At 43.4% G+C, this 576,716-nt stretch overlaps 1 protein-coding gene, 1 non-coding gene and 1 pseudogene across 3 annotated transcripts; 1 reads left to right on the top strand and 2 right to left on the bottom strand.

Annotated features, from left to right (window-relative positions):
* Nucleotides 1-26,937: 26,937 nt before the first annotated feature.
* On the bottom strand, nt 26,938-27,055 carry LOC126204870 (5S ribosomal RNA; annotated as a pseudogene).
* An 83,087-nt stretch (nt 27,056-110,142) lies between these two features.
* Nucleotides 110,143-110,217, top strand: Trnas-cga (transfer RNA serine (anticodon CGA)). Its single transcript has one exon. It is a non-coding gene; the product is annotated as a tRNA-Ser (tRNA).
* A 5,804-nt stretch (nt 110,218-116,021) lies between these two features.
* On the bottom strand, nt 116,022-477,696 carry LOC126203285 (probable G-protein coupled receptor Mth-like 1). Of its 2 annotated transcripts, none has more exons than XM_049937542.1 (10): nt 475,633-477,696; nt 426,041-426,401; nt 378,028-378,249; nt 365,759-366,038; nt 357,290-357,415; nt 230,708-230,786; nt 173,968-174,155; nt 149,594-149,783; nt 139,973-140,220; nt 116,022-118,763 (listed from the first exon to the last, which is right to left on the bottom strand). In XM_049937542.1, the coding sequence occupies exons 1-10, from the start codon at nt 475,785-475,787 to the stop codon at nt 118,561-118,563; spliced, it is 2,052 nt and encodes a 683-aa protein (XP_049793499.1). In that variant the 5' UTR covers nt 475,788-477,696; the 3' UTR covers nt 116,022-118,560. The 2 variants fall into 2 exon arrangements, with proteins under 2 accessions (XP_049793499.1, XP_049793500.1); XM_049937543.1 differs by having other exon boundaries at nt 426,050-426,401.
* Between the last annotated feature and the right edge of the window lie 99,020 nt (nt 477,697-576,716).

Raw genomic sequence — 576,716 nt, 5'->3', positions numbered from 1 at the left:
CAAAAAATTATCGTATACACCTCAGTGTATTGTTCTTATATACACAGAACCGCCAAAGAAACTGGTATAGGCATGCGTATTCAAATACAGAGATATGTAAACAAACAAAATAATGCACTGCGGTCGACAAAGCCCATATGGGACAAGTGTCTGGCACAGTTGTTAGATCGGTTACTGCAGTTACAATGGCAGATTATCAAGATTTAAGTGAGTTTGAACATGGCGTTATAGTCGGCGCACGAGCGATTGGACACAGCATCTCCGAGGTAGCAATGGAGTAAGGATTTTCCCGTACTACCATTCCACGAGTGTACCGCGAATATCAGGAATCCGGCAAAACATCAAATCTCCGACATCGCTGCGGCCGGAAAAAGATCCTGCAAGAACGGGACCAAAGACGACTGAAGAGAATCGCTCAACGTGACAGTAGTGCAACCGTTCCGCATATTGCTGCAGATTTCAATGCTGGGCCATCAACAAGTGTCAGTATGCGAACCATTCAACGAAAAATCATCGATATGGACTTTCGGAGTCGAAGGCCCACTGGTGTACCCTTGCTGACTGCACGACCCAAAGCTTTACGCCTCGCCTGGGCCATTCGACAGCAACACTGGATTGCAGATGACTGGAAACATGTTGCCTGGTCGGACGAGTCACGTTTCAAATTGTATCGAGTGGATGGACGTGTGTGGGTATGGAGCCAGCCTCATGGATCCATGGACCCTGCATGTCAACAGGGAACTGTTCAAGCTGGTGGAGGCTCTACAATGGTTTGGGGCATGTGCAGTTGGAGTGATTAGGGGTGCCCTGATACGTATAGGTACAACTCTGACAGGTGACACGTACGGTACATAAGCATTCTGTCTGATCACCTGCATCCTCTGGCCACCAAACTCCCCAGATGTGAACATTATTGACTATATTTGGGATGCCTTGCAATGCGCTGTTCAGAGGAGATCTCCAGTCCCTCGTACTCTTACGGATTTATGAACAGCACTGCAGGATTCATGGTGTCAATTCCCTCTTGTACTACTTCAGACATTAGTCGAGTCCATGCTACGTCGTGTTGCGGCACTTCTGCATGCTCGCGGGGGCCCTACACGATATTAGACATGTGTCCCAGTTTCTTTGGCTCTTCACTGTACACAGTCCAGTCAGTTTAATGTCACCACCGCCTATGTCCGACATCGACGTGTAACAGCTACTCACAGACGGCAGGCAGCAACACTTGCAGTGAAAAGTATTTAAAACATTGCTAAAGACAGTGCAGTCGTTGTAATGCGGAAACGGAGCGATTTATCTGACGTCCAAAAGGGCATGATCATTGGATTTCGGGCCTAATGTGAGAGCTTTTCCGAAACGGCCAAGTTTATAAATTTTTCGCGTGCCGCTGAGGTTGAAGTATATCGTGCATGGCAAATGGTGCTATCCAAAACCGGCCCCCAAACACCTGTGGTGCACTTTGCGCCATAGACGACAGTGTGAATGACGGCTGCGGAGATGTGAATGGGCGAATGGACGTGCAACTGTTGGGCAACTGACTGCCCATAGGAACTGAAGGGCTGTCAACAGTGTCTCCTCAGCTACCATTCAGTGAGCGTTGCTGTGTAATGGGCCTCCGCAGGAGGCGCCTGATTCATTCACCCATTCTGACTGCTCTTCATCAGCGAGGAAGACTGAAATTTGCACGCCAGTACCGCAACTGAACGTCCACTGAATGGCGACAGGTGGCGTTTCCAGACGAATCACGTTATATGCTCCATCGAAAAATGGCCTTTAGTGTGTAAGGCTACGCAACAACTGTCGGAAGGGTGTAGGCTGGTGGAGGTGGCGTTATGGTCTGGGGAATGATTTCGTGGAGTTCCCTGGGTGATCCCGTCATTCTCGAAGGCAAAATGGCTCAGTACAAGTATGCATTTATCCTTGGGGACCATGTCCACCCCTACATGCAGTTCGGTTTTCCCTCGACACGACGGCATTCACCAGCAGGACAATATAACGTGTCACAACTTCCAGGACCTCACTGTTCCCGCAAGTTCACACTGCAAAAGGTGGTTATTCAGGCTTTGGACAGGTTGTTGTTGTTGTGGTCATCAGTCCTGAGACTGGTTTGATGCAGCTCTCCATGCTACTCTATCCTGTGCTAGCTTCTTCATCTCCCAGTACTTACTGCAACCTACATCCTTCTGAATCTGCTTAGTGTATTCATCTCTTGGTCTCCCTCTACGATTTTTACCGTCCACGCTGCCCTCCAGTACTAAATTGGTGATCCCTCGATGTCTCAGAACATGCCCTACCAACCGATCCCTTCTTCTAGTCAAATTGTGCCACAAGCTCCTCTTCTCCCCAATTCTATCCAATACCTCCTCATTAGTTATGTGATCTACCCATCTAATCTTCAGCATTCTTCTGTAGCACCACATTTCGAAAGCTTCTATTCTCTTCTTGTGTAAACTATTTATCGTCCACGTTTCACTTCCATACATGGCTACACTCCATACAAATACTTTCAGAAACGACTTCCTGACATTTAAATCTATACTTGATGTTAACAAATTTCTCTTCTTCAGAAACGCTTTCCTTGCCATTGCCAGTCTACATTTTATATCCTCTCTACTTCGGCCATCATCAATTATTTTGCTCCCCAAATAGCAAAACTCCTTTACTACTTTAAGTATCTCATTTCCTAATCTAATTCCCTCAGCATCACCCGACTTAATTTGACTACATTCCATTATCCTGGTTTTGCTTTTGTTGATGTTCATCTTATACCCTCCTTTCAAGACACTGTCCATTCCGTTCAACTCCTCTTCCAAGTCCTTTGCTGTCTCTGACAGAATTACAATGTCATCGGCGAACCTCAAAGTTTTTATTTTTTCTCCATGGATTTTAATACATACTCCGAACTTTTCTTTTGTTTCCTTTACTGCTTGCTGAATATACAGATTGAATAACATCGGGGAGAGGCTACAACCCTGTCTCACTCCCTTCGCAACCACTGCTTCCCTTTCATACCCCTCGACTCTTATAACTGCCATATTGTAAATAGCCTTTCGCTCCCTGTATTTTACCCCTGCCACCTTCAGAATTTGAAAGAGGGTATTCCAATCAACATTGTCAAAAGCTTTCTCTAAGTCTACAAATGCTAGAAATGTAGGTTTGCCTTTCCTTAATGTTTCTTCTAAGATAAGTCGTAGGGTCAGTATTGCCTCACGTGTTCCAACATTTCTACAGAATCCAAACTGATCTTCCCCGAGGTCGGTTTCTATCAGTTTTTCCATTCGTCTGTAAAGAATTCGCGTTAGTATTTTGCAGCTGTGACTTATTAAACTGATAGTTCGGTAATTTTCACATCTGTCAACACCTGCTTTCTTTGGGATTGGAATTATTATATTCTTCTTGAAGTCTGAGGGAATTTCGCCTGTCTCATACATCTTGCTCACCAGATGGTAGAGTTTTGTCATGACTGGCTCCCCCAAGGCTGTCAGTAGTTCCAATGGAATGATGTCTACTCCGGGGGCCTTGTTTCGACTCAGGTCTTTCAGTGCTCTGTCAAACTCTTCACGCAGTATCATATCTCCTATTTCATCTTCATCTACATCCTCTTCCATTTCCATAATATTGTCCTCAAGTACATCGCCCTTGTATAGACCCTCTATATACTCCTTCCACCTTTCTGCTTTCCCTTCTTTGCTTAGAACTGGGTTTCCATCAAAGCTCTTGATATTCATGCAAGTGGTTCTGCTTTCTCCAAAGGTCTCTTTAATTTTCCTGTAGGCAGGAAGCCTCTACATCCTTACATTTGTCCTCTAGCCATCCCTGCTTAGCCATTTTGCACTTCCTGTCGATATCATTTTTGAGACGTTTATATTCCTTTTTGCCTGCTTCATTTACTGCATTTTTATATTTTCACCTTTCATCAATTAAACTCAGTATTTCTTCTGTTACCCAAGGGTTTCTACTAGACCTCGTCTTTTTACCTATTTTATCCACTGCTGCCTTCACTATTTCTTTCCTCAAAGCTGCCCATTCTTCTTCTACTGTATTTCTTTCCCCCATTCCTGTCAATTGTTCCCTTATGCTCTCCCTGAAACTCTGTACAACCTCTGGTTTAGTCAGTTTATCCAGGTCCCATCTCCTTAAATTCCCACCTTTTTTGCAGTTTCTTCAGTTTTAATCTACAGTTCATAACCAATAGATTGTGGTCAGAGTCCACATCTGCCCCTGGAAATGTCTTACAATTTAAAACCTGGTTCCTAAATCTCTGTCTTACCATTATATAATCTATTTGATACCTTTTAGTATCTCCAGGGTTCTTCCATGTATACAACCTTCTTTCATGATTCTTGAACCAAGTGTTAGGTATGATTAAGTCATGCCCTGCGCAAAATTCTTCCAGGCGGCTTCCTCTTTCATTTCTTAGCCCCAATCCATATTCACCTACTATGTTTTCTTCTCTCCCTTTTCCTACTCTCGAATTCCAGTCACCCATGACTATTAAATTTTCGTCTCCCTTCACTACCTGAATACTTTCTTTTATCTCATCATACATTTTATCAATCTCTTCGTCATCTGCAGAGCTAGTTGCATATAAACTTGTACTATTGTAGTAGGCGTGGGCTTCGTGTCTATCTTGACCACAATAATGCGTTCACTATGCTGTTTGTAGTAGCTTACCCGTACTCATATTTTTTTATTCATTATTAGACCTATTCCTGCATTACCTCTATTTGATTTTGTATTTATAACCCTGTATTCACCTAACCAAAAGTCTTGTTCCTCCTGCCACCGAAATTCACTAACTCCCACTATATCTAACTTTAACCTATCCATTTCCCTTTTTAAATTTTTTAACCTACCTGCCCGGTTAAGGGATCTGACAGTCCACGCTCCGATCCGTAGACCGCTAGTTTTCTTTCTCCTGATAACGACGTCCTCTTGAGTAGTCCCCGCCCGGAGATCCGAATGGGGGACTATTTTACCTCCGGAATATTTTACCGAAGAGGAGGCCATCATCATTTAATCATACAGTAAATCATTTGGACAGGTAGTCACATTAATGAAACTGGACCGTGTATGTTGTGTGAGAAGTTTCTTATTACCTTTAAAATGAAAGTGTGCTTCAGTTTTTGACTTAATCTACATCATTGAGGACCATTTTACTTGGGACCTGTGGAGCGGACATCAGTATATCACCTACTGTTTGCAAATATGTGCTGCATGTTCTTGTTTTATGACGTGTTCTACTTCCTCGATGATCTCCTCACTGTGGAATGGAGCAAAAAGTGTACATCTAATGTAACAGAGACGCAGAAAGCGGTAGCTTCAGGTGGAAGTTGTTACCACTGCACATGACGTCTTTCCGAGCTGCGGTCTGCCATGTCGCCGCAGATGACGCGGAAATACCGCTGCCGACGTAAGAGTGGGGCGTGTCCGAGGGGTTCCCACCTCACAGGTGCTGTTATCACTCCGCCTAAAGCTATTATTGTTGGTCGGAAAGTTAATGCCGGGATTCTTGGGAACAACCGACAGTACTACGAAAGAAGATGCTTGTAATAGTAGTGCACAAGCTTGCCAGCAGTCAGTTATGAACTCAGGACATGTAGTAAGGGGAGCGGGCAAAGGGAGGGGGAAGAGAAGGAGGGTGCAACTATATTGGTGTACGGAAGCAGGAACGGTACATGAACCGAAGCTCTGTCCCTTACAACATAAAGCTGAAAAAAAATGCAAATCAACAAACATACTGACGCAACAACTATATAGTACGTACTTAGTTATTAAAATGTACTTAATACAGAGAATTGTGGAATTTGCAGCTCTCTGCTAGCTCTGCGAGTCGATTTTCCTGGGCTGCGAACAAATGCTTGCTGGATGCGTGCTACATTACATCGTTACAATGTGATGATTTTGTGAATCGTACTGCCTAGTTGCAGGTGGATGCATCGGAATTGGGTGGCTTCATAGATGCTGTTGTTGATCGGCGCTAGCAGTGAACTGGATTTCTCGAATTCTGATTTGATAAAGTTGAGAGATTACCGGACGACTGACTGTAAGTACTGCCTTTCGTGGCTTCAGTATTTGCTTGTACTGCGAAAGCTCGAAAATCAGTTTTTACATTAGACATACCTCACACAATTTGCGACACGTTTTTCTGTTGCTCATCTCTCGTAACATTCGCTTTCCTCCTGATCACTTGTTAAGCGTGTTACTGAATTTTACTAAAAATTGTATCATCATTCATACAATTTGTACCAGGTGGAATCTGAAGTTAAACTACACTGCACGACACAATCACAGGACCACTTTTCGAAACCGCGTAATGGTCTCTCATTTCGACGCTCAAGTTTGAAATTGGTTCAGTGATGCCCATAGCCTTCTTCTGTAATGGCGCAAAAGCCTGGCGTTCTGTGACGTCACTCTCGGGTCGGCGACGCTTTAAACAGCAATGTGTTCACACATGCGAAACAAAGGCCAGAGCTCAGAAGTTAATGCGGGGTGTAATAAGAGTTAATGTTGACGCCAAATTTCACCAAAACTCCGCTCAGTACAACAGTGGACGTGTCACACGATGGGAATGTCGTCACACATCCGACATCTACATCCACATGGACACTCTGCAAATCACACTTAAGTGCCTGACAGACGGTTCATCACACCACCTTCACAAAGATTCTCCGTTATGCCAATCTCGAAAAGCGCGCGTTAAAACGAACACCTATATCTTTCCGAGTGAGTTCCGATTTTCCTTATTTTTATTATGATGATCGTTTCTCCCTGTGTAGGTCGGCGTCTACAAAATATTATTCGGAGGCGAAAGTTGGCAACTGAAATTTCGTGAGAAGATTCCGCCGCAAAGATAAACTCCTTTGTTTCAATGATGTTCACTCCAAATCCTGTGCTATCTCAGTGACTTCTTTCCTCTATTTAGAGATAGTAAAAAACCTGCTGCCCCTCTTTGAACTTTCTTGATGTACTCCGTTAATCCTATCTGGTAAGGATTCCACACCGCGCAGCATTACTCTAAAAGAGGACAGACAAATGTAGTGCAGGCAGCCTCTTTAGTAGATCTGTTACATTTTCTACGTATCCTGCCAATAAAATTCAGTATTTGGTTTGCCTTGCCCCACAACATTCCCTACGTGTTCTTTCCAATTTATGTTGTTCGTAATTGTAATTCCTACGTATTTAGTTGAATGTACGGCCTTTAGATTTAACTGATAATCGTGTAACAGAAGTTTAAGGGATTCAAAAAATGGTTCAAATGGCTCTGAGCACTATGGGACTTAACTTCTGAGGTCATCAGTCCCCTAGAACGTAGAACTACTTAAACCTAACTAAGCTAAGAACATCACACACATCCATGCCCGAGGCAGGATTCGAACCTGCGACCGTAGCGGTTGCGCGGCTTCAGACTGTAGCGCCTAGAACGGCTCGGCCACTTCGGCCGGCTTAAAGGATTCCTTTTAGCACTCACGTGGATGACTCACATTTTTCGTTATTTAGGATCAACTGCAAATTTTTCCACCATACCGTTTCTAAATCGTTTTACAATTTGTTTTGATCTTCTGATGACTTTACTAGACAATAAACGACAGTATCATCTCCAAACAACTGAAGACAGGTGCACAGATTGTCTCCTAAATCGCTTATATAGATGAGGAACAGCAAAGGGCCTATAACACTACCTTGGGGGACGACAGAAATAACTTCTATTTTAGTCCATGACTTCCCGTCAATTACTACGAACTGTGATCTATCTGACAGGAACCACGAATCCAGTCACATAACTGAGACGATATTCCACAAGCACGCAATTTCACGACAAGCTGCTCGTGTGGTACAGTGTCAAAATCCTTCTGGAAATCTAGAAATACGGAATCAATTTGAAATCCCTTGTCAATAGCACTCAACATTTCATGGGTGTGAAGAGCTAATTGTGTCTCACAAGAACTGTATTTTCTAAATCCGTGTTGACTGTTTGTCAATAGACTGTTCTCTTCGAGGTAATTCATAATCTTCGAACACAATATATGTTCCAAAATCCTGCTGCATATCGACGTTAATGATATGGACCTGTAATTTAGTGGATTACTTCTACTACCTTCCTTCAATATTGATGTGACTTGTGCAGCTTTCCAGTCTGTGGGTACGGATCTTTCGTCGAGTAAGCGGTTGTATATGATGGTTAAGTATAGAGATATTGCATCAGCACACTCTGAAAGGAACCTGTAAAGTCTGGACCGGAAGAGTTGCTATATTAAGTGATTTAATATGCTTCACTGCTCCGAGGATAACTACTTCTGAGTTTACTTGGAAGCAGGGTCAGCATTGGTCGTATTTTTTTTTTGCTTTTTGTTTTTGTTTTATTAACCGCAAAATCGATTTTCGGTCACTTAGTGACCATCTTCAGTGCTGTAATATACAATTTAAATTGATAGGCACTGGTGTCAACAAGCTTACAGCGATCACATAAACAGTTTATGTGATCGCTGATAATAAGGGTGAAATTTAACTACTAAATAATACAATGATTTTGGTATCATAAATGATTTATTGTGAGAATTGCTAAACTATTACCCGAGGCAAATATTGAATAGAATATAAATAAGAACAACGTGACTTGGGTAATGAGATGTTGCCTGAATTCGCGTACAGGAATGGGATCAACTACCATGTTATAGAGCCCTTCAAACTTTGTGACTGAGAGTATGCCAATAAGTCCTCAGGGAACCTATAGCCTTGTTGCTTTACCACTCTCTGGCTGGTCCTGACCTGACGGCTAACAGTCCTATCCTTGCGCTCCTTGTATCATCCTTCATAGAGAGGAGCCTGTTTAATGAGCACACACCCATATTAGTGAAAATTGAAATTTATAAACTGAGAGGAGTTACATCAAAATCAAAATATTGCACAGGATGTCCACACGAAACCTCCCTGACTTCAAAATGTCATTAAAAATAAAAACAATGAGACATGAATACTTGCAGTTTGCAGCATCATGTAAAGTAACTCAAAAAGATTTGTAGGAAAAATGAATACATTTCTAGGTGGGCTCCTTTGCTGACTTTCAAATGTCTAGACGATAGGCTGTCGCGGCTCATGTGTATACAAGCATGTCCGGGATGAAGGAAACTATTGCATCCACAATTATTCTGCAGAGTCGCTGAAGTCATGTGCAAGCGAAGCACACACAATGTAGTTAAATTAACGGCACACGAAGAAATCCACGCTAGCTATGTCTGGAGATCGTGGTGGCTACTCGGCAGGGGCCAACAGGTCCTATCCAATGCTGTGGACATGTCCGGCCCAGGAAGTCAAGAACATATAAACACCAGTGTGGTGGTGCACCCTCCTGCTCGTACAAAAATGGTTCAAATGGCTCTGAGCACTATGGGACTTAACTTCTGAGGTCATCAGTCCCCTAGAACTACTTAAACCTCACTAACTTAAGGACATCACACACATCCATGCCCGAGGCAGGATTCGAACCTGCGACCGTAGTGGCCGCGCGGTACCAGACTGAAGCGCCTAGAACCGCTCGGCCACGCTGGCCGGCCCTCCTGCTGCAAGATCATATTTGGCTGAAGGGGAAGAAACTTCGGAAAATGGTCCATCTATGCTGTCTTTCAGCAGCGCACTCCACACGTAACACCTTTTCGCTGTCTTTGACATATTCTCGGAAAATGTGTGACATTTCCGATCCCTAGATGCGAATGTTATGCCGCCTAACCTTCCAATATGTGTGGAAGAGGGCTTCATCAGAGAAAACGACATTTCCTAGGTACTTTGCCCGATCCGATCTGACTTATCAATGGCAATTTCGTAGTGAAGCTTAAAATCGTTTCGCTCCAGTACTTCCACAATTTAAACTTTGTAAGCGCACACACGAAGTCGTTTAGGCAGTACCTTGTGAACTGTTGCGCGGGGAATGTTTGTCTTTCTAGATGCTCGGTGAACTTTCTGTGATTGACTTCTGTGGAAGGTCTCTCTGGTCTCCTCTACCATTTCATCTGATTTGCTGCCTGAATCTACCTCTTTATCCTCCCAGTGGGTAGGAATTTATCATACCAACCCTTAACAGTTTTAACGTCTGGTGGCTCCCTTTGAAATTCACGTCGGAAATTTCTTTGGCAGCAATGGATGATTTCGTTTCCATATACCACACTATGCATTGGGCTTTCTATTGATCTATAGTCATTTCTTGTAACTCTTTATCACTTGAAACAAAAGAACAGAAACCGTTTAGAGAAGAAATCTGTATAAAACGTTTTGAGTTGCTTCACTTGATGCTGGATACCGCAAGTACCTGTGTCTCATAGTTTTTCCACTGCATTCGGAAACCAGGAAGGTTTCACGAGGACACCCTCTGCTTCCGTACCTACTTCGCTCGCGCCAGTAACCATAAAAATCCTTCTGTGTAATGATAAAGACGATCTAAGTCTCTGAAAGCGGTCTGTGTATCACATTCCATGCGAATGTCCTATGTCTTACCTGGAGCACGCAGTTAGAACTGTCGAAGAGAGACGCAAGGAACATCAGATACACAACCGACCAAAACAACTAGGCAAATCAGCTGTCCCTGAGCACTACCTTGAATATAAACGAAATGAAATGCGGCAAGAGCAGTATCGTCATGCAAACAACTTTCTCGAAATATTAATGTAACAAGACTTAAAAACCGGAACCGCGGCTTCACTTTAAACAAGGCTTTGGGTCCGACACTTAATGTGCTAAGATCACGCTGGTCATCACATTCACCAAAACTTTAAAACTCTGAACAATGCCCGTTTTACGGAATGTCAGTGCGGCCCTGAAAAACGTAAGAGCATCGCAGTGTGTAGTGGGCGTCGAGAGCCGAACTCGGCTATAAATAGTTCACAGTCTGGAGTCCAGGCAGCGAACACAAATAACAGTGTAACTTGGGCTGTCGAAATATCGTGCATAAAGTGGACTCGACGATTCGGTTAAATATCTGGACGACTGTCCCTGTCGAAGTTTCGAGTCCTCCCTCGATCATAGGTGGGTGTGTTGTCCTAAGCGTAAGTTAGTTTAAGTTAGATTAAGTAGTGTGTAAGCCTAGGGACCGATGACCTCAGCAGTTTGGTCCCATAGGAACTTACCGCAAATTTCTAAATTTAGATGTCTGGAAGCACGCCACTAATGATTCAGGCAGACAGATCATTTACACTAATCACTTTACTGCACTGAAGATGTGAAGTCATATTTTGTGTAATACCTACTTTATCTGATACAAGGTGAGTACCCAACATTGCCCACTATCTATTCATCCCAGTTCCATTACACCATATCATCTTTCCCTTCTCTCTGTCCCTCTCCTTGTTCCTCATCTCTGTCTGCCCATCTCTTCCTCGCGCCTTCTGTCTCCACGTTATCACTCCCAACACAATAGGAGGCTGCTGGGTCTTACCACCACAGTACTTCTTCCAGATCGTAACAACTACGTGTAGCAAATTTGGCTGAAATCATTCCAGGGGTTTACGGTGAGTCTTTTACCTGTTGCTTTGTCCACTTATGTACACATTAAATAGATTTCACCTGTATTTAACACATCTGACGCGTATTTGTATACTCATATCAGCTGTACCTCTAGCAAACGTTGCCCTGCTGCTTCCATTCCACACAGCTCAATGTTTATGGTGCCGTATATCCTGAGCTATGTGTGGTAGAATGACATAATTTTGCAGGTAATTCAGTTGTATATGTGGCTACTGTCTACGAAATGTGTTTTGAACAGAGTTAATAGTGAAGCAGTAACAAATTAAAAAATCAGGCATGATGCGGTGGTTTTCACGCAACTCAATATTGGACATCATATCTCACAAGTACGAGGGCTATTCGGAAAGTAAGGAACGATAGGTGGCGAAATGGAAACCACAGTGAAAATCAAAACTGTTTTATTTGCAACAGTTAGCTATAACTTCCAGCTACCTATCTCCATAGTCGCCGATCCGACTTAGACGTTTGTCGTAGCGTTGTACCAACTTTCCAACACCCTCGTTATAGAAGGCAGGCGCCAGCGCTTTCCGCCAATTCTCTACGCTGGCCTGCAGCTCGTTGTCTGTGCCAAAATGTTGTCTTCGTAGCCAGTTCATGTGAGCAGAGATGAAACTCAGAGGGAGACAATTACGGGCTCTATTTTGGATAATCAAACGTTTCCAATTGAAAACGATGCAGGAGCATCTTCATTGCCCTTGCAGAATGCGGCTGAGAATTCTCTTGAAGAAGAAAATGCATGACAGTTATGTAACGTTGGCTGCATAGCTTCAGGCGAAATTCCTCACCAGGCCCTCGTACTAGGCGGGAGACACTATTGTTCCAGGTACCTTTATGTGCTCCCTGTGTGCTCGGAACTAAAAAGAACGACGTAACGCGATCGATGGTCATACTAGAGACACTGCCCAACACACCTGTGCAAAACTTCATCGGATTTTCGCTGTGGTTTCCATTTCGCGACCGATTGTTCCTTACTTTCCGAATAACCCTCGCATCTCTTAACTGTCTCGTACAATGATTTAATTTTGCAGGTACATTCAGTGATATGTATGAATACTGTCTGAAAAATGTGTCGCGAATACAGTTAGTAGTAAAAAAGTAATAAATTAAAACACCATGACTGATTCGGTAGTTTTACTGTCTGAATAGCGAAAATATAGTAAGCGATAAAATTGTTTCTTTTCAGCATCTAGTGGGCCTTATAGGCCAGAAAAAGTTTAGTAAGGATTTCAGATTATGTGTAAAGTTTATTGCAAGTCACTAAGTGCTCTCATCCTCAAATGGATGAATAAAGTCTGGGTACTCGCGTGTCACGATCTACACTACTTCCCCCCACCCCCCACCCTAACCCCTTTGATTGCTGCGTAGTTCTTACCGCCACAGAGATCCTTTGCAGACAGTAAGTGATATGTGTACCAAGTCTGACTGAAACTGATGTAGTGGCTTGGGAGGAGACGTGGAAAATTCATTAATCGGTTCTACGAAGAAGCTCGTCAATGGAGTGGAAGACGATGGCAACCAATAAAACCTTTAGGATGCTCTTAAACTAAACTTTATTGGTAGTTAAGCTTTTTATGGCTGCTGGCAAGTTATTGTCAATGTGTGTTCCTGAATAATGGACACTTTCTGGCCCAAAGTAAGTGACGTCAAGTCGTTATAAATGTTATTCTTATTCCTTATGTTGATCACAAGTACTGAGTTGTGAGTTCGGGAAAGAGATATATTATTCATGATAACTTTCATTGAGGAATAAATATACTGGAAGCGTAATTAGTACCCCAAATTCCTTGAAGAATTCGTTCTACACTCTTTGGACTCGGCAAAATTCAGCTCGGCTTCGTGAATTACGGAATGACAATGGAAGAGTCCGCAGCTCGTGGTCTTGCGGTAGCGTTCTCGCTTACCGCCCACGGGGTCCCGGGTTCGATTCCCGGCGGGGTCAGGGATTATCTCTGCCTCGTGGTGAGTGGGTGTTGTGTGTCTTTCATCATCATTGACGAGCAAGTCGCCGAAGTGGCGTCAACTAAGAAGGACTTGCAATACGGCGGCCGAACTTCCCCGCAGGGGCCTCTCGGCCAACAATGCCATACGGTCACTTCATTTTCAATGGGAGAAGTATGCTAGCTAGAAAGCCGCCTTGTTCTGTGAACTGTGTCGCTCGGTACAAGTTAACCTCATTCACCTTTTACTTTTATTCAGACCTTTTATTCCTTTGTCTCGTAGCCAGATCTCGCAAACGTGAATTTTCTTCACCATCTTCTATACAAAGGTATACGGCATATAAGACCCGTAAACTGATTATTGAGAGGTCTGTTTCTGATGCCCACCGGATAACAATGCGAATCAATTCAATACTCTATGGGCATGCATGAAGTAGGGGAAAATAATGTCACGAGGCATGTGATTTGTGTCCTAAGAAGGCTACGCTTTCTTTTAAGGCTCAATATACTCAAAACTCATGTTCATATTATTCTTCCGTGGGGTGCTTCAGACTGACGGGGGAAGGGAGACGCGTATTAGCTGCTGGGTGTCATTATTCGCACCTCGCACGGCTGTCTGCCTTTTGACCTCTTGCACTTAGGGCGTTGGGGCACCACAACCTAGGGGGTGATGGTTGGGGCCGCTAACATCCATACTAACCCCAAAAACTATGCAACTTACATACAAAAACAATCAATATCTAGTGCCACCGCCATTTTCCCACTGGAAGCCAACTAGGACAGATGTTAGCGACCAATTCAGGCTCCACTCATGGAAAAAAAAAAAAAAATAGACCTCCGATCATTTTGTAAAAAAAGGAAAAAAAGAGGGAGAATGCTTTTTGCATTTTTTTATCTTCTTTGGGGGTCTCCACAGCAGCCAGACGGTGCAGACGGTGGGATATCCAGGTCGTCTTCTTGTTTACCGAGATTAAAACACCATACAATTACCGTTGACGTCTCTGATCAGACTATCCTGTGCTATATCTTCAATTTCTTCTCACACCATGCACACACCAGTACTCTGGTGGGTGCTTAAACAGCAACCCGAAGTATTTCACAAAGAGCGAAGCATACGACGTCTTGTGCCGTAAAACCGTGTAATTATTCGTTAAATAGTGCCAAAAATTTAATAACTCTGCAATGGCCTCACTAAAAAGTATGACAACGCCATACCTTTCACCCATACCGTGGCGTTATGTCGAGCATCAGGGTAGTAAGTGATGTCAGGATGGAATAATGCTCCGTCGCAGCAACAAAGCCGACATGCGACGTGTGAGGAGCCGACCGTCGGCTGCCGTATCACAAACGAAACGGTGATGCCGGTGTCAACAGCGGCGCATCTGGGGCAGAGATGGTCCTCGGCAAGATGTACAAGTATATTGCATAAACGTTGTCGGCTGGAGAGTTTTTCAGTCGTTATCACATACCACCGTTCTTAGCGCGGTGGGAAAGAAAGGCTAATGGAAATGGTTGTGTGGTATTATTGGGCGGGAGACCCCATCTTGATCGCTAAATACTTTATCTATGACACGTTTAGAGTAATCATCGTCAGACAACTGTGGCCAAAATTAACACGCCACTGAGCTACGGAGGCGGGCAACATGGCAATGAAATTAGGTAGGTAAGGCTTAGGGAAGTACAACTCACATTACGAGGACCTGAGAATCAAAATGGGTACCTGAGAGGGTGCATGCTCATACATAGGGGTGGCAAAAGTTATGGGAAAGCGATATGCACATATGCAGACGGCGGGAGTGCCACGTACACAAGGTATAAAATGGCAGTGCATTGGAGGAGCTATCATTTGTACTCAGGAGATTCATGTTAAAAGGTTTACGACATGCTTATGGCCGAACGCCTGGAATTAACAGACTTTGAACGCGGAACGGTAGTTGGAGCTAGGTAGATGCCGTGTTTCTTGACTTCCCGAAGGTGTTCAATACAGTTCCCCACAGACTTTTAATGAACAAAGTAAGAGCATATGGACTATCAGACCAATTGTGTGATTGGATTGAAGAGTTCCTAGATAACAGAACGCAGCATGTCATTCTCAATGGAGAGAAGTCTTCCGAAGTAAGAGTGATTTCAGGTGTGCCGCAGGGCAGTGTCGTAGGACCGTTGCTATTCACAATATACGTAAATGACCTTGTGGATAACATCGTAAGTTCCCTGAGGCTTTTTGCGGATGATGCTGTGGTACATCGAGAGGTTGTAACAATGGAAAACTGTACTGAAATGCAGGAGGATCTGCAGCGAATTGACTCATGGTGCAGGGAATGGCAATTGAATCTCAATGTAGACAAGTGTAATGTGTTGCGAATACATAGAAAGAAAGATCCTTTATCATTTAGCTACAATATAGCAGGTCAGCAACTGGAAGCAGTTAATTCCATAAATTATCTGGGAGTAGGCATTAGGAGTGATTTAAAATGGAATGATCATATAAAGTTGATCGTCGGTAAAGCATATGCCAGACTGAGATTCATTGGAAGATTCCTGAGGAAATGCAATCCGAAAACAAAGGAAGTAGGTTACAGTACACTTGTTCGCCCACTGCTTGAATATTGCTCACCAGTGTGGGATCCGTACCCGGTGGGGTTGATAGAGAAGATCCAACGGAGAGCAGCGCGCTTCGTTACAGGAACATTTAGTAATCGCGAAAGCGTTACGGAGATGATAGATAAACTCCAGTGGAAGACTCTGCAGGAGAGACGCTCAGTAGCTCGGTACGGACTTTTGTTGAAGTTTCGAGAACATACTTTCACCGAGGAGTCAAGCAGTATATTGCTCCCTCCTACGTATATCTCCCGAAGAGACCATGAGGATAAAATCAGAGAGATTAGAGCCCACACAGAGGCATGCCAACAATCTTTCATTCCACGAACAATACGAGACTGGAATAGAAGGGGGAACCTATAGAGGTACTCAAGGTACCCTCCGCCACACACCGTCAGGTGGCTTGCGGAGTATGGATGTAGATGAAGATGTAGACATTCCATTTTGGAATTCGTTAGGTAATTCAATATTCCGAGATCCACAGCGTCAAGAGTGTTCTGAGAATAACAAATTTCAGGCATTATCTTTCACCATGGACAGTCCAGTGGCCGACAGCCTTCACTTAACCACAAAGAGCAGGACATTTTCGTAGAGTTGTAAGTGATAACAGACAAGCAACTCTGTGTGAAATCAATGTGGGACGTACACGAACGTATCCGTTAGGACAGTGCGACGAAATGTGGCGTTAATGGGTTATAGTAGCAGACGACCGAAGTGGGTGCCTCTGCTAACAGCGCGACATTGTCTGCAGCGCCTCTCTTGGCCTTGTGATCATATTGGTCGGATGAGTCCCAATTTCAGTTGGTAAGAGGTGGTGGTAGGATTACAGTGTGACGCAAATCCCATGAAGCCGTGGACTCAAGATGCCAACAAGGCACTGTGCAAACTGCGCATAGTTTCATAATGGTGTGCGGTGTGTCTATGTGGGACGGTCTGCGTCCTCTGGTCCGATCATTGACTGGAAATAATTATTAATCGGCTACTTGGAGACCATCTGCCGCCATTAATGGACTTCATGTTACCAAACAACCATGAAATTTTTATGGATGACAATGTGCCACGTCATCGGTCTGAAGAACATCCAGGACAATTTGAGCGAATGATTTGGCCACCCGTTTCGCCCGACATGAATCCCATCGAACATTTAAGGGACATAATCGAAAGGTCAGTTCATGCGCAAACTCCTGCACCAGCAACACTTTCGCACTTAGGGACAGCTATAGAGGCAGCATGGCACAATATTTCTGCAGGGGACTTCCAACGAATTGTTGGATTCATGCCACATGGTGGTGCTGTGCTACGCCAGACAACAGGAATCCTGACACAGTATTGAGTTACCTCCTCTTGTCACCTCAGTGTATAATTCATATTGGATGCATAAACATGTCATGCTAACTGGCTAAGCATTTGGTAGTATCTAATGATCACTGGGGGTATCAGAGGGGTATTCCTAAGTGTACTTCCGGAATCAAGCACCAATACAGGCAAGGGCACAAAAATATAAAAATCATTTACTGGCTCTGAGCACTATGGGACAACTGCTGAGGTCATTAGTCCCCTAGAACTTAGAACTAGTTAAACCTAACTAACCTAAGGACATCACAAACATCCATGCCCGAGGCAGGATTCGAACCTGCGACCGTAGCGGTCTTGCGGTTCCAGACTGCAGCGCCTTTAACCGAAATCATTTACTGGATGAAATTTTCCACAAATGCGTGTTACCGTTTTACTTATGCTCTACAATAACGAGCTCCAGTGGCTGATTGGGTAGCGTTCCAATGTAGTTCATACTCATAACCCAACACTCGCTAGTGGCTGAAAATCAGTGAGATTTCATAAATTCAGAAAATGAGAAGTAAGCTGTAATCACACATGCATTTAGGTATCAGTTGAACTCGAGGGTTCAAATGGTTCAGATGGCTCCAAGCATTATGGAAGTTAACATTTGAGGTCATCAGTCCCCTAGACTTAGAGCTACTGTCCCCTAGACTTAGAACTACTGAAACCTAACTAACCCAAAGACATCACACACATCCATGCCCGAGGCAGGATTCGAACCTGCGACCGTAGCAGCAGCACGGTTCCGGACTGAAGCGTCTAGAACCGCTCGGCTACAGTGGCCGGCGATCTCGAGGGAAACAGACCTATGCATCAAACAATGCAAAAAGAAGGTAGCTATGAACTGGTGGATACATGGTGGGCAGTTGGGCAAAAATCCATCAGTTTAGGCAAATTCAAAAACCGTGAAACAATTGATCAAAAAATACGGACATACAGGTTTTCGTTGAGTTCAGGAGAAAAAGATATTCATTGAACGTGACCATGAGGAGAAAACTGACTTAAGAGACACTTGTTGGGCTGGTGGCCGGAATCAATCAATTCATGTAAATTCAGAAACTGCATCTATCTGGGATCCTATCAGGTAGGGCTGATAAAGGAGATAGAGAAGATCCAACGAAGAGCGGCGCGTTTCGTCACGGGATCGTTTAGCTAGTGAGAGAGCGTTACGAAGATGCTAAAGAAACTCCACAGGCAGACGTTACAAGGGAGGCGTCACGGAGAAATTTACTATTGAAATTTCGGGACAGAACTTTTCAGGAGGAGTCAAACAACATATTACTTCCCCCCCCCCCCTCCCCCACATACATCTCGCGTATTGATCACGAGGATAAAATTAAAGAAATTAGAGCCAATACATAGGCTTACCGACAGTCATTCTTCCCACGCACTATTCGCGAGTGGAACAGAGTTGGAGGGATGAGATAGTGATACGGAAAGTACCCTCCGCTACACACCATTAGGTAGCTTGCAGAGTATGATCTAAATGTATGTGTAGAGGCATGTGAATATTCATTGAGGAAAAAAGATCTACTCATTGAAGATGACGATGAGGAGGATACTTTGACATGAGAGACACGTGGTGAGCTGATGGGCAAAATCAGTCGGTTTACACATAGGAACCACCATTAAAAACTGGAGAAAACCAAAATTTACAATGCAATTCACGGGCAGTAAGAACATGGAAACTCTTTGCAAGTTATGTCCCACATATTTACTCTACAGAAACTACCACAAGACGACAGATTCAATGGTCATTCTCTCAGTACAAGAAAGACCCATGGGACTTCATAAAACGCATAAATTTATCCCAGAAAAATCAGAATAATCAAAACTTGCAAAAATTACGCATTATCACACCGAAAAACGAAATTAATTACAAACACCATCTGAAATAATTTATAAATAAATCAAAAGCCAAGATCGCTTAAACACTGTTTACTAGATGACCGGTTTCAACACACTAAAGGTGCCATCATCGGATCTGTGAAGATATAACATGACAGGTTTGAGGGAGGGCTTACAAGAGTTACACTATATACATTACTGTACATTACTAGTAGTACAGCACCACATACCTGAATGTAGCTTAACATGCATAAATCATTTGGATATAACGATGCATGAGGCAGACCAGCTGATATAAAACCACTGTCGCAGAAAGAAAAATTAAAAAAACAACTGCAAGCGATCTTTGCTTTTGAATTATTTATACAATAGAGTGATCGTCCTACAATACAATATGTGTTCACTGCAAAAATCTAGCAAAGCACACCTGCAGCTTACCGGACCCAAGCAAACAGTGCCCCGTCATTTGTTCTGGAGCGACTCTAACCCGAGCAAGTGGGAGAGACCTGTTGCCAACTCTGCACCTGTATTCAGCGGAACGGTACATCCACTCCCTGTGACTAACCAGTGTCTCTGGTTCCGCTGCTGTCTCAGGCGGCCGGAAGGTTAGGTTGGCACTACTAACCTACGACTTTACGGAACCCTCTGAATCCGTTGGAGTGTACTTCAAACACTCGTAACCTCCATGTAAAACATGCCCACCTATCCACATACATACATACACAAAGGGAAGGTGAGGACGAAAACGGACTGCATAAAAGCAAAAAAATAAATAAACACGCTCTCATTGTCCTTTACCAGAGATTGTGTGACCGATTTTGCAGCTAAACGATAGAATTGAGCAAAAATGGACATAAATGAACAAGTGAAGAACCAAATTGTTTTCAACAGTATGAAAGTGGGTCTTACTAACCCCTTTGAAACATTTTTAATTTTTTATGCCTAACAACATCCACATTGCGGAGAAAGATTTGTTTAGGTGCTTCAAGAGGTCTTTTCAATGCTCCTCCCAACTAAATTTACCATCAAGTTGTAGTCCCAAAAATTTAACACTGTCCACCTCTTCTATCTGGATGTCTTCACATGTTAGACATGAACTTGAAGGAAACCTCTTACAAGTTCTGAAGTGCATGTAATGTGTCATTTCAAAGTTTAATGACAAACTATTCGCCAAGAGCCACTTATTAATGTCTTTCTAAAATTACTCTTTATTTGCTATTTATTGCCGTGTCTGTACCATCAGCAAACAGAACTAACTTGGCATCTGGAATGTTACTGATAAAAGTCTTTCAAATACGCAAGAAAACAATGAGGGAGCTAAGCTGGAACCTTGGGAAGACTGGGTACGCGATCTATCGATTGATTTTAGAACTCTTTTGGGAGGCGATACCATTCTGAGAAGGAGCGGTGTCTAATTGTACCAGACACTTGTATCACCGTTGTCGATCTGCAGCTGATCTTTTAAATACTTCCCAGATATGATATGCAGTATTCTCATCCGGAAACTGCTCTGGCCAGTCCATGCGGTAGATACCGCCATCAGTGAAATATTCTTCAACCAGATTATGTCCGTGCTGTCGCGCATTATCTTTCGTTAAGCGGACGTCTGGACCGACTATATCTCGCGGGCGTGGTAACTGTACCTCATATGTGTACCCCTGGAGGTTAACAGTGTTCGTCCGATCTCTAAGAAACATGTAAAGTCTCGTCCGTCAACCAGTATGCTACCTCTCGAGTCTGTACGCGAGGATATCTTTATGGTTCTGCCACCAGTGAGTACCAGCAAGTTCCTCATAGTTACATACTGTTCCTACACGCACTCCATATCAGTTCTTGAAATCAAGTACGTAAAATGTGCTCACAATATTCAAACTGCAGAAAAAGAAAAAATGGTTCAAATGGCTCTGAGCACTTTGGGACTCAACTGCTGAGGTCATTAGTCCCCTAGAACTTAGAACTAGTTAAACCTAACTAACCTAAGGACATCACAAACATCCATGCCCGAGGCAGGATTCGAACCTGCGACCGTAGCGGTCTCACGGTTCCAGACTGCAGCGCCTTTAACCGCACGGCCACTTCGGCCGGCGCAGAAAAAGAGCATCTAGTTCTTGCTGTATAGTTTAATTCCTTATATACGGTTATGTTAAATAAGTAATGCAACACATGTCTTCTGAAAGGCAGCCGCGCGGAGTAACCGCGTGGTCTTGAGCGCCTTGTCACGGTTCGCGCGGCTCACCCTGTTGGAGGTTCGATTCCTCCCTCGGGCATGGGTGTGTGTCTTGTCCTTAGCGTAATTTAGTTTAAGTTAGATTTAGAAGTGTGTAAGCCTAGGGACCGATGACCTCTGCAATTTGGTCCCATAGGAACTTAACACAAATTTCCAAAAATTCTTCTGAAAACATGTTAGTTTTATTCAGGATTCTAATACAAAATATCATTCCTCACTCTTCTGGCTACAAAACACTATTTTTCAACATAATTTGCGCACACTGTGACGGCCTCACGCCGCATTACTGGGAAGGCCTGTATGCCCACATAGTGCCACTCTACTGGGCGACGTCGAAGCCAACGTTTTGCCATATCAATAACCTCCCCATCATCCACGTACTCTTTCCCGCTGAGAGCATCCTTCATTGGGTCAGACAGATGGAAAGTGCGAGATCCGGGCAGTAGGGTGAATGAGGAAGATTTCTGAGCTTCTTTCGGGTGCGCAGAATTGTCTGAGGCCTGACATTGTTACGGTGAAGAAGAAGTTCATTTACGTTTTTGTGGCGACGAACACTCTGATTTCGTTTCTTCAGTTTCCTGTGGGTAGCGTAATACGCTTCAGAGTTGATCGTTTCGTCACGAGGGAGGACATCAAACAAAATAACCCAATCAGAGTCCCAAAAGAGTGTCGTCGTGAATTTAGTGGCTGAGGCTGCGCCTTTCAACTTTTTCTTTGGAGCAGAGGTGGTGTGGCGCTACTCCATGCTTGCGTTTTGTTTCCGGTGTAAGTAGGCTGTTTATGTTTTGTTATTGGCAACGTTACGTAGCGCTCTGTATGAAAATCACTGGCTGTGCTGTGTGCAGTCTGTGGCTAGTTTGCATTGTTGTCTGCCATTGTAGTGTTGGGCAGCGGCAGCTGGATGTGAACAGCGCGTAGCGTTGCGCAGTTGGAGGTGAGCCGCCAGCAGTGGTGGATGTGGGGAGAGAAATGGCGGAGTTTTGAAATTTGTCATGAACTGCTATATATATTATGATTATTAAGGTAAATACATTGTTTGTTCTCTATTAAAATCTTTCATTTGCTAACTATGCCTATTAGTAGTTAGTGCCTTCAGTAGTTTGAATCTTTTATTTAGCTGGCAGTAGTGGCGTTCGCTGTATTGCAGTAGTTCGAGTAACGAAGATTTTTGGTGAGGTAAGTGATTTGTGAAAGGTATAGGTTAATGTTAGTCAGGGCCATTCTTTTGTAGGGATTTTTGAAAGTCAGATTGCGTTGCGCTAAAAATATTGTGTGTCAGTTTAAGCACAGTCGTATATAGTTCTTCAAAAGGGGACGTTTCAGCGGTTCAGGCTGATGAACCAGTGTTTCATAACCTGTGACGATGTTCATGACTGTCACAATCATCTTCGTAATGCCCAATCAATTCCCCACAGTTGGTCCTTCATTGCTCTTTATGGTCTTGTGTTAGGTGGCGAGGAACCCCGCGGGCCGGCCGCTGTGGTAGAGCGGTTCTAGGCGCTTCAGTCCGGAACCGCGCTGTTGCTACGGTCGCAGGTTCGAATCCTGTCTCGGGCATGGATATGTGTGATGTGCTTAGTTAGGTTTAAGTAGTTCTTAGGGGGCCGATGACCTCAGATGTTAAGTACCATAGTGCTTAGAGCCATTTGAACCGTCTGAATTTGAATCCCGCGGGCACACGGCTTTGAGCACCCCAACTGGTGGACGAGTGTATCGGCACTACCAACAGAAACGTCCAGTTGTGCAGCGAGGTGTTTGATTGCGGTCTGTCATCATCTGGAATTAGAGAGTAAGCGCGTTCCAAGAATGCATGGGTAACAACTGTGTACGGCCAGCCAGCACGCGGCAGATGGGACAGATGTTTCACGTAACACTCGCCGTGCTTCTGTTCACTGCCAGGTCTCTGTAGACATTCTGCAAGCGTCTATGAATATCTCCGATTTTTCTGTTTTACGCCAAAAGAAACTCAATGACAGCGGTCTGCTTGGAACATAACTCCGTTACAGACGCTATTTTAAAGACCACGTGTCGCAACTTCATGAAGCAATAGAGGCTGAAGCGGGGATTTTCCACGATGTCCCACAACAAATTCCGCAATTTTTTCAGCCTAAACTGGCCGACAAAGAATGTGTTGCATTACTCATTGAACGCCTTTCGTAGTTATGTTTCAAGAAGATTCATATGATTTGCAAGAGTATGTTTATTACATGAATGAAGATAAAAACTTCGGGCGAATTCTTACTAGCACATCATAACTAGAAGTTTACCTTGGTGCTTGTTGTAATTTCCCGGTTCATGTGGTTGCCACCAGGGAGCCTCCTGGTGTAGGTAGCTCCCTCCCTTGTTCATTACTCAATCCCGACAACTTGCCGAAAATTTCGTTTTTCGACAAGACGGGGCGGTACCGCACTGAGAGCGCACGTGAGAGCGTTTCTTAAGAATGAGCTGCCTCAACAATGAATCGGCAGTAAGTGATGTAAGGATCTCACATGGCACCATTAGCCGCCAAGGTCGCCCGATTTCAAGCTAAGTGATTTTTTTTTTTTTTAATGTGGAGGTTTGTGGGAGGCTCCGTATGTGAGTCTCCCCTTCTAACAGCATCGGGTGGTCTTAGACAACACAAAGCAACCAACAGCAACGCTCAAAAAAGTATGCGACGAGACTGACTAGCGTCTGGGTGTAATGTAGGTGTCTAGCGGAAGGCGCATTGAACATTTGTGAAACATAAGTGAAAACTTGTGTCCTAAACGTAGTTTGTAGGTGTCGCTTATGTTTTGGCACCGCGGCTTGGCAGTTTTTTTGGAACACAAAGAACAATACGCAATGGCGACAATGACAGCCCCCCAAAATGGTTGAAGAAGCTTGAGAAAAATGTAATTTTATTGAGTCTGTTTGGAGATGTTGTCCTGATTGAAAAGAGCAGAGCTAGTTAGACTACATTTTTTCGCAGATGCGGCTTATTATTTTGCATCTCCTTTTTCGTTGTGCACTTCCATCCATGTCAGTTTTCACTATTAATTACGATACGCTGTGCATAGGAACCTCGTACAGCGTGACAATTATTGAACTATATGAAAAGCACTCCGTCATCAGGCCACAAGTGGCCCATTGGAACCATCCGACCGCCGTGTCATCCTCAGATGAGGATGTAGATAGGAGGGGCATGTGGTCAGCACGCCGCTCTCCCGGTCGTTACGATGGTTTTCTTTGACCAGAGCCGCTACTATTCGGTCGAGTAGTTCCTCAATTGGCATCACGAGGCTGAGTGTTCCCCGAAAAATGGCAACAGCACACGGCGGCCGAGATGGCTACCCATCCAAGGGCCGGCCACGCCCGACAGCGCTTAACTTCGGTCATCTGCGGTAAGGCCGTTACCAATTATATGAAAAAAAAACGTAAATTAGTTACAAACTCCGACATGTACACTCAACATCTAAACGTCACTACAGATAATCGGATTTAGGTTACGACATGTTCGATATGCCTGCCATCATTAACGATGATGTGGCACAGACGTATAGCGAAATCCTGAAGTGTTGGAACATCGATGCAGTCGATGACCTCCTGAATGGCAATTGTCAGGTCAGCAATAGTTTTGGAATTATTGCTGTACACCTTGTCTTCAATATAACTCCAAAAAAAGGAATCGTATGAGTTCAGATCCATAGAAAATGGCGGCCAATCGAGGCCCATGCCAGTGGCCTCTGGGTATCCCAGAGCGAGAATGCGATCTCCAAAGTGTTCCTCCAAGACATCAAACACTCTCCTGCTTCGATGAGGTGGAACTCCGTCTTGCATGAACCACATCTTGTCGAAATCAGGGTCGCTTTGGATAATGGGGATGAAATCGTCTTCCAAAACCTTCACATACTGTTCGGTAGTCACTGTACCATCAAAGAAGATCGCACTGATCATTCTGTGAATGGACATGGCACAGCACACAGTCACCCATTGAGGGTGAAGAGACTTCTCGATCGCGAAATGCGGATTCTTAGTCCCCCAAATGTGCCAATTTTCTTATTGCCGAACCCATCCAAATTAAAGTGGGTCTTGGCGCTAAGCCAAACCATATTCACATCAAAGTCCTCTTGGGCAATAGTGTTGGCCAAACACAACCGCTGTTCCATGGCCCTGGGGCTTAATGGCTGATGGGTTTGAATTTTGGGTGGGGAGAGAAGCAGGTCTTCAACAACAATTTGTCGCAGTGTCTCTCGGATCATTCCCGCCTGTCGTGCAGCTCGTTTGATAGATTTCCTGGGGTTGGTTTGAAACACAGCGTCTCTGAAACTTGCGAATCAAATTCTTCACTGTTAGCTTTCTTGGACCGGTTGTTTTCAGCTAGAACTCGGTCGCAAAGTTCCTTCGAGCAGGAGTTGGGTTGTTATTGTTCGTATGCTAGGTCTTCACATGCGCTATACGCTGTAACGTGACATTCACACGTGAAAATGGCCGACAACAACAAGACTCGTGCGCATGCGTATACTAGTTCCAATCATGCCCGTAGCCAACCGTGCACTTTGAACGTCCTAACGCAACCCGTTCAGAAGCTATGGCGATTTTATTTCGTACAGTTCAGTTACTCTGTACTTGGCCGCCTCTCTCAATGTAACGTCCCAAACGGCCGCTGCTTATTGTGCACGTTCTCTATAGAAATCATACATCCGATAGCGTCCCTCTCAGCTTGCGCCTCAAGTGGTGGCTTGTGTCGCTTGGGCCTTAAACCATCCCTGAATAAGAGATCTGTTCAGCCAACGTTGTAATTGATATATCCGAGCAACAAAATACACGAGAGTTGCTGAAAGACGTTTACGTGGCTTGATATATCGAAGCTCTCTTCCAGCCATCGACTCTCTCATTGCACAAGGCAAGAGCTGGTCGCATTGCATAACAAGTCCACTGTATCAGAGTAATTAAAAAAGGTGACCGCACAAGAAAATAATCAAGGTAAAAAGTCTCCAGGACCGCATCAGCGTTACAGGTCGTCTGAAAGGTAATACGACTTCTCGGCTCAGTCCGGCAACTAACACTTGTTTTACATTCCACTCTGCAGCGAAATGATCGAAATAGACTAATAGTTTGCAATGGGTCAAGACAACTCGACGATTATAAATACAAATCGGTATGTGTGTGCTTACCATTAACCGAATGTCCCTAAGAGCCATCATCCTTCTGCCTAACCGAAACATTCAGGAAAGGCAGACAATCGTCTTCCTCTAAACCCGTACCGAACCGGATGTTCTTATTATGAAGTTGAGATGATAAACTCCATTCAGACAGGCCTCGGGAAGCCAACGGTACCGTCCGGCCGCCGTGTCATCCTCTCAGCCCAGGGGCGTCACTGGATGCAGATACGGAGGGGCATGTGGTCAGCACACCACTCTCCCGGTCGTTGTCAGTTTTCGTGACCGCAGCCGCTACTCCTCAGTCAAGTAGCTCATCAGTTTGCCTCACAAGGGCTGAGTGCACCTCACTTGCCCACAGCGCTCGGCAGACCGGACGGTCACCCATCCAAGTGCTAGCCCAGCCCGACAGCGCTTAACTTCGGTGATCTCACGGGAACCGGTGTTACCACTGCGGTAAGGCCGTTGGCTGAGAAGGTAAAGAACACCACTAACTCATCTTATCAATGAGGCCATACACTAGGCTTAAAAAACTTGTACACAGCGCGTACAGTCTCAGGTGCAGATAGAATACCAAAGAATACCAAAAGAGATCGCCCACCTAAAGACAATATTCACGGAAAGTGGATATCCTACGCAGCAGGTTAACAGGGCACTATAGGTTAAAACCAAGAACTTATATACGTGAACATCCTATTTACTAATAAGTACATCTTTTTGTACATAGTTCTTTCGGATTTTACCTGACTGATGTGAGCTGTAGGCGGAGCCTGGAGTATTTAAGAAATAGCAGTGCCGCTCTCTCCAGTAGTTGACTACTGTCATTCAGCGGTTCGTGCTCCGTGTACAACCATTGTCCATCGATATGGGCTTATCTATGTATTGTAATGATTAGCTAATTTAAAATTCTATGTATTTATCCCTCTAATTTATATCCTGTATCACATTACAGTTTTGAATGTCTGAAGATAATCATCTGATGATACAAAGCGGTCACCTTCTAATAAATGTGCCTTTGCGATCTATACTGTTTTATAAATAGTTCCAAATATTCTATTTTGATCTCTGACTCGCCAGCAATGTTTTCAAAAATATCTACTGCTGCCTGACTCCTCTGTCATGATTTTGTCAAAGGAAACAAGTAAAAACGTCACAGATACATTCTGTCACATAGATTTAAACCATTCGGCTAATTAGCTACATTAGTAAAGGGAGTTGTCAGAGCATTATAAGAATAATAATCAAATGAGACATAAAATCGTCACGAAGTATTTAACGTTACAGTACTCTGATCTGTCCACAACTGTTTAGTAAACATGGTGAGATAACGTTTTTATGTAACCTTGTGAAGTACATGCGGTGTAATACAAGAGACTAAACCATGACTGAAGGCCACATGGAAGCTATAAAAATCCAATTAAACCTACAATAACCACTTTCAGAGTAGGAATGAAGCTTTACGACCGTGAAACAGCAAATATTGACTTTATGTAGAATACTCTTGACAAATTAAGCAAAGCAGGCAAGCTGAAATAAAGCCAGGTAAAATGAAATAATGCGAGCATGACAGGAGGACCGACTTGAACATATTTAGGCAAAAGTAACAGTTCGAACATTATATTCGAAGTTTCGTCATACAAATGAAGCTGATAATTACCCAGTTACAGTGTTTATCAATACTAAGGACATTGTCTTGCCGGATGAAATGAAATGAAATGTCGTGTGACGAGGGCCTCCCGTCGGGTAGACCGTTCGTCTGGTGCAGGATGGGAAATACAGTTTTTGTTCGTTATCGACAGAGTTATTGCGCCACACTGGAGGCACCCCGGATCTCGCTCAACGCATTTTCCCCCCTTTTAACATCTAATACATGGAGCAAGCGAGTGAAAGCACAAAATACATCAAGCTGCAATATTACAACACAGTCATCAAACCATAGCATGTTTATGGGGCTGAGACACTCATTTCAGATAGAAAGAGAAACACTGAAGAAATCCAAAAGAGTGAATGAAAACTAATCAGGATAATTTTAGATCGATTTATACTGTAGAAGGCACGTATGGAGTAAGAGCAAATAAAGAAACTGAAAAGTATAGCAAGCTGTATACGGATATGAAATGCAAACTAAAATTCTCTAGGCATATTAAATTAATGGAACCTACCAGATTAACCAGACAAGTTGTGGAGTTCTATGAAACTCGCATAAAGCAAAAAATGAAACAGTGAAACGGATCAGTGCAGCGAAGGAAGACCCTGAGGAAGCAGGTATAACGCAACTTGATATACGGGGCAGAAAAGGCACGACTGGAAAGTTGGCCTGGAACAACCAGAGATGATCGGGACAAGATGGTTCGACTAACCGAAAACAGCCCTTTCTGAAAGAAAGAGAGTAGTCTGAGCACATAGAAAAGCTAATACAAACCTCTAAAACTGCTCCACGTTGTACATCGCGTGGTCCTGTGGTTCCAGAATTGAATAATAATAGCGCGAACAATATATCCATACATACTGTAAAAATGGATTTAAGTATAATGATGAGCTAAAACATTATGACTACCTATTCAAAAGCGGGTTGGTCCACCTCTGAAACCCAATTCAGCAGTGATCGACGAGTACTTGATTAAGTTTCCAGAGGTTTGTGGTACCAGATGCCTAAGCAGAGGTCACACACTTCCCGTAATTTACGGGCGGTTGGTTTGTGGGCGAGGAGCTGGCGTTCAGTAGCATCCCAGATTAGTTTCATCAGATTCACATAAGCCTATGTGGGGTGTGTGGTGTCACCGCCAGACACCACACTTGCTAGGTGGTAGCCTTTAAATCGGCCGCGGTCCGTTAGTATACGTCGGACCCGCGTGTCGCCACTATCAGTGATTGCAGCTTTTACACGGCAGGTCTAGAGACACTTCCTAGCACTCACCCCAGTTGTACAGCCGACTTTGCTAGCGATGGTTCACTGACAAATTACGCTCTCATTTGCCGAGACGATAGTTAGCATAGCCTTCAGCTACGTCATTTGCTACGACCTAGCAAGGCGCCATTATCAATTGCTATTTATCTTGTGATGCATGTACCGTCAGACCGATGTTCACCAATTATGGATTAAAGTTAAGTATTCCAGAAGCTACGTACTTTATTTGCTAGTATCCATTACTTGACCTATTCCAGACCTCACGCCAGCCTGCGTGAGCTTAAACGCGTGCCTTTCGGCTTCCTCCAAACCCCGTGGATTGGCTCCTGCCAATTCACAACAGGGGGAACTGCACATTCAGAATACTAGACAGCGTAATTATAACATTTCGCAAATCATATTTGGGCAAACTATAAATAATAACATGAGGTTGCAAAATTGTTCGAAAGAAGTACTTAGACGTCATTGTATAACCTGGTAGATTGTAAGAATAGTACATGGAAAAGTTTACCACAATAGTTGTGTAATGTGGATGCTTATTCTAGAATTGCGAACAACTGTGTAAGTTGAAATGATAAGTTTAATGTCGCAAATTTTAGCACAAAAATTACAGCTTTTACACAGTTTTCAACTCGACAACTTAAAAACAGAGCAATGGATAACGCATCTCGCCAACATAAAAAAGTGAGATAATCCTATACACAACACTATTAAACATTAGCTCTCTGAAAGAACATTAATCCTAAGCAGAATAATATGAAAGTCTAATCGGAATTTTCTTTACAAAATTGCTCCTACACTTACGTTATGATGTTGAGCAGTACTACGAAAACCGTCCGAGGCTGGTTCAAAGTTCGGTACTGTTTAGGATGACAATCAAGTCTACGGTGGATGGTTAGTTATGTGACAAATTTGAGCGCAAGATTACCCAAGGCTCGAGTTTACAGTGGACGCAAGCTGGTTTACGCATCTGCACGCAGTATTCACCTTAAGCTGCGACGAGCTACCGACTGCAAGGCCGCTCTCTCCCGCTGAAATTCCTATAAAACTAATCTGGTCTTTGCTGAACTTTCCAGCAGCAATTTTCCGTATGTTTCTCGTTATACGAGAAAACATGTAATAATCCCTAGTGTTTGTAGGTGGCGATATACACGCACATGATTGGAGCAGCATACATATTATAGTGCCCTCTTTGTTCTCGCAAGAGCAGTTAACTAATTTGGCTGGTTAGTTTCTCCGCAGTTGGAGCTAAATGTTGTTACAGTTAATTTCTAGCTGGATTGCAGCCGCTGTGAACGCAGTGTCCACACAAATTTCTTCTCTGCGTCGTATAGAGCGTTAAGCGCTCAATTCTGCACTTGCCGCCAGTTCAGAGAAGAGCTCTCGAAAATTTCTCTCTTGTCCTACTAATGACAGAACTTCCCCCCCCCCCCACTTGAGTTCATTCATTCTTCATGTCATGGCCTTTTTCGACCAATAGGAGCGATCCTCTTATTTTGTGAAAACTCTCTACCAGTCGCAATGTCCCTTCTATCAAACTGCGTCGAAACTTCAGTATTTTTCTCCTTCCTAGTGCGTTTGCGCCAATCGGACGTTTTGTGCCCATTCTAGATGTCTAAAGTACATTGACCTTTCCGTGTATCGCACTTGCTGGACACGTGATCGAGATGCGTTACTAGTCTTTGTTAATATCCTGTTGGAATTCCGACACGCAGCTTTCTAAAGCTTTTTCTCTGTCCCTTGTGCAGATGTGCCGCTACACGCGGTCCTCCCTCCTGAATCACCTGGTCTCGGTCGTTTCCCTTCCTCCTGCCACCCCTTTAAGTGGTTTCCGTCATAACCCCTGCGATCCCTTCATTACACCGGTGTCTGCCTGGCTTTTCAAACTAAAAACGACTCGCGTTGCCTGTTCCACTTTCCGCTCAAAGGTATGCATTGTATAGGAACAGTGTGTTAATTACCATTGATTGACTGTCATCCCTTTTTGCTGTTACATACTGATAGGCAAATGTTCTCATAACTACCGAATTACGTTAGGTGTCATATTCACCTTCTCATTGCGATGTATAAAGCTCTCATGTAAGGTGTGAATCTGACCATTTATTCTGCCACCTTACAGTTGGCATCATATCAGACGTGTAAGTTAAAAGTTTGTGTATTCTAGTTAACAATAAAATTTATGATCAAAACCTGTGAACAATAAGAACCCATTATTTAAAATGTATACATGTAGTGTTTAAGACTGTTCACAATGACTGTCGCTTCCCATACAAGTACAACTAATCCCAGGAATACACTGCAATGTACACCCTAATTTAGATATGCATTGCATTGTTATAAGTTCTGATCATAATATAATAAACAAGACCTAATCGCTAATTATCTATAATGACCAGTATCTGTGATTAATTCTCTAAAGCTAAGAAGTATATGCAAGTTATAGGTACAAAGCATAAGCCTCAAAAATGCCTGGGTTAAGTGAATTTATACGTAGCCTAAAAACTTTTGAGCAGAAGTCTAGATTAAAACCACATGAAAAGTATGATGGCTAGTTCGATGTCTAGATCACAATTAGAAGATATAGCAACAACTGATATATCAAACTTCCTGGCAGATTAAAACTGTGGGCTGGATCGAGACTTGAAATCGGGACCTTTACCTTTCACGTGCAAGTGCCCACTGAGCAATCAAAGAACGATTCACGAGTCGTCCCCACAACTTCAATTCTGCCATTACCTCGTCTTCTACCTTCCAAACTTCATAGATGCTCTTCTGTGAATCTAACAGAATTAGCTCTCCTGGAAGAAAGGATATTACGGAGATATGGCTTAGACACAGCCTGGGGGATCTTTCCAGAAGAGCTTTTGTGGTTTGGAAGGTAGGAGACGTTGTACTGGTAGAATTGAAGCTGTGGGGAGGGATTGCGAGTCGCACTTGGATAGCTCAGTCGGTGGAGCACTTGACTGTGAAAGGCAAAGGTCCCGAGTTCGTGTTGGTCTGGTACATAGCTTTAATCTGCCAGGAAGTTTCATTTCAGTGCACACTCCATTGCAGAGTTAAAACTTCACTCCGGGAACTTAAATATCACTTGATGTCTTGATCTAAGGGGAAATATGAAATGTATTATACCTAGGCTGATATCAGGGTTATTATTATTGTATTAGAACATATGGAATATCTGTTACATATTCTGAGGTCTAGGTCATAATAATAACATGAGAAGAATCTATATATTACTTGAGGTCTAGGCTATTATCTGAGTGCACGAAGAGAATGTTACTAATTTCAGTAGAGGTAAATGACACTGATTTTATAGCATATCATCAAAAATACTGTAAAAGTTACTTTGAGTGAATTCTATTTGCCAATTTAAGATCAAATCAGGCAACTTTCTACTACTGCTGTAAATCTGTATCTATTCTAATAAGCATAGTTTTCTTTCTTTTGGGGCTTTATTGGGGCCTTCATATTATGTTGGACATATGTGGTTTTATATTTGCTATTTCTCAAGTGCAGCCCAAACACAGTTTTATTTTGGGTGCTTGTATGTTTGCAATATCTCATTGAAGAAGAATACTGAGTCTGCCCAATGTAAAACTTATAGCAATTATCACAATTTATATTCACTGGAACTAGTGTACTTATCTTTTTTGTTTTTGGCTATGTGTTGGTGTAATTTTGTTTTTACTGTATTAGCTTTACTGAAGGCAAATTTCACATTAAATTAAACAGTTTCTTCGTATTTCTTTGCGACTCTTGAGTTATGTGTATGACTTGTACCATTTGTCTGTGGTTTTCTGTTTCTTAATTTATCATATATTTTAGTTACTGTATTTTGATCATAGTCACTCGTGATATCTATTTGTTTAATAACTGCTAGTTCTCTTTCAACATATATATATATATATATATATATATATATATATATATATATATATATATATATATATATTAAACAATCTATTGAGTTAAAAATGTTGAAAGAGAACTAGCAGTTATTAAACAAATAGATATCACGAGTGACTATGATCAAAATACAGTAACTAAAATATATAATAAATTAAGAAACAGAAAACCACAGACAAATATATATATATATATACATATACATATACATATATATATATATATATATATATATATATATATATATATATATATATATATATCGTTGTGCAAAATGTCATTTTATATCATTCTGGGAGACACAGTGTGATGTTGATGATATCGCTGCTGGATGGTTCAAATGGCCCTGAGCACTATGGGACTTAACATCTGAGGTCATCAGTCCCCTAGAACTACTTAAACCTAACTAACCTAAGGACATCACACAGATCCATGCCCGAGGCAGGATTCGAACCTGCGACCGTAGTGGTCGCACAGTTCCAGACTGAAGTGCCTAGAAGCTGGCCGAAGTGGCCGTGCGGTTAAAGGCGCTGCAGTCTGGAACCGCAGGACCGCTACGGTCGCAGGTTCGAATCCTGCCTCGGGCATGGATGTTTGTGATGTCCTTAGGTTAGTTAGGTTTAACTAGTTCTAAGTTCTAGGGGACTAATGACCTCAGCAGTTGGGTCCCATAGTGCTCAGAGCCATTTGAACCATTTTTGAAGTGCCTACAACTGCTTGGCCACAACAGCCAGCACTGCTGGATGGTTTTCTGTACATCCTGAAAATGTATTTCCCATTCTGTTTTGTGATGGTAAGCTCTAGGACACTAATAGAACTATTTTCCTTAATTTCTAACATAAATTTAATTTTTGGATCCATATTATTTAATGATGACAGGTAGTTTTGGATAGCTGTTTCAGTACGATTGAATAGGACTAACACGTCATGTACTTATTGTTTGTAATAAAAAGTTTTGGCTTTTATGTCGTTTTGTGTTTGGAAAAACTTATTTTCCATAACGTTGACAAAAAGTTTGGTTAGCGTACCTACTAAACTATTGTTAGTTGCTTGATAATATACTTTATTATTGAATTCAAAATAATTGTGAGTTAATGACAATTCTAAAAGTTCTGCTAGCTCAACCATTTTGCCTAAATAGAGGTTCTTTGATGGAGATACATTTTCTTTAGTACTCTCTAGATACTTGGGATTAGGAACGATTATACATAGATTTCTTGTATCGAATCAAGCTATAATGGAATCATTAGGTACAATAATGTTTTGAAAAACTGTGTAAGCTCATAGCTTTTTTCAGATTTGTTGGATTTTTAAAGGTATAAGCTTCTTTCAACTTCTTATTAAGTAACTTGCTTAATTTATAATTTGGTGAAGTTCTTTTCTCAAGTATCAAATGTACTGATTTATTGGATTTATGTTTCGATTTGAGACTGTAAATGTGGAAGTGAAAAGCTCACAGTCTTAGCAATGTTCCCTTCTTTATCAGAAAAAAACAGAAATTTGCAACTGTCGATTTTCTTCCTAAGGGCACTTAGAGAACTTTTAGTGGGATCATTTTTAATTTCTGCAATGTTATTAGATGCAAAAACGTTTTCACTGTTAGCTACATAGTCATTGTAATGAATAATTGTGGTGTCACCGCTAGACACCACACTTGCTAGGTGGTAGCTTAAATCGGCCGCGGTCCATTAGTACATGTCGGACCCGCGTGTCGCCACTGTGTGATCGTAGACCGAGCGCCACCACACGGCAGGTCTAGAGAGACGGACTAGCACTCGCCCCAGTTGTACGGACGACATTGCTAGCGACTACACGTACGAAGCCTTTCTCTCATTTGCCGAGAGACAGATAGAATAGCCTTCAGCTAAGTCTATGGCTACAACCTAGCAAGGCGCCATTAACCATATCTGGAGAGATTCTCACTTGTATTATCAAGAGCGATGTACCACAACGAATTAAAGTTAAGTATACGAGAAGCTCCGTTCTTTTCTTTATAGCATTCATAACGTATCCTGTTCCAGACTTCACGCCAGTCGGCGTGTGTGTACGCGTGCCTTCCGGTTACCCGTCACTGTGGACTGGCTGCCTTGTCAGTCCACTACAATAATGATGCCAGCAATACTGTTATTGACTTTTGTCACAACTGACTTGTTATCATGCAGTATCATATTTATGGATTTCAGCACCAGAGTTTTCCTGTTATTATGCGAAGGCTTTTTCGCTTCTTTTAAAATGCCATTGGTTTTGACAACAGTATTTATTCTTTGGAACATGTTCATTTTCGTACATTCAGTAGCTATTTTGATATATGCTATAATTCCTTTAGGCTCGTTTGTTTCTAACTCTTCATAAATACTATATTGTAGCTTCTTGATGAATAAGGCCTGTTCATCATTAGAAGAAAAAGAATACCCATTAAACTGACTACCCTTAATGAGAAGTCATGTATTTCTGAGGAATTACTTATACTTTTGGAGGTGGGTTCGTTACACAAGCTTTTAATTTTCTTGTCAGGTCTGAGCTGGATTGATGTTGAAAGGCTACTAACACTTTTACAAATTACCTGTTTCATCTTGATGAACTAATTGTGCGACTACTTGGCTTTCAAATTCTGTTCTAAACGTGTAGCTCTCATGACTGTAAATGTGTTGCGTTTTAAAAATCTCTAATTTGTAACTTAAGCACTAACAATTAGCTTTTACCTTTAATTATTTTAGCTATTCTGGAAGTATTATTAACTGTAACTGTGGCATATAAAGGAGTAATCAGTAGCTGAAGACATCTTTTGTTAAACCCTACGTAAACTGCTTCATTGCCATTTTTTACGGAAAATAGGAAAATATTATAGTCTACTATTGCCTAGAGGCACTATATTTTGATATATATATATTGTTATTGCAATTTGTAGTATACATGAACAATATTAAATAATAATGATAATATATCATAATGAATGTGTCAATTTTTAAAAAGTCAGTCTAATTAACATTGTGTGAAGCAGTTATCCCACCATTAACATGGCATTATTCTCTAGCAGTTTTTTCTGCATAACATGTTAGTGAGGTGAGACAGTGTAAACTCCACTGTATTTTGGCGAAATAAGCAAATTTCAACATGACAACAAGAGAGATGTGTGGGTTTCACTCAAAATTTCGTCACTCATGATGCCTCTCTGAAAGTTACAAATGGTTAAAAAGCCAAGCGAAAATAATTCGCTGCATTTCCATCGAAATTCTTTTTAGATACTAACCAAAGCAGAGGTGACAGACCTTTCTGAATAATTCTGAGTGGAGGACTCTATTTAATATTTACAAAAATTATGGGCTTCAGTTTAGAACGGCACTTCCATTCCAGCGCTCGGTATTTATCCTACAGCGTCTCCCCGTTACCCTCACCATTAACACTGCCCCCCCCCCCCCACACACACACACACATGTCCTGCCAACTGCGCATCTACCAGACACTGTATTTTGCGTGGACTCTATGGGGAACCGACTTTCACATAAAATTTCCTCCCCTTGAAAGGCGTGTGTGTAAATTTTTGTAGGAATTTTTCATTGGTTTGGGTGTCTGTAATCGTGCTTGTAAGCTTAGAATTGCTTTAGACATTCGAACGCAGCCTTGGCAGAGAATCTGTGCTGCATAGAGATGAGTTACAGATGGTCTATGCTCTGCGAAGCTGCGTGGTAGATTTATCTGTTGATCGCGAGAAGAGAGGAGGAGGTAGGCAGCTGAGCTTTGGTGTTATATGTGAACAGTCGAGTATTGGTTTAGTAGCAGTAAGCAGCTGGCAACGAGGATTTTCGTGAATTATATTATGGGTTTATGGAAGATTTATTGCGAAAAAAGGAACTGATTTCACATTGGTTCGCTTATACTCTTTGTGAAGAATGGATTACAGGTAATGGTTAAGTTTGTTTTATCTGGGGCAGCAGTTTGATAATGCAGAATTCCTGGTTCGTCAGACATCCAAATGAGGAATCTTTTTGCTTTTTTGTTAAGATTCATTGATCATTGTGAGAGAAGTGGATTTAAGAATTAGATTTTTGGATTTTATTTAAGGTAGCACTATACATGTAAAGTTTAATTTTTGTAATTCTTTTATTGCAGTTACATGATTTCAAAGAAAGTTTAACTATTATTGAAGTTTCATTAAACGTCATTAAGTCAAATGATATGAGATCGATATTCAATTAATTTTACACAGAATTATTGTTCACATCCCAAGAGTCAATTAATTTTATTTAAAACCATTATCAAAAAATATAACCAAGAATGATATCAATGCTTTTAGAGAAAAAATTGCACCTTTGAGTATCTTAGTAGTTAGATTTCGCAGTTATGTTATCGACAATTTAACTTGAAAAATATAATCAACGTTACAGATTCGCTTTAATTAAAATCAATTTAAACAGATAACTTACACCATGCACGGGAATTACGTAATATGTGTACGAGTACAGGTTGTAAAGCAAAAACGACGACATATGGACGTTTTGGACTGGCCATGTGTCATGCACAGATAGCCAAAGCGGGTAAGGCGACCACTAGCCTAAAGCAGGAAATCCTGATTCGAGTACCAACCCCACAAAATTTTTTGTTGTCATTCACTTATACAGCTGATGATTGTTCGTATTTGATGTATTTAGCATACTTTCTAATACGTTTAACACTGTGCAAGGACTTTTATTTGTGATTAGTAAGGCTGATTAGTTACTTAACGTCTGAATCTTGTAGGCGTCGCTTTTTTACCACATAATTTATGTGATCGGTTTTTATTTTATCTGTTTCCATGTGGTCGCGCGGGGTAACCGCGCGGTCTGTGGGCACCTTGTCACGGTCCGTGCAGCTCCCGCCCTCCCCCCCCACCCCCCCCCCACCCCCACCCTCGTCAGAGGTTGGAGTACTCCCTCGGGCATGGGTGTGTGTGTTGTCCATAGCGTAAGTTAAGTTAGGTTAAGTAGTGTGTAGGCTTAGGGGCCGATGACCTAAGCAGTTTGGTCCCATAAGACCTTACCACAAATTTCCAATTGCCATAAGCATAACAAAAAGTAGATGGCGTCCCCACAAACTTCAGAGCCTTAGCCCGTTTATTAGTAGTTACATTAGAACATTTCATCAAGAACAGCGGGCTCATGATCAACTAGCTAGAGGTGTTTAGCGAGGTGAGATTAACAGATGAGCTGAAAATAGGAAAATAGCAGTGGACAAGAAAAGAATGGTTAGTGCACAGTAGCAGTTTACATAGATACTAGTTCTTTGCTGTGAAGGAAAGAAACCAGGTAGGATAAGCCGAGAGGGAAGCAACGCCAGTGATAACAAAAAAAGCTTCATATCTTCTTGAATGGAAAGTGATTTTGAATAAGACGAAGGTTACAGGGCTTCACAGCCTTATGGAGACAGATTTAGTATTATGCAAAGGTACAACCAGCATATTGAACATATCCAATCTTAAACTGCAATTGTGACATTGTCTTAGACATCTGACGTGTAATGAGAGGTATTGAAAATAACAGTGAGTAAGAAACCAACAAAGGAAACAAAGCATCTGAAAATCAGGGCCAGAGCAATAAATCTATGAATTCCGGGATTTTACTGTCTAATATAGCCTTATTGCTTATATCCCGCTATGGGATGTACAAACAATTCTTCTGCAGGACATTTTGGTTGACCTCGTTTTAAGTTTTTGTACCGGCTGGTTATACTTAAACTGATGGTGTTCTGAGTGCTGCAGTGTGGACCACGTACGAGGTTGATTCAAATGAAACCTGGTCAGTGCGTCTACCTTTGCCTTACACGTAAGGCGGCACCACGTAACGGCGGGTATGGTGGCGCCGTCTATTGGTAGAGATACTGACGCGTGCGCACTGTTTGATGTTGCATAGCGCCGGTGTACTTTCGCGCCGAAGAGAAGGTGGTCAACTTTATCGTCCACTACCGAACATGCAGGCGAGTAAGCAGGAACAACGAGGAGTGATTCGATTTTTGGCGGCGGAGGGAGTTGGAGGCCGTGAAATGTATCGACGGATGAAGGTTGTGTACGGTGAGTACAGTCTGAGTCGTTCGAGTGTTGTGGAATAGCGCAAACGATTCCTTGAGGAGCGAGAGTCACTGGAAGACGATGCTCGTCCTGGACGCGCTCAGCATGTCGTCAAAGTGGAAATGGTTGCGGAAGTGAATACTTTAGTCTTGGACAACCGCATAATCACCGTGGACAGATCCATCGGTTACTGGTTATTAGCGTGGGTACCGACGACACCATAATGCATCAACATTTGAACTTTCGAAACATCTGTGCGCAGTAGGTTCCCCACCAACTGATCGCCGAACAGCGCAACACTCGAATGACGCTGTCTTTGAGTCATCTGCAACGTTATCATGAGGAGGCATATGGCTTTCTGTCGCTTATTGTCACAGGTGACGAAACATGGTGTCACTATTTTGAACCGGAAAGCAAGCATCAGAGCAAGCAGTGGAAACATGCGACTTCACCACCTCCAAAAAAATCAAAGGCCGTGCACACCAGTTCTGGTAAGGTCATGATGTCCTTCTTTTTTGACCACAAGGACCCACTGCTTGTCGAGTTCCTGGAACGGGGGACCACCATCATTGCCCAGCTTTATCAAGCCACTTTACAGAACCTTAGACCAGCCATCAAGTCGAAACGCCGAGGCATGTTGTCAAGTGGCATTATCCTCCTGCATGATAATGTCCGCCCACACACGGCCAATGAGGTGAAGACGACATTGTAGCAGTTTCGGTAGGAAAAGCTGAAAAAAACCACCGTACAGTACCAGATCGGGTTGACGGAGGAGGTAGAGAAGATCCAAAGAAGAGCGGCGCGTTTCGTCACAGGGTTATTTGGTAACCGTGATAGCGTTACGGAAATGTTTAACAAACTCAAGTGGCAGACTCTGCAAGAGAGGCGCTCTGCATCGCGGTGTAGCTTGCTCGACAGGTTTCGAGAGGGTGCGTTTCTGGATGAAGCATCGAATATACTGCTTCCCCCTACTTATACCTCCCGAGGAGATCACGAATGTAAAATTAGAGAGATTAGAGCGCGCACGGAGGCTTTCAGACAGTCGTTCTTCTCGCGAACCATACGCGACTGGAACAGGAAAGGGAGGTAATGACAGTGGCACGTAAAGTGCCCTCCGCCACACACCGTTGGGTGGCTTGCGGAGTATAAATGTAGATGTAGATGTAGACAGTCCCGATGTTTCACTGTGTGAATTTCATGTGTTTGGACCTCTAAAACAAGCTATTTGAGGACATCGATTCGCAAGCGGACGACGAAATGTGTGACTGGGTCCAGGCCTGGATCCGACACCAGTCTATTAGCTTCTTCAAAGATGGAATCGACCGGCTAGTGTCACAATGGGATAAGTGTGCCAAAAGTTTGGCAACTATTTTTGAGTATGTGTGCTGTGTATAACTGCATTTTTGTGTTAATAAAATCGTTACCGTTACTTTACACTAGTGACCGGGTTTCATTTTAATGGCTCTTACACATCGTGGGAAGCTGAAATATTGTAGGTATGTTCATCGATCAGTGCGCTCGCGGCATACAGGTGAAACTACGGCGCTGAAAACAATCAGAATGTGGTGTGGCTGCAGGAAAAGTGGAGGAACGAGCAAACGTTTAACAAAGGTGGTTCTGGCACTTTTTTTAGGATATGGTCACAAATTACAACACGTCACAATATGGTCTCCAGTTTGGCAACGTGCTGAATCAGTAACACCCCATGGTCGACAGTTGCAGAATTTCAAGTGTAATCAGGGTAATATAATGTTGCATACTATCCTTCAGAGTGTGGATATGTCTCTGACAGACGATCTTTCAGATATCCCTACAACTACAAGTAACATGGATTTAGGTCGGGGCCACACATCCAGAAATTGCCTGGAGATGATGCGATCGTTACCAAATGTTTCTCGAAGCAAATCTTTCAAGTGACGTGCGGTATCGCCTCATCTTGCACGAAAATAGTGGTGTGGACACAGTTGTGTTCTTGCAAAGCTGGAATGACATGTTGCACAAGGAGGTCCTTATAACTAGCAGATGTCGTTTTATTCCTAGCAGGGCCACGAGGTGTCATCTCCTCAAAGAGAAACGGACCGAGAATGAAGGAACTTGTCAAACCACACCACATAGTCACAGATGTTGAGTGCAGCGGAGTCTCTGGTAATTCATCAAGGAAAGTGGGACGGCAGCCGAACATGAAGTACTTGAATAATGATCACAAGAGCAACAGTTGTACTGGGATTCAATACACGCATGTGTTGAACAAACGACGTTGGATTCCAGTACAGATACTGGTTTTATTCGAGTGCAGTGGATGTTCTTGCACAACATGTGGTGGAGCAGAACCCCATATGCGACAGTTTTGTGCACTAACGCAACGCTCAGAGTGAAATGCACCTCTTCTGTCCAAAGAATATTCCCCAGTCACATGTCAGCCATTCCCATGCAAACCAAAAAAGGTAGAGCAAAGACACGGCGTTGTAGCCTATCTTGGTACTTCTTTTGGTTCACATTCTGTATCTTGTAAGGATACCAGCTTAAAATGCGCCGCAAAATCTTTTGAACCGTTGACAAGGGGGGAGAGAATTCTCATGACACATCTGGAGTACTGGCTACAGATTTAGAGGCATGTGCTGCACGTTCGGGCATAGCTATAGCAGTTTCTCAATAACTGCCGTGGGAATGGGCCGCCACCCTCTCCCTGCTTCATACCTAATTCACGTTTTTCACCATAATAAGGTGAACATCAACAAAAGCAAAACGAGGATTATAGAATGTAGTCGAATTAAATCGGGTGATGCTGCGGGAATTAGATTAGGAAATAAGACGCTTAAAGTAGTAAATGAGTTTTGCTATTTGGGAAACAAAATAACTGATGATGGTCGTAGTAAAGTGGTTATAAAACGTAGACTGGCAACGGCAAAGAAAGCGTTTCTGAAGAAGAGAAATTTGTTAATATCGAATATAGATTTAAGTGTCAGGAAGTCGTTTCTGAAAGTATTTGTATGGAGTGTAGCCATGTATGGAAGTGAAACGTGGACGATAAATAGTTTGGACAAGAGGAGAATAGAAGCTTTCGAAATGTGGTGCTACAGAAGAATGCTGAAGATTAGATGGGTAGACCACATAACTAATGAGGAGGTATTGAATAGAATTGGGGAGAAGAGAATGTTGTGGCACAACTTGACTAGAAGAAGGGATCGGTTTGTAGGGCATATTCTGAGGCATCAAGGGATCACCAATTTGGTATCGGAGGGCAGCGTGGAAGGTAAGGCAACGTGGAAGGTAAAAATCGTAGAGGGAGACCAAGAGATGAATACACTAAACAGATTCAGAAGGATGTAGATTGCAGTAGATACTGGGAGATGAAGAGGCTTGCACAAGATAGAGTAGCATGGAGAGCTGCATCAAACCAGTCTCTTGACTGAAGACCACAACAACAAAAACAACCTGAACATATTCTTTAGCCGACTTATTGATATGGCGTCTTCACAGCTGTTTCTGTCGGCGATACTCATGCAATGCAGCGCTGATATTGGTGGTAAAACAATTTCACCAGTAGAGTACAGTCTTTCTTCTCAATAGCTATCGCGTTTCATACGGTTAAGTCCAACCTTATTAAACCTTAACACCAACAGTCACAACAGAAAAAAAAATCTGCAAGCGACTAACAGCTAACTGACGTCGAAACAGGACTGCTTACAATGCCATGTTTTCACCTGTCAGCAGAAAACGGATTTATTATTATTTTTTAAGCATACTCTGCGAGCGCACCAGCTAATGAACATAACTACGACGTTGCAGCGTCCTGTGATGTATGCAGCCTGTAATGCAGCACGCGGAACACCGTCAGCTTAATTATAACCACGTGGCATGTTACTAGGTCAGATTTTCTCTGACGATCTGCGTGAGGTACGTTAAGAATATCACATTACGCTGTTGACAGCACCGTGGTCAACGGCACCCGGCACTCCGCGAGCGGCTAACAGCTACACAGAGACGTATTTAAATCTCCCGCTACCGCCTCCGGGCAAGCTTGCTCTTCTATCCCTCGCTGTCTCCGATTGGTAGCTGCACGCATACACGCCACAATAGGGCGTTAAATTAACATGACCTCATTGCCTGCGACTCTTATTGGCTGGCGCGTCTTTGTAAGTATCCGTACTCAGATTCAGTGTATCTATAGACTTATCAACGTTACTAACGGTAGACTGCAGCGAGAAAATTACATTGCCATAGCACGATGTTACTAATGAGGAGAACACAGTAAATGCCATAACCTGATTTCTCAGAAACTTCGCTCAGTGGAAGAGGTATCAAAATAAGCGAAAACGTGTCTCAGCTTATCTGTAGATACTCCAACATTTCCGAGAAAATGACAGTCAAAGTTTTCGAGATACTTTATGTGCCTTATAAAGAGCAAATAGATCAACCGTAGCGGTGCTGCACTGGCTAACGTTGTGGCTTCACACTTTTGCGCCTCGTGTTCGAAACCCTATTATGCCCTTTATCTTTGTTTTTCATTTATCTATCCATGTCCGTAGAAGATTACTACACGAATGTTTTCCAATGTATATTGAAATCATCTTGTCCTTATTAGTCCTCTAATTGTATGGCTGGCGAATGAAAGAAAGAAAAGAACTATAAATGTATGGAAGAATAATTTGAAATTGTTTTCAGTGAAATTCCCGTAGTGCACATTGATTCATAATCAACTGTAGGCGCCAGTTTTCGGTAAAGTGATGCGTTATAAGTCGTTACTGTGAAATTGTTGCCATTGTGTGAAATCTTCAGCAATGTTGACGATGTTTCTTTTCCGAGTAAGATTCATATGAAGAAATGTCAGTGTGGGAAACCTACCTTCGCGCGATGCTCGTGGTGTTCGAAATTTCGGTTTCAAATGTTTCTGCGATCGGTATCATTCAAGGAAATGCATCCGATCTTCCTGAAGAATAAAAGTAAGAATAAAGTAAAATAATTAATGTAAGAATTGATGTAGGACTGAAATATAAGAATATGAGAATTAAAAAGAAAATACCTTTTCTCTTTTTTTCCTGGTGTCTTTTTCCTACAGTGTCGCAGTGTCGGCATGGTTATGGTCAGATTTGCAGGGTTAATTTAAGGGGCCTCCGGATGCCGTTCCTGTCGCCACCCCTTTACGCGAATGATGATGGGGATGATGAAATGACGAGGACAACACAAGGACAACACAAACACCCAGCCCAAGGGCAGACAAAAACCCCAACCTGGCCGGGAATCGAACCTGGGACCCTGTGATCCAGAGACAGCTACGCTAGCCACTAGACCACGTGCTGAGGACAATTAAAAAGAAAATAGCATACAGACATACACAGGGTGTTACAAAAAGGTACGGCCAATCTTTCAGGAAATATTCCTCACACGCAAACAAAGAAAAGATGTTATGTGGACATGTGTCCGGAAACGCTTAATTTCCATTGGCCGTACCTTTTTGTAACACCCTGTATAATAAATGTATGACACATTGTGAAAGCTAGTAGTGATTTTACATTTAATTGAACACCCTTGTATCCCCTAACTTGGGAAGAAACTTTCGTGTACTAACCTTCTACGTACATGGGTAGATAAATGAAAAGAAAAAAAGAAAGAAAAACAATAATTGGGTTTCTAACACGGAGGGCAAAAGTGACGCTAGCCACTGTGCCACAATTTCGGCTGAGAATATCGTATGCTTTGAAAGGAATCTAGTTGTTTTCTCAGAAACGGCCGAGTACCTGGGGATAAGCCGAGACACGTGTTTGCTTATTTTAACTCCTCTTCCACTAAGCGAAGTTTCTGGGGAATTGGGTTAGGACACTTCCCGTGTTCTCCTCGTAAGCATTACAACGTTTCAGTGACTTATCTGATTGTAGCAGCATTCAGGAGTGTTTGTTTCTATGAAGAACATTACTCTTAGTGTGTACAACTTAGCACTAGAGAAGAGTCTGCAGCACTCCAAAGTTACATATGTGCGGTACGTATCGTAAATAAATTTATTCCTTTTTTTGTAGATGTCTGATTGTCTTTATTCGCCACCTCAGTTACCGACACATCACACGTCATGAGCAGAAAAGGAGCGGAAGTCAAACAGAATTACTTTTCTTTTATATCTGTTAGTGTGTCATTGGTTGATGTGTGAAACATCGTATCGAGAGGTACATTACTCATATCGTTAGAGGCAAACTATCACCTTCAATTCTCTGCAGAGCAAGATTTTAGCTTCAGGCCCATATTTACCGCTGGTAAAGACTACAAGAACAAGAATGGACGCAACATCGATGCCTGTGGTACACCTGTTGCGTTCGGTGGCCTACTACAAATTTAGCGTCGAACTGAGCTTCGTTCACTCTACTGAGCAGTGAACGAGAAGAGAGAAACTCACTTTCCAACCAAACCGCTGTCATCCTCTCCTCAGCGGTTGTGCAACGGCCCGAGAAGTTAACAGGTAAAAAAGAAGCGAGAGCCGTGGGACTGTGAATCACCTTGGCAGTCGCCTCTGTCCCGTAGTTAGGCACGGGGAAGCACCACTGGCCAGTAGGAATGCCCTAAGGAGGTGCCGCACGGACAGCAGGAACAGAGTTTCCGGTGATCGCCGAAATCAGCGCGCGTGCTCTCTTATCGTAATTTGCCAGACCACCTGAATAAAACACCATCTGAAAAACAGTGTAGGTCACTAACGTCTGCAAGAACTGCCGCAGAACCTGCTCCAGAAGTGCTGGATAGACAAGGCGGAAAAGAACTAACGCAGTACAGTTTCTTATTACGCTCACAGACATCAAGTACAGTCTTTTTGAGATAATCCACTTTTAAGGGTCTCAGTCTTCCCAATTTTTCTGTTATGTACTTGTGGTCTTCAGGCCAAAGACAGGTTTTTTTGACATCTTGATGCTAGTCCAAGCTGCATAAATTCCTTCGAATCTGCATAGGTACTGCAGCTAACATTCACTTGAAGATGTTTCCTGTAGTCAACCCTTGTCCCCCGTATGCATTTTTTATTCCGTAAACTTTCCTCCATTACCAAGTTATCTCTTACCTGATTACTCAGCTTGTGTAGGGATAAGTGCTGTACCTAGAGGATAGTGTTTTCAAGGAATACGTGCAGTTTTCTTGCTGGATAATTCCGTCTAGTTACTGATTTTGGAATCGCATGAAGGGATGCAGACTAGAGGCTGCCATAAGCAGTATCTGCCATTTTCCATGCTTTTCTTGTTGCTAGACACAGGGTTGCATTTTGTGCAGCATTTGAGGATTTTTCGAGCTCTACGCGTATAAGTTCTTTACAAAATATTAAAACTATTTGGAATACATAGTCAGTTCAATTACAGATTATTATAGCAGGTAAAGCACCACTTTTTTTAGAACTAGTTATACAACGTATGGAAGGTTAAGCTAAACTTCGTCGGTCGTGCATCATCTTATACCTTAAAACTTTAGAAGGTCTTTTACCATGAACATGCGATATTTGCAAATTAACTGAGCTTAGTTAATGTCTAAACAATTTTACGTCTCTTTACAGCGAAAATTTGTGTTAGTTTTCGATAGTTTCAGTTTAAGAATGTATTTAACTTGTAACTGGTTTTTGATAGAAATTCTGCTTCATTTGATTTCAATTACTATTTATTTATATAGTACTTATTTAGCCTGAACAGATTGTTGCCTCAGTGCCTTCACTTACATCTGACCAGGAACAACACATATCAAAGATATTACGAAACATTCCCAATAATAATAATAATAATGATAATAATAATAACTGACAATAATAATAATAATAATAGTAAAGGGCATTTCGAATGATATAAATTAGGTAAGCTCATTTGAAGCCATATTTAGTATTATCAGAAGCGAAATGGATAAAGAAAGAGAAGACTGAAATGAAAGTGACAGTGGCTTTTAGGTACGGCGAGTAGTAGAGCAATAATGTAACAGATATAAGGCGAAATACAGTATTGAAAGGATTTCCTGGACTGTAACGCTTCTAAATTTCATTATTTTTTCTTAGGTGCATGTTTTCTCATTTTCAGAAACCTTAATTTTACGGAGTAATTTTTATAGTTTGAGAAAAAGGCTTCAGCTCGCGAAAGCCATCGTTTAAAAATGATGTATTAAATGCTATTATAGGGCTGGCTAGAGGCGAAAAACTGGAAGGATACCAAGTTACAATACTCTTGCCTACTGTCAACGTATATTGCTTTTAGTCAAGCTGTGCCATAAATTTCTTTTCTCCCCACTTCCACAGTTTCTCTTTCTTATTTATCCGAGGTATCAATCTAATTTTCAGCGTTCTCCTGCAGCACCACATTTCAAAAGCTTCTGTCCTCTTCTTGCCTGTATTTTTTATCGTCATCGTTTCAATTTCTCATAAGGCTACATTCAAAGTAACTACATCTAGTGAAGACTTACTAACACCTAAATTACATCGAGTGAAGACTTACTAACACCTAAATTATATTACACTATCAAACCAGGCAATACTTTGTATCTGCTAAATATGTATGTAAATTGGAAATACGTCCTAATCTCCATCTCCCCCCTCTCTCTGTCCATCTCGTTCTTCCACTCTCTTTATCTCCTTCACATCCTTCCCCTCTCTCTCTCCCTCCCCACCTCTCTCTCCTTCTTCTCTTCCCCCTGTCTCTGTCCACCTGCTCCTGCCCCCTCTCTATGTCCATGTTTCCCTCCTCCTCCCTCCTCTTTCTCCTTCTCCTTCTCTTTCCTGTCTCTGATTTTGAGCCTTATTTGCTTATTGAAAATTCAGACTCCGTAAGCCATAAATACTGCTTCCCCATATTTCGTGAAACCTGGCTGCGAGGAAGGAAACAAAGCAGAATATTGTTGTTTAAGAATATATGTAATGAGAGAGAATGTATGTGGAACAAATAATCTGTCTAATGGTTTAAATGCCCTGCTACCTTAGTCAAAACTGAATGCGAGAAAGAAAACAAAATTGCACAGTTTTACAGCAGAGCACATTCTCGCAGTTAGTTTTAACAGAAAACCTGTACGGTTTATTTTAAAAAATATACATCGTATGTCTGTCTGAATGTTCAGTAGAGTATCGTGTAAAAATTTGAAGTAAGTCGATCAAGTACTTCCCGAGATTTTTGATGGCGAAGTTAAAAAATGACTTATTTTTATATAGTAGATGTTAGCATAGTTCTATATTTCAGGTATGTTTTCCCATTTTATCGTTCTGTATTTTACATCCTATTGACTCTTTGCTTCCAAAATGTCAGAATTCTTCTACCACTTTTAGCGTCTCACGTCCTAAACTAACTCGCTTAGCATCATATGATTCCACTCGCTTACACCCCATTATTACTGATTTACTTTTATTGATGTTCATTTTATACGCTATTTTAAGACACTATCTATTGCCTTCAAGTGACATTCCAAGCCCTTTGCCACCTCTGACAGAACTGCAATGCCATGAACAAATCTTATAATTTTTTATTTCTTCTTCATAAAGTTTAATCACCTTAGCAAATTTTCCTTGGTTTCCTCTACTACTGTTTCTGTGTTCAGACTGAACAACATTATTTTTGTGTATGTACTGTCACTCATTCCTTCAATACGATCTTGCCAACTGAACTGATGTGCTTCGTTTTAACTCATCATGTTCTTTCTAAATAATCTGACAATGAGTCTTATATCTTAAATCGAAGGCAGAAACTTTATATCTTTCGGCTGATATTTTTGTTTGCGAGATCAAATACTGCCCTGTAGAGTATTCTTGATTTTCTTGCCGTGCTAAATCTGGCCAAAACGTCTAGCCTTCGACAGTCACTACAGTCATCTTCCTCAGGAGCTACTGGCTATTGTGATTTTCTTTGCGGAAGCCATTTGTAGCCTGCAGATGGCTTCTAATTGGACGGTTACGTCACTGTTACGTCATCTTGCAGTAGATGTTAGCATCGTCTGCACTAGCAGTGTTACCGGTCCCATAGAAGGGTGGACAATTCGTCGAATTTCCCCTCATTTTCTCACTGTCGAAAACTTGCTTCCACTGTCCCCTGGAAGTTGTTCTCGCACGTTTTAATCTCTACTGAATGGCGTCATGCAGGTACTTGGGACAGGATTTCACATTTGTAAAACGGAAGTATAGTAGGGATTGGCAGTGTGGTGTAAACTTTTATTGATCACTCAGCACTGCCTTTGCGGCCAAAGGCACTTTTAATTGTGTCACCAAAACTACCAAAAATGGCTACTTACACCGTGGTTCGACGTCCAATTTAAATTGTAAGTCCCCTATTTTTTTTTTTGGTCATCAGTCTAATGACTGGTTTGATGCGGCCCGCCACGAATTCCTTTCCTGTGCTAACCTCTTCATCTCAGAGTAGCACTTGCAACCTACGTCCTCAATTATTTGCTTGACGTATTCCAATCTCTCTCTTCCTCTACAGTTTTTGCCCTCTACAGCTCCCTCTAGTACCATGGAAGTCATTCCCTCATGTCTTAGCAGGTCCTATCATCCTGTCCCTTCTCCTTATTAGTGTTTTCCACATATTCCTTTCCTCTCCGATTCTGCGTAGAACCTCCTCATTCCTTACCTTATCAGTCCACCTAATTTTCAACATTCGTCTATAGCACCACATCTCAAATGCTTCGATTCTCTTCTGTTCCGGTTTTCCCACAGTCCATGTTTCACTACCATACAATGCTGTACTCCAGACGTACATCCTCAGAAATTTCTTCCTCAAATTAAGGCCGGTATTTGATATCAGTAGACTTCTCTTGGCCAGAAATGCCTTTTTTGCCATAGCGAGTCTGCTTTTGATGTCCTCCTTGCTCCGTCCGTTCTCATTTCTACTACTTCTCATTACCTTCGTCTTTCTCCGATTTACTCTCAAACCATACTGTGTACTCATTAGACTGTTCATTCCGTTCAGCAGATCATTTAATTCTTCTTCACTTTCACTCAGGATAGCAATGTCATCAGCGAATCGTATCATTGATATCCTTTCACCTTGTATTTTAATTCCACTCCTGAACCTTTCTTTTATTTCCATCATTGCTTCCTTGATGTACAGATTGAAGAGTAGGGGCGAAAGGCTACAGCCTTGTCTTACACCCTTCTTAATACGAGCACTTCGTTCTTGATCGTCCACTCTTATTATTCCCTCTTGGTTGTTGTACATATTGTATATGACCCGTCTCTCCCTATAGCTTACCCCTACTTTTTTCAGAATCTCGAACAGCTTGCACCATACAGGTCGACAAATCCTATGAAAATGTCTTGATTTTTCTTTAGGCTTGGTTCCATTATTAGCCGTAACGTCAGAATTGCCTCTCTCGTCCCTTTACTTTTCCTAAAGCCAAACTGATCGTCACCCCTATAGCCGACTGAATAAGTGCAAATAACGAAAGAAGTCAAATAAATACTACTCGAAGTAGGACCATGTCTATACAACATTATAGTGGTCAAAACGATATGCAGACTAGTGACATATTTACCGTAGATGTGCACCTTTTACGAAAACTAAAAATTATTTGTAAATCTCTGAGACATTCGCAACCCGTACTTTACGTATTGGGTTGAGGTGTTTGTTTCGGGCTCTTTGGCCGACGGCTGGTAGACCGATAATCTGAAGTTCCACCACCATGAGTGGATGACACTGCCAAAGAATCATCCTCCATCGCTCGTGATGGACTGACTAGAGCTGCAGCATCGCAATAGAGCTGTAGCATCGCAAACGGAGGACATTACATCGCTGGGTGATAGGCACACTATAAATATAAAACAAGGTGTAAAGCTAGTATACAAACCGACTAAGAAAATTTTTGAGAGCCTCAGATAGGCTAAAGGCAAACGGAACCCACAGACAGCGTCAAGGATTCACCGAATACCGTACATTTAAGGCGATGATGGTGATGTTTGGTTTGTGGGGCGCTCAACTGCGCGGTCACAGCGCCCGTACAAGGTCCCAATTTTTTCGCAGTCCAATTTCTACACAGTCCGATCGAGCCACTGTCACGAAGAATGATGATGATGATGATGATGGAACGAAGGATGATGATGATGATGATGATGATGGAACGATGAGGACAACACAAACATCCAGTCCTCGGGCAGACAAAGTCCCAAACGTAGCCCGGAATCGAACCCGTGGCCCCATGATCCAGAGGCAGCAACGCTAGCCACTGGACCACGCACTGCGGACTACATTTAAGGCGAAGTATATACCTGAATGATGGGACGACCCCTAAACACCTGGATCATGTCACTTACACCGGATCTTTCATAGATCACACAATTTTTAAACAAAACGAAAATTTTTTTTCCAAGCTTAGAGCACTGTACTTATTACTTTCAATATCGATTGTCATTCTGATAACTTGATCAAACGTTATTTGTGTATTTCAGGTTCTCAGTTGCCATGGAGTGGTTCACAAAGGTGGAACGTGTTATCATTGTGAAAACCCTTTACAGAAAAAATGGTTCAAATGGCTCTGAGCACTATGTGACTTAACATCTTAGGTCATCAGTCCCCTAGAACTTAGAACTACCTAAACCTAACTAACCTAAGGACATCACACACATCCATGCCCGAGGCAGGATTCGAACCTGCGACCGTAGCGGTCACGCGGTTCCAGACTGTAGCGCCTAGAACCGCTCGGCCACCCCGGCCGGCCCTTTACAGAACCGGCGAGTGCTATATATAGACTGTTCGTAGACTTCGCAAGATCTTTGCGTAATAATGCTCCTACAGCATCAACAGTTCTGCGATTGATAAATAAATGTTATGTGAAGTCCAAGGCCTACGAGAATAAACCACAAACAACTCTCTAACTTAAGGAAGAAAACCAACGTTTCATCAAAGATACCAACAGAGGTGTCTGTGAAAGGGTCATCACGAACTACATAAACCGAGATAGTGGAGGCTGACATATGCCTGATATAATCTTCCGCACTTGAATGGGTGCGTATGTAGACGAAAATAAAAAAGAATTTTTTATTTCGAAGCATTTTTAACTTAATTATTGCATTTTTAAAAATTGCGAAATGTATGAAAGACCCTGTATAATGTTGCATGAAGGGACAGACGGAGGAATCGGCTGTGGGTAAGCATTCTAACGGCCCCCGCATACTGCAACGACATGAACTTCTTAACAAATATGAAGAATAATAAATTCGATAATTAATTTACATTTTTGGCTAGTTCCAAACGCGCTCTCACATTGCGTAACTGAGATATCAGCAACTTATTGCCTATGATTGCAAGTTGCCTGCAGAATTAACCAGCTGGATACAGATAATAACAAGCAATTCAAATGAACTTGTCTCCTTCGTAAATATCTTCTTCTGTTGCTGCCTAGATGATTGATTCCTCTAAATATCGCTTAAGTTCTACAGTTTAACACCCATTCATAAATAATGTTTCCTATTGCTGTCCGCTTAGCAGTTTTGGTGAGTGTTACGATTTCATCCATGATACTGCAATTTTACGGTATCTCCAACCTTGGCGAATTCACAATCGTTTGGACTACATTGGAACGTATATCAACACATCTTAACATCATTCTTCCAAGTAACTTCAAAAATTACAAACGTTTTACATGGAATTTCATGTTTTACGTAGTTACTTTTTACTACAAATTTATTATATCAAAAACTGATGTTTAAAATGTTCTGTTTAAACAAATATTTATACATTCATTCAGGTAATATTAATATAAATGAAATAAAAAGTAAATATACTTATTTTAAATCAGGGGCCAGCATTTCTCTGAGAAATTTGTTACACAACAGTCACATATCACAATTTTAGGTGACTCTGCGCTGTTGGTGTTGGAGCACTTTTTCAGTGAACATTACGAGGTTTTATGTTCATTTCGTTGGAAATTTATTTTCTGTCTCTTCAGTATGGCATGTCCAAGATCTTAGAGTGCATAAGTGACTTATTAAACTCAGATTTGTTTTGACTGTCAGAACCAAACTACTGTCCTACAACTGATCCTGGTTAGGAGATCTTCTAAAAACAAATATAACAGCAACATTCCTAATTTGTTTGTCTCACTGTGATGGTGTTCCATTGCAAAGAAGGTGCCGACCAGTTTCGTTTAAATATTAAATATGAGCGTATTTTGATTTGTGGTTATGACTTATGATTTTAGAGCATCGCACTGAGCTTTTCACAGCTCTGCTAAAGGCAGGTTAGAGATAGGCACTGTCTATTCAAATTTTCTTAATTAAACAAATTTTAATTTTTTTTATTTCATAGAAACGATCTAGTCGTAATATCTCCAAGAACGATAGTTGTGAAGTTACTTCAAAGTTATTTGTTGAAATATACACTCCTGGAAATGGAAAAAAGAACACATTGACTCCGGTGTGTCAGACCCACCATACTTGCTCCGGACACTGCGAGAGGGCTGTACAAGCAATGATCACACGCACGGCACAGCGGACACACCAGGAACCGCGGTGTTGGCCGTCGAATGGCGCTAGCTGCGCAGCATTTGTGCACCGCCGCCGTCAGTGTCAGCCAGTTTGCCGTGGCATACGGAGCTCCATCGCAGTCTTTAACACTGGTAGCATGCCGCGACAGCGTGGACGTGAACCGTATGTGCAGTTGACGGACTTTGAGCGAGGGCGTATAGTGGGCATGCGGGAGGCCGGGTGGACGTACCGCCGAATTGCTCAACACGTGGGGCGTGAGGTCTCCACAGTACATCGATGTTGTCGCCAGTGGTCGGCGGAAGGTGCACGTGCCCGTCGACCTGGGACCGGACCGCAGCGACGCACGGATGCACGCCAAGACCGTAGGATCCTACGCAGTGCCGTAGGGGACCGCACCGCCACTTCCCAGCAAATTAGGGACACTGTTGCTCCTGGGGTATCGGCGAGGACCATTCGCAACCGTCTCCATGAAGCTGGGCTACGGTCCCGCACACCGTTAGGCCGTCTTCCGCTCACGCCCCAACATCGTGCAGCCCGCCTCCAGTGGTGTCGCGACAGGCGTGAATGGAGGGACGAATGGAGACGTGTCGTCTTCAGCGATGAGAGTCGCTTCTGCCTTGGTGCCAATGATGGTCGTATGCGTGTTTGGCGCCGTGCAGGTGAGCGCCACAATCAGGACTGCATACGACCGAGGCACACAGGGCCAACACCCGGCATCATGGTGTGGGGAGCGATCTCCTACACTGGCCGTACACCACTGGTGATCGTCGAGGGGACACTGAATAGTGCACGGTACATCCAAACCGTCATCGAACCCATCGTTCTACCATTCCTAGACCGGCAAGGGAACTTGCTGTTCCAACAGGACAATGCACGTCCGCATGTATCCCGTGCCACCCAACGTGCTCTAGAAGGTGTAAGTCAACTACCCTGGCCAGCAAGATCTCCGGATCTGTCCCCCATTGAGCATGTTTGGGACTGGATGAAGCGTCGTCTCACGCGGTCTGCACGTCCAGCACGAACGCTGGTCCAACTGAGGCGCCAGGTGGAAATGGCATGGCAAGCCGTTGCACAGGACTACATCCAGCATCTCTACGATCGTCTCCATGGGAGAATAGCAGCCTGCATTGCTGCGAAAGGTGGATATACACTGTACTAGTGCCGACATTGTGCATGCTCTGTTGCCTGTGTCTATGTGCCTGTGGTTCTGTCAGTGTGATCATGTGATGTATCTGACCCCAGGAATGTGTCAATAAAGTTTCCCCTTCCTGGGACAATGAATTCACGGTGTTCTTATTTCAATTTCCAGGAGTGTATTATTTGGAATTCAGAAACTGATAATGGACATTTAAGTTTTGTATACTACAAAATCACAAATATGAAATATTGAAGATTTCAGCTACACAACAAGATAATTCTTGATATATTGACATTTAAATGAATTTTAAATTTGCAGAAAAGTTATTTATCTTCAAAAAAATTATTTAATATATATGAAATAAAACGTAATTGCAGTTGTTTTGAGTCAGGGGCCTACATTTTTCTGAGAGATTTGTTACATGACAGTCACATACCACAATTTTATTTACTTTAGCTAATAGAGTAATGTAATAAAATAATTTTTAAACTGCAATAATTATTCAATTTTTTGAAATGAATAATCTGTTTGAATAAATTACAATAGAATGACATATGTAAGTAAAAAGTTTCATGCTCGTACAAAATTACAGATACACTATTCAAATCTCAGTTAGTGGACAGTGTTTTTCAGTAAAGTGGTTGATCGACTTCTTCTATAGAAGGAGTATGGTACAATCTCCAGTTTCATCACAGAATGTGTGGAATGCTGTGAAACATTGTATAAAATTCAGCGAAACTAAAGTTATGTCTGTTTAAAATGAATTACCATATCATCTTCCTTTGGGAAGCCATCGAGCCGGCCGGAGTGGCCGAGCGGTTCTAAGCACTACAGTCTGGAGCCGAGCGACCGCTACGGTCGCTGGTTCGAATCCTGCCTCGGGCATGGATGTGTGTGATGTCCTTAGGTTAGTTAGGTTTAATTAGTTCTAATTTCTAGGGGACTGATGACCTCAGAAGTTAAGTCCCATAGTGCTCAGAGCAATTTGAACCATTTTTGAAGCCATCGAGATCTACAAACACGGTAATAACTTAAACTAGAAACAGAGAAGCCTTAGGATAAGCGGATATTGAATTCCTGAGAACGACAGCCGCAGATACTGGCAGCAAGTGGGAAGACACAAGGCTACGGAGAGGCACTGGGGTAGTGCTGCTGCGAAGACACATAACCTCCATCCACTAGCTCCATTTCAGTCTGCCTTGAGCAAGGTAAGTCTATGAGAAGGCCATCCAGTTCATCTGGCGAAACGTCAGTTATCACTCACGCCTCATCGGTTGAACAAGAAGAAACAGTCATTTCCGGACAATACATCGAAAATTTATTTCTGAACATAATCTCCATTTATCTCAGTCCATTTCTTCTAGAGAGACTCCAGTACTTTACTCCCTCAGAAAAGATAACTGCAGCCGACTCTGCATAGTACTCCTCTACATAACAGGCAACCTCCAAATTCGACCATACTTTCTTCCCTCGAAGCTGTTAGTATGCAATAAAGAAAAAACAGCCACGTGATCAAAATGTGGGGACCAAGGTGGGTGTGGAACTGTTTCGAAGACCATGGTGTGGATTTGTATCGACGCGGCGCTTCAAGTGTGAGAGTATGCGCGTTATCCTGTAGGAACTCATTTATTGAGTATTCATCTACGTCAATTCTGATTCAGCTCGCTGTGAAAACGGTCCGTTAATATCAGGTAGTGAGAGAATTATATTTTCTGAGGCTTTCCCAAATGGTTTGATGGCGCCCTTTGACTCATAAATAACATTCACCATTTTTGCCGTCCATTGAGCCGTCTTCTCTTTCTTTGGTGCAGATTCGCCTACAACTCTCTGTCTGAAACAATTTTTTTTTCTGAGGTGTAATTGTGCTTCCACTTTCATCTGCAATCACACAATAACTTAAGGAGGTTTCTGGTTAGGGCTTAAAATTTTCTACACTCGATTTTGAAGTGGTCCGCTAGATTTCGGGCTTGCAACTATAGAGACTTCATTTCTTTCACTTTCAAGAAATCTGCGGATTTAGACGTCTCTACAGCTATAACCTACGATATGACGTAGGTGAAGTATTTAAAAGCCACAGCCTTCCCGACATGCGTAGAATGTCTTTTCTCAAAAATAAACTGGATCAGGGCAAAGCTCAGCGTCCCTCCATTGAAGACAGCAGCACTTCTTGGCCCCGTTTAAGGAGTGCAGTGCAACATTTTACGAACCGCACAACACATAGACATAAATAAAATTATGGTAATAAAACATCTCTTATTTACCAAGTCTGTTCTGTTGGAGTCCATTCCGCAGAAGAAAATACAGACATATCAGTAATTTGAATGTCCAGCAAGTGGAGCCTGCGACTGAAATCTCGACTTACGAAATGTGAAAAAAAAAAAACCACATATGATCGTAGTGAGTCTGAAAAACTTAAGGCCTTTCTTAACAATAATTGGCTTACAAAACGCATTTAATCGTTAGCTGACTGATGCCGGCACTGTAGCTCAGCGTGTTCGGCCGGAGGGCTGTCTGTCCTCTGCAATAAAATAAACTAAGTTAATGGATCAACGATGAATTTCAAAAAGTGTCATGGGACGCCCGCCACGAACAATAACTAACAAAATGAGATTAACGAAAAAAAAAATTATCAGCGTGGCTGAATGTAGTGCGAGAGGCTCGGGTTCGATGGGTGCTGTGATGTCCTATTGTAACCATACACAAGGGAAGAACTGTCATATCAGATGTAAGTCAAATTGCTGTCTCTTGTTTCTTCAACTAAGTACACTTTTAACTTAAAATACATCCATAACCTATTATTGGAGTTTTTGTATATTTTTTATTTGTTATTTTTTATTTCATCCTTTTGTAAATTTCTCAGACAAATGTACTAGTAATAAAACTGAATTTGTACGATATAACATGTAAAATCACACAATGCGCTGTCTGCTATATAACGAAAAGCTGCAGATCTTTACTTGAGAAATAAATAAATAAATGTCCTATCGTCGTTTCATGATCATCGGCAAGCAAGTCCCCAATGTGGCGTCAAATAAAAATATTTCCATCAGGAGACCTAACTCGGACACTCAGCCTAATATGCCGAACGAACATTTCATTTAATTTTAGAGGTACAGATTTCACAGAGACGAAAAACCATTTAATCATAATCAGCAGTGGTTGCGCCCTGCGCCAGGTATACAGACGGTACTTGTCCACCTCTCTTCGTCTCGTGCTTTCCTCTTCAGTTCCACGTAGTTATCGCTTTCCTCCTTCAAACTCTCCGTTAGTGGTATCTACTACTTCTTTTCGTTTTCTTTCTGTTTAGCATCAATTCAGTTTGCTGCTGGACTGAACATTGGTGTCTCAACATGAGGCCACACAGTATCGCATTCATGTACTTATTGTGTTTGTTGTTGTTTTCTGCAATTCTTTTCAACACGTCCTCGTTCGTCACTCTGCCTTCGGAACACACACCCTCTAGTTTCCTCCATACCAAAGTTTCCAGTGTCTCTATTCTTCTTTCTTCTTCTTTACGCATTGTCCAGGTTCTGAGACATATAACACTGTGCTCCGTTTATAACATTTAGTCATTTTACTCTTTAATGCGTTTTATATTGTCCTTCCAATTTCTCACATACTCAAGTGGCAAAAGTCATAGGATACCTCCTAATATCGTGTCAGACAGCCTTTCACCCGGTGTCGTGTAGCAACTCGACGTGTTACGGACTCAACAAAAAATATTAAGCCATGTTGCCTCTATAGCCGTCCATAACTGCGAAACTGTTGTCGGTGCAGGATTTTGTGCACGAACTGACCTCCCGCTTAGGTCCCATAAATGCTCGATGGGATTCATATCGTGAGATCTGAGTGATAAAAAAATCATTCACTGGAACTGTGCTGAATGATCTTCAAACCGGTGGCTTTGTCATCCATAAAAAATTCTTTGGGAACATGAAGTCCACGACCGGCTGCAAATGGTATCCAGGTAAGCGAACATAACCGCTTCCAGTTAATGGTAGGCTGAGATGGATCGGATGACCTGGTCCATTCCACGTAAATACAGCCCACACCATTATGCAGCCACCACCAGCTTGCACAGTGGTCCATGGTGCCACACTCGAATCCTATCATCAGCTCTTTCCAAATTAAATCGGGTCTCATTTCACCAGACCACTGTTTTCCAGTCGTCTAGGGTCCAATTGATACGGTCACGAACCCAGGAGTGGCACAGAAGGCGATATCGTACTGTTAGCAAAGACACTCGCGTCGATCGCCTGCAGCCACAGCCGATTAACGCCACAATTCACCGGACTGTCCTAACGGATACGTTGGTCGTACGTCACACATTGATTTTTGCTCTTATTTCACGCACTGTTGCTTGTCTGTTATCACTGACGACTCTACGAAAACGCTGCTGCTCTCGATGGTTAAGTGATAGCTGTCGGCCACTGTGTTGTCCGTGGTGCAAGATAATTGGTCTTGTTGGTACACTCTTGACGCTGTGGATCTCAGAATACTGAATCCCCTAACGATTCTCAAAATGGAATGTCCCATGCGTCTAGCTCAAACTACCATTTCGCTTCGAATGTTAATTGCAGTCGTGCAGCCGTAACCACGTCGGGAACCTTTTCACATGAATCACCTGAGTACAATCGACAGCTCCGCCAATGCGCTGCCCTTTTATACCTTGTGGACGCGATACTACTACCACCTGTATATGTGAATATCGCTATCCCATGACTTGTCAGTGAATCTACAGGACAATTTTAATATAAGGAGCCAAGTTGCAGGAAACGATCCTTCGCAGGTTAAGGAACAAAACTGGTCACGTGGAAATATGGCTTGAAATGGGTTCCAAGGGAGGTATACCCATTTGGAGATAAAAGATTTTTGGGAGTGAAAATTTCAGTGACTGAAAGCCCGCGTGAGAACTCATCAGGCAAATAGGGATGTTCAGTCTGTGCTAATGTATTACATCCACAGTCACGACGGCATTGGGCTGGAGTACCATAATCTAGCAGTCACACTACGCTTCGTACCACAAAAGGCACACCATCCAGCAGGAAAGATGGAGTCACCTGCAGAAGTGTAGATATGTCTCGTCCGTGAGGCGTTGTAGAAGGATGAATGGTTACACAAGGCAACCGTCAACAGTCTCCGCACGGACATTGAGCCGGTGCTGATGGTTTGCCGCCTTATACACTACTGGCCATTAAAATTGCTACACCAAGAAGAAATTCAGATGACAAACGGGTATTCATTGGACAAATATATTGTACTAGAACTGACATATGATCACATCTTCACGCAATTTGGGTGCATAGATCCTGAGAAATCAGTACCCAGAGCAACCACCTCTGGCCGTAATAACGGCCTTGATACGCCTGGGCATTGAGTCAAACAGAGCTTGGATGGCGTGTATAGGTACAGCTGCCCATGCAGCTTCAACACAATACCACAGTTCATCAAGAGTAGTGACTGGCGTATTGTGACGAGCCAGTTGCTCGGCCACCATCGACCAGACGTTTGCAATTGGTGAGAGATCTGGATAATGTGCTGGCCTGGGCAACAGCCGAACATTCTCTGTATTCAGAAAGGCCCGTACAGGACCTGCAACATGCGGTCGTGCATTATCCTACTGAAATGTAGGGTTTCGCAGGGATCGAATGAAGGGTAGAGCCACGGGTCGTAACACATCTTAAATGTAACGTCCACAGTTCAAAGTGCCGTCAATGAGAACAAGAGGTGACCGAGACGTGTAACCAATGGCACCCCATACCATCACGCCGGGCGATGACGAATACACGCTTCCAATATGCGTTCACTGCGATGTCGCCAAACACGGATGCGACCATCATGATGCTGTAAACAGAACCTGGATTCATCCGAAAAAATGACGTTTTGCCATTCGTGCACCCAGGTTCGTCGTTGAGTACACCATCGCAGGCGCTCCTGTCTGTGATGCAGCGTCACGGGTAACCGCAGTCCCACGGTCTCCGAGCTGATAGTCCATGCTGCTGCAAACGTCGTCGAACTGTTCGTGCAGATGGCTGTTGTCTTGCAAACGTCCCCATCTGTTGACTCAGGGATCGAGACGTGGCTGCGCGATCCGTTACAACCATGCGGATAAGATGCCTGTCATCTCGACTGCTAGTTATACGAGGCCGTTGGGATCCAGCAAGGCGTTCGGTATTATCCTCCTGAACCCACCGATTTCATATTCTGCTAACAGTCATTGGATCTCGACCAACCCGAGCAACAATGTTGCGATACGATAAACCGCAATCGCGATAGGCTACAATCCGACCTTTATCAAAGTCGGAAACGTGATGGTACGCATTTCTCCTCTTTACACGAGGCATCACAACAACGTTTCACCGGGCAACGCCGGTCAACTGCTGTTTTTGTATGAGAAATCGGTTGGAAACTTTCCTCATGTCAGCACGTTGTAGGTGTCGACACCGGCGCCAACCTTGTGTGAATGCTCTGAAAAGCTAATCATTTGCATATCACAGCATCTTCTACCTGTCGGTCAAATTTCGCGTCTGTAGCACGTCATATTCGTGGTGTAGCAATTTTAATGGCCAGTCGTGTACCATGGAGATTCTCTGCATTCCACAGGTAGGTATTATGAAAGCTGAGAATATCGTCTGTCGTGAAGGTGGCCTCAATTGTGAGTACGGTGGGCGACGGAAAACGCAGCACCGTGGTGGCCTTTGCGACAAACCAATGAAAACACTGTCGCCACGGAAGTAATTCCGTAGGTAGTAAGGCCTGCACGCGTTGTGAGTGATACGAACAATGGGAGTTATCGTGGAGAATGTTCTAGACGGTAGTCTGGCTTACCCCACACCGGCGGATCACTTTCTTGGTTCTGATACAAGGGGCACTCTCAAACATCGTTCATTTCCACCTTCACGTGGACGCGCCTCTCTTGGAGCACATTTACCCGCCGCCTTTGTTTCTTACCCTCTCAGAGTTTTCGGTTCCTGCAGTTACCCTCATTTAGCGAAACCACCGTCCATACTTTGCCACAACCACACGTCGCTGCAGCCGCGCGGTGAAGGGCGCCTTGCCATGGTCCGCGCGGCTCTCCCCGTCGGAGGTTCGAGTCCTCCCTCGGGCATGGGTATGTGTGTCTTAGCGTAAGTTAGTTTAAATTAGCTTACGTAGTGCGTAAGCTTAGGGACCGATGACCTCAGCAGTTTGGTCCCATAAGCCCTTACTACAAATTTCCAATTTTTGTACACGTCGCCTGATAGTCTCCTGCAGCGTGGAGGCCGTCGATCAGTTCCGTTGTAGGTCGAGAGAAGACTTCCGAAGAACTTTATGTATGCAGTCAGTTACTCCAGTGACAAACTTTAACCCCGCACAAAGAGACGGAGGTTGCTAGTTCTTCTTGTCTGCATTACGAGGTGCATTCAAGTTCTAACGCCTCCGATTTTTTTTCTCCGGACTCGAAAGAGGTAGAAACATGCGCATTATTTTAAAATGAGGCCGCGTTCATTGTCAATACGTCCCAGAGATGGCAGCACCGTATGGCAGACAGAGGCGAGAATGAGAACTGTTTTAAATACTTAAAATGGCGACGTTTTTCTTACTTGAACAGCGTGCAATCATTCGTTTTCTGAATTTGCGTGGTGTGAAACCAATTGAAATTCATCGACAGTTGGAGACATGTGGTGATGGAGTTATGGATGTGTCGAAAGTGCGTTCGTGGGTGCGACAGTTTAATGAAGGCAGAACATCGTGTGACAACAAACCAAAACAACTGCGGGCTCGCACAAGCCGGTCTGACGACATGATCGAGAAAGTGGAGAGAATTGTTTTGGGGGATCGCCGAATGACTGTTGAACAGATCGCCTCCAGAGCTGGCACTTCTGTGGGTTCTGTGCACACAATCCTGCATGACGACCTGAAAATGCGAAAAGTGTCATCCAGGTGGGTGCCACGAATTCTGACGGACGACCACATGGCTGCCCGTGTGGCATGTTGCCAAGCAATGTTGACGCGCAACGACAGCATGAATGGGACTTTCTTTTCGTCGGTTGTGACAATGGATGAGACGTGGATGCCATTTTTCAATCCAGAAACAAAGCGCCAGTCAGCTCAATAGAAGCACACAGATTCACCACCACCAAAAAAATTTCGGGTAACCGCCAGTGCTGAAAAAATTATGGTGTCCATGTTCTAGGACAGCGAGGGCGTAATCCTTACCCATTGCGTTCCAAAGGGCACTACGGTAACAGGTGCATCCTAGAAAATGTTTTGAAGAACAAATTCCTTCCTGCACTGCAACAAAAACGTCCGGGAAGGGCTGTGCATGTGCTGTTTCACCAAGACAACGCACCCGCACATCGAGCTAACGTTACGCAACAGTTTCTTCGTGATAACAACTTTGAAGTGATTCCTCATGCTCCCTACTCACCTGACCTGGCTCCTAGTGACTTTTGGCTGTTTCCAACAATGAAAGACTCTCTCCGTGGCCGCACATTCACCGGGCGTGCTGCTATTGCCTCAGCGATTTTCCAGTGGTCAAAAAAGACTCCTAAAAGAAGCCTTCGCCGCTGCCATGGAATCATGGCGTCAGCGTTGTGAAAAATGTGTACGTCGAGAAGTAACGCCAGTTTCATCGATTTCAGGTGAGTAGTTAATTAGAAAAAAAATCGGAGGCCTTAGAACTTGAATTCACCTCGTATTATTACCGCTTCTATTCAAGACGTTATTTATGGACACGTCATCATCGTCGTTAGCTAATAAATATTTCTTCGAAAAATTTGGTTCTGATGGCAAGGTCTTACTTTCAAAAATTGCTCTGAGCACTATGGGACTTTAAATCTGAGGTCATCAGTCCCCTAGAACTTAGAACTACTTAAACCTAACTAGCCAAAGGACATCACACACATCCATGCCCGAGGCAGGATTCGAACCTGCGACCGTAGCGTTCGCGCGGTTCCGGACTGAAGCTCCTAGAACCGCTCGGCCACCGCGGCCGGCTCTTACTGTTACTGATGCGGAATACATGCGAAGACCGAATGTTTGGAACTACTTGCTTCTGGTTTGGATGGTGATGGGAAGTGGGGTCTGAGTACCTGTTTGAATTTGTAGGCTTCCTGTAAACACCGCGTCCTAGAGCTTTTCATCTCTTCTGTACATCAGTATATATGAGAGCAGGAGGCCGACGTCACTTCCTAACTCCAAGGACTCCGATGGCCGTTCTTTAGAATTTCGTGCTATTTGTGTGCCTCGTCCTTATTATGTGGCCATACAAAAAACGTGCCATCCACATAGAAGAGGCTGCAGTATGGTTTTAGTTCCGCATTACTTAATGCCTTCTGTTCGAAACGCTCTATAAAAAATATCAGCACCTTGACATGAATGTTTGTTCTGTCTCTCAGAAATTAATTATACAGTCCAAAGTTCTATGTGTATAACCAGGGCAACATCACATTCATAATCAGGTTTCTCTAAGTATATAATTTTACGATATGAAACGTCATACATAAACATTTGAAATTATGACAAACACGTTATTTTAGAAAAGGAAAAAATATGAAACAATTATTTTGAGTGTAACAAATGTATAGCTTGCGTGTATTTGTGTTACCAACGTTAATCATGTGGTGCAGCTGTATTTTACTTTTTATGTTATTGTGTGGGAACGAAGAATTAACATAAGTGGGTTGGTAACTGTAAATTTGTATTGGATCAGGTGCAAGTATTTTGATGGCTGTGAATATATGTATGTATGCTTGATGACTGTGCGTGACTCTCTACTCAGATGCCAAATTGAAAAGAAGAACATTTTCATTGTTATTTTTTAATTCCTGCACCCTTAACGAGCTAGGCAGTTGCCTAGCAACGGCTGTTCTATGGAAGCGCTATCGATGTTCTCTGCTCTTGAGTTATTCAGGTTAATACAAGAAGTGTTCGAGGGTGTATCGACCCCGACTACGGTCTTCTAGGCAGCTCGTGTCGAGTGGAAAAAATGTGTGATTTTGCCTCGATAAACAACACCGTGTTGTGTGTTTTTGATAATACATCGTTGAATTAGTGATCACGCCACGTCAGCTGTCTATCATGCTTCATGTGGCCAGCGAGAAGGGAAGAAACGTTGAACCGAGATTGTAGCCCTCTGCGAGTGGACCTATAGCCCTCCAGCAGACATCGGTAGGCACTCTTCGAAACTTATTAGAAGAAAAATTTGAAGAAACTCGTCCGTTTATTAGCGAACTGCAGTGTGTCGGGCGAATCAACGTCACACCATTGGATGCTACGGACACCGCCATGACAAACTCATCCCAAAGAAGACCTGCTAGGAAATCGACGGAATGGACATGTTGCTGAGAAACGCAATGCAGTCACGATATTCAGAGGTAAGAAAGCATTCACCATGCGACATTATTTATACCAACGTATTAAGCCTAGTTTACACGACGAATTAGGTTGCGCCACTCATTGCGTGTAACGAGTTGCACGCAAGTGGTTTCATATATGCCTGTAGACACGCTAGACACCAGTGTATACTTCAGTTTCGTCGTTTTGTGGGTCTCTGAGTCGTGTCTGAAATGAAAACCTTGGGAGCTCCACGTTGCACGAGTTGTGATGGAGTTAAAGCTTGTTGCGTGGAATCGCTGCATTAGTAAAAATAAGATACGTGTTTCAATTCCTGACTAGATGAAGAAAAGACGTCAGCTCGGTTGCTCAGCATCCTTGCTGAAATAATCTATAAAGAAAGATAGCCGGCCGGTATGGCCCTGCGGTTATAGGCGCTTCAGTCTGGAACCGCGTGACCGCTTCGGTCGCAGGTTCGAATTCTGCCTCGGGCATGGATGTGTGTGATGTCCTTAGGTTAGTTAGGTTTAGGTAGTTCTAAGTTCTAGGGGACTGATGACCATAGATGTTACATCCCATAGTGCTCAGAGCCATTTGAACCATTTATAACGGAAGATAAAAAAATGGTTCAAATGGCTCTGAGCACTATGGGACTTAACATCTCAGGTCATCAGTCCCTTAGAACTTAGAACTACTTAAACCTAACTAACCTAAGGACATCACACACATCCATGCCTGAGGCAGGATTCGAACCTGCGACCATAGCGGTCGCGCGGTTCCAGACTGAAGCGCCTGGAACTGCTCGGCCACCAGCGGCTGGCTAACGGAAGATACAAGATGTTCTTTTAATTATCTTCGAACGTCACCAGAACTGTTCACGTTTCTTCTAAATAGAGTTAGTTATGTGATAAGGAATAAAGGTACTGTAATGCATGAAGCATTGTCACCAGAACTTAAATTACATATCAAATATTGCGTGCATTACAATCCACTCGGCATGCTGTAAGATACGGTTTTAGTTGTTGGTGACGCTTTTCATTAACACCAATAATTATTAACATTAACAGTAATAGTTACTAACATTAGCAACAATAATTATTCGAAGCAGGACGCATTAAGAAGAGAATGGTTTGTAAACTACTCTCTTGAAGATAGATATGTACAGTGGCAATATCTCAAAATTCTAACATATGTGAATGGGGAGCACTGCAGCGACGTTTTAAACAGGTGAATATTGAATAAACAATGCACCTTCCTGAATTTGTATAGCCTTCCCTCCTGTCAACAATATTCCTTAACAAAGAGTTGGCCAATGCAAACGATGCGATTTTAGTCTTGTACACGAGAGCATTGCCACAGCTAGAATTCCACTTGCTTCTATTTTTCTTAATTCAGTTGTATATGTGCTCTTAATACATTTTGCCCTGCAGCTCAGATATTGTCAAACCATCTATGTTATGATCGCACATGACGGTCTCAGCGGCAGCAATATGTTGCTTATTTTTGTAATCAGCATCATTGAAATCCCACAAACACCTATGCAAAGCATAGATATCCAAAAAGCGAACATTATTCTCCGTTACCCACTTCATATTTCAATTTGTCTACACTCTACGAACACACATAACCTCAAAACTCGTGCAACTAGTGTCGCCAAAGTTGGAACAAGCCGAAAGTGTTTAGTTTCACCAACGAGTAGCGCAATTGCCTGCAACCTAGTGTCATCATGTGAATTAGGCTTTACTTGTCCGAAGGTGTCTCCTCTTAAGAGCGTGTACAGATTCTGCGTGGTCTTAAGACACATATTCTTTCTATCTGCTCGTTTGGGAATTCGTTAACAACTCTTCAGCAGTAACTCTGAGGTACTAATAGAACGCACGTTCTTACGAATTGAAGAAGATTTTAGAAGAGGAAAATAAAAATTTAAAAGCTAATGGAACTTTTTGAGGCACTTAAATACCAGTCACATCTCCTTCCCCGCTGTTCTTTTCAGATAATACAGCAACTAGAGAGATAGTAAATCATTCAGAATAGTAAGTAGACCGGTGATTTCCTGTCACTTGCAAGTGATATATATTGAACGTGTGACTGTCATGGTGCCAGACAACGATTTTATTAAAACCGTTGACGACAATGGCAAGAGATAACCGTAATTTAACTCATCTTATTCGTCATCCAGATCTTCATCATCGACAATTCCGTGTGTTGAGTACGAAGTCAAGAGCTATTGTTTCTTCCGTAGCCAATACAGGTGCTGAAATATGTACTGTTCGTTACTACCACGCAACACACATCACGACAAAAAACCATAATAACAGCAAACAGTATTTGCAGATAATTCAGTTCCTGAAGTAGCGACTTTTAACTCATATTCTTTAGTCTATCAGAGACCAAAACAATGCTCTGCTGTGTCGTCAATTTACTTCTGCCGAACCGCTACACTTGCTGAGACATCAGTCACAAAGTAATTTTAATCGGAGTACTTTTTTTTTTTTGGTCATCAGTCTACTGACTGGTTTGATGCGGCCCGCCACGAATTCCTTTCCTGTGCTAACCTCTTCATCTCAGAGTAGCACTTGCAACCTACGTCCTCAATTATTTGCTTGACGTATTCCAATCTCTGTCTTCCTCCACAGTTTTTGCCCTCTATAGCTCCCTCTAGTACCATGGAAGTCATTCCCTCATGTCTTAGCAGATGTCCTATCATCCTGTCCCTTCTCCTTATTAGTGTTTTCCACATATTCCTTTCCTCTCCGATTCTGCGTAGAACCTCCTCATTCCTTACCTTATCAGTCCACCTAATTTTCAACATTCGTCTATAGCACCACATCTCAAATGCTTCGATTCTCTTCTGTTCCGGTTTTCCCACAGTCCATGTTTTGTTTCACTACCATACAATGCTGTACTCCAGACGTACATCCTCAGAAATTTCTTCCTCAAATTAAGGCCGGTATTTGATATTAGTAGACTTCTCTTGGCCAGAAATGCCTTTTTTGCCATAGCGAGTCTGCTTTTGATGTCCTCCTTGCTCCGTCCGTCATTGGTTATTTTACTGCCTAGGTAGCAGGATTCCTTAACTTCATTGACTTCGTGACCATCAATCCTGATGTTAAGTTTCTCGCTGTTCTCATTTCTACTACTTCTCATTACCTTCGTCTTTCTCCGATTTACTCTCAAACCATACTGTGTACTCATTAGACTGTTCATTCCGTTCAGCAGATCATTTAATTCTTCTTCACTTTCACTCAGGATAGCAATGTCATCAGCGAATCGTATCATTGATATCCTTTTACCTTGTATTTTAATTCCACTCCTGAACCTTTCTTTTATTTCCATCATTGCTTCCTTGATGTACAGATTGAAGAGTAGGGGCGAAAGGCTACAGCCTTGTCTTACACCCTTCTTAATACGAGCACTTCGTTCTTGATCGTCCACTCTTATTATTCCCTCTTGGTTGTTGTACATATTGTATATGACCCGTCTCTCCCTATAGCTTACCCCTACTTTTTTCAGAATCTCGAACAGCTTGCACCATTTTATATTGTCGAACGCTTTTTCCAGGTCGACAAATACTATGAAAGTGTCTTGATTTTTCTTTAGCCTTGCTTCCATTATTAGCCGTAACGTCAGAATTGCCTCTCTCGTCCCTTGACTTTTTCTAAAGCCAAACTTATCGTCACCTAGCGCATTCTCAATTTTCTTTTCCATTTTTCTGTATATTATTCCTGTAAACAGCTTCGATGCATGAGCTGTTAAGCTGATTGTGCGATCATTCTCGCACTTGTCAGCTCTTGCCGTCTTCGGAATTGTGTGGATGATGCTTTTCCGAAAGTCAGATGGTATGTCGCCAGACTCATATATTCTACACACCAACGTGAATAGTCGTTTTGTTGCCACTTAACCCAATGATTTTAGAAATTCTGATGGAATGTTATCTATCCCTTCTGCCTTATTTGACCGTAAGTCCTCCAAAGCTCTTTTAAATTCCGATTCTAATACTGGATCCCCTATCTGTTCTACATCGACTCCTGTTTCTTCTTCTATCACATCAGACAAATCTTCCCCCTCATAGAGGCTTTCAACGTATTCTTTCCACCTATCTGCTCTCTCCTCTGCATTTAACAGTGGAATTCCCGTTGCACTCTTAATGTTACCACCGTTGCTTTTAATGTCACCAAAGGTTGTTTTGACTTTCCTGTATGCTGAGTCTGTCCTTCCGACAATCATATCTTTTCCGATGTCTTCACATTTTTCCTGCAGCCATTTCGTCTTAGCTTTCCTGCACTTCCTATTTATTTCATTCCTCAGCGACTTGTATTTCTGTATTCCTGATTTTCCCGGAACATGTTTGTACTTCCTCCTTTCCTCAATCAACTGAAGTATTTCTTCTGTTACCCATGGTTTCTTCGCAGCTACCTTCTTTTTACCTATGTTTTCCTTCCCAACTTCTGTGACGGCCCTTTTTAGAGATGTCCATTCCTCTTCAACTGTACTGCCTACTGCGCTATTCCTTATTGCTGTATCTATAGCGTTAGAGAACTTCAAACGTATCTCGTCATTCCTTAGTACTTCCGTACCCACTTCTTTGCGTATTGATTCTTCCTGACTAATGTCTTGAACTTCAGCCTACTCTTCATCGCAACTATATTGTGATGTGAGTCTATATCTGCTCCTGGGTACGCCTTACAATCCAGTATCTGATTTCGGAATCTCTGTCTGACCATGATGTAATCTAATTGAAATCTTCCCGTATCTCCCGGCCTTTTCCAAGTATACCTCCTCCTCTTGTGATTCTTGAACAGGGTATTCGCTATTACTAGCTGAAACTTGTTACAGAACTCAATTAGTCTGTCTCCTCTTTCATTCCTCGTCCCAAGCCCATATTCTCCTGTAACCTTTCCTTCTACTCCTTCCGCTACAATTGCATTCCAGTCGCCCATGACTATTAGATGTTCGTCCCCCTTTACATACTGCATTACCCTTTCAATATCCTCATACACTTTCTCTATCTGTTCATCTTCAGCTTGCGACGTCGGCATGTATACCTGAACTATCGTTGTCGGTGTTGGTCTGCTGTCGTTTCTGATTAGAACTACCCGGTCACTGAACTGTTCACAGTAACACACCCTCTGCCCTACCTTCCTATTCATAACGAATCCTACACCTGTTATACCATTTTCTGCTGCTGTTGATACTACCCGATACTCGTCTGACCAGAAATCCTTGCCTTCCTTCCACTTCACTTCACTGACCCCTACTATATCTAGATTGAGCCTTTGCATTTCCCTTTTCAGATTTTCTAGTTTCCCTACCACGTTCAAGCTTCTGACATTCCACGCCCCGACTCGTAGAACGTTATCCTTTCGTTGATTATTCAATCTTTTTCTCATGGTAACCTCCCCCTTGGCAGTCCCCTCCGGGAGATCCGAATGGGGGACTATTCCGGAATCTTTTGCCAATGGAGAGATCATCATGACACTTCTTCAATTACAGGCCACATGTCCTGTGGATACACGTTATGTGTCTTTAATGCAGTGGTTTCCATTGCCTTCTGCATCCTCATGTCGTTGATCATTGCTGATTCTTCCGCCTTTAGGGGCAATTTCCCGCCCCTAGGACAAGAGAGTGCCCTGAACCTCTATCCGCTCCTCCGCCCTCTTTGACAAGGCCGTTGGCAGAATGAGGCTGACTTCTTATGCCGGAATTCTTCGGCCGCCAATGCTGATTATTTATCAAAATTTATACAGTGGCGGGGATCGAACCCGGGACCGAAGAGGTTTTGATTATGAATCAAAGACGCTACCCCTAGACCACGGGAGTATAGAGCACTGTAAACAAATGCAGCAACTAATCGATATCTGGGGCCATGATAATGACGTACTCAATGTATATCGCTTGCAAGTGATCTTGGAAATTACCAGTAGACCTAATGCTGATTTACTAGTTTGCTGTTATCCTCATTTCCACGTAGTGCAATCTTTAACAAAAACGTTAAGTAAATGAAATGCTCAGTATAAATAATTATTTCTTCAAGTATTTTGTTTTGCGTACAACTATATCATACTCTGTAAGCTGCAAGCTATCTTATGGTATCGCGGGAGGTTCTTTGCGTGCCCCTGTCACTTCGGCACTCTTTTCTGTTCTAACCGCGAATGATGCGCCAGGTGAACGATTTCTGGTAAGCCTCAATGCAAGCTGGAATCTCTCTGATTGTACCTCCATGATATTTTCGCAATGTGTGCGTAGGTGGGAGGAAAATACATTGATGAGACAAAACATTATGACCACCTGCTTAATACACTCCTGGAAATTGAAATAAGAACACCGTGAATATATTGTCCCAGGAAGGGGAAACTTTATTGACACATTCCTGGGGTCAGATACATCACATGATCACACTGACAGAACCACAGGCACATAGACACAGGCAACAGAGCATGCACAATGTCGGCACTAGTACAGTGTATATCCACCTTTCGCAGCAATGCAGGCTGCTATTCTCCCATGGAGACGATCGTAGAGATGCTGGATGTAGTCCTGTGGAACGGCTTGCCATGCCATTTCCACCTGGCGCCTCAGTTGGACCAGCGTTCGTGCTGGACGTGCAGACCGCGTGAGACGACGCTTCATCCAGTCCCAAACATGCTCAATGGTGGACAGATCCGGAGATCTTGCTGGCCAGGGTAGTTGACTTACACCTTCTAGAGCACGTTGGGTGGCACGGGATACATGCGGACGTGCATTGTCCTGTTGGAACAGCAAGTTCCCTTGCCGGTCTAGGAATGGTAGAACGATGGGTTCGATGACGGTTTGGATGTACCGTGCACTATTCAGTGTCCCCTCGACGATCACCAGTGGTGTACGGCCAGTGTAGGAGATCGCTCCCCACACCATGATGCCGGGTGTTGGCCCTGTGTGCCTCGGTCGTATGCAGTCCTGATTGTGGCGCTCACCTGCACGGCGCCAAACACGCATACGACCATCATTGGCACCAAGGCAGAAGCGACTCTCATCGCTGAAGACGACACGTCTCCATTCGTCCCTCCATTCACGCCTGTCGCGACACCACTGGAGGCGGGCTGCACGATGTTGGGGCGTGAGCGGAAGACGGCCTAACGGTGTGCGGGGCCGTAGCCCAGCTTCATGGAGACGGTTGCGAATGGTCCTCGCCGATACCCCAGGAGCAACAGTGTCCCTAATTTGCTGGGAAGTGGCGGTGCGGTCCCCTACGGCACTGCGTAGGATCCTACGGTCTTGGCGTGCATCCGTGCGTCGCTGCGGTCCGGTCCCAGGTCGACGGGCACGTGCACCTTCCGCCGACCACTGGCGACAACATCGATGTACTGTGGAGACCTCACGCCCCACGTGTTGAGCAATTCGGCGGTACGTCCACCCGGCCTCCCGCATGCCCACTATACGCCCTCGCTCAAAGTCCTTCAACTGCACATACGGTTCATGTAGTGTCGACAGACTTGCCAACACTACGCACACTAATTGAAAGAGGCGGCCAAGATGCACGCGCTAACTCACGAAGGATGGAGTGAGGTCTGAAACAGGAGACTTAATGAATGCTATAAAGAAAAGTACGTAGCTTCTGGACTACTTAACTTTTAATCCGTCCTTGTATACATCGTTCTTGATTATGCATCTGGAGATTGTGGCGATACAAATGAGACTCGTATGATACATGCACTGATACAATTGGCGCCTTGCTAAGTCGTAGCCATTAACTTAGCTGAAGGCTATTCTAACTGTCTCTCGGCAAATGAGAGCAAAGGCTTCGTCAGTATAGTCGCTAGCAACGTCGTCGTACAACTGGGGCGAGTTCTCGTACGTCTCTCGAGACCTGCCGTGTGGTGGCGCTCGGTCTGCGATCACACAGTGGCGACACGCGGGTCCGACATGTACTAATGGACCGCGGCCGATTTAAGCTACCACCTAGCAAGTGTGGTGTCTGGCAGTGACACCACAGTTCACGTCCACGCTGTCGCGGCATGCTACCAGTGTTAAAGACTGCGATGGAGCTCCGTATGCCACGGCAAACTGGCTGACACTGACGGCGGCGGTGCACAAATGCTGCGCAGCTAGCGCCATTCGACGGCCAACACCGCGGTTCCTGGTGTGTCCGCTGTGCCGTGCGTGTGATCATTGCTTGTACAGCCCTCTCGCAGTGTCCGGAGCAAGTATGGTGGGTCTGACACACCGGTGTCAATGTGTTCTTTTTTCCATTTCCAGGAGTGTAGTTTCTCCATCTTTGGAACGAAATACATTACTGATCCTGTGTGTAAGGAATGCGACAGTTGGATGCCAGATTTGTGGAGGTATGTGGCATTATACGTCTACGGATAGGTTATGCAAATCACGTAAATAAGAGCCGCCAATATGGGCTCCATAGGATTTACCTCAGGCCAATTTGATCACCGAGACATCAACTTGAGTTCACTATAATGTTCCTGAAACCACTGAAGCACAGTTCTGGCTCCGAGACACAGACAATTATACTGCTGGAAGATGACATCGCCGTCGGAGAAAACGCCAACCATGAGGGATACGGGTGATTCGCAGCTGTCAGGGGGTCTTCGATTACTAACACAGATCTCATGCAAGCGCTGGAAAATATCTCTCATAGCGTAATACCGCTCCAACCAGCCTGAGTCAGTGCCACGCTGCCAGCTCCGAACCGTCATTCATCTCGATGACGGCGTTTGTGGAGGCGACCATCGACCTAGTGTGGCAAAAATGTGAAGTTTGAAGCCTGGTGTGGACGTAGGGCCTTAATAAATTCTAGCTCAGAGTGGCACCAGCTTAAGTAACCAAATGTAGCGAAGACTGTTTGCCAGTGCTCTTTCTCACTGGAAAATACGCAATGCACTCATTGGGCTCCATAAGTACACTGTAACAGTAATTTCTGTGTGTACGCAATGCATACGTATTGCAGAATTTAGTAGTGCTCTCTCTTCCACTTCTGTATACAATATGCCTGACCTATATGGGCCATCTGTCATTACAAGCCCTGGGCAGTGTAACATCATACTGACAACAGTAATGTGCTTGTACTGACAACCTCACTGTTAGTTTTACCTGATTTTGTAATCATTTAAATAAAACAACATACCTTTCCAGTGGGAGGCATTTCGTCCCCCTTTTCCTTCTGTGAAACTTGTCAGTAAGCTTTTCGCCTTAAATCCAATTGAATATTTTAAATATCACTTTTGAACAGCGGTCACTTCTCCATTAATTAATGCATGGACCTCAAAACCAGCAGCTTGCCTCAGTAGCTATGAGGCAGGTTCTGAAAGGTATTGACACAATGTTTCGCATCCATTTACCATGGGGAATCAAAGAAAGAAACGAAATACATTACATTGCATTTCCTCTCTGTGCCTTGACTAACACATATGAATCCATGACAAAAATAAATTATTTGAATAATCTCCTGTGAAAGGAAAAAGAACAGGATGTGACACTTTAATTAAAGTGCACTGGATCAGAAACAATGAAATTAATACTGTGCCACATTGATGTATTGCACACTAGGTAATAAAATACTCATAAAATAAAAACGGTTTTGTGCCTCCGTAAGTATCGAGTGTGGAACAGTCAACAACATTAAAGCATTTTACACCATCGAGAGTGAGGAGTGGATCATACGTTGTCAGGAGAAGGCGAGGCACTGCAGTGCCTCAGTCCCCGCTGGTAGGTAGCATACGGGTCCCAGAGGACTCAGACGCATGCGGTGTTCACAGGCAGATGGTCGGCCAAGAAATCCCTCGCTAAAATATTGTTGAACCAAACTGTTGTTACCAATGTGACAGAAAGCGAAATATATTATAGATTCGCTTGAATTACACTCACAGTTTCAGCACCGAGAGGAAAGGGGTGATAAAAGTTTTGTCGACGTGTGCTTTTGGTTGCCAGATGTTGTATTAGCTAGTCTCGCGTTTTACCTCAGGACTACGGTCATAGTCAACAGTGATGTACTCAGACTTCAGTCAAGACTTCCTCCGGGAAGTGCCTCAGTCTACCATATTGCCAGATCGAGCATATTGCCGGACATAGAATTCTGAGGGGAGTGTGACTGTATTGTCCACCTTATGTGTTCGACTCGGCGGGCAATTTTTTTTTGTATAAGACTGTATCTACAACACACATTGCACACTAAAGACGCAAAAGAATTAAAAAAAATAGTTTATGAGAACAACGTTAACTATAGCATTCGAAGTACTCAAGGTATTGTATACATGTGTGTAAACGCCTTCCAATGCCCACTCAAGGATGATAAGAATACACAGTTTAGCTTCAGTATTATAAATACGCCTCAGTTTGTGGATGAACTCAAACTTAGGTTGATAATCATTTTGAATATTTAGCAGTACTGTACCCATAGGTGTTAAACTCGTTTTCAACCAATGATTCCCACAGCTACAGGAACACTACTTGTGATACCTCTTAGACAATATACTGAGGCAGTGTTACCAGACGAAAAGATCAACCTGAAACAAACTGTATGAAGTTTGTTTACAACCTTCGTACCTGGATGAAGAGCTTTTCCTGTTTAAGATATCTGTGAACGTTGCTGCAGAAGACGATTTAAGAAGAAACTAAATTCCTTCAGCTATGACAATGTTTAAAGAAATCATATTAACGGCACTAAATCGTGGTTTGTAAATTGATTACCGGCCGCATTTTGCTGGTTGGAAGACAAAAAGCTCACTGACAAATTTCACAGAAGGAAAAGGGGGACGAAATGTCTCCCACTGGAAGATCATCTTGTTTTATTTTAATGATTACAAAATCAGGTAAAACGGACAGTGAGATTGTCAGTATAAGCACATTACTGTTGTCAGTATGATGTTGCACTGACCAGGGCCTGTAATGACAAAGGGCCCGTTTAGTTCAGGCATATTGTATACAGAAGTGGAAGAGAGAGCACTACTAAATTCTACAATCCGTATGCATTGCACACACACAGAAATTACTGTTACAGCGTACTTATGGAGCCCAATGAGTGAATTGCGTATTTTACAGTGGGAAAGAGCACTGGCAAACAGTCTTCGCTACATAGGGTTACTTAAACTGGTGTCACTCTGAGCTAGAATGCATGGTCAGCGACTTAGGGTAAGGTCAATGAGTCGGATGCGGGTTTTGCAACTGTGAAATACTTTCCTACATTATAGAAGCGAATATTAAATTTGAAATAATATTGCGAATATTTTGAACTTGGATAGCTTAGAATGAAAATCTTTGTGTGTATTGCAAAGGAAAACAATTGATTTTCTAAAACATTCTTTGTCATATACAACTTGAAACAGGTCACGCCGACCAAATCATGTGGAAGAACTGACAGCGACGTATATCGGAAGCAGTAAGATCCCTTGGCTTTTGGTTTGGCATTATTCGACAGCCATTTCTAGGTGCAAGTAAATGAAGAAAGGCAGCACGTTTTTGTTATCAAGTAACGTCTTCATCAGTTACTTTATTTTAATGTAATCTACGAGTGATGGCTGATGTTTGATACTAACATGAAAAGGATTCCGTAGACAGGGAAAGAACCTGCTCTTGGGCAACTACTTGTATAATAACCAAAAGGCGTTAAATGATCTTCAAGCACATGTATTCCAGCAGCGGTATGAAGAAAATGATAGTAATAAAGACGGCAATAATCGAATTATTCGGTAACTTCACACTTCACAGTGGATTTTCTCGAACTAAGAAATTTGGTGAATTACTGAAAGTTGCAAAATGGCTTCACATCGAGGCTATGATATCTAGAAGAGTCTTTACATCATGCTGACATGAGAATAGCATAATCTCCGCGTCAGTAGCTTGCTTCTACTTAACCATTTAATAGACTCACATTTTTACCACCGTGACTAATTTTGTAAGCTAAGCACATCATCCGTTACAGCACACTCCTGGGGCTGGGAAATGTGGCCACAATGGTCTGGAGGAACGAACTATCACAGGTGCAATGCTTGGGTTCAGGCATTTACTTTTAAGAGGCACAAACACGTTTACTTTAAATATGGTAACCTCAAGAGAAAGACGTTATAATCCAGAATCCGCATTAAAAATCACGTTCCTTCATTACCAACTGGACAGAGTCAGTTTACGTTGGGAAATGACATAGGCGGAAGTCATGGTCAACAGAAATACTGTCGTCAGTAAAGTTACTTACATTAGAAAATTTTATTTTATTTGATGAACCGATAGCCATTTAAAGGAACAGAGCTCTTTTTTTACTTATACTTGAGTGAACTAGAGACGTTGAAAAATTTGGTGCTGGACTGTGATTCGAATTCGTATCTCCTCTTTTGAGGATCCGAATCTCTCGGAACAGTATAGTTCAATCATTTCGTTCCTTTTCCTAAGATTGAAATCTTCTCTAGGTCTCCTCCAAGGGTAAGTATGTGGGTCTGAATCCTGATCCAGTACAAAAATATTCATAATTTCATTTCAAGCCCTATCACGTGCACACCGGCCTCCTAGGGAAAATTAACGTGCATTTTTAATGTCTGTTCATGTGTTGCCAACAATCGCAATAGGTGTCGTTATTTCTGATCAAACACGCACACATCTTACTGTTGGTGAGTAAGCAATTGATACTTAAGCTATATTCGTGGATGATAAAGAAGGACGGTAGGTGTGCGGTTCGATTGTCGCTCAGGCAAAACAATTTGTATCCTTATTTTAGATTCAGACACCTAGCAGCTGGTAACAAAAATCGATATGTAACATTTGATTTTACTTAGTTAACAATCTGATTACGTGTTGGGTTCATATCTCCGTCACAGAACTTCACATCGTGCGCTTCATCTTTAAATGCATGCACACTTCGTTACTTCTGAATGGAGGTATATCAGACATCTGTCGTGGTTAGTTAACAAGGACGAAAGAGTCTTGATAGGAGTCGTCTTTTATTTCCAAGTTTAGATTTGGTTGCTGATATTGGCGAAAATTTCGGTAATTTATGACTCTTCATGGCTAGTCAGCAGTATGATTAGATTAGGCTCTGGCTCTGAGCACTATGGGACTCAACTGCTGTGGTCATAAGTCCCCTAGAACTTAGAACTACTTAAACCTAACTAACCTAAGGACAGCACACAACACCCAGCCATCACGAGGCAGAGAAAATCCCTGACCCCGCCGGGAATCGAACCCGGGAACCCGGGCGTGGGAAGCGAGAACGCTACCGCACGACCACGAGATGCGGGCATGATTAGATTAGATCGGGTTAATACTTGTTCCATAGATAATGAATACGACATTTCGTAATGATGTGGAACATGTCATTTTAATGAAAGATTTCTTTACATACCATGATTCAGTTTTTTATTTTTGTATGTTTGTTGTGCTCGACTACCAGTCAGGCACGAAAATGTCCGTGAATGAGTTTCTTAGTTTTGAGTAGACTTACAGAAGAAATATAAAAACAACTATGAGAGTTACTGATTTATGATCCTTAGTTTGCAGTCAGTTCCGAGTATTATTAGTAACCACGCTCCAGTCCCTAAACATAGTTACAGAAATGCGAATCAGACGCATTACGTATTGGTTCAAATGGCTCTGAGCATTATGGGACTTAACATCTATGGTCATCAGTCCCCTAGAACTTAGAACTACTTAAACCTAACTAACCTAAGGACAGCACACAACACCCAGTCATCACGAGGCAGAGAAAATCCCTGACCCCACCGGGAATCGAACCCGGGAACCCGGGCGCAGGAAGCGAGAACGCTACCGCACGACCACGAGCTGCGGACATTACGTATTCCAGTCCATGGCACCCGCGTGTTTGAGATGCCAGCTATGGTCACTTCCCAGCCCGCTGTAGGAACACATCGGTTCGTCTTCTTCCTGCTGGTATTGTAAATGAGATTTGGCTTCAAGGCATGGTATGTTTGGCAACTCTGTGATCGACGAATTACTTCCTGGTGTGCACGGATTTAAAGTCTCAAAGTTCACTTGATGTTTCCTGTCATTTCCATTGAATAATCTGAGTTATTATTGCTTGAGGTGTAACAAAAGATTGTAAATTTACGGTTTTCAGCCCAGGAAAGTCGTTGTACATGGAAATCACAACTAATCTCGTCCTTTAAGTAGCGGTTTACGAGTTCTAGCCACTATTGGCCTTGTACGAGGAAGACAAAACGCATACCTGTTCGCTAGCTCTGTGGTAGTGTGCTGACCTATGAAAAATAGTCGGTCATGGTTCGCGGTTCAGTCTTGCTAACTGTAATGTTTCTATCCCTTCTGTGAAAAAGCTACAAGCAGTCAGATCAAACATCAATAAGGAGATAGCAAGAAAATACTTTCAGCTCATAGTGCAATGGTGAAAATCTTACAATGCTGCACAACAGGTAACACATCTTTCCGCTGCTGGCAAGCAAATTTTGGATTTCTAGGAATACATAACTTTATTTATGAAATGCCTCATTTGCATACCTCTTGAGTATGACACAGCATACCAATTAAACACAGACCCAATCGAAATCTAAGTGAGTAGTATTTTACTAATTCGTGCCGATGGAGGCACACTTTTGTATAGATACTCAGTTTTATTAAAACAGACTTTCATCTTAAGCTTATCATGGGTAGCTTTATTTCATTTCTTATAACACAGTGCACAATTTTCGTAAGATTTCTTTTAGTGTTGTTAAAACAATAGTAAACATGAGAGAGAAATTAATCATCAACGATATATCGAATTCTCTGATGTTATCTATAACAGTCTGACAATGCATATGCAGTTCATTGATTACGTGCATGTAGAAAACTTGTTCTGAGTTAAAGCCGTCAAACAAGGTTTGAAAATGAATAAAATGCAACTACCACACGACAGCTAATGGAGAAAATACTTTTCTGACTAATTTTGGCACCATGCACTCTCCCCATACATAATACAAAAGTTTCGAGATGCATCTGCTGCCTGGCCATCTATTAAACCTGAAAAGAATAAAATATCGCAGAAGTTAGCCCTTATTCCACATGCGACTATTTTGGGTTGAGAAGTGAAGGGAATTATGTTCAAAGTGAGAGTTGGCAATACTCTCTTAGGATGTAAAGGTTGGCTACAGCACGCATACACAAGCTCTGGAATCTAAGATATTGTTGTCGCGTCTCGCAGCGCACGGATTAACTAGTGGCAGTTTGGAAGCCAGTGTAGGAGCCCGCTTGTTGTGGTGCGCACATGTGTGGGGCGAGGGGTCGTCGCCGAGCTGCCGTACTGCAGTGTCGGCCAGCAGCGACACAGGATTTGGTATTTAGTTGATATTTTTTATAATTTGCAGCACGCTTATTGATTTAAAGAAAAGGGTTTGTGTATGCGCGTTGCAGCAGACGGTAATTTTGATAATGATAGGAATTGAATTCTTAAGGGGAAACCATTGTTAGATTAAGTATTGATTTTTGTCATTGATTTCTTTTGTAATTGTCAGGGAATAGTTTCACCATGTATTCAATTGAGAAGTATTTCAGTCTGTCACAAGAGTTTGATTAATTTGTAATATTGCTTTAACGTCACTGGAGGCAGATTTACAAACGATGCGATTGTTCAAATAGCTTCTAGCGGTTTGTTAATTGAATGAGAAAGAATCGCTTTCAGAATATAGTTTTTTGTTTAGGTTATCATTTATCGAGTTTAAATTTGACCAAACCCTTTCTCTTGAATTATATGTAGTTGTAGTAAGCAGCAGCAGCCGCAGCAACAGCAGGAGCCGCCATACAGAACATGCATTGCACTCAGCATGAATAAAAGTTTTTTTTCTGTTTTTGTTAAATAATGGAATGCAGCAGATCAAGCAGTGGCAGCAGAAAGACCAAGTAAGTTATTTGTTGCGCACAGGACCAATAAAAAGAAGAATAAACTTTTGGCGATCTCTGTAATAGTTGACAAGAGTACAAGCACGAGATTTTCAGTAGAAAACACAAGATAAGAAGATAGAGCTAGCGACTTTGACCTGTCGACATGCCTGCAGGATACGTTTTTTTTTTGATGAGTCGTAATTAGATATGCTTTGTCTTTCTACTGCCAACTGCAAGCTTACGCAACAGTAATCATTAGTGGAGGCACAGCATTTTGATCGCTTGCGCACTGCTTTGTATTAACACAAAATTATATTTCAGCAGTTTTGTCTTTGAATTTGTTGGTGCATTGTGTAATAGTTAATTGAACAGTGGAATTTTTCAGATAGCGGTGTATTTTAGTGACATGTTTTCTTTCGTATTGCGACAATGAAGACGCGAGCATAAAAGAAAATGGAAAATAATGCAGATGCTACTGCAAACGCGAACGTAGATACGGTTGCAAACATGAATGTAGGAGCGATTTCAAACGCAGTTTCCGAAAATTCGGAACAGAGAGTAGAAAATTCTTTTGAGAATATTGAGATCCGGGAATTTTCGAACAATACTGCGGAGAATCGGAATGTAGGCGATCATTTGCCAACAATGCGTGATGAACAACTGTGTGCTACACGCAACTTAGGACATGACAATACAGTGACGCAAACAGAACGCATTATGAGAAATTCCAGCGTTGCTTCCGCCTCAAAAGTGCAGAGTAATTTTGTTTTCCCCAGTTTCGGTGGAAATTCAGGTCTGGTTGCCACTCCGATAGAGCGGAGTAATTTTGCCTTTCCTTCTGTTGGTGGAAATGCAGGCACTGTTTCCGCTGTAACAGAGAAGAGTAACGTTGTACTCCCTGCCCCCCAGTAATGATGTTTTACAATTATTATACTGAGTAAACTCACTGAATTTAATGACAGACAGGAGAGTAAACGCACTGAATTTAAGAGTAAACTCACTGAATTTAATGACAGACAGGAGAGTAAACTCACTGAATTTAATGACAGACAGGAGAGTAAACTCACTGAATTTAATAACAGACAGGAGAGTAAACTCACTGAGTTTAAGAGTAAACTCACTGAATTTAATGACAATAATGCAAAGAATTTCAAATCGCTTCAGACCGAAATTAACGAGAATCTCACATTGTTTCAGGGTGAGGTGAATGACAATTTAAATAGTAAATTTGAAGAAATGACCAGTCAGTTGAAAAGTCAGCTACGTGAAGAATTCAAATCAGATATTAATAATTTTGTATCCCGACTTGATCACGTACAAAATGTTGATATTGTTGAAGTGAAACGACAGACGTCACAACAAGAACTGCAAGTAGAGGAATTAGCGAAAAATGTTGAGTCATAGCTAAACAGGTAGATGAATTATCCATGAAAGTGACGGAATTGAGTAGCGGGTTACATATGAGGTCAGATGACACTCAGCCGGTACCGATCGCGGATGCCGAAGAATTTCAGTCTCTGCAACGCTTTAAACAAGGGCAGATGACAATTAATCAGCAAAACAAACGTGATGTAAAAAAAATACAGGAACGGCTTGCCAGCATCGAAGAACAGATCGATCGCAGCAATGACACAGGTAGATCCGATAATTACCAAATTGGTTACGACAGTGAGCGCGTTAATTATGGAAATGCCGACCACTTTTCTCGTGGATATGACATGTTTACGGGACGTAATGAAGGAAATGTGTGTCATGCTGTGAAAGAAAACTCTTCCGCTAAGAAAAATGACGAGTTTGACTATAAGCATTTTCTCACAGTTAGGAAATTTAAAATTTTTCGGAATGCTAGTCACGAAATCCACCCTCGAGAGTGGTTACAACAATCTGGCTATTCTTTACCACCGACATGGCCAATTGGCCACAAACTGGAATTCGTTTGGAGTTATCTCGAAGGAGAGCATGCAACAAGAATGCGCTCAGTAGTACGCGAATGTCACACATATGGTGATTTTTATCACGCATTCTTATCTGCTTACTGGTCAGAGACTACACAAGATCGTGTAAAACATTTCATCATTATGATGCAAAGTTATGAGCAGTCGAAATTTTCAACTCCAGTGCAATATTTTGAAAACAGATATTTAACGATTCTGTATAGTCAGTCGGAATTAATTCGTATCTGTTTGACAAAACTGCCGATCAGATTACGCCACATAATTTTGGCAGGTAGGTGCAAAGATGATTTGGAGGCATTCCAAGCTCTTTTGCAAGAATTAGAATTTGACAACTATGAAAACACACAAAGAGATAATAGTAATCAGTACTGGGAAAATAATAATCCGCGGCGTGACCGTAAACGCGTATGGAACTCGGACGAACCTCACGCGTACAGGGCGGAAGAAGATAGGCGCGATATTCGGCATCAACCGTATAACACAGATCATAGACGCCAGAGAAATGATTTTTATAATCATAGGAACTTTCAGTACAGTAATAGAGATCGCGGACCGCGAGAGCAAAGGCGTTATGGAAATGAAAATTATTTTAGAAGGAATGGTCGCGCTAGGGCCAACCGAAATTGATCGGACACGCAAATTACAATTCGGAACGCGGTGCTCATGCAGAATACAGAGCATCGAGCCCACGTGATAATTATGGTCATAACAATTATGAGAACCAAAACAGTTATGATGAGGGGACAAATCAAAATTCGCAGGATCGCAGAAATTCCAATTTAGAGCGTGGGGACAATGTAGAAATCAGACCACCCAACCCAAGCAATAATTCCCGGCAATACGAGCCGGCACAACAATGACTAGCAACAAGGACTACAAACGAACCGTTTGTAGCGGCGGAAAGCCGACTCACAAATTATGTTAACTTTGTTGGACTGGAGGACATTAGAGACACATTATTACAAGAAAATGATAACAGCGAAATTATGTATCCTCATCCATTTACAAAAATCTCGGTGGGAGATATTCTACTTTCAGCTGTACTTGATTCTGGCAGCCCTGTGAATGTAATTAGCGAGACAATGTTTAAGAAGTGTGAACAGGCATCTGTTTGTCCAACCTTGCCATTATTAAAGACCAAATTAAAGGGAGTCATTCAAGGAAAGAGTGTAGACGTACGCAATCAAACTTCTTTAGTTTTCAGGTGTCAAGGACACGAGTTTTCTGCAAATTTCTTAGTAGTCTCTCTTTTATCAACAGAAGTGATTTTGGGTGTGGAATTCCTACGTGAATATAAAGCAATGTTAAACTTTTGTGATGCTGAAGTCAGGTTACGAGTAAATCAAATGCTAGTTGGGCTTAAATTTCAAGGATGGTTAACAAAGGAGTATGAGGAAGTGATTTATCTGCATTTTCTCTTTCCGCTTTAGGCACAACAATCAATGAATTTGTCTAATATTTGCACAGATAACGTCACTACATTTTACTGTGAAACAGAACAACCCATTAGTACAGAACAATTAATTAAAAGGAAAGTTTACCGAGACGAAGTAGCTCCTAATGCAGGCACTGATGAGTTATTTGAAATGTTGTTGTTGTTGTTGTCTTCAGTCCTGAGACTGGTTTGATGTAGTTCTCCATGCTACTCTATCCTGTGCAAGCTACCTACATCCTTCTGAATCTGCTTGGTGTATTCGTCTCTTGGTCTCCCTCTACGATTTTTACCCTCCACGCTGCCCTCCAATGCTAAATTTGTGATCCCTTGATGCCTCAGAACATGTCCTACCAACCGGTCCCTTCTTCTTGTCAAGTTGTGCCACAAACTCCTCTTCTCCCCAATTCTATTCAATACCACCTCATTAGTTATCCGATCTACCCATGTAATCTTCAGCATTCTTCTGTAGCACCACATTTCGAAAGCTTCTATTCTCTTCTTATCCAAACTATTTATCGTCCACATGTTTCACGTCCAAACATGGCTACACTCCATACAAATACTTTCAAAACGACTTCCTGACACTTAAATCTATACTCGATGTTAACAAATTTCACTTCTTCAGAAACGCTTTCCTTGCCATTGCCAGTCTACATTTTATATCCCTTCTACCTCGAGCATCGTCAGTTATTTGAAATATTACAAACAAATTGTGAAGTTTTTTCTCAAAAGACAGGAACAATACGTAACTTTCTTTATGAATTCAAGGTCAAGGAACATAATAAATTTTTTGTACCACCGTACGTCATCCCATTGACATACAAAGTCAAACAGGAAATACCATCCATGTTAGAGCAGGAAATCATCGAACCTGCTGCGAGTTCATATAACAGCCCATTACACGTGGTTAAGAAAAGGGATAATTCCATTTGACTGGTTCTTGATTCCAGACAAATTAACACAGTAATCCAACCTGAAACCGATAGACCACAGACACTAGATGAACTATTGCAAAAATTCCATGGAGTGAAGGTGATGACATCTTTGGATTTAAGAAGTAGTTTTTGGCAAATAGAATTAAATCCGAGGTGTAGGAAATACACAGCTTTCCTCTGTTTTGGAAACTGTTACAAATTTCGAACATTGCCATTTGGTCTCAACATTTCGTCAGCTGCATTTATCCGTGGTTTGAATACAATATTACCGACACACTTAAAAGATAGGATCACCACTTACGTTGACGACATTTTGATCGCAGAAAATTCACGGACAAAACACAAGCAAGTATTAAGTGAATTATTACAAACATTTCGGGAACATGGCATTACAGTCAATTTAGAGAAATCGGACTTCGGTAGAACACAAATCAAATTTCTTGGCCACATTGTTACAACAAAAGGCATTCTACCTGATCCAGAAAAATTAAATGCCATCAAAGAAATGCCCCTACCAACAAGCAAGCGACAGTTAAGAGGATTTTTGGGACTAATAAATTTTTATCGTAGTTTTATTAGCCGACAAAGCTTGTCAACACCTAGATTATGTCAACTAACAGGTAAGAACACAGTCTGGGATGGGATCATGATGCTCAAACAGAGTACCACGATTTGAAAACTGCACTACTGAATGCACCTATATTGTCACATCCTGATTTATCCCTTGATTTTTGCCTTTCGACAGATAGCTCAAGATCTGGGCTTGGTGTCCATTTGTTCCAAGAAGTTGTTGAAAATGGAATTCTTACTCAGAAAAGTATAGCTTTTGCCAGTCGAGTATTAACAAAATCAGAGCGCAACTATTCAGTCACGGAGCTGAAAGCATTAGCCATAGTATGGGCGTTTGATAAATTTCGTTACTATCTGCAAGGCAAGCACACAAAAGTATACACCGACCATCGGGCGTTACAATTTCTCATGTCAGCCAAATTAAATCACGACCGTTTAAAACGTTGGGCTTTGTTTCTTCAGAAATTTAACTTCACTGTTATATATATTCCAGGTTCACAAAACATCATTGCTGATGCGCTTTCACGAGCACCTGTTGGTTTAGCTCAAAGTAACGAGGAATATTGCCTAGAAAATAATTACAGCTTACTCTACATGCAGAAGGTTGCTTTTGAAAACTTCATTTCATCCTCATTAAGTGACATTGCTCGTGAACAAGAAAAAGATTCGATTTGGAAGGATATAAAAAGGAAGTGGAAGAGTAAGTCACATCCTGCTATAAGATAGTTTTATATCATACGTGATAACATCTTATTCAGGCGCAGACGTCCTGACAGTCCTTCTTGGGTTTTATGCATACCAGACGAACTTGTAAATAAACTCATTTGGTACACACATCTCAGTTATGCCCACTTTGGTGCGAAGAAATGTTTTCAAAAATTACGAGACACACGTTATTTTTACAATATGGAAAAGAGAATCTGTAAAGTCTTGCCAATATGCAAGTTATGTCAGAAAGCAAAACCACCAACAGTGACACACAGAACACCACTATTTCCAATCATCCCAGTCAAATTGAAAGAGATGGCTGCCGTGGACATCTTCGGACCAGTAATAAGATCTAGACAAGGCCATTCATATGTTTTCATAGCTGTTGAGCTTACTTCGAAATTTGTCTCATTCACACCTTTACGAAGAGCTACAGCAAAATCAGTTTCTACAGCATTCGTCAAGAATTTCTTGAAGGAAGTAGGGCACGTTGACAAGGTGATTTCTGACAATGGCCCACAATTCCGTTCCAACAGTTGGCTGAAAACCTTGCGACGCAGGAAAATTAAACCAGTATTTATATCACGTTTTATGCCATCATGTAACCCATCAGGACGTATCATGAAGGAGTTAGGTAAACTTTGCAGATTGTACTGCCATCGCCAACATAGAAACTGGGACGTACATTTATCCGATTTCCAAAACATTATTAATGAACTACCTAATGATTCCACTACCCTGCCTCCACTGCTTGTGTTAAAAAATAAACAACCACCAGATAAGATAAAACAATTAGTAGCGTTCCCTGCACAGCGACGTTTAAGACACCATGAAGTGGTAAGTACAGCATTACAGAAGATCAAGAAAGCTGCAAACAGAAGAAAGAAGCTGCATAATCCACGAGTCAACGTCAAGAATTTACAGGTAGATCAAAAAGTATTGCTTGGATCACATCGACTATCTGATAAGGGAAAATATTTGAGTAGGAAGTTTTTCTTGGTGTATGAAGGACCCTTCGGTATACGACGCATTGCACACACAAACGCTGTGGAACTTGAGACAATACGAACACATAAATCGCGAGGTCTTCATCGCTTATCACACATTAAAATTTTCAACGAATAAGGCCCTAGGGGTTTTACTGATCTTTAGTAAATATATGTTTGGCGAGCATAGGTGCCCCAGCCGTTACAGTATATTCGTCCAATTTTAGTTTTCAGTACTGTTTCATAATCTTTTACTAACCTGTTTATCTATTGATCTTTTACCATCAATCTATCCTGTATGAAAGACCAAGAATGAATGATTATGAATGATTTGTATTGTTTGAGAGAATGAGAACTTCGCGACTGTTCACTGAAACAATGAAATTTTCGTATTTGAAGGAAAATGCAAGAAATAACTATGTACGTTTTTAGGGAGAAATAACATGAAATAACAGAAACTGTTGACATTATCTTCTGGTAAAATATAGTGTATAAGTGGCTCTGAATTGCGAAGGTATATTTGATGGGTAATAGTATAATTAGGAAACCTTCGAACTGACACTTGTTCTGATTTATGAGGTAGTTTGAAGAGTGACGATTTATGTGGATTTTTCGTGTTTATTAGTTTGCCAGGTAAGGCGTATTAGGATTTATGGACCACTCATGGTTAGTGTGACACAATGAGGGAGCACTTTGCAGACATTTATAGAACAAGAGAAGGTAATAAAGATACACTTCTAAACGAAGAAACCCACAACGGTATTCTATGAAGGAAGATATAGCTTATAAACATTTACGTAAAATTTAAGTCACAGTAATGTTAAGGTAGAGTACACACTTACTTAAAATCTAAGTCACAATAAAGTTAAAACATAGCAATGAGTCACGAAAGGAGTTCTGATACAAATACACAGCAAAGTGTTGAATCATGTGATGAATGAGTGCCAAGAATATTTTTTTTCTGCTCTGTGAAATTGTGGAATGGTAAGAATGATAGTGTTGTTTCTCTTCTTATTGTTGTTAAGGTTGAATTTATTGCATTTCTTACAGGAAACATGATCGCAACGGAAGTTTTCTCCATTGCAGAAACGAAAGCACTTAACGTGACGTAATTTTGTGTAGTAGACGATATTTTCAGATCGGAGCGTACCACGCTTACCGTTAAGGGTCGCGAGAAGAAAGACGTTCCGGAAACAGTCGGCCGTGACAAAAACACCGAGCTATGACCTAGATAATTATGTCGTGCATTAAACGATTTCTTTTCTCTTTCCAGAGCGAAATGACTCTTACGCCAAGAGGCGAGAGTATCTGCCATATTTTATGAATGTGTAAATCAATTTAATTCCATTTCTTTCAGGTTCTACTGGACTGATGGAGGGGTTTTGTGTGTTGTCTTTTGTTAATAATCTATTTTTTTATTATGTACTTTGTAGGTTGTTTCTTATTCTTGTTCTTTGTGACCATCCAAGGTATGGCCACACAGATTCATACAAAGACTAGGGAGGCCTCCAAACAGAGACAATGAGGACTCCATATAAAAACGATTGAGACGCTATACCACAGACATTGACGTTTGACATCAGAAATGATGACAGTCATTACAGACTAATAATTATAAATTTGGTATAACTTAGTAATTAGAGTGTAAAGATTCGGACGTAAAGTCACATAATTATTCACTAAATTTTGTACATATTCATGAACTGTTTTGGCGAGCCGTTGGCTAGACTTTTTCTAAATGATTCTGTAACTTTTATTATATATAATAGCATCACTATGGAATTACTTCTCTATTTGTAGGATTATTTAAATATTTTATAACCAAAATATACTTAACAAATATTGTAACAAATATTGTAACATTCTTTTTCAGCATCACTAGTAATGTAAAAATAGTAGGTAATTAGAGTTCGATGGCACAGGATTTATGCCTTGAAATTACAATGCTATTTTTTTGTATGGTGCCACATTTGTGGTCACAATCAAAACTTCGCCACTGTTATTGGCCAAACTAATCGTAAGAAAATTAACTTGCCACCGTGTGATGAGCCTCATATTACGATTGAATTGAAAAATACATGTCACAAATCTGTGACTGCTGTGGCGAGAAATTTAAAGATAATTGACTTTGCCACCATGTGGTGAGCCTCATATTATTCATGACTTGAGATATATGCCACAAATCTGTAATTGCTGTGGCAATAGAGTTAAAGAAAACATTTGAATGAGCTCAGAGCTCACATGCCTGTTTATATGATATAATATTATTCCTTGCTTAATTTCTGTAATTAGGGTAGAGATATCGTATTTTAAAGGGAGAATCTATCTTCTATAAAATATGACGTTTTCAGTGTAGAGAAATACTCGACCGAGACTTGTACTACATACGTTTGAGGAGGTACTTATGCAATAACGCAGTGACGTGTGGTTGTCAGTGGACATGAGGTCCTTGAGTCTGCCAACACTGTCAAAACTGTGTCATCCTGGGAAAGTGGACGTTACATATGGTTGTCAGTGGAAACAAGGTCCCTGAGTCTGCATATTGTCAAACTGTCTCACCAGAGGAAAATTTGACTTCAGGTGTGGTTGTCAGTGGATATGAAGTCCCTGAGTTTGCCTACACCTTAAATTAACTAATGTTGGAATATTAGTGTGGTTGTCAGTGGATATGAAATTCCTGAGTCTACTGCACTTAAAACATGTAGGCCTGGTTTCTTTTGACCAGAGGGAACTGCGAGCATAAAAACATACAGTATCATGTAGTCAGACCACTACTGATTAATGTCATAGAAACGTAAGTGCCCAAATGCAGAAAATAAAATATTATTTTTTACTGGTTATTAGCTTATATTAGCTTATTGAAGACAATTCCATGCTTAAGTAGTTACTGTTACACATATGTTAAAACTTATATGATCTTGTTATTTTCCTTTAATGTTTTCTTGTTACATACATACTAGGCTAGCAACATTTTCATATTATTTTTGTAAAAGGAGCCATGTTTTCTCCTTTCCAATCAATTAAGCAAGCAACATTTCTGCCATTTTGTATGAAATTTTAACATTTTCTCTTGCCTATATGCCATGAAAGAAAACTTTCGTCCTTTTGCAAAAAAAATTTACTTAGACGCTAAGCAAGAAATACTTTTAGTCATTAGATATAAATTGTAATATTTTTTCTCTTTGCTTAATGTTTTCGTCGTTTTGTAAAAAAAATTTAGTGTTTGTTCCTTGCCAATATGTTAGGCAAGAATCACCCCGCAAAATTTTCAAAAATGAGGTTGGGGGTTATGAGAGTTGACAATACTCTCTTAGGATGTAAAGGTTGGCTACAGCACGCATACACAAGCTCTGGAATCTAAGATATTGTTGTCGCGTCTCGCAGCGCACGGATTAACTAGTGGCAGTTTGGAAGCCAGTGTAGGAGCCCGCCTGCTGTGGTGCGCAGGTGTGTTGGGCGAGGGGTCGTCGCCAAGCTGCCGTACTGCAGTGTCCGCCAGCAGTGACACAGGATTTGGTATTTAGTTGATATTTTTTATAATTTGCAGCACACATTAATTTAAAGAAAAGGGTTTGTGTATGCGCATAGCAGCAGACGGTAATTTTGATAATGATACGAATTGAATTCTTAAGGGGAAACCATTGTTAGATTAAGCATTGATTTTTGTCATTGATTTCTTTTGTAATTGTCAGGGAATTGTTTCACCATGTATTCAATTGAGAAGTATTTCAGTCTGTCTCAAGAGTTTGATTAATTTGTAATATTGCTTTAACGTCACTGGAGGCAGATTTACAAATGATGCGATTGTTCAGATAGCTTCTAGCGTTTTGTTAATTGAATGAGAAAGAATCGCTTTCAGAATATAGTTTTTTGTTTGGGTTATCATTTATCGAGTTTAGATTTGACCAAACCCTTTCTCTTGAATTATATGTAGTTGTAGTAAGCAGCAGCAGCCGCAGCAACTGCAGGAGCCTCCATACAGAACATGCATTGCACTCAGCATGAATAATAGTTTTTTCTGTTTTTGTTAAATAATGGAATGCAGTAGATCAAGCAGTGGCAGCAGAAAGACCAAGTAAGTTATTTGTTGCGCACAGGACCAATAAAAAAAAAGAATAAAGTTTTGGCGATCTCTGTAATAGTTAACAAGAGTACAAGCACGAGATTTTCAGTAGAAAACACGAGATAAGAAGATAGAGCTCGCAACTTCCAAAAGTTCCATTAGATAGATAACTTCAGCAGACAGGAAAATTCCATTTTAAAAAAATGTAGTGCAGTGAATGCACTCAAACTCGCGACACTTAGCCTTACGCTACTACCTGACACATAGCGCCAGCACCTCCAGAAGTCAACAGCAGTTCCTGCAGAACTTCCGCATTTCACAGTGCTGTGAGAAAATGCATATCGCTGGATCTAGAATTCTGAGATACAGACAGTTAAAGCTTTTCTTTTGCACTGCACGATGTTTTCAACAAACAGCGCAATAGAGTAGCTCAAGTGGAAAGGAACACTTCCTATTTATATTTATGCATCCTACAGTGTGGGCAGCTCTGTGTAGGTGGCAGTTACGTGATTTTGTTTTGGTGATTACCAAATAGAGTCGAATACACTGGGTAGCCAAGGCAGCTAGTTCATGGCGATTCGGTCAACCAAGCAAATCAATGTACTGAACATGCTCCAGACCACTACAGGGAGCCTGTGTGTCAGAATTCTCATCCAGTGCGGCATAACGGCGTTACGATAGAAAAATGAGTCAAAGAGCAGAGGGTTTAGTGGTCTGTTGGTTTCATGATAGGTTCATATTGTTATGGTCTGGTTTCAATTCCAACTTCTGCCAATGATTTTTGATAGGGAGAGACAGATTCTATTCTCTTCTGGCTACGCCAAGTGAAGAAGGTATAATGGCATTGTGGTCTGAGATTAACATTAAACATGATATTCCTTCTCTACCAAGTAGACGCTAGGTTAATCAAAATAAAGGCAGGAGTGGCGATATGTAGAAACTCTATCACAAGTAACCTTTCTTATACTAATTATTTATTTCTAGTGACGAAACAAACACTATGTAGAGTTACAGGACACTTATTCCATCTTTTATTTGAGCTTCTGTATGCCGATAAAATGGTCTTGAACTGGGAATGCGACTCAGACCACCCTTAACGCAGAATTTGATCCCTTCGTGACAATACAATTTGTTGTTTGTTCAAAACTGCAGGTTTCCTAACATCTCCACATATTGCGCATGAATGGGTTCGAATCCTGACCCGGCACTAAAGTTTTCATTATGTGTTATCAAGCTCTAGCATGGGAACACCTATCTGCTGGTGGCTAATACTTTTGATTTTTAATGTATTTTCATTCGTTGTCAACACTAACGATGTCTGACGTTTTTGACTCCCAGTGAGACACAGAACTATTCGCGAGATCACTGCAAGTTCAAGAATGTTATTCCGAGCTGCTGGTGGAGTAAAATTCGTAGCTGACGTCTCTTTGTGTGTACTCAACAACGATATGTGTGAGGTTCGATTCCCAGTCAGCACTGAACTCTTCGTCATATTATTTCTAGTTCAAACATGCTCACATGTCGCTGCTGGTGTAAGAAACTCATATTTAACGTTCGTTTTCTCTAGAATATAACAACGGTAGGTGCCGGGCTGGAGTCCTGGGAAGGAAAACACTGATGTTTCAGTTAAAATATCTAGCTAATGCCGAGAAAATCCGATATGTCACAGTTGATTCTGCAGAAGTAATATTTAACATCTCTCGTAGTTCGTTAACAGGGACAATAGATGTTGGGTAGGAATTCACGTTTGTTAAAAATGTTAACGTTATGTAATTTGAAGTTGATATTTGCTAACTGATACTGTGTAAATAGAGGTATAACACCCTCTGTATGCCTAGCCAGGAATGACTGTTAGTTTCCATCAGTCAGGAAATCTTCCCTTATTCTGTATGACCTGGGTTTGAATCCATATGCAGAACGAGACGGTTCGTCGTGTCATTTGAAGTTCATACGTATTCTCAACTAGCTGCTCGTGAATAATTTAAATTTTTAATGTCATTTTGTGTTAAATAATAAGTACAGTATGTTACTTTGAAGAGGAAATCATGAATACGACGAACTTACTACGTGCATTACCTATCTGATGTAACAATGGGAGTGGTAACATTTCAGGTATGTCATGTATTGTAATAAATGTGAACTTACAAAATTTAAGGACAGTCTTACCTGTGAAAAGGTGTTCCCTGATGTTTGTAGTATCGTGGTATTACTTTACATCTTGAGTTATTGCGATACAGAGCAGTGTTTTCTAGTGGTGACTTGTTGGAACCATTTTCAATAGTCAAACGACTGTGCTGAGGAGTGATTAGAGGACCTGCTAGACAGCTGCGTTATGCGGGTTGCATGCAAATCAGGCGAAATGCAATTCAGGTCGGTTGGATACTTTTGAGCACGACTATATATATATATATATATATATATATATATATATATATATATATATATATATATATATATATACCAGGTAACTGTGCGGGCTTTATGTAGTTTTTCTGCACGTGTTTTTCTATTTACTCTTTCATTGTTAGTGTTTCCAATAATTTCATCTAGATACTTCGAGTGTTTAACGCATGTGTTGCTGTCATACTGAAACGTCCCCTTGGAAAGATTCATGAGTAACTGTACCAGTAAACTCCTACGTTATTTGATACAAAGACAGCTGAGTAAAACTGAACGTACTCAGACAATTCTCTTCTTATTTATTCTGATCATCACTAAAGTGACACAATATTGCTGCCAGAGTGGCCGTGCCGTTCTAGGCGCTACAGTCTGGAGCCAAACGACCGCTACGGTCGCAGGTTCGAATCCTGCCTTGGGCATGGATGTGTGTGTTGTCCTTAGGTTAGTTAGGTTTAATTAGTTCTAAGTTCTAGGCGACTGATGACCTCAGAAGTTAAGTTGCATAGTGCTCAGAGCCATTTGAACCATTTGAATTTGACCCAATATTTTTTTTAACGCAACACAATCTAACTTTCTATAATCCCCACAAAAGAATGGCCCTGACTAACAATAACTTATACCTTTCATGAATCACTTACCTCACAAAAATCTTTGTTACTCGAGCTACTGCAATACAGTGAGCGCCAATACTGCCAGCTAAATGAAAAATTCTAACTATTTAATGATAGGCATAGTTAGCAAATGAAAGATTTTGATAGAGAACAAACAATGTATTTACCTTAATAATGTTCAAAAGTCATCATATGTATATCAGCTCATGTTATCCGGTCTAACAAATTTCCTCTTTCTGACGGACACACATAAAAACCTAAACAGCCTACTTACATAGCCCCCAGGCTCCTCAAAAAAAATTTTACAAATTGTTTTGGCCAGTGCCCAAATTTTTTTTATATTAACGGTAAAAATATATCAAATGCACACAATTATTGATACTATATTGGTCAAAAGTAAAAATTGTTCTCATAAAGACATTCCTGATCATTCATCACAGTAGTAATTACATTGCACAAAGTCTGATCAGTAAAAGAAAATGCACACGGAATTAGTGGCTTTCCATGCAGTCTTGAAGAAGTATTGTTGTCCTTTCAACAGAAAGACAGTTGTAACTCTTGACATGCAAACCCACAGCAGAATCAGTCGAAGTTTTGAAGAATATTAGTAGGTAGGTCATCACAGAGCAGACCCACAGTATTTCTTGATGAGATAAAGGTACTAGTGGGCCACCACAGGTGCAGACCTACTGTAGTCGTAGTAGAGATTATGGTATTGGTGATCCACCAAAAGTGCAGGCTCACTGCAGTCCTTGTAGAGATAATGGTACTGGTGGGCCATCAAAGGTGTAGACCCACTGTAGTCCTTGTAGAGATGGCCAGCAGCCATCTGTTGCAACTGTGCGGGTACACAATCACCATTGAAGAGTCTTGCGGATAATATAGCAAGTCATAAACCACCACTTGTGCACTCACAAAATTTTTTTGAAATGTCCTTAGAACCAGCAGTGCTGTTAACCAGTCCCTTCCTGAATTATGAACACACATGCGAGCACTAACAGTCTCACTTTTTTTCAACTTCTCACATATTGTGCATGTACTATGACCAACAGAAACATGTGCACTGAAATGAAACTTAATTTGAAGAACTGGTGTCTATACAATTACAAATTTACGACATGAGAATACAGTTAAAAGGTACAGAAAACATCATTAAAGAACATAATAATACAGATAACATCTGTAGTAATACAGGCTTTACAAAAGAATAGAAATAAACATATATATCAGTGTTACAGGAACTATGACGTAAGGAAATAAATTTAAAAAAATGAGAAGAGCTTTCGGAACATTAACTTCAGATATGACCATTAAAACAGAACAGAATAAATACTGTCTAAACATCTTTACAAAGCAAATAACATTATTAATGCAAATTATATTTGAGGATAACAGTATTCCTCATCATAGTGAATGTAGCTGAGTATTAAAAAAATTCACCAACATAACTTTTATCAGATAAACACATAAAGACAGGAAGAACACAAGGGTACACAAACACATAGCAGAGTAACACAAAAGGAAAGGACAGGGTTTGTTTTCAGTATGACATTTGGTACTGCACTATTTATCGTATTTGATTTTCAAACAAAAGTTTCTTTACTTCTTGGAGATCTCCCTTAGTTCATCATTATTCCCAAAAAGTCCTACCTATACGTGTTGTCCCTAAGCCCTACTTTTTTGTTCATATCCTCTTTCAAAATAATTTTTCTTCAGTGTACACTACTTTTTTGCCCAAACCTTTTTCTTATAGCTTCTCAATGCATTTCTTCCAATTTATCACAGCTCATTCTCTTATATTGCCTACCCCCTCTTAAGCTAACTTAAATCTATTGAGCTCAGATATATATACTAGAGAACGAGGCAATGCAGCAGCACAAAACAATTAACACAATCAACAATGACAAAAAAATGCAAACTGGCAAAGCAAGCAGCAGTATATCTAAATTAGCAAAGCAAATGCAACACTACAACTAATATGAGCCAATTTACAGCAACAAGAAAGATAAATCAGTAGTAAAACTGGCTTAATACAACATAAAATTCAATAGAACTATGACTGGTAAATGTCATAACTTACACCTAAACGTGATAAAGCTCAAGCAGAAAAAATATTACAGTAAAGATATGAAATGTCTAATACCTATGTCACATCTTAACAGTAGAATGATGCAGCACGATAAGTTACTCTACCAAACAAGTTACCATGTCGTTGAAAATTCCTGTGAAGGGAAATGTCTTTCTTAAGAAAGTAGATCATAAAATTATTATTTACTAGGTCTGTAGACAGGAAACATTTCTATTAGTACATCTATTAAATTTCATTTTAACCAATGCTGCAGTGCAGCTAGAAACTAGATATTAAAAAAAGCAAATATGTACATAAAGCAAGGCATAAAACATAATTCACTAGCCATATGGAATTTCAGAAAATATCAGAAATTACGAGCCACAAAGTGTAATCATATGTCTTCAAGTATGAGCATGTCGTATCTGTGATGTTTTCTACAAAGAAATGTCAATAAGGGGCCTCTCCTTTTTTTTCGTTGTGCCTCTGAAAGACACGGCTTTTTTCAAGGTGACTGTCTCACGGCTGGGTGCCTACAGCACGCTAAATCAAGGTCACTTACCTTCCTTACTAAAATATTTAAGAGAGCGGTTTCCGCTGCAATGGCAATCTCATATAAAATAAAAAAAATTCACAGGCTGAAAAATTACAGTAGAAATGTGTAGAAATGAAATCTCATGAATAGCAGTGTTGTGATATATTCATGCATGTACACACATTTCATAACTCTTAAAGTACGATTCTTGGTTTCCAACATCCTTTGTCACAAACCAGAGTCCCTAACCACTACTCATTATTCCTTACCTTATTACACATACACATATTTGTTGACATTTGTTCAATATTTCATCATAATAAATACATAGAATAATTAAATTCCTCATATAGCATCAGCTTATTGATCATAAACATACCTCAACAGCATAATGCACATTGTTGTCAAATAATATCATGATAGCACATCAATCACATCTCAGGATTGTCGTAACTTCCTCCAATAATCTCAAAACCTTTAAAATATCCTCTGCTCGTTTCAGTAAAATCATCTACCTCAAACGTTGTTCAAAAATCATGATCCCTTACCAAATACATCATTAAAAGCTCTCATAGTATCACAATGGTTCCAAAAAATATGAAGAGTTCACAAAGTACAGACAAAATACAATTTCGTAAGTGTGAATTCACTGACATAGTAAAAAAAAATGTTTGTCTCTCTTAAATGATCAGATAGCTGTGTAATTCTGTCTTAGAGAAATATGGTACCAATGTGTAAAGTTGTATAAGCAGATATCATATTAGCTAGGGCTCCTTGTGCTTGCCAAACACATGGTACACGAAGTAGGCGTGTATCCCCTGAAGATTAATGTAATTATACCCTCAGGTGTTACAGATTAGAGCAATGGAATGAAATGTATCACTGAAAACCTTCTTTGCGTCTTTGTAATTCAAAAACCTTTAAAAATGTTTTAAATACAAAAATTAATCACCCAAATGCGTGTCCTGTAGCGCTAAACTGTGCGTTTTGCTGTAGGATAATTTCTGTCTTAACAGTAAAAATGTGCCAAGTGTCGTAATTATCGTCCTCCGTAAGCAAAGTTCTGCAAAAGTCAATGTACTTACCTCGTCATCAACAAATAAGTGAAATGCTATGCGTATCGATATTGTAGTTATTACGTACATTACCGTGACCAAGAAAGTACTGTACTACAACGTATTGTTGTGTAACGAAAAATACCTATCTCATTATAGCTGTACCACAAAAGGTACTACTAAAACATGTTTTACTTTCCCGAATAATACAGAAAAACTGTGCAGATATAAAACAGATACAGCGCAAAAGTCAATAATGTAAATTGCATTACTCATTAATAGTGTGATATAATTGTGTAGCTGTCAAATAAACTAACCACTGTGTTATCTGTTATCTCTCAGAAATTACTTTAAATCCAGAATGTCTTTTCAAGTAAACCAAAATGTTGCATTAAAATCTCATTAGCAGTATATGTTCGAAATATGTATGCCTTATGTAATCGTGCAACGAACAAGCAAGAATGTACATACAATAACACTATGTCGTCTGTTCACTACAAAAATGCATTCATAATTACTGTCTAAATAAGTTCCCTAGGTTCTTGCCTGGATAGTTGACTTCAAGACATTGTTGCATGTTAACAGTTTCTACGTGTGACAAAGCATACTAGTAACGTGTAGTGAAAAATTGTGTGGCAAAGACTAAGTTAAAAAGCAGATTATCTCTAAATAAACAATTTTATGTGTGAAATGTGGTGTAAACCTTTACTCTTCCTAGTACGCAGAGTTTCAACTTCAACGCAATTATCATGTGGTATAAGTCGGATTCTGTAAGGTCCATTGTAAATCAGAACGAAATTGTGATTCAAGTGTTTCTTCTTATGTGACAATGAATGAGCTTTAATGAGAACTTTCTGACCAATATATAGTTTCTTTGCATTTACTTTACCATGTACGTTTCTCCTTTTGTTTGCAGTAGAATTTATATTTTTAATAACCAAATCAATTATGACTTTGTGTCGAAATTTACGTGTATTCGGAAAAGGTACAAGCTCACTGATTCTGTTCGGTGGTTCTTCATTCTTAAGTACAAGAATAGGTGGTAAAGCAGTGGAGTCAGGAGGCATTTCATTCAGCACGTTTTGAAATAAATGTAAATATCTGTCCCAAAACAGATACTTTGTGTGCCAATAAAGTCTGCAAAACTTATTGATTTTTTCATAATCCTTTCAGACGGGTTACAATGTGGTGAGTACAATGAAATAAAAAAAAGGTTTGATTTTACGATTCCGAAGCATGCGTGACCAAACAGCAGATCTGAATTGCAGACCATTATCTGAAATGACTTTACTAATTTTACTAACGTGTCCAACTTCATGTAAGAAATTTTTAACAAAGGCGTTGCGTACAGAGCGTCCATTGGCTTTACGTAACGGTGTGAAAGAAACAAATTCAACAGCGACTAGAATGCACGAAAATCCATTCGATTCGATGTTTTGACAAAGGGTCCCAAGAGATCAACAGCAGCAAATTCTTTTTAATTTAGAAGACAAGATAGGAAACAACGGAGTACGATGTGATATAGTAGATGGTTTAGCCTTTTGACTAAGTTTACGAATAGACAAGACACTTGGAACTCTCTTTTCCACATTGTTAAAATAACAAGTCGTCCGAAGAATATGATAACATTTTCGTGGACCAAAATGTACGTAGCTGAAATGAATGTACCAAATGAGCTTATTGACAAAATAGTTAGGAATGCAAAGTACCCATAGCTTGTCATCAACAGTGCAGCGTTTGAAGAGTATGTTGTTTCTAACCAGATAATAATGCCGAATCTGTCTGTGTGTCTTTTCATGCCATTTACTTTTGATGTCTTTCCAAATCGGATCTTTATCTTGTTCATGAGCAATGTCCTTTAAAGATGTGCTGATGAAGTTTTCAAAGGCGACATTCTGAATGTAAAGAATACTGAAATTTTTTTCGAGGTTGCCTTATGTGTTACTTTTCTCAAGCCCAGCCGGTGCACGTGATAGTGCGTCCACAACAATGTTTTCCTTGCCGGGGATGTAGACTATTGTGAAGTGGAATTCTTGAAAAAACAATGCCTAACGTTTGAACCTGTAATGATTTAATTTTGAAGGCATAAGAAATTGCGATGCATGATGATCACTGTAAACTTTTACGTGTTTCCTAGAAAGAAACAAACGGAATTTGTTAAATGCCCAAACGATAGCTGAAGCTTCTAATTCAGTAACGGAATATTTTTTTCAGATTTTGTGAGCATGCGGTTAGCAAAAGCAATGGTTTTCTGAACAGTAGTGTCATATTCTATGGCTTCTTGAAATAAATGGGCACCAAGACCGACTTCAGAAAGATCCGTGCTAAGGCAGAAATCTTGTCACAGATCTGGATGATCTAGTATTGGCGCGTTAAGTAGTGCTTCTTTCAGAGAATTAAATTCCAACTGTGCCTTTTCGTCTCAGTTCCAAGCAATATTTTTTCCAGTGAGAGAACAAATTTTTGGTGTAACTAGAATTTGCATTTTCAGAAACCGACGGTAAAAATTTATGAGACCTAGAAAACTGAGGACTTGTATTTTTGTGTATGGAACTGGAATGGCTCTGATTGCTTCTAACTTTTCAGGATCTGACTGAATGCCTTCAGAAGAAATAATGTGTCCCAAAATTCTTCTCCTTTGTCCTACCGAATTCAGGCGTTTCCAAGTTAACTGTAATTCCAGATTCTGCAAAAATACGTAACACACTGTTGAGGATGCGGTTATGTTGTTCCCATGAGGCTTCTGCTGTTAGAATATCGTTCACATATAAGGTGATGTGAAGTTTTAAGAACTCAGGTAATATGGAATTTAGCCCACGAATGAATGCTGCTGAAGAAATGTTCAAACCAAAAGGAAGTTTCCGAAATTGATAACGAACGCCGAAATAAAGAAAAGCTGCGTATTTTCTAAATTCTGGATGAAGTTCGATCTGATAAAAGCTGGATCTGAGATCAATAGAAGACAATACTTTTACACCATTAAAATTTTGAAGAAGTTCTTCCAACGTTTGCGGCCTGTGTGTTTCAGGAATGATGATGGTATTGATTTGTCTCGAATCTAAGACAAGCCTGATAGATCCATTTTTCTTTTCAAAAACATGTAATGGATTGTTGTATGAGCTTACTGCAGGCCCAATAATGCCCTTGTCAAGCATAGATTGTATTTCTGTTCTAACACGGCCTTTATAATGTGCCGGAATTACGTATGGTCTAACACAAAATTTAGTATGCTCACGTACACGAAATTGCTATTGAAATCCCTTGACTGTTCCTGTTTTATGAGTAAAAACTGTGGAATGTGCTTGTAAAATCTCATAAAAGTCCTGCCTATCAGTGTCATTACAATTCTCAATTGTTTGAATTGAATTAACTCATTAGTATTAAATACGCCGTCGATGACATCCATGTCAATACTTGCAGAGTGATTGTTAGTGTCAAGTTCCGTCGAAAGTTCTGAACTGCTGTCTAACAAGAGGTACAGCCGATTAATTTCCTCATCATGGTTTGAGAGCCAATCTTCAAATTTCAAAGCTAATGACTTACCTTCTTTCTCTAAATTTATTTCAGGTTCGTGAAAGTTTAAGATTGCTTTTTATTCACTCAAAAAGTCTACTCCCAATATAATTTCTGTCGACAATAATGGAAAGGAAAGAAAGTTCATAGTTAATCTGTGGCTTTGACAAAAGAAATCTAAGTTAGTTTGTTGGCGTACATCTACACTTTTTCCAAAAATTGCACCTTGTAATTTAATGTTACGTAAAGGAAGTGTGGGGCAATCGTTCGATTTGTTCCATTTGCTAAAAGCTGTTTCACTAATTACTGAAATGGGACTGCCAGAGTCAAGTACTGCCGTAAATTTTACGTCATTTACTGTAATGTGAATTTCAGGATATGCAATGTTGTTATGTTTTACGTCGTGTTCCTGGAGTAAGATGTCCTTAATGCCTTCCATTTTTACGTAATTAATAGCCAAGGCTAAGCAGGGATGGCTAGAGGATAAATGTAAGGATGTAGAGGCTTATCTCACTAGGGGTAAGATAGATACTGCCTACAGGAAAATTAAAGAAACCCTTGGAGAAAAGAGAACCACTTGTATGAATATCAAGAGCTCAGATGGAAACCCAGTTCTAAGCAAGGAAGGGAAAGCAAAAAGGTGGAAGAAGTATATAGAGGGTCTATACAAGGGCGATGTACTTGAGGACAATATTATGGAAATTGAAGAGGATGTAGACGAAGATGAAATGGGAGATATGATATTGCGTGAAGAGTTTGACTGAGCACTGAAAGACCTGAGTCGAAACAAGACCCCGGGAGCAGACAACATTCCATTAGAACTACTGACAGCCTTGGGAGAGCCAGTCCTGACAAAATTCTACCATCTGGTGAGCAAGATGTATGAAACAGGCGAAATACCCTCAGACTTCAAGAAGAATATAATAATTCCAATCCCAAAGAATGCAGGTGTTGACAGATGTGAAAATTACCGAAAAATCAGTTTAATAAGCCACAGCTGCAAAATACTAACACGATTCTTTACAGACGAATGGAAAAACTGATAGAAACCGACCTCGGTGAAGATCAGTTTGGATTCCGTAGAAATATTTGAACACGTGAGGCAATACTGACCCCACGGCTTATCTTAGAAAATAGATTATGGGAAGGCGAACCTACGTTTCTAGCATTTGTAGACTTAGAGAAAGCTTTTGACAATGTTGACTGGAATACTCTCTTTCAAATTCTGAAGGTGGCAGGGGTAAAATACAGGGAGTGAAAGGCTATTTACAATTTGTATAGAAATCAAATGGCAGTTATAAGAGTTGAGGGGCATGAAAGGGAAGCAGTGGTTGGGAAGGGAGTGAGACAGGGTTGTAGCCTCTCCCCAATGTTATTCAATCTGTATATTGGGCAAGCAGTGAAGGAAACAAAAGAAAAATTCGGAGTAGGTATTAAAATCCATGGAGAAGAAATAAAAACTTTGAGGTTCGCTGATGACATTGTAATTCTGTCAGAGGCAGCAAAGGACTTGGAAGAGCAGTTGAACGGAATGGACAGTGTCTTGAAAGGAGGGTATAAGATGAACATCAACAAAAGCAAAACGAGGACAATGGAATGTAGTCGAATTAAGTCGGGTGATGCTGAGGGTATTAGATTAGGAAATGAGACACTTAAAGTAGTAAAGGAGTTTTGCTATTTGGGGAGCAAAATAACTGATGGTGGAAGTAGAGAGGATATAAAATGTAGACTGGCAATGGCAAGGAAAGCGTTTCTGAAGAAGAGAAATTTTTTAACAGCGAGTATAGATTTAAATGTCAGGAAGTCGTTTCTGAAAGTATTTGTATGGAGTCTAGCCATGTATGGAAGTGAAACATGGACGATAAATAGTTTAGACAAGAAGAGAATAGAAGCTTTCGAAATGTGGTGCTACAGAAGAATGCTGAAGATTAGATGGGTAGATAACATAACTAATGAGGAGGTGTTGAATAGGATTGGCGAGAAGAGAAGTTTGTGGCACAACTTGACTGGAAGAAGGGATCGGTTGGTAGGACACGTTCTGAGGCATCAAGGGATCACCAATTTAGTATTGGAGGGCAGTGTGGAGGGTAAAAATCGTGGAGGGAGACCAAGAGATTCAGCAGGATGTAGGTTGCAGTAAATACTGGGAGATGAAGAAACTTGCGCAGGATAGAGTAGCATGAAGAGCTGCATCAAACCAGTCTCAGGACTGAAGACCACAACAACAAGAAGGCAGCTACATCGTCAGCTTCATAAGTACGTTGTGCGGCTGCTAGCGGTGTGGGTCATTGTCTACTGTCTCTTCGTTGTCGTGCATCGTTATTGGGATTTGGAGATTGTCGAGAGGGCCATGCCCTGTTTGAATCCAGCTAGTTCTGATGAAATTCAGGTATATCGTTATGATTATATCGTCTGTCATCATGTCGGTAGTTTCTGTAATTTCTTTCTTGTCGGTCACGTGGTGGAGAACTTCTCCGTGAGTCGTAGCCCCGCAGTGGACCGTTGCGTCTGAAGTTATTCTATCTCCCTTGATAATAATTATTTTGGTTCCCATATTGTCTATGTCCCTGATTGTCTCTGCCATAGTCATTACAGCGGAGAGGTGGTCTTTCCCTGTGATTATTATTACTCTGCCAACGGTTGTCACATGGGTGGTGTCTGTTTTGGTCACGATTTGCATTGTAAGAATAGCCTTGTCGTGTCCAGTTATTGTTTTGTGTGGTCACGGAATTGTGATGGACATGACCTGTAATTGTTGTTTTCCTGGTTTCGCGTCCCGCGATTGTCAGTGTCAATTTCCAGTTCTTGTAACAGTCCCTGAAAAGCTTCTATGTCGTCTTTGCAACGTCCTGCCAAAATAATATGTCGTAAATGTTCAGGCAATTTGATTAAGCAAATGTGGATGAGTTCTGAGGGGCTGTATGGGTTTGACAGGTTGTGCAACATGTCTTCAAAATATTTGACAAGACTGGAGAATTCAGATTGTTCAAAGTGCTTCATCATTATCATGCTATGTTTTACGCGATCTTGAGTAGCTTGAGACCAATATGCTAAGAGGAAGGCATGATAAAATTCTCCTTCATTGTGACAATCGTGAATGACCGAACGCATTCCTACAGCTGGTTCATTCTCTAAGTAGCCACACATAAATTCTAATCTATGCTCTAATGACCAGTTGGGAGGAAAACAATGAGAGAATTGATGAAGCCACGCTTGTGGATGAATGTCGTTGCCAGAATTCTTAAATGTTTTGAATTTACTTGTAGTAATAACAGCTCATAGTCAAAATCAATATGTCGGCGAGTCGCATATCGTTCATTGTTACGTCGTGTCGGCGGTCCCATCTCAAAATTCGGTGCACCTTGCCAATTTCTTGCATAATTTCCGAAATTCCCTGTGTTATTATTTTGTGGCTTTTCCGTATTTCTAAGTCCCTCTTCCCGTATTGGAGCGCGAGTATCCTCTGAAATATGTAATTCTTGTATTACTTGTGCCAACTGATCTTGTACTTCCCGGATTTCTGTTTTGTGTTGTGTATTAACTTGATTCTGATTTTGTTTGAATTTCCTAATTTGTTCATACTCTTCTGTGTCAGTAAAGACTACCGGTCTTGTGTAATTCAGATTATCATCTACCTTTGTAGATAAATTATTTAGCTGATCCGAAAGTTCGACTACTTTCTCTGATAAGGAACTGATTTCCTCCGTGTGTCTTTCGGAACCAAGTTTCAGTGTATCTGCTGTGTCCTTTAAGTTCTCCTGAGTTTTTGCAAGTTGTGTAACCGAATCGGTAGATGCAACTGAGTCAGTTTTAGCTTGCAAGGTGTCGTGATTTTCATGAACAATAGTTTGCAGTTCCTTTATGGCTGCTTTGTGATTCTGTAATGCATTTTCATGCCGCGAAAAATAGGTTGAAAATGCTCACAAATTTGTTTTTTATGTCATTACAGACATTTTGATTCTATTTTAAGTAACTCATCAGTTAAACCTTCAAGTGTTTGTTGAAGTATTTCTTTAATTTGTTTCTGATTTTGTTCCATTTGTTGCTGTGATTATTTTTGAATTTGTTCCATTTGCTTTTGATTTTGTTTCATTTGTTGCATTAATTGCAATAATAATGTATTAGTGTCTGGAACATGTTCCTTAGTGCCTATCGGCAGTGCATTTGCATCGGCAGCATTCGCATTTTGAAAAGCAGAAAATGTGTCTTGACTTAACTGAGAAAAAGGTGAGGACGCAAAACTTGAATCTACGGTATTTGCAAGAGTGTGTCCTGTCATTTCGGGTTACTGGGGTGAGCTGTTGCCGACCGATCTATCGACAATACTACCCTGTTCACTAGCTGTTTCACTGTCTACACGATTATTTATTACCTGGTCCATTTCCCTATGCGCAACTACCAAATTACTATTCTGAATATTTGTTCATTCATTACACGGTGGCACTAACATACTACTCTTGTCTTCACTGCCATTTCTCTGTTTACTTTGGAGCCTAGTATAACGTTTTTCACACGCCATAATTGTCTCAATATTTCACATGATAACACAGAAAAGCACAATTTGAAGAGTAAAATAAGAAAACACATTATAATAGCACTGAAAATAATATCCAATTAATTGGAAGCGCGGCTGCGAAATACTTTGTGCAAAATTACATGCGTGCCGCAACTGTTTTACAGTACAACAACGAGAAACTATAACTACAAAGAAGATTCTCTCTAAAATTATATGCTAGCAATAAACAATAATTACACTAATTACACAAACTACAAGAAAAAATCAGAGTATTCTAGTTAGGTATCCTGGCAGTGTCGCCATATGAAACGATCCCTTAGAAAAATTTATGAATGAATGTGCTAGTAAAAGACATCTGAGTAAAACTGAACGTACTCAGACAGTTCTCTCTTTACTTATTCTGATCATCACTAAACTAACACAATATTTTTTTAAAGCAATGCAATCTAACTTTCAATAATCCCCACAAAAGAATGGCCCTGACTGGCAATAACCTATACCTTTCATGTATCACTTACCTCACAAAAATCTGCGTTACTCGAGCTACTGCAATACAGCGAGTGCCAATACTGCGAGCTAAATAAAAGATTCTAACTACTTACTGATAGGCATAGTTAGCAAATGAAAGATTTTGATAGAGAACAAACAATATATTTACCTTAATAATGTTCAAAAGTCATCATATGTATATCAGTTCAGGATATCCAGTCTTACAAATTTCCTCTTTGTGACGGACACACATCCATATCGTCAGCTCTCAATACTCTGGCATCGTTCATGATATCCAGTCTTACAAATTTCCTCTTTGTGACGGACACACATCCATATCGTCAGCTCTCAATACTCTGGCATCTATGCCCCCACATCCACCACTGCTGGCGACTCACCTCCAACTGCACAACGCTATGCGCTGTTCACATGTAAATGCCCAACGCTACAATTGCGAATATTCCAACAATGCCAACCAGCCACAGACTGCACACAGCACAGTCAGTGATTTTCATACAGAGCGCTACGTGGCGTTACCAACATAAACACCTAAACAGCCTACTTACAATACATGTCTGCAAGTGATGCCAGGTTTGGGCTCATGGGGTTTACGTATTGTGTTTTTTCGTAAAGAGATCCGGTCTTTAAGGTACTCTCATGACGTTTTTCGATGGCGTGGCTGTTTTCTCAAGAGTCCGGATAGTTACTGATATGTCGTCAGCAAAAGCAGAGCACTTAGTGTTGATTCGTTCATCTTTTGTATCCATACTTATTTCTAGTATTTATTTCTTCTAAGGTCTGATGACCTTATCGACTTTTGGGTTTAACAGGAGCAGGGACAGACCATCATCCTATTTGTTTTGTTATCCACGCCGTATCCATGGAGTGAATTAAACGGGATGATCGGGTTGTAAGCTTTTTGAAGCCTACGAAAGTTACAACTGTGCGGTTTGAACTTCGGTGTTGCAATATCAACTTGAGATTCCACACCTGTTCGGCACATATTATTATTGTTGCTGATGCTGTCGTCATCAATCCGAAGACTGGTCTGGCGCTGCTCTCCACACTAGAAAGTCTCTGCTCCTTATTATATCTGCGTAGCTACTCCAACCTGAATCTGTTTTGAATCTCCTTATTGTAGTTAAGCGTCGGTCCCATTCTACCACAAAAGTCTACCAAAATTAATGGTCTTGAATATTTCCTAAGGGAAGCTCTAGTATAATTTGTTTCAGAGTGGATAAAAATATAGACTTAGCTGGCATGACTGTAGCCATCTATAATGTTACTGCGTACAGAAAGGGACATTTGCGTGAATTGAGATTGGTAGCCGTAAATTCGAAGAGCTATTGTGTTCAATATAATTATTATGGACAATGAGACTAACTCACACCTGAAAGCTAAACATGATTACTGTGCTACAATACAGTGTATCTAAGACGTACCTGTACACCTGCATTGCAACATTACATTGCATATTGGAGCGACTGACATAAAAAAAACTATGTATTAAGTCGTTCTGTGTCTCTGTGACATCTTTGGCGTCTTTTGTATCATCTCAGGAGTTATGCAACCAAGGCCTCCTCAAACTTTTGCGCAATTCTTCATGGGTCTCGTACCAACGTTGAACCACAGAGATTATTCTCCGTAATGAGCTGTTTGGCGTATATGAGTCTGGACTCCGTAGTGGCCATTTCTGTGGATCTGGAAATATTCTTGAATCATACCCAGTCCAGTAGCCTCAAAATAGTTCATCGAGGAACTCCCGCAGCTGTTTTCAGGAGTTAAGCGCGTTTTCAACCGGTAAAAATAGGAACTGCCATTCACGTACGCTTTAAAATAATGTAGGAACAGGTATCACGATGATACACCGATCTATATCACACATTCTGAAAAAAAAGCAAATGATCACGTATTGATTAACAGAGTTGGTGGACGCCCTCCTGATTCTGTCCAATTAGGGCCTAAGGTCGTCAAGATCCTGAACTGTTTGGAGAGGCTCGTCCATAACGCTCCAAACTTTCTCAATTGGGGAAAGATCCGGCGACCTTTCTGACCAAGGTAGGGTTTGATGAGCATGAAGGCAAGCAGTACAAACTCTCGACGTATGCGGGCGAACATTATCTTGCTTAGACGTAAGCCCAGGATGGCTTGCATTGAAGGGTAACAGAACGACGTACCATTGTGCTACAAGGGTGCCACTGATAACAACCGAAGGGAGCCTGTTATAAAACGAAATGGCACCCCAGACCATCACTGCTGGTTGTCAGGCCTTATGGGGCGTGATAGTCAGGTTACTATCCCACTGCTGCCCGGTGCGTCTCCAAACACTTCTTCATTGGACACTGGGGCTCAGTTCCAAGCAGGACTCATCACTAAAGACAATTCTACTGTAGCCAATGAGATTTCAGGTCTCAATGACCAGCGAAGACGTGTCTGGAGGCGCCCTGAACAGCAGTGGCATACTAACTCGATTGTCATCAGTCATATCGTCCGGAAACAATGCGTTATGGTCTGGGATGCCGTTTCATTTCAGAGCATGTCATTCGCGGCACCCTTCAGCACGGCGCTACGTCGACGATATTCTGCGCCCCGTTTTGTTGTCCTTCAAGGAATGGCATCTTGATCTTACATTTCAGCAAGACAATCCCCACCCGCACACTTCTAGAGTTTCTGCTGCTTGTCTTCCTGCTGAAAAACCCTACCTCGGTTAGAAACGATCTTTCCCCGGATCTTTCCCCAGTTGAGGAAGTTTGGAACATTATGGGCTGGGCTCTCCAAAGAGCTCAGGATTTTGACGAGTCAATGCGCCAGTTGGACAGAATATGGCACGATATCCCTCAGGAGGACATCCAACAACTCTATCAATCAGTGTGTAGCCAAATAACTGCTTTCATAGTGGCCAGAGGTGCACGAACTCATTACTGGCCAGTTCAATTTGTGAAGCTCTTTCTCTTAATTAAATCATCCATTCCACAACGAGATTTTCACTCTGCAGCGGAGTGTGCGCTGATATGAAACTTCCTGGCAGATTAAAACTGTGTGCCCGACCGAGACTCGAACTCGAGACCTTTGCCTTTCGCGGGCAAGTGCTCTACCAACTGAGCCACCGAAGCACGACTCACGGCCGGTACTCACAGCTTTACTTCTGCCAGTATCTCGTCTCCTACCTTCCAAACTTTACAGAAGCTCTCCTGCGAAACTTGCTTCGATAGCTCAGTTGGTAGAGCACTTGCCCGCGAAAGGCAAAGGTCCCGAGTTCGAGTCTCGGTCGGGCACACAGTTTTAATCTGCCAGGAAGTTTCATATCAGCGCACACTCCGCTGCAGAGTGAAAATCTCATTCTGGAAACATCCGTCAGGCTGTGGCTAAGCCATGTCTCCGCAATATCCTTTCTTTGAGGAGTGCTAGTTCTGCAAGTTTCGCAGGAGAGCTTCTGTAAAGTTTGGAAGGTAGGAGACGAGATACTGGCAGAAGTAAAGCTGTGAGTACCGGGCGTGAGTCGTGCTTCGGTAGCTCAGTTGGTAGAGCACTTGCCCGCGAAAGGCAAAGGTCCCGAGTTCGAGTCTCGGTCGGGCACACAGTTTTAATCTGCCAGGAAGTTTCAAATCATCCATTGTTTCTGTAATTGTAACAAACTGTTTGTCTACGCACGCACGTCACATCTGCCTATTTCCGTCCTATTATTAGGACGGTTCCTTCATGCCGTGTAGTTTCTTTCTTTTTTTTTTTGCGTGCACTGGTGATTTTCCTTAGACCAGAAAACTGCACGTTGCCATAACTTGTTTAATTATTGCACGCCTTTAATGAATCGCCATGGATTAATGATACATATTTCTACAATTATTTATCAGGCGCATAAAAGACATCATTCACCAATAATTACTATGATGTTGCTGCACCAATGTTTGATCAGTAAGATTGGTGGTGATCAGACATGAAACACTAACAACCCAAAGTGTTCTAGTTCCTGCTGATTCAGAACAAAGGAGTCGGGGTGCGGGATGGCAGTGGACATTCAAAGTGATCTACCTTTCATCTTAAAAGTATGTGTTCAGAAACATACCTGAGTGAAATGCCCATATTACATAATGTATACACCAAAGAAATATTTTATAAGGCAATCTGACTAACATTATTAAAAACAACAAGAACATGTTTAAGAATAGTAACTACTTCCTTCGCGCAACGGAAAGAGTAGATGGCACGGGTGAGTGTTTAAGAGAACTTTATAGCCATGACCATTACTTGCAGGATTTCGAAAACGTGTTGATAAACCACCTTACAGGCGAGTTACATTCAATGAGTATATGTGGCTGTCTGATACCCTAACACTTTTCTGCCTAGAAACTTGAAACATATGTATACGAAACAACGACGTCGAACATGATACGATAAGCGGTCGGCACTCGGAATTCCACGCTGTCACTTACCTTCCGAACTGCAAGGCATGCAAAAAACAGCAAAAGCGTTCTTATGATCGCAGTTCTTAAAATGTGTATACTGGTTGCAATTGTGGCCCACTTTCACTAGTATCCCTACTGAAGATGGAGAGCATATAAAGCGATAATCTACAGTTAAATGTAGGTTTCAACTTGCACACAATGAAACAAAGGTAATAGGGCCCTCAGGCATTAATTTATCATCGTCAAGGGAATGTGAATAAATCACACAATCTCCTGAAGTTAAAATCACAATTATTTCGTCTCAAAATATAATCATATAATCACTGATGCAAGAATGGATACAACTGACCATATGTCAAACATGTCGCATACTGTGCCACCCAAAGAAAAAAAAAAAAAGAATTGAACAACAAGATGCTCCATATGCATTGGAAAATCTGCAATTGCAGATATACTTACTACGAGATGGGAAAATTATTGGGAACTTAACAAACCAATGCTTGCTGATTTCGTAGATTTTTCAAAGGCATACCATAATATCCACAGAGTGAGCCTTGGGGAGTTTGGGGTACCTGAGCAATTAATCAACCTGCCAAAAGCGTAGGCAACAGATACGAAAGCTACAGTAAGATGTTAAGGAGGAATGTCAAAGGAAGTGGATATAGAGTGCGCTACGCCAAGGTGACGCGGTGTCACCCACTTTATTTAACTTTGTCGTTGAAAAAGATGTACGCGAGATGAAAAGCGTAGGAAAGGGCATAAATCTGAATGGAAATTTGCAAATACTAGCGTATGCGGATGATACGACAGCTATATCAGAGTAGAGTGATGAAAATAAACGCAGAAAAGAGAGAAGTGATGGAATTTAGTAGAGGGAGTGCCTGGGGACTTACAAGTGAGAGAGATGAAGTTGAAGGTAGATGAGAACTTTTAATATTTGGAACCACATTCAGCCGGAGAAATAATGTCCAGCTAGAAATCAATCAACGAATTGTTAATGCATCAAGTCTATGTTAACAGTCTAAATCCAGTTACGAAATCAAAAATAATCCCAACGAAAATAAAATCAGAGGAGGTCACAGTTCGGAGTAATTGAGGGAAAGACATCGAGTGAAACAGAAGTGATTTCTAGCGTTCCTCGAGGTAGTATTATAGGCCCTCTACTGTTCCTCATCTATATAATGCTGCTGTGCCGGAGGGGAGGGGGGGTTGTGGCGGTGGGGGGAGGGGGGGGGCTGCCGTCTAGTAAAGTCATCGGAAGATGAAAACAAATTTGCAAAGCGATTTAGAAAAAAATATCTGTATGGCGAGAAAACCGGCAGTTGACCTTAAATAATGAAAAGTGTGAGGTCATCCACATCAGTGCTAAAAGATTACGTTAAACTTCGGTTACACCATAAATCAGTCCAATCTGAATGCCATAAATTCAACTAAATACCTAGGAATTACAACTACGAACAACTTAAATCGGAAAGAACACATAGGAAATGTACTGGGGAAGGTGCACCAAAGACCTTTTTTCTTGTCGGCAGAACACTTAGAAGATGCAACAGATATACTAAAGAGAGTGCCTACAGTACGCTTGTGCGTCGTCTTTTGGAGTACTGCTGCGCGGTGTGGGACCATTACCAGATAGGAGCAACGGAGTCCATCTAGAAAGTTCAAAGAAGAGCAGCATGTCTTTTATTATCGAGAAATAGGGGAGAGAGTGTCACGGACATGATACAGGATTTGGGGTGGACATCGTTAAAACAAAGGTCTTTCTTGTTGTGGCGGGATCTTCTCACGAAATTTCAATCACCAACTTCCTCCTCTAAATGCAAAAATATTTTGTTGACGGGAACATAGATGGAAGAAACGATCATCATAATAAAATAAGGGAAATCAGAGCTCACACGGAAAGATACAGGTGTTCATTTTTTCCGCCCGCTGTTCGGGAGTGGAATAACAGATAATTATTGTGAAGTACAATAAGTACCCTACTTTTGCTGTGTGGCATAGAAACGCCGCGTAGGTACCACTGAGAGTGATAAAAAAAACTGATGGTGTTTGAGAGAAAGAGCATGAGAAGTAGGGTGGAGAAGATCGAAAAATTAAGAAATATATGCTAGGACGAAAAAGCCTAATATTGCACAAAAAGCAAAAGTCAAGCGACTGCAATGACAGAGGATGTTAGGCCAAAAGAAAAGCAGTGTTGGAAGGGAGGCCAGAGGTAAAGCACTACTCGGGAAGACCACGAACGAGCTGGGAGCATGGACTATGGAAAAACCTGCAACAACTAAGGTTCAAAGGAAACTGGTTGGAAATTGCACAGGACAGGATCTGCTGGAGGCAGTTTGTAGGGTCGGCACCTGATCTGCAACGTCCCTGATCGCTGTCTAAGTAAATAATTGGTGAATGCTGGAAACACGTAACTAAACGAGAGTATGATGAATTCCACGAGCATATTCTTCAGACGGAGCAATGCATAACAGTTTACGCCATGTACCAAATATGCTTTAGTGTGTCTTTTTTTTTGTCACAATCCAATATATTTTCCAGTACGTATATGCCCATACAATTCTTCAGTTTAATAGGAGCGATTCACCTCAACAGATTATGACGATGTGTTAATGCCCAGTAGTTGATACCTACTAACAAAATACACTCCTGGAAATGGAAAAAAGAACACATTGACACCGCTGTGTCAGACCCACCATACTTGCTCCGGACACTGCGAGAGGGCTGTACAAGCAATGATCACACGCACGGCACAGCGGACACACCAGGACCCGCGGTGTTGGCCGTCGAATGGCACTAGCTGCGCAGCATTTGTGCACCGCCGCCGTCAGTGTCAGCCAGTTTGCCGTGGCATACGGAGCTCCATCGCAGTCTTTAACACTGGTAGCATGCCGCGACAGCGTGGACGTGAACCGTATGTGCAGTTGACGGACTTTGAGCGAGGGCGTATAGTGGGCATGCGGGAGGCCGGGTGGACGTACCGCCGAATTGCTCAACACGTGGGGCGTGAGGTCTCCACAGTACATCGATGTTGTCGCCAGTGGTCGGCGGAAGGTGCACGTGCCCGTCGACCTGGGATCGGACCGCAGCGACGCACGGATGCACGCCAAGACCGTAGGATCCTACTCAGTGCCGTAGGGGACCGCACCGCCACTTCCCAGCAAATTAGGGACACTGTTGCTCCTGGGGTATCGGCGAGGACCATTCGCAACCGTCTCCATGAAGCTGGGCTACGGTCCCGCACACCGTTAGGCCGTCTTCCGCTCACGCCCCAACATCGTGCAGCCCGCCTCCAGTGGTGTCGCGACAGGCGTGAATGGAGGGACGAATGGAGACGTGTCGTCTTCAGCGATGAGAGTCGCTTCTGCCTTGGTGCCAATGATGGTCGTATGCGTGTTTGGCGCCGTGCAGGTGAGCGCCACAATCAGGACTGCATACGACCGAGGCACACAGGGCCAACACCCGGCATCATGGTGTGGGGAGCGATCTCCTACACTGGCCGTACACCACTGGTGATCGTCGAGGGGACACTGAATAGTGCACGGTACATCCAAACCGTCATCGAACCCATCGTTCTACCATTCCTAGACCGGCAAGGGAACTTGCTGTTCCAACAGGACAATGCACGTCCGCATGTATCCCGTGCCACCCAACGTGCTCTAGAAGGTGTAAGTCAACTACCCTGGCCAGCAAGATCTCCGGATCTGTCCCCCATTGAGCATGTTTGGGACTGGATGAAGCGTCGTCTCACGCGGTCTGCACGTCCAGCACGAACGCTGGTCCAACTGAGGCGCCAGGTGGAAATGGCATGGCAAGCCGTTCCACAGGACTACATCCAGCATCTCTACGATCGTCTCCATGGGAGAATAGCAGCCTGCATTGCTGCGAAAGGTGGATATACACTGTACTAGTGCCGACATTGTGCATGCTCTGTTGCCTGTGTCTATGTGCCTGTGGTTCTGTCAGTGTGATCATGTGATGTATCTGACCCCAGGAATGTGTCAATAAAGTTTCCCCTTCCTGGGACAATGAATTCACGGTGTTCTTATTTCAATTTCCAGGAGTGTAATTATTTTATATCGGTATGTAACGAATAACGTAAGCTTAATTATTAAATGGATCTTGTTATTGTTCATCTCTTACGTGCAATTTTCTATATTTTGGATCAAAAGATGGCTCTGAGTGAGCTGAAACTACTTATCAATTTATTTTTACGGTCTTGACCTAGGATTTTTAATCCATACATTTTAAAAATTTAGTAATCGGTCATATGGTATAAAATATGTTTACGGTCCAGAATATGCAGAACAAAGAGAATATGGAAGCTGACATAGCAACAAGCAACTTTCAACTAAGTCTCCGCTACAGAAGTGTCTACAAGAATCTACATTGTCGCTGCTGGCGTAGTTTCTAGTTTTCCATTCAGGACGAGAATTATCTCAACGAAAGGAAACCAGGCTACGTTTATTTAGAAACACTGCTGCTTTCTGTTGAAGGTGCTGTCACGCTACTATATTTATACTAGTGAAGGAACTGCGCTGACAGATTCTCTTTCCAGAGAGCGGTTGTGTGTTGCTGAATTTTACTGCTTTGTGTAGTTGTCTTATGTAAGAGGCTGCTGGGAGTAGAAGCGTTCTAATACTTAAAATAGATAAAAAAAGATTAAACATGTGCAACAAAGGTTGAATATCTTTATTGTAGTAAGGTACAACAATTCTCAAGAGACTCTAATATTTCAAAAACAGCTATCAGAACTGTGTAGTTCTTAAATGGAGAAATAAACATTTATTTTTTAGACATCAGTTGTCCAAATGACTAGTGTAAGACGAAGAGCTGAGTGCAAAAATCACTTCTGTACGAAGTCCATCGTAATTTATTATTACCTCAATTGTTTTTTAAGGTTGTCCCAGCAACCCAATATTATGTGCACTACCAAAAATGTTTTTCTAAGAAGATTAAAACCTCTCCATATTTATTTGTAACTTAGTTGTATCATTGTTCGATGGTCGTAACGTAAAATAACTCAAAAACATGCAAGTGATATCACTAAGAACACCTGTCTCGTGTCATTGTTTTAACTGGCCTTTGCAAGTAGTGGGTTCAACATGATAGTACGATCACTGCAGTGCACTTGCGTGTATAAGCTTTTATTCACTATCAATAAACTACTTCGGGAAACATAAATTGTCACATGCATTAGCTGTCGTTAACAGTCTATCCCCCATAGATTCTCCTTTCAATGCTCCCCTTCATTCACCACCGGAGCATCACATTCAACTTTGTACTAAATTCATCTCTTAACTTCTATTTTTCATCGTTCTGGATTTTTTCCGCGGTAACTTCTCCGATAGTTGCAAATTCACAAACGGACTTGTATTCAAAATTGTCCTACGACATTCCGTCCCATTCTGCGAAATATAATTGGCGAGTCTCATGCCATTCAGGCACAGATCATGTCATTTATATCAAATAAATTGGCATTTGCGATACCCAAAGGCAAAAAATTAATTCATATACCTATTGGAACGTATTGAGCGATGCCTTTATAATAATACGCTACGTCTTCAATATCTCATTACACATGTATGTTTTAGTTGAGGCAACGTATGAATAATACCATATTCCCAACTTTGCATGGTTCACGTAATTCACTTAGATATGGACCTCTTACTGGTTCACTCGAGGTTCTTGCTCCGAAACGTTCCGTGTAAAGGATGCTGGGAACCAAGACACTAGGAACAATGACTTCTTACCATTCTGCGTGTGTCTTCCTGTCTGACCAATTACGTATACGAGGAAGTTTTCCAGCGAAAGAATCCCTTGAACAGTGTGGTGTCAACAGGATGTTCTGCGTGAAATAAACTGATCAGCGTGGAGTCTACAAACATCCATTTCCTCAGTGTCAAAATTCCACGTTTTCTTTTTTGGGTAGCCAGTTGCTTACAGCTTTTCACCAGTCGTGAAATTTAGCTTTAAATTTCAAAGCTTTATGTTTTGAAACACCCGAAGTGTGATTGACATTTCTCACAACAGTGCGGAAACGCTGAAACCCAATCTTTCAAAATGCATGCTGGTCGATTCTGAACTTTCGTTCACCACTGAAATGTCATAATCGTCACTTTCCACTAGTTACATCACTTATTTTGAAGTTTTCATTGTTCTTCATTGTTTTCGTGGTAACTTCGTCGGTAGTTACAGATTCAGAAACGGTCACGTATTCGAAATTGTCCTACGAGATATGGAAGTGTACTCCACTGGCTCGTGCCAAAAGATTACTCTGTCGTTACAACGTATGTATTTAATAAGAAAGATGACTAGCTGCTTGCTCCATGTTGGCAGTTACATATCAAAACCTCAGAACATACTCTCCCTACCTTTTAAAACAGCGTCTCACACCTGAGAACAATCAACAGTTTTAGAAGGAGTTAATATGTTGTCATTTCCTTATTAATGTCAGAAAACACTTTCCACATCCAGCTGCACTTCTAAAAATGTTCCCAGAGGTCATACAGCGACAGCTAATCTCCCATACCGCTTGATTTAGTCTTTCCCGTTAGAATGTATGAGGGACAAAATCACTGACAGGCGTGGTTAAAAGCCTGCCGTTCACAGAATATAATTGGTATTTAACTACAACACTGAGCACAAATAAAGTCAGTTGTCCGTCAGAAGGTGTTAGGACAAGGACGCGCTAGTCAAGGTTATCATGGAGCTGGTTTTATAAAAGAAGTTGCCGTCTCGTCACTCTGAAAAAGTCAACGAAACAGACAGAATTTTATCAACACCACAAATCCAATCTGGACAGAAATGCTACACACGCAAGAATACTGAGCTGCACGGTCTTCAGTGTTGTTGCCATGTGGTCATCACAGTTAGTGAGGAACACACGTGTGTCAGCTTCTCTTCACGCTGATGTTGCTTCGTCAACGTCGCCAGTGGTAATATGGAATGGCGTCTGATTGGTTTCTGCAGCCTGGTGGGCAGTGTCGGCTCCAGCATGAACCTAGGCCGCAATGGCAGACATGCGAGTGACTGGGAGGATGCCCATCAGAGATAGTGGCACAAAGGCAGCTGCAAGATGCAGCTGTTGTTCGCTGGTACTGAAGTTTTGATGCAGGGATACACCTGATCATTCGGCCCGGCAGGCATCATAAGCACCAGCATGGAGGTGAGCAGCTGTGAAGCGCACAGAATGTCCATCTGAGGTGGTGTAGCCTCAAATTGGAGTGGTGTGTGGGGGGCTGGTGGCGTGGCCGTTGGCCTGCTGTGGCTGCCGTTCTGGCGGCTGCTGAGCGTCCAGTTGCTGAGGCAAGGCCTGCTGAGTCAGCTGCAGGATCTGCTGCTCCGTCAGCTTGAAGGAGGTGGTGCGCTGCGAGGTCAAGCTGCGGCTGCGCGTCTCCGTCTTGCTCTTGCTGCTGCCTGTGAAAACAAGGCCGTGGTAAGACTCCAAGGTTACAACTGCAGTGGCGCTCCACGTTTTTGTGTGTACATATTGATGAAAGCTTAAAATGGAAGAAGAGTATTTACTGAGCTTCTCAAACAATTAAATTCAGCTTCTTTTGCTATGCATTTAACTTCTAATCTTAGAAACAAATGAATCAACCTCCTCATGCTTTTTGCATATTTCCACTCAATAATGTATTATTCAATAACTTTGTTATGGTACCTCATTATTCAGGAAGAAAGTATTGATTGCAGAAAAGTGAGCAGTAAGAATAAAGCGTGGTGTTCAACCATAGACATTGTCTGGGTATCTTTTCAAGGAGTAGGCATATTAAGTGCGCCGAAGGTATGCACATACACTATATCCTGACACCCCAAAACCGTACGTTTTTCATATTAGGTGCATTGTGCTGCCACCTACTGCCAGATACTCCATATCACCGACCTCAGTAGTCATTAGACATCGTGAGAGAGCAGAATGGGGCGCTCCACACAACTCACAGACTTCGAATGTGGTCAGGTGATTGGGTGTCACTTGTGTCATACGTCTGTGTGCGAGATTTCCACATTCCTAAACATCCCTAGATCCATTGTTTCCGATGTGATATTGAAGTTGAAACGTGAAGGGACACGTACAGCACAAAAGCGTACAGGACGACCTCGTCTGTTGACTGACAGAGACAGCCAACAATTGAAGAGGGTCGTTATGTGTAATAGGCAGACATCTATCCAGAACATCACACAGGAATTCCAAACTGCATCAGGATCCACTGCAAGTACTATGACAGTTAGGCGGGAGGTGAGAAAACTTAGATTTCATTGTCGAGCGGCTGCTCATAAGCCACACATCACGCCGGTAAATGCCAACGACGCCTCGCTTGGTGTAAGAAGCGTAAACATTGGACGATTGAAAAGTGGAAAAACGTTATGTGGTGTGACGAATCACAGTACACAATGTGGCGATCCGACGGCAGGGTGTGGGTATGGCTAATGCCCAGTGAATATCATCTGCCAGCGTGTGTAGTGACAACAGTAAAATTCGGAGGCTGTGGTGTTATGGTTCAAATGGCTCTGAGCACTATAGGACTCAACGTCTGAAGTCATTAGCCTCCTAGAACTTAGAACTAGTTAAACCTAACTAACCTAAGGACATCACACACATCCATGCCCGAGGCAGGATTCGAACCTGCGATCGTAGCGGTCTCGCGGTTCCAGACTGCAGCGACTAGAACTGCATGGCCACTTCGGCCGGCTGTGGTGTTATAGTGTGGTCGTGTTTTTCATGGAGGGGACTTGCACTCCTTGTTGTTTTGCGTGGCACTATCACAACACAGGACTACATTGATGTTTTAAGCACCTTCGAACTTCCCACTGTTGAAGAGTAATTCGGGGACCTTTCAGCACGATCTAGCACCTGATCATAATGCACGGCCTATGGCAGAGTGGTTACACGACAATAACGTCCCTGTAATGGTCAGGCTTGCACAGAGTCCTGACCTGCATCCTACAGAACACTTTTGGGATGTTTTGGAACGCCGACTTCGTGCCAGACCTCACCGACCGACATCGATACCTCTCCTCAATGCAGCACTCAGTGAATAATGGGCTTCCGTTCCCCAAGAAACCTTCCAGCACCTGATTGAACGTATGCCTGCAAGAGAGGAAGCTGTCATCAAGGCTAAGGGTGGGCCAGCACCATACTGAATTCTAGCATTACCGATGGAGGGAGCCACGAACTAGTGTCATTTTCAGCCAGGTGTCCGGATACTTTGATCACACAGTGTATATACGCTAATGAAATTCGCCATAGGTAAACCATCACAATTTGAGAAGAATGTGATATCCATACCTACAACACTAAAGCGAAAAATGACCTTTATTACCCGTTATTAAAGTTTATTGTGGCTTGGGAAGGAGTTTAGTATGCAGCAACAAAAAATTTTGACCGTTAGTGAAATAACATAGAATGTCTGAGATTTAGCAAAGCAAGTTTTAAGTCTAACTTAAAATCATTTTTCTTTGACATCTCCTTTTATTCTACTTACGAATTTTTATTTAAAAACTGGTAGACAGTAAAAAAAAATGTAAACAGTAATCTTGCATAGATATCCTGTAAATTGACTCGTTTCACGTCAATTCGATAAAAGAATCGTTCAAACGATCTATGGAACCCGTAGCTAACAAACCAACCAACCAACCAACCGTTCCTCCAGAGCCGCACAGTGTGTTAGCATCCGCCGAGTGTTGCACAGTGCGTGTATCAACATACGGCGCCAGGAAGTATCCACTGTCACCGCCTTCAGAGCCAGACTGGTCATACTACCAGTTTAGTTAGTCATTGTTCAATGGATTCAGGAATAGGCCAACGTTCATAGGATACTATTAATAATATTTCCTCGGCTCATCTTCAGACTTTAGTTAAGTATTACGAATATTTTTATTAATAAACTTTCAACAGCTGTGGCACGGTGGAGATACCTGTTCCCATCAGAACACCGAATTTAAGCACTGTTGGGCCTGGTTCACACTTGGATGGTTGATCATCATGCGCTGTTGACCTACCGGGATGCACTGTCCCTCGTGCTGCCAGTTCTGTTGGACTCCAAGCTTATTTAGGCAACATAACGAAAACAATGGTAATGGAATGTAGTCGAATTAAAACAGATGCTGCCAAGGGAATTAGATTAGGAAATACACCACAAAAAGTAGCATATTAGATGAGTTTCACCATTTTGGGAGTAAAATAGGTGACGATGGCCGAAATAGAGAGGATATAAAATTAACCTGACTATAACAAATTCTGAAAAAGAGAAATTTATTAAAATGGAACATAAATTTAAGTATTAGAAGCTCGTCTTTGAAGGTATGTCTCTGTAATAAAGCCTAGCACATAAGTGAAACTTGAATGCTAAACAGCACAAAGAAGAAGATATCAGAAGCTATTGGCATGTGGCGCTACAGAAAAATGGAGAAGATTAAGTGGGTAGCACGAATAACCAATCCCGCGGTACTGAAGTGGGGAAAAAAGATATGGTGACACAACTTGACTAAAACAGGGGATCAGTTGATAGGACACAATATGAGGCATCAAAGACTAGTTCATTTGGTAATGGAGGGAGATGTTCGGCGTAAAAAGTGCAGAGGGGAGACCAAGACTCGAATAGAGTAAGCAGGTTCGAGTGAATGTTTTTCACTGTAGACAAGCTGATATGAAGCTTGCACAAGGCAAACGAGAGCGGAGAGCTGCGTCAAACCAGTTTTCCGACTGAAGACGACAACAAAATGTACAATATGTTGAGTGCAATGGAAAACAGTCTCGAATTCTCCTGGGAATCGGTGGATATAAATCGTAAACAGTGATCAAAGTGATTTATGCTATGACCTGGGAACGAAATTCCTCTAATTCCTAGCGGGAAGCTTTGTCTGAGTAATAGGCCCTTCGGTTATTTTCCACTAAGGACCACCATGAAGTTGAAATTTAAAGCTATAAGTGACGCGAAAATAAATTTTTTCCGACTAGTTTCTGGAATATCGTTTGAGAAAGATTGCAGAACTTGCACCTCGATTCTGTGAGTGCAGCACGTCGCGAATTCGCGAATCGGCGCGCCGAAAGCCGGAAAGAATGTCTCAGCTACTCGGGCTCGCCGACAGGTGCGAGTCCGCACCAGTCGGTGCCACCAGCTGGCAGTCATTGTGTCCCGCCTCATTAGATAACAAGGGAATGTTTTCCACGCTGGGCCACGTCGCTTCAGGCTGGTGTCCCCTGCGCATGTAGCCCGCTCTGTGTCTATGCACATCCGATGGCGAGGGTGTTGGAAAGTTGGTACAGTGCTATGACCAGTGCCTAAGTCAGAAGGCGCATGTAGCTGTTGAAAATAAAACAATTTTGTTTGTATCAGTGGTTTTCATTTCGCGACTGATCAGACCTTACTTTCCGAATAGCCCCCGCAGGCTGAAGGTGGTTCAGATTACCCTCTGCCAGGCACTTAAGTGTGAGTTAGAGAGTAGTGATGTAGATGTAGATGTATATGTAGAACACAATAAGACACTGCACAAGCACTCAATTCAACTAGCCATACAAGTCTGACGCTTTCGACGCAAGGCCTCCCAGGACGGCTCTGTACAGTGGCCAAGTCCGCTCCGTCACCGACATGCGTAGTGGAGAGGTGTCCGCGTTGTAGTGAGTGATGTCCTAGGGAAATATTTCTGGGGCTGCTTGCTGTGTTGGAACTGACTTTTGGAGTCAGAGCGCGAGCCAAGATAATCACCTCTTGGTGACATACCATATGTTCGATTTCCGCAGTAGTGGGAAGCAGTTTGATCTGCGCGCATTGATCATAGCTCTGCGCAAGTCTCGGCATGCTGACTCGGCTGCTGAGGCCGCCCTGTGTCTCCCCGGTTTGAGACGCTGGAGCCTCTGGTCTGTCAGAGTCCGTGCCATGGTACTGCCGCCCTGATATACGATGAACAGTAGTACAACACTTTTTTTTCTCGGCCAGTTTCGATTGAAAAAATGCAGACTTTATTGTGGGATATAGCGGAATATTCTCTTCACCACCTGCAGTTTCATGAAGTTTCGATAGGTGGCAGCACTATACGTAGCCTTCAAAGTAACGTCTGTAATGGAGGTGCGTTCCATGCACAGAGCTCTCACTGAGTTCCTTTTGGCGAAAAACCAGAACATTGGACATATTGATAGTCGTTTGTAAATGTCTACGGAAACCTGGCAATGAACAAAAGCACGGTGCGTCGCTGGGCGATGCGTCTGTGTCATCGTCGCAACAAGGTCCAGCAACTCTGTTCGATCTTCCACGTGCCGGCTGGCCGCACAGACCTGCAACTCCTGCATAGTTGGAGCGTACAGACACTCATTCGAGATGATAGATGTATCGAAATCAAACAACTCGCTTCTCACCTGGACGTCTATGTTGTTACTGCTAAAAATGTCATGTGGCTAGGGCCTCCCGTGGGTAAACCGTTTGCCGGGTGCAAGTCTTTCGATCTGACGCCACTTCGGCGACTTGGGCGTCGATGGGGATGAAATGATCATGATTAGGACAACACAACACCGAGTCCCTGAGCGGAGAAAATCTCCGACCCAGCCGACAATCGAAACCGGGCCCTTAGGATTAACATACTGTCACGCTGACCACTCTACTACTGGTGGCGGACGTTGATAGTGCTGACACACTCATCCACCAAACTTCATTGGACTATTCTGCCCTATGCACCCTACAGCCCGGATCTCGTACCTTCTGAATTGCATCTGTTTGGCCCAATGAAGGCTGCACTTCGCCGGAAGCAGTACGTGGATGATGGGGAGGTCATTCATGCAGCATGATGCTGACTCTAATATCGATTAGTAGAGTGGTACTACGTGGGCATACAGGCTCAGACAGTAAGGTGGCATGAGGCCTTGGTACTGAACGGAATTTATGCTGAAAGAGGGTTTGCAGAAATGGAGCTGTTTAACTGACGTCCAATCATTGGATTTCAGGCCAAAGGTGGAAGCATTTCCGAAACGACTAAGTTTGTAAATTGTCAGTGTGCCGCCATGTTTAAAGAATTCCATGCATGGCAAAATGGTGCTATCGAAAACCAGTGGCATATCAACTGTGGTATCCATGATCCATAGATGGCGGGTTGGACAACATCTATAGAGACGTGTACAGGTGAATAGACATGCAACAGTTGAGCAGTTGACCGCCCCAATGACCCAGAAGGCTACCAACAGTGTCTCCTCAACGACCGTTCAGAAACTTTGCTGCGTATGGGCCTCCACCGTAGGCGCCTAAATCACGCACCAATGGTGACTGCTGTTCACACATTACGAAGGCTGGAATTTCGACGCCAATACCGCAACTGGACGTCCAATGGGTCTCGCCAGGTGGCCTTTTCAGATGACTCACGTTTCATGCTCCATTGGACAGTTGGCCGTTGGCGTGTGTGTCGTGAAATGTCCAGCCCAGAGGAGGAAGCGTTATGGTCTGGGGAATGTTTTCGTGGCGTTCCCTGAGTGACCTCTTAATTGTGGAAGGCGCAGTATGCATTTATCCTTGGTGTTCGTGTCCATCCCTACATGCAGTTTGTTTTTGCTTGGTACGATGGCTTCTACAAGCAGGACAATGCAACGTGTCATATGGCATGCAGTATCATGTTTTGAAGAGAACCAGGATGAGTTTACAAACATACCCAACCATCACACTCCCTGGATTTAAACGCAGTCGAGAATTTGTGGGAACACCTCGATCAGATGTTTGCGCCATGGATCCTCAAGCGAAAAATCTAGCGTGGTTGACAATGGCACTGGAGTCGGCAGGGCTCCACATTACCACCTGTGAAGTTCCGATAGGTGGCAGCAGTATACGTCTGGGAGCAGTCCGTGCTGGAAAAATTGATTACTTGTGCTTTTGACTGCTGGTCACATTACTGTGACTGGACAGTGTATTTCCCGTTGCCAAAAGCGACATTTTTACTGCATTTGGTGATTTGTACGTCTTTGTGAGCTGATGCAACATTCTAGAAACTTCACTGTAATGTATACACGCGAAAATTTGTCTTCACTATCATTTCTGATCCTTTAGATTCTGTGAGATATTTTTTGTAGATGCTCGTGGGTCTTCCAGGTGGTACGGTCCTCGTCCTCGTCCTCGTCCATAAAGCCTTTCCGTTCCAGAATTGGACAAAACGTTAGAATCACGAGTATATATGACCCGGAACACTCACCAGCTCATGAAAACCTCCATTGAAAGACATGTCCGCCAGTGGTAGCTGAGTGGTCAGCGCGACGGAATGTCATACCTAACGGCCCGGGTTCGATTCCCGGCTGGTTTGGAGATTTTCTCCGCTCAGGGACTGGGTGTTGTGTTGTCCTTATCATCATCATTTCATCCCCATCGGCCGGCCGCAGTGGCTGAGCGGTTCTAGGCGCTTCAGTCTGGAATCGCGCGACCGCTACAGTCGCAGGTTCGAATCCCGCCTCGAGCATGGATGTCTGTGATGTCCTTAGGTTAGTTAGGTTTAAGTAGTTCTAAGTTCTAGGGGACTGATGACCTCAGATGTTATGTCCCATACTGCTCAGAGCCATTTGAACCATCCCCATCGAGACGCAAGTCGCCGCCGTGGCGTGAACTCGAAAGACTTGCACCGGGCGAGCGGTCTACCCGACGGGAGGCCCTAGCCACACGGAATTTCCATTGAAAGACATTTTTCTTTTGGAAATTTGTGTGCTGTTGTGTGCCAGGTCGCCCATGCTAATCACCACCTATTCTGTTCCTTTGTGCCCGTCATAAGTAGAAACATACGGACTTGAATATATCAGAAAGAGAAACATACTTAAACCAGACGCAGATATGTATTATACCCATCGAAAACATTAATGTTCCAGACACATAGGCTGTCAACAGGACCAAGATATTGCACTCTCAGAAGAGGTAAAATTTTAACAGTATACGTAAGATTAATGGCTCGTATAATACAGTGAAGCGCCAAAGAAACTGGTATAGAAATGCGTATTCAAAAACAGAGATATGTAAGCAGGCAGAATACGGCCCTGCGGTCGGCAACGCCTATATAAGACCACAAGTGTCTGGCGCAGTTGTTAGACCGGTTACTGCTGCTACAATGGCACGTCATCCAGATTTAAGTGAGATTGAACGTAGTGTTATAGTCGGCGCACGAGCCATGGGACACAGCATCTCCGAGGTAGTGATGAAGTGGGTTTTTTTCCGTACGATCTTTTGACGAGTGTACCGTGACTATCAGGAATTTGGTAAAACATCAATTCTCCGACGTCGCTGCGGCCGGAAAGAGATCCCGCAAGAACTGGACCAACGACGACTGAACAGTCGTTCAACGTAACAGAAGTGCAACCCTTCCGCAAATTGCTGCAGATTTCAATGCTGGGCCATCAACAAGTGTAAGCGTGCGAACCATTTAACGAAACATCATCGATATGGACTTTCGGAGCCGAAGGTCCACTTGTGTACCCTTGATGACTGCACGACACAAAGCTTTACGCTTCACCTGGGCCCGTCAGAACCGATGTTGGATTGTTGGTGATTGGAAACATGTTGCTTGGTCGGACGAGTCTTGTTTCAAATTGTATCGAACGGATGGACGTGTACGGGTATGGAGACAACCTCGTAAATCCATGGACCCTGCATTTCAGCAGGAGACTGTTCAAGCTGGTGGAGGCTCTGTAATAGGGTGGGGCGTGTGCAATTGGGGTGATATGGGAACCCTGATCTGTCTGATCACCTGCATCCATTCTTGACCATTGTCTATTCCGACGGACTCGGGCAATTCCAGCTGGACAACATGACGCTCAACACGTCCAGAATTGCTACAGGAACACTTTTATGGGTTGAAACAATTCCGCTGGCCACCAAACTCCGCAGATATGAAAATTATTGAGAGTATGTGGGATGCCTTGCAACTGCTGTTGAGAATAGATATCCACCCCCTCGTACTCTTACGGATTTATGGACAGCCCTGCTGGATTCATGGTGTCATTTCCCTCCAGAACTACTTGAGACATTAGTCGAGTCGATACGAAGTCGCGTTGCGACCCTGCAGAGTGCTCGCGGGGGTCCCACACGATATTAAATTGGAAATTTTTGGTAAGGCCTATGGGACCAAAGTGCTGAGGCCGTCGGTCCCTAGTCTTACGCAGTACTTAATCTTACTTAAAGTAACTTACGCTAAGGAAAACACACACACACCAATGCCCGAGGGAGGACTGGAACCTCCGACGGGGGGAGCCGCGCGAACCGTGAGGAGACGCCATAGACCGCACGGCTACCCAGCGCGGCTAAACGATATAAGGCAGGTGTACCAGTTGCTTTGGCTCTTCAGTATAATTATACGGTAATTTATTTAAAGAAACTATTGTAAAACTTTTGCTTTACTTTAACAGTTCGAGACCTTCACTAAGTCGTTAAGTTTTTCATCTAGTACGTTGTCTTCATCTCTTTTTAATGCCAGTGTATTTCGTGTTCTTCAACAAATCCATTTCATGTCTTTGATGTCTTTGTACCGTGAATAAAATCTACAAAGCTATTCACATGGTATCACTACACGGGGTACTCCTTTGTCATCGGTCTTCTGGTGATAAATGTTTTGTCGATAGTCTTAAATGTACGTGAGACATGAGCAGAATTTACTTAAATCATAGGTTGCTGCACTGCGGTGATAGACACGCAACAGATTCTTATTCAGGCTGCAGTGCCGTTCTTCCTGGAAGACCGCTTACTGCAAAGCTGCTCGCTCCTCAGTTTACAGAGAGATCATAAAAACGCAGCGCGTTTCCCGCAAGTGTGGCCAGTGCCAACTGGACTGCAGAGTAGAAAAAGAAAAAGAAGAAAAAAAAAGGCTTGCAGAACGAATGCAACACAACGCGTTCGCGCTGTATAGTAGTGAATCATGAAACCTGTGCGTTTCTAACGTTTATCCAATTCTGGAAGAAAAGTTTCGTGGACGAGGACCATACCATACCACTTGGAAGACTCACGAGCAACTAAGAAAAATATCTCACAGTATAGTATCAGAAATGATAGTGAAGACAAATTTTCCTGTGTCTGCGTTACAGTGAAGTTTCTAGAATGTTGCATCAGCTCACAAAAACGTACAAATCACCAAACGCAGCAAAAAAGGCCATTTTGACAACGGGTTATACAGGGTGATCAAAAAGTCAGTATAAATTTGAAAACTTAATAAACAACGGAATAATGTTGATGGAGCGGTAAAAATTGACACACATGCTTGGAATGAAATGGGGTTTTATTAGAACAAAAAAAAAAAAAACAACAAAGTTCACAAAATGTCCGACAGATGGCGCTGGACAGCAAAACCGCTACCGTGACGGGTGAGAGTACACCGATATATTACAGAATCGCATCATCCCCAGCCTGGCTGATAAACACTTGGTGGAATGTACGATGTTTATGCAGGATGGCGCTCCACCCCATATTGCTAGACGAGTGAAAGATCTCTTGCGCGCGTTGTTTGGTGATGATCGTGTGCTCAGCCGCCACTTTCGTCATGCTTGGCCTCCCAGGTCCCCAGACCTCAGTCCGTGCGATTATTGACTTTGGGGTTACCTGAAGTGGCAAGTGTATCGTGATCGACCGACATCTCCAGGGATGCTGAATGACAACATCCGACGCCAATGCCTCACCATAACTCCGGACATGCTTTACAGTGCTGTTCACAACATTATTTCTCGACTACAGCGATTGTTGAGGAATGATGGTGGACATATTGAGCATCTCTTGTAAAGAACATCATCTTTGCTTTGTCTTACTTTGTTACGCTAATTATTGCTATTCTGATCAGATGAAGCGCCATCCGTCGGACATTTTTTGAACGTTTGTATTTTTTGGTTCTAATAAAGCCCCATGTCATTCCAAGCATGTGTGTCAATTTGTACCTCTCTATCTACATTATTCCGTGATTTATCCAGTTTTCAAATTTATACTGAATTTTTGATCACCCGGTACACTGTCGTGTCACAGTAATGTGACCACCAGTCAAAAGTATGGGGAGCAAAAAAGAGGCCTCGTTTGACGGTAGCCTTTGAACAGTGGTAGTAAAAAGAATCTAACCGACAGGAAAAAGAGACTACACTCACGTATCAATGATATTCTAATTCAAACCCATCAGGCATTCCGCATGTATGTGATCGTAAGTCAATCTCAACCAGTTTCCAGTTGAGATCTTGGCTTTCTAGCCTCTTTTTCTGACGGACCGGGCCGAAGTTCTTTTCAACGCTTCACTGCGCTGCTTTGCAGATGTGCAGAGCCTAGGTTCAACTCTCTTTTCATCGATGTCCTTGACATTTAACACTGCAAACTGCCTTGCTTACGGGAAATGTTGCTTTTTGGGGGTAACAGAAAAGAATCTGCCACTAGAATGCGCTATTGAGAGTGAGCTCATGACGCGACAGTGTCTGTTGGTCTATGGCTATAAACACTAAGGGACTTAACATCTGAGGTCATCAGTCCCCTAGACTTTGAACTACTTAAGCCTAAGGACATCACACACATCCATGCCCGAGGCAGGATTCGAACCTGCGACCGTAGCAGCACCGCTGTTCCGGACTGAAGCGCCTAGAACCGCTCGGCCACAACGGCCGGCGTGTTGGTCTGTACAGCAATGTCAGTGTGGCACATATTGCTCTCTTATGGTGACTGTTAGTAGTTACACACAAGAACATGTGAATGAAAAAAATGTATAGTGCTTCTTTAACCTTTGGAGAGTATACTGTTCAGTTCATCTTCTACTTCTGCTCATAAGTATGTGAGTACTACAGGAATCAATATTGTTTGCATATGTACAGTACACTCGAACGATAACAAATTAGTGTTTACTTTATTCGTCTAGAGCCGGCCGAAGTGGCCGTGCGGTTAAAGGCGCTGCAGTCTGGAACCGCAAGACCGCTACGGTCGCAGGTTCGAATCCTGCCTCGGGCATGGATGTTTGTGCTGTCCTTAGGTTAGTTAGGTTTAACTAGTTCTAAGTTCTAGGGGACTAATGACCTCAGCTGTTGAGTCCCATAGTGCTCAGAGCCATTTGAACCATTTTATTCGTCTAGATTCCATTGCTAGTTTGAGTGTTATAATGGAGTCATTCTGGTATTTTAAAAATAAACGACGAAAGTGGTTACTTATCAAGAATACATGGCCCTAGAATGTCCGTCTGACAGTGAAGATACCTTAGATTTTGACGATTCGGATGGAGATCTTACTGTAATTGTAAATGATCTGGAATCTGTAGATAGTGATAGCGAGCCTGAGACTACTAGAGGAACTACTCGCAAGAGTTCAAATAATTTTTTGGAGGGCGATAATAATCAAGTTGTTGCTGATGTACCGCAAATACAAGCTTCTGAAAAATACACTAAGATGCTGAAAATCTTATCATTTGGAGAAAACCAAAGTGCTTGATTTGTAAATGCTCTTTTTGGTTTGAAAGGAAATATCGCGATGTCCCAATCAATGTTAGAGTTGTCTATATTGTACCACTTTTTTGAATGTTTTTTCACTGACGAATTGATGGAAAAAATTGTACATGAAACTTCTCCTTACAACACACAGAAAAATAAAAACAAAACATCTTTTTACTACACTGACGCGCCAAAGAAACTGGTACAGGGATGCGTATTCAAATAAAATGTAAACAGGCAGAATGCGGCGCTGCGGTCGGCGACACCTGTATTGGACAATAAGCGTCTGGCGCAGTTGTTAGATCGGCTACTGCTGCTACAATGCCAGTTATCAAGAGTTAAGTGAATCTGAACGTGGTGTTACAGTCGGTGCAAGAGCGACGGGACACATCATCTCTGAGGTAGCAATGAAGTGCGGATTTTCCCAAACGCCCATTTCACAAGTGTACCGTGAATGTCAGGAACCCGGTAAAACATCAAATCTCCAACATCGCCGCGGCCGGAAAAATATCCTGCAACAACGGGGCCAACGAAGACAGAAGAGCAAATTGCTGCAGATTTCAATGCTGCGCCATCAATAAGTGACAGTGTGCGAACCATTCAACGAAAAATCATCGATAAGGCTTTCGGAGCCGAAGACCCACTCGTGTACCCTTGATGACTGCACGACACAAAGCTTTACGCCTCGCCTGGGTCCGTCAACACTGACATTGGACTGTTGATGATTGCAAACATGTTGCCTGGTCGGACGAGACCGTTTCAAATTGTATTGAGTGGATGGATCTGTGTAGGTATGGAGACAACCTAATGAATCCATGGACCCTGTATGGCAGCAGGGGACTGTTCATGCTGGTGGAGGGCCTGAAATGGTGTGGGGCGTGTGTAGTTGGAGTAATATGACACCCCTTGATATTTCTAGATTCGCCTCTGACAGGTGACATATACGTAAGCATCGATCCATTCATGTCCATTATGCATTCCGAAGAACTTGGACAATTCCAGCAGGTCAATGCGACACCCCACACGTCCAGAATTGCTACAGAGTGGCTCAAGAAACACTCTTCTTAGTTTAAACGCGTCCACTGGTCACCAGATTCCCGAGACATGCGCATTATTGAGCATATCTGGGATGCCTTGCAACGTGCTGTTCAGAAGAGATCTCCAGCCCCCTCGTACTCTTACGGATTTGTGGACAGATCTGCAGGATTCATGGTGGCAGTTCCCTCCAGCACTACTTGAGCAGTTAGTCGAGTCCACGCCACGTCGTGTTGCGGCACTTCTACGTGCTCGTGGAGGCCCTACACGATTTTACGCAGGTGTACCAGTTTCTTCGGCCCTTCAGTGTATGTTCATGACATTCACAAATTTATAGGCATATGCATTATTAGCTCTTTCTCTCCTCCTACCGCTGCTCGCCATGTTTGGAAAGATGTTACTGTGCCTCTGTCATATGTGCGAAGTGCAAAGTAAACTTAAGTTCCATAAAGACAAAAACTGATTTCTAGGTTTGCATAGCATCTACAAACAGATGCCATTCACCCGCTTTTGATTAAGTCATTGTTTAAAACTATGTTTTTATACTTAACATATGTTTATTAATGCTGCAAATTTCACACAGTTTTGCATAAGTTTCACAGAGGTTTGCATAAATGTAAAATGTAAAAAATATATATATTTCTTTCAAAGTTAAGAATGTATTTTTTTTTCAACATTTTAGCTGACATCCTTGAACGATTTCAATAACAAAATTTTTAGTGTTCTAAAAAGAAGCGTGAAATGAAGCATTAAATGTGTTAAGGAAGCTTCTGTAAATGTAAATCATGATGAGAAGAGGGCTTTAGTGCCTATTCTCCAAAATATAAGTCCAGCATCTTAGCTAGAGCACAACTCTGGACGATATACTGAAACAGTTAGCAGAGTTCCGAGTTTATACATGTAGAGCAATCCTAATAGCCACATTTCATGCTAGATGCACACAAAATTTATCATAAGTAACCAAATGACAAACACAAATTAGTGTCATGTTCAGTAATAACATCATTAGATAGGCAATCATATTAGGTAGATTTAGCCGTTACTGTCAGAATGACATCCTCACCTCCAGACGACCTTTTTTATTTTGTTCTTTTCGCACTGGTACAGACGCCCGAATTAGTGAAACTGCAACAACTATGTGGCTGCAAAACCTGTATGAGAGCATAGTCATACATTTTTTTAATTATCAAATAAAAAATTAAAGCTACATAATTATTTTTTTAACAATGTCTGAAGCAACAGTCATTGATGATGGTCTTGCAGCAGTACTAAATTGATGTTCTGACAGTAGTTGCATTACGTACGAAGATATTACCTGTTAGTGGCACATGAAAATTTGTGCCGGACCAAGACTCGATTCCAGATTTCCCACTTGTCACGGAAGGTCGCCTTAACCACTTCCGCTATCTGAACACGCTCGCAGCACTGACCCAAACTACCGTATGTCATACAGTCTATGACACCACTGCTCGCAACTTTACTTGAATTCCCGCCATAAGATTTAAGTGAGACAAAGGTTTTAAACACTAGTATTTCGAGCGCAGTTTTGCCAGTCAGGACTTGTAATATTTACTGATGAGAGTCTAACACCAATAGGTAATATCTTCATATCAATTGCAGCTAATGTCAGAAATATTCCGCAATTGCGAATGAATATCATAAATGTAGAACAGCTGCAACCTTTTCTCCAATGTCTGTTTCTTCAGACATTGTTAAAAACAAGTATTACAAGCCTCAGCGGACAAAATTACGATCGTAATACTAATGGTGAATACGTTTGTCTCCTCGAAACCCTGTGGTGCGATGGGGTTGTAGACAGTATGACATGTGGAAATTCGGGTCGGCACTAGAAGGTGCTTTGACAGCTGAAGTGGCTAAGGCGACCACTCGTGACAAGCAGGAAGTCCAGGCTCGAGTCCTGGTTAGGCATAAATTTTCATGTGTCATCAATAGGTAACATCTTCATACATAATGCAGCTAATGTGAGTCCAAATTGTGAATAAATTTCGCTAATTATTATTTTTTAAGTGCAGGTACAGGTCTGCAGTGCTGGAACATTTAAATCACCACTATAACACGTCGCAAGAGGAGCCAAGACAGAATGGCACAGTACATTAATGGAGTGGAGAATCGTGCCGTAACTAGGTTTCTACATCTGGGACGAGACAACGTTGCAACAATCCGTGCTTAGGTGGTTAAAGCATATACCAACAGTGTACCATCATATGACAGCTCTTAGATGCCACAGATGCTTCCATTGTGGCTAAACAATTATGAACGACGAAGAAGAAGTCTCTAACCACTTTGCAGTGTATAATCAGGAATTTCAAGAGGAACTAGTGTTCGAAGACCAGCATATTAAATTGACCCGATAGTGGAAGAATAGAAAATCAGTCATGCCTTAATTTTCAACATTTTTTGCGACATTTTGTGCATCACACAGTTCTTTACCTGGCTAATTACCACAGACGAGTGAAAGGTGTATAGCTGCAACCATGAGACGACGGACGAAAGGGTATACTGGAAACGTGTATTCGCCATTGTTGAAAAACGCGACGACCGAACCATTATCGAGCAAAGTGATACCGAATATTTTTTGGGACTGCCATTGTGTGGCATAACAGATTAGGTTCATAAGGGACAAACCTTAATAAGATCATACCATCGACATCGCTGGACAAGGTTCCGGGATGCTGTCAGGACGAAGTGTCACAGAAATCTGCCGAAGGGGGTGCCTTCGCTCCACGATAACACCTCTGCTTATTCTGCACAAGACGGCCACACGTGCTGCTTCTTTGGGCTATCAAATATTGGCTCATGCTCTCCCTTTCGATGTCCGCCTTTCTGTTATTTTCACGTGGCTTCCTGTGGCCTCTTCGTATTTCCTTGGATGAAGAAACCCTTGCATTCAAGGTACCTTCAGAATGATGAGGTGTTTTTAGAGGTGGAAATACATGACCACCACCTATCTTCAACGTCAACGTGCAATAACCACACAGAGACAGCAGTGGCACCATTGGCAGTGGAGAGTATATGAAGTGGGTCGGGGGAGGGGGAAGGGGGGAGGAGCGAGGGGATGTGGAAAACAGCTGTTGTCATCAGGCGGTAGGGGCAGATTTATCTGATGTCCAAAAAGGCATGATCATTGGCTTCGGGACAACAGTGGAAGCATTTGATTCGCTAAAGAGGTCATCTGTCACCGCGCAGTTGATGTACAATTGCGGTACCGGGATGCAAAACCAATCTGCGTCGCTAATGAACAGCAGCCAGCACGGGTGTATGAACCTGGCACATGCTGCAGAGGCCCATTACGCAGCAACGTTCGCTGATCGATCGCTGAGGAGACGCTGACGTTTGGATCATCCAGGCGCTCAGTTGCTCAACAATTGCACGTCTGTGGTGCAGCACAGCTGCCTCTGCACTGGTTTGGGATAGCACCATTTTGCCATGCATGGTATAGTTTAACCATGGTGACACACGAACTTAGGTGTTTCGGAAACGCTTCCACCTGTGGCCTGAAAGCCAATGACCAAACCCTTTTGCACGTCAGGTAAATAGCCCAGTTTCGGTACTACAACAACTGCACTGTTTATAGCGTCTTTTTTTCTCTTTTTTCTTTATTGGATTTCGATTCCCCCCCTCCCCCCCCAGAGGGGGGCATGAGATAAAAAAACACAACTACTGGTAGTATGGTGGCTTTTCGCAACACTAACAGGGGACGCACAACACTGAACACTCACTTAAAACAGCACTATACAGGTGACACAGCGGCAGATGGGGGGGGGCCGAGGACCCAGACCGATGAAGGGGAAAAGGGGGGGAGGAAAGGAAAGGAAAAAAGCGGAGAGCCAATGGAGGGAGGGAACATAGAAAAGGGGGGCTGGCCAGACACGAGAAGGAGTGGGAAAGGCAGTGGAGTTGAGAGCAAAAGGGGGAGAGAAGGGAGGCAGAGAGAGGGTAGGTGGGGAAAAAAACAGGATGGAAGGGGTGGGAGAGGGAGCCTGGGAAAAGGACAGAGGAAGGGAGGGGGAGGTGAGGATCAGAGTTGATAGGAGGGATAAATGGAGGGAGAGAGGACATCATCCAGGAGGGGGAGTCCGTGGAAGCCACCTTGGGAAAGCTTGGGAAAGGAGATGAAGGGTGTAGAGGTGGAGGGTAGGGGGGACACAACAGTGAAGGCGTGGCAGGGGGAGGGGGTGGGAGAGGAGAGGAGCAATCAGGGGATGAGGGGGATCAAGGCGGCGGGAGGTGTAGAGGATGCGGATATGTTCGAGGAAAAGGAGCAGATGGGGGAAAGGAATCAGGTCGTAGAGGACCCGCGTGGGGGACGGGAGGAGTATACAGAAGGCGAGGCGGAGTGCGTGGTGCTCAAGGATCCGGAGGGACTTATACAATTTGGGGGGGGGGTCGGATATCCAAGTGGGACTGGCATAACAGAGGATGGGATTAAGGATCTGTAGGTGTGGAGGATGGTAGAGGGGTTCAACCCCCATGTCCGGTCAGAGAAGAGTTTGAGGAGTCAGAGGTGATTGTGGGCTTTGGATTGGATAGATTGGAGATGAGGGATCCAGGTGAAGTGATGGTCAATGGTGAGGCCAACGTAGGTGAGGGTGGGGGAGAGGTGGGCAGGACGGATGCAGATGGTAAGGGAGAAATCAAGGAGCTGGAAGGAGCGAGTGGTACGACCTATGATACTCACCTGGGTCTTGGAAGGAGCCACTGGTTACACCATGTAGCAAAAAGATCAAGGTGATTCTGGAGAAGGCGTTGGGACCGTTGAAGGGTAGGAGCGAGAGCAAGGAAGGCAGTGTCATCGGCATACTGCAGGAGGTGTACTGGAGGGGAGGGGGGGTTGGGGAGAGGAGAGGACAGAGCCCTGGGGCACACCCGCGGAGGGGTAGAAGGTGCGGGAATCGCCATTATGGATGGTAACATAGGAGGGGCGGCAGGAGAGGAAGGAGGCAATCAGATGGACATAGTTGACAGGGAGGGCACAGTGTCCATCCCACTTGCTTTATATACTCTCCACTGCTAGTGCTACAACCTGCCATTTGTTTTGATTAAGGGTTCCTGTACGAAAAGGACTCCTGTAGAAGCCCTTGGTTGACATTATGTGTGTAACATGTTATCCATGGAATCAATTGAAACTTTTCAAAGCTTCCGTCTGGAATCATGGCTAGGGGGTAGCACTATACACACGAAATTTTAACTCGAGAGAGAGGACAGCACCAATCAGAGTGACTGCTTTTCGTCTCAGTAACGAATAACACACAACAGCAGTGCTGACTGACAAATGGATGAATCCTGAAACAATTTCCCAAAGCTGCTTGACATTTGTGGATCCTGAGGGGTTACCAAGGATTATTAAGACTTCAGAAGCGACGTTTGCCATCTTGCGGGACAAGTAGAGAAGATGATAGCATTTCGAATTTTTTTACTCCAAACGGGAAAGTTTGATCGAAAGGGGCCAACGGAGTTACTGCCAAAACGAGGTAGCGAGAAGTTGCTGTTACAGTCTCCCTCAGGGAGCGCAACTGCAAGACAAGAATTTCGATTAGGCAGCGAGAGCGCTATTCTGTTGACAGCCTTTCCGCGATATGATGATGACAGTGGTATGTGTAGCAAGTTGGAAAGGAATTTTGGTCTAGTGACTGGACGTGACTGGGTTTAAAGCGGCAATAAACTGTTTCGTTTCGAAGAAAAAAGTGTCAGCACGTGTATGACTTGACCCTCTTACTTTTAACTGTGATAGAGAGAGATTTTCCTGTAGAGGTCTAAGAACGTCCATTGGAGCCAGAAAGTTACTGAGTGAGGAATTCCGTCACAAAGCAGCACCTAGTCCAGTGGTTGGATCAAGAGTATTCTTTGTGCAAGTAGACACAGTTCGATTCGTTGGGGTAGGGCTCTGTAGCCTGTCAGGGCAAAGCTGACCACCCTAACTGAAGCAATGTACCGATTGCAGTAGAACAAGAAGCTGATATGGGTCTTCGAATGAAAGGATTACATGTCAACGGTTGGATGACGTAATGAAGTCGCTTGGGTCACAGAGTGCCTGGGCTGATCGCAGTGAACGATGTAATTATGTTTAAAGCAGTTTACGAAGGACACAGAAGACTCAGTTTAACTCTGAATGTCAATAAAACTCTGTCACGATGATACAAAAATAATATCCAATAGAGATATACAGTAACAATCAATGATCACACTGTGACCCAATTATCCACAAATGAGTGTGAAGATGTCCAAAGATAAATTAAAAGGTTCAGTAATGATACTGACCTTGCTGTCAGCCAAGTAATGACTCTCTCTGATGCAGACGAAATGGAGCTGTAGTTCAGTTATCTGTCAACAAAAATGTATGTGTTGGCTGCACCTAGTAATAAAGATGAGCAACTTCAAATTTCTGGGCATATAACGTTAGTATTATATCCTACTCCGCATAGGTATAACAATGTTTATGATCACTCACACTCACACAGTGATGCACAAACCGATGGAATAAACAGGCTGTTCTTGTGTCTAACGATGGTGGATTTCACAAAGTGAACTGCTACCCAGAATCCAAGTCCAGAAAGTTGTGAAACTCATACTAAGCACATGCAGAGAGCTCATGGAGCCATCCGAAATGGAATACGTAAGCACAAAGAAGGTTAATCACTCTACTGTCAAAGACACATATGGAGGGCTTCAGAGAATACTGAGAAGTGCTGGATAAGTGCAGAGCCGAGGAATTTATAGGCACTCTCACGTCAGTGGACTGTCCCATGTTACCTGCCTGCACCTGCAGAGGCATCTTCCGCAAGAGAAAGTTGCAGTTGGCTGTTTATAACCTTCCTTCACGTTGACACTTGCACTAGGTGTGGAATTTCAATCACTGCCGGATACTAAGGTTAGCATTTCCAACCCAAGGCAGAGAGACTTGATCAGTATTTCATTTCCATGTTAACACTGAGTTCTGTGTAATCTCTAAGAAATACGAGGGTTGTCCAGAAAGTAAATTCCGATCAGTCGCGAAATGGAAACCACAGTGAAAATCAGAAACGTTTTATCTGCAACGGTTAGGTACACCTTCCACGTACTTCTCTACATAGTCGCCGCTCCAACTTCGAGTTTTGTCGTAGTGTTGTATCAACTTTCCAATATCCTCGTCACAGAAAGCAGCCGCCTGTACTTTCGGCCAGTTATCTGCACCGGTCTGCAGCTCGTTGTCTGTGGAAAAATTTTGTCTTCATAGCCAGCGGTTCTTGTGAGCAGAGATGAGACTCAGGGGGAGCCAATTACGGACTGTATTGTGGGTGATCACACACTTCTCATCGGAAACGCTGCAGGAGCGTCTTCACTGCCCCTGCAGTATGCGGCCGAGAATTGTCATGGAGAAGAAACTGCTCGACAGTTGTGTTTTGTGGGTTGCATGACACAGGTGAAATCTCTAACCAGGCGCTAATACTTGGCGGGAGACACTATTCCCTACGCATTTTTCCGTGTTCACTGTTCTTTCAAAAATGAAAAGAGCGTCGCGACACGATCGACGGGCATACTAGAGACACTGCCCAACACACCTGTGCAAAGCTATACCGGATTTTCCCAGTGGTTTCCATTTTGCGACCGATGGGAACTTACTTCCTAGACAACCCTCCTAGTATGATTTATCAAGAAGGCTGAACTACCGTCAGCACACGATGAGAGACAGAATAAAAGTGTAATGCATAAAGTGGATTATACATCTCATACTGTAGCACATCCGCCCATCAACCAAAGTCATTCGCTCTATTTATTCGAGGAAAATAACTGATCAGAGAACTGTGAGACAGACGTCACACTGTAAGCGGAAAGAGCTGTACAATATAAAACTATTAGCAGAGCACACCACATGGTTCGTAAACTGTTCTAATGTTCCACCTATCATAAACTACAGGGCAATTAGAATGCTGTCATTTATAAACACTGAATTCAGGAATGATGGAGGCAGAGTGTAATTTGTGCCAGGTACCTCCGATATACCAGTGATTAGAATAGCCATGGTACCAGCCAGCTACTTGGCATTCCTTGACAAAAGTCACTGGTCAAATTAGGTGCTAGTCAGGTTATACTGTCCTTCAAATGGAAGTAGTTTGGAAAGAAAGCGGGTCCACAAGGACAGCCTAGACATTTGTGCTGTGGCAGCAGAGACAGAGTGCCAAATAAGGCCTTAAGGTAGAGTACGCACCTGATCCAGAACCTCCATGACCCTCTGATGGCGGCAGTGAGCACGGGCACCAGGAGGGCAGTCGCGACCTGAGCAGCCGAAGCACGCTGCGCTTGCAGCAAAACAGGTAGAACAGGAAGACAGCCCGCAGTAGGTTCACCAGGTCCGTCAGGTACCAGTAGTAGGCAGGTCCTCCCACAGCCCATGACACGATCTCCATCACCCAGGTCAGTCCCATCAGCCCAAACAGCTTGGTGTACAGCACTAGCCTGTGGTGAAAAGTGCACAGTGTGGGACAGGTGACACAATATGGTGCAAGAAGGGTTCAGTAATGTCTTGTAACTGACTTGTGTGATGTTCCTGATATGAGACAATTGCTATGGATCGACAGCCACAGCAGGCCGGGGTGGCCGAGCGGTTTTAGGCGCTACAGTCTGGAACCGAGCGACCGCTACGGTCGCAGATTCGAATCATGCCTCGGGCATGGATGTGTGTGACGTCCTCAGGTTAGTTAGGTTTAATTAGTTCTAAGTTCTAGGGGACTGATGACCTTAGAAGTTAAGTCCGATAGTGCTCAGAGCCATTTGAACCATTTTGACAGCCACGTGGACCAGCTTTCTGGTGTGCCTCTCCTCCAGCTCAACACCATTTCAGCCTGTTGGCACATTCGTTTATCACCTGATCTAACCAGTAATCCAACCTGACACCAAATTCAGTCCCTAGGCCACCAACCAGAGTTGATCAGCATATCCCTCCACCGATCAGTGGCATGTACCTTATCTAGCGAACCTGTTGGCATATTTCCTCCCTGGCGCAACTATCGGATGCAAGAAGACTAACAGAAAATACTGTCCATATATCATCAGATTAGCCCATAAAGTCCAATAGCACATCCAAACCATAGATTAGTTTTATGCCTCTTCACCAGCCAAACGCGATTTCAGCCTACAGACACATTCCCTCCATAGCTCGTATGTGCAATACATGCAGCCTGACAACAAATTACGTCCTTATGATCAACCCAATACATGCAGCCTGACAGAAAGTCCTGTACCTACACCACCTGCTTAGTGCCTGGGAACTGTCAGCAAACCTCTACCATTGATCAGTGGCAGGTTCCTTCTGTATAACAACGTCATCTCAGACTGCAGCCCAAACTAATCCACAAGCTACAAGGAGACTGTCAGGAACTCCTGTTTCTAGACAACCTTTTCAGCAGCTATATCACATGAGCATATCCTCTCTGCAGGTCAATTGTATGTGGCATCATAAGTAACTCAGCACCTAGAGATTACATCATTTCCCTATTCCCTGTCCCATACTTCATTTTTTCGTCAAAGACTTGAGTTTATACCAGGAGCTACCCTGGGAAACAATAAAGTCAAAAAGGGACACAGCATAATATCAAAAAGTCGACTAGAAAATGTGTAAGGAATAAAATAAAAATGTTAGCATGTTCACTTCCCAAACAGTTTCAAATCCATTTTTTGACACTGTGTGTCATTTCTAACATCGTTGTATCCCAATGTAACTCTTGCTGTTGAACCAAGTGTGCTGGAAAATGGTCTTTGAATGAAACCAGTCGCATATTAAAGAATAATTTTAACAGCAACTTCCAGTGCTACTAGAGCTCATTGCTGAAGTTTATCATCGCTGTAGAGTACAATCAACAGGGAATAATCCAAGGCGCTCGTAGGCATGTCGCCTTTGCAGCTGATCATCCTGTAATCTCTGCAGCTCAAAAGGTCCTTATTTGTCTAGCTATCCAGCTTACTATCATGCTATATCTTAAATACATCATATTCTCAGACCATTGGCTTGCCCTCTCCCAGAGCACATCAACTCTATACATTAAGCTTGTCACTCTGTCCTCTTCCAGACTGCTAGCTCTCCATCATATCACTTCAGCTCTTCCTTTTATACCCCTCCCCCACTTCCACAAGATTTCCCATTCCCAGTTCCCTACTGAATGCCTTTCATATCTCTTCAGTTTTTTAACACGAAAAATGTTTTGGTCCCAAGCACACATCTTCAGTAGATCAGTTTGCGTCTCTCCTACACTTTCTCAATAACTTGTAAGAACTTATGCGGCATAATGCTCAGGCAGGCCATCGCAAACAGCCAATGGGTATGCCAGCCCGCTACCTACGTAATGTCGCAGACAGATAGAGCATTTTCCGGCGAAAGATTCCGAGTTCGAGTCTCGGTGCGGCTCACAGTTTTAATCTGCCGGGAAGTTTCATATAGGCGCACACTCCGCTGCAGAGTGAAAATTTCATTCTTGAAACTACAATAGTGATGGCATAGTGTTCTGAAATATGTCATTCTACCAGTAATGGTGGCTGTGATTGGTTCTACAATGGGGTATTCTACTATTAAGTGGATGCGACTAGTTTTGCAATGTGGCATTCTACCGTTAATCGAGATTTCCCGAATGTGGAAAATCATTCATGCCAGAACGATCTTTCTTGAAACAAAAAAATTGTTTCCTGACGTGAGTTGCCCAGAGGCACTTGTCCCCCACACAATACAAATGCCTCAATCTGCCTCTGGTGCCTTCGCCTCTCCATTAAACTCAAAGCAAGCAATATGTCGCAAATGTTAGATACTTTTCCACTTGCAATTGTATCTGACAACACTTAAACGATATTCATAAGTTTCAACTATCCAAAATCCCATATGTAAATGCAAGACAAATACCAGAATTTCAAATAAGAATGTGACAGCGGTTAAATAAACTTGTATCAACCTATATTTTGTGTTAATGAACGTGTTTACTCAGTTTATCGATGTTACTTTGTGCGGAAAATCAAACCAATAAACAATTTTATGCTCACTAATAAGAGAGCAGAGACGTGTCGAAGATGCACTGTGCTACGTTTTCCTAATCGGGTGGCATATGATGTTGGGTGGCCGGAGGTGTGTGGCTCGTGGCTGCTGTAGGGCGACGAAACACTACAGTGTACACTGTTCTGATTTCGACATGGATGTAAACTATTTTGTGGAATTGTTTTCGGCAGTGTTTGCTATTACTGGTGGTTGGTTGGTTTTGGGGAAGGAGACCAGACAGCGTGGTCATCGGTCTCATCGGATTAGGGAAGGATCGGGAAGGAAGTCGGCCGTGCCCTTTCAGAGGAACCATCCCGGCATTTGCCTGGAGTGATTTAGGGAAATCACGGAAAACCTAAATCAGGATGGCCGGACGCGGGATTGAACCGTCGTCCTCCCGAATGCGAGTCCAGTGTCGAACCACTGCGCCACCTCGCTCGGTATTATTGGTGGTGTTAGAAAGTGAAGCGAATTATGTTTGGGATTCTATGAGACTGATACCATTAGCAGACATCAGAAACGTAGTTTATAACTCGAACAAGGAGAATGTGAAAACATTATTTTGCACGTGGTCTCTCAAAAATGGTATTGTGCACTATGAGTCTCTCCCCAAGGGTGTGTCCATCACGCCTGGTATTTGTTGCCAACTGTTGAGACACATTTTGGTCTCAGTGCAAGAAAGACGACCGACAAAACTGCATCAAGTGTTACCCCTACACGATAACACACTCTACTGGTTTGACAAACAAAGCTATCCCGGATATTGTTTGGGAAGCCATTCCTCACCCACTTCTTATGACCTTTTGCCCTCAAATATTTCCTGCTCCTTGTCGAACAACTGTCAATAAAATTCCTTTCCTGACGATAATGTACTTCAGAGCTGACTTGACGATATCTTTAACCCATAACCACTAGGTTTCTATAGTTGTGGAATTGATAAAATACTTGAGCGTTGTTAGACTGTTTTAAATAATGTAAGGGAATATATCGTTGATGATAAGTTCTCCTATGTTTACAGTTCTCTACAATAAACTGCTGGAAGAATGCACTTTACTAATACAAATGAATTACAACTTACCTAGATAATCTTATAATGCATGTCTATTTTAAGAAAACATAAATTATCTGTGACACTACTGTGCCTGTGTCGGCATGAGTTAATGAGATACTACTCACTCTGGAGTTCGAAGAAGTCTGTGTTTATTTGCTGCCGTGATTCATACTCAAGTAGTCTGAAAATGCGGAGTTTTATAAATGAGATTGTGTATTCACAAAAACCAACAACATTTTTGGCACAAGCGAAAAGACGCACTATCGAATGTGCAATATCAACAATTTTTTGGCCCATACACTATGGTGTACTGGAAGTAGCGCCCCGAGTTTTGATGGAGAATTTTACTTAAGATTTTCTTATTTATGTGGCTGCTCGTAACTCTGTCATAAAACAGGTATAAATCTGGTCTCCAGTAAGACTGGAACCGTGTGCCAAAGCAGCCTTCAGTTTACATCTGCCTAAGAGCTAGCAAAGACCTGTGGCATCTGTCTCTGCCTTATTGACGAGGAGGGTAAATTGCGAAGTAGAAGACGAGATTAGTTGCAATATCGGTGTACGAAGACGTCCCTGGACTCAAAACCGTAAATTTATGACTTTGTATCACTCATTAAGTGGAAACCATTCACATTATTCAGTGGAAATGACAAGAAAATATCAAGTAAATTTGGCAGCATAATTCCATGAAATTCAGGGCGGAACTTGATGATCACACAATTGCCAAACATATTGTGCGTTTTTACCACGTTTCAGTTACATTACCAGCAGAAGGATAAGTTTCCCAGCCGATCTGTTCCTTGAGTCAGCTCGGAAGTGAACACAGCAATCTTAAAGATAGAGCTGCCAGGTCTAGAATACCAAAAGTGGTTTTATTCTCACTTCTGTAATTAGTTTAGAGTCTACCTCATATCTCAGATGCACCGGCTGCAAATTAAATATCGTAAATCGCTATCTGTCACAGTTAGTTTTGTTTTCCTGTTATAAGCACAATGAAAACTGAAAAGCTCATTCACCAGACACGATACGCATTTTTGGAGATTCTCCAGAGTTATATTGCAAACATTTTGAATAGGAACATATCCTTTTTACAGTTATAGACTTAGACAATGTTTTTCTCATGTCAATGGTGGTATCTTCAAAAGAGGCACACATATGAAGAGACAACAACACAACATTGATTGCTAAACATGAACATCCACAGGGAGACTTCGTAAGGTACGAAAGACAAAGTTCCATTTCAAGAAAGGCTACTGTGCAGGAAACCATACACAATGACTGAAGAAGTAGACTCAGAAAGTTGTTGATAGTGAAACCACTGAAGGGCGTGCTCAGTGCACGTTCTACTCCAGTTTCTGCCAATAGCAGTTGTTATCAGAACGCGGAACAAATAATATAAAACGCTGACAGTAATGTCTAGTATAACGCATCCTTAAACAATTCTGTCATTTAATCTGTAAATATCGAAAGAACGAAAAGCATCATTTACTCGTTATGATTGCAATAAATTCCTACTGATGCCTTGTCAATAAAAGAGAAAAGCGCTTATCTCTTGCAGTACGTTTGAGACAGAGAGAACGTGAAATAACTACTGGTTCAGCAAGCTAAGATAGGCGCTGTGGCTCTATACAGCGCCTCGCAATCAGCACTGAGTGTTATTAATTTAGCTCCTGACATTTTGATATGAAAGATGCCTCTAGACCACCACAATACGAAAATTTACGAGTGGTAATTAGACGGCACAGATGGTTAGACGGTTCTAGAACTTGCGGAGACTATCCAAACACTGTTGTTTCATGACACAAAACTACCGCTATTTTATCTTAACAGTGGTCCCTGTTAGCCGGATTACAGCAGGTATGTGAATCAGAGTGCAGCAGTCTCTATTTAGTCAAATAATTAATGGTTAGTACATTTCACAACAGTGGAAGTAGGGTTACAGATAGCTGATTATTTGACTAACTGTAACATATAGAACCTGTGTAGTGATTGTCATTCCAGTTGCATAGCGGACGGTAATATTTGCTTTGCACTTATCTGCAGTATTAATGCTACAGTGAACTCTGTTGTCATATTTGTATCTCATGAGTTGACGATTACGTTCCTTAATTCATATTATTCAAATTGATGCCTAATGCAAGAGACGTCGGTGCAAGCTAGATTTTGCAAGTAGCGGTGAATGTTTTAACTGTATTGTGAGCAGTTGTTAACCTGTCACGTAATATTTAAAAGTATTATTTGTGAAATGGGGTGCATAAAGATTCATTCTTACCTGTTCTGTGACAAAGTTACAAGCAGCCACATTTAAAATAAATAAGAAAATCTTAAGTAAATCTCTCCATCAAAAGTCGGCTCGCTTCTTCCAGTACCCCACAGTGTAAGGGCGAAAAATTGTAGATACTGCACACTTGATAATTTCTCTTGCCATTTCCGCTCACATTTTTTTTAAAGTACACAATCTTATCTATGAAATGCTACATTTCCAAACTACGTAGGTATGACACGTAACAGCATGTAAACATACACCATTTAAAATTCCAGAGTAAGAAATATCTTACAAACTCATACCGATATAGGCACATTCATGTTGCAAATACTTAATGTTTTCTTAAATTAGACGTGCATTACAAGGTTGTAGTTGTACGTTAATTCATTTATGTTAGTACACTAGATAAGTGGCATTTTTCCAGTAGATTATTGAACACAACAATAAACATAAGAGGGAAAATTATCATCAACAATATATTCTCCCACTTTATCTGAAAACGTCTGACAATGCTTAAGTAGTTTACCGATTTCATCCCTGTAGAAACCTACTGGTTCTGAGTTATTATTGTCGTCAAGCCAGATTTGAAGTGGGTTCACTTGTTAGATAGGGAGTGGGAAAGGTAAACATTTGATGGGAAAAGGTTATAAGAAGAAGTGTATGAGAGATGATTCCCAAACAATATACTGGATAGCATTGTTTGGCAAATCAATACAGTGTGTTATCGTGTAGCAGCAACACTTGATGCAGTTTTGAGACGCTACAAAATATTATTTTCACACTGTCGTCTTTTTTAGGGCTCAGCCATTCATTTACTTTTAAGATGTCAACATATAATTTGTCATCAGAAACAGCACTGCACAGGAATGCTTAGTGAGTCAACTGTTGATGTACAACCAAAAATACAGTGAGAGTCAGCCCTTCTGATTTCTGTTGCTCTGAATTAGAGCATGCAATACTCCTACATCCGACATGTCAACCTTATGTACTGAATGCAAATGTCACAGAAAAGTTAAAAGGTAACAGTTAATAAAATATGTTAATTATCGAGGCTTCCTGAATACGGAAAATTATACATGCCAGAACGATCTTTTTGAAACAAGAAAATTCTTTTCTGACGTGAGTTGCCCATAGGCTCTTGTCCTCCACACAATATGAATGATTCGATCTACCTCTGTTGGCAGAGAACGAGTGGAAAACAACGCCTCCTCCAGAAGTTCCACATCCTACATTGTTTCCAGATCGTGCAGATGGCCGGTCTTATAGTTGTGACAGGTGCGCAGTTTCCTTGGTGCACTATGTGAACAAGTCGGAATCAGTCTTTGCAGTGGCTGGCCGGCTCCCAGGTTTTAGGGTAAGACTGTACCATGTATATGCCCTGTCTAAGTTCTAACAGTTAGTCACTATCCGTGAACATCATGCATTCTTCTTTGCTTTCCACACCCATTTACCTTTCCTCTAGATTCTTCTGCATCTCATCAAGTTCCCACCCCTCCTCGCCTTTAATGGACACCACATGTCCTGCACTAACTGAAAACTAGACAATGACCTCATTACTTCTACTGTGATCACCAGTTCTGATGTGCAGCCATGCCTTTACCAGCACATCCCACTGTCCCGACATCTACACACACTCCATATCCTATTCCAAAGAAATTTCAATCAACTCCCTCTATGAGACATTGAAATTCGCCCTGATATTGATCCTTCCTATCGGTTATAACACCTTCCCACCTATCCCACTCCACACCAGTGATCCCTTCTATCTCTTCCCTCCCAATCTCTCCCCATTCCTTCTCTTCATGATACCATGGACCTGCTCAGCTGCCAGACTCCTCCCCACTTTCCGTCTTTCCACTGTACACACCAACACCTATCTTCATCTCCATAGCTGCTTCCCAACGGACCCACAAAATTTTTTATACAGTTCCCTCCCCAAATCCTTTTTCTCATTGCAGGTCCTCCAGTATTTTTGTGTGAAGTTTTTTTAAAAGAGCGACAGGATTTGCGCCATGTGTTTTCAGTACATATATTTGTTTTTATCTTTTAGTTCATAGACTTTAAGTTAAACAACAAAGGAAATCACTAGCTTTAATGTTTTATGTAAAGCTTACAGAATTCATGCTTCTGTAGATTTTAAAGACATATCTACAGTGTTCACTTTTTAATCAAATTTGTTTCGTTTTCGGACCTGTGGCTAAGGGTGTGAAGTGCAGTAAAATTAACGTCATTGGAAAACATTCATTATGTTTTCCACGGGCATGGATGTGTCCTTAGGTTAGTTAGGTTTAAGTAGTTCTAAGTCTAGGAGACTGATGACCTCTGATGTTAAGCCCCATAGTGCTTAGAGCCATTTGAATCATTTTTTTTATGTTTACTGGAATACTGTGTGCACTAAGAACCAACCAACGGATACTATTCACTGCTAGTAACACAACAAAATCTATCTTATAATGTGAATAATTATCGCCTAACTCAGTGCTTGCATGTTCTGATCACATATCTTGCCACAGTTGCACGACTCCCACACAGCTGCAGACAATCAATAAAAGTGTAACATCTGATGATGACTCGCTAGGCGGTTCGAAAGCGGTAATGGGATAGTAAAAATTGAAGAACGAAACAAAAGGCGACTGGTTGCAGTTATTTCAAGAAAGATTTATTCATCCCAGTCGCAGTGATCGTAATCCATAATGGATGAAAGTTTTACTGGCCATTTATGTTTTCGTTTCTAATAAAAAATTGGCAAAATAAATACCTGCATAATGCCAAGTTTGTCAGCTAGTATATTTTCATAAATCTGTGGCTGTGGCACCCGATATAAAATACTTATCACCGAAACATGTTTTGTTTTCATTGGATTACAAAATTACCTCCTCAGCAACGAATGATTCCCGAGTTTCGTATCTCACTGTGTTTGCCATGTAGAAGATGATTTTTTTTTGGAAATCTGTTAGTACAGTATTTTGCTGTTTCTATCTCCTACAAAACTAACGTAAAACTTGTCGGTAGTCGCACAGAGTGGCTGTACCGTTAGAAGCGCCATGTCATTGATTGCGCGGCCCCTCCCGCCGGAGGTTCGAGTCCTCCCTCGGGTATGGGTGTGTGTGTTGTTCTTAGCATAAATTAGTTTAATTAGTGTGTAAGTCTAGGGACTGATGACCTCAGAAGTTTGGTCCCATAGGATTTCACACACATTTGAACTTGTCAGTAGTGTAAACCTCCATAATGTGCCCAAGAGTGTGAAAAATCTGTTCTTAATTCCAATTGGGGCTGGAATTAGGTGTTTCCCTAAAATAAATGTAATTTTCGCATCAGGAAACGTTTCCTAGTCGAGAATAAGGAGGCACCTTGCTTTGCGCAGCAAAAGTGGCAACACAGCGCGAGGCAACACTGCCACCACAACTGCCATTGGTGCCTTGCTGGCGACAGCCGTCCAGCCAGCTCTCTGTGAGATGCTGAATACTTCAAACGGTACTGTAGGGAGGCGGAAGCTCACCTCTGGCGTTCCTTGCGGTAGACGCTGTGTCCGCTGGACTTGCCGCGGCGCCGCCCGTCCACCATGTTGAGTATCTGCGTCTCCTTGTGAGCAGAGACGATCTTGACGGCGGTGTAGGTGAAGAGGGAGAGGTTCCCCAGCAGCAACACAGCCACCGGCCCGTAGAAGAACAGCAGCGTCGCCTCGCGCCCTGCCACAGCACAGTCATCAAAGTATCTGCGGGTACTAACACTACAGTCGTTACGTGTAAAGGTACGAACATCAGCCTTCAGCGATCGGGAACGCGGTTCTTACACTACTGTACCTTTTGCATGATGTGTCACTGCCAAATACGAAGTATGTCCACAAAGTAAGTTCCGTTTGGTTATATAAAACAAACGTGTACAGATACAGAAAAAATATTTATTGTACAAAAATCTACAACTGCTAAACTCCTTTTATACCTAGCTTCCGAAATTTTGTAGGCACTTGTCATAGGAGGTTGCTGCCTGTGTATTCAACCATGTGGTAACATGTTCTTTCAGTTCGTCATCGCCGTTGACCACCAAGGACTGATTTTAGTTGTAAGAAGAGATGAACGTCGCTAGGAGCGAGGTCCAGGCTGTATGAAGGATGATCAAATGCGTCCCAGTGAAATTCCCATTAGAGCTGTATGGTCACATTTGCCGTGAGAGGTCGGGAATTATCGCAGAAAAAAACAACACATTTTGAAAGTAATCCTCGGCGTTTGTCCTGTATTGCACGGCGCAATTCCTTAATGGTCTCGCAGTAACCATGTGCATTGATTGTTTGGCCTCGTGATAAGAAATCAATCAGCAAAATGCCATTTCTGCCCCAAAAACGGTGCGCATGACTTTTCGAGGTGTCAAGATTTGCTCTGGCTTAACCTTGGTTGGGGATGAAGTATGCCTCCATTCCACTGATTGCGTTTTGTTTCAGGGGTGTCGTACAATCCCCAAATTTCATCCTCCGTGACTATCCTAGAAAGAAAACCATCGCCTTCTTCATTGTGGCGTGTGAGAAACTGAAGTACACTGCCCATCCGTTGTTTTTTGTGTTGTTCAGTAAGAATTTTGGGTACCCAACGTGAGAAAAGTTTTCCAAATTTCGGTTTTTCAGAAACAATGTCATGAATTAGTGATCGTGAGATTTGCGGAACATCCATAGCAAGGGCAGTAAGTGTAAACTTACGGTTGTGCTTAATCTTCTCTTCAGTTGAGTGAACCAGTTCATCAATAACCACAGACGGGTGTCCACTTCGTTCTTCATCCTGCACTTGATCTTGTCCTTCATCGAACAATCTGACCCATCTTCTAACCACTGAATCACTTACAGCATTTTGTCCGTAAACCTCGCAGACTTGCTGATGAATTTGCTTTGGTTTAACTTTCTTTGCATTTAGAAAACGAATCACAGATCTGATTTCACACGCGGCGGCATTTTAAATTATGGCTGACATTATAAGGAAGCACTGCAAACCGCACGTCGGCAGGAGTGATCTGAAAACGGCGTTCATGTCTTCTCCTTGAGTCAGAGTAACTGTCGCGCATGCTCGGAACTGCGATCGTAGCGCTGCCGCGGATAGAAATAGAAACGGAACTTTCTTTGTGGACGACCCTCGTAAAGTAGCTCGAAGTAACTTAGACCATACATAGAAGCAATTGCTACAGTGTAATACAGAAGGTAACTGAAATACAATGAGACGAACAGAAAGACAAGAATTACAGTCAAGTCACAGGGATTTATGATGAAAAGGCGGGACATCGTGTTTAATAGGTTTGTGCTCCCATGGTGGCCACAAGGTTGGTAACGAGTTCTTGTGGTAGAGCGTCCAATTCCTCCATCTAAGAGGTCGAAAACTGCTGGATTGACGGTGCTGCAAGTGGACGTGCTGAAGTAGGCCTCCCCAACGCATTCCACAAGTGGTCGATGGAATTTAAGTCGAAGTGGGGGAGGGAGGGGGGGCGAGGGGGGGGGGGTGCAGACCAGTCCATTCAGCGAATATCGTCTCGTTGGAAGAGCTCATTCGCCTGCGCAGTTCGATGCGGTCGCGCTCTGTCGTCGATAAAACTGAAGTCAAGACCGAATGCACCCCTGAAAAGTCACACACGGGGAAGCAGTACAGTGTCACGATACCGTTGAGCAGTAACCGTTCTGTGTTCAAAGATTTGGAGATCACACTTACATGCAACATGCCCCACACCCCACAACACCTGGATCATCGAAACGATTGTGTTAAACAATATTCTAGGGTGCATTACGTGTTTCCATCACTCGCCGTATGAGGGTATGTAATGCAGCCAGCAACGTTACCGAACATGATCGTTTTGATGGCCCTCATTTTATGGTGTAGGGAGGCATAATGTTACACAGGTGTACTGACCTCCAAATCTATGGACACAATATACTGATAGGTCAGCTTTATTGTGACGCTGTACTCCTTTCCCATGTGCGCCTTTTCAGGGCTTTCAGTCTACACTGTCTTTTTAGGGTACCGTGTCTCGATCTGTAATTATAGAATCCGTCTCTCTGTACGTCCGACTGTTCAGAATCATTTTTCTCAGGAATGAGCACGTGTATCAATTCCAAATTTATGTCACATATTTGTTCATGTCCATGGTCCCTTAAGGGCCTAAAAATTTTAAGTCACTTCAATCAAAAGATACGGCGATTTATGTCATATATTTTGATACTCACAAACTCACTTATCAAAATCTATAGGACTCATGGACCTAGAATCATGAAATCTAGCGAGAAGCAAGATTTCACAGTACAAGTAAAGGGAAAAATCCGTAAATTGTTGATCTGTAATTATATATAAGAAAAATATATTTTCTGTCAATTTTTTTTCTCCATCTGTCTGTCTGTACGTTTGTTAAGACCCTTTACCTGGTCGCCGTATCAAGTTCAAATATATGTCACGTACTAAAGTCTATAGTCCCTTACCTATGTAAAAATTGCAAGCTTCAAAGTCAATGGAGTTAAAAGATATGACCACTTATGTCACGTGTTTTGATACTCGAGAACTCACTCATCAAAACGTGTAGGATACTTCCCTTTGAGCTAGAACAATGAAATTCGACAAGAAGCAACGTTTCACAGTACAGGTAATGCAAAAAATCTAAAACTTACTAAATTGTAACTAGATCACATAAAGCTATCTTTTCCCACTGGAATTACATCGCATTCATTGTCCGTCAAAAGAATAATAGACGAAAATTATTGCATGCAAACATAAAATATAAGTCTTAGTCATGTTTTAGGAAGTAAATAAAAATGTTTTGCTACATTGTGTCTTTCTGCATATATATGAGTTGAAGTTCCCTGCTTCCTTCTTTCTGTATGTCCGGGATAATACGAGGAACTGAAATACGGATTTTTATACGTTCTTGAAATTCCCGGTACCCATATCTCGCGAGTATCGATAATGACAACAGGAAAAAATCGTTGAGATTCTCGATTCCCAAGACGGATCTACTATGTATACACACAATTAAGTCTGTACGAAACCCTACTCGCACTTGGCCAATTTTTTATGGATGACAACGAGAGATCGCATCGAACTGCACTGATGGAGCAGCTTTTGGAACGAGAATATATTCGGCGAATGGACTGTCCTGCCCGTTCCCCTAATTTAATCCCACTGAGCACGTGTGCGATGCGTTGCACACAAGTATTCCAGCACGACAACGTGCACCGACGACCATCCGGTAGTTGTCAATCCCTCTGACGGAGGAATGGAACGACCTCCCATGAGAACTCATGACTAAACTTGTGGCCAACATGGGGGCGCGTTGCAGGTCATGCATCGCCGTCCGTGGTGGTTCTATTAAGAACTGCGTCCCGCCTTTTGTAATGTCCAGGGGCCCATGATTAGTAGGGGTGACTTCGGTGTATTTGTCGTCTTTGAGTAGGCCTAAAGGTGCCATTTCCGTTCGTCTCATAGTGTATTTCTCTCAGTTACCTCCTGTTCCACACCGTAGCAGTTCGTTCTATGTATGGTCCAAGTTTTTCGAACTATGTTACGTGGCAATGACACATAATGCGAAAGTTACTTTCATCCTTAAAGCACAATGTTTTTCTAGCCCTAAAACCCATGTACAGGTGCTTAACATATTATTCTGTCCTTAATTAAACTTAGGTAGCATTTTACTGTGGTGGCGAAACAAATACGACAACAACACGAGGATCATGAAGTCTCAAAGAAATCACGCTGCGACCATAAGACTAATAGAACGGGTTAGACCTACTCTGCATTTTCACTCTCCAATGCGTCACATTTTCTCTAATGATGAATGATTTTGTGGAAACTTTAGCTGTAGAAGTCCGTATTTAGACTGTCGAGGAAACGTTCCATTTCAGAAATCATTCTGGAAAAGCTTGCCATGCAATGGTTTCTTCATCCGAAGAAAGAGAGGGAAGTCACAGTGTGCCATGTAAGAAAAGTACGCATGGCAGCGTCAGGTTTTGATACCCCAAAGAAGCAGCATATGTTATTGTGTCCTGCACATGTTAAGTTGGGCACTGAAAACATCCCCTTGTACTACTACCCACGACGCTTCGTCTTCAAAGGCTCCTGTACCTCGTCAAAATATTTCCCTTGCCCGATGACTGCTGGGTTTTCGTATTTATCTCCAGTGGGGAATTCAAGTGTTTCCAGTGCCTGCCGTATTGCTTTGGCTATGGGATGAAGTAATACGCCCAGAATTCGTTCACATATTTCTAGCGGTGGTAATTAGAACTTTATGATTATTTCTCGTAAAACAATTGTCAAAACCAAGCTATTCTGTTAGCAGTTGTGCACGCTTGCTGCATAGATACTTTGAAGTCAAGAGGATACTGAACTCAATTTTGACCAGCGATGTAATGCTAATGGCTGCTGCGGCGGCACTTGCCGGGCACAGTCTGACGTATATTTCTCTGCAGTGTTGCTGGTTTTCATATTTTTGCTCTTTTTTTTAAAAAAAATATTTATTTTGTATCAGAAAATCGGCGGGACTTCTAAGATTTCGTCCGCGCAGTGCGCTTGATTTTGCTGATATTTTTTAAGTTAGGGAGACTGTTGATCGCGATATTCCGCAAAGTAGAGATTCTGATACCATGTGTCTATTGATGATGAACTCTCGTGTTTTCAGCCGGGTGACAGTGTTAAAATACTGCGACGTTTCAAACAGTGTCATACTCATTATCTTCAGGTGATGTGATTTCACCGGCAAATAATGAGTGTGATACGCGTCGAAACGTTGCGGTATTTTGACACCGCCATCCGGTTGAAAGAATTTTCCTTCACAAGTTAACTGTTTCAAAACTGGGTACACGTTAAAAATTAATGCAAAGAAATCAGAGGGTAACTATGTACAAAGAATCTGGATTGAGGCGGGAGGCTTTCTAGAGTAGTACGTGCCGTTGTGCAAAGCCACTGTGCCAAGGTGGCGTATGGGTTAGCTCATCTGCCTAGTGAACAAGAGACTCGGATTCGAATCCCGGCCTTGATACAAGTTCTCATTTGTCGCTTCAGTCTGCATGCATACATCATAGATGTTTGAGACTTGAAAATTCTCTAAAACAATGTAGTTTCATTTGATTAAAGAGCCTGTGCCTGGGTTTCAGGCAGGATCCCCCGTTTCGTTCCATGCTGAGGTGCTACTCCAGTACAGTTGAGCCTCTGCAATGCTGTTCGAGCTTAGGAGCAATACGAAGAGGCTGATGGGTGAAAGGGAATTTGGATTAAAGCGGGACGCACGCTGGGATAGTCCATGCAGACGTGCAAAGCCATTGCGCCACAGTGGCGTAATGGTTGGTACATCTGCCTAGTGAGCGGGAGACCAGGGTTCGAATCCCGGCCTAGGTACAAATTTTCATTCGTCACTTCGGTCTTCATATATACAGCATACATGTACAAAGGTACCACAATTTTCTATTGTTTGTATATTACTGTGTTTTGACATATTTATATTATTTTAAGTTGCATAGGTATTGAAAATGTTAGTATGTGATAGAAAATTCAATGTAACGTGCTAAGTTCTGTTTCGTAACATAAACTACTTACGCAGCAATCTGTACAAGTGGTAACAAAAGAATAATTTTGAGAAACTGCTCTAATTTTGTCACATTTATTTCGTTATCACAGTGCAACATATTTAAAAAGTCCAATAAGAACTGTCTTATGAGTCTAATTAGAGAATAATACGTTAAGTACCTTCTAACGTATTCCGCTTAGTTGAATGGGTCAGAAACAAGGTATTGTCTCGCAAGCAATACGAATCAAAGTGGGCGGCTTGTTCAGTTCACTGTCGTAAGTTACAGTAATGCCTTCCTCATCATGATAATGTTAAAATTGTAATTAATTAATAATTAATATTGTTTGTGCAGATCACATTAGGATTTAATTAGCTTCCGGTTATCACGGTCTATATTGTTGAATAGAAACAGAATAATTAATTAAACTGTTAATCGTGATATTTGAACTCACGCGTGCACAACGAATTGTGTAATTTATGACATGTGCATGTTGAACAAAAATAATGACTTACTAGTTCCATAATCACAAAGGTTCACATGGAGGTACTGTAAGTGATAAGTCTTGAAAGAATTATGTACTAAAGCTTTACGCTTGTTACAGGAAAAAAATACTTACAACAGTGTTCGGTGCGTCAGTGTACATACAAAACTGTTGCACTATGAGTTGAATTAAACTAACCAAAACAATTTTAATGCACGTAACGAATTACTTTTAATAAAGTTTTAGAAAACAAGAACAAACTACGGCGAAATATAAGGGGCGATCAAAAAGTTTCTGTTCGAAGGCCGTAAAGTCCATAATCAGTATGCCAATCAAAGTCACGGTGAGCGTTGAGGAAATCATCCTAGCGTCGCTTCAGGTTCAAGATAATCGCTTGGCAAAGCACCGTGTCGTGCTGCATGAAAAAGTCCGTAACTGCCTGATGCACACGCTCGTCCGACAGGATTCATCGACCGTAGGGGGGATCCAAGGGGTGATAATCGCATGGGAGAGATTAGGTCTATAGGGCGGGTTTTCGAGTGTCTCCCACTGGAGTTGTCACAACTTCTGCGTCAAATTTGCGGTGTAGGAACGTATGTATTATGAAGCACCAGCATCCTATTCCACAACGGTGGTTCTCGACAGACATGTTATCCCATAAACATTCTTCTTTGTCCGATGTATGTCTGCAGGTATTTGTGTTTCGGCGGCCCAGAAAAAAGTAACAGCACTTTGGTCCTGTTTGGATAGTTACGTCGGCATAGTTCACGTTTTCGCATTTACTTCACACACCTCGGAAAGACACAAAGGCCACACTAATCCTTCAACTACAGGTCAGCGCTTATGATGGGTATAAAGGGTATAAGTGGAGATATTTTTTATATGTGGCATCTTAAGATGTACACATATCAGTGTATTGGGTGTTTTTGCTCTTTGTCGAACAGTCATCCCACAAAGACGTCACAGACTTTACGACCTGATGTTTTCTGCACGGTCCTAACTGCACCATTAAGTGGACTACGCCCGTCAGTATAGACTAACCGTTTCGTGTCCACATTACAACCCCTGACTTGCCTCCCAGGGGAAAATTAGCATTAATAGCTTGCTCTTGCCATGTATACACTACTGGCCATTAAAACTGCTACAACAAGAAGAAATGCAGATGATAAACGGGTATTCATTGGACAAATATATTATACTAGAACTGACATGTGATTACATTTTCATGCATAGATCCTGAGAAATTAGCAACCAGAACAACCACCTCTGGTCGTAATAACGGCCTTGATACGCCTGGGCATTGAGTCAAACAGAGTTTGGATGGAGTGTACAGGTACAGCTGCCCATGCAGCTTCAACACGATACCACAGTCCATCAAGAGTAGTGACTGGCGTATTGTGACGGGCCAGTTGCTCGGCCACCGTTGACCAGACGTTTTCAATTGGTGAGAGATCTGGAGAATGTTCTGGCCAGGGAAAGGCCCGTACAGGACCTGCAACATGCGGTCGTGCATTATCCTGCTGAAATGTAGGGTTTCGGAAGGATCGAATGAAGGGTAGAAGAACGGGTCGTAACACATCTGAAATGTAACGTCCACTGTTCAAAGTGCCGTCAATGCGAACAAGAGGTGGCCGAGACGTGTAACCAATGGCACCCCCATAACATCACGCCGGGTGATACGCGAGTATGGCGATGACGAATACTCGCTTCCAATGTGCGTTCACCGCGATGTCGCCAAACACGGATGGGACCATCATGATGCTGTAAACAGAACCTGGATTCATCCGAGAAAATAACGTTTTGCCATTCGTGCACCCAGGTTCGTCGTTGAGTACACCATTGCAGGCGCTCCTGTCTGTGATGCAGCGTCAAGGGTAACCGCAGCCACGGTCTCCGAGCTGATAGTCCATGCTGCTGCAAACGTCGTCGAACTGTTCCTGCAGATAGTTGTTGTCTTGCAAACGTCCTCATCTGTTGACTCAGGGATCGAGACGTGGCTGCACGATCCGTTACAGCCATGCGGATGCCTGTCATCTCGACTGCTAGTGATAGTCCTCAGCTCGTGGTCGTGCGGTAGCGTTCTCGCTTCCCGCGCCCGGGTTCCCGGGTTCGATTACCGGCGGGGTCAGGGATTTTCTTTGCCTCGTGATGACTGTGTGTTGTGTGATGTCCTTAGGTTAGTTAGGTTTAAGTAGTTCTAAGTTCTAGGGGACTGATGACCATAGATGTTAAGTCCCATAGTGCTCAGAGCCATTTGAACCATTTTTTGCTAGTGATACGAGGCCGTTGGGATCCAGCTCGGCGTTCCGTATTAAACCTCTGAACCCATCGATTCCATATTCTGCTAACAGTCATTGGATCTCGACCTACGAGAGCAGCAATGCCGCGATACGATAAACCGCAATCGCGATAGTCAACAATCCGACCTTTATCAAAGTCGGAAACGCGATGGTACGCATTTCTCCTCCTTACACGGGGCATCGCAACAACGTTTCACCAGGCAACGCCGATCAACTGCTGTTTGTGTATCAGAAATCGGTTGGAAACTTTCCTCATGTCAGCACGTTGTAGGTGTCGCCACCGGCGCCAACCTTGTGTGAATGCTCTGAAAAGCTGATCATTTGCATATCACAGCACCTTCTTCCTGTCGGTTAAATTTCGCGTCTGTAGCACGTCATTTTCGTCGTGTAGCAATTATAATGGCCACAGTCCAATATAATTTTAATTCTGTTTTACTCTATGGACTTCCCAACTATTGGTGATGGTATTTTGTCTTTTTAGTCCATTTAATTTCATGACATAGATTTTACAATCTGATGATGGGAGCATTGTCTCTTGAAACGCGTTGTTAAAGTATGTATAAGAATCGCGGTTGAATGCCAACAGTGATAACCAACGATATGAAGATTTACAGCTAATCTATAGTTGGCCAAAAAGATTCTGAAATTGAATCGGATCAAAAAATTGGCACCGTGGCAGCTAGTCGTCGCGGTGATGCTGCTGACGATGGCGATGTAGTGGTGGTGTGTGCAAAGAAAGACGATGTTCCATCAGTGTCGCCATAACTGGGGCACTCAACCCTCTGGATCATCACAACATCGTGATCATGAGTCGAGTCCCTTCGCACCGCTGTTACAACATAGGGCCAGCTAAGTCACAACTAGCGCATCAAATTTCTAATACGCACCCTCCGGCATTAACATCGCACCGAGTTCCCTCGACAAGGGACGGAAAGCGACTCCTCTTTAGAACAGACGAAGTGCTACAACAGGCCACCCTGCTCTTATGAGTCGTAAAAGAAAAAGAGAAAAGACAAAAATAGAGAGAGAGAGAGAAAGAGACAGAGAGAGAGAGAGAGAGAGGGTCTGGTGGTACTACTCGCAAGCCATACATTATTCGCGTATATGTCAATAACGCACCCATGCCCACGCTCTCCCCACTCGCCTCCCCCCCGCCCCCTTCTCCTCCATCAACACTCCAAAGGAGGGCTGAAAATGCATAAGCACGCTTTCCTACTTGTTCATATTTCGCCGAACGGTTTTGAACGGTTCCTAGTTGTTCCAAACTGTGCACGAGAGCAAAAATAGTGGTCGCGTTGCACTCTGAAAGGGTGCGATCACGTTCAGTGGCGAACCCCCGACCCCAGTGTTCTCAGAGCAGTTTGAAACATCAAGGGGTGTCAGCAGTGTCAAATGTTGTCAAGACGTCCTCCTACTGCTCATCGTAATGAGAAAGACGTTTTCGACTGCGAAATGTGTGGGAACCACTACCCCAAGGAAAGGGGTGGTTTCATTAACGCCCTTAATGCCACCCCATCAGGCCTTTTCGTGTCGATTCTGAGCGGCGGTGTGTGTGAAATGTTTTCCTTGACAACCCACAAGAAAACCTACTGATCTGAACTCGGAGCGTCGCGGTTTTCACCTCCACCGCAGAGAGGGATGGAATATCGATGATAGGGGGTGTGACGGCCTTCCCACGGTGCCTTTATACAGTATTGTGATGAAAGCTGGTGCCAATGCGGTACCATTAATCCACCTGAAACGACAGATGAACTTCTGAGGTCTGGCCTTTTTTTCGTATGTGTCAACATTTTGATGTCTGCAGCGTCGTCACTTCAGACCGGAACCGCGCTCCTGCTACGATCGCAGGTTCGAATCCTGCCTCGGGCACGGATGTGTGTGATGTCCTTACGTTAGTTAGGTTTAAGTAGTTCTAAGTCTACATCTACATACATACTCCGTAATCCACCATACGGTGCGTGGCGGAGGGTACCTCGTACCACAACTAGCATCTTCTCTCCCTGTTCCACTCCCAAACAGAATGAGGGAAAAATGACTGCCTATATGCCTCTGTACGAGCCCTAATCTCTCTTATCTTTCTGGTCTTTACGCGAAATATAAGTTGGCGGCAGTAAAATTGTACTGCAGTCAGCCTCAAATGCTGGTTCTCTAAATTTCCTCAGTAGCGATTCACGAAAAGAACGCCTCCTTTCCTCCAGAGACTCCCACCCGAGTTCCTGAAGCATTTCCGTAACACTCGCGTGATGATCGAACCTACCAGTAACAAATCTAGCAGCTCGCCTCTAAATTGCTTCTATGTCCTCCCTCAATCCGACCTGATAGGGATCCCAAACGCTCCTGCAGTATTCAAGAATAGGTCGTATTAGAGTTTTATAAGCGGTTTCTTTTACAGATGAACCACATCTTCCCAAAATTCTACCAATGAACCGAAGACAACTGTCCGCCTTCCCCACAACTGCCATTACATGCTTATCCCACTTCATATCGCTCTGAAATGTTACGCCCAAATATTTAATCGACGTGACTGTGTCAAGCGCTACACTACTAATGGAGTATTCAAACATTACGGGATTCTTTTTCCTATTCATCTGCATTAATTTACATTTATCTATATTTAGAGTTAGCTGCCATTCTGTACACGAATCACAAATCCAGTCAAAGTCTTCTTGTATCCTCCTACTGTCACTCAACGACGACACCTACCCGTACGCCACAGCATTATCAGCAAACAGCCGCACATTGCTATCCACCCTATCCAAAAGATCATTTACGTAGATAGAAAACAACAACGGACCTACCACACTTCCCTGCGGCACTCTAGATGATAGCCTCACCTCCGATGAACACTCACCATCGAGGACAACGTACTGGGTTCTATTGCTTAAGAAGTCTTCGAGCCACTCACATATTTGGGAGGCACCGAGTCAAACGCTTTCAAGAAGTCAAGGAGTATTGCATCCGTCTGATACCCTTCATCCATGGTTCGCAAGATATCTACGGGACTGATGACCTCAGATGTTAAGTCCCATAGTGCTTAGAGCCATTTGAACCATTTTGCAGCGTCGTTGATCCTGAGGATGACGTCGCAGGATGCCGCTCTTTTGCATCACTACTGAGGAAGATTATAGGTACCTTTGAGCCAAATTTCAAACTTATACGTCCCAATGGAAGACAATTACGCGGTTTCGAAGAAGTGATCCTTTAATTTTGTTGCGCAGTGTATGTATATTGATCACACGCACTGGATGTGTATCTGCGTAATTCGTTTAATAGATATGTTATAATCTTTCTATGGGATTATACGCTATTACAGTGCCTCACGAAACAAACTCTTTTTCTTGGCCGAAGACTTTGGGGCATATAAATCAGCACAATATGAGACCTGACAAGGTGATGCATTATCTAAATTAATAGATCCTGCAAAAGAGAGATGCTAATTGTTCTCTGAGAAGTTATAAGAAACAAGCAAGATACTAAAATGTCCTGAGTTCGAGTCTCGGTCGGGCACACAGTTTTAATCTGCCAGGAAGTTTCATATCAGCGCACACTCCGCTGCAGAGTGAAAATCTCATTCTGGAAGCAAGATACTAGTTTAAGGATTTAATAATTTTGTAGTCTTCGATTTGTCAGTCTCACAACGTGTTGAATAAGATCGAGACTGGATCTAGGAATCAAAAATTACCATATACTGAGTTGATCACGTTTGTACATTCGCGTTCACTCGGCAGGATGTTCAGTGCGCGACTGTAGTCGCTCACACAACCGTTAGTGCCTACTTGTTTCGAAACTGTATCGGCTCTTCCTCGTGCACATCTGAAAAAACAAACCGGGTTCTTCTAGCGACTCGAATAGACGTGACGTCACGAGTGACACATTTATCTTTCCATGCGTCACACAAAGAATCACCGGTGATGAAGAACTTACGACAGGGTACTAATTTCTAGGATTCCATTTCGTGTGTTTATAGCACTGGGTGTCGCACACGAGTGACGTGTCAGCTATGTGTTTCAGAGGCTCAGAATACATACACTGAGAAACACGGTATGCTATCCATTCCGGTGTATTATAAAAATAGACTGCGAAAATAATTTTAACAGTGGCAACAACTGAAACCTTTGCAACAGAATGAACCGTTATGAAAATAGATATTTATACTCTCTGTGCTGTATAGATTTATTGAAGGTAATAAATGGGTCTCAGTGTGAAAAAATGGGCTTATCGATGCCACATCCCGTACTCAATTTCTTCTCTGAAACTATCATTTGAAATATGATTACTTTAAATAGATAAATGATTTCCTCTGTTGTTCTGCTCCTTTTTTCACAGTTTTTTAGGGCAGTTGTCTATCGGACTGGTTCGACCAATGAAATTTACCTTTATACGAAACATAAACAGAATTCCCTTTGAAAATAAATATGTTAGTAGCTTTAATCCTGCTGTCCAAGTAGGTGAACTTGTAAATGAACAACATACATTGGCAATTTTTCCAAGCAGAGCGAATCTTCTATTGTTTGGCCGGAAGCCTGTGCGGTCATAGAGGCTTCAAGGGAGATCTCTTACCTATGTTTGCTGTATACAAAATACTGATCTTAAGACCAAAGTTATGAGATCAGGAATCTAGAGCCGAAAACGCATGCTTCAGGCGCTGCCAGATCTAGAACGTGGAAGAAGTGCGAGAATCTATTTGGAAACGGAACACTGGGCTGCCTCCCGCGACGTTCTTGGCTGCGGCCGCAGCGTAGAAATGTGTCTGGAGTGAGCATAACGCACTGCATATGTTCTCACCATCATACCGAGAGTGTCAAATGACTTTACTATATAGGCGTTCGTTTTCATTTCATGCTAAAACTGAGGCTTTAATATTACGAGGGTCATTCAATAATTAAAGAGACAAATTGGTCTGGAGAAAAAGCGTTTATTTTTACAGAACAATACTTTTTCTACTTTTCGACATAATCCCCATGACCATTTATGCACTTGTTCCGACAAGCTACAAGCTGTTTTATTCCGGCTGCAGATAACTCTTTATCTTGATGTTTGAACCAATTTCCCACACACTTGTCACGTACTCGTTGTCTTGCAACCTCTTCCCATGTAATGCCTACTTCAGTGCACCAAACAAATGGAAATCACTAGGTGCTAAATCAGGACTGTAAGGGGGATGAGGCAGTACTTCCCAGCCCTTTTTGTCGATGGCGTTAGTTGAGCAATATGAGGACGTGCGTTGTCTTGCTGGAGAACGACACCTCTCCTCTGAGATCGACGACGTCTCTGCCTCATGGCTGGCTTCACCTTGTTTAAAAGCAAATCCGAGTAGTATTGGCTGTTCACTGTACGCTTCTTTTCGAGATAATCACAAAAAACTTGACCTTCAGCATCCAAAAACACCGTCAACATGACTTTTCCTGCTGAGGCTTGGATTTTGAATTTTTTCTTGACAGGTGAGTTGGCGTGCTTCCACTGCATGCTTTGTCTTTTTGTTTCTGGCTCGTAATAGTGAACCCAAGTCATCACAAGTTAAAATTTTGTTGAGGAAGTGCTCACCTTCCCGTCCATAACGTTCCTTTAGCTCTGTGCACACTCTCAACCTTGTTTCCTTGTGTAGCCGCGTCAACTCCTTTGGACCCATCTTGCACATGTCTTGCGGTACTTCAGCTTGTTACAGATAATGCTATGAACTGTACCAGTACTAAGTTGAATCTTATCAACTAGCATTTCCACAGTCACACGTCGGTCGGCACAAATAATGTCATCAATTCGGCTTTCAAATGAGGGAGTTAAAACCGCAACTGGTCGGCCGTAACGGTGATCGTCTGTCATTGAGTCGCGACAATTTTTGAACTGCTCTACCCACTTGTAAAAATTTAAACGATTCAACAACCTTCACCATAAACTTTAGACATTCTACAGTATATATTCACTGGTTTCTCGCCTTCAACAAGTAAAAAACTGATAAGAGAACGTTGTTCAACTAATGTGGACGTTTTCAGCGGACTCTCCATCTTGGAATGTGTTTTTGAGGTTATAAACAAAACAATGTTGATACATAAGGTGACCAGGGTTCATCCCCGTGATGCCTACTTAAAACCATAAAAGTACCATACTTGCCATACAAACAGTTTCTTCCCCAGACCAATTTGTCTCTTTAATTATTGAACGACCCTCGTACATGTATTTTCATTATATCCATTTCGTTGTAACGAACTGCAGCTTTGATTTAAATTCGCGGTTTATGCACAGGGGTTGGACAGAAATAAGGAAACACCGTGAGAAATGCGTGCTTGAACATAAACACAGATGCTAAACAAGCCTGTAGGTTGCGCTGTTGTATTTGACCACAAACGGCACCTGTGCAGTGTCCTCAATACGTTGCAAGTGTCAGTCGTGGTGAGAAGTATTTTATGTGTAGTTGTGAGTGCATTGTGGCGGAGCTAAGTGAATTAGAACATATTCACATTGTTAGTGTTGATAGTGCGTGCTTCTGCACCAAAGATAGCCGAAGTGTTAGAATTTTCAAGAGGCACCATATCGAATATTAATACCGCATATAGAGAGAGCGGAAAATCATCATCCAGCAATTAACAACGCGGACGAAAGTGTGTGTTGAGTGATTATGACGGACGGTAATTTAGGAGGACGGTGACAAAAATTAGAGGATGACAGCTGCAAAAGTCCCTGCGGAACCGAATGTTGCACTTGCAAATCCTGACAGTACCGCAACACGAGTGGAGCACCATCAGCTAGGCATAACAGGGCGAGTTGGAAATCCAAAACTACTCTTTCGTGAAGCAAACGCCCGTCAGAGTAAAACGTGGTGCCAAAGCCGTAAAATCTGGACTATGGAGCAGTGGAAGATAGTCATTTGGTCTGTTGAGCCTTGCTGCGCACTCTTAACATCTTCTGAGCAAATTTACGTCCCAAGAGGGAAACACGGCGAGGTTTCGGTGATGATTTGGGCAGCCATATCGTGGTATTCCATGGGTACTGTACAAGGTTACATTACTGCCAAGGACCCTTAGACCATTTTACCTAAACAGGTCCATCTCAAGATACATTTTTTTCCCTCAATGGTGATGTTCTGATCCAAGACGACAGGGCTCCTGTTCAAACAGTTCGCATCGTCCAGGACTGCGTTTGAGAGCAGGAGGTTGAATTGTCGCATCTTTCCGGTCACCATATCTCAGAATTATTGACCCTTTGTGATCTGATTTGGCCAGAAGGAAAGTGGTCGCTATCCACCTGCAAGATCATTACCTCAACTTGCGACTATTTTGCAGACAAAATGGTATGAGATTCCCTTGAAAACCACAAATAACCCTTATTTACACATTCTGAGATGACTGGAAACAGTTTTGAATGCCAAGGGTTTTCCTGCGTAGGATTAGGTATAGTAATGTGTTGTGTTTTTGCTGTTTCCATATTTTTGGCCAACCTGTTAGATACATGCAACTAGTACCTTTTTGAATTTGATGCGATTTACTTGTTTGAGCCATTAATCATTTTCAACGCAGTGCTAGCTCATCATCAGATGCTGGTGCTACAGGAAGATTATTCTCTGGACTATGTACGGCTACGTTCTAGAGTCCGGTGCTAACGAAAACCGAGGCATAAGTTGCCGAAGTCTTTACGATGCGAAAAATTGTCAAGTTTTAGAACAACTGCATCGTACTTCTTCGAGGTACCCTGACTATTTAATTCCGATAAAGTACTGTAAGCTGGGAGAAATATACGTTACCGGAACGAATTTGTCCTGGATACCAACAGTCAGTGCTATGTAACGTATCCATTTCGGTAACATATGTCACAGTTATCGTTATTTTTGCCAACACCACGACTCTAGGGTTTAGCTGCACGTGGTCTAGAGAAGTCTTTCTGGAACGTCTTTATCTGATGACGCGCTTGCAGTGACTCGAAAACTGGTTAATGGAGAATAAATCTCATGAATTTCAAAAAGTGATTAGTTGCATATTACCTACATACACCGTCAATTACAGGTATTTGTCCTATTTTACACTTTTATTTAGGCAAACAGTGGTTAACAGCTGCTGCTCCTATAGATGCAATTCGAACTATCTGTACATGGAATAAGGAACAGTTGCTTTTCATAGGTAAGAGGCATAATAGTTTTATTATAGTTATTATACAAGTAAGAAAAGCTTTATGTCTTAAAAATATGGAGAAACTGAAATGAAGGTTCAATACATCAGAATTATGTTGTGTAATTCTGTGGTCATATATTTACGAGAAGGAAAGGTCTACGACTAATGAGGAAAATAATGTGACAAGAAAATACATTGCTGGATTTTTCCTTAAGATTATTGTTTTCGCCATTTGATTAAGCCAGATGAAAAATGTTAAGGTATGAGATGCCTTCAACACAATTTTGAATGTCATTCTGTTCACTCTTCTTTGTTGCTATAACATTGATCTATCACGAAATGTATAACACTGTAGCCCAACTTAAATTTTACAAGTCACATCTTTAAACTAAGTCGTTTTATTTATACGCAAGAATGTCTGAACAAGAGAATGAAATGTATTGTTTTATGTTGGTTGACTTTATTGTACAGTGGTTCAACTTGTTTTATCTATTTTATGTGATATTTATTCTACATTGGAGAAGATACTTGTACATAATTTGCGCAACGTAGATATCATAAAAGTTATACGATTACTCTGTGCTTGTCTATAAAGAAGAAAAAACTGAATAAAGAAAAATCGAGAAAAATGGACAAACCTCTATCTATATATACTACGAGGATTGACTGAAAAGTAATGCTTCCACCTTCGTAAGTCTTCACCAGTTGGCAGCGTTGGTGTGCGGTAGGTACTGGCGTGTTCCGTAGCCTCTTCTCTACGTCTAAAGTTGGCGGGAAGCCTTAGCATTGAACGGTTGTTTTGTTACAGTGTAAAGTATGGAACCCTGCGCAGACAGTCGGTTAGTGCGATTTAAGTAAAGTGCAGTCATTGAATTCTTGACAGCAGAAGGTGTCACCCCAAAGGAGATTCATCAGAGAATGAAAGCAGTTTATGGTGACTGTGTTGATGTGAATACTGTGCGTCGTTGGGCGAGTAAGTTTAAGGATGTTGAAGCGAGAACATCTGACATGCGTGACAAACAAAGAGTTGGACGTCCTGTGACAGCAACCATCGAGTTTCACAAGCAAAATGTTGACATTGATTCAGGACGATCGTCGTATCACTCAGAGAGAAACTGTAAGCACAATCGGCATTTTCCAAGAACGTGTGGGTCACATTATTGCTTTGCTTGGCTATCGGAAGGTCTGTGCACGATGGGTACCCCGGATGCTGACTCCTGAAATGAAAGAGCACAGATCTGAAATTTGCTAGGAACTCCTCTCGCGTTACGAGAATGAAGGTGACGCCCTTCTCCATTCGACTGTGACAGGAGGCGAAACGTGGGTACACCATTACGACCCGGAGACGAAACGTCAGTCTATGAAATATCGACAAAAACACTCGCCCCTCAGAAAAAGAAATTCAAGACGCAGCACTCAGCTGGAAAAATCATGGCCACAGTGTTCTGGGATGCAATGGTGTTATTCATGTTGATTTCCTTGATCGTGGGACAACAATAAATTCAGAGCATTACATCACAACGTTGCGAACTCTGAAACGACGGGTAACAAGGGTCCTGCAGCATGACAATGTCAAACCACACACTTCACGTGCCACCACAGCAGAACTTCAGAGACTGAATCTCACCACCGTACGGCATCCTCCATACAGTCCACATTTAGCACCGTCTGACTTCCATCTGTTCTCGATAATGAAAGACGATATGTGGGGACATCATTATACTTCTCATGAAGACGTTGAGAGAACTGTGAGACTGTGGTTGCGGTAACGGAGTGTCGACTTCTTCCGTGGCGGCTTCAGAAAACTTCTGCTAATTAAAGATCACATTCTAAGGATTATTTCTGCGTTTGCTGTATTAAAGTATTCCCATCCAGACCCAATTAACGAAGGTGGAGGCATTACTTTTCATTCAGCCCTCGTATAAACTCCTCTCCCTTCTTCCCCCCTCCACCCCCAACCCCCGCCCCGCAGTCAAGAATCGGGAGTGTTAACAACATTTAGTGACTGTTGTCTCAAGCGAAGACGGTATTTGAGGAAGAACTAGATGGCAAAGAACAGGTGAGAAGTTAGACTGGAGTGTAAATCGGCGTTTGTGATTTATTTACTGTAGCACACATTATAACTAACATACAGTGTAAAATTTAGTTTTCCATTTGAACAAGCGGATATATATCTACATTTATCGCCAATTAACACAGTTTTAGAGTTTGTTAGAGACTATAACCTCAAACATGTTTCAATAAATTAGTAACTTTTATCATAGGTTTTATCGGGTACCTTAACAGAAATCTCTTTTGCATATTAATTACTTCAGTTCTTACAGGGAGTTTGTAACACTTTTATGTTAATAGATCCAAAAATTAAAAGAGAATCAGAAGGTTCAGTTTTGAGTTACTTTTTTACTGTTCTGTAAAGTATTGCACCAGCCATAATGCAACTACAGTATGAGTTGATTGACATTCATAAGCAGCTGGAAATGGCCATGACTCTTATCAAAAGATTGAAAGGCGCTACGAATGCGCGTTTTAGGAGCGCTTCCAACAGTAATGAAACGGAGATATCAAAGGTACCTTAATTACTATCCTCTCCTCCAGATTCTGTTCTTCTCTATGGGAAATACGGAAACTCTCACTACTCATCCACTTGACTATGAGTGGTGTCGAAGCGGTGGGCTAGTTGTCCTGTACAGGGAATGCATGGACCATGGAGAACTCGAAGTGTTATATACTGATCCCCCTAACCAACTGGTTCAAGATGCTGCCGTTCACTAAGATCGAAACTGGACCACTGAGACTCACACCACCTGTTGGAAAACTTGCTATGTCCTGTATCAAGACGAGTCAAATGCAAAAGGGTAAGGGTTTGTTAATCGTCAGCAGTTCAAATGCATGGCGAATAATGGTACCCATTAGGGCAATGGCAGCAAGGACTGGGACGGAACTCTAGGGGCACTCAGTGTGTACCCCTTGGGGCTTCATTCAACATGTTGAAGAGGCTGTTCCGGCAACTACTGAGGAAAAGGGTGCAACCAACTACAGGTTGTGGTGCACGTTGCAACAAACGGTACCTATCATCCGGGCTCCGAGGTCATACTTGGATCATTCCAGTGACTGGAAGCGAAGGTTGAGAAGACCAGTCTTGCATATGCAATTTCATCGACGTTTACGACTTGCAGCATTGTCCCAAGAACTGATCGGGGCTGCTAGTTGTTAGTCGAGTGGAAGGATTGAACCAGAGACTCACAATGTTCTGCGACAAGCTAGGCTAGCTACCCGGGTAGCTTACAGTGTGTGGGGTGCACACAAGGGTGGGACATGAACTTAAAGCCGAATCCTTCTATCAGCCATCGGACTCATCTCCAGAGAAAATCTAAGTTCACTAGGAAGTAAGTTCCCCTGTCATACTGTCATTACTGGAGGAGACATTAGTAGTCCAAAATCAATAGCGAAAATTACACTATTTCAAGCGGTGGGCGTGAAAAGACGTTCTGCGATAGATTAGTAAATGAGTTCTCTGAAAACTACCTAGAACATATTGTTCGGAAGCTCACTCATTATGGAATTCTATTGTGTCTAAAACAACAAATAAACCTAACTTGAAGACTTAACAGAATCTGGCGGCAGTGAAAATGAGGCAGTTGTAGCAACAATGACTTCTAAAGTACAAAGGGACACTGACACAAGTTGAAAGATGTATACTTTCATCAAAGTGCATGAAGAGGCAGTAGCACCGCACCTCAGTAACAAATTCGAAACGTTTAGCTCTGGAGAAGTGCATGTAGGAGAACTGCCTTCAGAAGAATAGTGGACCACGTAGCTATGCATCACGATGGGAGAGAGTCTTCACGGTATACAATCAGTGTAAGGAAACTTCTAAAGGAACAGAGACTACCGCATAATAGTTCTAAAACGAAGCTTAGGGCTAGAGATCAGGAGATGCTAAACGAAACGCATTTGGCTGTCAAGAGGGAAGTTCGTGAAGCCTTCATTGTCTACCGAACCACAATATTAATGAAGGATGTCTCACAAAAGCAAAAGAAATTCTGCTCATACGTAAAGCCTGTTGGTGGTAACAAAGTCAGTGTCCAGATATTCATGGATGAGACAGGAACTGAAACTGAGTGTAGCAAAGCAAAAACAGAAAGGATGAGCTCTGTTTTCAAATGTTTCTTTACAAATGAAAATTCGTATTACTCCAATTCTCGCTCCAATTCTCGCTGCAAAGATGTGTGACACAAATCTTAATACCAAGGGCGTTTAGAAGCAGCTGAAATCGCTAAAACGTAACAAAGCCCCAGGGCCCGATGGAATCCCATCAGATTCAATACCGAATTTGCTGTGCAACTAGCCCCCCTTTAGCTATAGTTCACCACAGCTCCCTCGAACAGAAAACCTAGCCAGTAATTGGCAGAAAGCATAGGGCACACCGTCTACAGGGAGGATAGCAGAAACGAGACACAAAACTACCAGCCAATATCTTTAACACCCATTTGTTGTAGGATCTTAGAACATATTCTAAGCTCAGACATAATAAGGTGTTTCAAACACAATTATCTTCTCCGCGCCAACCAACATGGAATCCTAAAACATAGGTCAAGTGAAACCCAACTCGCACTTTTGTCACATGACGTACTGAAAGCTTTGTATAAAGGCAGTCATGTGGATGCACTCTTTCTCGATTTATGTAAATTATTTGACTCAATACCGCACCTACGATTATTATCAAAAATATGAACATATAGGATATCAAGCGAAATTTGTCACTGGGCTGGGGCTTTTTTAACTGGGAGGACGCAGTATATCATCTTGAATGGCGTGTCATCGACGGACTTAGAAGTAACTTCACGTGTGCCATAGAGAAATGTATTGGGGCCCTTTCCGCTAAGGTTGTATATTAATGATCTAGCAGGCAATATTAATAGTAATCTTAAATTTACACATATGATGCGGTTACCTATAACGAAGTATTACCTGGAAAAATCCGCCCATGTATTCAATCAGATCTTGATATGATATGAAAGTTGTGCAAATATTGGCAATTTGTTTTAAATGTCCAAAAATGTAAAATTGTGCACTTCAGGAAAATAAAAAGTAGTATCCTGTGACTAAAGTATCAACGAGCTACCGCTGGAATCGCTCAACTCATACTAACACCTGGCTGTAACGCTTTGTAGGGATGTGATATGAAATGATCGTTTCGCTCCGTCATGGGTAAAACGGGTGGCAGATTTCGGTTTATTGGTAGGTTACTAAGGAAACATAACCAGTGGACAGAGGAGTTTGCTTGCAAATCATTCGTGGGATACAGCATAGAATATTGCTCAAGTGCGCGTGATCCTTACAAAGCGAGACTTACAGGGAATACTGAACATACACAGCACAGAGAAGATCAGCACGAATGGTCACTTATTTGTTTGATATGTGGAAGAGTGTCACAGAGGAGATGGAAAGGCACCTGAAAATAGAGGCAAACAGTTCCCGGAAAGCTTAATTCGTAAGTATCTAGAACCGGCCTTAAATAACGACTCTAGGACAATATTTCACAACCCGGGGATAATTACCTCCTCAGGGGTAAAAACAAAAGTGTTCAACAGCGTTCCGGTCATTATACTAAATTATTTTTGAAAGGTAGTTACTGTTGTCACTATTTTGTGAGGCTGTAATACTGAATACATGGGTTACCAGTTATTTCATTTTTTCAGATACCAAGGTTCACGCGTGAGACAATGTGCTATAGGTTGTAGCCTATGAAACGAATGTACAAACATCATCTAGGTGACATAGTCCATCCACTACAGACATACTTTGCACCACGCGCCTAAGACAATAAAATTAAGACTATACATCAGATACACCGAAATAGCTCATGAAAATGTCTTCCGCAAATTGTTTGTAGTTCCCGCTGTAGTTCAGAAATAGCTCCGTGAATCACCCCGCAACTATAAAGGAAGTAATCGACTGCTCAAGAATTACTATATAATGGCTACTACACTGCTGTAGGGCTAACACTGCATTATTATTATTATTATTATTATTATTATAAATTTATGTCAGCTGAGAAATAAGGAGTCCAACAATCAAGTGATTCTCAAACAGTAGGCCTAAGTATAGTGCATACGTTTTAATGTGGTTGATTTTAAATGGGAGTGTATTGCACGAAAATTAAACATCATTCATCTTACGTCATTTTAAAAATAAAAATAATCAAAGAAAACTGTTTATCATTATAAAGTTCACTTATGCGCTAATGTTCATGACTAAGGTGGGAGGGATGGGGCCGGCCGCTGTGGCCGAGCGGTTCTAGGCGCTTTAGTCCGGAACAGCGCTGTTGCTACGGTCGCAGGTTCGAATCATGCCTCGGGCATGGATGTGTGTGATGTCATTAGGTTAGTTAGGTTTAAGTAGATCTAAGTCTAGGGGACTGTTGACCTCAGATGTTAAGTCCCATAGTGCTTAGAGCCATTTGACCCATTTGGAGGGGTGGTGGTGGTGAGGGGGTAGCAGTTAGTATCTGATTGCGCGTTTCGTCACAGGGTTATTTGGTAACCGTGATAGCGTTACGGAGATGTTTAGCAAACTCAAGTGGCAGACTCTGCAAGAGAGGCGCTCTGCATCGCGGTGTAGCTTGCTCGCTAGGTTTCGAGAGCGTGCGTTTCTGGATGAGGTATCGAATATATTGCTTCCCCCTACTTATACCTCCAGAGGAGATCACGAATGTAAAATTAGAGAGATTCGAGCGCGCACGGAGGCTTTCAGACAGTCGTTCTTCCCGCGAACCATACACGAACAGAAAAGGGAGGTAATGACAGTGGCACGTAAAGTGCCCTCCGCCACACACCGTTGAGTGGCTTGCGGAGTATAAATGTAGATGTAGATGTTGGAGTAATGGACTCAGAAATGATGGGAACCACTGCTCTAGGACAATGCTACAAAGTGGTTCAAAAAAATGGTACAAATGGCTCTGAGCACCATGAGACCCAACATCTGAGGTCATGTCCCCTATAACTTAGAGCTACTTAAACCTAACTAACCTAAGGACATCACACACATCCATGCCTGAAGCAGGATTCTAACCTGCGACCATAGCGGTCGCGCGGTTCCAGACTGAAGCGCATAGAACCGCTCGGCCACACCGGCCGGCAAAAATGGTTCAAATGAGCACTATGGGACTTAACATCTGAGGCCATCAGTCCCCTAGAACTTAGAACTACTTAAACCTAACTAACATAAGTACATCACACACATCCATGCCCAAGGCAGGATTCGAACCTGCGACCATAGCAGTCACGCGGTTCCAGACCTAGAAACGCTCGGCCACCGCGGCCGGCACAATGCTACAATCGCTTACCTATTACGCTGTGGGGATCGTGAGTACATGATTATATTAATTACAACACACATAGGAGCGGTTAACCTGTCATTTGTTCCGCGCTCCATACGTGAACAGAACAGGATGTGGATGTACGGACTCACCCCTGAACCAACATCGTACGGCGCCGAAGTCTGGCTTCAGCTTGGCGCCTTTGGGCACGGAGTCGGAGAACTCGACGGCAGCGGTGGCCGCGCACACGAGGGCGGCGCCGCCCCACGCGTAGGCGGAGAACCACCAGAAGCGCCGGCGGTCACCGTCCCAGGCGCCGCCCTGCAGCGAACGCAGCCCACTGCAACACCGCAACACCGCGCCATCAGCGCCTCTGCCGGGCACCTGCTGCTAAACAACTGGACCAATAATACCTACACTTGACACCGTATCGATACCTCGATAACAGAGGCAGCTCGTACTTAAAGGATCCAAGACACAGTCGCCCCGATAGATGTACACCGCTCTGCAAAACTTTAGGACGAGATAGATAAAGTACCATGACATATACTCAGAAAAAAAGGACCACAAACGAATTATTCGAATGGTACGTAGTAAAGGAGTTCTGCTATGTGGGGAGCAAAATAACTGATGATGGTCGAAATAGAGAAGATACATAATGTAGACTGGCAATGGCAAGGAAAGTGTTTCTGAAGAAGAGAAATTTCTTAGCATTGAGTATAGATTTAAGTCTCAGGAAGTCGTTTCTGAAAGTATTTGTATGGAGTGTAGCCATGTATGGAAGTAAAACATGGACGATAAATAGTTTGGACAAGAAGAGAATAGAAGCTTTCGAAATGTGGTGCTACAGAAGAATGCTGAAGATTACATGGGTAGATCGGATAACTAATGAGGTGGTATTGAATAGAATTGGGGAGGAGAGGAGTTTGTGGCACAACTTGACAAGAAGAAGGGACCGGTTGGTAGGACATGTTCTGAGGCATCAAGGGATCACAAATTTAGCTTTGGAGGGCAGCGTGGTGGGTAAAAATCGTAGAGGCAGACCAAGAGATGAATACACTAAGCAGATTCAGAAGGATGTAGGTTGCAGTAAATACTGGGGGATGAAGAAGCTTGCTCAGGATAGGGTAGCATGGAGAGCTGCATCAAACCAGTCTCAGGACTGAAGACCACAACAACAACAACAACGGAAATCGGTAGGTGTGATGTACATGCAGAGAGAAACAAATGATTAGAGTTCCAGAAAACCTCAATGATTTGTTCAAGAGAAAGACCATCAGTAACTGAGCATGTCAGTAACGTTTTGGTCCACCTCTGGCCCTAAGGCAAGCAGTTATTCGGATTAGCATGGTTGGCAGGGTTGTTGATGTCCACCTGAGGGATATTGTGCCTAATTCTGTCGGCGCGTTCGATCATCAAGATCTAGAGCTGGTTGAAGGGCTCTGGCCAAAGTGCTGCAGACGTCCTCATTTGGGAAGAAATCTGGCGACCTTGCTAGCCTAGGTAGGGTTCGGCAAACATGAAGACAAGCAACGGAAAATCTCGACGGGAGCGGGCGGGCATTATCTTGTTGAAATGTAAACCCAGGGTGTCGTGCAAGGAAGAAAAACGAAACGGGACGTACCGCTGTGCTGTATGGGTGCCGTGGTCATCGCTGGTCGTCGGGACTCAATTCGAAGCAAGACCGATCACTGAAGACTGTTCTATCCGGTCATTGCGATTCCAGGCCGAAGACATGTCTGGCGATGCCCCCAGACAGCGGTGTAATACCAAGTTGACTGTCGCCCGCCATACGTCCCGCAGCCAGGGTTGATGGTCTGATATTGGCATTTCATTTCATAGCACGACCCCTTTGGTTGTCATCAACGGAACCCTAACAGCACAGCGGTACGTCGACGATATTCTACGGCCGTCTTATTGCCCTTGATGGCAACCCATATAGGCCTAAATTTCAGCAAGGTAACGCCCGATCGCACACGGTGGGAGTTTCTACTGCTTGTCTTCGTCATTGCTAAATCGTACAACCCTACCTCGACCAGCAAGATCGCCGGATATCTCCCGAATTGAGAACTTCTGGAGCATTACGGGCAGAGCCCTTCAACCACCTCCGGATTTTGACGATCTAACGCACGAATTGGACAGAATTTGGCATGGTATCAATCACGATGACATCCAACAATCTCTCAATCAAGGTCAAGCCGAATAATTGATCGCATAAGGGCCAGAGACGAACCAATGCGTTACTGACTTGCTCAGTTTCTGAAGCACTTTCTCTTAAATAAATCACCCAATTTTCCTGAAATTATAATCATTTGTTTCTCTTTACATGTACATAACATCTGTCTAATTGCTTCCCATTCGGATAATTGCTTCATGGTGTGTTTCTCTTTTTTGTCTTAGAATTATTAACTACTAGCTGGAAATCAATGAATATGCGGGGACATGTTGCCGGAGGTTTCCCAGTCGTGCATACAAAATAGTGCGTCACATGGCGTGAGGTCAGAGTGACGATAGCGCCAAATGGCACTGGCCCAGCAACACGAGGCAGTTGGACGAACAGGAAAACATAGTGCGTGTTAATCAGTGACCATTTACGTTGCAATGCGGTGGTGTTTTTCATTGCAACGTGGCTTGGGGACAACATTCGGTTGACTTCACACCGAGTAGTATCACAGGGACATGGAAAGAAGGAAGAAGTGTGACGAGTGTAGCACAGTGGATGGGTATCTACATCTACATGTATACTCCGCTAGCCACCAAGCGGTGTGTGGCGGAGAACACAATTCGCGCCAAAGTCATATCCCCCCCCCCCCTCTCTGTTCCACTCGCGTATCGCGCGAGGGAAAAACGACTGTTTAAACGCCTCGGTACGAGAGTTTTAATCTGCCAGGAAGTTTCATATCAGTGCACACTCCGCTGCAGAGTGAAAATCTCATTCTGGACATGCTCTACATCCTCGGTGAAGATGGGATTTCGGAATTTAGTGAGCAGCCCCTTCTGTTTAGCGCGCCGTCTATCTGCAAGTGTGTCCCACTTCAAACTTTCTATGAGATTTGTAACGCTCTCGCGATGGCTAAATGTACCAGTCACGAATCTTGCCGCTCTTCTTTGGACCTTCTCAATCTCTTGAATCAGACCCAACTGGTAAGGGTCCCATACAGAAGAACAATACTCCAAGACTGGACGAACTAACGTAACGTAAGCTATTTGCCAGCCGGAGTGGCCGTGCGGTTCTGGGCGCTACAGTCTGGAGCCGAGCGACCGCTACGGTCGCAGGTTCGAATCCTGCCTCAGGCATGGATGTATGTGATGTCCTTAGGTTAGTTAGGTTTAATTAGTTCTAAGTTCTAGGCGACTGATGACCTCAGAAGTTAAGTCGCATAGTGCTCAGAGCCATTTGAACAATTTTTTTGTAAACTATTTCCGTTGTTGACGGATTGCATCGCTTCAAGATTCCACCAACAAATCGCAATCTAGAGTTCGCCTTACCCGTTACTTGTGTAATCTGATCATTCCATTTGAGATCATTTCGAATCGTCACACCCAGATACTTGACGGACGTTACCGCTTCCAAAGACTGGGCATTTATTTTGTACTCGTACATTAATGGGGATTTTCGCCTTGTTATACGCAATAGGTTACACTTACTAATATTGAGAGAACTGCCAGTCAATACATCACGTATTTATTTTCTGCAAATCCTCGTTGATTTGTTCACAACTTTCATGTGATACTACTATCCTGTAGACTACAGCATCATCGGCAAACAGTCTAAGGCCGCTGTCAATACCATCAACCAGATCGTTTATGTAAATCGTATTGTTCACAGCATTGTTTCAGTTGCATGGGAAGCGTTCCTAATCATAGGCACTGCTGCCTCAAGATGAGGAGGTCGTCGATAATGGTCTTATACATCGGAAAATGAACGCTATATTGTGCAACTGGCAAGAAGGGACCCAAGTCAAACAGCGGGTACAATGGAAACAGCATTTCTCAAAAGTGCAGTGCACTCAATGTCACACTCCACAGTGGCAGGGTGGCGGCATGGGGGTGGTCTCTTTTCCGGACGACAGTAAATTGTGTTCCGTTGACACCTGCACATCGGCACCAACGTTTGCAATGACACCAGCGAGTAGTAGGGTTGCATACTGTTCTCGGTTGAGTGCAGACTCAGTCTGAGCAGTTATTCTGAACGTCTCCTCACATAGCGAAAGGTGGGAACGCGTAATGCGCTCACAAACATTCTCAAACGAGATCGTTTTGGATGCCCAGGTGTTATGGTGTGGAGAAGCGTAATGATGCACGAGCGTACTGACTTTCAAATTTTTGATTACAGTAAACTCAGCAGTTACTGTGACACTATAATATTTTTCCACATGCAGCTTTTCAAGGGTACATTTGGCCCTGACTTCATTTTTATGGATGACAATGAGCGAGCGCTTCGAACTGCGGAGGTGGAGTAGCTCTTGCAATGAGAGGATATTCGGCGAATTGACTGCTTTGCACGTTACACCGATTTAAATCCCATCGAACTCGTGTGCAGTGCGTTGGGGAGACGTATTCCAGCACGTCCAAATGCACTAACGATCATTCAGCAGTTGTTAACAGTCTTGGTGGAGGGATGGAACGTCTTACCACAACAACTCCTTACCAACTTCGTGGCCACACGCTGCAGAGAATTCACTGCCGTACGTGGCGATCACACATCCTATAAAGAACCAGGACCCGCCATTTATAGGGTCAGGGGACCAAGACTTCAGTGTAATTATTGTCTTTGAATAAAAGTGTAATTTCTATTCGTCACCATATACTTTTCAGTTACCTTTGTACAACACTTCTTTGTATGTATAATCTACGTTTCACCGAACTATGTGTCTTGACAGTGACACATCGCGTGAAAATTACTTTCGTCCTTAAGTTTTGCACATCAGTGTGCCATATTATAAGTCAACGGCCTTGCCGCAGTGGTAACACCGGTTCCCATCAGATCACCGAAGTTAAGCGCTAGCACTTGGATGGGTGACCATCCGGTCTGCCGAGCGCTGTTGGCAAGCGAGGTGCACTCAGCCCTTGTGAGGCAAACTGAAGAGGTACTTGACTGAGAAGTAGCAGCTCCGATCTCGTACACTGACATCGGCCGGGAGAGCGGTGTGCTGACCACATGCCCCTCCATATCCGCATCCAGTGACGTCTGTGAGATGAGGATGACACGGCGGGCATGAAGACCATCTTCTCCTGTGCTTGCAGACGTTGAGGTGATTTGAAGGAGGTCAGCTAGAATCCAACAAGCAGCTGAATGAGCAACAGCCGAGGCTGGTGTGGAATAGCGACGACTTGTAAACACTGTAAAGCAATGACTGTTTTATTAGCGTCCAAGATGCCTCACAGATTTCCAACAGCTATCTGGCTTCAGAAAGAGATGTCACCACTCGGCTCTCTGTAGCCTATTTATGCGAACTTCCTTACATTTATTTATGTTCCGTGTCAACTGCCGGTTGCTGCACCATCTTCCTACAGTTCGCTACAGTCTTCTAGCGTTGCTGCCTTCTTATAGACAACCGCACCGTCTGTGAACAGCCTATTTCATCTTCCTACATTATGCACTAGATCATTTATATACGTGGTGAGTCGGAAAACCACCGACAAAGTTGCAGAGGTGGTTCAGGGATAACTTGTAAGTGTTACGGTAGAGAGGACCCACACTCTTGGATGGCTCGTTACAGAACTTCCAATTCATTTGGTTTCTTGACGCAATTAGCTTTGTACCTGTACTGTTTGGTATCATAGCCGACGATAACATTCGGGAGGAAGTACAATTGTTGACCTCACGAGTGCCACGCCCCCTGAGCGCCACGGATCACGTGGATAAGAGGCCGCCCGACTGCAGCTGTAGCGCAGTCTTTGCCCAGTTGTAGAGTAGCTTCAGTCAGCAGCAGTGAAGCATCGTCATAGTGCAGTACATCAGAACTGGCCTCATAATTTGTGCTTATTTCTACATTACGAAAAGGTAAAGAGTTTAACTTACCCGGCTTTGCCAGGAACTTGTACACCGACTTCGCCGAGGAATATTTTGTACCAAAGTTGAGTATATTACAATATTACTCTCAGTGACTGTATTCTCCTATTCTTTTGATTTCTGCCTCAGAACGCACCCACTGTCCCGACGGGCAAGAGTACTTTTGGTGACTAGATTTACCTGCTCACTTCATAGGGCACTGAAGATAACAGTGAACATGTCGACAGTATGTGTCGCTGAGACCTCGTTAGCTTATGTGATTTCACCATGATAGGACGCCAGCACTCGATATTAGGAACCACACTGAAGTACAGTTTGGGCGAGAATGGATTAGTCGCGGTGATATTCGCACGGATCTGGTTGCTAGCATTATCGCGGTCTTGGAAGTAGTACACCAAACTTCTTGAATTCTTGGGCTCGTTATACAGTCGGTGGTGGGTCGTTGGTCACTCTCCCGTGATCATGGTGGTCGACATTTTGAACAATAGCTGTAAGGGAACAATTCTGTACTTGTTATTTCCTGTATTGCACACTGGCAGAACAGACTGTGATAAAATTGTACATGTTTAATCTGAGGGTTGTTGCATCACTCTGTTTCTGTGTTTTACGTTAGGTTATTGCACAATACGTTTCTTCACTGCTCTGATGGTATTTTCGCAGAAACAAGAGTGACTGCGGCAGCAAAACGAATAAACAATAAATACATTATTACGCTCAAAGATCCGCCTGAGACCGCGTGTTCCTTATCCGAAAACATTCAAAAGGTATACCTGAACAACCTCAAAGTTTGTCGGTGAAGTAATGGCTCAGTCTGTATGTTTACAGTAACAGACCAGAATGAATTTGAACTCTGCTGCGTAGTGTGCGCTGATTTGAAAGATTAAAAGTGTGTGCCGGAGCAGGATTCGAACCTGACACCTTTTGCCTTCCGCTGGCAAGTGCTCTTAACGACTGAGCTGTCCACGACCCGCCCTCACAGCTTTACTTCCGCCAGTACATATTCTACCTTCCAAAATTCGCAGGAGTTATCCTGCAGCCTGACTTAGTCAGTAGCGCACTATCCAGCGATAGCTGAACGTCCTATCTTCGTGTCCTAGTCCGACACAGGGGTAACAATGGCACATTTACGTGGATTTCTCTTCATAATTTTTAATGTTTTCAAAACAATGTATCACGGAAACGGTACGTTTCCGGGCATGAGTTCCTATTCAAAATACTCACTCCGTTCTAAGAACCCTAGAAGTTTGTGACGGGATTTTCCGCCCACCCTCTATGCTTCTAATTCAATATTACATTGAAGAATGTAAAATAATTTTATATAGGCTCTAGTGGAATGCGTAAATGTGCTCCGAGTACGGCGGAGGTTTACGAACCTATTGGGGGGGGGGGGGGGGGGGAGCACGTTTACGTATGTCAAGAAGTAAATACCACAGAAATGCTCGTCCTCTTCATCAGACGGATACACGTTATAAGAGGAAAGAATAACTGGATGGGACATCAGTTGAGACGAGAGTGCTTGCTAATAGACACTTTAGAAGGACTAGTTTGTGAGGGGAGATTGAGAAGAAGGATCACTGGCGATACAAACGATTCTACAAGGCGTAGCCTCGTTGTTTTGGATATCGATGTTTACTCACATCAGTAACATACAGACCCATACTTGGGGAATGAGCGTCAGGGAGCAGATGCAGTAATCTCGCACCGTTGTTATAGGCAAGGTCCGCGTGCATGTGGCTTGCTGTTGCCTTCCTCCGACCGACCGTGAAATGTCAAGTGTGTATCTGCGTCGTGAGCATGACTCTGACGAGTGCCTGCACCTTGTAGTGATGGATTCGTGCAGTAAGGTTGGTTGATTTGGGGGAGGGGACCAACTAGCGAGGACGGGTTACGGAAGGATGGGGAAGGAAGTCGGCCGTGTCCTTTCAAAGGAACCATCCCGGCATTTGACTGAAGCGGTGGAGGGAAATCACGGCAGATCTAAAGCAGGATGGCCGAACGCGGGTTTGAGCCGTCGTCCTCCCGGATGCGGGTCCAGTGTGGTAACCACTGCGCCACCTCGCTCGGTGTGTGTATTAAGGGATGAAAGGAGGGGAGAGGGTCAAACTCGGTAATGGCACAGAGCGTACTCCTCCCGTGTAGCACCAAGGAGGCCGAGGTTAACATCCCCATCTGACGGACGGATCGCCATTAGCAGTGGCGTATGAACTCACATGAAACACTGCGGAGAGGTTCGTTTGTTAATTCAGGACACTGGTGCAAAGACATCATGTCTGACACCACCTCTTCTCCCCTTACCGGCCAAATACACTACTGGCCATTAAAATTGCTACACCAAGAAGAAACGCAGATGATAAACGGGTATTCATTGGACAAATATATTATACTAGAACTGAAATGTGATTACATTTTCACGCAATTTGGGTGCATAGATCCTGAGAAATCAGTACCCAGAACACCCAACTCTGCCCGTAATAACGGCCTTGATACGCCTGGGCATTGAGTCAAACAGAGCTTGAATAGCGTGCACAGGTACAGCTGCCCATGCAGCTTCAACACGATACCACAGTTCATCAAGAGTTTGACTGGCGTATTGTGTCGAGCCAGTGGCTCGGCCACCATTGACCAGACGTTTCCAATTGGTGAGAGATCTGGAGAATGTGCTGGCCAGGGCAGCAGTCGGACATTTTCTGTATCCAGAAAGGCCTGTACAGGACCTGCAGCATGCGGTAGTGCATTATCCTGCTGAAGTGTAGGGTTTCGCAGGGATCGAATGAAGGGTAGAGCCACGGGTCGTAACACATCTGAAATGTAACGCCCACTGTTCAAAGTGCCGTCAATGCGAACAAGAGGTGACCGAGACGTGGAACCAATGGCACCCCATACCATCACGCCGGATGATACGCCAGTATGGCGATGACGAATACACGCTTCCAATGTGCGTTCACCGCGATGTCGCCAAACACGGATGCGACCATCATGATGCCCTAAACAGAACCTGGATTATTTCGAAAAAATGACGTTTTGCCATTCGTGCACCCAGGTTCGTCGTTGAGTACACCATCGCAGGCGCTGCTGTCTGTGATGCAGCGTCAAGGGTAGCCGCGGCCATGGTCTCCGAGCTGATAGTCCATGCTGCTGCAAACGTCGTCGAACTGTTCGTGCAGATGGTTGTTGTCTTGGAAACGTCCCCTTCTGTTGACTCAGGGGTCGAGACGTGGCTGCACGATCCGTTACAGCCATGCGGATAAGATGCCTGTCATCTCGACTGCTAGTGATACGAGGTCGTTGGGATCCATATTACCCTCCTGAACCCACCGATTCCATATTCTGCAAACAGTCATTGGATTTCGACCAACGCAAGCAGCAATGTCGCGATACGATAAACCGCAATTGCGATTGGCTACAATCCCACTGTTATCAAAGTCGGAAACATGAGGCGTCACAACAACGTTTCACCAGGCAAAGCCAGTCAACTGCTATTTGTGTATGAGAAATCAGTTGGAAACTTTCCTCTTGTCAACACGTTGTAGATGTCACCACCGGCGCCAACCTTGTGTGAATGCTCTGAAAAGCTAATCATTTGCATATCCCAGCATTTACTTCCTGTCGGTTAAATTTCGCGTCTGCAGCACGTCGTATTCGTGGTGTAGCAATTTTAATGGCCAGTAGTGTACTAGCAGTGAAGATTTCAGCCACCATCAAGATTAGGAGCGGCTTGCCTCCGATTCGAGGGCCAGCGCACAGACGCTCATTAGCGATCAAAGCAACGAAGGCGGGAAAGAACTTGACAGGAAGTTGAAAATAGTTGTGGATGTGGTTGCGTAACGAGACCTGGGCTGAATGAAGCGAAGAGGACGCCCAGGGTGTGACCTTGGGAAGCTGAGAACAGTGTGGACACTGGAGATCTCGGTTCATACGCCTCCTTCCGTTAGCAGCCGCGAGGCCGCGTGGGTGATTTTCTGACAAGTCAGCAGGGCGCAGCGCAAGGACATCCACTCTCACCAGATGACGTCACACTTTTTTATTTATTTATTTACTTCTGAAATATCACATCCTACCGGGCAGCGACGTGTGTTACGTGAGACTAAAAACTAAACGCATACGAGAAATCTACTGATGTCAGACCGTGAGTAGAAGGAAGGCGTTACTCGCCTCCCTAATGCAGTTCGCTGACGTATACTTGTGTGGAGGCGCCGGAGTTCGTAACCGGCTTGAATCTCCGTCGTGGAAGAAATTTTCAGTGTCTGTTGCTGGGGCTTTCTGTCACCAGATCGGTCTCATGCTGCTCCTCACGCTATCCTGCCCTGTGCAAAACCACTTTTTCTCTGTGTAACTATTGCAACAGACATACATTTGAACCAACCCAACTTACTATTTTAAGGGATGTAACATTCTACATTCCGACTGGCAGAACATGAATTGGTTTTTCTTGATGACAACGTCCCCCTGAGTAATGGTGCTGTTTCCGTTTTATGTACAATAATCGGGTGAGTCACCCAGTCGTCTACTTCGGGTGCTACGAGGTGTGATGATGCTGATGATTTGGGGGTGTGAAGAGACTAAATGTTGTGTACGAGGCTCATGAGGTACATAGCAAATACCACGAAAGGCTGCCGCCTTCTCAGTTCCGTGCAGCCGAATCCCGATGACACGCGCTCTTTCTGCTTCCGCCGCCACGTCCATCAGCACATCGTATTCGTCCGCCAGTAGTGCTGCTAGCCGCCAAAGACGATGCTGTCAACGGTGAACTAATTTGCTTTCGCTTTTACTGGCCGGGTGGAGATTCTCCCGCCAACAGGTAGAAATGTCGCCGCCGCGTGGACACTAAATCAGTTCCGATCCTGCGGTCAGGAACAGTTGACTGCCTGCAGCCAAATCACAAGCGGAGGTTGTGACATGTTTGTTGCCGATTTTGATCAAGTAATTGAAAATAAAGAGACACGTGTTTCGGCTTTTTGCTAGAGACTTCCCAGTTTAAAAAAAATCGAGGTCAAAGATGTTGATGTAAAATCGTATTTTCAACGCTATACGCCGAAAGATCGTCTAAAAACAAATATTTTCCGTTAATACAATATTGGGCCCAACGTTAATAATGTTCCAATTACTAATGTTTTGTTTTTTCATGCTATAGCGTGGACACCTGTCATTGAAAATGTGTAGCAGAGCGAGGTAGTGGTCGAGCGGTCAGGACATTGGACTACAAGACTGCTGACCCGTATTCGATTATTGGTTATGGCTTTAGTTTTCATTCGATGTTTTTATCGGTATATCTCGTAATATTCTGATAAAGGGCATAGCTTTCCTTCCATTTTTAAAAACAAAATGTCAGGAGATGTAATTAATAACCTAGTAAACACATATTATAATGTATTGACAGTTATTTTCATCGTGATACATGACACGCTAGACAGGACTTTCGTAAATCATGATACCCAGCTGACCTGCACCGTGAAAGTAATGCCACCGAAAAGCGCATCTCTCTATCAACCGAGCTACGTTTACTTTTTCCGGCACGAAAAGAACGTCATCTCACGAATTCAAAATCATGCGATATCACAACAGAGCAGGGAACTACAAGGTAACGAAGATGCTATAAAGATGTATACATTGGTCCATAAAAAGTTGTCCACGCCAGGCTTTCAGGATGCACTTTTATACGCTTGGTACGCATCCAAATTGATGTCTGATAGATCTATTTATAGCACCGTGAATCAGATATGTTTCCCACGAACAGTGAACCGGAAAACATGTCAGTGCGGCGAGAAATCGTTCGTGTCTTGTTCATGGTACGAGTAACATTCATGTTTTGCCTGTTTCTATGATATGTTTCATCCCGCTGATAGTGAGAACGCTTACGAATAGTCATCAGTTGGGATTACGCAATATCAAACTGTACTATGAATCACGATGAAAATAACTGTCAATACGTTATAGAGTATTTGCTTATTAATCGCACCTCCCTATGTTTTACTTCCAATAAATGCAAATAAAAGTTATCCGATTATCAGAATATTATCAAATACACAGAAAAAATTTCGAATGAAGAAAAAGCCACGAACATAAGTTGAACACGGACCAGCGGTTTAGAAATCTAACACTTTGACTGCGTCCCCCCCCCCCCCCCCCCCACCATAACCGCTCGACCGCCGTCTCCGCTCTACTGAACAACGGGTATCCAAGTTACAGGGAGAAAACATAAGAACTTTAACAACTCGACCATTATTAACTTTGGAACCTACATTATATTAATAAAAATGTTTGTTTCTAGACGCCCTTTCGATGTATACCAATTAAAATACCAATTCTCGTCATCAGCTTTGACGTTGATTTTTTTTTTCAAAAACAAGGAAGTGTCTAGCAAAAATCCGAAACACGTGTCTCTTTATTTTCAGTATAGAAAGTCCTTGCAAAACTTGATCAAAATCGGTGACTCATCTGAGACGCTCTACTTGTCAGTTCAGTTCTTACAATTATGTTGCGAAGAACAGTTTCATGAGTTCTATTCTGAAGATGACCTTCTGACTTAGAAGTTACTATTTACGTGGAACTAGGACAGTTAAATGAGTATCTGCTCAATTAATTTCCGTCATAGTGACAATATCATAGACTATCACGGGAGAGCAAAGTTATTCAGATTTTATTGAATAGGGTATAGGACATCAAGTGCCATGCATAAAACTGTCACCAATGTTTTTAAACAGACTCTTGACAAATGTTGTGGGTTATTTCTTGTCCTGTTGCCACATTTTCGTTCTAGAAGCGCCATGTCAAGCAAGCGTTTCGTTGGTAATACTAGTGTGAAAATCGCAATCCATTTCATTGACCAATAGTAGGAATTAACTTTTCTGTTAGCGTATATGTTTGGTCTCAACTGACACCAGTATTCTCCTACAGCACCTCAACACTAAACAGCCTAGGTTATCAGTCTCTTATTCGTCTCGCAGGATGGCATCTGTGTATCCCTCCTGTCTGTGCTAGAGTATATCCTACATGTAAGTGTGAGAACGTGTTCTAAATGTTTTCGTAGCGTGTATCAGAGACGAGACACAGTAACCAGCCCGATATTCACATAGCGGGATGTGGAAAACCGTCTAAAAACCACATCCTCACTGTCTGCGTCATTGATCTGCGGAGCAGTCTCAGTTCGTGCAGGCTCGACTCTCCGTGTCCCGGAAGCGACGCGTTAACGCGCAGGACGAGTTCTGCTGCTGTATATACTCGCTGCATGGGCTCCAATCATATTGTGAACCGTTGTCGGTCTAGCGCCGCTAATTATAGCTAGGTTCGACTCTCAGTACCCACTATACCCTTCGATCCTCGTTTGTTTCTCAGAGCGCATGCTAATATTCCGTGACACGCATATAGGTTCAAATGGCTCTGAGCACTATGGGACTTAACTTCTGAGGCCATCAGTCCCCTAGAACTTAGAACTACTTAAACCTAACTAACCTAAGGACATCACACACATCCATGCCCGAGGCAGGATTCGAACCTGCGATCGTAGCGGTCGCGCGGACACGCATATTGTCTCAGTGATTCCCTGCTATGGTGGATGTGCGTTGGCTCCAGAGATCTTTATAAATTGAGACAAACAAAGAAAACGCAATAAGTGCGGGACCCTAACTTCAATAGTTCAATGATTATGTTATTGGATCTCAGAGATATCGTGATTGTTAAGGATATGTATTTTTCAGACACTTGATGGCGTGATTACTCAATAAAACGAGACGAGTATGGTGATTAATAAATGAGTTTTAGTACTTCAGTCGAAAGTAACGGAGTCAATGAAGAATGTTATCTGTAAGTGGATTTACCGATTTGATCGTGTGCCAACTTATGCATTCATCCTTTCCTCCCATCCACCAGATCCGTCCCACACAGCATGTTTTAGAGAGAGAGAGAGAGAGAGAGAGAGAGAGAGTCATCCCTGTACCTGGTTCTGCTCTCTCCTGGGATTCCTAGGGACGCTATTGATGCCTTAGCCCAAATACTTTTCCTGTTAAGTCATCTGTGCTCTTATTTAGGTTGACGTTCTCCAAGCGTTACAGATTCGTGATGGAACATATCTATACGCCTGAAACATACATCGACTTAGATATACAAGGTGTCCCAGAAGGAGTGGTCAATATTCAGGGATAAGACAAGGACGCTCACTTGAAACAAAAAACTCCATATGGACATACGCCTTATTCCGAACAGTGTACGAGATAGCAAACATTCAATGTACCTTTGTTTTTGGGCTAGTGGAGCGCGCGTGTGTCTTACCGACCCAACCTTTTCGATGTTTTATTCTAGCCTATAACAATGCCTCCACTAACAGTTAATTAGTTCAAAAATTATCACGTCGCGCACTCAAAGCATGATCTTCTTATGGCGCAACTAAAAGGTCTTTAATGTGGTAGGTGTTGCTACATCAATTGATTACAGTCACTGAAGAAAATTAACAATAGCATCACTTATCTTGTATTTGCAATCCAACGACGATCTCACTCTGGCTTTGGCTCGTAATTAAAATTGGCGTCTAGGTAGCATGACTATCGCTGTTGGTGCGAAAGGCACGCGGGTGTTAATTACGCCGACTTGAAGAAATTACGAAGACAATCTTTCAGGATTAATTTGATGATTTATGTTTTTCATTGCAACGTGCTTCATACTTTTTTTAAACATCGGTCATTTGAAAATAACTCTTGACACTCACTTTTCACAAAAATTCACATTTATTAAACTTTTTATACTTTCGCATGTTCAAAACATTACTTCGTCATACAATTTCGCAGCCGTTACTGCTCTTAAGAAAACTCACAACAAAGTCAAGACTGTTCATATTCAACACAAGAACTTGACTACCCTGTACGCTTCCGCGCCAAAAGTCACAAGCCAGCATCAAAGATAACAATAAGTACAAAGATATTCACACTAGATATTATATCGATTTCAACATCTCAAAATATCAACGTACATACATATAAAAATGAAACCAAATTTGAATAGAGTGAAAAATATGAGACATTACGTAGAAAAATATTCATTAATCTACGGCATCGAAAAACAGGGTTGGCGGGTGGTAATGGTTTCGCAAATAAAGAACCATTACAAGCCCAATCATCTCGTTCCTTTCAACCTCTTAACTCGAGATATCTTTCTACCATTAAATTAGCCAGTTCAAAACGCCGTACCATAGGTGCAACCACAACAAAGAGATATCTGTTGAGAGACCAGACAAACGTGTGGTTCATGAAGAGGGGCAATAGCATTTTCAGTAGTTGCAGGGGCTACACACTGGATGATTGACTGATCTGGTCTTATAACCTCAACAAAAACGACCTTGCTGTACTGGTAATGTGACCGGCTCAAAGCAAGGGAAAACTACAGCCGTAATTTTTCCCAAGGGCATGCAGCTCTACTGTATGGTTTAATGATGATTGCATCCGCTCCGGTAAATATTCTGGAAGTAAAATAGTTCCCCATTCGGATCTCCAGGCAGCGAATACTCAGGAGGATGTCGTTATCAGGAGTAACAAAATTGGCGTTGTACGGATCGGAGAGTGGAATGTCAGAACCCTTAACTGGGCAGGTAGGTTAGAAAATTTGAAAAGGGGAATGGATAGGTTTAAGTTAGATATAGTGGGAATTAGTGGAGTTCGGTGGCAGGAGGATTGGTTCTGGACAGGAGAATACAGGGTATAAATAAAAAATCAAATAGGGGTAATGCAGGAGTGGGTTTAATAATGAGTAAAAAAATAGGAACGCGGATAAGCTACTATAAACAGCATAGTGAACGCATTATTGTAGCCAAGATAGACACGGAGCACCATACACGAAAGTAGTACAAGTTTATATGCCAACTAGTCCTGCAGATGAGGAGGAGACTGAGGAAATGTATTATGAGATAAAAGAAATTATTCAGATAATTAAGGGAGCCGAGAATTTAATAGTCATGGGGGACTGGAATTCGATACTGAGAAAAGGCAGAGAAGGGAAAGTAGTAGGGGAATATGGTCTGGAGGAAAGGAATGAAAGAGGAAACCGCCTAGTAGAATTTTGCACAGAGCATAATTTCAATTGTTTTCAGAATCATGAGAGAAGGCTGTATAAGTGGAAGAGACCTAGAGACACCGGAAGGTTTCAGATTGACTATGTAATGGTTAGACGGAGATTTAGAAATTATATTTTAAATTGTAAGCCATTTCCAGCGACAGATGTGGACTCTGACCACAATTGATTGGTTATGAGCTGTAGATTAAAACTGAAGAAAGTGCAAAAAAGCATGAATTTAAGGAGATGGGACCTGCATAAACTGAAAGAACCAGAGGTTGTAGAGAGTTTCAGGGAGAGCATTAGGGAACGATTGACAAGAAATTGAAAGAAATACAGTAGATGAAGAATGGGTAGCTTTGAAGCATGAAATAATGAAGGCAGCAGAGGATCAAGTAGCAAAAAGCCGAGGGCTAGTAGAAGTCCTTGGGTAACAGAAGAGGTATTGAATTTAATTGATGAAAGGAGAAAATATAAAAATGCAGTAAATCAAGCAAGCAAAAAGAAATACAAACGTCTCAAAAATGAGATCGACAGGAAGTGCAAAATGGCTAAGCAGGGATGTCTAAAGGACAAATGTAAGGATATACAGGCATATCTCACTAGGAGTAAGATAGATACTGCCTACAGGACCTTTGGGGGAAAGAGAACCACTTGTATGAATATCAAGAGCTCAGATGGAAAACCAGTTTTAAGCAAAGAAGGGAAAGCAGAAAGGTAGAAGGAGTGTATAGAGGGTCTATGCAAGGGCGATGTACTTGAGGGCAATATTATGGAAATGGAAGAGTACGTAGATGAAGATGAAATGTGAGATATGATATTGCGTGAAGAGTTTGATAGAGCACTGAAAGACCTAAGTCGAAACAAGGCCCCGGGAGTAGACAACATTCCATTAGATCTACTGACAGCCTTGGGAGAGCCATCCCTGTCAAAACTCTACCATCTGGTGAGCAAGATGTATGAGACAGGCGAAATACCCTCAGACTTCAAGAAGAATATAATAATTCCAATCCCAAAGAAAGCAGGTATTGACAGATGTGAAAATTACCGCACTATCAGTTTAATAAGTCACGGCTGCAAAATTCTAACACGAATTCTTTACAGAAGAATGGAGAAACTGGCAGAGATCGACATCGGGGAGGATCAATTTGGATTCCAGAGAAATATAGGAAAACGCGAGGCAATACTGACCCTACGACTCCTCATAAGAGATAAGTCAAGGAAAGTCAAACCTACGTTTGTAGCATTCGCAGACTCAGAGAAAACTTTTGACAATGTTGACTGGAATACTCTCTTTCAAATTTTAAAGGTGGCAAGGGTAAAACATTGGCAGCGAAAGACTATTTACAGTTTCTACAGAAACCAGATGGCAGTTATAAGTGTCAAAGTGCACTAACGGGAAGCGGTGGTTGAGAAGAAAATGAGACAGTGTTGTAACCTATCGCCGATGTTATTCAAGTAACGGAAACAAAAGCAAAATTTATGGTAGGAAGAACAAATAAGACCTTTGAGGTTGCCCGATGACATTGTAATTCTGTCAAGACAGCAAATAACTTTGTAAGAGCAGTTCATGGGAATGGACAGTATCTTGAAAGGGGGATATAAGATGAACACCAGGAAAAACAAAATGAGGATGATGGAATGCAGTCGAATCCAATCAGGTGATGATGAGGGAATTAGATTAGGAAATGAGACCCTTAAAGTAGTAAAGGAGTTTTGGTATTTGGGAAGCAAAATACCTGATGATAGTGATGATAGTCGAAGTAGAAAGGATATAAAATGTAGACCGGCAATGGGAAGAAAAGCATTTCTGAAGAAGAGAAATTTGTTACCATCAAGTATAGATTTAAGTGTCAGGAAGTCCTTTCTGAAAGTATTTGTATGGAGTGCATCCATGTATAGAAGTGAAACATGGACAATAAACAATTTAGACAAGAAGAGAATAGAAGCTTTTGAAATGTGGTGCTACAGAAGAATGCTGAAGATTAGATGGGTAGATCACGTAACTGATGAGAAAGTACTGAACAGAAATGTGGAGAAGTGAAATTTGTGGTAAAACGTGACTAGAAGAAGGGATCAGTTAGTAGGACACACTCTGTATCATCAAGGCATCACCAATTTAGTATTGGAGGGAAGTGTGGAGGGTAAAAATAATAGAGGGAGACCAAGAGATGAAAACGCTAAGCAGATTCAGAGAGATGTAGGCTGCAGTAATTATTTGGCGATGAAGAGGGTTCTACATAATAGAGTAGCATGGACAGCTGCATGAAACCGGTCTTTGGACTGAAGATCACAACAACGACAACAACAACAACAGCAACAACAACAAAGATCGATCCTATCATATCCCTTAATATTTACCATTCCTCCTTGTAAATGCTTTATACATACACAGGAAGTTTAAAGTTTTTGGAAGTAATGGATCACATAATCCTTCTGGCAGAAAATGGTTTCAAACTTCCGCGATCTTTCAGGAACAAATATCTTATGCTGCTCTGGTATGATTTACACTTCAATGTTTTATTATTTCCAGTCTCTCAAAAGATGCCTGAAGAAGGTATGACAAGGCTCAGTTTATAGTTAAGGGACACAGGAAAGCAATCTCTTAAAATAATTGTTATTATTTTGTAGCGCTTGTCTGGACTCCATACGGAAAAGGGGGGGAAAATAAAAATAATACAAGGAGCTGTTGTCTCTAAGCTGGACTTCGCTCCAACTGCACGCTAACGAGCTAGCATCACAGTTCTCACAACAGCGTTCCAGGGTCTTCGGAGAAATACTCATTTTCCGGTTTTCCCAGTACTGGGAATGCATGAGGCAGCGGATGCGTCAGTATATCAACAAGTCAACAGCGATTTCTGAACACGAGGTGACAGATACCAATCGAACCTGTTTCTCATCATAGGCGACACTGGACACTGAATGGTTTCTTCTACCAGACGAGAACACTGTCTGAATCTTACAAGGACGTTATAGAACCTCAAAATAAATGCGTCAATTCTGATGAAACTCAGACAATGTGTGTAACATACAGAATGGCATGACTAAGCTGTGTAAGCACAGAATTGAAATTAGGACAATTTCGAAATGTGTGGAGTCGGTGGTACTCATTGATATAGAGCAGGAAGGGGTAAGAGAGAGGGTGAGTACCTTGAGCTGCAACAGAGTGATAGCGATGCTGGCAGTCATAGTGATTATTTGCTCTATAGGAAGTACTTTTCATTTTTCTCTCAAATTGCTCTGTTCATATCAGCAACATCCCTCCCCATAAATTTAAGATGAAAATCCGAAGTTGACCACTGCAGACACTGACTTGTTCATTCATATACACCATATTTCAGCAGTTTTATATACATATCTTTCTAACAGAGTATGTGTGTGTGTGTTTGTGTGTGTGCGTCCAGCGTATCCTCCCAAACGTCTAGATCGATTTCAGCCTAATGTGGCAAAGTTGGAAGGCCTCATGAATATCAGGAGTTTAGTGCTTACAGCCTCCTAGCTCCAACTGGAGTGAAGTAACAGGTTCAAAAATGGCTCTGAGCACTATGGGACTCAACTTCTGAGGTCATTAGTCCCCTAGAACTTAGAACTAGTTAAACATAACTAACCTAAGGACACCACACACATCCATGCCCCAGGCAGGATTCGAACCTGCGACCATAGCGGTCTCGCGGTTCCAGACTGCAGTGCCTAGAAATGCACGGCCACTTCGGCCGGCGAAGTAACAGGCAACACCGTGTTATATCCAGCCTATATCATATAGGCTGCCATGTAAGACAGGTATGCAGTGTGGGAACAGTAGCCACCTGCCAAATCAGCTGGCTTTGCAAGGTAGCCTACATGTCAGAGGCAACAAATTGTTTCCAGGCTGCCGCATATAGACTCCATTGCATAAGAGGTGTGTCGCATTGAGGAAATGGTTTTCCAGGTTGCTGACATCTAGGCTGGCCTGTATGACAGGTGTGTTGAAGTAGTATCAGACTGCTTTATCGACCTGCTTTGCATGTCAGCCTGTATGTCAGGGGAAAATACTGTAAAATGATCCAGAAGTGTAGCCTGCCTGGCGACACAGGTGTGTTGAGGGAGTAGTAAAAGTATAATTTATTGAATTGTATTGCAGGGGCTAAATGTGGCAATGAGTGTGGTTCAGGACAAATTGAGATGGATAGAGGAGGGAATAGATAGTGTGAGGGGGAGGAGGAAATTTAGAGAGAAAGGAGAGGATGGGGAGATGTGTGAGACATACATGTAGAGGGGTAGTGGGCAGGTGGAGGTGGAAGAAATGGAAAAAGAGAGGGGAAGGAGGAGGTGAAAATACAAAGAGTGTGGGTAGAGGAGGTCGACCGATAGAGAGATGAGATGGACAGACAGAGGGAGGAAAAGGTTGACATAGAGATGGGAAGGAAAAGGTGTGCTCGATGTGTGTGTCGAACACATATGCGAATGAAGCCTCAGAGCGAGGGCAAGCAGTAAATATTTTAGGAAATGGTAGTATAGAATAATTAGAATATAATGTTTCATACAATATATGTCCAGTTTTTATTGGTGACAGAGATATAGCTCATTACAGAGATAAGTTTTCATTTCAAGTGTTGGTACTCTAGTGCGTATGGATTTATTTATCGAATGTCATTTTTGTTCTGAAGTTCAAGCTGTCAAATTGCTCTCTAGTTTATATGATTGAATTAACTCCGTGTTGCTATGATTGTGATTTATTGGCCAATTCTACTGTATCTTTTAAGCATGTGAAACATGTTTTCAAACGTTGAGAACGTCGTTATGGTTTCTGTGTGCGGGGTTTGGAAAGAAAACGCCGCTGCTGCTTGTAAAGAATACGGTAGACGATTTCCTAACTGCAGTGTACCATAAACAAGAATGTTTGCTCGTGTTTTCAGTAAGCTGTGTGAGGCTAGCCCAGTGTCCAACCATCCTCTTCCAGTTGAATGTACAAATGTACAGAATATGGATGAAGTAGAGGACATTAGTCAGTTTGTGAAACTTATTCTTTCAACAAACAAATACAAAATTTCTAAATATTTCTGTATTCCACGTGCGAGAATATGAGGATATTATGCGTGCACGACCTCTGTCCTTATCATTTATAGAGGATACAACACCTTCAAGAAGGGGATGAAGGTACACGATTGGAATTTTGCTGTCACCTAATTACAAATCAGCAAGTAATCCGATTTATACTGTTTACTGATGAGGGAACTTCCGACGGGGTCGATAACACTTATAACTCACTTAGATACAAGGGGCGGTAAAAAAGTTTTCGTTTGCTGTAGTTTCTGCACTCATATGCAACATAGCACAACTCCGATGCTGATACACAAGCACCGACATGTAGTCAAGGAATCAATGTGGTACCTGTGTCTTTCCGGCGTGTGTACGGTGAATGCTGTAACATGAACTATGGCGACGTTATTACCAAGTGCCTCCAAGCAGGACCGACGTGTTGTTATTCTTTTCTTGGCTGCCGATGGACAAACACCAGTAGACATCCATCGGAGAATGAAGCGTGTGTATGGGACAGCATGTCTGTCCTAAACCAAATGCGGCAAGGGGTGGTGCTGTTTCATGATAACCCACGTCCCTATATCGCAAATGTCGTGATGTTGAAGTTACGCCAACTCGAGTGGGAGACACCTGAGCACCTTTGCTATAGTTCTGATCTCTCTCCATGTGATTTTCATGCCTTTGAACTCTTAAAAACGGTCTTGAAGAGCAAACGACTTCTGCCGAACATGGGTGTGGCGCTGGCAATTACGAACTTCTTCACGCAGCACGACAGCGGTGCTTTACCAAGGGGGTACCTTCAACCTGGTGCGTCAGTGGGATCATTGCCTCTATCATCACGGCGGTTTTACCTGATTGGCATATCGATTATGCACTGTGCGGCCTTCGCACAGAAACTTTTTGATGGCCTTTAAAGTTCGACGAAAACCCAGATGCCATAGTGAAGATACATTTTAAAGAACATTCTCTGTATATGTGTGGTGTGGTATGATAGACAGACACTAGACTGGGCATGTTGTAGTAGCATATCGTCTTACAGAGTTCCGTTATCTATACGTTCTTGAAAACGAACTTTGACCGTTGTTGGAAGATGTTCCTTTGGCTGCAAGGATAGGTATGTTCTTCCAGCATGACGCTGGCCCTGCACATTCTAGAAGTCAGTCGACAGACATGTAAGGCTAACATTCCCTGGAAGACGGATCGTCAGAAAGTGTCAAATTTTTGACCAGCACGGGTCTAGGGTCTTTCCCCTTTTGAATTTTGCCTGTGAGAATGGTTGAAGGTGATGTTTACTAGTAATGCTCCCACAAAAGCAAGCCAACAGGACCCCAAAACGCTACAAGTGTTCTTGTCAATAGAAGTCGAAAATTCATTGAAGTCGGAGGGATTTATGAAAGTCAAATTTGAACTTAATCATTTCCCTTTGTTTGATATCTCTTGTTTTTGTCTGTGATGTATTCTAACAACAGTATCTAACTAATAAAAAACAGACAAATGTATAGAAAGCTTTATTCGAGTTACTCCTCAATACCTCCTCCTGAAATATTTACTATTATTTCTGAAAAGCCCAGTAGGTGATCGTCGATGAGATGAGTCTGGAGTGGTCATACAGGGTAAAATCACCACCTATTGCGCGGAGAAGAATAATGACGCTGTCATGTCTGACGAATGTGCGTTGATTTCACTCAGCCAATGGGTCTTCATTACTTAGTGGCCTGCCGGCCGGAGTGGTCGAGCGGTTCTAGGCGCTACAGTCTGGAACCGCGCGACCGCTACGGTCGCAGGTTCGAATCCTGTCTCGGGCATGGATGTGTGTGATGTCCTTAGGTTAGTTAGGTTTAAGCAGTTCCAAGTTCTAGGGGACTGATGACCACAGATGTTAAGTCCCATAGTGCTCAGAGCCATTTGAACCATTTTTACTTAGTGGACTCGCAGATTTGTTCCGAGCCTGTCTGCCAAAGCTGGATGTCTGAGCTGTCTTCTCAATATCACGTCACCAACTGCAATCTAGCTCTCAAACCGATAGTTCTCTCCTATGTCGGTATAACGTAATCAGACTGTGGTGTCGTTGGTTTTAGATGATAATTTTATCAAGGTCTGCTGCGGTAACCGCATAATCCTCTTTAGTACCAAATGCTTTGTTTTTTCCTCGTTAGTTCCTAGCTAGGCTGTTTTCCGTAATTTACGCAAACAAATGAATACCGGGAACACAGTCCTGAAGAACACTGATTCTTATTGTTTCCGTTCATTTAATGCACCAAGAACTGTTATCTGTGTTAGCAACACATTACACTAGAATCAAAGCAACAGTAATAATATGCTAAACATGATAAAACAAAAATAAAATTATTGAGTACATAGCTTTCTGTAGTTACCAGCACGCTTTTGCGTAGACACTAGGTGGAAGAGCTCACGTATGGTGACAATTAAATAAATAAATATTCTTGCCTGTCTAATATTCGCTTTCCTCCTGGCCTCTCAATGCTACCAGCTTGTAAGATTCGTGTTTCAAAGTTAATGAAATAAACATCAGTATAGGATCAGTCCTTGTATTTGCATTCAGGCATTTTATGAAACTACGCAGTATATAAATCATGGTGGGTGGAAAGGTCTTTGAGACCTGTTACTTCCAGTCTGTTGAGCTCAGCGTCACGGCACGTTTCTCAGTACTTAAAGGCAGCCTTGTGTTTGTGACAACATCTACGCCACCATATTGTGATGGTCTACAGGAGTATGCCCGCATGACGCCACTCTACTGGTTGACGTCGGTGCCAATGTCTTGCTGCATCAATAACCTCCCCATCACCCACGTGCTTTATTGGGCCAAACAGATGGAAATCCAGGGTGCGAGATCTGGAATGTAGAATGGATAGGGAGAACAGTCCAAAGAAGATTTGTAAGCTTCTCTCATGAGCACGGACTTTTGTAAGGCCTTGGGTTGTCATGGAGAACGAGAAGTTCGTTAGCTTCCTTCGATCACCTCGAATGAGCGTCTGCACGTTCCAGCACTGCAGGAGTCACAGCTGTGTGGGTCCGCCCGGCACGCGGGAGACTGTACAGGTTTACGTGACTTTCTTGAGATGATAAGACACACCTCGCCCAACGACTCGCTGTGCTTTTGTTCAACGCTAGGTCTTCGTAGACATTTAGCAAGTACCTATGATTATTTACGATGCTATGGTTTTCCGTCAAAATATTTAAACTCAGTGACAGCTCTCTCTTTGGAACACACCTCCTATACAGACGTCGTTTTGAAACTACATATAGCGCCGCTACCTACCAGAAGTTCATGAAATTCAAGGGACTGAAGCGGGAATATTCCACGATGTCACACAACAAATTCCGGACTTTTTCAATTGAAATCAGTCGAGGAAAAATGTCTTGCATTATTATTGACGCTCCTCGAATCCTGTTGGTAAATCGAAAGTTGTCAATTATCTAGATTGACGCGCGTTAAAAAGTCGTGGAACGATTTACAGAAATCGTGGAATCAAATTGATATTTAGATTGTTTTCATATATATGATAATGAATAAATGCATTTACGTTTTGCCAGATACGTTTCGCATAAATTTATCTTCAATGACCTGAAATGAAAATCCATTTTCCCTGACATGCAGCACCTTTACATATTGTGCCATTTTCCTTATAAACTGAAAACAGTTCTCTACGTGATTGTTTCTTCCCCAGTAAGCATCCGGCCACCCTGATTTAGGTTTTCCGTGATTTCCCTAAAATCGCTCCAGGCAAATACCGGGATGGTTCCTTTGAAAGGGCACGGCCGACTTCCTTCCCCGTCCTTCCCTAATCCGATGAGACCAGTGACCTCGCAGTTTGGTCTCTTCCCCCAAACTACCGAACTGAACTGAACCCAGTACGCACTCTGGGGTATGTTGACCAGCTGCAGTAACGTACCACCTATCAGTAGCATGAATAACCCCGCTTCCAGCGGAGATCGCTGTGAGGCGTACAGAAAGACAGCCATTGAGGTTCTGGAAGGTACCGACAGGAATGTGGAGCCTCCATTGCCGTGGCGAGCTGCAATAGGTTTTCGGTTGAGGATCCGTGGCGCAAACAGCCCGATCATAGCGGTCCTACAGACTCTCGAGTGAGTTTAAATCCGCAGATTTTTGTGGGCAGGAGAGTACGGTAAGCCCATTCTGGTGATCTACGAGCCACGCATTTACACTGAGAGCTGTTCGAAACGTTGCATGTCCTACTGCAAGACACCGTCGAACCGAGGAAAAGCAAACTGCGTATAGGGATATACATGGTTACCAAGTTTATACGCATACCTGTGTTGATCCATTGTGCTTTCCGTAATGACGAAATCACCCAGGCATGCCACGAAAACATTTCCCAGACGATAACGCACGCAGGGTGTTTGCTTTCAGATGCTTCGCGCGGTACACGCCCTCAGCCATCTTTCCGATGGAGCATAAAACGTGATTCATGTGTAAAGGCTAATCAGTGGACGTCTAGACGCGGTATTGGCATGCAAATTTCAGTCTTCGTCGCTGATGAACAGCAGTGAGCATTGGTGCATGGACCTGGCGCCTGCTACTGATGCCCATACGCCGCGCCGTTTGCTGAGTGGTCGTTGAGGAGACACTGTTGGTGCCCATTGGTTCATCTGGTGACTTAGTTCCTCAAGAGTTGCACGTCTATTCACCCGTACACATCTCTGCAGCCGTCCTTCACCGCTGTCATATATGGTCTCTGGTGCACCACAGTTGTCTCGATATAGGATTTGGATACCACTATTGTGTCATGTACAGTATACTTTAACCTCTTTGGAAATGTTTCCTCCCTTGTCCCGTAAGCCATGCCCATACTCTTTTGGACGTCAGACTTTACCGCGTCCCTCCGCAACCCTTTATATTGCTCTAGTGTTGCCACCTGCCGTTTGTGGAGTTGTTATTGCACGTTGACATCGAAGATAGGAGGTGGTCACACTAACATTGCTGGACCGTGTATAATGTGTACAATTGTAAAGAGAAAACTCTTGATTTTTACATGGTACATCAAAAAAAATCATCCGATTTAAAAAAAAAATCATAACTATTATGTTATTTGAGATAAGGTGTATGGTCCATTTTTATTTGCCGAGAACACTGTTACAGGAAGCACATATCTCGAAATGCTGGAGAACTTTTGGAGAACTTCTGGAGACAGCTGGAGACTGATCCGACGACTTCATTTACCAACAGGATGGGGCACCGCCACACTGGCATCTGGAAGTGCGGGAATTTTCCAATAAAAGGATTATAGAACGATGAATTGGTCGCACTGGACCAAATGATTCAGCCTTACATTACTGCCCTCCGGAGTTACCGGAGGTGACTGTAAGCGATTATTTCTTGTGTTTTTTTTTAATGAATGAACTGAGACATCGCATAACAGCAACTGTGAAAGCTGTAACTCAAGCCACGTGCGCTGCAGTGTGGGAACAATTTGAATATCGCATCGATATATGTCGTGCATCTGAATGGGAGCATACTGAACATCAATGAAAAGTTATGGAAAAAAACTTTCTGAGTTTCCCGTTCATCAAAAAACAAAATTCATTGTGTATGTTTATTAGTTTCAGAAATATAGATGTGCCAAATCGGATGATTTTTTTATACATCCTGTATAAAACGTATGCACCGAAAAAAGTACCGGGACAAGTTCTGTTTGTAGCTTATAAGCACAGCGGAACAATAAGTAAATTTAAAGTGTTGCACTTAAGTGAAAATACGGATGTGTTTGACGTCACTCAAGAAGCGTCGATATTGAAGATGAAACGGGCTCGCAAAAAAAAAAAAAAAAAAAAAAAAAAAAAAAAAAAAAAAAAAAAGGTTGAGTTGTAATTAGACAGACATAACATAGATACGTACAAAAAGATGACGCTGTGTTGCCGACCTTCAGTTCACAACGGTATAGCCCAGTATCTCAATGTCGAAGTCACATTGCAAAGGAAAACTGCAGACATGATGTGGCAATGAAGTGCCGGTATACTCAATAGTTCAAGGATCTTTCCCATGTTTCGAGCAGCCAATGATTATGTTCTGGAGCTCATTTTAATCTCTGAGTTAACAGAGAGTACATTCGATAAGTGAAGAGCGAACTCTGAAAACATAGTGATAATCCATTGTTGTTATTGTTGTGGTCTGCTGTCCGAACACTGGTTTGCAGCAGCGTTCCATGCTACAAAATACAGTGCAAGCCTCTTCATCAGCGCGCCGCGCGGGATAGCCGAGCGGTCTATGGCACCTTGCCACAGTCCGCGCGGCTTCCCCCGTCGGAGGTTCGAGCCCTCCCTCGGACATGGGTGAATGTGTAGTCCTTAGTGTAAGTTAGTTTAAGTTAGCTTAAGTAGTGCGTAAACTTAGGGACCGATGACCTCAGCAGTTTGGTCCCATAACACCTTACCACAAATTTCCAAATTTCTTCATCAGCGCATAACTACGGCAACCTACATCGATTCGAACCTGATTATTCAAGCCTTGGTATCCCTCTACATTACCCTCCACACTTCCAACCATCGCCAAATTGACGATTCGTTGACGTCTGAGTGTATATTCCATCATTCTCTTAGTCAAGTTCTCGATTTTCGTCATCTCAGCATATTTTGTGTTTTCACCAATTCGATCATGTACCTCTTCATTAACCATTCGATCTAACCACCTAATTCTCAACATTCTCCTGTACCACCACATTTCTAAAACTTGTACACTCCTGGAAATGGAAAAAAGAACACATTGACACCGGTGTGTCAGACCCACCATACTTGCTCCGGACACTGCGAGAGGGCTGTACAAGCAATGATCACACGCACGGCACAGCGGACACACCAGGAACCGCGGTGTTGGCCGTCGAATGGCGCTAGCTGCGCAGCATTTGTGCACCGCCGCCGTCGGTGTCAGCCAGTTTGCCGTGGCATACGGAGCTCCATCGCAGTCTTTAACACTGGTAGCATGCCGCGACAGCGTGGACGTGAACCGTATGTGCAGTTGACGGACTTTGAGCGAGGGCGTATAGTGGGCATGCGGGAGGCCAGGTGGACGTACCGCCGAATTGCTCAACACGTGGGGCGTGAGGTCTCCACAGTACATCGATGTTGTCGCCAGTGGTCGGCGGAAGGTGCACGTGCCCGTCGACCTGGGACCGGACCGCAGCGACGCACGGATGCACGCCAAGACCGTAGGATCCTACGCAGTGCCGTAGGGGACCGCACCGCCACTTCCCAGCAAATTAGGGACACTGTTGCTCCTGGGGTATCGGCGAGGACCATTCGCAACCGTCTCCATGAAGCTGGGCTACGGTCCCGCACACCGTTAGGCCGTCTTCCGCTCACGCCCCAACATCGTGCAGCCCGCCTCCAGTGGTGTCGCGACAGGCGTGAATGGAGGGACGAATGGAGACGTGTCGTCTTCAGCGATGAGAGTCGCTTCTGCCTTGGTGCCAATGATGGTCGTATGCGTGTTTGGCGCCGTGCAGGTGAGCGCCACAATCAGGACTGCATACGACCGAGGCACACAGGGCCAACACCCGGCATCATGGTGTGGGGAGCGATCTCCTACACTGGCCGTACACCACTGGTGATCGTCGAGGGGACACTGAATAGTGCACGGTACATCCAAACCGTCATCGAACCCATCGTTCTACCATTCCTAGACCGGCAAGGGAACTTGCTGTTCCAACAGGACAATGCACGTCCGCATGTATCCCGTGCCACCCAACGTGCTCTAGAAGGTGTAAGTCAACTACCCTGGCCAGCAAGATCTCCGGATCTGTCCCCCATTGAGCATGTTTGGGACTGGATGAAGCGTCGTCTCACGCGGTCTGCACGTCCAGCACGAACGCTGGTCCAACTGAGGCGCCAGGTGGAAATGGCATGGCAAGCCGTTCCACAGGACTACATCCAGCATCTCTACGATCGTCTCCATGGGAGAATAGCAGCCTGCATTGCTGCGAAAGGTGGATATACACTGTACTAGTGCCGACATTGTGCATGCTCTGTTGCCTGTGTCTATGTGCCTGTGGTTCTGTCAGTGTGATCATGTGATGTATCTGACCCCAGGAATGTGTCAATAAAGTTTCCCCTTCCTGGGACAATGAATTCACGGTGTTCTTATTTCAATTTCCAGGAGTGTATTTTCTTCTTGTCCGACTTGGTTTAATTTCAATACATTCCACTGTCCTTGTATTACCTTTATTGGTATCAATCTCATAACCTTTCCGTTCACATGCTCTTCCAAGTCCTTTGCTGTCTCTGTAATAGGGTCGTTGGCAAAACACAAGTAATTATTATTTCTGCCAGAACTTTCCCTTTCCAAATTTCTCCCTTACGGAAGTAGGAGCTCGCTTGGTTCAGACGGTTATGCATCCGCTCATTATGGAGCACGAATTCTGTCAGTGCGGTGCAACCCTAGACTTGGCCCCGCAGCGCGGTCAGTTACGATCGGCCTCCGGTTACCATCCACTCACACGGTGCTCCCCTTTCGTTCTTCGCTGCTGCTCTGGTGAAATTTGGATCACGGCGTACGACTTGTAATCCGTGATGTAATACAATGGCGTGTAATTTTTAAGGGTGAAAAAACCTTCACTTGATGTGTCGCTGTCAACTGAAATAGCTCGATGAAGCGTGGGCCATACATAAAATGAACTGCCGTGTGTTACAGAAGGTAACAAAGAAATACGCAAGGAGATGAACAGAAATGATACACTATGTGATCAAGAGTATCCGGACACCCCCAAAAACATACGTTTTCCATATTAGGTGCATTGCGTAACCACTTACTGCCAGGTACTCCATATCAGCGACTTCAGTAGTCATTAGACATCGTGAGAGAGCAGAATGAGGCGCTCTGCGGAACTCACGGACTTCTAACGTAGTCAGGTGATTGGATGTCACTTGTGACATACGTCTGTACGCGAGATTTCCACACTCCTAAACATCCCTAGGTCCACTGTTTCCCATGTGATAGTGAAGTGGAAACGAGAAGGGACACGTACAGGTCAAAAGCGTACAGGCTGACCTCGTCTATTGACTGACAGAGACTGCGGACAGTTGAAGAGGGTCGTAATGTGTAATAGGCAGATATCTATCCAGACAATCACACAGGAATTCCAAACTGCATCAGGATCCACTGCAAGTACTATGACAGTTAGAAGGGAAGTGAGAAAACTTGGATTTCATGGTCGAGCCTATGCTCATAAGCCACACATCACGCCGGTAAATGCCAAACGACGCCTCGCTTGGTGTAAGCATCGTAAACATTCGACGACTGAACAGTGGACAAACGTTGTAACAAGTGGCGAATAACGGTACACAAGGTGATGATCCGATGGCAGGTTGTGGGTATGGCGGATGCCCGGTGAACGTCATCTGCCAGCGTGTGTAGTGCCAACAGTAAAATTCGGAGGCGATGGTGTCATCGTGTTTTTCATGGAGGGTGCTTGCATCCCTTGTTGTTTTGCGTGGCACTATCACAGCACAGGCCTAAACAGATGTTTTAAGCACCTTCTTGATTCCCACTGTTGAAGTGCAATTCGGGGATGGCGATTGCATCTTTCAGCACGAACGACCACCTGTTCATAATGCACAGCCTATGGTGGAGTGGTTACACGACAATAACATCCCTGTAATGGATTGGCCTACACAGAGTCATGATCTGAATCCCATAGAACAAGTTTGGTATGTTTTAGAACGCTGCGTTCGTGCCAGGCCTCACCGACCGACGTCGATACCTCTCCTCAGTGCAGCAGTCCGTGAAAAATGGGCTGCCATTCCCCAAGAAACCTTCCAGCACTTAACTGAAGGTATGCCTGCGAGAGCTGTCATGAAGGCTAAGCGTGGGCCAACACCATATTGAATTCCAGCATTACCGATGGAGGGTGCCACAAACTTGTAAGTCATTTTCAGTCCGATGCCCGGATACTTTTGATCACATAGTGTACTTTTCTCAAAGACTGTAATTAGACTGAAGTCACTGCGATTTATGATATTACAAAAGGCAGGTCATGGTTCTTAATAGTGTTCGTGATGACCACGAACGGCAAAGCACGCTCCGCAACGAGGTCCCTTGCTGGCGACAAGGTTGGTAAGGAGTGTTCCATTCCTCCACCAGCGCGGTTGAAGACTACTGGATGGTGTATCTGAACGTGCTGCAGTACGTATCCCCAACGCATCCCACACGTCATCGATGGGATTTGTGCCGCTGGAACAGGCCGGCCAGTCTAGTTGCCGAATTTCCTTTCGTTCCAAGAGCTCCTCTACATGCATTGCTCGACGCGGTCCCACACCGTCATCTACAAAAATGAAGTCAGGGCCAATTGCGCCCTGAGAAGGCGCCAACAGGGGAGGAGTAGTGTCACAATAACGTTGACGAGTGAATGAAACGTGTTTAAAGATTTGGAGGTCAGTGCGCTCATATTGTATTATGCCACCCAACACGAAAACACGAGTACCACAAAACCGACTATGTTCGACAACGTTCCTGTGTCATATGAGGTTATGTCCAGAATCATTACTCAGACTGAGTCTGTGCTCATCCGAGAAAAGCACGTGACCCACTTCTCTTTGGTCCAGTTCCTTTGTTCTTGGCCCCACAGCAATCGGTACCGTCGATCTGCAGATGCCAACGGAACATAACGTACTGGTAATCAGGCAAAGAGACCAAACCTATGCAGTCGCCGTGCCACTCTGGAGCGTGAGATCGCGTGGCTTGCAGTCCTGTTAAGTGTGGTTTCAATTTCACCCACATGACATGCTCCTTTTTGGCCTGTTACACAATATAGCGGCCATCATCTGCAGCAGTTGATCCTGGTCGAGCATTTCCTCCCCTTGGGGCAACAGTGCCTGTGGTTCGAAACGCTCCCTAAGCAAGTAAAACAATGTTCCCATACTCCATACTTAAATAAACTGGGAAGAACAGCAAATAATTGGTGGAATGGGCAGTACTCTTTGGAACTGCACTTCATGGAGTTTATAGAGTATGCATGTAGAGTTAGAACTGTGAAGAATGGTAAACTCCACAGTGGACACATCACGGACGCCTGTGTATTGTTTCTCTACGCTGCGCCGTTAGCGACGACGGGGAGGTAGTAGTCTGCTTTGAACATAAGCGACTTACAGACACGTTCCCCGCACACGTTGCTCATTACAGATTCCGTAACACATGAAATATTTATTTTCAATCATTAGTTCCAGAACTCGAAGCACACTGGCTGACAAAAGAATGTGAAGCATTGTAAATTTGTACACGTACACACATCTTCAGAAATGTAAATGACTAGGGCTGCAATTCTCTCTGACAACTAGAGTGATTACCAGAGTACGTCAGTGCTGTTCATGTTTAGTTTGTTACCAGGTCTGCTAGGATATGTAAGGTGTGTGAGTAGCGTCAGATGTCACGTACTCGCGGGAGACAGTGTTAGCAGCACCTGAGCGTCTGAAAGGAATCTTATTGCGGTCCACCATTTTCCCAACTGGTTGAATCACGCAATATCCTGAGTTTTGGAGCATTCGGATATGACAGCGGCCCGATGTTGGACTGCGTGGGGATGTGAGGCATACTCGTCGTCAGGGTTGTGGTCGGCGACGTCTGCCCACTACGAGGGAGGGTTGTAACCCTCTTCACATCTACGCATGCTTTCCGATGACAGGTAAGGGACTCCTTGCAATGTTACGTGTCATCCCGCATCACTGGTCGGAGACTAGCAGCAGCCGAAGTACGGAATTATTGGCTCATGAGTAGGTAGACGTTAACACAACAACACAGGCGACTCTCTTTAGAGTGGTGGCGTGACTAGGAACCACGTACTACTGATGAAAAGCGTCGCATTCTGTTCACTCATGAATCATGAATCGCGATTATGCACTACCCTGGATGGCCGTGGTTGGCTGGTTTGGCGGCGACCTTTCGAGAGGAGGTGTTCTGGAGAATCACAGCAGTCTTACACCCACCAAGCCACCTACCTACCTACCTACACACACACACACACACACACACACACACTGTATGTAGGCTGTTTAGGTTTTCATGTTGGCAACGTCACGTAGCGCTCTGTATGAAAATCACTATCACTGGCTGTGCTGTGTGCAGTCTGTGGTTGGCATTGTTGGAATATTCGATATTATAGTGTTGGGCAGTTGGATGTGAAGAGCGCGTAGCGTTGCGCAGTTGAAGGTGAGCCGTCAGCAGTGGTGGAAGTGGGGAGAGAGATGGCGGAGTTTTGAGAGCGGATGATCTGGCCGTGTGTCCATCAGACACAGTAAATTTGTAAGACTGGATGTCATGAACTGATACATACAGGGTGAGTCACTTAACGTTACCGCTGGATATATTTCGTAAACCACATCAAATACTGACGAACCGATTCCACAGACCGAACGTGAAGAGAGGGGCTAGTGTAATTGTTTAATACAAACCATTCAAAAATGCACGGAAGTGTGTTTTTTAACACAAACCTACGTTTTTTTTAATGGAACCACGTTAGTTTTGTTAGCACATCTGAACATATAAACAAATACGTAATCAGTGCCGTTTGTTGCATTGTAAAATGTTAATTACATCCGGAAATATTGTAACCTAAAGTTGACGCTTGAAACCTCCGACGTTCAGTTGCGTGTTGTAACAAACACGGGCCACCGTCGGCGAGCAGCATCTGCAGGGACATGTTTACGATGACGGCCGTGTTTACGAGTGTGGCTGTAGTGCACTGTTGTGATTTGGTCTAGCTGTCGCAGTGTCCGCATGTAGCGCTTGCTGCTATTGTTATTCTGCATTCGTCTCCGCACGCAGACCAACTGTAGTACACCGTGTTACCAGACGTCTGTGATAGTGTAGTGTTGTAGGAACTGTGACCATGGTGTATTCGAACCCTGAAAAGGCGGAGATGATACTCATCTATGGCGAGTGTCGACGAAATGCAGCTGAAGCCTGCAGGGTGTATGCAGAACGGTACCCGGACAGAGAGCATCCAACGTGCCGCACATTGCAAAACATCTACCGCCAACTGTATGCAACAGGTATGGTCGTAGCACGCAAACGGGTCCGTAACAGGCCCGTCACAGGAGAAGCGGGTGCAGTTGGTGTGTTAGCTGCTGCTGCCATGAACCCACGCATGAGTACACGGGACATTGCGAGAGCCGGTGGACTGAGTCAAAGTAGTGTCATGCGCATACTGCATCATCACCGCTTTCACTCGTTTCATGTGTCGCTACATCAGCGATTACATGGTGATGACTTTAATCATCGAGTGCAATTCTGTCAATGAGCATTAACAGAGAATGCGTTGCAGTTCTACCTGTTTACCGATGAAGCGGGTTTCACAAACCACGGGGCAGTGAATCTACGGAACATGCATTACTGGTCCGTGGACAATCCTCGCTGGCTCAGACAGGTAGAGCGACAGCGACCGTGGACTGTAAATGTATGGTGCGGAATCATTGGCGACCACCTTATTGGTCCTCACTTCATTGCAGGGGCCCAAACAGCTGCAACATACATCGCGTTTCTACAGCATGATCTGCCAACGTTGCTCGAAAATGCCCCACTGGAAACGCGTCGACGTATGTGGTATCAGCATGATGGTGCACCTGCACATTCCGCAATTAACACTAGGCTGACCCTTGACAGGATGTTCGACGGGCGTTTCATAGGACGTGGAGGACGCATAAACTGGCCAGCCTGTTCTCCTGATCTTACACCTCTGGACTTCTTTCTGTGGGGTACGTTAAAGGAGAACGTGCACCGTGATGTGCCTACAACCCCAGAGGATATGAAACAACGTATTGTGGCAGCCTGCGGCGACATTACACCAGATGTACTGCGGCGTGTACGACATTCATTACGCCAGAGATTGCAATTGTGTACAGCAAATGATGGCCACCACATTGAACATCTATTGGCCTGACATGTCGGGACACACTCTATTCCACTCCGTAACTGAAAACGGAAACCACGTGTGTACGTGTACCTCACCGCTCATGGTAATGTAAATGTGCGTCAGTGAAAAAGACCAATAAGAAGGGGTTAGCATGTGGACGTAATGTTCTGTTCCAGTCTCTTCTGTACCTAAGGTCCATCACCGTCCCCTTTGGATCCCTACGTAATTCGGTGCTCTGCGATACACACGATCGAACAGCGGAGGGGTGGTACTCAAGCGTCAACTTTAGTTTACAATATCTCCGGATGTAATTAACATTTTACAATGCAGCAAACGGCACTGATTACGTATTTGTTTATATGTTCAGATGTGCAAACAAAACTAACGGGGTTCCATTTAAAAAAACGTAGGTTTGTGTTAAAAAACATACTTCCGTGCATTTTTGTATGGTTTGTGTTAACCAATTACACTAGCCCCTCTCCTCACGTTCGGTCTGTGGAATCGATTCGTCAGTATTTGATGTGGTTTACGAAATATATCCAGCGGTAATGTTAGGTGACTCACCCTGTATATTATGACTTTTGAACACTATTAAGGTAAATACATTGTTTGTTCTCTATCAAAATCTTTCATTTGGTAACTATGCCCATCAGTACTTCGTGCCTTCAGTGGTTAGAATCTTTTATTTAGCTGGCAGTATTGGCGCTCGCTGTATTGCAGTAGTTCGAGTAAGGAAGATTTTTGTGAGGTAAGTGATTCATGAAAGGTATAGGTTATTGTTAGTCAGGGCCATTCTTTTGTAGGGATTATTGAAAGTCAGATTGCGTTGCGCTAAAAATATTGTGTGTCAGTTTAGTGTTGATCAGAATAAGTAAAGAGCGAAATGTCTGAGTACGTTCAGTTTTGCTCAGCTGTTTGAAAATCAAATAACGTAAGGGGTTTATCAGGACAGTCATTCATAAATTTTTCGAAGGGGACGTTTCAACACACACACACACACACACACACACACACACACACACACACATACATCCTATTCTATCATACGGATTTAGAGATTCTCTGGGAGATAAAACATGACATAACCTTGGGATGGAGACCTCTCCGTTTTTCCAATAAAATACATAATGAGATAAAATCAAATCTATTCTGTTTCGTGATGTAGAGAGATTTAGATATCAACATTTAATGCCAGTTTTGCAGACTTTCTTTTTGTACCTATCGAGGGAAATTTTTATGCGCAAGTTTAAACCCTAAACTTAAGTTTTATGTGAAAATTTACTTGCTACAGAGATACTACAATTTTTCAAAATGAAAAATTCTGTTTTATAACTGTTCGTTTATGTGAACTATTTCAAAAATTGCACATAGCTTGTGATTTTCTATGATGAAAAGTAAAATTCTGCAGAAGATTTATTTAGTGCAATAGAGTCAATAAGGACTATTTAAACAGCACTTAACAACTGTAAAAATACATTTATATAACTCAAAATTTTCAGATGACTTTAGTCTTAATTCTAGGTTTACAGGCAATGGTCCCAGAGACTCCCCCCCCCCCCACCCCCCACCGCCCTCGTAGTATGCGTCACAGAAATTCTCCTCATGAGTTAAGGATTAAGCAACTGCAACGTTGCAAGCATTATTCTTTCCAGTGGCACCTGTGAAGGCCATAAGCTCCTTGATTTCATCCTCGGCATTTGGATACAGTAGCCCATTGTTGGCAAAGTGTGCAGTTGTTTGATGGTTATTGTTTCGGAGTAGTTTTGAACAAATCAAATATTCCCTGGATGGCGCATCTGGTCCAACTTGCCAACAACCAGATCTGCGGTGTACAGGCCTAGACTGTCAGTAGTTTCTGGTACGTACATTCATTAGATGTTGTTGAAAGCAAGACAACAACGCTTCAGTTTTGATTTTCGTTCAGTATTTGCCTTAGGTAGCGCTCCATATGCGTGGTGAGTCGCGTGTGACCTTTTGTCACTCGAAAACAAATACAAGAAAGAAACGATATGCTATACAGAAGTGCACATAAAAAGTATTTGATATTGTTAATGGATACCGGTACTTAATTTTAGCAAAATAAAAATTAATAAATACAGCAATTTTATTACAATTAAACGCAATTAGCAACTTTAGTTTGTAACTATCCTGTCACAGAACAGATTTTTGTTACAACTCTAAATATTAAAAAAGTCAAAACTTGGTGTGCCGTTTTAAAAACATTTCTCCTTTCTCCTATAGGTATGACATTTTCATATTCCTTCCCTTTCCTTTGCACCACAACTGAACTCAGCAACTTAAAAATTATAATAAAAGTGAACAATTGAGTCTCGGTGTCTCATAGTATAATTTTAAACAATGTTTGCAAAATAATCTGCTTCACAAATGCTCTGGTGTCGAAAGATGCGAGAAAACAATAGAGATTCCGAAATTTCAGGAAAAACTAAGAAGCATAAAAACATAACAACTACACTCTTTCTCGCATATTTCACAGAATATATGTTTCCATCTGCCATCTGCCATCTGCAAACTCTGGCAATCAGTCTTAATACGACTGGACTTTCGACTAGCTGTTTTCGGCATTTTCTTCTGTTGAACTGTTGGCATACTGAAACTAGAATAGATTTTGAACAATGAACATGTTACATTTTATACGCCCAACGGTACACGGCGTGCTAGTTTAGTTTGGCGGATGGATAACAGAAATTCGACAATGCCTCGGTTTCATACTATGAGAGTCCGTGTATAACCAAGGAAAGAGGTGAGGTTTCTTTATTTCAGTGGCTAGGCAACTTTAACCATCCCTTGTTTGTTTTACATATGAGGTCAGTTCAAGGCATGTGAATATCTTTCTTTGTAGAAAAGGCAGTTGACCAGGATTCTATAAACTACAGATTTATTTATTTATTCCAAATAGCGCCTTCAGTCCTGGGATCATTGATACTTGTAAGCAATTCTGATCATTTGAAAATCCGAAAATTTTATGTTACGTTGAAGAAATAGGTATCTTTTAGGATTTTAAACCTAAATAGGCAAAAAGTAGGCGTTAACAGCGAAACAGTCCATTTTAGGTGCTATAAAATAACCGTTTCGAGTTTAATTAATCATGAAACGCGTAAGTATAAGTTTGTTTTCAACTAGGACCTCAGGAAAAGGATAAATAGCTTTTAACCTAGATGAACGCGGACTAGTAATTACTACGCTGCTGTCTCGGTTAAATGGGAATGACATTTTCTCCATATGGCACTGCAAAGACTCCTCACATTATTTCACCAACTGTTACATATTGGAATAATTAAACATTCCACATTTCCTGCGCGGAGAGAGCTGAGGAGGAAATGGTGAAGGCCGACCGGAGTGGCCCACCGGTTCTAGGCGCTACAGTCTGGAACCGAGCGACCGCTACGGTCGCAGGTTCGAATCCTGCCTCGGGCATGGATGTGTGTGATGTCCTTAGGTTAGTTAGGTTTAATTAGTTCTAAGTTCTAGGCGACTGATGACCTCAGAAGTTAAGTCGCATAGTGCTCAGAGCCATTTGTACCATCATTTTTGAAATGGTGAATGTAGAGAGGGCTGAGGAGATGATATGTTCAATACGTGTGTAGAACGCGGGCGAAGCCGCGGGAAAAAGGCTAGTACTCAACAAAGCTAAATATTACAAAAACGTAGAACGAAGACAGATGAAAATCTTGTTTGGAAATATCATAGTCATGACCACGCGCAGGAAATGTGCGCTGCTCTTATAGCTAAAAAAGTAACTTTCATGGTCACTGCTACTGAATGCGACAAGTAAGTTTACTTTTACTTTTTTCACACAACTGTGTCCCATGGCAACTCTGGGAATTGCATACAAGGACATTCTTAACCAATGGCGGCTCGTGAGTATACATTCTGGGTGTTTACAAATTTTGAGATTAAGATAAATATGAGAGTGTAAAATAATAGCATCTGCTGTATAACAGCTATGCTTATCAAGAAATTTATAAAACTACAGGCGCTACCGGTGATAATAACAGTACTAATAAGATGCATAACTTATCTGACAAAAGAAGAATTGTTTTTGTGGGATTATGACTTTTTGTACATAATTAAGAACAGATTAGAGCAATAACGAAATAACGTGTAAGCTTTCGCAACTCTCCATCTCGCTTTTTTGTGTAAATGGGAGTTTTCGTACTCTTCCATTTTTTCCGACAAATGTGGAAATCAAATGGTTCAAATGGCTCTAAACACTATGGTACATAACATCTGAGGTCATTAGTCCCCTAGACATAGAACTACTTAAACCTAACTAACCTAAGGACATCACATACATCCATGCCCGAGGCAGGGTTCGAACCTGCGACCGTAGCAGCAGCGCGGTTCCGGACTGAAGCACCTAGAACCGCTCGGCCACAACGGCCGGCAATGTGGAAATCCCCAACAGTTGTATTAGTTCACGAATTTACTTCCGGACTCGAAAATCAGGCATTCTTACACTGAACCTACAGAATCAAGTTAACTGTACACCTCCTGGTTAAATGTTCGCTTGTAGTCACGCTTATTTGATTTCGTGACTCTCTCATTCAAAGGATCTGTTCTCGGAGGCCATAGTTCCTTTGCCGCCAACTTTTCCTGGTCATTTACTTTTCTGTTCCCAGAATGAGTGTGCGCTGATGTGATATTTCCTGGAAGATTAAAGCTGTGTGCCGGACCGGGACTTGAGCTCTGGACCTTTGCCATTCGCGTACAATTGCTCTGGTGCCTGAGCTACCCAAACACGACTCACGACACGTCGTCACAGCTTTTCTTTTCTGTTATCATTTAAAATATATTCAACATAGTTTGCATTTACACTGCACACGAAAGCCGATTCCCCCATAGTAAACAACCAAATCCGAAATGATTAAACTCAAGTGATAGTGTCTACTAACATGGTCACTTGATTAGAATACAAATGAGGCGCTAAGATCCATAAAGGCCTAAAGCACACCGCCGTCGGTCCCTCATTTAACTGAATATCAGAGAAAGCAGTGATACAGCTTTTCGTGAATTTTCGTATATACAATGTCGGCCTACAGCACAGATAAATCTGACTCACCATAGGTTCAACAGATTTCAGACGCATGAATAAATGCTACAGTCCCACACTCATCTGTAATGTGGTTTAGGCCCTAATGATTCTCAGCTCCTCAGTGGATTACTATATGATAAAATTCATAACTTATTATGCTATAACCTATTCATAAGCCCACAAAATTGGTTTTACTGTCAGTACAACTTTAACGTATTATTACGTCCGCTATGAATTTCCTGCAATTTATAGTGAATGGATTAGCATATCTGAGGAGTGTGCAGCAGGAAAGCCGAGCGACCGTGGGTAAAGTCTGCCGCAGTGTGCTACCACCTGGTGGCACTGACGTAAACTTCTACTTGAGTGGCAAGGGCTAGCTGTGGACATCGGCAACCGTGCACGTTGTTGATCAAACCCGTATCAATTTTCCCCATAAGGCAATTACGTCCGCGAGTTGTGCATGCGCGAAAGGCCCATAAAACGTGCACAACTGAAGATGTGCTCGCGACCCTGATGTCAAGTTTAACGTACTCTAAAGGAGCAGTAGCGCAGTAGATTTAAGTGCCGTATCTTTCAGGTTGCAGCATCTATGTTACATTTAACAGCATTCAAAGAAAAAGAAGCAATAAATTCGTAAGCTGTCGAAAGTTAGGTTGTTCACGTGCTGTTGTGCTCTTACACAGCAGCCGCCACTGTTCCTAACACAGAGGAAGTCGATCAATGTGGTTTTCGGTTATCAGTTCGTGAATTTCGAGTAGACAATCGTTGAAACGTCTGTGAAAACTAAAAGTCATGTCCTGTACATGTATTTCCTCAAAGGGTTTACGACAAATAAATTCAAAAGAATACTAACAAGAAATTTGGAAAAGGAATCAAAATTCATGGAGAAGAAGTAAATGTTACATGCTTTGCAGATGACATTGTGATCAAGGCAGAGACAGCAAACGAGCTGAAAGAGCAGTTGAACGGAATCGATAGTGACTTGAAAAGACTTTACAAGTCAGGAAACGAAATGGTGGACACAAAATGGTTCAAATGGCTCTGAGCACTATGCGACTTAACTTCTGAGGTCATCAGTCGCCTAGAACTTGGAACTAATTAATCCGTACTAGCCTAAGGACATCACACACATCCATGCCCGAGGCAGGATTTGAACCCGCGACCGTAGCAGTCGCTCGGCTCCAGACTGCAGCGCCTAGAACCGCACGGCTACTCCGGCAATGGTGGACATATTGAGCATGTGCTGAGTTAGAACAAATCTCCATGGACGGCTCTTCATTGTAGTATATGTGCCATTCACATTGTATTGACAATAAAGTTTATATTCAAAAACAAAATGGTAACACATTTCGTGCGCCACCCTGTAACTATGTCGTTGCGTGAGAAACAGAGTGCTGTAATCGAGTTTCTAACCGCCAAAAACGTGCTTCCAGTTGAAATCCACAGAAGAATGAAAGCTGTGTACAGGATGATTGTATCGACATCAGTAATGTGCGACGGTAGGTTGATCTTGCTCGTAATGAAGGAAGCATTGGTGCTAACCTCAACGTATGTAACAGAGCTCAGAGTGGGCGACAACGTATGGCAACTAACGAGACTCGTCGGTATCGGGTTGATGAACTCATGAGAGAAAATCGTCGGATATCACAGGCATAGCTCTGAGGTAAGTGTGGCATGTACGAGAGCGCACGCAGGCCGTCATTACAGAAAACTGTGTGCACGGTGGGTGCCTCGAATGCTCACTCATGACATGAAACAGAGGAGCTTGCGCATCTGTCAGCAACTTCTTCTGCTTTTTGAGCCTGAGGGTAATGGGTTCATTAACAATATTGTGACACGTAATGAAAGCAAGGTTCAGAATTTTGACTCCAAAAATAAGAGAGCAACAATGGATTTGCGACATAAATTACACTACTGTACATTAAAATTGCTACACCACGAAGATGACGTGCTACACACGCGAAATTTAACCGATAGGAAGAAGATGCTGTGATATGAAAATGATTAGCTTTTCAGAGAATTCACACAAGGTTGGCGCCGGTGGCACACCTACAACGTGCTAACACGAGGAAAGTTTCCAACCGATTTCTCATACACAAACAGCGGTTGACCGGCGTTTCCTCGTGAAACGTTGTTGTGATGCCTCGTGTAAGGAGGAGAAATGCGTACCATCACGTTTCCAACTGTGTGTAGCCTATCGCGATTGCGGTTTATCGTATCACGACATTTCTGCTCGCGTTGGTCGAGATCCGATGACTGTTAGCAGAATATGGAATCGGTGGGTTCAGGAGGGTAATACGGAACGCCGTGCTGGATCCCAACGGCCTCGTATCACTAGCAGTCGAGATGACAGACATCTTATCCGCATGGCTGTAACGGATCGTGAAGCCACGTTTCCATGCATGAGTCAACAGATGGGGACGTTTGCAAGATTGGTTCAAATGGCTCTGAGCACTATGGGACTTAACATCTATGGTCATCAGTCCCTTAGAACTTAGAACTACTTAAACCTAAGGACAGCACACAACACCCAGCCATCACGAGGGAGAGAAAATCCCTGACCCCGCCGGCAATCGAACCCGGGAACCCGGGCGTGGGGAGCGAGAACGCTACCGCACGACCACGAGATGCGATGCGGGCAGGACGTTTGCAAGACAACAACCATCTGCACGAACAGTTCGACGACGTTTGCAGCAGCATGGACTATCACCTCGGAGACCGTGGCCGCGGTTACCATTAATCACAAACTTACATTCAGTATTTTAGAGTGTTCTATTGTTGACGTTAGTGTCCTCTGACTTCGGGAGACGGTTTCTTCGTGACGTAATTAGCGCCTTCCTCTTAAAAAGCGGCTTCGTGAATTATTGAAAGGCTGCACAGCGAGGACTTGTGAGGTTAATGGCTATGTAGTCATTACACGTAACAGCTTTTCGCTCCCGCATTATCACTTCAGCGTTGCTACACCTCAAACGTCAACATGTGCGTCACACATTTGCCGAACAGCTGTTGTAATAAGCAGTGTTTTCATGTAAAACATCCACATTTTCCATACATCGTAATTTGTTAACGATTAGGGTAATACACAGCTAAGTTTTCCAGTCTTTGCGAAGTCGCTACAAAATTTTCTGCGAAAAAGAGGAATTTGTTAAAATCGAATATAAAACTACATGTTAGAAAGTATTTTCTGTAAGTGTTTGTCTGGAGTGTAGTTTTGGGGTCAAACGCAGGGTCCGATTCCATACGTCTGCTTTGAGCCATACCATGAGTCTACGTTTGAAGGATGTAAGCTGCCTGTTATTGTATGTTATCTGAGGTTGTCTTAGTCATAAGAGTATGTATGTCTATGGAGTCAGCACAGCGTACTGCGAATTTTCTCAGCATCAGACCGGGATAGTTACGTGATTTTGGGAGGCCGCTGCTTGTCTACAATTTGCGGCGATAGCGAAACTTGAGCATTACAAGTATTCGCCTTGTTTTATATACGTTTCTTGACGCTTGAGTTTTAGTAAGTGGTATGGTGCAGTACTGTCTTTGCTACGGATGTGAAGAGAAGTATGTGAAAGGAGGCTAATTACTTTTCATAGGTGCATACAAAAAAATGTGTAATTGTGATATAATACTGATACGAGGCACTTTTTATGTTGAAAAATATCGAGACACAGCATGATAAAGTCTTGTGCTGCAAAGACAATGCCTCTGATTTTATGGCACGTGTTTATGAGTCAAGTTCAAATGGTTCAAATGGCTCTGAGCACTATGGGACTCAACATCTTAGGTCATAAGTCCCCTAGAACTTAGAACTACTTAAACCTAACTAACCTAAGGACATCACACACACCCATGCCCGAGGCAGGATTCGAACCTGCGACCGTAGCAGTCCCGCGGTTCCGGACTGCAGCGCCAGAACCGCACGGCCACCGCGGCCGGCACGAGTCAAGTGCTAGATCAATTTGCAAGTGTATAAATATCGGCGTTCATATGCAGATAAATTTATACACAACAGTCTGATCAATTTCCTCCAATTTACGCAGGTTCTCAAACTCTAGTGTGTATACAACTTTTTCTGCATGAGACAGTTTCCTATACAGTGTCACTGTACCATAATTAATTAGAACAGCTGGCCGGTGTGGCCGAGCGGTTCTAGGCGCTTCGGTCTGGAACCGCGCGACCGCTACGGTCGCAGGTTCGACTCCTGCCTCGGGCATGGATGCGTGTGATGTCCTTAGGTTAGTTAGGTTTAAGTAGTTCTAAGTTCTAGGGGACTGATGACCTCAGATGTTAAGTCCCATAGTGCTCAGAGACATTTGAAACATTTAATTAGAACAGATTCGACAATATGAACCAGTGCGATAAAAACGTAATTAAAAAATGTGGACTATTACTTCTTTTATTACTCCATAATTCGAGCACTGACCCTAAATTATTTGTTTGATGAGATGGCGAAAAAATGATATCGGCATTTTACTTGTAAATAAAAAACCCAAGCCTAAATAAAAGAAAACTAGAAGTAATAATGGACAAGCCGGTGGCGCAAATCGCTTGCCGTGTTTACTGTAACAATTTCATATTTTCAAATGCGTTGATTTTCCGTGACACTTCGACGCCGTCTACAGTGTCACTGTGACGTAATTAATGAAAACAGAGATTCGACAAAATGAATAAGTGCAATAGAAAACGTATTGTTGGCTGTCACTTCTTAGGCCGTTACGGAAAAATGTAAGTGAAGTGGAAGCTGGGCTATGATACTGTGGCGAAAAAGCACAATACCATTGCTCCTCACATCTTTAAGCGAACTTCAGTTTCAGGTATCAAATTGTTAAGATGTCTGTAAAACGCATTTACAAAGTTTCGCTGTACATCTGGAGTTCATCTATCTGTAGCAGCGAATTACAACGCTCAAAACGCGCTAAGCTCTATACGGGCTAAAAATGCGTCGTCACAAAATCACGTGACCTGAGCTGCATCAGATGCTGCGGACAGAATTCTCGTTCGGCGCTTCCAAATGCTCATTCCATAGCTATCTATACTCTATGGTCTTAGTAACTAGTGTAATCTATGATATTTGTAAACTATGCTGTTTATTCCAAATACACTCCTGGAAATGGAAAAAAGAACACATTGACACCGGTGTGTCAGACTCACCATACTTGCTCCGGACACTGCGAGAGGGCTGTACAAGCAATGATCACACGCACGGCACAGCGGACACACCAGGAACCGCGGTGTTGGCCGTCGAATGGCGCTAGCTGCGCAGCATTTGTGCACCGCCGCCGCCAGTGTCAGCCAGTTTGCCGTGGCATACGGAGCTCCATCGCAGTCTTTAACACTGGTAGCATGCCGCGACAGCGTGGACGTGAACCGTATGTGCAGTTGACGGACTTTGAGCGAGAGCGTATAGTGGGCATGCGGGAGGCCGGGTGGACGTACCGCCGAATTGCTCAACACGTGGGGCGTGAGGTCTCCACAGTACATCGATGTTGTCGCCAGTGGTCGGCGGAAGGTGCACGTGCCCGTCGACCTGGGACCGGACCGCAGCGACGCACGGATGCACGCCAAGACCGTAGGATCCTACGCAGTGCCGTAGGGGACCGAACCGCCACTTCCCAGCAAATTAGGGACACTGTTGCCCCTGGGGTATCGGCGAGGACCATTCGCAACCGTCTCCATGAAGCTGGGCTACGGTCCCGCACACCGTTAGGCCGTCTTCCGCTCACGCCCCAACATCGTGCAGCCCGCCTCCAGTGGTGTCGCGACAGGCGTGAATGGAGGGACGAATGGAGACGTGTCGTCTTCAGCGATGAGAGTCGCTTCTGCCTTGGTGCCAATGATGGTCGTATGCGTGTTTGGCGCCGTGCAGGTGAGCGCCACAATCAGGACTGCATACGACCGAGGCACACAGGGCCAACACCCGGCATCATGGTGTGGGGAGCGATCTCCTACAGTGGCCGTACACCACTGGTGATCGTCGAGGGGACACTGAATAGTGCACGGTACATCCAAACCGTCATCGAACCCATCGTTCTACCATTCCTAGACCGGCAAGGGAACTTGCTGTTCCAACAGGACAATGCACGTCCGCATGTATCCCGTGCCACCCAACGTGCTCTAGAAGGTGTAAGTCAACTACCCTGGCCAGCAAGATCTCCGGATCTGTCCCCCATTGAGCATGTTTGGGACTGGATGAAGCGTCGTCTCACGCGGTCTGCACGTCCAGCACGAACGCTGGTCCAACTGAGGCGCCAGGTGGAAATGGCATGGCAAGCCGTTCCACAGGACTACATCCAGCATCTCTACGATCGTCTCCATGGGAGAATAGCAGCCTGCATTGCTGCGAAAGGTGGATATACACTGTACTAGTGCCGACATTGTGCATGCTCTGTTGCCTGTGTCTATGTGCCTGTGGTTCTGTCAGTGTGATAATGTGATGTATCTGACCCCAGGAATGTGTCAATAAAGTTTCCCCTTCCTGGGACAATGAATTCACGGTGTTATTATTTCAATTTCCAGGAGTGTATGTCGGAGAGTGTGGCTTACTTGGAACATGAAAGCATTGATGGAATTATCGATAGAGAAACTAGTACCTGTTATATTTTTATTCTTTTTTTCATAAATAGTTGGCTGTTTGTTTTTGTATTTGACAGGACTTTCGAGGATAAGATTAGGCAGAAACTGAAGGGCGGCACAAGTTAAGTTATTGCGAGTGAAACGCTTATTGGTTATAATTATCATGTTTTTTTAATTATTTGTCTGCTTTTGTAATGTTCAAGTTTGTGAGGGTGAGATTAACCATGATTCTAAGAGCATAGCTCGAATAGTCGTGAGAGGAACCAGCAGTAACATTGCTTCTAATTTTGATTTTTAAAAATATTTAGCTGTGTTTCTTCAAATGTGACGTCGTGAGGCGATGCATATATGAAATCGATTATTCTTATAGGCGTCGTGTTATTGTTACCGGTGGCTCACTCTTGTGGTGGATGTTTGTTTTTTGATGTGCTTTTTACTAATGACTTAGCTGAATGGGGTTATTTAAACTGAATGTGGGTAATGTTCCTTTATGAAATGAACCTTGCAACGTCTATGGCTTACGTCAGTGTTATCTGCGAATGTGTTAGATATTTGAGATGAAGTATTTCAGTATTAATGCTGAACTGGAAACGGACTTTACAGTGTCCTTATGACTACGTACTGCGAGACGCGCTAGAGTCGTAATGGGTTGTGTAGTGTGTAACAGGAAGAATTGGAGAAGTTAAATGGCAAACTTTGAAACAAGGCGACGTAGTCAAGATTCCTAGTTATGAGCACGCGATCGCCAACTCCGAGTGTAACTGCAACTTTCGTAGACGTAGAACCACGATAGACAGCTAAATTATATGAATCAGTGTCTTGGTCGTACATTACTTTATTAAAATTCATGACTGGTTTCAATTTTGCATCCACCATTAGATGCAACGAGGACGGCAGCGACATGTTGGCACGTGTACATAAATTTTAATAAACCTATGCGTGCAAAGACTTTTAAGTCTGTAATCTGCACCGTTACGAAGGTCACTGGTCTCCTCTGCTGATCCAGGCGGTCTGGTTCCGAGATTCAACACAGTATTGTCTGCTAGCCACATCTGGTAGTGACCAGGAGAAATCATACAATACCGATCAATTAATCCGACTCCTTCCGATTTGTAAATCCCATCAGCCACCTCGCTGAGAGTGCTCTTACTGTAAGTATACGGTACTGCCACTGGTCTGTGGCTTCAGAAGGCATATGTACTCAGCAGAACTCGTTCCTCCAAGGTTTCCGTTCGCTCTCGCGGAGCCGGCAACTGGACCCATGGAAAGTTTTCGCAAAAGCTTGTTTCTGGCGCTGCTAACGTCGTGAACTAAAGGACGACAAACAAACAGACGGGACGCTGGCGGTTTCTCACGTAATGCTCCACGTGAGGGAAACCAGTTCTCGGGACAAATCCGACGACCTTAATGAGGTACAGATATCCTTCTACAAACCTTACATCACAGTTCCTGTTAGATTCCGTTAGTGTTTCTCCAGATTCCTCCATACTTCGTCGCTTCATCATCACGTTTATGATCCGCCCGTAAGCTCCCCACCATCAACACCACGAGCGTACCTGTTAATAATCGAACTCTCATGTGTGAAACGGGTTGTAACGTCTGATCATTTTACAAATGCGTTTTTGTGTTAAATACCTGGCGTTAAGCATGTAAAACCTAAATGGCTGAAGATGCAAAACCATAATTCCACTATGTCATCAAAAGTATCCGTACATCCCCAAAAACATTCTTTTTTCGTATCAGGTGCATTGTGCTGCCACCTACTGCCAGTTACTCCCTATCAGCGACCTCAGTAGTCATTAGACATCGTGAGAGAGCAGAATGGGGCGCTCCGCGGAACTCATGGACTTAGAACGTGGTCAGGTGATTCGGTGTCACTTGTCACACGTCTGTACGCGAGAATTCCACATTCCTAAACATCCCTAGGTCCGCTGTTTCCGATGTGATAGTGAAGTGGAAACGTGAAGGGCACGAACAACGCAAAAGCGTACAGGCCGACCTCGTCTGTTGACTGACAGAGACCGCCCAGACCATCACACAGGAATTCCAAGCTGCATCGGGATCCACTGCAAGTACTATGACACTTAGGCGGGAAATGAGAAAACTTGAATTTCATTGTCGAGCGGCTGCTCATAATTACACATCACGCCGGTAAATGCCAAACGATTGAACAGTGGAAAAACGTTGTGTGGATTGACAAATAACGGTGCATAATCTGACGATTCTATGGCAGTGTGTGGGTATGGCGCATGGCCGGTGAACGTTGTGTGCTAGCGTGTGCAGTGCCAACAGTAATATTCGGAGGCGGTGGTGTTATGGAGTGGCCGTGTTTTTCATGGAGGGGCTTGCAGCCCTTGTTGTTTTGCGTGGCACTATCACAGCACAGGCCTACATTGATGTTTTAAGCACCTTCTTGCTTCCCACTGTAGAAGAGCAATTTGGGGATGGCGATTGCGTCTTCCAACACGATCGAGTACCTGTTCATAATGTACGGCCTGTGGCGGAGTGGATACATGACAATACATCCCCGTAATGGACTGGCCTGCACAGAGTCCTGACCTGAATCCTATAGAACACCTTTGGGATGTTTTGGAACGACGGCTTCGTGTCAGGCCTCACCGACCGACATCGATACCTCTCCTCAGTGCAGCACTCTATGAAGAATGGACTGCCATTCCCAAAGAAACCTTCCAGCACCTGATTGAAGGTATGCCTGCGAGAGTGGAAGCTGCCATCAAGGCTAAGGGTGGGCCAAGACCATACTGAATTCCAGCATTACTCATGGAGGGTGCCACGAACTTGTAAGTCATTTGCAGCCAGGTGTCCGGATGCTTTTGATCACGTAGTGTATGTTGGTTTCATAAGATCCGGAGTGATCACCCACAGATTAATGAAAAAGTAAAAACAAATCTACTAAATCGAAAAAGCAATAACCTCTTCACATGTTCATTCAAGATTTTGTTGTTGTTGTGCATAGTGTCAGACTGCTTGTTTTAGGCTTGATCATAAAAAAGTAAGTGACAAACTTATTCCCTTTCATTATTTTGTGTAAGGTGTCATCGAGAAAACATTTCGAAATAAAGTTTGTTCTAAGTTGTTACGTACTCTCATTCTCAAATACTAGATGAAAGAGTCTGGGTAATTTGCGCGTCATGAGCTTCGCTGCGTCAAGATGTCCACAGCTTCTGTGTTTAATGCTTGACTTTCTGTGTAAAATTATATCTCTTTAATGTGCAGAGTATGGTAGGGTTTTAAACTTTTAATTACTTTTAATAATTATAAGAAGTACGAAAAATCATTTTTTTTTTTGTTTCCGCTAGAAGACTAGCAACCTGTAACTTATAGCGGATGACCGGTCAGCCCTTTAGTAATACACATTGTTTCTGAAGTTATGGGATTTGGAATAAATGGTCTCACTTCCTATGCAAGGTGTCCTAGAAGGAATTGTCACTATTCAGGGATATAATCTGAAGTCAAAAATTTCATATTCCGAATGGTTTGCAAGATAGAGCACATGTAATGTACATTTGTCTTTGGGTTAGTGGCTCACACGTATGTGTCTTATCCACCCGTCCCCTCTGACCTACCTCGTTGCTTTCAGTCCCTTTGTTCGGGATGTCTTTCTGCCTGTAAACTAGCCCGTTGAACGTGCTGTCGTCCGCGGTGTGATGTGAGTGGAGTAGTGCGAGGGATTGAGAAGGTATCACAGAGAAGCATCAGTTAACTGTGTTTGTACACGCTCTGGCTAAAATGCCACACATTTACACTAATGAAGAACAAGCAGATATGGTTTATCTTTTGTGGCTTTTGGTGATGGCAGTGTTCCTGCTACCGTAGAAGAATATCGGCGGCACTTTGCCGCACGTCGAATTCCTGACTGACCTGAGTTTTCAGCACATGACTTGAAACAGGTATTCTTCCAAGGCCCCATTTTCTTCTGTAGTTCAACAACTTGTGTTGGAACAGCAACACACTGTTGAAACGGTGTAGCGTAGTCATACAACCAGGATCGATACTGCTTTGAGGTGAATGTGGCAAAAATACGTATTCTTCGATTGATACTTCGCAAAACGCATGTTGCAATGTTTAACAGCTGTTGTACATGTATACATGTGTCAATATGAAATGTATTGAATAAGGCAGAAAATAAATAACAATGTACCGTCATGAAATGTCTTCTATCTTTCAAACTATGTGGAATAGGGCATACATCAATAAGACGTTTTTATGCAAATGATCATTTCCTTGAATATTGAACATTCCTACTGGGACGTCCTGTATACCTAAGGAACAGTGTCGTAGTAATCCGAGTACTCTTTACCACTCGTGACTGCCCGCATCTCGTGGTCGTGCGGTAGCGTTTCTCGCTTCCCACGCCCGGGTTCCCGGGTTCGATTCCCGGCGGGGTCAGGGATTTTCTCTGCCTCGTGATGGCTGGGTGTTGTGTGCTGTCCTTAGGTTAGTTAGGTTTAAGTAGTTCTAAGTTCTAGGGGAAGCCGGCACGGTAGCTCAGCGTGTTCGGTCAGAGGGTTAACAGCCCTCTGTAATAAAAAAACTGAGCTAATCGATCAACAACGAACTTAAACGGATGTCTTACGACGTCCGCCCCGAACAGATGCAACGAACAACAGTGAACAAAATGAGATTAAAAAAAAAAAAAAAAAAAAAAAAAAAAAAAAAAAAAAAAAAAAAAAAAAAAAAAAAAGGGGGACTGATGACCATAGATGTTAAGTCCCATAGTGCTCAGAGCCATTTGAACCATTTTGAACCACTCGTGACTACATCCAACTGAACCTACTTACTGTATACACCCCGTGATGTTCCTCTACAATGTTTTCGCCGTTCCTCCCCCCCCCCCACCCCACCCCCACGCCTCCCCTCCCCCGCCTTCCGCACACTTAACAGCCGTGGTGGTCTAGCTGGTAGAGCACTACACTCCGGCCCTAGAGGTCTCCAGTTCAATCTCGAAAAGTTGCAGGGAATTTTGCTGCTCGTTCCTGTCCATGATGGCTCGAAGTCAAACCAGCCTATTGTCAAAATTAGACCACAGCCGCGTCCTGGCGCCTCGGTAAACTGTAAGACAGCACTCTAGTGACGTAATGCCGGTAGTCCGGTGACGGTCTTGCGCCACACACCTTACCTTTACCTTACTTGCCCACTTCCCTACGTTGGGAAATTTGCTGCTCCTTGGTGTGTCAGGATGCTATATATTAACCCTTTTGGTCAAGTTAAGCCACAAATATCTTTTGTCTGCATACCGATGCGGTGCTTCTTCATTAGTTGCCCGAACCCATTTCATCTTCATCATTATTTTGTGATGGCATACTTCAAAAGTATCTATTCTCTTCTTGCCTTCTTATCGTTCACGTATTAATTCCTTTTTTGCTTTCTTCAGCTCGATTTCTTGTGCTATTGTCTGCATTAGCCAACGGCCTTGCCTCGTTGAATACACCGGGTCACGTCAGATCACAGAAGCTAGCAATGTTGGGCGTGGCCAGTACTTGGATGGGTTAACTGCCTGTGTATGCCACGTGCTGTTGACTGTTTTCTCTTTGTCTTTGCGGCAAAGGAGAGAAGAGCTGATGGCAAAAAGTACCTGATCACCAGTTTTTGCGCCAATGTCTTACATTATACTCCAAACTTTTCCGGAATGTCTCATAAAGTGAAAACAAAGGAAGGTTAGGGTTTAACGTCCCGTCGACGTCGAGGTCATTAGAGACAGAGCACAAGCTCGGACTGTTTGAAGGAAATCGACTGTGTCCTTTCAAAGGAGCCATCCCAGCATTTCCCCGGAGTGATCTAGGGAAAAAATTAAATCTGTATGGTCAAATACGGATTTGAGCCGTTGTACTCCCGAAGACGAGTGCAGTGTGCCGGCCACTGCGCTCGTTCTCGTGAAGTGAGGGCATATAACAGTGTTGATGGTGCCGGATGTGGACTGAGCTCGACGACCCTGTTTGTGCTACTCGAGAGAAGTAAGGCATGTGCCGGGCACCAGCTACCACCCTCTTCCTTCTCCCATCATCATATGGCGCAAACATGACACCACACTACACGCGCCCATGACAGTCACCTGCATTTACGTCATATGCTTATAACACACTACTCTCACACTTTGCGAAGCAAAGGTGTCATTGTCCATGAATGCAAGGAAAAACATTTCCTGTTAGTCGGATGAATTTGCCCTTCGAGGTCTCCCAACCAACAATGCCATTACGACTTCACATTAGTCTGCTTTTCATATCTTCGTTAGTTGTAAAATCATCACGTATTTTCCTGCCTAAAAAGCAACATTGATTTTTGAGTCCTCTTACCTTATCTCACTCCTCCAGCATCACCTAACTTAATTCGGTTTTTCTCCATTTCCTATGTACTGTTACTGATATTAATTTTATAACCTATTTAGGAGACGGCACGTATCCTGGCTGGCTACCTACCTGTGTGTGTGTGTGTGTGTTTGTGTTTGTGCTTCTGAAACAAAAAAGAAAGAAACAAAGAGAGAGAGACAGACAGACAGACAGACAGAAGGGGAGGGGGGGGGGGTTGGCGGTGAAGGACGGGGGGAAGGGGGAGCTGAAAGAACACGTAGAGTCCTACGACTGGGGCTTAATATTCTTCCTGTTACAATGTGTTACCTTGAAACCACGTGTAAATGTTTATCTTATCCATTCTGAACACCGAATACTGCGACTATCAAAATAGGGGATGATTTGGGTGCAATTGGCATCACTCCTTTCTTGCCTTATGCCAGGAAACCCCAGATTCTATAAAGAACCGAGCTCCCATACGTAAAACAGCTTTAGACTTTGATTACTTTACAAATGATATTAAATATGAGGGACGATCAGAAGGTTGCCGTCCGATGGCCACCCTACATGTCGGTGCTTATATATCTGCATCGGAGTCGGGCTGCATTGTACACTACTGGCCATTAAAATTGCTACACCACGACAACGGCATGCTACAGACGCGAAATTTAACCGACAGGAAGAAGATGCTGTGATATGCAAATGATTAGCTTTTCAGAGCATTCACACAAGGTTGGCGCCGGTGACGACACCTACAACGTGCTGACATGAGCAAAGTTTCCAACCGATTTTTCATATACGAACAGCAGTTGACCGGCGTTGCCTGGTGAAACGTTGTTGTGATGCCTCGTGTAAGGAGGAGAAATGCGTACCATCACGTTTCCGACTTTGATAAAGATCGGATTGTAGCCTATCGCGATTGCGGTTTATCGTATAGCGACATTGCTGTTCGCGTTGGTCGAGATCCAATGACTGTTAGCAGAATATGGAATCGGTGGGTTCAGGAGGGTAATACGGAACGCCGTGCTGGATCCCAACGGCCTCGTATCACTAGCAGTCGAGATGACAGGCATCTTATCCGCATGGCTGTAACGGATCGTGCAACCACGTCTCAGTCCCTGAGTCAACAGATGGGGACGTTTGCAAGACAACAACCATCTGCACGAACAGTTCGACGACGCTTGCAGCAGCATGGAGTATCAGCTCGGAGACCATGGCTGCGGTTACCCTTGACGCTGCATCACAGACAGGAGCGCCTGCGATGGTGTACTCAACGACGAACCTGGCTCCACGAATGGCAAAACGTCATTTTTTCCGATGAATCCAGGTTCTGTTTACAGCATCATGATGGTCGCATCCATGTTTGGCGACATCGCAGTGAACGCAGATTGGAAGCATGTATTCGTCTTCGCCATACTGGCGTATCACCCGGCGTGATGGTATGGGGTGCCATTGGTTACACGTCTCGGTCACCTCTTGTTCCCACTGACGGCACTTTGAACAGTCGACGTTACATTTCAGATGTGTCACGACCCGTGGCTCTACCCTTCATTCGATCCCTGCGATACCCTACATTTTAGCAGGATAATGCACGACCGCATGTTGCAGGTCCCGTACGGGCCTTTCTAGATAAAGAAAATGTTCGACTTTTGCCCTGGCCAGCACATTCTTCAGATCTCTCACCAATTGAAATCGTCTGGTCAATGGTGGCCAAGAAACTGGCTCGTCACAATACGCCAGTCACTACTCTTGATGAACTGGGGTATCGTGTTGAAGGTGCACGGGCAGCTTTACCTGTACACGCCATCCAAGCTCTGTTTGACTCAATGCCCAGGCGTATCAAGGCCGTTATTACAGCCAGAGGTGATTGTTCTGGGTACTGATTTCTCAGGTTCTATGCACCCAAATTGCGTGCAAATCTAATCAGATATCTAGTATAATATATTTGTCCAATGAATACCCGTTTATCATCTGCTGTCGGCCGCAGTGGCCGTGCGGTTAAAGGCGCTGCAGTCTGGAACCGCAAGACCGCTACGGTCGCAGGTTCGAATCCTGCCTCGGGCATGGATGTTTGTGGTGTCCTTAGGTTAGTTAGGTTGAACTAGTTCTAAGTTCTAGGGGACTAATGACCTCAGCAGTTGAGTCCCATAGTGCTCAGAGCCATTTGAACCATTTTTTTTATCATCTGCATTTCCTCTTAGTGTAGCAATTTTAATGGCCAGTAGTGTATATACGCTGCAGCAACGCCCTCAAATGGCAACTCTTTGAACTCTCCTTATAGTTGATGTTAAACATGGAAGCGAGAAAAAGTTAACTAAAAGTTTGAAATTATGTTTAAAGTTTGTTGGAAGTCTTTGAGTGTTTTCATTATCAAACACTGGATGAATATAAAGTGGGTTATTTGCGCTCCATTTTAAGGACAAGTTGGTTTTCCCCTCATCAAAGTTTTTTGACGTCGTACCTCCCGAACTATGTGTCGTAAAATGATACACTTTTGCAGGTACATTAAGTGGTATACGTGCATACTGTCTGTTCAATGGATTACGAATAGAGTAGCATTAAAGAAGCAATAAATTAAAATGTCATGTGTGATGCCGCAGTTTTACTGCATGAACGGCAAAAATGTAGTAAGTGATAGCTTTTTCCCTTTCTTCATATTGTGGCGTGTATCAGCGATTAGAAGTTTCCTAAGGCCTTGTTGCAATTTGATAAGTGTCTCAGTTTTAAATACTATATGAATATAGTCTGGGTATGTGTTCGCCCTGAGCGACGCTGCGTTAAGATATACACACGACTTATAACTGTAATAACTGTCTCACTATGTTAACCTTTAACATGAGATTACATTGGTTAGTGGATAGATCATGATAGCATTTTAATGTTTTTAACTCGAAATACATTTGCTTTTGGAAAAGTAACTGTTAACAGAGAAAATGGTAAATAACTTATAGAAATGTTTAACGCAGCGCTGCAAGCAGTATATCTACAAGTTTTATTCACGCTTAATGCTGTTAGATCCTGACGTTCCCGCTAGCTGGCATGCGCAAATGAGTTGTTCTAACACTCATCATGAGTCATACAACACCGCAGTGTGTGCCATGAACCGACCGTTTTACAGATGTACATCAACAGTGTGAGTTGTTGAGCTACCTTTAGTATGAAACCACTATTTTAGTCTTTATAACCTCTCAAGCTGTCACTAGCATTAGGAGACGAAATGTAAGACACAGCAACATGCCCTGGACCACGCCCGATTCCCATAAAACAAAAGTCATCAAGAAAGTTCTAATACTGTTTTGTCTTTTGGTAAGTGAACGAGCTTAAACTGCACTTTACAAAAATAAAATTAACAACAAATTCTGTCCAGAAAAAACCTATATCCTGGAAGTTCTCAACTGCAGAACGAGACCGGAAGTATCTACAGCCGTATTATTATAGTTGAATCTAGGAATGTGCCCAGTATGAAGTGCGAAGCAACTCATTAAAACTCCCAAAAAGGTACTGTCGTCCTAGAGGCTTGGACTTCATTTTATCAGCAGTGTTCAGGAAAAATTTGAAAGACAAACGGCGTTTGCAATTAGAGGCAATTTTGCTCAAACAGGCCCTTGAGAAACGTAGTACGCCTTTTGAATTATGCTGGGTTCCACATTTCATGCGTGACCAGTTGCAAGGTCAGTCTTCGAACTAGCGTGACGTTTGTCTTCTTACATAAGGAGAAAATGAACACTTAAGCACTTCTAGAATGCTATTATTTCTTTCTAAGGATTTTTTTCCTTACACAAAACGTCTGCTAAACTAATCGTTGTCATTTTTTAACGAAAGAGAATTGTGGGTATGTAATTGTAGTGTTTAACTGCAAAGAAATCCTAAGTATATCCGAAATATCCTGAAGTGTCCGCGGAATATTCCTTCAACCATATTAACAGCGTTTGGTTAGCATCTAAAAGTTCCACGGATCTCGAACGAAATTCAATAAGCCATAGGTGAGGAGTACAGTTCGTTTAGATCGTCTTTACTCACCTGAATGCCCAGGAAATGTCCAGACACATGACGTTGAGCCAGAAGAACGCCGCCAGGAAGGAATACTGCACAATGAATGCTGCAACAGCAAAGACAGCAACACATTAACATCTATTACGTGCCCAGTAGCACAATAGTTAACATGTATGTAATGCTGCTATCCTGTATCACTTACATCTATTTGCAACAGAATTCTTCAACATATCCTGTGTCTAATCAAAACGGCCTACATGAAAAAAGCATCCTCCGTGGCAACTAGCATAATTTCAAAGACACCTGCAATTTGAGACACATCGACACACCTTAACACAGTTCACATCCGATATTCTCTAAGTCATGGATAAAGACAACCTGTGAATTTGGCATTTCTAGACTTTTCAAAATATTTTAACCTAGCACTCCATAAATGCCATCTAGGGAAACGTAAACACACCAGACAAAAATCAGACATCAGTCTAATACCATGTAGCACAGCCTCTAGCCATGACAATGGCCTCAATTCAGCGAAGAAGAAACACGACAAGTTTCTTGAGGTATGGCATACCCAGCTGGAGCCACTCGTTGATGACTAGGACCAAAGAGCTACCAAACTGTGGAGATGTTGATTACTTCATTTTCTTACATGACATTTTAGGCGCACACTATCATGGAAGCAATTTCCATAATATGTACATACCAATAGTCAGCATAGTCGTTCGATTAACGGTGTATAAAGACTGCAGGCAACATTGTCTGCTGCCAATGATCGTGTTGCTAACTACTTCTTCTACTCCTTTGCTTTTTATTATGGTGAGGAAGACCTGTTAATTTCTGCAGCCTGTGGGGCTTTCTGTAGCTCGCTTTCGCTAAGGACGTTAAGTTAGAAGAAACGGAGCGTCATCAACTTATTCGACACTATAAGCCGCCCCTTAGCAGCTATGGAGCAGAAAAGTTGAAATTTCCTGTGTCCACACAGGAAGTACGTATAGGGTGGTCTGCGGTCCATAAAACTGCATTGTGCGAGATGCTAGAAGGAATCGTTTTTGCCAAGATAGGTCTGAAACCCAGGAATAAACGCAGAGCTTGAGATCATGGGACTACCATTGGTTGCAGTCATGCCATGCAGGAATGATTGCTTCAATCTCAGTAAAAGGATCTATGATTGGCTCATAGTAATTATTTTGGTAGAAGGCAAGATTTCCCTTGTGTGCCTATGTGCAAAGCTTCTGGTTGGTCAGGGTTGGATATTTAATTCCCACGGAACACCATGTTGGTTAACCATGACGAAATCCGTGAGAGAAGGAGAATTTTGAGCGTGTTTATAAAATAATTATTGTCCACAACTCACAAGGTCTGCTGCTGTTGGCTGGAAAGATTTCTACGCAAGCACAGACAGCCCGTTTTTGGATGCTAAAAGTCAGAACACACTTGCTGTAGAGAAGTCCAAAACAAGACTTGATGCAGATCATCAAAGAGTACGTTTGCTTGAGGAATGCTGAAGAATATACACTGATAGAAACAAAATCTCAACATCAAGAAGGAGCTGTGCGACAAAACGAAAGTTGGCAGGCCTGTTTCTACTTCGACACGTTTCATGCTAGTCACTTAAGACTGACCTTGGTAGCGCAGCTTTGAGGATGCAAAACAGATTTGCTTTAAATACAAACTGTAACGGTCGTGAGTATTAGTTACACTACTGGCAATTAAAATTGCTACACCACGAAGACGACGTGCTACAGACGCGAAATTTAACCGACAGGAAGAAGATGCTGTGATATGCAAATGATTAGCTTTTCAGAGCAGAGTTGTAGGTTGGCTTCGATGGCGACACCTACAACGTGCCGACATGAGGAAAGTTTCCAACCGATTTCTCATACACAAACAGCAGTTGACCGGCGTTGCCTGGTGAAACGTTGTTGTGATGCCTCGTGTAAGGAGGAGAAATGCGTACCATCACGTTTCCGACTTTGATAAAGGTCGGATTGTAGCCTATCGCGATTTCGGTTTATCGTATAGCGACATTGCTGCTCGCGTTGGTCGAGATCCAATGACTGTTAGCAGCAGAATATGGAATCGGTGGGTTCAGGAGGGTAATACAGAACACCGTGCTGGATCCCAACGGCCTCGTCTCACTAGCAGTCGAGATGACAGGCATCTTATCCGCATGGCTGTAACGGATCGTGCGGCCACGCCTAGATCCCTGCCGGCCGCGGTGGCCGTGCGGTTCTGGCGCTGCAGTCCGGAACCGCGGGACTGCTACGGTCGCAGGTTCGAATCCTGCCTCGGGCATGGATGTGTGTGATGTCCTTAGGTTAGTTAGGTTTAAGTAGTTCTAAGTTCTAGGGGACTTATGACCTAAGATGTTGAGTCCCATAGTGCTCAGAGCCATTTGAACCATTTGAACCAGCCTAGATCCCTGAGTCAACAGATGGGGATGTTTGGAAGACAACAACCATCTGCACGAACAGTTCGACGACGTTTGCAGTAGCATGGACTATCAGCTCGGAGACCATGGCTGCGGCTATTCTTGACGCTGCATCACAGACAGGAGCGCCTGCGATGGTGTATTCAACGACGAACCTGGCTCCACGAATGGCAAAACGTCATTTTTTCTGATGAATCCAGGTTGTGGTCGCATGATGGTCGCATTCGTGTTTGGCGACATCACGGTGAACGCACACTGAAAGCGTCTATTCGTCATCTTCATACTGGCGTATCACCCGGCGTGATGGTATGTGGTGCCATTGGTTACACGTCTTGGTCACCTCTTGTTCGCACTGACGGCACTTTGAACAGTGGATGTTACATTTCAGATGTGTTACGACCCGTGGCTCTACCCTTCATTCGATCCCTGCGAAACCCTACATTTCAGCAGGATAATGCACGACCGCATGTTGCAGGTCCGGTACGGGACTTTCTGGATACGGAAAATGTTCGACTGCTGCCCTGGCCAGCACATTCTCCAGATCTCTCACCAATTGAAAACGTCTGGTCAATGGTGGCCGAGCAACTGGCTCGTCACAATACGCCAGTCACTACTCCTGATGAACTGTGGTATCGTGTTGAAGCTGCACGGGCAGCTTTACCTGTACACGCCATCCGAGCTCTGTTTGACTCAATGCCCAGGCGTATCAAGGCCGTTATTACAGCCAGAGGTGATTGTTCTGGGTACTGATTTCTCAGGATCTATGCACCCAAATTGCGTGAAAATGTAATCACATGTCAGTTATAGTATAATATATTTGTCCAATGTATACCCGTTTATCATCTGCATTTATTGTTGGTGTAGCAATTTTAATGGCCAGTAGTGTAGCTTTGGGATTTAACATGATAAGTTTGCTGGTAGTCAAGAATGCCTTTAAGGTGAGAAAGACGCCATTAGCAACAGTTCACTGCATCTGAACAAAGTAGTGTAATAGGTCTGCGAGAAGCTCGATGCACCTTCTGCGATATTGCACAAAGATTTGGCTGGAATGTAGCCACAGTACAGCACTGTACTGACTGTGGTGGTCATGAGAATGTACAGTCGGAAGAACAGCGGGCTCCGCATGGCCACGTGGCGCTACAGAGAGGAAAGATCATTGTGTTCGGCAGAGGCTCTGGCACATCTTACTGCAGCTGCAGCAGTAATCTGAGTACCAGTTGGCATCTCAGTGTCACAAAGAATTGTTGCAAATCGGCTACTTCAAGGACAGTGCCCTGCCAGATGCCATGTAGCGTGCCTTCCACTGCCGCAAACCACCGCCATTTGCAACTTCAGTGGTGTCTAGCGAGAGCTCATTGGCGGACAGGGTGGAGGTCTGTTGTGTTTTCCAATGAAAGCTGGTGCCAGTGATGGCCGTGCTTTGCTGAGAAGGAAGGCAGTTGAGGGCCTGCAGCTAACCTGTCTGCATGCTAGACATACTGGAGCTACATCTGGAGTTACCGTCTGGAGTGCGATTTCATATGGCAGCAGGAGCTCTCTCGTCGGTATCCCATACACCCTGACTACAAAACTGTACCTCAGCCTGTTGATTCGATCTGTTGTGTTGACGTTTGTGAACAGCTTTCCAGGGGTTGTTTTCCAACAGAATAATGCTCGGCCGCTTAGTGCTTTTGTAACACAACATGCTCCACAGAGTAACTGACCTGTTACCTTGGCCTGCTCAGTCAGGAGAATTGTCTCCAGTCGAACACGCGTGGGATGTCATTGGACGACAGCTCCAGCGTGATCCACTAACAGCATTAAACGTCCATGTACTGACCGACCAAGTGCAACAGGCATGAAACTCCATCCCACAAACTGACACCCGGCACCTGTACAACACAATGCATTCCCGTCTGCATGCTTGCATTCAACATTGTGACTGTTACACTGATTATTAATGTATCTGCATTTCACATTTGCAATGACTTATCTCACGTTTAGATTAACTTGTGATCTTGCAGTGTTAATCACTTGAATACATTACCCAGGTAATTGTATTCCTGAAATTTCGTTATTCTACATTAATTATTTCTTTGTTGTTGCGATTTTTTCCAACAGTGTAAATCCATCTGAGGTGTCGCATCTACACTTTCATGTCTAACTGAGCCACCCATAGTAATTTTCATTTAATAAGGCATTACGCGAAATGTGCGAAAATGTTTCTCTTTAAGTTGTGTGATCTTAAAGAGATCTATCCCTCTATGTAGGTCACCAGGTACTGGACCTGTAGCATCTTAGAGGTATGCTACGCAGCACTACCGAGACCTAAAGTTTCACCTGCTCTTCCTAATAGCCCCAGACATTTTATGTGGGATTAAGATTGGGTAATTCAACGGATCAGTCGAGATATGACAAGGTGCTTGAGTATTCATCAAACCAAGCATGCAGCCCTATGAAGATGGTTGTTGTCTTCTTAAAAGATGGAAGTGTTCACAGTATACCCATAAAGATAACAATCAAGAGAACACATGGTCAGCAGCAATACTGAAATGGACAATCTCGTTCATGTTGGAGGTTATGTTAACAAATGAAAAGCAGATAAAAATCGAATAGAACGAAGTTGAGACTTTAAATGCGAACATTTTTAGGTTAGGCTTTACCGTGACTGTTATTGACATTAAATGAAACAACAAGTTTACTGTTACCAGTCACCGTTACTGCCTAGTGGAGAAACAAGGCACTATTTCAGAACATGGTTTAGGATTACTTTTGACAAAACATTAAACTGATATCTAATGTTATACATAAAATAAGTAAACTAGAGTACCTCCAGTGGTCACAGGTTCCTTTCGCTGTCGTAACACATCACATGTATACTGTCACATTTGTAAAAAAATATGGCGTCTGGAATCTGCTGAGTGCAAGGTTCGTCTAGCAGAAGAGAAGACATAATCGCAAAGTGCAAAGAATATACATCGTGACAACATTATTACAGAATAATTGTTTAAAGCATTTGGAGGTGTCGAAAATGCACAGACACCCACCCACACACACACACACACACGTCTTGATATTTACCATAAATATTGACAGCCACCAAGAGTACAAGAGATTGACCTCATTTACAGATAATTCATCACACCAACAGCTAGTACCCCTTGTCAGCTTGGAACTGTATGTACATCAACTACTGGCACAAATTGTATCTATATCTGCATATTTTATAGCATTAACCAATGTATTACCCCAACCTTTTGGCAGCTAATATATGTAACATGTAATCTTAATACTCCTTGCCATGTAAATGTTTGCTCTTATACAATCACTCTTTCGACCCTCTCTCTCTCTATCTCTCTCTCTCTCTCTCTCTCCCCTCCCTCACTTTCTCTCTCTCTTCCTCTCCTCCTTCCTCCAGCCTCTCACATCTGTTTATTAATCCCAATCAAATAGTGTCATCTATGTATGATTTTACTGCTGTAGCCAATATGATTATTGTACTTCAAGTCTGTAACATTTCAGCTGCTTGTTATTAACAAGTATGAAGTTTAAGCCATTTTAACATTTCACCTGATTGTATAAACGAGTACGAATGTTTAGCTGTTTTAACTTGTCAAAATTGGATTTATATACCACCTGAATTACACACATATATATTCGACACCTCAAAACAAACACCTCCAAATGCTTTAAACAATTATTCTGTAATAATGTTGTTACGATGTATATTCTTTGCACTTTGCGATTATGTCTTCTCTTCTGCTATACGAACCTTCCACCCAGCAGATTCCAGACGCCATATTTGTTTACAAATGTGACAGCATACATGTGATGTGTTACGACAGCGAAAGGAACCTGTGACCACTGGAGGTACTCTAATTTATTTAATTTATGTTTACCATTAGATATCAGTTTCATTTTTTGTCAAAAGTAGTCCTAAACCATGTTCTGGAATAGTGTCTTGCTCCACTAGGCAGTAACGGTGACTGGTAACAGTAAACTTGTTGTTTCATTGAAGTTGAGACTGTACGGAGGGTGATCGATCACAGCGAATTGTTACAGATGTTGCAGAGCTCGTATGGTCTGGGACTGTCATGCTGAAGGAGAGTGTACTCCATGTGTGGACGAACTCATAGAAATCGGAATTCGATTACAGCACGCTGTTTCTTACACACTGACATGGTGACGTTGTACGCCAGCATGTTACACGCTACAATTCGGTGCCCTCCAGCGCAGTGGGCTGCAAATATCTAGACATGAAGAATAAAAATGTAAAAGGTTAATAACGTTTGTTTGATTTATAAAGCTTTAAGAGTTTTCACATAAAGAAATCGGAGGCATTACATTACACCACGCTCTCGTAACGATTAACAAACGTAAAATCCTCTGTCACTACAGAATAACGCAATGTTTATTGTCGACTCGAACTGGCGATACTGCTCCTTTTTTAATAACTGTAGCAACTAGCAATCCACATGAAATCTGTGTATTTTGTTACATAATTAATTTTTATTCTGTATATTACATGAATTTTTAAATACTGTGCCTGTATGTTTCCCCACTGTTTTCACATTGTACAGTACATAATCGATTCAAACCCGCCAGGTTAGCCGAGCGCGCTAATGCGCTGCTTCCTGGACTCGGGTAGGCGCACCGGCCCCGGATCGAATCAGCCCGACGGATTACCGTCGTCGGTCGGTGTGCTGGCCAGTCTGGATCTGGTTTTTAGGCGGTTTTCCACACCCCGCTAGGTAAATACCGGGCTGGTCCCCACGTTCCGTCTCAGTTACATGACTCGCAGACATCTGAACACGCTCGCACTATTCCATTAATTACACTCGACGCAGACAGCAGGGTTACACTAATTCCGTCCCTGGGGGTTCGGGGTGACGGCAGGAAGGGCATCCGGCCACCCCTTTCCACTAACCTTCCCAAATCCGTTCCTAACAATGCCGACCCTGCGTCAGCGCGGGACATGGCACCAGTGAAAGAAAGAAGTGCACAATCGCTTCAGTGTATAATCTCTTGTTGATTACATTTTGCGATAGTCATTTATGCGCTGTGTTAGTTGCCCACATCCCCAGCTCGTGGTGTAGTGGCTAGCGTTGCTGCCTCTAGACCACAGGGTCCTGGGTTCGATTCCCGGCCGGCTCGGAGATTTTCGCCACCTGGTGACTAAGTGTTGTGACAAACGATTTCATCATGTTTGCGTTGTCCTTATCATTTCATCATCGTCCGGGGAAAGTGGCGAGACTAGACAGTGAAAAGATTGGGAATTTGTATGGGTGCTGATAACCACACAGTTGAGTGCTCCACAAACCATATATCATCATTAGTTGCCAACGCCATCTTGTAAGTACTGATGCAACGGCTGGCATTTTATACTGTATTTCCTTCTTCTTTTTAGCACAGCTATGTTCTGATGATGATGTACAGAAACGCGTCAGTAAATTAAGTTGCGACCACGACTTCCCACAAGGCTTTACACAATGTATAAGCGGCAATTGTGAATGGTTGTCTGCCTCATGGATGGAAGCATTTATCTGTCATCTGAGGAAAGCATTGTTGTTGCTCCGTGTTAAGATGGACACGAGCAGTATACCATTCCTTGTATACTCGCTGAAGAGTTCGCATTAGTCCACCAACAACCTGGGCAATTTCTTTCGCAGTGGTCATGAACAAGCCCGAACCGACAGATCCTTTTCTATCATTTCGTCACGTACCCACGTCGATCCATATTACTGCGCTGATTCCATACAAGCGACTGGCACATACACAGCGCTGCCATGCATTTCCCGGCTGGCACCGGTTCTACACCTTCTGCAGCGACCTAGAACGGCCGGTCAGCTCTTTTCAGGAAGTGCTTAATACATTCAAATGGTTCAAATGGCTCTGAGCACTATGGGACTTAACATCTGAGGTCATCAGTCCCCTAGAACTTAGAACTACTTAAACCTAAGGACATCACACACATCCATGCCCGAGGCAGGATTCGAACCTGCGACCGTAGCAGTCGCGCGGTTCCGGACTGAAGCGCCTAGAACCGCTCGGCCACCGCGGCCGGTGCTTAATACATTGTCCGGTGAGCTTTTGCTGATATGATACCAATCCCAGTTTGATAGTATTAAAAGCTTCTTAATAGGCAGAATGCAGCACATTATCCTGGATGAAGAGTCATACACAAACTAAGAGGTAATTCCAGGGCAGCAAATTAGGGCAGTTATTCTTCATGTGATATATTAATATCGTAACGGGTAATTTTAGATATCATTTCCATAGCTGACAGAGTTATTGATGAGCTACTGTTACACGATAAAGATTACTGGTAATATCTCGTCAGATCGTGTCAAAAGATTCGCAACTTGCTCAAAGTGAAAATATTGTAAAACTATGCACCTAACAAGATGTATAACTTAATTTTACATTTCTGCTCCACAAGCAAACTTATGGTTTGTGATGGAGCGTACTTTTAGCACCGCTATCACCATCCCTCTTTCACTGTTCCAATCACGAATGATTCGCGGGAAGAACGATTGTCGGCAAACCTCTGTGCAACTCCAATACCTATAATTTTACATATATAGCTTTTTTGAGAGATATACGAATGAGGAAGCAATATAGTGGTTTTATCTACAAGGAACGAACGTTTTCGGAACAGTAGACCACACCGTATGCGCAACGCCTTTCGTAAAGTGTCTGCCACTACAGTCCGCTGAGCATCACTGTGAGGCTTTCGCGCTTTGAATGAACCTGTAACGAAGCGCACTGCTCTTCTTTGTATCATCTCTGTTTTCTCTAACAATCCTACGTGATACGGATCCCAAACTGAGAAGCAATATTCCAATATTGATCGAAGCTAGCTTTTGTAAGCTACATACATGGTTACATGGCTCTGAGCACTATGGAACTTAACTTCTGAGGTCATCAGAACTACTTAAACCTAACTAACCTAAGGACATCACACACATCCTTGCCCGAGGTAGGGTTCGAACCTGCGACCGTAACGGTAGTGCGGTTCCAGACTGCAGCGCCTAGAACCGCTCGGCCACCCCGGCGGGCTGTAAGCAACATCCCGAAGTTTTTTCCAATGAGATTTGCCTTCCGTGCAATAATTTTTAGAATCATTCATAGCGACCAGCTGTCTGGAAGTAATAATGCATGGGGAGAAACGTTAGGTAATAGATAGTATGCTTCGATTTATTGCTCCAAAGTCTCCAGTTTTTCTACGACACATAGTTACGATACGCTTGTACGATTCAAACAGAACTTCTTTTCAAACATACGGGATCTGCTTCTGTTCCGAACGTAAAGAAAGAAGAGTAGTGTCACTGGTCACAAGCTTGTTGATCCTGACAAGTACAAATATGAGTGGCTCAGTGGAAGAGGGGGCAGATCCCAATCGAAAGCTGATTCGACGGGACGCTAACATCTAATTTTGCCTCCCTTCCGAACCGACGATCGAAAATGAATAACGCACTTGCCGCGGTCCCATCTGTCGTTAGTTTACAGAGTAACATGCGTATATAGTGTCGAAAGTTCCATGCGGCTGTAGTATACAGAGAAGTTGCAGCATTAGAAAATTGCAGCGAAATGCAGGAAGATCTGCAGCGGATAGGCACTTGGTGCAGGGAGTGGCAACTGACCCTTAACATAGACAAATGTAATGTATTGCGAATACATAGAAAGAAGGGTCCTTTATTGTATGATTATATGACAGCGGAACAAACACTGGTAGCAGTTACTTCTGTAAAATATCTGGGAGTATGCGTGCGGAACGATTTGAAGTCGAATGATCATTTAAAATTAATTGTTGGTAAGGCGGGAACCAGGTTGAGATTCATTGGGAGAGTCCTTAGAAAATGTAGTCCATCAACAAAGGAGGTGGCTTACAAAACACTCGTTCGACCTATACTTGAGTATTGCTCATCAGTGTGGGATCCGTACCAGGTTGGGTTGACGGAGGAGATAGAGAAGATCCAAAGAAGAGCGGCGCGTTTCGTCACAGGGTTATTTGGTGATAGCGTTACGGCGATGTTTAGCAAACTCAAGTGGCAGACGCTGCAAGAGAGGCGCTCTGTATCGCGGTGTAGCTTGCTGTCCAGGTTTCGAGAGGGTGCGTTTCTGGATGAGGTATCGAATATATTGCTTCCCCCTACTTAAACCTCCCGAGGAGATCACGAATGTAAAATTAGAGAGATTCGAGCGCGCGCGGAGGCTTTCCGGCAGTCGTTCTTCCCGCGAACCATACGCTACTGGAACAGGAAAGGGAGGTAATGACAGTGGCACGTAAAGTGCCCTCCGCCACACACCGTTGGGTGGCTTGCGGAGTATAAATGTAGATGTATTTTCCTCCGCTAGGATGCAGCTGAAGTTTGTTTTAAATTGCGCGATTCGAGCGTCCACGAGCTTGGGTGGAAAAATTGTCCATTCCAATTCAGAGCACGTATCAGGATTGCTCTGGCGGCAAAAGGTAGCTTACGTTTCTCTGTAGCAAGTGGAGTACGTTTTTTTCAACAAATGCCCAGTCTAACAGAGCTAGTGCAGCTGCCAGTGGAAATAAAGCGAATAAGAGAAAATGTAGCGTATTTGAGTGAAACAAATCCATACATATTTTAAAAATGTATGTATGTATATTTTACATCTTCTGCTAATTTATTGGACCGATTTCAGCCACTCTTGGTACACATATCACCTATTGTCTGAAAATAATCTCTGTGAGGATAAGAACCACCTGCCCATCAAAAACGTTGGGTGTGAGGCTGAACAATACATGTTCCTCACGTTGCGCGAACCCAGAAGTTATCCATCCAGCATTTGAGAATGAGAGCACTTAGTGATTCGCAACAAATTTTAAACATAATTTCAAACCTGTAGGTAACGTTTACTCGCTGACAACCCCACAAAATGATGAGGGGAGAAAAAAAAAGTTGATTGCTTTCTACATTTTAGCTGTTCATGCGGCAAAACTGCAGCATTAGGCAGGGCGTTTTAATTTATTCCTTCATTGCTACTAACTGTACTCGCGACACAGTATTCCCAAACACACATCAAAAAACGTTTTGCATCACACAGGTTCCCAGAACTGCTGAAGATAGATTTTGGCTGTGGATTTTGTATCACAGACACAGTCCTTTTCACTGTTCAGAGATGTCACTAAACCCGCCCAAAGATGTGAACAACCATGCATGAGCAGCGCCTATTAGACAGATGGGGCCCGACAGCCGATCAGTTCCAGTCATTCCACCAGGAATAAAGTACACGGTTCGTGTTGTCTGTAGTTCAACTATGACTAGACGGTCAATACCGCGGTTCGATCGCGTTTTGATTGTTACTTTGTGCCAGGAAGGGCTCTCAACAAGGAAAGTATCCAGGCGTCTCGGAATGAACCAAAGCGATGTTGTTCTGACATGGGGTAGATACAGAAAAACATGAACTGTCGATGACATGCCTCGCTCAGGCCGCCCAAGGGCTACAACTGCAGTGGATGACCGCTACCTACGGATTATGGCTCGGAGGAACCTTGACAGCAACGCCACCACGTTAAATAACGCTTTTCGTACAGCCACAGGACGTCGCGTTACTACTCAAACTATGCGCAGTAGGCTGCAATGATGAACAACTTCACTCCCGACGTCCATGGCGAGATGATCTTTACTACCACGACACCATGCAGCGTGGTACAGATAGGCCCAACGAAATGCCGAATAGACCGCTCAGGTTTGGCATCACGTTCTTTTCACCGATGAGTGTTGCATATGCCTTCAACCAGACAATCGCCGGAGACGTGTTTGGAGGTAACGTGGTCAGATTGAACGCCTTAGACTCCCTGTCCAGCGAGCGCAGCAAGGTGGAGGTTCCCTGCTGTTTTGGAGTGGCATTCTATGGCGCCGACGTACGCCGCTGGTGGTCATGGAAGACGCCGTAACGGCTGTACGATACGTGAATGCCATCCTGCGACAGATTGTGCAACCACATCGGCAGCACAATGGCGAGGCATTCTTGTTCATGGACGACAATTCGTGCCCCCATCATGCACATCTTGTGAATGACTTCCTTCAGGATAGCGACATCGCTCGACTAGAGTGGCCAGCATGTTCCGCAGACATAAACCCTATCAAGCATACCTGGGATAGATTGAAAAGGGCTGTTTATGGACGACATGACCCACCAACCACTCTGAGGGATCTATGCAGAATCGCCGATGAGGAGTGGGACAATCTGGACCAACAGTGCCTTGATGAACTTGTGGATACTATGCCACGACGAATACAGGCATGCATCAATGCAAGAGGACGTCCTACTGGGTATTAGACGTACCGGTGTGTACAGCAGTATTGGACACCACGTCTGTAGGTCTCACTGTATGGTGATATAACAAGCAATGCGTGGTTTTCATAAGCAATAAAAAGGGCGGAAATGATGTTTACGTTGATCTCTATTTCAATTTTCTGTACAGGTTCCGGAACTCTCGGACCGAGATGATGCAAAACGTTTTTTGGTGTGTGTATACTACTGATACCATTATACTACACATAGTTCAGGAGGTATGACATCATAAGCGCCGAGATGCGTGCAAAATTGCCGCATCCTGCATGACGTTTAGATTTATTGCTTCGTTGATACTAGCTCTCTTCGCAACACATTTTGCAGACAACATACAAATATACCGCTAAGTGCACCTACAAAATTATACCATTGTACGATATATAGTTCAGAAGCTGTGACACGAAAAACAATGATCTGCATGAAAACGAAACTGCAGGGAGAAGGAGCAGATGGACACAGATATGGTGGCAGAAGAAACGGACAGAGAGGAGTGGGAAATGAACAATGAAAATGAAGAAGAAGAGATGAACAAAGGGAGGGTGGAAGAGGAGATGGAAAGAGGAGATGGACAGCGAGAGCGGAGAGGAGATGCATAGAAAGAGGGAGGCAGAAGAGAGAGAGATAGGAGGTAGGAGGAGATCAACTAACAAATCGGAATACATACCCGGGCAAGACTGGGTACTCAGTTAGCTGAAGAGTAAAATTTTGTGCAGCGTCTCAGAGGAATATATTTACTCTTCTGGAAAAATGATGCCTGTGAAGAAACTCAATGACAGTAATCAATGTTATATGATGAATAAGATAAATAAAAATTTGGTAGTACTGGGACTCTGTCTGTAGACGAGAAATTGCAGCCGGTTTGAGGAAATTCAACGTAAGTTTCTTGTGCCAGGCTCTACACAACTTCCATGTGATGTAGATTTTGGTGTAACAAAGTTATGAAAGAGAACAAAAGTAGATTACCCACATGCCTTTATGGCAGATCAGAATAAAAATAAAAACAGCACAGTCATCGAAATGAGAGCTGAGGATTTAAAGTGTTTTACTACTCTAAATAAAATGTTAACAAAAGAAGCATGCCACTAGACAAGTAATGTGCTTTAGATAGGATTCGAAGTTTCAATTTTACAGCCATAAATGTGTATGTACCTTCACTGGCATAGCTATAGAAGGAAAAGAAAGTGGTTTGGGAACAGAGAAAAGGAAATCTCCTCTGCTACGCGATGTTAGCCTTCCGATAAAACAACCTATTACGGCAGGTCTTTTAAAAAGTCGAAACACGATACTACGACGCCCATAAAAATTGTACCTGCTGTTTTTAAATGCTCTACAGAACTCTCAAAGCATAAACTGTGACATATACCTGGAAACTGATGCTTAAAACAACTACGTATTTCCTGACTTTCATTACTCATACCCCCTTTGTTTCATGTGTACTCTTCGTGAATAAAATTAATGAAATGCAATTGTAAGTAAGAATAATCGTTCGATAAACCCTCATATTGCGCGACATTTGACCATTTACATAAGAGAGATTTGGAAAGTCAGAATAAACTATTAATTGTTTCAATACTAGCTTATGCAGTCTCTTGTATATTTGAAGATAGAAGGCCTGTTGCATGTTGAATTTCTGCACCAAAAAGAAAGAAAAACAAAGAAATTTCTCCAGGCTTTACATGCCTACTAAAAGTGTAGTTCGGATGGTACTTTGTTCCTGTCAGCCATTCGCTTGTCGAGGAAAAACACAGTATACCTCGACTGGGAATTTCAAGAACGTCTGTCTCCTCCTTCCTCCGAACGCCCTCTCCCCCTCCCATCCCCCGCCGTTCCGCCACATCGTATCTCTACTGATGAGACCATTAGGCTTAAGACACGTAAGCATACAACCAACCATTTTTCACTAGTTCCATCCGTGAGAGGAGCGGCGAGGAACGCTTAACGTACAATACGACGAAAAGTATCCTCTCGAATTTGTAGTGATATGCAACGTACAGATATAGACAGTCTCATACTCGTTAGGGCGGGACTCAAATGTTCAAACGTGTGTGAAATCTTATGGGACTTAACTGCTAAGGTCATCAGTCCCTAAGCTTACACACTACTTAACCTAAATTATCCTAAGGACAAACACACACACCGAGAGAGGACTCGAACCTCCGCCGGGACCAGCCGCACAGTCCATGACTTCAGCGCCCCAGACTGCTCGGCTAATCCCGCGCCGCGGGACTCAAATACCTGTCTGATAATTCACATTTAGCTTTTCTGCAGTATTGCTAAATCACGTCATTCCATGGCTTAGATCTATCTTTCAACCAGGCTATGGTCTATTCAGTACCTTAATCTCGTAATCATATTGATGTTGACGAGGCTCCCCTCAGATTACTCCCTATCAAATTATTTTTTGAGATTTCCCCATAATGACTGATTCTTTCAGTGTACACTCCGGCCGATGATCTTTGCGTGGGATTTCTTACAACCGCTCGCAGTATCTGTAAAACTAGAGCAGTCACCAAAGCACTGAGGAACAAAATGAAATGGTCACCTACACTACCTGAAAGCAAACCATCTAAGTAATTTCTTATCCCATAACTGCTTGGAAGACGATACGTGAACTAATTTACCACCCGTTTCGCTTCGGCCGCCGAAAAACTTCCTGGCAGATGGACCGGCAGTCAAGCCAGTAACATTGCCTTCCGTGGACAAAACTCTTACCCACTGAACCATCTTTTCTATTTTTTACTAGAATCTGTCATTGTTTTGAACTACAATAAACTACGAAGTTGTACAAATATTTATGAAATGCTTAAAAAGCTTAACTATTATCAATGCACCCTGACAATTATTTACATTAAACAAATAATAAAAACGAAAACATGACAACACCAGTGTACGTTTTGTGTCCGCAAGAATATCATGTTTTAAACAAAAAACTGATTTTACTTCTTCTTGCAGAAAATGTTTTCTCTGTGGTATGATGATGTATTGTTTAAACTGCTTTTAGAAGTAAATTAGAGAAATTAAACAGCAGGATTGCGACAACTGTCATTGAATATATCTTATTTTAAATAAATATTTCAGGTGTGTTACATATAACGAACACGTGATATTTATATTATATGAACAATTTTAGCCAAGCGATATTTTTGTATCGGTCGCATTCTGATAATATTCTCAAAACAGTCTGCATTCTGTTAATTTTCTTTTTACAAGATTTTGCTTGTTCCGTCAGGCGATTGTGTTACTAGTTTGAATGAGAACTCTTCATCATATTTTACAATTCTTAACCTATCTCGAGAGTTTGAAAAATATCATGACTACTGCCTCGAGCTGCTGATAAAATTCTTTATTGGACAATCGGTTTCGGTCAATAGACCATCATCATGCTTTTGAAAGCATTTACAGCATCATGTTAGGCGAACATAAATTCATTGACATCATAATGACATCATGAATCTGTCACCGAAAATAAAACAGTCGTCATATCGTAATATAGACGGCATCTGTGCACAGTTTAATGCCAATTGCTGATGCGTAAGAGTGCACTGCCTAGCACAGATTATATAATAATGACGTAATTTACACTGCCCAGTTACAGTAATCTGATCACCGTCTATGTTCGGCGTCAATGCGCAATAAACACTTACAGATGGCCTGTGGAAGCAGTAGCACTCTCTTTCCAAGCATTAATCCCAACTCGCGGGATCTGCTGTTATGGTTAACCGGATTTGGAGTGTTAATTTTAAGGAGTGGCTGGATGCCCTTCCTGTCACTACCCTGTACCCCCCCCCCCCACCCCAGAATAGAATGTGTGTACCTCAACGTCGGCGTCTAGTGTAATCCATGGAATGATACGAACGTGTTTCAAATGTCTGCGAGTCGTGTGGCTGAGACACAACGTGGGGACCAGCCCTGTATTCACCTAGTGGGATGTGGAAAACCGCCTAAAAACCACATCCAGGTTGGCTGGCACACTGGCCCTCGTAATTAGTCCGCTCGGCGGATTCGATCCGGGGCCGGCGCGCCTACCCGAGTCCAGCAAGCAGCGCGTTAGTGCTCTCGGCTACCCTGGCGGGTCTGTGGAAGCACTAGCACTGAAGGGTTCAGAAGGCCTGTCAGGGGAAGGTGGCACGTGGAAAACAGTGCAGTCATTGCAATGCGGGAATGGAGCGATTTATCTGATTCCCCAAAGAGCATGATCATTCGCTGTCAGGACAAGGGTGGATGCATTTCCGAAACTGCCAAGTCTAAAACTTTTCACGTGTTGTCATGGTTAAAGTATATCGTGCACGGCAAAATGACACTGTCCAAAATCGGCGTCAAGGCAACTGAGGTGGACCACAGGCCATAATGGCAGAAGCGAACGACGGCTGCTGAGATGTGTATGTGCGAACACACGAGCAACTGTTGGGAAACTGGCCATCCAGATCAGCGAACATTGCTGTGTATGGGCCTCCACAGCAGGGGCCCGGTTCACGCACGAATATTGACCGTTGTTCATCGGCAATGAAGGCTGTAATTTCACTCCAATATCGCAACTGGACGTCCTTTTGATGAATCACGTTTTGTGCTCCATCGGATTGCAGGCAAAATTCCTCCAACGATGATCGGAAGGATCCAGACCATAGGAGGGAGTGTTATGATCTGGGAAATGTTTTCGCGGCATTCTCTGGATGATCTCGTTATTCTGGAAGATACACTGGATCAACACAAATATGCATTTATTCTTGGGGACCATGTCCACGCCTAAATGCAGCTTGTTTTTCCTCAACACGATAGCACATACCAGCAGGACAATGCAACGTGTCTTACAGCTTGCAATGTATGTGCGCGATTTAAAGAGCACCAGGATGAGTTTATCGTACTCCGCTGGCTACTATAGTCCACGGATGTAAACCCAATCGAAAATCTGTAGAAACACCTCGATCGGACAGTTCGCAACATGGGTCCTCAACCGAAAACCCTAGAGCAGCTGGGTCCGGCACAGGAGCCGGCATGACTCCACACTCCCTTGTTGTTACCTTCCAGAACCTGACTGACTCTCTTCCTGTTCATCTAGCAGCGGTCCGCACTGCAGAACGTGATTATTCAGGCTTATGGCAGGCGGTCGCATTAATGTGAGTGGACAGTGTATTGTACGATGTGATAACAGTATTATTTTAATTGACAATTTCATGGTTTTATTATCTGACGTCAATCAGTTTGTATTCGTCTAATATGATGCTATACTATGTGATCAAAAGTATCCGGACACCCCCAAAAACATACGTTTTTCATATTAGTGCATTGTGCTGCCACTTACTGCCAGGTACTCCATACCAGCGACCTCAGTAGTCACTAAACATCGTGACAGAGCAGAATGGGGCGCTCCGCGGAACTCACGGACTTCGAAAGTGGTGAGGTGATTCGGTGTCACTTGTGTCTGTACGCAAGATTTCCATACTCCTAAACATCCCTAGGTCCACTGTTTCCGATGTGATAGTGAAGTGGAGACGTGAAAGGACACGTACAACACTAAAGCGTACAGGCCGACCTCGTCTGTTCACTGACCGAGACCGCCGACAGTTGAAGAGGGCCGTAACGTGTAATAGGTAGACATCTATCCAGATCATCACACAGGAATTCCAAACTGCATCAGGATCCACTGCAAGTACTAATACAGTTAGGCGAGAGGTGAGAAAACTTGGATCTCATGGTCGAGCGGTTGCTCATAAGCCGCACATCACACCGGTAAATGCCAAACGACACCTCGCTTGGTGTAAGGAGTGTAAACATTGCATGATTGAACAGTGGGAAAACGTTGGGTGGAGTGACGAATCACGGTACGCAATGTGGCGATCCCATGACAGAGTGTGGGTATGGCAAATGTCCTGTGAACGTTCTCTGCCAGCATGTGTAGTGCCAACAGTACAATTCGGAGGCGGTGGTGTTATGTCGTGGTCGTGTTTTTTACGGAAGGGTCTTGCACCTCTTGTTTTATTGCTTGCCACTATCACAGCACAGGCCTACATTGATGTTTAAGCACATTCTTGCTTGCCTCTGTTGAAGAGCAATGTGGGGATGGGGATTGTATCTTTCAACATGATCGAGCACCCGTTCATAATGCACGGCCTGTGGCGGAGTGGTTACATGACAATAACATCCCTGTAATGGACTGGCTTGCACAGAGTCCTGACCTGAATCCTATAGAACACCTTTGCGATGTTTTGGAACGCCGACTTCGTGCCAGGCCTCACCGACCGACATCCATATCTCTCCTCAGTGCAGCACTCCGTGAAGAATGGGCTGCCATTCCCCAAGAAACCTTCCAGCGCCTGATTGAGCATATGACTACGAGAGTGGAAGCTGTCATCAAGGCTATGGGTGAGCCAACACCATGTTGAATTCCAGGATTACCGATGGAGGACGGTATGAACGTGTAAGTCATTTTCAATCAGGTGTCCGGATACTTTTGATCACGTAGTGTATATATGCTTTTAAGAACCAGATGAAGATCTGTCGACCGAAAGTGGTTGTTAAATAAAGGATTTTATCAGCAGCTCGAGGCGGTAATCACGACATTTGCACGAGCTCAGGGGTACCACTTCATGAAAATAGTCTCGATAATAGCACGCAGATAATTCTGTGCTGGTGGAGAACTAATTTTGAACAACAGAAACTCGATTCATTCATGTACGCGTGTGCCCTGACTTTGGTGAGAAAAAATGTGAAATAGCCGATAATCTAGAAATAGGCATTTTGTTTAGTGTCAGAGGAAAAGTTCCAATCGGTCTGCAAAACTTGGCCAACGAGCTATCCATGCACAACACTTTCGCCAGTAAGAGGACTCCCCTAACCTACGACGCAAAGATCCATTCTAGACCCAAAATTAGGTCATGCCTAAGACATATCTCCGCGTTGTCCGTTCTTACACGAGTGCTAGTTCCACCGGGGTGTAGAGCAGAGCTTCTTCGACGTTTGGAAGGTGGGAGAGAAGTGCCAGCAAAAGTACAGTTGTGAGGCTGAGTCGTGACTCGTCCCTTGATGAATCATCCAGTTCGAAATCCGGTCTGGCGGACAGATTCAGTCTGGCAAGAAGTTTCAGAACAAAGCGATCTCCGTTGCAGGACGGAAGATTAATTCGACGATCTCTCGTACAGGGTATTTCAGAATGAGTATCTGGATTTTAAGGCTTTGTCGTATTTATTACATTCAACTTACAATTGTAAATAATACGCCAAATAAAAGAGCAACACATACAATTTTTATTATGAGTGTTCATCACACAACAGATATCGAGTCTACAAGAACCAAAACGAAATATTACAGCATGACGATGAAGATTTTCTGGATTGTGTCCTCTTCGGTGATGAATCAACACTTCATCTAAATGGAAATGTGAACACACATAATGTGCTCTTCTGTGGGTCAGCAAATCCCCACGGTATGGCACAGCTAGAACGAGACTCTCCTAAATCACGTGTGTTTTTGTGCCATCATCATCATCATCATCATAAGTCGCTTTGCTAACTGCTGAGCGTCGTGACCCCATGAACCACGCGTCTCCATCCCGGACGGTTTCCAGCTTCTCTTAGTGCTTGCTGAAGAGGTAGACCGGAGATCTTCTTGATCTATCCATCTGCTCGCTGCTCTAACTCTTGGTCTCGTGCCCTCGATCTTTCCTTGCAAGATTATTTTCTCTAGATTTTCTCCATCTCTTCTCAGAATATGGCCAAAGACCGGGACAATTTTTGTCGGTGACTCGAAATGAAAGGCGTCTGGAGATATCGAGTTGTTTAATAATGGGCACATTTGTTCTTCTTTCGGTCCATTTTATGCGTAGCAAGGGTTAGATTACAGAGCTTGTTTTGCTTGGCTTCCACGTTCAGCCGATATGACGGCAAGCGATTTTACCTTTGGCGGTTCACAAAGCATCATGTGAATGTACCTGCGCTACCTGCTGATCTACCCGACTTAAGAAACCGGACTGAAGCAGTTGTTGCAACAGTTACTCCAGACACACTGATCAAAGTTTGAGAAGATCTCGCCTATCGACTCGATGAATGCCATGGGATGATTGGTGCTCACACTGAACACCTGTAAGGGAAACCGTTTCATTGCTCCTTCGTCGGATGTATTTTTACAATTGTAAGTTGACTGTAATAAATGCTACAAAGCCCGAAAACCCGGATTTTCGTTTTGAGACACCCTGTATTTACCAGAGCGCACCGATAGTTTCTATTTCTACAGACAACTCGACGCCCCTTACTGCTGCGGATCACCGTTATCAAGTCATCTGATAAACGATGCGGTCTCTGTTTAAATACCAGCCTTCAGTGTTACACGACACTATATTGCTTCTCCGATACTCGCTTAGTATGTCGTAGCGCGAGTGTAGAAACCGCTACACCTCATCGTCTACGCTAATGACACAGCAGATACCATCGGCTGCTACCGCAAACACCTGTAGACAGGCACAGTTATCCGGGGGAGCGTGTGTCTTCATTGATTACCGTGTCCTAAATGTGGCAGTTACGATGCCTTTATAGACGCTGTAGGACCTCCAGATATTTCTGCCCCACATGACGCTCAAACCTAAAATCAGTAATACAAAATATTAATTTCTGGAGTATGGAACAAGAAGCTTTTCAGTCTACTTTACAACAGTAATTATTACGGAGAAATCATACGTATTGTGTAGGCCGTAAAGATTAATTTTATTTACCGTATGAACTAGCACCATATAGTTCCGAAAGAAAAGAACGTCTTTCAAGAAAAACGTTACAGTTGAGATCCGCATCTGTACAAGCGTTTTTAATATACACCCATTACTGAAAGCGATCAGTTGGGTTGTCCGTAAATCTATTTGAAAGGCGGGTGCTGATGTTCGAATAGATATGATGCAGTGAATCATGGAATGGAAAACTGCATGCTTGTGAACCGAGAGGAGCTGTTGTTTTTATGTAAATACTAAATGTGCTTTCTTTTTGCGCTACTCTCTATATTAAGATCCAAGAAACTTGTCTACGGCTGCGACATTCAGTTGCAGGTAATGATGGCTTAATAATCCGAAGGCCGGTTTCTGAGTTAATATATAACGCTCGTGGAACAACAAGGAAGACGTCCTCTTTCATCTACATCTACATCTACATTTATACTCCGCAAGCCACCCAACGGTGTGTGGTGGAGGGCACTTTACGTGCCACTGTCATTACCTCCCTTTTCTGTTCCATTTCGCGTATGGTTCGTGGGAAGAACGACTTTCTGAAAGCCTGCGTGCGCGCTCGAATCTCTCTAATTTTACATTCGTGATCTCCTCGGGAGGTATAAGTAGGGGGAAGCAATATATTCGATATCTCATCCAGAAACGCATCCTCTCGAAACCTGGACAGCAAGCTACACCGCGATGCAGAGCGCCTCTCTTGCAGAGTCTGCCACTTGAGTTTGCTAAACATCTCCGTAACGCTATCACGGTTAATAACCCTGTGACGAAACGCGCCGCTCTTCTTTGGATCTTCTCTATCTCCTCCGTCAACCCGATCTGGTACGGATCCCACACTGATGAGCAATACTCAAGTAAAGGTCGAACGAGTGTTTTGTAAGCCACCCCCTTTGTTGATGGACTACATTTTCTAAGGACTCTCCCAATGAATCTCAACCTGGTACCCGCCTTACCAACAATTAATTTTATGTGATCATTCCACTTCAAATCGTTCGGCACGCATACTCCCAGATATTTTACAGAAGTAACTGCTACCAGTGTTTGTTCCGCTATCATATAATCATACAATAAAGGATCCTTCTATGTATTCGCAATACATTACATTTATCTATGTTAAGTGTCAGTTGCCACTCCCTGCACCAAGTGCCTATCCGCTGCAGATCTTCCTGCATTTCGCTACAATTTTCTAATGCTGCAACTTCTCTGTATACTACAGCATCATCCGCGAAAAGCCGCATGGAACTTCCGACACTATCTACTAGGTCATTTATATATATTGCGAAAAGCAATGGTCCCATAACACTCCGCTGTGGCACTCTAGAGGTTACCTCAACGTCTGTAGACGTCTCCATCGATAACAACATGCTGTGTTCTGTTTGCTAAAAACTCTTCAATCCAGCCACACAGCTGGTCTAATATTCCGCAGGCTCTTACTTTGTTTATCAGGCGACAGTGCGGAACTGTATCGAATGCGTTCCGGAAGTCAAGGAAAACAGCATCTACCTGGGAGCCTGTATCTAATATTTTCTGGGTCTCATGAACAAATAAAGCGAGTTGGGTCTCACAGGATCGCTGTTTCCGGAATCCATGTTGATTCCTACAGAGTAGATTCTGGGTTTCCAAAAACGACATGATACGCGAGCGAAAAACATGTTCTAAAATTCTACAACAGATCGACGTCAGAGATATAGGTCTATAGTTTTGCGCATCTGCTCGACGACCCTTCTTGAAGACTGGGACTACCTGTGCTCTTTTCCAATCATTTTGAACCTTCCGTTCCTCTACAGACTTGCGGTACACGGCTGTTAGAAGGGGGGCAAGTTCTTTTGCGTACTCTGTGTAGAATCGAATTGGTATCCCGTCAGGTCCAGTGGACTTTCCTCTGTTGAGTGATTCCAGTTGCTTTTCTATTCCTTGGACACTTATTTCGATGTCAGCCATTTTTTCGTTTGTGCGAGGATTTAGAGAAGGAACTGCCGTGCGGTCTTCCTGTGTGAAACAGCTTTGGAAAAAGGTGTTTAGTATTTCAGCTTTACGCGTGTCATCCTCTGTTTCAGTGCCATCATCATCCCGGAGTGTCTGAATATGCTGTTTCGAGCCACTTACTGATTTAACGTAAGACCAGAAGTCTGTGATAATATCTTTTTGCGCTACTCTCTATATTAAGATCCAAGAAACTTGTCTGTGGCTGCGACATTCAGTTTCAGGTAATGATGGCTTAATAATCCGAAGGCCGGTTTCTGAGTTAATATATTAGATACAGGCTCCCAGGTAGATGCTGTTTTCCTTGACTTCCGGAACGCATTCGATACAGTTCCGCACTGTCGCCTGATAAACAAAGTAAGAGCCTACGGAATATTAGACCAGCTGTGTGGCTGGATTGAAGAGTTCCTAGCTCGGTTGTTGAGTGTAACCTCCACCCATAATAATTCACAGGATTTTCTGTCAAGTCGGTACATAGAATTTTACTTTCGAATTCACTGAACGCTTCACGCATAGCCCTCCTTACGCTAACTTTGACATCGTTTAGCTTCTGTTTGTCTGAGAGGTTTTGGCTGCGTTTAAACTTGGAGTGAAGCTCTCTTTGCTTTCGCAGTAGTTTACTTTGTTGTTGAACCACGGTGAGTTTTTCCCGTCCCTCACAGTTTTACTCGGCACGTACCTGTCTAAAACGCATTTTACAATTGCCTTGAACTTTTTCCATAAACACTCAACATTGTCAGTGTCGGAGCAGAAATTTTCGTTTTGATCTGTTAGGTAGTCTGAAATCTGCCTTCTATTACTCTTGCTAAACAGATAAACCTTCCTCCCTTTTTTTATATTCCTATTAACTTCCATATTCAGGGATGCTGCAACGGCCTTATGATCACTGATTCCCGGTTCTGCACTTACAGAGTCAAAAAGTTCGGGTCTGTTTGTTATCAGTAGTTCCAAGATGTTATCTCCACGAGTCGGTTCTCTGTTTAATTGCTCGAGGTAATTTTCGGATAGTGCACTCAGTATAATGTCACTCGATGCTCTGTCCCTACCACCCGTCCTAAACATCTGAGTGTCCCAGTCTATATCTGGTAAATTGAAATCTCCACCTAAGACTATAATATGCTGAGAAAATTTATGTGAAATGTATTCCAAATTTTCTCTCAGTTGTTCTGCCACTAATGCTGCTGAGTCGGGAGGTCGGTAAAAGGAGCCAATTATTAACCTAGCTCGGTTGTTGAGTGTAACCTCCACCCATAATAATTCACAGGAACTATCCACTTCTACTTCACTACAGGATAAACTACTACTAACAGCGACGAACACTCCACCACCGGTTGCATTCAATCTATCCTTTCTAAACACCGTCTGTGCCTTTGTAAAAATTTCGGCAGAATTTATCTCTGGCTTCAGCCAGCTTTCTGTACCTATAACTATTTCAGCTTCGGTGCTTTCTATCAGCGCTTGAAGTTCCGGTACTTTACCAATGAAGCTTCGACAGTTTACAATTACAATACCGATTGCTGCTTGGTCCCCGCATGTCCTGACTTTGTCCCGCACCCTTTGAGGTTGTTGTCCTTTCTGTACTTGCCCGAGGCCATCTAACCTAAAAAACCGCCCAGTCGACGCCACACAACCCCTGCTACCCGTGTAGCCGCTTGGTGCGCGTAGTAGACTCCTGACCTATCCAGCGGAACCCGAAACCCCACCACCCTATGGCGCAAGTCGAGGAATCTGCAGCCCACACGGTCGCAGAACCGTCTCAGCCTCTGATTCAGACCCTCCACTCGGCTCTGTACCAAAGGTCCACAGTCAGTGGACTAGTGTTGTGTTACGCAAAACACTGAAGAGGAATTCAGGCAACGAACCAAACTGTGCCATGTCGTGACATAAAACATGCGTGAATGGTCGAATGTTCTCTAACTTCATAAATCGTGGTGAAATACACACACCTGCCTTGAAATGAACTTAAAAGGAAGAGATCTAAGAGTCATTTTAGAAGTCACATTAGACTCAAACCAGCTACCAAGTAAGTTTCGATAATGACGTGGTGTATTCTCCGGCTCTAAGGATAGGCACCAGGTAGCATGTCGGAAACATAATACGTGCTAATATAAGATCGTTAAACAAAGAGTACCTACAAAGAATGAGAAAGCTGGTTTGAAACGTGTTGTATATCAAGGGAAACAGAAACAGTGATGTGTAGAAAGTAAGAGCACGTCGGGACAAGCAACAGTAGAGTAAAGTTGTCCTCAGACCGAAATTTAGTTTGTTCTACTAGATATAACGGTAGAGGAGGTGCTATGCCTTTGCCTTACTGCGGCCTTTGAGCTGATGTGCCCAGTTAATTACCGGAAGACCTGATGTCTAACTTGGATTCGAGCCACGGAGCAACTTGCATTTTTCACGTACGGGTGTGAAAGAAGCGATGAATGACAGGAAAACAGGAAAAAATCCCGAAGCCGAGTACAGATCGAATCTTGGACCTTAAGATTTATAGGCTGATAGTTTTCGATTTTTAATAGTACGAAACTGCTATTAAATAATTTTGTAAATGCGGTTCTGCCTTGAGCAAACACAGACTCTTCTTGTTCAACACCCAAACATGTTTCGATTAAGTTACATTATTTTCTGTCAATCAACATATAAAGAAATTTTTCGAAATGCTTCATAACAGTTTTGAGATTATGGGATTTACTTTCATAAAATTACAAGCAGAAAGATATATACCTTAATGTCACATACAGATTTTTGTGAGGCTTTCTGATATTTGGAATACAGCTGATTTGTTCCCGTTTGTAGCCTGCAATTAATTATAATTTCTTCAATATTATGCATACCTTTAACAAAACGGTAGGCCTAGAATGAAATTGTTGCTTTTTCCCGTTTCTCTGATGTTAGATTATGGCACTGCTATCATTCTGCAGTCAACACTGATTTGTTGTATTATTTTCGAAAATGTTGTGTGGGGTGAGTTGGTCATGAATGAGCTTGGTGCGCGGGGGGGGGGGGGGGGGCTATATGCAAACTGAGTGTGTACTTACTTTTTATTGATTTAACTTTTTCATGCCTCTACAGGGTATGTAAACTGTGCTTTCTAACATGTACTGTCACTGTTTATCAGATATTCACTTGTTACGCCATCTTGTTTTGTGTGTTTTGCGTGGGAATTTCGAATTCGTTTTGTTGGGTGTGGGTTCGTGTTAGTCAGCAAATTAAAATTGTTATTTCTCACGTAACAGTGTATAAAAAAGATATTGTATGTGTGAAACCCTGGTCCGATGTGAGAGAGGGTGCAATGGCCCAGATCAGTTCAAAATAAATAACGAAACAAAGTGTCCGAGATATGAAGGAACTGTTAATTTGGTAATGGAGGGAAGTGTGGAGGACAAATCAATAGAGCGAGAACAAAGCTTGTATACAGTAAGCAGGTTCAAAAGTGTGTAGGTTAGGGTGACCAAATCTCTCGTATTTTACGGGTTTGTCCCTTGTTTAGTTTACGTGCCCAGTTGTCCCGGAAAATACATACGGTACGCATATATTTCCGTGTTCCATTAACCTTCTCGTATATTTTCAAACAGCCTGTTTTTAAGTTATGTGTGGCATAGAGAATAAACAAACGTTATCAAAAACAAAGAATAAAGAAAACAGGTACATTAAACCAACCAGAAGGAGGCAGGATTTGTGAAGTTCTTTGATTATCACTACATAATGTTCCACGTGGCGAGTAGTTTGTCGGTTCCGCTTTCTTTGAGCTTTACCTCTTGCTTCATGTCGTCGCGTTTAGAAGTGTGGTTTTAGGCCGTTAGAGTCACAGATTACGTTACCTGATGTGATATACTGCAAACTTTTCACAGAAACACCAAAAAGAAAGCGTGTATTTACTGAAAAAATTGAAGCTGACTTTCCATTACACATTAGTACAGCAAAGCGAAAAATTATTTAGCACGTTGTGTAAAAGTACTTGTTCAATCGCCCTCGGAGGTCGATATGATGTTGTGCAACACATTAATGAGAAGAAACACAAGCTAACTGTTTCCAGCAAAACTTCGTCACAAAGTATGATGTCTTTAGTTACAAAAAGTGAGAACTTTGGCGTCACGAATGATGAAATGGTTCAAATGGTTCTGAGCACTATGGGACTTAACATCTAAGGTCATCAGTCCCCTAGAACTTAGAACTGCTTAACCCTAACTAACCTAAGGACATCACACACATCCATGCCCGAGGCAGGATTCGAACCTGCGACCGTAGCGGTCGCACGGTTCCAGACTGAAGCACCTAGAACCGCTCGGCCGGCACGAATGATGAAGAAAAGCGTCTTACTGCTAAGGAAGGTTTGCTGCAATTCCAAGCAGTGAAACATAACCATTCCTTCCTGTCAATGGACTGCACTGAGGAAGTGAACCATGTTAAAAATGTATGTGCCGACAAAATACATACGGGACGCAATCATGAATTAAGAACGGTTAAAGATGCTGGTGAAAAACTGTCTATAATTTTTAATTTCTTTGCGTCTCAAGATGCCTTCTCCAAAACTTTGCAGCTCAACACTGCTTTTGTACTAGCACACACCGACGCTACCTCAGAAAGAGTGTACCCTATCACAAATGTTTTATGGACAGATGGATAGAATAGGCTTAATGTGGAGACCGTTAAGAAAATAATTAGAATCAAGACTCATTTCCCCCCCCCCCCCCCCCCCCCCATGAATCATGGACCTTGCCGTTGGTGGGGAGGCTTGCGTGCCTCAGCGATACAGATAGCCGTACCGTAGGTACAACCACAACGGAGGGGTATCTGTTGAGAGGCCAGACAAACGTGTGGTTCCTGAAGAGGGGCAGCACTATTTCAGTAGTTGCAAGGGCAACAGTCTGGATGATTGACTGATCTGGCCTTGTAACAATAACCAAAACGGCCTTGCTGTGCTGGTACTGCGAACGGCTGAAAGCAAGGTGAAACTACGGCCGTAATTTTTCCCGAGGGCATGCAGCTTTACTGTATGATTAAATGATGATGATGGCGTCCTCTTGGGTAAAATATTCCGGAGGTAAAATAGTCCCCCATTCGGATCTCCGGGCGGGGACTACTCAAGAGGATGTCGTTATCAGGAGAAAGAAAACTGGCGTTCTACGGATCGGAGCGTGGAATGTCAGGTCCCTTAATCGGGCAGGTAGGTTAGAAAATTTGAAAAGGGAAATGGATAGGTTAAAGTTAGATATAGTGGGAATTAGTGAAGTTCGCTGGCAGGAGGAACAAGACTTCTGGTCAGGTGACTACAGGGTTATAAACACAAAGTCAAATAGGGGTAATGCAGGAGTAGGTTTAATAATGAATAGGAAAATAGGAACGCGGGTAAACTACTACAAACAGCTTAGTGAACGCATTATTGTGGCCAAGATAGATACGAAGCCCACACCTACTACAGTAGTACAAGTTTATATGCCAACTAGCTCTGCAGATGACGAAGAAATTGCAGAAATGTATGATGAAATAAAAGAAATTATTCAGATAGTGAAGGGAGACGAAAATTTAATAGTCATGGGTGACTGGAATTCGAGTGTAGGAAAAGGGAGAGAAGGATACGTAGTAGGTGAATATGGATTGGGGCTAAGAAATGAAAGAGGAAGCCGCCTGGTAGAATTCTGCACAGAGCACAACTTAATCATAGCTAACACTTGGTTTAAGAATCATGATAGAAGGTTGTATACATGGAAGAATCCTGGAGATACTAAAAGGTATCAGATAGATTATATAATGGTAAGACAGAGATTTAGGAACCAGGTTTTAAACTGTAAGACATTTCCAGGGGCAGATGTGGACTCTGACCACAATCTATTGGTTATGACCTGTAGATTAAAACTGAAGAAACTGCAAAAAGGTGGGAATTTAAGGAGATGGGACCTGGATAAACTGAAAGAACCAGAGGTTGTACAGAGTTTCAGGGAGAGCATAAGGGAACAATTGACAGGAATGGGGGAAAGAAATACAGTAGAAGAAGAATGGGTAGCTTTGAGGGATGAAGTAGTGAAGGCAGCAGAGGATCAAGTAGGTAAAAAGACGAGGGCTAGTAGAAATCCTTGGGTAACAGAAGAAATATTGAATTTAATTGATGAAAGGAGAAAATATAAAAATGCAGTAAATGAAGCAGGCAAAAAGGAATACAAACGTCTCAAAAATGAGATCGACAGGAAGTGCAAAATGGCTAAGCAGGGATGGCTAGAGGACAAATGTAAGGATGTAGAGGCTTATCTCACTAGGGGTAAGATAGATACTGCCTACAGGAAAATTAAAGAGACCTTTGGAGATAAGAGAACCACTTGTATGAACATCAAGAGCTCAGATGGAAACCCAGTTCTAAGCAAAGAAGGGAAAGCAGAAAGATGGAAGGAGTATATAGAGGGTCTATACAAGGGCGATGTACTTGAGGACAATACTATGGAAATGGAAGAGGATGTAGATGAAGATGAAATGGGAGATACGATACTGCGTGAAGAGTTTGACAGAGCACTGAAAGACCTGAGTCGAAACAAGGCCCCCGGAGTAGACAACATTCCATTGGAACTACTGACGGCCTTGGGAGAGCCAGTCCTGACAAAACTCTACCATCTGGTGAGCAAGATGTATGAGACAGGCGAAATACCCACAGACTTCAAGAAGAATATAATAATTCCAATCCCAAAGAAATCAGGTGTTGACAGATGTGAGAATTACCGAACAATCAGTTTAATAAGCCACAGCTGCAAAATACTAACACGAATTCTTTACAGACGAATGGAAAAACTAGTAGAAGCTGACCTCGGGGAAGATCAGTTTGGATTCCGTAGAAATACTGGAACACGTGAGGCAATACTGACCTTACGACTTATCTTAGAAGAAAGATTAAGGAAAGGGAAACCTACGTTTCTAGCATTTGTAGACTTAGAGAAAGCTTTTGACAATGTTGACTGGAATACTCTCTTTCAAATTCTAAAGGTGGCAGGGGTAAAATACAGGGAGCGAAAGGCTATTTACAATTTGTACAGAAACCAGATGGCAGTTATAAGAGTCGAGGGACATGAAAGGGAAGCAGTGGTTGGGAAGGGAGTAAGACAGGGTTGTAGCCTCTCCCCGATGTTATTCAATCTGTATATTGAACAAGCAGTAAAGGAAACAAAAGAAAAATTCGGAGGAGGTATTAAAATCCATGGAGAAGAAATAAAAACTTTGAGGTTCGCCGATGACATTGTAATTCTGTCAGAGACAGCAAAGGACTTGGAAGAGCAGTTGAACGGAATGGATGGTGTCTTGAAGGGAGGATATAAGATGAACATCAACAAAAGCAAAACGAGGATAATGGAATGTAGTCGAATTAAGTCGGGTGATGTTGAGGGTATTAGATTAGGAAATGAGACACTTAAAGTAGTAAAGGAGTTTTGCTATTTGGGGAGCAAAATAACTGATGATGGTCGAAGTAGAGAGGATATAAAATGTAGACTGGCAATGGCAAGGAAATCGTTTCTGAAGAAGAGAAATTTGTTAACATCGAGTATAGATTTAAGTGTCAGGAAGTCTTTTCTGAAAGTATTTGTATGGAGTGTAGCCATGTATGGAAGTGAAACATGGACGATAAATAGTTTGGACAAGAAGAGAATAGAAGCTTTCGAAATTTAGTGCTACAGAAGAATGCTGAAGATTAGATGGGTAGATCACATAACTAATGAGGAGGTACTGAATAGGATTGGGGAGAAGAGGAGTTTGTGGCACAACTTGACCAGAAGAAGGGATCGGTTGGTAGGACATGTTCTGAGGCATCAAGGGATCACCAATTTAGTATTGGAGGGCAGCGTGGAGGGTAAAAATCGTAGGGGGAGACCAAGAGATGCATACACTAAGCAGATTCAGAAGGATGTAGGTTGCAGTAGGTACTGGGAGATGAAGAAGCTTGCACAGGATAGAGTAGCATGGAGAGCTGCATCAAACCAGTCTCAGGACTGAAGACCACAACAACAACAACAACAACAACAACTCATTTTCAGTACGGTTCATGTGTCGATTTTTATAAAATTATATTTGAAAATATCAGACTCCTAAATGACAACTATTCTTCTGCAAAATGTAATTGACGGTTAGAAATACACTTAAGAGCCAAAGAAACTGGTATAGACATGGGTATTAAAATGCAGAGATATGTAAACAGGCAGAATACCGCGATGCTGACGGCTACAACTATATAAGACAAGTGTCTGGCGAAGTTGTTCGATCGGTTAATGCTGCTACAATGGCAGGTTATCAAGATTTAAGTGAGTTTGAACGTGATGTTATAGTCAGCTCACGAGCGGTGGGACACAGCATCTCCGAGGTAGCGATGAAGTGGGAATTTCTCATACGACCATTTCACGAGTATACCGTGACTATCAGGAATCCGGTAAAACATCAAACCTCCGACATCGCTGCGGCCAGAAAAAGATCCCGCAAGAACGGGACCAACGAGGACTGAACAGAATCGTTCAGCGTGACAGAAGTACAACCCTTCCGCAAATTGCTGCAGGTTTCAATGCTGGGCTATCAACGTGTGTCAGCCGAACAGCATCGATACGGGCTTTCGGAGCCGAAGGCCACTCGTGTATCCTTGATGACTGCACGGCACAAAGTTTTACGCCTCGACCGTCAACACCGACATTGGACTGTTGACGACTGGAAACATGTTGCCTGGTCAGACGAGTCTCGTTTGAAATTGTTTCGACCGGATGGACGTGTATGGGTAGGGAGACAACCTCATGAATCCACGGAGCCTCCATGTCAGCAGGGGACTGTTCAAGCGAGTGAAAGCTCTGTAATGGTGTTGAGCGTGAACAGTTGGAGTGATATGGGACGCCTGATACGTCTGGATACGACTCTGACAGGTGTCACGTACATAAGCATCCTGTTTGATCACCTGCATCCATTCCTGTCTATTGTGCATTCCGACGGACTTGGGCAGTTCCAGCAGGACTATGCGACACCCCACACGTGTAGAATTTCTACAGAGTGGATCCAGAAACACTCTTCGGAGTTTAAACAATCCTCTTGGCCACCAAATTCCCTAGACATGGACATTATTGAGCTTATCTGGGATGCGTTGCAATGTGCTGTTCAGAAGAGATCACCACCCCTCCGTACTCTTACGGATTTATGGACAGCCCTGCAGTATTAACGGAGTCAGTTCCCTACAGCACTACTTCAGACATTAGTCGAGCCCATGCCACGTCGTGTTCGGGCACTTCCGCGTGCTTGCAAGTTCCCTACACGATATTAGGCAGGTGTACCAGTTTCTTTGGCTCTTCAGTGAAAGTAACTTATGTAAGCAATAATCCTTGTCTACCATAGTTAAAGACTTCGTGATAGTAAAGTGATATATCGTGTTTGCATATGACGAAAGTAAAACAATAAAATATAGTGCCGCAAGAGGACGTCGCATGGACTCCACTAAAGTCTGAAGTAGTGCTGGAGGGAACTGACTCCATGAATCCTACAGGGCTGTCCATAAATCAGTCCATAAATCCGTAAGAGTACGATGAGGTGGAGATCCCGTCTGAACAGCACGTTGCAAGGCATCCCAGATATCAGACAATAAGAAATTCAGCCTTCAGTTGCAAGGTAAAATTTTTTTAGTTTACCTAAGTTTTGATGCCAATAATGGTATCTTCTTCAGAAAAACAAGTTACATTATTTTGAGGGCCAAACGTTGGCCATGTCACAGAATAAAACTAATACAGAATAAAGACGATAATCATAAGATTATGTCTGTCAGTATTGACAGACAAACGTTGGCCGTGTCACAGAATAAAACTAATACAGAATAAAGGCGCATAATCATAAGATTATGTCTGTCAATACTGAATAAAGAATACAGATTATTTCTGTCAGACATAATCTTTATTCTGTATTAGTTTTATTCTGTGACGTGGCCAGCGTTTGGCCTTCAAAATAATGTAATTTTTGTTCTGAAGAGGATACCATTATAGGCATCGAAACCTAGGTCAACTAAAAAAAATTTACCTTGCAACTGAAGGCTGAATTTCTTATTGTCTGGACAATTCACGGTTACTGAAGCGCTGCATTATGTTAAAGATTTGTACATCCCAGATATGCTCAATAATGTTCATGTCTGGGGAGTTTGGTGGCAAGGGGGAGTGTTTAAACTCCGAAGAGTGTTGCTGGTGCCACCTTGTAGCAAAAATAGAGATGTAAGGTGTTTTGATGTTTCCTTAGAGCTAGTTTTAACAAAAGGATATGATGTACTTACTGCATTAGGCAAGTATTTTAACGCATATTTGCTATACAGACATAGCACTGGATATTAAGAAAAGTTTCCACAAAATGTCAGATCATTTGAACTTATAATTTTTGCCCCATATTTTGATTTTGGAAGTCTGGTCACACTAGTGTAGGTGAGAGAAGTTACATAGAGATGAAGAGGTTTGCGCAGGAAAGACTATTGCGCAGAGCTGCATCAGACCAATATTAGGATGCTGCACCTGTGTACAGCAAACTTGTCAGTCATCCTCGTCTAACGACCGTTGCACAACGATTCCCCACCACCGCTCGACACGATCTCGTGGCCTACTCGAGCAGCTGGCATTCCGATTTGTTTACTGTTCGCTGAGCAACCGCGACGCGAACAAGCGGTACGGGAGCCCGAAATAGCTGTATTCCGGTGATTCCGTGGCTAATGGCCTGTCGTACGTGTTAAGGGGTCAGGCTGGCCGGCAGCTGAGTGTCTCAAGGCCGCAGTCGGAACGCGGCCGCTTGTGTGTAGGTAACGCGACCTTTGAGCGAAGTGTCGCGAGTAATTCGCCAGAGTGGGACGGCGGTGCAGCTGCGCGAAGCGCGCGTGACTCACGCCGGCAAACAAGTCGGGAAACAGACGCACCGACACACACGGCTCGCGGAGAGATTTCCGCCTCGTTGCTCTGACCCAGCGACAGTGCTGCTCACTGGGATCTCCGGCGGCACTGACAAGGCCAGGCCACAACGTTTGGAAAGCGGATTTACTGTAAACTTCGTACACTCGTAGTACTCCATGAGGACAACAAAATGTGTAAGCAGTAGCGCGTACTTCTCAAGCGTTACTGAGAAAATCGCAAGATAATTTCGGTCGTCAAATATACAGGGTGATTCAAAAAGAATACCACAACTTTAGGAATTTAAAACTCTGCAACGACAAAAGGCAGAGCTAAGCACTATCTGTCGGCGAATTAAGGGAGCTATAAAGTTTCATTTAGTTGTACATTTGTTCGCTTGAGGCGCTGTTGACTAGGCGTCTGCGTCAGTTGATGCTAAGATGGCGACCGCTCAACAGAAAGCTTTTTGTGTTATTGAGTACGGCAGAAGTGGATCGACGACACTGGGGCACTGAGAATCCGCGGGAAACAACTCAGTATGAACGTGACTCGCCTAAGGTGAACGTTTTCTGTGCCATTTCAGCCAATAAAGTTTTTGGTCCCTTTTTCTTCGAAGGTGCTACTGTAACTGGACTACAGTATCTGGAGATGTTAGAGAATTGGCTGTTCCCTCAGCTCGAACAAGAAGCACAACAATTCATATTTCAGCAGGATGGAGCGCCACCACATTGGCACTTATCTGTCCGTAACTACCTGAACGTCAACTACCCGAGGCGATGGATCGGCCGCCAGGCAGCCCGTGACAGAGCACTTCATCACTGGCCTACAAGAAGCCCTGATCTTACCCCCTGCGATTTTTTCTTATGGGGGTGTGTTAAGGATATGGTGTTTCGGCCATCTCTCCCAGCCACCATTGATGATTTGAAACGCGAAATAACAGCAGCTATCCAAACTGTTACGCCTGATATGCTACAGAGAGTGTGGAACGAGTTGGAGTATCGGGTTGATATTGCTCGTGTGTCTGGAGGGGGCCATATTGAACAACTCTGAACTTGTTTTTGAGTGAAAAAAAACCTTTTTAAATACTCTTTGTAATGATGTATAACAGAAGGTTATATTATGTTTCTTTCATTAAATACACATTTTTAAAGTTGTGGTATTCTTTTTGAATCACCCTGTATATCTGTGCGTGGCCATTTTGACCATGAAGCGGCGGCTACCGAGTGGTGCCGGCACGGTAGGTCATCGTGTTCGGTCAGAGCGTTAACTACCCTCTGTAATAAAGAAACTGAGCGAACGGATCAACGAACAAACTGAACGGGTGTCATCGGACGCCCGCCCTGAACAAATTCAACGAACACTAGAGAACAAAATGAAATTTTAAAAAAAGTGGTTGGCGTTCAAGCCACGTAATCGCTGGATCGAGTTCCGTTCGTCACTTTTTTTTTTTATTTTCAACACAGTCATTTTCTTTACTATTTATATTGCAATTGATATAATGGGAAAAATACGTGTAATCGAATCAACTTTTATTAAATTTACAATGTTATTTGGCAGTCTACAAATTGTTATTATCACAAATAATATAATATTCGTAACTATCGACAAGTAAACGACCAAACGCATGAAGTGATATTGAAAATGTATGCTTGTCCGTGTCTTCAAAATTGTTCGTAGTTAATCGAAAGATAACGAGAAATTGCTTCTCGGAAGACGCTACTAAAATACACTCGATACTGCATAACCAATTATCAGCGCCGATTTTTAAGGAAATACTGCGTTATGCATGGTTTGCTTCCAAATTATCGTCTGAAAGAGAGGTTTTTGAAAATGTTAACGAGGTTTGTTTTTCCATGGAAAACCTCAAAAGACCTTCCGTATGCGGAAACATAGCATTTATTCAATGCAGCTGGTGCCGTTTAACTTTATGTTTTCCATGTTTTTACGAAAAATACCATGCTGCAACTTGTACCTGTAATGTCGAAAGCGACGTTTAATTGTACATCTTTCGAAAGCCGTCTGTGCCGGTCAAAACCTGGAGGTAACAAGTCGTTTCGGGCTCCTTCCAGGTATAAGGGATTTCTCAAATCATGGACAAGCATACATTTTCCGTATCACTTTATGCGTTTGGTCGTTTACTGCTCGATAGTTATGAATATTATATTATTTGTGATAATAAAAATTAGTAGACTGCCAAATAGCATTGTAAATTTAATAAAATTTCATCCAATTACACGTATTTTTCCCATTATATCAATTGTCATATAAATAGTGTTGAAAAAAAAAAACAGACGAAGGGAACTCGATCCAGTGATTACGGATCTTGAACGCTAATCACTCGGCTGGCGCCGCTTCATGGTAAAAATGGCCACGCACAGGTATATATTTGACGACCGAAATTATCTTGCGATTTTCTCAATAACGCTTGAGAAGTACGCGCTACTGTTTACACATTTTGTTGCCCTCATGGAGTACTACGAGTGTACGAAGTTTGCAGTAAATCCGCGTTCAAAACGTCGTGGCCTCCCACAACGATTGCTAACAAAAACTTAAAGAAGTCAGAATTAACGAAAGGAGAGCCATGCGTATTGTGCCGTACGACAATGGGGGTTGTTCCTTACGTATATACATTCGCCGGCACGTCGATGGGTCCTTTTGTTTGTTCACGGAGGCAATGAGATGACCTATGACACGTAATATATTAGTTCAGCTGATTGACGGAAAAAAATCGCAACACCAAAAAATAATATGCAGTAATGAAATTTCAGGAATATATTTCTGTAGGCAAGCTATGTAAGTGATTAAGATTACAAGACAGTAGCTTAATGTGAACCGCTCGGAGTGGCCGTGCGGTTCTAGGCGCTACAGTCTGGAGCCGCGTGACCGATACGGTCGCAGGTTCGAATCCTGCGTCGGGCATGGATGTGTGTGATGTCCTTAGGTTAGTTAGGTTTAAGTAGTTCTAAGCTCTAGGGGACTGCTGACCACAGCAGTTAAGTCCCATAGTGCTCAGAGTCATTTGAACCATTTGTTAATGTGAGCGCGAGGTAAGACATTGCAAATATGAAATGCTGATACGTTAATAACTGCTATAACGGCCAGAATGTTGAATGCAAGCACGCAAACATGCATGCATTGTGTCGTAGAGGTAAGGGATGTCAGTTTGTGGGATCGAGTTCCGTGCCTGTTGCACTTGGTTGGTCAATACGGGGACGGTTAATCCTCGTTGCGGATGACGCTGGAGTTGTCGTCCGATAATGTCCCGCATGTAATCGATTGGAGACAGGCCAAGGCAACATGTCGACAGTCTTTAGAGCAAGTTGGCTTACAACAGCGGTATATGGACCAGCGTTATCTTGTTGGAAGACACCACTTGGACGGTTGCTTATGAATGCCAGTACAACAGGTCGTATCACCAGACTGACGTACAAGTTTGCAGTCAGGGTGCGTGAGGTAACGACGAGAATGCTCTTGCTATCATAAGAAATCGCACCTCAAACCATAAATCCAGGTGTAGGGCTAACTTGTCTAGCCCGCAGACAGGTTGGTTGCACGCCACCAACTGGCCTCCTTCTAACCAACACACAGGCATCACTGGCACCGAGGCAGACCCAGCTTTCATCAGAAAACAGAACAGACCTCCAACCTGCCATCCAGTGAGCTCTCGCTTGACACCACTGAAGTCGCAAATGGCAGTTGTTGGGGGTCAGTGGAATGCAAGCCACAGGACATCTGGCACGGAGCTGTCCATGAAGTAGCCCATTTGCAACAGTTTGTTGCGTCATTGTGTTGCCAACTGCTTCTCAAATTGCTGTTGCAGATGCAGTACGATGCTGCACGGGCATACGCCGAACGCGATGGTCTTCCCTCTCGGTACTGCCACGTGGCCCTGTGGAGCACACTGTTTTTGCGACCGTACATTCTCGTGTCCAAGACTGCCAGCAGTCATGTAGAGTGACTACATTCGTGCCAAGTCTTTCCGCATTATGGCAGAAGCTTCGCCGCGAGGGATTAGCCGAGCGGTCTGAGGCGCTGCACTCATAGACTGAGTGGCTGGTCCCGGCGGAGGTTCCAGTCCTCCCTCGGCCATGGGTGTGTGTCTGTTTGTCCTTAGGATAATTTAGGTTAAGTAGTGGGTTAGCTTAGGGACTGATGACCCTAGCAGTTAAGTCCCATAAGATTTCACACACATTTGAATATTTTGATTTTTGCTGAGGCTTCTCGTAGCACTATTACACGACCTCATTCAAACTCAGTGACACGTTGATATTGGCGTCTTTATCGCCTTCAAGCCATTCTTGGTTAACATCAACTAACCACGTCCAATCTCAAAGGTGAATAGCGCTCACGACCATCACAGTGTGAATTTAAAGCAAACACGATTTGCATCCTCGTCGTGGTGCTACTAGCGCCACTCTTATACGACTGGCGCGAAATTTGAAAAGATATCGTCTTTCAGTTGTAGAAACACGCTTACGAATTTTAGTTTATGTCGCACAACTCCTTCTTTGTGTTGCGATTCTTTCCGCCAGTGTAGATATGAAGGTTTACATAGCTTCGTACAATCCATTTCCACAGGAATATTCTATTTATAATTTTCTCTGAATTTTAAATTATTACTCGATACATACAAATTTACAAGACTCTCACTTGAAGAATAAGGGACATAATGTTCACATTAAGTTGTGCCTAAGACGTCTAATACCCTAATGGCCTATCTAAGAGAGTGTCGCCTTTTTTATCGTTGACTACGCACTGGACCTAGCGTTCGCAGTTCGGCAGTTTGCATGCACGTGGACCTGCCGGAGGTTATCGAAGTAATCGGTGGCTGGTATATCCTCAGGGGAGACTTCTTCCTTCCCAACCACCATTCCTCCTACACACACTTTTCTGAGAAAGTAGTTGGGAATGAATACAGTATTGACATTTGTGATCCTGAGTTCCCTCCTGGAGATTACACCAACGATGATCCCGCAAATATCGCTGAGGTTATATGGTTTGGGAGGATCAGGAGGTTTGGGAGTGTCTGTAGGGGTAAAAGGATGATGATGTTTAGTTCGTTGGGCGCTCAACTGTGCTATAGAAGATCGCCACGTCACTTCGAATGGGACTACCCACACTTCAGCAATCCATATTCTTTTACCCCTGTCCGTAGCTCGTGGTCTAGTGCCTAGCGTTGCTTCCGCTGGATCACGGGGTACTGGGTTCGATTCCCGGCCAGGATGGGAATTTTCTCTGCTCTGGGACTGGGTGTCCCCGTACAAAGTCCCAGTTTTACATAGTTCATTCCTTTTGACTGTCCAACCAGCCACAGTCACGAATGATGATGATGATGAAACGATGAGGACAACACAAACACCCAGTCCCAGGGCAGAGAAAATTCCCATCCTGGCCGGGAATCGAACCCAGTACCCCGTGATCCAGCTGCAGCAACGCTAGGCACTAGACCACGAGCTACGGACAGGGGTAAAAGGATAGGGATTGTTCAAGTGTGGGTAAGTCCCATCTCGAAGTGACGTGGCGATCTTCTATAGCACAGTTTGCACGCTGCGCTCGTTTGGGAGCCGCAGGTATTCATACGTAGGGATTGTTCAAGTGTGGGTAAGTCCCATCTCGAAGTGACGTGGCGATCTTCTATAGCACAGTCTGCACGCTGCGCTCGTTTGGGAGCCGCAGGTATTCATACGTAGGGATTGATCAAGTGTGGATAAGTCCCATCTCGAAGTGACGTGGCGATCTTCTATAGCACAGTCTGCACGCTGCGCTCGTTTGGGAGCCGCAGGTATTCATACGTAGGGATTGATCAAGTATGGGTAAGTCCCATCTCGAAGTGACGTGGCGATCTTCTATAGCACAGTCTGCACGCTGCGCTCGTTTGGGAGCCGCAGGTATTCATACGTAGGGATTGATCAAGTGTGGATAAGTCCCATCTCGAAGTGACGTGGCGATCTTCTATAGCACAGTCTGCACGCTGCGCTCGTTTGGGAGCCGCAGGTATTCGTACGTTCTTCCTCCGACGCGGCCTCTTGTGGGGTTGTTGCGGTGGGCGTCTCTTCATCTTGCGTCTGCTGGTCAACCTCCCCTTCGAGGGGGTGGGCAGGCACCACCTCGGCCTCCCGCATTTCTGCAGGGGGCTGGCTGAGTTTCTCTGCTTAGCCAGTAAGCAGACGAGCCTTTGCGGTGGCGTGGAGAAGCTGTGACAGGCGTGACTACGTAAGTCTTTCTCAATCGCCAGTGCGACTATACTTTTCTGTGGTTTCTGGGCGAGGTGTCAACCTTGCTTTGGCAACCCGTTCTTCGGACCACAATGCGTGTAGCGTTCAGCGAATACGGAAGTGAAATTCTATCTACCGACCTTACAAAAATCCTTCAAAGTATTGGTCGTATGTTAAATTAGTTACAGGATCGAAACCGTATCTCCAAATGCTCTCTGATCATAATGGCTTCGAAACAGAGTACGACAGAGAGGTGGCCTAAATACTAAATTCGTTTTTCGGTCTCAAGCTTTAGCGGAGCGAAGAAAAGACTCAAAGTCACAAAATCAAATCGATCTTCCGTCCTCCGACAAAAATCCGGCAATTAATGAGACCAACTGAAGATGCAACATGTCTCAGAACACCTGAAGTCTACAAGATACCTTGCGAGTGACCCAATCTCAGGTCGAACAAATATGCGCTCTGTACAACAACGCAGGTTTTATCGCCTACGCTACCCCGACAATTCCACTTTAGCTGAGGATGCTCTAGAGAACGGTCATCGGATCAATTTGACTTAACCTCTGTCGTGGCTCACACTAACAGCTTAAAGAAGCCATACAAATAAAAATCGCTGACAGCACCCATAAGAGGGGCGGCGGCCTGCAGCTCAACGCGGCGTGAGATCCACCGATCGCGGAGCTGAAACGGGCGCATCCAAAGCCGAGTCAACATATGTCCATACACGGCGATGCCGTGAGCACGGCCTGGAACTAGTTTGTATGAGGGCGTAGCAGCGGCCAGCTGGGAGTCATATCGCCTGACAATGGCCAAGGAGTGCTTGCTCGAAAGATCTTCGCATTTTAACTATTTGACGAGGGCTGGAACCTCGACAACATTTTGTTCAGACTCCCTAGAAATTACAAAATGAGTTTTTGTCCCGGTTTTCATAGACAAACGAATGGGAAATGTACAAATGGGGTATCAAATTAATCAACAAGGTGTCTGGTTTCGCAAAACAATATTTACTAAATGTAAAACAATCAGAGTAATAAGAGAAACTTAATTAGCGATTTGAGAGATAATTACAGAATGGAGATTTGTCCAAATTTTTGTAGCTAAACTAAGAATGGGAAATGGACAAATGAGGTAGCAAATTCACCAGCGAGATGTCTAGTCTTACAAAAAAAGGATTTAATTGCTTGAAAGTAATCAGGGCCACCAAGGAGTACTTAATTGGTGATTTGAGGGAAAATGAAATATTTCACGAAGCTTGCTGTTAGTTGTGCAAGTGAAGTGTCACATTAGACCATTTCACGAACCATTTCACCAGTTTGTTTTTAATTTATTTGTTTATTTATATTTTTGTCGCAAAATAGTTTTAGTGATGAAGATGGGGTAGCGTTTCGTTTCATCTTTAATTCCCAACTTGTGAAATCAGCACGGGCTGATGCAAGGCTTACTTTCTTCTCTTGAGCCAAACATCTCTGCATGCTGATAGTGATGCAGAGAGAATCCCAGTTGGGAATCTTTGGGAGGGGATTCCCCCTGTAAAACGTTATACGTACGTGAAGACGACAAGACTGTGAGATACTGAAATCGCTCAATACAAGAGAGGAGACTAGATATGATGGGATGATACATATTCGATTTTACAGAGAGCACACGAAAGAATTTGCTCCTCTTCCAGCAGTAGTGTCCCTCAGGTAGCTGGAGGAGTGAAGCGTTTCTATTGATTGGAAATACGTGCAGGTCTTTTCCGTTTTGAAGAAGGGTCGTCGAACGGACGAACAAAACCATAGGTCTATTTCGCTGACCTCGGTACGCTACAGAATTTTGGAACACATTTTATACTCGCGTATCATGATATTTCTGGAGACCGAAACTCTCCGCTGTTGAAGTCAACGTTGATTCCGCAAGCAATGATCGTGTTTGGTCTGTTCCAGAATGCAGCAGATACCGTCGCCGAGGTTGATGCAGTGTTCCTTGGCTTCCAGGAGACGTTCGCTGCAGTTCCGCAAATGTCTCCTAATCAACAAAATACGAGCACACAGAATACCGCACCCGTTTTGTGGGTGTATTTACGAGTTCCTAGCAAACAGAATACAATTCGTTATTCTTGAAAGAGACGAACAATTGACGATTTCTAGGTAGGGAGGACGCAGTTTCTCGTAATTGGATGGAAAGTCATAAACGGAAATAGAAATAACTTCAGGCGTGCCCCAGTGTGTGTGTTGGGACCCTTGTTTTCGTGTTGTGTATCAATGACCTGGCACACTATGTTAATAGTTACTTCGGACTTTCTGGAGTCGGTGGAGTTAGCAATAATGAAGTGCTGTCTGAAAAAAGCTGCACATATTTTCACTCAGATCCTGATAATATTTCAAAGTGGTACAAAGGTTAGCACATAGTTTTAAATACTGAGAAACGTAACATTACACACTTCGCGAATTTAAAACAAAATTTAGTGTCCTATGAATACACTACCAATCAGTCAACCCACAAAAGTACCAGGATGTAACAATTTCTAGGCATATGAAATGGTTAGCACCACATTGGTTCAGTTGTCGCTGAAGTAGGTGGTAGACTTCGACTCATTAATAGCATCGTGTCAAAATGCAGTCAGTGTATAAAATGCTGATTGCAAATTATTTGCGCGTGTCATCTTACAATATGTTCAGGTGGTTAACGAACATATACCAAGAAATGGGGCACAAATGGTCACAGGGGATTTTGAACATGTTCCAAGAAAGATGACACGAATGGCCACAGATTTGTTTCAACCCACGGGAATGCGTCACGATCCTTGAAGAAAGACGCCAACTATCCCGCGAAAACCTACTTATAAGTTTCAAGAACTCGCATTAAGTGAAGAATCTATATATTTTTCAATCTGTTAGGTAGCATTCATGTTGGGACCGGGCAGGCAAGGTACGACCAATTACAGCACGCATAGAGGCGTTGAAGCAGTCATTATCTGTGCACTCCATAAACAACTAGAACGGAAAGAATCCTTATCACGTGGCACTATGAGTATGTATGTAGATCTCTCTTCACAGTCCAAACAAGGTGTTAGGGTTATACGAGGTCTGTTCAAAAAATTACGCAACTTTGCCCACAAAATTTTTCCACGCTCACCTTTTACTTATTGTGCATGGTCTTCTTCGAAACACTGTCCTCGACAATTGGTACACCGCTCCTAACGTCGTTTCTACTTCCGGAAGTAGTCTTGGTACGAATCTTGCTGGATCGCGCTAAGCGTCGCCTACGATTTTTCTCTTATCTCGTCTATCGTTGCAAATCTTCGCCTTCCACTTTGGAAAAAAAAAAAAAAGTTTGCACTAGTCTGAAGAGCACAAAGGATGAGGCAGCACAATGATTTCGTTTTTTGAGCAGTAGTCAGTCACCAACGGGTGCATTCTCGTGATACAAGAGCCACGAATTGTCTCGCCACATTTCAGGCCGTTTCCTTCTCCCATTTTCCCGCAGGTATCGCAACACATCCCGATAGTACCATCGATGAATTCCTTATGAACTAATCCTCCAGTCAAAGAAAACTATCAGTATAGCTTTGACATTTGACCTAATATGACGAGCTTCGTTTGGCCTTGGAGAACCTTTCCCGACCCATCGTGAAGACTGAATTTTGGTATCAGCATCATAACCATAGACCCACGTCTCATTATCAGTTATAATTCTCGTAAGGAACATCCCGTTCTCATCTGCGCGATGCAAAAGTTCTACACAGATTGCGAGGCGAAGCCTTTCCGGTCTTAACTCATGAGTCGTGGGACGAGCTTAGAGGCAACACGATGCATTCCAAAGATGCTGTGTAGGGAATTCATGACATGATCCAACTGAAATGTTGCATTCTTCTGCAATATCTCTGACAGTCAGTCTTCTTTTGGCACGCACAATTTCGTTGAAGTTCCTGACATTAGCGTCGTTGGTAGAAGTCGAAGGCCGTCCTGAAAGAGGGTAATCTTTAACTTCCATCCGGCCATTCTTAAACGTGTGAACAATTCGTAACACCGAATATGGTGCAAGCACTCATCAACATGGGCTCCCTGCATCATTTGGTGCATCTCTGTAAAGGTTTTCTTGAGTTTCACGCAAAATTTAATGCAGACGCATTGCTCTCCTCACTCTCCCATCTCGAAATTAACAAACTGTGCGACACAACGTTCTACTCAGTACAGCACTAAACAATAACTAACAGACATACAACAATGAAACTTCCGGCAGTTATACATTAAATACAGGCGTGTGCAGGTATGCCAACCACATTTCACTCCAACACACTATCTCGAACGTTCCGGAAATTTTTATGAGACCTCCTACGTACAGATATTGTGATAATTGGTACCTTAATGTGTATCCACATCAGGGTGTTAGTGACTTTTTCTCTGTGTCTAACAGTCTCCCTGCAAACACGTCACATAACTTACTATCTTATGTTTTTTGCGCGGTCGTAACTGCACCACGAGGTGGGCTACGCCTGTCAGTTTAGACGATTTGTTTTGAGTCGGCGCATCTACTCTATCTGCTGTCCTGGAGAAAATAAACATTAATGACTTACTTCTGCTTTGTCCATTTGGAGGTAATAACCATCTAAAAGCATACTACTCGCAATACCTATAATTATTAGTCTGCAAATGAAGTAAATACTGATGTAATGTTGTTCAGTACATTCCTCAGTCATCAATAAAAATATCTGCAATTATACCCCTAAAACCTTGTATAAAGTGACAATCACTTCAACGCAAAAGAAGGTGCTGAAATCCCGTAAAATCTTCTCGTAGTTCCGTCTTGGGACTACCTAGGAGGGATTATCAGGAAGAGATGAGGCCATGTTTCACTAAACGAAACGTGGAACCTTAGATTCTTTGGGTTACAGAGAAGAAACTAACCAAATGAAATATGAGGGTCACCCCAAAAGAGATGCATACTGTTTTTGTTTCAGTTCGTCGATGATCCATTACCTCAGTTTTTGTTATTACAGAGGGCAGCTAACCCCCTGACCGAACACGCTGAGTTACCGTGCCGGCAGCCGCTCGGCTAATCCCGCGCGGCCAAACTTAGTTCAACCTGTTCCCGTGAGTGGCGCCGTCACAGCATGTCTTCAAGATGGCTGCTACACTTGACGTTCGTCAGAAGCAACGTGCTGTCATAGAATTCCTGTGCTGTGAAAACGACACAGTGGGAAACATCCACAAGAGGTTGAAAAAAGGTGTATGGAGATGCTGCTGTCGATCGCAGTACAGTTAGTCGGTGGGCAAGCAGGTTACGTGATGAAAGCGGCACGGCAATATTCAGGATTGTCCTCGCAGCGGCATTCCTCGTAGGCCTACTGCACACACTCCAGACAATGTGCAGAGAGTTAACGAATTGGTGACTGCTGACAGACGCATCACAGTGAACGAATTGTCACGCTACGCTGGGATAGGGGAAGGAAGTGTTTGCAGAATACTGAAAGTGTTGGCGTTGAAAAAGGTTTGTGCCAGGTGGGTTCCCAGGATGTTGACAGTGGCTCACAAAGAAACAAGAAAAACGGTATGTAGCGAACTTTTGGAACAGTACAAGAATGGTGGAGATGAATTTCTTGGAACAATGGTGACAGGTGATGAAACATGGCTCCATCATTTTTCCCCAGAGACGAAAAGGCAATCAATGGAGTGGCATCATACAAATTCACCCAAGAAAAAAAGTTCAAAACCACACCTTCTGCTGGAATAGTTATGGCTACGGTGTTATTTGATTCCGAAGGACTCTTGCTTGTGGACATCATGCCAGGTGGAACCACCATAAATTCCGATGCATATGTGACGACACAGTATAAACTTCAAGCTCGACTGAGTCGTGTTCGACCACATCGGCAAAAGCAGGATGTTTTGCTGTTGCACGACAATGCACGGTCACATGTAAGTCAAATAACCATGGAAGCGATCACAAAACTCGGATGGACAACACTGAAACACCCGCCTTACAGTCCTGACCTGGCTCCATGTGACTATCATCTCTTTGGGAAATTGAAAGACTCTCTTCGTGGAACAAGGTTTGAAGATGAAGACTCCCTTGTACACGCTGCCAAACAGTGGCTCCAACAGGTTGCTCCAGAATTTTACTGTGCAGGTATACAGGCGCTGGTTCCAAGATGGCGTAAGGCAGGTGAGAGGGATGGAAATTATGTGGAGAAATGAAAATATTGTTCCTAAAGGAACTGTAAAACTTTCAAACATGTAGAATAAAAGATGGATTTAAAAAAAAATAGTGTGCCTTTCTTTTGGAGTGACCCTCGTACATATGATTTTAAAAACCGAAATCATAGTATACCCGTGAACAGTAGGAAATAAAAATTAATAATGGTCCCACTTCGTCAAACTGAACCATTGTTATGAAATCGTACTAACATACAGATATCTGATATGAATTTAAATATACAATCGAACGATAAGAGTGAGGGAACTATAGATTCACCAAGTACATTACAGAAATAAATATTATCAGGTAGGTGCCGCAGTTGTAATCCACAGAAGTAACAACAGTTAAAGTGAATGTAAAGCCTTACGTTTTTCGTGACTGGCTAATCCTGTTACATGTCGAAATTGTACAAAAAAGGAACACCAAACTAGCAATCTTAAGACACATATTTACTGGAGACACTGAAACAAATCAATGACTCGAGCTCAGAAATCGTTACAGAGAAATTCCCCCAAGCTTGCTTACACGTTTACTCCACATGAAACATTTTGTGTATCGTGTCGGCAAACAGATTGTTCTCCAATTTAGAGAGACAAAAATAGAAGAAAAACACTTTCGAATGGACTCACGCAGAAATAAGATGTCGATAAATACCTCTCCTTTCTCATTACTAGTTTCTACAAGGACAGAAAATACGTAAGTTAGTGGATAAAAACTCGAGAGCATGGAAGAAAACGCTTGTGAAAATAAAGCGGAAGTCGACCTTGAAGGCTGGGGAAGTTCCAACAAACATGTCTGCAAGCAGACGTGGATATTTCGTGTCTGAGGTCCGGAAAAGAAGCGACGTTTTACTAACAACTACGCAAGATGAGTTTTCACGACTTTTTTGGCGAATTGGACTGAATTATTCAGTTTGAATTATTTCAAAGGTTTGAACCTTCTAGATGGAGCAAAGTACTGAAAACATCCCCAGGAGCAAAATTGCCGTATACTGCAGAATATGTAATGAGACCGACCATATGAGGCTTAAATCCGGATCTTCGTCAATCGTGATCAACACTCTAAAATCTCATCAGCGTAGAACTTTGGTGTGTTAGAAAGGTTCTTTTTGGTGCATGTTCGTATGTGTGTGTGTGTGTGTGTGTGTGTGTGTGTGTGTGTGTGTGTGTGTGTCAATGTGAGAGAGCGCGCGCGCCTAGAGTCTACTGTAACAGATGAAATTTGGAGATCATGCACTGGAGTCCTTTTCGCAAGAAGCATGCTTCGAAGATCATCAGTGTTCAGGATGATTTATTTACTGTCAGATGAGTGCTCTTCTCTAACGACTTCGTCATCAACGGAACATTAACAGTAACCATCCACAACAGTTTTAAAAAACTATGAGTATAATTTCTCTGCATATTGTCAGAATCTTAACCGAGGTAAGAATAGCGTTGTGTGTGCGGTTTTGAAGCTTTTTGGAAGACTGAAACTTTGTGCAGTACCAGGACTCGAATCCAGAAACTTGTGCCTTCAGCAAAATCTGCAGAAGCGTTTCTGTGGAGTTTGGATAGTAGAACGTCGACATAAATGAAGCAGCGAGGGCGGGTGTTGAAACTGCCTGGAGAGCTCAGTCAGCAAAAGGACAGTCATCGGACTCAGACGGAATATATGCCGAGTTTTACATGGAATTTTGGGAGACGATAAAACAGCATATCATTGATGTCAGAAACATCCCAGGTGTATCCAATCGGGTTCAGATCTGGCGAGTTGGGGGGCAGCACATCAATTGGAACTCGTCACTGTGTTCTTCGAACCACTCCATCACACTCGTGGCCTTGTGATATGGTGTACAAACTTCTTAAGAAATGCCACTGCCTCGGGAAATCATGATCGTCATAACGGGGTTTACTTGGTCTGCAACCAGTGTACGATACTCCTTGCCCGTCAGGGTGTCTTGTACGAGCCCCACTGGACACATGGGTGCCCACGTGAGTATTCCTCAGCTTCTATCCGTCTCGCCATACAGATGTCAAGGACCTGTTCCCCTGGAAGACAACGGATTCGCGCTCTCCCATCAGCACGATGAAGAAGATATCGGGATTCATCAGACCATGAAACGCTCTGCCACAGCGCCACGTCCAGTGCTGATGGTCACGTGTGCATTTCAGCCGTAGTCGGCTGATGTCGTGGTGTTAACATTGACACATGCATGGGTCTTCGGCTGCGGAGGACCATCGTTAGAAGTGTTCGGTGCACTGCGTGTTTAGACACTTGTACTCTGCCCACTGTTTTACCAGTCTTCCCATCCTATAACGTCCTACATCTTTATGAGCGGTGGCCGCCCAACCCCCCGACGCCTGGACGTGGTTTCACCTTGGTTTCGCCATGTGGTGAAGACGCTCACCACAGCACTGACCGAACATCCGACAAGTTGTGCAGTTTCAGAAATACTCGTGTCGAGCCTCCGGACCATCACAATCTGTCCTCGGTGAAACTCAGGTAGATCGATTGCGTTCCCTATTTTACACACGGTACTGCATGCTGGAGCTACATGCACTGTGCGTTTGTCTGACTAGCAGTCATTTCTCCCCAGGTGACGCTGCTATCTCCTGGAAGGGTTTATATCGATAGCAGGTCGGTGGTCACAATTTTCTGGCTGATAAGTGTATACACTGGACAAGGTAAGACAAAACTTTCATAAAAGCTGCAGATGTGTATGAAGAGATAATCCACAAATCCGAAGTTAACAGAGTAGAATTGACATATACCGACAGAAACTGGACAGTAATATGGGCAAATACAGCTAACAAACACTAAATTCTTAAGATACAGTCAACTTGCTACTAAGTGATGCATGAAACAACAAAAATTCCTTCCGAACAAGCCTCGGAAGGCCCAACGTTACCGACCGACCGCCGTGTCATCCTCAGACAATAGCCGTCACTGGATGGGTGGTCAGCACACCGCTCTCCCTGCCGTTATCAGTCTTCGTGACCGGTGCCGCTATTTCTTAGTCAAGTATCTCCTAAATTGGCCTCCGAGGCCTGAGTGTACCCCACTTGCCAACAGCCGTCGATAGACCGTATGGTCACTTATCCCAATGCTAAGCAAGCTCGACAGCGCTTAACTTCGGTGATCTGACGGGAACCGGTGTTACCACTGCGGCAAAGCCGTTGGCCGGAGGAATCAATGGCAAAGAAAAAAAAAAAAGAAAAAAGAAAAGAAAAGCTTAACTCAAACTGTGCTACTAACTACTCATTCTGCGAAGTAAACGATAATCTGGAGCACATGCACCAATGAGCGTAAATTAAACTTTCTTTAAAGAGTAGAGCAGATCCAAGTCGTATAAAGGTAACGGAAGCTTTAAAACCAGTGAAGAGACGGTATACGTCAACAAAACAGATTGCTGTACTACGGCTGATGGGAAACTTTGTCCACTACGTCATAAGTGAAAGTGAAAAGGAATTGGAGATTTTTGTTAATTTTCTAAGAACAGAATGGCAAAGAATTAGATAACGTAGAAAGTACAAAGCCACATATTAAAAGTACTCGAAAGTTATTGTATGATAATTTTTTTCAAGACTGAAGAGATCATTCCTTACCGTTTACAAGGAATTTTTAAAAATTAATTATGTTTATTTTTCTACAATCAAAACGAAGCAGTTCACTTTCTTTTGTACATTCTAAAGATATGTAAACATTTTAGGTGACACATGCTGAGTAATGAAAGAATGTGTGTATTTTCAACAGTGATGTGCAAGATACGTGATGGTATGATGACAGAAAGTGTAGATCATTTTTAATTTCATGTTGTTATTAGTGAGTATAATGTAACAGCTTGTGAAACTGTGTGCATACATATGAATGCATTGTTCTGTATGATTGCTTGATTATATGTGTTAGTGAACTGTCAGTGTTTTGAAATTGAATATTTCCAATTTTAAAGCTGATACCATAATAATGTGACCACCTGTCAAGATCCTGACGAACCATCTTCTGCAGCGCGAGACGTGCGGGGAGAGAGTAAACGATGTTCCAGAAGGTACCGCCAGGGATGTGGAGCCATGCCGACTCCAGCGCGGAGGCCAGCTACGCTAGATTTCTCGATTCAGGACCCATAGCGCGAACAGCCCGTTTGCAGTGGTTCCACAGATTCTGGATTTACTGTAAGTCCAGGAAGCTTGTTCGCTAGAGGAGTACGGTATACGTATTCTGGTGTTCTTCGAACCGCGCAACACACAGCGAGCTGTGTGACACATTGCACTGCCCTGCTGGTAGATGCCATCGTGCCGAGGAAAATGAAACTGCATGTAGGCGTGGAAATGGTCCCCAACTATAGATGCATACTGATATTGATCCACTGTGCTTTTCAGAATAACGAGATCACGCCATGAAATCATTTCCCACGCCCTAATGTCCCCTACTGGTTGTAGGCTTGTTTTCAGACGTTTCACGCAGTACACGCCAACTGTCCAATGGAGCGTTGAATGTTAATCATCTGTAAAGAACACCTGTCGCCACTCAGTGGACGTTCTGTTTCGGTACTGACGAGCATATTCCAGCCTTCGTCGCCGATGAACAGCAGGCCAGCATGTGTAGTGGAGCAGTCTCCGGCTGCAGAGGCCCGTACGCAGCAGCACTCGTTGAACGGTCGTTGACCAGACACTGTAGGTAGCCTGTTGGTTCATCTGGGCGGTTAGTTGCTCAACAGTAGCACGGCTATTCGCCTGCATACACCTCCGCAGCCGTCGTTCCCCACTGTCTGCTATGGTCCGTGGTGCACCACATTTGCCATGCGCCGTTTTTGATACCGCTATTTTGCCATACACAGTATACTTAAGGGGGGACGTTGATGAAAAACACACAAAATTTCAAAAATGCATAAAATCCACAGTTTTGGAGATATGGCAATGAAATTTTGTACCACGCTTTACATGAAAGTAACACATTTACATATAAAATCCTTTGATTATATAGATTCAACTTTTTTTTAATGAAATTTGGTTTTATTTTCAAAAAATAATGTATGTCCCTTTTTCTCAGAAAGTATTCAAGAGATTTCTACAAAAATTTCTATGTTTCATCTCTCTATATGTTGTAAGCTTCTCTCGTGAGGTTTTGGGAATAGGTCAAATAGGAGAATTTTCATAATTTTTTAATTATAATTCCACAAATACAATTTTAAATTCATACAAACTTCCGAGTACTTTGCCCCATACCTCAGCTTGAAAATCAGAATTTCAAAATTTGCTCTTGAGACAACGTTTAAGAGGTTTACAGAAATATGTGTACAAAATTTCATAATTCTAGCATTCATAGAATCTGAGGAAAAGGTACATACACTTTAAAAAACAAACTTTTCAGGAAACGCAATTAAAAAAAAAAGTGGTTCAAATGGCTCTGAGCACTATGGGACTTAACATCTGAGGTCATCAGTCCCCTAGAACTTAGAACTACTTAAACCTAACTAACCTAAGGACATCACACACATCCATGCCCGAGGCAGGATTCGAACCTGCGACCGTAGCAGTCGCGCGGTTCCGGACTGCGCGCCTAGAACCGCTAGACCACCGCGGCCGGCTCCCATCTTGAAGCCTATTCTTTCTAATACCTTCATCCTCCCGACGTTCCCATAGTTAAATTCAATAATATAAACTCCGTCAGTATCACAAGGCAAAAGAAGAATTGCTTCGTCATAAACGATGCAGCTAGTTTGTTATTGTTCATAAGATACGGAACAGAGTCAAAGATGATCTATAAAACCAAAGAGTATGTATCAAAGCCTTCTAGACGTATCGCGCACACGTTTGGTTGAAAGTAATACACAGAATCATTGTTCACTGAACAGGTATGGAAGTGCTGCTTCAAAACGTGGGCGTCGCAGGGAGGCCGCGTCGCACTTTTAATTAATTTTCAGGCACTTCGGATGCGATTTCATAATTGAAACTTTGGGAACTTTTGTCCCTGAGTTGTACAAACAAATAAAAAATAAATCGAAAATTGACATTTTTGGTCAATTTCATCAACTTTCCCCCTTAAGCTACAGTGGAATGCAGACCAAAAACTTCGTTATTTTAGAAATGCTTCCAGTCTTTCCTGAAAGCCAATGATCATGACCTTTTGGACATAAACAACGACTGCACTGTTTCTCCGCGTCCCCCCGACACACTTTATGTTCCCTCCACTGCTTGTGCTGCCACCTGCCATCTCTAAGTAGTTATCGTACGTTAGCGTCGAACATGGACAATGTACACATTAATGTGACTGGACTGTGTATCTTCAGAAGTTTTAACACGAAAAAAGATTAGCTCATCTTGTACCGTACACATATACACAATTTTAGATTATAATATTACGTCAAGAATAGAAGTCGACGACCATAAACAACGACTCAGTTACGGTACAGAAACAAGAAAGAGAAATTTATTTTCATGCCAGAAGAAGCAATTTGAACTCTACGTAGATTTTTTTTTTTTTTTGAAACTCTGCAGTAGTCGTCTGTGAAAATATCTCTTTACCATTTTGAATATATTTGTATTCATAAATAAATGCGTTCCAAAACGAGGTTTTTTTGGTAAAGCATTCTGAAGAACACTTAAGGGGAGACGGAAGGCAAGTGGGCTTCAAAAATTCGATTTTTAGATTTCTAGCACATTTGAAATGCCTGGTCTTTCCTGCGTGAAACAGTTTTCGTTTTATAAAAATACGACAATTTTTCTTGAGATAAAATGGTGTTCCTGACGCCTTGTGCAACCTAGTATTTAAATGCCATGCAGAGATAATGCACAGCTTTTAATTAAATGAAATGAAATGTAACCCATATTTACAGAGCTTTGTAAAGATACCTTGTTGAAGAAATATCTTCTTGGGAAAACCCAAAATTTAAATGAATGTGTGAATTCTGTCCTTTGGAACTGGTTACCGAAAACTGTATTAGTTCAGCCTACAACCCTCAAATTTGGTGTTTATGATGCTATTTTGTGCTTCAGTAATGCTGTAATTAGAAAACTCGATGTTTTGGAATTATTGGACATAAAATCTAGTAGAAATACTGCAAAATCTTTAAATGGATTTTTTTCAAAACTACATTTTTTTTTACTTTCAGGTACCATCATTTGATAAACTAATGGGGTTGGAAACATGAAATTTGGTCAATTTGTACTGCCGCCAGTAATAAGTTATTACAAGTAAATTGAGAACCACCAAACAATCACAAACTGTTTTATAATAATTACTGTGCAAAAAAGTAAAATTTTACTAGTGAAAGAACAATTTTTTTTCTTCAAAACCACAAGAGGTATTATGTTCATTTTACTTGTAAATTGAGGTATATATGTTATATATATATACAGGAAAAATTTCATTGTTTTATCACACGTGGTTCTTTTGAAAAGTGTACCTATTCAAAGGGTAAAATAGCATTGGCAGAATAGGGTGTTGTAAGTATCCAGGGTAAACTGAAACTGAATTGACGAAGGCGGATACCAACATACAGTAACACCGAGAAATGCACCCAACCTATTATTACCTGGACACATGGTCAGTAGCAAAATGTCTTCATGGATATGTACAGTAAGAGTCGGTTACTAAGTAAAGACGATGACTTCGAGATCTGACACATTAATGAGTCGCAGTTCTATTCAGCCAAGTATCAGTCAAGATGATAACGGGGCAATTGGAGCATCCCCATCCGTAACATATGGGAAGGGCTTATCGGTTCTGGCATACCCCTCACAACAAAGGAAAACCTCCCAAAAATCTTGGTCGCAACCGGGGTATTGGTAACTTATTAACTCATTTCTGAAACATTTTCCTTCGTTGAGAACGTCATTCCATTCAAAAATTAAAATGTCGTGAATGTGAATTGTGTATGTAGGTTATACGAGGGCCGTTCAGAAAGTAACCTCCGGTTGATTTAAAAAAATACACCAAGTTAAATAAAAATATTTGAATATATACATCTTACAACATCTTTGCACTATTTTTCTACATAGTCTCCATAGCGATTGAGGCACTTATCGTATCTCTTCACAAGCTTTGAAATTCCTTCTGCATAAAAATCACCCGCTTGTGCCTGGAGCCAGCCTGTGACCGCATCTTTGAGCTCTTCGTCGTCATCAAACCGCTGTGACCCGAGCCATTTCTTCAAATGCATGAAGAGGTGATAATCACTTGGCGCCAGGTCTGGGCTGTAAGGTGGATGGTTGATAACGTCCCACTTGAAGGACTCAAGAAGGGCCGTTGTTCTGCGAGCAGAGTGAGGACGGGCGTTATCGTGCAAAAAAACGATACCGGAAGTCAGCATACCACGGCGTTTGTTCTGTATAGCCCGTCGTAACTTTTTTATTGTTTCACAGTACACGTCTTGATTAATGGTCGTACCACGTTCCATGAATTCAACCAACAACACCCCTTTGGCATCCCAAAACACCGTTGCCATCAGTTTTCTGGCAGAAAAATCTTGCGAGGCTTTTCTTGGTTTGGTAGGCGAATTTGAATGTGCCCACATTTTTGATTGTTCTTTTGTCTCAGGGTTCACGTACTTAATCCAGGTTTCGTCACCGGTCACGATTCTGTTTAACAATGGTTCTCCTTCGTCCTCATAACGTGACAGAAAGTCTAATGCAGAGGCCATTCTTTGAGTTTTGTGGTGGTCGGTAAGAATTTTGGGCACCCATCGTGCACAGAACTTACGGTAACCCAATCTTGCTGTCACTATCTCGTACAAGAGAGTCTTAGAAATCTGTGGAAAACCAGTAGACAACTCCGACATTGAGAAACGTCGATTTTCACGAACTTTTGCATCAACTGTCTGAACGAGTTCGTCAGTCACTAATGATGGTCTACCACTCCTCTCTTCATCATGAACGTTTTCTCGTCCACTTTTAAATAAACGTACCCATTCACGGACAACTCCTTCACTCATAACTCTTGGTCCGTACACGGCACAAAGCTCACGATGAATAGCTGCTGCAGAATATCCTTTGGCTGTAAAAAACCTTATGACAGCACGCACTTCACATTTGGCGGGGTTTTCTATTGCAGCACACATTTCAAACTGCCACAAAAACTAAACTAGCGCAGGTACGACGTTCACTCGACCACGGCTTGATGCCGACTGACCTGTTGAGTGCGTGAACGCACAGATGGCGTCGCTACTCCCCCCACAACCCGCACTGTGACCAATCGGAGGTTACTTTCTGAACCGCCCTCGTATGTCTGTGTACGTGTTACTGAACGGAAGTGTCGATGTGACCAATGGTATTTGGAGATATGCAGTGAACCTTCAAACGACTGTAGGAAACACGAAATACGCATCCGAAAAGCAAGCAGAGAATGTTTTCCTAAAGGGACACAATGTTTTTAAGAATTTATTTTGTTTCGTTTACCTACTAAACTACTTTTCTGCATAGCTTCCGTCACTGCTGAGGCTATCATCATTGCGGAGAACCATTCAGTGCATGGCATTATCGAATACCAACTGGGGTAGAGAGAATCTCAATTCGGAGCATTTGTGAGTAGTTCAACTAAAAATAGTTCACGCCAGGATATCGGGAGGTTTCCGTTGGTTGTTAAGACAAATGCCGGAACTGTAAATCCCATCCCAAACGTTCACACCCGGGATTCTCTCTGACCCACTAAAACTAGTAATCGACACTCATGCCTCAACTAACCAGCAATGATGACCTCAAAAATGACGGAAAGTATGTAGAAAAGTAATTTGGGTTTGGCCAAAATAAAATAAGTTCTTAAAGATATTGCTTTCTATTCCGGTTTGCTGTGACCTCTTCACTTGTCATCCCACACCTGCACTTTGAAGGCTAAATATCTGTGCACACTGTCAGATCAGTAGAAAAAGTTTGTTGATCAAATAGCGTAATTATTTAAAGCGGAGGGAAATAAGCATAAATCGTGATCCTGAAGCGTCCTGTTGTATTGATATTTTGTTCCCGTTACCAAAATTCCCCCCTTAGATCTGGAACAGATGATTATTCAAATGGCTCTCGTAGTAACACGATTTTTTTATATGTTTGGCTCATACCGCTATTTTTAGAATGAGTGAGTAATACAGAAAAGCATGTTTTCGTGCGGTATAAGCGATAGAGGTGACCGTGCGACTGCTACGGTCGCAGGTTCGAATCCTGCCTCGGGCATGGATGTGTGTGATGTCCTTAGGTTAGTTAGGTTTAAGTAGTTCTGTTCTAGGGGACTGATAACCACAGCAGTTGAGTCCCATAGTGCTCAGAGCCATTTTTGATAGAGGTGAAGCACTTAGGTTGTAAGAAACACAGCGTGTTTTGCATGCAATGAATTGTAAAAGATTGTGGTCGAAAATTAATTTACTGACGCGTTTCGCTATACCATCAACAGACATAGCTGAGAGAAAACAAAGAAATAGAATACAAAAAGAATGCCTCAGGAAAAGTATATGCGCTGTGGACAACAGTTTCCATGGATACCTACAATGAAGTACAAACACAAACCACACAAAAGTAGGCGCATAGGGTACCGAAAATATAGCTCTCATACATATAGTGCCAGGCATCGGACCGACACGCATCGACAAACTGGTGACAAGGAAAACATTTGCCGTCAGCACATGGCGTTAGCAACCATACAGACAGCAGTTGGCCATCAAAGAACGTAACACCTAGAAAAGCATGTATTGAGTACATCGGTTACATATTACATAAACTTGAAAACGCTGAGGAACTATGTAGGCATAATACTTTGTTGTTGTTGTTGTGGTCTTCAGTCCTGAGACTGGTTTGATGCAGCTCTCCATGCTACTCTATCCTGTGCAAGCTTCTTCATCTCCCAGTACCTACTGCAACCTACATCCTTCTGAATCTGCTTAGTGTATGCATCTCTTGGTCTCCCCCTACGATTTTTACCCTCCACGCTGCCCTCCAATACTAAATTGGTGATCCCTTGATGCCTCAAAACATGTCCTACCAACCGATCCCTTCTTCTGGTCAAGTTGTGCCACAAACTCCTCTTCTCCCCAATCCGATTCAGTACCTCCTCATTAGTTATGTGATCTACCCATCTAATCTTCAGCATTCTTCTGTAGCACCACATTTCGAAAGCTTCTATTCTCTTCTTGTCCAAACTATTTATCGTCCATGTTTCACTTCCATACATGGCTACACTCCATACAAATACTTTCAGAAAAGACTTCCTGACACTTAAATCTATACTCGATGTTAACAAATTTCTCTTCTTCAGAAACGCTTTCCTTGCCATTGCCAGTCTACATTTTATATCCTCTCTACTTCGACCATCATCGGTTATTTTGCTCCCCAAATAGCAAAACTCCTTTACTACTTTAAGTGTCTCATTTCCTAATCTAATACCCTCAACATCACCCGACTTACTTCGACTACATTCCATTATCCTCGTTTTGCTTTCGTTGATGTTCATCTTATATCCTCCCTTCAAGACACCATCCATTCCGTTCAACTGCTCTTCCAAGTCCTTTGCTGTCTCTGACAGAATTACAATGTCATCGGCGAACCTCAAAGTTTTTATTTCTTCTCCATGGATTTTAATACCTACTCCGAATTTTTCTTTTGTTTCCTTCACTGCTTGCTCAATATACAGATTGAATAACATCGGGGAGAGGCTACAACCCTGTCTTACTCCCTTCCAAACCACTGCTTCCCTTTCGTGTCCCTCGACTCTTATAACTGCCATCTGGTTTCTGTACAAATTGTAAATAGCCTTTCGCTCCCTGTATTTTACCCCTGCCACCTTTAGAATTTGAAAGAGAGTATTCCAGTCAACATTGTCAAAAGCTTTCTCTAAGTCTACAAATGCTAGAAACGTAGGTTTGCCTTTCCTTAATCCTTCTTCTAAGATAAGTCGTAAGGTCAGTATTGCCTCACGTGTTCCAGTATTTCTACGGAATCCAAACTGATCTTCCCCGAGGTCGGCTTCTACCAGTTTTTCCATTCGTCTGTAAAGAATTCGTGTTAGTATTTTGCAGCTGTGGCTTATTAAACTGATTGTTCGGTAATTCTCACATCGGTCAACACCTGCTTTCTTTGGGATTGGAATTATTATATTCTTCTTGAAGTCTGAGGGTATTTCGCCTGTTTCATACATCTTGCTCACCAGATGGTAGAGTTTTGTCAGGACTGGCTCTCCCAAGGCCGTCAGTAGTTCCAATGGAATGTTGTCTACTCCGGGGGCCTTGTTTCGACTCAGGTCTTTCAGTGCTCTGTCAAACTCTTCACGCAGTATAGTATCTCCCATTTGATCTTCATCTACATCCTCTTCCATTTCCATAATATTGTCCTCAAGTACATCACCCTTGTATAGACCCTCTATATACTCCTTCCACCTTTCTGCTTTCCCTTCTTTGCTTAGAACTGGGTTTCCATCTGAGCTCTTGATCGAACCGCGGGACTGCTACGGTCGCAGGTTCGAATCCTGCCTCGGGCATGGGTGTGTGTGATGTCCTTCGGTTAGTTAGGTTTAAGTAGTTCTAAGTTCTAGGGGACTTATGACCTAAGATGTTGAGTCCCATAGTGCTCAGAGCCATTTTTGAGCTCTTGATGTTCATAGAAGTGGTTCTCTTATCTCCAAAGGTCTCTTTAATTTTCCTGTAGGCAGTATCTATCTTACCCCTAGTGAGATAAGCCTCTACATCCTTACATATGTCCTCTAGCCATCCCTGCTTAGCCACTTTGCACTTCCTGTCAATCTCATTTTTGAGACGTTTGTATTCCTTTTTGCCTGCTTCATTTACTGCATTTTTATATTTTCTCCTTTCATCAATTAAACTCAATATTTCTTCTGTTACCCAAGGATTTCTACTAGCCCTCGTCTTTTTACCTACTTTATCCTCTGCTGCCTTCACTACTTCATCCCTCAAAGCTACCCATTCTTCTTCTACTGTATTTCTTTCCCCCATTCCTGTCAATTGTTCCCTTATGCTCTCCCTGAAACTCTGTACAACCTCTGGTTCTTTCAGTTTATCCAGGTCCCATCTCCTTAAATTCCCACCTTTTTGCAGTTTCTTCAGTTTTAATCTACAGGTCATAACCTATAGATTGTGGTCAGAGTCCACATCTGCCCCTGGAAATGTCTTACAATTTAAAACCTGGTTCCTAAATCTCTGTCTTACCATTATATAATCTATCTGATACCTTTTAGTATCTCCAGGGTTCTTCCATGTATACAACCTTCTATCATGATTCTTAAACCAAGTGTTAGCTATGATTAAGTTGTGCTCTGTGCAAAATTCTACCAGGCGGCTTCCTCTTTCATTTCTTAGCCCCAATCCATATTCACCTACTACGTTTCCTTCTCTCCCTTTTCCTACACTCGAATTCCAGTCACCCATGACTATTAAATTTTCGTCTCCCTTCACTATCTGAATAATTTCTTTTATTTCATCATACATTTCTTCAATTTCTTCGTCATCTGCAGAGCTAGTTGGCATATAAACTTGTACTACTGTAGTAGGTGTGGGCTTCGTATCTATCTTGGCCACAATAATGCGTTCACTAAGCTGTTTGTAGTAGCTTACCCGCGTTGCTATTTTCCTATTCATTATTAAACCTACTCCTGCATTACCCCTATTTGACTTTGTGTTTATAACCCTGTAGTCACCTGACCAGAAGTCTTGTTCCTCCCGCCACCGAACTTCACTAATTCCCACTATATCTAACTTTAACCTATCCATTTCCCTTTTCAAATTTTCTAACCTACCTGCCCGATTAAGGGACCTGACATTCCACGCTCCGATCCGTAGAACGCCAGTTTTCTTTCTCCTGATACTTTAAGAAAGCGAATTATGTAATGTACAGATTGAAAAGTAAACAAATATAACATAACATACAGATTCCATGCGGGCTGTTAGCTGTTAAGATTGTAAAACATAGAGAAATTGTTAAATGAAACGTAAATCAAAACGAAGTACAAGATATAAATGCGGATACATTATGATGTACTATAATTGTTTGTAAATCTAAGTCATAATTTTTCTGCAATTATATCTTGCATTTTGTTTTCATGTGCGTTTCATTTAATAACTCCTCTATGTTTCATAATTTTAACAGCCAGCAGCCTTATTCTAGTCTGTATGTTTTGTTATATTTAGTTATTTTTCAATCTGTACATTACACAATTCGCCTTTTTAAAGTATTGTGCCTGTCCCTCTACGGCTTTCTGTCTTATATACATATTCGATATATACTCAATGTGTGCCTTCCTAATGGTTATGTTCTTTGATAGCCAGCTACTGTCTGTATGATTGTTACCCCAACTGTTGATGGCAAATGTTTTCCTTGCCACTACGTTCGTAGAAGTACGGTCAGTTTGACACCTGACTTCACATGAATGAGAGCTATATTTTCAATACCTTCTATGCCATCTTCAGTATGGTTTGTTTGTTGCACGCATACACGAAATCATAGAACAGCTAAAATTGGTTCTAAAACAAAGCTGTTACGATTTCAACAGTACATTTTATAACACAAAGGTGCTTCGAACTCAACAAAAATATTTTATACACAAACTGACAGAGTGGCTATGAGATAAAGTATTGCCAGTACAATAGCAGACATCTTCTTAAATAACTTAGAAGGAATATTTTTTAATCCCACAAATCCACTAGTCAAGAAAGTTATATACCACAGATATGTAGATGACACTTTGTTACTAACAGATAGTGTTGACACTGACATTCAACAAATAAAAAAGTACTAAATCACCTACATCCAAAAATGAAATTTACAATGGAATCTGAAACCAACATATCAATAAATTTTCTAGATCTATTAGCAACATCAACAATACACACAAATTTGCAATTTCGAGGAAACACACAACGATAGACAATATTATCAACACAAACTCCTGCCTCCTAAAGCACATAAATACGCATATCTCCAAAGAATGATCAATAGGAAGATCACTTTAGCACTACAACAACCAGCCATATTTGAAGAAATTGCCACACTCCAATATGTAGCCCAGATTTCAAGCCAGACATTGTAGTTCAACTCTATGAAACACACGCTAAAACCACACACAACGAAATCCGTAAGGGCATAAAATTAATAAAAGAATCACCAACGAAACATAAAACCTCGTACATATCAATGAGATATCTAGGAAACATTTTTAATAAATTGAATGCGTTTCTAAAAAATACAACAGTCAAATTCGCTTACCAAACCAGCAATAACTTAAAATCACGAATCCACCCTGGGAAAACGAAATTACGAGTTCACACCAACCTAGGCATACATAAAATCGATTGTAAGAACTGCGAAAAATTTTACATAGGTCATACAGGACGAAATTATAAGATCAGATATTGAGAGAAAACTAGAGATTACATGAGTAATTTCTCTACCTTTTTCAAACATTTAAAATATGAGACCACAAAGTAAAATGAACAGAACAAGCAATGAAAAATGGGATTTGCTCATTCAGTTTGTTCACTTACGATGATGTGAGGTGATTTATTGTTATAAGTAAAAGTCTCTAATTGTTCCAGGAGGTCCACCTTTATTCTCTTGTTCAAGATGGGAAGAAAATGGAGGTCATGAATTGAGCAGTTATAAACGGCGAGTGGTTGGAGTTATTTCTGTAAATCTTTATATCACAGTCGCAGTGTTCCGTATCCATAATGGATAAATGTTTCAAGATTTTATCAGCAACTTATTCAGCGTTGTAAAAAGGAGCTTATGGCGTGGGGTGCGTGTGCAGCATTACTGTGTACACAAGCTCTTTGACTGCAGAGCGCAAAACTGGTGGCCACAGACCGGTACGGCAGGAAGTTTTGTGCCGGACGGCGACCTTGAGGCCGTGCGACCTTCCCGCCTAGTCACGACTGTGTGGAAACAACACGGGAACAGCGTTACAGATTTCTCAACGCTTCTCTCCGATCTACGTTTGAGGCTAGTGTCTCGACGCTTCTTCGGTCAAGATCACGGCCCATTTCATTGCGAGTTTCTTATGAAGTGAACACGTGCTCCGTCGTGGATCAAGGTTATGAGTCGATGTGCAAACCACGACATCACTTTCGTCGTCTGGAGACGACTGTGATTGTGAAAATAGTCGAAATATTTTTAAGGTTTATATTTTCCGGTTTGTCTATCTGTTGTTCTGCAGCATCCATCCTGCTCTTGACGCCTGCGAGACTGGACTGAGTACGACGTAAACAAACCAACTGTCGAAGAAGATACGTCCTCTAATGGACCTTGGACACCTCTGAGTCAATATTTCACTGATGTTTATAAAATTTATACTAAAAACAGGAGAAAAGATGTTCTAGTAACAAATTAATGAAATTTTAAATCTTATGTTTTGCATTCATTACTTTAATGAAACTGTTTAACACACTGCTTTTGTAGCCCCTATCAGATGTCGATAGCGAACGTATTTTTATACTGAAGAGCCGAATAAACTGGTACACCTGCCTAATATCGCGTAGGGCCCCAGCGAGCAACCAGAACTGCCGCAACACGACGTGGCATGGACTCGACTAATGTTTGAAGTAGCGCTGGAGGGAATTGACACCATGAATCCTGCAGGGCTGTCCGTAAATCCCTAAGAGTACGAGGGGGTGGAGATCTCTTCTGAACAGCACGTTGCAAGGCATCTCAGGTATGCTCAATAATGTTCATGTCTGGGTAGTTTGGTGACCAGCGGAACTGTTTAAACTCAGAAGAGAGCTCCTGGAGCCACTCTGTAGAAAATCTGAATGTGTGGGGTGTCGCATTGTTCTGCTGGAACTGCCCAAGTCCGTCGGAATGCACAACGGACGTGAATGGGTGCAGGTGATTAGACAGGACGCTCACATACGTGTCAACTGTCTGACTGGTATGTAGTACCACGGGTCCCCTGTCACTCCAACTGCATACGCCCCACATCATTACAGATTCTCCACCAGTCCCCTGCTGACATGCAGGGTCCATGAATTCGTGAGCCTGCCTCCATACTCCCACACGCCCATCCGCTCGATAAAATTTGAAACGAGACCCGTTTTACCAGGCAACATGTTTCCAGTCACCAACAGTCCAATTTTGCTGTTGACGGGCCCAGGCCAGGCGTAAAACTGTGTCGTGCAATCATCAAGGGTACATGAGTGGGCATTCGGCTCCGAAAGCCCATATCGATGATGTTTCGTTGAATGGTTCGTAAGCTGACATTGTGACGGCCCAGCATTTTGCGGAAGGGTTGCACTTCTGACACGTTGAACGATTCTTTTTAATCGTCGTTGGTCCCGTTCTAGCAGGATGTTTTTCGGTCGCAGCGATGTCGGAGATTTGATGTTTTACCGGATTCCTGATATTCACGGTACACTCATAAAATGGTCGTACAGGAAAATCCCCTCTTCATTGCTACCTCGGACATGCTGTGTCCCATCGCTCGTGCGCCGATTATAACACTACGTTCAGACTCATTTAAATCTTGATAGAATGAAATTTTCACTCTACAGCGGAGTGTGCGCTGATATGAAACTTCCTGGCAGATTAAAACTGTGTGCCGGACCGAGACTCGAACTCGGGACCTTTGTCTTTCGCGGGCAAGTGCTCTACCAACTGAGCTACCCAAGCACGACTCACGACCGTCCTCACAGCTCTACTTCTGCCAGTGCCTCGTCTCCCACCTTCCAAACTTTACAGAAGCCCTCCTGCGAAACTTGCAGAACTAGTCCTCCTGAAAAAAATGATATTGCGGAGACATGGCTTAGCCACAGCCTGGGGGATGTTTCTAGAATGAGATTTTCACTCTGCAGCGGAGTGTGCTCTGATATGAAACTTCCTGGCAGATTATAACTGTGTGTCGGACCGAGACTCGAACTCGGGACCTTTGCCTTTCGCGGGCAAGTACTCTGCCAACTGACGAGGTACTGGCAGAAGTAGTGCTGTGAGGACGGGTAGTGAGTCGTGCTTGGGTAGCTCAGTTGGCAGAGCACTTGCCCGCGAAAGGCAAAGGTCCCGAGTTCGAGTCTCGGTCCGGCACACAGTTTTAATCTGCCAGGAAGTTTAAATCTTGACAACCTGCCATTTTAGCAGCAGTAACCGATCTAACAACTGCGCCAGATGCTTCCTGTATTATATAAGGCGTTGTCGATTGCAACGCCGTATTCTGATTGTTTACATATCTCTGTATTTGAATGCGCATACCTATACCAGTTGCTTTGGCGCTTCAGTGTATTTCATTCTGATTTTCGAGTCGACTATGTGAAGTAATTATAACAGAACACATTTTATATTAATGACAACCCATTGTTCTCCTGTGTAGCAGCTCGGTACGAGAATTTCATTATTTCAGTATTTTATAGGCACTGAATGAAAGTTGTATTTGACATATTAAATTATATAGAAGTTTAATGTTTACTTATAGATCTGAAAAAAGGTCGTTTGCAACTGTCGAAAGCCGTCATCTGCAAAAAAATTTGTTGGATATACGTATATGGCCGGCCGTGGTTCTAGGCGCTCAGTCAGGAACCGCGCGACTGCTACGGTCGCAGGTTCGAATCCTGCCTCAGGCATGGATGAGTGTGATGTCCTTAGTTTAGTTAGGTTTACGTAGTTCTAAGTTCTAGGGGACTGATGACCACAGATGTTAAGTCCCATAGTGCTCAGAGCCATTTGAACCATTTTTTGATATACACTCCTGGAAATTGAAACAAGAACACCGTGAATTCATTGTCCCAGGAAGGGGAAACTTTATTGACACATTCCTGGGGTCAGATACATCACATGATCACACAGAACCACAGGCACATAGACACAGGCAACAGAGCATGCACAATGTCGGCACTAGTACAGTGTATATCCACCTTTCGCAGCAATGCAGGCTGCTATTCTCCCATGGAGACGATCGTAGAGATGCTGGATGTAGTCCTGTGGAACGGCTTGCCATGCCATTTCCACCTGGCGCCTCAGTTGGACCAGCGTTCGTGCTGGACGTGCAGACCGCGTGAGACGACGCTTCATCCAGTCCCAAACATGCTCAATGGGGGACAGATCCGGAGATCTTGCTGGCCAGGGTAGTTGACTTACACCTTCTAGAGCACGTTGGGTGGCACGGGATACATGCGGACGTGCATTGTCCTGTTGGAACAGCAAGTTCCCTTGCCGGTCTAGGAATGGTAGAACGATGGGTTCGATGACGGTTTGGATGTACCGTGCACTATTCAGTGTCCCCTCGACGATCACCAGTGGTGTACGGCCAGTGTAGGAGATCGCTCCCCACACCATGATGCCGGATGTTGGCCCTGTGTGCCTCGGTCGTATGCAGTCCTGATTGTGGCGCTCACCTGCACGGCGCCAAACACGCATACGACCATCATTGGCACCAAGGCAGAAGCGACTCTCATCGCTGAAGACGACACGTCTCCATTCGTCCCTCCATTCACGCCTGTCGCGACACCACTGGAGGCGGGCTGCACGATGTTGGGGCGTGAGCGGAAGACGGCCTAACGGTGTGCGGGACCGTAGCCCAGCTTCATGGAGACGGTTGCGAATGGTCCTCGCCGATACCCCAGGAGCAACAGTGTCCCTAATTTGCTGGGAAGTGGCGGTGCGGTCCCCTACGGCACTGCGTAGGATCCTACGGTCTTGGCGTGCATCCGTGCGTCGCTGCGGTCCGGCCCCAGGTCGACGGGCACGTGCACCTTCCGCCGACCACTGGCGACAACATCGATGTACTGTGGAGACCTCACGCCCCACGTGTTGAGCAATTCGGCGGTACGTCCACCCGGCCTCCCGCATGCCCACTATACGCCCTCGCTCAAAGTCCGTCAACTGCACATACGGTTCACGTCCACGCTGTCGCGGCATGCTACCAGTGTTAAAGACTGCGATGGAGCTCCGTATGCCACGGCAAACTGGCTGACACTGACGGCGGCGGTGCACAAATGCTGCGCAGCTAGCGCCATTCGATGGCCAACACCGCGGTTCCTGGTGTGTCCGCTGTGACGTGCGTGTGATCATTGCTTGTACAGCCCTCTCGCAGTGTCCGGAGCAAGTATGGTGGGTCTGACACACCGGTGTCAATGTGTTCTTTTTTCCATTTCCAGGAGTGTATATGTGTGTGATGTCTCTTCTGTCGGATATTTCTCTTACGGGAATACCAGTCGCACTGTGAGCGACGGGTACCTGGAAAAGGCGCAATATTGGCTTATGACAAGTCGGCCGAGAATTGTGACCGGATGCCTTAGGTGATTAAGGCAACCGTTGTAGAGAAGCGAAGCATCCGGGTTCGAGCCCCGGTCCGGCACAAATTTTGAAGTCGCATCACCCATTAATTTCATTGCCGTAATACGGCCACTATCGGAAAAATTTCACTGAATGAAAGATAATTGTGTTGTCAGAAGAAACATATGAAGACATTGGTCAGATGGTGGGATTAATATAGCGTCATTCGAGTATGTCCTATTCTTGTTCTTCTCCTCAGCGATCACAGACCCTGTTACTGTCGCCATTTATAACACCCCTGATTGGTCAGTATCCACTGAGACACATTCGATCGAAAATCTGTAGAATCACCTCGATCGGGCTGTTCGCACCATGGATTCTCAACCGAGAAACTTAGCCCAGCCGTCAGGAGCACTGGAGCCGTCATGGCTTCACACTCCTGTCGGTACCATTCCAGAACCTCAGAGCCTCTTCCTCTCGCAGTGGTCGCACAGCAAAAAGTGGTAGTTCAGGGTTTTGGCACATGGTCTCATTAGTGTGACTGAACGGTGTAGACTGCTATGGCTCATTTAAAAGTCCTGATTCACCTCTTTTCAAGACAGTCTTTTTTTTTCTGAAAACTCAATGTATCAAGTGATATTCGTATTCAAAATTTCCGCGTTCCAGAATGTTCGAATCTTAAAATGTTCAAAATGCAGTGCCATAGATTTATGTCTCGATGTTTCTGTTTCCAAAAATGTGTACTTTCACTAAAATAACTTTTTAATTTGCTAATAATTCACATTAGACGATCTAATTTTCTGGAAACTATTTGGCGATGTCCGGTAAACGCCACTCACATTTTGCCACTTTCTAGCTATACAGTTAATTGTAGAACAAATTTACTTCACTGTCTAATGTGTCTTCGTCCCTTTTCATTTTCCCGTCTTTTTGTTAATATCTGAAATGGAATAGCTAAGTGTGCTACCAATTTGTAATCATCTGTAATATGTGCATCTGTAAATAGGCGTCGTGCACAACGCACAAAGCCAGTCAGTCGGACGCGACTAAACATGACGAAAACATCAAGTAGTCGGTATCAAGTCAGTGCTAAAAAATATTGCACGTTCGTGGGTACACAATCCTAATTTCAATCAGTATTTACCTGCAGTCTCGTTTAATATGGTGACGAGATTTATCTCGCCATCTCTAACCGGCAGCTCCACGGGCACTTACCCGTTACCTCCGCCGCAAATCTATGCTGCCCATTACCCTCATGCGGTGAGAAGGATAGCTCAGAGGCACATCTGAGATACAGGCCGTGCGCAATGGTCACAGAGCTTCATCCCGAAGGACACTCTCATGCTAGTGATACCCACAATTTTTGAACCCGATATCTCAAACGACAGGGTCAGCGACCATTCTTAACAGATGTCTTGGATTTAATCTGGAATATGGTGATCAGAAAATCTGTACTCGCATTGCACACAAAATACTGGCGACGAAATTTTCTTCAGCTATCAGGATTTGAACAGACAACCGTGTGTCAAGAGTTACAGCACAGTAATGTGCAAGAAGGCCCACTAGTGACCGGTTACACGATTCGCGTTCAATCGTTGGATATGATAACACCGTCGTAATGTCTAGTAGTATGTGTCCGCATTGATCTCAATTGGAGCCAGAAAATAAAAGAGAAGAAAAGATCCAGGTACGTGCAAATGGGTTCAAAATGGTTCAAATGGCTCTGAGCACTATGGGACTCAACTGCTGTGGTTATCAGTCCCCTAGAACTTAGAACTACTTAAACCTAACTAACCTAAGGACACCACACACATCCATGCCCGAGGCAGGATTCGAACCTGCTACCGTAGCAGTCCCACGGTTCCGGACTGCGCGCCTAGAACCGCGAGACCACCGCGGCCGGCGTGCAAATGGGACTCACGCACCGAGAGGTTCGTATGAACTTAACTTTGTATGTAGATAGTTCATCCATCCTGGGAATCGAGATTTTCAACGGTTTTTGCCTGTTGTCGATAATGATACTGCAAGATACGAGGCGTGTTTTTTAAGTAAGTACCGCTTTGAAATTAAAAAAAGACGTGCTAAGATATCTCAATAATTTTATTTTTACATGAAAGCCTGTACCTTAATCTACGCACTAACGCCATTACAGTCTGATTCTTCCTTGTTTACGTGCCTCCGACACTCGTGAGTCCCGCCGACTGTGAAGTACGGGCTGTCATAAGATTTTTCAGTGCTAAAGACCTAAAAGCGATCGATATTCATCGTGAGATCTTTGCAGTTTACGGAGAAAACATTATGAGTGATCGAATGGTAAGAAAGTGGGTGAGAGCATTTAAAGATGGCCGCACAAATGTGCATGATGAACAACGGAGTGGGCGTCCTTCGGTCGTTAATGAAAGTTTGGTGCAGGAAGTGGACAATAAGGTGGGAGAAAACAGAGACTTTAGGAAAGTCATCCCACAAGGAGGAAATAGTAATGTTTCTCTTAGTGTTTTGTATGGAATTGTGACCGAGCACTTGAACTACCGAAAATTGTATGCACGTTGGGTACCGAAAATGTTGACGGATGTGCACAAAACCAAACGTTTAGACAGTGCATTGACTTTCCTTGAGCGGTACCACAACGACGGTGATGATTTCTTAAGCCAAATTGTTACGGACGATGAAACATGGGTGGCCTACGTCACACCAGAATCAAAGCAACAGTCTGTGGAATTTGAGCAAGGGCATCGTTTTGCTGCAAGACAATGCACTTGCAAGACAATGGGTGAATCAGACCAAAAATCTCATCACATCTTTTCGATGGGAAACTCTAGATCATCCTCCGTACAGCCCCGATCTTGCGCCCAGTGACTACCATCTGCTCCTGCACTTGAAGAAACACCTAGGCGGTCAGCGTCTTCAAGACGATGACGAAGTCAAAACAGTGGTGATGCAGTGGTTAACAAGTCAGGCGGCAGACTTCTATGAGGAGGGTATTCAAAAACTGGTACAACGTTATGACAAGTGCCTCAATATTGTCGGAAATTATGTAGAAAAGTAGATTAAGGTACAGGCTTTTACGTAAAAATAAAATTATTGAGATATCTTAGGACGTCTTTTTTTAATTTCAGAACGGCACTTACTTAAAAAACACGCCTCGTATCAAAATGTGTGACATAAATGGCCGTATCTAACTGACATAGAAGCTTTAAAATTTTACATCACCAAGAGACCATATATGTGACATATATTTCAACCTCATACGTCTGCCCGTTGCTGAGAGGAGAAGTTCTTAACAGTCAGACACACATACGTAAAAACAGACAGGCGGACCACGATATTATAAGTGTTTCTTTTCTACCGTTTGAGCTATGGAACCCTAAAAGTAGACAGGGTGTTCATTTTAATTGAAGGCATTGAAATATCCCGAAACTACACATCGGATCAAAAAACGTTATAATTCTAATTTGTTTGTCTCGGAGGGGGATATCCAATGATAACACACTCGTCCCCCCACCCTGTGCGTGGGTGGCGGGAGGCAAGTTTGAAATCTTCAATTGGAATGGGAACCACCGTATTTTATTGCAGATTATTGCAAAATCTACAAACGTTTTGTCTGAAGCATTTTCTTCGGTTCGCCACAAATGGCGCTGTAATCGGATGAATAGAAACGGGCACACAATTTACGACATGCTACTCAATGACCCTTGAATATTTAATGGCACGTGGGACGCCACCTCCATGCTGCGAGGATAGGACAGGCCAGTATTTCATAACTTCTAATTGTAAACCCCATTCCCAAAGTTTTATTCTTCCGAATACCCACGAAAGAGGTAGCTTATAAAACCCTCGTTCCACCGATTTTTGAGTAATGCTAGTCAGCCTCGCACCTTTACCCGATAGGAATAGTAGTGCAGATACAAATGAGCCAAAGAAGAGCGGCGTGTTTCGTTACTTGTTCATTTAGTAAGCCAAAAAGCGTCTCGGGGGTAATCTCCGAACTCCAGTGGCAGACATTACGAGTCAGTGGCTGTGCATCAACAACGGTAGTTGCAAACATATTCGTACCACTCATTTTACGCAGAACCGACCAAATGTGTATTCGACACATTTCATGGTGTTTTGAATTACATGCATGTCTCTTGTGTGACTACAGGCTGCATTTTTTTTTCATGCAGCGAATGATCAGAGGGAGAATGTGTGCGACTTTGAAGACGGACCGCGCTGTCGGATACCTCGTCACAAGCCGATAAGCACTGAAGGCCATCGTTCCTAGGTTAACGATCACGTATTGTCCCCGTTTTTCCCGTGAAACTCATATCATGAACACGCAACTTTGTGTTACCGGAATTGGATAATTTTAGTGTAGCTATTACCGGGAGGCTTTGTTAGTTTAACTTCCAAGAGAAGAAATGTTAAAGTTAGCGAGAGCCGATGTTTATTCGCATAAAGTTTTATGGTAATAGAAAGTAACGTACTGATTCATTATCTGACAAAGCTTATTTCGGCCATGTGCTACATTTTATTTTTACCAGCCCAGGAGACAGACAATGTATTGACAGAATATTTTAAATAGAAAGTGATGGCTTTTGGAAGAGGTTAAGTATATTTTAGGTGACAAGATTTGCATTTATTATTTTTGAACGCCATATGGAAGTTCTGGGCCACTCGGCGACAGTTTAATGAGTGGTACTGACGGCAGACAGATTCGAAGTTTATCACAGCTCTGCTCTACGTATCCTATTAAGTTTCCCCTCTCACAATGAGAAAGCCGATCCCACAAACGAAAGGTTCAAATGGTTCAAATGGCTCTGAGCACTATGGGACTCAACTGCTGAGGTCATTAGTCCCCTAGAACTTAGAACTAGTTAAACCTAACTAACCTAAGGACATCACAAACATCCATGCCCGAGGCAGGATTCGAACCTGCGACCGTAGCGGTCTTGCGGTTCCAGACTGCAGCGCCTTTAAACGCACGGCCACTTCGGCCGGCCAAACGAAAGGAAAATAGCATAATTAGTAAACGAATTCTGGTGTATAGTAGATTACATCGAACATCGGAGAAGATTCTTCGAAGTTTGGATTGTTATTTGGAGTTGAAAAACTACGACATAAAGCAACAAAAGCAATAGAATGCTTCAAGAGGTGTCAGGTAACATAATTTTTGCGTAATGATGATGACGAGAAATCACACATACACACACCCACATCCCACACACTTTTCATCCACTCAAGCAAGCACACACATAGACGCTGACGCACACTGATTTTTGTCGCTTACTCCTGAGTTCCTGGAGGTACATCACAGAGAATAGGAGGTCAATTGGACGTTCCTCTGGTCACCACACGGAGAACGCGACCCGAGTACGTGGAAATAAAGCCAGCCTACTGTCTCAAGGGTTGCCAATTGCCGCTAACGACGTCCACTTATTTTCCCATCCAGCATTTTGCTTTGTTAGCAGCCACGAGCTCCGCCAATGCTATTTGATACCATTAAGAGGCTGAGGGCTCTTGCAGAGATTTAAAATAGCGCAACTATTCTGAAACAATGACCCACAGCTTCTGCAGGCTACAGTTGGCTTCCAGTTCTACTGTAATGTATTTTACGTTATCTTTGCAGTATCATGTACAAAGAGCATCTGTGCATCTCCGTCAGTCATACGTGTCTTCCTCTGCTGCTATCATTCAACCACTCTTCAGTCTTCTCACTTCCCAACTGTTTTTATGTATACAGGGCCCGCATCTCGTGGTCGTGCGGTAGCGTTCTCGCTTCCCACGCCCGGGTTCCCGGGTTCGATTCCCGGCGGGGTCAGGGATTTTCTCTGCCTCGTGATGGCTGGGTGTTGTGTGCTGTCCTTAGGTTAGTTAGGTTTAAGTAGTTCTAAGTTCTAGGGGACTTATGACCACAGCAGTTGAGTCCCATAGTGCTCAGAGCCATTTGAACCATTTTTATGTATACAGGCTGAAGCGGCGAGTGAAAATTTGTACCAAGGCCGGGATCAGAACCCGGGTCTCGTGCTTACTAGGCTGGTGCGTTAGCCACTAAGCCACCCTGGCACATCAGCTAACACAACTACACCGACTACCCTGGCACGCCTCCTCCCTCTATCCAAATCTGTACAAATTTTCACTCACCGGTTCAGGCTCTATACATAAAGTCATATCAGTATGAGACCAGTAAAGTCTCTGAAATTGGGTCATTTCATTTGTATAAGTACCTGCACCTGGTTTCAGGCTGGATCCACCGTTTACGTTCGATGCTAAAGTGCTATTGCAGAACATGGAGAGCTTCGGCAATTCTGTTCGTGTGTATTTAAAGTAGACTGGGGCGGCAGGGAGAACTTGGATCGACGGGGTTCCAGGGTGGCTTAGTGGCTAGTTGCAGGAATGCAAATAAAGTACATTACAGTGACTTCGTGTGTACGGGTCCACAATCTCAATACATCGTCTGAATGATGGAACATTTCAACCACTACATGCTGTCAGCTTTATTCGTTTGATGCGCCATGCATGTAAACCACATTAATGACCACTTTAGGCCTTAGGCCACTTTCAAATTATGATATTGGTGATGTGTGTGTCACATTCCAAAAATGCGTTTCGTGTTATGTAGGGAAAGGAACGTTTCCACACATACATATGTCGAATGTTACAACATGAAAAAAAAATTTTTTTAATGTGACACACACATCACCAGTATCATACATTTCAAAATGGCCAGAGGACGGAAATGCCCAGTAATGCAGTTTAAATGTATGATGCATTAAAGGAATAAAACTGAGAGCCTACACTGGTCCAAACAGTTCCTTCATTTGCACATTAGAATTGCTGTTATTTCTAGAAAATATTATATTTTGGCCTGCAGTTAAATTGATTTCTATTATCCTTTAGAAACCTTATTGTGGCACAATTAATACTCTGTCTGGTCAAAAGTATCCAGAGACGTATTGGTGTACAGTAATATTGGATGTGTCCACCCTTCAGCTTAATACAACTTGAACTCTTCTGGGGACACCTTCACTGAGGTGCCTAAATGTCCGTGGAGGAATGTCAGTCCATTCTTGCTCAAGAGCAGAAACCAAAGAAGGTTGTAATGTTGGACACTGGAGTCTGGAGCGAAATCGACGTTGCAATTCATCCGAAAGGTGTCTCGTTGAGTTCAGGTTGGGACTCTGAGCGGGTCACTATCTTTCAGCAATTTAATTGTCCACAAATCATTGCCTCACAGATGCTGCTTTATGACATGGCGGACTGTCATCTTATATATTTAGTGTTTTCTCAAATGCGATAAGAGGACGAGACCCTAACCATGAAAAACACTCCCCTACCATAACGTCACCTCCTCTGTACTTCAGTGTTGGCGCTGCACGTGACGGCAGGTAAGGTTTCCAGGCATTCTCCGAACCCAAACCCTTCCATCGGATTGGCGATCATCCACCGTCTAGTGACGTTGTTCTTTACATCACATCGAGCGTCGCTTACCATTGACTACAGAATGTGCGGCTTATGGGCAGCTGCTCGACTACTGTATCCCATTCTCTTTAACTCCCCAAGCACAGTAATCGTGCTGGTTTCATGTGATTTAATACATCCACCCTCCGCAATGCTCGCCGTTCCCCGCATTCATACTTGCGGGACCACCTAATTCAGTGGTCGATTCCACACAGCATCCTGGTCTCCAGATACTTCTGATCATATAGCGTGTCTTTCAGTCACACACCACAAATAAAAAAAAAACGATATTGTGCCCATTGTATTACTTATTAATTATTCAGAGATTCTAGTTATTACTTCGAGACATATAGACCATGCCAACTGGGCTTTTACAGGAATGGATTGGTGCCTGCCATTATCAACCGATTTGCACGTAGAGCTCGAGATGTGCTTCCATTCTGCATCTACCGCCAATGGCTTCAGCTGACAGCTATATTTCTCAGAACCAAAGTCATGGCTGATTTCCAAGCAAAAACTGAGGTGCCCTACATTATTCCTTCCAGTTCAGCGCCTTGCAACAGGGGTATCTCTCCTCGGACCGCTCGAAAACTTTTCTTTGGGCGTGTCTATACAGTTGACAGGTCAACTCAAATTCTTCGACTTAGCAGTCAAATTACATGTTAGCAGTTTGTTTTATGCGGCACCATGCTAAAACAAACACACTCTCGCGAAGGATATTCCTCCCTAAAAGCATACGTGCGTTGAGAAACGTTTAGTTTGTCAACATTTGAAAAACTCAATGTTCTGTTAGGATGTAAATCTTCCAGTCCTCAGGCTCATCTGTTGTTGATTACCGCAACATATAGGGCAACGACAGTTCTAGGGTCAGCTTCTACGATGGTCCTCAAGAAGGTACCTTGTCTTCGGATGATCGGGGTTCCTCCCAGCAGAACCACGACAAGTTCCTCTATAAGTTCCCATAAATCGAGGGAGCTATTTCATTGATAAAAGATGCAATGTAGTGTCGTCTCAAATTTTATCACCTTATGTTTTCTGTCTCACTTAACATCATAAACTCGTAAATGTTGATAGTAATGTCGTAGAATTGAACCTATAATAATGTAATAGAAAATCCTGCCTCGGGCATGGATGTGTGTGATGTCCTTAGGTTAGTTAGGTTTAAGTAGTTCTAGGGGACTGATGACCACAGATGTTAAGTCCCATAGTGCTCAGAGCCATTTGAACCATTTTTTTGTAATGGAAAACAAACCAAAGAAAAATTTACGGTTTATTTTATAGAATAACCTTCAAAACCAATCACAAGCAAACCTCGAGAAATGTAAGAAAACGTATTCTCCCCTGTACATTGCACCTTTGTAGTAAGAGACTGGCGTACGTAATAAATCATTCTTGCGATTAACCAATAAGTCACAATGAGCAGAGATACAAGGAAATGACAGACAGACTGTCTTCCAAATTATTTTCATTAATACATTATTGAAAAAAAAATGATCTAGAAACAAAATATGGAAAAACCGTGCAAGTTGCGCTGTTTAAGTCTCTTGGTGAAACTATACAGGAAAACGGGATACAAAGAAACATAATGAGCTTTCTTGAAACAGCGTACGGAAACAGCGTAGTGAATTGCTTGGAATATGTAGAACAATAATTGTGTGCATCCATGTCACACGTTAGTGTTATCTCATCGTTAAACCAACAAGTTTCTACGCGTCTAAAACACTGAGCTAAATAGGAAACTAACGTTGAAAACACCAATGAAAGAGAACGAAAAATTATAACAACTGTTCTGGTATTAGAACACACAGACGTTCAGCTCCGAGTAACCAGCAAAGCAAAAAGAAATATTTTAAAGAGTCATATCTGTTATAAATATGCTAATGCTAGGGGAATATACACTAAAGCGCCGAAGAAACTGGAATAGGCATGCGTATTCAAATAGAGAGATATGTTAACAGGAAGAATACGGCGCTGCGGTCGGCAACGCCTATACAAGACAAGAAGTGTCTGGCGCAGTTGTTAGATCGGTTACTGCTGCTAAAATGGCAGGTTATCAAGATTTAAGTGAGTCTGAAAGTGGCGTTATAGTCGGCGGACCAGCAATGGGACGCAGCATCCCCGGGGTAGCAATGAAGTGGGGATTTTTCCGTACGACCATTTCACGAGAGTACCGTGGAAATAAGGAATCTGGTAAAACATCAAATCTCCGGCATCGCTGCGGCCGGAAGAAGTTTCTGCAAGAACGGGAGCAACGACGACTGAAGAGAATCGGTCAAAGTCACAGAAGTGAAACCCTTCCGTAAATTGCTGCAGATTTCATTGCTGGGCCATCAACAAGTGTCAGCGTGCGAACCATTCAACGAAACATCATCGATATGGGCTTTCGGTACCCAAGGCCTCTCGTGTGATGAATGCACGACACAAAGCTTTACGACTCGTCTGGGTCCGTCAACACCGATATTGGACAGTTGATGACTGGAAACATGTTGCCTGTTCGGACGAGTATCGTTTGAAATTGTATAGAGCGGATGGACGTGTACGGCTATAGAGAGAACCTCATGAATCCATGCGTCCTGCATGTCAACAGGGGTCTGTTCAAGCTGGTGGAGGATCTGTAATGGTGTGGGGCGTGGGCAGCTGGAGTGATATGGGACCCCTGATACGTCTAGATACGACTCTGACAGCTGACACGTACGTCAGCATCCTGTCTGATCATCTGCATCCATTCTTGTCAATTGTGCGTTCCGACGTCCACAGTTGCGGCAGAGTGGCTCGAGGAACGCTCCTCTGAGTTTAAACACTTCCGCTGGTCACGAAACTCGCCAGACATGAACATTATTGAGCATATATGAGATGCCTTGAAACGTGCTGTTTAGAAGAGGTCTCCAACCCCTCGTACTCTTACGGATTTTTGGACAGCCCTGCAGTATTCATGGTTCCAGAATGAAATTTTCACTCTGCAGCGGAGTGTGCGCTGATGTGAAACTTCCTGGCAGATTAAAACTGTGTGCCCGACCGAGACTCGAACTCGGGACCTTTGCCTTTCGCGGGCAAGTGCTCTACCACTTGCCCGCGAAAGGCAAAGGTCCCGAGTTCGAGTCTCGGTCGGGCACACAGTTTTAATCTGCCAGGAAGTTTCAGTATTCATGGTGTCAATTCCGTCCAGCACTGCTTCAGACATTAGTCGAGTCCATGCCACGTCGTGTTGCGGCACTTCTACGTGCTCGCGGGAGCCCTACACGATATTAGTTTCTTTGGGTCTTCAGTGTATTACCAGCACATGTTTAGGTTGGCAGCTGTCTTTCCACACTGAGGATTTATCAACATCTAGTTGAAATTGAAACGTTTCAATGTTGACAGATCTGGCAATGATGCTCGACACAAGAAGTGTGTAACATTTCTCACAGATATATTACGAAAGCACTTTCCAGTAGTAAAAAATTCAGCTTGCAACTAATTTGGAAAATCAAAAGATAAATGCCTGGATTCTAAGGCGATTTTCAGTGATTGAAGGAATAGTTTCAGATACTGAAATTACAGCCAGAGTACAAATTTTTGAACCCCACGATGCCAACTGAAAATACAATCTGGTGAAGCAGAACTGGCAACATTTCGACGAAAAGTTGATGGCGAGATTCCATTATTACCAGGAATCTATTTAAGAGAGTTGTGAAAATAGATTTTAAGTGACGTGCAGAGCTTGAGAGCAAATAAAATACAAAAATGAGTGTTTGAAATAAGAAGTATCAGTCGTATCATTGACTCGTTACTTCTAGATTTAATAAAACTCCTACCAAAATAAACAGTTTTTCTTCGTTTCAATGTTAAGTAAATGCAATTTGTCATTCGTCATTTAATCAATAATAATACTTATATTCTTAACTTAAAATTTAGTTACGTGCTAGAGTTGGTATCGGCTATAATCTACACTCGTTAATGTGTGCGTTCTAGGTTGATATCCATTGACACAGAATAGCGCCGGATCGCAGCAATATGTGGCTAGGTCGCACCATGTGCCCGCGCAGATTGCAATGATAGATCGCTGATCGCTCATAATTCCCGTATAATTCCACGAATTACAGGTGACGATTATCTGGTATGTGTCCACTTGAATGGATATTAAGCGTGGGTGTGTGGCTTTATGTCGTTTTATTACGGCTACGTGGAGTATGGACTACACGATAGAATTTATATTTCTTCAGCGCGCAAGAATCACTCACGACAGTGAAATAGGAGGAGGCGTTGCCATTTATACTAAGGAAAAAATCATATAAAAATCACAATATATAATTAAGACCTTGCTGTTTCGTATAATTTAACTCTCCCTCATAAATTAACAATATGTGTTGTGGGAACTAGCAACACAGCTATTCACAGCGTTTTACGTACACATCGAGACTGTAAATCCACTGTTTAAATACCTGTAGCTAAACTACAAGACAATAAATTAAAAAGAAATTGAGAACTTCAAGATTTATTTGTGAAATACAAAATGGAAATATGTGTACATCATATTTGACGTTAATGAAAAATATGTTGTATTGTGCAACATAATCACAGTCTGCTTTGTACTGTTGTCTTTAAAAAAAAAATGAACTACTAGACTGAATGTTCCAAAACCACGGGTTACAAATATAATCACACTATCGTTAACAGCAGATGAAGACTTTACTTAGCATTTAAGGCCATGGAAAATTACAAGGTTAAGTCATATATAAAATTGCGTTGTAAAATTCTAAGAAAAATCATCAGGCCATCAATACGTATGAATTTTCAAGTAAATATTAATTCCTCCACCAAAGAGACAAGAACTATTTGGAGGACAATGAAAAATTAGACAGGAAAAGGGATCAAGAAAAAAAGGAAATTTCATTGATGGTTAATAATGAACTGATGTAGATAGACCCCAAAATTGCAGACACTTTTATTACGTTTTTTTGTGTAAGTAGTTGATAATTTAAGTGTGAGCATTTCCTTTGTGGATAGCACTTAGTGTCAACGAAACTCATTTTAAAACAAGTTTATATATCCCTGACATTGTCAGTCTGGGGGCAATCTGTAATGTATGATAGTTTTGCAGTTTTCTTCAGTTATTATAAAACAACTTTGACAAATGCAACTCTTTTTTCACGAGAATTTGTCTACATAGTCATATCAACTGCCATCGCTGTTAAATAAAGAAGTTCATTCTCCATAGCAGAACTTCACTACATAATGGTTGAAATTACTTGATAAGTCGCACTTACGTGGCGAGGTCGAAGAGAGCTACTTTCTATAGACAACACTGCTATCGAAAATGCCAGCGATATACCACTACATCGCTTTTGTCTTCATGATGCCATGTATCGTAGTCGGGTTAGGCGAAAACTTGTACCTGCAAATCTAAGAGGAGAGCAAAGATATACACGGTTTATTGCATTCGTCCAATGATAACATTTCTTAAAATTAGTTCACTAAGAAACGACTGAGGAAAGTCTGGTAAACTAGCTGTTCCATTACGCATTGAGACGAACGAGGAAGGTTCTAGTTGCGTTGTTTTGACAGAGGCCGTTCCAAGGCATTAATGCGTCGGAGTCGGCGGGATTCCCAGCTTCCTGCTGCATAACGCATTGGCCCCCGTTACGGAAATACCGCCTGCCAAATAAGGAGTTTCGGACGCAGGCTGTCACTACCGCCCTCTATTGCCGAACATGTAGCAGTACCGCTGCGGTCCAAGTGGATGGGATCCATTTTGATTGGTGCCCGGAGCAAATAATGGAAATAACGTGGTAAGGTTCCATATATTGCCGTCTCAAGTGCCTGTTTGTCTAGCACAGACGGTTATCACACGTGTTTGTAGACTACGATGCAGAGTTTGGTTTCTTATGCTTCATATTAAAATGAAATGTTAATTTGGACCACGATACTGGCTGGGATGTCCCCAAGAGCCTCGACACCTTAATAGCTTTCTGTAAGCAAATCCACTTGGTGCATATCCTTCATTAACTGTGAGTGTTGCGCCTCAAGAGTGGCGAACGAAATGTGTTACCATTTTGTTTTTGAATATACCGGGTGATCAAAAAAGTATAAATTTGAAAACTGAATAAATCACGGAATAATGTAGATAGAGAGGTACAAATTGACACACATGCTTGGAATGACATGGGGTTTTATTAGAACCAAAACAATAAAAAAGTTCAAAAAATGTCCGACAGGTGGCGCTTCATCTGATCAGAATAGCAATAATTAGCATAACAAAGTAAGACAAAGCAAAGATGATGTTCTTTACAGGAAATGCTCAATATGTCCACCATCATTCCTCAACAATAGCTGTAGTCGAGGAATAACATTGTGAACAGCACTGTAAAGCATGTCCGGAGTTATGGTGAGGCATTGGCGTCGGATGTTGTCTTTCAGCATCCCTAGAGATGTCGCTCGATCACGATACACTTGAGACTTCATGTAACCCCAAAGCCAATAATCGCACGGACTGAGGTCTGGGGACATGGGAGGCCAACCATGACAAAAGTGGCGGCTGAGGACACGATCATCACCAAACGGCGCGCGCAAGAGATCTTTCACGCGCATAGCAATATGGAGTGGAGCGCCATCCCGCATAAACATCGTACGTTCCAGCAGGTGTTTATCAGTCAAGCTGGGGATGATGCGATTCTGTAGCATATCGGCGTACCTCTCACCCGTCACGGTAGCAGTTACAAAACCAGAATCACGCATTTCCTCGAAGATGTGGTAAATCCAACCCATACCGTGACTTTCTCGTCGTGCAACGGAGTTTACACGACAGTTCTAGGATTTTCGGTAGCCCAAATTCTGCAGTTGTGGGCGTTGACAGACCCTCGGAGCGTGAAATGAGCTTCGTCGGTCCACAACACGTTACTCAACCAATCGTCATCTTCCGCCATCTTTTGAAACACCCACACCGCAAATGCCCTCCGCTTCACTAAATCGCCAGGTAACAGTTCATGATGCCGATGGATTTTGTACGGATAGCATCGGAGGGTACGCCTCAGTGCCAACCAAACAGTAGTGTATGGAATGCCGGTGCGACGTGCGACTGCACGAGCGCTGACTTCCCCGTGCATGGACGAACCCGCTACAGTCTCTATTTCTTCCTGAACTGCCTCAGCAGCATTACGCCTTGTGCTTGGTAGTCCACCACGGGGTCTATCGTCTAAACAACCCGTGGCTTCGAAATCATTCTCGCCACGGCTGCATTTGTCAACGGACCTTTACCCATTCGAATCCCCTTCCTATGGCGATAGGATCGTAACGCTGAACTAGCAAATTCCCCATTCTGATAATACAGCGTCACTAAAAGCGCCTTTTCAGGTAACGTCAACATGCTGCGGCTGCTGACTCATCTGATTCTCTCTCTCATTACGCGATTGTCATGCGCAGTCACTGACATTTTGCTGTCCAGCGCCATCTGTCGGACATTTTGTGAACTTTGTTTTTTTTTTTTTGGTTCTAATAAAACCCCTTGTCATTCCAAGCATGTGTGTCAATTTTTATCTCTCTATCTACATTATTCCGTGACTTATTAAGGTTTCAAATTTATATTGGCTTTTTGATCACCCGGTAAACTTTATTGTCAATACAATTTGGAAGGAACATATACTACAATGAAGAGCAATCCATGGAGATTTTTTCTAACTCAGCACATGCTCAATATGTCCACCATTTCGTTTCCTTACATCCTTCAAACGAACACTGAAGTTAGGGATTACCCTACGGCACATGTCTCCGTAATTTCACTGCAAGCTTGAAGAATAAGTCTTCTGAGCTCCATTAAATCACGTGGACGTTTCGGGAAAATTTTTTCCTTAAGGTATCTCCAAAGATAAAAGTCACGTGGATTGAGGTCTGGACTGTTGGGGGGCCAATTTGGTCCGTCATTGAAGCGACCTGGAAACCTGAGTGAAATGATCCGCATGTCGAAATGCTCGTGTAAAAACTCCAACACAGTGTTTGCAGTATGTGGCCTTGCTCCATCTTGCATGAACCACTGCGTGTTGAAGGGCAAGGCAGTAGCAAGAAGCTGCGGAATGAAGCTATTGCGAAACATGCTCAAATAACGCTCGCTGTTCACAGTTTCTTCAAAGAAAAAGGGTCCAATAAGGCCGTGTCTGGAAATTGCTGCCCATGCTGTAATTTGGACTCCACGGAACACCTGGGAGAGATTTCCGAAAATTTCTCAGAAAATTTCAGAGGACACTGATGATCAGAAACCAGAGGCACAACTTTTCTCCAATTACCAGCCGAAAAAAATTGCTTCCAAAACCAGGGTTTAAACGTGTTACTTCCGCATCTACATTTGTACCCCACAGGACACATTATGGTGTATGAGTGAGAGTATTTCTGTGTGCGACTGCCACTTTCCCTTTCTTGTTCTATGGACCAGTCGGCATAAGCTGATCCCTGACAGTTGCAGTGGACTGCAGCTTCGCGGCCACCTCACCAATAATGTAAAGCGATTTTGTAAACATATCTAAAGGAACGGCTCAGTGTTGCCATAGCTCTGTAGACGGCTACTGTTTCCATCTGCAACCGTTAGCGTTTCACAGGTGTAAGCTGACAACAGCGCTATGAACTGTCAGGGGCCTTCTTATGCCGTCTCGACTATAGTCACGAATTGTTTGTGGGAAGAACGATTCATGCCAAGCCTTCAGGTGACGTCAAAATCTGCCTAATTTTGCCTTCTCCCTACTTTTGCCTCCGCAACATTTTCTCGAGATATACTTAGGAGGAAGCAATATTTGACTCTTGTAAGAATGTATGCTCTCGGAATTTTAACAGGAAACGTTCCGTAATCCACAATGCCTCTCTTGTAGGGTGTGCCACACATGAGCAGTTGCATGACACTTTTGCACTTACTAAATGAACGTGTAACAAAACCCACTGCTGTTCTTTGAATCTTCTCTATTTCCTCCATCAACCCCAATTGATGTGGCTCCCATACTAACAAGTAATTTTGACATATCGGTGAAACGAGAGTATTGTGAGCTACCATTTTCGTGGTGGACTACGATTTCTGACGATTTTTTCTGTGGCTTTCAGTCTGCGATCTGCCTGTCATAATTAATTTTATATGGCCATTGTACTTAAATTGCTCTGTGCACAAATTAACAGAAAATAATGGAAATTATATGATTGGGCGGTGTGAGTTTTTGGGCATGTCCAAAAGAACGGACACCACGCATTCTTACAACTGATTCGCCACGATGGGCAATGTCAACCTTCAGTGTGGATGCACCTTTACATTAGATCTCCAGTGGGAATTTAAAATTAGTGAGCACAGAGGACACGGATGGCGACTGGGACAGATGGGGATGGGGATGGGGATCGTCCAGGAACCATGACGATTGTCCACACATTTGTGATAAACAGTGTGTGGGTGGCGCAGTGGTTAATGCAAATGCCTGGCGAGAAGGGGACTGCAGTTTCCTGACAAAGTCCAGATGCAGCTGATATCATTAGTTTCTTTCCTTTTCTTTCGCATCCTTTCCTTCCTCCCCCTTCCCTTCAATTTGCATAATATGTATCACATCTGCGGATTCCGCATGGTGTCTGTTCTTTCAGACACGTCCAAAAGAACAGTCACTACACATTCATATAATTCATTTGCCTTGATGAGCAATGAATCCACAACCGCAACTGAGAATGCACATTTGCATTCGGTCTTCAAAAAGCGGACATATAGGGCATGAACGGGGACTGCGGATGGATGGCGTTAGGTGGGAATGTGTATTGGCTGGGTAGAATGCTGAGAAAGTCTATGCATTTGCGATAAACAATGTGTCTGGGTAGCACAGTGGTATGAGTGAGATGGCGCAGTACAAAGCACACTGGACTCGCATTCTGGAGGACAACGGTTCAAACCCGTGTCTGGCCATCCAGATTTTAGGTTTTCCGTGATTTCCCTAAATTGCTCCAGGCAAACCCCAGAATAAATGTAGGTTGATTTTTAAAAAGAAGATAACACCAACCAGCCACTATTAATACCGCTATTTATTAAAGTAAATAGCGCCGTAACCCTGTTTCGAACTGGCAAGTTCATCGTCAGACGGCTGTTCACATGATTTGCAAGATACACTTTACATAATCGTCAGTTTTCGATTTTTATTCTTCCACTGTGGCGAAATATTCTGGGTGTGTTGGTGCCCTACGGTAGTAAACAATGTTAGAAGCGGCCTATGTGAACATAGCTAATCTCCAAACGATGAAATACAGAGTAAATAAATATGTGAGGTTAAGTGGTTATGGTACTTACATAGAAATAATTTGTTGCGAAGTTGCAGGATTGTATTTTTCAATATTTTGGAATATTTGAAAAATACAATCCTGCAACATCGCAACAAATTTTCGATGTAAATCCCATAACCAATTAACCTCACATATTTATTTACTCTGTATTTCATCGTTTGATTAGTAATGTTCACATAGGCCGCTTCTAACACTGTTTTCTACCGTAGGGCACGAACAGACCAAGAATATTTCGCCACAGTGGAAGAATAAAAATCAAAAACTGACGATTATGTAAAGTGTATCTTGCAAATCATGTGAACAGCCGTCTGACGATGAACTTGCCAGTTCGAAGCCGGTTACGGCGCTATTTACTTTAATAAATAGTAGTATTAATTGTGGTTGGTTGCTGTTATCTTCTTTGTAAGAATCAACCTACATTAATTGTTCACAGCCACGGTCTCACCATGTCAGTTTTAGACAAAAAAGATTTAAACGCCAGAATGGTTTCTTTGAAAGGGCATGGCTGATTCCCTTCCCCATACTTGTTACAATCCGAGCATATGCTCCGCCTCTAATGACCTTGATGTCGACGGTGCGTAAAACCATACTTCCTACCTTTTCCTGGCACAGTGGTTAACGTAACTGCCTAATAAGCTGGAGATTCCATACTCGAATCCTAGCGAAACACACACTTTCATTCACCGCCACTGATTCCACACAAAATGCTGCTGCAGCTGATAGCATTAGTTCCTTCCCTTTACTTTCCTTTCTCCCCTTCAATTTAAATAACAATGGAAATGGCTTATTACAGTAGATGTTGCGCAATCATCTAATAATGAGTCTTTTTGGCTACTTATGCGCAGTACATTTTTCTTGAATAATTCGAAAAATACTGCCTCTAGCGAAAAAAAATCACAGCGCAAAATTTAATTACATTAAATTTTCTACAAAAAGGTCCTGTATACTTTTTTCTGTAGGACTAATACGACGTGCATCCTGAAAGTAAGTTTCCCTATTTTTTTAAAACGAAGACAACATACACTCCTGGAAATTGAAATAAGAACACCGTGAATTCATTGTCCCAGGAACGGGAAACTTTATTGACACATTCCTGGGGTCAGATACATCACATGATCACACTGACAGAACCACAGGCACATAGACACAGGCAACAGAGCATGCACAATGTCGGCACTAGTACAGTGTATATCCACCTTTCGCAGCAATGCAGGCTGCTATTCTCCCATGGAGACGATCGTAGAGATGCTGGATGTAGTCCTGTGGAACGGCTTGCCATGCCATTTCCACCTGGCGCCTCAGTTGGACCAGCGTTCGTGCTGGACGTGCAGACCGCGTGAGACGACGCTTCATCCAGTCCCAAACATGCTCAATGGGGGACAGATCCGGAGATCTTGCTGGCCAGGGTAGTTGACTTACACCTTCTAGAGCACGTTGGGTGGCACGGGATACATGCGGACGTGCATTGTCCTGTTGGAACAGCAAGTTCCCTTGCCGGTCTAGGAATGGTAGAACGATGGGTTCGATGACGGTTTGGATGTACCGTGCACTATTCAGTGTCCCCTCGACGATCACCAGTGGTGTACGGCCAGTGTAGGAGATCGCTCCCCACACCATGATGCCGGGTGTTGGCCCTGTGTGCCTCGGTCGTATGCAGTCCTGATTGTGGCGCTCACCTGCACGGCGCCAAACACGCATACGACCATCATTGGCACCAAGGCAGAAGCGACTCTCATCGCTGAAGACGACACGTCTCCATTCGTCCCTCCATTCACGCCTGTCGCGACACCACTGGAGGCGGACTGCACGATGTTGGGGCGTGAGCGGAAGACGGCCTAACGGTGTGCGGGACCGTAGCCCAGCTTCATGGAGACGGTTGCGAATGGTCCTCGCCGATACCCCAGGAGCAACAGTGTCCCTAATTTGCTGGGAAGTGGCGGTGCGGTCCCCTACGGCACTGTGTAGGATCCTACGGTCTTGGCGTGCATCCGTGCGTCGCTGCGGTCCGGTCCCAGGTCGACGGGCACGTGCACCTTCCGCCGACCACTGGCGACAACATCGATGTACTGTGGAGACCTCACGCCCCACGTGTTGAGCAATTCGGCGGTACGTCCACCCGGCCTCCCGCATGCCCACTATACGCCCTCGCTCAAAGTCCGTCAACTGCACATACGGTTCACGTCCACGCTGTCGCGGCATGCTACCAGTGTTAAAGTCTGCGATGGAGCTCCGTATGCCACGGCAAACTGGCTGACACTGACGGCGGCGGTGCACAAATGCTGCGCAGCTAGCGCCATTCGACGGCCAACACCGCGGTTCCTGGTGTGTCCGCTGTGCCGTGCGTGTGATCATTGCTTGTACAGCCCTCTCGCAGTGTCCGGAGCAAGTATGGTGGGTCTGACACACCGGTGTCAATGTGTTCTTTTTTCCATTTCCAGAAGTGTAGTTACATGAAAAACTTTATTGGCAACAGGTACAGTAATGTATGGGCTATTTCTCGACATAGTCATCAAAAGAACAAAGACACTTGTCGTATCGTGGGATCAACTTTTGTATTCCTGTGCCGTAGAAGTCTGCTGATTGCGTGTGGAACCAGCATGTGACAGTCGTCCTCAGCTCTTCGTCCTTGTCAAAACGCTGGCCGGAGGACAGAAATTTCTTGATGGGCAAGAAAAGATGGAAATCGCTTGAAGCAAGCCCAGGACTGTATGCTGGATGATCAAACAGCTCCCAGTCGAACTTCTGCAAAACAGTTGCTATGCGCCGAGGCGTATGGGGACAAGCATTCGTATGGAGCAGCACAGCACCTGCAGTAAGCGTTCCACGCCTCTTGTTCCGAATGGCACGTTGCAGTTTACGCATTGTTTCACAGTAACGGTCAGTGTTCGGTGTTTCAGCTCTCGGCAGGAAGTCAATGAGAACAATGTCCTTCCGCTGCAGTCATGGACTGTGCGGCTGGTCCCGGCGGAGGTTCGAGTCCCCTCCCTCGGGCATGGGTGTGTGTGTTTGTCCTTAGGATGGTTTAGGTTAAGTACTGTGTGAGCTTTGGGACTGGCCACCTTAGCAGTTAAGTCCCATAAGATTTCACACACATCTGAACATTTTTTGAACAATGGCCTTCCTGTCCGAGAACACCGTGCACATCACTTTCTGCACTGGCAAAATCTGTTTGAATTTCGTCTTGTCTGGAGATCCACTGTGATGCCAACGCATTGACTGCTGCTTGGCTTCTCGGCTCAAGAGAGAAGTCCACGTCTTATCGCCTGTGACGATCCTGTCGGGGAACTCGTCGCCATCATCATGATACCGCTGCAGAAACGTCAGTGCTGCTCTAAAGCGTTTCGCTTTGTGCTCGGGTGTCAGATTTTTCGGCACCCACCTGGCATACAATTTCTTGAACAACAGGTGCTTAGTGAAAATTTCATGCAACCAGGATAGCGATATCTGCGGAAAATGGCTGCTGAGCTCCATAATCGGGAAGCGAAGGTTCTCCAGGATGAGCTGTTTCACCAGCTCAACCAGGTGATCATTGGTGAGGGACGGTCGCCCGCTACGCTCTTCGTCATGAACACTTTGGCGACATTCAGAAAAAAGCCTACACCAGCTACGCACCATCTGTTTGCGCATGATGTTCTGCCCTTAGACCTGATAGAGCTGACAATGAATTTCGATGGGCGTTATGTTTTGCGCATTAAGGAATCTTATCACTGACCGAACCTTGCAGACGGCGGGAGAACGAACAAGAGACGCCACTTCGGGGCACGGCTGCCACGGCACTGACATCAAGTTGGATCTGCCCGGCCTTCATTTGATTGTCACGCCACAGATCAGTTGCGCATGCGCTACTTCCCCTACTACATACGTCTATTTTAAAGGAAACAACATCGGGAAATAGGTTCAATTGGCTCTAAGCACTATGGAACTTAACATCTGAGGTCATCAGTCCCCTAGACTTAGGACTACTTAAACCTAACTAACCCAAGAACATCACACACATCCATGCCCGAGACAGGATTCGAACCTACGACCGGTTCCTGACTGAAGCGCTTAAAACCACTCGGCCAGAGTGGTTGGCCAACATCGGGAAACTTACTATCTTCATTCTCCTCGTTGTTTGCGCAAGGCGAGGGAGAGGATACGCAAATCTTGCTCATGGTATTTGAAGGCGTTGCAGGTTGTATAAAACCTATCGATAGGGGCAGTCGAATCAACCCGTATTTTTATCAGATTCACTTTGTCCCTGCTGATTCCATTCGCAGATGGTACGCCGGAAGAAAGACTGTTGGTACATCTCTGTATGAACCCGAATGTTTATAATTTTTCTGCCGATATCATAAAGGGAGCTGTCTGCAGTAGGTGCATCTAGTTTCGAGATGAGGCTTGTAAGACATTTGAGGATGAAGCTGACTTCGATAAACAACGTGTCGCCACAATACACTCCGTCTCTCTTGTACTGCCTCTCATTGCAATTCTTTGAGAATTTCTCGGGCCGAATAAATAAACCAGTGACGAAAAGTGCAGCTATTCTCTATCTCTTCTGTTAATCCAATTTGCTGAGAGTCCCACACCGTCGAACAACACCAAGGAATTGGTCACATGGAGATTTTGTAAGCGACCTCTTTCGTGAGTGAATTACTCCTCATTAGTATTCTTCAAATATGCCTATTCAAAGGTGGTCCCATAAGTACCCAAAAAACACAAACACTTTGGAAAAAAGTATTAATTTTCAACATAATCTCCTTTCTTCTCTATACATTTTTTCCAGCGATTTTCAATAAGTTCGATACCCTTTTTACAATGAGAACTGTCTAACTCCTCAAAACAGCCATTAACTGCCGGCATCACTTCTTCGTTTGTTGAAAATCTTCGACCACCGAGCCATTTTTTCAAGATTGGGAACAGAAAATAATCCGACGGAGCTAAATCAGGCGAATACGGTGTATGAGGTTGCAATTCAAACGTTGATTGATTAATTTTGGCCATTGTAATAACGGACTTGTGAGCTGGTGCATTGCCCTGAAGAAACAACACTTTCTTCTTGGCCAAATGCGGCCGTTTTTGCTTGATTTCTTCGCCCAAACGTGGCAGTAAATTCGCATAATACTCTTATTGAACTCATGAGAAACGAAAGCATCGTTGTAACAAAATCGGATAAGGGGAATGCTACTGTTGTTTTTGACGCTGTAGATTATCACAGGAAGATGGAACAACTACTAGCTGATCCTGTGTATCGCAAGTTAAAAAGCGATCCGACGAACAATCGTTCGGAAAGTGAAAAACCTGTTATCAGACTCCAGACTGGACAGCTCTATTACAAAGAATCTAACATCTCGAATACCTGTCTCACCCAGAATGTACGGACTATCGAAAATACATAAAGAATCGGTTCCTTTGAGGCCTATAGTCAGTGGGATTAACTCGCTGACTTATTTTTTAGCACGTCATTTATCTGGAAAACTGAGACATCTCGTTGGTAAAACAAATACTTTTATAAAAAATTCGAAACATTTTTTAGAAATTATACGCACACTGAGGATATCTGCGGGTGACATTCTTGTTAGCTTCGATGTGACATCGTAATTTAATAACTCCCAGTAACAGATACAATGGAGATCATAAGAGAGAATGTTGCTCCAAATGTTTGTGACTTAATTGAATTACGTCTTCACTCGAGCTACTTTAAGTACAATGGTGAATTCTATGAACAGGCTGACGGCCTTGCTATGGGTTCACCCATTTCGCCAATCACCGCTGACGTTTTTATGGAACATTTTGAGCAACAGGCGTTAAGTAGTGCTCCTTTGAAGCCTTCTTGCTGGCTCCGCTACGTGGAAGATACATTTGTTATATGGCCACACGTCGAAGAAGAACTTCATGCAGCCGGCCGCGGTGGTCTAGCGGTTCTAGGCGCGCAGTCCGGAACCGCGCGGCTGCTACGGTCGCAGGTTCGAATCCTGCCTCGGGCATGAATGTGTGTGATGTCCTTAGGTTAGTTAGGTTTAAGTAGTTGTAAGTTCTAGGGGACTGATGACCACAGATGTTAAGTCCCATAGTGCTCAGAGCCATTTGAACCACAAACAGGTATTTAGATGCCACTTCGCACCACCGCCCAGCCCAGAAGCAAGCAGTACTCAACATTCTGTCTTCACGTGCCTTCCGTATCAGCGATGACGATAACTTAGAATCGGAGTTGAATTTTTTAAAGAGGACATTGAAGGCAAATGGGTATGATAGTTATTCAATCGACAGGGCTTTTAGGCGGAATAATTATACAATTTTACAAAATTACAATTTGTACAGAAAGCAGATGGCAGTTATAAGAGTCGAGGGACATGAAAGAGAAGCAGTGGTTGGGAAGGGAGTGAGACAGGGTTGTACCTCTCCCTGATGCTATTCAATCTTTATATTGAGCAAGCAGTAAAGGAAACAAAAGAAAAGTTCGGAGTAGGTATTAAAATCCATGGAGAAGAAATAAAAACTTTGAGGTTCGCCGATGACATTGTAATTCTGTCAGAGACAGCAAAGGACTTGGAAGAGCAGTTGAACGGAATGGACAGTGTCTTGAAAGGAGGGTATAAGATGAACATCAACAAAAGCAAAACGAGGATAATGGAATGTAGTCGAATTAAGTCGGGTGATGCTGAGGGAATGAGATTAGGAAATGAGACACTTAAAGTAGTAAAGGAGTTTTGCTATTTGGGGAGCAAAATAACTGATGATGGTCGAAGTAGGGAGGATATAAAATATAGACTGTCAATGGCAAGGAAAGCATTTCTGAAGAAAAAAAATGGCTCTGAGCACTATGGGACTCAACATCTGTGGTCATAAGTCCCCTAGAACTTAGAACTACTTAAACCTAACTAACCTATGGACATCACACACATCCATGCCCGAGGCAGGATTCGAACCTGCGACCGTATCAGTCGCGCGGTTCCTGACTGAGCGCCTAGAACCGCTAGACCACCGCGGCCGGCCATTTCTGAAGAAGAGAAATTTGTTAACATCGAGTTTTGATTTAAGTGTCAGGAAGTCGTTTCTGAAAGTATTTGTATGGAGTGTAGCCATGTATGGAAGTGAAACATGGACGATAAATAGTTTAGACAAGAAGAGAATAGAAGCTTTCGAAATGTGGTGCTACAGAAGAATGCTGAAGATTAGATGGGTAGATCATATAAGTAATGACGAGGTATTGAATAGGATTGGGGAGAAGAGAAGTCTGTGGCACAACTTAACTAGAAGAAGGGATCGGTTGGTAGGACGTGTTCTGAGGCATCAAGGGATCACCAGTTTAGTATTGGAGGGCAGCGTGGAGGGTAAGAGATAAATATTGAGGTATTGAATAGAATTGGGGAGAAGAGGAGTTTGTGGCACAACTTGAGTAGAAGAAGGGATCTGTTGGTAGTATATGTTCTGAGGCATCAAGGGATTACCAATTTAGTACTGGAGGGCAGCGTGGAGGCTGAAAATCGTAGAGGGAGACCAAGAGATAAATACACTAAGCAGAGTCAGAAGGATGTAGGCTGCAGTAGGTACTGGGAGATGAAAAAGCTTGCACAGGATAGAGTAGCATGGAGAGCTGCATCAAACCAGTCTCAGGACTGAAGACCACAACAACAATTATACCGCTAATAATAATGACGAGGAATAGCCTTCTCTCTCCGTCAGGTTACCGTTCGTTTCTGGGGTCACTGACCGCATAAGCAGAATTTTAAAGAAAAATGGTATTCAGACATCTTCCTGTAGTCAAAACAAAATAAAAGACTTTTTTCGACGGAATACGGATGCAGCTGATTACCTCCACAATGCAGGCTTCTATCAAGTGTCATGTGGCTGCGCAAAGTGTATAAGGGCGAAACGGGAAGAACTGTTAAAGAACGCATTAAGGATCACGAACGGCACATGCGGCTAAAACAAAGTGCAAAGTCGGCAGTAGCGGAACATCATGAGAACTGTGTCTCTGACATCGATTTTAATAACGTACGTGTACTGGCTAAAGGAACAAACATTTATAGAAGAAAGGTCCGAGAAGCGGTTGAAATTTCTGAGAATTCATCTAATTTCAATAGAGAGGACGGCTACAGGCTTCCAGCATCGTGGCTCCCCGCCATCAAGGAAGTAAATACGCGGCCGCGGTGTGTGAGCGTCATAAACAACGCGCTGCAAGTCACCTCGGCGGACAATAATATTTTGGGTAAACATTCCCCCTCTCTTGCTCTGTCCGTTTCGAATCTAGCCACTGATGACGACCAACCAATAGCGGTAGCAGGCATTTCAACCAATAACAGTTCTCCATCGTAAGTGTGGAATAGTGCCTTTCTATCCAATGACGATGGACCGCCAATGGTATCCACAGAAGATGAGCTACCAACGCCTCTTCTTCTGTATTAGCCTATGACTATGGCCCACCAATGGTAGCCACATGTATTTTAACCAATACTACCACTTCTCCAGCACGAACGCCAGAAAATTCCCCCTTTATAAGTGGACGCGACACTCGTCTCTGACAGTGTTCTAGCAGTAGTGAACACCAAAAGATCCTGAGGAAGATACCAGCAGAGGGGTCGAAACGTCGAACATTTTAGAAGAAACATAACGCGGCCTAATAACCCGGAAGATTTTAACTTCAGTGACAACGGCCACGAAAGCCTGCAGACTTACATTCTCCTTCTCCTTCATAACTGAACCTGACGAATAATTCTTCAGAGTCTCTTCGGGGTCGGCTAGATTATTTACTTCCTATTTTCACAAACAAATGAAGGAGTCCTTAGAACTCAGCCAATCGCCAACCTTCTCAAGAAAGTAAAGCTCTCGATTTGTCACCCCTGATAATTTGCCCACAGCCGGCTAAACGAAGTTAAAATAATTTTTCTAAATGAATTCGCTGACTGTGAATTGCTTCATATCAGCTGTATTATGTATAGATCTACTACACAATAGTGACATACGAACTTTTTGATCTGCTGGGACTCGAACCCAGATCACCTGCTTATCACAAGCGGTCCCCTTAACTACATTGGCCATCTGTCTACGCTCCACAGACCGACTCGAATGATGAGTGAAAGCGACGAATATGTTGGGCTACGATATAATGATACAGACAGTATGATACATGGAAATTTGCTCTGAGAAGAGTACATGGATTGGCAAAGTGGTTAAGGGGTGGTTTACTATCTTTGGCCCGAAAAAAGTATGTTCTTTGAGAATTTTTTTCTCGGAATGTGTTATAGATATCAATGTCAAATTTGGTCAAAATGTTTATTGATATTTCTTCTACAAACTGGAATTTTTTCGACCGGATATGTCGAAGGGCAAAGGCGGAAGTGCCGTTGGAATGAAACAAAATTTGGATGCCGACCTCCACGCGTGGTATGTCACAGGTCAGCCGGCTCGTCTGAAATCAAAACTGAGTTGGCGTTAGCTAAGTATATAAGATTCTTTAGGAGTTGTACCTCGCTTATGTTATTTGGACCATATGAAACAAAATGGCGGCCATTTGAAATAAATAGGATTTTTTTCATCGATTTTTTCGACTTCGTCGGCTAAGTAAAAATATTTATAGTTGATGGATCGAAATAAAAGTGGTACAACTCCTAGGTAATTTAGTAAGCTTTGTCGGAAACGAAGAATCATGCCAATCCGTTCAGTAGATTTGAAGTTACCATATCGTGCGATAAAAAAACTCACTTCGAGAAAAACGCGTTTGTAGTTTTGACTACATTTAAATGCAATATTATGCAAGTTGCGTTCAATCTGCTATTCCGGGTCCATAAACTAGTCCTTCCTCTTCCTCATAGAGACCGTTCTGCTCGATCTGGTCCATCCTGCGCTGCTCCAGAGCCGCTCGTACGACTGGTGACAAGCGGTTTTCGGCCGCTTGAATCAGGTGGTCGCCCGGATGCTTGGCGAACTGCGTCGAATAGAGTCCCAGGGTGACGTCAATCGTTGTCATGGTCTTCAGAATTGCTGAATAGCCTTCATTGAAGCTGCTCACTGCCAGCAAAGTCGCAACCTCCACAGTCTTCGCACCAGAGTGCAAATGTTTGGGGGATAACTTCCAAACACACGCGTTCAAACTTTCATTTGAATTTTGTGTGTTTCCTCCCAAGCACCGGTACAATAACTCGTCCTCCGAAAGAAAAAAAAAACTGTTGCGTGAAAAAGGCCGATTTCAGGCAGGTGTATTTTTTTGTTCAGCCACGAATAAAAAACATTTCCGTTCCGTATTCTGAAAAACCGTTTCAGGAGTGGATTCTAAACACTTTTATGGATCCAAAAATGCAATTAAAATCGATTTTTTGAACCAAAATATAATAAACCTCCCTTTAAGCCTATCACTCGCGGTAAGAGGAAATCCAGGTTCCAGTTCCGGTCTGTCACAAACTGTCATGTGTCACTATTGAGCAGTAGATCTTTTTACAACACAGCTGATGTCAAGGAATTAAGAGTCAGCAAATTGAATTCGAAAGTATATCGTACAACTGTGGATTGTCAAAAGTGTCTGTTCTTTCAAACATGCATGTAAGTTGAAATACACTGCTGGCCACCGTAAATGCAACACCAAGAAAGACAAGAGTTAGCACAACAAAATTTATTTAGTAGCTAACATGTTGACCAAGTATCAAATGATTACAGACGTCTGTGACATGTGGTTCCTGCCAGAATCAGTAGCCAGAGTAGCCGCCATTGTTGGAGATCACCGCTGCCACACGTCTCGGCATTGAGTCAAAGAGATGTTGGATGTGTTCCTGGGGTACAGCAGCCCAAGCAACTTCCACACGTTGCCAAAGATCATCTGGTGTGGCAGCTTGGGATGTAATCTGGGTCACTCGTTGAGCAACCATGGACCACATGTTTTCTATCGGCGAAAGATCCAGAGAGCGAGCCGGCCAGGGAAGCAGTTCAATCTGGATATTGACGAAGACCCTTTGGATAATGCGTGCCACGTGTGGTCGCGCATTATCCTGTTGAAATATGGCTGTGGCCGAGCCCTGAAGGTAAGGAAGGACAACTGGCTCCAGCACCTCGGATATGTAGCGCTGGCTATTTAAAGTACCGGCAATGCGTACTAGAGGCGTGCGAGAGTAATATCCAATACCGCCCCATACCATAATACCCGGTGCAAGACCAGTGTGGCGGTGCATAATGCAGCTGTCCAGCATCGTCTCTCCACGGTGTCTCCACACTCGAATCCGACCATCGTGGTGCTGCAGACAGAAGCGTGCCTCGTCAGTAAAGACAACGTCATTCCATTCTGCCGTCCACATCCGTCTGTCATCACACCATTGGCGACGGAGACGTCTGTGGTTCTGCGTCAAAGGTAGACGAAGCAATGGACGTCTTGCGGACAGACCACTCTGCTGTAAACGGCGTCGAATGGTACGCGCAGACACTGGATGATGCGTTACGGACGCAGTGTGCTGTGCTATGGTTCAGGATGTCACTGAGCGATCCGTCACTGCCATGCGCACAATTTGCCTATCAGCACGTGCAGTGGTGCACCGAGGTGAATGCGATCGACCACGTCGGTCCGTCGTACCCTCCTGCATCCAACGGCCACATATCCGCATTGCAGTTGTTTGGTTTCGTCCAACACGACTAGCGATTTCTCTGTATGATAATCCACAATCTCGTTAAGCCACTATCCTTCCTCTGTCGAACTCGGATACTTGATCAAAAGATGATCGCTGTTGTCTACGAGGCATAACTGATCGTCTTGTGAAACAACCCCAAGGTAAACACACGTGCCGAACGTACACTCGTCGAAATCGCCAAGCCTTAAATGGCGCTATGAGGTGGCGCCACAGGCGTGCGTGATGTGCGTCTGCGCTGAAATTCTAATCAGTTGCATATCTCATCGCTGGAAACTCATGGTGTAAATTTCACTTGATTCGGATGCTTCCTTCAGGGTGTTGCATTTACGGTGGCCAGCAGTGTAACTTGGATCATGTTGGCTGGCACTGTAACGGAACGTCCTCTATTTTCTGTCAAGGACTCTTCCATGCTGCTACAGTGCGGGCACTGTATAGTGACAGTCGGCTGCGATCGTAAACAACCGAGAAGTCAGAGCGCTCGGGGGAGAGGAAGGGAGGGGGGAACACGCCCGCCCCGCCTCCCTGTGCCTTGTTCTCCTGCGAAATCAGTCCTGGCATAATGGTCGTAGGGATCGCCGATTCTTTCTTGTCTTCTGAGTGTCGTACTCGATCCCCGTTATCGACCAAGGTTAATCTCTTCACTCATTTCAAAATAAGAAAAGAAAACAACAAGCAACGCACAACACAAAGCAAAGCGGAGCACGCAAAACATGGGATAAGAGCTACAGCACAATTGTTTCCTGAGGTTGGCGACGTCGTAAGCGTGGTAGTTGACGCCCGACCTCTAGCGGTATCTTACCACAACCATAATTCAAATCACTCCCCTCCCCCTCGTTTAACAGCCACAAAAAAAAAAAAAAATGATCGCTTAGCAACAGTCACCTGCAGTTTACTCAAGAGAGGAATTTTCAGCAACATGAAAATTTTTCTCATTGTAACCTCGACCATGACACCAGAAGAACCGGGAATTAATAGATAGCATTTATTACACGTAAGCTTCTTGTTCTTGTTCTTCGTGTCTATCGCGTCAGTAAGGGATTCTGTTCACTCAAGAGTTGGCAAATTTATTTTTTTTACGATGCATGGCCGAGGGTATTTTTTGTGCCATTGTCACTTCCTTCTTTTTCTGTTCCAGTCGCAAATGAATCGCAGGAAAAACGATTGCTGGTAAACCTTCGCGCAGGCACGAATCCCTCTAGTGTGATCTTGATGGTCTTTTAGTGAGCTATAGTGCGAGGAAGCAATACAGGGTGATTCAAAAAGAATACCACAACTTTAGGAATTTAAAACTCTGCAACGACAAAAGGCAGAGCTAAGCACTATCTGTCGGCGAATTAAGGGAGCTATAAAGTTTCATTTAGTTGTACATTTGTTCGCTTGAAGCGCTGTTGACTAGGCGTCAGCGTCAGTTGATGCTAAGATGGCGACCGCTCAACAGAAAGCTTTTTGTGTTATTGGGTACGGCAGAAGTGAATCGACGACAGTTGTTCAGCGTGCATTACGAACGAAGTATGGTGTTAAACCTCCTGATAGGTGGTGTATTAAACGTTGGTATAAACAGTTTACAGAGAATGGGTGTTTGTGCAAAGGGAAAAGTTCTGGACGGCCGAGAACGAGTGATGAAAATGTAGCACGCATCCAGCAAGCATTTGTTCGCAGCCCAGGAAAATCGACTCGCAGAGCTAGCAGAGAGCTGCAAATTCCACAATCAACTGTATGGAGAGTCCTACGAAAAAGGTTAGTTATGAAACCTTATCCGTAACTACCTGAACGTCAACTACCCGAGGCGATGGATCGGCCGCCAGGCAGCCCGTGACAGAGCACTTCATCACTGGCCTCCAAGAAGCCCTGATCTTACTCCCTGTGATTTTTTCTTATGGGGGTATGTTAAGGATATGGTGTTTCGGCCACCTCTCCCAGCCACCACTGATGATTTGAAACTAGAAATAACAGCAGCTATCCAAACTGTTACGCCTGATATGCTACAGAGAGTGTGGAACGAGTTGGAGTATCGGGTTGATATTGCTCGAGTGTCTGGAGGGGGCCATATTGAACATCTCTGAACTTGTTTTTGAGTGAAAAAAAAACCTTTTTAAATACTCTTTGTAATGATGTATAACAGAAGGTTATATTATGTTTCTTTCATTAAATACACATTTTTAAAGTTGTGGTATTCTTTTTGAATCACCCTGTATATTGATTGACTTCTCTAGAGTGTATTCTCTCAGAACTTTAACATTAGACCATACCTGGATAAAGAGTGCTACTACAACTTATGTTAAGTAACTTTTGGTCTTTTTTCACTATTATTTATTTGCTTCTTCTTTTATTTTGTACACATAACAGAACACACAGAAGAGTAGTTCGTCTTCACGTAATGACGTTGTGAATATCGATCAGTGCACTATTTTTGTTTAACTCTGGATTAAACTATTCATTTTTTAATCGACTTTCACAAAGTGCACATATGACGACATACCGCAGCTGCCGTTTCAGATGTCACTTATCACTGGAATAGTGACAAGTAGGTGCCATTCGTTAACTTCGTGAAGTCTGGTGGGAGTTGCTATATCGGCAGAAGTTGAAATACTTCGACTGCTTTGGAATGCTTTACGGTAGCTATCCATATCCGTGAGTAGGTGATGACGTGTTTCATGCGTCTAACAAACCATTAGTTTAAACTTCAATTACTTAGGACTCTCAGAGGTCGTTAACTCCGCAAGTCAGTTCTGGTTTCGTCGTTACCTAAGTCCTAACAGCGTTATCCGCACTTTGAAGTTGGCAAAACCAGAAAGTTCTCGATACCAATAGACTCCACATGATTTCAATCGATTCAATTTCTTCCATCACACAGCGCGCCCAGAGTGACTTGGAGTACGCCAACAGTAGTTGAATTTTACAGATGGTTCACGAAGAAAGCAGTATATTATTTCTCTGGCAATTCGGAGAATAGAGCAATGTCATGGAATACTAACTTTCTCTCGCGTTTCGTCTTGCCTTTGATTATTTCACTCAGGTCTCGGTACGAATGTCAATTAAAAATGCAACGTTAATTTTAAAAAGTAATATGTGATTAAACATTTAAATAGGGATTTATGTGTAAGTACAGACCTCTTGCAGCAGCCGCCACCTAAAAATTTCGTGATCAGTTATACAGAACAAACATATGAAACTTCCTTTAAATATTCAAAATGTATATTTGATTACTTCACTAAACGCAGAGCAAGCCAACCTAGGTTATTACAAAGTTTGTGATACCTATAACGCGAGAGCCTACTGAACGCATACGTGGAAGGGTAATACGTGTGATCACAGGTTTCATCGAACCGTGGAAGAACGTCACGGGGATGCTGCTGAAACTGAACTGGCACTCATTTGAAGTTACGCGTAAACTATCAGTTGAAAGCCTACTTACAAATACAAGAAACAGCTTTAAGAGACTACTGTAAGGATATACTGCAGCTCCCCCCCCCCTCCCCCTTCCATATCGCCACCGTAAGGATGGTGACTAGAAAATTAGGCTAATTGCAGCGCTAACAAACGCGCTTCCGCAATAATCCTTCTCGCGCTCCATGCGTCAGTGGAATAGGCGATTCATTTATTAAGTGGTGAAATGTGAGGTGCCCTCCACCGTGTTCCTGACAGTGGTATACAGAGGACGGATGTATCATGTTTGTCTAAAAAATTTTCGAGATCGGATTAACAGATAAACGTTAATATGGTGAGTTTAATTCTTCACGTGTTCACGGTAAGTGATGACAGCCAAAACAGTTGCAGGATAAAGATTTATTAAAACTCTTGACCACGATATCGGTATTTATAAATATACCTTCATCAGAAGTAAAATACCTAAAATTACATCCTGCAATGGAGATTAATAAAACAATTGTGCCAAAGGCGTCGTCAGTAGTTACTACATGATCTCCATTTATACAACATGATTACGGTTCAAATGGCTCTAAGCACTATGGGACTTAACATCTGTGGTCATCAGTCCCCTAGACTTAGAACTACTTAAACCTAACTAACCTAAGGACATCACACACATCCATGCCCGAGGCAGGATTCGAACCTGCGACTGGAGCAGCAGCACGGTCCCGGACTGAAGCGCCTAGAACCGCTCGAACAACATGATTATGGACAGAGGGTCAATGGGAACAGGTCCATAATCATGTTGTATAAATGGAGATGATGTTTTAACTACTGACGACGCCTTTGGCACAATTGTTTTATTAGTCTCCATTGCAGGATGTAATTTTAGGTATTCTACTTCTGTTGAAGGTAAATTTATATATACCGAAACCGTGGTGAAGAGTTTTAATAAATCTTTATCCTGCAACTGTTTTGGCTGTCATCATTTACCGAGAAGAATTTCGGCAGTTGCTGTTTCAACGATGTTTAAAATCTTCACGTGTTCTAGATAGACCCCCCTCCATATTTTAATAAAACGCACAGAACGTTGATACAACCAAGTGAAACAGTCAGAAAAGTCCTTCTTTGGAATATTATTCAACAAACGCATCACATTGCCCTCAATGTTGGTTCCGTCGTCAAGCCGTTTATCCCTCAGGTGAATTTGTGCAGATTATCGTTTTGTGGTGGGTTCGTATTGGTAACGCCAAGTCTTGTCACCCACGATGATTTTTTTTTTCCAGAAAAGAGCTTTCATCGGTTTTCGATTTCAATCAAATCGCGGCAGGTGTCTACACCTCGTTGTCCTTGTTCTAGAGTTAGGTGCGCGGGACAAACTTTGCACACACTTCTCTCTTCATCAGAGCATTCTGTAGACTATGATTTATTACAGTGCCCGTGTTGCAACTAGAGCCGTTATGAAATACACGGAATGTATCTGCAGTTGCGACTACGAACAATAAGGGAATGACGACTGATTTGTGCCGGACTGGGACTGGAACACGGATTTCTCACTTTACGCGTGCGGTCGTTCACAGACAGCCAAAGCAGTTAAGGCGACCGTTCGTGTAAAGCGGGGAAGCTGGGTTCGAGTCCCGGTCACGCACACATTTTCACTGTCGTCATTCCCTTATAGAGCTGACGGTCATTCGTATTCGCAACTGCAAATACATTTAATGTATTCTGGAGAATGTTTTGAACGTTTGTTTCAGAGACTTTCTCCACTGAGATTTCTGACCAAAACATTGACGGACTACAGCTGCACGACCACTACTTGTTGCGTATGCAAAATACTGTGGCCGCCAGATGCACAGTCGGCTTCGGCGGCGTGCGGAGAGTGGCAGTGGTGGCGGTCGCTTAGAGCGCTGTAGGGGAAACGTCGAGCGCTGGAGGGCAAGTGCCATTCTAAACTGAAGCCTACGCTCACTTCCTTTGCAAATATTAAGTGGGGCCCTCCACGCCCACACTTGCATGGTGACCATTCAAAAAGCTCTACTGTCACCTCTGCTTTTGTTAATGACTAAAATGAATTCCGCCAAAAATGCAACGATTTATTTTCGCCTGGCTTGTTCACCATTTGTAACTTGCAGAGAAGCGTCATGAGTGGCGAATTTTGAGTGAAACTTACACATTTCTCTGGTCTCCATGTCAGATTTCAAAATTTGCTTCTTTTACCAAAACACAGAGGAGTTTACATTGTCTCACCTCACTACCATGTTGTGCAGCCTCAATTGCAAGATAATTCTGAAACAGTGGTTTACCAAGTGAGGAACTGAGGAAAGACAAAGTCAGTAGCTTACCCATAGCATTTCTCGTTTCACTAGCTATCAATGGACCTCAATTACCTTCTTCCACCGAGAAAGTCTGTAGTTATTGAAATAACACCATAGATAATGAAGTTTTACGTAATAACGATATGGTAAAATACTTTGCTCCTTGCGCGCTATCATTTGCAAAAATTTCATTTCGTTATCTCAAACCGTTTACGAAATGTGAGGAATGTTGTGGATATTTCACCCTGGCTTTAATCGCTGGCTCGGCGCGATCTCAAATGAGCGTGCTACATCAGATCAGTTTTCTCGAGATTGGTGAGAGACAGATATCTCTACCCAAGTCTAAAGAAAAATTCAATATGTTAGCTGAATTTCATGCGCAACAACATATTATGTAATATGAACCAAACGCAAAATTATAGAGACCTCTATTTTTCACTGCGCGCTTTTCCAAATCTGGCGCATTGTCTTTCTTTCCCATAAATATCACAATAACTATGACCATTCACGAAATGATGTGTACATCACCGTGAACCTGACATATATAACTACAAGTAATGGAAAAATGATTTTTTTTATCGAATAGTTTCTGAAAACGTTTGAGATAGATAGTAGGGTGCGCGCCTCGATTCTGTCATTGCTGACCGGCCAAACGGTGGAAAACACTTACCGGCCTCCGCTTCTGAACAATCGAATGAACTCCTCCAGGGACTTTGACGAAAACTGATTATTGCGCATCGGCCACCGTACCCTGCGCGAGATATAATACCGCCTGCGCACAACGGACTAGTCGAAGGCGCGTCTTTTATTTACAGTCGTTACTTCAAACTGCTGCTGTGGTATCTGAGATGCCGTCGCGTGAACGCCTAGGATAAAATAAACTCGGAAGTTTTTTGGGCGGACGGCGTAGATGAGAGTGGGCTGTGACACAAAGGACGTCGAGCGACCACGAGATCCGGAATGCTGCCGAGTCGGCGGTAAGCAGCTCGCGTGCTTGTGTTGGCGAGGCGCCAATGGCGAGGGGCGAGCCGCATAGCGGACCGCGGCTCTGCGTATCTGCGTGGGCGCCAACGAGGTGGCCTCAGGCGCGAACACTCAGTCTGTTGTCGTGCGCAGCGACTTCGCAAACAACGCCACTTGTCTTCAGCGTTGACGACGTCCATGTCGTCATTCATTATTAACGCCAGCACTTCTCATCACTGTCGTCGTCGCTATCACTCATAAATGACAGTACTGATCTTCATCCTCATCCTCAACACCATCACCATCATCATTGAAGATTCGACACTCAAACTGACGCGTACACTGATTTACTCAAAACAGTCACAGTATGACAAAGTGAAATACACTGCGCAATACTATTAAAGGACCGCTTTTTCGAAACTACAGAATTGTCTCCCAACGCGACGCATATGTTTGAATTTTGGCTAAAGGTACCTAAAATCTTCCTCTATAATTCCCCAAAAGCATGGCATCCTGTGACGTCACCTGTGGATAGCACGATGCTTCAAGCAGCAACAGGTGCGAAAAAAGGCCAGACTTCAGAAGTTCATGTGGGATGTAAGGTGGGTTAATGACATCCTCGCTGACATCAAAATTCACCACAACTCTGCTCAGCGCCATCGTGGAAGTGTCACACGTTGGGTAGGTTGTCACACCGGCCTTTCGCCCACATTTCACCCCTTGTTTTGACGGCTGTGCGATGCAGAACAGAATCACGACGACCAGCATCGAAATCACGCGGTTTTCTTATCGGTGGCTGAGGAAAACATTTTAGACACACAACTTCTCAGAACCGACACGAAAACACCTTCGAGGAGGTGCCACAAAGAGCGTTAATGAAACCAGCCTTTCCCTTTGGGTACTGGTTACCGCACTTTTCACAGTCGAAAACGACAGCACGCAGAGCGATGAGCAACAGGAGGACGTTCTCGACAATGTCCGACACTGCCGATACCCCCCCTCCCCCCCCCCCCCGAACGATTCAACCGTTTTCTAAGAATATCATGGGGCTGTGTGAATGTCGCACTCCTTATAGTGTGGTGGCACTGCACTTCCTGCTCTGGTGTACACGGTGAAACACCCACGGACCCTTCAAAACCATTCGACGAAATCTGAAAGTGATCTGAAGCAGCAACTCTCCCATTTCGTATCCTCCTGTAGCGCGGATCACGGGGGGAGGGGCGCGGTGCAAAATTGACACATGCATTACTGAAAGGACCAAGGGTCCTTAAGACCCCCAGTTCAGCATCACCCTCGGTGCCACCAGCGTACTGTTATTCTGCACTTTAAAACTGTACCTGTACAGAGACTTCGACACCCACACTGCTGTGTGATGCTCTGCTGCTGCCATAGTGCCGGAGGGCAGGAATGCGGATTCTAAGGGGTGTCGAAGAGGTTGCCTGCCCTTAGGAGCCAGAGTAGCGGCGGAGAAGCTCTCAGGTGAATGAGTGTCGAAGTCTCTAGAAACGTACATTTTTAAAGTGCGCAATAAAAGTGGGTTGGTGGTAGTTTACGTGCGTGGTTCGGAGAGCAACAGGATGGCCGGCCGGTTTGGCCGTGCGGTTCAAGGTGCTTCAGTCTGGAAGCGCGCGACCGCTACGGTCGTAGGTTCGAATCCCGCGCCGGCCATTGGTGTGTCTGTGATGCCCTTAGTTAGGTTAAAGTAGTTCTAAGTCTAGGGGACTGATGACCTCAGCTGTTAAGTCCCATAGTTCTCAGAATTTGAGCACCAGGATAAGTATACTGTAGTCCTCTGACCACCAAACTTCCCGTATTTAAAACCAATCGAGAATCTGTGTGCTCACCTCGATCGGGATGTTCAAGCCATGGATCCTCAACCGAGAAACCTATCGCAGCTGGCCACGGCTCTGGAGTCGACATGAATCCACATCCTTGTCAGTAACTTCCAGAACCTCAATGGCTCTCTTTCTGTACGTTTTGCGGCGATCAGAGTGCAAAATGTGGTTGTTTAAGCTTTTGACAGGTCGCCATAATGTCACATAGAAGAAGGGGTAGGTAGATGAATGACGAACACTAACTTTACTTAACAAAGGTTTATTCAGCACGTGCACATACAAGAGCGCGGAATGAACTGCCTCCGGCCAGAACACATACGGTATATATACAGCTACGGAACATTCCAGGACAATGATTCTTGCTATTTGTGGATACTTCAAGAATGTACTCGAACCGAATATAGAAATTCGAGTTCTCCAGTTCAAGTGAGTTTTGAACTCACGACCTTGCATGCAACAGTCTTGTAGCATACCCACTACGGTGACTGTGCTACTCAGCTTCTTCTGTGACAATATTAATACGTGTGGACTGTGAATAATCGTTTCGAAGCACACTTATGTAGCGCACTTCTTCGAACTTAAGCTCTGCTGAAGACCACCGTTACGTGTCCACATACTGCCCCTGCGACATCGTCAGTTACGACTGTAGCGGGCACAGGATCATCATGATTAGACCGTGAATCGGCGGAAACATGTGGCCTGACCGGATGAATAACTTTTCTCAGGTGAATGAGTGTCGAAGTCTCTAGACAGCTACATTTTTAAAGTGCGCAAGAAAATTCGGCTGGTGGCACCGAGGGTAATGCCATAATTGGGGCTTTTGGAGGCCGTTTTATTCACGCATGTGTGAAGACGTGCTGTAAAAGTTTAAATATCATTTGCTGCTTCCTATCATGTTAATCTTTTGCCAAATGGTTTCGAATGGTCTGTAGTGTTTCCACTTTTTATACCAGAGCAAAAATTGCGGGAACACTACGCTCCAAAGGGGTCAGGTCACATTCAATGGGGTTGCAGAACCACGACGTCCTTTCAGAAGGCTTGTTTCATTCAGGGGGTTTCAAGGTGTCGCACACTGTCAAGACCGTCGTCCTCTTGCTCATCGCACTGTGAAATGTCGTTTTCGATACGAGATTTGAGGGTATCAGTGCCCCAAGGGGAGGGATGTTTTCATTGGGTCTTAAACGATACCTCCTAAGGGCTTTCCGTGTCAATTCTGAGCGGCGATATGTCTGATTCGTCTTCCTCGGTCACTCTAAGAAAACCGTGTGATTCCAATGCAGGGTTCGCGGTTCTTACTTGCGTCGCAGAGGCGTCAAAAGAAGGAGTGAAAAGCGGGTAAGAGGGGGTGTAACGTTCTTCCTATGGTGTGACGTTTTCATGATAGCGCTACGCAGAATTGTGGTGAAATTTTGAGCCAAAGGAACTGTGGTGTAAGACCTTCGGTACACACACCATCAGATTATTTGACTTGTCGCTCTAACGAAATAGGCGAGTGTCAGCAATATGTCTCGTGGTCTTATCGTGGCGTGTTTATCTTCTGCCGTTAGGTCAGACGATAGAAATGCCACTTGCACGCTTAGAGTAGCAGATTGACGGTGACCAACTTTAAACAGAACTTGATTAATTTTCACACACATTTATTAAAATAGTAACAAGCATAAACCTTACGTAACTTCATTCTGGATGCTATTTACAATTGACAATCTGAAGTTCCTTTGGTCTTGGTACGTTAATCTTATTCTCACATATCTCTGATACTTGACAAAGTGTCTATACATTTCTCTTCATTGCTATATACAGGAATATGGTAATCTTATTAGGTGCAGACTGAAACTTGACTATAGACTGGTACAGACAAATGCAGACTGGTACAGACTAATGCAGACAAATGCAGACTGACTGATCGGAGGTTTGTACACTGCCATCTCGTAGTGCGGAGACGGACTAGCGCTGCCCCTGCGCTGTTGTGCTTAGCGGGGCGCGCTCTAGTGGGAATGTTGTGTACGCGCTGTCTATGCGGACCTATGTACACAACAGGAACATTACCAATGCACCTTAAACCTCACCTGAACTTTTGACCTACGTCTTTTTTTTCACTTGTGTCGACACCCTGTAATCTGATGCATCGCCAAGCAAGAGAGTGACGCCTCAGAGCGTCACACTTTCGCACTATTACAGAGGAAGGTTGTACGAACCTTTGACCCAAATTTCAGATTTTGAGGATTATATGCCTGAAAGCTGTGTTGATGGAAACAGAAATGGCGTTTTCCTGCAAAATAGATCATAGAAGTACTATTGCTACGAGATGGTTTGATATTAGGAGATATCCACTTTGTGGGTGATGAAGCATACGAGGTGTGGCTAGAAAAAAACCGGACTAGTACTGGTGAAACAATAAAACGAATGCAATAAGGCTGAAAGTCGCGTGGCCTGTCACGTGACTCTCGCTCCGCCTACTGCTCGAGTTTCATCTGCCTCCTGCACTCAGTCTGCCCGTGGCGTCTGTTTCAAGTAGTTGACGTTTTGTCTGTGCGTCGGAAAATGTTGAGTGTACAGAAAGAACAGCGTGTTCAAATTTTGTTTCAAACTAGGAAAATCTGCAAGTGAAACGTTTGTAATGTTACAACAAGTGTACGGCGATGATTGTTTATCGCGAACACAACTGTTTGAGTGGTTTAAACGATTTAAAGATGGCCGCGAAGACACCAGTGATGACACTCGCACTGGCAGACCATTGTCAGCAAAAACTGATGCAAACATTGAAAAAATCGGTAAACTTGTTCGACAAGATCGCCGTTTAACAATCAGAGCAGTGTCTGAGTTAACAGGAGTTGACAAGGAAAGTGTCGAACAAGTTTACCGATTTTTTCAATGTTTGCATCAGTTTTTGCTGATAATGGTCCGCCAGTGCGAGTGTCATCACTGGTGTCTTCGCGGCCATCTTTAAATCGTTTAAACCACTCAAACAGTTGTGTTCGCGATAAACAATCATCGCCGTACACTTGTTGTAACATTACAAACGTTTCACTTGCAGATTTTCCTAGTTTGAAACAAAATTTGATGTTAACACGCTGTTCTTTCTGTACACTCAACATTTTCCGACGCACAGACAAAACGTCAACTACTTGAAACAGACGCCACGGGCAGACTGAGTGCAGGAGGCAGATGAAACTCGAGCAGCAGGCGGAGCGAGAGTCACGTGACAGGCCACGCGACTTTCAGCCTTATTGCATTCGTTTTATTGTTTCACCAGTACTAGTCCGGTTTTTTTCTAGCCACACCTCGTATACATATATTTCACTGTGTATCGCACAACCGAACTGCATGTAAGCGGTTACAACTATTTGGAAAGTACGACTTTTGTATAAAAATTGTCACAGTCACGGGAAAGTGTGCATACTGAGGTTTTACATAGAAGGAGAGACAGCATTGGTCGTATTTTTTTTGTTTTATTAACCACAAAATCGATTTTCGGTCACTTAGCGACCATCCTCAGTGCTAGAAGTTAAAAATTTTCACATAACGATCAGAGAGTATAAAACAGAAAATCACAACTACATATGCATATGAACATAACAGTTGGTAGGAACATACCTGTAATATATAATTAAAATTGGTAGGCACTGGTGTCAACAAGCTTAGAGCGATCACATAAACTGAGAACTGAGGCCGCTGTTTACATGCACCTGTTCAGCAGACCTCGGTGTGACAGGGCTTGGAACGCCCTCTATGTGACATGTGTCACGTGAAGACTTAATATTACTGGTTTTGCGAGATATTAACACTAAATAACTCTTGTGCATTTGTGAATCATGAAGTAATTCACATTTAAAATGTACGTAAAACACATAGCAGACGAAGGGGGAAGGAAACATGTAAAATACATTGGCGTATTGTTTTTAAAAAACAGACTTATAAAACATAAAACAGATCGATAATAAGTTGTCAGAGAGCAGGACAGGCAAAAGAGAAAAAGACAATAAAAAAGAATAATATATGAATAACATGAAATGAGGTATAACACAGGTTTTTAAAAAAACATAATACCCACCATCTGGCGTGGGAAGTTAGAAGTACAACGTTCGTGATATACGTAAGATGTTACGTTAAGACTAAGGAGTCAAGTATATAAAAAATAGTAATAGTACGAAACTGTCATTACGTAATAATTAAAATGCCGTGAAACACAATGTTCATTACAAAAAAGTTTGTAGGTGTGGATAGACAATTTTGTTATCATATTTAACCGACATGCTGATGTACGTCTCGTTTGTCCCTTTGGAAAAGCTAGCATTGTTATAACAGTGGTTATAGGCTTCCGCATAAGCACTGGGTCAGAACCCATACATGTTGTTGTTGTTGTGGTCTTCAGTCCTGAGACTGGTTTGATGCAGCTCTCCATGCTACTCTATCCTGTGCAAGCTTCTTCATCTCCCAGTACCTACTGCAACCTACATCCTTCTGAATCTGCTTAGTGTATTGATCTCTTGGTCTCCCTCTACGATTTTTACCCTCCACGCTGCCCTCCAGTGCTAAATTTGTGATTCCTTGATGCCTCAAAACATGTCCTACCAACCGATCCCTTCTTCTAGTCAAGTTGTGCCACAAACTTCTCTTCTCCCCAATCCTATTCAATACCTCCTCATTAGTTACGTGATCTACCCACCTTATCTTCAGCATTCTTCTGTAGCACCACATTTCGAAAGCTTCTATTCTCTTCTTGTCCAAACTAGTTATCGTCCATGTCTCACTTCCATACATGGCTACACTCCATACAAATACTTTCAGAAACGACTTCCTGACACCTAAATCTATACTCGATGTTAACAAATTTCTCTTCTTGAGAAACGCTCTCCTTGCCATTGCCAGTCTACATTTTATATCCTCTCTACTTCGACCATCATCGGTTATTTTACTCCCTAAATAGCAAAACTCCTTTACTACTTTAAGTGTCTCATTTCCTAATCTAATTCCCTCAGCATCACCCGACTTAATTTGACTACATTCCATTATCCTCGTTTTGCTTTTGTTGATGTTCATCTTATATCCTCCTTTCAAGACACTGTCCATTCCGTTCAACTGCTCTTCCAAGTCCTTTGCTGTCTCTGACAGAATTACAATGTCATCGGCGAACCTCAAAGTTTTTACTTCTTCTCCATGAATTTTAATACCTACTCCGAATTTTTCTTTTGTTTCCTTTACTGCTTGCTCAATATACAGATTGAATAACATCGGGGAGAGGCTACAACCCTGTCTCACTCCTTTCCCAACCACTGCTTCCCTTTCATGCCCCTCGACTCTTATAACTGCCATCTGGTTTCTGTACAAATTGTAAATAGCCTTTCGCTCCCTGTATTTTACCCCTGCCACCTTCAGAATTTGAAAGAGAGTATTCCAGTCAACATTGTCAAAAGCTTTCTCTAAGTCTACAAATGCCAGAAACGTAGGTTTGCCTTTTCTTAATCTTTCTTCCAAGATAAGTCGTAAGGTCAGTATTGCCTCACGTGTTCCAACATTTCTACGGAATCCAAACTGATCTTCTCCGAGGTCGGCTTCTACCAGTTTTTCCATTCGTCTGTAAAGAATTCGCGTTAGTATTTTGCAGCTGTGACTTATTAAACTGATAGTTCGGTAATTTTCACATCTGTCAACACCTGCTTTCTTTGGGATTGGAATTATTATATTCTTCTTGAAGTCTGAGGGTATTTCGCCTGCCTCATACATCGTGCTCACCAGATGGTAGAGTTTTGTCATGACTGGCTCTCCCGAGGCCATCAGTAGTTCTAGTGGAATGTTGTCTACTCCCGGGGCCTTGTTTCGACTCAGGTCTTTCAGTGCTCTGTCAAACTCTTCACGCAGTATCTTATCTCCCATTTCGTCTTCATCTACATCCTCTTCCATTTCCATAATATTGTCCTCAAGTACATCTCCCTTGTATAAACCCTCTATATACTCCTTCCACCTTTCTGCCTTCCCTTCTTTGCTTAGAACTGGGTTTCCATCTGAGCTCTTGATATTCATACATGTGGTTCTCTTCTCTCCAAAGGTCTCTTTAATTTTCCTGTAGGCAGTATCTATCTTACCCCTAGTGAGAGAAGCCTCTACATCCTTACATTTGTCCTCTAGCCATCCCTGCTTAGCCATTTTGCACTTCCTGTCGATTTCATTTTTGAGACGTTTGTATTCCTTTTTGCCTGCTTCATTTACTGCATTTTTATATTTTCTCCTTTCATCAATTAAATTCAATATTTCTTCTGTTACCCAAGGATTTCTATTAGCCCTCGTCTTTTTACCTACTTGATCGTCTGCTGCCTTCACCACTTCATCCCTCAGAGCTACCCATTCTTCTTCTACTGTATTTCTTTCCCCCATTCCTGTCAATTGTTCCCTTATGCTCTCCCTGAAACTCTCTACAACCTCTGGGTCTTTCAGTTTATCCAGGTCCCATCTCCTTAAATTCCCACGTTTTTGCAGTTTCTTCAGTTTCAATCTGCAGTTCATAACCAATAGATTGTGGTCAGAATCCACATCTGCCCCAGGAAATGTCTTACAATTTAAAACCTGGTTCCTAAATCTCTGTCTTACCATTATATAATCTATCTGAAACCTGTCAGTATCTCCAGGATTCTTCCATGTATACAGCCTCCTTTCATGATTCTTGAACCAAGTGTTAGCTATGATTAAGTTATGCTCTGTGCAAAATTCTACAAGGCGGCTTCCTCTTTCATTCCTTCCCCCCAATCCATATTCACCTACTATGTTTCCTTCTCTCCCTTTTCCTACTGACGAATTCCAGTCACCCATGACTATTAAATTTTCGTCTCCCTTCACTACCTGAATAATTTCTTTTATCTCGTCATACATTTCATCTATTTCTTCATCATCTGCAGAGCTAGTTGGCATATAAACTTGTACTACTGTAGTAGGCATGGGCTTTGTGTCTATCTTGGCCACAATAATGCGTTCACTATGCTGTTTGTAGTAGCTAACCCGCACTCCTATTTTTTTATTCATTATTAAACCTACTCCTGCATTACCCCTATTTGATTTTGTATTTATAACCCTGTAATCACCTGACCAAAAGTCTTGTTCCTCCTGCCACCGAACTTCACTAATTCCCACTATATCTAACTTTAACCTATCCATTTCCCTTTTCAAATTTTCTAACCTACCTGCCCGATTAAGTGATCTGACATTCCACGCTCCGATCCGTAGAACGCCAGTTTTCTTTCTCCTGATAACGACGTCCTCTTGAGTAGTCCCCGCCCGGAGATCCGAATGGGGGACTATACATACATGACATCAAATATACACGGTTGCTTACTGTAAAACATAGCACCCACCATTTGGCGTGGGATGTAAGAAGTATATCGTTCATGTGATTCTTGAGTTTCTCCCGGCGTATTTGATTATATCGTTCATGATTTACGTAAATATTACGTTAAAACTGAGAAGTCAAATATATAAAAAAATATAAAAAATAGTAATAGTACGAAAATGCCATTAAGTAACAATTCAAATGCCATTAAACAATATTCAATACAACAACGAAAAAGGTTTGAGGGTGTAGAGTAACAATTTTGTTATCATATTTAACGACGTGATAATGTACATATCATTCGTCCCATCACTGGTTGTACGCTTCCGCATAAGCACTGGGTCAGAACCCATACGTACATTCACAGGTTGATAAAACAGTAATAAAATTGCCAAGCAACTGGTTTTAAATATAAATAAAATAATTTGATTTTACATAGCTATAGTAGCAGTGGGACCTATATGAAATAAAAGCAGACTTAAGAAGTACCTATAATTCTAATTGTGTTATTGAAATAAATTTAAAAATATAAGGTGCGAACAAGTAGTATGCATCAAACATCGAGAAACCATCATGAGGAAGGACAAGTAATAGTGCCACTTATATCAGAAATATACATCGTACTTTAGAGAAATTAAACATAGGCTATTCACGATATCCAGCACTTATTCAAACAGAAAAGGAATTGTTAACATACATTAAATATAATTACGTAAAGTGATAACCGGTTCATATTACTTTGTGTCAACGCCTAAGAGATGTCGACTGTAGTAAAATTATGTTCAGTAGGCGTCCATAAGTTCTGAAAATTACGGAAAAAAAGGGAGCATACTTTTTAAAAACCGAAATTAGTGATGTTATTAGAACAAACCGAAACATGTGTGTCTATGTGTTGAGATAGTTGGAATAGCGGCCATTGTAAGTGTTCTCGTAGCAACTATGACTGAGGCGTTGTATATAAGGGATAACAAGCAACTGACTACGAATTGCTAATTGTGACAATTGGCAACAAGTTGTTGACTTTTCTCGTAGGAAATCGGAGAAGCATTCCCAAAAATGTGTGCTTCTCGATATCGTTTGCTCGTTAAGTAGCGCTATATCTGGAGATTTACGATGGCAAAAGATCTCCATCTCTTCCATAAGGTCGAGAAAGCGTCCTTTTTTACCCTTGTGCAACAACTTCAATTGCGATGTCAAATCTGGAGTTGTATGACCAGTAGCTACAAGATGGGCTGCGAAATTCGATTTTTCCGCAATATCTTTCCTCTCAAGTGCAACGTGCTCACGGAACCTTGTTCTAATTTTCTTCCGGTTTGCCCTATGTAACCTGCATTACACGTGGCACACATAAGTTTGTAAACACCTGATTCATGTACGACATTGCGTACATGAATGTTATTCCTCAAAAGCACATGTCACATAGAGGGCGTTCCAAGCCCTGTCACACCGAGGTCTGCTGAACAGGTGCATGTAAACAGGTCATCAGTCCCTTAGAACTTAGAACTAGTTAAACCAAACCAACCTAAGAACATCACACACATCCATGCTGGAGGCAGGATTCGAACCAGCGACCGTAGCGGTCGCGCGCTTCCAGACTGTAGCGCTTAGAACCGCTCGGCCACTCCGGCCGGCAAGTAGTGTGTAAGCTTAGGGACTGATGACCTTAGCAGTTAAGTCCCTTGAGATTTCACACACATTTGATTTGTTTTATTTACATTCCTGTTGGAGAGCTGCTTGGGAAGGGAAAACTTGCTGCACTAACTCATGCGGTGATTTAGAGCGCTTGGAGCTGTAGTCACATTTGGGTGACATTGCTTCTGTAAGAGTGTTGCTAATGAAAACAACTGCAAATATAAAAGCGTTCCTATAGATAGCTTTTAGTGACAATATAAACTTTCCAGTCATATTAATGTGGACACGTGTCAAAAGCTTGAATAACCAACTTCAGCAACGCGGGCCTCTGCCAGACGTGTTGGAAGTGAATGAGATTCTGGAAGGTACCAGCCAACAGCGATATGGAGCCATGTTGACTCCGGTGCCATGACCAGCTGAGGTAGGTTTCTCTATAAAAGATGCGTAGCAGGAACAGTGAAATTGAGGTGGTCCCACTGATTCTCAATTGGCTTGGTGGTCATGGGAGTACGGTAAATTCATCCTGGTGCGCTTAGAACCACACACGTACTCTGCGAACTATGTGACACATTGTATTCTCCTGTTGGTAGCCGGCCGCTGTGGCCGAGCGGTTCTAGGCGCTTCAGTCCGGAACCGCACTGCTGCTACGGTCGCAGGATCGAATCCTGCCTCGGGCGTGGATGTGTGTGATGTCTTTAGGTTAGTTAGGTTTAAGTAGTTCTTAGGGGACTGATGACCTCAGCTGTTAAGTCCCATGGTGCTTAGAGCCATTTGAACCATCCTGTTGGTAGAATGCAAAAACAAACTGCAATTAGTGGTGGACAACGACCCTACGATAGATGCATACTTGTGTGGGTCTAATGTGCCTTCCAGAATGACTAAATTACCCAGGGAATGTTAGTGTACATCCAGATGCGGTACTGGTGTGCAAACCACAGCCTTCGTCGGCGATAAGCAACAGTCATCATGGGAGCATGAACCAGGCGCCTGCTCCGGAGGTTCATATGTCCTCGGTGCGATGAGATCTACCAGCAGTACAATGCACCGTGTGGTACAGGTAGCAGTTTATGTGGTCGGAGAGCGCCAGGATGAGTACACTCTACCCCTCTGTCCACCAAACTTCTCTTATTTAAAACTAATCGAGAATCTGTGCGACCACCTCGATCGAAATGTTCAAGCCATGCGTCCGCATCCAAGAAACCTATCGCAGCTGGTCACGGCTCTGGAGTCGAAATGAATCCACCTCCGTGTCGGTACCTTCCAGAATCTCAACGACTCTCTTCCTCCACGTTTCCCAGCGATCAGAGTTGAAAAATGTGGCTGTTTAAGCTTTTTGCGGAAGTCGTATTAATGTGACTGGACAGCGCATAAGGACTTCGAAGCATACTTACACAGCGCTCTTCGTTAAACATAAGGTCTGCTGCAGACCACCCCTACGTTCCCCATACTGCCACTGCGACATCGTCAGTTACGACTGTAAACGATACGGGACTAGACCGTGAATCAGTGGAAACATGTGGCATGGCCGGATGAATTACGTTTCCTGTTATACGAGGTGGATGCTCGTGTCGCAATATGCCACCTCCCAGGAGTACGGCTGCTCAAAACCTGCACCCCACCATGTTCGTAGTCCAGTCCTGGCAGTACTGGGCCACTGGGGCAACTCACCTGCAATTCCACGGCTAATCGCTGACACCATGATAGTTGACTACGTGAACATTACTGTAGGTCATCTGCATCTCCCCCAACGTCGATGCGTGTATGTGTCACAAGGATACAAACGTGCCACAATGATACGAGTAGCATGATAGTGAACTCACATAGCCGGCCGGCGTGGCAGAGCGGTTCTAGGCGCTTCAGTCTAGAACCGCGCGATCGCTACGGTCTCAGGTTCGAATCCTGCCTCGGGCATGGATGTGTGTGATGGCCTTAGGTTAGTTAGGTTTAAGTAGTTCTAAGTTCTAGGGGACTGATGATCTCAAATGTTAAGTCCCATAGTGCTCAGAGCCATTTCAACTAACATAGATGGCCTGGCCACCAGGTTTGCCTGATGTGAACCCGGTGGAACATATCTGGGACTCTACTGGACGCCGGTTCCTCGGCCACAAGCCACGGGTCTGCAATTCATGGAATTATGCGATCCGCATGTTGACATTTCGTGTCACATATCACCAGAAACCCATCAAGGAATCGTCAATTCCATGCACCCAAACTCGTTGCTGTATTGCATTCTAAAGATGGATCAACAAGCTATGATAACAGCGCTGAAGTGCTGTAAGAAGTACACTACTGGCCATTAAAATTGTTACACCACGAAGATGATGTGCAACAGACGCGAAATTTAACCGACAGGAAGAAGATGCTGTGATATGCAAATGATTACCTCTTCAGAGCATTCACACTAGGTTGGCGCCGGTAGCGACACATACAGCGTGTTGACATGTGGAAAGCTTCCAACCGATTTCTCATACACGAACAGCAATTGACCGGCGTTGCCTGGTGAAACGTTGTTGTGATGACTCGTGTAAGGACGAGAAATGCGTACCATCACGTTTCCGATTTTGATAAAGGTCGGATAGTAGCCCATCGCGATTGCGGTGTATCGTACCGCGACATTGGTGCTCTCGTTGGTCGAGATCCAATGACTGTTAGCAGAATATGGAATAGGTGGGTTCAGGAGGGTGATACGGAACGCCGTGCTGGATCCCAACGGCCTCCTATCACTAGCAGTCGAGATGACAGGCATCTTATCCGCATGGCTGTAACGGATCGTGCAGTCACGTCCAGATCCCTGAGTCAACAGATCGGGACGTTTGCAAGAAAACAACCATCTGTACGAACAGTTCGACGACGTTTGGAGCAGCATGGAGTATCAGCTCGGAGATCATGGCTGCGGTTACCTTTAACGCTGCGATGGCGTACTCAACGACGAACCTGGGTGCACGAATGGTAAAACGTCATTTTTTCGGATGAATCCAGGTTCTATTTACAGAATCATGATGGTCGCATCCGTGTTTGGCGACATCCCGGTGAACGCACATTGGAAGCGTGTATTCGTCATCGCCATATTGGCGTATCACCCGGCGTGATGGTATGGGGTGTCATTGGTTACACGTCTCGGTCACCTCTTGTTCGCATTGACGGCACTTTGAACAGTGGACGTTACATTTCAGATGTGTTACGACCCGTGGCTCTACCGTTCATTCGATCCCTGCTAAAGCCTACACTTTAGCAGGATAATGCACGACCGCATGTTGCAGGTCCTGTACGGGCCTTTGCGGATACAGAAAATGTTCGACTGCTGCCCTGTCCAGCACATTCTCCAGATCTCTCACAAATTGAAATGTCTGGTCAATGGCGGCCGAGCAACTGGCTCGTCACAATACGCCAGTCGCTACTCTTGATCAACTGTGATATCGTGTTGAAGCTGCATGGGCAGCTGTACCTGTACACGCCATGGAAGCTCTGTTTGAATCAATGCACAGGCGTATCAAGGCCGTTATTACGGCCAGAGGTTGTTGTTCTGGGTACTGATTTCTCAGGATCTGTCCCCCCAAATTGCGTGAAAATGTAATGTCAGTTCTAGTATAATATATTTGTCCAATGAATGCCCGTTTATCATCTGCATTTCTTCTTGGTGGAGCAATTTTAATGGCCAGTAGTGTATGTACGCAAAGATTGCGAGCAGAATCTTTCAAATGCTTCAAACGGTTCTAAGCACTTAACATCTAAGGTTATCAGTCCCCTAGACTTAGAACCTAACTAACCTAAGGACATCACACACATCCATGACCGAGGCAGTATTCGAACCTGCGACCGTAGCAGCAACGCGGTTCCAGACTGAATCGCCTAGAACCGCTCGACCACAGCGGACGGCGCAGAATCGTGATTCGATCTTTGGAGCGGAGGGGGGGGGGGGGGGGGGGGGCTGGGTGACGGGCACAGTCCTGCTGCACGCTTCCTAGCTAGGAACATGGGGTAAACAGTTTTTGGTTTAGCCCGGGAGAGCGACCATTTTTATACCCATACTAACATTTATCTTACTGAGGCTGTGTTACAATACATTAAGCAAGCTTTGAAAGACGAACCGAACCGGAGATAATGCCCGGGCAAATTGTCTGAATCGATTAGTTCTTTTTGCAAAAGATATTAACTGAACTGAAATTATTGCTCAGCTAGTGGCACAATTTATAAGTGCACCGCTCGGATTTTATTTAGGAAACGAGTCACCTTTAAATAACTCCGGACTGGAGCTACACTGACGGCTCAAATTTGGTCCACTAGTGTATTGGACTTTGATCACAGATAAGTTTTAACTGTTTGAAAAAATCTTGCTTCGTTCGGATTTTACGTGAAAAAACACACGCTCCTAGGAGGTTTTCCAAGCGCGCCACTTCACTACTTTTAAACTTGTACGAATCAGTTCAAACTTGGCACAAAGGAACATAAATGGATAAAGTCGAAACAATTTTTTTAGACAATAATCATTATCCGTTGTCGAGATACGTTGGTTTAAAGGCTAGTTAAACGTAGCACGTAAAACTCATTCTTATGTGAACTGAATGCGCGGAAATGGTTTAAAGTGAATCAGATCAATAAATTAAAAAATGCTACAGAAAAGGCGCTTTCAAAAATTTAGCTTCCTTCGGATTTTACGTGCAAAAAAAAGTCTCTGTGAGATTTTTTACACTCACCACTTCTATGCTACAAATTTGTTCGAATCAGTTCATATTTTGTAGGAAGGTAGATAAATATATATAATTAATGATTGTCATTTTGTTTTGTGAAAGCTTTATCCGTTGTCACGATACAGCAGTCTAAACTTGTACATAAACTGCCAATAAAATCTGGTTTTACACGAATCGCACGTGTTGAGACAGTTCAGAGCGATACAAATGATAGTAAAAAATATATTCTTGACGTAATTATAAGAAGCGTTTGCAAAAATCTTTCATTGTTCGGCTCTTACTCGCTAAAAATCATGCGTTTGCTCATGAAACTGCGTTTCGTAGAAATTACTTGGATTTTGAGCACTGTATTCACCGAGCGAGGTGGCGCAGTCGTTAGCGCACTGGACTCGCATTCGGGAGGACGACGTTTCAATCCCGCGCCCAGTCATCGTGAGTTAGGTTTTCCGTGATTTCCATAAATTGCTTCAGGCAAATGCCGGGATCGTTCCTTTGACAAGGCACGGCCGACTTCCTTCCCTTTCCTTCCATAATCCGATGAGACCGATGACATCGCTGTTTGGTCTCCTCCCCTAAATCAGCTAACCAACCAAGCACTGCATTTGGATATAATTAAAACATGGTTATTACAGTTGATTATCATTTCGTTGTTTATACATTAAAGATTTTATTCGCCAGTGGTTTAAAATCATCGAAAAATCGTTGGACATTCAAAACAATGGATATAGCAGACCAGAATTATGCCCAGCCCTAAACAAAATGGTATATTGTTTGCAGCTTTATCCATGACCAAGCACAAATTAAACTAACACGAAAATTGCTATAAAAGTAATTGTCAGAAAAAGGTTACCTTATTTCTAACGAATAGAAAATGTTTTATGCGTTTGCTTCAGGAACTGCTATGCTGCCCAGTAGAAAATTTATTTTCGGACAGGATTAAAAAGTTGATAGTATTTTGTAGTGCTTACGTTGTTTCGAAGTTCTTCTGCTTATTTCAGCCAATAATAATCATACTTAATTCAGATTGGTTGTTGCAAAATTGGGCACCACAGTTATTCACGACAGCGAAAGCGACGGTTTCTTAAAGTTGAGTTTTGGTGTTGCAATATTTTAAATAAACAATGACAAGAATTTTCGGTAAATAGATAATAACAAGATGTATGCTTGTCAATAGTTTATTATTTGTTGCGCGAATAGTTCATCTTGCGATTTAGTAAACTTTTATGTAAGTTTATCCATGTAATATAGGCGTATCGTAAGATTATCTACGTCATAAAAGTATTTACATGCATTATTATCATAAGCTTCGCACAGCATTTAATATTTCTTTCCGTATCGTATTTACGTTTGCTGTTAATTTGTATAGTGTTTGAAGTATTTATGGTTATTTTTATAGGTTTGCGTATACTGTCTCATGCTTACATGAATAACATGTCTCTAATCGTAAGTATAAACAAAAAAATTAAAAACCAATGAAATGTAAACGAAGTTTGAAAAAATTAAAAAAAGTAATAAAATTAATGAAAACTGAAAACTGAAAACACGAAAGGTGAGACAAAAGACCTCCTCTAAGCATGTGACCTTAACGTGATGTTGAGGTTTTTCTGCTCTGAGAACACAGTAGGCTATACTGGATGGATAGGTTCAATCATAGCAGGCTCGTTACCGTAGAGGAGCCAGACTAACGATGCCAAAGTCAAGCATTAAAATTCTAAAGACAATAAAATACCTATACCGGAGCAGTCATCGCCCGAGTCAACAAAAATCTACATCGACTGTCAAACTATGGCGATCTAATGTCAAAATTCTGGTCGAGTGGAAGTTGGGAAGCAGAATGAAAAATGCTCCTATCATAGCACAATAATCCGAATATGTTCTGGGTAGAGTTAGGGATGTAAAAGAAGGTAACTAGCTTTTTGACTTATCAGGCGGCTTCAGGGACCTTTAAATCAAAATTATCTTGACGTGTTCGCGCTTTCCTTACTAGTTAAATTTATTTTCCTATCATAGTGAGCTCTTTTAGCTGAAAGGTGTTGGCACACCTACATCTTACCATTTATAGGCTTAAGTCTCCGATTCTTTGCCCAGAATCCAGAACATTCACCAATGGTAGTAAACAATATACTGTATAATATATCATATGGCATCTTATGGCTGAAGAGCATACATGTAATGGCTGAAAACGTTTTTCTGCGGGGATAAAACTTCAAAACACTGTTTTAGCGCCCCCCTCCCTCCCATCTCCCAAGCATAAATCCAACCCCAGATTTCTGAGCGGTGGGGTGGGGGGCATGATTTTTTTCCCCAAAGTGGAATACATCTACAACAGCCAGTATCCTAGACTGGGGGTATATCTATAATGGGAGTATCCCTAAGTGGAGATGCATGCATCCTAGACTTCAATGACACGTTGTGTCATATTGTATCATATCACAAATGCCATGCTGGACGACATGATGGCATGTGTCATGTTATACGACATGACATTATGTATCACTTTACCTGATGCGAAGCATCATATTACATGACATGGGTACTAATACTAACATGTAAAAAAGGGTGAATATTTGAAGATGCTCTGATTTAAATATCTTTGAAACTGCCTTCTTTTATATCCCTACCTCTGCCCAGGACATATTCGCCATTTTTGGGCTACGATAGCAGCATTTTCCATTATCGTTGATGAAACGATTATTATGTTCTCACTTACCAGCGTTGGTTCGGCAGTATGTTACACTTCTCTAGGCTGAGGACCACAATGGAGTGTTGCATGCTGGTGGATGGCTGTGGAGGGTAATGGTATGTTGATCTAAAGTGCTTCCCCAGCAGGTATCGTGCTGTGCCCGCATGTGGTGCCACTCCACTGCGCTGATATTGGGCAAGCAACACCGATCCCACAGCCTGATCTTCAGTTAACTAGCTAGCATTCACCACTGGGTTTATAACATCCAACAATGGCTACTGTTTTCTGTGACATTGAATGAATTTTGTTTGTGGACGTTATGAAGTGTGGAATGACAGTCGGACGAGAGATTAAGAAAACTAGTGTCTACTCGACTGATGATGGGTGGCAAATTACAATGCTCGCCTTGAGCACTTGATGGTGACTTCGTAACGTAGCTACACTGCCAATTTACGGACGTCTAACACAGCTCGATATTTATTTTGTCAAATATCTTTCTATTTATCTAACACTGTTTAATTTATTTATCGATTCTATACGACTACTGTAACTTAAATGCTATATTGTTTTGCTACGTAAATTGTACCTGTAGGCCGCCGGAGTGGCCGAGCGGTTAAAGGCGCTACATTCTGGAACCGCACGACCGCTACGGTCGCAGGTTCGAATCCTGCCTCGGGCATGGATGTGTGTGATGTCCTTAGGTTAGTTAGGTTTAAGTAGTTCTAAGTTCTAGGGGACTTATGACCACAGCAGTTGAGTCCCATAGTGCTCAGAGCCATTTGAACCATTTTTTTGTACCTGTAGAAAGGATTAGTAATTACACCACAGAATTTGTAGTTGTCAGTTTAATGTGTAATGTCACACTCGTTGGATAGATAATTTGTAAATCTTTGGGTGTACGTAGACGCAGTGAGTCTGAGAACCCACTGTGAGGTTGATGGGTGCTGCAGATTGGCGCTCACGCACAAAAAGCTCTGTAGTTAACAGATCGTAATGGCGTGTGCTCACGGAAACACATAGCTGTTCTGCACTGCGTTCAAGGCAAGAAGAAATCTTAGATCAGACAACATGTGGCTGCACTCTACTCTAGATGATGACTGTTTACCTTGGACTGATGTCCTGTAATAAGTACAGCAGTTGCAATCGTAATTGCACCTAAAAAGCCATACAAGAAAGCAGAACGTGTAAATGGTACGTGAGCTGTGCAAGAAGACGCAACATGTCTGAGCACCTGTTAACTGAGCCTGAATCTCACACTCATAGGGAAAGAGCTGATATTTGCTTTAATTTATTTTTGTAACTGGGCGAAGATTAGTGTTTTCCCCTAAAATTGAACGATAAATGACGTAATAATTTCAACGTGGTTAAATGACTGCAAACTACCTTCTTATTGAAGCTCTAATGTCTATCTCTTTTTCTGTGAACGGAGTCCATTCAACATTTGTTCATTGACGGTACAGAGAAACGCTAAATTACCAGTCCCGATTCACAGCTGTGATCATTCTTGTGCATTGCTAGTTCCTAATTTCTGTTGTTCTTCTTTGAGTGGTTAAAACAGTAACGGTTTTGTTCTGACATCTTTCTTAAATTTATTGAAGTATAAAGAACCATTTCCAATATATACAATCTACGCTGGCAGTAAATGAAGTGTTCCCGCTTTCTCAAATTTCATTTAAAAGGTAGCATTCAGATTCAATCCAAAGTTTCTGTAGCATTTTCTAAAATATAAAACTTTCAGTCTGATTGTCTAATGGTAAGTATTAGCTTCTGTCTTAGCGTGTGTAAACTGCACTGACGCAAAACTGTGAGAACGTTAAAGGATGCTAAGCAGGTAGGAAGTGATATGAAAAATTAGCGGCCGTTGCTCTGTATGTCATTGTCTCTTTGAATAGGTCACGCTTTAGACACAAGCCTGTAACTGTTTCATTAGGCAGTTTGTTACGAGCTGAAAAGTAATGCCTCCGGAGTTTTGATTGTGATCTCCAAGTAGGCTGGGGTATTACATGTCATCCGTGTTACTCACAAGGGAACCTCCCCATCGCACCCCCCTCAGATTTAGTTATAAGTTGGCACAGGGATAGGCCATGAAAAACTGAACACAGATCAATCGAGAAAACAGGAAGAAGTTGTATGGAACTATGAAAAAAATAAGCAAAATATACAAACTGAGTAGTCCATGCGGAAGGTAAGCAACATCAAGGGGGCTGTTGGTTTACGAGCGCCGTGGTCCCATGGTTAGCGTGAGCAGCTGCGGATCGAGAGGTCCTTGGTTCAAATCTTCTCTCGAGTGAAAAGTTTAATTTTCAGACAATTATCAAAGTTCAGGCACTCACACATAATCAACTTCGCTCTCCAAAATTCCAGGACATGTTCAGATTTGCTTGGACATATGCAGGATTTGACGGTCTACACACGGAAACATTTTAAAACGTAAAAAACATATGTTTTGACAGAGCATAGGGAAAACGGTGCGACTGTGAAACTGTTGCATTCATTTGTTGCGGTTTATGTGACAAACTCTTACGTTTTCATCACTTTTTTGGGAGTGATTATCACATCCACAAGAAAACCTAAATCGGGCAAGGTAGAAGAATCTTTTTACCCATTCGCCACGTGTGCAAGTTAGGTGGGTCGACAACATGCCGTCACCAGTGTCGTATAGAATATTTCAGACGTGTTTTCCTGTGGAGGAATCGGTTGACCTATGAATTTGCGATCAAATGTTTTCGGTTCCTATTGGAGAGGCACGTCCTTTCGTCTACTAATCGCACGGTTTTGCGGTGCGGTCGAAAAACACAGACACTAAACTTATTACAGTGAACAGAGACGTCAATGAATGAACGGTGAGATCGTAACTTTGCGAAAATAAAGTAAGTGAAATTTTTACTCGAGGGAGGACTCGAACCCAGGACCTCCCGTTTCACAGTTGCTCACTCTAACCACGGGACCACGGCGCTCCTCAGCTTACATTGTCCTTGATGTTGCATATCTTACACTTGGACTACTCAGTTTGTATATTTTGCTTATTTTTTCATAGTTCCACACAACTTCTTCCTGTTTTCTCGATTGATCTATGTTCAGTTTTTCAAGGCCTATCCACTGTGTCAATTTATAACTAAATCTGAGGGGGGTACGATGGGGAGGTTCCCTTGTCAGTCGACTTCCCCGCTTCGCAGATGCAAGTTGCAACGCACTGCCGCTAGAGGGCTCCGATTTGTACCGTGTAACATGGCTTTTTTTGTGTAACGTTGGTGCGTGAGGAACAGCGTACTGCAGTGGAATTTCTAACCGCAAGAAACGAGCCTCCAACTGAAATTCGTAGAAGAATAAAAGCCGTAGGCGGTGTTGTGTTGTTCGTACTCGTAATGGAGGTAACGGTGACGGTAACCTCAATATGTGTGGCAGGTCTGAGTGGAAAACCGCGTAAAGCAACCGAAGAGACTCATCGGCAGCTGATTGATGAACTCGTCAGAGAAAGTCGTCGGATGACACAAACAAATCTGCAACAGTCGAACAGTTTGGGTTCACTGCCATCGATCACGGACACAGTTCGGACTAAGCCCCATCCGATTTTCATCGTTTTCAAAACTTAGAGAATACCTTCGAGGACTTTACGTTGACAGTGATGAAGTGGTGCAGGCAGAAGTGAGGTGACATTCTAGATTGACGGCTCCAACAAACTGGTCTCTCGTTGGGAGTAATGTGTTCGTCACCAGAGTGACGACGTTGAAAACTACGAGGATGGTTAGAAAAGTTCTGGGAACGAAATAGAAAAAAAGTACTTACATCACTGAAACTTTTTTATTTTTCAATGTAGTCTCCTCATACATTAATGCACTTCATCCTATCTCGGAAGTGAGTTTCCTCCAGGCCTGCAAAATAGTTGTCAACTCCGGTTATCAATTGTTCGTTTGAAGTGAATCTTCGTCCACCAATAAAAAATTTCAGTTTTGGGAAGAGATGGAAGTCTGACGGAGCCATATCAAGTGAAGAAGGCGAGTGCAGCAACAATTCATACCTTAGTTCGTGTAATTCTGCCATGGCGACGGCACATGTGTGCGGGCGCGCATTGTCTTGTTGCGGCACCCATCTTGCAGATAATTTTTTCATTTCTAATTCTTCAGTTAACACGTGATATACCCTTTCAGATGACATCTGGCAAGCGTTAGCAATTTCTTGCAATTTCAATCGGCGATCCTCCATGACCATTTTGTGCACTTTTGCAATGATTTATGGAGTAGTGACACACATTGGCCGACCACAGAGCGGATCATCATCTAAGCTCTCCCGACCAAATTTAAATTCATTTGTCCACTCGGCCTCTGTTGAATATGAAGGAGTCTCCTAGTGTATTCTGGAAATCAGCCTGAATGTCCTTTGCTTTCATGCCTTTCTTTACGAAGTACTTAATCACTGCTCGAATCTCGATTTTTTTCCATCTTCCCAAATCACGACGCGGGAACAACAACCACCGCTCTTTTCCAAGAGCACTGACCTGGCACGTGTTCGCCCGGGTTCCCGGGTTCGATTCCCGGCGGGGTCAAGGATTTTCTCTGCCTCGTGATGGCTGGGTGTTGTGTGCTGTCCGTAGGTTAGTTAGGTTTAAGTAGTTCTAAGTTCTAGAGGACTGATGACCATAGATGTTAAGTCCCATAGTGCTCAGAGCCATTTGGCACGTGTTTGCAGGCAACAGTCCAATTATTATCACGTGAACAACTCGTTGCGCTAACGCCGACCTCTCCCAGTGATTACCAGAATTTTTCAAACCACCCTCTTAAATATGTAGACAAGGAGAAAATGATGTAGAATGTCAATAAGGTTTGTTTTATTTAAAAACTACGCGGAGGCATTGCTTTTTAGCACATCCTCATAGATACTGTGATAAAGTGGAGACTGATTGCAAGTAAGTCATTTATAGTTCATGTGAACTCATTCCAGAAGTGTAATTAGGTGATGGTATACCTAAAAATGCAACCACTGAATTAATTCCAGAATGATATTTTCACTCTGCAGCGGAGTGTGTGCTGATATGAAACTTCCTGGCAGATTAAAATTGTGTGCCGGACCGAGACTCGAACTCGGGACCTTTGCCTTTGGCGGGCAAGTGCTCTACCAAACATCCCCCAGGCTGTGGCTAAGCCATCTCTCCGCAATATCCTTTCTTTCAGGAGTGCTAGGTACGCAGGAGAGCTTCTGTAAAGTTTGGAAGGTAGGAGCTGTGAGGACGGGGCGTGAGTCGTGCTTTGGTAGCTCAGTTGGTAGAGCAGTTGCCCGCAAAATGCAAAGGTGCCGAGTTCGAGTCTCGGTCCGGCACACAGTTTTAATCTGCCAGGACGTTTCACTAAATTAATTAAAACTGTACAGTTCTAACAGCATAGATAGTTTCAATAGTGGTCCCATCTCATTTGATTTAAAACAGGGTCCATTACAACCTGAAACTTCATTATGACAATGCACCACGCCATCGCTCCTGAACTGCGTCAGATTGTTTCAAGAAAATAAGTCGTCCAGTGCTTTATTTATTTATTATAACCAATTTTGTGCCCAAAGACTCATATTCAGTTGCTCATTGCCACCATAGCTCGTTAACAAAGAGGCCACAAAACACGTATCGCCGCTGAAACCCAACGTCAAATTGTCATGTCGTTAACGACAGGAGTAGCTAATGGGGCGTCGCGCGCCTCTACTCACCGGCGGCAGAGCAGGCTGGCAGCGGCATGTCGGGCCACGTCTGCATCACGGCGAGCGCCACGTAGGCTCCCAGCAGAGAGGTAGCGTGGCACACCACGGCGCGCGCGTGCATCCGAGCCAGCAGGCCTGCCAACACAACGCCAGCTGTCAGTATCTACATGATCCTTCACTGAAGTGGACGCGGGACTGCGCCTGGTCATAAACGTGTAGAAATAGGGCGTACTAACAGCCGTACTTCTTATAAAATACAGGGTGTATCAAAAAGAATCATCCGATTTCTGAAACTAATACATACATAGAATGAATTTTGTTTTTTTGATGAACAGGAAACTCAAAAAGTTTTTTTTCATTCCTTCTCATAGGTGTCGTGCGGTATTCAGACTGTTCCCACACTGCAGTTACAGCTTCCACAGCTGCTATTATGCGATATTTCATTCATTGTTGTTGTTAACGGAGGCACATAAACAGAGTCTTTTATAAGCCCCCACAAGAAATAATCACATACGGTCAGGTCCAACTATAACACCAATTTATTTGGCGCTTCAGTGTATTATACCAGTTCGTTTGCGTGTTTTATTCGATATGAGATGACAATTAACTATTGCTAAACAGATAATAGATTGTGAAAGATTTTTGGTATGTGTTATGTGGTCTTCCTTTTCTTGACATTTCTGTATAGAGTTATTGCTTGGATACGCTATTTTTATTCCATGCTTCTCGAGGATGTTGCCAATCCCCACCCTAGATCAACTGCTAGCGTACCACAATAAAGCAATAATTTACACACACAGTAGCTACGATATATTAGTTCCTTTTACAAACAAACAAACACACAAATATATGGACAGTCATTACCACCGAGAAAAATGCACGCGCACACACACTACACGGAAAATATATCCACTGACACACACAGAGCAGTAGCAGATGCTCCCTCTCCTATCAAAAGAAACAGAAGACGAACGCACCCCTCATTAGCAGAACAAAATACACAAAATGACGAGAATGTCAGCGATTCTGTACAACACAAAAACTTGAATGAATATATTTAGTGATAGAGAAGAAGCTGTGTGCTGAAGTCTAACATATGTGAAACAACAAGAAGAATGACGCAAACATCCAGAAAAACCGTGAGTAGCTATAAGAATTAATAAAATTTAAAGTTAAGTCACGAGAACTGTTCATCATTCTAGCAAACAAAGTGTAGGAGGAAGAAAACCATACTGCTACAGTGATCACTGAAGATGCTTTAGGATAAAGTAAAACGCGTTTGGTCTTAATAAGACTTTCATTACAGTTGCAAAAGACGGCGTTTAACCTACACTACCTATATAACTGCAAGTGTGAAAAAAAAAGAGGCCGGAAAACAAAGAAGACAACATGTCATATCAGTACTTCGGTGCTAACTCTTGCGGGCTACATGCTGGCTCGAGGGAGCACTTCAGCATAAGAGCACTTCATTGTAGTTACGGATGTTGACAGATCAAACTTTCCCTCGCCACGCCTGAACGACTCATGGGACTCTCGGGACAATAGTCACATACTGTCCGCTGAGACACGTCCTGGGCGTCGATCGAGAGACATTCCGCTGCCCTGGTCTCACCTCCCGGCAAAGGATGACGTTGCACTTTCTCTCTCTCTCCCTTCATCTCTATCTCTCCCCCTCTCTCCCTCCCCATTCTCTCTTGCTCTCTCTCTCTTTTTCTCCCTCCCTCTGTCCCTCTCCCTATCTCTCTCTCTCTCCCTCTCCCTCTCCCGCTCTCTCCTGATGGTTTGTCACAAACTGGCCGTTTTGGCCCCTCTGATTGACTGGTGGCTACTTTACCAACAGTAGGGTACACCCAACTGTAATTCGAAGTAAACAATATACATCTTTTCTATAGTGTCTGGCAGAATCAGTAGTAGAATCTGATCACGTACCACGGGGTCGCTACATCGAGGAAGGATGATCATTTATAATTATTGCCTTCTGGAGTCCACAGCATTAATCGTTGAGCTGTATTTCAAAAATTATGAATCTTCCATCACATTTCAGCGACTATTTCGTCATCATTTCGTGTTGAAAAGCCATGATAGCTTCCGGTCATCGGGCTATTGTATGGTGGGTGCAACGATTCAGGATTACTGTATCTTGCGTGAAAGAGCAATGGTCCACTGTGATGAAGGACACAGCCGTTCACGAGAGGAAGACGTTCTCCATTCTGCTGCCAGACATGCCTCGGCGTTAACATTGAAAGATCGTTCTCTCCGGCGTCTCATATATGAAAATCTGTACTTCCACGGATAAAATCGTACTAATGGCGCATGAGGCCCATTTTCATCGAGGTAGCTGTGTAAATAGACGGAATCACAAGTGCTGGGGATACATTAACGAAGGCATTCCTTGTTGGCTGAGGGAGAAATCCTTGTCCTATGAAGGCGCAATTGGATGGTACGACGTGGCCTCGTTGGACATCATTGGTCAACATTTTCTTAGGATCTTCATAGTCGTGCAGAAGGGTTACTAAGGATCGCTATGTCCAAATGTTACACGATTTCTTCCATCCAAAGTTGAACAACGACATGGTTGCAACAGGATGGGGCAAAATCTCATACAGTCCATGAATGTCTTGCGGCTTCATTTTCTTGGTCGATTTGTTTCCAGATTTCGAGATACTCATTGGTCAGCACTTTCACCCGATTAGACAGCCTCTGGCTTCTTCTTCTGGAGGTATTGTATTGTACTGTATCGAACTGGGGACCTAGAAACGACGGAGAGGCTTCGTCCCCGCTGTAGCCCTCAGTGGTTCACAACCCAACAGGCTACAGCAGTCCACTCACCCCACCGCCGCTTAACACCGAACCTAGGATTATTGTGAAGTTCGCCCCCTCCCCCCCGGGAACGTCTCACACCAGACGAGTGTAACCAAATGGTTCAAATGGCTCTGAGCACTATGGGACTTAACATCTATGGTCATCAGTCCCCTAGAACTTAGAACTACTTAAACCTAACTAACCTAAGGACGTCACACAACACCCAGTCACCACGAGGCAGAGAAAATCCCTGACCCCGCCGGGAATCGAACCCGGGAACCTGGGCGTGGGAAGCGAGAACGCTACCGCACGACCACGAGCTGCGGACACGAGTGTAACCCCAAATGTTTGCGTGGTAGAGTAATTACGGTGTAGGCGATTGTGGAGACTGCGCAGGGGAATAAGGGGAATCAGTCCGCATTCGTCGAGGCACGTGGTAAATGGCTTTAAAAACCATCCATAGACTGGTCAGCATACCGGCCCTCGACACTAATTCGCCAGGCGGATTCGTGTCGGGGACCGGCACGCCTTCCCGACCAAAAATGAGTGGGATGAGACCGCGCAGCTAACCGGGCGGGCTCTTTTGGGGGTACCTGAAGACTCGGATGTACGCTACACGTGGTGACACCATGGCTGAATTCAAGAAAAGGATACACATATCTGTGGAGGAGATCCCATTGAACATACCGAATTGGGCTTCATCGCCTGGAGAAATGTGCGGAACGTGATTCCGGCCATCTGTACGGTGTTGTATTCGCAACCAATCACAGCGCGTATATAATATGTAATGGCATACAGAAGGGCGTCCCAAAAATAGTGCCTCCATATTTTTTCAATCTCTTCTCAGTGTCAGATACGTTACGCATTTTGCTTGATCGACTTTCCCCCCTCGGTTCGAAGCAAGTTGCAACACTTTTCCTCTAGAGGGCTTCGGATTGTAGCGTGTAACACGGCGGTGCTTAACGTTATTATGTCGGTTCGGAGAAACAACGTGCAGTAATCGAGTTTCGGATTCAAAGAATTCGTCCACAAATGGAGCATCGACTACATCTGTATGAAAACGCCAGTCCACACACGAGCACTACGAAATTTGCAACCATCCGACGCCTGGAGTTAACTGTCATTGATCATCCTCCATAGAGTCTGACTTGGCCATTTCTGATTTTCATCTGTTTCGAAAACGTAAAACAACATCTTCCAGGATTTCATTCGATAGAGATGAAGCGGTGCAAGCAGAGGTATGGCTCTGGTCTTGCTTTGGGAGAAATGTGTTCGTCGCTAAGATGGCTATATTGAGAAACAAATATGTAGACATGAAGAATAAAGATTTAGAATGTTAACACAGTTTTGTATTTAAAAAGCATTAAGAGGTTTCACATAACATATTCTGAGGTATTATTTTTCAGCACGCCCTCGTATTATTGGTTGTCTTCAGTGTGCGTTTAAATAAATTTGTCAATTTGTTTCAAAGTTCTGTACTTTTTATATACTACTGTTCATCAGTGAGATCCTTACCTATTAAACTCCGTGCTGCTTTTACTGGTTTTCCCAGATGGCCGACACATCCTGACTACCCATCTGACATCAGGTACAGATAGATTCTGCCAGCGCTAGTGTACTATAACAACAGCACCTTGAAATCCTTAATGCCCCAGATAATACATGCGCTGTCCAGTCGCATTAATGTGACTGCCTGTCAAAAGCCTGAACAACCAACTTTTGCAGTGCAAAACGCTGCGAGACCCTCAGGAAAGGCGTCAGTGGGGTTCTGTAAGGTACTGGCAGGCATGTGGAGCCACGTCGACTGCATTGCTGTGGTCAGGTGTCCTAGGTTTCTCGATTGAGGACCCACAGCGCGAAGAGCCCGTTGAGGTGGCCCCACAGGTTCTCAATTGGGTCTCTATCTGGCATGTTTCTCGGTCGGTGATCTACGGTAAACTCATCCTGGTGCTCTTTGAACGATGCACAGGCACTGTGAGCTGTGAGACAGGTTGCCTTATCCTGCCAGTAAATATCGTTGTTTCGAGCAAATCAACCTGCATGTACAAATGGACATACTCCCCAAGTATAGGTGCATGACTGTGTTGAACCAGTTGTGCATTCCAAAACTACGAGATCACCCAAGAAATGCCCTCTGGCCTGAACCCTTCCCACTATTGTTTCAGGGTGTTTGCTTTCAGACATTTCATGCTGTACACAACAGCCATCTGTCTGATGGAGCATAGATCTGATTCATCTGAAAAGGCGCCTATCGCCACTAAGTGACCGTCCAGATGCGGTACTGATATGCCAGTTCCAACCTTCATCAACAGTGAACGTGAATCAGCATGGGTGAATGTACTGGACGCCTTTTGCAGGGGTCCATACACAGCAATGTTCGCTGAACAGTCATTTTGGACACATTGTTGATAGCCCCTTTGTTCATCTTAGTGGTCAGATGCTCGACAGTATCACGTCTATTCACCTGTAAACATCTCTGCAACCGGCGTTCACCCCTGTAATCTATAGCCCGTGGTGCAGCACAGCTGCTTCAGGACCAGTTTTAGATGGTGCCATTTAGCCATGCACAGTATACTGTAATCATGGTAGCACGTGAACAGTTTACATTGCTGTTTTGGAAATGCTTCTATAGTTGGCCCGGAAGTCAATGGAGATGTCCTTTTGGATGTGAGATAAATCGCCCTGTTTTCACATTACAGCAATGACTGGATTGCTTTCTATGTCCCCACCTGACATGGTTTATATAGATTGCACTGCTAGTGCTGCGACATACTGTCTGTGGACCATCACGATAACAAGGCGGGGATCATATTAATCTGACTGGACTATGTACAGGGTGACATTTATTGAACTATATGAAATAAAAGCGTCATAACTTCTGAACAGTTTGCGTTAGGACATCAAACTGCACTGTTGGTCACAAGGGATGATGGGAATTAGTATGGTTTGGTTTAGCAACGGAGCCCACATTTGGATGGGTACGACAATAATCAAAATTGGCGCATTTCTTGATGACACAGTGACTACCGAATGGTATATGAAGGTTTTGGAAGATGATTTCATACCCATTATCCAAAGTGACCGTGATTTCGACAAGATGTCGTTCATGCAAGACGGAGCTCGACTCCATCAAAGCAGGAGAGTGATGTTCTGGAGGAGCGCTTTGGAGACCGCTTTCTGGCTCTGGGGTACCGAGAGGCCACTGGCATAGGTCTAGATTGGCCACCATATTCTTCAGATCTGATGCGACTCTTTTTTGTGGGGTTATATTAAATACAAGGTGTGCAGAAATAAACCCAAAACCACCACAGGGCTGAAAACAGCCATTCAAGAGATCATGCAGATTTCGCTATTCATCTGCGCCACATCATCGCCAATTTATTTTATTTACGCGTCAAGTTCCGTGGGACCAAGTTGAGGAGCAAATCTCCAAGGTCATGGAACGTGTCAGTACATGAAATTACAACATAAAAGTAATAACAAATAAAAATAAATGTTCATGAACCCGAAAAAAGTCAGTCCATAAATTTAAGTAAACGCAATCAACAATACAGTAAGAATCAGCTTAAGTTTTCAAAGAACTCCTCGACAGAATACAAGTAGTGACCCATGAGGAAACTCTTCAGTTTCTGTTTGAAAGCACATGGATTACTGCTAAGATTTTGGAATTTGAGTGATAGTTTACTGAAAATGGATGCAGTAGTATAGTGCACACCTTTTTGCGCAAGAGTTAAGGAAATCCAATCCAAATGCAGATTTGATTTCTGCCGAGTATTAACCGAGTGAAAGCTGCTTATTCTTGGGAATAAGCTAATATTGGTAACAAAAAACGACAGTAAGGAATATATATATATTGACAGGCCAATGTCAAAATACCCAGACACGTGAACAGAGGTCGACAAGAGGTTCGTGAACTTACTGCCCGAACAGCCCGTTTCTGAGCCAAAAATATCCTTTTAGTATGGGAAGAGTTACCCCAAAATATAATACCATACTACATAAGCGAATGAAAATAAGCAAAGTAGACTAATTTTCGTGTCGAACGATCACTCACTTCTGATACTGTTCGAATAGTAAAAATGGCAGTATTAAGTCCTTGAACAAGATCCTGAACGTGGGCTTTCCACGACAGCTTACCACCTATCTTAACACCTAGGAATTTGAACTGTTCAGTTTCACCAATCACATGCCCGTTCTGTGAAATTAAAACGTCAGGTTTTATATATACTGTCCGAAAGAACAGATACCATCTTAGTATATATATAGTTAAGGCTGACAGGCCACTTGAGCATCTTCTTCTTCTGTGCGAATGCACAAACAGTGCCCGAACTCTTACGGGAATCGGCAACGCGCCACGAGTAATGAGTATAATGGGCGGGGGCACTACGAATGTAGTGTGGGATAATACGTTGAGAATGTGGGTTTCGCGGGAGGTGTGCCAGGGACAAATCACTGCAGTGGCGCTATCCTCCGTGTCCTCAGTGGCTCAGATGGATAGAGCGTCTGCCATGTAAGACAGAGATCCCGGGTTCGAGTCCCGGTCGGGTCACACATTTTCATCTGTCCCCATTGACGTATGTCAACGCCTGTAAGCAGCTAAGGGTGTTCATTTCATTGTAACGTCAGGTTTTGTTGAATTGTGTGTTAGAAACTGTAGAAACTGAGTCATACTGTGATTTATCGTTATTCTATTTTATACAAGTCACGAACTTAGATCATGTACTGCACTATTTGAAACCGAGCCAATGTTGCACACAACATCCTTTACTACCAAGCTAGTGTCATTAGCAAGCAGAAATATTTTAGAGTTACCTGTAATACTAGAGGGCATATCATTTATATAAACAAGGAACAGGAGTGGCCCCAACACTGATCACTGGGGCACCCTCCACTTGACAGTACCCCACTCAGACCCCACATCACAGCCGTTATCAACATTGTGAATAATGACCTTTTGCTGCCTGTTCCTAAATTAAGAGGCGAACCAATTGTGAGCTACTCCCCGTATTCCGTAATGGTCCAACTTCTGGAGCAATGATGACGGGCATAGCGAACATGTCATAACCTGAATCCGAATATCTGTAGTGACGTTTACAAGTTGAATAAAATGTATGCACGCCTTAGTTTGTAACTAATTTACATTGTTTTTTTTTCATATAGTTCAATAATTGTCACCCTGTACGACCACAACAGGCATGCATTAGCAACCCCAGCTGTGGAATATGTTGTTCCAGAGTATGGTATTACTTTTATACAATGAAGGCTTTCACGACCGGATGGTACCGTTGTTGATAATTCTTCCGGGTTATATGGCTGTGGTCCATGGAATTCTTCTATTACCAACGTTTCGTCTAATACTACGTTGGACATCCTCAGGGGTATGGCTGGTCCTGCTGTCCTGCCGACAGTCGGCAGGACTCAGCAGGACCAGCCATACCCTTGAGGATGTCCAACGTAGTATTGGACGAAATGTTGGGAATAGAAGAATTCCATGGACTACGGCCATAGAATCCGGAAGAATTATTAACAACATGGTATTACTTTGTTTGTGTGAAATTTCTTACTGTCACCACCTCATGCATTCCACAGGTACACTTGGACATATTTGATCTGTCATGCGAATGAAGTGGTCTAAAGAGCAGAGACACGAGTCGTGGAGTGACGGCGGTAGCTCACCGGGCAGGCAGCTGTAGAGGAGGACGGTGGCGAGCAGGAAGATGGCGCCCAGTCCGAACAGCAGCCCGTAGAGCAGGCCGCGCTGGCGGTTGGGCTTCCAGGAGACGGACCTGTCGCTGCAGTAGAGCAGCTGACCGCGGCCGCCGTGGCCCGCCGCGTCTGCGCAGTAGCGCTCCAGGGGCTGCGCGAGCGCCACGCCCCCCACCAGCGCACTGCCGTTGGCCAGCAACTGCCACGACTGCCCCTCGTACGTCTCCGAGATGTGCTCGCCCTTCTCGCACTGCGGACAACAACCGGCACCGTCAAAACTCGGCACCATCTCTTCTCAGGATGGTCGTCATTCCCTAGGCCGGGTCTAGTGAAGCACGGGATACAACCCGTCGGCATTGACCAATGACGTCAGAGTTTTCCAGAGATCATTTATTACACAGATGTAACAGCTGACAAGATTGTTCAGAAACAAAGAGATAAGAAAGATAAAAAATACGGTTGACATATATCAAGGCAAGTAATATTTTCACGTTGAGGATATCGTCTGTTTGTATCGTATTATTTCTGTGGAAAACGAAGGGGAAAAAATGTATGGAAATATTGGTAGTATAGAATACCTTTGGTAGTATAGGTAGTATGGAATAGCTTTTTGAGATGAAGTAGTGAAGGGCTCTGTGGTTCAAATGGCTCTGAGCACTATGCGACTTAACTTCTGAGGTCATCATCCCCCTAGAACTTAGAACTAATTAAACCTAACTAACCTACGGACATCACACACATCCATGCCCGAGGCAGGATTCGAGCCTGCGACCGTAGCGGTCGCTCGGTTCCAGACTGTAGCGCCTAGAACCGCACGGCCACCCCGGCCGGCAAGTAGTGAAGGGAGCAGAGGATCAAGTAGGTAAAAAGACGAGGGCTAGAAGAAATCTTTGGGTAACAGAAGAAATATTGAATTTAATTGATGAAAGGAGAAAATATAAAAATGCAGTAAATGAAGCAGGCAAAATAGAATACAAACGTCTCAAAAGTGAGATCGACAGGAAGTATAAAATGGCTAAGCAGGGATGGCAAGAGGACAAATGTAAGGATGTAGAGGCTTATCTCACTAGGGGTAAGATAGGTACTGAATACAGGAAAATAAAGAGACCTTTCGAGAAAAGAGAACCACTTGCATGAATATCAAGAGCTCAGATGGAAACCCAGTTCTACACAAAGAAGGGAAAGCAGAAAGGTGGAAGGAGTAGGTGATGTCACCGCCAGACACCACACTTGCTAGGTGGTAGCATTTAAATCGGCCGCGGTCCGTTAGTATACGTCGGACCCGCGTGTCGCCACTATCAGTGATTGCAGACCGAGCGCCGCCACACGGCAGGTCTAGAGAGACTTCCTAGCACTCGCCCAGTTGTACAGCCGATTTTGCTAGCGATAGTCACTGTCTACATAAGCTCTCATTTGCAGAGACGACAGTTTAGCATAGCCTTCAGCTACTTCATTTGCTACGACCTAGCAAGGCGCCATATTCAGTTACTATAATTACTTCAATAATCTATTCCGAACAGATAATATTGTGAATCATGTACCGTCAAGAGCGACGTTCATCATTAATGGATTAAAGTTAAGTATGAAACTAATTACGTCCGCTGTCTGAATTCTCATTCCTTGTCATGTTCCAGACCTCACGTCAGTATAGTTCTTCCCTCCTCACGCCAGCCGGCGTGAGCTAAAACGCGTGCATTTCAGCTTCTCCTCATAAAACAGTGTTGGTTCTTCAGCTAACACAAAGGAGTATACAGAGGGTCTATACAAGGGCGATGTACTTGAGAACAATATTATGGAAATGGAAGAGGATGTAGATGAAGATGGAATGGGAGATACGATACTGCGTGAAGAGTTTGACAGAGCACTGAAAGACCTGAGTCGAAACAAGGCCCCGGGAGTAGACAACATTCCATTGGAACTACTGACGGCATTGGGAGAGTCAGTCTTGACAAAACTCTACCATCTGGTGAGCAAGATGTATGAGACAGGCGAAATACCCTCAGACTTCAAGAAGAATACAATAATTCTAATCCCAAAGAAAGTAGGTGCTGACAGATGTGAAAATTACCGAACAATCAGTGTAATAAGTCACGGATGCAAAATACTAACACGAATTCTTTACAGACGAATGGAAAAACTGGTATAATCCGACCTCGGAGAAGATCAGTTTGGATTCCGTAGAAATATTGGAACACTTGAGGCAATACTGACTCTACGACTTATCTTAGAAGCTAGATTAAGGAAAGGCAAACCTACATTTCTAGCATTTGTAGATTTAGAGAAAGCTTTTGACAATGTTGACTGGAATACTCTCTTTCAGACTCTGAAGGTGGCAGGCGTAAAATACAGGGAGCGAAAGGCTATTTACAATTTGTACAGAAACCAGATGGCAGTTATAAGAGTCGAGGGACATGAAAGGGAAGCAGTGGTTGGGAAGGTAGTGAGACAGGATTGTAGCGTCTCCCCGATGTTATTCAATCTGTATATTGAGCAAGCAGTGAACGAAACAAAAGAAAAAATCGGAGTAGGAATTAAAATCCATGGAGAAGAAATAAAAACTTTGAGTTCGCCGATGACACTGTAATTCTGTCAGAGACAGCAAAGGACTTGGAAGAGCAGTTGAACGGAATGGATAGGGTCTTGAAAGGAGGATATAAGATGAACATCAACAAAAGCAAAATGAGGATAATGGAATGTAGTCGAATTAAGTCGGGCGATGCTGAGGAATTAGATTAGGAAATGAGACACTTAAAGTAGTAAAGGAGTTTTGCTATTTGGGGAGCAAAATAACTGATGATGGTCGAAGTAGAGAGGATATAAAATGTAGACTGGCAATGGCAAGGAAAGCGTTTCTGAAGAAGAGAAATTTGTTAACATCAAGTATAGATTTAAGTGACAGGAAGTCGTTTCTGAAAGTATTTGTATGGAGTATAGCCATGTACGGAAGTGAAACATGGACAATAACTAGTTTGGACAAGAAGAGAATAGAAGCTTTCGAAATGTGGTGCTACAGAAGAGTGCTGAAGATTAGATGGGTAGATCACATAACTAATGAGGAGGTATTGAATAGGATTGGGGAGAAGAGAAGTTTGTGGCAGAACTTAACTAGAAGAAGGGATCGGTTGGTAGGACATGTTCTGAGGCATCAATGGATCACCAGTTTAGTATTGGAGGGCAGCGTGGAGGGTAAGAGATGAATACACTAAACAGATACAGAAGGATGTAGGTTGCAGTAGGTACTGGGAGATGAAGAAGCTTGCACAGGATAGAGTAGCATGGAGAGCTGCATCAAACCAGTCTCTGGACTGAAGACTACAACAACAACAGAATACCTCACATCACATGTATATGGGTTGTATCTCGAACCTCATTCGAGCTGTATTGGTTAACTGCAGTACGGGATACAAATGTAGCGTGCGTCGATTTCTTCGTTTTCGTTAGCATTAATATCCTGCTGTTCAGCTGAACTATATAGCTAAACTGAAGCACGGGATACAAACCATACATGTGTTGTTTCTTTCGCCTCCGCTACCACTAATAGTCTGTTCTTAAGTAGATAGTAGTACTACCGATGGCAGAAGGAGCTACGTTCATAATATTTGTATCCCATACTTCCGTTGACCTATATACAGGGTGTTACAAAAAGGTACGGCCAAACTTTCAGGAAACATTCCTCACACACAAAGAAAGAAAATATGTTATGTGGACATGTGTCCGGAAACGCTTACTTTCCATGTTAGAGACCGAGCGAGGTGGCGCAGTGGTTAGCACACTGGACTCGCGTTCGGGAGGACGACGGTTCAATCCCGCGTCCGGCCATCCTGATTTAGGTTTTCTGTGATTTTTCTAGATCACTCCAGGCAAATGCCGGGATGGTTCCTTTGAAAGGGCACGGCCGCATTCCTTCCCCATCCTTCCGTAATCCGAGCTTGCGCTCCGTCTCTAATGACCTCGTTGTCGACGGGACGTTAAACACCAATATCCTCCTCCTCCTTTCCATGTTAGAGCTCATTTTATTACTTCTTTTCAAATCACATTAATCATGGAATGGAAACACACAGCAACAGAACGTACCAGCGTGACTTTAAACACTTTGTTACAGAAAATGTTCAAAATGTCCTCCTTTAGCGAGGATACATGCATCCACCCTCCGTCGCATGGAATCCCTGATGCGCTGATGCAGCCCTGGAGAATGGCGTATTGTATCACAGCCGTCCACAATACGAGCACGAAGAGTCTCTACATTTGGTACCGGGGTTGCGCAGACAAGAGCTTTCAAATGCCCCCATAAATGAAAGTCAAGAGGGTTGAGGTCAGGAGAGCGTGGAGGCCATGGAATTGGTCCGCCTCTACCAATCCATCGGTCACCGAATCTGTTGTTGAGAAGCGTACAAACACTTCGACTGAAATGTGCAGGAGCTCCATCGCGCATGAACCACATGTTGTGTCGTACTTGTAAAGGCACATGTTCTAGCAGCACAGGTAAAGTATCCCGTATGAAATCATGATAACGTGCTCCATTGAGCGTAGGTGTACGAAACTAAAATGAGCTCTAACATGGAAATTAAGCGTTTCCGGACACATGTCCGCATAACATATTTTCTTTATTTGTGTGTGAGGAATGTTTCCTGAAAGTTTGGCGTTACCTTTTCGTAACACCCTGTATATGTACACTGCTAACGAAAACGTGAAAATTGACGTACGTTACATTTACAATCTGTACCTCAGTTGAACTACACGAAGAGGCAATATACAACTTGTATCCCGTACTTCACTATGGCTTACAGTTTTTTTTTTTTTCGTCTTCGATGCTAATAGCATCGACTGAAAGTTATAGTTTTCATCACAGCAGTGACAATAGTATCCCATTATTTAGTTGAGTTATATAGCTATACACAACATTTGTGTCCTGCTCTCCTGTTGACATATACTGGTAAATCTCATCAATGTTACATATGTCGTTCTTTTCGAATAGGTAGTGTCAGTGTAAAGGTCAACCGAAGGACGGGATACAAATTTTAGTTGTGTCGGGCGTTTCACCGTTTAATATTGCTGGTACAGATTCGAAAACATCGTACTGATCCTAGTGCTGGAAAACGAAAGAAGAACGACAGCTGCGAAATTTCTATTACGTACTGGATTACACGAAAACATACGTAATGGCGTAATACGACAATGAAATAAGTCAAAATAATCAAATGCAGTAAAAGAAAAAAATGGAAAACTGAACTTACCACACGGGAAGTTCTTAAAAGAACCGAAGCTCGCCTAGAAAGACATCAACAAAACTCACATACCCACATACACAACAAACAAAACATTACGAAAACAAACACACACACACACACACACACACAAACACGCACTGACACACACATTCAGCCCCCCCCCCCCCCCCCCAAATCCTAATGTGAAATTAGCTAACATATTACGGACGGTACATCTGCACACGTTTAACAAAACATTTAAACAGGCAAGATGTTTGGGGAATACTACGCCTCCAAGAATATTCGTCTAAGTGACTTTGAATTCTGGAAATCCGGCGTTTCCCCTTCCCTACAAGAGATTTCACAGCTGACCAATAACCCTCTATGCTGTTTGTGCAAGCCCCTGTGGATAATGATCTGAACTCAATATTGTGATTAACTACGAGATGCTGATAACCCCTTTCCCCTAAATCTCTATATGAAGAAAAACCATCTGAAATTACAATGGAACTCTCTGCAACGTGATCTTCAATTAAACTGACCAAAACTTCCTTCCTTCGATTGGGTACTACTTTAAACACTACATCGTCACACTCATGACCTGAAACTACAGCCCACCAAACCCATAATCCCATCGGAGGTTCCCTTCTGTTTTACTTCCTTTTGCAAAAATGCGACTCATCAATTTCGACCATAACACCCGGCCCCCCCAATGGCCCTTTATTTCATGTATTCCCCACAAACTTCCCTGCAAAAAGAGTACCAATCCACAACTATACGTTTACTCACACGACATTCATGGACACACAGCCACACAGGATATCTGACACCAACAGTACGTGATTTTCGTAATGTCTCTCAAGGCGAGCTTAGATTTTTCGAACCACTTCCCTCGTCTAATGGACCGCCACAACCGATCTTCGGTGCAGCGCCATACGAATAAGTCGTGAGTACGGCGACGAGATACACTTGTGAGGCGCATATGTTCGCCGCACTCACGACATCGGACATACTCGGCAACGAGACTACACATTTGTAAAAAACAAGTCGTGGCCAACATGTCTACGCCCATAGCCTGTCTCAAATCCAGGTTTATCGGAACTGATAAATCTACACCTTCAAACGAAAATGAGATACTAAAAATGTCATAAAATAAGAAACTAATAGTCCAATTACCTCGATATCACTAAGAATGAAATTAAGTACCGAATGAATTGCAAATAACCAATTATTAAAATAAATGCACACGAATAATATTTTGAGCAATATGTAGCAATCTCTCTTAAAATCACATTCAATTATTTTAATGTACAATGACAGCGCTTATCCGGAACACAGAACTGTTTTTTTATCTATGGCTCAAAGTGAAGACATTAATATCCATGAGTAATGTATGACGTCGCCGGCCGTGGTGCCCGAGCGGTTCTAGGCGCTACAGTCTGGAACCGCGCGACCGCTGCGGTCGCAGGTTCGAATCCTGCCTCGGGCATGGATGTGTGTGATGTCCTTAGGTTAGTTAGGTTTAAGTAGTTCTAAGTTTTAGGGGACTGATGACCTCAGAAGTAAGTCCCATAGTGCTCAGAGCCATTTGAACCATTTTTAACGTATGACGTCATTGGTCAAAGCCGACGGGTTGTATCCCCTGCTTCACTAGACCCCGAAGGCCTGTTCGATGCAGCTATCCAAGAAGGTGTGTCCTGTGCAAGTCTCTTCATCCTGGCATAATTACTGCAACGTACATCCATTTGGACCTGCTGCCGGCCGCGGTGGTCTCGCGGTTCTAGGCGCGCAGTCCGGAACCGCGCGACTGCTACGGTCGCAGGTTTGAATCCTGCCTCGGGCATGGATATGTGTGATGTCCTTAGGTTAGTTAGGTTTAACTAGTTCTGAGTTCTAGGGGACTGATGACCTAAGATGTTAAGTCCCATAGTGCTCAGAACCATTTGAACCATTTGGACCTGCTCACTACCGTCCAGAGTTTCCTCTGTCGCCAAACTGACAATTCCTTGATTCCTCAGGGTATGTAATATCGACTGATCCTTCGCTCAGTCAAGACTAGCGATCCACTCCTGCTTCGCACAGGGAGCACTGCCACATGACTTGTCTGGCGTAGCGATAATCCGAAATACTATACAGCGTGATTCAACTGCCCCTATGTAGTCTTATGCAAACGGCACTACATATGAATCAGCAACGGTACCAGGCAGGCGACAACCATGTAATCGCTGTAAGTTCCCCCTCAGAGCGTTCGGTGACAGATGGCAAACAGAATAATACCGTAAAAAGCCTAGTGAGAATTGACCATGGGCTACGATTTTTTATTTGTCCAACATATACCTTACTTCCGCCATACTTATCCAAATGTCTCCAGTCTTTGTTTGTATAATTGGCAGTGTAGTCACAGTAATACAGGTTTTGAATGTCTGTAGGTTTATTACACTTATTGTACTTAATCATTTGTAAGTGGTACAAGAATGTAGCCTTATAAAGTGTGTTTCACCACGAGAAACATAGAAATTAAAGGGAGATATCACAGCCCGCATCTCGTGGTCGTGCGGTAGCGTTCTCGCTTCCCACGCCCGGGTTCCCGGGTTCGATTCCCGGCGGGGTCAGGGATTTTCTCTGCCTCGTGATGGCTGGGTGTTGTGTGCTGTCCTTAGGTTAGTTAGGTTTAAGTAGTTCTAAGTTCTAGGGGACTTATGACCACAGCAGTTGAGTCCCATAGTGCTCAGAGCCATTTTTTTGGAGATATCATAATGGGAAGTGTGCAACTAACAACTTTACGGTATATAACCCAATGAAAATGATTCAGCTGCCCTACCGATGCCATTTTACGCAACCTCACATGACAGAACAATATTGTTGACCAGTTCACTTTTGAGATGCGAAGAACATTTTCAGAATATTAGAGAATAACGGTGTAGTATATGAAGACATCTTAGACTTACTATATAAATTTTGTTTGTGAAACTATTTTAGCACATTAACGCGGCGAGTCATACAGTAATCTTTTCATTAGGTTATATACCGGAAGGCTGTTACTTTCATGCTTCCCATTTTGATATTTCCTGTTAATTTCATTATTCCTGATGATGAGACACATTATATAAGGTAACGATTTGAATCATTTAGGATAGATTAAGTACTATAAACGAAATAAACTCGCAGAGACATCCAAAACTTGTATGATTACATCGCTAGTCACACAAAGAAAGATTGGAGACAGGTGGATAACTACGGCAAAAGTGAGGTATATCTTCGGACAGAAATGCTGTGTAAGTCATGGCCAATCATCACTTGCACTATTTTCAGTGTGATTCCGTTTGCTAGCAGTCACCCAAAGCTCTAAGATGGAACTTATTTAGATTATGTAGTTGTCGCCTTTCTGGATGCCGTTCCTGATCTATATATAGCGCAGGTTGCATAAAACGACAACGGTAGGTGCAGCTCAGTCACACTGCATAAATACAAGTCATTGTTCGACGATGACATCTCGCAAGATTCTTCTTTAGTTGAAATTTTTACAAGATACTCCAATAAAAATTCAGACAGAAACTGGCTATACGTTTTTTTAACAATGCTGTACTGGTTTTCGGGTAAAAACCGACTGCGAGAAAGAAAACACTACAATACCAGGTTACTTAAACCATTAGACAAATTGTTTCTCGCATTTACATTCCGTCTTCTCATATATAATTTTTAACGAAAATTGTATACACAAGTATGTGTTGTTTTGTTTTCTTTCTCGCAGCCTGTTCTAACAGAAAACTGAAGAGTTGTACTTATAGCTCAGGGACTTATGATCAGAGTAGTACTACGCAGTCGAAATCATCTGAAACTTCGTAATCCTAAGCATTTACAGATTAAAACTATGCGAAATAGCTGGCATTGAATATTATTCTCACAGGTCCAGCAGCAAGATGTCTGTCATACTCTGTATAGGAATGATTCCAACCGATTTACCAAGTGGTTCAAACGGCTCTGAGCACTATGGGATTTAATATCTGAGGTCATCAGTCCCATAGAACTTAGAACTACTTAAACCTAACTAACGTAAGGACATCACACACATCCATGCCCGAGGCAGGATTCGAACCTGCGACCGTAGCAGTCGCGCGGTTCCAGACTGAAGCGCCTAGAACCGGTCGGCCACAGCGGCCGGCACCGATTACCCATTCATTTTAAGCGATTTCAGTTCCCAATCAGGATACTGATGGGTATAACAAGAAACAAGTCTTAAACGAGAGGAGGACAGAGAGAGGGGAGGAGGAAGGAGAGAGATAGGAGAAGGAGGAGAAGATGGACAGAGAGAGGTGGAGGAGAAGGAGAAGAAGGACAAAGAGAGGAGAAATGAGGAGGCGCACAGTGAGAGAACGGAGAAACATATTAGAACGTATATCCGATTCCCATACATGCACTCTAAGTCAAAATAAAACGACGCACGACAAAGAAATTATCCGATGGGTCAGATATCGATAGATGTGATGTACATGGATCGGCAAATAAATGATAACAGTTTCAAAGAAATTGTATCATTTATTTTAGGGAAAGTGATTCACAAATTGAGCAAGTCTATAATGCGTTGGTCCAACTCCGTTCCTTATGGAAGCAGTTATTCGGCTTGGAACTGATCGACACAGCTGTTGGATGTCCTCCTGAGGGACATCGTACCAAATTACATCCAAATGGTGCGTCAGATCGTCAAAATCCGGAGGTGATTGTGGAGGTCCCTGTCCAGAATGCTCCAAACGTTCTCAATTGGGTAGAGATCCTGTGACCTTGCAGGTCGAAGTAGTAAGCATGAAGATTAGCAGTAGGAACTCTCGCCGTGTGTGAGCGGGCATTATCTTGTTGAAATGTAAGCCCACAATGGCTAGTTAGTTAGTTAGTTGGTTGCATGTTCCATTGATCAATCGCACGGTACGGTAGCCGTTATGATGTGGGACGTGTCAAGTGCACAAGAAATGCACATACGAAACAAGATTTTTCAATGTATATATATGCTGCCTGTCAGACATTTTATTTCATCTGGATACTGATGATTGTGGTATTTTTTCTGGTATTATAATCATGAATGTCACTGTTGTTTTTAAACTGATCCATGTTGTTGAGAACAAATTTCATTAGTGAGTAAATTTACTGTGAATCTATTGTAAGAATTCCAAATATTTTAAAAATATGCCTACAAGATGTGCAACTATGAAGCCCACACATTATTCTAAACACTTTCTTTTGAGCAGTGAATACTTTTTGTCTAAATGCTGAGTTACCCTAAAATATTATTCTGTATGTCATCAGAGAGTGAAAGTATGCAAAGTATGTTAGCTTACTAATTTCCGTATCCTCAAAATTAGCAATTATTCTGATTGCAAAAGTTGCTAAACCTAGTCGCTTTAGAAGATCCAACATATGAATTTTCCAATTAAGATTCCCATCTATTGTACACCCAAAAACTTAGAATGCTCTGCCCTGTCTACTGACTTCTGTTGATGTGTTATATTTATTGAAGGAACTGTACCTTTTTCAGCAGAAAATTGGATGTACTGTGTTTTTTCAAAGTTCAGAACAAGCCCATTTGCGGAAAACCAATTAATGACTTTTCCAAAGACCTTATTTATATCATTTTCAATTGGAGTTTCTTTTACTGGATTAATTATAATGGCTGTCTCATCAGCAAACAGTGTCAGTTCAGCTTCCTGTTTCAGTTAGGAAGGGAGGTCGTTCACATATATCAAGAACAGAAAGGGACCCATGATTGAACCCTGTGGAACACCTAACGTAATTTCTCCCCAGTTAGATAAAGTGGCAAACTTGCTTAAATCACTTGACCCATATAAGGAAACTTTTTGCTTCCTTTTCTGTAGGTATGACTTAAACCACTCATATGCTATTCCATTTATACCATAGAATTGTAATTTCTGTAACATAATGTCATGGTTCACACAATCAAATGCTTTGGACAAGTCACAGAAACTTCCTTTTGGTGACATTTTACTATTTAAAGACTCTATTATGTGGACAGTGAAATTGTATATTGCTGTCTCAGTGGAACAGCATTTTTTAAATCCGGAATGTGATTTACTAAGTATCCCATTACTGTTGAGATGGCTGACCACTCTCGAGGACATTGCTTTCTCGAAGATTTTTGAAAATGCTTTTGGCTTGCCATGAAGGACAGCAAAGGGGCGCAGAATATGGTCGACGTACTGCTGTGCTGTAAGGGTGCCGCGGATGACAACCAAAGGAGTTCTGCTATGAAAAGAAATGGCACCCCCCAGCTCATGGCTTCTGGGTGTTGGGCCGTATGGCGGGCAAGTCACATTACTATCTCACCGCTGTCCAGAGCTTCTCCCGCAATGTCTTCAGCCCGGAATCTCATTTATTGGAGTCTAAATGTCTACAGGAATGAATGAGTCCCACGTCGAATTGAGCCCTGACGATCAAAGAAGATGTTTGGGAGACGCCCTGAACAGCAGTGCGACACCAAGCTGACTGTCGTTTATATATATGTAAAAAAAAGGGATTTTTAATTGCTTGGGAATCAATTGCATTAATTAACTTGTGCTCCTTGTGATATTTGGGTTCGTAACGAACCGGTGTGCTTTGTAAATCATTTACATATTGTTGAGTATTGACTTAAAAAAAAAGGGGGGGGGGGAACATACGTGCCACCTTGTAAAATCACCTTCAGATTGTAATTTTTGTTTCTTAAGTACTGAAATCTCCAGTAAGTTGGTGTAATTGTACATTTTGATTTTGTCTTAAGAACGGCCACGTGTTGATTACCTCTAATTCGTTTAATAAAAGCTTGTTTGAATAAATTGTTATTAATTCATGCGCTAGTTATTGTGTTAAGGAGTGACCTTGTATGAGCCTTGACCTATCATGCTAAGTGTTACCCTCGTCACAACTTCCTAAGTTACAGTAATGTTTTAGAGTAATTTAAAACTGAAACTTTAATTATTACCACCCTGTCTATGGCGGATACTCATCACAAGTCATTGTAATGATGCAAAAAATTGGACTAGGTACCTTGGGGAATCCGTAGACCTCCCGGCGGCGCATGTTGGGCAGCTTGGGCAGCCAGGGCCTGGGTGCCTCTGGCGAGGCGTCTCTGACGCAGTCGACGTTCTGGTGGACGCGATCCAGCTCGGCCACGTCCAGCTTGTAGCCCGAGGGGCAGCAGCTGCGCCAGCACCACACCGACGCCGACGAGCACTCGCACACCAGCGCCACCAGCCGGCCGTCGCCGTCCTGTCGAGGGGAACCCCAAACTTCAAAATCTTCCGCGGGGAATCCCAAATTTCAAGATCCCCAATACTGGGCTCGACAAGTCAAATATTTCAGGTGTCACTTGAAGTACCTATAACACTGCACGTATCATACTGTGTTATTGAATAGGCCTATCGTATCCAGAACAGGTTCAGTTAATATGCTGACTGGGCAAAGTAACAATCATCCTCTTAACCCTTTGACTACCATCGGGAAGTAAGGTTACCAGAGATCTGCTGCGTGTTATTGCTCTGTATCAATCTCCCACTGGTAAAGGAAAACCTGCTAATGGTTCGCAGAATTCTTACAATTACCTATTGCACCTATAGGTTGTGTTGTTGTTAAGTTTCATTGTTAACTCTCGTCTCCGTTTTGTCACATGTAATTAGTTCGCACTTGCAGATTCCAAAAGCGAGCTGCCTTTACGCCTTCCAGCACACGTCATGTCAACGACTTGCATCTACGAATTGACGCTTGCCATATCACAAACGAAGCCCATATTGAGCACCTGTAGAGTGTGTTACAAGCTTAGAGAGTTGGTCTGTCCACTGATGTGTCTCTGTTTCGATTTTTCTTAAGGTTCGTGCGCAGTTGTCTTTTCAAACCCCGGAGGTAATTACGAATAACGATACACCCACCCTTCCCAAACTCCTTGGAAAACAAAATGGCAGGAACGATAATTTAATCGAGACCCTAAGCTAACGACAGGCGTTGATATACATCAACGGGGACAGTTGAAAATGTGTGCCCCGACAGGGACTCGAACCCGGGATCTCCTGCTTACATGGCAGACACACTATGCATCTGAGCCACCGAGAGCACAGAGGATAGTGCGAAAGCAGGGATTTATCCCTTGCACGCCCCCATGAGACCCACATTCCCAACATTCGTAGTGCCCCTGCCCATTACACTCGTCACTCGCGGCAGACAATCTTACCAAGTCCCGTAAGAGTTCGGGCAATGCGTGTGCATCCGCACAGAAGAAGAAGGTCAATGGCCGGAAACGTTCTTTTAATATTATTGCTCCTGACTAAGACGTTAATTGAAATAACCATCATAAATGTTTTTTAAGTAAAATTGGTAGTCAAAGGATTAAATAGCACACAGATCGATTTGAAGAGTTGTACATCGTGTAGAATGTGTACCGCATCGACATGTGACAAAATTCCAGAAAGAAGTTATCTTGTTTGGACATGCTCACGACCACATCGCGATTGAAGCTGCACGATTTGTTGGTGTACAAATACAGACAGTCCAACGTGTCTATACAAGAAATGGTGTACTACTTATAGCCACGTAACATGGCACAGTATAGGTCTTCCTAAAAAGTCTTTACCTACAATGACTGCAGATTCAGTCACGCCTTGTCAACGACAGGCCGTTTCAAATTCGACAGAAACTGCTGCTGTCAATGAATGCTCACCTAATTCAAACGGTTTCCGGGCTAATATTGTGAAATGAATTGCTTGCAATCGATTTTTACAACTGAGTACCTCGCAGAAGGCCATTGATCACCGCAACAGAGAACGTTGCGTGTCTTCTACGGGCCCAAAGCAACACAAAACCTGTACAGTAGCTGACTGGAGGCGTACAATGTGGCCTGAAAGGGCGCGATTTTGTCCCGTTGTACTACACTGCGACCCACAACTTTTGCTCTGGCAGTGTGAAACCACAAGCGACCGTTCAAAATCATTCGACGGAATTGGAAAGTGATCCGAAGCGGTCACGAGTGCGTATGCTTTTTCGGGTATAGTTGGTTGTACACAGATCAAAAAAAGTCTTGCATCACCTCGGTCCCGAGAGTTCCGGAACCTGTACAGAAAATTGGAACAGAGATCAACATAAACATCATTGCTGCCCTTTTTATTGCTCATGAGAACCACATATTGCATCTTGTACCACCATACAGCGAGACCTTCAGAGGTGGTGGTCCAGATTGCTGTACACATCGGTACCTCTGATACACAGTAGCACGTCCTCCTGAATTGAAGCATGCATGTATTCGTGTTGGCAGACTAACCAGAAGTTCATCAAGGCACTGTTAGTCCTGATTGTCCTGCCCCACAACGGCGATTCGGCGTAGATCCCTCAGAGTGGTTGGTGGCTCACATCGTCCATAAACAGCCCTTTTCAATCCCAGGCATTTTCGATAGGGTTCACGTCTGGAGAAATGATGGCCACTCTAGTCGAGCGATGTCGTAACCCTGAAGGAAGTCATTCACAAGACGTGCACGATGGGGGCGCGAATTGTCGTCCACGAAGACGAATGCCTGCCCAGTATGCTGCCGATATGGTTGCACTATCGGTCGGAGGATGGCGCACAGCCATTACGGCGCCTTCCATGACCACCAGCGGCGTACTTCGGCCCCACATAATGCCATCTGAAAACAGCAGGGAACCTCCACCTTGCTGCACTCGCTGAATAGTGTGTCTAAGGTGTTCAGCCTGACCGGATTGCCTCCAAGCACGTCTCCGGCGATTGTCTGGTAGAAGGCACATGCGACACTCATCGGTGAAGAGAACGTGATGCCAATCCTCAGCGGTCCATTCGGCATGTTGTTGGGCCCATCTGTACCGCGTTGCATGGTGTCGTGGTTGCAAAGGTGGACCTCGCCATGGTCGTCGTGAATGAAGATGCGCATCATGCAGCCGTAACACGACGTCCTGTGGCTGCACGAGAAGCACTATTCCACATGGTGGCGTTGCTGTTAGGGTTCCTCCGAGGCATAATCCGTAGGTAGCGGTCATCCACTGCATTAGTAGCCCTTGGGCGGTCTCAGCGAGACATGTCAGCGACACTTCCTGTCTTTCTGTATCTCCTCCATGTCCGAACAACATCGCTTTTGTTCACTCCGAGACGCCTGGACACTTCCCTTGTTGAGAGCCCTCCCTGGCACAAAGTAGTAATGCGGACGCGTTCGAACCGCTGTTTTGACTGTCTAGGCATGGTAGAACTACAGACAACACGAGCTGTGTACCTTCTTCCTGGTGGAATGACAAGAACTGATCGGCTGTCGGACCCTCTCCGTCTGATAGGCACTGCTCATGCATGGTTGTTCATATCTTTGGGAGGGTTTAGTGACATCTCTGAACGGTCAAAGGGACTGTATCTGTCATACAGTATCCACAGTCAACGTCTATCTTCAGGAGTTCTGGGAACTGAGGTGATGCAAAACTTTTTTGATGTGTGAAGGATATCAGCCGTCCGGTTTCACCCGTGATGTAGTTGCGCTGTGTCGCGATATGTTGTGTGACGTCATCGAGTCTTTAAAAAATGATGGAAGTGAAATGTTGTTGTAGAGGGCGCGGTGCTGAAGAGGTGGCGTGAGCTAGCGGTTTAATTATGTGGTTGCGGTGTGTTTGTGAGAAATTTTATTGCTACAGTCGTCGTGTTGTGGAGTGATGAAATCACGTTGTGGCACAATGGAATATATTGTGCAGAATTTTGCCATATAGAACAGAATATGTCGTAAAATTGAAAATGTATTCTTACATGCTTGTGTAACCACTGACGAAGTGTATCAATGTTTTTAATTAAATCAAGGGAGAGTTAGGTGGATCAATGTTTATAAATAATATTAACAAGCACTGATCCACAGAATATTAAGAAACACTGATCCACCTAACTTCTCCCATTATTTAATAAACCTTGATCCGCAAACGATGTTTATCGGAAACTATTTTCTCGTGGGTTCCGCCATTTTGTCCTGTCCGACTCATCATGCATCATGTTTGGTTCTCATCATTCACTGCACATAAAGTTACCACCTACAACGCATAACAGAGCAGCGGCCGACGCCGTAAGAGCACTTTTATTCTGGGATCGAGATCTATGTATGAATTAGAGATTGCTATACCGGCTTTTCTAGTTGAGGAGGGGAGGGATTGTTGGTATCCTGATGATGATGATGTTTGATTTGTGGGGCGCTCAACTGGTTATCATGAGCGCCTGTAAAAAATCCCAATTTTTTCGCAGTCCAATTTATTACAGAGTCCAATGTAGCCACTGTCATGAATGATGATGATGATGATGAAATGATGAGGACAACACAAACACCGAGTCTCCAGGCAGATAAAATCCCAACGCGGCCGGGATTGTTTGCTGGTCTAGGGTTAAGCTATATAAACTGGATATTAGGATACCGGCTTTTGTAGTAGCGTTTAGTGGTATCTTGGTCTAGGTCTGGTCTGATCTGATTGGGATACCGGGGAGGGGTAAGGGTTTATTGGTGTCCTCGTGCAGGGCTGAGCTGTATAGATGAACTGAAGATTGGGATAGCGTGATCTTATGGTGTGTTTTGCAGGTTTTTTCGGGTTTTACTTTTTGGCAGTTTCAAGTGTTTCGCTTTTTGCAGAGTGTTGTGTCTTGAACGGTGTTGTTGCCTTTAATAACCAAATATTTAGTTCGTGCCCGCCCCAGATCCTCGTTTTCCCGCGGTTATCCCACTAATTTTATTGGGCTTAGTCAGTGTATTGATTCGCGTGGAGCCGGCCGTTGTGGCCGAGCGGTTCTAGGCGCTTCAGTCCGGTACCGCGCTGCTGCTACGGTCGCAAGTTCGAATCCTGCCTCGGGCATGGATGTGTGTGATGTCCTTAGGTTAGTTAGGCTTAAGTAGTTCTAAGTCTAGGGGACTGATGACCTCAGATGTTAAGTCCCATAGTGCTTAGAGCCATTTGAACCATATTTTGATTAGCGTGGAATTTGTATTTTTGTGGATGTTACGATCGACGTTTTGGCTGTCTTGTTGGGTCCGCTCGAAATTTTCGGCACAATGGTGACATTATTGGTCAAAGCAGGCAGGTGGTATCTCAATCTCCAGTAATCCTCTTTTGCCCCCTGCTATGGTGTGATCACGGAGGGGTGCGACATGGACACGTATGTGAGTAAAATGATAAAGGCTCCCTATACGCCCCTCCCCCGCCCCCCCCCTCCCCAACCCAATTCGGCAACACTCTCAGTGGCACACGCCCACGATTGTTGAGCACTTTAAAAATTTACCTGTCCAGAAAAGCCGCGGCGATTGTCCTAGGTACCTCCAGGTTGGGAACCACTTGACAGCTGTCCGTTCTGACACGCCTACTAGTAGGCGGCCAGGAGCCTATCACGGATTTCCTCTGTGCAGGTACATTTTTAAAGTGTTCAGCTAACGTGGGGGCGCTGGCGGTACTGCCGATCTGGGATCTTAGAGGGACCCTTTGCCGTTTTATTCATGCATGTGTCAATGTCGCATCCCTCCGTGATCACGTCACAGAGGGCACAGAACTGGAGGGCTGGAAAAGCATACGCCCCTGTTTCTGCTTCGGATCGCGTTCGTATTTCGTCGAATGGCATTGAACGGTCCCTTTGCATTCCACAGAGCAAAAGTTGTAGTGCACTCCAAAGGGGCACGATCACGTTCAGTCGGGTTGTTAGCCCACGAGGCCTTCACAGAAGGAGTGAAGCGTCCGTGGAGTGTCAGCAGGATCAAAGTTTGTCAAGAACGTTGTCCTGTTGCTCATCGTAAATTATATCATTTTTTTAAAGCTACTTACAGAACATGTAGATAGTAAGACAGACTTCTTCGGTGATCCATCATATTATATCTTGAAACGAAAGAAGGTCATCTACCATGGAACAAGTGAGATTTGTTAGTCAAGTGAGTTTCTTTACTGTCTTAACGATTTTCCCTTACCTGAAAGTGGGGGTTCCCTTGTTAGAGGCGAACCTACCGAGATGGAACAATAATGTATGAGGCTGGATTTGGAAAGTGCGAGGTTCAAATCCAGATAAATTGACAGTTTCCGCAACCTACTGAAATTAGTATTGCGAAATGCCAGAATGGTTCATCTGTAGAGAAAACAGCCCATTCTGTTCCCCCACGCTTGTCCTGTCGTAGTATGTGCTCCGCCTGTAATACATCATATCCTTTTACTCAAAGCCAACTTAAACAGAATCTATCTTCCTGCTATCTTACTCCTATGAACTGTGGTTCCAGCCACGCATCTTTCTTATGCTCTACATGAATTATCCCTCTATTCCCACACTTACGACTTCCAAGCCTGCCTTCCAACATCTACACACACGCTCACACACACACACACACACACACACACACACACTAGCTAGTAAGTGCCATGAAATTCTTAATGAAGGGAAAAATTGCTTGTACAAAATTCACCCAGTGCTATCATGTCTGACAAAGGGATTTATCGTAATTGTGAAAGTTAATACTTATCATTTTGAGACAAAAGTGAATATTATTTCCGAAAACTGGAATTCTCTGAATTGTCCTGAGATGTTTGTGACTTGGGTCTATACGAGTGGACTCATGTTACTGTAGCAAGTAACCATCATGTAACCAGTCCTATATAGATAACTCATCTTGAATACCAGTCAGCGACTAAGAGCTTAAACTTCCTCTTCGACAGATTGATTATCATAAACACGTTTACATGTCCACATTCAGTGAGATACAGCAAAGAATTTTGGGATTTAACTCAGGAAATGAAGCACAGTGTTGTGACCAGGAATTGTACACAATCACCTCTCTTCTTCTTAATGAACCCGAGGATGAAACTTATTCCATACCAGGAAACGAAATGATTACTTTCAGATCACGCACTGACATTCTGAGCTTTTCAGGTGGCTTAGCCACGAGTTGAAAATGGTGATTCACAACGAGATTCATTTTAGGGAATAACGCTAGAGCTTAACAGCTTAACATCCCGTCATATGCAATGCAGACCGCTTCCGTGGCTGAGTAGTCAGCGTACATAGCTGCCATGCAGAGAACCTTGGTTCGATTTCCGGTACTAACAAAAATTTTTCCTTTATAGGAGGACCGGTACGAGGTGCACTCAGCTTCGCGACGCCAGTTACGGAGCTACTTGACCGTGCAGTAGCGGCTACACGGTCTGGACAGTTTGCAAAACTGCCCGTAGAGCGGCGTGCTCACCACACGCCGCAACGCAGAGGATGATATGGCGGCCGGCAGACATCCCTTGGGCCTTTAGGGCCTGTCGAGGTGGTCGTTCATAGTGTAGTTACTGATTATGAGAAAGGATATCTGACGTTTCCTTGTAAAAGTTAGTGGGCTTCCACGGCCAGTGTCAATTTGAATAAAATAATTTTGGCTGCTAGGCCGCGTCATAATAAAACACTGAAGCAAATGTACCACAAACGTTTCAACCGTCTTTGCAACCGTCGTCTTCAGGTCGCCCTGAAGAGAACCGGTGCAAAGACAATCGAAACTTCGGGCCGTAGCTGTTTTAGTGTTTTACAACGACTTTATTGAAACTGATGTGACCTTATTCAGATGGTTCAAATGGCTCTGAGCACTATGCGACTTAACTTCTGAGGTCATCAGTCGCCTAGAACTTAGAACTAATTAAACCTAACTAACCTAAGGACATCACACACATCCATGCCCGAGGCAGGATTCGAACCTGCGACCGTAGCGGTCGCCCGGTTCCAGGCTGTAGCGCCTCGAACCGCACGGCCACCCCGGCCGGCGACTGTGACCTTATTGACAGTACCTGAAGAAAACGTTAATCAGTTGGAAAGATAGCATTCAGAACCTTCTCCTTCCAAATTCGAATCTATTGTTTCAACCTTGCACTCTCTCGCTTGATCCTCGACTTTCGTACATCTCGTAAAATTACGTCTGTATAAGCCAGATAAGAGAAAAAGACAATGACATACTGCCTCCAATAGTATAATTTTTTTTAGAGAGAAAACTATTTGACAGTTACGTGATTGTGTGAATTTCCTTTTCACAAGGGAAAATACGAGTAGAGCGTTACTCAAGGGAAACTGATGTAATTAAAAGTAATTTCATTTGCACGATGAAGAATTTGGGGCTAACTAGCCAAAAGTAAAAACCTTTCCTGGCCTAATTTTAGAGAACACCTACGGAGGCAAGAGATTTCATGGAGTAATTAGTGTAGGACACTTTAGCTGATGTTGCACACTTCAACGTCTCCTGGAAGGTTAGTCAAGATTTTTGTCTTGAGCAGTCCGAACATATGTTCCGCCACCTCCTCCTAGCACTGCGATGCGCGAAGTCTGTGTGCAGAGAACATCAGAATGTGGATGAAGAGCGTCGGGTTCTCCTTACCAGCAAGCAACACCATCACATAAGTGTGACCAGCCGGTTAAGTACCAATAATCAAGTCACGGATGCAGCCCCACCGGTTCAGCAGATCAGCGATCAGTCTTATTTTGGACTGATTTCGTATAGGGATGTCGGACCCTTGCATCGCTATCGGAGATAATTTCAGGTTTGTGCAGTATTGTAACTTGATATCCCAATCTGTCTTCCAGCCCTACGATCAACATTTCGGCGATAGTTACGTCTTTGTTAATGCACGAGTACTCCACGTGGAGACCTTCCTGCAAGCGACCGGCATCAACCGAAGGGTGTGGCCTCCAGCCTGAATTCTACTGGGAACTCTTGAGATCAGTTGAAACTTGCAGTGCGTCGCCGCAAGTGGATATCCTCAGGAAAGGAGGTGGAGGCTCGGGCAGCAACGTTTCCACTACCTTGTAGTCATCAAGGCAAAGACGTCTTCAGTATCTTACAATGCAGTGATTGAGCGATGTAGTATTGAACGTTATACAAGAGCAGATTTCAATTTCAAAAATGTGCACTTTCTAACAGACTGTGGTTACTTTTGTTTTTGTTTTGTTTTTATTTCTTCATAAGGCGATTTGTTTTCAAGGACTGAAGACTTATTATTTCATTCTCTTTTCGCCCATGATGTAAGCCCACAGAAGTTCACTGATGCTCAAATGGCTCAAATCATTTTCAGCGGTATATACGGGACGTTTCACAGTTGCTATTACAAGCTTCTAGCGACTGTAAGGGGACTTAGTAGATAAAGTTTTGATAAGGAATCCCTGCCTGAAAATGTGCCATTTGAATGTAAAATAGGTTGAAGATTAGATCACTTTCAAATCTCCCGTTTCACGGTACAGACACATCGGAGACAATGACCACTGAACTGTGTGTTCTACAGGGGTGCCCATGGGAGTGGAAATGCTTCATGTAGTCGTCGTCGGGTCCTCTTCTACGAGACGGAAGAAAAAATGGTTCAAATGGCTCTGAGCACTATGGGACTCAACTGCTGTGGTTATCAGTCCCCTAGAACTTAGAACTACTTAAACCTAACTAACCTAAGGACATCACACACATCCATGCCCGAGGCAGGATTCGAACCTGCGACCGTAGCAGTCGCACGGTTCCGGACTGCGCGCCTAGGAGACGGAAGACGTCCTCCTCGAAGTAGAGAGGGCGGCGCCTCCAGGCAGCACCACAGTTAAACCTTATACTTCCGGAAGTATTAGTTTCTCGCAGTCGTTATTGTAGTCGGACGAAAATGGAATGTGATGTCCTAATTACAGCAGGAACCTCACAACAGCTCACTCACCACAGTTTCTGTCCGTAACATAAACGGGAATTTGAAAGTGATGAGATCTTGAAACTTATATCCAACAGTAGGTTTCCGGACGTCGATTCCTCGTCATAACCCTTTCTGGTGAGTTCCCTCAACAAACTCTAGAAACCTGTAAGACGAATTCTAAGATAGAAATGTTAAGTGGAATAACGTTCAATAATGCTCACACGTTTGCGTTCGACGACTTATCGGAAACCTTGCATCGATCTGCAGAAAATTTTGTGTAGTGCCACGAATGTCTACGTTACGTACAATCAAATGACAACGAGACAGGATAAAAAAATTAACTCTGCTGTTTATTATCTCAAAAGTAATCGCCATAATTGTTAATACATTTACCCCACTGAAAGAGAAGAGGGGTCAAAGCCTTTATGGAAACACGTTTGCGGTTGCCTACGGACCCGTGGTTGTATCCGGGGGTGTACCACTTCGTCCGAAGCAAGTCGCCGGCCGCGAATATCTTCCTTCAGGGCCCCAAAAATATGGAAATCGTATGCGGAGTGTTTGGGACGGTATGGAGGATATGTAAGGGTTTCCCAGCGAAACTTCTGCAGCGAGCCGAAATAATCTTGGTAACAAGTAGGCAGGCATTATCTCGGGACACGATGTTGTCGTCCGTTAATATTAACGTTAACATAACGACATTTAGGACTTTTTCGATAGACGTGAATCCATGTGGTTCCACTATTGGCTCTGGCACTTTCTCTCTGGCTCACCGTGTTTCATCTCCGGCGACATTACGGGATAGGAAACGACATTTTGCAACGTGATACCCTTCAGGGTGCTGCAGACAACTGGCGCAACAGTAAACGTTTGATCTGTTCTTTTCTAGTTGCCAATAGAGCGCACTTCCATACCCACACCCAACTGCGTAAGCAACGTCCGCCCCATGTTTGTTTCATACTTGATTATCTTTTATATTTAATGATACTATGAAACAAATGTATTTTGATACGGTACATACTAATCTCTATTGTACTCAATCACCATTTTTTTTTTTTTTTTTTTTTTTTTTTTTTTTTGTCATCAGTCTACTGACTGGTTTGATGCGGCCTGCAACGAATTCCTTTCCTGTGCCAACCTCTTCATCTCAGAGTAGCACTTGCAACCTATGTTCTCAATTATTTGCTTGACGTATTCCAATCTCTGTCTTCCTCTACAGTTTTTGCCCTCTACAGCTCCCTCTAGTACCATGGAAGTCATTCCCTCATGTCTTAGCAGATGTCCTATCATCCTGTCCCTTCTCCTTATCAGTGTTTTCCACATATTCCTTTCCTCTCCGATTCTGCGTAGAACCTCCGCATTCCTTACCTTATCAGTCCACCTAATTTTCAACATTCGTCTATAGCACCACATCTCAAATGCTTCGATTCTCTTCTGTTCCGGTTTTCCCACAGTCCATGTTTCACTACCATACAATGCTGTACTCCAGACGTACATCCTCAGAAATTTCTTCCTCAAATTAAAGCCGGTATTTGATATTAGTAGACTTCTCTTGGCCAGAAATGCCTTTTTTGCCATAGCGAGTCTGCCTTTGATGTCCTCCTTGCTCCGTCCGTCATTGGTTATTTTACTGCATAGGTAGCAGAATTCCTTAACTTCATTGACTTCGTGACCATCAATCCTGATGTTAAGTTTCTCGCTGTTCTCATTTCTACTACTTCTCATTACCTTCGTCTTTTTCCGATTTACTCTCAAACCATACTGTGTACTCATTAGACTGTTCATTCCGTTCAGCAGTTCATTTAATTCTTCTTCACTTTCACTCAGGATAGCAATGTCATCAGCGAATCGTATCATTGATATCCTTTTACCTTGTATTTTAATTCCACTCCTGAACCTTTCTTTTATTTCCATCATTGCTTCCTCGATGTACAGATTGAAGAGTAGGGACGAAAGGCTACAGCCTTGTCTTACTCCCTTCTTAATACGAGCACTTCATTCTTGATCGTCCACTCTTATTATTCCCTCTTGGTTGTTGTACATATTGTGTATGACCCGTCTCTCCCTATAGCTTACCCCTACTTTTTTCAGAATCTCGAACAGCTTGCACAATTTTATATTGTCGAACGCTTTTTCCAGGTCGACAAATCCTATGAAAGTGTCTCGATTTTTCTTTAGCCTTGCTTCCATTACTAGCCGTAACGTCACAATTGCCTCTCTCGTCCCTTTACTTTTCCTAAAGCCAAACTGATCGTCACCTAGCGCATTCTCAATTTTCTTTTCCATTCTTCTGTATATTATTCTTGTAAGCAGCTTCGATGCATGAGCTGTTAAGCTGATTGTGCGATAATTCTCGCACTTGTCAGCTCTTGCCGTCTTCGGAATTGAATGGATGATGCTTTTCCGAAAGTCAGATGGTATGTCGCCAGACTCATATATTCTACACACCAACGTGAATAGTCGTTTTGTTGCCACTTCCCCCAATGATTTTAGAAATTTTGATGGAATGTTATCTATCCCTTCTGCCTTATTTGACCGTAAGTCCTCCAAAGCTCTTTTAAATTCCGATTCTAATACTGGATCCCCTATCTCTTCTAAATCGACTCCTTTTTCTTCTTCTATCACATCAGACAAATCTTCACCCTCATAGAGGCTTTCAATATATTCTTTCCACCTATCTGCTCTCTCCTCTGCATTTAATAGTGGAATTCCCGTTGCACTCTTAATGTTACCACCGTTGCTTTTAATGTCACCAAAGGTTGTTTTGACTTTCCTGTATGCTGAGTCTGTCCTTCCGACAATCATATCTTTTTCGATGTCTTCACATTTTTCCTGCAGCCATTTCGTCTTAGCTTCCCTGCACTTCCTATTTATTTTATTCCTCAGCGACTTGTATTTCTGTATTCCTGATTTTCCCGGAACATGTTTGTACTTCCTCCTTTCATCAATCAACTGAAGTATTTCTTCTGTTACCCATGGTTTCTTCGCAGCTACCTTCTTTGTACCTATGTTTTCCTTCCCAACTTCTGTGATGGCCCTTTTTAGAGATGTCCATTCCTCTTCAACTGTACTGCCTACTGCGCTATTCCTTATTGCTGTATTATAGCGTTAGAGAACTTCAAACGTATCTCGTCATTCCTTAGTACTTCCGTATCTCACTTCTTTGCGTATTGATTCTTCCTGACTAATGTCTTGAACTTCATCCTACTCTTCATCACTACTATATTGTGATCTGAGTCTATATCTGCTCCTGAGTACGCCTTACAATCCAGTATCTGATTTCGGAATCTCTGTCTGACCATGATGTAATCTAATTGAAATCTTCCCGTATCTCCCGGCCTTTTCCAAGTATACCTCCTCCTCTTGTGATTCTTGAACAGGGTATTCGCTATTACTAGCTGAAACTTGTGACAGAACTCAATTAGCCTTTCTCCTCTTTCATTCCTTGTCCCTAGCCCATATTCTCCTGTAACCTTTTCTTCTACTCCTTCCCCTACAACTGCATTCCAGTCGCCCATGTCTATCTAACATCTAACATGTAAATTTATTATAGTACTATGTATTATGAAACTTTCACGTCCGTCATGCCTTCATTACACCGTGCAAATACTGAAAATCCAAACCGGGTGGAATTTTCCACTCTAAATAAGCAATAAATGAGTAGCGGAAATACCGACAGTACGCCAAAATAGAGCGTAAATCGACATGAGATGCGTGCCGTAGGCGACGGTTGTCACCCTGGTGTCAGAATACTTCGGCCGCAGGAAGAGGAGTAGAGTTTGAGGAGAAGAAGAAGAAGAGGAACGAGGTGCAGCCAGCTATAGAAATAACTGCAATAAACCGATAGAGCGGCCAAAGCCTGCAGTGAAAGCAGGAAAGCTCTGGGGGGAAACGTACAGCGGTGTGGGAAGGACGACAGGTGGTCCGCAGGCAGCTGGCCTTGTACAGCCGAGACAGGCGCCCGCCGCAGATCAGCACAGTAGCCTGGCAGGTAGGCCGCGCTGGTCGATCCGTTCCCGGAACCGGAGAGCAAAATGGTTCAAATGGCTCTGAGCACTATGGGACTTAACATCTGTGGTCATCAGTCCCCTAACTAACCTAAGGACATCACACACATCCATGCCCGAGGCAGGATTCGAACCTGCGACCGTAGCAGTCGCGTGGTTCAGGACTGAGCGCCTAGAACCGCTAGGCCACCGCGGCCGGCCCGGAGAGCAACAAGACTAGTCCACTGAGGCTTGACTCTGCTTTCTGCTGTGAAGACTCCTAATGCTCGGAGTCCGTTTCCACTGCACTAGGCACTGTCTGGTGGGCATCAAGCCCAAGTGGAAGAAGATCTACGACTATACATAAATACTCCATGAGCCACTGCACAGTGCAAGGTGGAGGGTACACAGTAACAACATGAATAGTTTTTGATGTTGCTGAGCAACAGTCATACAATAATTTTCAAACGAACACGTTGCCACTTGACTGTGTTCCTGTTTATTTGATTATGACCCATTACAATACAGTCAAATGGCGGTGTGTTCGTTTAAAAATTATTGTATGACTTCCTCAGCAACATGAAAAACTGTTTACTGGCTTGCCTAGCAAGGCATTTGAGGAAGTGTTTGAATGTGAACGGTTAAAGCAATTACTTGAAAATGGCATAAAAGGCCGAAACCTAGGTCGTAATTAAATAAGCAATACAGTCAAACTGCAGTGGGTTCATTTAAAAAATATGATGAATTTTCTGTCGTGTTCCATTCACGTACTGGGAGAGGAGAAAATTACTGTCTGCATGTTTTCGTACACGCGCTAATCTCTTTCTTCGCTAGTGAACTCTACGCGCTATGTACGTTGCTGGCAGCATAATAGTCGCACAGTTATTGTAGGCAGCTCCAAAAATAGAAAAGCCGTACTCAGCGTTGCACACTGTCCAGAGACATTAGTGTGACCACCTGTCAAAAGACTGAACCGCGACCTTTTGCAGCGCGAAAGAGAGTCATTATGGTACTGGAAGGTACTGACAGGGATGTGGAGCCATGGCGACTCCAATGCCTTGGCCAGCTGGGGTAGGTTTCTCGGTTAAGGCTCCATGGATCGAACAGCCCGATCGAGACTCTCCCACAGATTGTTGATTGCAACCCCACTGGACATGATCTGAACCATTTGTAATGTGGTTGGTTGGTTGGTTGATTTGGGAAAGGAAACAAAACAGCGAGGTCATCAGTGCCAACGGATTAGGGAAGGATGGGGAAGGAAGTCGGCTGAGCCTTTCAAAGGAACCGTCCTGGCATTTGCCTAAAGTGATTTAGGGAAGTTACGGAAGACCTAAATCAGGATGGCCAGACGTGGGCTTGAACCATCATCTTCCCGAATGTGAGTCCGATGTGGTAACCACTGCTCGATCTTGAACGTAGTGCGAAAGCAATTTTGGCTCTAGTGTAGTTGCTGGAACGACTAGGGACCGTTCAGAATCATTCGACGAAATGTGAACGTGATCCATAGCAGAAGAGGGTGTTTATGCTTCATCAGCCCCTTGTTTCGCGCCCTCCTGTGCCGCGATAAAGGACGGGTGCAACACTGACACGTGCATGAAGAATAGAACACATCCGCACACCTTTTCTGAGCACGTTAAAAATGTATTTCTCGCAGATTTCGACAGCCATTCATCTGAGCGGTTCCTCGCGGCTGCTCTGGCGCCTACGACCACGCAACGGCACCTAAAGGATGTCGAAGCGCTTGCCTACCCTACTTGGTAAGGGCTCCAAATCCTCTAACAATATTCTCGAATTGGGCACACTAGCCTCATATACGTGATTTCCTTTATAGATGCATCGCAGTTTCTCAGAACTCTTCCAACAAACCAACGTCTTCCATTCACCTTCCCTAATACTGATTTTACGTGCTTGTCATTTCACGTAGCTTGTTAGTATTACCCTTAACACTTATACGATACAATGTGCTCAAGATGTTAACCAACAATCTTGTAATCAGACACTATGAAATTGTTTTTCTTTGTTATAGGCATAATCTCACAATTATCCACATTTACATAGCGCTGCCTTTATTAGACTAAGTTCACATATATTCTCTCTGCAGTTCATTACGATCGTCAACGACGACACTTTGCTGTATAAAATTGCAGAGTCATCAAATTAATTTGTAATGTTGTCGATCCTGTCTGATAATTCATTTATGTATACTGGGAATACTGTCGGTCCAGTTACGCTTCCGGGAACACACCCGATGCTACTTTCGATTCTGTTGAACATTCGCCGTCCAGTGTAACGAACTGGGTTCTGTAATCAAACATTAGTAACGACCCCTGATAGACGGAGCACTAATTGTCACAGAGCTGCGGTTTGCATGAATCGACGGAGGATTAAATGATACTTCATTTGATGAATAGAACGTGGAGACTTCCGGAAAAAAAGTTTTTCTCAATTGTTCGGTAGATACGCCGTCATAAATATGAGACGGCGTATCTACCGAACAATTTGTCGTACAATGCTATCATTGGCAGGTATATTTTGCGGTATCTGAACATTCTGTCTGCATTTTGCGGGCAGAGTTAGCAGTAAAGAAGTAATGAATTAAGACATGATTCTTGATGCTGATGCTTTACTGCGTGAACAGAGGTAATGTAGTCGGTGATTAATTTTTTCCTTTTCATTATTTTGAGGAGGGGGTATTAGAGAGGGAAGGTTTGGAGTTATGTGGAACGTTTGTTGCAAGTCGATAAGCACTCTCATTCTCAAATAATGGATTAAAATAATCTGAGTATGCGTGAGCCGCAACTTACGACGTCGGAAGATGTATACACAGTTTATAACTTTAATACTTGACTTATTGTGTCAAACCCTTTAAGGAATATTATGGCTCTTAGTGAGTAGATTATGACAGAATTTTAAACTTTGAAATTCCGTTAGTAATATACAAACTGAAAATGGTTCAAATGGCTCTGAGCACTATGGGACTTAACTTCAGTCCCCTAGAACTTAGAACTACTTAAACCTTACTAACCTAAGGACATCACACACATCCATGCCCGAGGCAGGATTCGAACCTGCGACCGTAGCGGTCGCGCGGTTCCAGACTGTAACCGCTCGGCCACCCCGGCCGGCCAAACTGAAAATAAAGTATTTGTTGTCTCTGGTAGTCATCAGGTAAGGAACCCTCAGCTGGGTCCGGGTTACTGTTTTAGCCGTTTAGTAGTACACACTGTTCCGTAAAACTTACGGGGGAGCTTGATAAAGCAACATAATACATTAACTACTCGTTGGAAATGAATGAAAGTACGAGAGCATGTTGCCAGAGGCCTCCCTGCCATGCAAAGAAAGCTGGACGCCACATTGTGTGAAGTTAACGTGGCTGTAGCGCCAATTGGGGCTGGTCCCGCTACAAGAGGCACTTGAAGAAACGGGAAAACACAGTATGCGTCAGCCAGTGAACAGTAACGACACACTCAGGTGGAGGTCTTCATTACAGCATGCCCTAGAGACAAAATTTGCCAACGGCCTTCCCGCAGTGGTAACACCGGTTCCCGTCAATTCAAAAAATGGTTCAAATGGCTCTGAGTACTATGGGACTCAACTGCTGTGGTCATCAGTCCCCTAGAACTTAGAACTACTTAAACCTAACTAACCTAAGGACATCACACACATCCATGCCCGAGGCAGGATTCGAACCTGCGACCGTAGCAGTCGCACGGTTCCGGACTGCGCGCCTAGAACCGCGAGACCACCGCGGCCGGCCCCGTCAATTCACCGAAGTTAAGGACTGTCGGGCTGGGCTAGCACTTCGATGGGTGACCGTCCAGTCAGCCGAGCGCTGTTGGCAAGCGGGGTGCACTCAGCCCTTGTGAGGCAAACTGAGGAGCGGCTTGATTGAGAAGTATCGACTCCGGTCTCGTAAACTGACATACGGTCGGGAGAGCGGTGTGCTGACCACACGCCCCTCCATATCCGCACCAGTGATGCCTGTGGGCTGAGGATGACACGGCGGCCGGTCAGTACCGTTGGGCGTTCATGGCATGTTCGGACTGAGTTTAGTTTAGTCTAGAGACAAAATTTGGTTGACTACATCCATGGAAGGATCATCGGGAAACTGCAAGGAGAGTGAAGCGTGGCGACTGTAGTCCACGAGTTGGCTGTTGTTCAGAGCGTTGTTCCTAGTGCACGTGAACGTTAGGAACCACAGGCGCTGCTGAACGAGAGAGAGAAAATAGTCGACCACGCTCAGCTACAGCAGCACATTACCGCTACATTGTGCAACGTGCAGAAAGGAACCCACGTCAAACAGTGGCGCTGCGACTGCATGGGTGTGGTCTCTTTGTCTAATAGGTAAAAATGGCTCTGAGCACTATGGGACTTAACTTCTGAGGTCATCAGTCCTCTAGAACTTACGAGGGTTACTCCAAAAGAAATGCACACTATTTTTCTAAAAATACACTTTTCATTCTGCATGTGTGAAAGTTTTACAGTGTGTAGATACATCCTTCCTGCTTATTTCCAAACTTAGTTTAACCTGTTCCCGTGAGTGGCGCCAACACAGCATGTCTTCAAGGTGGCTGCTAGACTTGATGTTCGTCAGAAGCAACGTGCTGTCATAGCATTCCTGTACTGTGAAAACGAGACAGTGGGAAACATCCATAAGAGGTTGAAAAAGGAGTATGGAGATGCTGTCGATCGCAGTATAGTTAGTGGATGGGCAAGCAGGTTACGTGATGAAAGCGGGCACGGCAGTATTGAGGATTGTCCTCGCAGCGGCAGGCCTCGTACTGCACACACTCCACACAATCTGCAGAGAGTTAACGAATTGGTGACTGCTGACAGATGCATCACAGTGAACTAATTGTCACGCTACACTGGGATAGGGGAAGGAAGTGTTTGCAGAATACTGAAAGTGTTGGTGTTAAGAAAGGTTTGTGCCAGATGGTTTCCCAGGATGTTGACATTGGCTCACAAAGAAACAAGAAAAACGATATGCAGCGAACTTTTGGAACAGTACGAGAATGGTGGAAATGAATTTGTTGGAACAATGGTGACAGGTGATGAAACACGGCTCCATCATTTTTCACCAGAAACGAAGAGCACGAAGAGGCAGTCAATGGAGTGGCATCATGCAAATTCACCCAAGAAAAAAAAATTCTTCTGGAAAAGTTATGGCTACGGTGTGTTTCGATTCCGAAGGACTCTTGCTTGTGGACATCATACCAAGTAGAACCACCATCATTTCTGATCCGTACGGAAAAGTTATGGCTACGGTGTGTTTCGATTCCGAAGGACTCTTGCTTGTGGACATCATACCAAGTAGAACCACCATCATTTCTGATCCGTATGTGACGAGACTGAAGAAACTTCAAGCTCGACTGAGTCGTGTTCGACCACATCGGCAAAAGCAGGATGTTTTGCTGTTGCACGACAATGCACGACCACATGTCAGCCAAAAAAACCATGGAAGCGATCACAAAACTCGCATGGACAACACTGAAACACCCGCCTTACAGTCCTGACCTGGCTCCATGTGACTATCATCTCTTTGGGAAACTGAAAGAATCTCTTGATGGAACAAGGTTTGAAGATGATGACTCCCTTGTGCACGCTGCCAAACAGTGGCTCCAACAGGTTGGTCCAGAATTTTACCGTGCGGGTATACAGGCGCTGGTTCCAAGATGGAGTAAGGCAGTTGAGAGGGATGGAAATTATGTGGAGAAATGAAAATATTGTTCCTAAAGGATGTATCTACACACTGTTAAACTTTCAAACATGTAGAATAAAAGAAGGATTTAAAAAAAAAAATTGGCCGGCCGGAGTGGCCGTGCGGTTCTCAGTGATAATCTGGAACCGAGCGACCGCTACGGTCGCAGGTTCGAATCCTGCCTCGGGCATGGATGTGTGTGATGTCCTTAGGTTAGTTAGGTTTAATTAGTTCTAAGTTCTAGGCGACTGATGACTTCAGAAGTTAAGTCGCATAGTGCTCAGAGCCATTTGAACCATTTAAAAAAATAGTGTGCATTTCTTTTGGAGTAACCCTCGTAGAACTACTTAAACCTAACTAACCTAAGGACAGCACACACATCCATGCCCGAGGCAGGATTCGAACCTGCGACCGTAGCGGTCGCGCGGTTCCAGACTGTAGCGCCTAGAACCGTTCGGCCACTCCGGCCAGGTGTCTGATAGGTAGTTTCCCGGTCACGCCCGCACACCGACGGCATCGGTTGCGATGGCGCCAAGAGCGTAGGGACAGACCAACGGTGAGTGCAGCCGCGTGCTATTCTTGGAAGAGAGCAGATTCAGTACTAGTACTGATTCTGGACGGACACACATACGGCGAGAGGTAGGGACTTGTAATGCACCTAGGAACCTCCTCTAACATGATCGTTTCGCTGGCCAGGGTATTAGCGGTGTGGAGACCAGTAATGTTGCACAAGCGTACTGTTATTGTGTCACGGCATTCCTTTCCCATGTGCGTCTTTTCACGGATGCATTCGGTCCCAACTTCATCTTTATGAAGCGTAGCTTCAAATGGTTCAAATGGCTCTGAGCACTATGGGACTCAACATCTTAGGTCATAAGTCCCCTAGAACTTAGAACTACTTAAACCTAACTAACCTAAGGACATCACACACACCCATGCCCGAGGCAGGATTCTAACCTGCGACCGTAGCAGTCCCGCGGTTCCGGACTGCAGCGCCTGAACCGCTAGACCACCGCGGCCGGCGGAAGCGTAGTGTAGGAGCTCTTGGAGAGAGGGGATATTTAGCGAATGGACTGCCCTGCCAGTTCCCCCGACTTACATGCCTTCGAGTGCGTATGTGATGTGTTGGTGTGGCATATTGCAGCATTTCCACATGCTCCAATGACCATCCAGCGATTCTCAACCGTGCTCGTGGAGGAATGGAACGCCATACCACAAGAACACCTTACTGGCCTTGTGGGCAGCAAGCGAGCACGTTGCGGAGCATGCACTGCTGTCTATGGTGCTTACACACACTATTAAGTCCAGGAGGCCGTCTTAAATTCCGGGCCGGCCGCGGTGGCCGAGCGGTTCTAGGCGCTTCAGTCCGGAACCCTCCGCCTGCTACAGTCGCACGTTCGAATCCTGCCTCTGGCATGGATGTGTGTGATGTCCTTAGGTTAGTTAGGTTTAAGTAGTTCTAAGTTCTAGGGGACTGATGACCTTAGATGTTAAGTCCCATTGTGCGCAGAGCCATTTGAACCATAAATTCCGGTGACATATAAGCAATTGTTGTCTTTGAATAAAAGTACACTATTGGCCGTTAAAACTGCTACACTACGAACATGAAGTGCTACAGACGCTAAATTTAACCGACAGGCTGTGATATGCAAATAATTAGCCGTTCAGAGCACACAAGGTTGGCGCCGGTGGCGATACCTACAACGTGCTGACATGAGGAAAGTTTCCAACCGATTTCTTATACACAAACAGCAGTTGACCGGCGTTGAATGGTGAAACATTGTTGTGATGCATCGTGTAAGGAGGAGAAACGCGTACCATCACGTTTCCGACTTTGATAAAGGTCGGATTGTAGCCTATCGCGATTGCGGTTTATCGTATCGCGACATTGCTGCTCGCGTTGGTCGAGATCCTATGACTGTTAGCAGGATATGGAATCGGTGGGTTCAGGAGGGTAATACGGAACGCCGCGCTGGATCCCAACGGCCTCGTATCATTAGCAGTCGAGATGACAGGCATCTTATCCGCATGGCTGTAACGGATCGTGCCGCCACGTCTCGATCCCTGAGTCAACAAATGGGGACGTTTACAAGACAACAACCATCTGCACGAACAGTTCGACGACGTTTGCAGCAGCATGGACTATCAGCTCGGAGACCATGGCTGCGGTTACCCTTGACGCTGCATCACAGACAGGAGCGCCTGCGATGGTGTACTCAACGACGAACCTGGGTGCACGAATGGCAAAACGTCATTTTTTCGGATGAATCCATGTTCTGTTTACAGCATCATGATGGTCTCATCCGTGTTTGGCGTATATTCGTCATCGCCATACTGGCGTATCACCCGGCGTGATGGTATAAGGTGCCATTGGTTACACGTCTCGGTCACCTCTTGTTCGCATTGATGGCACTCTGAACAGTGGACGTTACATTTCAGATGGATTACGACCCGTGACTCTACCCTTCATTCGATCCCTGCGAAACCCTACATTTCAGCAGGATAATGCACGACCGCATGTCGCAGTTCCTGTACGGGCCTTTCTGGATAGAGAAACTGTTCGACTGCTGCCATGGCCAGCACATTCTCCAGGTCTCTCACCAATTGAAAACGTCTGGTCAATGGTGGCCGAGCAACTGGCTCGTCACAATACGCCAGTCACTACTCTTGATGAACTGTGATATCGTGTTGGGGCAGCATGGGCAGCTGTACCTATACACGCCATCCAAGCTCTGTTTGACTCAATGCCCAAGCGTATCAAGGCCGTTATTACAGCCAGAGGTGATTGTTCTGGGTACTGATTTCTCAGGATCTATGCCCCCAAATTACGTGAAATCGTAATCACATGTCAGTTCTAGTATAACATGTTTCTCCAATAAACGCCCGTTTATCATCTGCATTTCTTCTTGGTGTAGCAATTTTAATGGCCAGTAGTGTATGATTTCTGTTCGTCTCCTTTCGTATTTCCTTCGGTTATCTTCTGTACTGCACTTTAACATGTCTTTCTATGTATGACCCTTAAGTTTTGCACACCACTGTGTGTTCCTCGATCACATAATTGTGAAGTTACTCCATGTGGCGGTATGTTGGTCAGTAGTTGGCAGTGTGGTACAGCGTGAAAGACCTTTCATAAACCTAGAAAGATGTAGCCTACCGGTTTATCTGTGTCTGTTGTTTGCAAGCTGTTGTGTATGAGAAAAGGGAATTTTTTTTTCAGACGAGTGGTCAGAGTGGTTCGCAGAAGTGAAGAAACATGCGAATCAATATTGAACCTATCACTTAGGCCCCGGCTCACCATTTCTCCTCGTCTTTCCCACGACTGTAGTACATAATTATCTGTTACAAATGCTGCTCCCGTAGGACGCCCTTCTCAAGCGTTTTCGAGATACCGACGTCCAGGAACAGTTCCTGTCGTCGAGCAGCGGCGTGAGAGCAACTGGCTAGGGCAGTAGATTGGGAGACATTCGAATCACGTTATTCCCCCCCCCCCCTCCCCTCCTCCCCCACAATCTCCCACCAAACTCTTTTATTCGCACAAAGAATCATGTTCTTCTCTGAAAGGAACGATAATAATAATGATAGCCATTGTCATATATTCATAGCGAGGAATACCAGAGCGACAATTGTGGTGATATGATCATTTATAGGGTAATTAGGTAAAAATTAAATGATTGTATGGCATTGATGGCTGGGAGTTGTGGCTGGGGAAGTTCGGCCGCCGAGTCTTTTCAGTTAACGCCACATTGGGCGATTTCCAAGTCGGTGACGATGAAATGAAGATAAGGACAACACAGCACACAGTTCCCGAGCGGAGAAAATCTCCGACACGGTCGGAAATCGAACCTGCGCCTGCAGCGTGGGAGTCAGAAGCGCTGTCTCCTTAGCTAAGGAGGCGACCAGCGCCATTGGAAATGAATCACTTAAAAAATCAGTACCTATAAGTAGCCAAGAACAATGTAACAAATGATACAGTATGTCAAAGACGGACTGTAGAAGTTATTCTTTACAATGTTTATAAATGTTCTGAGTGTCCACAATTTCCTCACACGGCACTCATCTAGTCGGTAGCTCTGTTCTGAACATCCCCAAGACAGCATATCAGAAGTGATGGTCAGAACAGCTGCTCCGGTGAAGTGAAGAGTCTTCGAGACTCTGCGGTGGAGGTGGAGGTGGAGCGTCAACGGTATCCTTGATGTAACTTCACAAAAACACATCACAAGGCTTCAAGTCTGGTGCTCCCGAAGGCCAGCTGAGTAGCGCCAAGTCAGTGACCGCAACGTGTTCTATCCAGCGATGTAGCAACGTCTCATTCAGGTAATCTGGTACACAGTTATGAAAATCTGCAGAGTTGCCATCTTGTTGAAAAATAAAAACTTGCTGTCAGTTTCAAGTTGCAGCTGGAGCCAAAACTGCACATCTCGAGGTAGAAGATAGCACTGAAAGTTCTGTCAGCGGATCAAATGGATCTAAAGTTTGTCTTGTTAGATGCGACAAAAAACACCTTAACTTTGTAGGAATCCCGAACATGTTCGAGAGTTGTATATCTTTCCCGGCCCTCCCCTCATTTCTCCCCTCTTCTCCCGCCCCCCTCGCATGTATTGGATGGGATGACTTTTCCTGAAAAGATGAAGAGTGGCTACAACATCGAAGATTAATTTACTTGCGAAGTCGTCATTTTCAAGATGGTTCTCCATATCAATGCGGAACTGGAAAAGGTGCAATTTGTCGTCATCTTTAGGGCTTGCAGGAGCTGCAATTTTTAACGGCTCCTCTCTTAATTGTATACGAAGAATCCACCACGCTATTGACTGAGGGAAATTCAGTCTGTATAGCTCGATAGGTAGACTTTGTAGGATATCGCAACTTTACATTTCTCATATGGTCCACTGCTTGCTCTTCGCACCCCGTCGCTCCGAACATTTTGCACCACACAAACTATCATCTATCATTCTCCTCATGTCTTGTGCCACATCACTATGCCCTTATGAACTAGTGGTGTCTTGCAAAAATTACCAAGAGCAGTTCTTAGCACAATTACTACCGACTGGTAGTGGACGAACTCTAGCACACAGAATGCTGTCCCTGCCTAGTTCACAGCCATCGTCAACAGCTAGGGTCGGTGGCGCCCCTATCAGCGGTTTTCCAAACTAACTTGGCGGCACCACGTTCGAAACAACTTTGGTAGTTTGTCTTTCGCGTTGTGTATCATTAACACTTTATTTTCAGTTATTCAGCTGTACCGATCATTCATGGCCTTTCTAACTAAACTGCATTTATCGCTATTTTCTTGGTCGGTATTTTGATTCCGTCTCTGGAGTAAACTTTCACTTCTCAATTTTGCTTTTGAATGCATCCCTATCTGATGTGTGTGTTTGCTCTTATCTGATCCATCTTAAGTTCAGTTATCCAGGGTATTGATGCTTTAAATGATGTCACATAAACTAATAGACGTTTACCTAGTCTGTTTCCAGGTAATCTGTCTAGGCGTCCATAGAACTTCGTTCGTCTCTTTCTGACGTCAATTTCGATGTGTGATGCTTTTTCTGTTGCCTCGATGGTTTGCAGTCTGTATCCATCTTGTGTGTGTCGTGGTCCCAGAAGTTTTGTAATAATCTGTCTCTCTGCTTTCTTAATTTCTTGCAACTCAAATTTTCGATTTAAATCGAGTGTTTCACTTGCATATGTGACTGTTTGATTACTGTGTTGTAGTGTCTGAGTTTAGATCTTATTGACAGGCATTTTTTGTTATACAAATTTTGAACATGTCTGGACGCTTTCTTGATTTTCTGCAATCTGTTTCTTGTGCTATTTTTTCATGTTCTGTTAGTTCAATAATTTACCGAGTATTTGACTCTGTTGATTTCACCACAATTTGGTCGGTTTCACAATAATTTTTTTAAGGTACGGAATATCTAATTTGGATCAGATGAATTCAATATTCTCAAAGGAGATTTACAGGCCAACCTTCTCTGCATTTCTTTGAGGGTCTCGATTTGTTTTACTGCTGCCACTTCACTGTCTGTTAGAATAGCCAAGTCATCAGGAAACGCTATATATGGAACGTCCAGTTTTCCTTGACTTCTTCCTAGTTCGAATAGCTTCCAAAAGTTTTGTTTTCTTAGTTCAATTTCTCATTCTTTCATTACTTTGTCTAAAACGAAATTGAAAAATAGTAGCGAGATCTCATGTCTTTGCCTTTTTAACTAAGAACGGTTCCGATATTTCATCTATGAATTTAATTTTTGATTTGTTTTCTGTCGGTGTTTGTTCGATCAGTTTTCGGGTTTTCGTGTCTAGTCCGAGTAGTGTCTAGAGTACTGCATAGAGATTGTCTGCCTATATAATCGTAAGCTTTGTTAAAATCAACAAATGTGCAGACTATTGGTTTCGACCTGATTGCTTTAATTTTTAAAACAGTTTGAAGATTAAAGATAAGATCCGGGTACGATTTAAGAGGTGGAACGCCTGCTTGGTAATCTGGAATTGTATGTTCTAATTTATCTCTGTAGGAGATACACAGATAAAATTTTGTAAGTGACCGGCCAAAGTAAAATTCTTCTGTAGTTGTTTACATCTAATCTCTCTCCCTTTTTTGCAAATCATTAATTAGTGTACTTTTCCAATCTTCTGGAATATTTTCTGTCTGTCAAATTTCTTGGATGATTTGAGTGATCTGTTTTAAGGAATTTGGACCAAGGTTCTTCAGTAGCTCAGCTACAATTCCATCTTCTTCCGATAACTTATTATTTTTGAGCTGTTTAGCGTGACTATAGATTTCTTTTTGAGCTGGCGGTAGTGAACTTTCATTCGTGTGTTCTGGTGAATTTCGTACTTGGTTGTGAGCAATTTAGAAGTTGTGAGAAATATTTGGTTAGTTCTTGATTCCTGACAATCTTCTTTGTTAATTAATGTCAGTTTTACATTTTGTTTCCTGAAACAGAGGTTTCGTGGAGTGTATTCTTTGATTTGGTTTGCAAACGTTTGGAAAAGTCTTGTGTTTTGTGGTTTCTAAAGTCTTCTTCAATTGAATTTAGCTGTGCATGATGATTATTAAGATAATAAGATATTATTATTATTATTATTAGGTACTATTATTAATGTTCCGTTCAGAAGAAACATGATCCGCTGCAGTGATTTATTTATTTATTTAGTTTGTTGCTTCCTTTAGACCTACTCCCTCTTTTTACATAAAGAGACCTGTTTTTAACATTTTCGAAGTTATTATACGCTTTAATTGATTATAAATTTATGTCTCAGCATAGTAAAAAGATACTAATAATAATAATAACAATAAAGTATATATATATATTCGTGAATATATTATGTATTAGTACCAATATTAGTTGAGGGTCTATATGCGTTTATTTTCGCTGAAAATAAGAAGAATAAATACTGGACATACCATATTTAAAAGAGCCATTTCAAATTAGGTTCTAAAGAAAAGTGCTATGGACAGAAGAAAACAAAATGAGTACTATTTTCTCATAAAAAATGTTAGTGCATTTGTATGTGTGTATGCTAAGTGCATCGAACTAGAGCATCATTTGTTAGATATAAGTTAGTACTACAGCTGTAACAAGATGGGCAAAATCGGTGACACATTGACTGCATGCTTCCCTCGTTGGACGATGGAATGGGGAAAGGCAAACTTACGCGTATATCATTTGTAAATTCGAAAAAGGCTCTAATCCGGGAATTTATACCAGAGTCGGATTCCTGATACTGAAATGGTATTCGAGAAAGTGGCTGAACAATGTAGTGGGACAGAAAGCATTTTGATCTGATTGGAATGGGTGTTCTGTTATGTTGTTCGAAAAGAGCGTTAATGTCAAGGAAAGATATGAGGGACAATGTTCGTTGATAAGACAGTAGACACAGGGTTGTTTTCACGCAGCCATGATAGCTGTGCATATATTGGTGAAATGTGATCAAAGAACTGAACATTACAGATATAACGAACACAGGCATTTATAACCAGTTCCAAGTGTCGTGAGCGTTCCTGAAAAGGGCGTTGCAGGATGTTGTTGTTGTTGTTGTGGTCTTCAGTCCTGAGACTGGTTTGATGCAGCTCTCCATGCTACTCTATCCTGTGCAAGCTTCTTCATCTCCCAGTACCTACTGCAACCTACATCCTTCTGAATCTGCTTAGTGTATTCATCTCTTGGTCTCCCTCTACGATTTTTACCCTCCACGCTGCCCTCCAATACTAAATAGGTGATCCCTTGATGCCTCAACACATGTCCTACCAACCGATCCTTTCTTCTAGTCAAGTTGTGCCACAAACTTCTCTTCTCCCCAATCCTATTCAATACTTCCTCATTAGTTATGTGATCTACCCATCTAATCTTCAGCATTCTTCTGTAGCACCACATTTCAAAAGCTTCTATTCTCTTCTTGACCAAACTATTTATCGTCCATGTTTCACTTCCATACATGGCTACACTCCATACAAATACTTTCAGAAATGACTTCCTGAAACTTAAATCTATACTCGATGTTAACAAATTTCTCTTCTTCAGAATGCCACCTTCAGAATTTGAAAGAGCGTATTCCAGTCAGCATCAACGTTGCAGGATAGCATCATTGTAATCAGTAACTGGAAGTATTAGTATTTGTAAAAGTTTCTTTTGCACCTCAGAAGGGGACAGCTTTTTATATGTTTGTAGGACCTCAAGAGATGCTGATGCCTTTTGCACATTGCAATCACGTGCTGTCCATCTGTTATTACTCCTAAACTCTTTGCTGAAGCAGTGTAGTTGATATTTGTCCCATTTAGGACTAAAGATGGTAGGGATTCCATATATTTCGGGCTAATAGGCTTACAGTGACCAGTCAACACCGCTTGTGTTTTGGATGCGTTGAGCTTTAACCCTATATCCTGGACCCATTTTCATAGTGCACACAGGACGGCATTGAGATCTCAATAGCTGTCTTCAGGTTTACGTTTTGCAATTAGATAGAACTGGAGGTCATCAGCGTACATGCGGTATTTGCATCAGGACAAGACTGATGACACACCATTTACGTACAACGGAAAGAGTATAGGACCTAATATCGATCCCTGGGGGCACCTGATTCTCCCTGTCTGCATTGTAATTTTACGACACCAGACACGATGCACTGCTAGCGAGACGTCAGGTATGAGCGAGACCATTGCACTGCAATTGGCGAGAAATTTAGGCTGCTAAGTTTGACAAGCAAAATGTCGAAATCACAGTGCCAAAGGCTTTGCTGAAATCTAGGAAACACGTGACAGTCACCTCTTGTATACCCATGACACGTTTCAGGTCATCTGTCACCTTTATTAAGGCAGAAGTTCTGCGGCGATATTTACAGAAACCTGGTATTCCTATGATAGATTGTTTGCAGTTAGGTCGTTTGTTAGCTGGTCATGGACTACTTATTCTAACACACTGGTCAGTGCAGTACAACGTAAACGCTACAAAAGCAGCGTCCTCCCTATCAAACAAGTTCTAAAAGATCCTTCAGTAGTGTCTAGTTCAAATAGTCCACCCTACCGTTCATGTCGGTTTACTGCAATACCTCCGTAGTAACGCTGCAGGGAATCGTCCTTGATGCGCCTGGTTCCTCGCCACGTTAACTCTGTCCTTAATGTGGCCCCACAAAAAGAAAAACAGCGGCTTGTTGTCGTAAAATCGTGGAGGCCAACCGGTCGCGCCCGGTTGAGGCAGGTTAGAGGTCGTAGCTCATCGACCAGCAGCGAACATCCAAGATCGGCGACGGCCTACAAATGCTCGAAACTTAGAGCGGACTTCAGCGTGACTTGCATTTTAATAGTTTTCGTAATGGCACCTTGTCTTGAAACCTGACAGATAATCCAAAGAGGCTCTGGTCCTAGGTCAAAGTACACAAGCAGCAAGACACGATCAATTGACAACAACGGTGAGGTTTGCGACAACAGCGCCACTAAAACAGATTACTGAGCTCGAGTTTGTGGCGCTCTTTCACCAAAGAAGACGCAGTAAAGATTTTAGAATTTGAATCATGAATAGCTGCCAATTTTCAGCTACATACTCTCGAAGCTGAGAGGCAATTAAAGGCAGTTAATAAAGGAAAATCTTCCGCTCCACAATGTATGCAAATTAAGTTCCTTTCATGGTATAATGATGAACCAGCACCAGTTATTGTAATCATGTACAGTGTGAATCAGGAGGAAAAATACAACCTTCAATAGCATTAGTGATTCTAAATAAAAGACTTGATATTGACACATGCCCTATTCCGCATGGTATTCGAGATAGATCACATTTAATTACATTGTTATTTATTTCATGTATTATTCAAACATTGTCATTGTTTACAACGTACCATAGTGGTGTACGGAAGTTCAGACGAGCAGTTTGATACAGGATCCTGTGGTCTACCAAGTTGGGAAACTGCCTCAAACTGGCCTAAGAAAACTACCGAAGCTAGGGCGCATGCGCGTCGACAGAGAGTTTCAGTATTCTAGCGCTCTCTTCGCCCAAACTATCAGTCCTAGAGAAAAGCCTTTATTGTAGGAAATTTAATACAGTTTAATTCTTTAGTGCCCCACGTCTTCGCTGGAAGGTGCGGATTTCTTCAGGAAGAACGTACAAAGTGACATTGTGTTTGTACTATCTCGGACACCAATGGTAAAGGGGCACATCTCCATATGAAGCTTTTCTCCTCCTGATTCACTCTGCACAACCGAGCGCTCAACGAATGATTCGTACGTAAAAAGTTGCACAGTCTTAACTAACACACAAGAAACGAAATGGAAGCAATCAGGTGAATTACTGACCCGCATCATTGACGTCGATTTGCAGTAGGATTTTCGACCCTCTACTGTATCCCAGTATTATGAAATACCCAGAAAAAGCTGTCTATTGACACATGACGAGCTCAGCTTAATAAATATCGTCGTGGTGAAACACACCTGGCTCTTCATTTGCGCGAAGTAATGAGTGCTGTCGATAGCGGATCTCAAGTTGATTCTATATCTCCAAATTTCGAGAAAGCTTTTGTCACCGTTACTCATAAACGGCCTCTAATTAAATTGCGGGCCTGTGGAGGATTGTCTGATTGGATTCCTGATTTCCTCTCAGAAAAGTCACACGTCGTAGTAATTGAGGCGAAGCCACCTAGTGAAACCGAAATTCTATCTGAGGTCCCCAAAGAATGCTTTATCTTCTCCCCTTCTTAACAATAAAAATATAAATAATTAATAATTGAAAATAGAAATAACTACAAGTAATTAAAGTAAACGATTTAGGAAGCAATCTGAGCAACCCTCTTAGAGCGTTTTGAGATGATATTGTCGTTCGCCATCTGGTAAAGTCATTAGAAGACCAAAATATACTACAAAACTATTGCGAAAAGATATCCGCCTGGGGTGAAAAATGGCCGGCTGTTCACCCTGACTAAAAAGCGTGAGGCCCTCCATATAATACTAAAATGGTTGTGTTATGTATCGGTAACACGATAAAGCACACAAATTTAAATTCAACGAAATACCTGAGGATAACAATGACGAGCAACGGAAATTGGTTTCATCACATAGGAAATGCTGTGCGAGAATGTCAAGCGTTTCATCGGCAGAACACTCAGATGCTGCAACACATCTACTAATGAGACTGCCTACACTACGCCTTTCCATCCTCTTCTGGAATACTGCCAAGCTGTGTACCGTCCTTACAAGATAGGATTGACGGAGAACATCGAAACAGATTCAAAAAAGAGCAGCTAGTTTTATCACGAAATAGAGGACAGTGTGTCACAGATATAATATGCGAGGCGGCGTGTAAATTATTAAAACAAAGGCTTTTTTTATTGCATCGAGAACTTTTCATGAAGTTTCAATCGACGACGCTCTCCTCAGAACGCCAAAATATTTTCCTGTCTCCAATTACACAGAGAGCAATTAATATCGTAATAAAATGAGGACTTCAGAGCTGGTACGTAAATTTTTAGGTGTTGATTCTTCCCACGTACTATCCGGAAATGGAGCGATAAGGAAACAGTCTGATAGTGATTCTACGAACCATCTGCCAAACACCTCAAGGTAGACGACTGGACATTAAACGATAATCTTCGTTTCTTCCTTGTTCAACGACTCCGGCTATCTAACTCATTCTTTCAGACAGTGACTGTAATTTGAGATGCGAAAGGAAGGAAAGAAGATTAGGGTTTAACGCCAAGTTGATGACTAGGTTATTAGTGACGGAGCACAAGTTCAGATGGGGAAGGAAACTGGCAGAGCCTTTCGAAAGAACCTTAAGTGATTTATGGAAATCTCGAAAAATCTATAAAATGGATGGCTGGACGGAAATTTTAACCGTTGTCCTTCCGGATAAGAGTCTAGTGTCGTACCATTGCACCACCTCCCTCGGATAGCGTCATTCTTCATATCCCATCTCCCCAAGTGCGGCTATCGTCACAAATGACGTTTAGATGCTAGAGTTTTTGGCTCGGCTCCGTAAACGAAGCTAATTCCATAAAACATTTTAGCCATTTAGTTCCATAGATTATGATAGGCTACTTGTAGCAAACTACACGAGGAAATATATGAGGGTAGTTTGGCATGCTCTCGGAGTGGAGCGGAAAGAAACGACTTAGCTCAGTGAAATTTTTTTGATTTTTCAACGTAGTCTCCTTATAGACTAATAGAATTGGTACAGCGATGTTGCAGTGCCTTGATCCCATTTCGAAAATTATATTTCTTCAGTACCGCAAAATATGAACTTCGGCTGTAAGTTCCTTGTCTGAAGAGAATCTCTGTTCATCGAGAAAAAGTTTGAGCTTGTGGAAGAGACAGAAGTCTGATGGAGCCAAGTCAGGCGACGTTTCTTATCTTAGCTCACGTATTTTTATCATGACAATGACACTTTTTTGAGGGTGTTCATTGCCTTCGTGAAACACGACTCTTCCTTGTGCGTGATGTCCTTAGGTTAGTTAGGTTTAATTAGTTCTAAGTTCTAGGCGACTGATGACCTGAGAAGTTAAGTCGCATAGTGCTCAGAGCCATTTGAACCACCCAACTCTTCCTTGCCTAATATTGCCCTTTTTTCGCGTATCTTTTGCTGTAACTGCTCCACGAGGTTAGCGTAGAATTGTCTCCTTATTTTTTTATCAGTGGTAAGATAATCTGCCAGCAGAATCCCTCTCAAATCCTAGAAAAATGGCGCCATGAGCCTTGCAGCCAACCGTATTGTCTTTACTTTCTTGATGGTGGTGAATCAACATCTTGCAACTGCTTTGACCGTTGTTTTCGTCTCTGGGGTATAGTAGGGGGCCCAAGTTTCATCTGTGGTCACAAACCACTGCAGAAAAATCTTGTTAGTTGCTCTGAAAATGGATCTGACGTTTGCATTCTGACGCGTTTCTGATCCCGTGTTAAGGGTCGGGGAAAACCTCTAGCAGATAATTTTCTCACATCCAATTTTACTGTTAAAATTTTATATTCCCGTTCAGATGACATCCGTACAGCTTCAGAAATTTTTAGCAGTCGTTTTTACGTACTTTTGCAATAATTTCTGGTGTAGTGGCACATATTTGCCGATCATTAAAGGTGTCATCATCTAAGATGTCCCGTCTGAATTTAAGCTCGTCCGTTCACTCTGCAACCGTTGAATATGAAAAAGCAGAGTTCCTCCCAGTGAGTTCTGAAAATTGGCATGAATTTCCTCTGCTTTCGTACCCTCTTTTACGAAATAGTCACCGCTCGAAACTCGATTTCTCCATCTTCACAAATCAGTACACAGGAACAACGACAGAGAGCCGTCCGCACCGCAGATCTCTGTCCAGAGCACTGAGCGTCACGTGTTTACTTACAAAGAGTGGCCTATTATCACTGAGAACCTCCTTGCGCTAGTGCTGACATCTGATGGTGTTTCTGTACCTCGTAGCATCCAGCTACTTTTTTTGAAATTAATTTATGCCAAGAAGTGTTTCAGGTTTTCGCACATTTTCAGTTGGTTCAATACAGTGACATTTTTGTAGTGCCGGACGAAAAAACAGTTGAGACATTCGCTTCGGCAATGTAGTGGCTTTTAGCAAGCCAATGTTTACTGCTAGAGGAGATCGAGTTGATTTTACAAGACACGCAAAATACTAGATCACTTTACTAAAACTTATTAAAACTTGAAATTAATTCGGACAGAAAGAAATGTCTGTCGTTGAACAAGTAAGTTATGACCTCATACGATACACACTGACAGTCATGTGTCAATGCACAATTGACTGTAAACTTCAGTACAGTTGGCGTGATTGCAGAGTCGGGGCTGAGGTGCATTGCTCTATGACCTAACTACTCTTCCAGCAGTGCCAACCAGATATATGAGCCCTGTGATTTACGCCACAGCAGGTCTTACGAGTCGCAGCTACCATCTCCAGCAGAGAGCGAGTTACTATTGCAGACGACTTGAAAAATTTTTAACTGCGCATTTATTGGGGGAAGGCGGGGCAAGATGGGGAGGTGGGGTAAGACGGGGAAGGGCTATAAGGTACAGTTAGAGTGCTGCCATCTGTGGATAGCTACATCAACATCAATACTCAGGTCCCAATGTGTTGACATTGCTGAACCTTAGTTTCGCGGCGGTTCCTGTGAGCTTTGCAAGGTACGGAGAATTGTTATACTGATTTGCAATGTTTTACAGCTTTCGAGGTCCTAAAATATATGCTTCGTGAACATTTGTCCAGACTGTATATATAGCACTGAATAGTACGTCTTATTAACAGTAAACTGCTGTGTCAGTAGTCAATGTTCACTAAATAGTGTTCACGTAGGCATAACATAACCTGACAGCATGGTAGGGGGCAAGACGGTTGGGCAACATGGGGAACTTTCCCGTCTTGCCCCCACTATTTGTCCAACCATTACGTGCTCGCTGCGGGTTTTGAACACGTACATTAGACGTTGAATACAATTGTAAACAGAATGGTATTCGTTATTCCCACGTTTCCTAATTAATTACAAAGTATGCCTTAAGCTATATGGTGAATAAAAATACACAAAACATGCAAAGTCAGTATTCTTGTAATGCTGTAGCGACTGACTACTGGAAATATGGTATTTACCATATAATACAGATTACCAGGAATGATCTGACTCAATAGTACGTTCCACGTGTTTTATTTCAGATGGTTCGCTAGTATCGGCGACAAACGTCTAGGCAAGATTGGTCATTGGAGTCAATGGAAGGCGCTGTAAATGCTGTTATAGAAGCTCTAATGGGTTCTTTCAGGGCTGCTCGACAGTTCAACGTGCCACAGACAACGATTGAACGACATGTGGCAAAGAAACGTGCTAATCCTGGCTATACAGTTGTGAAAAGGTTAGGACCAATCAATAGCGTGTTTACCCCAGAACAAGAGGCAGAACTTAAAGACTACTTAACACAGATGGAAGGACAGTATTTTGGCCTAACACTTAAAGAACTTTGTGAACTTGCTTTTCAGCTAGCTGAACGAAACAACATTAAACATCCATCCAAATCTACTGGAGAGATTGGTTAAATGAGTTTCTTGCACGAAATCCTACCTTAACAATACGAAAACCAGAGGCCACATCAATCGCAAGAGCAATGGGGTTTAATCGAGTTGCTGTAGATCGGTTTTTCGATCTGTTAGAAAGTCAATTAGGCACATTCAAGTTAACGGGAGACAGAATTTTCAATTGCGATGAGACTGGTTTAACAGTCATTCCAAAATGTCACACAAAGGTGGTTGCTTCGAAGGGTGCAGACAGGTGGGAGCAGTTACTTCAGCAGAAAGAGGCCAGACTGTGACTGCAGAAATCTGCGTTTCAGCGTCGGGGTGCTACGTACCACCTATGTTAATGTATCCTCGAAAACTAATGCAACAAGCGTTTTAGACTGGCCTGCCCCTGGTGCCTGGGCAAAAGTCCAGGAAACTGGTTGCATGACGAAAGAACTATTTTTGACTTGCTTTAAGAAGTTTATTGCATTTACTGGAGCGTCAAAGGAAAGACCAATGCTTCTCATATTGGACGGCCACAAAATGCACACCAAGAATTTAGAACTGATAGATTTGGCCCACGAAAATGGGGTTGTCTTGCTGTGTTTGCCACCACACCGCTCACACCGCCTTCAACCATTGGACGTGGCATTTATGAAACCTCTCAGTAAATTTTACGAAGATGAAGTAAGATCGTGGCTTCGCACCCATCCTGGAAAAGTTGTTACGCTGCATCAGATCGCAAGTTTATTCGGCGAAGCCTTCATTCATTCAGCTACAATGTCCACAGCAGTGAACGGGTTTCGGAAAACAGGCATTTGGCCTGTAAACAGAAATGTTTTTCAAGAAAGTGATTACCTTCCCTGTTCAACTACAGACATTCATCAAGCGCACACATCTGAAGTTACAAAAACGGGAGACCAAATACCAGAGATGGTGTCAAGACGTAAAACACCTGAACAATTAACAACTGACGATCAAGCCTCTGTTTCGTCTAACTTTCAGGTTACGAGCTCTGAAATGGTGTTAGCTATTCCAAAGTTGGATAAAAAAAACCAAACGGGAACCATCTAACAGGCGTGGAAAACCCGTTGTTTTAACCGAATCTCCTTATAGGAGTGAACTATCTGAAGAAATTAAAAAGGAGTCCCCAAAAGTGCTGCATGTAAATTAAAACTCTTCTCAATGACGTTTAATAAACCTGGGATACCACCAAAAGGACATAATGACAACGAAAAAGTGACGAACGTTAGAGACGTCTTAACCACCCCTTCATGTTCAAGGGATAATAAACTGAGGTAGAATGACAACGAGGAAGAGAGTGAAGAATGTTTATACTGCTATGACTTCTCTGAAGGAGATGTGGACGCTGGGCCCACGACACTTGTGCAGGGATAGAAAGTGACGAAGACGAGGCTGTCCACACTTGTGTACTGTGTGAAAGTAAGAGGCCTAAATAAAACGTAATACCTGATTCTACAATTCGCGGAACCATGTTTCGAAACCTTATCGTCACATGATTTCGTTATTCCAGTCCTTATTTAAGCTTTAGAGATGAATTCATGCTAGTTCCCCATCTTACCCCGCATATGGGGCAAGACGGGTAATTGGTAGTTTATGTTTCAAATCGAGATATTTCTAACTAAATGTAACAGTCTTGCAGGTTTCTTTGCATGCTATTGTAATTCAATGGTTAAGTAAACAAATGATAATCAAACCTACTTGAATTTGTTTATTTTTGTCCCTTTTGTAAGGGTTTAAAGTTAGCTGTCCCATCTTGCCCCGCCTTCCCCTACATGCAATCTCTCTATAACTCATGACAAAGTTCAGACCTTCACTGAGCGCCTCTTCATGCCATATTGATTTCCCGTGGGCATCGGTCACAGCCGAGTGTTCGCGAAGTATTTCGGGCTTGGCGATAAGTTCGTTATGGGGCCCCTATTTCTCGCGGGGCGGTTCGGCCGCCGCTTCACTTGAGAGTGAATGAGGATGAAATGATGATGAAAGACACACAACACCCAGTCATCTCGAGGCAGAGAAAATCCTTGACCCCGCCGGGAATCGAACCCGGGACCCCGTGCGCAGGAAGCGAGAACGCTACCGCAAGACAACGAGCCGCGGACAGTTCCACTGTGAGGCAGCAACTTTGCCATGGGATCTCTTTCTTCAGACGTCATCCAATTTTTATTGTCAACACACAGAATTCCATTTTTGGGCTACAGCTATCCTGGGCAAAACAAGAATTTTTTACCCATTATATGGGACTCGAAACACATTGAGGGTGTAGATAGTATTCCTTTTCAAAGGACAGCGGCTGTGTTAAGAATTCAGTCCCCATTCTATCCATAAATATAAAAGGGTATTAAAGCACAGGAGTGTTAAAAATTTAGACTCGATACTAACTACAAATATGGAAGTGTATTAAACCAATTGAAGTTGAAGGAAAGCCTGATGATCGTTTTGTCGTACACAATATAAAAAAGTGGCTGGTTTAGGTATTTCTTCAAGTAAATGGGTCCGCAGCTCATGGTGTCGAGAGCGGGATCCCGGGTTCGATTCCCGGCGGGGTTAAGGATTTTCATCTGCCTCGATATGACTGGTTGTTGTTGTGTCGTTTTCATCATAATCATTCATCCCCATTACGGTCGATGGAAGGCAATAGTAAACCACCTCCTGTAGGACCTTGCCTAGTACAGCGGTGCGGGTCTCCTGCATCGTCTCCTACGCTCTGTCGAGGAGTACACGGGACTTCATCATCAAGTAAATGGAAAGGAAGTTATCGCAAATCTGAGAGACCTTGTCTGGCGTTCTCCGTGTGCGCAGTGCAAGTCTTTCTATGTGTGGCCACTTATAAAAGCTGCACGACTGTGAAGATGAAATGATTGGGACGGCATGTACATCCACGCTCCGAGCGAAGAAAATCACTGACCCAGAACCCAACATCCTGGAGGCAGCGACGCTTGCACCCGCCCACGAGCTGCAGACTTCACGTAATTGATACACGGTACAATCACATTATTGTAACCATCTGTCAAAAGCTTGAAGAACCACCTTCTGCAAGGCGGACGTGCAGGAAGAGAGACTGTGAGGTTCAGGGAAGTACAGCTCCACTGCTGCGCTAGGTTTCTCGGTTGAGAATCCACGGCGCATACAGCCCGATCGAAGCGGTCCCACATATTCTCGATTGGGTTTCAATCAGGGGAGTTTTGTGGCCGGTGCCGTACGATAAAGTTCCCCTGATGCTCTTCGAACCACATACGTACACTGCAAGTTGCGTGACACGCTGCATAGTCCTGCTGTTAGATGCTATCGTGCCAAGGAAAAAAATAAACTGCATTTAGTGGTTTACATGATCCCCAAGGATCGATACATACTTGTATTGATCCACTGTGCCTTCCGGAATGACGAGATCGCTCAGAAAATTCCACGAAAACATTCTCCAGATTGTTGCAGGATGTTTTCTTTCATTTGGATAACCATTATTCGTCCGAAAAGGCCACCTGTCCCCTCTCTCCGGACGCGAGTTACCGTATTGGCCAGCCATCTTCGCCGATAAAGAACTGTCAGCATAACCGAGGTGCCTGCTGCGGAGGCCCATAAGCAGCCGTGTTCCCTGATCGGTCGAACAGCAGACACTCTTGGTAGCCGCTTGATTGATTTGGGCGGTCAGTTGCTCGACAGTTGCACGTCTACGAGCGGTATTCGGAAAGTAAGGAACGATAGGTCGCGAAATGGAAACCACAGTAAGAATCAAAACTGTTTTATTTGCAACAGTTAGCTACACCTTCCAGCTACTTCTGTACACAGTCGCCGCTCAGACTTAGACATCTGTCGCAGCGTTGTACCAACTTTTCAATTCCCTCTTTATAGAAGACAGCCACCAGTGCTTTTCGACAATTTTCTACTCTGGACTGCAGCTCGTTGTCTGTGTCAAAATATTGTCTTCATAGCCAGCGGTGCATTTGAGCAGAGACAAACCTCAGGGGTAGCCAATAGCGGGCTGTATTGTGGGTGATCAAACACTTCCCATCGAAAACGGTGCGGCCGAGAATTGTCGTGTTGAACGAGCCGCATGACAGTTATGTTATGTGGATTGCATAGCTTCAGGCGAAATCTTTTTCCAGACCCTCATGCTTGGCGGAAGGCGCTAATTTCTGGCCATCTTTACGTTCTCGTTGTGAGCTCAGGACTGAAAAGAGCAACATGATGTGATCGACGGGTGTACTAGACACAGTGTCCAACGCATTTGTGCAAAGCATCATAAGATTTTCACTGTATTTTCCATATCGAGACCGATTGTTCCTTACTTCCTGAATAACCCTCGTATTTAACCGTGCACATTTGCGTAAACGTCGTTTACCAGTTTACATACTTAGCCGTTTCAAAATCCTTCCACCCTTGACCTGAAAACCAATAATCAGGAGCCTCTGGACGTCAGATAAATCGTTCCGTTTTAGCGACTCCCCGCCGTGCTTTATACACCCCCCAATGCCATTGTCGCCACTTACCTCTGTGAGTGGTTATTGCACGTTGACGTCAAACGTAGGCAATGGTCACATTAATGTAACTGGACCGCATATGTAGTCTCGGTGTTCATTCACAGCTATAATCGATAAAATAATACTTCTAGCTCCTACAGACACACTGTCGAAATTAAACTGGTTGTACATCGCTTTGACTGCGAGACCTAGTAGTACCAAGCATAAACATAAAACCTTCAAATAATGATTACCTCGACATTACTATCGCTCATTTTATTACATAATGACATGTAGTTGTCAATATAGTATTATTTTATTGGAAATTTCAGCACACCTCTCTCAGTGCAACACTAATCCGTTATAACAAGATGTTACAGTCAATCTAGTCACGTAATGTTCGCGGAAATAATAGTACATGAAAGTATCTACTCCAGATATTTCATCGTGACATTTACGAGTCCTTCCAGTAGTGTAACTGTCGGTCGTATTTTGAACCCTCGTCAAAAGAAAAGAGCATGCATAAAACCAGCAGACAGTACAAAAAGGAACGCACGTAATTCCAAGTAGTGCATGAACGCTGGCGGAAAAAATATACTCGGGAATGATCAATTATAGCACCGGTACTATGTTGTCAGAACTGCTCACGTCAATCAAATACTATTCCACAAGGCTATATCACATGAAGTGACTCGTGATACATAACTGCAGGAAAAGCGAATGTTCGCTTCTGAGAAGAACTGACCTGTTCTATCAGCCTTCACGGTTGCTTGTGTCTTTTCGCTGCGATAAACAATACGAGAACGGCGACCGAGGTAAAGCTTTCCCACAAGCTTTTGTGAGGCTTTGATGACAGAGCTTTTATAATAGGGTGTAGCAGAGTGTTGGCCAGTGTATTTGTTTTGCCTCTGGAATGGACGCCAAGGTAGCACTACACTTATTACACATGTTTTTCCGTTTATTCCGTACTACGAAATGTAGATGTTTCATTTACCGTGACCACTTTGAGGTAGTTTTGGCTACAAATGTAAATGAAATTGTGAATTTGATAAATATACTCCACCTCCGTAGTGTCTATGTAACTACACCCTTTGTAAATCTCTTCCTGAGACCACAGATCACAGAGGTTAGCTTTACGTTGTCAGAGTAGCAATCAGTGTGTGTGTGTGTGTGTGTGTGTGTGTGTGTGTGTGTGTGTGTGTGTGCGTTACACAGTCTGGTTATGTACTTGCTTTGAGAAGGATGGAAGCTGGCCTGCCGTGTAGTGGAGGCAGCATTATTGTAAAAGGGTTTTGTATGAATTTATTCTGAGGAAAAATTATGTGGAACTGAGATGATAATGGTTTGTTCGTTGGTTGGGGAAAGGGAATCAAACAGCAAGGTCATCGATCCCATCGGATTATGGAGGAATGGGGAAGGAAGTCGGCCGTGCCCTTTCAGAGGCACCATCCCAACATTTGATTGAAGCGATTTAGGGAAATCACGGAAAACCCAAGACCGGATGGCGGGACGCGGGTTCGAACCGTCGTCCTCTCCAGTGCGAGTCCGGTGTGATACCCATTGCGCCACCTCGCTCAGTGAGATGTTATGAATGCAAGAATGTCAGAAGGGAAGTTTTCTAAGATAATATAGTTTCTTTATATATTCGTAATTGTGTATTTTCTTATTGTTAGAACATTGTGTATGGTTGTGTAAGAAATTTTATAATGAAGAACATGGATTTGTCTTGTAATTTAAATAAGTGTCTAGGAAAGTAAATGCACACAAGAAAATTATTAAGAAAGATTTTTGTTAACTTGTCTAGTTGTGAGAAATCTATGAAAGGGTGTATTGTTATGGCCTACTGAAGCATAATTATACTTGGAGTCTTTGTTCTCATTTATCGGTCGTTAATCTTAGTTCCTCGTTTTTCATTCATTACCGTTATGAGTGTGTTCTGTATACACGCAATGCGCATCGCGAGTTGTGCGCTGAAGAAGCATTTTTATGAAAAGAGATAAGATACTGTCTTGCATTATACGTCGTAAGTACGGTAAATGAAATTTGATTTTGACAGTTTCATCATTATCTTAATAGTAACAGGTTGCAGAACAGACAAGCGTTCCGTTTGCACAGGAAGGCCAACAAATTTTACTATCAGCAGTACTCACGTCCAGTATTAGGTACAGTGATTGGCGGAATGTATTTCTGAAAATATCGTACATTTCGGAGATTTCAAATCAGTAAAAGATTTCTTTTGAACTTTCGAGCAGTTTTAACACAAAGTCAGATGTGTTCGTTTTTATGTCCATTTCCTCTGTAATTACACTTCTAGTATAGTGATTGTTTGCAGACTAAAGATAAAGATTAATATCATTCTGGCCCAAGGTTTTTATTTGAATCATTCTGTTTTGCAGTCAGACAGCATATGTAAATTCCATTGTAAACGTATTGCTATGTCGTAGGTGAATTGTTTGACGTTTTGGCTAGACTGCGTTTCGCATCTTGTAGCGTGAGCTTCACATACTTTCGTTCAAAATTTAAATTTCTGAATTTAACATTAACAAAGTTCTGTTGCGCTGCACTGAGATTTACGCATTTAAATATGAAGATAAGTTTTACTAATTTCTCAAATACCAACCAGACACATACACACACAAGGCTAGAAGAAGAAATATAAGTTGAACATGAAATTTTCAACTGGAGCTGCTAAAAAACTGACCGAGAAGCAATTACAATAAATAAATGTCGTGTGACTAGGGCCTCCCGTCGGGTAGACCGTTCGCCGGTTGCAAGTTTTCGAGTTGGCGCCACTTCGGCGACTTGCGTGTAGATAGGCATGAAAAGATGATGATTAGGACAACACAACACCCAGTCCCTGAGAGGAGAAAATCTCCGATCCCGCCGGGAATCGGAACCGGGCACTTAGGATTGACATTCTGTTGCACAGACAACATTTAAAAAAAAAGATGTGTTCAATTTATTGGTCATCAGCTACCGGGGGGCAGATACCGATAGGCAATGAACAATGCTTTATTCTTTAGAACCATGTTGCGTAGCTATTAATAATAAACTCAAAATAAGAACATATTTTTTACTGAGTTCAAATATTTTTTCCACACATACACACATAAAAAAAGTATTGAATCACCTCGGTTCCGAGAGTTCCGGAACCAGTAAAGAAAATTGGAATAGAGATCAACATAAACATCATTTCCAGCCTTTTCATTGCTCATGAAAACCACACATTGCATGTTGTACCACCATACAGCGAGGCCTTCAGAGGTGGTGGTCCAGATTGTTGCACAGGCCGGTGACTCTAATACCCAGCAGCAAGTCCTCTTGCAATGATGCATGCCTGTATTCGTCGCGGCATACTATCCACAAGTTCATCAAGGCACTGTTGGTCCAGATTGTCCCACTCCTCAACGGCGATTCTGTGTAGATCCCTCAGAATGGTTAGTAGGTCACATCGTCCATAAACAGTCCTTTTCAATCTATCCCAGGCATGTTCGATAGGGTTCATGTCTGGAGTACATGCTGGCCACTCTGTTCGAGCGATGTCGTTATCCTGAAGGAAGTCATTCATAAGATGTGCACAATGGGGGCTCGAGTAGTCGTCCATGAAGAATGCCTCGCCAATATGCTGCCGATAGGGTTGCACTATGGCGTGATGGTATTCACGTTTCGTACAGCCGTTACGGCGCCTTCTATGACCACCAGCGGCGTACATCGGCCCCACATACATAATACCACCCCAAAACAGCAGGGAACCTCCACCTTGCTGCACTCGCTGGACAGTGTGTCTAAGGCGTTCAGCCTGAACGGGTTGCCTCCAAACAAGTCTCCGACGATTGTCTGATTGAAGGCTTATACATCGGTGAAGGGAACGTGATGCCAATCCTGAGTGGTCCATTAGGCATGTTTCTGGGCCCATCTGTACCGCGTTACATAGTGTCGTGATTACAAAGATGGACCTCGCCATGGACGTCGGGAGTGAAGTTGCGCATCATGCTGCCTATTGTGCACAGTTTGAGTCGCAATACGACGTCCTGTGGCTGCACGAAAAGCATCATTCAACATGATGGCGTTGCTGTCAGGGTTTCTCCGAGCCATAATCCGTAGGTAGCGGTCATCCACTCCAGTCCTTGGGCCGGCTGAGGGCGGCATGTTACCGACAGTTCCTGGCTCTCTGTATCTCGTGCATTTACGAACAACATCGTTTTGGTTCACTCCGAGACGCCTGGACATGTCCCTTGTTGAAAGTCCTTCGTGGCACAAAGTAACAATGCGGACGTGATCGAATCCCGGTATTGACCGTCTAGGTATGGTTGAAATACAGCCAACACGAGTCGTGTATCTCCTTCCTGGTGGAATGACTGGAATTGATTTTCTGTGGGACCCCGTCCGTCTAATAGGCACTGTTCATGCATGGTTGTTTACATATTCGGGCGGGTTTAGTGACATCTCTGAACAGTCAAAGGGACTGTGTCTGTGATACAATATCCACAGTCAACGTCTATCAACAGGATTTCTGGGAACCGGGTGATACAAAACTTTTTTTGATGTGTGTATGTCAACATGTCAAGTTTTTATCAGCCTAGCGCCTTCTTTTCCGTAAGAGATTCAATCGTTGTAAACATTAAGAAGGAGGAGTGTCACAAAAGTAAATTTGCAGACGTCGAAGATGGTTTCAGAAAGGTAATGGAGGACTTTAATAATATCTGTAATTTTATAACTTCTTAGGAAGTATAAATGGAAGACGGTATTCGATAATATTCTTCTCGGGTATGCAGCCGGATCATAACGTCTTCATGACACAATATTTCCGCGGTCCAACTGGCCGCCATCTTCAGGTGAGAGTGCTGGTGCACGATCTCGCCGGAACTGACTTCCTAGCGCAAGCGGCGGCCCCTATATAGGCCGCAGAAGACCCACAACGCGTGCGCGAGGAGGTGCCGTAACTGCCCTCTAGCGCAGTAAACATACCGCGCCGCCAGTGGTGGAAATAGGCGAAATCGAGATATCGCTGTCAAAAATTAAAAAATTTTTTATTCAGACGATCGAAACACAGACCGTTGTTTTTTAATGTCAGATAACACCGGGTCCCAAGTCTTACTTAAAAGATAACCCTTGTCTCTATTAATAAGATTGTCAGATAAACGAATCTCTATGGATTCTTTTAAAACACAGTCCCAATAGCGAGATGCAGGGGCAACCATTTGTGTCTCGTCATAGAGCATTCTGTGTCCCTCGGTGAGACAGTGCTCCGCCACTGCAGATTTCTCAGGTTGAAGCAGCCGTGTGTGCCGCTGATGCTCAACACATCCGTCCTGAATGGTCCGGATTGTCTGACCAATATAAGCCTTCCCACAGTGTCAAGGGATCTTGTACACACCGGGCTTCCTCAAACCCAAGTCATCCTTTACAGAGCCAAGGAGCGCTCTAATCTTGGCTGGCGGACGAAAAGTACTTTTGATATGGTATCTTTTCAGAATTCTTCCTATCTTCGAGGAAATGCTCCCAGGAAAAGGCAGAAAAGCCACCGATTTGCAGGTATCTTCTGGTGGTTCAGGTGAAGGTCCAAACTGGAAAGCACGACGGATCTGTTAATTTGTATAGCCATTCTCCTTGACCACAACCTTAAGATGGTCCAATTCTTGTGTCAAGATTTCTCCATCTTCAAAAATTTTGGAGTCCTCTACCGTACGTACTGACTCCTGCTCATGTGGTACATCAACTGTTAGTACGACTATTTGTTGTACAGGATTGAAGATAGCGTCTTTTCTCAAATTAAGAGAGTGTCCATCTTCAGAGAACCACTTCTCTGAAAAACATTGTTAACACTCTCTTCCGTTTTTTCTCCCTAATGAGACTTATTATAACACTAGTATCATCTGCAGGAAGTACCAATTCTGCTTGTTGAATGTCAAGCCAAAGGCTATTCTACAAATAATGCATCACATTTTCTTTCTGAAAGTAGGCTGATTTTGTTCAGGATTTCAATAGACCATATTATTATTTTGGCTACAAAACCCTATTTGTCAACATAATCTCCGTTCAAATACGTTCTTACGGCACCTTACTGTGACGGCCTGTATGCCCAAATTGTCCACTCTACGGGTCGACGTCGTAGATAACGTCTTGCTGTATCAGTGACCTCCCTATCATCCACGCATTACATCTCTCGTTGTGCCAAACACACGGAATTCGGAAGGTGGGAGATCTAGGCCGTATGGTGGATGAAGAAGAACGGTCCAATGAAGTATTGTATTGTGAGCTTCTCTCTGGTACGTAGACTCGTGAGAGGCCTTACGTTGCCATAGAGAAGGAGAAGTTCGTTTGCTCTTTTGTGGAGACGAACACGCTGAAGTGGTTCCTTGAATTCCTCGGGTTAGTACAATACACTTCAGAGTTCAGCTTTGCACCATGAGGGAGAACATGAGACATAAGGAGCCCTTCGGAGACCCGGAAGACCGTCGCCATTGACTTTACCTGCTGAGCGTGCGGCTTTGAATTTTTTCTTCAGAGGACAGATTGTGTGGCGCAGCTCTATAAATTGCCGTTTTATTTCCGGTTCGAAGTGATGAACCCATGTTTCACCACTCGTGACGATGTTCGACAAAAGCTGTCACCATCAGCCCCGTAAGGCGCATGCAGTTGCGCGCAGGTGGCCCTTCGTTTCTCTTTATGATCTTCTTTTAGACGGCGGTGGAACCAAGCGGACACACCTTTCGAGTACCTCTGCTGTGAGCACTACCAACAGATACGTCCAGTTGAGTCTCGAAGTGTTTGATTATGATTCGTCGATCACCTCGAATAAGAGTGTCCGCACGTCCCAACATTACAGCAGTCACAACTGTGAGCGGCAGGCATTCACGCAGGGGGATCAGAGAGCTTTGCGCGATCTTGCTGCGATGATGACAGATGCCTCGCCCAACGACTCACCGTGCTTTTGTTCACTGCCAGGTCTCCGTAGACTCTCTACAAGCTCCTGTGCATATCTAAGATGCTGCGGTTTCCCGCTAAAAGAAACTCAGTGACAGCTCTCTGCTCGGAACGCCCCTCCATTACAGACCGACAAGTTGGAGGATATGTCGCCACCTATCGAAACTCCGCATTTATTCAACTGAAATTAGCGGAGAGAAAAAAATGTGTTGCGTTACATATTGAACGCTCCTCGTATAAGAATTAGGAGTGGACGCACAACTGAATACTGTGGGACTGCCTATGTGATTTCTCCCCACTCACAAAGGTTTTTCAAATTATTCAGCGCATCTCTCTGCATTCTGTTTCTTAAGTACGATTCAAACCAGTTGTGAGTAAAACCATGTTCCATAAAACTTTCGTCTTTTTAAGGGTCTAACATGTGACATAATTAAACACTTTGGAAACTTCACAGAAAGTACAAACTAGCGGCATTTTATTATTGAAGCACTTTTTTGTATTTGGTCGGGAATTATAAATAACTTTCTCAGTCGAATAACTCTTGTGGAATCCAAAATGTGATCTGCTAAGCAAATTGTTTCTACCTAAATATGTGATTATTCTTGAGTTCATTAATTTTTCGAATATTTTGGAAAAATGTGACGGTAAGGAAACTGAACGTTAATTAGTTATATATGAAGATAGTAACTCTTCTCGAAAGAACAGATACCATTGATGACACTTCAGCTACTCTAGAATAAATGATAATTAATTGAAACACTCAGCTGCCGACAGGTGTTCTTGATATACGTCGGTGGGGACAGCTGAAAATGTGTTCCCCGACCGGGACTCGAACCCGGGAACTCCTGCTTCATGGCAGACGCTCTATCCATTTTTTTTTTTTTTCATTTTGTTCGTTGTTGATCGATGTGTTTGGTCGTTGCGGACGTCACCTGTCATCCGTTCAAGTTTGTTGTTGATCCTTCCACTCAGTTTTTTTATTACAGAGGCCAACCAGCTCTCTGACCGAACACGCTGAGCTACCGTGCCGGCGTCCATCCGAGCCACCGAGGACACAGATGAATAGCGCGACCTCAGGGACTTATCCCTTGCACGCTTCCCATGAGACCAACATTCCCAACTGTCCACAATCTACGTACTTAAGGTTCCTAATAGATATTTGCCCATCCACTCGTTACTCGCGCCAACTAAGGTGACGATTCCCGTAAGAGTTGGGGCAACCTGTGCGCATTCGCACAGACGAAGGTCAATGGCCGGGTAGCCATTTAACTATATATGAAGATAGTAACTGTTCTCGAAAGAACAGATACCATTGATGACAGCGCAGCTACTCTACAATAAATGATAATTAACTGAAACCCTAAGCTGCCGACAGGTTTTGTTGATATACCTCGGTGGGGACAGCTGAAAATGTGTGGCCCGAACGGGACTCGAACCTGCGATCTCCTGCTTACATGGCAGACGCTCTATCCTTCTGAGCCACCGAGGACACAGATGAATAGCGCGATTGTCATGTAAGCAGCAGATCCCAGGTCCGAGTCCCGGTCGAAGCACACATTTTCAGCTGACCCCACCGAGGTATATCAACAACACCTGTCGGCAGCTGAGGGTTTCAATTAATTATCGCTAATTAGTTATTCTTTCTGGTCACGTTTCTTACAGTAACGTTTAAGAGTTGCGTACTTCCGCATTGACATAAATAAGCTATGGAACGCAAAATGATGAATATTGCCCTTTCTTTAGAGAGGTGACTGATATTTAGTACGGTGATGTTATTAGCGGGTAGTAATACCGGTTACAGGCAGATGGGTAGCTAGCGGTGTGTGTCGTGGCGCGGTGCCACCAACCTGTCGGACCTTGATCCTGTCGAGGCAGAAGGCGCCGGCGGGCAGCTCCAGCGGGGCGTCGTCCACGCCGTCGTCGTCGTCGTCTCCGGCGTCGTACAGCAGCATGCGGCCGTCGTGCGTGACGGTGAACTGGTTCAGGTGCTGCATGAGCAGGGAGCGCCACGGCGCGGGGCAGCCTGGCGCCGCCCCCGGGCTCCCGAGCCACGCCACCCCCGCCGCCCCCACCTCCTGCCCAGACGGCATCACCACGCGCAGCTTCGCAGACACCCACCACGGCAGCCGCGGAGGTGGTGGCGGCGGCGACGACGACGCAGCCGTCGACGGCGTGGGTGTAGAACGAGCCGTGCGCGCCACCTCGTACCTGCCACACAGCAACAACACAGCACTCGTCAGTCCTGTCCCGTGCAAGCTACTCTACCTGTCGCCAGTTAATCCCAGTTTCCGGCTTGGAAAGATCCTTCCTGTTTTAAATAAGGGCTAGAGTTGTAAAATTACAGTAGACGCTCATAAGTATGCGTAGATAACTGTAGTTCTTCTAGTAGCCTTGGTCGGCTATGGGCGTACCCACATTACCTGTTTGCTTGATGTGTTGCATGCACATCAGCGTTACCTCACAACCAACGCTTCCTTTACACAAGCGATCAATGTCTCACTAGACTCCCCTAAAAACTGCATGTGGTGAACTGTCTAGAAAATGAGTGAGGGTATGTAAAGGGCCTTGTAAACTACGGAACATTTCTGTTCCACACTGAGGTCATCATATCGGACACACTTTTACCCGACATAATGCAACAACTCGACGTGGCATGGACTTAAGATATCATTGGCAAGTCTTCCACAGAAATACTGAGCCACGCCGCCCTTATTACCGTCAATAATTGCGAAAGTGTTGACGGTGCAGGATTTTGTGCACCTCTCGATTATGCCCCATGAATGTTCCATAAGATCCATGTCGGACTATCTCGGTGGGCAAATCATTATTCGCTGGAATTGTCCAGAATGTTCTTCAATTGCAAACAACTAAGGCCCGATGTCATGGAGGTGGAGGAGGAGATCAGTGTTTAACGTCCCGTCGACAACTATGTCATTAGAGACGGAGCACAAGCTAGGATTAGGGAAGGATTGGGATGGAAATTGTTGTGACTTGGCAAGACAGCCAAGCCACTAGGAGATAGCCGAAAGGCACGCGTTTAAGCTCACGCAGGCTGGCGTGAGGTCTGGAACAGTTAAAGGAATTGAGTCTAGTAAAAAAAGTACGGAGCTTTTGGAATACTTAACTTTAATCCATGATTGGTGAACATCGGTCTGACGGTACATGCAAATGATAATGGCGTCTTGCTAGGTCGTAGCAAATGACGTAGCTGAAGGCTATGCTAACTATCGTCTCGGCAAATGAGAGCGTAATTTGTCAGTGAACCATCGCTAACAAAGTCGGCTGTACAACTGGGGCGAGTGCTAGGAAGTGTCTCTAGACCTGCCGTGTGGCGGCGCTCGGTCTAGAATCACTGATAGTGGCGACATGCGGGTCCGACGTATACTAACGGACCGCGGCCGATTTAAAGGCTACCACCTAGCAAGTGTGGTGATGCGGGTCCGACGTATACTAACGGACCGCGGCCGATTTAAAGGCTACCACCTAGCAAGTGTGGTGTCTGGCGGTGACACCACAGAAATCGGCCGTGCGCTTTCAAGGGAATCATCCTGGCATTTGCCTGAAACGATTTAGGGAAATCACGGAAAACCTAAATCAGGATGGCCAGAGACGGGTTTGAACCGTCCTCCTCCCGAATGCGGGTCCAGTGTGCTGACCACTGCGCCACCCCGTTCGGTCCGGTGTCATGGCATCCATAAAAATTCCATGGCTGAACGGCAGCAAATGATCTCCAACTAGCCTAATATAGCCATATGCAAACAATGACGGTTCAGTTGGACGAGAGGACCCAGTCAATTCCATGTAAGCGCAGCCCACACCATTAAGGAGGCGCCACCAGCTTGCATAGTGCCTTGTTGACAACCTGGGTCGATGGCTTTGTGGGGTCTACCCCACACTGGGGCGATACCATCAGCTCTTACCAACTGAAATCGGGACTCATCTGACCAGGCCACGGATTTCCAGCGGTCTAGAATCCAACCGGTATGGTCTCGTGTCCAGGAGAGGTGCTGCAGGCGATGTCGTGCTGTTGGTAAAGGCACCCGCCTCGGTCATTTCCTGTCACAGCCCATGAACGTCAAGTTTCGCCGCACTGTTCTAACGGATACGTTCGTCGTAAGTCCCACATTGATTTCTACGGTTACTTCAAGCAGTGTTGCTTGTCTGTTAGCACTGAGAAGTCCACGCAAACGTCGCTGTCCTGGGTCGTTAATTGAAGGCCATCAGCCACTGTGTTGGCTGTTGTGAGAGATAATGTCTGAAATTAGTTATTCTGGGCACACTCTTGACATTATGTAACTCGGGATATTGAATTCCCTAACGAATACCGAAATTTAATGTCCCAAGGATCTAGCTCCAGTTACCATTCCCGTCGTGCGGCTATAGTCACGTCCGAAACCTTTTGACATGGATCACCTCCTGTACAAATGAGAGCTCCGCCAATGCACTGCCCTTCTGCACCTTGTGTAGGCCAAACTACCGCGATCTGTACGTTTGCATATCGCTGGTTCAAATGGTTCATATGGATCTGAGCACTATGGGTCATCAGTCTCCTAGAACTTAGAACTACTTAAACCTAACTAACCTGAGGACATCACACACATCCATGCCCGAGGCAGGATTCGAACCTGCGACCGTAGCGGTCGCGCGTTTCCAGACTGAAGCGCCTAGAACCGCACGGCCACACCGACCGGGTGCATATAGCTGTCCCACTACTTTTGTAACCTTAAAGTACATAGCTATCCTCCTGTCTGTTACTTAAAAATAAACAGTATTTATAGCAAAATTGAACTTGTCACTGTTTAATTCAGCATTTATTCGAAGATTTTTCATTTGTGACGCGAAACAGTGAGGTGCTACAATAATAATAAATAAAACAATTCAGACTTATTTTATAGCGCTGGAAAACGCAACTTCCTCGACAAGAAGCTAAAATATAGAAAACCACAAAACAAAAATGTATCAAATGTCGCTTCAATACTTCGTCGAACTTATATTAAACATGTTTCTGTTATTCATAAACAACTTTCGCATTTATCAATAATAACAGCAAACTCTTACCTTTGATGATGATGAAGAACATTCTATTGAGTATAGAATAATAAATATTGTTTTATGTTTGTGCACGTAAACTACACTTGCATCAGAAGTAATTGCTTTGGTTACCTAGAAGCGCAGGTGTAACGCGATCAACTGATTTTTATTATTGATAAAATGTAATTTTTATTGTGTAAGGATATAAAAGAGAATAGAAGCTTTTGAAATGTGGTGCTACAGAAGAATCCTGTAGATTAGATGGGTAGATCACGTAACAAATGAGAATGTACTGAACAGAACTGCGGAAAAGAGGAATTTGTGGCACGACTAGAAGAAGGGATCGGTTGATAGGACACGTTCTGAGGCATCAAGGGATCTCTGATTTAGTATTGGAGGAAGCATGGAGGGTAAAAATCGTAGAGAGAGACCAAGAGATGAATACACTAAGCAGATTCAGAAGGATGTAGGTTGCAGTAGTTACTCGGAGATGAAGAAGCTTGCACAGGATAGAATGTCACGGAGAGCTGAAGACCTCAACAACAAGAACAAAGATATAAAATACACATTTTACCAAAACTGAATAATGTGCGAGTCTAATAATGTGCAAAGAAAAGAACCAAACAAACAAAAACTAAGAGAAATCGTCGGCTGCCAGTGTCTCTCTTATACGTTCACTTAATGTTTCTTTTTCGTACCAATATTACCGGTAATCCTACCATTTACTACGTCATTTATGTAGTGTACCAAAACTACTGAAGCCGCGCGGTATCAGCCGAGCGGTCTCAGGCGCTGCAGTCATGGACTGTGCGGCTGGTCCCGGCGGAGGTTCGAGTCCTGCCTCGGGCATGGGTGTGTGTTTGTCCTTAGGATAATTTAGGTTAAGTAGTGTGTAAGCTTAGGGACTGATGACCTTAGCAGTTAAGTCCCGTAAGATTTCACACACGTGAACATTGTTTGAAAACTACTGAACCGTAGTTTTGGTGGGGCACACCTCTAATCAGGGCTTAACCCTTCAAACACTAGTGATTTCTGCCTCAAACCATTGTTTTATTATTATTATTATTATTACTGTTAAGTACCAGTGTCTTTCTCAGGAAACCACCGATGCTATTGCAAACCAGTGACATGTAGTGGTACACTGACCTATTTCTACGAATGTAGTAGGAGCAGAGCTTGTGCTACGTGATTGTGTGTTTTTTTTTTTTTTTTTTTTTTGTAGTGATCATATTGAGTTCATTGGCAGTGAAAGTAAGCACATGTAAAGTTATTGTAACGTAAAAAATCTGAGTTTGTACTACTGTTATTATAAGTGGTCTCGAAATGAAACCATTCGAGCAGTTGTGTACTTTTGATAAAAATTTATTGAATTTTAGACCCATTTTTGATTGTTGTTTAGCTCTATACTCCGTCTCAGGCATTTGAGTTCATGGACATTCTGAGATGTGGGATTGTGTCTAGAAAAAAATCAGAAATTGGTTTCAATATATGTCATGAAATGACGGGTGGTTGAGAACTGTAGGCCCCAGGGGTTGCAAAGTGAAATCACAAAACAACAGGTTGTTTAGTTTTTGCCAGATTCTTCTTGCATTCGTTGCTCACTATGATGATGAAGTTCAATTCTGTGAAAAATTTTAAAATTATTTTCCGAAGTGAAATCGTCTCTTTAAAATAATTGACTGTGCTTTTCGTCAATTTCTTCTCGTATTCGTTGCTTACTACGACGATAAAGGTCAATTTTGTGAAAAATTTTAAAATTAATTTTTTATAGTGTTGGGACTCAAAGAGTTAACACTTCGCTGATTTTGATTATTTTAGGGTTGGGACTCAAAGGGTTAACAACACTCTGATTCTGACCGTGAGCCCTCGTCCTTGCTATAGTATTACGTTTTTAAATTCGAGAAAGAGATTGATAATTCTCATGCTCAAAGTGTTTCAATCCAGTAGAATTACTTGAATCACTATTCAATCAGAAATGGGTATTAATATTTTACAAGAGGTGGTCTTCAGTAAGGATCGGAACCCCGTCCTTCACCGACCAAACGTCTCACTCGTTAATCATCCTCGCATTAGAGATGCGCAGATTAATCTGACATTTTTACAGTGTAAGAATGTCATTGAAGTTTCACAGTCAAAGCTCATTGAACAATGTCGCGAGCCAACCATTAAGCACTGAGCTAATGTTCAGCAACTGTAGTACAGTACATGTAATTATTCAACATCCAAATAATTAAGTTTTCCTGTAGTAACTGATCAGATAACGAGAAATAATCCCATCGCTGTCGGAATGTGTTTTCATGACGCGGCAGAATACGCACGCGGAGCTTTGAGTTTCTCGCATATTTAAATGTCGGGTAACTGGAAGATTGCCGGCCAGAGTGGCCGTGCGGTTCTAGGCACTACAGTCTGGAGCCGCGTGACCGGCACGGTCGCAGGTTCGAATCCTGCCTCGGGCGTGGATGTGTGTGATGTCCTTAGGTTAGTTAGGTGTAAGTGGTTGTAAGTTCTAGGGGACTGATGACCACAGCAGTTAAGTCCCATAGTGCTCAGAGCCATTTGAACCGTTTGAACTGGAAGATTTTTCCTTTATGTAAATTTCTCTAGCTTGAAGGCGCATTTCACTGCTCATGCTCTTGCTCGCGAGAGGAGCAGTTGCGGCGTGGCGGAGAGTAAGGGAAGTGCGTGCCCGCGCCACGTTGTTGTGACAACACATGAGAAGTCCCAGCTGTGAAACAGGGGAGGGTCGGCTTTGACAGAGGTGTCCTTCAATAACAACAATGTCGAGTTGGCATTGTGTAACACCGAGGATATCTTCGCATTTCAATGCGCCGTGCGAGGACTCTTATCTTTTTACCAGGGCCAGTTTGAGTAGCAAGCGGCACAAGTCGCCGTTTGGAGTACCAAGCAGGGACAGGCACCAGACATGCCACAACTGTAAGGCTTTGTACACATTAGCATACAAATTCGAGCGATTTTTGTATCTAGACCGTGACTATAGACAATCAAGCAACATTTCTTGCCTCCTTTTGTAACAAGAACGCGTGACTTGTGACTCCTATTCAAAATGGGAGAAATGAGACAACTCTTAGACAGTGTTACCTAACATTTCGGAATGTGGAGGTGTTGGTAGACATAGCCTTCAGTTATACTCTTTGCACCACGGAAACACTTCGTCGGATTTTTATTACTTCTGTGTTCCTTACTGTTAAATGTAACTTTTCTAGATGAGGCCAACGGAGAAATTGTTGCATCAGATTAAAGATTTTCGTGCGTCATCATGTTTGTAATTCCGAACATGAAAATCGGAACAAGAAGAAGTTGGTTGTAAAATAGCTGCCCAACTAATATTAAGAATGTTAGCCGAGCAGTCTCAAGCACGGCTTTCCGGAGTGGGAAGGAGCGCCTGGTCCCCAGCACGAATCCGCCCGGCGGATTTGTGTCGAGGTTCGGTGAGCCAGCCAGTCTGTGGATGGTTTTTAGGCGGTTTCCCATCTGCCTCGGTGAATGCAGGCTGGTTCCCCTTATTCCGCCTCAGCTACACTGTGTCGGCGATTGCAGCGCAAACAAGTTTTCCACGTACGCGTACACCACCATTACTATACCATGCAAACATAGCGGTTACACTCGTCTGGTGTGAGACGTTCCCTGGGCGGGGGTGGGGGTGGGGGGGGGGGTGCACCGGGGACCGAACCGCACAATAACCCTGGGTTCGGTGTGGGGCGGTGGAGCAGTCAAGTGGGCTGTGATAGTCGTCGTGGGGTTGTGGACCACTGCGGCTGCTGCAGGGATGGAGCCTCTCCGTCGTTTCTAGGTCCCCGGTTAGATAACAATACAATATTAAGTATGATACCAGTGATTGATGCTAGAAGAAAAGACGAGATTTTCTACTTCGAAAGTAGAAAATAAATTACTACCGAAACGAGGTCCCTCTGCAAACAGCTGACGTTTCTACCAAGGTCAGCTCTATAGAGCTCTTTCACTATCCATTAGTATCGCTGCACAAAGCGCGATCCCAAGGTCAGCCATAGCAAAAATCAGGGAACAAGGCATTCGAGTGTGGACACGAGACAAAGCATATGGACCGTCTATATGATCAGTCAGAACATTATGACCACCTACATAACAGCCGGTGTATCAACCTTTAATTAGGATAACAGCGGCGACGCGTCGTGGCATAGAATCAATGAGGCCTTGGTTGGTCGCTGGAGGGGTTCAGCACCACATCTGCACACAGATGTCACATAATTGTTGTAAGTTTCCGGGAGGTGAGCTTTGACATCACATTCAGTCCCATCCCAGATGAGTGTGATCTGGCTCAGATATGGCGACTGGGGGGAGGGGGGGGGGGCAGCACATCAACTACAACTCGCCACTATGTTTCTTGAACCACTCTATCACTCTCCTGACGTTATGACATGGCACATTATCTTATTGAAAAACGCCACTGCTGTCGGCAAACATGATCGTCACGAAGAGGTGCACGTGGTCTGCAACCAGTTAGGATATTCCTTCGTCGTCATGGCGACTTGCACGAGCTACACTGAACCCATGCATGCCCTCGTGAATGTCCCTCAGAGCATAACTGAGTCGCCGCCAGCTTGTCTCCGTCCCGCAATACAGGTATCAAGGAGCTGTTCCCCTGGAAGGCGACGGATTCACGCCCTCCCATCGGCATGATGAAGAAGGTATCGGGATACATCAGACGATGCAACGCTCTGCCATTGCGCCAACATCTAGTGCCAATAGTCACATGCCCATTTCAGTTGTAGATACCGATGTTGTGGTGTTAACATTGGCACACGCATTTGCTGTCGGCAGTTGTTGTTTTAGCAGTGTTTGGAGCACTGTGTGTTCAGACACGCTTGTCCTCTACCCAGTATTAAATTCTGATGGTAGTTCCGCTACCGTTCCCCGCCTGTCCTGTTTTACCAGTCTGCCTAGCCTACGTTGTCTGACATCTGTAATGAGAGGTGGTCGCCCAACCCCACGATATCTGGACGTGGTTTCACCTTGGTTTCGAGACGAAGACACTTATCAGAGGACTCCTGGAACACCCAACAAATCATGCAGTTTCCGAAATGCTCGTGCCGAGCCTGTGGCCATCACAATCTGCCCCTGGCCAAACGCAGATAGATCGCGCGCCTTCCACATTCTACGAGGGGCGTATGAAAAGTCCATGCAAAAACAAAAACTACTTATGTGTTTGTGGTAAACCTTTTTCATTTTTCGACATAGTCTCCTTTTAGATTTTACACTTCGTTCAACGCTGTTATAATTCGTTGATCCCTTCCGAAAAAAAAAGGAATTGTCCAATTCAGCAAAATAATATATTAGTTGCTGCAATCACCTCCTAGTCTGAATAAAATCTTTGTCCCGCCAGCCATTTCTTCAAATTGGGGAATAAATAGTAGTCCGAGGGAGCCAAGTCTGGAGAATAGGGAGGATGTGAAACGAGTTGGAATCCTATTTCCATTAATTTTGCGACCACAACTGCCGGCGTTTTTCTTACAGCTCGGTTTTCAAACGGTCCAATAACGATGAGTAATAAGCACCTGTAATAGTTTTACCCTTTTCCAGATAGTCGATGAGGATTATCCCTTGCGAATCCCAAAAGACAGTCGCTATAACCTTTCCGGCTGAAGGGATAGTCAACGCTTTTTTTTTTTTTGGTTCAGATTCTCCCTTGGTAACCCATTGTTTACATTGTTCTTTGGTCTTTTGAGTATAGTAATATATCCATGTTTCATCCACAGTGACGGAACGACGCTTAAAGTCCTTCGGATTCTACCTGAACACCTGCAAACCATCCTTGCAACACTTCACACGATTCTGTTTTTGGCCAAGCTTGACCAATCGCGGAACCCATCTTGCGGATAGTTTTCTCATGTCCAAATGTTTATGTAAAATACACTCCTGGAAATGGAAAAAAGAACACATTGACACCGGTGTGTCAGACCCACCATACTTGCTCCAGACACTGCGAGAGGGCTGTACAAGCAATGATCACACGCACGGCACAGCGGACACACCAGGAACCGCGGTGTTGGCCGTCGAATGGCGCTAGCTGGGCAGCATTTGTGCACCGCCGCCGTCAGTGTCAGCCAGTTTGCCGTGGCATACGGAGCTCCATCGCAGTCTTTAACACTGGTAGCATGCCGCGACAGCGTGGACGTGAACCGTATGTGCAGTTGACGGACTTTGAGCGAGGGCGTATAGTGGGCATGCGGGAGGCCGGGTGGACGTACCGCCGAATTGCTCAACACGTGGGGCGTGAGGTCTCCACAGTACATCGATGTTGTCGTCAGTGGTCGGCGGAAGGTGCACGTGCCCGTCGACCTGGGACCGGACCGCAGCGACGCACGGATGCACGCCAAGACCGTAGGATCCTACGCAGTGCCGTAGGGGACCGCACCGCCACTTCCCTGGGGTATCGGCGAGGACCATTCGCAACCGTCTCCATGAAGCTGGGCTACGGTCCCGCACACCGTTAGGCCGTCTTCCGCTCACGCCCCAACATCGTGCAGCCCGCCTCCAGTGGTGTCGCGACAGGCGTGAATGGAGGGACGAATGGAGACGTGTCGTCTTCAGCGATGAGAGTCGCTTCTGCCTTGGTGCCAATGATGGTCGTATGCGTGTTTGGCGCCGTGCAGGTGAGCGCCACAATCAGGACTGCATACGACCGAGGCACACAGGGCCAACACCCGGCATCATGGTGTGGCATGCCACGGCAAACTGGCTGACACTGACGGCGGCGGTGCACAAATGCTGCGCAGCTAGCGCCATTCGACGGCCAACACCGCGGTTCCTGGTGTGTCCGCTGTGCCGTGCGTGTGATCATTGCTTGTACAGCCCTCTCGCAGTGTCCGGAGCAAGTATGGTGGGTCTGACACACCGGTGTCAATGTGTTCTTTTTTCCATTTCCAGGAGTGTATATACATTACACATATATTGCTAGCTACAGTAGGGAGTGTAAGCGGTGGGTATCGTGCACCTTTACTAGTCATGTCCTTTCTTGTTCCGCTCTCAAAATGAGCGAGGGAAAAACTATTATCAACAGGCCTCTCTTACCTTCGTGGTCATTACGTAGATGGTATGTTGGCGGCAGTAGAATTGTGCTGCAGTCAGATTCAAATGCCAGTTCTCTATATTTTCTTAATAATGTCCATCGAAAACAGCGTCGCCTTCCCTGCAGGATTCCAATTTAAATTCGCGAGGTATTTCCATAATACCTGCGTGTTGTTCGAACCTGCCAGTAAAAAATCTAATAGCTCGCCTCTAGATTTTTTCCATGTCTTCCTTTAATCCTACATGGGCGGATCTCGAACACTCGAGCAGTACACAAGAATGGGTCGCATTTGGCTACTGATGGTGGTCTCCTTTACAAAAAAATGGCTCTGAGCACTATGGGACTCAACTGCTGTGGTCATCAGTCCCCTAGAACTTAGAACGACTTAAACCTAACTAACCTAAGGACATCACACACATCCATGCCCGAGGCAGGATTCGAACCTGCGACCGTCTCCTTTACAGATTAATTCCGATTTCCTAAAATTCTCCCAATAAACCGAAGTCAGCCATTCACTTTCCCTGCTGCAATCCTTGTGCGCTCGTTCCATTTCATATATCTCAGCAACGTTACGGCTAGATATTGAATGGGCGTGACTGTGTCATGCGTCACATTACTGTTACTGTATTCGAACATTTAGGCTTTATTTCTTCTATTCATCTGCTTTAACTTACACTTTTCCACTTTTAGAGCTTGCTACCATTCATCACACCAACTAGAAATTTGTCTAATTCACCTTGTATCCTCCTACAGACACTCGACGACATCTTCCCATATACCACAGCATCATCAGCAGACATCCATAGATTGTTGATCGTTCTGTACACCAGGTCATATATATATAGAAAATGGCAGTGGTACTATCACACTTCCCTGGGGCACACCTGACGATATCCTTGTCTGTGACGAACACTCACCTTTGAGGATGGCGTACCTTTGAGGATGGCGCACTGGGTTCTGTTACTTAAGAAGTCTCTAATGAGGAGAAGGAAGAGAAAGAAAAATCTAGTACATTTACATCAACATTTATACTCCGCAAGCCACCCAACGGTGTGTGGCGGAGGGCACTTTACGTGCCACTGTCATTACCTCCCTTTCCTGTTCCAGTAGCGTATGGTTCGCGGGAAGAACGACTGCCAGAAAGCCTCCGTGCGCGTTCGAATCTCTCTAATTTTACATTCGTGATCTCCTCGGGAGGTATAAGTAGGGGGAAGCAATATATTCGATACCTCATCCAGAAACGCACCCTCTCGAAACCTTGACAGCAAGGTACACAGCGATGCAGAGCGCCTCGCTTGCAGAGTCTGCCACTTGTGTTCCTAAACATCTCCGTAACACTATCACGCTTGCCAAATAACCCTGTGACGAAACGCGCCACTCTTCTTTGGATCTTCTCTATCTCCTCCGTCAATCCGACCTGGTACGGATCCCACACTGATGAGCAATACTCAGGTATAGGTCGAACGAGTGTTGCGTAAGCCACCGCCTTTGTTGATGGACTACATTTTCTAAGGACTCTCCCAATGAATCTCAACCTGGTACCCGCCTTACCAACAATTAATTTTATATAATCATTCCACTTCAAATCGTTCCGCACGCACACTCCCAGATATTTTACTGAAGTAACTGCTACCAGTGTTTGTTCCGCTATCATATAATCGTACAATAAAGGATCCTTCTTTCTATGTATTCGCAATACATTACATTTGTCTATGTTAAGGGTCAGTTGCCACTCCCTGCACCCCAAGTGCCTATCCGATGCAGATCTTCCTGCATTTCGCTGCAATTTTCTAAAGCTGCAACTTCTCTGTATACTACAGCATCATCCGCGAAAAGCCGCATGTAACTTCCGACACTACCTACTAGGTCATTTATATATATTGAGAAAAGCAATGGTCCCTAACACTCCCCTGTGGCACGCCAGAGGTTACTTTAACGTCTGTAGACGTCTCTCCATTGAGAACAACATGCTGTGTTCTGTTTGCTAAAAACTCTTCAATCCAGCCACACAGCTGGTCTGATATTCCGTAGGCTCCTACCTTGTTTATCAGTGCGGAACTTTCAAAAACGGTTCAAATGGCTCTGAGCACTATGGGACTTAACATCTGAGGTCATCAGTCCCCTAGAACTTAGAACTACTTAAACATAACTAACCTAAGGACATCACTCACAGCCATGCCCGAGGCAGGATTCGAACCTGCGACCGTAGCAGTCGCGCGTTTCCGGACTGAAGCACCTAGAACAGCTCGGCCACCGCGGCCGGCCGTGCGGAACTTTATCGAACGCCTTCCGGAAGTCGAGGAAAATGGCATCTACCTGGGAGCCTGTATCTAATATTTTCTGGGTCTCATGAACAAATAAAGCGAGTTGGGTCTCACACGAGCGCTGTTTCCGGAATCCATGTTGATTCCTACAGAGTAGATTCTGGGTTTCCAGAAACGACGTGATACGCGATCAAAGTGTGCCTTTAGGGCGATCTACAAAGTTGCACTCCTCTTGGCAATGTTCTTGCGCCCTTACACAGATGGCGATTTAATAAAAGCATACTTGTTAGTTGCTGCTGAACATTTATGTCCACTTTTGCTGGAACAGTTTCCCGTTTTGGTGCTATCGAACACGACAGTTACGCATCGCACACAGGTAATGACGTTCAGAGCCAGCTTTGTAAAATCTTTATAAAGAGTATGTTGCTTGTTCTCCAGCACTCTACGAAAGTGTAGATAACATAGGCACACAGCTACATGTGACGTTATTAACAGGGTTGAAGAAAGTGAGGAATATGTGTACATCTACATGGTTACTCTGGAATTCATACTTAAGTGGCTGGCAGAGGGTTCATCGAACCATTTTCATACTACTTCTCTACCATTCCACTCTCGAATGGCACGTGGGGAAAAGGAACACCTAAATCTTTCCGTTCGAGCTCTGATTCTTCTTATTTTATTATGATGATCAAGAGGAACAACCTTATAATTAATGTAACAGTATCAATGTCTCCGTACTAGTGTAAAAAGCATTTCAGTTGCATAAGTGAATATATGATCCTTTTCCAAACATAGGACTTCTTCAGATGTTACGATATATCATGGAATCTTTGATACTCGTATGTTTGTAAGCTCTTTGTATGTATCAGTATGTATCAAAAGATGTGGTGCGTAGTAGATATCTTTTCAATGACAAATCTAAAGTGTTCAGCGAGAAAAATTTACGTGTGCAACAATAAGAATGCAGTGGGAATGTATCCACATCTGTTGGACGAATGTTATGGAAACAAACACTCCAAACCGACAGTTCACGTAAGTCACATCAACGAAAATCTGTAACGCAACCATCTGTGTGTGGCGTGCTTATAATGATGTATTATTTATATTTTAAGACAATTAATCTGTAAAAAACGCACCACATGTTATAAGGAAAGCATGTAAACCGTCTGAAGATGAATCATAACGATTCGAAACCGGTAACGGTACCTTTTGAATAAAGGAACTGAAAGTAAATTTGTGGCTGGTTGCTGTCCCAACACCATCTGCCATGAAACTTCGTGCTCGACTGGAACTCGGATTTCCCGCTTATCGCGAGCTGTTGCCATAATACAACGGCTGTCCAGGCACGCCTCTAGGGCCGATCCCAGCTGGCATACTAGCTGGCATATGTCGCAGAGTCCAAAGCCCTTACGCTCGCACATTTTCTCATTCTCGCACAGGGAGAGAGATATATTTCATCATTTTATCCCATCGAGGTCTGGAAACAGAACGATGGTTGCAATGTCTGTGCTTAGACAGTGTCTGTTTCTTCAGTTACTTTGTTCTGAAGATTGCAGTTGTCATAAATATTACGATATTTATTCCCTTTTTGCGAATCCGGACTGATGTCCAATGCTTGCAACACACGAAAATTTGTGGAGGGCCGGGTTCGAACCCAGATTTTCCCGTTACCGCGAGCCGCCTTAATCACTTCAACTATCGAAACATGCCTCCAGGACCGATTAAAGTTTCCATGTCACAAAATCCCCATACCTTACGCTCGCACACTTCGTGATTCCCACAGAGGGACAGACACATATTTTATCGTAATTTTAGTCCGTCGAGGCACCCGTATCTCATTGACGCTAATCCATTTCGTAATATTTACCACAAATCTACTCCACAGAATAGCCTAATGTGAAGATACAGACACTGTACAACTACAGAAATGTTAACCATCAATAATGTATCCACGCTTCAACGGGCTGAGATAACGATAAAATACTTTGTTCTCCTTGTGCGGCAATCACGAAATGTGCGAGCGTAAGGATTGTGGACTCTGTGACATGTGAAAGTTTGGGTCAGTGCTGGAGGCTCGGTAGGATAGCCGAAGTTGTTAAGGCAACCTCTCGTGGTAAGCGGGAAGTCCTCCTTCCATTGCAATTCGACACAAATTTTCATTTGCAGCAAACAGCTGACGTCGATCCGGATTCGCAAAATGCGAATCCCATTCGTAATTAAGATTTTATTATTTGCATTTAGAACCAGTCAGTTCCCTAGTATGGGACCTAGAATGTTCTTAAAAAGTTATTTATTGTTTAATTTGTCTTATTATTTTTTGCAGTGATGAGGTGACCAGCGTGATTCATTGTTGCATCTTCTTATGTTGCATCTTCTTACGTTTCTGTACACAAATAAATTTTGTATCAAGAGAGGGTTCTTTTTATTTCTCTGACAAATGTGAGATTTGGCACTTTTCACTTTAACTCCCAAAGAAAATGCGAGCTTTGGACAAAACCCGCCACTGCCACTGTCTGGAAAGCAGTTGACTGTTGAAGAAGTAAACGGCATGGGTTCCAAGAACATCGATCACGCGAAAGCCAACTTGTGATTTTCTCACTTGACCTTCTGAAAGGCATAGATGAAGCCAGTCAGATGGACACATTCTGAAAAGCATTTGATTAGCTGCTACACTAATGATTATTAACGAAAGTTCCATTATATGGGCTATCAGGAGAAAAATTATGACTGGATTCAGGATTCCTTGGTAGAGAGGACGCAGCAAATTGTCTTGGATGGAGGGTCATCCAGAAACGTAGTAGTAATTTCAGGTTTGTCCATGGGGAAGTGCGTTGGCACGCTTACTATTCATTTTGTGCATAGTAATAGCGAATGCAGACTTTTTGATTACGATGTAGTTTAATAAATTATTATGTGAGAAAAACTGCAGAAATATAGCAGAAGTGAAATCAAACTGAAGCTGAAATTAATAAAAAGTCAGGCACAGGCTTGAGATCCACTGCTGAATTTAATGTATTTAACGAAAACACTAAAGCTTTAATCTGTTGGCTGTATTCCTCTGAAGACGGGGAACTGACATAATATTTATACTTTAAAAGGTATGATTGTCTAGATTTAAGTAACGCTGTTGTTAATTATAAAGACACATGAATAATAATGACAGAAAACACAGGACTGTGGGAATAGCTTTACAAAGATGTGGCTTGCTATGTGAACTGTAAGCTCTAAGCTGGCAAAGTTACTGAAAGAGATAAGTTGCATAAAATCTCGGATATAATTGCCGGCCGGTGTGGCCGAGCGGTTCTAGGCGCTGCAGTCTTGAACCGCGCGACCGCTACGGTCGCAGGTTCGAATCCTGCCTCGGGCACGGATGTGTGTTATGTCCTCAGGTTAGTTAGGTTTAAGTAGTTGTAAGTTCTAGGGGACTGATGACCTCAGATGTTGTCCCATAGTGCTCAGAGCCATTTGAGCCATTTTTTCGGATATAATTCAGTGAACTAGGTATAGTAATCTATGACAACTGCAATGACTGTCTGGAACCAACACCCAAGAACCCTAAAGATCTGAGGAAGCACTGGCGAATTTGAGCCAGTGATATCTATGTAGCAACTGAACAACAACATGCTCGCTTGCAGTGTTGTGCCAGAGCTGTAAGCAATGCTTACCATAATCTTCAGTGTCGTGTGAGCAGAGTGGAGACACAGTGACTCTTGACTTGAGAGCACAGCCAGAACTTAGTCTGTCACTTCGCTATGACTTTTACCTCAGAATTACTCCGACTCCCGTCTCTTCACCCTCTGTGACCGGTAATACGCATCTCCATTTTCCTGGTCCACTCACAGCACCCAGCTCCTCTCATCCCACCAACAAAACGGGACCTTCAATCCGCTTAAAAGTTGCTACAGACTGCCTATGAGGCAATTATTTCTTAGACAATATTTCAAATCGGAAATTGTGAATTTCAAAAAGCCAATAAATCGCATTTATTTACCTCTTTCCTAAAAATCCTATGTTGCGTCCTCGTGACATCACTACTAATATTCCAACTGGTGTTCATTCAGCCACCAGCAAGCCTCATATCACTGGTCATGTGAAATGTTGAAGAGCTTGCTATGAGGGCATTAGCTGACTCTGCTCCAGCACCCGTCGGTTAAGTAGGCAAGTGCTGTTTTGCCAAGTTTTTAGAAAATCTAGGAGATGTTTGCCTGCCCAAGTAAATCACTTATACCAAGCTCCTGGCGCCAACCACTCACTGACAAAGTACCGTCTTATGGAACGAAGGCTTTTTAATCTTGATCGCCCATAGACTAGACGACGTCCACCTGCTTTGTGTGTGACAAAGCGACTTCCATTCCCTTCCATCGAGGCGGAATGTTTACATACGCTTAGTCGTAGGTATAGCAGATGGCAGATTTCTGCAAAGACCAGTGCATTCATAGTTCCCGTGGTTCATTCCCCTTCCCCTGCAACACATCACTCGCATTCACGGCACTCCTCGCTTCCAAAGTTAGCCTATACAGCACTGGAAGTATCTAGGCACCATCTTAGACTACAACAGCTTAAATAGAGGAAGTGGAGGCAGCTGTCGTATCATGACTACCGTTAAACTATTTCAGTTCCCCTACATTTGTACAATTAAACGTGAGCCCGCATCTCGTGGTCGTGCGGTAGCGTTCTCGCTTCCCACGCCCGGGTTCCCGGGTTCGATTCCCGGCGGGGTCAGGGATTTTCTCTGCCTCGTGATGGCTGGGTGTTGTGTGCTGTCCTTAGGTTAGTTAGGTTTAAGTAGTTCTAAGTTCTGGGGGACTGATGACCATAGATGTTAAGTCCCATAGTGCTCAGAGCCATTTGAATTAAACGTGAAAAAAAAATTAAGAGGCCAGCTAAAGTGCTTGCCGTGTTTCAACATTACGACAGCTTTTAATAAAATTTCAAAATTGTGCAGAGATTGGCAACTTTCTTTTATGTTTAGCAATGTAAAATAGTGCACGTCACAAAATTCAGAGCCGGCCGCGGTGGTCTAGCGGTTCTAGGCGCGCAGTCCGGAACCGAGCGACTGCTACGGTCGCAGGTTCGAATCCTGCTTCGGGCATGGATGTGTGTGATGTCCGTAGGTTAGTTAGGTTTAAGTAGTTCTAAGTTCTATGGGACTGATGACCACAGATGTTAAGTCCCATAGTGCTCAGAACCATTTGAACCATTTGAACAAAATTCAGAGAAACGGTACCCTGTGACCCCATTATCTGTGAATCACAATTGAAAACAATCCGCTCTTAACTCAGTGTAACAATTTACTCAGATATGAAGTGGAATGTTCACATAGGCTAAGTCGTAGGTAAAGCAGATGGCAGATTTCAGTTTATTGGCAAAACACTGGGAAAATGCAGTTGGTCTACATGAAAGACTGCTTACAAATCACTTGTGCATACCATCTCAGAATACTGATTAGCGTGTAGGACTCAAATGAAATAGAACTAACGGGGGACATTGAACGTTTACATAGAAGGGCGGCACGTAAGGTCACAAGTTTGTTTGAGTCACGGGCATGTGTCATGAAAATGGTGAACGACCTGCACCTGCAGACACTTGTAGCAAAACGCCAAGTATCTTGCGAAAGCTTACTCACAAATTTTCTAAATCAGAAGAATCTAGGTACATTTTCCATCCCTCTACGGGGCCGTGAAAACAAGATTAGTCTAATCACAAATTGAACACAGGCATTTAACCACACTCCGCGCTCCATGCGTGTTTGGAATGGGAACTAACACTAGCATGTTATCCATAGCTACGTACCGTCTGTCATGCACTTCGTAGTAGTTTGCAAGGTATTTACGGAGATGTAGATGTAAATGTAGAGCGAGATGTACCTGATGTAGTAGCGCCTTGTGTGACCACAGGTTACTTTGACGCCGACGATGAAACGAAAATATTCAGCAACTGAGCGCACAAGTGAAATTTCAGCGTTGTGTAGCGTGTGTGCATTTATTGTCCAGTATCCTAGAAAAAAGCTTGTTTGATTGATTCGTGCAGTGCTGCGTAAGTGACAGCGTCCGATCGAGGGTGACACATACACTCTGTGATCAAAAGTATCGGGATACCCCCAAAAACATACGTATTTCATATTAGGTGCCATATTAGATTCCATATTAGGTGCCATCTACTGCTAGGTACTCCATATCAGCGACCTCAATAGTCGTTAGATATCGTGAGAGAGCAGAATGAGGCGCTCCGCGGAACTCACGGACCTGACCTGGTCAGGTGATTGGTTGTCACTTGTCTCATACGTCTGTACGCGAGATTTCCACACTCATAAACATTCCTAGGTCCACTGTTTCCGATGTGATAGTGAAGCGGAAATGTGAAGGGACACGTACACCACAAAAGCGTACAGGCCTACCTCGTCTGTTGATGACAGACCGCCGACAGTTGAAGAGGATCGTAATGTGTAATAGGCAGACATCTATCCAGACCATCGCACAGGAATTCCAAACTGCATCAGGATCCACCGCAAGTACTATGGCAGTTAAGCGGGAGGTAAGAAAACTTGGATTTCATGGTCGAGCGGCGGCTCATAAGCCACACATGACGCCGGTAAATCCCAAACGACGCCTCGCTTGGTGTAATTACCGTAAACATTGGACGATTGAACTGTGGAAAAACGTTGTGGAGTGACGAATCACGGTACACAATGCGGCGATCCGATGGCTGGGTGTGGGTATGACGACTGCCCGGTGAACGTCATCTGCCAGTGAGTGTAGAGCCAACAGTAAAATTAGGAGGTTTGGTCATGTTTTTCATGGAGGAGGCTTGCACCCTTTGTTGTTTTGCGTGGCACTATCACAGCACAGGTCTACATTGATGTTTTAAGCACTTTCTTGCTTCCCATTGTTGAAGAGCAATTCGGAGATGACGATTGCATCGTTCAACACGATCGAGCACTTGTTCATAATGCACAGCCTATGGCGGAGTGGTTACACGACAATAGCATCCCTGTAATGGACTGGCCTGCACAGAGTCCTGATCTGAATCCTATAGAATACCTTTGGGATGTTTTGGAACGCCGACTTCGTGCCGGGCCTCACCAACCGACATCGATACCTCTCCTCAGTGCAGCACTCTGTGAAGAACGGGCTTCCATTCCCCAAGAAACCTTCCAGCACCTGATTGAACGTATGCCTGCGAGAGTGGAAGCTGTCACCAAGGCTAAGGGTGGGCCAACACCATACTGAATTCCAGCATTACTGGTGGAGGGCGCCAGGAACTTGTAAGTCATTTTCAGCCAGGTGTCCGGATACTTTTGATCACTTAGTGTAGTTATTGAGGGAAGTAGTTACGAGGAGCCACCACCACGTTCAATAACACTTGTAACTTCGTGCGAGCCTCTTTATAAAGGAAATGGAATACACAGGTCTCTGTTTTACTTTGGTTTGATTGGAATCTCCATTTGCAAAAGTACTCATTAGGTATTGAAGATAATGAAATGCCGGCCGCGGTGGTCTCGCGGTTCTAGCCGCGCAGTCCGGAACCGTGCGACTGCTACGGTCGCAGGTTCGAATCCTGCCTCGGGCATGGATGTGTGTGATGTCCTTAGGTTAGTTAGGTTTAAGTAGTTCTAATTTCTAGGGGACTGATGACCACAGCAGTTGAGTCCCATAGTGCTCAGAGCCATTTGAAACATTTTTTTTTTTTTGATAATGAAATGAATGTACTTTGGCGACAAAGTTATTAATCATGCAAACACATGAAATGATATCATTGTAAATAGTGTAGAAATACTGATCCCGTATTGTGGTAAAGATTTCCTGACGTATAGAAATGTTTGTCAGATCAGAGTGTGAACACAAATCTCCTGCTTTTCGCTATCAGCCGTTTTAGCCATCAGGCTACCCGAGCACACCTTCAGACAAGAATAAAATGTTACTCGTAGTTTGTTTTCTCTTATTTCATTCGAACAGTACGATTAGAGAATCTCCAACAAATTATTTACCTATAACACAATTTCATTCATTTTATCCCAAGTGACTCCATTCACTTCATTGGAGTGAATTTATTTCAATGGATATATATTTCTGTGGCAAAGAATACGACACTCTTCCCGTGTGCAAGACCCTTTGGTAATAGTTTGACACATCAGCGCCAATAAAAGTTTGAGCGAGGCCTGGTTACGCATTCATGTAGCATAAGGCAACTGCTCACTAAGGGCAGCAAACCACTTTTCGGATCCCAGTCTAGTATAAATTTACAGTTGTCACAACGTATGGAAACGAAATTACCTTTGAAACTTCCTGTCAGATTAAAACTGCTGTAGTGCACTGTTGTAGTACGTAGTACGAAGCAAAGCACAGCTGCCCGAAGGAACAGACTCTGCACTAACGATTAACAGCCGCATTCACTGAAGAACGAATTCACAAACTCCGGTTGTGGGTCGGCATCAGCTGTAGAATATTTCAGAACAAAATAAGGTTCGTGCCAGATCGGGACCGGGATTCCTGCACAGGATGATACACTTGTTTTTCTCTCGTCAAATTGCCTTGGCAGGGCACTAAATTCTGTACTGCCGTGTCTGTGTTGCACAGTGTAGTCCGAAGTACTCACAGTATCTAGTGCGAGCAAGGTGCTAAGGCATAATCGCAATCTGCGCATTCATTATTCAGATTAAAGCTTTGTGTCAGATAGGGACTTGAAACCGAATTTTCACGGATAAGTGCCCTAGCGACTGAGCTAACCAAGCATAAATCAGGAGCCGCCCTCATAGCTTTACTTCTGTCAATAAATCATCTCCGGAGAGCTGCTGGCGGAAGTAAAGCTTTGAGAGCGGGCCGTGATTCATGCTTGGACAGCTCAGTCGGTAACTTCATTTAATCGTATAATTTGTATTACGCCAATGACTTACGGAAACAAGGATAACTGATTTATACCTGCGCAAGATGCAACACTGCATTGTTCACGAACATAGCTGTATTTTATCGTTTTCATTAATTATCTACGTCATTTATTGGAGATTGAGATTAAGTACTTCAAAAAGGTTTATTAAAGCGAAATACGGAACAGAGTGTCACATAAATGATACAGGATTTGGGCTGGACATCATTAAAAGAAAGGCGTTTTTCGTTTCGACGGAATCTTCTCTCGAAATAACAATTACCCACTTTTTCCGCAGAATGCGAAAATATTTTGTTGACACCGACCTACGTAGGGAGAAACGATCACCACGATAAAATAAGGGAAATCAGAGCTCGTACGGAAAGATTTAGGTGTTCGTTCTTTTCGCACGCTGTACGAGATTGGAATAATAGAGAATTGCGAAGGTGGTTCGATGAACCCTCTGCCAGGCACCTAAATATAATTTGCAGAGTATCCATGTAGATGTAGATATCCCATCTCAGTCTGGCAGTATTGTCACTGAAGAAGAATGTTTAAGTTCGAAACAAGAGTTTAGGTTCAAAAATGGCTCTGAGCACTATGGGACTTAACTTCTGAGGTCATCAGTCCCCTAGAACTTAGAGCTACTTAAACCTAACTAACCTAAGGACATCACACACATCCAAGCCCGAGGCAGGATTCGAACCTGCGACCGTAGCGGTCGCGCGGTTCCAGACTGTAGCGCCTAGAACCGCTCGGCCACCTCGGCCGGCAAGAGTTTAGAACCTTTCTTAAGAAAAGGGGCTTTCTCAATTTCAATTGTACTAAACGTAACCTTTATGTTTACAGTTCCAGAGGAAAATGTTAACGGCACTGAAGCCAGGCCGAGGAGGCAGAATATTAGTGAACGCAAGAAAGGGCTGAAGGGAAGGCATGAGGATATAAAAAAATAAAAAATAAAAGAAAATCAAATTTAAAAATCACAAAGACGGTAAAGCATTTGCCCACATAAGGCAAAGGTACCAGGTTGAGTACCGGTCCGGCACACAATTTTTAATTTCTACGAAGATTCATATCAGCGCACACTCCTGTAGAAAGTAAAAATTCTTTCTAGATAAAATACTCCGGCCGTAGCTAAGCCATGGCTCCACAATATCCTTTATTCCAATACTCCTAATCCCTCGAGACCGCAGAAGAACTACTGCGAAGTTTGGAAGGTAGGTGATAAGGTAGATGCGGAAGTAAGGCTGTGAGGGCTCGTCGTCAGTTGGATAAATTGTCTGTCAAAGGCATAGGTCCCAGCTTCATGTCCTGTACACCACACAGTGCTAATCTGTCAGGAAGTTTCAAAATTAGCGCACATTCCGCGGCAGAGTTAAAATTACATTAAAATGAAAACTATCTTCGAGATAGCACACGTAAAAATTGATTAGACATATCAACAATACGGGTAATAATTAATGAAATGCAACATTTACAACAAAAAATACGTCTCTAGAAGAGCAAAACTAAAGTACTGTACTATAGTGGTAAAACCTGAATGTTTATATGGATGGGAGGATTTGGACTCGACTAGAAACTGGATGGACCGCTTGAAAGAGGAGTCATCAGAAAAGTAATGAGACAAACAAAAGTGTACGAACTGCCTGTTGACTTCTGCCTCCGGTTCTTGGGAAGACGTTAGATGATTTTCTAACGTTTTGTCAGCACGAGTGGCTGCCACTGTCAAAGCTTCACGCTCCATTGCTGGTGGTGGACTGGAGTCGAGCTCGTGGCCGCAGATTGGGCCCCCATACGCAGAACGGGTGAGCAGGTCAGTTCCAACCCGTTCGGCTGTGTGTTGGTGATGGGCTCCTGGGCTCCCAATCGGGTCTGTGGTTCGGCTCTGTCGATTTGATCGGCGGACCGCTACCTGGTTGCTCCGACTGCTACCTGGCAGCCCAGAGTCCGTAATTGCAGGCAGGTAGGATCTACCAAGCAGCCGCCAGTATCCACACACAGACGGGGCGGGTCGGTGAGCGGTTCGGTGGATCAGTCAGGCTGTGAATGGGCGGCTATTATACTGTATGCACATGGCGCACCAGCGTCCAAGTGCTTTTCCGTGGTCATTGCCGCTGCGGTTCTCCCTCTGCTTCCTGCAACGGTAGTTCTCTGCCGCACGGGAATCCAGGATCCGTTCACCTTGAGTCTTTCTCCTTTCTTGTGGAAGCTGTAGGCCCGTTTGTGTATTTCTATAGCTTCCCTGAACATGCGAGTGCGATAGCTATTCTCTGTAGCCAGAACTTCCATGTCGACAAATTTTACTATGTGGTCGGTTTTGCACAGCGTGTGCTCCGCCATGGCTGATTTCTCCACCAGCCTGCAATGCCGTTTATGTTCGGTGAACCGAGTGTTGATTGATCGTCCAGTCATTCCAACCTCACATGTACATGGTAAGCGGTATATTCCCGATATTTCAAGTGAGTCCCTTTTCTCCTTTGCCTATCTGGGACACTATTTGATCTTCTTTGTCGGTTTATAAATAGTCTTTACACCGCGTTTTCACAACATACGGCCGATTCGGTCCATCCCTCTGGGCATGTATGGCAGAAATGCCGTACCCGATATTTCCTTTTCCGAAGTGTCACTTCGCCGAGTGCTTGATTCTCTGACACTCGCGTACCACCTTTTGTGATGTCAAGAGTCGTGGTGATTTAAGTGTGTTCATTGTCTTTGGATGAACGATTCATTTCCGTTCGTATTTCTGCGTATTTCTTTCAGTTACCTTAAGTCTCCTCCATGAAGCAAGTACCTTGCTGAAGTTGGGTGGCTTGCATGTTTCAATAGTATCGACAGACGTACGATAGGTGACACCACAATGGAGGATGTCTATTGAGAGGCCAGACAAACGTGTGATTCCGGGGCAGCTGCATTTTCAGTAGTTGAAGGGGCAACAATCTGGATGATGGACTGATCTGACCTTGTAACATCGACCAATACGGCCTTGTTGACTAGTATTGCGAACAGCAGAAAGGAAGGGGACACTAAAGCCATTATTTTTCACAAGGATATGCAGCTCTACTATGTAGTTAAATAATGATGGCATCCTCTTGGGTAAAATATACCGGAGGTAAAATAGTCCCCCATTCGGATCTCCGGCCTGGGACGACTTCATCATCAGGAGAAACAAAACTGGCATTTTACGAACTGGGGCGTGGAATGTTAGATTCCTTAATCACACAGGTAGGTTAGAAAATTTTAAAAAAGGAAGTAGGCTGAATTTAGACATAGTGAGAATTAGCAAAGTTTCGCGGCACGACTTCTGATCAGATGAGTATAGGATTATAAATACAAAATCAAATTAGAGTAATCTGGGAGTTTCAGTAATAGATGAGAAACTGGTAACACACGTAAGCTGCTACGCAGTGTTGTAGCCAAGGGACACACACACCCATTACAGTACTACAATTTTAAATGTCAGTTAGCTCTGCAGATGATGAAGAGATGAGAAGAATGTATGATGAGATAAAATAAATTATTCATACAGTTAAGGAAAGGGAAAGTTTAATTGGGATAGCCGTGCGGAGTAGCCGTGCGGTCTAGAGCGTCTTGCGACTGTCCGCGCCGCTTCCCCGTCGGAGGTTCGAGTCCTCCCTCGGGCATGGGTGTGTCTGTGTGTGTTGTCCTTAGCGTAAGTTAAATTAAGTAGTGTGTGAGCCTAGGGACCGATGACCTCAGCAGTTTTGTCCCACAGAACTCACCTAAAAAAAAAAAAAAAAAAAAATGTGATAGGGGACTGGAATTATGTAGTGGGAAGAGGAAGAAAAGGAAAAACAATAGGTGAATATGGACTATGGAAAGAAATAAAAGAGGAAGCCGTCTGGTATAATTTTGCACAGAGTGTAATTTAATTATCGCCAACGTTTATGAATGGTGAGAGGTTTACACGTGGAAGAGACCTGGAAACAAGCACGGTTTCAGAATGCTTGTATGGTAAGACAGAGATCTTGGAACCACATTTTGAACTATTCTGCTTCAGGGTGACAATTATTGAACTATATGAAATAAAATCGTCATAGTTTTGCGGTAGGACGTTCACAGTGCACGGCTGGCCGCGGGGTATGATGGGAATTACTGAGGGCATGCGTGGTTTGGTTCAGCGATGAAGCCCACTTTCATTTGGATTGGTTCGCCAATAAGCAAAATTGGCTCATTATGGGGACTGAGAATCCGCATTTCGCGATCGAGAAATCTCTTCACCCTCAGCGGGTAACTGTGTGGTGTGCTATGTCCAGTCACGGAATAGCTGGTGCGATATCACTCGATGGCACGGTGACTACCGTACGGTACGTGAAGCTTTTGGAAAATGATTTCATCCCAGTTATCTAAAGTGATCCCGATTTCGGCAACATGTACTTCACGCAAGACGGAGCTCGACCCCATCGAAGCAGGACAGTGTTTTATGTCCTGGAGGAGCATTTTGGGGACTTCATCCTGACTCTGGGGTACCTAGAGGCCACTGGCGTGTGTCTCGATTGGGCGCCATATTCTCCGGACCTGAACATGTGCGACTCCTTTTTGTGGGGCTGTACTAAAGACAAGGTCTACAACAGTATCCCCAAAACCATCGCTGAGCTGATAACAGCCATTCAAGCATCGACAGCATTGATGTACCGACATTTCATCGGGTCATGTAGTATTTCGCTATTCGTCTGTGCCACATCATCGCCAATGATGGCAGGCATATCAAACATGTCGTAACATAAATCCGAATATCTGTAGTGACATTTACATGTTGAGTAAAGAGTGCACGCTTTAGTTTGAAAGTAATGTACTTTTTTCACCTAGTTCAATAACCGTGTATATACAATGGTGTGCAGAACTTAAGGACTAAAGTAACTTTGGCGCGTTGTGTCACTGTCAGGCAATATAGCTCGTTGCAACTAGGGCAATGGACAGAATTGCTGCAGTATGTTTTAGGATGCAACTGCAACAAATACGCAATGAGACGAACAGAAATGCTGGACGTGGCTTCCTACGGCGAGAGGTGAGAACATTATCGAACATGATTGTTTTGCCGGTCCAGATGTTATGGTGTGGGGAGAAATAAAGTAGAATGGGCGTGCCGACCTCCAAATCTTTGAACACTGTAGCCTACACTCACGAGTCAGCATTGTTGTGACACTGTCTCCCTTGCCCACATCCGTCTTTTTAGAGTTGCATCCGGCGCTGACTTCATTGTTATGGATAACATTCCCCCGACTTAAATCCACTGGGCCCGTACGGAATGCGTTTGCAACACGTCCACGTGCAAAAACGAACATCCAGCAGTTGTCATCGCACTGGCGGAGGAATGGAATGCTGTACCACAAGGACGCATTTACCAGCCTTGGGGCCAGCATGGGAGTGCGTTAAAGAGCTCACGTATCCGTGTGGTGATTGTACACAACCATGTCTCGCCTTTTATAATGTCCAGGGGACCATCACAAATTGTGATGTCTTTGTAATTATTGTCTTTGAAAAAAGTATCATTTCTGTTCGTCCCTTTACGCATTTCTTTCATGTCTCCTGTAGCAGTTCTTTCTGTGTATGGGATTTGATGCATCAAGCAATGTTATTTGGCAGTGACACATCCTACGAAGGTTATTTTGTACGTTAGTTCTGCACACCAATGTACTTTCTTCACCACATACAGTTCCCACAGCGCCACAAGGCGGCATCCGATCTCGTGGTGTGTAGTGGTCATAATGTTCCGGCTCTTCAGTGTATATAATAAACTGTGCGAGAGATTGGAATAAGGTTTTATGGTCGTACATGAGCGATCAAGTACGCCTCTACGCTTATTACTCGAAAAATTTTTATGCAGGATTCACACGTAGTAGAAGCAAATACTGTGGTGTCACCACCAGACACCACACTTGCTAGGTGGTAGCTTAAATCGGCCGCGGTCCATTAGTACATGTCGGACCCGCGTGTCGCCACTGTCAGGATCGCAGACCGAGCGCCACCACAAGGCAGGTCTCTAGAGACTGACTAGCACTCGCCCCAGTTGTACGACGACGTTGCTAGCGACTACACTGACAAAGCCTTTCTCTCATTTGCCGAGAGACAGTTAGAATAGCCTTCAGCTAAGTTAATGGCTACGACCTAGCAAGGCGCCATTTGTACCATTGCATGTATCTCAAGATAGTCTCACTTGTATCATCAAGAATGCTGTATACCAAAGGACGATATAAAAGTTAAGTGTTCTAGTAGCTACGTTCTTTTCTTTATCACATTCATTACGAATCCTGTTCCAGACTTCGCGCCAGTCGGCGTGTGTGTACGTGTGCCCTTTCGGCTACCCGTCACTGTGGACTGGCTGCCTTGTCAGTCCACTACAAATACGGTAACCCGCCAGGTTAGCCGAGAGCGCTAATGCGCTTCTTTCTGGACTCGGGTAGGCGCGCAGAATTAACGACATGGGCCGGTGTGCCAGCCAGCCTGGATGTGGTTCTAGGCGGTTTTCCACATCCCACTAGTTGAATACTGGGCTAGTCCTCACATCCCGCCTCAGTTACACGACTGACAGACATCTGAAACACATTCGCACTCTTTCATGGTTTACACTGGATTCCGTCCGGGGCGGGGAGGGGGGGGGGCGGTTGGCACGAAGGGCATCCGGCCACCCCTTTAAATTAACTATGCCAAATCCGATTCTAAACACGCCAACCCTGCGAATTCTGCGGGATTAAGGCGCAGGCAAAAGAAGAAGAAGTATAAGCAAATACGGTACTTTTAATGGAATAATGCGTTTCTGAAACTCTATTCGGAAGCTCTTTAGGAAACGACCGACCTCACGAGGTTGGGCTTAAGATGTACCTAAATACCTGATAGTGTTTTTATTTTAATGAGACGGTGTACCTGTTCAAAAAATGTTCAAATGTGTGTGAAATCTTATGGGACTTAACTGCTAAGGTCATCAGTCCCTAAGCTTACACACTACTTAACCTAAATTATCCTAAGGACAAACACACACACCCATGCCCGAGGTAGGACTCGAACCTCCGCCGGGACCAGCCGCACGGTGTACCTGTGTCTGGTCCATTCGAGTGGACTATACACCTACATCTACATCATACTACGCAAGCCACCTAATGGTGTGTGGCGGAGGGTACTTTCGGTGCCACTAACTGATCCCTCCAACCCTGTTCCACTCGCAGATAGCGCGTGGGAAGAATGATGCCTCTGTATTGGCTCTAATTTCTCGAATTTTCTCCTCGTGGTCATTACGCTAGATGTATGTGGAAGACGTAATATGTTGTCCGACTCCTCCTGAAAAGCGCTGGCCGAAATTTAAATAGTAAATCTCTCCATGATGCACAACGCCTCTCTTGTAACGCCTGCTAGTGGAGTTTGTTAAGCACCTCCGTAACGCTGTCTCGCCAGCTAAACGATCCCGAGACGAAACGCGCCGCTCTTCGTTGGATCTTCTCTATCTCCTCTATCAGTCCTACCTAATGGGGATCCATATAGATGAACAATAATCAAGAATCGGGCGAGCAAGCGCCTTATAAGCCACTTCTTTCGTGGATGAGTTATATTTCCTTAAGATTCTTCCGATGAATCTGAATCTGGTATCAGCATTTCCCACTATCTGTTTTATGTGGTCGTTCCACTTACGGTCGCTCTGGATAATTACGCCTAGATGTTTTACGGCAGACGGTGTCGTCAGCTGTTTGTCATCAATAGTGTAGCTGTACAGAAGTGTATTTCTTTTCCAATGTATGCGCAATATGTTTGTTCAGGGTCAACTGCCGGAGCCTGCACCATTCATCAATTCTCTGTAGATCGTTCTGCAAATTTTTACTACATTCTGGCGTTGCTTCTTTGGTACAGACAACTGCATCATCTGCGAATAGACTTAAACAGAATCCGACGCTTCCTACTAGATCATTTATGGAGGACCGCACCGATATAACGGTCGTTAATGCTTGCGAGTCACAAAAACACAGCCGGGAAGCATGCATAGAGTGCCGGGAACTTTCACTTCTGCTGACAAGTCAGCAGCGCGGAACGGGTCTCTTAGCGATGACTGAGCCAACTCATTCACGTCGTTTAACAGTCGTTTCCGTAACGATTTCACTAGAAACAGCAACGGTATTTGGATCACGATCTCTCGATTGGTAGTAAACTCTTCAGTTAATTGCTGAGGAACATTGACGATAGAGGAAAAGCTTGTCGTTTTACATATTGAGACATGGCGAAGATGTTCAGCAATATCTCGAACCGTTTTCGTATAGTAGGTGTTCTGACGCTGGATGGAATATCCTGTGTGCAGTAGGGGAGAGTGGGTACATTTTAGCGTGTGGGATGTATGAGTCACCCATGTTTCCTGATAAGTAGGTCATTGTTTTCCACATGTAGTACCACTCTTCAGTTTTCATTAGTATTCTACTAAGGAAAAAAATATCAGCTGCCTTGGAGCGAGACAGAAGTTGTGCTGTCTGTTTATTGTTTCTGACGTCTCTGCATTGTATAATTAAGTAAATTATTTCCAATTTTTATGTTTTAAAGAAACTTAGTGGCTGGAACTGTTGCAGTTTGAACTTTATTTTTGTTCTATAACAGTTTGTTTAGTTGCATACATAATCTAGAAGTAGCCCCTCGAACGATGGTGGAGATAAGGGTACTTGTGACACTCAAATTGGGAATCATGGCTCAACTATCCCTATGCTAAAATTACATTCATAGGTACATTTGTAGACAAGAAATTTTTTCATACAAACAGTTTTATAAAACTTTTATTACAAAAAATGTTTGTAAAAGCCTTTAGGCAATTATAAATCATTTAATAGCATAATTTGTTAGTAGGTAAAGCTTATCCACTATCTTTCACGAATGTGAATGTGCGCTACGGATTACAAGTTAAGTGCTTTGTTCGCCCTGAATGAAAATATGTTCATTGATGATAAATTTCTGAGTTCGTACCTAACAGATATGGCTTGATTTACATGTCCCGGCGGAAAAGTACTGGGGCGTCTTCAAACAATCTAAAAGATGCCGAGCAAACTGAAACTGTTGTGGGTGGGTTTCGGCCTACTGTCAACTTCTATGCTGATGATCCGTTTGGAGCCCTCAACAAGTGAATCCGCAGTTACACTAGAAATTGTGGTACCTTACTCTAAAGCCTTACCTCGTTTTATGAAAGACGGTAGGAAAAGTGTTAAAGCTTAAAATTTTTTTACACTCCATAAAAGTTACATATTGAGAAGTTTCTTCTGGAAAGCGCAGAAAACATAAAAACAGACAGGAAAAGCCAATGAAAAAACTTTGGCCTACACGAAAACAGAAAAGAGTCAAAGCACAGTGTCTCCCACAGAAATCCAAAATGAAGACTCCATCCGACATATAATATGAGAATTATTCAATGAAAAACGAAAGCTCATCTATGGCACAGAGCAATCACAGTTAAAGTGAAGATGTAGTTTTGGACAGGAAGCCATGCATCAATGATTGGTTGTTGGTAAAATTCGAGGAGAAAAAAGTGTTAAGCAAAGTTTGCAAGAAGAACTGCCGACTAAGTTTAAGTAGCCTCCAACTGAAGATGGTACTGGTCTTGACGAAGATCAAGCAGAAATGATTCTTCGACCTTCCATCATCAATAATAAAAATGAGTACGTGACTAGTTCCACTTTTATTACTGGTTTTGACGAACTTCCTATTTCCTTGCTTTTAAGTTTTTAACATTACGGTCTTATCAACATTGCCGCTATCTGGATCAAGTATCCCCACCATGGAGATCCTGGAACCATGGTGTAAAGCCTTTTTGTAAACAGTTTTTTCATGGATACATGTTTTCAAATTCATTTTTTGTGTACATAATTTAATGGAAAAGAATGCAAAGTTCATCATGACAGTTTGTCTTGTTTGAGCATGTAGCAAAAACGAGTTAAAATAATTAAAAACGAAAATATGGCTCAACTATCTCCATTCTCCCCTTCAGTTCATCTAATAGAAGCAATTACGTTTATGTTAGATACATTTCGAGGATTCTGCCTTGAGCAAAACACAATTTCTTGTTTTTCTCTCTTTATCCATACAAGTTTTGGTCACAGTAGACCGTCTTCGGGGGTTTTCCCTATATTTCATTCCCCATTGCTGTCTTGTTCATGTAGCTGTCTGTCTTCGGCAGTGCAACTGAACAGGGCCAGTTTAAGGTCTTGTAGCACTGACGAATAGCGAGGTGCCTGTTCAGCAGTGTTGTTGTTGTTGCTGTTGTTAACACCAGTCCGACGACTGCTCTGACGCATCTCTTCACTCTAGTCTGTCCTGTGCAAACCTCCTCAGCTCTACACATCTACTGCAACAAACACTCATTTCAGCATGCTGACCGTAGTCAAGTCTTGGTCACCCTCTACACTGTTTTACCTCTACACTTCCTTCCACTGTCAGATTGATCCCTGACGCCTCAGGATGTGTCCTATCACTCGATACCTTCTTTTAGTCAAGTTACTGCATACTTCACTTCTCTCTCCTATTTCATTCAGCGACTCCTCATTAGTAATCTAATCGATCTGTCTAATGTTCAGCATCACATTTCAGAATCGTCCGCCCTTCCTGTCTGAACTGTTTATCATTTACGTTTCACTGCAGTACAAGGCTTCACTCTTAAAAAATACCCTCCTAACATTATAATTTATATTCGCTGTTAGTAAATTTCTCTTTTTCAGAAATTCTTTTCTCGCTATTTTACATTTTATGTATTCTCTGCGCCATCCATCAGTACTTATTTTGCTACGGAAAGAAAAAAATTCGTCTATTGATTTTATTGTTTCAGTTGCTAATCTAATTGTATCAGCGTCGTCTGATTTGATTTGAGTGCACTCCTTTACCGTAGCCTTTTTTTTTTATTGATGCTCACCCTGTATCCCCTTTCAAGACACTATTGTGCCGTTCAACTTTTCTTCGAAGTCGTCTGACAGAATTGCAATGTCGTCAAACCCCAAAGCTTTTATTTCTTCTCCCTGAATTTTAATTCGCTTTCTAAATTCTACCCTGGCTAGCTTCACTGCTTGCTCAGTGTACAGAATGAATAACAGCGGAAATACCCTATAACCTCGTCTCACTCGGTCACTTCCTCCTCAACTACTGCTTCTTTTTCATACACTTAGACTTTTGGTTTGTGTACAAGCCATAGGTTGCCTTTCGTTCCATATATGTTGCCCCTGCTACCATCAGAATGTCAACTTTCCGTCAGTGTTGTAACACGTTTTTTCAAAATGCTGTAAATGTAAGTTTGCCTACCTTCAACCCATCTTCTAAGATAAGTCTAGGGTCAGTTCTGCGTCCCATTTTAAAAATGGTTCAAATGGCTCTAAGCACTATGGGACTTAACATAGGAGGTCATCAGTCCCCTAGACTTAGAACTACTTAAACCCAACCAACCTAAGGACATCACACACATCCATGCCCGAGGCAGGATTCGAACCTGGGACCGTAACAGCAAGTCGGTTCCGGACTGAAGATCCTACATTTCCGTTCAACAAAATGTAATCTAATTTTCCTAAACGTATTATTTTTCTTCCATATAATATGTGAGAGTAGCGACTAACAAAATACCATTTCATTAATTTCAGGATGGCAGTTCGATTTTTGAAACGTTATCTCGCTAACATAAAAAAATGTTAATAAAGACACAACAATTACCCATCACAGCTGACTTATTAGTTTCAATCACACTGCAAGAAGAGACACTGTTTAGACAAGTAAATCGATAGATGTCACCCCGTGTTTGGTCTACGTTCCCTCCAGGCCCCTCCCACCCTCACTCCCAAAAAAATTACGGAGGTAGCTTTGTAGCAACACGCCAAGGCCTTCATGGCTATGTATCACCATGTCAAGACCCTCAGGCTGTGCTGTCTCAGTTCCAGCCCAGGTCGTTCCACGCGAAGTTAGTTTCAAGATTTGCATTCATCTAGCTAGATTGTCACTGTCATACTTTGGGAGTATTCCAGTCCTTCGTCTATTGTGCTTAGTGGGATTATGACGTTTGCTGCGAGGGAATATCAACAAACAAGCTTTATACGAACTTTATTAACAATGAAAAGCAGTATCTGTCGTTTCCACAAAGGCCGTCATCGAGGTGAACAGCGGCCCGAAACGTACAGCGCGCCACGGACGGAGGCTTGTGGCAGCAGTATTACGCTATGAGACATTCTCCTGCGCTTGCATGGGACCTGTGGTAATAATCGAAGACAAGGTGACAGCTAAGAACCACCTGCATCCCTGCAACAAACTGTCGAATCCTTGTTACGCAAAATCAGTTGTGTATTTCGTTCCCAAGACGGACAAACAAGCTATTAAGCTGGTGGTCATAAGGATTTGGCTCAAGTGTATTTAGGTAGCTGAACTGAACGATAGGATCAACAGTCAAAGGAACAAATAGAAGAGTGAATATAATCAGGAGTACTTCTGTAAACTTAAAAGACTCTTCAGAACTAAGTTTTTAATAAGTCTGAAACGGGAAGTTCACAATCAGTGTTACAAAGTTTGACTAATGGCACTGAAATTTACCGTCTAACGGGAAAAGATTAAAAAACTAAGGGTTGCTCCTCGATGAACGGAGAAATGTATTGCGGGAGTTACTAGAAGACTGAGGATGCAAACACTTGCGTGGGGGAACAGAATGAACTAGATGGTGAAATTAGAACGCTAATGGAAAGAAAACAGAGGCCAGCAAGACATGCACTCAACCGAATGGATGGAAATTCTTCGCTAGGTTTCAAATATAAGAAAAAACGTAAAGGACGACTCGATGAAAGATGATCGATGTTACTACAAAAAAATTCAGATGTCTATACTTGAGTGAGGCTCAAGTACGAAATGCATGATTATGTGTCGGAGAAAATGTTATCCTGTTGCAAATGTCAAATGGCTGATAATAACGCTGTTCATGATGGTGATGTGAAATATATTCCATCAATTTTAAGATATGATGCGTGCGTGTGTGTGTGTGTGTGCGTGTGTGTGTGTGTGTGTGTGTGTGTGTGTGTGTGTATCGAACCGGGGACGGAGAGACTTCGTCCTGCCGTAGGCCTCAGTGGTTCACAACCGCACAACAGGCCACAGCAGTCCACCCACCCCACCGTCGCCCCACACCAAACCCAGGGTTATTGTCCGATCCGGGCCCCGGGAACGTCTCACACCAGTTGAGTGTAACCCCAAATGTTTGCGTGGTAGAATAATTATGGCGTACGCATATGTGAAGACAGTGTTTGTGAAGCAATCGCCGTCAAAGTGTAACTGAGGCGGAATAAGGGAACCAGCCCGTATTCGCCGAGGCAGATGGAAAACCGCCTTAAAAACCATCCACAGGCTGTCCGACACACCAGACCTCGACACTATTGCGCCGGGCGGATTCGTGCCGGGGCCAGCACGCCGTCCCACTAGGGAAGGAGCGCGTTAGACAGCGCGGCAAGCCGGGCGGGCATATATGACCCGTAATTCCCACTCCTTCGGGGAAGATTTCTTAGCGATGCGTACTAAATAGACACTTATGAGCCAAAACATCACTGTCGCTTGGTTAATAGTGTTTTGGTCCGTCTTTGGAATGCAATTAACGGAGAGTCTGCTAGGCGTGGATTCGACAATATTCCTTGGCACGTTCCCGGAGGTATGTGGCAGCAGATGTTTACACAGAGGCCACGCCATTCCCGTAAAGTACCGGCCGGTGGTATGTCGGCACGGAACTGATGCCGGATAGAGCACCAGATAAGTTCCATTGTCCATCATGTGAAATTGGTCACAAAGGCATCAACGTGAGTGCCTTTCACGATTCCTGCCTTTTGGCACGCACTGTTATCCTGCTGGAAAATGCCGTCGCCATCAGGGAAGAGACCAAGCATGAAGGGACACAGGTAGTCAACGATAACGTTCATGTAATCAGCAGCCTTAGATTACTACCACTTTGGAGCCCAGCTGAATGTCCTCCACAGCACGATACTGCTCCCAACTACATGCATCAGTGGTGCGTCGCATGTTTCGAAAGCAGGTCTCTTCGATGACAGCACATCCAGATACGGCTGTTGACAAGGAACTTGATTCATCCGACCAGGCGTTTCCGTTAGTCCACGAGCCAGTCTCGATGATCTCGTGCGCACTGTAAGCGTAACTGACGATGTCGTTGCGCCATCATAGGAGCACGTGTGAGTTGTCTGTTGGGGAAATCCCAGGTTCAACAATGTGCGCTGAACCGTGCAGTCTGTGCATGCGCCAGTATTGCATTCTGTCGTTATAGCAGCCACTGATTGTCGCCCGTCCTACTTTGCACAGCATGCAAGCCTCCGAACTGCTATGAGGTGTGGACGTCCAACAACCTTATTCGTGGTTTCATCGTCCTTCAACAGCTCTCCATACATTCTCACAGTTGCACGCGAACCGACTTCACCGTACCCAACACGCTTGTTGCCAGGCCATTACAATCTGTCCTTTGTCAAAGTTACTGAAATGAGTGGATTTTCCCAATTGCTGCCGTATCGTCCGTAGAATGATCCCCCATTCCCCCGTGTTCTGCTTATCGTAATTTTCTTGTTGTGTCACATGCCCGCAGTGCCACCAGATGCCACTCGATCTCACGGTGGGCAGAAATCATAATTTGTTGGCTCATTAGTGTATGAAATTGAGGAAAGAGTTAATAAATATTCTGTCACTTTTAACTGATGAACTTATTCTATAAACAGAGAATGAGAAAATAATTTTCTCAGCATGTGGTATTAGACAAATGTAAACTACTTTGCTGTACACTTGTTCGCCCACTGCTTGAATATTGCTCACCAGTATGGGATCCGTACCAGATAGAGTTGATAGAAGAGATAGAGAACATCCAACGGAGAGCAGCGCGCTTCGTTACAGGATCATTTAGTAATCGCGAAAGCGTTACGGAGATGATAGATAAACTCCAGTGGAAGACTCTGCAGGGAAGACGCTCACTAGCTCGGTACGGGCTTTTGATGAAGTTTCAAGAACGTACCTTCACCGAGAAGTCAAGCAGTATATTGCTCCCTCCTACGTATGTCTCGCGAGGAGACCGTGAGGATAAAATCAGAGACATTAGAACCCACACAGAGGCATGCCGACAATATTTCTTTCCACGAACAATACGAGACTGGAATAGAAGGCAGAACCGATGGAGGTACTCAAAGTATCCTCCGCCACACGTCGTTAGGTGGCTTGCGGAGTATGGATGTAGATGTAGATGTAGACTGTAAACGATAAGTGTCGTATAACAAAATGACTAGAATGTCAAAGTACGTGGAGAGCCCAACTGAAAAAAATTGTCATATCGGTGTCTTGTTAGAACGAAAATTTACACGACTTGAAGAAAATACATACCAGAAACGTAATTTTATTTAATAATTACATTTAGCTACCAGTTACGGTGCCTTATTGGCACGAGTTTCAGACCTCTCAACGCGAAAACCTGGGTGTCATCTAGTCGTTTGTGTTATTGTAGGGACCATTATATCCACCTGATTTCCTTAGAGCCGGCCTCTGTGGCCGAGCGGTTCTAGGCGCTTCAGTCCGGAACCGCGCTGCTGCTAAGGTCGCAGGTTCGAGCATGGATGTGTGTGATGTCCTTAGGTTAGTTAGGTTTAAGTAGGGGACTGATGACCTGAGATGTTAAGTCCCATAGTGCTTACAACCATTTGAACCATTTCCTTAGACTTCTTCTCGGTACACGTGGACCTTTCATATACGAGGTGCGGCTAGAAAAAAACCGGAGTGATGCTGGAAAAAACATTTATTTACAATTATTTACAATTTCATGTTATCTCCTTCAATGTACTCTCCTCCTCGGTCTCTACACCGCTCCATACGAATTTTCCACTGTTCATAGCAATGCTGCAGATCATTTTCGGTAAGTCCATACATTACTTCCGTCGCTTTTTCTTTTACTGCTTCAACAGTCTCAAATCTAGTTCCTTTCAAAGCTGACTTGACTTTAGGGAAAAGAAAAAAGTCACAGGGGGCCAAATCAGGTGAGTAGGGTGGATGATCTAAGATGGGAATGTTGTGTTTTGCCAAAAACGTCTTCACTGACAACGCACTGTGAGCTGCGGCATTGTCTTGGTGAAGGATCCATGACTTTTTTCTCCACAAATCGTTCCGTTTTCTCCGTACTCGCTCACGTAGGGTAGCCAGGACGCTAATGTAGTAATGCTGATTCACTGTTTGTCCCTCTGGTACCCAATCAATGTGCACAATCCCTTTGATGTCAAAAAAAAAAAAAAAACAATCATCATTGCCTTGAATTTCGATTTTGACATTCGTGCTTTTTTTTGTCGTGGAGAACCAGGAGTTTTCCAATGCATCGATTGGCGTTTAGTTTCGGAATCGTAAGTAAAAAACCACGATTCATCGCAAGTAATAACATTTTGTAAGAAGGTGGGATCACTTTCAATGTTTTCCAGGATGTCAGAACAAATCATTCTTCGGCGTTCCTTCTGTTCAATTGTGAGACACTTTGGAACCATTTTTGAACACACTTTGTTCATGTTGAAACTTTCATGAAGAATCTGCCTAACACTTTCCTTGTCAACTCCTGTTAACTCAGACACTGCTCTGATTGTTAAACGGCGATCTTGTCGAACAAGTTTACCGATTTTTTCAATGTTTGTATCAGTTTTTGCTGACAATGGTCTGCCAGTGCGAGTGTCATCACTGGTGTCTTCGCGGCCATCTTTAAATCGTTTAAACCACTCAAACACTTGTGTTCGCGATAAACAATCATCGCCGTACACTTGTTGTAACATTACAAACGTTTCACTTGCAGATTTTCCTAGTTTGAAACAAAATTTGATGTTAACACGCTGTTCTTTCTGTACACTCAACATTTTCCGACGCACAGACAAAACGTCAACTACTTAAAACAGACGCCACGGGCAGACTGAGTGCAGGAGGCAGATGAAACTCGAGCAGTAGGCGGAGCGAGTGTCACGTGACAGGCCACGCGACTTTCAGCCTTATTGCATTCGTTTTATTGTTTCACCAGTACTAGTCCGGTTTTTTTCTAGCCACACCTCGTATCTAACGACAACTATACTGTTTGTTGCCGTGGGAGGTGTGAAGAGTCGACGTGTACCGATAATAAGCCTAAGGAAATCAGTTGGCTATACTAGTCCCTACAATAACACAAACGACTAGATGACTTACCGAGTTTCGTGTCTAGAAGCCTGAAGATGGTGCCAATGAGACAATGAAACTGCTAGCTAAATAAAATTATTAAATACAATTACAGTTGTTGGTATCTGTCTTCTCCACGTCTTCGACCAGCCGCAGTCCCATTGCGTCACACAAGATGAAATTACAGAAAATGTCCAAGCGTTAGCAACGCGCCACACTACGCACGTCGTTGTATACCGTTATTTGTACAAGAACTTCTGTTTGCATCTTGATCAATGTACAGAATTTTAAGGATTTTCTTGTTGCACAGTGTTTTCATCATAAAATGCTATATTTAAATGGATCTCTTTTGTTGGAACCTAATTTTGATTTGTGTTGAGCAGTGATTTGAATTAACAGCCGCGCGGGATTAGCCGAGTGGTCTTAGGCGCTGCAGGCGGCTGATCCCAGCGGAGGTTCGAGTCTTCCCTCGGGCATGGGTGTGTGTGTGTTTTTCCTTAGGATAATTTAGGATAATTAGTGTGTAAGCTTTGGGACTGATGACCTTAGCAGTTAAGTCCCATAAGGTTTCAAACACATTTAAACATTTGAATTAACAACTGCCGTCTGTACGCTGACTTTTTGAATCTCGCGCATGTTCTTTGTAGAAACTGCCGCATGATGAATCTGGAATCCCGCTAATGATGGATTAGGTGACCTACAAGTTTTCTTTTTCTGTAGAGGTCTCGTAAGTTTTGTAGGCATAACACTCAGCACAAATGATGTACAGAAGCTTATTCAACGTTCTCCATTCTTATTTGTCCATCGACTTGCTGCACGAAATCCTACTATTGATCTGTATTTCTTCTCCATGCCAACCTGTGCATTAAAATCACCTAATATGATTTTTGCACAGCATTTGGAGATCTTGCTTGTAGTTTTCTGTAGTGTTTCTCGAAAGTCTTCCACTTCCTATCTTTCTTGTTACCACTCTTAGTGGGAGCATGAGCACCTATTAAGGCGTATGATTTGGCGCTTGATTTCGCTGTAAGGACTGAGATCTTTTCACTTGAGGATGTTAAGTCGATAACTGAATATAAAATCGTTTTCCTTAGTGCATAGGGAGTCACAAGTATTGATAACTTGCCTTTCCTTTTTATGGTTGGTTTGCCTTCAAATACCCTAAAGTTTTATGAGTCGAAATGGGACTTAACTTCTGAGGTCATCAATCCCCTAGAACTTAGAACTACTTAAACCTAACTAACCTAAGGACGTCACACACATCCATGCCCGAGGCAGGATTCGAACCTACGACCGTAGCGGTCGCGCGGTTCCAGACTGTAGCGCCTAGAACCGCTCGGCCACTCCGGCCGGCCGCCCGGGGCATTTGTGGTGTTTGTTCCATCGTGCCAATTTCACAAGTTGAAACTGTGCGTGAGAGCGATCTTTATGAAAAGATTGTTGAGATGGAGAGGTGCCTCCAGGCGTTCTCCGACTGACAAGGGGACCATCGGGCCTATTAATCACGGATTTTGATAAGTATCAGGTACGTTGTAGAGCGACCAGTCCTAAGTACCTCATACGGCTCCTAGTTTCCGAAATATTCGAGGTAAGTTTGTAAGCGTATCGTCATATCGCTGGATTGGTTGCGGAGTATCTTTGCGGGCAGCGCGTTTGCAGAGTCGAGCGCGGGACACGGAACTGTTATGTTGTGTTGTGGGTAGCTCTGGATGTGAGGGGCATTGTTAGTATGTACGTTGAAGTGTTGCTACAAGTGCTATTACAGTAAATTGATGAAATATGGAAGTGATTCAAAGGAAAGTGCGTCAAGTTGTAATTAAAACTGAGCAGTGCCGCCGATAACGTATTTGTCTATCCTCTCGTTGCATGGCGTACCGTACAGTATCAATCATCCGCGCCGTGTTCGGTCTCCCAGCATGAATTAATGTAATCAGTAAAAATTAGATACCACAGAAGAGTGCATTCATGTGCTAGTGTAGCGTTTGGTCATCGAGTTTCCGGATCATCAACAATCACTCGCGTCGCGTCGGTTACGCGTACGCTCGTCCAAGTGATATTGTGGACAGATAATCATCTAGAAGTTGGCATCAAAACTTACGACTTAGAGTGTAAACACTACAACCTGCTATTCGTCTTGTCGTCTCAGAATATGGTTGTTTGTACCAGATGAAGGACAGTGTTTTGTTTGATGTTGAGTGGCCTCCCTTAACCCGCTTGCATATTTAGATACATAATTTGAGTCAAGCCAGCAGCAGTGTGGAGCAGAGCAGTATGACCGCCGCGGGATTATCAGGTACGTGGTGTGGACAGGCGCACGGTCCGAAGTGAAAAAACACTTTAAGGGTCCCCCGCCATTTGTACCCCCGGGCGTGTTACAAGTTTTATGCGTGTCTGCTACCCATAACGCTATCCATATTTCGAGAAAGGGATCGGTTCGCAGCGCCTAAGACAACGGCTATCACGCTTGCAGAACAGATTCCTATGGGACCAAACTGCTGAGGTTATGTCTGTAGGCTTCCACAATACTTAATCTATCTTAAACTAACTTAACGCTAAGGACAACACACACATCCATTCCCGAGGGAGAACTCGAACCTCCGATGGGGTGAGCAGCGCGAACCGTGGCATGGCGCCTTAGATCGCTCGGCTACCCCTCGCGGCGCATAACAGATCCCTTGAGGAACAAGGAGCGAAACCGTCTTCGTGCAGAAAAAAGTTCTGAACAAGATTACTCATTGCTTCAAAGCACAGTATACTATAATTACTTCATGAAAGATATTCCCTTACATTTTATTATGTACGCAAGAGCCATCCCGAAAATTTGGTCAGATTGTTCAAAGAAGAGTTGACCAATAGAATCATAAATTAAAATATATGACTGTGACCAGCATGAAATAGGGGAAGTTCACGAAAGTGCTGTACGAAGAGTTTTTAAAATCTGTCATTCTTCCTTACGGTTACCAAGAACAATTTCTTTACATTTTATATAAATGGGGAGGGCAGACTAATCAGGCATTTCATGATCAAATCCTTGCAGATGAAAGAAAAGCATGGACCTGCACCGTAAAATTATCCCGCCCAAATTACTCCACTATGACTCCGCAATGATGTTTATTTTTACAGGCTGGTCAAAATTTTCACGCGAAACAGAGATATATCTTCGAGGGAAAATTCTATAAAAATACATTCCTCAGTTCTACACCAATTTTGTGCATCTGCTTTCACAGGTATAATCAAACACACGAAGTTCGTATCGACGTAGATCTAAGAAACAACGATCTTTTTAAATTTAAAAGAATTGTGTTTTCATTTATCACTTCTGAAAAATCAGTGTGCGTGCTTGGCAATAGCTTTCATTAAATCTGCATGTTGCTGTATGAATTTTTGTTTCAGTTGTTTCTACGACAAATACCATCCAGCAAACGATACCAAGCAGGTCGATTCTGTAATCTGAAGAACATTCGTTGCAATGCTTGATTTATTAATGAAATTACCACCGCAAAAATGACTATTTGTGAATAATTTTGAATGACATATACTAATTAATGAAATTATGTTCCATGAAATTGAAAAAAAGGAAAGAAAAAAGTACGTAGTCAGGGTTGAAAAGCGTGTCGCCGGCTTGGTAGCCGTAAATGTTAGCCACTGCTCTACGCAATAGCAGACAACAATAAAATTTCAACTTGGATTTTCTTGGAAACTGAGGGCCCTTGCATGAAAAGCTGTTAACCAGATACTGAAGACAGCTCTGTCTACAACTTACCCAAGACTTCATGAAAATACGTGATTAACAGATCTCATGGTCCCCTTGTAAGTTTGGTCCGCGAGAGCTATTTTATTTCGCTGAAGTCTGCCGGCGAGCAGGTGAAGACAGGGTGGGGGGGAGGGGTGTCTTCACGCGCCATGTGGATCACGTCTCCCCCTCACCCCCTGCCACGACAGGGTAACAGCCATCAATCTTCAGAAAGCGTACAGAATATTCGAGTGATGTCCCGTAACGCAAAACTTCGACAATCTACGACAGTTTCTTGCCTGAAGCACCACATCCACCAGAAACTACATTTATAGGAGGCGAAATAAGAATGAAAAAGTCTAAGAAAAACTTATGGTTCCACTAATATAAACAGCACAAGAATAAAAGGAAAAACTGAGGAACTACACACAGCACTAGACAAGTTCATTGATACGTAGAAGATGCTTGATGTTCGTTGGCCTCGCCCACAGAATGGACAACACTAGATTAGCAAAAAAAACTGCTCGATATACTGAATTTTAAAAAAGTAAAAATTACTTGGTTAGCAGAAATTAAGCAGAACTAACAAGAAATGAATGCCACAGAAGATACTACCAGAGAACGCAAAGTCTTCGGAATTCTAGTTGCAAATCTCACATTCCCACCCAAAAAAAAATAGCGGACAGTGCAACACAGCGAATTCATAGAGAGATTTTGTGAAGAGACGAAGAAAATGAGGTTGTCAGAAGAAGCTGAAGTGTTCAAACGCGCTCTTTAATTGAGCGTAACGAAAGGAAGAGGACTGTTCTACCAATGCTGGAACGTTACGGGAATCTCCGTGACTGTACAACTGCAGTAACTTGCAATGTTAATCGAATAACAAAAGACAAATATAGATTTCCTTGACTTTGGTAAATAAGTAGTTAGTCTTCACGAAACACTCGCCGAAAATTTATCACGTAAGTGTAGTAAATGACTTGTAGGTAATCATTTCATTATTTCGTTTATTTTGCGAACAGGTTTAGAGCTAATCGCCCATCGTCAGATTTTTTGCTTCCACGTCGTGTTTTGCCGGCTTATCCCGCATCTCTGCAAAAAGATAAGCGCGTAATAGCTTGGGCAATGTATTTTACTTTCCGCTTTCATGACGTCAATGACACAAGACTTTCACCAGTTGCATGCTGAAACGTTGCTTGACTGCATTTTTGCGTCGTTGCTCTTTGCTAGTGCTTTGCTAGTGCTAGTAGTAATTTTACGAAACATATTTTGGGATTATAGTGTTGTAAACATTTGCATGGCGAAAGTGTAACACCACTAGTAGCTTGAAAGGCGGAAGAATAAAAGAAGTCCCCTAAGTATTCACGTGCGTAATCACTGTGGATATAAATACCACCCCATGGGAAGCCGGCAACATGACCTGCATGGAAACAGTGGCACATTCAGGTATTTAATGTGCTGGGCAACGGGCTCTGACATGAAATTCGAAACTGGTTATGGCACTCAAAATATGCTACTCTTCTACTGTCCTCACGTTAATCCGGAATCGTCTTTCCTTAGAGCAAAATAAACGGAATAAAAATTCGAATTCTTCTTCGTTGTTTTCTACATCTTTACTGCAGTTAATGTCTCCTGGAACTCATACGTAATTATGTACGCCGATTATTTACCAACGTTGTGAAATACAATCTCTGCCATTCTATAGCTGAGTCACGAATACACCTGCTTCATTATTCTGTGTCACAGAGGCAACGAAGAACTAAGAAAACACCTTAATCCATCTACGACTCCGCGGCTGTAGGTTAAATTAATAGGTTAAATTAACTGAGAAAATGCAGTTACTAGTCGCTTTTCCTTTGAATTTACACATGGAAACACAAAATCACGACACATTACCACTATTAATACTGTGTAGAAAAACCGCCGTTAGCAAACAAAACAGCTTCCAGTTTTCTCGGGATGGATAAGTCGTGATCCTGATCGTCTTGCAACACAGCGTCACTATTGTGGAATAAATACTGTATCATGCGATGGCCCTGATAACCCAAAATGGTCGCATAATCATTGATGGTAATACGACCTTACAGAGTAACCGTGGGGCCCACGGAATATCACGATATGGCTGTGAAAATATTATGATTAAGTCCCACCCGAGCAAATGACATTCTTCCATTAATCCATAGGCCAGATTTTATGGTTTCGGCATTTGTATCAATGAAGTGAGGTTTCAGAACTACAGCTAACTCTGCAGTTCCCTACTTATGGAGCTCCCTTAGCTTTGTTTTTGCGTTGACAGGGTCCGCGGGTGCAACATTCAGTTCAGTAGCGACTTTAGCAGTTGTCTTCTTATTTTTCGTCACAGCCCTATTCGATGACCGTCTGTCACGATTAATGAATCCACATTTTCATCCGCCTTTGAACTTAGCGGATGATGTTTTTCCACTCTCCCTGTATGCTGCATAAATCTTCGATATTGTGCCTCCTGAAACACAAAGCACTTCAGCTGCCTTAGTTACAGAAGCACCCAAATATGAGAACCAAAATTTGCCCATGTTCGAATTCACATCTCCGACATAATGTACTGACAGCTACAGAGAACGCTGTTCTTATTCCAATACCTGCAACATATTGAGGGCACTGCACATGGGTCATTCGAGGTCAAACAGCGCAACATGCAGGCTTGACTAGCATCTGTATCTGTGTTCAGGCATGCATTTCTTGCGGGGTTTTCATATTTTTGTCCAACCCTCGTACGTAATTATACACTACTGGCCATTAACATTGCTACACCAGGAAGATAACGTGCTACAGACGCGAAATTTAACCGACACGAAGAAGATGCTGTGGTATGCAAATGATTAGCTTTTCAGGGCATTCACACAAGGTTGGCGCCGGTGGCGACACCTATGCTCTAATGGTGACACCACCTATACCCTTATTTCAGAACGTACAGCGAGAAGTGCATTGTATCTTACATATTATCTGAGTGGCCAACAATCATATAGGACACCGATAGAAATTGAACTTTGTTTTACATTCTCTGACATTCTTATCGATGTATTGCTATGCACTGAATAGTCAAATCCATTCATAATTGTTATACTAATTTTGAACTGGTGTCTATAACATAAACAGAAACGTCAATATGCGGGAATATATTTTTGAGGGAAAGGCTGTTCACAAAATGCCATTAATGCGCACTCGAATTAGCGGCATAAAGTTACATGTGGCCAACAGTAGTTCATTGGCGACCACACTTCCATTGTCAACAATTCCACTATACAGTGAACAAGTCCATGGCTTTCGGTAAAGTTTAGCTGATTAGACAACTAGTGTTTCTACATGCTCCTCAAAGGACCAAATGAAATTAAAAGAGGCCTGAGGCAGGGGGATGGACTGTCTCCATTATTATTCAACTGCATTTTGGAGAAAGTAAAACGAGGAGTAAAAGAACAGAAAAAGATAGAATAAATAAAGTAAAATTTGGAAAAAAGAGACAGAACGTCGAAACTGCTTTACTTTTACTGATAACTTAGCAATCTTAGTAGAGAACATACAAGACGCAATGAAACACATAAAAATTCTTCAAAAGGAAACCGTACACATGACCAACGTTAAACCAAAATACATAGAATTATAACGTGAGAAAGTACAGGAACGTCCAGTATCTAAATACTTGGAAGAAATAATGTAGCCATATGCTGTGAACAAATCAGCTGACATAAAGCCAGAAAAATGGAAACGGCTTTCCACTTAATGAAGAACACGTACAACAAAAGGACTTTTATTCCATTAATGAAAAATTGATGGCTCTGAGCACTATGGGACTTAACAGCTATGGTCATCAGTCCCCTAGAACTTAGAACTACTTAAACCTAACTAACCTAAGGACAGCACACAACACCCAGCCATCACGAGGCAGAGAAAATCCCTGACCCCGCCGGGAATCGAACCCGGGAACCCGGGCGTGGGAAGCGCGAACGCTACCGCACGACCACGAGATGTGGGCAATGAAAAATTGAGGCATTACAATGTGGTGAATAGATCTGAGTGCCTTTATGTCTCAGATTCCTTGCCAGAAACACAGCTAAACAGCTAAATAATTTTTAGGTGAAGAATGGAGAATAATTCGAAAAATTTTAAATACCTGTTATGAAAAGTGAATTTGGAAATTGAGAATAAAGATAGAGGTCTATGAAAAAACTGAGAATATAATACGAGGATTCAAACTTTAATAGTGGTAACTATTTATTTACAGCTCTTACAAAATAGATACGTGTTTCAAAGTTTTACTGACCTTCAAAGTAGTTGCCAGTGATGTGGAAGTCGTAGGATACTCTCGTCGTAGGTGGTGTTCGAAAAATGAACAGCATAGAGACACTTTCTGCAGGACCTGACCATCATTTTGCATGACAATCCTCAAGCACGTACAGTGCAAACTGTTACTGATTTGTTTCACTGATGGGGCTGCTAAGTGCTATATCACCTACTCCCTTGACTTAAGCCCTTGTAAGTTCAACACGATTTCTAAACTGAAGGAAACATTTCACGGCATTCGCTTCAGAACTGCTACAAATTCGTAGGGCAATAGACCGCGCCGCTCGAACTGTCAACACAATTGGCACTGCTAAGAGTATCCTACTTCCACATCGCTGCCAGCGGGTTATACACAATGCTGGTGACTACTTTGAACGTCAGTAAAACTTCGAAACACGTATCTATTTTGTACGAGCTGTAAATAAATAGTTGCCACTATTAAAGTTCCAAACCTCGTATACGGGGTGTTCATTTTAACTGAAGACATTGAAATATCGCAAAAACTACACATCGGATCAAAAAACGTTATAATTCCGATTTGTTTGTCTCGAAGTGGGACATCCAATAAACCACACTCGTCCCCCCACCCCGTGCGTGGGTGGCGAGGAACAAGTTTGAAATCTTCAATGGTAACTGCCGTTTTTTATTGCAGATTATGATTCTTCGGCAAAATATACGTACGTTTTGTCGGAAGCATTTTCTTCGTTTCGCCACAGATGGCGCTGTAATCAGAGGAATAGAAATAGATACACAATCGTAATTTACGATACGCTAGTCAATGTCCCCTGAATATCCAATGGCACCTGGGACACCACCTCCATGCTGCGAGGGTAGGACAGGCCAGTATTTCATAACTTCTAGTTGGAAACCCCATTCGTAACAATATATTCCTCCGATATAACGAAAAGGGGACCACTCGATGCGCCACGTGGCTGTGTAGCGTTGCCTTGTATGCCGAGCGTTTTCCAGAGAAAGCTCGCTCTCGTTCGTTCTTTCACAAAGTTGTGAACGCCTTTATGTCTAATGTCAGCGTAAGACTGGAAAATGGAAACGAAAAAACGTGTTACAGGAGAAGCTAATGAAACAGCTGTACTAGACGCATTTAACCGCAACCGACGGATAAGCGCCAAGCAATTACAACGCGATTCCGATATGTCCGTATTGTCACAATACCACCGCCACAACACATATCGCTGCATCAAGAACTTCGTGGCTCCGATTTTTATAATTGTATAGTATTTTGTGAATGGGCACGTCAACAAATGCAAACGAAACCCAGTACTTTCCTAAAACAAAATCTTGAAAAACACAGCCCTCAGTCGCGAACACAATTAATTTAATTTACAAATTAATTGTGTTCGCGACTGAGTGCTGTGTTTTTCAAAATTTTGTATTATACAACAGTCGCTGATTGACAGTCGTGTTAAAAACCTTATAATTTTCCTAAAAGTCTACAGTCACAAATCATGGTAGTGTTAACCGGCATAACAAGCATTATTGGAGTGCAGACAATCCCCGCTGGTTACGGCAAGTTGACCATCAACGTTCTTTGTAGGTTAACGCGTTGTATTGCATCACGGGTAGAAAACTCATTTTTCCATATTTTATCGACGACAAGTTGAATGGACGCAAATATCAAACGTTTTTGGAACTGCCGGTACTACAGCAAGATGCTGTAGCATCTATGGTCTTCAGTCCCCTAGAGCTTAGAACTACTTAAAACTAACTAACCTGGGGACATCACACAACACCCAGTCATCACGAGGCAGAGAAATTTTCGTGGATGATGCTGTAGTATACAGAGAAGTTGCAGCATTAGAAAATTGCGGCGAAATGCAGGAAGATCGGCAGCGGATAGGCACTTGGTGCAGGGAGAGACAACTGACCCTTAACACAGACAAATGTAACCTATTGCGAATTCATAGAAAGAAGGGTCCTTTATTGTATGATTATATGATAGCTTAACAGACACTGGTAGCAGTTACTTCTGTAAAATATCTGTTAGTATGCGTACGGAACGATTTGAAGTGGAATAATCATATAAAATTAATTGTTGGTAAGGCGGGTGCCGGGTTGAGATTCATTGGAAGAGTCCTTTGAAAATGTAGTCCGTCAACAAAGGAGGTGGCTTACAAAACACTCGTTCGACCTATACTTGAATATTGCTCATCAGTGTGGGATCCGTACCAGGTCGGGTTGACGGAGGAGATAGAGAAGATCCAAAGAAGAGCGGCGCGTTTCGTCACAGGGTTATTTGGTAAGCGTGATAGCGTTACGGAGATGTTTAGCAAAGTCAAGTGGCAGACTCTGCAAGAAAGGCGCTCTGCATCGCGGTGTAGCTTGCTGTCCAGGTTTCGAGAGGGTGCGTTTCTGGATGAGGTATCAAATATATTACTTATACCTATCGGGGAGATCATGAATGTAAAATTAGAGAGATTAGAGCGCGCACGGAGGCTTTCCAGCAGTCGTTCTTCCCGCGAACCATACGCGAATGGAACAGGAAAGGGAGGTAATGACAGTGGCACGTAAAGTGCCCTCCGCCACACACCATTGGGTGGCTTGCGGAGTATAAATGTAGATGTAGATGTAGATGCTGCCCTAGACATTCGACAATGTATGTGGATACAATGAGAAGGCGGAGTATTACATTTCATGGTCATTTAAAACGATTGGATATCAAAAGGTTGCCATAAATACCTTATTCGACGACTTTGAGAAAAATCCTAAACATCGAATCTCACGGTTTATTAAAATTAAGAAGATGCACAGGAGTTAGGAATAACAGACAGAGATACAGAATGAATTCAGGTAAAAGTAGAAAATGCCAAAGGTTTCAAAAAGAAAACACTAAAGTAGAAAGGAGGAAAATGGACAGAAGAAAGAACAACAGAGAGAGAGAATAGAGAAGTACTGGGAACCTAAAGAAAAGGACGATGTTATAAACCAGCTGTTTCACGTGGTCCTGACTTGACTAAATACAAATGTAAGTAAATGTGGGATGAGACTAGAGAAGGAAGATGGACTTACTTCTCGTAATCGTAGTCGAGGCAGGCGGTCATGTTTATCGCCAGCTGCTGGTGCAGAGGGCAGCACTTGTTGACGCGCACCACTAGCGGCTCGGCCGCGCAGCACAGCTCCACAGCCGCCACCACCACCGCCACCAACACAGCGACCACCATCATCTCCGGCGAGCTCCTGCTAGTCTGGACCACCGTGTCGCACTTGCTTATCTGTCCGTCTCACTCTTACACCAACACTCCGATCGCACTGTATCAGGTAACATTCCTTTCTGGCTAACCTTCTTATCTCACATTGTCAGGAGGTCACTGAATAGGAGGAAGTAACACGATGAAACACCCTTCCAAAAAAACACGTGTGGAAAATATTCACTGCAAACTCGAGTAATGCAAAGAGCTGTGTCTAGGTAAAGAATTCACAGTTTTGATGACTTGTTCTGTAGCACAGAGCTGTGACCAGCAGAAATGTTACTGTCGCGCTAACCGCACTTTCTCCCCAGGCCTAAGCACCGTTACAACGCGTTCGACAGGCACACTGCGTCCCACTGGGTATGTTTACAGTTCAGGCTCGTTCACATGAAGTCCGGCAGGAAACACGCTGCGATCGTCGTCGTACTGCAGTACTCGCCATTGTAAACAAGGATTTTCACACCGACGGCATCGGTATGCGGATACGAGTTTTCACAATTTGTTTTCTAAAAGAAAAGTGGCTCCCCACGAAATTTCTGTTCTGTCTAGAGTCAGTTAAACACGATGTTTAATGCACACGTATCCCTAATATCGAAAGCAGATTGTGACACCGCACATTCCCGTGGTGACTGGCTAATTAGAGCTGTAAGGCAGTCCTTAAGAACGGGACGAGTTACAACTTGTTTAGAAAGACAATATCAAGCATTGGAATTCATGCATTACTGTTTCACACTAAGAAACTGAAACCTAATTTCGTTCATCATATGTTTTCCTGAACGAACAAGGTAGGAGCTGCACAGACGTAAAAGTGAATTACGTTCGAACTACAATTAATGATTCAAGAACTGTTCTGGATATCAGTGTGAATGATCTGACGTAAATCGCCTTGAATAAAATAAATTTGACGATTTCAGAGTGTAAATAAACTCGTGAATTAGTTTAATAAAACCTATTCGATCTAGACATAGAACACATTTATGACTGCAAAAATCCTACTATTGCGACGTATTTGTTTGAGTTTCCAGCAAAGAAGGTGAGGGAAAGAGACGTAGCAAATTCTCTCTTAAAAGTACGATGGTACTAAGAGTTCCATGTGTCAGTTAACAAAACTCAAAAATGAATCATTCGTAAGGAAATACGGGCGTTTAAGGAACGTTAGACTCCGCCAGAACAGTGGGAGAGACAACAGGAATACTGTCCGTCAGCGATATGAGAACCACAGTTGGAAGCGTCTAGCCTAGAGATGTTACATTGGCTTTCTGCTTGTAGGTTTCAACCCGTTCAGCGTTAGCGGTTCCGTTAGTGAAACTGTATGTACGAGAACCACAGCAGAGTTTGTTCTACAGATGAAAGTTCATCTCCTCTATTGTCAATTTCCTAGTCTCGTTCCCACCCGATGGTGTTGTCTGACAGCAACTTTTTGTGTCATATATCTGTCCTACTATTGTATCGACTTTTGTGAATCGCGAAATACTGAGTAGCCGGTAATGTATTCTTCAGCAACTTTAACCGTCGACGAACGTTTGAACTGCGATACTGCCGCTGCTGGCAACAAAGTTCGAAAACTCTGTAGCGCGACAGAAGACTGATGAAATGACTTTTCTATCTTTTCGCTGATATAGATATGTAAATATGTATTCGAATTCTCAAACGTGTCTGCAGCCTGTGTGAGGACGTTAGCAGCTAAACACACTGGTAACGGTCGTTAGTCACGTCGGTGGAAGGTGAGTAATCCCGGGCTCGGGTCGCCGCTGTGCTGCGAGTACGCCCACTCGTTTAGCGAAAGGACCGCAGCGGATAGAGGCGCCTGCTACACGCGAGCGTCTGCAGCCCCTCGCTTCTTGCAGTGGAGGCGCGGCTGCCACAGGCGCACAGCGCGGACCACGGACTGGAGGCGGCTGGCTGGTGCGCCGGTGCTCGTCCACCGCCGATGGACTCCCGCCAGCCGAACGCAGCCGAGCAGAGCCGACGGCGCACGAGCCTGCCCTGCCGGGAGAAACTCTCGGGGATTCCCAGGTCAGGCCCGCGAGGCCAGCAAGGCCCATTCAGCGTTTACTCTCTACAGCCTCGTCTGGCCGCCTCCACTTCCCGTCCCTTATCACTGTCGCTCTTTCACTTTATGCCGTCCAATACACACACACACACACACACACACACACACACACACTCGAAACCGAGTCAAATCTGATTAGCTTCACATTTCCGTGACCAGTGTAGCCATCCATCTAATATGCCACAGAAATATAAAATTAATTGTTGGTAAGGCGGGTGCCAGGTGAGATTCATTGGGAGAGTCCTTAGAAAATGTAGTCCATCAACAAAGGAGGTGGCTAACAAAACACTCGTTCGACCTATGCCTATTGCTCATCAGTGTGGGATCCGTACCAGGTCGGGTTGACGGAGGAGATAGAGAAGATCCAAAGAAGAGCGGCGCGTTTCGTCACAGGGTTATTTGGTAAGCGTGATAGTGTTACGGAGATGTTTAGCAAACTCAAGTGGCAGACTCTGCAAGAGAGGCGCTCTGAATCGTGGTGTAGCTTGCTGTCCGAGAGGGTGCGTTTCTGGATGAGGTATCGAATATATTGCTTCCCCCTACTTATACCTCCCGAGAAGATCACGAATGTAAAATTAGGGAGATTCAAGCGCGCACGGAGGCTTTCCGGCAGTCGTTCTTCCCGCGTACCATACGCGACTGGAACAGGAAAGGGAGGTAATAACAGTGGCACGTAAAGTGCCCTCCGCCACACACCATTGGGTGGCTTGCGGAGTATAAATATAGATGTAGATGTAGATGTAGTAGCTACCGTCATTCATGAAATGGAAATAACCCCCATTAACGGGAATACGTTGCTTTTCCTTCTAGACATTTTTAACGTTTTCGCTCAAATTTTCTTCAGTGTTGACGATCCTTGGAGCAATGTCTTGAAGAGAAACATTACCAGAAAAAAATAGGCAAGTAACTATTTACATTAAGCATGTTTCCACGGTCCTTTAGTGTTTGTGTGATGCACAGTATGTAAATGCTAACATTCCAACGTCATGTCTTATTTAATCTTCAACTGTGAGATAAAACCGGATGTACTGGGTGGGGTAAAACTGGATTTGAAAGAGCGTCTCATGTCTCCTCAAAAGGTTGACTAGGTAGGAAGTGCAAATAAAATCACCAATACGAGAAACGGCAAAGCGCTCGTAATGACCTCCTCTGCACATAAAATTGATTTGGAGTTGACAAAAAAGCTAGGAAAGACAAAAAAAGAAGAGCACAACTGAAAACGAAAGCTTGGGGAAGAATCAAAAGGTGAGGAAGTAGAGAACGACGGTTCGAAAGACTAGACCAGCACAAAAAAATTGAAATACCAACATTCTGCGATTTCATCAGACGAAAAAAAGGCCGGACGAAGTTATCAAAGGATGAGTGGATCTAAGACCTATCTTATCGTGTCTGGCCTCAAGAAGAATGTTCCAATGCTCAGCAAGAAAACAACTGCTTTGTCTAAGTTTTCTCTTCACAATAAAGTGTGTTTTCAGTCTTTTATGAGAACCAGTGAGTGAGAACTTTCCCTACACCAAATGAAATATTTTGAATTCTTCAGAAATTCAGGTTGGTTAACAACGGATTCTGGTACTCAAGAAAGATTTATCGTATCCCTTGCCAGAATATTTTCATATATTTTTTGCACTAAAATAAAACTTCTTTTACAGTTTATTCGTTTCATTTATATGGGTACCCCATTTACTCCATGAGTGAGATAAAACCTATTTTTTGTACTTTACTGCGTTTATTACACTACTGGCCATTAAAATTGATACACCACGAACATGACGTGCTACAGACGCGAAATTTAATCGACAGGAATAAGATGCTGTGATATGCCCCGGAGTCAACAGATGGGGACGTTTGCAAGACAACAACCGTCTACACGAACAGTTCGACGACGTTTGCAGCAGCATGGACTATCAGAGCGGAGACCATGACTGCGGTCACTCTTGACGCTGCATCACAGACAGGAGAGCCTGTGATGGTGTACTCAACGACGAACCTGGGTGCACGAATGGCAAAACGTCATTTTTTTGGATGAATCCCGGTTCTGTTTACAGTATCATGATGGTCGCTTCCGTGTTTCGTGACTTCGCGGTGAACGCACATTGGAAGCGTGTATTCGTCATCGCCATACTGGCGTATCACCAGGCGTGATGGTATGGGGTGCCGTTGCTTACACGTCTCGGTCACTTCTTGTTCGCATTGACGGCACTTTCGACAGCGGACGTTACATTTCAGATGTGTTACGACCCGTGGCTCTACCGTTCATTCGATCCCCGCGAAACCCTATATTTCAGCAGGATAATGCACGACCGCGTGTTGCAGGTCCTGTACGGGCCTTTCGGGATACAGAAAATGTTCGACAGCTGCCCTGGCCAGCACATTCTCCAGATCTCTCACCAATTGAAAACGTCTGGTCAATGGTGGCCGAGGAACTGGCTTTTCGCAATACGTCAGTCACTACTCTTGATCAACTTGTAAGTAGGCTGTTTATGTTTTCTTATTGGCGGCGTTACGTGGCGCTCTGTATGAAAATCACTGGCTGTGCTGTGTGCAGTCTGTGGCTACTTTGCATTCTAGCGTTGGGCAGTTGGCTGTTAACAGCGCGTAGCGTTGCGCAGTTGGAGGTGAGCCGCCAGCAGTGGTGGATGTTGGGAGAGAAATGGCGGAGTTTGGAAATTTGTAAGACTGGATGTCATGAACTGCTATGTATATTATGATTTTTCAACACTATTAAGGTAAATACATTTTCTCTATTAAAATCTTTCATTTGCTAAGTATGCCTATCAGTAGTTAGTGCCTTCCGTAGTTTGAATCTTTTATGTAGCTGGCAGTAGTGGTGCTCGCTGTATTGCAGTAGTTCGAGTAACGAAGATTTTTGTGAGGTAAGTGATTTGTGAAAGGTATAGGTTAATGTTAGTCAGGGCCATTCTTTTGTAGGGATTTTTGAAAGTCAGATTGCGTTGCGCTAAAAATATTGTGTGTCAGTTTAAGCATAGTCATCTATAATTCTTCAAAGGGGACGTTTCATATGTCGACCCTTAGCCGAGGATACCTCACTGAAATCTTCTGATTTTTTCTCGTAGTTTGTGTAATTAGTGTAGCTTTTGTTTACTGCCAGCACGTAATTATAGAGAGAATTTCCTTTGTAGTTGTAGTTTTTCATTGTTGTACACAGTTGTGCATGTAGATTTGCACCAAGTATTTCGCAGCTGCGCTTGCAATTAACTAGATACTATTTTCAATGCTATGTTAATGTGTGTTGTTATTTTGTTCTTCAAATTGTGCTTTTCTGTGTTGTCGTGTGAAATATTGTGACAATAATGGCGTGTGAAAAACGTAATACAAGGCTCCAAAGTAAACTGAGAAATGACAGTGAAGACGAAAGCAGTGTGTTAGCGCCACCGTGTAATGAATTAACTAATGTTCAACATAGTAATTTGGTAATTGTGCATAGGGAAATGGAGCGGGCGGCAAACAACGGTGTAGACAGTGAAACAAATAGTGAACAGGGAAGCATTATCGATCGATCGGTCGGCAACAGCTCGCCTCAGGAATCCGAAATGACAGGACACAATCTTGCAAATACTGCAGATTCAGGTTTTGCGTCCTCACCGTTTTCTAAAATAAGTCAAGACACATTTTCTGCTTTTCAAAATGCGAATGTTGCCGGTGAAAATGCACTGCCAAAAAGCATAGAGAAACACATTCCAGACACTAATACATTATTATTGCAATTAATGCAACAAATGGAACAAAATCAGAGACAAACACAGCAAAAGCTTCAAAAGTTAGACACAATGGAACAAAATCAGAGACAAACACAGCAACAGTTAGACACAATGGAACAAAATCAGAGACAAACACAGCAAAAGCTTCAAAAGTTAGACATCACACTTGAACAAACACGTGAAGATTTAACTACTGAGTTACATAACATTGAATCGAAATGTCAAAAAGCCTGTAATGACGCAAAAACACAAATTTGTGAACATTTTCAACCTTTTTTTCGCGGCATGAAAATGCATTACAGAATCACGAAGCAGCCATAAAAGAACTGCAAATTATTGTTCATGAAAATCATGAGACCTTGCAAGCTAAAATTGACTCAGTTGCATCTACCGCTTCGGCTACGCAACTTGCAAAAACTCAGGAAAACTTAAAGGACACGGTAGACACGATTTCAACACAAATGGACACTCTGAAACTTGGTTCAGAAAAACACACAGAGGAAATAATTTCACTATCGGATAAAGTAGCCGAACTCTCAGATCAATTCACTAACTTATCTACAAAGGTAGATGATGATCTGAATGACACAAGACCTGTAGCTTTCACTGACACTGAAGAGTATGAACAAATTAGAAAATTCAAACAAAATCAAAATCGAATCAATACACAGTACAAAAGAGAAATTCGGGAAGTACAAGATCAGTTGGCACAAGTAATACAAGAGTTACGTATTTCAGAGGACACTCGCGCTCCAGTACGGGAAGAGGGATATAGAAATACGGAACAGCCACAAAATAATAACACTGCGCATTTCGGAAGTAATGAAAGAAATTGGCAAGGTGCACCGAATTTTGAAATCGAACCGCCGAAACGATGTAACAATGACCGATATGCGACTCGCCGACATGATGATTTTGACTATAAGCTGTTCATTACTACACGTAAATTTAAAACATTTAAGAATTCTGGTAACGCCATCATCCACAAGCGTGGCTCCAGCAATTCTCTCATTGTTTTCCTCCCAACTGGTCACTAGAGCACAGATTAGAATTTATGTGTGGCTATTTAGAGAATGAACCAGCTGTAAGAATGCGATCGGTCATTCACGATTGCCACAGTGAAGGAGAATTTTATCATGCCTTCCTCTCAGCATATTGGTCTCAAGCTACACAAGACCGAGTAAAACATAGCATCATAATGATGAAACATTTCGAACAATCTGAATTCACCAGTCTTGTGAAATATTTGGAAGACATGTTGCACAAGAATCAGTACCTGTCAAACCCATACAGCCCCTCAGAACTCATCCGCATTTGCTTAATCAAATTACCTGAACATTTACGACATATTATTTTGGCAGGACGTTGCAAAGACGACATTGAAGCTTTTCAGGTACTATAACAAGAATTAGAAATTGACATGGACAATCGCAGAACGCGAAAACAGGAACACAACAATTACAGGTCACATCCGTCACAATTCCGCGAAGACAGACATAATAAATGGACACGACAAGGCTATTCTTACAACGTAAATCGTGACCAAAACAGACACCACCCATATGACAACCACTGGCAGAGTAATAGTTACAGAGGAAGATCGCATTTCCGTAGTAATGAATATGACAAAAACAATCATAGAAACAGAAAATATGGCAACTAGAACTATTATTATCAAGGGAGACAGAATAACTTCAGACGCAACAGTTCAGCGTGCAGTTACGATTCAGGGAGAAATTCTCCACCACTTAACCGACAAGAAAGAAACTACAGGAAATACCAACATGACGACAGACGATATAATCGTAACGACAGACCTGAATTGCATCAGAACTGGCGGGATTCCTACAGGGCAGGGCCCTCTCGACAAGGTGAATTTGTAGAAGTTAGGTCTGCTAATCCCAATAACGACGCGCGCCAACAAAGAGACAGACAATGACTCGCACCGCAGGCAGCCACGTGCGCCGGCTGGCTCAGAGAAATATAACATAGACGCTAACCTGGAGAAAAATTCCAGTATTCTTTACCGACGTATACCACATGATAATTGCGTTGAAGTTGAAACTCTGCGTACTAGAAAGGGTAAATGATTGCACCACATTTCACATGTAAAACCGTTTCTTGAGAGATAATCTGTTTTTTAACTTAGTCTTTGCCATAAAACTTTTCACTTCACGCTACTAGTACAATTTGTCACACTGAGAAACTGTTAACATGCAACAATGTTTTGAAGTTAACTATCCAGTCTAGAACCTAGGGAACATTTTTAAACAGAAATTACGAATGCATTGTTATAGTGAACAGACGACACAGTGCTGTTATTTGTACATTCTTGCTTGTTAGTTGCACGATCACGTAACGACTATAAGGCTCACATACTTAGAACATATACCGGCACTGCTAATGAGACTTTCATGCAACATTTTGGTTTACTTGAAAAGACATTCTTTATTTGAAGTACTTTCTGTGGGATTAAAGATGACTTAGCATTTGGTTTCTCTGACAGCTACACAATTATATCACGACGCTACTAATGAGTGACCATTTACAATGTTGCTTTTGCGGTGTTTCTGTTTTATATCTGCACAATTTTTCTGAATTCTTCTGGAAAGTAAAACATGTTTTAGTAGTAACTTTCGTGCTATAGCTACAATGAGACAGCCTTTTTCGTAGCACAACAATACGTTACATTATAGTACTTTCTTGATCACGGTAAGGTACGTAATAACTACGATATCTATACGCAAAGCATTTCACTTTCGTTTTTGATGAGGTAAGTACCTTGATTTTAGCAGAACTTTGCTTACAGAGGACGATAACTACGACACTTCCATAGAGATTATCTTACAACAAGACCCACAGTTAAGCGCTACAGTACACGTATTTGAGTGATTAATTTTGTACTTAAAACATTTATTTTTCAAGATTTTTGAATTACAAACAAAAGTTTTCCGTGACACATTTCATTCCATTGCTGTAATCTGTAACACCTGAGGGTATAATTACATTAATTCTCAGGGGGGGGTACACGCTTACTTTGTATACCATGTGTTTGGCAAGCACAAGGAGCCCTAGCTAATATGGTCTTTGCTTATACAACTTTACACATCGGAACCATATTTCTCCAACACAAAATCACACAGCTATCTGATTATTTAACAGAGAAACAAACATATTTTTAGTACGTCAGTGACACATGTTTATGCAATTACACCGTTGGATAACTTCACACTTATGAAATTGTATTTTGTCTGTACTTAGTGAACTGTTCATATTTTTTCGGAACCATTGTGATAATATGAGAGCTTAGAATGATGTATTTGGTATGGGATCATGATTTTTAAAGTACGTTTGAGGTAGATGACACTATTGAAATGAGCAGAGAATTCTTTTTAGGTTTTGAAATTATTGCAGAAAGCTACGACGATTTTGAGATTTGGGTGAGGTTTTATGATGTTATTATTACGACAACCATGCGTATTTTGCTGTTGAGGAATGTTTATTATGATATGTATTTATTATGATGAAATAGTGAAGAATTGTTGACGAATATGTATATGTGTAATAAGGTAAGGAATAATGAGTAGTGGTTAGGGACTCTGGTTTGTGAAGAAGGATGTTGGAAACCAAGAATTGTACTTTAAGAGTTATGAAATGTGTGTAAATGCGTGAATGTATCACAATGTCAGCGAAAATTTTTTGGACACTGTTATATTTATAAGATTTTGTTTCTATAGATTTGTAATGCAAATATTTCGACCTGTGAAATTTTATTTGTATCCAACTGTCACTGTAGCGGAAACATGTCGTAAATATTTCGGTAGGTCACTGTAAGCACCCAGCTGCGCGACAGTCGCCTGGAAAAAAGCCATTAGTGTGTGCCTTTCAGAGGCACAGGTGGAGAAAAAAAAGAGGCCATTATCCTCGCTATTGACATTTCTTTGTAGAAAGCATCGTAAATACGACACGCTCAAATTTGAAAACATATGATTACACTGTGGAGCTCTTAATTTATGATATTTACTGAAATGCCTAATGAAATGACGAGAAATATTTTATGTCTATACTCCTGATTATGACTACTGTCTTTCTAGTTGAGAGATTTTTTTACTACCTTATGAAATGCCGTATGGCTAATGAATGATGTTTCATGCCTTCCTTTGTACATATTTGCTCATTTTGTTTAATATCTAGGTTCTAGCTGCACTGCAGCATTGGTTAAAATAAAATTTAATAGATGTACTAATATCACTATTTTCTGTCTACAGACCCAGTAAAGAATAACTTTATGTTGTACTCTCATAGAAAAGAGAGCACAAATAGACATTTCCCTTCACAGGAATTGCATAAATAATTTTTTTAATGACTTGGTAACTTTCTTGCAGAGTAAGTTTTTGTGATGCATCACTCTAGTGTTAAGATGTGACATAGGTATTAGACATGGCCATTTTTAGTGTAATATTTTTTCTGCTTGAGCTTTGTCATGTTTAGGTATAAGTTATTGCATTTGCTGCTGCTGTTTGCCAAGCATAGTCATACTGAATTTTACATTGTACTAAGCTAGTTTTACTACTGATTTATTTTTCTTGTTTGTTGCTCATTGCCTTATATTAGTTGTAATATTGCAATTGCTCTGCTAATTTAGACGTAATGCTGCTAGCTTTGCCAATTTGAATTTTGTCATTGCTGTTTGTGTTAATTTGTTATGTGCTGCTGCATTGCCTCATCCCTTGCTGAGCTCAGTAGATTTAAGTTAGCTTAAGACGGGGTAGACTATATAAGAGAATGAGTTGCGATGCATTGGAAGAAATGCATTGAGAAGTTATACGAAAAAAGTACAGAAAGCAGGTATAGACAGGACTTTTTGGAAATAATGAAGAACGAAGGGAGATCTCCGAGAAGTAAAGGAAGTTTTGTTTGCAAAATACTGCAGTAAAACAGACCCTATCCTTTCCTTGTGTTATCCCACTATGTGTTTGTGTACCCTTGGGTATTTGTGTTCTTCCTGTCTTTATGTGTTTATCTTATGAGAGTTATGTTGTAGAATTTTTCTGATAATATGTTATTTACTATGTAAAGATGTTTAGACATTATTTATTGTTTTTTGCTCATATGTGAAGATGATGTTTCAAAAGTTATTCTGATCTTTATGTATTTACTTATGTCATTATTTTTGTAACACTGATGTATATGTTTATTTCTATTGTTTTGTAAAGCCCCTATTACTACAAATGTTATCTGTATTGTTATGTTCTTTAATGATGTATTTTGTAGGTTTGTTATTGTATTCTTATGTTATAAAATTGTAATTGACACCAGTTCATCAAATTAAGTAACTTGTACGTTACATTTCACTGCACACATTTCTGTTTCTCATAATATATGCACAGTAAGTGAGAAGTAGAGACTGTTAGTGTTTGCACGTGTGATGATAATTCAGCAAGGGACTGGTTAACAGCATTGCTGGTTCTAACTACAATTCCAAAAACTTTGTGAGTTCACAAGTGGTGGTTTACGTACTTGCTCTATTCCCTGCAAGACTCTTCGATGGTGATTGTGCACCTCCACAGTCGCAACAGATGGCTGCTGGCCGTCTCTACAAGGACTGAAGTGGGTCTGCACCTTCGATGACTCACCAATACAATTATTTCTACAAGGACTGCAGTGGGTCTGCACCTCTGGTGGCCCACCAATACCGTAATCTCTACCAGGACTACAGTGGATCTGCTCTGTGATGACCTACCTACCAATATTCTTCAAGAGTCAGCACTGTCTTTCCGTGGGAAGGACAATACTACTTCTTCAAGACAGCATGGAAATCCACTACTTCCGTGTGCATTTTCTTTTACTGCTCAGACTTTCAGAAAAACACTGCAATATTACTGTGATGAATGATCAGGACTGTCTTTATGGACTGTGAGACAATTTTAGCTTTTGACCAACATTGTATCAATAAGTGTGTGCATTTGATACCTTAGTGATTGTAATTATGAAAAATTTTATCAAATCATTATTGGCCACTGCCCAAAACAATTTGTAAACTTTTTTGTGGGGAGCATGGGGGCTATGTAAGTAGGCTGTTTATGTTTTCTTATTGGCGGCGTTACGTGGCGCTCTGTATGAAAATCACTGGCTGTGCTTTGTGCAGTCTGTGGCTAGTTTGAATTGTAGCGTTGGGCAGTTGGCTGTTAACAGCGCATAGCGTTGCGCAGTTGGAGGTGAGCCGCCAGCAGTGGTGGATGTTGGGAGAGAAATGGCGGAGTTTGGAAATTTGTAAGACTGGATGTCATGAACTGCTATGTATATTATGATTTTTCAACACTATTAAGGTAAATACATTTTCTCTATTAAAATCTTTCATTTGCTAAGTATGCCTATCAGTAGTTAGTGCCTTCCGTAGTTTGAATCTTTTATGTAGCTGGCAGTAGTGGTGCTCGGTGTATTGCAGTAGTTCGAGTAACGAAGATTTTTGTGAGGTAAGTGATTTGTGAAAGGTATAGGTTAATGTTAGTCAGGGCCATTCTTTTGTAGGGATTTTTGAAAGTCGATTGCGTTGCGCTAAAAATACTGTGTGTCAGTTTAAGCACAATCTTGTATAATTTTTCTAAGGGGACGTTTCAAACTGTGGTATCGTGTTGAAGCTGCATGGGCAGCTGTACCTGTACACGCCATCCAAGCTCTGTTTGACTCAATGCCAAGTCGTATCAAGGCCGTTATTACGGCCAGAGGTGGTTACTGATTTGTCAGGATATATGCACCCAAATTGCATGAAAATGTAATCACATGTCAGTTCTAGTATAATATATTTGACCAATGAATACCCGTTTATCATCTGCATTTCTTCTTTGTGTAGCAATTTTAATGGACAGTAGTGTAGTAGCTACCGTCATTCTTGAAATGGAAATAACCCCCATTAGCGGGCATCCGTTGCTTTTCCTTCTAGACGTTTTTAAAGATTTCGCTGAAATTTTCTTCAATGTTGGTGATTCTTGTAGCAAGAGAAAATTACCGGAAAAAAATGGCAAATCACTATTTACATTATGCATGTTTCCACGATACTTCAGTGTTTGTGTGATGCACAGTATGTAAATGCTAACATTCCAACGCCATGTCTTATTCAATCTTCAACTATGAGATAATACCGGATGTACTGGGTGGGGTAACACTGGATTTGAAAGAGCTTCTCATGTCTACTTAAAAGGTTGACTAGGTAGGAAGTTAGGAAGTGCAAATAAAATCACCAACTCGAGAAACGGCAAAGCGCTCGTAATGACCTCCTCTGCACATAAAATTGATTTGGAAGTTGAAGAAAAAGCCAGGAAAAACAAAAAAAGAAGAGCGAACTGAAAACGAAAGCTTGGGGAAGAAACGAAAGGTGAGGAAGTAGAGAACGACGGTTCGAAAGACTAGACCAGATCAAAAAAATTGAAATATCAACATTCTGCGATTTCATCAGACGAAAAACAGCCAGACGAAGTTATCAAAGGATGAATGGATCTAGGACCTATCTTATCGTGCCTGGCCTCATGAAGAATATTCCAATGCTCAGCAAGAAAACAACTGCTTTGTCTAAGTTTTCTCTTCACAATAAAGTGTGTTTTCAGTTTTTTACAAGAACCAGTGAGTGAGAACTTTCCCTACACCAAATGAAATATTTTGAACTCTTCAGAAATTCAGATTTGTTAACAACGAATTTTGGCACTCAAGAAAGATTTATCGTATCCCTTGCTAGAATATTTTTATATATTTTTTGCATTGAAATAAAACTTCTTTTACAGTTCATTCGTTTCATTTATTGTGTACCCCATTTACTCCATGAGTGAGATAAAACCAATTTTTTGTACTTTACTGCGTTTATTACACTACTGGCCATTAAAAGTGCTACACCACGAAGATGACGTGCTACAGACGCGAAATGTAACCGACAGGGAGAAGATGCTGTGATATGCAAATGATTAGCTTTTCAGAGCATTCACACGAGGTTGGCGCCGGTGGCGACACCTACAACGTGCTGACATGAGGAAAGTTTCCAACCCATTTCTCATACACAAACAGCAGTTGACCGCCTTGGCTGGTGAAACGTTGTTGTGATGCTTCGTGTAAGGAGGAGAAATGCGTACCATCACGTTTCCGACTTTGATAAAGGTCGGATTGTAGCCTACCCCGATTGCGGTTTATCGTATCGCGACGTTGCTGCTCGCGTTGGTCGAGATCCAATGACTGTTAGCAGAATATGGAATCGGTGGGTTCAGGAGGGTAATACGGAACGCCGTGCTGGATCCCAACGGCCTCGTATCACTGGCAGTCGAGATGACAGGCATCTCATCCGCATGGCTGTAACGGATCGTGCAGCGACGTCTCGATCCCTGAGTCAACATATGGGGACGTTTGCAAGACACAAACCATCTGCACGAACAGTTCCACGACGTTTGCAACAGCATGGAGTATCAGCTCGGAGACCATGGCTACGGTTAGCCTTGACGCTGCATCACAGACAGGAGCGCCTGTGATGGTGTACTCAACGACGAACCTGGGTGCACGAATGGCAAAACGTCATTTTTTTCTGATGAATCCAAGTTCTGTTTACAGTATCATGATGGTCGCATCCGTGTTTGGCGACTTCGCGGTGAACGCACATTAGAAGCGTGTATTCGTCATCGCCATACTGGCGAATCACCAGGCGTGATGATATGAGGTGCCATTGGTTATACGTCTCGGTCACCTCTTGTTCGCATTGACGACACTTGGACGTTACATTTCAGATGTGTTACGACCCGTGGCTCTACCGTTCATTCGATCCTTGCAAAGCCCTACATTTCAGCAGGATAATGCACGACCTCATGTTGCAGGTCCTGTACAGCCCTTTCTGGATACAATTGAAGACGTCTCGTCAATGGTGGCCGAGGAACTGGCTCGTCACAATACGCCAGTCACTACTTTTGATGAACTGTGCCATCGTGTTGAAACTGCATGGGCAGCTGTACCTGTACACGCCATCCAAGCTCTGTTTGACTCAATGCCCAGGCTTATCAAAGTCGCTATTACGGCCAGAGGTGGTTGTTCTGGGTACTGATTTCTCAGGATCTGTGCACCCAAATTGCATGAAAATGTAATCACATGTCAGTTCTAGTATAATATATTTGACCAATGAATACTCGTTTATCATCTGCATTTCTTCTTGGTGTAGCAATTTTAATGGACGGTAGTGTAGTAGCTACCGTCATTCTTGAAATGGAAATAACCCCCATTAGCGGGCATCAGTTGCTTTTCCTTCTAGACGATTTTAAAGTTTTCGCTGAAATTTTTTTCAATGTTGGTGATTCGTGGAGCTATATCTTGAAGAGAAACAGAGACTCCAGAATAACTTGATACCACGCTGATGGAGTCATTTCGAAAGGAATGTACATTGGGTCAATCACATACAAAATGTGACAGTCAGTTTTTATACAAACTGTGACAAAGTATAGTAGCACACATTCCTCCACGGCAATAAAATTATTGTTCCATCCCTGAAAAATAAGGAATCATTTATCAGATTCACAGAGTCCTAGATCCTCATTACAGTTGGGTGTGGTCAATGGACCTACGACTGTTTGAGAAATCTTCTTCGATAGGGGCACAGCTATACGAGACGCCCTAAGTGCACACATCCAACAGAAGTGCCCACATGAAATGTCCTGCTGTTACGATCCGTCCACATTATCGCCTTCTCAGAAATACCTTTGAATGAAGATGTTGCAATATGTAGACATAGTTGATAGCCATAGTTGCCAAAAGAACAGTGTTGTCTTGAAAGGAAAAGATTATGCACTGACGCAATCCACAGCGAGCTTTTACTTGAGAATGGCGTCATGGTGACTAAATACATTTAATAACAGTCCATGAGAAAGATCATGTCGTTTCTGAAAGTGAAGTGATTGACAGAACACAGTACCACAACAGCGACTATTGATGAAGGTGTGATAGTACGGCATATAAAAAAAATTGTGACTGAATATTTTTTGGTACGGAGGACGTAGATGTTATCTCGGATCAATAGTAATCGATACACAAAGGAGTAAATTCAGAAATGCCTCAGGGACGTGTGCTGGAACCCTTGTTGCTCATGCCGTATGCTGTATGTATTGCATTGTATGTCAACCGGGGGCCTAGAAACGACGCAGCCGCAGTGATCCACAACTGCAGGACGACTACCGCAGTCCACTTCACCCCTCCGCCGCCCCACACCGAACCACTCTTTCAGGGTTATTGTGCGGTTCGGCCCCCGGTGGACCCCCCCTCCCCAGGAAACGTCTCACGCCATACGAGTGTAACCCCTATGTTTGCGTGGTAGAGTAATGGTGGTGTACGTGTACGTGGAGAACTTGTTTGCGCAGCAATCGCGGACAGAGCGTAGCTGAAGCGGAATAAGGGGAACCAGCCCGCACTCGCCGAGGCAGATGGAAAACCGCCACAGACTGGCCGGCTCACCGGACCTCGACACAGATCCGCCAGGCGGATTCGTGCTGGGGACCAGGCGCTCCTTCCCACTCCAGAAAGCCCTACGTTAGACCGCTCGGCTAACCGGGCGGGCATGCTGTATGTTAGTCACTTATAAGACCGTATTAATAGTAACCTCACACTTTTTATATATTTTGCAATTAGCTACAATGAAGTACTGTTTAAAAAGAGTTGCACGTGCATTAAGTCGGACCTAGATATGAGTACAAAGAGTTACAGAAAGTGTCATCTCCTCTCAGCTCACAAATGTAAAACTGCGTACTTCGAAAACGAAATTAGTTAGTATGATATGAGTACAATATCAGTGAGCCCCAAATGGAATCGGATCAACTCATAAAAATACCTGGCATTCAGAATTCGTAGGGATATTAAATGCAATTCACATATCTGCATCTCCACATCTCAGCAAGCCGCTGTGCGGTGCGTGGAAGAGGGCACCCTATAGACTGCTAATCTTTCCTGTTCAGTTCGCAAATAGCGCGAGGGAAAAACAACTGTCTATATTTCTCCGTATGAGCCCTAATTTGTTGTATCTTCGTGTCCTTGCAAGAAATGTACTTTAGCGGCAATAAAATCATTTTGCAGTCAGCTTCAAATGACGGTCATCTGAGTTTTCTCAACAGTATTCGTCGGAAAGAACGTCGCCTTCCCTTCAGGAATTCCTATTTGGGTTCCCGAGGCATCCCCATAATTCTTGCTTGTTGTTTGAGCTTACGAGTTACAAACCTAGCAGACCGTCTCTAAATTGCTTCGATGTCTTCCTTTAATCTGACATGGTGCAGATTCCGTCTACTTTACGGACGAATCACACTCTCGTAACATTCTCCCAATAAACCGAAATCGACCATTCGCATTCCATACGACAATCCTCATGCACGGTCCATTTCATATCGCTTTGCAACGTTACGCTGAGATATTTCAAAGATTTGACTGTGTTAAGAAGGACTAATGCTGTATTCGAACATTCCGGGTTTGGTTTTCCTACTCATCCTCATTAACTTACGTTTTTATGCATTGAGAACCAGTTTCTATTCATCGCAATAACTAGAAATTTTGCCTAAATTATTTTGTATCCTTCTACAGTCACTCAACGACGACATACAAACTCTGTCATAGGAAAACAGATGCCAAACTTCATTTCGTTATGAAACTTTCTAGCAGATTAAAACTGTGTGCCGGACCGAGACTCGGGACCTGTGCCTTTCGCGGGCAAGTGCTCTACCATCTGAGCCACCCAAGCACGACTCACGACCCGTCCTCACAGCTTTACTTCTGTCAGTATCTCGTCTCCTACCTTCCAAATTTCACAGAAGCTCTTCTGCGAACCTTGCAGAAGTAGCACTACCAGAAGAAAGGATATTGCGGAGACTTGGCTTAGCCACAGCCTTTTCTATTCCGGAAACATCCCCCTTTCTTTCAGGATTGCTACTTCTGCAAGGTTCGCAGAAGAGCTTCTGTGAAGTTTGGAAGGTAGGAGACGAGGTACTGGCAGAATTGAAGCTGTGAGGACGGGTCGTGAGACGTGCTTGGGTAGCTCAGATTGTAGAGCACTTGCCCGCGAAAGGCGAAGGTCCCGAGTTCGAGTCTCGGTCGGGCACACACTTTTAATCTGCCATGAAGTTTCATATGTGTGCACACTCCGCTGGAGAGTGAAATTCTCGTTCTTCATTTCGTTAGTAGAATATTAGGAAAACATTGTCAGCTTAAAAAGTGCTTACTGTGCAGTGATGGATATGGCTCCCTTTCGTGACTGACAGCTGTGCAGGTTTGAATTTCGTGGCGGCCTGATGCGCCGTGATGGACGCCTGCACGGTGGAGCAGCTAGAACCGGCGGCCAGAACGACTGATGTGTCTGAACTGAGGGGGTCAGCTGCTGACTGCTGGTAGTGTAGAGCAACGGCTTTACAAGTGTTTTCGACTGTAGTGGAACCGCCCCATGGCAACAGGAATTCTGATGTAACCGTCACCTTCTCAAGGAGATACTGGAAGAGTTTCCGTAGAATAAGATGCTGAAAACAATCACTGACTTTGCATGTCTGTAAAATTATTCAGCAAATTTGCCTCTTAAAATGTTTCTCTGTTCTGCATTGGTGCCGATGACAGTTTTAGTCTTTTCAATTTCACACAGTTGCGCCTAGTGTGTAAAAGAATTTGTTAAGATATAGGCAACAGAAGACAACCCCCGTGCTGTTTTCTCAAAGCGACCATTGGTCCTAATCATTAAATTCAGTTTCTAAAATTTATTAATAAACTGGTCGCTGAACCTAACTGCTTTATATCTCTGTTTTCTTCCTTTTTTAATTTGTACACTGGAGGCGATTAAGCTTTGTTCTAATTTATATCTTTTAATAAACGATATTGAGGATAACCAGCTTAATCAGCCAGCCCTTCCACTCTCTCGTCGCTCTGTTACACAATGGCAGCAGAGCTGGTCGCTTTTGATTACGATGGTTATTGTCAATTAGTTTACTCTCCTTAATATGGGACACATCCAGGCTGAGGCAGCTAAAACAGGCTACCCCCAAGTGTATCTAGAATGAGTAAATATATCGAGGCGCGGTTTTCGCTGTGTTCTAGCGGACAATATGACGAATATCCTGACGTTGGCAAGAAATTTTTTATCGGTTCTAGTCGCCGAATTACGATACCGCATTATAAAACCATATACTTCTTCTGTGGCATTTGAAAGGAGCTTCTGAGACAACTTCGACGACTAACATGTATACGACTTGATCAAATGGTATCAATATAAGAACGCCAGCAAACCACTATCCCGCCGTCAGGAGATAAGGTTCCACAAAAGTCTTTCGCATTTTACCAAATGTAAGCAAACACGTAACTCAGGCACGGTTCTTGTGCTAACCTGAGGGCTTTATGACCATCAGACCCTGTTCTGTTGTTGTAGAAATCAGATAAATTGCTCGTAAAGCTATGTATTGAAGCAGTTACAGTGTATACGACAGTCGAAAAAGTGAATATTGTTCACAGTGATTGTCGCCAAACTATTATAGCAGCGGTTCGGAAGCACACACGATCTGTATTTGAAAACTTTTGTGACGCTCCAGACAATGGAAGTGAGTAGAATCAAATACGCCACTGAAAAAAAGAGAAACTGATGAAAGAAATGAAATCGACATTTTAGCAACAGTAACATACAGTGCAAATGCCACTAAGAGGCATTTCGGCAGTACAAGAGGGATTAACCTAACGAATACTCTGCGAACCCTACATTCCATCGCATTCCGTCCTCTTCATATTGCGCTACATCTACAGCTTCGCGGCAATGACTTCCAAAACTGGTTACAGTTTTCTGAATGTTATCATACGAGAAGTGTAGAGTGATGCGGCATATCAGCACAAAATTCTGTTTAAAGAGAAAATGTCGTTGTTCAAATCAAGGGAAAATCAGACTTCGCAGTATGCAATAATAGTCAGATAAAAGTCCACGCTGACTCAAAGAAGTGGATAAAAACAACGCTCTCGGTCTATCAACGTTAGGATAGGCGCAAATTGAGACGCGTATAGTACGTGTGACGTGACACGACACTACAGCGCGACACGCACGTGCCGCAGGAGTCGCGCGGGTGCAGCGCAAATTGCGACGCGTACACATACTTTGCACGCGCCGACTGGCGACGCTCTGTGCTGACATAACCGAAACGCGCGCAACCTGTTATCTTTCTCAGGCGATTTTACAGAAACTATTTCCTGAAAATATTTGATTCTTGCCTTACTTGTAGCGTTATATGTCAGCTTCGTGGCGAAGTGCCCATCATCTCGTTAATGACCATTCTTATTGTGATGTACACATTTTAGTAGGACAGTACGCAAAACTCAAAAAGCTTGCAACGAAAATTAGGGGTTGCTATGACTTTGCGTTTGGTATGTATTACACCATATGTTGCTGCGTATGAAATTTAGCTAACATGTTGAATTTTTGTTTAGACATGGGAGGAGGTCTCTATCTGCCTCCGATCTCGAGAAAATGGGTCCCATGTAGCGCGCTCACTTCCGATCTCACGCCCGCAGGAATGAAATACTCGCACCATCTCTCATATTTCCTAAACCGCTCGAGACATCGGAACGATAGTTTGGCGAATGACAGCACACAAGGAGGAGAGCATTTTGCCAATTCTTAAACACACGGAACTTTCTTACCTATGGCGATATATCAGTACTTATACTTCCCTTTTTATTTACTTCACACCACTGTAATTTTTTGAGACTTACCGACAGCTAGCGAAACAAGAGCTTCCTAGTATGAAAATAAACATGAAATTTTTTTATGTTACTGAAAACTGACACTGTGAGGGTTTTCATAAGCTATTGAGCTGTGTGATTGCCAATTACTTGTTTAATGAGGCACTCCGTTTCGGAATTCTGTCACAATAGTTGCTGTGAGATTCGTTTGGCAAATTACACTGTGACAAAGGAAGTACAATTACGCGACAGGAATGCACAAGCTATCCATGTGTGCCTTGTGAGTTGGAGTTCGAAAAACATTGTCATGAAAGTAGATCTGCTTTTGTCAGCAGTACATTTCAACAAATTAAATATATCTAATCATAACACTATTTTAGGATGTTCCGACTTTCGTAATAATAGCGACCATTTTCTTCATTTGTGTAGCCTGTTGTGTAATTAGTTTATTAATGCTGATAATGTGCATGCAACAGCTGAAATGCTTTTTCTCATCACGGCGAACGAATTAAAACATTGTTATTTGTGACTGCTTTTCGACTGTTTTTAGCTTGCAGTGGAAATGTGATGTCCACATGCACGTAGTACAGTGTGTCGTATTACATTATTACATCCATATCCAAGTAATCACAATCACACTTCTATAATTCAGATCTTGGACGCTTTTCACCAGGAGCACAAAGGGATCACACCTGTGGAGATTATCCTTTTCTAAATTTTTGTAACAGGTCGTACAGATACTAGGCAGCGAGAAGATTAACTTGTTTTACTTTCCTGCCCTGCTTCTTAATCACATGATTTTATAATATTCCTTGCTTCTTTATTCAGTACCCTCTGTCCCTTCTTGCGATCTGAAAACATCGTGGAGGCATATGATACAATTCCAGCGGCCAATGGCTCATCAGTTACTGAAGTATCCATTTTTCTTGACAGAAGGAAAACAAAACAAAACTATACAGATATAAATAACAGAAAAGTACAATGTACTAACGAAGAAAGCTGGAGCGTTTAAATGGCGAAAAACGAAACACTACCCAAATGCAATAAAATTTAGTATACAGTAAGGCAAAATTTATCGTATGGGCTACTACTGCTCATATGCGCCGTGCCGATGTGATCGTATGGCCGGGCTACTTTTCCGCTCCCCGCCTCAAACTTCCCACGATGCTAGCGGATGCTAGTGAGGCACGTGCGACGCGCGGCGCGAGAAACTGTGCCACAACCACAAGGCTAGGCGCAAATTGAGAAGCGTATAGCACGTGTGACGTGACACTAGACTACAGCGCGACACGCACGTGCCGCACGGGTCACGCGGGTGCAGCGAATATTGCGACGCGTACACCATACTTCGCACGAGCCGACTGGCGACGTTCTGCGCTGACTGAACCGAAGCGCGCGCAACCTCTTATCTTTCTCAAACGATTTTACAGAAACTATTCTCTGAAAATATATGATTTTTGCCTTACTTGTAGCGTTATATGTCAGCTTCGTGACGAAGTGCCCATCACCTCGCTAATGACCATTCTTATTGTGATGTAGTGAGACACTACGCAAAACTCAAAAAGTTTGCACCGAAAATTAGGGGTCGCTATGATTTTGCGTTTGGTGCGTGTTACACCATATGTTGCTGCGTATGAAATTCAGCTAACATGCTGAATTTTTGTTCAGACTTGGGAGGAGATCTCTACCTGCCTCCGATCTCGAGAAAATGGATCCCATGTAGCGCGCTCACTTCCGATCTCACGCCCGCGAGAATGAAATACTCGCAACATCTCTCGTATCTCCTAAACCGCTCGAGACATCGAAACGAAAGTTTGGCGAATGATAGCACACAAGGAGGAGAGTGTTTTGCCAATTATTAAACACACGAAACTTTCTTATCTATGGCGATATATCACTACTTATACTTCTTTATTTATTTCACTCCAGTGACTGTAATTTTTTAAGAGTTATCGACAGCTAGCGAAACAAGAGCTTCCTAGTATGAAAATAAACATGAAATTTCTTCTTTTATGTTACTGCAAACCGATACTACGAGGTTTTTCGTAAGCTATTGAGCTCTGTGATTGCCAATTACTTGTTTAATGAGGCCCTCCGTTTCGGAATTCTGTCTCAATAGCTGATGTGAGATGAGTTTGACAAATTACATTGTGACAAAGGAAGTACAATTAAACCAGTCACCAAGAGAAATGTGGCGTTTACTCATAAATGGTGATGCTTCTTCGAATGAGAAAATGTTAACAACTCACACAAAAACAGATTGGCAATTCTGTTGGAATTTTGGTGGAATCCCCGTAACCCCATTGTATTTTTAACACTGAGCGACTGGAATGGAAACTTACCAAAGGATTTTATTCCTTCTCTTGATCTGAGCAGTATTAAAATAATGACGAGAGTTCCTTCAGGCGGAATGATAGGCACATGGCAGATTCTGTTTACTCACCTAGGGCTTACCAAACTGACAATGCGTGATCGCGAATAAAATAGTTGTTATTGAGAAAAATAAACAATTGATATGTCGCACAACACAATGGTGAGTGTATTGTCAGCAGCGAAGGATAATGCGCGCGACGGGAATGCGCAAGCTAGCTAGCCATGTGTGCCTTGTGAGATGAAGTTCGAGAAACATTGTCATGAAAGTAGATCTGCCTTTGTCAGCAGCACATTTCAACAAATTAAATATATCTAATCATAACACTTTTTAGGATATTCCTACTTTCGTAATAATACCGACCATTTTCTTCATTTGTGTAGCCTGTTGTTGTATAATTAGTTTATTAATGCTGATAATGCCCATGCAACAATTGAAATGCTTTTTCTCATCACGGCGAACCAATTAAAACATTGTTATTTGTGACTGCTTTTCGACTGTTTCTAGCTTTCAGTGGAAATATGTTGCTCACATGCATGTAGTACAGTGTGTCGTATTACATTATTACATCCATGTCAGAGTAATCACAGTGAAACTTCTGTACTTCAGATCTTGGACGCTTTTTACCAGATGCACAAAGGGATCATACCTGTGGAGATTATCCATTTCTAAATTTTTGTAACAGATCGTACAGATACGCTAGCTTACTAGGCAGCGAGAAGATAACCTTGCTTTTCTTTCCTGCCTTGATTCTTAATCACATGATTTTATAATATTCCTTGCTTCCTTATTCACTACCCTCTGTCCCTTATTGCGATCTGAAAACATCGGGGGGGGGGGGGGGGGGCATATGGTCAATTCCAGTGGCCAATGGCTCATCAGTTACTGAACTATACATTTTTCTTGACAGAAGAAAAACAAAACAAAACTATGCACATATAAGTAACAGAAAAGTATAACGTGCTAACGAAGAAAGCTGGAGCGTTTAAATGGCGAAAAACGAAATACTACCCAAAGGCAATAAAATTCAGAACACAGTAAGGAAAAATTTATTGTATGGGCAATATTACCACTGCTCATATGCGCCGTTCCGATGTGAGCATATGGCTGTGCTACTTTTCCGCTCCCCGCCTCAAATTTCCCACGGTGCTAGCGAGGCAAGCCCGACGCGCGGCGCGAGAAACTGTGCCTCAACCACAACGCCGCGCGACCTGGCGCAGGCGCGTGTCGCGTCCCAGTCGCGTCGCGTCGCAATTTGCGCGGTCCCATTTGAACCTGTGATGTTACAAAAACACGCGCTGCGCTGCGTCGCGCCACACGCTCTATACGCGTCTCAATTTGCGCCTAGCCCAACGCCTTGCGACCTGGCGCAGGCGCGTGTCGCGGCCCAGACGCGTCGCGTCGCAATTTGCGCGGTCCCATTTGAACCTGTGAAGTTACAAAAACGCGCGCTGCTCTGCGTCCCGCCACACGCTCTATACGCGTCTCAATTTGCGCCTAGCCTTAGGTGCGTGTTTTTTAAGATACATTTCATTGGTCCCTGTTTTATTAATGGAGTAAATACATTCAAATATTTTGAGTTCACGTGATTCCGCTGCTGCATTCATTAGAAGACGTCTTACTAGGCGCAAGGCAATCAGTGCGGCACCAACGTGAAGGATGTCTCTACCATTCCGCACGTGTTATGACAGATTCTCTTAAGAGAACATTTGAAGAACATTGGGACGGTCGTTCAGCAAACCCAAAATGGTCTGCACCCTCACCAAACTTAACACTTCTATACTTTAACTTGTAGAGAAAATTGTAGCAAGAGGTCTGTTAGGAACCACCGGCGACTCCTGAAGACATGAAATGCCTTATAACCCGGGCTACTATTTGATCAAGTCTCATTGATGTTCTGTCGTTGAAGTTCTCCTAGAAGCTTCCTTCACATCCCACAGAAAAAAAGCATGTAATTCAGATGCAAAAAAGACAAAGTTTGTGTTGTAATTCGGAGTCTACAAACGATAAATATTACTAGGATATCAGGAAATTCGCTATATTGTTCGCTGTAGCTCGGCGGAAACAACACCTCGATATCTTTATTCTGTATCTATATATATAAAAGAAAGTCGTGTTAGTTACACTATTTATAGCTCAAGAACGGCTGGACCGATTTGGCTGAAAATTGGTGGAGAGGTAGCTTAGAACCAGGAGACGCGCATAGGATACTTTTTATCCCGCTCGACCGCTATAAAACGTGGTGTAGCAAAAACGCATCTGGTATGAAATAACAAAACGCAAATGTCAGCTAAACGTCTATGGTTAAGTATCAGTATATATCATTAATTAAAAATTTAAAGAAATAATTTGTATTTTCTTTGAATCGTTATTAACAATGCCGCGACCAAGACGATCGCACATTTCTCGACAAAGCCGTAATGCAAGAAGGATACAAAACATTGCGAATGAGAGGACTGAAGAAGAAGAACAAATTGCCCGTGAAGAGCGCCGCGTTAGTATGGCTCGACTTCTTGCTTCTCAGTCACAAGAGCAAAGTGAGGCAGCCCGTGAAACGGCTCGGTTGGCAATACCAAATCGTCGAGCGAACAACTGAGATCAACATGTAGATAATTTTCGAAGCACAAGAAGAGATTTATCACGTGATGACTTGAATCGAGCAGCGTTTAGATACAATTGCAGCACTGATTACTGCTTGCATCGTTGTGTTTGCATTGGGCGGAAGGCCGTTGTTTGCATTATGGCGCATTGAAGTTTTCCGGAGAAACGCACGGATTGTGCTGCCTTAGTGGGAAAGTAGTTTATATGTGGCATGTTCGCAGGTCGGAAGACCATCTGCGTTGTTTGTTCTTGCGCCTGATAATAAAACAAAAAATGTCTGTATCAAAATACTTAATTTTTTATTTTTATTTCCTAATAAAAATTGAACTTAACATCCAAAATCTGATTATTTATTCGCATTAAGGCGGAACAGAGTTCGCCGGGTCAGCTAGTATATATATATGGGAGTGGTGTGTTTTACCTGTGCCTGGAGTAAGCAGCTGGAGAAAGGAGGAATCCCAATACGAGCTTAGAATTAGGAGGTGTGAGCTCATTGGCAGCGAAGAAAGTATAGCAGAGCCGTATTGCCATAATAGCGACATATTCGAATGAGACAGTGAGGCCGTGGCCTTCACTGCGTCTGCTTAAGCCTAAATAGCATAGGTTAAGTTTTTCTTTTTTTAAAAAATCAAAATAAAAAAGAGGAACCATCCTGTATGCAAGTAAGGCGTTTGGAGACCCAAATAACGCATTATTTGAAAAGGTCGCGTGGTTTACCTAGCGGGCAAGGGAGCGGGCAAGTGGGTAAACAGATAGACCGCTTACAGCACCAAGCCTTTGTTCTCTTGGAACGTACTGAGAAAATGCCTGCTCCAAATCGAGGGGGGAACTGCCGGAGGGGAACAATGTATTACTTTAACCGGCACGAGAAGTTCTGATAGCCAAGGGGGCATAACGGACAGATAGAGAAGTGACTTGTTTGCAAAGTTACCTAATTCTTTAGCTGCGTTGTTACAAAAGAGTACAAAATCGTCGGTCGATACTTTAGCGCAGATTCAGTATCTATTGTGGTTCCTATTTGAGTCATAGCAACAAGGTGAAAATTGTGACTCGAGAGGACATCAGTTTTGTAAGTTGTTATATCCAAAGTGTACGGGGCAGTTAATGGATTACGTTAATACAGCTATTCTAGCGCAGTATCGCCTTGGTGAATTTCGGTTTATTTGTACAAGAAACTGATACCTCTGGGGGCACTGGAGGAGTTAGTACAAAGGCACCACTGGTAGCTGCAACCAAAACGGTGAGCCGTTAGCAAGGCATGTGTGGCATATCAGGCGCAAAGCAGAGACGTTATGTTCGTCGTATAGCAAAGCAGAGGGTATCAATAACATTCCTGAAGAGATAAGTCTGGAGGGTAGATCTCGTAGGTTGCTGTCTGTGGCGACCCCATACTCATTTGTCAATATACAAGCTGTATTACAGCACGCGGACACTTTCCGTTATGCAGATATGAAGCGAAAGGCAGAGACTAGGACAGGATTCGGAGGCACGTAAGGGAGGCGGAAAGGGCTGTCTTACAGATAACAGGAAGCTGTATATGTGTTTTAGACGTGGGAGTCCTGACCATTTTAGAAAAGTTTGCCTAGGCATCCGGCGAAAGAACAGGGAGAAATAAAATTAGGGGCCAGGAATAGGGGCAAGATTATGGTAAGTAGACCGTCAGTTTGTAACAGGATAGTGACTTCATATGTTGCTGCAGTTCTATTTACTTGCCTTAGTTGTTGTTGTTGTTGTGGGCTTCAGTCCTGAGACGGGTTTCTGCAACTCTCCATGCTACTCTATCCTGTGCAATCTGCTTCATCTCCCAGTACCTACTGCAACCTACATCTTTCTGAATCTGCTTAGTGTATTCATCTCTTGGTCTAACTCTACGATTTTTACCCTCCACGCTGCCCTCCAATACTAAACTGGTGATCCCTTGATGCCTCAGAACATGTCCTACCAACCGATCCCTTCTTCTAGTCAAGTTGTGCCACAAACTCCTCTTCTCCCCAATTCTATTCAATACCTCCTCATTAGTTATGTGATCTACCTATCTTATCTTCAGCATTCTTCTGTAGCACCACAATTCGAAAGCTTCTATTCTCTTCTTGTCTAAACTATTTATCGTCCCTGTTTCACTTCCATACATTTGCTATACTCCATACAAATACTTTCAGAAACGACTTCCTGACCCTTAAATCTATACTTGATGTTAACAAATTCCTCTTTTTCGGAAACGCTTTCCTTACCATTTCCAGTCTACATTTTATGTCCTCTCTACTTCGACCATAATCAGTTATTTTGCTTCCCAAATAGCAAAACTCCTTTACTACTTTAAGTATCTCATTTACTAATCTAACTCCCTCGGCATCACCCAATTTAATTCGACTACATTCCATTATCCTCGCTTTGGTTTTGTTGATGTTCATCTTATACCCTCCTCTCAAGACACTGTCCATTCCGTTCAACTGCTCTTCCAAGTCCTTTGCTGTCTCTGACAGAATTACAATGTCATCGGCAAACCTCAAAGTTTTTATTTCTTCTCCATGGATTTTAATACCTACTCCGAAGTTTTCTTTTGTTTCCTTTACTGCTTGCTCAATATACAGATTGAATAACATTGGGAAGAGGGTACAACCCTGTCTCACTCCCTTCCCAACCACTGCTACTCTTTCGTGACCCTCGACTCTTAAAACTGCCATCTGGTTTCTGTGCCAATTGTAAATAGCCTTTCGCTCCCTGTATTTTAGCCCTGCCACCTTCAGAATTTGAAAGAGAGTATTCCAATCAACATTGTCAAAAGCTTTCTCTAAGTCTACAAATGCTAGAAACGTAGGTTTGCCTTTTCTTAATCTAGCTTCTAAGATAAGTCGTAGGGTCAGTACTCTCTCACGTGTTCCAATATTTCTACGGAATCCAAACTGATCTTCCCCGAGGTCGGCTTCTACCAGTTTTTCCATTCGTCTGTAAAGAATTCGCGTTAGTATTTTGCAGCCGTGACTTATTAAACTGATAGTTCGGTAATTTTCACATCTGTCAATGCCTGCTTTCTTTGGTATTGGAATTAATATATTCTTCTTGAAGTCTGTGGGTATTTCGCCTGTCTCATACATATTGCTCACCAGATGGTAGAGTTTTGTCTCCCAAGGCTGTCAGTAGTCCTAATGGAATGTTGTCTACTCTGGGGCCTTGTTTCGACTCAGGTCTTTCAGTGCTCTGTCAAACTCTTCACGCAGTATAGTATCTCCCATTTCATCTTCATTTACATCCTCTTCCATTTTCATAATATTGTCCTCAAGGACATCGCCCTTGCATAGACCTTCTATATACTCCTTCCACATTTCTGCTTTCCCTTCGTTACTTAGAACTGGGTTTCCATCTGAGCTCTTGCTATTCATACAAGTGGTTCTCTTTTCTCCAAAGATCTCTTTAATTTTCCTGTAGGCAGTATCTATCTTACCCTTACTGAGATAAGCCTCTACATACTTACATTTGTCCTTTAGCCATGCCTGTTTAGCCGTTTTGCACTTTCTGTCGATCTCATTTTTGAGACGTTTGTATTCCTTTTTGCCTGCTTCATTTACTGCATTTTTATATTTTCTTCTTTCATCAGTTAAATTCAATATTTCTTCTGTCACCCAAGGATTTCTACTAGGCCTCGTCTTTTTACCTACTTGATCCTCTGCTGCCTTCACTACTTCATCCCTCAAAGCTACCCATTCTTCTTCTACAGTATTTCTTTCCCCCATTCCTGTCAATTGTTCCCTTATGCTCTCCCTGCAACTCTGTAGAGCCTCTGGTTTAGTCAGTTTATCCAGGTCCCATCTCCTTAAATTCCCACCTTTTTGCAGTTTCTTCAGTTTTAATCTACAGTTCATTGTGGTCAGAGTCCACATCTGCCCCTGGAAATGTCTTACAATTTAAAACCTGGTTCCTAAATCTCTGTCTTACCATTATATAATCTATCTGAAACCTGTCAGTATCTCCAGGCTTCTTCCATGTATACAGTCTTCACTTATGATTCTTGAACCAAGTGTTAGCTATGATTAAGTTGTGCTCTGTGCAAAACTCTACCAGGCGGCTACCTCTTTCATTTCTTCCCTGCAATCCATATTCACCTGCTACGTTTCCTTCTCTTCCTTTTCCTACTATCGAATTCCAGTCACCCCTGACTATTAAATTTTCGTCTCCCTTCACTATCTGAATAATCTCTTTCACCTCATCATACATTTCTTCAATTTCTTCGTTATCTGCAGAGCTAGTTGGCATATAAAATTGTACTAGTGTGAAAGGCATGGGCTTCGTGTCCATCTTGGCCACACTATGCTGTTTGTAGTAGCTTACCCACACTCCTATTTTTTTGTTCATTATTAAACCTACTCCTGCATTACCCGTATTTGATTTTGTATTCATAACCCTGTATTCACCTGACCAAAAGTATTGTTCCTCCTCTCACCGAACTACGCTAATTCCCACTATATCTAACTTTAACCTATCCATTTCCCTTTTTAAATTTTCTAACCAACCTGCCCGATTAAGGGATCTGACATTCCAAGCTCCGATCCGTAGAACGCCAGTTTTCTTTCTCCTGATAACGTCGTCCTCTTGAGTAGTCCCCGCCCGGAGGTCCAAATGGGGGACTATTTTACCTCCGGAATATTTTACCCAAGAGGACGCCATCATCATTTAACCATACAGTAAAGCTGCATGTCCTCGGGAAAAATTACGGCTGTAGTTTCCCCTTGCTTTCAGCCGTTCGCAGTACCAGCACAGCAAGGCCTTTTCGGTTAGTGTTACAAGGCCATATCAGTCAATCATCCAGACTGTTGATCCTGCAACTACTGAAAAGGCTGCTACCCCTCTTCAGGAACCACACGTTTGTCTGTCCTCTCAACAAATACCCCTCCGTTTAGGTTGCACCTACGGTACGGCTATCTGTATCGCTGAGGCACGCAAGCCTCCCCACCAACGACAGGGTCTATGGTTCTTGGGGGGGGGGGAGGGGGGGTTCATTGCGAAAGATAAGAAGGAAATTTAAATTAGGTCCTTCCCAACAACTTGTCGTAGTATGAGTGAAGAACCTTTTTATGTTCTATTTAACATAGGGAGCTCACTATCTTTAATTAATGAAGAATGGTATCAAAAGTGCTAATTGTGACACCAGTTTCCTCCATTGAGCACAGAAGTTGGTAACTACATATCGGCTAACTCTGGCGAACTGCATTTGTCGGGCCGGCCGAAGTGGCCGTGTGGTTAAAGGCGCTGCAGTCTGGAACCGCAAGACCGCTACGGTCGCAGGTTCGAATCCTGCCTCGGGCATGGATGTTTGTGATGTCCTTAGGTTAGTTAGGTTTAACTAGTTCTAAGTTCTAGGGGACTAATGACCTCAGCAGTTGAGTCCCATAGTGCTCAGAGCCATTTTTTTGCATTTTTGTTCACCATCAAACTGAGGATCTGCAAAGTTTCACTTGGAAGTTTATGGCAAAGATAGCACGCCAGTTAGTCGTTCTTGCATTTCTTGGTTTTGACTTTATCCAGTACACTGGCCTGTTTTTTAATAGGAGGGAATGGGAATTTTCATTCTGTTCCGCTACAGAGCGAACTTATAAAGTGTGTTATTAGTTTATTAAACTCATGAAGCAGTTTGACGCAATTAAAGAAATATCCAGATGTGTTTACCAATATTTTGGGGGTTGCAAAATTCACTGATTAGAAGATTGAATTTACTGACAATATTCCAGTTGAACATCCACTATACAGGTTTTCTCCTATGAGGATGACACAGCTCAAGTTGTTTATTGTGGAAATGCTTAGGGACGGAATTATTAGACCTTCCCAGTTTCTGTACTCTGAACCCATATTTTTGGTTCCAGAAGATGATGGGGAATTCGACCAGTCGTAGATTATCGTGGTTTGAACAAAAAGATAATATTACAGTCCATTCCGATGCCCAACCCGCATTTATGTTTTTCGTAGTTTTACTTCGGTAAATTTTTCACTGTTCTTTTGTTCTCAACCAAATCGATCACAGCCTTTGCAAACAACTGAAATATATGACTTTAGCCGTGTCCCATTTGGTCTCTCAACTGGAGGGGTGGTGGTGTTCCATCTCCTGGATAGTTTTCTTTTCAGGTATGAAATTTAAGTTTGTCTACCTGTATCTGTATGGTGTGGCTATCTTCAGTGATAATTACCTGAGCATGTTAGACAAATTGAGGAAGCCTTGTGATAGTTAAAGGAGGTGGGACTCAGAGTTAAGCCTTCTAAGCTAAAATTTATTCAAAGATGTCGTTTTTGAGACGTATAGTTGATCCCAGGATATTACTGTTGATCAAAGCTGCACTCAGGCTATCCACAATTGATCACCATCTAAAAGTCCCAAAGCTGTGGCAAGGTTCATTGGAAGAATTAATTTTTTTCGGAAGTTCATACCTAATTTCACTCAAATGTCAGTTCCATAGACTGAATTGCGAAAGAAAAGAAGGAAATTTAAATTAGGTCCTTCCCAACAAGCCGCCTTCAAGGGTCTTCAGACAGCATTAGCAACAGCCCATGTGTTGGCGAGTTCTGTATTTTCCTCGAAATTTCCAGTTCAAATGGATTACTCTACATCAAGCGTGGTGGATGTTCTGTTACAAGAACACCCGTCATCCTCTTGAGGTTTATCGAGATTAGAGGCCAGATATTCAGTTTACAAAGGAAGTGTTCGTCATGCTGTTTGCCGTCGAGTAAGACCTTCACGCTTCAGTAAAGACTGCTCTAGACCTTCACAAACCAGGAATACGTCAAATCCCTTGCCATAATACTCATTGGGGAAACTGTACGCATGACGGAGGAGATGTGTTATAAACATAAAATGAACGTAATCGGCACGCTCATTGACGCCAGCCCACAGAATCAGCTTTGGCTTACCCTAGAATGAAAGCTGGCCATCCTATGTATTACAGAAAAATCAAGATACTTAAGCAGCCTTTGTCATTCCCAGATGCATTTGCAATTGAAATTAGGATCCAAGCTGGTATAATTAACAAAGATGTTAGACTGAAAGAAAGGAGCGCTAGTTCTGCAAGGTTCGCAGGACAGCTTCTGTAAAGTTTGGAAGGTAGGAGACGAGGTACTGGCAGAAGTAAAGCTGTGAGTACCGGGCGTGAGTCGTGCTTCGGTAGCTCAGATGGTAGAGCACTTGCCCGCGAAAGGCAAAGGTCCCGAGTTCGAGTCTCGGTCGGGCACACAGTTTTAATCTGCCAGGAAATTTCATATCAGCGCACACTCCGCTGCAGAGTGAAAATCTCATTCTGGAAACATCCCCCAGGCTGTGGCTAAGCCATGTCTCCGCAATATCCTTTCTTTCAGGAGTGCTAGTTCTGCAAGGTTCGCAGGAGAGCTTCTGTAAAGTTTGGAAGGTAGGAGACGAGGTACTGGCAGAAGTAAAGCTGTGAGTACCGGCCGTGAGTCGTGCTTCGGTAGCTCAGATGGTAGAGCACTTGCCTGTGAAAGGCAAAGGTCCCGAGTTCGAGTCTCGGTCGGGCACACAGTTTTAATCTGCCAGGAAATTTCATATCAGCGCACACTCCGCTGCAGAGTGAAAATCTCATTCTGACAATGAGTCTGTTCCCCAAAATATCATGAACAACTTGCAATGTGACCTTTGTGGATATCCTAGAATTCTACAACGTCTGCCATCTTGGATTTCCCACCATGCAGGCTGCACTAAGATCAGCCACCTTGGAGTCTGACATCAAAGGGGTTGGTAAAATCAAGGAAATCTGTCAACCATGCAGCGTGCACTATGATCAGTCATCTTGGATTGTGATGTCATAGGCCTGTGCTGAGGTCCATCATCTTGGATTTTATACTTAGGGAAGTTAGGCGAGGTCCGCTATCACGGGTTTTTTATATTTCTCTTCATCTTATACATATGATAACTGGCCTAGTTCCGCTGTGACGTCATAGGGGTGAGGGAGGAGAAATCTGGAAACAATGCATGGCGCAATTAGACACCAGCAGGATCGTGGTCTATCGAGATATGAAACACCATCTGGAAACATTGCAGACTGTGTCGAAATTGGCTTGTACTCCGTACTAACGGCCTACGGGGCTGGGGATTCTCATTTGGTCTATGACCTCTTGGAATACGCGTGGCAGAGTCTGTGCTTTTGATTCTCTGTTCTTGAACGTCGAGGATTTTCATCCCACTACGTCTCATTCAAACAGTCCATTCGTTTTCTACATCTCGTATCAGAAGGACTCTTTACAAACTTTTTCAAAGCAATTTCAACGACATTCCTTATAATTGTCTGACGTCGTCATCTCCCTACTTTCGAGATACTTTTAGTGCCAACTTTTGCTCAAGCACTGCTAAAATAGCTGACTTTTGCAGTTTTTTAACCAGTACTGTTTCCTTTTCGTTCATACAGAATGCAGTAGCCAGCTCTTGCTCTCTATGATCTACGAATGATCACAAGGGTTTATTTCTATATACAGAATTCGCCATCGTAGCGAATTTAAGTAGAAGTACTTCCAGCAGTATATTTTGAACTGACTGCAGCGAATTAAGTGGTGCAATTGGCATATTTCTATTCATGCTTAAGCGACCCTTGTACTCACTGATGATTAGATGCTGTAGTGCTTGCAGGCTCCTGGGATGTTCATTGCTACTTTTACCCACTGTTCGAATAGTTTCATATTCTGTGGGGAGACTAAATTTGAATGATTCACAGTGACTCAGATGTTGCGAAGAGGTGAGGACACTTGCATATATATATGTATATAACTTACAGTAGCATGTATGTGTGCTTGTGTATGTCCAGCGTCTCTTCCCAAGGCTTTACATCAGGGACAAGAAAAGTTTCTTTAGCCTCAACTTATTGGCTGCTCTGCAGAACAGACTTGCTGTGTTGGAGTAGTACCAGCTTGCTTTATCGACCTGTTAGGCAGGGGCACACGAGCAAATAGGCAAGGCTGGTGGAAGGTTGAAATGGATGAAGGAGGTGATGGACAGAGAGAGAAGGGAAGAAGGAGATGGCTGGGGATAGGAGGGGATGGATAGTGACAGATCGGCAGTGGGAGATGGACAAAGAGAAAGGACTGGGGAGTCTGGATAGGGAGAGAGGGAAGGAGAAGTTAGATACAGAGAGGTGCAATGGAGGAGCTGGACAGGGAAGGGAGGATGAAATGGAGAGGGAAGAGAGGAGATGGCTAGAAGAAGGACTAAAATAGAGGGCAGGTGGGAAACATTCAGGTTGTAAGTGGAATTTATAGAGCGCTAGTGCCTAGATGGAAAAGGAAGAAAGGGAGGAGGAATGGAGGAATGGACTGATTGAATGGGAGGAAGATACAGAGGTAGGGGGAAGGACGAAATGGACAAAAGAGAGAGGGGTTGGAGGAGGTTGACAGGGAGCAGGAGGAAGAGGAGGTGAAAAGAGAGGAGGGAGAGATGGGTAGGGAGGTGGGTGCAAGAAGATATGTACAAACAGAGAAAGAGGATAGGAAGCAGACAGAGAGAGAAGAAGGATGATATGGGTAGAGGGAGCAGGAAATGAAAGTAGGTACAGAGGGTGGAGAAAGCAAAAGTTGTTTTGCAGGTTGTATTGACACACCTTGCAGGAGCTACTAGAGTCAACTGGCTCAGCTGAGGACAGAGGGGGATATGGATAATGTGAGGAGGATGAGATGGACAGAGAAAGGGAAGGAGGATATTGACAGAAAAGGAGCAGGTGATAGACAGAGAAGGAAGTAAGAAGGAATGGATAGCGAGAGATAGGGAGAAGGGGATGGACAGAGGGGCAGGAAGCTATGGACAGAGTGGACGGGGATGAGGAGATGAACATATGTAGGGGGGAGTAGGAGATGGACAGAGCAGAATGTGAAGGAAGAGAGGACAAAAGGACACTCAGAATCGGGTTTTATGACGATATACAGAGAAAGGGGGCGATATGGATGGACAGAGAGGGGGAGCAAGAAAGGGTCTTCTGGAAGAGTGTAAGAAGGAGGATAAAGAGTGATAGGTGGTAGGATAAGATGGAATGAAAAGGCAAGGAGAAGATCAGAGGGAAAAGTGTAGCTGAGCTAGAGAATGTGGAGGAGGAAGAGATGGGCAGAGAGCAGGGTTCAGAGAGATGGATAGGGAGAGGGATGGGAAGGGAATTGGCAGTGAGAGAGGTAAGAAAAGATTTACAGATAGGGGAATAGAGGGAGAGAAGCAGAAGGCAGGTGGTAGGTACTGCGAGTAATAGGCAAGTGAGAAACCAAGGGGGGACCACGAGATGGACAAAGGAGGATGTGAATACAGGAAGGGATGACGAATATATGGTCAGAGAGAGGGGACAAAGGTTAGGACAAAGATTAGGACAAAGATGGAGAAACAGAGAGAGTGTGAAGGAGGAAATGTACAGATAGATGTGTGAGGATGAGATGGACAGAGAGATGGGGAAGAATGATGTGGACATATGTCTCAAACACATACACAATTGAAGCCATGCTAAAAAGGTAAGTCTACCCAACTATCTGTACATATACAAAGCATTATGTGCGTAGGTATATCCAACATATCCTCGAAAACTCTTTGATCGATTTGAATTTGGTATACAAATATCAAACTTCACGAGTATCAGCATTTTTGGGGTTAGAACTTTCTAACTCCTGTGGGAGCATGGATATTAGCACAAACATGTTTCTTCAGCTCCTGCCATATAGGCTGCCTGCCTTATCGACCTTCTTTGCAGGACAGCCTACATGTATATTTTCTAGCCCAAGATGTGGCAGCCTATAGATCAAGGGAAAACCGTTTTCAAGGCCCCAACATGTAGGCTGGAGTGCAGGGCTGGTCAGTAAAGCAGACCAATACCGTATGCAGCCTATGTGTCTATTTTCTACATTTTCTAGCTGTATATGTGGAGGTTCCCCTGAATGACAGACGTGGAATGGGAGGTGTGGGAGTAGTATTATCTTACCCTATCAGCAGTCTTGGCATGGCAGCATAGATGCCATGGTCAAGGTAGACTGTTGCAGTCCCCAGTGTGTAGACTGCCCTGCTACTGCTTTAGGGAGGTGGGAAGGAGGATACATATGGTGGAGGGGCAGCAGGAAAGTGAGACAGCGATTGAAGAGATGGGTCCAGATGCAGTGGGGATAAAGAGAAAGAGGCAGGAGCTGACTAACAGATAGGGAGCAGGAGGAGGCGGAAAGAGAGACAGGAGTGGAAGCAATGAGCAGACATGCAGTGAGCATAGGGAGAAGGGGCAGAAATCAGGGACATAGTGTAGGGACAGGAGGAGAGGTACACACAAAGTGAGAGTGAATGGAGGTGACAGACATAGGGAGAGGGCTTGGAGATGAACAAAGATATGGAGGAAGGAGATGGCCAGACAGAGATGGGAGGATGAGGAAGACAGAGTGATGAACAGAGGAAGAGGTGGACACAGATGGGGTAAAGAGGAGATGAATGCAATATATGTGTCAAATTTGTATGTGAGGAAAGTCACACGGAAAAGTCTACTATATGTATGTAGCAGGATGTTTATATTTAGGTACAGTATCTCCACGTAAACCACTGGATCGATTTCAACCAAATTTGGTATTAAGCATCAGTTGGTTCGGAACTCCTAGCTCCAATAGTAGTGGAGCTATGGGTGAAAAGGTGTTTTCTCAGCCCCTGGCATGCAGGCTGCCCTATACGGGAGGGGGGGGGGGAAAGGGGGAGCATAGTGTGGGGATAGTACTGGCCTTCCTTGCGACCTGCTTTTCAGGGACACCTTGATGTCACGGGCAAAAAACACTTCTTTAGCCCCAATGTATGGTCTCCCCTCACACTGAAGGCGTATTATGTTGGTGTAGTATCAGCCTGCTTTATTGACATGCTTTCCATGGCAGCCTATAGGTCAGTAACAAAAGAAATGGTTTTCAAGCCACTGATGAGTCGGTATCCCTACAGAACAGGCATACAACAGTATTGTTGGACAGCTTCGTAGATTTGTTTTGCAGGGGCTACACATTCAGATGGGCAATACTGAGTAAGGCTGATGAGTAAAACAGGGTATGGAAAGAGAGAATGAGCAAAAGGGGATGGAGAGAGAGGGCAAGGACAAAGAGAGGGAGAGGGGAGGTGGATAGTGAGAGGGTGAAGGGCATAGGAGGAGAGAGATAGGGAGAGGAATAGGTGGATCCGCAAAGAGAGATGATGGCAGGGAGAGAGAGGAGAGAGAATGAAATGGACAGAGGGGGAGAGAAAGAGATGGACACTGAGTAAGATGTGGAATAACTACAGACAGAGAGAGAGAGTGAGAGAGCCTTAGAAGGACACAAGGAAGGGAAGAGGATATGGTTAGAGAGGGAGGACAGAGGAAAAGATGGAGAGACAGAAAGAGGATGAGGTGGACAGAACAAGGAGAAGGAGGAGGTGTACACAGAGAGGGGTAAAGAGGAGAATGCCCAGCATCTCCAACGAAACTCCTGGATCGATTTCAGTTACATGCACAAACAGCACACTTTGAGAGCATCAGTGCTGTGAGAGGTAGAACCTCCTCCTAGCTGCCACAGGAATGGTGATACAGGAAAAACGTTTCTTAGGCCCTGCTGAGTTGGCAGCCCTGAATGACAGATATGCTGTGTGGGAATAGTATCGGCCAGCATTATCAACCTGCCATGCATAGCAGTCTACTAATCAGGGGCAACAAAGTGTTTTCCAGCCCCAGATGTTTGGTCTGTCCTGCACAACAGACGTGTTAAGGGGATAGTACAGACCTCATTCTTTGGTCTGTTTTGCGGGCGCTACAGTTAAGGATGAGAATGGCTGGGGAGATATTGAAATGGATAGAGGTGGGAATGGATGGAGAAAGAGTGCAGAAGAGTATGGATTGAGTAAGAGGATGGGAGGCATCAATGGGCAGAGAAAGAAGGGCAGGAAGAGAGGGTGTAGGAGGGAAGGGACAGATAGAGAGGAAGAAGATAGATGGAGAGGTGCAGAGGAGGAGATGGATAGCGAAGAGGGAGGAACTGGACGAAATGAGGGGCAAGGAGTGGGAGGACAGACCTGTAGAGGGAAGATGTAGAGACAGACAAGGAGTAGGAGATGTAAGAGAGAAACTGGGGAATGAACAGGCCCCAGAGTGAGAGATGGAAAGAAAAATTGGAAGGAGATGATGTACAGAGATACTGGATGAGGAAAAGGCCAGAGCTGTGAAGAATATGGACAGAGATGGGAGGGTAATATGTGGAAGTGGAAGAGCAGTGGGCTAGTGGAAAAGTAAGAGATGGCAGGAGGAAGTTGACAGAGAAGAGGGGAAGAAAAATTGCTCACAGGGAGGAAGCAGAGAGGGTGGACAAAGAGAGTGGTAAAGAGAATGTGGGCAGATTAAGGTTTTCTGTGATTTTCTTAAATCACTCTAGGCAATTGCCAATATGGTTCCTTTGAAACGGCAATGCCTGTTTCTTTCCCTATCCTTGACATAATCCGAGCTTGTAATCCATTTCTAATGACCCCAGTGTTGACAGGGCGTAAAGCCAAATCTTCCTTCCTTCTTTTTAAAAGGAGATGGAGAGACAGAGGTAGTTGGTAGGAGGAGGTCGACAGACAGAGTTGGTAAGATGAGCTGAACAAAGAGGCTTCAGAGGAAGAGATGGTCACAGCGAAGGGGAGAAGTAGATGTCCGCAACATATATTCCGAAATGTATCTGAGCAAGGCCTAATATGTATACAAATCAGCATGCTCGTATCTATGTCCTGCCAAATCCCTGGATAGCTTTGAACAGAATTTGGCACACAAGAATCAGCAATGTGGAGATTAGAGCCACCTAGGTCCCACAGGAGCGGAGATAATGCCAATAAATGATTTATCAGCCCTTGCTGGGTACGCAGCATTCCACAACTGGGATATTGCGTGGTGAAAGTATTGGCCTGCCTTATAGACCTACTTTTCAGGGCAGCCTACTTATGAGGGGCAACGAAAGGTTTTGTCAGCCCCCTGATGTGTAGGTTCCCATCCTTTACAGATGTGAAAGTAGTATCAGCCTGCTTTATTGACTTGTTTTTAGGGCTACACATATGGATCTTCTCCTGGCAGAAGATTGAGTGGAAAAAGTGGTCATAAGGGGATTGATAGGGAGATAAGTAGCATGTGGAGATGGACAGAGAGATGACATCTGGATGGAATGAACAAAGAGAGGAGACAGGCAGAGAAGAGAGGAGGAGATGAATAGGGTGAAGAGGGCTGGAGGAGATAATAGGGTGGGGAGGGGAGATGGAATGAAAGAGTGGGAACAAAAGGTTATGGATAGGGAGAGGGGGTTGGAAGAGATGGAAAGAGAGGGAGGCCAAGGAGAGATCGACAGAAGTGAGAGAGTATAGGAGAGGGACATAGAGGTTGAGTAAGAGAAGGACAGGGAGGGAGAGGTGAGGAGCAGGTGGATGGAGAGAGAGGTTAGAGGAGTAAATGGACAGAGATGGGTGGAAGGCACAGGAGAAGATGGAAATTGGAGGGAGGAGGAGACAGGTAGATAGAAGATAGGTTTAAATGTGAGACAGGGGAAGGAGAGAGGGGAAGGAGAAGCCAGAGAGGCAGCAGATGGAGATGGACAAAAGTGTGGGGTGGAGGAGATGAACAGAGAGGTGGAAAATAAGAGATAGGTATAGAGACAGACGAAAGGTTGGAGATGGGCGGACCGTGGGAGAGGAGTAGTTGGGCAAATAGCGAGGGAGGAGGAGATTAGTGCAATATATAAGTCGAACACATATGTGGGCAAAACATCGTACAAAGTGAAAAAGACAACTGTGTGTGTGAGTGCGTGTGTGTGTGTGTGTGTGTGTGTGTGTGTGTGTGTGTGTGTGTACTGACAGAAAAAAAATCGAAACAACAAGAAGGTGATCTGTGACAAAGGAAAGTTGGGAAGGGTATTTCTACATCTGTAAAATTATTTTATTCAAATTTCAACCCAGCATATATATATTCGCTGTGTTGCATAAGAAACACAGTAAGTAGTAAGTATGAATGTATGTCCAGTATCTCCTCCAAATCCCCTTAGGCGATTTCACTGTGGCGTTTATAGCCTCCTAGCTCCAATAGGAGTAGAGCCATGGGCAAAAAGATTTTATTTAAGCTGCTGAGATATATGTTACACCGCACAGCATGTGTATTGTAAGGGAAAGGTATCAGCCTGACTTATTAATCAGCTCTGCAGGGCAGCCTACACGCCAGAGGCAAGAAACGATTTTCCAGCACCCGACATGCAGGCTGACAGGCAAAGCTTCTTGTGTTGAAGCAGTATTGGCCTGATTTATAGAGCTGTTTTGCAGGAGCTACACAGGCAGATTGGGTCAGTCAGGGGACAGTTGAGATGGATAATAGAGGGGTTGACAGAGAGGGGGGACAGCAGGTGGAGCATGAGAGGATGGACAGGGAAACGAGAGAGGATGGGGTAGACAGAGTGGGGAGGAGAAGATGGACAAAGAGAGGTAGCAGGAGGGGATAGACAGAGAGAGGGACAGGAGGAAATGCACAGAGCGACTGGAACATGCATATAGTGTGGGTAATATCAGCGTGCCCTGCAGAGGCCACATGTGTGGATGGGCAGAGATGAGCAGAGGGAGGGGGCAGCAGTAAAAAGAGATGTGGAAAAGGAAGAGCGGGAGGAGGAGCTGGAGAGACAGAGAGACACAGAGACTGGGCAGCAAAAGTTGGACAAATAGATGACAGAGGATCAAATGGACCAAAAGACAGGGGCAGGATCGAGTGAATACAGAGACCAGCAGTTGATCAGGCAGATTGGTACTGCATTTCAGGCACTTTCAGTGGGAGTAGCATTAGTCTGCCTTATCGACCCACTATACAGGGCAATACACACATCACTGGTGTGTATGCTGCCCAACACGACAGATGAGTCGTATCAGACTGTTTTATCCTTTTGTTTCACAGGAACTAGACATGCAAATAGATGTGGCTCAGAGAAGTCTGAGATGGAAAATTGAGAAGGTGCTAGGAGGAGAAAAACAGAGAGAGGAGAAAGGGCAAGGATAGAGAGGGGAGGATGGGATTTATAAGCAAAGGGAGAGGAAGAGGTGGATAGGGAAAAGAGGGCAGGAGGAGATTCATAAAGAGAGGGGGAAGACGAAGACACAGGAAGCAGGAGGAAGGTGTAGAGGGATGGTTCAAAAGTATATAAGGAAGGAAACACACTCTGTCAAACTCATCCCCTTCCACACTCTCTCTGTCTATCTCTTCCTCCTTCTCTCTCTGTCTCTCTCCTAAATCTTCGTTTTTCCCATCTACACTGCCTCTCTCCTTCACATTCTCTATCCATCTCATCCACCTTCACGCTGTCTCTGTCCATCACGTCCTCCTCCACCCACAATATGCATCTTCTCACACCCCTCTGTCTGCTAGATGTACCTATCTGCACTTGTAGTCCCTCAAAGGCATGCTAGTATTACTTGAACAACGTACCTGCTCTTCCTCTCTGTCAACATCTCCTCCACCCCCTCTTGTATGTACATCTCCTCCTTCACTCTCTCTGTCTTTCCACTCCTCGCCCCTCTCTCTGTTCTTCACCTCTACACCTCTTTCTGTCCACTTCACACAACTTCACACTATCTTTGTTCTCCTCTTCCCCTTCTCTCTGTCCACCTAACCTTATCTCCTCTTGAACTATCTGTCTTCCTCACCCCTCTCTCTGCTGAGCCATGCACAGTTGCATGTTCAGCCCTAAAAAACATATTGGTGAAATGGACAAATATTACATCCATATCACAGCAGTTGTGCAGGGGCTTCAAAATCATTCTTTTGCATCCAGCGCATTGGCTGTCCAAAAATCAGGTCGAAAAAGCAGGTATAGGCTTCCCTTTAAAAAAGGACAATAAGGTTGCCTAATATTACTCACATACCACTAACCAGTCGAGCAGCGCCACCTACACACAAGGTCCGAAACATACGTTTTTTCACATATCTCCTATGAGGGCTAGAACTTCACTGCACACTACATTGCTGATATTCATGAAATTTGTTATTTCTGCAGCAAATTCGGTAGAAAATTTGTGGGTTTTGGAGGAGATGCTGGACTCTCTCTCTCTCTCTCTCTCTCTGTCTCACATGCACACATATGCTTGCCCTTTCTTTGCAGCTTCACTTGCATACTTCTTTCACTCATGTACCTCCCATTTCCCTACTTCCAATCCTCACTCTTTTTGCCACCTCGCCCTCCTCCTCCTTCTATCCTACTGGTGTCCACCTTCCTCCCTCTCTACCCAACAAGTTCTTCCCCACCAATCTGCCTGCTGAGTGCTGCCTATCTCTACATGTAGCTCCTATCAGTCAAGTTGAAAATTCAGGCCTGTGGTGCCAGGCAGCCTACATATCAGCGATTTGAAAATCTTCTTTACCCCTGACGTACTGGCTGCCCTGCAAAGCGTCGGTAAGGCATGCTGATATTACTGCAACACAATAAGCTTCCTGGCAAAGCAGCCTACATTTCAGGGGCTGCAAAATTTTTACTTACCCTGCTGAAAAGTAAGACAATCCCATTAGTATGTTGAAGATATTCTCCCAAACACCTTGATCGATTTGTACCAAAGATACACAAATCGCCTCACACCCAAAGGAGCAGAGATACAGGCAAAAATTGTGTTCTGGAGTCCTGCCATATAGACAGGCATGTTGTTTGGGAACAGTAATTTCCTGCATTTTCGACCAGCTTTAGTACGCAGCGCATATGTTAGGGGAAGAAACGGTTTTCCTGTCTGTGATGCATATGCAAGAAATGGTTTACAGCTCCTGACACATGAGCAAGAAATAGTTTTCCAGCTCTGATGCATAGGCTGTCCTGTATGACTGGCATGTTGTGTGGGGATAGCATTGGCTTGCCTAATCGACCTGTTTTGTAGGCAGCCCATGTCAGGAACCAAAAAGAGTTTTAAAGTCCCTGGCATGCAGACTGCCATTCATGACAGGCCAGAATTAATGGGCCCACTATATCGAACCATTTTGTAGGTGCTACACATACACATGGGCAATGCTGGGGAGGTCTGAAATGGATAGCAGGGAAGCTATACAGAGGGGGGGGGGCAGTAGGGGGTGTACAAATGAAGAGAAGGAATTAGGGGAGAGGCAGAGATTCAGGTTAGAGGATAGATGAACAGGCAGAGCGGGGGAAGGAAGAGATGGACATAAAGGGAAGGACAATGACAGGAAGGAGATGTATAGACAGAGGTGAGGGGATATAATAGAGAGGAGAAAACTGAGATGTGCAGTGTGATGGAGGCAAAGGAATTACAGAGAGGTAAGGGGAAAGGAGATGGAGAGAGGGAAGACGAAGAAGGCTGGAACGTGGAAGAGATGGTGAGGAGAAGATCCCTGCAATATATGTGCCACAAAGTGAGAAGAAGGGAATGGAAATGAATGAGGACGGTGAGGTGAGCAGAGCCTCTGTAGGCAGGTGGAAAAGGAAGATGGGGAGGAATAGATGGACAGAGTGAATTGGACGAGGATATGGACAGAGAGATGGTGAGGAAGGTGTGGTTGGAAATAGGTGGCGATGGGTATGGACAAAGAGACTGGAGAGGACGAGATGAATAGAGAGAAAGTGGGGAGCAGATGTTCAGCAGGCAGGGGTGCAAGGATTAGGTGTACAAAGACAAAGGTGGAGGAAAAGGTGGACATGAAGATGGGGAGGAGGAAGTGTTTGTAGGATGTGTGTTGAATGCATACACGGAAGAAACTGTGGGAAAAGAGTAGTATTTAAACATATCAGTACTACTGTACAAAGAAAAGTCGATGTTTAGCGATGTCACCAAATATCCTGAAAAGTTCTTGACTGATTTATTTCAAATTTTTCGCGATACTTCCATAATCGTTCAGACGACATAGAAAACATATTTTTGAATATATATGGCATATAAATGTATGTAACTATACAATGTGGTCAGAAATGTTCTGAAAAGCTTGCAAGGGAGTTGCACTGCAGGTCATGCCGAGAAATAATTGTTAAGGAAAAAATCTATATGTTGCGCAACTTACAAGTTAATCAGCAATGATGTTAATCAATCAGGCTGCTTTGGGTCAAAATTCAAGTGGCCCACAAGAGATAGTCTCGCCAAACGTGTTCTTTGTTTGGTCAGCTAAAAGTGAAGAAGAAAGTGACATAAAAATTGAACGTCGGTCGGTAGTAAGGATCTAGCCCAAGCCAAAGGCTGAGCAGTCTTGTGCATCCTCATCCATGATATGAGAACAGCTGACCATAGTGACCTGATTGGATAACTTCAATGCTAATTATGTTGGAAATGGCAAAACATATCGATTTTTTCTTAATAATTATTTCTCAGCACTACCTACCCTGCAACGTCCTTACAAGCTTTGCGTATTGTTTCTGATCACGCTGTACAGCGGAGCAAGGTGTTAGCAAAAACTTCTAAAAGTTCTTTAAAAGTGACTTCATATCTTTATCTAGCCATACGTTCATTAAAATATCATGAAAAAATTCAAGTAAATTGTTCAAAAAGTTTTTACTAATATTGTTTCCTTTTTACGTTTTATTATAAATATGAGGGACAGTCAAATGAAAACCAAACACCCACCACAATGAGACCATAGACCGGTTCCATTCAATAGTAATCACCACTTGCGTTAAGACATATATCCTAGTGGAGACGAGACAATCAATTCCTGTTCCATAGAATGCAGTTGGCTGCTGACAGATCCACAGCCACATCCACTCTTGTATTTTTCTCTTCAGACTGAAACTGACGTCCAGCACATATCCTGTTTCATGTCGCCAAAGATGTAAAAATCACATGGTGAATCATCTGGACTGTACGGAGGATGCTGCAGTGTTTCCCAATCAATTCGTTTAAGTGTAGCCTTTGTCAATTTTGCAGTGTAGGGCTGGGTGTTATTGTACAACAAGAGGATTCCGTCTGACAGCTTTCCGACGGCGTGAGGGCAAATGGCAAAGCCAGCAGTGGAAATATCTCACATATCCCCACCGAAGCTGTTCACACAAATTCCACTAAGGTAATTCAACTTTCTTCTTCGACTGTAGGGACCTTCTGGTCTTTAAGTTACTCTGGTGAGCAGCAATATGAAGAGACTTTATAGAAACGTCCAGGAATTGTTTGACGGAAGCATCCTATTGCACAATAATGTCTGTCCCCACAGTTAGATGAAGGTTGCGCTTCAGCGATTTCGTTGGCTAACACTGCTGAAACGTGGTACTTAGGGAAAGTCTTTTTTTATCACATACACTTTATTTGAAAACAATTGCAAATAAGGTTGACAATGGGGAACAATTATCAAATTTGACTGTTAAGACACAATGTCTAATAAAAAATTTCTTAAGCAAGTTGCACTCACGGCTGAAGGCCTTATTGACTAGAAATTCAACTTATTTGTCGGCTCAAGGCCCCAATAGTAATAACTCAAATACAATCTGACAGCTAAAGGCCTAGATAGAAAATTCTTAAGAACAAGTTAACTACTCCAAGAAAAACTAAAATATTATAAAAAAGGACAATCATGAAATTTTCACTATTAAGAAACAATAACTAATTAAAAATTCTTAAGACAAATTGCATTCATGGCTGAAGGCCTTATTGACAAGACATTCAAAGTATTTGTCGGCTGAAGGCCCCAATAGTAATAACTCAAAAAACAATTTGACGGCTGAAGGCCTAGATAGCAAATTCTTAAGAACGAGTTAACTTTTTCAAGAGATACTACAATATTATAAAAAAAACACAATCATCAAATTTTCACTATTATGAGACAATATCTAATTAAAAATTCTTAAGACAAATTGCATTCACAGCTGAAGGCTTTATTTACAAATATCACAATCTGACCAAATCAAGAGAGAAGTGAGCCTCAGACAGTGCTACAAGGATCTACCTGGGAATGTCGCTCAACTTCGTTAACGACAAGACAGGCAGCCAAGAGTTGTATTCACTCAAACTAGTGACAGTTTAAACGCAGGCCAACACTCTTGCAACATCTACCTAATGTCTGATAACCAACACAATGATGGAACCACCCAGGCAAGACGGAACTGGCAGACAGCACTGCGTCTTCAGAATCCGGTGTTTAGAACATCCAGAAGCAGAAGGACCCACTACGACCGAAGTAGTCCAAAAGAAACAAATATCCGAAGCACAATCAATGAGGCTGTCGAACTACACGACTTACCGGCAACACAAGGAAAGGTACACTTCCACAAAAATACGCTAACCCCCAGGACAGGTAACTGGGGCGTTAGCGGCCACTAGGCAGAAAATACCGCTGGTTGAACTTCATCAATAAAGACAAGGAATTCAATGATTAATAATAAAAGGTGGCCGATGGCTAATTACTTTCGCCAGCTCCAAACACTCCACTTGTTGTTCTTCTTCTCAGCAACCCTGCGAGCAGCAAAGTTCGAACAAACGGTGTGATCTCAAAATAGTGGAGGTTTCACTACTCGGTTAATGTTCACTCAACTCAAATGTCCTGGGTCCGGTGGAGAACGAGGTTGTCGCCCTCGTAACTACAGCCCCGTGATCCGGCAGTGCCTGCGTGCCGCCAGTGGTCCCGGCATGTCCTCGCACTGCTGGACCTCACTGCTACTGTGTCCCAACTGAACTACCCGATACACTCTTGATCTGGAAAACACTTGATGACCTTCCAAAGATAGTACTTAAGTAGTAGATATCGATAACTGCTGCTACTGCCACTCGTGGAGAGACAACGCTAACAAACGCACTGGCGCCAGTAAACATGAGAAGAAAACAAGACGCCACTAACCCTATTACACGATGACAACCTACCAACGGCACCAACGCCAGCCGCTTCACACCTCAACTGCAGCACCTTCTATATAGCCCAGAATGGTCACCATATGATTTTCACATCTTTCACGACTTGAAGAAAGACAAGCATGACCACTGGTTTCAGTTGGATGAGGAAGTGCAACAGTTCGTACAGCTATGGATGTCAGCAGTCAACCACATTCCAAGGAACAGAAATTTCATTGTCTTATCTCCTAGTGGCACAGATATAGGTTGATGCACTTGGTGGTTACTTTTGGATCGCCCATTTCATAGTCTCATTATGGTGGGTGTTCAGTTTTCGTTTGGCGCCCCTTACATATTTATGTACACCACTACATAATACACTCCTGGAAATTGAAATAAGAACACCGTGAATTCATTGTCCCAGGAAGGGGAAACTTTATTGACACATTCCTGGGGTCAGATACATCACATGATCACATTGACAGAACCACAGGCACATAGACACAGGCAACAGAGCATGCACAATGTCGGCACTAGTACAGTGTATATCCACCTTTCGCAGCAATGCAGGCTGCTATTCTCCCATGGAGACGATCGTAGAGATGCTGGATGTAGTCCTGTGGAACGGCTTGCCATGCCATTTCCACCTGGCGCCTCAGTTGGACCAGCGTTCGTGCTGGACGTGCAGACCGCGTGAGACGACGCTTCATCCAGTCCCAAACATGCTCAATGGGGGACAGATCCGGAGATCTTGCTGGCCAGGGTAGTTGACTTACACCTTCTAGAGCACGTTGGGTGGCACGGGATACATGCGGACGTGCATTGTCCTGTTGGAACAGCAAGTTCCCTTGCCGGTCTAGGTTCGATGACGGTTTGGATGTACCGTGCACTATTCAGTGTCCCCTCGACGATCACCAGTGGTGTACGGCCAGTGTAGGAGATCGCTCCCCACACCATGATGGCGGGTGTTGGCCCTGTGTGCCTCGGTCGTATGCAGTCCTGATTGTGGCGCTCACCTGCACGGCGCCAAACACGCATACGACCATCATTGGCACCAAGGCAGAAGCGACTCTCATCGTTGAAGACGACACGTCTCCATTCGTCCCTCCATTCACGCCTGTCGCGACACCACTGGAGGCGGGCTGCACGATGTTGGGGCGTGAGCGGAAGACGGCCTAACGGTGTGCGGGACCGTAGCCCAGCTTCATGGAGACGGTTGCGAATGGTCCTCGCCGATACCCCAGGAGCAACAGTGTCCCTAATTTGCTGGGAAGTGGCGGTGCGGTCCCCTACGGCACTGCGTAGGATCCTACGGTCTTGGCGTGCATCCGTGCGTCGCTGCGGTCCGGTCCCAGGTCGACGGGCACGTGCACCTTCCGGCGACCACTGGCGACAACATCGATGTACTGTGGAGACCTCACGCCCCACGTGTTGAGCAATTCGGCGATACGTCCACCCGGCCTCCCGCATGCCCACTATACGCCCTCGCTCAAAGTCCGTCAACTGCACATACGGTTCACGTCCACGCTGTCGCGGCATGCTACCAATTAAAGACTTCGATGGAGCTCCGTATGCCACGGCAAACTGGCTGACACTGACGGCGGCGGTGCACAAATGCTGCGCAGCTAGCACCATTCGACGGCCAACACCGCGGTTCCTGGTGTGTCCGCTGTGCCGTGCGTGTGATCATTGCTTGTACAGCCCTCTCGCAGTGTCCAGAGCAAGTATGGTGGGTCGGACACACCGGTGTCAATGTGTTCTTTTTTCCATTTCCAGGAGTGTACATCTGCCTGTTGTATCTCCCTCACGTCCTCCTCGTTCCACCCATCGCTTCCCCTCACTCTGACAATATTGTACTCCACCTCACTCTGTAAGCTCCTCCTCCTCCTGTCTCTGTCCATCCCCACCTCACTTTTCTCTTTGTCCATCTTCTCTGTCCCCTTTCTATGTCCAACACATCTTCCTCCATACTCGCTCTACTCAGCCATGCCCATCTGTATGTGTATCCCTAGAAAAGGGGCCTGTTGTGCAGGGCAGCCTACTTGTCAGTCATAAAAAACCATCCCTCACTAATCAGTCTTTTACTGAAAACGATATAAAAATCCCTGAAGTAGTTCCTGAGATTCACTTCCATATACAGAGAGCAAGATGTATATATTCGACTACATTTCATTACCCTTGATTTACTTTTGCAGACATTCATCTTATAATCTCATTTTAATACTATTCCTGTACAATTCGACTGATTTTCCAAGTCTTTTGTCATCTCTGCTAGAATCATTTCATCAAGGAGCCACGAAATTTACATATAAATGATTTCTGCCCCTCAGCTAACTTTGGATTCATTCCACATTCTTCTGGATTTCAAAAGCTTCTATTCTCTTTTTGTCTTAAGTGGTTATTGTACTCGTTTCACTTCCATACAAGACTACACTTCAGAAAACAGAAAAATACCTCCAGAAAAGACTTCCTAACAAATAAATCGATGTTCGATGTTAACAAATTTCTCTTCCTCAATAACGCTTTTCTATTTCTACTTTAGCCATCATCAGCTATTTTGCTGCTCAAATAACAAAACTAAAATAAATGTAAATGTCGTGTGACAAGGTCCTCCCATCAGGTAGACCGTTTGCCAGGTAGAAGTCTTTCGATTTGACGCCACGTCAGTGACTTGCGCGTCGATGGGGATGAAATTATGATAATTAGAGCAACACAACACCCAGTCCCTGAGCGGAGAAAATCTCCGACCGACCCAGATATCGAACCCGGGCTCTTAGGATTGACATTCTGTCGCGCTGACCACTCAGCTACCGTGAGCGGACATAACAAACCTTATCTACTACTTAAAATGTCTCGTTTCCCAACCTCAGCGTACTGTCCATTCCATTCAAATGCTTCAAAAACTTCCTGTGACAGAATTACAATGCCATTGGCAAACCAGTAAGTTTTTATTTCTTGTCTCTGAACTTCAATTCTCTTTTCTAATATATGCCTTTGGTTCCTTTTAACTGCTTGCTCAGTGTACAAATTGAATAACATCAGGGTTGTTACAAATCTGCCTCACTACCTTCTCAACCACTGCTTCCCTTTCATGCCCCTCGACTATTACAACAGATATCTGGTTTCTGTACAAGTTGTAAATAACCTTTTGCTCTCTGTATTTTACCTGTACTACCTGCAGAATTTAAAAGAGTATGCTCCATTCAACATCGTCAAAAGCTTTCTCTAGATCTACAAGTGCTATAAACGTAGGTTTGCATTTCCTCAATCCATATTTTAAGGCAAGTCATGTGGTTCTACCGCCTGTGTGTTCCTACATTTCTCCAGTATTCAAATTGATCTTCCTCGAGGTCAGCTTCTACAAGTTCTTCCATTGACATGCCAATATTTCGTGTCAGTATTTTGCAATCATGGGTTATTAAACTGATAGTTTAATCACATACTTTTCTGGAATAGAAATTATTACATTGTTCTTGAGATCTGAGGCAATTTTCCTGTCTCACACATCTTGCACACCAGGTGGAATAGTTTAGCCATGACTGTCTCTCCTAAGGATCAGTACTTCTGGCGGAATTGCATCTACTCCAAGGGCCTTGTTTCGACTTAAGTCTTTCAGTATTAGTTATACATACTCCTACGGCTTCGTATTTTTCTTTTATGCATTCCTGCTTAGCCACTTTCAACTTTCTGACAATTTTATTTTTTTGGCTGCTTCATTTGCTGCATTTTTATTTTTTCGCTTTTCATACCTCTGCTTCTTTCAAATGATCCAGGTCCCAGCTCTGTAACTTACAAGCTTTTTGCAATTTCTTCTGTTTCAACCTACAGCTGATAACCAATCAATTGTGGTCAGAGTCCACATTTGTCCCTGAACATGTCAGGGTTCAGAAATCTTTGTTTTACCTTCATATAATCAATCTGAAACCTTCCACTGTCTCCCATTTCTTCCACATAGCCGACGTTCTAGAGACGTTAGTGATGATTGAATTATACTCTGTGAAAAATGCTACCAGACAGCTTCCCCTTTCATTTCTGTCACAAAGTTCATATTCTCCTATTATTTTTCCTTCTCTTCCTTTTCCTAGTATCGAATTGCAACCCCCATCACCATTACTTTCCTTTCCTTCAATTATCTCAATAATTTCTTTAACTCATTTTTCTTTCAATCTCTTCATGATCTGTGGTTCCAGTTGGCCTATAAATTTGAACTGCTCTGGTCGATGTTAGCTTTTTGTGTGTCCTAGCTACGATAAAGCTTTAATAACACTGTTCATATCTGCTTATCTGTATTTCTATTTTCTTCTTTATTTTTAGACATACTCCCACGTTACCCCAATTTCGTATAGTATTTATAATTATGCACTCATCTGACCAGAAGTCCTGTTCCTCCCACCAGATGCAATGAGCGATGTGGCGCAGTGGTTAGCACGCTGGAGTCACATTTGGGACGCCGGTTCAAACCCGCGTCCGGCCATCGTAGCTTAGGCTTCCCGTGATTTCACTCAATTGCTTCAGGCAAATTCCGGGATGATTTCTTTGAAAGGGCATGGCCGACTTCCTTCCGCATCCTTCCCTAATCCGGATGAGACCAATGGCCTCGCTGGTTGGTCCCCTCCCTCAAATCAACCAACTAGTTCTCCCACCACCGAACGTAATTCCCAGTATATCTAATTTCAACATGTCGATTTATCTTTTTAGATGTCCCAACATACATGCCCGACAAAGATCTCTAACATTCGATGCTTCGATTTGTACAACTCCAGCTTTGTTTTTCCTGTGTCGATATCTTCCTGAGTAGTCCGCATCTGGGGATCCAAATCGGGACTAGCTCCGGAATATTTCACCCAAGAGGATACCATCATTATTTACCCACGGAGTAGAGCTGCATGCCCTTCGCAAAAATGTCTGTGATTTCTTCTTCCTTCCAGCCGTTCGTAGTATCAGCATGGCAGTAAGATGTTAACCGATGTTACCAGTCCAGATTAGTCAGTCATGCAGACTGTTGTCCCTGATCCTGTTGATTTCCACAAAACACCAAAATAAAGGAAGTGAGCTGCCGGTCTTATGATACATGAGTAGAGAACGACAGAAGCATTCATAGTTGCCAGACAGAGAATGCAGTCTATAGGAAAATATGGCACGGAAATGCGTATTCTTAGTTTTTGAGGTACTGCTGTCCGATGGCAACATTTTTTCATTAACACTTCATGGATAATATGCATAGTCTTGTGGTAAAGCGCGTGCCTAGAAACGAAAAGTCTTTTGCGACCCTGTAAAGTGATATATTGAACGAACTTCAATCAAAAGCTGTGTGCAACACGCCATACTATGGAGGAAGAGCGTGCTGTAATGCCTACTGATTTTTTTTTATTTTTTGAGCCATTAGTCTGATGACTGATTTGATGCGGCCCGCCACAAAGTCCTCTCCTGTGCCAGCTTCTTCATCTCAGAGTAGCACTTGTAACCTACGTCCTCAACTGTTTTCTGGACGTATTCCAGTCTCTGTCTTCCTCTACAGTTTTTGCCCTTCTCCTTGTCAGTGTTTTCCACATATTTCTTTTCTCACTGATTCTGTGTAGTACCTTCTCATTCTCTATCCTACCAGTTCACCTAATTTTCAACCTTCGTCTGCAGCACCATATCTGAAATGCTTTGATTCTCTTCTTTTCCGGTTTTCCCACAGTCTATGTTTCCCTACCATACAATGCTGTACTCCAGACATACATTTTTCATAAATCTTTCTCAAGTTAAGGTCTATGTTTGATACTAGTAAAACAGTTTTTATTAATTTCTGTTAACTAATATTTATATATCTATTGTCACCTGAAATAGTTCTTCTGTGCAATCACTTGCAAGTAACTGAAATTTATGAAATTCACAGACTATTTCTTTACAATGACTGAGAACTAAACTGAGAGTGGAGAACGTATACATTGCATGAGCGTAGCCAAATTTTTTTGTTAGTGACACATTTTGTTAGTGATACAGTTTCGTCATTGTTCATTGGGCAGTATTTTTTGCTACACCTGCGTGTTTTTGAGTAATGAAATGAGTTGTAAGTTCAACATTTATTTATGACCTTTAGTTTATGTGTTTATCCATTAAAAATTTTGCGCAGTGCACATCTGAAAATGAACACTCGAATTCTTGCCAACAGTCCTTCAGTAATTAAATCTCTCATCTTATTTCTCAAATTACCATTATTAAATTCATGTACTGAAAGCTGCATCTGGCACAGAGAAACAGGAAACCAAAAACAGAAACGATTTTGTATAGGAACATATTTATTATCAAATTAAAAATGTAGTCAGCAATTTCATTAGCGCTTAGTATCCCTTGAGATAACATGTTCTCTTAAATTGTTGATACATATCTCAAGAAAATATTTTAAATTCTGCTTTAGTGTCAGTTATCTCCTCTCACATCTTGTTGCATGCTGATAGTGTGTTGCAAAGTATGACACCAATGTGGCTCACAGGTGTGAGTTGCTTTTGCTCACATATAAAGGGACTCACAAATGAGTGTATTGTAGCTATGACAAGTATTGTTAATTTATATATCTCCAAGCTTGGCTCCAATCAATAACATGCACTTGAATATGTAAATAGAAGTTACTGTAACGTTGCATAATATAAATGCAGAATTTATCAACGTGATTTAAATTTGTTCCTTCTTATAAGGTGTCGCACACAGAATTTCATTTGATCATTTTTTTCGATCTTACATGTAGTTTCTCATTAGAAGTGTCTCTTCTATGGCATGTTTATTACAAAATAGTGCATACAGCAGAGAGAATTTTTTTTAAATTCTCATGTATTCGTGTTGTGTGCGCTTGGCTATTTAGAAAGTCATACAACTGGTCATAGAGAGTTCTTATGAAAATCATAACTTTTTACTTGCATATTTCAGATGAGAAGATACTTCATTATTCTCTTTAAATGATGTAAAAATGGTTTTCTTTTATAACAGGTGAGTAGACACTGTTTCACAGGCATCTAGTACTTCTGTGTACTTCAGGATATAGCTTGCTATGTAAGCTATAGCCGGGTGATCTACAGAGAAACTTACATCTGAGTGAGAATTAAAAGTTACCTGTGGTCCATCTGGTCTTTACCATCATTCAACTACCTCTAATTTAAATGTTTGTTACCAGCATTACTTCCAAAAAACTACAACGAATTGTCAGTGGATTGTAATCATCATTTTCGCAATTATTTACACTCACGGTTTTTCGAAAGGCAAAACCATACGATTCACAACACAAGCCTTCAGAGCTTTTACGAACTGAAAACCGGTTGGATTTCCTATTGACAACACTGTGTTACCTTACACAACAAAAGAAATTCTCTAAAGCACCTTGATCGAAGCCCTTTAAATTTAAGTACTTAAAACCAACTTCTTTTAAGGTCTTCGAGAAGAAAATAATGTAATCTGTCAACCTTTCATAAAACTAAACACGTTAGTCTTGTTTCTACCTGTTTTCAAATCTTTTATTAGCTAGATACCTGTTTCCTTCTGTATGCTATACCATATTTCTACTGCGGATTTTCTGATAAAACACACTTAATATTCTCCAGTCATATGGATACAGCTCATTACTGTTCAGTGAATCAAAGAGGTTATTTATCTTTTATACAAGCTCAGCTGTGTATACGGCCTCAGATGGCAATATCAGAGCCATATGTTTCAGTTGCTGTTGTAACTATATGGCTCATTTATGCAGATCAACTATTGCTTTCATTGTGACGTAGCAAGGTAGAGTTTTGAAGTGCATTTTTTTAATTTTTGAACAACTAGACAAGTATACTAATATACTCCAATTTTACTACTTTAAAATTGATTTCATTATCTATCAAAGGGTTATTGTTTCTGAGGAGATGTGGTAGATCTAAAATAGTAACAGTAGTTTGATTATTTACAAGCTCTTTAAGAGCCTTCTGTTTCGTTGCATTCTAATCATATACAGTACAAACTACTTTGAATCCAATATTCTGAAACTCACTTATGACATGAACAATGAGTGCTTTCAAACAGCCATAGTGAAAAGTGATCGCAGAAACGTAATATGCAACAACTTGTTTCCAAGTTCTGTGAATGCCATTCCGCATTCGTTCTAAGTGGCCTAAGTTCTGAATGCCACAAGTTAGTAGGTTGTCTGCCTCATAATATATAACAGTATCCAGAGGTATTTCAGCAAAGACTAGAGCACAAAATTTGCCACTTTCATTCATATTACCAACTTCTATTGCTAAGATGTTTAATAAAGCGGGATTAAATACAGTATCAAATGATATGTGCGAAAGTACTGGTTTCAGAAGTCAGACAGTTAGGAGGAGTATGTGGTCACATATGTATACTTGCTGGAAACCGTATTTCGATGCAACTTACACATTCTTTCTTCTCTAAGAATTAATACTAGAAATACCAAACTTCACCTTACCCCTGATCATACTTTGACTACCGTTTTATTAGTATTTTGGTGGTGTTTTTTCGTGTCGCTATGTTGACAATACTTTCAGGAAGACTCTAAAATGTAGCCAAAAGATAATTTGCTCTCTGAAATGAATAGTACACTATCAAACACAATTTTTCAGAGATAATCGTTTTTTATTTTAAATTGTACACAAGTAATTCCACATTATTTCGTCAATCATCGTTAAAATAAGTAACAGTGTAACAATGTTACAATGGTTTCCTTCATAAAGGATGAAAACATAGTAAAAACGAACTTTTTGTGTATTAATACTGTGATTCTTCAGTTTCTCCCGGCGTATTTGTTGAGGAAGCCTTGGCGTCATCCAATTTTTACTTATTTCTTCCGTTATGTCGATGACACGTTCGACATCTGGCCCCATGGTAGGGACAAGCTCCTGTATTTCCTTACACACGTAAACTCTATACATCCAAACATCAAATTCACTATGTAGACCGAAGTAGAAGGAAGATTACCATTCCTGGACGTCATGGTCAAGAGAAGAGCTGATGGTACCCTGAGCCACGGTGTGTACAGGAAGAAAACGCACACTGACCTGTACCTGCATGCAGGCAGCTGCCACCACCCTTCTCAGAGGAATGGAGTACAAAAAACACTAGTACACAGGGCGCGCAGCATTTCAGATGCAGAGAATCTGCCCCAGGAATTGGAACACATCAAAACCGTGTTCCGAAAAAACGGGTACTCGGAATGGCAGATTAGACGCGCTCTCCGTCCCACCACCACAGCACAACCTGTGGAGACGGATGAAGTCACGGAAGAAGAGGTAGCCACTGCCTTTATTCCGTACAATGGCGCACTATCGGGAAAAATCGGCTGTATATTGAATAAACACCAAGTTAAAACCCTCTTTTGCCCTCCCAATAAAACACGGGCATTACTGGGAAGTGTGAAAGATGACCTCTGTTTGAGGAAGGCCGGCATATACCAAATTCCTTGTGAGTGTGGGAAGACTTATATCGGACAAACAGTACACACCATCGAAGATCGTTGCCGAGAACATCAAAGGCACACTCAACTGAAATATCTAAATAAGTCGGCGGTAGCAGAGCAATGTTTGTTCTTCAGTGTACTTTTTTTTATCAATTTCAGGATCGGGTCACTGACATATAGCTGCAATGCAGAGACTGGCGAGTCGTCTGTAAGATGTCATTTTGCCATGTCCTGTCGGCCTGCATACCTCGTGCAACAGATTCTGGGCACTGTACCTACCTGCTGTGTCGTCAGACTCAATCTGTGTCCATTCGGTGCCATCAGAACTCTCCACTTCCTTGCCAGGGAGTGGATGCCACATGGAGCTTCCTCTTCCTCATCCATGATGAGCAGCTACACCACATCTGGCGTCCCATGTGGTGTGACCATGTCCACCTCTCACCGCTGCATCAACTGCACTGACTGCCATGCTGTTGTCATCTTGTAAGTCGTCTATAACACCGGGATAGTAGTCATTGTCAGCTGCAAATAGAATCGTATGTCAAAATCCTTTGTAACTGGTGAGAGCTAGGGAATTATGGCAGAAGATGGACCATTACATAGTTTGACTTATGTGTTTTTATTAGATAACCAGTTTTGAATAAAGCTTTATTATCAGTGACTTACCATCAGGTAGCTGACCGATAAGTTCTCCATCACACTATCCTTGTCCTCGTCGAAGACCCTGTCCTCCATTGCACAAACGTTTGGCCCATCATTGGGAGGGGTATCCACGCCCTTGGGTAGAATCCATAAACCCGACACCTAAAGAAAAGAAGAAAGAAAACCATACAGTGGACTGCGCACTCATTGGTTCGTGCTTACATTATGCAAGTGGTAGATCATAGTCAGATGGATCAGATTCTGCTTCCTGTTCATCTGATGAGTCTGAATCATTGGATTCAGCAGTCATCTCGCCATAGTAGCTTCAGTGATGCGAACTCTCGAAAATAAAGTGCAATCTCACGTTGCTGGCGTCAGGACTACCTCGGCTCACTCGGCTTCGCCACAGACAAAGATATACTGACAGAAAACTTCTGTAAGGGCCACGCGCCTGACATCTGCTGTCCTACAAGACCATTAGCAGTGCGCGAGACAGAGTGTAGGAGAGAGGGGGGGGGGAGGGGGGCAGGTGGTAGCTTCCCCACCGTTACTCTTTGGCTTCCAACTGTCACTTCATAGATCTGCATATCGCCTGTCTGATATAAAGTATCGCTAGACCTCCGCATTTCACGTTCTTTTTGGCCCAAATTGTAATATACTCCAAAATCTCGTGAGTAACGTAACACACGCCCAGAAACTATTTAGTGTAAGAAAACCGGTGTTACTTATATAAAACTGCGTTAAAATGTGTATGGGTCAAATATGACCCACATGGTACTAGTGGTTTAACAGTTAAATTTTTCATACTTCTATGTGGCTAGGGGCGATGAAATTTTGTTGATTTGTACAACCCCATAAATGATGAAAAGTCACAGGAGTGTTTGGTTCTGTGATGAGTATGGAGGGGGGTAGAGCACTCGAAAAACCTTCGTGGGTCAAACGTGACTCGTATGGTACTTCTAGTGTCAAACCACATTTTGAAACTCCAGATCCCATTACACCCTTTCTACTTCAACAATCATAAATTGGTGTGCGTAATAAGTTGTTCTCGCCATCACCTCTGTGTTGAAAAACAGGACTTATTGAATCTCCCAATATTTTAGAGTTTACACAGCAACCTATTACATCCAAACTCATATCTACGTCTCATACTGTGATGAAAACATTTCAATAGTACTGCTACAGGCACCATCATCACTACCACCACTACCATCTGTGTAATATAAATGGAAGGGAAGGTTGGTGTAACACCAGTTCCATATGCTTTGGAATAACGCTCGTATTTAACCTGTGCGTAGAAATGTTTACAAAATCTGCTTGACAAAGAGATCTTCATGCACATAAATCTTCATCTACATTGCAAATTAATTTCCACTTATTCAATGTTTTATTCTTTGACCCAACTGTAAATTTGTATAAATGACTATTCTGTTGTTGTTGTTGATGATGATGATGATGATTTTGAGGTCTTCAGGCCAGAGACGTTTTATGCACTTCTCCGTGCTACTCTATCCTGTGGAAGCTTCTTCATCTCCGAGTAAGTACTGCAACCTACAATCCTTCTGGATCTGGATCATCTTGTGGTCTCCCTCTACGATTTTTACCCTCCCCGCTGCCCTCCAATACTAAATTGGTGATTCCTTGATGCCTCATAACGTGTCCTACCAACCGATCCCTTCTTTTAGTCAAGTTGTGCCACAAACTGCTCTTCTCCTCAATTCTATTCAGCACCTCCTCATTAGTTACGCGATCTACCCATCTAATCTTCAGCATTCTCCTGTAGCACCGCATTTCGAAAGCTTCTATTCTCTTCTTATCCAAGCTATTTATCTTCGATGTTTCGCTTCCAGACATGGCCATACTCTATACAAAAACTTTCATAAAAGACTTCCTGACACTTAAATCTACACTTTATGTTAACAAATTTCTCTTCTACAGAAAAGCTTTCCTTTCCAGAGCCAGTCTCCCTTTTATATCCTCTTTACTTCGACCATCATGAGTTATTTTGCTCCTCAGATATCAAAACTCAACTAATACCTTAAGTGTCTCATTTCCTAATCTAATTCTCTCAGCATCACCTGATTTCGGTGATTCTGAGAGAATTAGATTAGGAAATGAGACACTTACGGTAGCAGTTGAGTTTTGCAATCTGGGGAGCAAAATAACTGATGATGGTCGAAGCATGTTGTTATATCTGCATCCATGTGTTCCAATTTTGGGTTAAAAATAACTACTTCTGCATCCCGGAATATATGAGTATTTCAGTGTCAAATTTGTTATGTTAAGATATGCTAAAATAATATTCACAAGAAATTAACCATCGTCTGTTCGTATCTTATAGAAAAATACTTTTTTTTACATACAAACAGAGATATGCATTGCACTGAGCTGGAGGACTGTTTTTAATGGAGGGAGGCAAAGCTATGGAGAATGAGTAAAATGGTGATATATTTTAAAGTGATATGTTTCAGTAAACTCGAGGGAAATAAAGGACGAATAGCAGAAAAAGTGCTTCTGAATTTATTTAATGCTCCTGTATCTTAAGACTGAAGGAACATGCAACACACCTGTACTGACAGACATTGGTTATTGTCACCAAATAGAACTTGAGTTGTAATCCTAATCTAGTGCTGCCGCTAGAAAGTGGAATGAAAAAGCAAAACAGAATTCTCGTTTGTACTGCATAGCAATGCGTTCTGCAACTCATGACTGTCGAGTGTACTAACACTGCATATGATATTACTGCAAACTGTTCCAGAAGAGATCGTTGATGTAACTCCATTGAACAAGTCCACTACTACAATGAAGTTTGTAATACCGCTAATTATACGATTTAGCCAAATATCACTATATATCATGATAGGGACCTAATCCAGCTATATATTTTGACACATTGTGAATTACGTAAATCTATACTCCTGGAAATTGAAATAAGAACACCGTGAATTCATTGCCTCAGGAAGGGGAAACTTTATTGACACATTCCTGGGGTCAGATACATCACATGATCACACTGACAGAACCACAGGCACATAGACACAGGCAACAGAGCATGCACAATGTCGGCACTAGTACAGTGTATATCCACCTTTCACAGCAATGCAGGCTGCTATTCTCCCATGGAGACGATCGTAGAGATGCTGGATGTAGTCCTGTGGAACGGCTTGCCATGCCATTTCCACCTGGCGCCTCAGTTGGACCAGCGTTCGTGCTGGACGTGCAGACCGCGTGAGACGACGCTTCATCCAGTCCCAAACATGCTCAATGGGGGACAGATCCGGAGATCTTGCTGGCCAGGGTAGTTGACTTACACCTTCTAGAGCACGTTGCGTGGCACGGGATACATGCGGACGTGCATTGTCCTGTTGAAACAGCAAGTTCCCTTGCCGGTCTAGGAATGGTAGAACGATGGGTTCGATGACGGTTTGGATGTACCGTGCACTATTCAGTGTCCCCTCGACGATCACCAGTGGTGTACGGCCAGTGTAGGAGATCGCTCCCCACACCATGATGGCGGGTGTTGGCCCTGTGTGCCTCGGTCGTATGCAGTCCTGATTGTGGCGCTCACCTGCACGGCGCCAAACACGCATACGACCATCATTGGCACCAAGGCAGAAGCGACTCTCATCGCTGAAGACGACACGTCTCCATTCGTCCCTCCATTCACGCCTGTCGCGACACCACTGGAGGCGGGCTGCACGATGTTGGGGCGTGAGCGGAAGACGGCCTAACGGTGTGCGGGACCGTAGCCCAGCTTCATGGAGACGGTTGCGAATGGTCCTCGCCGATACCCCAGGAGCAACAGTGTCCCTAATTTGCTGGGAAGTGGCGGTGCGGTCCCCTACGGCACTGCGTAGGATCCTACGGTCTTGGCGTGCATCCGTGCGTCGCTGCGGTCCGGTCCCAGGTCGACGGGTACGTGCACCTTCCGCCGACCACTGGCGACAACATCGATGTACTGTGGAGACCTCACGCCCCACGTGTTGAGCAATTCGGCGGTACGTCCACCCGGCCTCCCGCATGCCCACTATACGCCCTCGCTCAAAGTCCGTCAACTGCACATACGGTTCACGTCCACGCTGTCGCGGCATGCTACCAGTGTTAAAGACTGCGATGGAGCTCCGTATGCCACGGCAAACTGGCTGACACTGACGGCGGCGGTGCACAAATGCTGCGCAGCTAGCGCCATTCGACGGCCAACACCGTGGTTCCTGGTGTGTCCGCTGTGCCGTGCGTGTGATCATTGCTTGTACAGCCCTCTCGCAGTGTCCGGAGCCAGTATGGTGGGTCTGACACACCGGTGTCAATGTGTTCTTTTTTCCATTTCCAGGAGTGTATATTAAATCATTCTACTACATTATGCTCCGCATTACAGTGGAAGAATATTTCTACTGTGTTGGTTACTGCCAGAACAATATGTGCAAATGTTATTCTGCTTGAAAGACCTACGTTGTTTAACTTTCGAACAGAGGAGTAAGATTTTACTGATTTCTTAATTGAAACTACAACCTTTGTCACTCTGTCAGTGATTAACACGTTTTAAATCTAAACCGTCCAATAAGAAAATGAGATTATGGAGCTTTGATAAACTAGCCCCGCTCCAAGTGTTCTGGCAGTGAACGAAGATCGTATTACTGGACGTCCCAATATGATTTTCGGCCCGCTGAAGCTTACGCCGTTTTCGGCGGAGAGTGAAATACACTTCCGGTTGGCATAGGCTCAGTACTTGGACAAAAAGGTTTATATGCTCGATTTTGTTCGTAAGGACTCTCTAAGTCGACCCATTACATCAGACAGTATGTTTTTCGTCATTGACTACGCTGTATAATCTTGCACAGTTTTGGGAAACTTAAAGAGATGGAAGTTACTCGTTCACCCGAGTACACGAATTTAACTATATCGTATGTGGAGCGAGTGAGGTGCAGATTCGCAGAACGGTGCAGATTTCCGGACAAAAGCATTTCATGTTCGTGGGAAGCTTGTAGGAAAGATGAAACGATAGCAGTTGCCGACTTACATCTGACCTTCACATATCTGCAGCTGGCCATCTCTGCGCTTGTGGAGCCTGGCTCATTATTTCTCGGCACAGCAAGGGGCACTTGTGTTCCAACGACTTCTGAGAAGAGCATCAGGGGAAGGAAAGCGACACCAAAACAGCTGCGATTAGGGAAATCGGAGAGGACACTGCGTAGCGCTGGAGTATTTATCGTAAACTTCATCACGGTCTGAAAGGCGTAGTTAGTAGTTAGCGCGTAACGTAAGCCTTCGTCTCTTGAAAGTATCGAATCCGGTAACTTCTTGAAGAATTCTTGTCATAATTTATACAAAAGGACCTTCCTAATTTACAGTCTTTCCACTTTCGTAAGCAGTCGTAACCAATACGATAAACAACTTAACTGCTACCGTAAAAACTGTTTAATTGGCTGAGCTTCTAGTGCAGGCCTATTACTTTCTGCTCGGAGGGATTTACAGGAAGGGAGGAAGATTAGGGTTCGAAATCCTGCTGACAACGGGGTTCTTAGAGAGAGAACACAAGCTTGAAGAGTGGATAAGGAAATCGTCTTAGGTGATTTAGGGAAACCACATGAAAGCTGTCCATTTTTAAACACTTTTCCTGCTGCCTCCATGCCCTCCTACTGATAGGCAATTGTCTGCCTCAAAGAATTAGTAGCCAATTTTGTGTCTGCGAGGGTAGTACATCTTTGAGTGAACATTGTGAATTATGTCATTACTATTATTACTTCTACTATTACTACTACTATTGCTATTATTACTACTACTACTATTATTATTATTATTATTATTATTATTACTTATTCGTCCATGGACCGTTAAGTACAATAATATCAGACATATCAGGCGAACTATAGAAATAATACATACGTATATAAAATGACAAAAAAGTGGCATTACGTCAGGATAGGGCAGGAACTCGCCCATGGCCTAATCAAAGGAACCATCCCAGCATTCGCCTTAGCAATCTGGGGAAACCATTGAAGACCGACATCAGGATGGCCATACAGGAAATAAGCCCCAGTACTCCCGAATGTGAGTCCAGTGCATGAAGACTGGCATAGACACCTCGCTCGGTACTTAAATGGAAGAGGAATCAAAAATACATATCTACATTATGAGTGCAACATTCACAATAAGTAAATCAATGAACAAGAAATTCCGAAAATGAAAGCATTGCTGAAAAAATGAAAACTTATGAACACATTACATAACACTGCTGAAAAGAACAACATTCAGAATAAGTGAATCAATGATGTAGGTAAGTCATGAAACTTTGATGTAAAACACGTCTGAAAAAGAAAGACAAGCGATAACATTATACAGGGCTGCTAAAATGTATAAAGTATAAAGGCACGTAAACCTGTCACACTATACTCCCATAACAACTAGGTTAGCACCATCCCTTGTCAGAGGAGATGTATTACACTGTATCTGAAACAGAAGAAGCAGAAAGCCAACAGCAGAAACATTCTTTGTAAAGATAAACACAGCATAAATGATTAACGGATCAAAAAGATTTCAGTAATAACTGAGGGCCTAGTAACACTGTAAGCTAACATACTCATACTTATTTACTTTGTAGAAACAGTTCTCAGCAATAAATAGATTTAACTCCGCTCTTAAACCCGTTTCCGTTTCCAACCTTTTAGTGGATGTTGACAATGCATTGTAAAGGAGACACGAAAACATTGTGACCAACTGTTCAATAGCTTCTTTGTTTGTCCGTCTTTCGAGCGGAATATATCATCCGACAGACGTTGGTAGGTTTATGGACATATGCGGCATTAGATGTTTGCCCACAGGTCACGTAATTCGCGTAATTAACGAGCCGCCTATTTGCATACACGATGATGGCGACCGATAGCGACCAACATGGGTTCCATAAGAAGCCGGCCGAAGTGGCCGTGCGATTCTAGGCGCTGCAGTCTGGAACCGTGAGACCGCTACGGTCGCGGGTTCGAATCCTGCCTCGGGCATGGATGTGTGTGATGTCCTTAGGTTAGTTAGGTTTAACTAGTTCTAGGGGACTAATGACCTCAGCAGTTGAGTCCCAGAGTGCTCAGAGCCATTTGAACCATTTTTTGGTTCCATAAGATTTACATCCGGCGAATTTGGTGGCCGAGACATCAACGGGAGTTCACTATAATGCTCCTGAAACCACTGTAGCACGGTTCTGGATCGTGCTACTGAAAGATGACACCAAGCGTGAAGGGATGCAGGTGGTTCGCAGCTGTCACTGTGTCTTCTGTTATTACCACAGATACCATGCAAGCGCAGGAGAAAGTTTCCCATAGCATAATACTGATCCCGCCAGCACTTTTCGAGCCGCCGCTCACCTCGGTGACGACGTTTGTGGGGACGGCCAGCGACCTAGTGTGGCAAGAATGTGATTCACCCGAGAGCCGAGACATTTCCATTGATCGACGGTCGGATCCTGACGATCCCGTACCTACTGCAATCGTAACTGACAATATCGTCAGCTGAACATGTGAACACATAGGGATGGTCTGCTGCGGAGCTCTATGTTCGACAATGTACGATGAACGGTGCGCTCCGAAACACTTGTGGGTGCACCAGCATTGTGCTCTTTCGGCAGAGATCCTACTTTACAGAATAGACAAGCCTCACGTTCTGTCAAAAGTCGTGGACGTCCAAAAATTTAGCGCCTTTTGGTAGTTTCATTGTCCTTCTACCTCTTTCCTTGGATGTTCACGACAATTGCGTGTGAACATTCGACAAGCTTCGCTGTTTCCGAGATCAGTCTAATCTAAAAACCGTAAATTCAACAAAATACCTAGTTATTGCAATTACGAACAACTTAAATTGGAAGGAACACATAGAAAATGTTGTGGGGAAGGCTAACCAAAGACTACGTTTTATTGGCAGGACACTTAGAAAATGCAACAGAGCTACTAAGGAGACTCCCTACACTACGCTTGTCCGTCCTCTTTTAGAATACTGCTGTGCGGTGTGCGATCCTTACCAGATAGGACTGACGGAGTACATCGAAAAAGTTCAGAGAAAAGCAGCACGTTTTGTATTATCGTGAAATATGGGAGAGAGTGTCACAGAAATGATACAGGATTTGAGCTGGAAATCATTAAAACAAAGGCGTTTTTCGTTGCGACGGAATCTTCTCACGAAATTCCAGTCACCAACTTTCTCCTCCGAATGCAAAAATATTTTGTTGACAGCGACCTACATAGGGAGGAACGATCACCACGATAAAATAAGGGAAATCTGAGCTCGTACGGAAAGATATAGGTGTTCGTACTTTCCGAGCACTATACGAGATGGGAATAACAGAGAATTGTGAAGGTGGTTCGATGATCCCTCTGCCAGGCACCTGAATCTTATTTGCAGAGTATCCATGTAGATGTAGATGTAGATAGATGTAGTCGTTCACAGGCCAGCGTAACATTAACCTGCCCTTTGCCAGATTCGCTTATCTCAGTGAGTTTCCCAAATTACTGCCCATATCTTCGCTAGGGTGATCCCCCGCCCGTCTCTGCTCGGCTTGCATACTTTTGCTACAGAGTAGCGCCCCCACAACGTCATCGGGTGGCGTCCAGTGTCGCATTAGGGAGTGGTCATAATGTTTCGTTTGATGAGTGTTTTTTGCAAATATGATTGAAATCGCCGGCCGCGGTGGTCTAGCGGTTCTAGGCGCGCAGTCCGGAACCGCGCGACTGCTACGGTCGCAGGTTCGAATCCTGCCTCGGGCATGGATGTGTGTGATGTCCTTAGGTTAGTTAGGTTTAAGTAGTTTTAAGTTCTCAGGGACTGATGACCACAGATGTTAAGTCCCATAGTGCTCAGAACCATTTGAACCATTCATTGAAATCACTTGTTCGCTATTTCTTTTATCCCCATTGCTTCCAGATTATCTAAAAGAATTTCGTGGCTAACCGTATCGAGCTGCGATCGGCTAAGCAGTTGGCTATTCGGTATTGTATTAATCTCTCAGTTACAGCCGGCCGCGGTGGTCTAGCGGTTCTGGCGCTGCAGTCCGGAACCGCGGGACTGCTACGGTCGCAGGTTCGAATCCTGCCTCGGGCATGGGTGTGTGTGATGTCCTTAGGTTAGTTAGGTTTAAGTAGTTCTAAGTTCTAGGGGACTTATGACCTAAGATGTTGAGTCCCATAGTGCTCAGAGCCAGCCATCTCAGTTACTTAGAGAATGCCGAGAGGAGTGAAATGGGTTGGTAATTCTCAAGTTTGTGCCTAGTCCCACCGTTTCAAAAGATCTTTTTTAATGACGTTAGGCGCACTTGGGTATTGAATGAATGATAACAGACGTAAATTTGTGTCGTACCGGTACTGGAAGCCTTACTTCCCGCCTCACGCAAGCGATCGCCTCAAGCACCCCGGCCATACATACGAACATGCTTCCCCTGCGGCCCACATTCCTAGCCTGTTATTCACTTCTGACGTAGCGACTCCTACCAATGAACTCCTTACTCGCAGCCCCTGATTCCCGCATGAAATCGGGCACGGTGTGCATTAGGACTGTTGATATTTTTAAATATACTGTGATTCCGATATATTGACAGCCATCGATACCTCGGAAGAGGTATCGGTGCATAGATATATCGATGGAAACTTATCGACGTACTGGCTAATAAAAATTTCGGCTGCACATTTTCAATATAGTCTAGGTTTCACAAAAAAATGGCTCTGAGCACTATGAGACTTAACATCTGAGGTCATCAGTCCCCTAGAACTTAGAACTTACAACTACTTAAACCTAGCTAACCTAAGGACATCACACACATCCATGCCCGAGGCAGGATTCGAACCTGCGACTGTAGCGGTTGCGCGGTTCCAGACTGAAGTGCCTAGAACCGCTCGCCCACAGGGGCCGGTTCGGTTTTACAGCTGTATATTTTAAGTATTGATATATTATTAGATATTCTGTACATCAACAAGCTGCTCTACGTATCCCCCTTGGAGCAAGAATTGAAAGGAAAACGATGTACGTTCACCTTTGGTGATAACCACTTTGCTAATAATGGTAACTGCATGTACGAAATGGCACAAGTAAATGTGTACGATGGCTCCGTCGTTGGGTTTCGTCACATACCAGATTTGTCTCGAACTCTTCAGGTCGACTTCCTGTTTTTTCATTTTTTTTTTTTTTCCAACGCCAGCGATCTAGTGGTTGTAGACGTAAAACTGCGTGGCGAAGTTAAACGTTGCAGTTTCTGTTGGTACTGAGCGCTGATTACGTCAGCATTTCGCCTCATACGTCTCCGTCCATCCCAAAGACCAAACTTGTCTTTTAGATTTTTGCTCATCATTTTCAGCAAATCGTTTTTTAACATATCTGGTGGGCTATTCTTCACATCGGAAATTTTGTTATTCCATTCACACGCCCTCCCCCACTCCCTCTGCAAGCGGTCTTCTTCTTTGTGTCTCCTATACTTGCTTCACGCAGTCAAAGAGAAAGACTGGGCGTGATGAAAGCTCAGAACGTAGTAAGACTCCGTCAGACACTGAAAGTAAAATTATATTATACTACAATTTCAAAAGAACAACTTCAAAAGCTCAGAAAAGAATATAATAGAAAATAAAAATATCTGCACTCGACATTGCCATTTCAATACCTATATATTTTTTGGTAAAATATAGCGATGTATCGATATTTTATCAGCATCTCTAGCGTGCATCTGCACTGAAGGAAAGCATCGTTAATCGTCGCGCGCGCGCGCGTGCGCCCTTGTGTGTGTGTGTGTGTGTGTGTGTGTGTGTGTGTGTGTGTGCTGTATGTTCTTTCGGACTTGGCAGCTCTGACTGCGGGAGTACTATGCTGGCGGCAGTACAAGTGTTTTGGAACACCTGTTCCCATGTTTACTCGACGACATCGCCATTTCCGATTACAGTGGGCAGGAGATCGTAGAGATTGGACTGTGCATCAACAGAAACGTATCACCTGGTCAGATGAATAACTTTTTTTTTTACACCAGCGCGAAGGTCATTTGCAGATTGCCGTAAGCCAAACGAATTGCTGTTGGAAACATTCCCCGCGGTAAATGATTCAGGTCAGTGGTAACAGCTTTATGCTATGGGGGACGTTCATGTGGGTTGCCTTTGGACCTGCAGTGGTAACTGAGGGTACTGTGACAGCTGCTGAGTACGTGAACACTATAGAACACTACCCGCATCCCTCCAAGCCTGATATCTGCCCCTGATGTGAACCCGATAGAACACAGCTGGCACGCCTTTGGGCCCTAGTTCCGCGCTCACAAACCAACGGTTCGTAATTTACGGGAATCGCGTGATCCATCTACAGACATCTGGTGCCACATACCTCCGGGGACTTACCAAGGACTTGTCGAATACATGTCCTGCAGAATCGCTGCTGTTCCTATTGCATTCCAAGAGTGGACCAACACGATACTAAACTGGTTATCGTTATCTTTAGCCCATCGGCATATAAGTTTCTTCTTTGTACATGCCGAGGTTGCTGAACTCTGCTACTATCCATCTGGCGACGCGTTCATTAAGAGGATTTTTTTTCTCTTTTATGTCTTGTCTTTCGACTGCTTTGATACTCATTTTCATCGTTATACTCGTCATATATAATAGGTACGCAATGCGGGACAATCACAACTGTTGCTAAACTTTTCTTTTTTCATCTTCAATGTATCCGTTCCAGTTGTAACTGACGAAATCCTTTATTTCGATAAAATCGTACGCACAACCAAGGTTTCAGGATGCAAATACTACTCCATCTTCAGGCGCTACGAAAAAAAGGTAAACTAAGAGGGATACTACATAAAATTGAATTTCTTATTTACGTGTGTGTGTTTTTACTAGTCACGCTGACTTCTCCATTACCAGATATTTTGTGCAGCGTGATTATATAGGTTATCTTATACGTTTTCGCGCTATCTGCCTCCATAGCCTTATATTCATAATATAATGTACTCTGCACACTTGACATATTTTGCACTATTTTTTTTCAATTTGTTTATGTCGGTTTGGTCTCTTTTATATTTTATACTATGGCTTCAATCTTTTTATTCCTTAACAATTTCGTTATACACTTTCGTTATTTTTATTTCTTAACAACTGCACTGTTCAATGCATGTTGTCCTTTTACTGTTTTCTCTGCACCAGGTGTGTCATAGTTAATGCCATTCATTGAGTAACATGGTTTTAGCGCTGTTAGTAGCGGGTGGAGTTTGGAAAAAAAACGTCGGGGTCCAGCTGTGTTGTTAGCTATGATTTCTTTGATTGTTCCTCCCCTCTCGGTATTAATTCTGCCGGTGCCCACTCTATGACGTGTATGTGCACTGAGGCAGCTCACTGCGGTTCACGCAGCAGTCTGTTGACCGGTCTTGCTGTGCGTCCATGACTTGCGGAGGGCTGAGCACCTACACGACGACCTACCATTGAGGTTCACAGTTTCTAATTATAGGGTATTTATGCTTTTACTTTACTTTCTTAAGCATATACCATATGTCTGGCTATCCGTAGTCGCTTTGTAGCCATTAGTAGCACATTAGTCTGACAGTGTTTATTTGTTGATTCATTTCGTTTACGCTCCATTTACTCAGTGTGGTACTGACATCTAACTTGATAAATTTGCTGGACTATTTATATGACTGGTTCGATTTTCTTGTATACAATCAAAGTATGACCTGATGTTCACATTTGTATAGATCCTTATAATGTCAATTAATTTTAAATAGTACTATATATATATGGTGTCCCATTTATCTTGATCACCCTAAATAACTGTTTGTACAGATGAAAATTACAAAATGATTCAAGCAAATGTTCTTTAGGCGTCGGGGGGGGCATCATGATTGCCTTCGTTGTAGCTTTGTTTTTTTACAAAGATATAAACAGCGGTATGACTCTTTTAAATGGCACCCTGTATTTCTTATTTGGTAATTCATTTCCTCTCCTATTCAAAAATGTATCTCAGTGTACCGCTCACTGAAACACAACGTTATTAATTACATAACACAACAGTGACTTTGAGCCCGGGATCACAAACTCGTCCACTTGCTGGAGTTGTCAGAAAATAAATGAAAACCAAGTAAAACATAACACAAAATTGACATTGAGTCTCCTGTACCATTTCCCAGGAGTAGAACATTCAAAGGTGCTCAAAGTGGTGACCCTGGACACCGATACACTGGTGCACTCGTTGAATGAAAGAATTATTTACTGCTTTCAGTGTTGCCTGCTGAAGAGAATTACAAGCAAGCACGATTCGTTGCTGCATGTCCTCTGGAGTTGTTGGAATATCGCGATAGACAACATCTTTAATGCATACCCAAAGTAAAAAGTCCAGAAGATTTAAATCAGGAGACCTAGTAGGCCAAGTAAGTGTTCCTCCACGGCCAATCCATCTGCCAGGATACCTTCGGTTCAGAACACGACGTGCACGCAATGCATTATGTGCTGGACATCCATCGTGTTGATACCACATAAGCATTCTGGTGATACATTTTTGAATAGGTCTTTAGGAGAGGAAATGAATTACGGAATAAAAAATACAGAGTGCCATTTAAAAAAGTCATACCGCTGTTCATATGTTTGTAAAAAAGCAAAGCTACAACGAAGGCAATCGTGCTGATTGAGGTCCCCCTGGCGGCTAAAGAACATTTGCTCGAAATATTTTGTAATTTGTATCTGGACAAACAGTTACTTAGGGTGGCCAAGATAAATGGTACACCATATATATATATATTAACCACCTCGTTTCGAAGAGCCTTTCTAGCCAGGACAATACTCTCAATTCTTCTGCATCACTGCCAATCCTCATTTTTTGGTTTTGGCGTTTCATTATTCTCCTTTTGCCCTACAGATTCTGTGTGTGGGATGGAGTGGGGAATGGAGTGTCTTCCACCGTTCGCATCTAATCTTGCGTGAGGTTTCTTCACTGGCCTGCAGCACAGTGATGAACATATACGTGTGCTACCTCGTCGTATAAAATGGGAGGTTTCATGAAACTGGATGGTTAGTCACACTTGTTTTGGTATACATCCTGATCCAGTACTCTAGGACATAATACTATACTGTACTTTGTATACAACCCAATCCACCAACTTTATCCGTGCGATACAAGGGAGTCAGAATTCCAGTGCTTGTTACTGCCTGGTCATTTATATCATGTGTATATTGTATGTATAGATACAAAATGCCTAAAACATGTATAAAGTTCTCGGAGGTTTCCTTTTTTAAGACAAAAACTGGCTCTTCCGACAATGTAAATTTCGAAGGCATTGTAATAAGAATCATACTTTATTCTGAAGAAAATGGATCATAATTCTGTATGTAAAAGCATTGTTGCATAATGAAAGGATTTGGATATAGCAGGATGCAACTGAAATTTAATAGGAAATTGCTGTATCAAAACGTAATCGTAATACATTTTTAGTATCATTATTGATTATTCAAACATTTTCTAATCATCAGTATGAATATATTTGACTCATTTAAAATGGTTTTATTTGATAAAAATGTTGGTATTGGTTACTAATGCCAAATGCAAGATGCCTTATAATATATGACAAAAATTCGAAATTCATTCAGTTTAATAGGTTAAGTTAAATCCGCCTGAAATACAGTACACTGACAAGGTACTTGACGTTTAATATAAATTGCATTAAGACAATAATTCTAATGTGAGTCATTCACTCACTCATAAACATCAGCTTTGGGCGGCCACTATATACAGTTTTTGTTGAGCCGCAGTATATGCAAAGACATTCGTTCACAAAGCCGTCATTGACAAGTTATTTTGTGTTTTAATCGATGTAAGAAACAAGTATCTGACATGAAACTATTTATTTAAACGGACACATGAAGACAGAAGAAACTGAAAGTCCTTTTGCAGAAACGATCCTCAAACTAGGCAACTGAGCAGCATTTTACAACAAACATGAAATCGCGGCGAGAAACGATAAGTACAAACTGAAAACTTCACTTAATTTGGACGTCGCAACTGTTACTGTCTCCCTTCTTTCTGTCCAAGGCGTAAAATAATACCCAGCAATGCACCTCTTGAAGAGCCAATACGTAGTTTAGTGAGTCACTGTGTGACTTGTACCCTTAACGTAGTAAGGGAGCAGTGGCTAGAAAGCCCACAGAGGTGCAAAGCCAGGACAACGAAACGCCGGCATGGGAAATAGTTTTAAGAGGGAGGCATTTCCGAGAAGCGAAAGTTACAAATTACCTTCTCTGTTTATTGGAAACGGACAAAGAGGAATTAGCGGTGGGAATGTGAGGTAAATTTCCATTCGTATCGGACCCACGAGACTGCAGGTCGACTAGGGGGCTTCGTGTAGGCGCAGTTTACGATAAGAGGAGGTCTTTCGCAGTGCTTCTATCTACTCACGGCTAATGAAAACAAAATGGAAAAAGCGCAGTTCTTCCTCGAGCGATCGAACTGCGGGTGGAAGTTAATTACAAGTGGGTGTATCCGCCTCCGTAGCTGAGCTTCCACTGTCTGTCTACCACATGGCACACGAGGATTAGAGAGCTGTAAGTGGCAATTACATCGCAACATCCAACGACTGTGTAAGCACAACATACAGTCCTTGGTTCGCATCTCGTGGTTTGACCTCGGACTTGTCTCCATATACAGGGTGTTTCAAAACTCGGCTCCTAAACTTCATATAACAACAGGAGAAAAAGTCTGCTAACATGGTCTCTAATATGTGTATGCTAAGGGCTATGAGCATTTCTTCATCTTCGCTATTGTGAAACTCATACCTTCTGCGTCAAAACCTCGGTACTTTACTCCTTCCCAGTGCGTTTCCGCCAATCGGACGACTTGTGCCTGCTCCAGACGCCTAAAAAGTTATATGTGTCTATCACGTGTGTACACCTTGCCGTTCACGTGATTGAATGCCTGGTTTTGCTCCTATCCATTCGGAATGCTGAAACGCCGTTTTCTAAAGCTTCTTTCTGTCCTACTTCTGGTAGCCCCATTACTGGTCCTGCAGTATGGCTCACCTGTCCAGTCACTGACCCGCTGCGGGACACCCCCCCCCCCCCCACCCCAAGAGCTTTCCGTAGTGCCCCCCAGGGTGTGGCCTCTGCATCTGCCCGTGCTGGCTTCCACACAAAACGTTTCCTCTCGCTGCTTGTTTCACCTTCTGCTCATTGACATGCGTTATATAGGAGGAGTGATCTGTTAATACTGTCGATTGAGTGTCATCCCTTTTGCATTACATACTTATAGGCAAATCTGCTCATTACCGCCGAAGTACGTTAGGTGTCATATTCACCTTCCTGTTACGGCGTATGAACTCTTATGTAAGGTGCGCAGTTGACCTTCATTTATTCTGCCACCTTACAAACCTTACATTAATTAAAACTAATTCGTTGCCTTTTTCCAATTGTTGCATTACGTTACGCTGTTACTGAAAGTCATTTTTTTGTAGCAACGAAGTTTCAACTGCAGTCAATCATTTATTTAACCAGTAATTTAAGTTTGTCTTCAAAATAAGTAACTAAAAACTTAGTGCTTTCTGATTCATTTGTTTCTCATGAACTGTAGTGTTGTGGAAAAGCATGGCAACCTTCTATTGCCACGCCAGTGATTATTTGCTTAATTTTCTTTGCCATTAGCTTTCTTAAGAGTGTGGATATTTATTGCCCCAATGGGCTTGCGACTGTTTAATTTTTGTTTTTTTGTTTTTTGTTTTTACTAATCAGTATTTTTTTGTATTGCAAGTATTTCTTTATTAAAAATATTACGTGGTTCGCTTTACCGCCCATTGTGGTTCGTGCACTATATTCCACCCATTTCTGAATTATTATCAGTATTTAGATTAGGTTTAGAATAGGTTCTTCCTTCAGAAGAGTCCGTTGTACACTTTCCTCCTACTAACCGGTATTATTTTCCTTCGGTAACGATAGCCTTACTCACTTTTAAAACTTCATTAGGCGCCCGCAGTCAAGGTCAACTACACCGCAGTCCAGTAGACCGATTAGGAAGACGGAGGTAACAAGTCGTAGGATATTATTTACGATATGCACCTATGCACAGGACACGCACTCACATAAGTGACGGGTCTGTCATGTTTGGATGTGCCCGATAGAGTTCCAGATGTGCTACATCAGAGTCAGATCAGATGAACTTGGTGGCCAAGACATAATGTGAGATCATAATCATGCTCCTCAACCTTCTGCAGCACTATTCTTCTCTTGTGACACAATTATACTGCTGGATGATACGACTGCCGTCGAGAAAGCAGGTGGTCCATTATAAGTTCATACAGTCCACACTTACCGTGGTGCCTTCGATTGCTACTAAATATGAACCCTCCTCCACCCCCCACTCATACCATAATACTACCCTCACCATCCAGTGCTCATGGTGGGATGCGTCTTTCGAGCAATTTTCAACTGCAATGACGTATCCGGACACCCTTCGACTCGGTATAGCGAGGAACATGATTCATTCGACCAGACGACCCTTTTCTAATGATCAACCGTCAGACCTCGGTAACCCCATGCACACAACAACCGTAACGATGTGGTTGGATCAACGTGGGAATACGTATCGGTCATCTGCTTCGGAACTCCACGTTCAACTATATGCGCTGAATAAGATACTTCGGAACACTTGTACGTGCATTATCATTGCACTCTGTAGTGTGATCTGCCTGACAGAGCGGGCAAACCACCGGTCTCCACTTTTTGTGATGTGACGTCACATTGTCACGCTTTGTTTCACCATACTTCAACCATTTTCCATAGCTCCAGAATGAAATTTTCACTCTGTGGCGGAGTGTGCACTGATATGAAACTTCCTGGCAGATTAAAACTGTGTGCCGGACCGAGACTCGAACTCGGGACCTTTGCCTTTCGCGGGCAAGTGCTGTACCATCTGAGCTATCCTCACAGCTTCTGTTCTGCCAGTACCTCGTCTACTACCTTCCAAACTTCACAGAAGCTCTTCTGCGAACCTTGCAGAAGTAGCACTCATGGAATAAAGGATATTGCGGAGACATGGCTTAGCCACAGCCTAGGGGATATTTCCAGAATGAAATTTTCACTCTGCAGCGGAGGTTCGCAGAAGAGCTTCTGTGAAGTTTGGTAGCTAGGAGACTAGGTACTGGCAGAATTGAAGCTGTGATGACGGGTCGTGAGTCGTGCTTGGGTAGCTCAGACGGTAGAGCACTTGTCCGCGAAAGGCAAAGGTTCCGAGTTCGAGTCTCGGTCCGGCAAACAGTTTTAACCTGGCAGGAAGTTTCATTTTCCATAGATCTTCATGACTGTACACCCAAACAGGCAACCACCTTTCCTGTTTTTAGAGATGCTCGTACGCAGGCGCCAGGCCACAAAAATCACCCCTTTGCCAATGTGTCTTAAGCCAGAGGATTTTCAGATTTGCGTCCCATATCGTCGGTAGAATAATTCCCCATTCGTTTATGCTTCGGTTAAACAAGTCGTAATTAAATTCCCTTTGCGGACTTTGAGGACACGCTCCTTACACAAAGTGAAGAGAAAAATATTTAGTAAATTTGGGAACTAAACTGCATAGTTTCAGAGCCATGAGCACTTTTTCATCTTAGATACTGTGAAACACATCAATCCTACTGCAAGCACTTTGCTTTCCATATTTTGGGTGGAGGTAGTGTGGATTAAAAAAAGAAAAACGTTTTAGTACACATGGGCTCTAAAATGCCTGCTGTGAGAGGTATGAGGATTTGCTCATATTCGCTAATGTGAAATACAGCTTTTCTATTGAACAAGTGCTCATATTTCTTAAGGTACGCATTTTACAGCAAGTGTTTACTGAACATTTTTTTCTTTTCTATTTTTTATCCATACTACCAGCTCCCAAAATATGGAAATCAAAGAGATCGCAGTCAACGAGTTGTGTTTCACAGTATCGAAGGTGAGCACGTGCTCATAGCCCTTAACGTATGCGTTTTAGAACTCATGTTTATCAGATTTTTTTCATGTTTTGGTGTAGGGAACCTGTCCTCAAAGTCTGTAAAATGAATTTAGTTACACGCTGTCTACTCGTCTAAACGCGTCACGCACTCGTTACACCACTAGACGGTGGGCATTATTGGGTGCAGGTAGGTCTTAGCATGCAGTTTTTCTTGCTGACAGCCTATAGTGGTTGTGAGGCTGAGTCAACCATTACGCCGTGCAGAAGTCAATCAGCCGGACTCGCCAGATGGAGACCTCTCGTTGTCACACAAGGAAGCGGCTGCACGTCAGTGTTGTATCTCCAGTGCCCTGTCGGTTGGTCTCAGTCCTTCAGCGACATTTTGTTTTAAGATATCGGTTAAAGTTATATCTGTGAAACACGGAGCGAGAAAAAGGTACTGTTCTCTGACTAATATGTCCATGTCAACATTTAGACCCAATCAACTCATACAAATGCTTGTGGGGATATGAAATGTAATGATCATATAGACTCAGTCAGAGGTAAGGCACTACATCCCCAAAGCTGAGTGGTCAGCGTACGTGGCTGCCATGCAGAGAGTTCGGGTTCGATTCCTAGTACTGCCAACGATTTTTCCTTGGTGGGAGGACGGATACAGAGTGCACTGAGCCTTGTGATGCCAATGGAAGAGCTACTCGAATGAGTAGTACCGGTTCAACGGTCTGGAAGGTCGGAAAAACAGCCGTGAGAACCGTGAGTAGACCACATGCCCATCCATACCACATCCATACGACGGCATAAGGCACAGGATGGCACGGCGGCTGGTCGACATCCCTTGGGTCTTCAAAGCCTGCACGAGGAGCCCGTGTTATGGTTGAGGCAAATGTCAGACTTAGTTTCTGTGATAATTGGAAAATGCCGTCTACAGCAGAGATACACTATGTGGACACCCCCAAAAACATACTTCCTCATGTTAGGTGAATTGTGCTGCCACCTACTGCTAAGGAACTCCACATTAGCTACCGCAGTAGTCATTAGACATCGTGAGAGAGCAGAATGGGGCGCTCCGCAGAACTCACGCATTTCGAACGTGGTCAGGTGATTGGGTGTTACTTGTGTCATATGTCTGTATGTGATATTGCCACGCTCCTAAACATCCCTAGGTCCATTGTTTCCGACGTGATAGTGAAGTGGAAAGGTGAAGCGATACGTACAGCACAAAAGCGTACAGGTCGACTTCGTCTGTTGACTGACAGAGACGGTCGACAGTTGAAGAGGGTCGTACTGTGTAATAGGCAGACATCTACCCAGACATCACACAGGAATTCCAAGCTGCATCAGGATCCACAGCAAGTACTATGACAGGTGGGTGGGAGGTGAGAAAACTTGGATTTCACGGTCGAGTGGCTGCTCATAAGCTACACATCACGCCGCTAAATGCCAAACGACGCCTCGCTTGATGTAAGGAGTGTAAACACAGGACGATTGAACAGTGGAAAAACGTTGTGTGGAGTGGCGAATCACGGTACACAATGTGGCGATCCGATGGCAGGGTGTGGGTATGGCGAATGCCCGGTGAACGTCATCTGCCAGCGTGTGTAGTGCCAACAGTAAAATTCTAAGGCGGTGGTGTTCGGGTGTGGTCATGTTTTTAATGGAGAGAGCTTGCACCCCTTGTTGTTTTGCGTGGCACTATCACAGCACAGGCCTACATTGATGTTTTAAGCACCTTCTTGCTTCCCACTGTTGAAGAGCAATTCGGGGATGGCGATTGCATCTTTCCACACGATCGAGCACCTGTTCATGATGCACGGCCTGTGACGGAGTGCTTACACTACAATAACATCCCTGTAATGGACTGGCCTGCACAGAGTCCTGACCTGAATCCTATAGAACTGGCGATTCGTGCCGGGCCACAAAGATCAACATCGATACCTCTCTTCAGTGCAGCACTCTATGGAGAATTGGCTGCCATTCCCCAAGAAACCGTCCAGCACCTGACTGAACGTATGGCTGCGAGAGTGGAGGGTGTTATCAAGGCTAAGTGTGGGCCAACACCAATTGAATTCCCGCATTACCGAAGGAGGGCGCCACGAACTTGTAAGTCATTTTCAGCCACGTGTCCGGATACATTTGATCACATAGCGTAGCTTACAAAACACTAGTGTGACAGTGATAGCCGTCTATGAATATTGCTCAAGTGTTTGGGACACATTCCAAACAAGACCAATAGAGGATATAAACGTACACAAAGAAAAGTAGCACAAATGTTCACAGCACAAAGGCTTGTGCGTTGATTTAAATCAATAGGGGCAGTTGAAGATTTGTGTCGGACCGGGATTTGAATTCAGGTTTCCTGCTTACTAGACAGCTCCACTGACAACTGCACCATATGGACGCAGTGGTCATCGCAACTGCATGGGTTATCCTTGTATGCCTCGCATCAGAACCAAAATCTGAACTTATCCACGCACTACTGATGTAGTGCCCCTTGGCCATTATCCTCATCACTTTAATTCTTTGCTCTGCACAGAGTGCTCAGGGTCAGTTTCTTCTTCTGGCTTGCTATGATCAACATCCAGGGCATTAAATAAAATGAATAAACTGAGTTCGGCCTCTAGAGTCTTGGTTGGTCCTGGAATTTTATATGGAATGAGATGCCTTTCAAATTATAATGCCCGCAGACATTACATGTACTGTAAATACTTGAAAGCACTACATTTGTAGGATAATTGCTATCGCTAATCAGAAGTGACCATGCAAAGCAATATTCATCCATTTCATCTAGATTCTTACCGACCATCTTTCCTGCATTTCGGAAAAATATCTGAGCATGAACACTTCTGACAAAAGCTCCGAATCACTCTGCAATAGAATTGCCCCGCGATATCGTGGCAGTTGTCCACTAAATGTGGTCGATGCCCTTTTCCTATCAATAGGATCACTGCCTGCTTTTGGGGAGGCGGGAGGAGTGTGTGAGCTCACAATATAGAGCTCTGTTACACTTAATGGCGGGATACGCGGGTCGCTGACGATTTCGGGGAAAATGCTTCCCAAAATTCCTCGGCAGGCATCCAGAAATGGTGCAGGATATCGGTAGCCCGCATTCGTTGGTCAGTATAGGCTTGTGAGACCCTATCCCCAAAAGTGCCAGTAACCAAACAGTAGTCCATTGTGGCAGCAGGCCTTGCTTGGTGAGCCGCGCGGAGTGGCAGCGTGGTTTGAGGCGTAATGTCAAGGATTGCGCGGCCCCTCCCGCCAGAGGTTCGAGTCCTCTCTCGGGCATGGGTGTATGTGTTGTTCTTAGTTAGTTAGTTTAAGTTAGTTTAAGTAGTGTGTAAGTCTAGGGACTGATGACCTTAGGAATTCAGACACATTTGAACATTTGAACTTACAGGGTGTTTCAAAAATGACCGGTATATTTGAAACGGCAATAAAAACTAAACGAGCAGCGATAGAAATACACCGTTTGTTGCAATATGCTTCGGACAACAGTACATTTTCAGGCGGACAAACTTTCGAAATTACAGTAGTTACAATTTTCAACAACAGATGGCGCTGCAAGTGATGTGAAAGATATAGAAGACAACGCAGTCTGTGGGTGCGCCATTCTGTACGTCGTCTTTCTGTTGTAAGCGTGTGCTGTTCACAACGTGCAAGTGTGCTGTAGACAACATGGTTTATTCCTTAGAACAGAGGATTTTTCTGGTGTTGGATTCCACCGCCTAGAACACAGTGTTGTTGCAACAAGACGAAGTTTTCAACGGAGGTTTAATGTAACCAAAGGACCGAAAAGCGATACAATAAAGGATCTGTTTGAAAAATTTCAACGGACTGGGAACGTGACGGATGAACGTGCTGGAAAGGTAGGGCGACCGCGTACGGCAACCACAGAGGGCAACGCGCAGCTAGTGCAGCAGGTGATCCAACAGCGGCCTCGGGTTTCCGTTCGCCGTGTTGCAGCTTCGGTCCAAATGACGCCAACGTCAAAAAATGGTTCAAATGGCTCTGAGCACTATGGGACTCAACTGCTGAGGTCATAAGTCCCCTAGAACTTAGAACTACTTAAACCTAAGTAACCTAAGGACAACACACACATCCATGCCCGAGGCAGGATTCGAACCTGCGACCGTAGCGGTCGCGCGGTTCCAGACTGTAGCGCCAGAACCGCTCGGCCACCAGCGGCCGGCACGCCAACGTCCACGTATCGTCTCATGCGCCAGAGTTTACACCTCTATCCATACAAAATTCAAACGCGGCAACCCCTCAGCGCCGCTACCATTGCTGCACGAGAGACATTCGCTAACGATATAGTGCACAGGATTGATGACGGCGATATGCATGTGGGCAGCATTTGGTTTACTGACGAAGCTTATTTTTATCTGGACGGCTTCGTCAATAAACAGAACTGGCGCATATGGGGAACCGAAAAGCCCCATGTTGCAGTCCCATCGTCCCTGCATCCTCAAAAAGTACTGGTCTGGGCCGCCATTTCTTCCAAAGGAATCATTGGCCCATTTTTCAGATCCGAAACGATTACTGCATCACGCTATCTGGACATTCTTCGTGAATTTGTGGCGGTACAAACTGCCTTAGACGACACTGCGAACACCTCGTGGTTTATGCAAGATGGTGCCCGGCCACATCGCACGGCCGACGTCTTTAATTTCCTGAATGGATATTTCGATGATCGTGTGATTGCTTTGGGCTATCCGAAACATACAGGAGGCGGCGTGGATTGGCCTCCCTATTCGCCAGACATGAACCCATGTGACTTCTTTCTATGGGGACACTTGAAAGACCAGGTGTACCGCCAGAATCCAGAAACAATTGAACAGCTGAAGCAGTACATCTCATCTGCATGTGAAGCCATTCCGCCAGACACGTTGTCAAAGATTTCGGGTAATTTCATTCAGAGACTACGCCATATTATTGCTACGCATGGTGGATATGTGGAAAATATCGTACTATAGAGTTTCCCAGACCGCAGCGCCATGTGTTGTTGAAAATTGTAACTACTGTAATTTCGAAAGTTTGTCTGCCTGAAAATGTACTGTTGTCCCAAGCATATTGCAACAAACGGTGTATTTCTATCGCTGCTCGTTTAGTTTTTATTGCCGTTTCAAATATACCGGTCATTTTTGAAACACCCTGTACTTGGTGATCCCTAACAGAGTGGGCGGGGTGATGCTGCTGCTATGTCCAGATTGGTATGGAAGCAACGTGCGATGCTGTGGAGGTTCATGACGGTTGAGAAATAGTCCAGGGCGTGGCTGCATCAGCAAGTGAGCTGGTGTCCTCAGCCCAACGAGAATCGAGGGAAACACAGTCACTTGTGAGCGAGCCCTCTAACGTAACCGTGTCACTATGTTTTCGAAACAGGAACAACGGAGTTGGATCAAGATTGAATGTGCCAGAGGTCGTACAACACGACAGTGTCATCAAGGTCTTCAAGAGGCGTGGGGGGAATCGGCATTACCGTACAGAACAGTGGCACGTTGGGTAAAAGCCTTCAACGAAGGTCGGTAAACTGTGGCAGACATGCATCTTTCAGCTAGTCCTAGCGTCTCTGAAGAAGTGCATGCTGTTGCCGCGTTAGTGGACAATGATCGACTTCATACGATTCGTGAGCTCGCCCACGAAAACTGATTAGCGCATACGACTATGCTTCGCATCCTGAAGGAACGCCTGGGCATGCGAAAAATTGCACACGATGGGTTCCGCAAGCCTTGACGGAAATGCAGAAATGGATGCGTTACGACGCTGCTCAGACGCACTTGGAGCGCCATGAGCGCGAAGGAGAGGCTTTCTTACGCCATATCGTAACACTGGATGAGACGTGGCCCACATCGTACGAGCCAAACCTGAAACGCCAATCCAACGAATGGCGTTATTATGGGTCGCCGCGAAAGTCGAAAGTGCGTCAGGGCCTCAGTATGGTGAAAGTTATGGTGATTCTCCTGTACGACTGATGGTGTTATATTACATTCCTCCACGGTAGACCGTCATTGTACAATATTACTGTTCGTTTTTGAAGCATCACCTGCGACCAGCTTTGCGAAAGAAGCGGCAATACTTTCTGCGCAACCCACCCATCATTTTGCACGAAAATGCGCGGGCGCATACAGCGCAAGCTGTGGCTGCTCTGTTCGGTCGATGGGACTGGGAAGTACTGTATCATCCACCATACTCCCCGGACTTAAGCCCTTGTGACTTTTATTTGATTCCGAAGATGGAGGAACCACTTCGTGGCATTCGCTTCAGAACTGTTCCAGGGATTCGACAGGTAGTAGACCGCTCCATTCGCACCATCAGCAGAACAGGCGTATACTACGCCTTCCACATCGCTGGCGACGCGTTCTACACAACGTTGGTGACTACTTTGAAGGACAGGTGCAAACATGTAACTCTTTTGTATCGGTTGTAAATAAATATTTGCCCCTATCTAAGTTCAAACCCTCGTATATGCAGATATCTATAGTAGTTTTAGTTATTTTCGAAATCACATCTCTATTTGCAGCAATGCCTTGTAATATCACATCTTTCCGATCTGTCGCAACTTTGTCATTGGGTGTACCTAGAAACGAAGGTCCATGATGATTGCGAGATGGTCCAGAGCAGGGCTGCGATGGCAAACAAGCTGTTGTCGTCAGTCCATACCACAGTGATGATGACGGACTGGGTTGTGGCAGTGCTTGCAAGCGTGGTGAATACATCGCAAACGAATCAGGCTGGGGCGACGACAGCATCATCGTTTTGTCAGGTGGTGGAGTAGTTGTTGCAGGTTGCAACCTCAAGTCTGCATATATCCATCACTTCTGCAACAGAAAAAGGAGGAGAAGAAGAAAAAGAAGAATGCAACTCTAACAAGCACACACGAACACGGAAAAAATTCATCTTAAATATATACTTCTTGGATCACTCGAGTCAAATCGTGGTGACTTATTCGCACCTGTTGAACTTTCATTTCCGTTATAGCGCTTCATGTCTGTTGATTCTATATGAGCTCTTGATCTTGCTGCTAATCTCAGAGTGGAAGGGCTTCTCACACTGAGGCGACTCGTATTTATAACCCAAAACCACATTCCTTTGCTTATTTCAGCCTACAGAAAATGAGTATCATTAGTCATGCAGTTTTAGGTAGGATAGCACCGGCTCACACTTGTGCATAGGTAGCGCCATCTTACTCCGCTTCCACCGGTGTTCTTAATTATAGGATCGTATTTCAGTGCAGCTAAGCGTGCCGGCCCATCAGGTGGATGGAGCATCCACCGTTGAAAGACGCCTTTACATTCATTGCATGCCACGATCGGTATCTGTGCGGTTCTATCCATGCATCAGATACAACTGTCGGCTCTGTGCAGAGTACCACACATATTTTAATAACGCGCCTTTTGCAGGTGCCCGCTAGCGCGGATGTCTTTGACGTACGCATCGGCCGTCGCTCAGAGCCCTGTAGCTCTCACGCTACGCATAGTAGCCGAAGGTCGTGAGAAAACAACACCAGCAGGCACTCGCTACAGTTCAGAGCCCACCCACTGCCCCGCGAGCGTTTCCCGGAAAAACAGCCACATGTCAGATTAGGACGACGTTAGCCTCTGACACGTGTGTTTAAAAATACGATAAAAACTGGAGTGTTTTTATCAATAGCACTCTGCAAAGAGTGATTATAAATCGTTCTTTGGTATTTTATATCAGCACAACAACAACACTAGTTTGCATAATCGATTCGATAATTACACTGTTTTGTGTGTGTGTACTGCGACGAGGATACCCGAGGGCCAGAGGCAGCGTGACGTCATTATTTTGTATGATTAGTGTTATTCACCCCCCATGAACCACGGACCTTGCCGTTGGTGGGGAGGCTTGCGTGCCTGAGCGCTACAGATAGCTGTACCGTAGGTGCACCACAACGGAGGGGTATCTGTTGAGAGGCCAGACAAACATGTGGTTTCTGAAGAGGGGTAGCAGCCTTTTCAGTAGTTGCAGGGGCAACAATCTGGATGATTGACTGATCTGGCCTTGTAACACTAAGCGAAACGGCCTTGCTGTGCTGGTGCTGCGAACGGCTGAAAGCAAGGGGAAACTACAGCCGTAATTTTTTCCGAGGGCATGCAGCTTTACTGTATGGTTAAATGATGGCGTCCTCTTGCGTAAAATATTCCCCATTCGGATCTCCGGGTAGGGACTACTCAAGAGGACGTCGTTATCAGGAGAAAAAAAAAACTGGCGTCCTACGGATCGGAGCGTGGAATGTCAGATACCTTAATCGGGCAGGTAGGTTAGAAAATTTAAAAAGGGAAATGGATAGGTTAGATATAGTGAGAATTAGCGAAGTTCGGTGGCAGGAGGAACAAGACTTTTGGTCAGGCGAATACAGGGTTATAAATACAAAATCAAATAGGGGTAAGGCAGGAGTAGGTTCAATAATGAATAGGAAAATAGGAATGCGCGTAAGCTACTACGCATTACTGTAGCCACGATAGATACGAAGCCCACGCGTACCACAGTAGTACAAGTTTATATGCCAACTAGCTCCGCAGATGACGAAGAGATTGATGAAATGTATGATGAGATAAAAGAAATTATTCAGATAGTGAAGGGAGACGAAAATTTAATTGTCATGGGTGACTGGAGCTCGATAGTAGGAAAAGGAAGAGAAGGGAATGTAGTAGGTGAATATGGAATGGGATTGAGGAATGAAAGAGGAAGCCGCCTCGTAGAGTTCTGCACAGAGCATAACTTAATCATAGCTAACACTTGGTTCAAGAATCATAAAAGAAGGTTGTATACATGGAAGAAGCGTGGAGATACTGCGAGGTAACTACCAGTAAAATCGAACAATTACAAAAACTCCACCACTTCCTGTTCTGAATATAATATTCCGCGTGATTATAAAGGTCTGAAGCTGCAAAAGAAATGGGTTAACACTTCAACTAAGCTAAAACTTACACATACTCGCTACTGCAAACGAGCTCCCACGACCAATCCCGCTCAACAAAATGGGAGGCACGAGTGAAGAACATCCTAACCGAATCGGGGTCCACACATGTAGCGAAAGTCGTCCGCACCCTTTCAACTTAAGCTCAATATCGCTTCGACCAGAAGGTACGAAACCTCTTTGCATCACATTAAGCCTACACAAGAGTTGGGTCAACTGCCACAGCAGCAGACCAGAAATTTACCCGCCACCCAACACTATGAAAATCCAATACACAGACATATTCACTCACTTTGTCATTCAAAGTGAGTAAGAATTGGAAAGATGGATAGAGCACAACATTAAACAATCATAATCAAATGTGGGGAAGATGGAGGGAACACATATACTTACTAAATCGATATATATATGCTTGTAAAAGAGATACAGAACAAACATTATTTCAAAGAATGGAAGAATTTGTACCTGATAATGACACATTCAGCTACTAGTCTTTTTCCCGGCATGATTTATTAAGTGCACCGAAAGTATGAGGTGCTAAAGTCATGGAAAATGAAATTCTAGCGAAATATTATGAAATATCTCATTTAGTGACTTTCAAGTGACGCTGTTGGAGACAACAATAAAAAAAATGGTTAAGAGCGAGATGAATGATTTAAAAATTAGACAAAAGACAAGCAACGGTATTAGGTGCTAAACTAAGTTGTGCAGATAAAGTACGTGCTACCTACGATCAGCAAACTTCTCGTGATTTCATGTGTAACAGTCAATATACGATCCATGTGAATAGCTTTCCTTTTATGGAATCACACCACTATAAACTGCAGCTAAATATCTTCACTGTTCTAAATAATGGGACTTGTTCCTCAGCTGTATTTGCAGAGAATGCCACAGTGCTCAGAATCCGAATAAAAAAGCACTACCGTTTCCTCACGCAGTTCAATCCCGCATCGGGCCATCCTGATTTAGGTTTTCGGTGATTTCCCTAAATCGTTCCAGGCAAATGCCGGGATGGTTCCTTCCCCTCCTTCCCTAATCCGGTAAGACCGATGACTCTCCGTCTGGTCTCCTCCCCCACAACAACCCAACCCAGCCCTAATCCCAGTATTCACTTCCCCTGACCACTGCTGACGATGGCCTTGTCTCTGATCAATAATCGCCGTCGGGGACAAGGTATTGGCTTCTATTACTCAAAAAGTCTTCGAGTCACTCAAATATCTGAAAAGCTATTTCACATGCTCGTGCATTCGTTAACTGTCTGTAGTGGGGCTCTGTGTCAAATGCCTTTCGGAAATCTACGAATATGGAATCTGCCTGTTGCCCTTCATTCATAGTTCGCAGTATATCAAGTGAGAAATGGGCAATCTGAGTTTCGCACGAGCGACGCTTCTAAAACCGTGCTGATTCGCAGGAATAATCTTTTCGGCCTCAAAGAAATTTACTGCATTCGAACTGAGTATACAGTATGTTCAAGAACTTCGCAGCAAACCGATGTTAAGGATGTTGGTCTGTAATTTTACGCGTGCGTTCTTGTACCCTTCTTATGTACCGGAGTCACCTACACCTTTTTCCAATCGCTTCGGACTGGGCGAGAGATTCGCCATAAATGCAAGCTAAGTGAGGGGCTAATGCTGCAGAGTACTCTCTATAAAACCGAATTGGAATTCGATATCGACCTGGCGTCTTATTTGCTTTCAACTCTGTCAGATGCTTCTCTGCGTCAGGGAAGCCTATTTCTATGTCCTACATGCAGGAGTCTGTGCGACAGTCAAAAGACGCTATGTTTGTACAATCCTCGTGGGCAAATGATTTCTTAAACGCAAAATTTAAAACTTCCGTTTCTTGTCTTCTATTGCCGCACCAAACTGGTCAACGAGGGACTGGACAGTTGCCCTAGGCCCACTTAGTGATTTTACGTATGACCGGAATTTTCTAGGCTTCCCGACAAGATCTTTACCAACTTATGATGGTGGAAGTTGTTGTGCTTTGTGCATCGATCAGGACGCTGAGTTTCTATTAACTTTTGCCTGTCGACATTTGTGCATTCTTTCCTGAACCGGGAGTGCAACAATCTCTGTTTCCTCAGCATTTTGTGCTCTCCAGAATTGATTACTAAACCACAGCGGGTCTTTCCCATCCTTAATCCACTTACTTGATGCGTACGCCTCCAAAGCGTGATTAACGACATTTTAAACTTTGCTCATAATTCCTTCATGTCCGTAGCATTGAGTCTAAATTATGTCAGTTCATCGTTTCAGTGGGTTGCCAACAACTACCTATATGATTTTTCTAGCATAAGTACTCCCTAGTCTTTTTGATGGATTTATTAACTTTAGTAACCATCATGGCTATCATGATTTCATTATCCCAAATCCCTGTCTCTATACTGATACTGTTGATAAGGTCAGGCCGGTTTGTATCTACAAGGTCTAAAATATTACCATTGAGCGTGGACTACCGAACTAGTTGTTCAAGGTAATTTTCGGTAGATGTGTTCAAGAGTACTTTACAAGACTGTCTGTTCGTATCACCGGCAGTGAATCATAGACATCCCAGTCTATACCCGGTAGATTAAGGTCACTAGTACTGCACAATGTAGGTAGAGTTTCCTTGAATGATTTTACAAGTATTGCAGCGGAACTAGAACGCCCGTAAAAACATCCGATAGTTAACTTGAGTTCACCTAGGCCCGTTACTCGATTCCAGATAGCTTCACAGCCAGACTCAATTTCTTCTTGTCACCATGTCTCTCTGGAATGCACCGTCTTTCAAACATTAAAGCATATGTGGTGTCAGTTCCTCTCTCATATCTAGTCGTCACATTAAGAACTTATATATAGCCCCCCCTCTACCCATTACTCCATCCGTATAAAGCTTTTTTATTTATAAGTGTATGTGTGGCGTCATGTCTCTCCCTTGCCCTCAATAAATAACAAACTCCACTTTTCTTTTTTTTTTAATTAAGTCTGCGAGCTCTCTCAAACTTTTGCGCAAATCTATCAGCCATTTTTGGATCAGATAGTGCTGTGATTTTAATAGTTGTCTTCCTTAGTACATAAATGCAGATTTCCAGTAAATCATCCAAGACATCTCCAGACACTTTGGTCTAGTGTTTATGTTACAAAAAAAATCGGCTATTACCACATATATGAATATAGATATCCTGTATGACGATGTCGTATCCAGATTTTATCGTATTTTTTACATTTTTACCGTGTTTTCCACATTATCCGTTTTTTCCATACTTTCAGATTTTTTCAAATGCTTCAACTAATGTGGAAGTGTATATATGCTCCTATTGCTTACATTACCAAATGTAGGTTGATTTTTCTATCGTCCAACTGCGATGCAGAGTCCCAACCCAGCCAGAGTATCTGCAAACTAATCGTCTTCCGAATGTCAACACACCTAACACGTCCCAAGTACAACGCTGAAACACAGGCACGTTCATGGATTGCTGTGGGGGTAGAGCTTTGACATTCTGCTGTAAACAGACATAGCTCAATTACTTTATTTTATATATTTAAGGTGATTTTCTGATTTTTTCTCATGTTTGTGTATGCTCGTTATTGCTGCAATCTTATGATTAATTTCTTCTTCATCTTCTTCTACTTCTGTTGCAGGTGTGATGGACGCTTGCAGACACGGGTTCGCGCCTGCAACAACTACTCCACGACCTGAGAAGATGATGGCGCGTTCGTCGCCCCAGCCGTAAAATATCGAGAAGATATTTTTTCAGCGCCAGACTGATTGTTCCTTATCTATGATTTACCAAGTGGCATCAAATTATTTTCTTTCATTTGATAGTTGATTACGACGCTCCGCCCCTGTTACAGACTTTCATAACTTGAAGCTATCATGATACACAATTTAATAAACTATCATTTAAACTCCAGCCATCAACCCGAATACATACGATTTTTCCTGTGAATATCCATGTCACGTACACTGACCATGATAAAGACAGGGCTACTGTGTGAATTAGCTAATTGAACTCCTATCTACATGTCACCGTTTCGTTTACCACACTTCAATATAGCAGAGTGCTTCCACTCCAGGTTGATTCCTGCTAAATATGACTTATTACCGTAATGAAATAAAAGTTCGCGTGAGTTTCCTGCAGCCAAGCCGTGTATTTAATTTCGGATCATGTTTCACGTGCTATCGTGCGCACGCATTGGCTTCTCCGTGTGATCAGAATATTCTACACGTTGTGCAGGAGAAAGGGAAATACTGGTAATATCAGGAGACGGTCACCACAACTGTACACTACATACTAAAGAACTATTTATCGCGACAGTCTCTTTTAAACAAAGTACAACATATACAGAAACGTATTATTACTGTGTAAGGTATCTTTTTATTTATCTGACGCCGCGGGGGGTAGCCGCGCGGTCTAGGGCGTTCGAGTCCTCCCTTGGGCATGGGTGTGTGTGTAGTCCATAGCGTAAGTTAGTTTAAGTTAGATCAAGTAGTGTGTAAGCTTATGGACCGATGACCTTAACAATTTGGTCACATAGAACTTATCACCAATGTCCAATTTCCGATTTATCTGACGCAACAACATTTACATTTTTCCAAGAGCAATTTCTAACCTTAACAATTTTATCTTCATGTCAATGGGTCTCCTAGGAGGAGGCGACGTAGAAGCAACTTGTAACTCAGGGTTTTTAAGTTTGAAAGTAAGTGACCTACTAATAAAATCGGATTAATTTCGCAATGTACTTCCTCACTTTTTAGTTTATATTTGGCAAAGGCCTTATTGACTGTACGAATGCTCTACAAACCTCTTCGAATTTTAGGATATAGTGATCATTTTTGTCCGCAAAAGAAGTCAACAACGAGACTAAATATATGGCCATCTAGTAGGTAGTTACATCTACACTCCTGGAAATGGAAAAAAGAACACATTGACACCGGTGTGTCAGACCCACCATACTTGCTCCGGACACTGCGAGAGGGCTGTACAAGCTATGATCACACGCACGGCACAGCGGACACACCAGGAACCGCGGTGTTGGCCGTCGAATGGCGCTAGCTGCGCAGCATTTGTGCACCGCCGCCGTCAGTGTCAGCCAGTTTGCCGTGGCATACGGAGCTCCATCGCAGTCTTTAACACTGGTAGCATGCCGCGACAGCGTGGACGTGAACCGTATGTGCAGTTGACGGACTTTGAGCGAGGGCGTATAGTGGGCATGCGGGAGGCCGGGTGGACGTACCGCCGAATTGCTCAACACGTGGGGCGTGAGGTCTCCACAGTACATCGATGTTGTCGCCAGTGGTCGGCGGAAGGTGCACGTGCCCGTCGACCTGGGACCGGACCGCAGCGACGCACGGATGCACGCCAAGACCGTAGGATCCTACGCAGTGCCGTAGGGGACCGCACCGCCACTTCCCAGCAAATTAGGGACACTGTTGCTCCTGGGGTATCGGCGAGGACCATTCGCAACCGTCTCCATGAAGCTGGGCTACGGTCCCGCACACCGTTAGGCCGTCTTCCGCTCACGCCCCAACATCGTGCAGCCCGCCTCCAGTGGTGTCGCGACAGGCGTGAATGGAGGGACGAATGGAGACGTGTCGTCTTCAGCGATGAGAGTCGCTTCTGCCTTGGTGCCAATGATGGTCGTATGCGTGTTTGGCGCCGTGCAGGTGAGCGCCACAATCAGGACTGCATACGACCGAGGCACACAGGGCCAACACCCGGCATCATGGTGTGGGGAGCGATCTCCTACACTGGCCGTACACCACTGGTGATCGTCGAGGGGACACTGAATAGTGCACGGTACATCCAAACCGTCATCGAACCCATCGTTCTACCATTCCTAGACCGGCAAGGGAACTTGCTGTTCCAACAGGACAATGCACGTCCGCATGTATCCCGTGCTACCCAACGTGCTCTAGAAGGTGTAAGTCAACTACCCTGGCCAGCAAGATCTCCGGATCTGTCCCCCATTGAGCATGTTTTGGACTGGATGAAGCGTCGTCTCACGCGGTCTGCACGTCCAGCACGAACGCTGGTCCAACTGAGACGCCAGGTGGAAATGGCATGGCAAGCCGTTCCACAGGACTACATCCAGCATCTCTACGATCGTCTCCATGGGAGAATAGCAGCCTGCATTGCTGTGAAAGGTGGATGTACACTGTACTAGTGCCGACATTGTGCATGCTCTGTTGGCTGTGTCTATGTGCCTGTGGTTCTGTCAGTGTGATCATGTGATGTATCTGACCCCAGGAATGTGTCAATAAAGTTTCCCCTTCCTGGGACAATGAATTCACGGTGTTCTTATTTCAATTTCCAGGAGTGTATGTTACTAGCTATTGGTCTAAAAGTAAGCGTTTTTAGGACTTTCTCTAAGCATTGTTTATGATTTTGGTTGTCTTTGAACCAGGCTCTGTAGAGCTTCTTACATATATCAACGAACTCTTTACGAATTGAAGCAAAACCCCCTTTTGTTTGTGGTTTTCACTTGTTTCCTAAACTTCTTCTTTATGGATATTTAGACAGAGACCGAGTTTTCTTCTTGCTTGTGAATTTCGCTACCACTCCGTCTCTGGAAAGAAAATTAGACCTGATGTCCCATCAAAGACGCTGTAATTAAGGACTGAACACAATATCGGATTGAACATGGACGGTAAGAGAAGTCGACAGCGCACTATATAAATTAATTGTTCTGACAATCACCTTAAATAATTTAAGGAAATCACGAAAAATCTAACTCTGAAAGGCCGTGCACGGTTTTGAAGCACACACCTGCTGGTTTGAAATCTATAGCTTTTACCATTTGCGTCACCTCGCTCAGTTGCTCAGTTTTTACAGCTTCACTGCTGACGAAACTTTCAGACTTTCAGCACCGACCGCCGGCCGGAGTGGCCGAGCGGTTCTAGGCGCTACAGTCTGGAACCGTGCGACCGCTACGGTCGTAGGTTCGAATCCTGCCTGGGGCATGGATGTGTGTGATGTCCTTAGGTTAGTTAGGTTTAAGTAGTTCTAAGTTCTAGGGGACTGATGACCTCAGAAGTTAAGTCCCATAGTGCTCAGAGCCATTTGAACCATTTTTCAGCACCGACTAAGAAGAGGGGAACGTACTTTCGTGATATGAGTCGGTACCAGAATAGCAGCGAGGCTTGGCGCTTTATCCTTGTATTTTTAGGATAACGTTTCCTGAAATAAAGGAACGAGGGGACTTCAAAAAATAATTTACACGTAATTAAGGCAGAGCAACTAACTTTTATTGAATACTGCACTCCACCTAAAAATGTCGTAGATTCTTGGCGCTATTTTTCAACACTGTCAAAAAGTCTCTGCAAACAACGATCGGAACGTTGTACTAATCGCTCAATCCGACAACGATTGAAATCCGCTCCTTGGTCACGGAGCCATTCGACAACAGCTGTGTGAGCGTCCTGGAAAATCTCTTTCCCTCAGACGTACTTTCATCGATTCCTTAATGCTTTGTAACAGTTCTATCAATCGATCCCTTCTTCTAGGCTAGTTGTGCTATACATTTCTTTTTTCCCCAACCCAATTTGTAACTCTTCAGGTGCACGATCTACTCATTTAGTCTTCAGCGTTCTTCTGTAGCACCACATTTCAATAACATCTCTTCCCTTCATGTCTGAATTGTTTATCGTCCATGTTTCGAATCCGCACCAGGCTAAGCTGCAGACAAATACCTTCAGAAAAGATTCCTACCGCTTAACTTCATATTCTATACTAACAGATTCGCTCTTTGTTCAGAAACACTTTTCCTTCTACAGCCAGTCTGCATTTTATATTCTCTCCATTTGCGCCATCATCAGTTGTTTCGCTGCCCAAACAGCAAAACGTTTCTATTACTTCCATATGTTTATTTCCAAACGTAATTCGCTAAGCGTAGCCCTACATAATTTCACCTCATTCCATTACCCCTGTTTTGTTTCTGTTGGCGTTCATGTCATAATCTCTTTTTAGACACTATCCTATCCGTTCAGCAGCTCTTCCAAGTCCTTTGCTTTCTCTGGGAGAATTATTATCTCATTTGCAAATCTCAAACTTTTAATTTCTTCTCCCTGAACTTAACTTCCGTTTCAAAATTTTTCCTTGGTTTTCTTTACTGCTTGTATGTTCTTCGACTCTTCATAACTTCACTACAACTTATAAACCAGTTTTCACCCCTTTTATTTTATTTCTACTCCCTTGATAATTTGTAAACAGTATAATTCATTCAGATTGTCAAAACCCTTCTCTAAAACACCGAGCGAGGTGGCGCAGTGGTTAGACACTGGACTCGCATTCGGGAGGACGACGGTTCAGTCCCGCGTCCAGCCATCCTGATTGAGGTTTTCCGTGATTTCCCTAAATCGCTCCAGGCGAATGCCGGGATGGTTCCTTTCAAAGGGCACGGCCGACTTCCTTCCCCGTCCTTCCCTAATCCGATGAGACCGATGACCTCGCTGTCTGGTCTCCTCCCCCAAACAACCCCAACCCTTCTCTAAACCTAATGAGACGCCCTGGTACACCCGCAGGACAGGACAGGTAGTTTAAGTTGTGGAAAGGGGCCAAAAGAAGCGGCTGTCAGTTACACTCCAACATACAACCTTTTATTTGATCAAACATTACAAGACCCAAGAAACATTTAAAAAAAAGACCTTTAGTTTTGGAACTTAATTAGCGGCTGAATGCGCCGTACAATCTCATGCCTTAAGGGCAAGACCACCTTAATTTAAAAATGGCTGAATGCCAATAACTTAAAGCTCAGCCAAAATCAGAAATTTAAAAGGCAAAGCCTTATCTTAAAACAGTTCCTTAATTAGGCTGAAGGAACAAAGAATCTGACACTTTAAGAGCAAACAACTTGAATTCAAAATCAGCTGAAGACTCAATAACATTAATTTTAAAAATGCCAAAGGCTTTACGTAAAACATTTCTTAAGTCAGGTTGAAGGTCCAAACCATCTGACACCTTAAGGGCGAAACAACCTTAATCAAAAAATCGGCTAGAAGCCATACAAGTACAAACAAGAAGAACAAACAAGAAAAGGCAGTACACCCAAGGGCGCTCAGAAGTTCCGAGGGTCAGCCTGGAATTTAAACACTAAAGCTCGCTTAGGTGAGACAGGCAGTCGGCCCAAGCATTGTCTATCCAACGACAACCCAACCGACAGACAGTCAACGGAGCCACCGACAAGATAACCTCCCCTTCACGCGACCAGCACACAACAGGGAGTTCAATGGAACAACGTAGAAGGTATTGGCGCCCACAACCAATTATGCATTGAGCTGTCAAACAACACACCGTGCAGGACAGTGACAACACGATGAGGAAAATAACTGCCTGAATCTACGTCAACGGCCAGGGCAGATAAGCGGAACGTTAATGGTCACAAGGCAGAAAATTCCGCTGGTGCACTTTAATTCAAATAACTGAGTACAGCTAAAATCCACCGGAGGTGGCTAAAATTTGCCAGCTTGAAAACACACGTTGTTGCTCACGGGAATATCCCAGCTTCCATTGCTGTGAGTTTGAATCATGGATCTTTCCTGGTCATGCTGACAAAGTTTTATGAATTTATTTGTAAAAGTATAGACAGTGGAAATTAAAATGTACTGTGGTACCTCCCCTGCTCCAAGTCGGCCCGTTTGACGTCCTACCCCCCTTAAGGCGACAGCCTTTTGTCCGCAAGCAGCTAGCTGATCCGATCCACAACTCTGTTTAATCGGTTGCATCACATTCCACCTATTTCCTAATGATTGCTGTGTCATATGCAGAAATAAAAACAAGTGTTCAAACTCGGATTATTTCTGGGGAAAACAGTGATTTATTCATCAACACTATTCACCTTAAATATTCTGTTTCCAAGAAGATGAATTGTAAGAAAGGCCTCAAAAAGGACGAATAATCGTTTACTATCACTGTATTACCTACAGATATATCAGCATCAATTTTTTTCAAATTAAGCCACAGTAATAACTGCTGGTAGTAGTGTAGATCTCGCAGGGACGACGTCAGCCACTATCCGCTTTCGGAATTCCGAGAAGAAGTTTCGAAGAAATTACGAGTGTTTTGAGCTCAAGGTTTTACCTGTTTATAACATCGAACCGTCTGCTGTGTTACGCTGCTGCTCGTAATTTCTTACGCATACGAAGAGAACTGTTGAGTTATACCTACTAAAGTATCCTGATAGATGGTATCAAACAAGATTGACTATTCGGCGAACGAGCAGAAATAGCTACTGGAAGGACCGGAATACTTCGCAGAGAGTAAGGGGCTGCCATGCAGCGAGCAGAGTGCACGAAATGAATAAAATAAATGATCCGCCAGTTCTTGCTAGTAATTTTCATATTGGTTCCAAAGAAATTGCGACTGACTGAAATACTTCTGACCAGCGCTAGCGGAAACAGCCTCCATCCATTTTACGTGCCACTTCATCATCATACTAATCGGAGCATGCAAAAGCTACATCGAATTCTGTCGTTAGGATTTGACACTATTTCAGAACAATAGCTCCTTTCCTCAAAGAATTCTCTTCAGTGCTGAAGTAACCTTAATAAATCATTGAAGAAATATTGGACCGCTGTGAATCCGCACCATCTGAGGAACTTGAAGATCAGAGTATTAATGTTTGGGGTCAGTTACTGCAGACTATTTGAAATTATTACGGACTATGTTATTGATTCTACTGTCACTGAAGGAAACTTAATGGGTAAAATATACACACACCCACACACAATTTCTTACCAACGTGGGCCTGGAGGAAGTAAGGCGTTCAATACGTATAGAGGAGGGTCAAAAACATGGAAACACCGCGATAAATGCATCGCAAGCCGAGCCAGCAGGATGGCACCTGTGTAATGCCCTCAGATCCGTAGCAAGTGTCAATCACGCTCAGAACAGTGTGTACGAACTTGCAGCATTCTGCAGGTGAAAAGTAGGTCCGCAACTTATCTTACAATTTAAATAAACTGTTGTAGCTCCGTCATAAGTTGCATTGAGAAGCACACACTTCAAAAAAATTTTGCATCACCTCAGTTGCCAGAACTCGTGAAGGCAGACATTGACTGTGGATATTGTATCCCCTTGACTGTTCAGAGATGTCATTAAAACCGACCAAAGATGAAACAACCATGCATGAGCGGCGCCTATTAGACAGAGGGGGTTCGACAGTCGATCAGTTCCAGTCACTCCACAAGGAAGGAGGTACACGGCTCGTGTTGTCTGTAGTTCAACCATGCCTAGACGGTCAATACCGCGGTTCGATCGCGTCCGCATCGTTATTTTGTGCCAGGAAGGGCTCTCAACAAGGGAAGTGTCCAGGCGTCTCGGAGTGAACCAAAGTGATGTTGGTCGGACACGGAGGAGATACAGAGAGACAGGAACTGTCGATGACATGCCTCCCTCAGGCTGCCCGAGAGCCTCTATAGCAGTGGATGACTGCTACCTACGACTTATGACTCGGAGAAACCCTAGCAGCAATGCCACCATGTTGAATAATGCTTTTCGTGCAGCCACAGGACGTCGTGTTACGACTCAAACTGTGTGCGCAATAGGCTGCATGATACGCTACTTCACTCCCGACGTCCATGGCGAGGTCCATCTTTGCTACCACGACACCATGCAGTGCGGTACAGGTGGGCCCGACAACATGCTGAATGGACCCCCCAGGATTGGCATCACGTTCTCTTCAGCGATGAGTGTCGCATATGCCTTCAACCACACAATCGCCGGAGACGTATTTGAAGGAAAGCCGGTCAGGCTGAACGCTTTATACACACTGTCCAGTGAGTGCAGAGTGGTGGGGGCTCCCTGCGGTTTTGGGATGGCATTATGTGGGGCTGACATACGGCGCTGGTGGTCTTGGAAGGCGCCGTAACGGCTGTACGATACCTAAATGCCATCCTCCGACCGATAGTGCAACCATACCGGCAGAATATTGGCGAGGTATTCGTCTTATGGACAAAAATTCGCGCCCTCATCGTGCGCATCATCTGAATGACTTCCTTCAAGATAACGACATCGCTCGACTACAGTGGCCAGCATGTTCTCCAGACATGAACCCTATCGTACATGCCTGGGATAGACTGAAAAGGGTTTTTTATGGACGACGTGACCCACCAATCACTCTGAGGGTTCTACGCCGAATCGCCGTGTAGGAGTGGGACAATCCGGATCAACAGTGCCTTGATGAACTTGTGGATAGTATGCCACGACGAATACAGACATGCATCAATGCAAAAGGACGTGCTGCTGGGTATTAGTGGTACCAGTGTGTACACCAGTCTGGACCACCATCTCTGAAGGTCTCGCTGTATGGTAGCACAACATGCAATGTGTGGTTTTCGTGAGCAATAAAAAGGGTGGAAATGATATTTCTGTTGATCCCTGTTCCAATTTTCTGTCCAGGTTCAGGAACTCTCGTAACCAAGGTGATGCAAAACTTTTTTTTGATGTGTGTATTACGGACTATGTTACCGGTTTTAATGTCACTGAGGGAATCTTAATGGGTGAAATATACACACACACAATTTTCTACCAAAGTAGGCCTACTACTACTAGCTCTCCAGGATTAAGTAAGGCTTGCAGTACGTATAGGGGATGGACAAAAACATGAATAAACCGCCATAAATCCAGGTTTCAACACAGATGCAGATGCTTGCTGTGCTTGCAGTAGGCGCTTATGTATTTGATCACGGATGGCACCTGTGCAATGCCCTCAGATGCGCAGAAAATGTCACTGGTGCTCAGAACAGTGTTCTGTGTGCGAACTTGCAGCATGCTGCAGGTGAAAAGTAGGTCCGTAACTTATCTTACAATTTAAATAAATGGTTGTAGCTCCGTCATAAGTTGCATTGAGAATTATATTTTTTATTTCTTGATGGTGACTAGTTTCGGATACCTGTGTCCCAAGAAATAAAAAAGAACTTCTCAATTCAATTGATGAAGGAGCTATAAACCATTTATTTCAAGTGCTCTGTGTAGTTGCGAGTGCATTATGTCGGAACTAAGCGAATCCGAACGTAAGCAAATTGCTGGTGCTCTTATGGTGAGCGATTTCATAAGCAAGGAAGCCGAAGTGTTTGAAGAAGGCATCATTTGGTCGGATGGGTCTCCTTTCACAATGTTTCCAACTTCTGGCCGAGTTTACGTACCAAGAGTGAAATATATCGCGGATTCGGTGAAGATTTGGACAGACATATCGTGGTACTTCATGGACCCCATGGTTACTCTGAAAGGTCACATTATCATCAAGGGTTGTGTGACCATTTTGGCTGAGCAGGCCAATCCCATGGTACAATGTTTGTTCCCCATGGCGACGCTGTGTTCCAAGACAACAAGGCCGCTGTTCACACAGCTCGCGTCATTGAGGACTGGTTTTGCGAGTGAGTGAATGAATTGCGGTATCTCCCCTGGCCACCATATTATTGAGCCTTTGAGGTCTGCTTTGAAGAGGAGGGTGCGAGATCGTTATCCACCTCTACCATCGTTTACTGAATTTGCTACTTTTATGCAGGAGGGAAAACCGTACAGGACGTATATTTATTCATTCAGAAGAGATTGGAAGCTGCTTTGAATGCCAAAGGTTTCCCTACACCACAACAGACATAATACGACGTTGTATTTTTGGTATTTGTATATTTCTATCCACTCCCTGTAGATGTACAGGAGCTAGGCAAAATAATGTTAACACTTGTACTTACTTGGGAATGGTTTATTAATGAGGGGTTGGACCCCCATTTGCCCGTAATATAGCCGTAATTCTTCTTGGAATACTGTCGTATAATGATTGTATAGCCTCCAGTGGAACGTTATGCCACTTCGACCAGAACCTCTTCCAACTCCTGTAGTGGCGAGGTAGGCGGAAATTGCTCCGGAGCCTGCGCTGTTATACCGCCCACAAGGGTTCGATAATGTTCAAGTACGGGGACTGTGCTGGCCAGGGAAGGTGCTGCAGTTCAGTTGCATAATCCTCATACCACGACTGTACTGTCCTGGCTGTGTGAATGGGTGCATTATCTCCTGAAATATGGCATCATTGTTGGAGAACAAAATTTGAATCATGGGGTGCACCTGATCACCTAAAATGTTCACATAATCGTTGGCTGTAACACGGGTTTTGAGAGTAATGATGGGACCAGCGGAATACCATGATATGACTGTCCACACCATCACAATTCCACCTCCATGGTTAACCATTGTAATCAAGCAATCAGGACTGTAGGCTTCTTTTGGCGTTCTCCAGACGTAAACTCGGCCCGATGTTGGAAATAACGAAACCGTTGACTCGCCGGACCACATGACGTGTTTCCACTAATCAACCGTCCGGGATTTAGGCTCCTGACATCATATTTTACGCTTCTTTGAATTACTTGTCGTCACTAATGATTTCGGCATAGCAGCTCGTCCATGAATATTCGCTTCTCGGCGGACAGTGTCGATAGATACGGGGTTTCGAAGATGGCTATTGAGATCTGCAGTCGCTTTAGCCGCCATACTTTTGTGTTGTTTTCCCACCATTCGTGTTAGCGTACGACGATCTCTGTCATTTGGTTTTGATTTGCACCCACTATTACGTGTACACCATTATATCTTTCCATGTTTTATGTGGGCTGTCATGATTGTTGAAACAATTGCTCTTGAAACATACAGTAAGTTGACTGCCTTGGTTGGATGCTCTAGCTAATCGGGCCCCCACAATCTGCCACTTTGGAATTCTCTCATACATTGTTGTCACGTGGCTAATACCTTCATCTGATTAAACGACATTTCGTTGTAGGCTCAAAGATGAAGTCTATGCACAAGTTCCGACGGCACAGAGGATTTAATAATGGTAGCGTTGCAGTGTGTACGCCGGTCTCCAGAATCCCCTCTCTGTTCAAAATTACTTGCATCAGCGACTGCAAATGCGTCGAGGAGACATTGAGATTTGGTGCGACAGAAGAAGGCTGAAGAAGAGATAGGTAGATCGAATAACTAATCAAGACGTACTGAGACGAACTGGTGAAAATAGAAATTTTTATCAAGTGACTGTCAGTTTTGTGAAGGAAGCAAGTGCGGTACCATGGAAGTTATTCCCTGATGTCTTAACAGATATACTATCGTTCTGCCCCTTCTTCTTATCAATGTTTTCCATTATTCCTTTCCTCACCGATCCTGCGCAGAAACTCCTCACTCCTTACCTTATCAATCCACCTAATTTTCAATATTCTTCTGTAGCAACACATCTCAAGCTCTTTGATTTTCTTCTATATCGGTTTTCCCACAGCCCATGTTTCACTACCATACAATGCTGTGCTCCACGCGCACATTCGCACAGACGTCTTTCTCGAATTAAGGCCTATATTTGATACCATCAGACTTCTCTTGTCCAGGAACGCGCTTTTTGGCTGTACTAGTCTGCTTTTTATGCCATTCTTTCTCCGTTCGTCAAGAGGTATTTTGCTGCCTAAGTAGCAGGATTTCTTAACTTCATCTACTTCATGATCACCATTTCTGATGTTAATTTTCTCGCTGTTCTCATTTCTGCTGCTTCTCATTACTTTTGTCTTTCGTCTCCTTACTCTCAATCTACATTCTGTACTGATTAGACTTATTTCAAATAGATCCTGTTATTCCCCTTTACTCAGGATAATTTCATCAGCGAATCTTTATCATTGCTTCTTCGATGTATATATTGAACAGTAGGGGAGAAAGACTACCTCCGTATCTTACACACTTTTTAATCCAAGCACTTCGTTCTTCGTGCTTTCCATGTTTTGGACAAATGTACAATATCCTTAACAGATGTATTCACGAATTTACTTGCGGGCTGAAAATCAGTTATTCATACGCTGCACCCACACAACAGCTTGTGCTAACTGTA

This window comes from Schistocerca nitens, chromosome 9, assembly GCF_023898315.1.
Source record: "Schistocerca nitens isolate TAMUIC-IGC-003100 chromosome 9, iqSchNite1.1, whole genome shotgun sequence".
Lineage (NCBI taxonomy): Eukaryota > Metazoa > Arthropoda > Insecta > Orthoptera > Acrididae > Schistocerca > Schistocerca nitens.
The sequence above is the reverse complement of the archived record's forward strand: the minus strand, read 5'-3'. Positions and strand labels throughout refer to the sequence as shown.

Coding starts and splice junctions, on each gene's coding strand:
- LOC126203285 (XM_049937542.1), bottom strand. CDS start 475,787: ATGATGGTGGTCGCTGTGTTGGTGGCGGTGGTGGTGGCGGCTGTGGAG. Junction 140,221..149,593: donor TACCGCAAGGAACGCCAGAG/GTGAGCTTCCGC, acceptor TTTTCACCACAG/GCTAGTGCTGTACACCAAGC. Junction 118,764..139,972: donor TCATGGAGGTTCTGGATCAG/GTGCGTACTCTA, acceptor TTGTTTTCACAG/GCAGCAGCAAGAGCAAGACG.